Source organism: Elephas maximus, chromosome 11 (genome assembly GCF_024166365.1).
Source record: "Elephas maximus indicus isolate mEleMax1 chromosome 11, mEleMax1 primary haplotype, whole genome shotgun sequence".
NCBI classification, from domain to species: domain Eukaryota; kingdom Metazoa; phylum Chordata; class Mammalia; order Proboscidea; family Elephantidae; genus Elephas; species Elephas maximus.
This window is the reverse complement of record NC_064829.1, coordinates 34,829,424-35,406,139: the sequence shown is the minus strand read 5'-3', so window position 1 is coordinate 35,406,139 and position 576,716 is coordinate 34,829,424. Positions and strand designations below refer to the sequence as shown.

The following is a 576,716-nucleotide window of genomic DNA, read 5'->3' as shown; positions in this document are numbered from 1 at the left end:
TGGACTTTTCTAAATTGTCTTACAGTTGCTTCTGGTTGCTTAGCTACTAGTTACTCAGTCCTCTGCAGTGGCATCTTATGAAAATTCTCTATCCTAAAAAGTTTAAGGTAAACTGTTGTTTTATAAGGCATGGCCCAAAGAAAACTCCACTCAACCCAAGACTCAGGGTAATAAGAATCAATTCAATGTGAGCTTAAAATGTATGCCAGGAAATGTAGGGTTGACTTAGGCATCAAAGAAATTGCCCGCATGATTTTAGGCTGTAAATATGATCTTAGTGCCCTCCCAAAGGCCCTTTCTAAATATGTTCCTCATCCACTAATTTATATGGCAATTCTACCATTCTCTTCAACACACTGATTCATTAAAAATAAAAATCCCTGAGAATAATAGTCAATGTTTTAAACTATTTTCTATCCTGCATACTTTAATGGAAATGAACAATCAGATCAAGTCCTTTGAGGGATGAAGGAGGACTGGAAGCCGCCCACGTGCAAGTAAAGGGCCTGGCGGTGGTAACTCAGTACCAAATAGGGAGTTTGCCAATAAGCCAAAAATAAGCTTGATGAATTCTACTTTTTTTTTTTTTTTTTATCTTGCTGAAAGGGCTTAAATGAGATTTGGAATCATTTTAAAGACAAGTGTGGAAATTATGACCAATGTTGCTTTTGTCTTAAAAGCTATGTCAAAAATTTAGGTAAATTTAGGTAAATTGATACCAAGGCGACAATAGTGCCTGAACTACAACTATGGGCCTGTTGTCCAAATGATTGTTTTTGTGTAGGTATGATTAAATAAGCACAGATTCTAATAAATGTTACAAGTGTTCCTGTTCAATGATGCTTTTACTTATAATTTTAATGACATGAATATAAGACCCCTGGGAACTTTTTGGAGCCCTGCTGGCGTAGTGGGTAAGAGCTTGGCTGCTAACCAAAAGGTCAGCAGTCCAAATCTACCAGCTGCTCCTTGGAAACCCTATGGGGGCAGTTCTACTCTGCTGTATAGGGTCGGTACGAGTCGGAATCAACTTGATGGCAATAGGTTTTTTATTTGTTTCTTTGTCTTCTTGGGCCGGCCTTCGAAATCTGTTCAGCTCCTTTACTTTGTCTTTTCTTCCACTGGCTTTAGCTACTTGATATTCAACAGCAAGTTTCAGAGTCTCTTCTGACATTCATTTTGGTCTTTTCTTTTTTTCCTATCTTTTTAATGATCTTCTTTCTTCATGTATGATGTCACCCCACAACTCATCTGATCTTTGATCATTAGTGTTCAGTGCATCAAATCTATTCTTGAGATGGTCTCTAAATTCAGGTGGGATATGCTCATAGTCATACTTTAGCTCTCATGGACTTGTTCTAACTTTCTTCAGCTTCAACTCGAATTTGCTTATGAGCAATTGATGATCTGTTCTGCATTCGGTTCCTGGCCTTGTTCTAATGATATTGAGTTTCTCCATTATCTCTTTCACAGATGTAGTCGATTTGACTCCTGTGTAGTCCATCCCATGAGTTCATATGCATAGTCACCTTTTATGTTGTTGTAAAAAGGTATTTGCAATGAAGAAGTTGTTGGTCTTACCAAATTCTATCATGCGATCTCCAGCTTCATTTTTACCACCAAGGCCATATTTTCCAACTACCGATCTTTCTTGTTTCCAAGTTTCGCATTTCAATCACCAGTAATTATCAGTGCATCTTGATTGCATGTTTGATCAATTTCAGATTGCAGAAGTTGGTAAAATCTTCAATTTCTTCATCTTTGGCATTAGTGGTGGGTGTGTAAATTTGAATCATTGTGGTATTAACATGCATTCACAACTCACAAAATTAATATTCTCAGGAATATAGTTTGGGAAATACTGGTTTCAATTTCCCTACAGCCTTTTTCACCAGGAAAGTTATCAAATATCTCAACGCTTTCTTCAGCAATTTTGAAGGCTTCCTTTGCTCCTTAACTGAAAGAATAGATATCAACACCTGTTTTCCTGTCTTGCAATGTGATTCCTAATGACTATATTTGGCTAACACAGGGTAGATTTCCTTCTTTCGTCTATCTATTCAGGAATAACATTTCTCAATAAAGAGCTTAAATAAAGCTTAATTTAAGTAAATTTTTTCACACTCTAACATTAAAGCAGATGCCTTTAAAAATGGCTATTGTTTATAAATCTGCTTCTTTTTAAAGGTCCTCAGTCACTTTCCAACAGACATTCTAAGACATAGAAATTCGAATGCCTAACAGTCTCACAAGGACCCTAGCAATGGCGCTGTTGGTGCCTCTCCTATCCACAGCCTCTTATGATAACCTCATTTGTTCAGCAAGGTTTGTCGAAAGTCTCTCATGTGCTGGGAGCGTTTTTATTTACTGACAATATGCCAGTGAGGGAGACAGGCAGTGATCTGACTTCAAGCAGTTTATAGCCCAGTGATGGGCGACAAATAGCAAGGAAACAAATCTTCTTCCCTAAATTTTCCATTTCAGAATCTGTTTCCAGGGAAACCCACTTGCTTCTGATGGTTACATGCTGTCATTTGACCTGTTATTTTGAGATCTTATAATTCCCTTTGCTATCAATGAGCTTGGTTCTGTAGCTGCATCTCTTAACATTAGCCTTTGCTTGTGGAAGACACTGCTACTTAGCTTCTTAGTGGTGTTAGCGCCCCATCTATCAATGCATTTCATACAGCTTTGTTGGACAGGGTATTCTCCCATTGAACACAGTCATCTGGTGGTTTGGTCATACTTAGATTCTTAATTTAGTGTGCTTTTTAGCTTCTTGATCTGCTATAGCAGTTATGGCATTTCTATCAGATTTAGAGTGAGCCATCACATTCTTCAGGATTTCAAGAGCCAAACTAGCAACAGGTTAACTCCATCTTCCAGGGTACTGCCAGATAATTAAATATCATAGCATTGGGGAGTGCCCCCACAATCCTGGTGGTGTAGTGGTTAAGAACTCAGCTGCTAACCATAAGATTGGCAGTTTCAACCCACCAGCTTCTCTTTTGAAACCCTATGGAGCAGTTTTACTCTGTCCTATAGAATCACTATGAGTTGGAATTGGCTTGTCAGCAAGGGTTTATATAACCTTATGTAAGGGCCTTATTGATCCAAAACCCTCATGATCCAGTCCTATACATATCTCCAGATCCCTGCCAGTATAGTTTTACTAGGCCCTGTAGCTCTGTATTGGTAGAGTCCCTTTCCTCCCTTTGTAGCCTCAGCAGTTCATTCTCCTGACCAGTTTATGCTGTGACTTGACTCCAGTTACTATATTTCTAGTGGCCAGAAGGCGAGGTGAGTCCTAAAAGGAGGAAGATGTGTTATTTTGCAAGACAGAGGTCTTTCCATCATCCTCATGCAAGGAGAAGTGCTACCCATCTGGCTTCCACACATCACCATTAGTTGTCCTTATCAAATGGATCCATTGCTCCCAGCAGCTACAATTATATTCCATATTCCCTGTAATTATCACTTCCCCCAACTTCTAAAAAAAACCAGAGAAATCGCCCTGCCAATGCATTTCCTTCCCTGTGATTCTCATCCCAGTTCATCATGACTAAAAGTCCAACAACGCTAAAGCAATTGTACCACTACCTTGTGCCATGAACTACCTGTGTCCTCATTGGTCTTCCTTGCAAGGTGTTGGCCAGATGATCTACTTCCAAAATCCTATTTTAGATACACTCTCCTAAGATCACTCCAGGCACCAACCCTCTTAGATTGATCCCTTATGAGGCTCTGGGATGGAGATTTGCCTGAGGGAAGTTTATTTGGGAGTGCTTTTGGTATCAAAGTCTGCAGAGGAGTGAAGAAAGTAAGACTGAGCAGAGGGTAGAGTTGAACAGTGATGCAGTCACAAGAAAGGCCTCAGCCCTTCTTTCACAAGGAGTTCTGGATAAGGGATGGCCCTCCAGAGTAATCTTGTGTTGGTGTAATATAGCTGGTGAGTTTTTACTCCCAGCTGGGGGAATAAGTGATTAGTCCTGAAGGGTGAATCTAAGCAGTGGAACACAGCATCCGGTACAAGGAGAAATCTTTCACATGTGATTAACAAAGAGAAGATGGTATATTCAGCGGCAATGCAGAGGTGAGTAATGCAGATACAAATTAGTTGGTTGATTTGAGGAAGACGAGATAAAGAAACTCTTTAATTTCCTCTTTCCATGAAATACAAATTGAGATAATTAGTTGGACAAGCAAGGAGGTTTTAAGGAGAGATTAAAATAACATATATACTTTTAGAAAGTGGGAGACTAAATTGATAGGGAAGTAGGATAGGATTTGCTGGCACCCCTGAAACTCACTTAAAATATACTGTCATAAATGTAGGTGAAACCAATGAGCAAGTTTGAGTGATGCTCTTCAGTGACATTCAGTTTCTCCAGAACTGGCATAGGATAGGCCAAGAGCCAAACCCATAGCCACTGAGTTGATTCCAACTCATAGCGACCCTATAGGACAGAGTAGAACTGCCCCATAGGATAGGCAGAAAGATAGGTTTAATGAGGGTGAGGCTTTGCCATGTGAGTACAGCGATAGAAGAGAAGAGCAATGGAGTTGGGGTTATGTGGAAGACGGTAATTTATGAACCACAGAATCTAGACTAATGGAAACTGAAGGCATGAGGGGTATAAATAGGCAAAAAACAAAAGCAAAAAATGATCGGGTCAAATGATTGGAAGATATTAAAGGGCTGAATAATTGTAAGTGTGGTGATACTAGATTTAACAAGCTAGTAATACTGGAAATGCTGAGGGTATAGTGGTTACTCAAAAGGGAGAAACAAGTGCAGCTGTCAGCAATGAAAGTCCACAAAGTACTTCTATTGAATTGGGTTCTGAGAAGGTGTTGAGGAAGTGATCACTGGAAGTGAGAAGCTCAAAGATGTGATAAGCCAGAGTGTGGGACAGGTCATCCACATGATGCTGAAATCACCAAAAGAATGATAGGACTGTGGTGGTGAGAAAAACATAAGAAACACATCAAAATCCTCAATGAATGAGGCAGAGGTACCAGGCAGTTTGTAGATGTTGCAGCAAGGATTGGCACTGGATTGTATAGTTCGTTATCTTACAATTAAAAAAGCTAGAGTTTTTTTTGGGGGGCGGGGAAGAAGGGCTAAATGATCTTCTTGAAGTGGTAATAAAAGCAAGAAGGATACCTACGCCATCTCTAGATTCTCTGTTATGTGGAGTGTAGGAGAGAAAAAAAAAAACTTTGAAAGGGCTGTAGAGGAATTGGTATCCTCAAAAGATGACCGAGTTTCAATAAGATAGTAAGGGAACAAGAGTGTTCCGAGAAGAAGTTAAAGATAATACAAATTTTTAAGAACAGAATATGAGTTCCAAACAGGATAATTTGTATGGTGGTGGAGGGGATGTGGTTCAAAGAAAATAAGTAATCAGGGATAAGTTAGATTAACCAGCTCAGATCAGAGGATGTCCAAAGCCAAATGGAGGTAGATAAAGGCGACCACAAATGTCCTGAGAGGCTTTGACTCCTGGTGAAGACTGGAGTCAAGGATGTGCACAGCAAGAAGAAATTGGTCCTGATTGGTCCTGTTGGACTCCTTAAGGAAAGTAAATATTCAATTTTAATTCCAATCTTCTTCAAACTCTTTTTTTGGCTATTTGTAGTGGCGAAATCATTGGCACGGAGGGGGAACTGGGGCAAACTCAGGATCCCAGGCATCTAATTTTACCTTTCTTAATCCTGCTGTCATCTCACAGTGACCCTATAGGACAGAGTAGAATTGCCCCATATGGTTTCCAAGAAGCACCTGGTGGATTCGGACTCCCGACCTTTTGGTTAGCAGCCGTAGCTCTTAACCACTATAAGCCGGAATTGACTTGACGGCAACGGGTTTTTGGTTTTGGAATCCTGCTGTGAGTAGAGTCATGGTCAGGTGAAGGGCTCATGACCCAGGGACATCAATCTTAACATTCCAACCGCTGGCCACACCGAATATCCAAAAATCCAAATTGTGCCCATCAAAGTTTTGCTCAGAGTTCCTAAGTAGAGCTTTCTACAAGGACTTCTTTCTCTTTGGTGACAGAGACATTAAATTGTAGGCCCATGTCTCCTGCTGGAGGAAGCCCATCTGCTGAAGAGAAAATGAAACAACTTAGAGAAGGAGAAAAGAAAGAGGAAAAGGAGACCTTATTGCAGTCCAGTCTTTGTATCCAATTGCCTCCAAGGCTAACACTGACCAAACCCTTCTTTTGACTGGTTAAATTAGCCAACACATTACACTCTTTTATGACTATGATTCAAATTATATTTCTATCACTAGCAACCAAACATGTCTGACTAGTACTCCTGTTCAAACTAAAAGCATTTTAAGCAATGGAACAGCTCCACATCCTAGCCTTGAAAGTTAAGACAGGAATGACCTTGAAGGGTCATCTAATCCATTTCTTTGTCTTCAGGCAGAGTGACACCTAAACCATCCAAGAATGCATGTGGATTTTTAATAAATACCATCTGTTGGTGACATTTGCCTGTGGGATTTGTATGTGTAAATTACAATTACAAGATACTCAAAAAAAAAAAAACTAACTATACGTTTCCATCTCCTGCTCTGCAAAGTGATGAATCATGTTAAGGAGTAGGTACTTGTTTTCTCTTTTTGAAAAGACCATGCCAATTACTTTAGAAATTGATTTTAAACAAAGTTGAAGCTGACTTAATAAACTATTTCAAAATATCTGCTATTACAACTATCATAATTTTTTTATTTTAAAAATTCATGTCTTGGACAAATATTTGTTCTCTACTATTATCAATGATGTATTGAAGAAGAAGCGTAAGTTCATGGAATACCCATTCTTCCCTGAACAGTAATGACATCATTTCTGATATTATCAAAGATGCTTCCAGTAAACACATTCCACAATCCAGGGCAAAATTGATGTCTCTTCTGAGAGAACCAGGGCACAGTGATCAATGCTCAGCAAATAATAAAGGATTTTCTAAAAGGTAAAGAGAGAAATTTACTTAGGATCCTAAAAGAGTACTACCAATAGTAAATGAGGGTGGGAGATGAAATCTATATCAACCACAACACATCAGGTAACTCAATATTCTGTTGTCGTCAATACCACATGAACATGTAAATATTATTTTTAATCAGAGTCTAACTAATGATTGAATATTAAAACCTGGAAGAGAACCCACCTCAGGCATAACTCTTTGAAGGAGGGTGTTTATGGTAACTATTCACTCTGGTGGCATAGTGGTTAAGAGCTATGGCTGCTAACCAAAAGGTCTACCAGGTGCCCCTTGGAAACCATATGGGGCAGTTCTGCTCTGTCCTATAGGGTTGTTATGAGTTGGAATCAACTTCACGGCAATGGGCTTTTTATTCACTCTGGAATACAAAATACAGTGACCAAGAATATGGGTGGAGTCGACCCATTCAGTTCCTTCTCGTAATGTTGCCTGAGAGAGTTCTTTAACTGGGACTCTATAAAGAACAAAATAATAACAACAATAATAATAATATCCCAATTTTGAATAATACACACTTTACATAAAAATACGTAGCAAACTAAAAATCATGTGCTTGCAATTAAGTGTGTGTGTGAGTGTGTGTGCACACATGCACATTGTGTTCGTCTATCTCCCTGTGGTCTGTGTAATTGTTTTTGTAGAATATCACACTGGGAACAGTGTTCCAGTCTATTTTTTCTAGAAATTACCAAGCCAGAATGGCACTCTGGTACTTCATCTATAATAGATACCACTCACTGGAATGACTCAATATGAATAAAACGTGATATTGAAATCAAATAATAGAATTTGTCTCTTTGTGCAATTTATATCTCCCTGTACAATAAAAAGAATCATATTTTCTTCAAACACTTTTCCTAGCTCAATAAGCAACCGCTTGAAAATGACGCCAAGGTACTTCACAGTCAATAGGTCCAAGAAATAGCATTTTATATTTTACTTTTCAGTTTCATGTTTTATAAAACAGATGTATTTTGTTTAAAAATTAAAGAGTATTTTATGTACCTTGAATTCTTTATTACTTGTACTATATTAAGATACTAACAACTGCATTAGCAGCTTTGAATTTAAAAATTACGCCTTTAACCTGTATTTCCAAAACTGAATTCCACTCAATACTAGTTACAGAAAACATTTAGCACAAAGTTTGTGTGATCAAATATCTTTGCAAAATTCTTCCATTAATATGTTGAAATTACTAACACACACACACATTTATGTAACTTTATTTAATCCAACATTCCCCAAATTTATGTAACCCAAAGCACTCAGATGGAAACACCACAGAAAAATCAGAGAGGATCACCGTAATGAAGACACTGAGGAACGCAATATAAAACACAACATAATGAGGGAAACAACACAGGTAAACACCATTTCGATTGAATTAACTTTATATTAACAAGTCCTAACAGTCATAGAAATGGATTGCATGAAAAAGTACTTAAAAGACCAATTTACATTCAGTATGTGGACTTTCCTTCCTACCTGGATAATTGGAGAAGCTCTTGGCCAACAATGACTAAAGTCCATTGTCAGTCATTTAACTGAATGGGAAAATGCAATGAAGTCAAAGAACACTAGACTGTGCTTTAGATGAGGCATTTGGTGATTCAGGAACTACCCTGTGAACAGGAGCCAGCTTTAACCCTTTGGTGACCCAATTATTTTCTGCTTTGAATTCTTTGTTGATACCATGTGTTTTAATTAATGTAAACATTCTAAATCATTGAGTGTGCCTGAATTGTTTGTAGGTAGTAAGGATTTTTTTTTTTTCTTGCTCCCTCCCACAAGCCTACCCTAAGTGTTTGGTGGTACATATGAAAAACTGTTGCCATTGAGTAGGTTCCAACTCATAGCATCCCTATAGGACAGAGCAGAACTGCCCCATACAGTTTCCAAGGAGAGGCTGGTGAATTCGAACTGCTGACCTTTTGGTTAGCAGCTGCACCCTTAACCACTGTGCCACCAGGGAAGTACCACTAATTATACCACAGAGTCCCCACCATGGTCTATTGGTACATATGTGTAACCAACAAAAAATTTTCAAAATTTCTGTTTTTCCTACCCAAAATTCAGACACCTCAGACAATACCCTAAAAACAGTAATTTGTAGCACATACCCATTTTTTCGGTTTTAAACAGTCATAAAGGCCCCTGGCTTGTGGCAGCATGTTCTAGCAGTGATGGAGCTACTTGCCGATAAACCCCAGAGGTTGAAAAATTTCATGGTCGGTATATGTATCTCCAGGCACAAAAGGGTTTTAATGTACATGGAAATGTGAAACCATGGTTGTCTTGACCTAGAAATATATATAGAGAGAGAAAGAGAGAGCACTTAGTTCTAGATTTTGTTTGTAATCTATTCGCATTAAAAACTCCAGCCTCACACAACCTTTGTGTCGATACCCAACCTTTGCTCTTTTTCTTGTTCCAAACAGATCTTACACACATCTTTTGCCTTTTTTTTTTTTTTTTTTTGCATTTTTCTAAAGCATTTTCCAGCTCTGTCTGGTCTTTCTGAGTATATCACAGATACATGCCATACTTTTATCTTCATCCTTGTGCTCTTCTTACCGGTTTTTAAATACAAACTTAAAAATATCTGATCATCTGAGACAAATCTGTACAGCTGAAAGACCTCATCAAATACCACACCTTTGCCTTCTCATTTGTCCTTTTGTGATTGAGCCCTGCCCCTGTCTGTTTCTAAGTGGACCATTTCATCTGTCCCAACTTCTACAATTTTTAATGCCCATGCATTAACCTTTTTTTTTTTTTGGCTTACCAGCAATCAAAAATGTGAATAAGTGAGAAAATAAGTAGTACTAAGGAAGGAAATTAAGACTAGCCATCTCAAAACACATTACAAAAGAAGAAAAATGCCTAAGAAGAGAACCCAGAAGCTTCTAAGTTATTTTTCAGGCCATACATTACTTCACTGTTTTGACTCTTTTTAAGCTAAACAAGTTTTCGCAACAGAAAGAGCAATACAAAGAGATAAAGCAATAGATCAATAAATAATGATCACAAAAAACTTATTTCATGACATTGTAATGGGTATATAAAGTATATCCTGAACGTGATTGGGTTTGATTATCTAGCTATTTAGTGCTTTGCTAACAGAACAATATTTTAGGCTCAAGTTTTACACACATCAATTAACTTTGCACAGGTTCTTGAGCAGAAACAACGTCCATAATCCAAGCTAGCCATCTCACAAATGTCACCTTTGGTCAGCTGCTTGTCTGAGCAAGAGAATACAGATGGATTCCAGGAGAGAAAAAAATCATCGTAGAAAACAATTTAGTAAGTGAAACAATTCATTGAGTAAATAATGTCATGTTCATACATGTTGGATTTATTCTTTCAAACTAGACACTTCCAATTTGTTTGCACTGCCTCAAACTCACCGGAATTTGTATATGCAAATTCCTTTTCCTTGTAAGTCATTTCCCCTTCTTTATGGCATTAAATCATATGCATTCTTGAAGAAAGATTAAATGCACCCTCTTCCAGGAAAATTTTACCTACTGCCTGCCTTCAGTAGGAGTTAAGCCATATCCTTTTCTGGGAAGCCTTCACCGACACATTCTGTTACCCTATTCGGCTCGGAAATAGGATCTTCTCCTATACTCTCTACTTAATTTTTGCAATTACATTTAACAAGTATTGTCATATTAAATACGTTTAACAAGTATCTACTTGTATGTCTTTCGCAATAGACATATACAATAGACAATACAATAAAAAGAGTGATGCAAGTATTTTTAACCTGGATCCACCATTAATGTAATCTTGCCATTCAAAATGTATAGAGATAAATAGTAATCATAGATATACAGCTCTTACTGTGTGCGAAGTACTGCTCTAAGACATTTACATATATTAACTTGCTTAATCCTTACAATAACCATGTAAAATTAGTAGAAATTTTACAATTGAGGAAACTAAAATTCAGAGAAATTATGTGGGTTGTCCAAGTTCACATAACTAAGCAGTGGCAGAGCTAGGAATCAAACAGACAGTACCAATACCAGAGCCCATGCTCTTTCCATACACTATAGAGTGAATTCATGAAAATCCCTTGCCTGATTGGAGCTCTGGAGGCGTAGTGGGTAAGAGTTCCACTGCTAACCAAAAGGTCACCAGTTCAAATCCACCAGCTGCTCCTTGGAACCCTTTGTGGCAGTTCTATTCTGTCCTACAGGGTTGCTATGAGTCAGAATTGACTCCATGGCAACAGGTTTGTTTTTACCTGGTTGGATACCCTAAATTTTAGATTCTGCTTGCAGCTCAGTTTGTCACACGCAACAGCCTTCTGTATCACCTTATTTAATGAATGGCTAATGCTTTCTATGCTCGTATCTTATCATGCTTATAACTTGGAAATCTGTCACTTCCTCCAACTTCTCCACACCCTCAACTTATATTTTCTAAAATAAGGGTAATTCCAGGTACTGACATAAATACTTCCAATTCTAAATTTCCCGTCTGATTCAAACTGCTCCCAGATAAGCCAAGTTATGATAGACAAAATGAGATGCAATTTTATTCCATTGAAATAGAATTCCATTGGAATACCAAACTTTGAAGAATGTACCCCTCCCCACACTCTCCCTGTATACATTTATCAGATCTCGGATCAATTCATTAGATGCCAACATGTATTTCAACAGGTACCTCATCCAGCTGAGTCATTGGTGATACTTCTGAGAGCATTCTCTCCCCAGGCCATCCACAAACACTCTACTTAAAATGTCCACTCTAATAACATACATGTAAATATTTTAGAACAATAAAGTGGTATATAAGTATAGTCTCTTATTCAAGAAATAATTTTTTGAACCACTGAGTGTTGTTAGGCCTAACCCTAAGCTAAATGCTTGGGAAACAAGGCAAAAGATACACTCCTGCTGTCAAAGAGCTTAGTATTTTATTAGAGAAGATATGTGCACAAATGACTATTAAGAAAAGTATTCTTAGTTACGAAAAGTTTTTTTCTTTTTTTTTTTAAACTCTGGATACTTAGCACAAAGATTATTCGCATTTGTTTTAAGGAATCAGGAAGGAAGTAGCGTTTAACACGGAGATGCAAAGAAGTACAGAGGAATGGTTGATGAAACAGCATGAGCAAAATTTAGGAAGTGAGATGATGCAGAGCATTCATCGGGCTTGGCTGGAACAGAAAATATGTGAAAGGAATCATGGAGGAATCATCTGGAAAGGTAAGGCAGAGCCAAAGGATATAGAGTTCTGACTCTGCACCTCTGCATTTCACTCCACGGTAGCCATGGAAATGAGAAGAGTTCTTTTCATTGCATAGCACAATGGTTAAAGAGGGCATTGAAGTCAGGTGAAATTTTCAGCTTTGCAACCTGATAGTTTGATGACCCTGTGAGAGTCACTCAACTCTTCTAAGTTTTGGTTTCCTCATCAGTGCAATGATGATAAATATAAGTACTACATTTCACGGAGTTATACCTAACGCTGTTGAGTCGATTCCAACGCATATCAACCCTACAGGACAGAGTAGAACTGCCCCATAGAGTTTCCAAGGAGATCCTGGTAGATTTGAACTGCCAACATTTTTGGTTAGCAGCTGTAGCTCTTAACCATTATGGCACTAGGGTTTCCTCACAGGGTTATGGAGGTGATTAAATAAAGTAATGTTTATGAAAGAGGACTCAGCATTGAGGTTTGCAATAGTAGCTACTCAGGAAATATTAAGTGAGGAAATAAATTTGGAAAGACTCATAATTCACTTTGCATGTCTCAGAATAATTGCTGAGTTACCTGTGCCCCTTTGACTGTGAAAAACAGAATCTGATGCCATATTCTAAGTGTACTCAGTTGAGATGGTGTGGAGGCTTACCTTCCTTAGCCGCACACCCACTTCTGTGATAGCATTAGCCCTTCTAGCAAGCACGTCAAGCTGATGGTTTCCATCAAAATTTTATTTAGATAAAATCTGCAGGTCCTTTCACATGCGCTATGGCTGTTATACAAGGCCTCCAGAAACCTTTCCTCGTGCAATTTTTTTTTCCCTTAAATGTGGATTTTGTACCATCTCTGTTAATTTAATCTTATTCATTGCAATCAAGTTTTTCTGGAGAATTCTTTCTGAAAATATTAACATTACCTAACTTATTAGCTTTAAATCATCTGAAAGTTTGATGAGCACCAAACTTAACTGGGCTAGAACAAGGAAGGAATCCTGAATTATATACCTCTACACCCCCTCTGCCTTGGTGGTATAATGGTTAACCACTCATCTGCTAACCAAAAGGATGATGGTTGGAACCCAACAGTGACTCTGACTCTGAGGGAGAAAAGACTTGGCAATTTACTTTCGTAAAGATTATAGCCAAGGAAACCCTTGGAGGCAGTCCTACTCTGTCCTATACTGTAGCTATAAGTTGAACTCCACTCAACAGCACACAACAACAATATATTCCCCCTCCACTTTATTAATACATTAATTGGCACTATTAAACTCAAACCAAACCAACCCCATTGCCATTGCATCAATTCACACTCATAATAACCTTATAGGACAGAGTAGAACTGCCCCATAGTGTTTCCAAGGAGCAGCTGGTGCATTCAAACTGCCAGTCTTCTGGATAGCAGCAGAGCTCTTAACCACTGCACCACCAGGGCTCCAATTGGCACTATGTTGTAGTTGTTAGGTGCCCTCAAGTCGGTTCTGACTCATAGTGACCCTATGAACAACAGAACAAGACACTGCCATCATCACAATTGTTGCTATGTTTGAGTCCATTTTTGCACCCACTTTGTCAATCCATTTCCTTGAGGGCCTTCCTCTTTTTGCTGACCCTCTACTTTACCAAGCATGATGTCCTTCTCCAGGGACTGATCCCACCTGATAACACATCCAAAGTATGTAAGATGTAGTCTCGCCATCCTTGCTTCTAAGGAGCATTATGGTTGTACTTCTTCCAAGACAGATTTGTTCTTTCTCTTTTGGCAGTCCATGGTATATTCAATATACTTCTCCAACACCACAATTCAAAGATGTCAATTCTTCTTGGTCTTCCTTATTTACTGTCCAGCTTTCGAATACATATGAGGCAACTAAAAACACCATGGCTTGGATCAGGCACACCTTAGTCCGCCTCTTTGCTTTTCAACACTTTAAAGAGGTCTTTTGCAGCCGATTTGCCCTACACAATGCATCTTCTGATTTCTTGACTGCTGCTTCCATGGGTGTTGATTCTGGATAAATGAAATCCTTGACAACCTCAATCTTTGTTTATCATGATGCTGCTCATTGGTCCAGTTGTGAGGATTTTTGTTTTCTTTATGTTGAGGTGTAACCCATACTGAAGGCTGTAGTCTTTGATCTTCATTGGTAAGTGCTTCAAGCCCTCTTCACTTTCAGCAAGCAAGATTGTGTCATCTGTATAATAAGGGTTGTGAATGAGTCTTCCTCCAATCCTGATGTCCTGTTCTTCATATAGTCCAGCTTCTCAGATTATTTGCAGAGCACGCAGATTGAATACGTATGGTGTAAGGATATAACCCTGACACACACCTTTCCAGTCTTTAAACCATGAAGTATCCCCTTGTTCTGTTCAAATGACTGCCTCTTGATCCATGCATGGATTCTTCACAAGCACAACCAAGTGTTCCAGTATTCCCATTCTTTGCAATGTTATCTATAATTTGTTACGATCCACACAGTCAAATGCCTTTCATAGTCAATAAAACACAGGTAAACATCTTTCTGGTATTCTCTGCTTTCAGCCAGGATCCATCTGACATCAGCAATGATATCCCTGGTTCCACGTACTCTTCTAAATCTGGTTTGAGTTTCTGGCAGTTCCCTGTTGATATACTGCTGTAGCCGCTTTTGAATGATCTTCAGCAAAATTTTGCTTGCATCTGATATTAATGATGTTGTTCAATAATTCCTACATTCAGTTGGATTACTTTTCTTGAGAATAGGCATAAATAATGGATCTCTTCCAGTCATTTGACCAGGTAGCTGTCTTCCAAATTTCTTGGCATAGACGAGTGACCACTTCCAGTGCTGTATTCTTTTGTTGAAACGTCTCAATTGGTATTCCATCAATTCCTGGAGCCTTGTTTTTCACCATCAGTTCCTGATCTTATGTTACCTTCTGAAATGGTTGGACATCGACCAATTCTTTTGGGTATAGTGACTCTGTGTATTCCTTCTATCTTCTTTTGATGCTTCCTGCATCATTTAATAATTTCCCAGTAGAATCCTTCAGTATTGCAACTAGAGGCTTGATTTTTTCTTCAGTTCTTTCAGCTTGAGAAATGCTCAGCATGTTTCTTCCCTTTTGTTTTTCTATCTTGAGGTCTTTGCATATGTCATGATAATATTTTGTCTTCTTGAGCTGCCCTTCAAAATCTTCTGTTCAGCTCTTTTACTCATTTTTTCCTTTTGTTATAGCTACTCAATGTCTAAGAGCAAGTTTCAGAGTTTCTTCTGACTTCTATTTCAGTCTTTTCTTTCTGTCCTGTCTTTTTAATGACCTCTTGCTTTCTTCATGTATGATGTCCTTGATGTCATTCTACAACTCACCTGGTCTTGGGTCATCAGTGTTCAACATGTCAAATCTATTCTTCAGAAGTTCTCTAAATTCAGGTGGGATATACTCAAGGTCATACTTTTGCTCTCATGGACTTGTTCTAATTTTCTCCAGTTTCAACTTGAACTTGCATATGAGTAATTGATGATCTGATCTGCAGTCAGCTCCTGGCCTTGTTCTTACTGATGATATTGAGTTTTTCCATCGTCTCTTTCCACAGATGTAGTCAATTTGATTCCTGTGTGTTCCATCTGGCAGGGTCCGTGTACATATTGCCGTTTATGTTGGTGAAAAAAGGTATTTGCAGTGAAGAAGTAGTTTATCTTACAAAATTGAATCATGCAATCTCCGGCATCATTTCTATCACCAAGGCCGTATTTTCCAACTGCCCATCTTTCTTTGTTTCCAACTTTCACATTCCAATCACTAGTATTTAACAATACATACTGATCACATTGATTTCAGACTGCAGAACTTGGGAAAAATCTTCAGTTTCTTCATCTTTGGCCTTAGTGGTTGGTGCATAAATTTGAATAATAGTTGTATTAACTGGTTTTTCTTGTAGGCTTATGGATATTATTCCGTCACTGACACTGTTGTATTTCAGGATAGATCTTGACATGTTCTTTTTGACTATGAATGCAACACTATTCCTCTTCAAATTGTGATTCCTGGCATAGTAAACCATATCATTGTCTGATTCAAAATGACCAATATCGGTCCATTTCAGCTCCCAATTGCTAGGATATAGATCTTTATGTGTTCCATTTCATTTTTGACATTGTCCAATTTTCCTAGATTCATATTTCATAAAATCCAGGTTCTGATTTTTAATGAATGTTTGCAGCTGTTTCTTCTCATTTCAAGTCATGCCATATTAGCAAATGAAAGTCCTGTAGGCTTGACTCCATCCACATCATTAAAGTCGGCTCTATTTTGAGGAGGCAGCTCTTCCCCAGTGGTATTTTGAGTGCCTTCGTAGCTCAGGAGCTCAACTTCTGGTACTATATCTGACAATGTTCCTCTGCTAGTCATAAGGTTTTCACTGGCTAATTCTTTTCAGAAGTACACCTCCGGGTCCTTTTTTCTAGTCTGTCTTAGCTTTTTTTGTTTGTCTTAGCCTGGAAGCGCCACTGAAACCTGTCCACCATGGGTGACCCTGCTGGTATTTGAATACAGGTGGTATAGCTTCCAGTGTCACAGCAACACACAAGTCCCCACAGTACAACAAACTGACAAATGTGTGGGGGAATTGGAACTATAATGCCAACTGAGTCACTATTAAAAAAAATAAATAAATGAGTCACTATCGTCTATGATTATTCATCCAGCAAAATTTTCCTTAGTATCCCTGTATACTTCTTGCTCAAAAAGGCTATCTTGAAACAGGATCAAATACTCTGCCTAGGTAGGATGTAAATTACCTGTCTCACTTTCCATAGTAATAAAAAGGTAAACTGGATGTTATTCCCACATTATTCCCATTCCCATGTTCTTTGTAAACATACTGGTTCTTAGTGATCGCTGTTCTCTTTCTGAGCACTCCTAAAATATTCATTAACTATCCCAATCTTTTCCCAAAACCCCCAATGTCCACACAGAGGAAGGTGCACTCATCAAGAAAGATTTGGCCAAATGTCCTCACAGAAGCTTTCAAGGGAAGTCTGTATGGATTCTTGAACTTGCCTATTAGCTGTGTGGATAAGTACCATGGAGATGTATCGGGAGACAGAGCAAGGCTTTCAGCTGCATCTATTTAATATCTTATGAACTGTGTTTACAGGCTGTCCCAGGGTGAAGAGCATCTGATTTAAGGACAATAATGTTATGTAAATTTCTCCCTCACTTTGAAACAACTGAGCCAATTCCTACTTGCAACAAATTCATCACAATCATCTTCATTTGCTGCCCATGCAGCTTTTAAATCAGAGACAAGTCTTCGAGCCTTTTCGTGCACTAAAGTAAGGTTTAATAAGAACCATATGCACCTGTTCCGACTTACCTACAAATTTGACTTAAAGACATAGTTAGGAATGGATCTCATTCATAACCCTGGGACTGCCTCTGTTTACAAAGCTCTTTGTGTCTTCAGGAAATCCTGGTGGCACAGTGGTTAAGTGCTACAGCTGCTAACCAGAAGGCCCGCAATTCAAATCTGCCAGGCGCTGCTTGGAAACTCTATGGGGCAGTTCTACTCTACCCTGCAGGGTCGCCACGAGCCGAAATCGACATGACGGCAATGGGTTTGGGTTTGTGCGTGTGTGTGTCTACAAGGCAGACTGAGTAGCTTCTGAAGTCTTATATGTTACATACTATTTTTAAGAAATATTCTGGTACATTTTGCAAGAGAGAGATATTCTGAGGTCTTTCATTTAATTTTTATATGGAACCATCATGTAAGCAAAGGAAGAATGCAATGCACCAATTAATTTTGTTTCCTGAAATCATTCCATTCAAAGACAACAGCTGGAAGCTCCACTATTTCAAATAGGCATTAGCAATTAACAGTAGAAAACAAACAATTAACACAGAATGCTAAGGTTGTATTCTGTCCAGACATCAGGAGGCTTCTACTATAGAATATGTTATTTCAAAAGGAGTCGAAAGGGTTTCCTTAGACCCTGACCACCAGTTCCATTTGTAGTTCTTTGTCCCAAATCTGTGGTTCTAAACGCTTTCACAGAGCAAACACACTGGTAGCTTGTTCTGTCACCTCTATCACACTTTGTCCAGTAAATTGGGTCAATATACTTCCCATTCTCAGCCTTTTCTTCTGACTCAGCAGGATTCTGGCACCACTCTGGCCCTGCTGGGTTCCAATCCTGGTTTCATAGAAATTAAAAAAAAAAAAAAAAAAATCAATGACAAAAAAAAATTCTATGGATGGTTTAGCTGCCATAGCCCCAGGCAGGAGCTGGCTGGTGTGACTTGGTATTATCCACATGACCAGTCAGACAAGGACTTTTTCACTTCACAGTTTTCCCTGCCAACCAAGTAACTCAATTGTTGCAATCTGCGCTAGTGCTTCAGGGTAAAAATAAATAACAAATGTAGCCCAGCACACATACCGGCTAGTATTATGAATACACGCGAAACGGCAGTATAGGTAGGTTCTGCCTGCCAGGGTCTAAATCAGCTAATCAATTCCTGATTCTTTTTTTAAATGTTTTGTCAGTTAACAGAATGTGACTCATGAAAATTACTTCTTTGAAAAGGAGTTTGCTTTAGGTAATACTGTTCTTTCTAAAAGAAAATTTACTGAATATGGCATCACTGGGTGAGCACACATAGCACAGGCTACTAAAAGTCAAGAGGCAAAAAGGAAGGGTTATCCAGTAAGGGGGGTTTCCTTGCTGTAAAATATAGGAAATCTTTAGAAGGCTTTACAAGCTATCTTTCCATGCCATAGTCTAAGGATAGAATAACTCATCCAAAGAGTCTGACTTCAGAATGAGAAAAATAGAAATAAAAACCTATCTAACTTGGCATGAAAAACATAAAAGGGCTTGAATAATTGAAAGCAAGCAGACTTTACCATATTGCAGCCAAAACTCAAACAGCATGTTGGCTTCTGCTACACAGGAAAGTAATCTAGGACATTATCTCGTGTGTCATTCTTTCTACTTTTCTCTAAGAAAATGATAGCAAGAAAAGATTTGTGTTTTAAAGACGAGTATCAGATATGAGGACCATGACAAATGAGCGGGCATGCCTTTAAAACATCAGAGACGAAGATATTTAAGAGAAAATAAACTTATTCATATTTTCAAATTCTGTCTTTCCTCTGTGCTAAATAACAGGCTTCGTCACTCATTACAGTAGCACAGAATGTTTGAATTGTGAATGGGTAAGAGGAAAGAAGGTTGCCATAGCCAAATTCTATCACTGCTACCTGTATTAAAAGAAAAAAGACCATCACTTTAATAAGGGGAGGAAATACCTGTTTTCACCAGCAACACTAGAATTTCAGAGCTTCGCTTTGTGATTCTAACTTTCCCAAATTAGCTCTCAGCCTCTACCATCATACTGAAGCATAGCTTGACATTGTGTAAAATATAATATATGGAGATTCCCCCATATATGATGTCCAAAAGATAGTTACATTTTTAGAGTAGTTTAAGTCATGCAACGCAGTAGCTTTTCATTTATAAACTGAAATTCTTCTTGTTAGCTTCAAAAAGCAAGAGGAAAAAAATCAAAGCAACCAGTGAAGAAATGAAAAAAAGCTGATGGGTTGTCACTGGGACACAGATTGCTTGGAGTAAAAGGTTAATTTCATCAGCACAAAAATTACAACCAGAGTAGGAATGGCAGCAATCAAACAGAAGTGGGTAGTGGGGGATAAAATACATTGAAAAGCAATGGAAGGTTGGATAGAACTTGGAACAACTAACAGATAAAGACATGTTATTGAATGCAACCAGTGGAAAGAATGCTTGACCAATAAATTCTGATTTGATTGAGAAGGCGAGAAGAAATTTAGGGAGAAAGAAGATGAATATCTACCGATTGTGGAAGAAATTGTTGCTGCCTCTGAGCCTGGCAAGTGCTCTAGGCTTCACAAAAACTATTTGCCACACCTCTTTTGTTTCCCTTAAATGTCAGTATTCCACTCTACCATCACTTTTTATAGGTGCTTCCTATATGAAAGAGTTGTTGCTGTTAGCTGCTGTCAAGTGGCCCCTAACTGGTGGCTACCCCATGCACAATGGGACAAAGCACTGTCTGGTCCTGCACCATCCTCATTTGTTGCAGATTGGATCACTGCGATCCATAGGGTTTTCATTGCCTGATTTTTTGTATGTAGATTGCCAGGCCTTTCTTCCTACTCTTAGTCTAGAAGCCCTGTTCAAACCTGTCCAGCATCATAGCAACATGTGAGTCTCCACTGACAGACAGGTGGTGGCTACACTGAGGCACATTGCTTGGGAATCAAACCTGGGTCTTCTGCATGGAAGACAAGAATTCTACCAGTGAACCACCACTGCTCCCGTACAAAAGAGTAACATGGCTCACTTCAGAAAGCTAAGCAGATGAAACCTGGATATAGAAAAGTCCATTTTGAGTGGTAAAATTAACAGGCTTTTCTTTTTTTATTGAGCACTTGCCTCAGTTACTTTCTGAAATGGAATCATCTCAACAACACTATCCCGAAGAATAAGGTTGCTTCTCCACTTGGGCCTGACATCTGTATGGCAACACAACTCTGATCACTCCTACAGTGGTTAGGCTGACATCTCCCAGCGTAGAACCCATTGCTGTGGAGAGTCAATTCTGACTCACTACAGCCCATGTGTTACAGAATGGAACTGCTTCATAGGGTTTTCAAGTTGCATTGCTGGGTGGGTTCAAACCACAAACCTTCAGGTTAGTAGGAGAGTACAAACTATTTGCACAACCCCAGGACTTTTCGCAGGGTACACCCACTGCTGTCAAGTCGATTCTGACCTACAGTGACTCTATAGGATAGAGTAGAACTGCCACATAGGGTTTCCAAGGCTGTAAGCTTTATGGAAGCAGACTACCACATCTTTCTCCCATGGTGCAGCTGGTAGGTTCAAACCTCCAGCCTTTTGGTTATCAGCCAAGTGCCTAACCATTGTGCCACCAGGGCTCCTTGCCAGGGTATACGGGAGGACATATACAAATCATTGAAGAGATTTTTCAGACTTCACAAGCTCACTATTCAACTGCACTCTAAGAATATGGTTGCTGCATAGGCTGATAAATCTCCCTTGATGTCAATAATTAGCTACCTCACCTCCAACTGCTCATCCTTACTCTAGAACTAGAAGCACTGATTGAGGCCATCTGAGGCTGTTCAAAAAAGGAAAGAAAGTATATCCACTGGGCTTACTTTTATATTTTCAAAAGTTTATAAGATTAATGGATTCTAAGGAGTTATTTTGTTTATTTCTTTTGTAGGGTTTTTTTTTCCCAATATTATGAGTTTTTTTTGCTTTATGTAAATACTGTAAAATAAAGCAAATATAAAAGAAAAAATGTTTAGTATTGATTTAATTTTTTTCTTACTTGATGTATCAGAATAATCACAATTTATATTTTAAAAAATTCAGTATAGCTATTGGTTGTTGTCAATATCATTACCCTCTTTAACACCAAGTAATTTAATTAAAAATGCATAAGAAGATCTGTAAAATGAGGGTATTATACTTCAGAGTAGATCAGATGGTTTCATGAAGTAAGTCCTGGAAAAAATATTTGAGTGACTGGTTTAATGATAGTGCTGGTCTGTTCATGAAATCTGAGGATTTCTGCCAAGTATACAACCTCCTTTGAACTCAAATTTGAATTCAGGTCTTTGAATTCAGATCCTTCTGAATTTAAAGCTATGCTTTCAATTCCATTTCCAAATAGCTTGAGAAATCTGCTGTCACTGAACCATAGGAATAGTATTTGACCAGATGGGTGGATTGACATTTCCTGCTTTTGTACCAATATTTTCACCAAAGAGATTATACTATCTCTAGGGGTGTTTTAGACACAGATTTTATCTTTTGACACTATTTGTTTTCCTCTGACTACTTGGTGTGAGCTATAAACCAGCTAATGATGGATCTGAGTCAAATAATTCGTGTATCAAATGTAACCAGTCTTGTGTTGACCTAACGAAACATTTGAAAAGAAAAGAAGCTGCTAATGATCATTACGGCGCTCATTCAGATCTGCTGAGAAGCAGACACCACAATGGGATTAGCTGTGCAAGAGATTTATCGGAAGAGGGAAGATGACGCAGGTCTGACACCTGTGGAAGGAGAGAGGGAAGGAAGCAGGATTGGGGAAGAGGAGTTTCCACCTGCAGTAGAGTTCCAGGAAAGTCAGCCAGGCTGACGGAGAGTCCTCAAGTCACAGTCACCACAAGGAGGAGTCCTACATCTCAAAGGAATGGGCCAACTCTACAACCCCCACCACGCTCAGTCATTGGCTAGGAGCAGCCAGCAAGGAAGCACGGTCTTGGTACAAACATGGTAGCAACCCAGAGGTGCCACTGCTTTGCCTTCCAATCAATTATGCTTACCTAGCAGATCTGAGAGGTGTATTTTCAATGGTCACTGCAATTAGTATATCTTTGCAACGTTTCATTCTACCTGAAATGGAGAGACTGATTAAATCACTGACTTCAATTCATTCAAAACACAGGTAATATCAATGACCTATAATGAAAGTTAATTTCTTTGATAAGCTTTTACTGAGCACGTACTATTTTTCAGCCACCATGTCAGCTGCATGGATAGAAATGCAATTAAAACTTAGAGCCTCAAGGAACTTGTAAGTACAGTTTTATATGAGAGAAAATATCACATAGTAGATCACCTAGTAGATAAGTGTTACATGCTAAAACCAAATAAAAACTTACTTGATCAGAACATGGAGACTTTTTAAACACTTTTTTGACACATTTATCCAGGAAACCATCAGTAAAGCATTTGAGTGCAAAATAAAAGCAACTTTATTGGTCAGTCACTTTCCAAAAGCAGGCAGTAAAGAAAGGAAAGTGTACTATATGGGGGGGCGGGGGGAATAGGCATCTTCGTTTTAAAACTTAGAGCATTTATGTTAAAGGTATTTAACATTTTGTAAATTTTAATTTTCAGACTTTAAGACTTTAATCAGAAAGTGATAATATTCAGTTCCTTTTTAGTTAAAATTAACAACTCATGATTCATTGGCATGTACAGAGTAAGTTTATTCAGTTTGCAATGTTTTCTTTCCTGATACTTTTGCATATTTCTTCTAGGTCATTTATTCTGATTCTTTTTCAGAAAAAAAAGGCAAGTTTCCAGATTCTGGATCTCTATTGTTTTTCTTAAAATTTATCATCTTTCCATTGTTTTCATCTCTTTTTTTTTTTTCTTCTCTGCATTCTAAGCAGGATCTGAAGACTACTTTTTATATAACTCAATTTTCTGCAGTTTCAATACTATTCTTCCTCTAGAACAGGTGGAAAATGTTTCCACTTTTCAAAAAAAAGTATGATGTGTTTTATTTATTGTATCTAACCACTAAGCACCTTATATTGCTATATATTTCTTGGCCTACATATATATATATATATTTTTTAATTTCTATCATCTTATGTCATTTCTTTTCTATATTGTCATGTATATCTTATTTTATAAAATGTTATTGGGTCCAAAAACTTATACTGACTGAAGCTATAAGGAAACAAGTATTTCCTTGGTCTCTTAGCACTTATTTATGTTTTGTTGTTATTGACAAAGCTCTTCATAAGTTCCACATTATTATTATTATTTTTTTTTTTTACTTTTTCCAGAATGGTTAGCATTCCACATAGGAATCTATTCCCCACACCCCAGATAACTAAATGATCTTGGAACTTCTCATTCTCCAATTGGATGCGATTAGTTTCCTCCGATTGGATCTGAAGTTGGAGAGTTGGCTGGTTGTCTTCTTAGTTCCCTGGAAGACTGAGGGATACGGAGAAAGAATTGTGGTTCTTTCCATGTTTCTGTGAATACGAAATTTCTTACATTACCTGCCAGAGCCAGCGTTCTTGTGCTGACACCAGCTGCCTCAAGAAACACTTCTGTGTTCCTGGGGAAAAAAAACTGTCAAAACCTGTTGTCACTCATCCTAACCTGATAACAATCACCTAAGCCTGGCCTACTGACATATCTACCCTGGATTTCCACCTCGTTTCTTTAAAGGAGTTGCCCCTCCAATTGCCACTTCACCACTCCGGTAAACAACCCCAATGCTCTGGGCAGGTATTCTTTTCCTTTTCTAAGTGGGAGAGCTAGATACACCCCCTTAGTTTATCTGGAACCCAAGCTCATGTTTTTTCTACTATAGGCCACTGTCCCTCAGACTCCTGTCAACATCTTTAGAGTAAGGACCATATCTTCTATTCCATCTCCTTTGTACCCAAACATTGCTCGACAAATAGTTGTGCTGTATTTGCTTGTTTACCTGGCAGCATGACTAATTGATTGATTAGAGGAGGCCTTATTACTGTAAATGGTCTAGTGTCCAGGACCCTACTTCAAATGAAATCCTTACTGCTTATCATGGGGATCTCTAAAGTTTGGAGAAGAGGTGATTATAGCTTGGCATACCAGTAAAAGAAAGAACACGGTATCCATCTCTCAGTGTAAATTCCAACTCTTTATTCCATCAGCATCAGCAAGGAACTGCTATATTTTATTCTGTCTCATTCAGGGACATGGAGAGGTAAGTGACAGGTGAAGAATCCGGTAGGTGCAGATGGAACACAAGGATGAAAAAGAGAAGTATGCACATAGTGTCAGACTGGAGACCATTCCAGAGTTCAGACTTCCTTTTGATGGACTGCATGGCCCATAAAAGCCTAGTCAAATAGAACATTCTCAGTGATGGAAATGTTCTATATCTGCACAGTCAATAAAATAGCCATAGCCAAACATGGCAATTGAGAATTTGAAATATGGCTAGAATGACTTAGAAATTGTATTTTTTTATTTTATTTAAATTTAAATAGCCACAGGCTAGCCAAATCAATGACTGGTTTTTAGTCCACTCCCCTCTCCTAAAATCAAATCCCCTGGTTATCCCCAGAGTTCTGGGAGCTTATTTCAAGAAGGATATATGGTAAACATTGCCTTTCTAATAGATTTTCCTAAATCACTCTAGACCATAAAGGGTTTCATATGATAAGGCGGTTCTCAAGGGTTAGAGAAAATATCAGCCTCTTCCCTCCATTAACTCTGTGTTCTGTCTCACAGCTTGGTCACATTTTATAGTCAAATGTGAGTCAACCAGAGGATTCAGGGAAACTACGAGCTTGGCAAGGGCTTTTGGGAGGAACTGGGCTCTTTGATCCTCACTTATTGTCTTAGGCTGGGTTCTCTAGAAAAATAAAACCAGTAAAGTGTATAAATATATATAGAGAGATTTATATCAAGGAAATGGCTTATGCAGTTGTAGAGGCTGGAACACCCCAAGTACATGGGTCAGCCTGGAGGCTTCTCCTGATTCACATAGCCGTGGGTGCTGATGAATCCAAGATTGGCAGGTCAGACAGCAGGGCTCTGGCTCACAGACTGAGAAGATCAATGAATCCCAAGATCAGCAGGCAAGATGGCAAGTAAGCTGCTAACTCAAGAGCCAGAGGTCAGACAAACAGGAGCCACCTGCAGGATACAGAGCAAGCAAAAGTCCCCAAGCCTTGCCAGAAAGTTCACCTATATTGGATGCAGGCCACACCCCCAAGGAAACTCTCTTTCAACTGATTGGCTACTCACAGCAGATCCCAACATGGAAGTGATCACATTATATCAAATATCATCATGGAGGTGATCATATCATCACACGAGAGCCAAACTACATCATAACTGCCAAACCGCTGAGAATCCTGGCCCAGTCAAGTTGACACATAACCTTAACCATCACACCTATCTTATCATCTCCCTCTAGTACGCCTTCCATCCATGGAAGAGTTTTAAAGAGCCTGCCATGAATGATCTAGATGGTCCTCATTCTCCCTTCCCAGGAACTGTGAAGATCCCTTTTCATAAAAACTTAAATCTCATGCTGTGTTTTCTAAACCTGTGAGCAGACTTCTTATAGCAGAAATTCATCTTCTAAACTCACTGTGTTCATAAAATAGAAAATGTACTAACGTGTTTATAAAATAGTACATTTTCACTGTGCCTTATCATATTCCATTTCTGAGTTACAATAATAACAACAACTTTTGCCTAATGACCTATTTTATGCCCAGCATGTGGTTAAAATTAAAGTAATAATGCTGTTCACTCCACATACAAACTATTTTTCATCTTGGGAAAAACATTGATTTCTCCCAGAGAACGTTGCTGCACAGAAGTTATTACTTCACCATTTCATAGATGAAGAGTGGGAGGAGGAAATGAATAAAGATTAAAAGGAGAATATCTGTGCTGACAGAACCCTAGCTAGAATCAAAGTTAGTGTTAAAGGTCTGTTATTTTTTTTCATCCCACCCTCAGATCTGTCCTCTTCCTATTTAAGGCTGTAAACACCAATCATTCTCAATTAACTGTGAGAATATTTTATGTAGAAATCTAAACTCTTACCAAAAGACTCTTAAAAGTAGAAACATAAGACTGTTATAAACCATATCATGCCCTTAATTCCATCAAATATTCTGTTGACCCACTCCATGGGAAGGACTCAGAAGTAGATATTTGTAGTACAAAGAAATTGCTGCTTCCTCACCCAATCCTGGTTTCAAAAAAAGACAGACACCTGAAAAATATCATGGAAACAAACAGTAACCCACATGATTTATAAATCATCCACACACAAAAAGATGGCTGCTTCTGCCCTCAAATCTCTATCATTCACTAAAAAAAAAAAAAAAGTGTTGCTATCACGTTGATCCTGATTCATGGCGACCCCATGTATTATCAGAGTAGAACTGTTCCATAGGGTTTTGAAAGCTATGATCTTTTAGAAGAAGATCACCAGGACTTTATTCCAAGTTGCCTCTGGGTAGATTTGAACCGCCATCCTTTGGTAAGTAGCCAAGAACTTAACCTTTTGCACCACCCAGGGATTCCTCTCTTCTAATTGTTGTTTTTACCGTGTGCCATCGAGTCGATTCCAACTCATAGTGGCCTTACATGACAGAATAGAACTGCCCCATAGGGTTTCCCAGGCTGAAGTCCTTACGGGTGCAGATCTCCAAGTCTTTTCTCCCATGGAGCAGCTGGTGGGTTACGAACTGCTAGCCTTTCAGTTAGCAGCCCAGTGCTTAACCATTGTGCCGCCAGGGCAAGGGGCAGGGAAAGTCAAGATGGAGAGGGACTTGTAACTATTTAGAGAATGTTTGGGTAACGAGAGAGAGGATATTATTAAACAGAAAAGAAGATCTTGATAATTCTACTCTAGAGGAAAATTTCAGTTATAAATATATGTTGGAGAAGAATACTGAATGAACCATGGACTGCCAAAAGAAAAAACAAACCTGTCTTGGAAGAAGTACAACCAGAATGCTCCTTAGAAGCAAGGATGGCTAGACTATGTCTCACATACTTTGGATATGTTATCAGGAGGGATCAGTTCCTGTAGAAGGACATCATGCTTGGTAACGTACAGGGTCAGTGAAAAAGAGAGAGACCCTCAATGAGATGGATTGACACAGTGGCTGCAACAATGCGCTCAAGCATAACAACAATTGTGAGGATGGCACAGGACTGCGCAGTGTTTCATTCTGTTGTACATAAAAACCAAAAAATCCCATTGCCATCGAGTTGATTCCAACTCGTAGCGACCCTATAGAACAGAGTAGAACTGCCCCATTGAATTTTCAAGGAGCGCCTGGTGGATTTCAACTGCAGACCTTTTAGTTAGCAGCTGTAGCACTTAACCACTACGCCACCAGGGTTTCCCTGTTGTACATAGGGTCACTATAAGTCGAACCGACTCAATGGCACCTAACAACAACAACAACGTGGTTCTACCTACCCTCAAAATATCTCTTTTCTTTCTAAATATACATATCCCAGAAACTCTCTCTCTGTTACAATCCCTAAAATTCTGCCAAATAAAGTTGCATTTAACAATAATTCTGTTTTAAAATTCAGCTCTCTTTGCAGATATTACGGATCTGCCCTTATTCCTTTCCTCTTTAAAGTGTGGCTCTCAGGCCACAACACTGGCTGCACCTGGGAACTTGTTAGAAATGCATAAGTACAGGTCCCAGCTCAGACCCACTGAATCCCAATCTGCATTGCAACAAGATTTCTGGTAACCCGTATGTGTGTTAACATTTGAGAAGCACCATTTTATTCCACTACCGGATTTACTGCTGAGGCAAAGCAGAGCCTGTCTGCAATGGGTACTCCTCAACATTTGTGATAGTAAATACCTTGAGCCTGAATTTGAAAATAGATAGAGAGAATATGGTTTTAGAATTGATTTTCAGAAATCAATCAATTTCTATGAATGCTAGGTTCTACCAAAAAATCACATTATTGCCATTTAAATCCTATTAAATATTCTTGGAAACAAACAAATTCCTCAACTCAGTGGTTGACCCATAGGTACTTTAAGGAAGAGCTTCTTTCAATAGCGAGTAGGACAAGAATCACAGTAGCTGGGGTTTTTAAAATAAATTTTCAGAAACTTATAGAACTGTAAAATAAATGTTTTTTCCAGTCCTATTCACAGTTTGGAACCCTAATTAAACTGTCTGATGGTTGGCCACCTTTAGTGCAGTTGGAAAAGAATGCTAAGTTGAGCACCAATGAAGCCCTTTAAGTTTCTTTGGTTATAAAAGTCCTGAAGTGAATTTTAGTTCTTTACTGCATGACTCTCCACCTCAACCATGGCAAACATTCCTCCCCCCCTAAAAAAGGCAACAAAATTGTGAAAATATATACAATAAAAAGAAAAAAGAATGGATAGAGAAGGCTCATTCATAACCGATATTTTTAGTTTCTGTTTTCAGTTTAAATCATCTATTTTGCTTAGTCATTATCTTCCTAGAAGGTAGGCTCCAAATCCTACAAACCAGAGTTTGATTTCTGGTAACCTGATGCTGTCACCAGCTGTGATAAGCACTAGTAACCAGTTCACCTCAAGTCAAGGACAGTTTCTGTACTTTGAGGAACATTTCCCTCACTTTATTCCTTAAGTATGACAGCAGCCGGTACCCACACCAATCAGTGCAAGAATACATGCAGGATTCTCTAAAGCCAGCATGCAAAAAGGAGGGAGATGAACACAAAGCCATCAGCATAATCAAACAATTTAAAGCACTTTTTTTTTTAATGAATTCAAGATGTATGTGATGAAAAAGCTTATTTTTATGCACTGTAATAAAGCACTACACAATTTTGATGAGCCAATTTTTGCTCGTTTAAATTCTTTCTTCTTTAATTTCCTGAAATTTACTGGTTTCTACAGCTAACTTTGCATACTTTTAATTTATGATGACCTTTGATTTCTTCTCACATATATTTTTTGCACAATTTCATCCATTTTAAGTTTCTTTTTTAAATTTTGATATTTCCTAATCAATTACAATATTTTAGATTAATAGGCTTCTTGTGGACAGAACTTGACCTAACCATTAGTATGGAAATGTCATACTTTGGGCAGAAAAAATGTCAGTACTAGTACTATTCTTTGAAGAATACATACTCCCATACGTATGGAAAAAAAGCAACAGGTATTTTGAATGTAGCTTATATAATTCAAAATCTTCTTTTGTACTGTGTTTTTTTTTTTTAATTACATATATTTAGTTTGACTACTAGATCACAGTAAATGTAGCTAGACATAACTTTTAAAAGAAAAAACTATGATTTGATTTTATGGGCTATATATTATTACGAGTTGGGGGTTTGGCTACCTCTGTAAATCTGTAAACAGATAAATGCAACCATGTGCAGTGTGAGGAGAGCCCTCAATGTCTATAAAGCAGCTTAATGCTATCAAAGTACTCCACTGATAATGAAAGTCAAGGCTCAACGGGCACTAAGAATATTATTCTATATAATGTATTATGCATCAATAGTTCCAGGCGGGCAAATCCTACCAGCCCCTCAGGCCGCCACAACAGCTAAGTGAAAAGAATATTAACCAATTCAAGAAATGGCAAAATTCAAAGAAGAAAGTGAGACCAAAGGGAGTGAAAAGACAGACCCTCTCTCTTTTTCCCTTCTGGACGTCTTTTTCTATCCATCTTGTGTTCCATAAATCCCCTCTGATTCACTCTCCGTTCTCCATTCCTTCATCAGACCTTCCCTCTGCCTCCACTTCTCTCTCCCTTGCTCTTGTTTTTTCTTTATTTATCATCAAATCTCAATTCAAGTTCAAATGTATACTTGTTGCCATTCAGCCCCAGAGAGTTTCTTGTCAAAGCATCTATTTGAAATCAATCTATTTATAATACCGCACTCTAATTCCAGCCTTAATTAATATGTATATCACACGGCCCATGACATTAATTCCATCTGAGCAATATTCTTTATTTTCTGCTTAGAAAAACTACACTGTCACCAACAGCAGACTTTAAAGATAAAGATTTGCTGAAGTCTCTTTGCCCTGTGATAGTGTATAGTTGTCATTTCGGGAAAGATAAATTGGGTCCACTACCAGGAAACGGTGGCTATTGCCAATTCTTTAACACCAAAATTGCATCCGTATCTTTAAAACCTCTTTCTATTGATCTTTCTCGTATCATATTATGTTGGACAGACATATGTTAGTCAGTTTAAGATCCTTTCTTAGCACTGTGCCAGAAATGAAATAGACAATTTCTATTTAGGTCCTTATGTTTTTAGGACATACAGGCTTAGTTTCTTGTGTACCACACTAAAAGTTAACATACTCATAATATCAAAAAGATTTCACAAATTTATACGGATATTTTGAAACTATAATACCAAAGAGGCTGAAGTAGCACGAAGGAAAGAAAAAAAAAATTCTTCAACTTAGTTATTTTCCAAAGCAGCACAGACTACCAGGTTTGCAAAACTTTCCCTGTTGAGTTTAGAGGTACTACATGTTCCCGTGGACTTTTAACCACTAAGGAGGACACAACAGTGAATATCGGCAGTTTGCCACCTAAGTTAAACTATCTCAGTAGTTTTCTGAAAACACGTTAATAATATTCTCCTTATTTTCTAGCCCCTTCCATCAACCCTAGTCCTCTGACCACCTGTTGCTGTTTGTATCCTGCTACCTTGACTTGCAGTCTCTGCTGAGAACGCACCTGCTCATTAAGTTCATGTCACAGCAGGAGTGTGCATATGCCTACTTGTTTTTGTTGTTCCTCTTTGCATAAAGACAAGAGTCTCATTTATTTAAAAAAAAAAAATTCTTGCAAGAGACTATCAGGCAAAAATGTTAGAATCATCAAACTTCCAACAGGATTTTTTTTTTTTTTTTTAATTTTTAAAAATAAATTTGGTGGATGGGGCAGGGAGCTCCTTGCTCCATTGTATCATATTAAAAAAGTAAATAAAAGCTTAATATTTTAGGCAAAGGGACTCCAAGTGAAACATCACCATATGATATAGATATATACATATTTATGTATTTATTATGGATAAAATCATTTGATACCTGTAAATTATTTAAATGTGGTTGGAGAAGCTGTAGAGAAGAAAGGCTTCTTGCTCTTTTACTCCTTGGTGAGAGTCTCAGCTCCCCTCCCTATAGCTCCTGGCTCCTGATAGCAGCTCTTACCTACTCCTTTCTTGCCCCTCATTTGAGTGATCCAAGAAGCTGAATGTTGCAACACAATAAAATGCCTCAAGCGTCTCCTGTCACGCAAGTAATGTCATCAGATCATGGAGAAAAGTCACCAAAAATACAACGAATTAGCTCTCTTTTATTGCTGCCATCAAATGACATTTACAACAACCTTTTTATAATAAATAAAAAAGTATTAGGCCCACTTTTTAGAGACAGAGAGAAAAAGAGAGTGAGCACAATTCAACATGCTCTTGTTCAAGTTTTAACAAATTTTTGCAAAACAGATCTGGAATTACACATTGAACCTAAGTCCTGTTTGAAATAGGTTCCTTTATAGAGTTTTGAACAAATGATTTCCAGGCAAGAGTCAAAACTCCAAAATAAAGCCTAGAATTCAAACCTGTTCAGGTGGATTTTGGAATTTGTAGGCAAGACAAAGATGAAGGCTCCCAATTTGCTTAAAGCATAATATTTTTGGTCTCATTGCTCCTTCTCGGAGAAGGTCCATCAGGAATGCTATAGAATTTGTGTCAATTCCTAAAATAAATATTCTATTTCCATTCAAAAGCTAAAGAATTCAGAAAAGCAGCTTCTCTCAGGCCACAAAGTTCAAAATGAAAAGTTTGGAGCAAAATCCATTGGCTGGAGCAGCGCAGAGCAGATCCGGGCACATCATCTGCAGTTCTTCTGTGCTCCTGTTCCTTCTGGATTTTTTTTTTTTTTTTTTGTCCTGTGTTAACAGGTGCAGAACCTCCTTCTGCCTCGGGACAGGGAAATATGAAATGACTGTTCTTCTTTTCCAGAGCCAGATACATTATAGAATCATAATTTCAGATTCACATTTTTTGTGACAGGCGTATCCTTATTTCAGCCCAAGTGAATGTATGTGGCAGTTTACTGATAAAGAGGTAATACAATATAGGAGAAAAAGAGCAGACTTTTGATTTGGGAGATCAGGGTTTGAGTTCTAACTTCAATGCTACTAAACAAGTATCTACCTACTGCTGACAGGTGGTAGTGGACTTTTACACCCTAAGGAGGACTTATCCGTGAAAATCAGGATTTTTTCCCAGCAAAATTCAACTATCCCAATAGTTTCCTGAAAACACAGTCATTTTCTACGAACTAAAAATAACAACTAACTGACAAGTAACCATCTCTCTGAGCTTCAATTTTCTTCTCTGTAAAATGGAGTAATACTTAGTTTTCAAGGATGTTGGAGGGTCAGGAATAATGTTTACGAAGTGAATGACACTGTCTCTGACACATAGTAGGTGGCCAATGAGAGCTATCATTGTTGCTGTATTATAGGAATAAACAGAATTCACAATATAGCCTGAGCTCAGGTTTATTCAGCAATATCTACCTGGCTTTACTTTGAAGGCCTTCAAAAGTATGTATCATAATTGACAGCTATTTCCTATTCTCCCTCTGTCGTCATCGTCTATTGCTGCTATAAAAGAAATACCACAAGTGGATGGCTTTAACAAAAAGACATTTATTCTCTCCCTGCCTAGTAGGTTACAAATCCAAATTCAGGGCATCAGCTCCAGAGGAAGGCTTTCTCTTTCTGTTGGTTCTGGAGGAAAGTCCTTCTTATCCATGTTTCCTTGGCCTGGGAGCATCTCAGCACAGGAACCTCAGGTCCAAAGGACATGCTCTGCTCCCAGCACTGCTTTCTTGGTGGTATGAGATCTCCCAACTCTCTGCTTGCTTCCCTTTCCTTTTATCTCTTGAGAGATAAATGGCTGTGCAGACCACACCTCAGGCAAACTCCCTTCATATTGGATCAGAGATGTGACTTGGTAAGGGTGTCACAATCCCACCCTAATCCTCTTTAACATAAAATTACAATCATGAAATGGAGGACAACCACAGAATATTGGGAATCATGTCCTAACCAAGTTAAAACACACGTTTTTGGGAGGACATAATTCAATCCATGACACCCTCTAAGCAGTAGCCCTAGTTCACTAAGATTTTAGGTATGAATTGAAACTTGGTAGTCACAATTCTCAAATAAATGGAAACTACCCGCTGTTACATGAGCCAGCAAAGCCACACATGCCCTTTCCCACTTCTTATACATTTTCTATGTACAGTGTTCCTTTGATAAACCTTAACATAGTTTGTATGTCAAATACCAATAAATTATAAATAAATATGCACATTAAAGTCCAAAATATATTTGAAAAGAACTATTTTAAACACAAAATCCAGTTGCCTTGGAATCAACTCTAGTTCGTGGTGACACCATAAGTGTCTTCCAGATGATTTTTCCTCTAGTGTCCTGTTATCTCCCTGAGTATAATCCTCTTTCTATGTGGATACTCAGAGGCTCTCTCTACCCTCTCCTGCCCCAAACTGACTTTTCAGGTGGTGGGGGTGGGGGGCAGGGTACAACGTCCCTCCTGAGGAACGTACCATGAGTCCTCCTTCTCAACTTTATCTAGCTCTACTTATCATGGTTTTCTTAAGCTTTAAGTCCTTTGGAGTCGATTTATTTTACACTCAACAATTTTTTTCTCTGCAATGACTGTAAGAAACCTTTCCACAAAGCAGAGAAATCAGCAGCCTAGCTGCTCTAATTGGGAATAGTAAAGTGATAATAGGCAATATTGGAAGAGGAAACATTGCTTACATTTCAAAATATTATCACAGTGCAGTATTAAAAATAGCTTACATTTATTGGTTGAGTTAGACAGATACATCCTCACACAATTCACAGTCTGTATCAGTCAGGGCCCCAGCAGGCGACAGATGGTGCACTCAAATTAGGATGACTTGAGATGGGTTTAATAAAGGGACTATTTACAAACGTGTGGGCAGGGTGTAGATAAACCAAAAGAGATAACACAGTACCCTGGGGCGAGCAGTGGGGTGGGGAGAGTTTCCATCCCTAGATCTGAAGGAACAAAGAAAGGGAGAAGTTACTTCAACCCAAAAGGAGAGAATCTTGGAGACTTGCCTCCTTGAGAGGTGTTGTGATCTTTAACCAAGAGATGCAGGTAGAGTTAACCCTGTAAGGTGGAAACCTGGGAAACAAATACTACAACCTCACTACCCCCTCTCTTTTACTTCCTCAGGGCTCACGTTGGCTAAATCCAATGGGAAGTTAGAGCGCAAGCAAGACAGACCCATCAATGTAGCCCATATAGGAAAGCTTTGTGAGGCGGAGAGTAAGATGGAGAAGAGTAGAAAGCAGAGCTACAAGGTCAAATGGAAGATATCCAGCACATAGTCTATGAGAAAATTCCTATTTGTTCTTCGAAGTTCAACTCACATAGCACTTCCTTTGGGAAGTCTGACCCATCAACTAGAATTAGCTTTTCCTAGATTTTGCTCCACGGTACAATGCTTTGTACATGCCTGTACAAGGGACATGCAGACATTGTATTGTTTTGTATTACTAACATACGTGTCTTTCCCCTTTGCCAGACTGAGCATCCAGGAGAGAGAGATAGTCTTGCTTTTTTTTTTTTTTCCTGGCACCAATCACAGGGCCTAAGATATAGCATGCTGCCTGAATGAACAGATAAATGAATGAATGACTTTTCTCCTTTGCTTAGGATTCAAACTTCTTAAAAGGACAATTCTTTTCCCTTGGAAACCCTAAGAGGCTGTTCTACTCTCTCCTATAGGGTCGCTACGAGTCGGAATTGACTTGACCGCAATGGGTTTGGTTTTGGTAACTCATGACATTTTTTGTTTTTTAACTGAAAAAAGATATGTTGTTTAACCATGACATTCTGTAGGTGACACCCTAGATTTGTCAAATACAAACTGATTTGCTCCACTGCTGTGAATTTTAGGCATAGCAAGAGAAAAGTCAGAGATGTGGCTGTGACAGGGTGATAAAATGGCATGTTGTATGTATTTGGACGCAGGCATATCTCTGAAGTTCCCTAACTTGTCAACATTGAGCTCATTCCAGTTGAGTAGAGAAGTTAACATGAATTCAGCAGGAAACCCATACACACAATTCCATCTGGAAATAAAGAGCAACTTAATCGATTTTTTTGTCATATAAAATTTTCTGCTTTTGAACAAAGGAGATAACATGGGCACTAGGAAACCCTGGTGGTGTAGCGGTTAAGTGCTACGGTTGCTAACCGTAGTTTGAATCCACCAGGCGCTCCTTGGAAACTCTATAAACCAGCAAAACCAAACCCAGTGCCGTCGAGTCCATTCCGACTCCTAGCGACCCTATAGGCCAGAGTAGAACTGCCCCATAGAGTTTCCAAGGACCACCTGATGGATTTGAACTACTCTATGGGGTAGTTCTATTCTGTCCTACAGGGTTGCTAGGAGTTGGAATGGACTCAACAGTAGTGGCTTTGGAGTTGGCTAGCTACCACTACTGACTGTTTTGAGCAGGGACACAATAAAAAGTCCCAGTTAGAATGGGATAAAAATGTAGAACAAAACTCAAATTCATAGAAAAGACCAGACTTACAGGGCTGATAGAGACTGGAGGAACCTCAAAACTATCACCCTACACTCTTTTAATTGGAACTGTAGCCACTCCCAGAGGTCACCTTTCAGCCAAATAACAGATTGGCCTACAAAATAAACAATAACACCTGGAAGGGATGTGTTCCTTAGAACAATCAACTACAGGAGACCAAACAGACAACATTTGCCTGACAGCAAAGATGAGAAGGCAAGGAGGAGCAGGGAAACTGGACAGATGGAAAGGAGGAAGACAGGGTGGAAATTGTGAGAATGCTAAGACATTGCAGGGGTAGCAACCGATGTCACTAAACAACATGTGTAGGAATTGCTGAATAGGAAACTAATTTGTTGTGAAGTTTCACCTAAAACACAGTAGAATGTTAAAAAAAAAAAAAAGGATATGGGTATTAACTAAGTTACTAAAAAGATGAAGTGATAAAATATATATGAATTCCACTAAGACTACATATTAAATTAGACTAAATAGAGAAAAATAATTTTTTAAAATTAAATGTAGCATAAAAACAACAGATAATGTCATTACACAGAAACAAACTAAGATTTCTGGGCAAAAAGGCATATAATAATTGGGGTTTCTATAAAGAATTTCATTGGCTGACAGAGAACTCTAAGACGTCAACTGAAGACACGTGTATGTCTTTGATTCTGAAATAAAATTTTAACACCAATTAAACAGAGCCCTATAAAGACATCAACCCTACAGACAGTTCCTGCCATTGTGCACCCACACAGATGGGATCCCAAGACACTTTATACATCCACAGACTTTGCCCCGGTACTTAGAGAGAGAGGAAAAAAATGAACTCGAATTGCAACCAAAAGTACTAATGTTATTAAAACCTTATATTGCAATGCTTAGTAAAAAGTCAGCATCGACACGATGGCAATGGGTTTGATCTTTTTGGTTTAAGCTTGTTTAGCATGCTTATATTTAAATAAATTTGATCTGAAAGAAAAAAAAGGAGAAACTGGGATTAATTATCTATCTCATGCAGAAGTGCAAACACAGTTGTGCAGTCTGTGCACTGCGCAAAGGCACTGGGTCAAGGGGGAGAACTGGGGGACTTGCTTGCTAGACTTGGATAAAGGAAGGTTTTTGTTTTTGTTTTTTTCTCATAAAGATGCAATTCATCAACCCAAAAGGGGTTGACCTAAAGTAGGCGACTTTTTCTAATTTGCTTAGAAGTCTCTTATATGCCAGCACTAGCCCCATCTTAAGCTCACCTCAAAGTCAAGATATCCAGATAAGCTCCCTACTCAATGCCTTGGTTTTTGTTAACCATGCCATCATTATTCTATTTGCTTGCTCAAGATGAGGGTATTACTTTTTATTCTGTCATCTCTTTTGACACCTCCACCAATCATCAGTGCAAGTGCTCTTATTCGGATGAAAAGGAATTTAAGTATATAAAAATACGATCTGCACTAACGTGTGCAAGGTACTGTATTAGCTGTTTAGGAAAAGTTTAAAAAATGAATGTAAGACAAAAGCCAGAACTCTCCAAAAGCTAAGCATTTAGTTTGGGAGATACACTATGAAAGCATGGAATAACAAATAACTGAAAAGGACAATAAAGGCAAAGTGTCAAATGATAAGCACATAAATAGTCATCACGCTTGCTGCATGTCCCTGACTCCAGTTTTTGTCCCTTTTATGCCTCTACTAATCTCAAAGAGGGTAAACAAGGGGGATTTGGTACCCCTCAGCTCCATCTGCCTACTCCCCTGTTGCCACTTGATAGAATAATTGATGTTTTCCTCAATCTTGTGCCAAAAGTAAATAAGTGCTTTTTTTTTTTTTTTTTTAGAAAACTTGCTTATTTCTAATAAGGCACAACTTACAATCTAAATAAAAGACACTGTGGGTGATATGCAAATTTATCTTCAAGACCAGCCCCTGTGAACATTTTGCTTACATACTTCCTAAAATAATTTTTCAAAGCTATACAGCCCCTCACACACTTTTAAGTTAACATCTAAAATTTTTCAACATATCTCTAAGTAGTTGCAAACAATGTAATTTCTGGCGTATTGCAAATGTTGGCTTGCTTAAATAAAACTTACCCAGCTCATTTAAATGTCTCCAATGGAAAACTACCATAGTCATTTGATATTCTCCATCAAAAATTACATGAACAAACTGTTCTTTGCATCATTCCTTTTACTCCTTGAACTCCTATCTCCGTTTCATTTCCCTACAGAATTTTATCCAGATGTAATATATTTTTATATTTGAAGTCTTGTATTGATAACCATCTCATTTCTATTTGCTATGTGACTATGAGACTCTAAATACTTTCAGCTAAATTAATTCATTCATAATTAGTATATAATTAATCCAACCAAAATAAATACATTTGATATTTTGTTAAATAAATAGGAAACGTACAAAGCAAAATGCTATCAGAAATACAACTTTCAATGAAATAGATGAATAGTTCTTAACTAGTTCGTGTATCTGTTAATTATCGCTAGAATAAGACATGGTTCTGCACCAATTCTTTTTTTTTATATGTAACAAGAACAAGAAGCCTTATTCAAATACAGTTGGGAATAGAGGTCTTACTTATTTCCTATATTAATGTTACTTGATTATTTAAACCTCCTTCAAGTTTTCTACATAAAGCTCTATCCTATCTAAAATCAAAACTAATAGTCAATCATCAGCCCGATTCAGCTCTTCCCTTCTTGTTAAAAGAAATGCATTGGAAACACTTGTCTTCCAAAGGTTTTCTTTCCAGACCCTTCGGTACAAGCTTTCATTTTCTGAACACTGTCAACAATATTTTGAATCATCTCCTTGTTTGATAGGCAGGAATTTTATCCACCCCCGAGCAAGGCATCAGAATGAGACTGTGGATTGGTAAGAAGAAAGTTTTTCTTCTTTAAAGTGGAAGGAAAGTCATTATTAAAGCGGAGGTAGGAACGGAGATCCAGCGCGACACCTCAACTGCAGATCACTTTCAGGAAAAGTACAAATGAAAGCTGAGGATTTGGAAATAAATCTCCTTCGTACCATGCCCTTGAAAGGTCTCCATGGAATCCCAAGAATACCCAAACCCCATTTTGAAAACGGCTGCCCCGATCTACATCTTGCTAATCAGTTTAGGTGGTCTAAACCCTTCTCATTTATAATGAAGCTCCTGGTATTAATTTTCTAAAGATAACATTTCACCAGGACATTCAAGCACTCAGTTACCCCTAATGCCTTTCTAGTACCCTGCAATCAATCTAAATGTGGCCCACGACCCTTCCAAGTCTGCCCTTCCACCCGACCTCCTTCCCAGGAATGTGAAATAAGCAGCCTCTGTTTTACTCACAGATCTCCTTCCCTTTTCCTGCACATATTTTTCTCACTTCCAGATCACATCTTGCTCATGTGAATTCCTTAGCCTGGAACGCCTCTTCTTCTTTTATCCTGCTATCCAAATGTGGTCATCTTCTGCAACCCCTTTCCTAGGAATTTCCCCTTTCCACTGTAAACCTGACTGATTTCTGAATTCTCATGGACTTGAATACAAAAAAATGGCTCTAAATATCGGAACTACATTTTTCTGGCGGGTGGACGGTACAGGGGAGGAGGATTAATTAAAATCAGTTCTATTTCAAAACAGATGGTCTTTTATTGTTTGTTACTCTTTCATATGTATTAATTTTCCATTTCCAATCACAGAGTAAACTGCTTGACAACAGAGTTCATGTGGTATATTTCTGTCTCTCTCACGCAAATAAGCTAGATACTCAAAACAGGAAGCATAAAAAATGTTGATTAATTCAATTCAAACTCAACCATCAAATGTGAAATAGCTTTTTCTTCTGAATTACTTTAGGTCCAAGAAAAGAAATCTTTTTTTCAAAAGTCCTTTGGACAGCAAATAACCAACTCAATGTCCCAAAGGAAACTGTGGCAAATGAACTACACCTACACCTCACTTATCTTTAGGGGCCATTATTCAGCCTACCACAATAAGTATGTAGGCACAATGATTAAGAGCTCGGCTGCTAACCAAAAGGTCAGCAGTTTGAATCCACCAGCTGCTCCTTGGAAACCCTATGGGGCAGTTCTCCTCTGTCCTACAGGGTCACTATGAGTCGGAATCAGCTCAACAACAATGGGTTTGGTTTTGGTCATGTTACAATGAAAGTGGACCAAACTTTGCCACAAGTACAAACACTTGCAGGCACAAAAACTGCCATAGACTTCACTGCTGTGAGCTTGGTAAAGCCCTGCTGTCCTTAACCGTGACAGAGGGTTTGCTTTGAGGCAAATCCTATGATACTCTGAAGTAGGGTCAGCCAGTCTTCTAGGCAAGTGGGGCAACTGAGTCCTTGGTAAGTCTGGGTAGAGATGGTGTAAAAACGGCATGCGAGCAGTGTCTGACCTCCTTCAACCCCACATGGGGGAAGGAAAACCAAGATCAACAGCACTAGGCCAACTCCCATGAGGTAGATGCCAAATGAGCCTTCTCTCTCCATCATCTTTACTAATTCTGACACCAACTGTCCCTCACACAGCACTCTCTACTTCTCTGCTGAGTTCGATAATTCATTACAATGGCCACACAGAACTCACAGACCATACTCACAATTATGGGGTTTATTAGGGAAGTAAGAGCTACAATTCAGGCTCAGGAACACTCAGAATACAGTTGTTCCATCAGGACAGCCTCTTCCCTACTGTGCTGGCAGGCACGCCTCTCCCTGACCCTAGGCCTCTTCCCAAAGACACTTAGCTTTTTCTCTCCATGGGCCAGGAAGCCCACTGTGCTGTCTCCTATTGCCAGGTCTCTGCTGCCACAGCTTCTCACAACTTCGTGGTTACAGCTTTATCTCTTTTTCTCTCTCTCAGTCTCCTGCTTCCAAGAGCTTCTCAGCACAGGGATCCTAGGTCCAAAGGATGCACTCTCCACCCGTGGCTGTTCTTCCTTGGTGGTGGGAGGATCCTCCTCTCTGCTCTGGAATTGACTCTCTTTTAAGGCAAAACTGACTGATCCCTTTGGTGGACCACAATTACCCTATCTCACAGTCCTGCCAAATCAACTAGGCGGGAGTTACGAGACCATAGCAATAAAACTAAGTAATTCATCACATCACAGATGGACCATTCAGAGTTCTAGACCATGACCCCTGCTGGGCTTGCCAAATGCTTACATTTTTTTCATGCAGAAATGTTAAAAAAAAAAAAAAAAAAATTGCTGTCAACCTGAATCCGACCCATGGTGACCCGTGTCAGAGTAGAATTTTCAGCAGTTGATTTTTCAGGGGACTCCACCAGGTCTTTCATCCAACATGCCTCTGGTTGGACTCAAACCTCCAACCTTTCAGTTAGCAACCAAACACATTAACCACTTACACCACCCAGGGACTCCAGAGCACACAGAAACTTTCTAGCCATGACTTATCTTTATTATTACTCATTTCAGAAATTTTAAAAGTGCACCTACTTCTCACTTATTGACTATCTCATTACCTGACATTTCGCATTTAAGACGATAGTAAAAAAAAAAACTGCTATGCAGCTATTTTGTGCAGTAACCAAACCAAGGTGCAAGGCAGGAGTAAGGCTAGTATGATGGTTAAAGTTATGTGTCACCTTGGCTGGGCCATAATTCTCAGTGATTTGGCAGTTAAGTAATGATGAAATCTGGCAGTTATGTAATGATGTAGTCATTCTTCATTTCATGATCTGATGTGGTCATCCTCCGTTTTATAATGGAAATTTTGCTTAATGACCTGATCTTCGAAACCTCACCATGCTGATAAGAGGGGGGTGTGTTAGGTACTTGCTATAAGTTTTAGTGAATGAGGAACAAAACTTTTCAGCAGCTGTAAATTATCATCTCTTTGCTGGCCCCCAACTGGATAGTGGAATCACCCACATACTAGGTGAGGTAAAACTGTAGAATTCTATCAGAGAGTAACTCTACTAAGTAAATGGATGCACAGGTTGTGAAATGCATTTTCTTCCCCTGCAGAACCGGAGTTTACTTATCACAATAAGACCTTCAGACACTAGTCCTGGTGATGAAAAACATACTTTATTCTTTGCTGCACAGTTTTGCCAAATAGACTACAAAACGGCAAGAGGGAGATTGAATTTAAAACATCTGAAACCCAATTAAAGTCTTAATACCAACATTGTTACCCTTGGATTTGTTTCCTTTGCCATAGTCAACTAATGTCCTCATCTAGGAGAACAGACTGAGAAAAGGCTGTTCGCATTTGAGGTTTCTCTGCATGGCATAGACAAAGTTATGGCACTCGCTTCTAATTAATAATTGATGTTTCTCGTACTCTAGAAGGCTGAAGTCATTTCTCTAATTACAGTTACCATATGTATCACTAATTTGATAATTCACTTGCTCTGTATTATTTTGGTATTTAAGCACTCCAAATATATTTTTTTCTCTCCAATGAAATTATAATGATTATATAAATTATAACTTTTTCCTTACCCAAGGTTAGCACAGTGATAGTCACTATGCTATGCGATGAGTCATATTTCACATGTGATGACATAAGACAATGTGGTGCAGTGAATTACTTAATATGGTCCTTCTAGCCATTCATGGTCTTATGACTCCCACAAAATGATTGGGTGGGATTATGCAAATGAGGTGCTTGTGGCCCACCATGGGGATTGGACAGTTTGCTAACAATGAAAATGAGGTTCATGGAACACTTATGAGAGTAGGACCATGGAAGTAAGGTATATGGAACCCTAATGAGGGGATTGGTCAGTTTTGCCATCCTGCTAGCCTAAAATGAGCCTTCCCAGAGGCAGGTAAAAGGGGACCTCACTACTACCAAGAAGAACAGCCAGGATTGGAAGGTGTCCTTTAGACCCAGAGTTCCTGCACTGAGAACCTCCTAGACCCAGAAGACAGAGAGAGAGTTATAATACCAGAGCCAGTTCTTGATGGCTGGAAGCAATGGCAAGCATGGCAGAGTCCAGTGGCAGAGAAAGGGAAGCAGCAGAACCAGGAGACTGGCACAAGATGGCAATGGGCTTCCCAGCCCACGAAGCAAGGCAGCTACAGCGGACGAGCCAACCCACAGCCAGAGCCGAGTGTCTCCGTGCAAGAGGCTTCCTGGAGGATGAAGTGCATCTGGGAACCTACTAGTGGAGCTAAAGCGCCTTGTAACACTTGCCTGAGCAGGGCATAGACCTGTCCTATGTGGACCAAGGGGAATCTGCCCTCAAGGGGCCAAGAGGGGCCTGTCCTCAGGGGGCCAAGAGGAGCCCTGTGAGGTGGCGAAGAGCTAAGAGAGATGTCCTGCACTGAAGAAGGGAGGCTTTGCCTACAGGTTCCCTGATTCCGATCCTGAGTTTTAACCTGGTACCTCCCTAATAAAGCCCATACCTCTGAGGATGGTCTGTGGTTTCTGTGTGGCTACTGCAATGAATTATTGAACCTAGCAGAGAAGTAGAGAGTGCTGTGGGAGGGACAGCTGGTGTTAGAATTGGTAAAAAAAAAAAAAAAAAAGGTGGGTGGAGGTACATTTAACCTTCACCTCATACGTATCAGCTTTGGGCTGATGCTGATGGTGACTCTTCTTCCTCCTTGTGAAGTTAGAGGAGATCTGACAATGGCTTCATACCATTCTTACAGATAAGCACCAAGTACTCTAACAAGATATTTTTATTATATCAATTCTTAAAAGTTAACTTTGAATTTCTTTAAAAGAAGACTATAAAATTATTTAAACATTTTGAGGCTAGATGTAGATACTTCATATAAAGGATGCAACAGAAGTTATGTCTGTAGAAAAACTTAGACACTAAGTATTACTTTCTTTCTGAAACTGTGTTTTCAACATGTCTTCCTAAAAGAGAAAACTTCTTTCAAAAGTCCTTTAGACATCAAATAACCAATTCAATCTTCCAAAGATGGCAAAAGAACTAGTTAATTACTTACCCATGTTGATTTACCTCAGATTTCATATAATGTGAAAGAAGGAAGCAAAGAACCAAAAGTCACTGAGGTGTCACGAAATGAGCTGTGTATAAATTGTTGAATGGAAAACTAATTTGCTCTGTAAACAATCACCTAAACCACAATAAAGTGTTCAAAAAAAAGTTATTTAGATTCTGGAGCCTGATCTCAGATTTCATCCTTACAAGTGATATTTTTGGCTAAGTGGAAAGTAGAACATTAACCAATATAGATAGGTTGATTGGTTTCCTGAAGTCTAAACAATCAGACCAAAAATTCATAAATGACAAGTGACATCAGGTCAGTGTCATCAGGACAGATCTGAAAAAAAGGAATTTATGACAAGTAAGGTCAATTACTTGATGGCCAGATGAATCAATTTCTGGAGAAGAGGTTTGGACCTGCCAGCAGGAATTATTTGATCAGAAGGTGAGTACAATCTTGTGAGATGATCCAAAGCATTGCACTAGAAGGAAACATTTTCCTGGAAGAGTAAATGCAATGGCATACACGCACAAGAAGTTCTAAGCAAGAATGCAAAGTGATCCTATGCTCCCCATGCCCATCAGCATCAGAACTAATAGGAGCCAAACACAGTAAATCAGCATCTTACAGAATGTGCTAAATAAAGATGCAAAAAGCCTATGTTTCTAAATCCAAACATTCATTATAATCCTCATCTTCCTTGACTTTTCACAAGATTTCACTGTGTTGATTGATACCACCTTCTTGAAACTCCTTTCTCTCTGTTTCTCTGATACCATTTAGTGACCCTATCAATAGTTACTTCTTATTCTTCTTTGGAGGCTGCTGTCTTTCTTCTTCATACATTAATGCTGGGTTTCCCTATTTTCTGTCATTGGCTCTTTTCTCTTGTAACTCCAGATAGTCTCCCCAGATAATTTTACTTATACCTTCAAGTATGAACTGCACATTGATGACTCTCAAATCGGTATCTTCCTTCCCAGGTCCATGTAGACCACTATCAACTATGTATCTTCAATTGGTAGATCCCGGACCTGTAAATCATAACAAGAATAACGCTTAACCTTCCTCTTCCCAATCTTCTCCTTCCTCATCTGAAGGAATACACTCTAACATTCATACTACTATTCAAGTTAGAATTCTAGAAGTCATCATTTACAAAGCTGTAGTAGATACTACGGCCCTGCCCAAATTCCCTGCCCAAATAAAAACAGTGTACCCATACTCATGCTGCTGTAACTGTGGCTGCTACAGATTTCAGCTGCCCCCTTCCTCTAGAAAATTGTCCTTAGTCCCTTAGGGGATCCATTTCATGGTGAAGTTAGCCATTCGGGGTGGCTCAGAGTCAAATATTGACTATTGCAGAGGAAAAAGCCCAACATCCTCCCCCCCTTGCCTCAGCAATACCCTAAAAACCCATTGCCACGGAGCAATGCAACGATGTATATGCACTAGAGTCCTCCCTAGGACAAGGCTCAAATTTACTTGAGACCATATATGTAATGAGCAATTTTTTTTTTTTTTTAAAGAGCTTAGTCTTTGCCCTTGGCTACTGGGAGGTAATATCTAGGCCCTTTGATTATCATAAGGATGGCTCAGGACCAGGCAGTGTTTCATTCTGTTGTGCATAGGGTCGCTATGAGTTGGAACCGACTCGGCAGCACCTAACAACAACAACATTGAGAGTACTTTTGTTTGCCTGTGGGCTTTGGTTACTGGACAGTCCACCAATTTGATTTGCAATGTGGCCTTTGGGTCATATGATATCAGGTTTTCCTCTGAAGGGACTGAAGGATAAACCTCTGGGAGGGGCTGGAGACTAAAGGTCACCCAAATGGGCAAATTGTAATAGAACTCCGATAAAAACACTGGATATCAAAGGCTCAGATGAGCTTCCCTGGTGGGCACTGCTCTATGCATTTTCTTGTAAGAGCCTTATATTTTTATTTTTCGCTGTCCCCTGCATATTATGCAGCAGGTCCTGTGTGCATATGATTTATGGAATTAGTTATAAGTTAACTCATTAGTGAATCTGTATTAAAAGCTTACCAATCATGCAATTTAATTATTCCCAATGAACAGCTTACTTTCTAAAGTTAATGCCTCCCTCCTCTGTGCTCTATTCTCCCTGCTTGTCTCAGGCTAAATTTTCCCTGAAATCAGAGCCCGAGACAAAGACTTGAGTGCAAGTGCTTTATTTGAGGGCCAGTAGAGTGAAACTGGGAATGAGGGAGGGCCTGTATAGAATTGCGTTACCAAGTTCGCTCTACCATGGGTGAAGAGTGTTCATCCCATGGGACCTCCTGAGGATTCTGAGGAACTGTCTCCCTGAGGGAGGAGAGGGGGTAACTAGTATTCATCGGCTCTCACCCCCACTGGCCAAGAGTGTACTGACAGAGTTTACTACCCCTTCTTCTGTTGTACATGCTGCTCTGTCAAACAGGTTCCTTAGGGTATTGTGTGCCAGGTGCATCAGAGCAATCCCAGGACAGGTTTGTGGTATGAACCCAGACAAGGTATTGCTAGATTACACCTGCACAAATCTGGTCAGAGTCTCCCACAGAGCTGTTTGATGCAGCTCTGGCTGAAGTAAGAAGTGGGGCTGAGAAGTGGCGCTGGAGAAGTATCCAATACCCTGCCACTTATATCTCTATTATCTGTTTAGATGTCTGACTCAACCACTTAAAATATGGGCTCTTAAGAAGCAGAATCTCAGTCTTGCTCAACTTGTGCGTTCAAGGCCAGACATAGTTCCTAGTATAAAAACATCAATAAACAGAATGCCAAAGTATGTAAGACACAGTCTCGCCATTCTTGCTTCTAAGTCTCTATGGCAAGACTGCGTCTTGCATACTTTGGACATGTTGTTAGGAGGGATGAGTCCCTGGAGAAGAACATCATGCTTGGCAGAGTACAGGCTCAGCGGAAAAGAGGAAGACCCTCAATGAGGTGGATTGACACAGTGGCTGCAACAATGAGCTCAAGCATAACAATGATTGTAAGGATGGCACAGGACCTGGCAGTGTTTCCTTCTGTTGTGCATAGGGTCGCTATGAGTTGGAACCGACTTGATGGCACCTAACAACAACAAAAACAAACAGAATGCCCAAATGCAATTCACCCTATTTCAGAGTTGTCTGAGGTCCTGAGGCTTAAGCCAAAACAGCAAGAGACAAGAGATGCAACATTCCAACCCACCATGCCAGGCCTCCCTTGCAAACCATGCTTAGGACATTTCATCAAGCCTTTCATATCTGTAACACTCCCCAACATGTCAATGGCCCACCTCCAGCCTCTTTCAGGAGAGAATCATGTCTTTGGAGTAAGTTGTTAGAAAACTATAGGGGTGATGATGGAAGTTCTTTGCCTTCACCTCAAGAGAAAAAAGAGGAGCTTCAAGGGAATCTCAGTAGGAGAATTATAAGTGTCTTCTGGAGTTTGGAGGAACTTGAGCTTTGGAACCTGATATATGCCTGATAACTGTAAAACAGATGGAGCACTGCCACTATTATCTGCCTGACCAAAGAGGAGAGAATTAGAGGACTGCATGAAGAGCAAACTGTACTTGTATAGATGGCAGGCAAGGATGGAAGAGATTTTTTCTCCCCCAACCATTAAGCAGAATCTTGGAGGGGCTATGATACCCCAACATGGAAAACCTGTGTGAGGTAGAATAAGATAGGGCATCATAATCAGCAAACCAGAAGAGAGGTATTAGACACATTTGGGAGACTTTAATTTGGAGCTGCTTATCAAAGACATCTCAGAAAAGAACACAAAGGCAAAAGAAACACCAAGATCCTCAATGCAGGATTCCAGTGCTTCCAAATGCCTGCCCTTCTCCTGATCCCTTTTACCCCAAAACTGAAGCACTGAAAGCAAGCATTGTAGTTTTCCAGATCTTCCAAAAACCCGAGGCAAAAAATAAAATCAAATTAGTTAAGAGTTCAGAATTTTAATTATGATCCTAAACTGAGCACATCGATTACTAGAAGATTGTCAGTCTTGGTTCTGAAGATGATCAGAGACATTGGTTTTTTTTTTTTTTTTTTTGAATCTCAGAGTGGTTACAATATTCACGAGACCTCCCTGAGATTTCAACCATGGGGCCCTAATGTACAAATGGGGTTTGAATGGGTCATGAGGGGAAATGCTTTCTATTGTCACTATATTGAGTCCAACTCATTCAATATAGTTATTAAACTCATTCAATAATTGTTTGATAAATGCACGCATGAATAAATCAATGAAGTCCCAGGTAAAAAGCCTCTTTCTGTTATTGTCAACATGGAAATCAGTAAAGCCAGATTTTATCAGAAATTTCTACAAAATTGGCACCTGAACTCCTGGAATGGTTACAAATCTGCTAGCCAAGAAAATATCACACTTACATAGAATCAAAATTATATGCATGTGCTTCCTTAATTAAGAAAGGATTTATTTCATAGTCTGTGGTGTAGAAAACATAAGCATGTTATGCAATTATTCTGTTTTCTGCAAAGCCTTTTGATGTAAAATGCTCTCATTAAGAACTGGTATAAGGAGAGGTGAAGTGAGCAGAGGAATCTAATCATTTGTTTGTTTGCTGAGAAAATATGTATAGATTGAATAATGCTAGAGAAGTCAGAAAACAAAGTTGGAAGTATTGAGTGGTTGAAATTAAAAGAAAAGAAAGAAGGGAAATAAATCTGGATTAGAAAGTGATGTGAAAAATATGTTGCCGTATTTTATACCATAGTTTTGTTTCTGTTGTGAGTGAATCTTGCCTCTTCCTCCTATCACATCTCTGAGACTGCTTTTCATTTCTTACCCCCCGAAGGGTTCAGTCACCCATTCTCTCAGCTTATCATTTTATTCTCTATGCTAATTAACTAACGTTCATCCAAACATTAGTTGCAACATAAGGGCAAAATTGTGTGAGTATTTCTTGCTTTTCCTCTTCCTTTACCTCCTGCTCCTCTCCATTTATAAAGAGAAAGGATACCTTCTGGTCAATTCTTGGATTATCCTTTGTAATGAAGAATTTAAGTAATAGGCTAATATCTTTCAGGAAGGCTGTCAGAGTTTAGGAGCTGATTATATTTCTCAGGGATCCCTGCTCAGTAGAGAACTTCAAATGAGGCTTCTGGGAATGAGATAGTAGGCAGAATGAGTTGATGGAAGAAAAGATGCTGTGAACAGAAAAGCAGTATGGCTGTGTGGGTGAAAGAGGACAGATTTGGGGCAACTGCCAAGAGACAGCGGCACTGGGCTCAGCTAAGAAGATTTGGTTTTTGGTGGGGATCTAAGAGTGAGGGGTAAGCAGTAAAGCTTTGGAGCATCTGTTTGGGTCAGAGGAAGCTGAAGAAAAAGAGAAATGAGGAAACAGGGTCTGGAGAAATGTTGCTGTGAGTTACAAAGCTATCTCTATTAATATTCTTTAAGAGGTGAAAGGAGTAGCAGACACAGACCATGACTTACATAAAAGCCATTATTCTCCCTCTTTATTCCTGCTACAAAAAATCACTCAGGAATTCTAAAGTGGGTGACTGGGCGGGGCCAAGATGGCGGACTAGGTGGATGCTACCGCGGATCCTCTTGCAACAAAGACTCAGAAAAACAAGTGAATCGATCACACACATAACAATCTACGAACTCTGAACAACAAGCACAGACTTAGAGACGGAAAACGAACAAATACGGGCAGACGGCGACGGTTTGCAGAACTAGGAGCCAGCGTACCAGGCAGGTGACCTTCAGAGCCCGATCTGGGGCAGAGCCCAGGGGGGCAGACGGCACAGACAAGGGGCCCAGCCCTACCCCCCCGAACCCATCCCGGGAGGGAGTCTAGCTGGTTGGCGTGGACGGCGTAGTGGCGCAGCCGGAGGGAGAAGCACCCAGGAGGCAGTGACTGATCTTGGAGCAGGGAGAGCAGGCGTCCCAGCCGGGGAGCCGTCCCGCCGGGAGTTTGGCGGGAAGCGGGCGGGGCCCGAGCGGGGGGGTGACCCCGTGGCGGGGCCCACACGTTCGTGTGGGGGGACACCCACCGAATTCACGCATGTGGAGCGGTGCACCAGAGGGAGAAGTCCCCGGGAGGAAGTGACTGGTCTTGGAGTGGGGAGAGCAGCGTCCCAGCCGGGGAGCCGTCCCGCTGGGATTTTGGTGAAAGTGGGCGGGGCGTGAGCGCGGGGTCCAATTATATTCTCCTGATTAGACCCTGGGGGCGGGCCCACCCGTTCGTGCGGGAGACGCCCACTCAGTTCGCACAAGCGGTGCGGCGCACTGGAGGGAGAAGTCCCCGGGAGGAAGTGACAGGTCTTGGAGCCGGAAGAGTAGCGTCCCACCCGGGGAGCCGTCCCGCCCGGATTTTGGCAGACAGGGGCGGAGCCTGAACGCGGGAATCAGCTCTATATTCTGTGGTGCTACACTCCTAGCTCTCTGATCCCTCCCCCACCCTCCCCAGGTGGCTCCATTAACATCTGAATACCTGGAGCCAGAGGGAGAATTCAGATAGGGATCTGACTGCATTTTTTTTTAGCTGATTACCTGGAAAATCTAGTTTCCCAGTGATGGCTCGGAGACAGCAGTCCATATCAAACCACATAAAGAAACAGACCATGACAGCTTCTCCAACACCCCAAACAAAAGAATCAAAATCTTTCCCAAATGAAGATACAATCCTGGAATTATCAGATACAGAATATAAAAAACTAATTTACAGAATGCTTAAAGATATCACAAATGAAATTAGGATAAATGCAGAAAAAACCAAGGAACACACTGATAAAACTGTTGAAGAACTCAAAAAGATTATTCAAGAACATAGTGGAAAAATTAATAAGTTGCAAGAATCCATAGAGAGACAGCATGTAGAAATCCAAAAGATTAACAATAAAATTACAGAATTAGACAACGCAATAGGAAGTCAGAGGAGCAGACTCGAGCAATTAGAATGTAGACTGGGACTTCTGGAGGACCAGGGAATCAACACCAACATAGCTGAAAAAAATCAGATAAAAGAATTTTAAAAAATGAAGAAACCCTAAGAACCATGTGGGACTCTATCAAGAAGGATAACTTGTGAGTGATTGGAGTCCCAGAACAGGGAGGGGGGACAGAAAACACAGAGAAAATAGTTGAAGAACTCCTGACAGAAAACTTCCCTGACATCATGAAAGACGAAAGGATAGCTATCCAAGATGCTCATCGAACCCCATTTAAGATTGATCCAAAAAGAAAAACACCAAGACATATTATCATCAAACTTGCCAAAACCAAAGACAAACAGAAAATTTTAAAAGCAGCCAGGGAGAAAAGAAAGGTTTCCTTCAAGGGAGAATCAATAAGAATAAGTTCAGACTACTCAGCAGAAACCATGCAGGCAAGAAGGGAATGGGACGACGTATACAGAGCACTGAACGAGAAAAACTGCCAACCAAGGATCATATATCCAGCAAAACTCTCTCTGAAATATGAAGGAGAAATTAAGATATTTACAGATAAACACAAGTTTAGAGAATTTGCAAAAACTAAACCAAGACTGCAAGAAATGCTAAAGGAGATTGTTTGGCCTGATGACCAATAATATCAGGTACCAGCACAATACAAGGTCACAAAACAGAACGTCCTGATATCAACGCAACTCAAATAGGGAAAGCACAAAAACAAACAAATTAAGACTAATTCTAAAAAATAAATAAATAAACAAAATAATACACATAACAGGAAATCATGGAAATCAATAGATAAACGATCACAATAATCAAAAAGAGGGACTAAATATAGGAGGCATTGAACTGCCAGATGGAGAGTGATACAAGGCGATATACAATGATACAAGTTAGGTTTTTACTTAGAAAAATAGGGGTAAATAATAAGGTAACCACAAAAAGGAATATCAATTCCATAACTCAAGAAAAAAACCAAGAAAAACGTAACGACTCAACAAACACAAAGTTAAACATTGTGAAAATGAGGATCTCGCAAGCTACTAAGAAAAACGTCTCAGCACAAAAAAGCATGTGGAAAAATGAAATGGCCAACAACACACATGAAAAGGCATCAAAATGACAGCACTAAAAACTTATTTATCTGTAATTACGCTGAATGTAAATGGACTAAATGCACCAATAAAGAGACAGAGAGTCACGGACTGGATAAAGAAACACGACCCATCTATATGCTGCCTACAAGAGACACACCTTAGACTTAGAGACACAAACAAACTAAAACTCAAAGGATGGAAAAAAATATACCAAGCAAACAATAAGCAAAAAAGAAGAGTAGCAATATTAATTTCTGACAAAATAGACTTTAGACTTAAATCCTGCCACAAAGGATAAAGAAGGACACTATATAATGATAAAAGGGACAATTCATCAGGAAGATATAACCATATTAAATATTTCCGCACCCAATGACAGGGCTGCAAGATACATAAATCAAATTTTAACAGAATGTGAAAACTGACATAGACACCTCCACATTTATAGTAGGAGACTTCAACACATCACTTTTGGAGAAGGACAGGACATCCAGTAAGAAGCTCAATAGAGACACGGAAGACCTACCTACAACAATCAACCAACTTGACCTCATCGACTTATACAGAACTCTCCACCCAACTGCTACAAAATATACTTTTTTTTCTAGTGCACATGGAACATTCTCTAGAATAGACCACATATTAGGGCATAAAACAAATCTTTGCAAAATCCAAAACATCGAAATATTACAAAGCATCTTCTCAGACCACAAGGCAATGAAGCTAGAAATCAATAACAGAAAAACTAGGGAAAAGAAATCAAATACTTGGAAAATGAACAATACCCTCCTGAAAAAAGACTGGGTTATAGAAGACATCAAGGAGGGAATAAGGAAATTCTTAGAAAGCAACGAGAATGAAAATACTTCCTATCAAAACCTCTGGGACACAGCAAAAGCAGTGCTCAGAGGCCAATTTATATCGATAAATGCACACATACAAAAAGAAGAAAGAGCCAAAAGCAGAGAACTGTCCCGACAACTTGAACAAATAGAAAGTGAGGAACAAAAGCACCCATCAGGCACCAGAAGAAAACAAATAATAAAAATTAGAGCTGAACTAAATGAATTAGAGAACAGAAAAACAATTGAAAGAATTAACAAAGCCAAAAGCTGGTTCTTTGAAAAAATTAACAAAATTGATAAACCATTGGCTAGACTGACTAAAGAAATACAGGAAAGGAAACAAACAACCCGAATAAGAAATGAGAAGGACCACATCACAACAGAGCCAAATGAAATTAAAAGAATCATTTCAGATTACTACGAAAAATTATACTCTAACAAATTTGAAAACCTAGAAGAAATGGATAAATTCTTGGAAAAACACTACCTACCTAAACTAACACATTCAGAAGTAGAACAACTAAATAGACCCATAACAAAAAAAGAGATTGAAACGGTAATCAAAAAACTTCCAACAAAAAAAAGTCCTGGCCCAGACGGCTTCACTGCAGACTTCTACCAAACCTTCAGAGAAGACTTAACACCATTACTATTGAAGGTATTTCAAAGCATAGAAAAACATGGAATACTACCCAACTCATTCTATGAAGCTACCATCTCCCTGATACCAAAACCAGGTAAAGACATTACAAAAAAAGAAAATTATAGACCTATATCCCTCATGAACATAGATGCAAAAATCCTCAACAAAATTCTAGCCAATAGAATCCAACAACACATCAAAAAAATAATTCACCCTGATCAAGCGGGATTTATACCAGGTATGCAAGGCTGGTTTAATATCAGAAAAACCATTAATGTAATCCATCACATAAATAAAACAAAAGACAAAAACCACATGATCTTATCAATTGATGCAGAAAAGGCATTTGACAAAGTTCAACACCCATTTATGATAAAAACTCTTACCAAAATAGGAATTGAAGGAAAATTCCTCAACATAATAAAGGGCATCTATGCAAAGCCAACAGCCAATATCACTCTAAATGGAGAGAACCTGAAAGCATTTCCGTTGAGAACGGGAACCAGACAAGGATGCCCTTTATCACCGCTCTTATTCAACATCGTGCTTGAAGTCCTAGCCAGGGCAATTAGGCTAGACAAAGAAATAAAGGGTATCCAGATTGGTAAGGAGGAAGTACAGCTATCACTATTTGCAGATGACATGATCGTATACATGGAAAACCCTAAGGAATCCTCCAGAAAACTACTGAAACTAATAGAAGAGTTTGGAAGAGTCTCAGGTTATAAAATAAACATACAAAAATCACTTGGATTCCTCTACATCAACAAAAAGAACACTGAAGAGGAAATAACCAAATCAATACCATTCACAGTAGCCCCCAAGAAGATAAAATACTTAGGAATAAATCTTACCAAGGATGTAAAAGACCTATACAAAGAAAACTATAAAACTCTGCTACAAGAAATTCAAAAGGATGTACTTAAGTGGAAAACATACCCTCCTCATGTATAGGAAGACTTAACATAGTAAAAATGTCTATTCTACCAAAAGCCATCTATACATATAACGCACTTCCAATCCAAATACCAATGTCATATTTTAAGGGGATAGAGAAACAAATCACTAATTTCATATGGAGGGGAAAGAACCCCCGGATAAGCAAAGCATTACTGAAAAAGAAGAAGAAAGTGGGAGGCCTCACTCTACCTGATTTCAGAACCTATTATACAGCTACAGTAGTCAAAACAGCCTGGTACTGGTACAACAACAGGCACATAGACCAATGGAACAGAATTGAGAACCCAGATATAAATCCATCCACGTATGAGCAGCTGATATTTGACAAAGGACCAGTGTCAGTCAATTGGGGAAATGATAGTCTTTTTAACAAATGGTGCTGGCATAACTGGATATCCATTTGCAAAAAAATGAAACAGGACCCATACCTCACACCATGCACAAAAACTAACTCCAAGGGGATCAAAGACCTAAACATAAAGACTAAAACGATAAAGATCATGGAAGAAAAAATAGAATCAACCCTAGGAGCACTAATACAGGGCATAAACAGAATACAAAACATTACCAAAAATGATGAAGAGAAACCCGATAACTGGGAGCTCTTAAAAATCAAACACCTATGCTCATCTAAAGACTTCACCAAAAGAGTAAAAAGACCACCTACAGACTGGGAAAGAATATTCAGCTATGACATCTCAGACCAGCGCCTGATCTTTAAAATCTACATGATTCTGTCAAAACTCAACCACAAAAAGACAAACAACCCAATCAAGAAGTGGGCAAAGGATATGAACACACATTTCACTAAAGAAGATATTCAGGCAGCCAACAGATACATGAGAAAATGCTCTCGATCATTAGCCATTAGAGAAATGCAAATTAAAACTACGATGAGATTCCATCTCACACCAGCTAGACTGGCATTAATCCAAAAAACACAAAATAATAAATGTTGGAGAGGCTGCGGAGAGATTGGAACTCTCATACACTGCTGGTGGGATTGTAAAATGGTACAACCACTTTGGAAATCCATCTGGCGTTATCTTAAACAGTTAGAAATAGAACTACCATACAACCCAGAAATCCCACTCCTCGGAATATACCCTAGAGATACAAGAGCCTTCACACAAACAGATATATGCACACCCATGTTTATTGCAGCTCTGTTTACAATAGCAAAAAGCTGGAAGCAACCAAGATGTCCGTCAATGGATGAATGGGTAAATAAATTGTGGTATATTCACAGAATGGAATACTACACATTGATAAAGAACAGTGACGAATCTCTGAAACATTTCATAACATGGAGGAATCTGGAAGGCATTATGCTGAGAGAAATTAGTCAGTTGCAAAAGGACAAATATTGTATAAGACCACTATTATAAGATCTTGAGAAATAGAAAAAACGGAGAAGAACACATACTTTTGTGGTTACAAAGGGGGGAGGGAGGGAGGGAGGGAGGAAGAGGGCTTTTATCGATCAATCCGTAGATAAGAACTGCTTTGGGTGAAGGGAAAGACAACACTCAATACAAGGAAGGTCAGCCTAATTGGACTGGACTAAAAGCAAAGAGGTTTCCGGGATAAAATGAAAGCTTCAAAGGTCAGCGGAGCAGGGGCTGGGGTCTGGGGAACTTGGTTTGAGGGGACTTCTAAGTCAATGGGCAAAGTAATTCTATTATGAAAACATTCTGCATCCCACTTTGAATTGTGGTGCCTGGGGTCCTAAATGCCAACAAGCGGCTATCTAAGATACATCAATTGGTCTCAACCCACCTGGAGCAAAGGCAAAGGAAGAACACCAAGGTCACACGACAACTAAGAACCCAAGAGACAGAAAGGGCCACATGAACCAGAGACCTACATTATCCTGAGACCAGAAGAACTAGTTGGTGCCCGGCCACAATCGAAGTCTGCCCTGTCAGGGAGCACAACAGACAACTCCTGAGGGAGCAGGAGACCAATGGGATACAGACCCCAAATTCTCATGAAAAGACCATACCTAATGGTATGACTGCGACTAGAGGAATCCCAGAGACAATGCTCCCCAGAACTTCTGATGGCACAGGACAGGAACCATCCCCGAAGACAAATCATCAGGCATGAAAAGGACTGGTCAGTGGGAGGGAGAGAGATGCTGATGAAGAGTGAGCTAATTAAATCAGGTGGACACTGGAGAGTGTGTTGGCAACTCTTGACTGGAGGGGGGATGGGAAGATAGAGAGAGAGGGAAGATGGCAAAATTGGCACGAAACGAGAGACTGTAAGGGCTGACTCAATAGGGGGAGAGCAAGCGGGAGAAGGGAGTAAGATGTATGTAAACTTACATGTGACAGACTGATTGGAATGGTAAATGTTCACTTGAAGCTTAATAAAAATTAATTAAAAAAAATAATAAAGTGGGTGACTTCAAAAAAAAAATCACTCAGATAGTTGCTGTTAGATGCCATTGAGTCCATTCTTAATCATGGCTGCCCCATGTGTGAGAGTAGAAGTTCTCTATAGGGCATTCAAGGTTGTGTCCTTTTGGAAGCAGACCACCAGGTCTGTCTTCCAAGATGCCGCTTGGTGAGTTCAAACAGCCAACTTTTTGGCTACAAAAAAAAAAAACCTCGTTGCCATCGAGTCGATTCTAACTCATAGTGACCCTATAGGATGGAGTAGAACTGCCCCATAGAGTTTCCAAGGAGCGCCTGGTGGATTCAAACTGCTTTTGGTTAGCAGCCGTAGCATTTGACCACTAGGGCGCCAGGGTTTCCTTTTGGCTAGTGTCAGTAGTTAATAGGTGGAGGGAAACCTTGATCAGAGAGAGCAGCTACACCAGCCCCAAGAGATAAATTATGTTCTGATAGTCAGTCCCTACACCAGCATTGCTCTGGGCCAGCGACTGATGAAAAGAGATCCTATTTTCCAGGTTGGGCTAAGTGGGGTAAAGGGTAATCTGACTGAGAGAGGAGAAAAACCTCCTTCCTGAATACAAATATGAACCTATCAGAGAAAAAGCATTTTCCTCCTTTTCCTTCCTCCATTCTATCTGCCTTGAGCAGAACTGGTGGTTGAGGCTGAAGCAGGCATCTTGGACCTTAAGAATAAAGGCCAAGAAAATGTTAGAGACCTAAATACCGATATTATTGAACCACTGAACCAATGCCTGTAAGCAGTACTTTAGGATTTTCCATAGTATGACAAAATCAACTCCTATTTATCAATTTTAGATCATTACAGTGGGGTTTTCTGTTATCTGTCACCAAATGCATTCTTAGCTAATCAAATAAAGATTTCACTTTCGATTACTAGACAGTATTTTTAGGAATGGAAGGAACACTGCTGCAAGCCAGAGAACTGCCAGCAATCCATCACAATGCATCATAAGTAATTATGAGCACAGGTATAAACCCCCCACCCCAAAAAAAACCCAAACCTGTTGCCGTCGAGTCGATTCCAACTCATAGCGACCCTATAGGACAGAGTAGAACTGCCCCATACGGTTTCCAAGGAGCGTCTGGTGGATTCAAACTGTGAGCCTTTTGGTTAGCACCTGTGCACTTAACCACTATGCTACCAGGGTTTCCGTGCACATGTATACCCCCCAAGTTATGAGACCCTCAAGAGGGAGGATTGGATTCTGCTAATCTTTGTATCGTCAATCTTATCACAAGTTCAAGGCAAGCTATGGCAGCTCATTAAATGTTGGTGAGTGAATGAATACAACTGAGGTAAAACCCCGGACAGAGTAATAAAAGAGAAGCTATCAGTTAAGGTATAAACCGGTTCTTCAAAGCTAACTCAGAAAAGCTTTCATTCAAACAATACCTTTTCTCCTCTCTGTCTCGTCATTTGAACTATACGAATTTTGAAATTAACTTTGAATTTTCTAAGTTCAAAGTTTCTAAGTCTGTCCTCCCTGCACAGCAGCCCCACCCAACCCAGCTCTCATTCAGTTGATAACACAACCCAGAAGAAAAACAAGTCTACCTTATACTTTCTACATTCAGTATTTTATTTTATTTTTTCCTATGTGCTAGGATGTTTGAATCAAAATACTAATTTGCACATTCTGCATAAATTTACATATTGTGTTCAAGCATCCTTAACTCCAAGCTTGTAAAATAAGGCCCAATTAATTAATTAGTGCAACCTACTGCAATTGTATTTAAACCCAATATTCACAGCATGACACACAGTGTATTTTTAAACTAATTAATTTAATCACATTCAGTTCAGGAAAGGCAGACACATAAAGACAATGAGCTAGTGACAGACTTGGAAAAAGATAGAACCAGAGGATGCCGATACAGATTCAAATTTAACATAATATTAGAAGCCTATTCACTCAGCACACAGATTGAATAAGTATGGCAAAAGGATACAACCTTGACACACACCTTCCCTGATTTTAAACCGCACATTATGCCCTTGTTCTGTTCAAATGACTGCCTCTTGGTCTATGTAGTTTCCACATGAGCACAATTAAGTGTTCTGGAATTCCCATTCTTTGCAATGTTACCCATAATTTGTTATGATCCACACAGTCAAATGCCTTTGCACAGTCAGCAAAACACAGGTACACATCTTTCTGTTATTCTCTGCTTTCAGCCAGAATCATCTGACATCAGCAATGATATCCCTCGTTGCATGTCCTCTTCTGAATCCAGCTTGAATTTCTGGCAGTTCCCTGTTGATGTACTGCTGCAGCCACTTTTGAATGATCTTCAACAAAATTTTACTTACTTGTGAGATTAATGATATTGTTCCATAATTTCCACCTTCTGTTGGATCACCTTTCTTTGGAATAGGCATAAATACGGGTCTCTTTCTGTAGGTTGACCAGGTAGCCTTCTTCCAAATTTCTTGGCATAGATGAGTGAGAGCTTACAGCATTGTATTCATTTGTTGAAACATCTCAATTGGTATTCTGTCAATTCCTGGAACCTTGTTTTTCGCCCTTGCCTTCAGTGCAACTTGGACTTCTTCCTTTAATATCATTGGTTCTTGATCATATGCTACCTCCTGAAATGGTTGAACACCAGCTAGTTCTTTTTGGTACAGTGACTGTGTATATTTCTTCCATCTTCTTTTGATGCTTCCTGCATCATTCAATATTTTGTCCATAGAATCCTTCAATATTACAACTTAAGGAGAAATCAAATGACCTATTGCATAAAGAGGTCTGCTGCAAAAGACCTCTTTAAAGTCTCAAAAATGAAAGATGTCACTTTGAGGACTAAGGTGCAACTGACCAAGCCATGGTATTTTCAATCATCTCATATGCATGGGAAAGCTGGGCAATGAATAAGGAAGACCTAAGTAGAACTGAAGCCTTTGAATTACAGTGTTGGCAAAGAATACTGAATATACCATGGACTGCCAGAGGAACAAATATGTCTTAGAGGAAGTACAGCCAGAATTCTTCTTGGAAGCAAGGTTGGTGAGACTTGTTCCAAGTACTTTGGACACATTATCAGGAGGGACCACCCCCAGGAGAAGGACATCATACAATAATAATAAACTCAAAATCAACTTTTAAAGTAGAGGATCAGAGAAAGAGAGGAAAGCCTTCAACAAGATGAACTGACACAGTGACTGCCAAAATAGGCTCAGACATAGCAATTATTGTAAGGATGGTGCAGGGTGGGCCAGTATTTTGTTTGGTTGTACACAGGGTCCCTGTGAGTTGGAGCTGCCTCCAGGGCACCCAACAACAACAATTAGAAGTCTAAAAAAACAGAAATATAGAGTAGAAATGTCGAAGATCCAAATGTTATCAGCAACTGTTCTAGGTGATAATAATAGGCTTAAATCAAACAAAACCCAAATCCACTGCAGTTGAGTCGATTCACCCTATAGGACAGAGTAGAACTGCCCCATAGAGTTTCCAAGGAGCGCTTGGCCGATTTGAACTGCCAACCTCTTGGTTAGCGGCCATAGCACTTAACCACTACGCCACCAGGGTTTCCAATAATAGACTTATTCTGGCTAAAAGAAAGGATGATTTAATCTCAGTACCAAAACAAAACAAAAAAAAAAAAACAAGACCATATGTACAGTTCTATACAAATTATATTTCCAGGTACTGTGTAAGAATTGGGTTCTCTCTTGATTACTACTATAAATGCTACTGCTACTGTAGCCTACAATAATCTCTCATTTCCCTAAAAATATTATCCTTATAGTTACTACCACACAATTTGGTACTTAATTATTCTATAATTATTTCACGTATGTTGTTTTCGCTCTTTAATTTGATTTTAAGATTTAAAAAGCCAGAGTCATATCCTATGCTTTGTATTCCCATAAATCCCTGGCAATGCCTTGCAGAATAGGTGTTCAAAAATGATTTCAACCAGAAAGCATTCACTGATTTCCCAAAAACAAATCAATTAAGAGCCAGTATTATAGCTTCATAAAGGGAAAGAGAGCACTGACATGTGAAGGGACAGCACAACAGGACTAGTCCCCATGAGGAAATCAGAGTACAGAAGCAGACTCATAGCTCTATCAGCCTAATATTGGAACAATCTGGAAAGAAGGGCTCTTTCCAGAGTTCAAGAAAAGAGGAAATTATGGAAAAAAAATTATGAAAGATGAAGAATTATGAAGCAGTATCAGAAGTTATAAAAAATCAACAAGAATTCTATAACTAAAATTAAGGACTCAATAGGTTGATTTAGGGGCCCTGTGGTATAGTGGTTAAGAGCTTGGATGCTAATCAGCAGGTCAGCAGTTTGACGACTCCACCAGCCACTCCTTAGAAACCTCATGGGGCAGTTCTATTCTGCCCTATAGGGTCGCTATGAGTTGGAATCGGCTCAACGGCAACAAGTTTGGTTTGGTTTTTGGATTGATTTAAGAGCAGATCGGACATAACAGAATACAGAATTAATAAACTCAAAATCAAATTTTAAAAAATCCAAATGGAACACAGAAAAAATGATAATGGAAGGAAAAACTACAGAACATTTTGGGCAAAGAAGAAGAAAATATAATACACATGAAATTAGAGTACAAGAAGGAGAGGAGGCAAGGAATGGGGTAGAAGAATTATTATAGACACAATAGCCAAGAGTTTTTAAAACTGATAAGAAGACATCAACCCACAGAACAAGGAAACTTGGCAAACTCCAAATAGGGTAAACAGAAAGAAAACCAGACCTAGTCTCATCTTGGTAAAATTGCTAAAAACCTAAGCTAAAAAGAAAATTCTTTACGGCATACAACCTTGGAAGGACAATAAGAATGACAAACTGATTACTTCTCAGTAGTAAAATGGTCTTCAATAGAAGAAAATGGAATGACATCTTTAAAGTGCCAAAATAACTGTTAACGAAGAACTCTCTATACATAAAAATACTCTCTTAAAAAGATAAATGAGAAACGCTTTCAGATTTTTTTCTAAATGAGAGAATTTTTTCTAAATGAGACCAGTAGGCCTGCATTAAAAAAGAATTCTCCAAAAGAAAGAAAATTTTTCCTTGACCAAAACAAAAAATAGAAATGCAGAAAGGAATGGAACACCCTGGAAAGGGCAAATATGTTTGCAAACATAAGGAAATATTGACTGCATAAAACAATAATAGTAATGGCTTATGGAATTAAAAATATTTTTAGGATTGATACATTTGACAAAATAATGCAAGTGATTAAGCAGGTTAAATAGAGTTAAAAAGTTCAAATGTTTTAGAAATATCTTGGAAGAGATAAAAATAAAAATTCGTACTAGGCTGTAACATGTCAAAGAGGCACATTGAAATCTCCAGGGTTACCAGAAAAAAATAAAAATAAGAAAAATAGAATATCCATGTAGCAAGTTAATAAAAGGGAAATACAGAATAATAAAGAATTCCCTGGGTGTGCAAATGGTTTGCACTCAGCTGCTAATCTAAAGATGTTGCTCAAACCCACCCAATGAAGCCACAGAGAAAAGGCCTGGCGATCTACTTCAGTAACGATTACAGCGAAAAAATCCTGTGGACCAGTTCTACTCTGTACCACAAGGGGTTGCCATGAGTCAGAATCGACTCAACAACAGTGAGCTTGGTTTGGTTTTTCTATAGAATAATAAAAATGCTTAAACATTTTTGATTAATAAAAAAAAGGCCAAGAAAGAAAGAGAACAGGGTCATAAAAGAAATGAGACAAAGAGGAAAATAAGTGGTATACCATATTTTTGTGCAAATAATCTGAACATTACATGTTTTTGCAGACAACCCAACCCGAGCACATTATTTGCGTGAGCATACTATACCCATGTTGTTTTACATGTTGCTGACTTCAATTTCAATTTTTTTCTTTTTTTTAGTATTCAGAGGATTTCATGTTACTAGGATAAAACTGATCTCATGGAATCTTCATTTAAGGTAATGCATTTTTCTAAATCAAGTGCAACCAGCAGTGAACTGAATAGGCTTCTGATAGAAATGGGGTGCCATGTCGAAACCAAAGACTATAAATGCACAAAGAGCTAGAAATTAGTAAGTATGAAATGATCTTAGGCCTAAAACTGGAAGGAGATGTTGTTTATATTTTATTGCTCTCATAAAACTTAAACTGAAATGTAATTTTTGATAATCAAGGTCTTTGAAGTCAACAAATAAAAGTCACCAGAAGAAATTGTGTTTTCATATTAAAATAAAATAGGTTATTTTAATTGATTCATTCATTATCATCATCAGTGGTTTTCATTCTCATGGAAGGACCATTCCTTTTCATGAATTTAGAAATCCTGGTGAAACTCACCTTGAAATCTGGGATTCCTCTTTCATTTGCCAGAAGCTTCGCTTTGATCTGAATTGCAGCAGTAGAGGCAGCTTGATTTTGTTCCCTTCAAGAAATAATACACGCCTTCAAATTGTTCTGCAACTCAGGCCATTTCGCTTTAGGCCCACGACATGCATGTTTTTGCAGATTCATTTTCTCCACCTCTTTTTTCTCCTTTCTCAATTCGGGCATGGGTGACTCTCCAACCTCACACTCTCTTCCTGCTGCTCTGTTGCTTGTTTCTTCTGCCCTCGCAATGACTTTCAGTTTGAAGTCGGCGGTGTAGAACCTTCGTTGAATTTCTGCCATGTGCCTAGAGGGTTCTAAGATTTAGATTTATAAACTAAAAAAATGTGCACATTATAATAGCTAGCTGGCTGGTTCTAGTCAAGAGATGGCAAAATTCCAATGTGAGGTGTACAAGATGCGAAGGGCTTTTAATATGCTCACAAGCATATGACTAAGGTGACTTATGATCATTGATCAAAGACACTGGTGCTAAGATATAGTTGTTGTTAGGTGCCGTCCAGTCGGTTCGGAATCACAGCGACCCTATGCGCAACAGAACCAAACCCTGCCCGGTCCTGAGCCATCCTTAAAATCTTTGTTATGCTTGAGCTCATAGTTGCGCCAATGTGTCAATCCACCTTGTTGAGGGTCTTCCTCTTTTCCGCTGACCCTGTACTCTGCCAAGGATGATGTCCTTCTCCGCGGACTGATCCCTCCTGACAACACGTCCAAAGTATGTAAGACGCAGTCTCGCCATCCTTGTCTCTAAGGAGCATTCTGGCCACACTTCTTCCAAGAAAGATTTGTTCATTCTTTTGGCAGTCCATGGTATATTCAATATTCTTTGCCAACACCACAATTCAAAGGCGTCAACTCTTCTTCCGTCTTCATTATTCATTGTCCAGGTTTCACATGCATATGATGCGATTGAAAATACCATTGCTTGGGTCAGGCACACCTTAGTCTTCAGGGTGACATCTTTGCTCTTCAACACTTTGAAGAGGTCCTTTGCAGCAGATCTGCCCAATGCAATGTGCCTTTTGATTTCTCGACCGCTGCTTCCATGGCTGTTGATTGTGGATCCAAGTAAAATGAAATCCTTGACTACTTCAATCTTTTCTCTTTTTATCATGATGTTGCTCATTGGTCCAGCTGTGAGGATTTTTGTTTTCTTTATGTTGAGGTGTAATCCATACTGAAGGCTGTGGTCTTTGATCTTCATTAGTAAGTGCTTCAAGTCCTCTGCACTTTCAGCAAGCAAGGTTGTGTCATCTGCATAAAGCAGGTTGTTAATGAGTCTTCCTCCAATCCTGATGCCCCGTTCTTCTTCATATAGTCCAGCTTCTCAGATTATTTGTTCAGCATACAGATTAAACAGGTGTGGTGAAGGAATACAACCCTGACACACACCTTTCCTGACTTTAAACCAATCCATATGCCCTTGTTCTGTCTGAACAACTGTCTCTTGATCTATGTAAATGTTTCTCATGAGCACAATTAAGTGTTCCGGAATTCCCATTCTTCGCAGTGTTCTCCATAGTTTGATATGATCCACACAGTCGAATGCCTTTGCATAGTCAATAAAACACAGGTAAACATCCTTCTGGTATTCTCTGCTTTCAGCCAGGATCCATCTGACATCAGCAATGATATCCCTGTTTCCACGTCCTCTTCTGAAACCAGCCTGAATTTCCGGCAGTTCCTTGTCAATATACTGCTGCAGCCATTTTTGAATGATCTTCAGCAAAATTTTGCTTGTGTGTGATATTAATGACATTGTTCTATAATTTCCACATTCAGTTGGATCACCTTTCTTGGAAATAGGCATACATATGGATCTTTTCCAGTCAGTTGATCAGGAAGCTGTCTTCCATATTTCTCGGCATAGACAAGTGAGTACCTCCAGCGTTGCATCTGTTTGTTGAAACATCTCAATTGATATTCCATCAGTTCCTGGAGCCTTGTTTTTCGCCAATGCCTTCAGAGCAGTTTGGACTTCTTCCTTCAGTACCGTCGGTTCCTGATCATATGCCACCTCTTGAAATGGCTGAATATCGACTAATTCTTTTTGGTATAATGGCTCTGTATATTCCTTCCATCTTCTTTTGATGCTTCCTGTGGTCATTTAATATTTTCCCCATAAAATCCTTCACTATTGCAACTCGAGGCTTGAATTTTTTCTTCAGTTCTTTCAGCTTGAGAAACGCCTAGCGTGTTCTTCCCTTTTGGTTTTCCATCTCCACCTGTTTGCACATGTCATTATAATACTTTACTTTGTCTTCTCGAGAGGCCCTTTGAAATCTTCTGTTCAGTTCTTTTACTTCATCAATTCTCCCTTTTGCTTTAGCTGCTCGATGCTCAAGAGCAAGTTTCAGAGTCTCCTCTGACATCCATCTTGGTCTTTTCTTTCTTTCCTGTCTTTTCAGTGACCTCTTGCTTTCTTCATGGATGATGTCCTTGATGTCATTCCACAACTCATCTGGTCTTCAGTCACTAATGTTCAATGCATCAAATCTATTCTTGAGATGGTCTCTAAATTCAGGTGGGATATACTCAAGGTCATATTTTGGCTCTCGTGGACTTGGTCTGATTTTCTTCAGTTTCAGCTTGAACTTGCATGTGAGCAATTGATGGTCCGTCCCACAGTCGGCCCCTGGCCTTGTCCTGACTGATGTTATTGAGCTTTTCCATCGTCTCTTTGCACAGATGTAGTCAATTTGATTTCTGTGTGCTCCATCTGGCGAGGTCCATGTGTATAGTTGCCATTTATGTTGGTGAAAGAAGGTATTTGCAATGAAGAAGTTGTTGGTCTTGCAAAATTCTATCATTCAATCTCTGGCATTGTTTCTATCACCAACGCCATATTTTCCAACTACTGATCCTTCTTCTTTGTTTCCAACTTTCATATTCTAATTGCCAGTAATTATCAATGCATCTTGATTCCATGTTCGATCAATTTCAGACTGTAGCAGCTGATAAAAATCTTCTATTTTTTCATCTTTGGCCCTAGTGGTTGGTGCATAAATTTGAATACTAGCTGTATTACCTGGTCTTCCTTGTAGGTGTATGGATATTATCCTATCACTGACAGCATTGTGCTTCAGCATAGATCTTGAAATGTTCTTTTTGGCGATGAATGCAACACCACTCCTCTTGGAGTTGTCATTCCCAGCATAGTAGACTATATGATTGTCTGATTCAAAACAGCTAATGCCAGTCCATTTCAGCTCACTAATGCCTAGGATATCAATGTTTATGCGTTCCATTTCATTTTTGATGATTTCCAATTTTTCCTAGATTCATACTTTGTACATTTCTTGTTCCAATTATTGATGGATGTTTGCAGCTGTTTCTTCTCTTTTTGAGTCGTGCCACATCAGCAAATGAAGGTCCCGAAAGCTTTACTCCATTCACGTCATTAAAGTCGATTCTACTCTGTGGAGGCAGCTCTTCCACAGTCATCTTTTGAGTGCCTTCCAACCTGAGGGGCTCATCTTCCAGCACTATACCAGACAATGTTCTGTTGCTATTCATAAGGTTTTCGTTAGCTAATGCTTTTCAGAAGTAGACTGCTGGGTCCTTCTTCCTAGTCTGTCTTAGTCTGGAAGCTCAGCTGAAACCTCTCCTCTATGAGTGACCCTGCTGGTATCTGAATACGGGTGGCATAGCTTCCAGCAACACACAAGCCCCCATAGTACGACAAACGGACAGGCACGTGAGGGAAGACATAATTAGACTATGAAATAAGCAGACCCAGTATAGCTTAAGGAGCCCTGGCGGCACACTGGTTAAGAGCTAGGGCTGTTAACCAAAAAGTCCACAAGTTTGAATCCACCAGAGGCTCCTTGGAAACCCTATGGGGTAGTTCTACTCTGTCCTGTAGGTTTGCTATGAGCTGGAATCAGCTTGAAGGCAATGGTTTGGTTTTTGGTTTTAACACAGCTTAATGGTTTTACTTAAGATGATCTGATAAAGTTTCCACATTTGACTGTTGAGCCAAGAGAGATTATGTATCAGTTTTGCTTTGTTTACTCCTGCAACTAAAAGCCAGGGTCAGAAGATGACCATGATAACTTTGTCAATTCAGATTGAATAGAAATTCCTATTGGTAGTAACTTGATGCCATTTATGCCAGCACAGGTTTTGCTTTGTTTATGCTTCCAACAGATAGCACTTGATTTATGGACAGGCTTCAGTAGGTTCAAGGTTTCGACTGATGACTCAAAAGGTGACAGGGATATAATTATCTACTTAAATTAATAGAAACAATCACACAGTTCCAATTGTTTATTTTTCGATTACCCGAGTACTACCAAACTTGGTCTATGACTTCTTGACCATGGTTTATACCTTTATTACATAAATGTGATCAAAAGTAACACCCTTAGAATCCTTTAGGATCATGGCAGGAATTCAACGAAGGTTCTACACCGCCAACTTCAAACTGAAAGTCATTGCGAGGGCAGAAGAAACAAGCAACAGCGCAGCAGGAAGAGAGTGTGAGGTTGGAGAGTCACCCATGCCCGAATGGAGAAAGGAGAAAAAGGAGGTGGAGAAAATGAATCTGCAAAAACATGCATGTCGTGGGGGCCTAAAGCGAAATGGCCTGAGTTGCAGAACAATTTGAAGGCGTGTATTATTTCTTGAAGGGAACAAAATCAAGCTGTCTCTACTGTTGCACTTCAGATCAAAGCGAAGCTTCTGGCAAATGAAAGAGAAATCCCAGATTTTAAGATGAGTTTCAGAAGTGAGTCTGAAATTCACTTCTGAAAATGTCACGAGACATGTATGGTATATGCATGGAACTTTTTTTACATAATTTTGATATTTCCATGCATTATATGAATGTACAGTACTTACATCGGCATGCTGTTGGTGAAAAACTACAGTAATTCTCATTTTAAGTTTTTTTTTTTTTTTTAAGTATTTGCCTAGGTGTTTTCCTTGCTTCTAATGCTGCTTCCATTTTGATCCAATTTCCATATTTGCTGACAGACTAGTCTTAAGGCACAACTGTAGTCATGCTTTGTTGGTTCTCCAAATCCTTATCTCATGCTGACTAAACTCAGGCCAAAGCATGGCCCTCAAGGGCCTTTACAATAATGCTCCAACATATATTTTCAGCCTTATCTTTCAATGCATTCCTTGGAATTCATTCAGGTTCTTCTGCTCTCACGCACTCATATAGTTTATGCATTTTTAAATCCTTTTACATTTCCATATCCCTGTCTTATCGCTTCATATATGCCTCAAAGTTCCAGAACCAGTGTCACCTTCTGATACCTAAAGGTCGCCACTCTAGTCCATTCTCTCACCTTCCTACAAGCTTCTAAAGAACTTAGAATCATGTCAGTCATGTGTACATTTATGGTACCTCATTTGTGGTTTCCTGGGTTCATGTTTTCCCCTTTTACTTCACTGTAAGGTCCTCTTCAGTAAATTGTGAGCACATTTGTTATACAAATGTGTATCTCTCACAGCTTCTGGCACTGATCCTTTTATATACTTATCCTCAGCAAGTGACTATTATAAGAATAAAATACTAGATTATAGAGCCTATACTTAACTTTAAGATTGGCCTAACTAGCTAAAAATGCATTTCAGTATTTTAATGTATTTGAATACAGAGTTTCATCTTGGAAGTCTAGAAAGCCCATTAAAAATGAAAGTATATTTACTTTTGCTAATTATACAGAAATAACTATGACAGATGTTTAGTTTTAAAAAAAACAGATAACAAAATAGTATTATTAGAATGGCCTCATTTACATAAAATTTCTTATGTCATATGTGTGCGTATGTGTCTGAAGAGAACCATTTCAAAAGGTGGAAGATTTTAATGTTTCCTTATCAATGCTGCTGTATTTCATTATTATTCTTTTAAGAACATTACACGTATAATTAGAAATAATTATTATTTTCATTTTAAAATAATTAATTTTCAAAATATATGCCTAGTTGTTAAGAACTGGGCTCCTAACCAAAAAATGTTGGTAGTTCGAATCCACCAGCTGCTCCTCGGAAACGCTTTGGGCCAGTTCTACTCCGTCTTATATGAGTTGGAATCGACTCAACGGCAACAGGTTTTTTTTGGGGGGGGGAGGGTTTGTCTAATTATAACCCTGTGTTGTTAAACATATGGAGAGTGGGTACTCTTTATACTACTTGCGGAAATGAAAATTGTTTAAAAAAAAAAAACACATTTCAGTTTCACAAATAACTGAGTTAACCGTCTAATCTAAAACTGTACCCATTCTGTCATTTATTGCATTAAATGTGTATGAGCTAAATGCTTCATGTTAAAGATCAAGTGTCAGACTGAATAAAATGAACTATATGCTACTTAAGGAAACCCTGGTGGCGTAGTGATTAAGTGCTACGGCTGCTAACCAAAAGCTCGGCAGTTTGAATCCACCAGGTGCTCCTTGGAAACTCTATGGGGCAGTTCTACTCTGTCCTATAGGGTTGCTATGAGTCAGAATCGACTCGACGGCACTGGGTTTTTGGGTATATGCTACTTTACAAGAGACACTTTAAATATAAGAACACAGAAAGGCTAAAGTAAAATGTTATAAAGTAATGTTATATATCTAATCAAAGAAAGCTGGCTTAGCTAAACTAATAACAAAGTAGACTTAAAGGCAAGAAATATTCTTAGAAACAAAAGGAGACATTTCAAAATCCAACAGGAGACAGCTGAATCTTATATATCTAGGCACCCAATAACGTAGCCTAAAATATATAACACAATTATAAACAGAATTAAAAGGAGAAATAGGCAAATCTATAGGAGAGCATAATGGTTTATAGGAGACCCTGGTGGCATAATGGTTAAGAGCTATAGCTGCTAACCAAGAGGTCGACAGTTTGAACCCACCAGGCAGTTCTACTCTGTCCTATAGGGTCACTATGAGTCAGGATCGACTAGACAGCAATGGGTATAGGACACCTTACATAATTCTCTCAGTAGCTGATAGAATAAAAAAATTAAAAAATCAGAAAAATGTAGCTAATCTGAAAAACACACTTAACAAAATTGACCAAATTGACCCATAGAGAATGCTACACTCAGCAACTATAGAATTCATATCCGTGGAAGGGCATTTTGAACCTCTGCCAAAATTGACTACACGCTGATCCACGAGAAAAGCATCAATAAACACCAAAGAAGTGAAATCATCCAGAGTATATTCTCTAGCTGAGTAAAATTGATCTAGAAGTCAATAACAGATAACTAAAAAAACTAATTTCTGCAAATTAAGCAGTACAATTCTAAATTACCCATAAGTCAAACTAGAAATCAAAATAGAAAATATTTTGACCTGAATGGTAACGAAAACTCAAGATATCAAAACTTGTGGAGTGTAGCTAAAGAAGCGTCAAGAGCAAAATTTATGCACTAGAAAAGCAGAATTTTAAAAATCAATCATATAAACTTCCAGGTTAAGGAGCTAAAACAAGAATAGAGAATTAAATCAAAAGAAAGTAAAACTTGCAAAATACCAAACATACAAAAACAAACTAATGAAATAAAAATATGCAACTAAAAAAATCAACATAGCTAAAAGTTGGTTTTTTGAACAGATGAGTAAAATGATGAACTCCTAGCAACACTGATTGAATTAAAAAGAGAGGAAAACACATATTACCAAGCATAGGAATTTTAAAAGAAGACAAAGAATTACAAATCCTAGAGACACTGCAAATTACATTGTGAGTAATTTTATGCCAGTAAAAATGGCAGTTTGGATAAAATGGATACCTTTTTTTTTTTTTAAGTGAATTCATTTTCAAAAGCTTTTCCTTAAAGAAAACCGCAGGCCTAGTGACACAGTTTGTGAATTGTTCCAAATACATAAAGAAGAAATAACAGTGATTTTACATAACTTTTAAAGGGAATAAAAAGACAGGAAGCAATTCCCAACTATTTTAACTAGGGCAGCGTAATGAAAGAGCTGGCGATCCATTCCATGAGGATTACAGCCTAGAAAACCCTATGGGGCAGTTCTACTCTGGCACATGAGGTTGATACGAGTTGAAAATTTACTCAATCCATGAGATTGACAGTGTGTCGAGACTACCCACTATCACCACTTAAAATCATTAATGTAATGAAAGCACTTGCCAGTGAAATAAAAGAAGAAAAAGTAATTAAAGGGAAATGATGAAATAGAACTTTTATTATTTTCAGAAAATATGACTATATATCTAGAAAAAAAAATCCACAATCAGGCTATTAGAATTAATAAGTGATTATTATAAGATCATTGGACATAAGATAAATATGTAAAAATTAATTGTGTTTCTATAGAACAGTGATGAACAAATAGAAAATTGCATTTTCAAAATGGTTACTATTTATAACAGCATTAAAACCATCAAATAGTCGGGAATAAACAAACGAAAAATTTGAAGATTGCTACAGAAAAAACTCAAACATTATTAAGTAAAATTAATGACCTAAATATCGAGAGGGATGGACTATATTTATGGATTGAAATACTCAGTATTTCAGGAAGTCAATACACTCTAACTGCTCTATAGATTCCATACAATCCCAATCAAAATCCCAGCAAATTTTTTTTTTTTTTTTTTAAACCTGGAAATGCAAAGGACCAAGAATGGCTAGGGCACAATTCTGAAAAAGAAAAAAATCTGAAAAACTTACATTACCAAATATAATAGCAATTAAAATTATGTGGTATTAAAACAACAGCACACAAATAGCAAATTAGAAGAGTGGATCAAAAAAAGACCTGTACATATATGAATGATCGATTTATAACAAAGATGGTATGGCAATGTAGTGGGGGAGAGAAAGGTCTTTTATTAAATGAGTCATTTGGATATATATATAAAATAAGTGTCTTGATTCCTATTTAACATCATAAACAAATATCAGCCCCAGATGGATTACAGGCTTAATTTTGAAAAGTAAAATGTTAATGTTTTTAGAAGGAAATAAAGAAAAATAGTTCATGACATTAGAATAAGCAAAGGATTTCTTAAGACATAAAAATTATTTAACAAAAATTTTAAATTGCATCTTATTTTAATTAAGAACTTGTGTTCAACAAATGACACCATTAAAGGGAGAAATTTTTTTTTATACAGTGGGAGAAAATATTTCTAATCCATACATTAAATAGAGGACTCATATCCCAGAATATGTAATAACTTCTACAAAATAATAAGAAAAAGATAACAATACTAACAGAAAAACAAGCAAAAGAGTTACGCAGAAACTTCATTAAAGAGTATATAAGCAGTCAGTAAACATATTACAAGGTACTTCTCAGGGAATGCAAATTAAAACCACGATACCCTCACTAAAAAAAAAATGATATCAAATGTTGGCAAGAGTGCAGAGCAATCTGAACTCTTATACACTTCATGTAGGGGTGTAAGCTTTAGAAAACTGGCCACATACAGTAAATATATGCATATTTTATGAATCAGTAATTTCACTTCCAGAAAATACCCAAGAAAAATGCATGCATTCATTCACGTAAAGACAAATACAAGTAGTTCCATGACTTACAATGGGGTTCTGGTTCGCCAGCTTTGTCCTAAGTTGGTTCTGATGTAAATTGAATACCTCAATTCTTTTTTTAGTGTTCATTACTGTTTTTTATTATCAGTATCTTTATGTCATAACATCGAACATCTGAGAATGATAACATCAGCAAATACATGTTGTAACATTATATGTAGAACATATTACTAAGGACAAGATACACACACACACAAAAAAAATAGATGATCCTAAGTGCAGTTCATCATAACTAGAATACGTCGTAAGTCAGGGACAACCTGTATAAGACTATTCATAACAAGAACAGTTGCAATAGCCCCACATGCTCGTTAGCGACACGAGAGACAGATAACATGTAGACTCTTCACCCTGTGGATGAGTGAAATACAACTGTACACAAAAATATAACTGAATCTGAACAAAAGAAGCAAAAGAAGCCAGACACCAAAGAATATATAGTGCATGACTGCATCTTTATAAAAGTCGAAAACATAAATTAATCTCTGGTGCCACCTTTGATGATCCAGTGACTGGAAGCAGAGAAACTTCTGGAGTCTGGGTAACGTTCTGTTTCTTGGTCCAGGTTCTAGTTACATGGATATGTTCACCTTGTAAAATTCGCTGTATGTTATATATTATAAAAAGTTCAAAAAAGCAATCAGCACATACGTAGGCTATTATCACTTGAAAAATTGCGATCTTTAAATAAAAAAAAACACATGAATAATTGCAATGATTATACTCTTCCAGATACTGATGGGCAAGACACTTATCCAAAACCTATTGCCATGGGGTCGGTTCCAATTCACTGTGACTCTGTAGGACAGAGTAGAACTGCCCCAAAGGGTTTCCAAGGCTGTAAATCTTTATGGAACCAGACTGCCACATCTTTCTCCCATGGACCTGCTGGTGGGTTCAAACCACCGACCTTTTGGTTAGCAGCCAAGCACTTTTAACCACTGCACCACCAGGGCTTCTAAGACACTCATAGAACTTAATATATTTATTACATAATTTAATTCATACAAAAATCACGGAAGTTGAAAAGTCCAATGGACCAAATGAGGCAATTAGAAAATAAAGTTTAAGAAGCTTATGAAAGAACACAGAGTTAATTAGTGACAACAGTTGTAATGTGGTCTATGACCTCTCTATCAAGCTATTCCCCCTCCTAAAAGTTACAAAATTTCAGAGCTAATCCATGTTTCCGTTTTGGTATAATGACATTAATTTAGTGTTGTCATAGAATGGGTTCTCTGGAAGCAGACCCTGAGACAGTTTGTTATGTAAGACTTGTATTAGGAACCAACACCTGCAAAAGAAAGGAGAGGAAGCAGGACTGGACCAAGGAATAAGATCAACTTCCCTGCAGGCTTGGCAAAGCCTTCACCAACCTGTGGGGAGCTCTGGAGTGAGTACTGCCCATTATCATGTCCCTCACTGAGCGAAAATGGCCAATATCTGTACCACTCAGTTCCCAGTGCAGGCTGCCCTGGGAAGGACATGATCTTGGGTGAGAAGGCTATTTGCAGCTGAAGCTGACCTGGAAAGCACTGACAGCTAGAGTCTGTCTGCTGACACCTCTCTCCAGCCTGGGCAGCAAATTCTTCCTTAAAGGAGGGTAGTATATCTCCTTATCTGCCCCAAGATTCTCAATGGCCTGGTTCTCATTCAGTCCTGACAATAAGCCTGTGGGATAGCCATGCATGCACATTGCACAGGGCCTTTGCACAAGCTGTTACTTCTGTCAGGAACCCTCTTCCCTCAGTTACCTTCTCAGTTACCTGCTTGCCTTCTTTGGATCTTTATTCAACTATCACCTTTTCAGTGAGGCCTGATTGACCGGCAGGTGCTAAATTGCAACCAACTCCTACCCCTCACTCTACATCCTCTTTATCTTATTCTACATTTTTCCTTATACATACTGCCCTCTAGCATATTACATGAGGAGCCCTGGTGGTGCAAATGGCTAAGCTCTCAGCTGCTAACTGAAAGGCTGGCTGTTCAAACCCATCCAGCAGCTCTGTAGGAGAAAGACCCAGCAATCCGCTCCAGTAAAGATTACAGCCTAGAAAACGCTATGGGGCAGTTCTACTTTGTCATATAGGGTTGCTGGAGTTGAAAATTGACTCAACAGCGTACTTAATAATTATTTTTTACATATATTGCTTATTATGAAATATCTCCCCACTCCTAGAATTTAAACTCCACAGAACAAGAACCTGTGTCTCTTCACTGACTCATTCAGTATGATTGGCATGCAGTAGGTCTCAGTAAATATTGATCGAACTGAATCGAAGTGAGTAAAAGTTTATCCTCACCTCTAAACAGGCACACAATTGTGAAACGTGATCAAGATTAACATCAAGAGAAAGGGAAATTATAGTTTCCAATGTGAGGAGTAAGGAAGATGTCTGCCTGTTAGAAGGAGGAGGTGAAGTGTTAAAACAATTGTACTGTTAATTAATGTTTTTTTCTTTCTCTTCCCTAAGAGAATCTTCACAGCAAGCGTCAGAGTTAGGGAAGTAGGGAGGACATATAGGACTGACAGAGTAGTAGGTGTAATGTTAAGGATGCAAAAAATCTATTCCTGGATATTTTTTCTAGTTTAACCTTAAACAGCTCAACTGGAGTTAAAAAAAAAAAAAAAAACCCACTGCCATAGAGTCCATTCCAATTTATAGGGACCCATAGTGACAAAGTAGAGTTGCCCTATAGGGTTTCCTAGGCTGTAATCTTTACCAGAAGCAGACTGCCACAAAAGATACAATTATCTATCCTAACAAAAATGATAATAGCTTACATGTGTTTAGTGCTTATTATGTGCCAGCTTTCTTGAACTATCTCATTTAATCATCACATTTCTATGAGCTAGGTACTGTCATTACCAGTTACAATTTAGTTTATATTAGTCTGATATTATAATATAAAATTATTATTTTTACAAGTTAAAAAACTAAAATGTAACAAGGCTAACCAAGTTCATGAAATTGTCAATGGTGAACCAGAGTTTGAATTCAGACAATCTGACTGCAGAGCCCAGTGACCACCATGCTTCACACCCCTCCCCTCCCACTGCCCACACCACCTCCAACTAGACCTCGCCTGAATGAGACGTAAACTTCTCTTGTGATAAACCACTGAGATCTTGGAGTACATCTTTTCCAGCATTTACTGTTGCCCTAATACCGAAACAAAATTGTGAGCATTTTAACACGTTTTTCTGTTGTTGTACGCGTGGTATGTCCACTTTAGGCTGAGCCCTGCCTGGAGCCCCAGGCTGTTCACTCTGTGTGTAACTCTTCCTGCCCACTCCACCCCTCGTTAACCCAGTCCTCAGAGGTGGCAGAAACTCAGACAGAACAAGCACAGGAAGGGGCAGTCTAGATTACACTGAACCCAGGCCAAACTTCACAGGACACCAGGAGTGAGTCTTTGCTCTGCCTCATGCTGAGTTTATGGTTGCTGGAGTTTTCTTCCAAGCAGCAATGATGACAAGTAAAGCTTCATAGGTTTTTGCCTTGTCTGACTTGGCCAGGTCTGCAGTACCCAGAAGCAATCTCAAACTCTAAAGTTCAAGTTTAAAACCTCTTATAAAAGTCAAGGAAACCCTGGTGGTGCAGTGGTTAAGTGCTATGGCTGCTAACCGAAAGGTTGGCAACTTGAATCCACCAGGTGCTCCTTGGAAATGCTATGGGGCAATTCTGCTCTGTCCTGTAGGGTCTCTATGAGTGGGAGTCAACTAGACAGCAATGGGTTTGGTCTTTGGGTTTTTTAATACAAGTCAATGAGGAGCTCTGGTAGTACAGCGAGTAAGAGCTGGGTTGCTAACCAAAAGGTTGGCAGTTTGAATCTATCAGCCACTCCTTAGAAATCCTATGGGGCAGTTCTTCTCTGCCCGATAGGGTGGATCACTCAGAGCGGACTCCACAACAATGGGTTTCTTTGTTTGTTAGTTCTTGGTACAGAAGTCAAATGCTTCCCTTCCTTGACTCAACCCTTGGCAGCACAAAACCCTCCCAAACTCCTCTCCAGCCCTTCTTTAAAAGTGGACCTAACTAGATAGCACGAGGCTAAACTTCTAATTACTGTCTGTTTCATCTGCACGTGTTTTGTCTCGTTAACATACCAGTACAGGTGGGTAGGGGTCCTGTTCTGAGTGAAGTATTTCTGGTGCCCTGCTGCCCACAGCTCAGTGAGATCCCTACTGTGATATAGATGGGCCTCACTCTTGCTGTTAAAAAAAAATAGCGAACTCTTCCACAGCACTACCTCTTTCTCCCCGCAAGTGTCTGTCAGTTTGTCGTACTGTGGGGGCTTACGTGTTGCTGTGATCCTGGAAACTATGCCACCAGTATTCAGATACCAGCAGGGTCACCCATGGAGGACAGGTTTCAGCTGAGCTTCCAGACTAAGACAGACTAGGAAGAAGGACCTAGCAATCTACTTCTGAAAAGCATTAGCCTGTGAAAACCTTATGAATAGCAACGGAACATTGTCTGGTATAGTGCTGGAAGATGAGCCCCCCAGGTTGGAAGGCACTCAAAAGATGACTGGGGAAGAGCTGCCTCCTCAAAGTAATCAACCTTAATGATGTGGCTGGAGTAAAGCTTTCGGGACCTTCATTTGCTGATGTGGTGGGACTCAAAATGAGAAGAAACAGCTGCAAACATCCATCAATAATTGGAACCTGGAATGTAGGAAGTATGAATCTAGGAAAACTGGAAATCATCAAAAATGAAATTGAATGCATAAACATCGATATCGTAGGCATTAGTGAGCTGAAATGGACTGGTATTGGCCATTCTGAATCAGACAATCAAATAGTCTCCTATGCTGGGAATGACAACTCCAAGAGGAATGGTGTTGCATTCATCATGAAAAAGAACATTTCAAGATCGATCCTGAAGTACAATGCTGTCAGTGATAGGATAATATCCATATGACTACAAGGAAGACCAGTTAATACTGTTATTCAAATTTACACACCAACCACTAAGGCCAGAGATGAAGAAAGAGATTTTTATCAGCTGTTGCAGACTGAAATTGATCGAATACGCAATCAGGATGCATTGATAATTCCTGTTGATTGGAATATGAAAGTTGGAAAAAAAGAAGAAGGATCAGTAGTTGGAAAATATGGCCTTGGTGATGGAAACAATGCCGGAGGACGAATGATAGAATTTTGCGAGACCAACGACTTCTTCATTGCAAATACCTTCTTTCACCAACATAAACGGCAACTATTATACACATGGACCTCGCCAGATGGAACACACAGAAATCAAACTGACTACATTTGTGCAAAGAGACGATGGAAAAGCTCAATAACATCAGTCAGGACAAGGCCAGGGGCCAATTGTGGAACAGACCATCAATTAGTCATATGCAAGTTCAAGCTGAAACTGAAGAAAATCAGAGCAAGTCCACGAGAGCCAAAATATGACCTGGAGTATATCCCACCTGAATTTAGAGACCATCTCAAGAATAGATTGGACATATTGAACACTAGTGACCGAAAACCAAACGAGTTGTGGAATGACATCAAGGACATTATCCATGAAGAAAGCAAGAGGTCACTGAAAAGACAGGAAAGAAAGAAAAGACCAAGATGGATGTCAGAGGAAACTCTGAAACTTGCTCTCAAACTTTGAGCAGCTAAAGCAAAAGGAAGAAATGATGAAGTAAAAGAACCGAACAGAAGATTTCAAAGGGCCTCTCGAGGAGACAAAGTAAAGTATTATAATAACATGTGCAAACAGCTGGAGATGGAAAACCAAAAGGGAAGAACATGCTGGGCATTTCTCAAGCTGAAAGAACTGAAGAAAAAATTCAAGCCTTGAGTTGCAATAGTGAAGGATTCTATAGGGAAAATATTAAACGATGCAGGAAGCAACAAAACAAGATGGTAGGAATACACAGAGTCATTACACCAAAAAGAATTAGTCAACGTTCAACCATTTCAAGAGGTGGCATATGATCAGGAACCGATGGTACTGAAGGAAGAAGTCCAAGCTGCTCTCTGAAGGCATTGGGGAAAAACAAGACTCCAGGAATTGATGGAATATCAATTGAGATGTTTCAACAAACAGATGCAGTGCTGGAGGTGCTCACTCGTCTATGCCAAGAAATATGGAAGACAGCTTCCTGACAAACTGACTGGAAAAGATCTATATTTATGCCTATTCCCAAGAAAGGTGATCCAACTGAATGTGGAAATTATAGAACAATATCATTAATATCACACGCAGGCAAAATTCTGCTGAAGATCATTAAAAACGGCTGGAGCAGTATATTGACATGGAACTGCCAGAAATTCAGGCTGGTTTCAGGAGAGGACGTGCAACCAGGGATATCATTGCTGATGTCAGATGGATCCTGGCTGAAAGCAGAGAATACCAGAAGGATGGTTACCTGTGTTTTATTGACTATGCAAAGACATTCGACTGTGGATCATAACAAATTATGGATAACACTGCAAAGAATGGGAATTCCAGAACACTTAATCGTGCTCATGAGGAACATTTACATAGATCAAGAGGCAGTTGTTCGGACAGAACAAGGGCATATGGATTGGTTTAAAGTCAGGAAAGGTGTGTGTCAGGGTTGTATTCTTTCACTATACATATTCAACCTGTATGCTGAGCAAATAATCCAAGAAGCTGGACTATATGAAGAAGATGGGGCATCAGGATTGCAGGAAGACTCATTAACAACCTGTGTTATGCAGATGACACAACCTTGCTTGCTGAAAGGGAAGAGGACTTGAAGCACTTACTAATGAAGATCAAAGACCACAGCCTTCAGTTTGGATTGTACCTCAACATAAAGAAAACAAAAATCCTCACAACTGGACCCATGAGCAACATCATGACAAAAGGAGAAAATATTGAAGTCGTCAAGGATTTCCTCTTACTTGGGTCCACAATCAACACCCATGGAAGCAGCAGTCAAGAAATCAAAAGACACATTGCATTGGGTAAATCTGCTACAAAGGACCTCTTTAAAATGGTGAAGAGCAAAGATGTCATCTTAAAGACTAAGGTGTGCCTGACCCAAGCCATGGTATTTTCTATGGCATCATATGCATGTGAAAGCTGGACAATGAATAAGGAAGACCGAAGAAGAGTTGACGCCTTTGATTGTGGTGTTGGCAAAGAATATTGAATATGCCATGGACTGCCAAAAGAACGAACAAATCTGTCTTGAAAGAAGTGCAACCCGAATGCTCCTTAGAGGCAAGGATGGCAACAAGACTGCATCTTACATACTTTGGACATGTTGTCAGGAGGGATGAGTACCTGGAGAAGGATGTCATGCTTGGCAGAGTACAGAATCAGCAGAAATGAGGAAGACCCTCAACGAGGTGGATTGACACAGTGGCTACAAGGATGGGCTCAAGCATAACAATGGTTGTAAGGATGGCTGAGGACCAGGCTGTGTTTCGTTCTGTTGTGCATAGGGTCACTATGAGTCGGAACCAACTCGACGGCACCTAACAACAACAACAACCTCTTTCTTCTCTGGTTATTGAACCTCTCTTCCAATAAGCGTCTCCCTTTCTTTGGGGTCTGACTGACAAATCCTCATATAACAACATTCCCTAGATACCTTTCTTCTAGTCTTCAGCTGACCTAGATTTCCCATGCTCACTTCCACTCACATCCCATTGGCTGCACTTAGTCTCAGTGCCATAACTGCTGAAAGGCAGGCTGGGATATGTAGTCTTTGGGTATCTGTGGACCCAGCTATACCTCAAGGGTGCTCTTTTTAAAAAGTAGAACCACTGAGTGTGGTTGTGCAAGTTGTACATTGCCACAGAAGAGATAGGTGAGCATCAATTCAGGGAGGCAGCTAACAGTCTCTGCGGTTGTTTTAGAACCACCTATTTATACGACTCGAGGGCACTGGGCTGGGTATTTATACAGAGAAGTCCCCGGGTGATGCAAGCAATTAACAAGCTGGGCTGCTAACCCAAAGTTTGGTGGTTTGAGTCCACCCAGAGGCACCTCAGAAGAAAAGCCTCATCATCTAGCTCCAAAATTCAGCCACTGAAAACCCTATGGAGCATAATTTTACTCTGACACATGTGGAGTCACCATGAGTAAGCATGGACTCCACCGCAACTGGTATGTTTTGTTTTGTTTTTGTTTGTACAGAAATTGAGGACCCTCCTCCTTGGCCCACTGACTGAGGATTTTCTCGAGCAACAGTAGATGGTCTAGTTTTCTTTGCTTGGTTTAGTTTTTCTGAATGCTGTTGAGCTGCCTGATTTATAAATGGGGGGCGGGTGATATCAGCTTGACTGAAGAATTTGGGGTCCAGGGAGGAGAAAAAGAGAAGAGAATAAGGCAACTAGCCTGGGAAAATTGGAGAAAGCAGAAATGGTTAACGGGTTGATTGATTCATTAGAGCTGTACTGTGCAGGCTGATAGTATTACTTTTTTCTCCATCTTCGCCTGCAAATGTAAGTAAAATATCAGTTGTTCTGCCGGGCTTTTTCGTTTGTTTCTTTCTTTCTTAAATATGTGTTTCTGTATAGGGAGAATTTTACAAAATACAAAGCTGGTTTTAAAGCAGTGTGGGACAAAAAAGGGTTTAGTCATACCAATTATGTAGGATAAGTAGGCACACTTAGTTAAGTCAAAGAATTTTCTACCCCAGGCTTTTGAGGGCTTTAACATCTTTTCCTTAAACTAATAATTAGTCAAGGGACAGGCACTACTCTGTTTTATGTCCATTTTTTTTTTATTATTATAACATACTCATTATTCCAACAAGCATATGATGTAGGCCTTATTTCATCCTGTTTTATGGATGACAAACCTAAAGCTTTGAAATTAAGTAAAGAGCCCAATATCTCACAGCCAATAAATGGCAGAGCAAGAATTTTAATGTAAGGCCTGTCTAACTACAACCTCATGCTTGCCGTTACTGCCACTTTAGACAACCTCTATCTATGCAAGTAATCAACGTAATTAACTGGCAGCATTTTGATGGGCTTTATTTCCACTGACATGAATTTATGAAAGGCTGATATATATGCCTATGTATTGCTGATGTATTTCAGCAAAAATTATTGAGTGACTATTGTGTGCCAGACATTGTGCTGGTATCAGGGAAAATACAAATAAGACATTGTCCACAACCTTGAAAGGTTTACAATTTAGCAAGAATAAATTGAATCCTGTCTTGCTATTTGACATAGCAATGGGCTCTTCTTTTTCAAAAACTCTATTTGGAAGTGTAAATAATTATTAAGATAACTGGTCACAAGATACATAATGAAATGTAATATGATAAATGATTAGCTTTACAATTTTTCTCATTCTTAGATAAGTATACAACATGAATATTATGTTTGGTTAGAAATTTTAACCTGAAGAGTAAACTTTATTGGATTATTTCTAAAAGATGATGGTTTTAACAAATATACATACTTAAGGGTATGTATGGAGCCCTGGAGACACAGTCATTAAGAGCTACAGAGAACAACAGCTGCTAATCAAGAGATCAGCAGTTCGAATCTACCAGCTGCTCCTTGGAAACTCTATAGAACCTCTCTCTACTTTCTCCTATGGGGTCACTATGAGTTGGAATCAACTCAACAGTAAAGGGTTTGGTGGGTTGTTTTATTTTATTTATTTTTTTTTTTGGTTAAGGGTATGTACAGACTGCCTTCATCAATAATCTAGAAACTCCTCAATCAGCAGTTACTTCATCTATAAGCTAAAAGATGTTAGTGACAAATTACCTGGAATGCTAACTAGCTCTGACCAGCAGGAGCTCACATGTCACAATGATGAAAATTCAAGATGTCCTGACATCCCAGAGAAAGGATAAAAGAGGAGTACTTAGCAGGATCTATTAGACTGTCTTTTTTGATTAGCTATGTCCAAGTACTTCAGCCAGGCTTAATCATATGCTTCACTTTGACTCTATTTCTCTTGGCTGGCAACACTTCACCTGGACATAGTATTCCCCCTCAAATCACTTTGACACAGTCACTGTTGTAATGTCTTCCAAACATAACACTGCTGATATCTATAGTAGCTATTATCCTGACCAAAACGGAAAACTCTGTAGAGCAGGCAATAATGCCCACAGTTAGGGTCTCCTTTGCAGCTCAAAATATCCCTTCCTGGTTCTCAATTCTGATCCATCTTAAGGATTTCATTTGGTACTGTGTTTAAAGTGAGCCTTGAATATTATATATCTTCCACGTACGAAGCTTTCTTCCATTGTTTAATCCTATATTTCCTACTTTGGAAAGGCAATTATTCTCTGCCAAGCTAGACCGGTGGTTTTCAAATTATATGTAGCAAAATTCATTCTTTTTTCAAACACAGTTGTTCAAAAGCACCCAGCACGCCATTTGTGAAATGACGAACTCTTTTCTCAAGATGTTGAATTCTTTATTGTTTGTTGGAAAATTCATCATTGAAGCCGTGGGGTTCTGTAGAGAAATTTGATAATCGCTCCCCTAGACATTTCTTGTGTAACTTCTAAAAAGCATTACATTATAGTTGTATTGTGACTGTTGCCCAAATGCCATTATTCTCCAATTTGTGGATCTTTTATAACTGTGTAAACTTGGGATAAATGGGGTCAGATGAAACTGGACTCAAACTCTGATGCTGCTTATGTTCATTGTGTGACCTTGAGCAGTTTTCCCAAACTGAATCAGAGCTTTTGTATCAATTAAATGAAAATGATAATTTCTATGATATATGGCTGCTTTTAGGAGTGTTTTAGGTCAGCTTTGGGAGATCTTTGACATTTAGCAAGGCTCTCTGTAGAGACCTTGACTGCTCTGGTGTTGTTGCTGTTGTTGTTGTTAGGTGCCATCGCGTCAGTTCCAACACATAGCGACCCTGCGTACAACAGAAGGAAACACTGCTAGGTCTTGCGCCATCCTCACAATCGTTGCTATGGTTGAGCCCATTGTTGCAGCCACTGTGTCAGTCCATTTCATTGAGGGTCTTCATCTTTTTTGATTGCCTTCCACTTTACCAAGAATGATGTCCTTCTCCAGGGACTGATACATCCTGATAGAATGTCCAAAGTATGTGAGACAAAGTCTCACCATCCTTGTTTCTAAGGAGCATTCTGGCTGTACTTCTTCCAAGACAGATTTGTTCACTCTTTTCTCAGTCCATGGTATATTCAATTTTCCTCACCAACACCATAATTAAAAGGAATCAATTCTTCTTCGGTCTTCCTTATTCATTGTCCAGCTTTCACATGCATATGAGGTGATTGAACACACCATGGCTTGGGTCAGGTGCACCTTCATCTTCAAGGTGACATCTTTGCTATTAAGCACTATAAAGAGGTCTTTAGCAGCAGATTTTTCTAGTGCAATGCGTTGTTTGATTTCTTGACTGCTGCTTCCATGGGTGTTGATTGTGGATCCAAGTAAAATGAAATCCATGACTTCAGTCCTTTCTCTGTTTATCATAATGTTGCTCATTGGTCCAGGTGTGAGGAATTTTGTTTTCTTTATATTGAGGTGCAATCCATACTGGAGGCTGTGGTATTTGATCTTCATCAGTAAGTGCTCCAAGTACTCTTCCCTTTCAGCAAGCAAGGTTGTGTCATCTGCATAATACAGGTTGTTAATAAGTCCTCTGCCAATCCTGATGCCCCATTCTTCTTCATACAGTCCAACTTCTCAGATTATTTGCTCAGCATACAGATTGGATAGATATGGTGAAAAGACACAATCCTGACACATACCTTTCCTGACTTTAAACCACTCAGTATCCCCTTGTTCTGTCCAAACAAATGCCTCTTGCTGTATGTACAGGTTCCCTGTGAGCACAGTTAAGTGCTCTGGAATTCCCATTTTCTGCAATGTTATCTATAATTTGTTATGATCCACACAGTCAAATGCTTTTGCATAGTCAGTAAAATACAGGTAAACATCCTCCTGGTATTCTCTGCTTTCAGCCAGGCTCCGCCTGGCATCAGCAATGATATCCCTGGTTCCACATCATCTTCTGAATCCTGCTTGAATTTCTGGCAGTTCCATGTGGATACACTGCTGCAGCTGCTTTTGAATAATCTTCAGGAAAATTTTACTTGCATGTGATATTAATGACATTGTTTGGTAATGTCAACATTCTATTCCACTACTCCACTCTGTATATCACAATAAACCAAAAACCAGTTGCTAACCAATCGACTCTTACTCATGGCAACCCCATGTGTGTCAGAGAAGAATTGAGCTGCACAGGGTTTTCAATGGCTTATTTTTCAGAATTAGATCAAGTAAGTCTTAACTAGCATTAGAAGAACTTTAGCCTGGTTATATGTAATAGGAGTCCCTGGGTGGTGCAAACAATGTACTTGGCTGCTAACCAAAAGGTTGGAAGTTCCAGTCTGCCCATAGGAAACATGGAATAAAGGCCTGGCAATCTACTTCCAAAATTTTATATCATAATACACATTAGTATAATCATCCAAACTTCAAGAAGTAGTAAAATACAGTTGGACTAGTGTCTTCACTATCTATTGATTCTAAGAAATGGCTGCAAAGGGTAATAGCTTTCTCTGAGGCACATTTTTATTGAAAGTTACAATTTTTGGCACAAATTAACTGTCTCTTTAACTTTCACGGAGCCCTGGTGGTGCAGTGGTTAACAGCTTGGCTGCTAAACAAAAGGCTGACAGTTCGAATCCACCAGACACTCCCTGGAAGTCCTATGAGGCAGTTCTACTCTGTCCTATACTGTCCCTATGAGTCAGAATTGACTCTATGGTAACAGGTTTGGGGTTTGTTTTGTTTTGTTTTAACTTTCACAAAAATTTTATTAAACATTTGCACTGTTGGGCTGTTAAATGAAACAATTTTGAAATCACTTTTTTAATTATATTTAAAGAGTAGAGAGAACAATATGCTGGTGGTTTACATACGTGACATGAAAAAATGTATCATTTTTTCATGTCACGTATGTAAACCACCAGCATATTGTTCTCTCTACTCTTTAAATATAATTAAACATCTATATTATAACATATATTATAACTTTTTTTTTATAACAACACAGACTTTATTTTAGCTGTTTTGTTTGTTTCTCTACATTTTTAACATGATCATTGCACCTTCCTTTTAATCATGATGTGTTATATTCTGTAATGGTTTGGCTATGGCTTTGATCCAGGTATTTATACCATACTTGCCACTTTTAAAGTCAACTACATGCTAGTTTAATAAATTTTTATTAAAAAAGGATACAAATTTTTGTCTAATCTCATTTGAGTTCAGACATTAAAATTCTGAAATAACAACATTTTCTAGGAAAGAAGATAAAATGTGAATTAGAAATAAGCAATGTCTTTTATAAACTGAATTCCCCTTATTTTTTAGCAAAAGCAAAACTCTTCGTTATAATAACATTTGGAAGCAACCAGATGGGGATATTCACAAGGTGCAGAAATTAGAGTTGGAGTACTACATAGGGAATAATATGCATCCTAAACACAATAGGGGTATAAGAGATAGGGCACAGAATTTAAGCTAAAAAAACCTGGGTTTAAATTCTAACAATTTCTTGTGTTAGCCACATGACCTTGCACAAGTTACTCAACAACCGTGAGCACGAGTTTTTCACCTGTAATATGGGAATAATGGTACCGTGCCCCCTATTTGGAGTCCCTCGGTGACACAGAGTTAAGTGCTTAGCTATTAATTGAAAGGCTGGAAGAATGAGTGCAACTTCCTCAGAGACTCCTAGGAAGAAAGGCCTGGTGATCTACTTCCAAAACATCAGCCATGGAGCACAGCTCTACTCTGATACCCATGAGGTCCCAGGAGTCCGAATCAACTCCACAGCAACTGTTTGCTTTTTATTTTGGCTTGTTTTGTTTTATCTCCTATTTGGTAGATAACGCTATTTCTTTTCAAAAGAAATCCATGTTATGAAAGCAGAATTGAAATATGTGATTTTGCAAGAACAAATGAGGCCTAGAATCCAAATGGCCAAGTAGTAGAATCCAGGGGGAAGGAGTAGAGGTTAAAGAGAACACTAACACAGAAACACCAAAGATTTAGATAAGAAATCTATATCCAAGCTCAAAGATTCTGGGCAATCATTGGTCAAAAAGTGGGCAGGAGAGGAGGCAGAGCCAGCTGGCACCCTAGGCAGATGCACCATGCCATCCCTCTGCAGCAAACACCTGAAAAACTAAGTAAAACAGATAGAAACATCAATCCTGGAAACCTAAGCATCAAATGAAAGAATAAAGAACTAGATCAAGCACCACATGGAAGACGAAACTGACAGAAAGAAGAGGACAAAGAGAGATACAGAGTGGAGGTCCTTTGCCAACTAACACAGCACAACGTCACTATCTTGGAACACAGCCAGAAATGACCTCAGACAGGGAATATGGGAAAACAACTTCGTGGAGCTCCCAACAGGAGACAGAGCACCTGGTAACCAGAGAAACACGCTTTCCCGCTGCTCACCCTTCTGGTGGAGTTCCCAACAGCAGACAGAGCACCCGGTAACCAGAAAAACACACATTCTCAACACTCACCTCCTTGTTCCCTGCTTCCCATCAGTTTCTTCTTCCATTCGTGTTTGATCTAGTTCTTTATCCCTGAGTTGAAGCAAGAACCCCACCACCACCACCATCCTGACACTGCTATTTTCATAATATGGTCCCCCACTCCCCATGGCCCTCCCGTGCCCTCCTGCTGAGTGTTTTTTTTTTTTTTCCTCTTTCTTCCTTTTCCTTCTCCCTCCCACCTAGCCACATAAGCCACCACCCCCCGTTCTCACTGGCTCCCACCATGACGTCACGGCTAGAAAGCCATTAACCTGCCACTGCCCCTGGTAGCCCCACTCCAATGAGCCAGCTCCCACCACTCCACCATTTCTTTTTAGCTTTTTTTTTCTCTACTTGATTTTCTTATTCCCTCCCACACAGCCCTGAACATCATCTCTTTTCCCTTCCCATTCGCCCTTGAGTTCCCCTGCCACTATTCACTAGCCCCCACTGTGCCATCAGTGTTTCTTTCTCATTCTTTTCCTTCTGTCTTCCACCTAGCCACATACACCACCTCTTTCCTTCCCTTTGCCCTCCAGGTCTGCCCCACCCACACTCACTAGCTATTATTCATTTTTTTTCTCTTTCTTTTCTTTCCTTTCCCCTCCCCCACTAGCCCTGTATGCCACCTCCCTGCCCATCATGCCAGCCACTGCCACACTGCTGTGGCTAGAGCATTCCTGACACTCAGACCTGCTGCCACACTGGGCCCGCAGCACACGTCCCCTCCCACCTCTTGACCAGTTGCTGAAAGGTGGGAAGCAAGCCCCATACCACTCCCTATCTATCCCCCCTCACCCATCTGTTAAGGGGCTGTAAATGCTCCCACACCACTGCACCAGCATCAGGAGACAGACAGTGCCCACTCATTCCACCCTCAGTCACCTGACCAAACCAGTGTACAACAAAATGGGCTCACCTTGCCTGCTGCTGCCCTGCCCACCTGGACAAGGCGGTAAGACCTACTGTGCCTACAGATAAGCAGGCAGCAAAGTCTGGCCCTCCCACCCTGACATATCAAAGCAAAACCAAAAAAGCAGGGTGAAACAAACTAAAGTACAATCAATAAATAAAGGAAATAATACCTTAATGTCTCAGAGACAGCAGACAATATTAAAACATATAAAAAAGCAGGACAAGATGGCTCCAGCAAGTGACTAAAGAAAGACTCAAATAAACTTCAGGTAGAAGAAAAAGCAGTGGAACTAACTGATATGGAATTCAAAAAACTAATATTTAGAGCTCTCCAGGGGATTAGGAAAGAGATCAAGGAAAACACAGTCAAAACTGATAAAAAATGGCTAAAATCAAGGAAAACATAGAAAAAGCAATAGAAGAATTCAGGAAAATAATATAAAAACAAAACAACAAAATGAATATAAAATTAAAAATCATACAAAACAGCAACTACAAATCCAAAAGATAAACAACAAAACTTCAGAAATGGACAATTCAATAGAAGGTTTTAGTAGCAAATTTGAAACAATGGAAGACAGAATCAGTGAGACTGAAGACTAATCTATAGACACAACTTTGAGGACACATCAGGGAAAAAGAATGAAGAAAAACTAAGAATTATGGGATACACAATCAAGAGTAAAAATCTGCAGGTAATTGGAGTTCCAGAACAAGGGGAGAAAATGGAAAACACAGAGATTGTTGAAGATTTGCTGGTAGAAAAATTCCCAAATATCATGAAAGATAAAAAGCTGGCCATCCAAGAAGCTCAGTAAACCCCATTTAGGATCACCAAAAAAAACCAAACCCACTGCCGTCGAGTCAATTCTGACTCACAGCGACCCTATAGGACAGAGTAGAACTGCCCCATAGAGTTTCCAAGGAGTACCTGGAGGATTTGAACTGCTGACCTTTTGGTTAGCAGCCATGGCACTTAACCACTATGCCACCAGGGTTATCCCATATAGGATAGACCCTCCAAAAAAGTCACGAAGACATATCATAATCACACTTTCCAAAACCAAAGACAAAAAAAAGAATCCTGAGAGCAGCTTGAGAAAAATTAGAAAAGTCACTTACAAAGGGAAAACAATGAGACTAAATTCTGATTACTTGGCAGAAACTATGCAGGCAAGAAGGCAATGGGATGACATATATGAAACCTTGAAAGAAAACTGCCAACCAAGAATAGTATATCCTGCAAAACTTTATCTCAAATACAATAGTGAAATTAGGACATTCCCAGATAAACAGAAACTAAGGGAATTCATAAAAACCAAACCAAACTTACAAGTAATATTAAAGGGAGTCCTTCAATTAGAGAACCAACAACATCCAGAGACTGGGACACAGGACAGCAACAGTCAGATACTAACCGATGTAAAGTACTCTCAATAATAAAACAAAGCTAATGAACTTAAAATAGCAAAACAGAGATGTCAATCTGTAAATGACAACAATATCAAAACAAAAAGGGGAATAAATGGTGTCAGTATAGAACTTTCAAATGGAGAGGAGGGCAAGGTGATAACAAATAATAAAAGATTGTTTCAAACTTAAGAAGATAAGGGTAAATTTCAAAGAAAATTACTTGTCAAAATAAAAAAGAAGAAAAACATAAAGACTCAGTTACACAAAACCTATAATAACACAAGAAAACAAAATCTATAAAAAAGAAAAAATCAGCACAGGAAAATAGGAAGAAAAAAGAAAACGTCAGCACCACACACACAGAAAAAGCACACTATGACAGCCATAAACTCACACCTATTGATAATCACACTGAATATAAATAGCTTAAATGCACCTGTAAACAGACAGGGAATGGCAGAATAGATTTAAAAAACACAATCCATTAGTATTCTGTCTACAAGAGACACATATAAGACATAAAGACGTAAATATATTAAAAATCATATTGTTGTTATTAGGTGCCACTGAGTCACTTCCAACTCATAGGGACCCTATGTACAACAGAAGGAAACACTGCCTAGTCCTGTGCCATCCTTATAATCGTTGTTATGTTTGAGCCCATTGTTGCAGCTACTGTGTCAGTCCGTCTCATTGAGGGTCTTCCTCTTTTTCACTGACCCTCTACTTTACCAAGCATGATGTCCTTCTCTAGGGACTGGTCCCTCCTGATAACATGTCAAAAGCACATGAGATGTAGTTTTGCCATCCTTGCTTCTATGTAGTGTTCTGTTTGTACTTCTTCCAAGACAGATTTACTCATTCTTTTGGCAGTCTACAGTATATTCAATATTCTTCACCAACACCACAATTCAAAGGCATCAATTCTTCTTCAGCCTTCCTTATTCATTGTCCAGCTTTCATATGCATATTAGGTGATTGAAAACACCATGGCTTAGGTCAGATGTACCTTAGTCTTCAAGGTGACATCTTTGCTTTTCAACACTTTAAAGAGGTCTTTTGCAGCACATTTGCCCAATGCAATGCATCTTTCGATTTCTTGACTGCTGCTTCCATGGGTCCTGATTGTAGATACAAGTAAAATGAAACACTTGACAACTTCAGTCTTTTCACCATTTATCATCATGTTGCTCATCGTCCAGTTAAGAGGATTTTTGTTTTCTTTTTGTTGAGGTGTAATCCATACTGAAGGCTGTGGTCTTTGATTTTCATCAGTAAGTGCTTCAAGTCCTCTTCACTTTCAGCAAGCAAGGTTGTGTCATCTGCATAACACAGGTTAATGAGTCTTCTTCCAACCTTAATGCCCCATTCTTCTTCATAAAGTCCAGCTTCTCAGATTATTTGCTTAGCATACAGACTGAATCGGTATGGTGAAAGATCAAAACCCTGATGCACACCTTTCCTGACTTTAAACCATGTACCATCCCCTTGTTCTGTTCAAACAACTGCCTCTTGGTCTATGTACAGGATGGAAAAAATGTATCAAGCAAACAGTAACAACAAAAGAGCAGGAGTGGAAATACTAATCTCAGAAAAAATAGACTTTAAGGCAAAATCAACCATAAAAGACAAGGAAAAACATTATATAATGATTAAAGGGGTGATCCACCAAGAAAACATAACCTTAATAAATATCTACACACCCAAGGACAGGGCTCCAAAATATATAATACAAGCTCTAACAGCACTGAAAAAAGAAAAAGACAGTTACCCAATAATAGTAGGAGAGTTCAGCACACCGCTCTCAGTAAAGGACAGAACATCTAGAAAGAAATTCAACAGAAATACAGAAGACCTAAAGGCCACAATCAACCAACTTGACATCATAGACATATAAAGAACCTTGCATCTAACAGAAGCAAAGTATACATCCTTTTCTAATATACATGGAACATTCTTCAGATAGATCATATTTTAGGCCACAAAGCAGCCTTCAAAACATCAAAATAATACAAACCATTCTCCCTGATCACAATGCCATAAAAATAGAAATCAACAACAGGAAGAGAAAGGAAAACAAAATCAAATATAGTAAAGGCAGTGCTCTAAACCAAAAAACCCATTGCCATCAAGTCAATTCCATTTCATAGCAATCCTACAAACCGAAAAAAAAAACCAAACCCAGTGCTGTTGATTCCGACTCATAGTGACCCTATAGGACAGAGTAGAACTGTTGCATAGAGTTTCCAAAGAGCACCTGGCAGATTCGAACTGCTGACCCTTTGGTTAGCAGCTGTAGAACTTAACCACTACGCCACCAGGATTTCCTATAGGACATAACAAACTACCCCATAAGCTTTCCAAGGAGCAACTGGTAGATTTGAACTGTTGATCTTTTGGTTAGCAGCTGAGCTCTTAATCAGGGCACCACCAAGCCTCCACGCAGCGCTCAGAGGTCAATTTATAGCAATAAATACACATATCAAAAAAATCAAAGCATTAGCTACACAACTCAAACACATAGAGAACAGCAAAAGAAAGCGACAGCCATCAGAAGAAAAGAAATAATAAAGATTAGAGAAGAAATAAATAGAGAACAGGAAACCAACGGAAAAAAATCAGCAAGTCCAAAAGTTGATTCTTTGAAAAGATCAACAAACCATTGGCCAGATTGAGAGAAAAAAAAAAAAAACAGGAAAGGAAACAAATAACCCAAATAAGAAATGAGATGGTGGACATTACCACAGACCCAATCAAAATAAAGAAGGATCATAACAGAATACTATGAAAAATTGTACTCCAACGAATTTGAGAAACTAGTGGAAACTGACAAGTTTCTAGAAACACACTATCTATCTAAACTAACACAAACTGAGATAGAAAATCTGAACAGACCCATAACAAGAGATTGAAGAGGCAGTAAAAAAGTAAAAAAATTCCCAAAAAGAAAAAGTGCTAGTGTACACAGCTTCATTGGAGAATTCTACCAAACACTCAGAGGAGAGCTCACACCACTACTACTCAAAGTATTTCAGAGAATAGAAAAGGAATGAATACTCTCAAATTCACTCTGAACCCAGGATAAACCTGATTCCAAAGCCAGACAAAGACACCACAAAAAAAGAAAATTACAGATCAATATCTCTCACAAGTATAGACGCAAAAATTCTCAACAATATTTTAGCCAATAGAATTCAGCATCATATCAAAAAATATATATATATACACCACAAACAAATGGGATTCCTACCAGGTATGCAAGGATGATTCAATCAGCGTAATCCACCACATAAATAGAGCAAAAGAAAAGAATCACATGTTCACCTCCATTGATGCAGGAAAGGCATTCGATAAAGTCCAGCACTCATTTCTGATAAAAAATCTCAAGGGAAATTCTTCAACATAATAAAGGGCATCTATTTTTTTTTTTTTTAATACAAAACCAACAGCCAACATGATTCTCAATGGACAGAGACAAGAATGGTGTTTATCACTACTCCTAGTTAGCATTGTGCCTGAAGTCCTAGCTAGAGCAATAATGCAAGAAAAAGAAATAAGGGACATCCACATTGGAAAGGAGGAAGTAAAACTATCCCTATTCACAGGTGATATGATCCTATACATAGACAGCTCCAAAGAGTCCACAAGAAAACAATTGAAACTAATAAGAAGATTCAGCAGAGTAGCAGGATACAAGATTAACATACAGAAATAAGCTGGATTCCTATACACCAACAAATAAAACTTTGAAAAGGAAATCAGGAAAACAATGCCACTTATAATAGCCCCTAAAAAGATAAAATACTTAGGAATAAATCTTACCGGGGATGTAAAAGACCTATACAAAAAAACTACAGAACACTATTGCAAGAAACAAAAAGAGGCATACAGAAATGAAAAAACATACCATATTCATGGATAGGAAGACTCAATATTGTGGAAATATCAATTCTACCCAAAGCAATCTACACATATGATGCAATGTTAATCCAAATGCCAACAGCATTCTTTAACAAGATGGAAAAACTAATCACCAACTTTACGAGGAAGGGAAAGAGGCCTCGGATAAGCAAAGCATTACTGCAGAAAAAGAACGAAGTAGGAGGCCTCACACTACCTGATTTTAGAAGCTACTATATAGCCACAATGGTCAAAACAGCCTGGTACCAGTACAACAACAGACACATAGACCAACGGAAAAGAATTGAGAACTCAGATATAAATTGATCCACCTGTGGTCCACTGATGTTTGACAAGGGCCCAAAGTCCATTAAATGGGGAAAAGACTGTCTTTTTAACAATGGTACTGGCAAAACTGAATGTCCACCTGTAAAATAAAAATCAAACAGGACCCATACCTCACACCATACACAAAAACTAACACAAACTGAATCAAAGACCTAAATAGAAAACCTAAAATGATAAAGATCATGAAAGAAGAATTGGGACAATGCTAGCAGCCCTAGAACATGGCATAAATGTGATACAAACCATAACTAACAATGCACAAACCCAGGAGATAAACTAGATAACTAAAAAAAAAAAAAAAACTCCTAAAAATTAAACACTTATGCTCATAAAAATACACCACCAAAAAAGGTAAAAAGAGAACCTACAGGCTGCAAAAAATTTCTGGTTACCACATATCCAACAAGGATCTAATCTCTAAAATCTATAGAATACCTTAACACCTCAACAACAAAATCCAATTTAAAAAATGGGCAAACAATATGAACAGACACTTCAACAAAGAAGACATTCAGGCAGCTAACAGACACATGAGGAAATCCACATGGAGATCATTAGCCATTAGAGAAATGCAAATCTAAACTACAATGAGATATTATCTCACACTGACATTACTGGCATTAATCAAAAAAACAGAAAATAACAAATGTTGGAGAGGTTATGGGAAGACTGGAACTCTTATGCACTGCCGGTGGGAATGTAAAATTGTACAACCACTATGGAAAACAATATGGTGCCTCTTTGAAAAGCTAGAAATAGAAATACTGTATGATCCAGCAATGCCCCTCCTACAAATACATCCTAGAGAAATAAGAGCCCTCACACAAAGAGATGTATGCACACCCATGTTCATTGCAGCATTATTCACAATAGCAAAAAGATGGAAACAGCATAAGTGCCCATGAACAGATGAATGCATAAACAAATTATGGTACATACATACATACAATGGAATACTACGCAATGTTGGAGAACAATAATGAATTTGAGAAACATCTCATAACTTGGTTTAATCTGGAGGATACTATGCTGAATGAAATAAGTCATTCACAAAAGGGCAAATATTTTATGAGACTGCTATTATAAAAACTCAAGAGAAGGTTTACACACAATTAAAAAAAAATCTTTGACAGTTACAAGGGAGGGGTGGGTTGTGGGGAGGGGAAATCACTAACTAGATAGTAGACAATTGTTAACTTCCTTGAAGTGATGGACGACACACAGTATTGTGAAAGCTGGCACAACTTGACTAAAGCAAAGCCATAGAAACGTCCTAGACACATCCATACACCTGGAGGGACTGAGTTCCCAGGGCTCAGGGTTGGGGATCTCAGGGAACATCCAGGTCAGTTGGCATAACAAAGTTCATAAAGAAAATGTTCTATATCCTACTTTGGTGAGCAGTGTCTAGGGTCTTAAAAGCATCCAAGTGGCCATCTAAGATGCATCTATAGGTCCTATTATGTGTGGAGCAAAGGAGATTGAAGAAAACCAACTCAAGGAAAATATTAGTCCAAAGGACTAATGGACCACATGAAACACAGCCTCCACCAGCCTACTAAGCCCAGAAGAACTAGATGATGCCTGGCTACCATCACTGACCACTCTGACAGGGATCACAATAGAGGGTCCCAGACACAATGGGAGAAAAATGTAGAAAAAATTTCAAATTCACCAAAAAAAAAAAAAGAAAAAAAAAACAGACTTACCTCCTAACTTAGAACTGAAGCCACTCCTGAAGGCTACATTTCCGCCAAAGGATTACCCGTTCGTTCCATCTATCAATTCTGACTCATAGCAACTCTACAGGAGAGCGTAGAACTGCTCCACAGCGATTCTAGCAGGTGGGTTTGAAATCTGTCCTATAGGGTTGCTATGAGTTGGAATTGACTCCATGGCAATGGGTTTGATTTATAAAACAAATGGGAATCCTGGTGGTGTAGTGGTTAAGAGCTACAGGTGCTAACCAAAAGGTTGGCTGTTCGAATCCACCAGGTGCCCCTTGGAAATCCTATGGTTCGGTTCTACTCTGTCCTATAGGGTTGCTGTGAGTCAGAATCGACTTCACAGCAACAGGTGTGTTTTTTTGGTTTATAAAACAAACAATAACACATGTGAAGAAAGTATTTCTTATTTTAATCAAGAACCAAATGGGCAAGCCTTTCCCAATAGCAAAGATGAGAAGGCAGGAAGAGATGGGAACACAGGATGAAGGGACACAGGGAGCCCATGCTGGAAAGGGAAAGGGGAGGAGTGCTGACACATTGCCGGGATTGCAACCAGTGTCACAAAACAATTTGTGTATATGTTTTTGAATGAGAAACTACTTTGCACTGTAAACTTTCACTTAAAGCACAAAAATAAATAAATAATTTGGGCAGGAATCTGTTTAACAATTTTGGAGCAACTGCAAGAATAATTGACTTTGAGCCAAAGTCTGTTACACTTTCTGCTTGCAGCTAAACTATTTTGCAAATTAGTTGTATTAGAATTGAAGAAGCTCCGTTAGGGCAGTGGATTCGTCTATTTTATGCACAGGTGTATCTTCAGCATATAGAAAAGTACCTGAAACACAGTGATTATTGAATGAATGAATGCATGAATTAATGAACAAGTTAAAGAGACCAAGTTCTTTCAGAAGCTGCAAACATACCAGTTTGGGTAACTACAATCCAACATTTAGCATAACATTAAATAGGGTGATACTTGATCAGACAGGGAATCTTAACATGCTTTATCAATATACTGATTGACGGATGGCCTCTCATATATCTATGTATCTATCTGCTATCTGCTATAATTTAGAAGTATAATAGTTCGAATATGTCAAGTGAGAGTAAAAAGCAAGCAGGAAGAATGATCCTATTCTTTTTCCTTGCTGCTTCTTTCAGGTCCTAATGCATTGCCTGCATTTGGCTTTTGTTTCCTTCTATTACAAATAAAATGGTTTCCTTGGCTGCAAGCTAACCGCTGATTACTTCCTGCCTCGGAATAGCAATGATAGTATTGACTCCATGCTAGGATAATGTCTTTCCTTGTGTGTGTGTATGCTTTCCTTTAATTTTCTTTATTAAGTTAAAAAAAAAAAAAGAGGCCATAGTTTTAGAATAAAAAAGCAGGAAGACATTAAATACAGAAGACACTGCAGATCTTTCACAGAATAGCAAGCTGAAATAGTGATACTTCTTAGAAATAACATGACAGAAAATTGAGGTTTTGAAAAAGAGTCTAGACCAAAATGGCTTTTTACAATTCTACCTGAACAATAAATCTCACATTTTAAATAACATTTAACATTTTTAAAATTATAAACACTCATTGAATTCTATATGATATTTTGTTAGTTTTGTGCTGTATGTCCATTTTCATAGGCTATTTCTATGTCTTTAAAAAGCCGCAATCTAATAGACGTGGAGTATTTCTAGGGGTTAGGGTAGAGAGCAAAGATATCCCTGGTTTCAGCAATGATATCAGATGGATCCTGCTGGAAGCAGAGAATACTAGGACATTGTTCACTTGTGTTTTATTGTCTATGCAAAGGCATTTGACTATGTGGATCATAACAAATTATGGACAATGGTGACAGAGGCGGGGCCAAGATGGCGGACTAGGTGGACGCTACCGCGGATCCCTCTTGCAACAAAGACTGGGAAAAACAAGTGAATCGATCACATACGTAACAATCTACGAACTCTGAACAAACACAGACTTAGAGACGGAAAACGAACAAATACGGGCAGACAGCGACCGTTTTCAGAACTAGGAGCCAGCGTACCAGGCAGGTGACCTTCAGAGCCCGATCTGGGGCAGAGCCCAGGGGGCAGACGGCACAGACAAGGCGCCCAGCCCTACCCCCCCGAACCCATCCCAGGAGAGAGTCTAGCTGGTTGGCGCGGGCGGTGTAGCGGCACAGCCGGAGGGAGAAGCACCCGGGAGGCAGTGACTGATCTTGGAGTGGGGAGAGCAGCGTCCCAGCCGGGGAGCCGTCTCGCCGGGAGTTTGGCGGGAAGCGGGTGGGGCGCGAGCAGGGGGGTGTCAGCTATATTTCCCTAAAGCGACCCCGGGGCGGGGCCCACACGTTCGTGCAGGGGGACGCCCACCCAGTTCCCGCGTGTGGCGCGGCGCACCGGAGGGAGAAGTCCCCAGGAGGAAGTGACTGGTCTTGGAGCGGGGAGAGCATCGTTCCAGCCGGGGAGCCGTCCCGCTGGGATTTTGGTGAAAGCGGGCGGGGCGTGAGCCCGGGGTCCAATTATATTCCCCTGAATTGACCCAGGGGGCGGGCCCACCGGGTCGTGCGGGTGACGCCCACCCAGTTCACGCGAGCGGTGCGGCGCACCGGAGGGAGAAGTCCCCGGGAGGAAGGGACTGGTCTCAGAGCAGGGAGAGTAGCGTCCCACACGGGGAGCCGTCCCGCCCGGATTTTGGCGGACGGGGGCGGAGCCTGAACGCGGTGATCAGCTCTATATTCTGTGGTGCTACACTCCTAGCTCTCTGATCCCTCCCCCACCCTCCCCAGGCGGCTCCATTAACATCCGAATACCTGGAGCCAGAGGGAGAATTCAGATAGGGATCTGACTGCATTTTTTTTAGCTGATTACCTGGAAAATCTAGTTTCCCAGTGATGGCTCGGAGACAGCAGTCCATATCAAACCACATAAAGAAACAGACCATGACAGCTTCTCCAACCCCCCAAACAAAAGAATCAAAATCTTTCCCAAATGAAGATACAATCCTGGAATTATCAGATACAGAATATAAAAAACTAATTTACAGAATGCTTAAAGATATCACAAATGAAATTAGGATAAATGCAGAAAAAGCCAAGGAACACACTGATAAAACTGTTGAAGAACTCAAAAAGATTATTCAAGAACATAGTGGAAAAATTAATAAGTTGCAAGAATCCATAGAGAGACAGCATGTAGAAATCCAAAAGATTAACAATAAAATTACAGAATTAGACAATGCAATAGAAAGTCAGAGGAGCAGACTCGAGCAATTAGAATGTAGACTGGGACTTCTGGAGGACCAGGGAAACAACACCAACATAGCTGAAAAAAATCAGATAAAAGAATTTTAAAAAATGAAGAAACCCTAAGAACCATGTGGGACTCTATCAAGAAGGATAACTTGTGAGTGATTGGAGTCCCAGAACAGGGAGGGGGGACAGAAAATATAGAGAAAATAGTTGAAGAACTCCTGACAGAAAACTTCCCTGACATCATGAAAGACCAAAGGATATCTATCCAAGATGCTCATCGAACCCCATTTAAGATGGATCCAAAAAGAAAAACACCAAGACATATTATCATCAAACTTGCCAAAACCAAAGACAAACAGAAAATTTTAAAAGCAGTCAGGGAGAAAAGAAAGGTTTCCTTCAAGGGAGAATCAATAAGAATAAGTTCAGACTACTCAGCAGAAACCATGCAGGCAAGAAGGGAATGGGACGACGTATACAGAGCACTGAACGAGAAAAACTGCCAACCAAGGATCATATATCCAGCAAAACTCTCTCTGAAATATGAAGGAGAAATTAAGATATTTACAGATAAACACAAGTTTAGAGAATTTGCAAAAACTAAACCAAGACTGCAAGAAATGCTAAAGGAGATTGTTTGGCCTGATGACCAATAATATCAGGTACCAGCACAACACAAGGTCACAAAACAGAACGTCCTGATATCAACGCAACTCAAATAGGGAAAGCACAAAAACAAACAAATTAAGACTAATTCTAAAAAATAAATAAATAAACAAAATAATACACATAACAGGAAATCATGGAAATCAATAAACGATCACAATAATCAAAAAGAGGGACTAAATAAAGGAGGCATTGAACTGCCAGATGGAGAGTGATACAAGGCGATATAGAAGGATACAAGTTAGGTTTTTACTTAGAAAAATAGGGGTAAATAATAAGGTATGGACAATGGTTCGAAGAATGGGAATTCCAGAACACTTAATTGTGCTCATGAGGACCCTGTACTTGGACCAAGAGACAGTCATTCAAATATAACAAGGGGGTGCTGCCTGGTTTGAAGTTAGGAAAAGTGTGCATCAGGGTTATATCCTTTCACCATACTTACTCAATCTGTATGCTGAGCAAATAATCCAGGAGGCCAGACCACATGAAGAAGAATGGGGCATCAGGACTGGAGGAAGACTCATTACAACCACTGATATGCAGATGACACAACTTTGCTTGCTGAAAGTGAAGAGGACTTGAAGCACTTACTGATGAGGATCAAAGAACACACCCTTTGATTTTAACATAAAGAAAACAAAAATCCTCACAACTGGACCAATAAGCAACATCATGATAAAAGGAGAAAAGATTGAAGTTGTCAAGGATTTCATTTTACTTGGATCCACAATCAACACCCATGGAAGCAACAGTCAAGAAATCAAAAGACACATTCCATCGGGCACAGGACTGGGCAGTTTCTTTCTGTCATACATAGGGTAGCTATGAGTTGGAACTGAGTCAACGGCAGCTAACAACAACAGCATGGAGAAAGGGAAAGAAGACTGTATTTTGAACACTTTAAGACCTCCTGTGGTACTCTAGAGTTATTGGATGGGACAAATAGTTAACATGTGTGGCTGCTAACTGAAAGGTTGGTGGTTCAATATCTCCCAGAGGTAGCTCTAAATATATGTCTGAGGATCTTCTTCCAAAAAATTAGCCATTAGAAACCTTATGAAGCACAATTTTACTCTGACAGGCATGGGGTCGCTCTAAGTTGGAATCAACTCAATGGCAACTGGTGATAATATAAGTTCTATAAAGGAAATGTGTTCATTAGAGCTTTCCCATAAGAAATCCCCAAATATCTAAATGATGCCTATATTTATGCACGCATAGAACTAAAAAGATCTTTGCATGCAAAGGCTGGGCCAGGTGCTTGCACTGTGTGTGGGCACTTGGTAAGAGTCTCTCCAGCTCATGGTTGGGTCAGTTGTTGATGACCATGTGTGTTATTCTATTACTGGGGGTATTACCAAATGTCATGTTAATAATTTTTTGAAAAAAAAAAGTTCTCTGGAAAGTCCAAATCATTCCTGTGATCTACCCATGCCTCAGGCTCTTATTGTTCATCAATTGAGGAGATTGTCACAACTTTCCTCATTTACTTAACAAAAGTCATCTCTCTCAGAAAAAAGAGTTGTGTGTTGGCCCCAGTTATAATTACTTTATCCTCAACTATATTTTGCTGGATTGACAGAATTTTTTTGATTATGAAATGTTATTTGTGTGACAGTCTTTATTTTTTATCAGTTTACATACACAGACACACCTTTATTCTTTCATTTTTCCTTACTACCACTTTTTTCTTTATGTTTTTGCTTCTTTTTATTTGATTTTCTTTAACCTAACCCTAATTTTTTCATAAAAGTACAGCTGATACTTGTTTAAACAAAATCAAATATATTTAATGATTCACATAAGTACAAATCCAGAAACAACACTTGCCAGATTCAGGGATTTAACTGTTTTATCAATGATCAGCTCTTTCCCCATCTGTTCACTCTCCTTTGATTTTGTATCTTACTTTACAGACAAGTTCTATCTGTGTGTAATTTCAAGTTTCTACATACCTTACATACAGTTAAGGAGAGAGCATTTCTTTCCTGATGATTCCTGACTGTGGTTGGAGGTCATTAATTCATTTTAGAATCTTTCGACATCTGGAGAGGCTGAAAATTTCAAAATCACGTTCTTGTTACCCTTTGTTTAACAGTCCTTCCCTGAATTTATCTCTTTCCCCTTGCATTTTACTACACAAAGCCAGAAGAACAGGGAGCATCTTCAAAATTTTGCTTGGAAATCCCCTTAGTTAAATGACCAAGCTCATTATTTATACGTTCTCCCTTTCCACTTAATTGTGGACAAAAATTTCACTCAACTTTCTGCACTAAGTAACATGGACCCCTCTTCCTCTAGTTTGCAGTAACATGCTGCTGCCTGGAGGAACCCTCACCAGAAGCATCCTTAAAGTCAAACCTGTTTAAGGAAATTTAGTCTTTCTTTATCATAATTCTCAAAATCCTTCCAGTCTGTGCCCACCACTTGGTTCAAAGCCACTTCCACATTTTTAGGTGTTGTTATAGCAGTAACATACTTCCAGACATCAAAATCTGAGGTAGTTGTCTATTGCTGTGTAACATTATTGCCACAACTTTAGGAACTTAAAACAACATGCATGTAGATGTCACAGCCTCTATGGGTCAGGAGTCCAGGTACCATTTAGCTGGGTCCTCTGCTGAGTACGGATCTACTGGGGAAAGATCTGCCTCCAAATTTGCGTGTTTGCTGGCAGTATTCCTCAGCCTCTTGAACTGAAGGCTTCAGTCTCCTGTTGGCTGTAGGAGCCCTAGGGGCATCGTAGTTAAGAGCTCAGCTATGGGGCAGTTCCACTCTGTCCTATAGGTTTGCTATGAGTTGGAATTCCCTCGACGGCAACAGGTTTGGTTTGGTGTATATACATGCATGTGTGTGTGTGTACATATACACACATACGTATACATCTATGCATATATATACATATGTGTATTGTATCTACATATATACATAATGTATATTATATCCACATCATAAGCCTCAAAAAATGATGTAATAATTTTAACTTTAAACAATCAAGTGATTTATAAATAAAGAGGAAAAAAGTAAAAAAAGAAACCAATGGTCTTCTGGCCTCCCTGGTTTCTGATGAGAATTCAAATATTAATTGGATTGTCATTCCACTGTATGTAACACCTTATTTTTTCCTTTAATGTTTTCAGTAAAGCAGGCTTCCTACTACCAAGCGAGGAGAAAGAAACAAAAGCAAATAAATTGAATATAATGAAGTAAACAATAAATTCACTGGCAAGTACTTGCAGCTTAATTCTGGAGGACAATCATTTGCTTTATCATGAGTAGAACAATCACTTTCTATACTCTTGTTTCCTAAATACTCTTGTTTCCTAAATGCTGAGAAACAAACCCAGTGATGCTTAAAAACAGTTTTCCTCAAAGGACGTATGTGTATATGTATGTATGTGTTGTGTGTGTATGAAAATATATATGTGAAAAAGATATATATGTGTCATGTTACATTTTTCTGAAAAACATTGCTTTTGAAAACTGCCATAAAAATGCATGGTGGCAGAGGTGCTCAACTTGAGGTGCTCCATCCTTCACAGGAATATCCCAATACAGACTTATTATTTTATCAAGTATACTATAATTTACTTAGGCAATATGGAACAGTGAAAAGTGCCATAGCTGGTTGACTTGTCTAGGCAGTAAAGGCTCCAGTCACCATTTTATGTCTTAGTGCTCTTAAACATGTCATAATGAATTTCTTCCAAAGCCTGTGTATAAGACCAGGATAAACTAAATAAAAATAACTGTCAGAGGCTTCCTCACCTCCTTCCAAAAGTCTGAAGCTGCTAAAATATTGTTTTCTCACAATAATTTTCTGAATCTTTGTTTTTCTGTATCATTTCCTGTATTGTAAGGCTTTCTTTGCCTTGGTCTCAAAGCAAAACCTGTAGGTACAGGGAGGTTGAGAGTGGCCAGGCCAGGGAGCTTCCCCTAGGTGTGTTTTATTAACCATGACCACTTTGAAGGGTATATTAACTTTTGTGTTTGTCTTTCTTTAGTGAACTAATCGCAATACATCCAAAGCCTGCACTTACTTCTAACATTCAAACCAGGGCAGAGATCATAATGAGATGCACGTATTATCGGATTCGAAAGATTTTTTTAGATACCGTTACTTCATTTTTCTATGCAGTCCATCTACCTACTTCTTGATTAAGTCTTACAAATGTGATAGATCTGTTACATTGGTTAAGAGCAGCACATTTGTGAAGTCATACCAATTTTTCAATGTGCCAGCTATTATGGATATAACTTTCAGCATTTCCAATTATGCTTGGGAAGCACCACTGTGATCTGAAATTAACTTTTTAAAAATGTGCAGGGAAATAAAACACTTCCAAAGCAGCAACACTTTCATCTGGGTCATGTTCCTTTCTGCCAAAATTAATGTGTATATAATATAAATTCTTTAGTATAAATACTTTGGTTTAATTTCGTTGGCACATTGATAACCTTTTCACACCAACACTTCTCAGCCTGATTAGAAACTGAAGAGCCGGGGACAAGACTTAACATGTTTAACTCAAGTTCCTAGAAAACTATGTGCAAAAAGTAATAGCTACTCTAAGTCATGGACTGTAGCAAGGTGTAGAAGGGCAAACACCTGAAGAGACAGCCTGTAGGACGAGCCCACATGTCTCCAGTCCCAACAGAGACCAAAAAAACAAAAATTCTAGAATTAAACAAAGGCCAAGTGATTACTTCTGTCACCAGTGAGCTAGGATTCACATCCAGATCTGCCTGGTTCTGACACTGCCTGACAGAGCTAATGGATGTCAAGGAGAAGCATAACTTCCAGTGGTCTTCATTTTTCTAGAAAAAGAAAAGCGTGTTTATTTTGAATGATATTACTATAAATGGCTTACTCTAAACTAGAGGAAAATACACTTAAAGCTTAGTTTCAATGGTAACAAATGCATTCCAAATTAATTTAAATGACAGTAAAGGTTGTTGAACTTTGATAAAGGGGTATATAAAAAAAAAAAAAAAAACCTGTTGCCATGGAGTTGATTCTGACTTACAGTGACCCCATGGGACAGAGAACTGCCCCACAGGGTTTCCAGGGAGCAGCTGGTGCATTCCAACCGCGGACCTTTTGGTTAGCAGCCAAGCTCTTAACCACTGCACCACCAGGGCTCCACTGCACTACCGTAACTCTATAAATAGGTATGTTATTGTTGTTGTTAGGTCCCTTCAAGTCGATTCAGACCCATAACGACACCATATAGCCTTTTCAAACTTCCGAACAATATTTCTAAACTAAATTCCACACTGGGTAATAATTATACCCCAGATCCGTTGGTGGCGCAAATGGTCGCACTTGGCTGCTAACGGCAAGTTTGGCAGTTTGAACCCACACAGCAGTGTCTCAGAAGAAAGGCCTATTAAGATTACAGCCAAGAATACCCCGTGGAGCTCAGTTCTACTCTATAACACATGGGGTCTCCAGGACTCAGAATTGACTTGACTTTTGTTGTTTATGTTTTTAATGTTCATATCATTCATTTTTTCAGGCAGGAACTAAGGCAAGTGACATTATAGTTGAGTATCTCCTATGCTAGAACCACACAGTAAACGTGGAAATAAAATGAAAGAGATCTCATGGTTTTGTTATCTATGAAGAAACAAGAGCTTAAGAACTTTAGAAGGTGATTTGATTAAAATTAGTTGACTCTTTAGTTGACTAAATATTTTTAGGTTGTACCAGTACAGCTGTGCGATTTTTTCTAAAACTGAGACTACTGATATTATAAATCAATTATAAAACTCAGCTAACATAATGAGCTAAAACTTAAATAATTTCTGTTGGACCTAACATTTCTAAACGTTGTTAAACATCCGGATACAATCTGAACCCCAATTTTTGTCTCCAAGGAAACAGAGAGGATTCGTGTATCTGTAAGAATTGTTTCAACTTCTAAGTAATCAATATATATTAAGAACCTGCCATACGCTCTGTGGAAACCCCAGTAGCGTAGTGGTTAAGTGCTACGGCTGTTAACCAAGAGGTCGGCAGTTCGAATTGCCAGTTGCTCCTTAGAAACTCTATTGGGCAGTTCTACCCCATCCTATAGGGTTGCTATGGCTCGGAATAGACTGGACAGCAGTGGGTTTGGTTTTTGGGGATTGTATGCTCTGTATTTTGCTATGTGCTAGCAGGAGAACAAAAAAATTAGCTCCATAGCCTTCTAGAATTATCAGAGTCAACAACACATGAACAATTCAGGAAAATTTAGTACTAAACTGCTTAATTCGTCATTATAAGGATGCAGAGAAGATGAGACATGTTGACTTCAAAAGTCAAAGTCTTTATAGGTAGAATGCAACATTAAAAAAATATATACATATATATTTTTTTTAATGTTGCAACATTAGCATAGCCTTAAATGTGAGTAGGATTGCAGTTAGGTGAAAGGCAGGGATGGATACTTTTCAGACAAAAGGAGCAATAACTAAAATAACATAAGAATCATCAACTCATAAAATGATGGTGAAAGGGCCCCTGTGCTGGCAAGAGAGAGCCAAGTAAAGAAAGAACTGTTTTCTTCCCCTTCTGGCCAGAGCTCCGTCTTACTCTCACAACCCTTTGGTGCTCATGGGTACCTCTAGGGACGAAGTACTTCTCCTGCATCTGAACGTTTATTGGGAAGCTGCTGCACACAGTGTGTGCTGCTGCAAGGCAGGGGCCTTTATGATTGTTTGAAACTGAAGAAACGGGTGTGTGCCACAAATCACTCTTTTTACAGGGTATTGAATGAAGTGTCCGAATTTTTGGTAAGAAAAGTAGAAATTTTGAAAATTTTTGTTTATTACACACTACATACCAATAGACCCCAGTGGGGACTCTGGGGTATAATTAAAACCAAAAAAATCAAACCCATTGCATCCATTCTGGCTCATAGTGACCCTCTAGGACACAGTAGGACTGCCCCGTAGTTACCAAGAAGGGCCTGGTGGATTTGAACTGCTGACCTTTTGGTTAGCAGCCATAGCCCTTAAACACTACACCACCAGGGTTTCCAGGGTATAATTAGTGGTAGTTTATCTGTACCGCTAAACACTTAGGGTAAGCTTGTGGGAGGGGGCAAGAAAAATAAATTCACATAACTTATCAAAAAGTCAGACACGTTCAGTGATTCAGTAGGCTTCCATTAATGAAAATACATGGTATCAACAAAAATCCGAGGCAGAAAATATTTGGTTCACAACAGGGATAGAGAAAGTTTCCATAGTAAGAGAGCAAGGGTTAAAAGAACCCAGTGTAGGATTCATTCAGCCTGCAACTATCCATTAGGTTGTCTACCTCATTCTGATACCTTCTTAATTGCCACTTTTTAAGACGAAGAAAGAACTCTACTAATAATCAGTACAAATCCATATCAAATCAGTAAAACAGTGAAATATATTTAAAAAATAGCAAATGCCCCTTTTGGGGGCAGAAACAGTAAATATTCTATATCTAAGTTCACTAAAAATTAAAAAAAATAAAACAACCCAGCATGCTTTTTCATCTGCTGTTTACCAAATATAACTGAGTTTCGTGAGTGAAGGAATACATAAAATTATTTAGCTCTCTGGGGGATACAAACAGTTAACACACTTGGCTGATACCCAAAAGGTTGGTGGTTCCAGTCTACCCAGAGTCACCTCAGAAGAAAGTCCTGGAAGAAAAATCAGCCTTTGAAAATCCTACGGAGCACACTTCTCCTCTGATCCACATGGCGCGCTCATGAGTTGGAATCAACGAGATAATAACTGGTTTTTATTTAGTTTTTATTCCAAAGAAAGCCATGAGATTGTTTTGTCAGTTTATGACATTTCCCAGGGGGAAGTGCAATTCCAGCATGAGGCCAAGTCCTTCTACAGTGAAGCTTGAGGACAGGGGAAAAATGAAAGGTCAAAAGTTGATGGAATCAGTGAGCATTGTGAGCCGCCATGTTTTGGCTCCCTACTGATGATGCTCCAGACAGGATGTGTAGCCGGACCTGCAGAGCTATAGCCACCATAACGGCCACTCCTTACTTTAGAATGTCTCAAAAAATTGTATCCGAGAATATCATGTACTTAAAAGTGAGTATGGAGCCCTGGTGGGCAAAAGTTACGTGCTCAGCTGCGAACCAAAAGGTTGGCAGTTTGAACCCACCCGCAGCTCCTTGGGAGAAAGACCTAGAAATCTGCTCCCGTAAAGATTATAGCCTAGGAAGCCCTAGGGGGCAGTTCTGCTCTGTCCTATAGGGTCACTACGAGTTGGAATAGACTCAGCAGCACCTAGCAACAATGACAATATAACCAAAAACCGAACAAAACCCATTGCCGTCAATTCTGACTCATAGGGACCCTATATAAGGACGTACACAAATTGAAAAAGATGAATGTGACAATACAAAAGGACTTTATATCCAAGAACCAAGATTCTGGAAAGCCATACGGTAGTGATTGGCAGAGGATAAGCTGCAATTATATTAAATAATAATAATAAGCTTCCACGCTGTGTATAGACAAACTCTTCAAGTTCTGCATAATCAAAGTAGGCTCACTTAAAAAATTCTGTGTTAGAAGTAAGTGGTAATATGTATCGGTAATTCCATCTGTGAATGACTGCACAACAATCTCCGTAAAAAAACATGACCCTAGTTATGAATATGTAGATACTCTACAGGGTTGTTGAGAAATAGAGAAAGTACATAAACCAATATTAGTACATAAATGATAAAGGTAAAAAGCAGTAAAGCTACACTCAAAATATAGAGGAAACTTCAGGAACGGCAGGTGACCAGCACACCTCTTCTTTTCTTTCTGAAAGATACAACCTGTAATTACAGAGGGTGCTCATTCGGGACAGGCTTGATGGAAAGCACGACATTTCCTAAAGCAACACCACCCTCTCCTTCCTCGAGATCACAGGTATTCACAAATAAAATCAAAGATTAACTTTGACTTTAAAGATGGTCACATGGTCATTTAACTTAGAATAGCGCTCAGATTTGGAAGAAAACTTACACTTATGGTAAATAGCTGTGATACAAAACCTCGGTCTTTGACATGCGTTAAGAAGATGATCACAGATGAAAAGCCCTTTTATTCCCTGAACTGGGGAACATAAATACATTCATACATATTTCACAATGTATCTTGAAATAATTTTAGATTATTTAGGAACAGATTAGTTTAACGCTTTCCAAGGATAATGTAAATCATAATTTAAAATGTAGGCAATATGACATTACCGTCTCTACTTAGCGAATAAGCGGAAACAACAGTATGCTATACGTCATTTAAAACCCAGAGATACATTTGGTTATTTTATGTTTGAATTATATAAGATTTGGAACATATAATGCCAGGTCTCTTCAGGGTGCTCATGACAGAAATTCAATACAAACCGGCTTAAACAAAATGAGAATGTATTAGTTCAAATAACTAAAAAGTCCAAGGGTAGATCTCTCTAAGCCTGGCTGGATCCAGGGCTCAACCTGTGTTATCAGGCTTTAGTCTTACTGTACCTCTTAGTTCTATTTAGACTATGTGGTCTCAATTTTCAGGCAGCATCTCTCTTTGTGGTAAGTTACCTGCCTATATAAACCAAACCCAGTGCTGTCAAGTCGATTCTGACTCATAGCGACCCTATAGGACAGAGTAGAACTGTCCCTACAGAGTTTCCAAGGAGTCTCTGGTGGATTCAAACTGCCGACCCTTTGGCTAGCAGCCGTAGCACCTAACCGCTATGCCACCAGGGTTTCCTCTGCCTATATAGCCATGCCTAAATTATGTATGCAGAGTCCTTTGTATGTAGAGCTTGATATACATATAGAAACATGTTAAAGTCTAAAAAAAACAATATTGAGAGAAAAAAGAGATAGTAACACCGATTTTAAATTACCAACATACACAGAGGCAAAAAATACAAGAATACATATATTATATACATACACACGCACACACACACACACACATATATATATATATACTTGTTAGGTGTCCTTAGGTCAGTTTTGACTCATAGAGACCCTACATACAACGGAAAAAAACACCGCCCAGTCCTGCTCCATCCTCACAATTATTGCTATGTTTGACCCCATCCTTGCAGCCACTGTATCAGACCGTCTTGTTGAGGAGGCTCTTCCTTCCTCTTTTGTGGCTGACCCTCTACTTTACCAAGCATGATGTACTTCTCCAGGGACTGATCCCTCCTGATAACATGTCATAGGTATGTGAGATGAAATCTCCACATCCTCCCTTCTAGGGAGCATTCTGGCTCTACTTCTTAAAAACGGATTTGTTCGTTCTTCTGATAGCCCACGATATATTCAACATTCTTTGCCAACACCATAATTCAAAGGCATCAATTCTTCATTGGACTTCCTTATTCATTGTCCAGCTTTCACCTACATATGAGGTGATTGAGAATACCATGATTTCATTCTTTGCTTTTTAACACTTTAAAGTGGTCTTTTGCAGCAGATTTGCCCAGTGCAATATGTTGTTTGCTTTCTTGACTGCTGCTTCCATGGATATTGACTGTGGTAGCAAGTATAATGAAATTCTTGACAAGTTCAACATTTTCTCTGTTTATCATAATGTTGCTTAATGGTCCAGTTTTGAGGGTGTGTGTGTGTGTGTGTGTGTGTGTGTGTGTGTGTGTGTGTTTTATGTTGAAGTGTAATCCATACTGACGGCTGTAGCCTTTGATCTTTATCAGTACCAGTAAGTGCCTCAACTCCTCTTTGCCTTAAGCAAGCAAGGTGGCGTTATCTGCATACCACACATTGTTAATGAGTCTCCCACCAATACTGGTGCCACATTCTTCTTCGTATACTCAGCTTCTGTGATTATTTGCTCAGTTTACAGATTGAATGAGTATGGTGAAAGGATACAGCCCTGACACACAACTTTCCTAATTTTAAACCACCCATTATCCCCTTATTCTCATCAAACGACTGCCTCTTGGTCTATTTACAAGTTTGCTGTGAGCATGATTTGTTGTTAGGTGCCCTCAAGTTTGTTCCAACTCACAGCGACCCTATGCACAACAGAATGAAACACTGCCTGCCCTGTAAAATCCACACAGTCGTTATGCTTGAGCCCATTGTTGCAGTCACTGTGTCAATCTATCTCGTTGAGGGTCTTCCTCTTTTTCAGTGACCCTTTAGTTTACCAAGCATGATGTCCTTCTCTAGGGACTAACCCTCCTGATAACATGTCCAAAGTACCTGAGACAAAGTCTTTCCACCCTTGCTTATAGGGAGCATTCTGGCTGTACTCCTTCCAAGACAGATTTGTTCGTTCTTCTGGCAGTCCATGGTATATTCAACATTCTTCACCTAACACCATAATTCAAAGACATCAATTCTTCTTCAGTCTTCGTTATTCATTGCCCAGCTTTTGAATGCATACGAGGTGGTTTAAAATACCCTGGCTTCAGTCAGGTGCACCTTAGTCTTCAAAGTGACATCTTTGCTTTTCAACACTTTAAAGAGTCTTTTGCGGCAGATTTGCCCAATGCAATATGTTTGATTTCTTGACTGCTGCTTCCATGGGTGTTGATTCTGGATCCACGTAAAATGAAATCCCCGACCACTTCAATCTTTTCTCCATTTATCATGATGTGGCTTATTGGTCAGTCGTGAGGATTTTTGTTTTCTTTATGATGAGGTGCAATCCATACTAAGAGCTGTAGCCTTTGATCTTCCTCAGTAGGTGCTTCAAATCCTCTTCACTTTCAGCAAGCTACATTGTGACAACTGCATATCACAAGTTGTTAATGAGTCCTCCTTCAATCCTTATGCCTCGTTCTTCTTCATATAGTCCAGCTTCTTGATTATTTGCTCAGCATACAGATTAAATAAGTATGGTGTAAGGATAAAACCCTGATGAATACCTTTCCTGATTTTGAACCATGCAGTATCTCCTCGTTCTCTTCGAACAACAATGTCTTGGTCCGTTTACCATTCCTCATGAGCACGATTAAGTGTTCTGAAATTCCCATTCTTAGCAACGTTATCCATAATTTGTTATGATCCATACAGTTGTATGCCTTTGCGTAGTCAATAAACCACAGGTAAACATTTTTCTTGTATTCTTTACTTCCAGCCAAGATCCATCTGACATTGGCAAAGAAATACCTGGTTCCACATCCACTTCTGTAACTGGCTTGAATTTCTGGCAGTTCCCTGTCCATGTACTGCTACAACTGCTTTTGAATGACCTTCAGCAAAGCTTTACTTGTGTGTGATATTAATGATATTCTCAATAATTTCCGCATTCTGTTAAAATGGGCATAAATATGGATCTCTTCCAGTCAGTTGCCCAGGTTGCTGTCTTCCGAATTTCTTGGCATAGATGAGTGCCTCTAGCACTGCATCTGTTTACTGAAACATCTCAATTGATATTCCATCAGTTCCTGGGATCTTTCTTTTTGCCAATGCCTTCAGCGCAGCTTGGACTTCTTCCTTCAGTGCCATCGATTCTTGACCATATGTTACCTCCTGAAATGGTTGAAAGTCCATCAATTCTTTTGGATACAATGGCTGTGGATTCCTTCCATCTTTTTTTGATGCGTCTTGTGTCGTTCAGTATTTTGCCCATAGAATCCTTCCATATTGCTACTCGAGGTTTGAATTTTTCTTCGTTTCTTTCAGCTTGAGAAATGCTGAGGGTGTTATTCCCTTTTGATTTTCTAACTCCAGGACTTTGTGCATTTCATTATAATACTTTACTCTGTCTTCTTGTGCTGCCATTTGAAATCTTCTGTTCAGTTCTTTTACATGGTCATTTCCTCCGTTCACTTTACCTACTCTACATTCAAGAGCAAGTTTCAGAGCCTCTTCTGACATCCACTTTATTTTGTCTTTCTTTCCTATCTTTTTAATGATCTTTTTTCTCTCTTCATGTATAATGTCCTTGATGTCATTCCACAACTCATCTGGTCTTCAGTCATTAGTGTTCAATGAGTCAAATCCATTTTACAGATGGTCTTTAAATTCAGGTGGCATATACTCAAGGTCGTATTTTGGTACTCTTGGATTTGTTTTAATTTTCTTCACCTTCAACTTGAACTTGCATATGAGCAATTGATGGTCTGTTTCACAGTCAGCCCCTGGCCTTGTTCTGACTGATGACATTGACCTTCTCCCTTGTCTCTTTCTACAGATATAGTTGATTTGATTCCTACGTATTCCATCAGGTGAGGTCCATGTGTATAAAAAAAATATAGTCACCGTTTATGCTGTTGAAAAGGTATTTGCAATGAATAAGTCTTTTGTCTTGCAAAATTCTGTCATTCGATCTCTGGCATCGTTTCTATCACCAAGGCCATATTTTCCAACTACCTATCCTTGTTCTTTGTTTCTAACTTTCACATTCCAGTCACTAATAATTATCAATGTATCTTGCTTGCATGTGTTTGATCAATTTCAGACTGCAGAAGTTGGTAAAAATCTTCAATTTCTTTCTCTTTGGCCTTAGTTGTTGGTGCATAAATTTGAATAATAGTCATATTAACTGGTCTTCCTTTTAGGTGTATGGATATTATCCTACCACTGACAGCAATTGTACTTTAGATCTTGAAATGTTCTTTTTGACAATGAATGTGATACCATCCTCTTCAATTTGTCATTCTTGGCATAGTAGACCATATGTTTATCCTATTAAAATGGCCAATACCAGTCAATTTCAGCTCACTAATGCCTAAGATGGAAACACTGGTGGCATAGTGGTTAAGTGCTAAAATATTGATCTTTATCCATTCCATTTAATTTTTGACACCTCTGATTTTCTTAGATTCATACTCCATACATTCCATATTCCTATCATTAATGGCCTGGAAAGCTTGGCTTCACCTACCTCATTAAGGTCAACTCTACTCTGAGGAGGCAGTTCTTCCCTAGTCACATTTGGAGTGCTTTCAAACCTGAGGACTCATCTCTGGCACTGTATCAGACAATGTTCCACTTCCATTAATAGGTTTTTACTGGCCGCTTTTTTCAGAAGTAGACTTCCAGATCCTTCTACCTAGTCTTTCTTAGTCTGGAAGCTCTGCTGAAACCTGTCATATATGTATATAAACCCATTGCCCTCGAGTCAATTCCAACTCATAGCAAACCTATAGGACAGGGTAGAACTGCCCCATAGAGTTTCCAAGGATTAAAACTGCTGACCTTTTGGTTAGCAGCCATAGCTCTTAACCACTATTCTACCAGGTTTTCCTATGTGTGTGTCTGTCTCTCTGTCTATGTATATATCTGTTGTCATGGAGTCAATTGCAACTCATAGAGACCCTAAAGGACAGGGTAGAACTGCCCCATAGGGTTTCTGAGGAGTACCTGGTGGATTCAAACTGCTAACTTTTTGGTTAGCAGCCAAGCGCTTAACCACTGCCCCATCAGGGCTTTGTGTGTGTGTATATATATATATATATATATATATATATATATATAGTAACCTAACTAAGGGCATGATTAATTCATCATTTTCACAGGCCTCTAAAAAAAAAAAAGATGACCTCTAACAAAAATGAATAGTTTGAAATTGAAACTATTGTCATGGTATGAACATGGACACTACAGAATAAAGTTTTTCTCATTCAGCCAATTATGGTTCCTACAGACTGAGGGTTGACTCACAGCTTCCTTACTCTAAAAATAGAGGGAGTCCATGAACATGGTCAGCTTGGTCTCATCTAGACACTCCCTCACATTTCTCACTCAAGAGAGTGAATCTTGAAGCAATGTTCAGGAAGTGACTGTAAAAGCACTTGTTGAGTGGGAATGAGAGGAAATTCTCATTAGCAACCCACTCCTTTTGAAATGTGACCTGACAACCAGTCATTACCTGACATAATAGGAGATCTGACCACATGAAAAAGATGTATGAAACTGGTCTCTGAAAACGAAAGATAATTAGGCCTATTGAGAGAACTTTAAAACAGCTCCAATTTGCTCAAAGTGGTCAAATAAGAATCTTATCCTTATGAAAAAAAAAAAAAAGATGATATGTTGTGAAAAGGAACACAGACCTCTTAAGATTAAATATTATTTTCAAGAAATAAAGATAAATTTTTAAATAAAGTCATATAAATCTGCCAGAATAAAGAGCAAAAATACAAGGTACAGTAGTCTTTTATTGCTGCATCCCAAATTACTACAAGCTTATGGCTTAGAACAACACCCATTCATTTTCTCACACTTCTGTATGTCAGAATTTCAGGCATAGCAGAGCTGGGTCCTCTGCTCAGGGTCTCACAAAACTGGAATAGTCAGCTACATTCTCATTGGGAGCTCAAGGTCCTTCCCAGCTCTTGAAGTTGTTTTGTAGTTGTAGGATTGAGGTCCCAGTTTTCTTGCTGGCTGTTGGCCAGGGGTCACACTCAGCTACTCACATGGCCCTCACAGAACAGGGCAGCTCACTTTTTTGAAGCTGAAATCTCTCTCCAGTTTTCCCGGAAGGAGTCTTACATAATGAAAATGTAATCACAAGAATTACTATTCCATCGTCTTTACCAGATAAGGTAATCTAAGCAAGGAAGTGACTATACCATCATATTCACAGGCTTTATCCACACTCAAAGGGAGGGACTTATATAAAACATGTACACGGTGAGGTAGGAATCTTAGGGGTCATCTTAAAATTTCCCTTAACATACATGGGTAAAGAAGTGTGGTAAGACATACTATGCATCAATAAAGAACAGTGATGAATCTGTGAAACATTTCATGACATAGAGGAATCTGGAAGGCATTATGCTGAGTGAAATTAATCAGTTGCAAAAGGACAAATATTGTACAAGATCACTATTATAAGAACTTGAGAAATAGTTTAAACAGAGAAGAAAATATTCTTTGATGGTTACAAGAGAGGGGAGGGAGCGAGGGAGGGAGGGGAGGGTTCACTAATTAGATAGTAGATAAAAACTACTTTAGGTGAAGGGAAAAACAACACACAATACAGGAGAGGTCAGCACAACTGGATTAAACCAAAAGCAAAGAAGTTTCCTGAATAAACTGAATGCTTTGAAGGCCAGTGTAGCAGGGGCGGGGGTTTGGGGACCATGGTTTCAGGGGACATCTAAGTCAATTGGCACAATAAAATCTATTAAGAAAACATTCTGCATCCCACTTTGGAGAGTGGAATCTGGGGTCTTAAATACTAGCAAGCGGCCATGTAAGAGACATCCATTGGTCTCAACCCACCTGGAGCAAAGGAGAATGAAGAATGCCAAGGACACAAGGTAATTATGAGCCCAAGAAACAGAAAGGTTCACATAAACCAGAGACTACATCAGCCTGAGACCAGAAGAACTAGATGGTCCCTGGCTACAACCGATGACTGCCCTGACAAGTGAACACAACTGAGAACCCCTGATGGAGCAAGAGAGCAGTGGGATGCAGACCTCAAATTCTCCTAAAAAGACCAGACTTAATGGTCTGACTGAGACTAGAAGCACCCCAGTGATCATGACCTCCAGACCTTCTGTTAGTCCAGGACAGGAACCATTCCCAAAGCCAACTCTTCAGACAGGGATTGGACTGGACAATGGGATAGGAAAGGATGCTGGTGAAGAATGAGCTTCTTGGATCAAGTAGACACTTAAGACTATGTTGGCATCTCCTATCTGGAGGGGAGATGAAAGGACAGAGAGGGTCAGAAGCTGGCAGAATGGACACGAAAAGAGAGAGTGGAGGAAAGGAGCAGGCTGTCTTGTTAGGGGGAGAGCAATTAGGAGTGTATAGCAAGGTGTATATAAATTTTTGTGTGAGAGACTGACTTGGTTTGTAAAGTTTCATTTAATGCACAATAAAAATTAAAAAGAAAAAAGAAGTGGTAAGACACATAGAAAACCAGTCTAAGACGTTTAATATTACACTAATAAACCTGAAAACCCACTGCCGTCTAGTCGATTCGGACTCATAGCAACCACATAGGGTTTCCAAGCCAGTAAATCTTTATGGAAGGAGACTGCTACATCTTTCTCCTGAGGAGCCGCTGGTGGGTTTTCTTTTAAATCAAAGTTTATAGTTCCTTAAATATTTTCTCAGATTTCCTTAAATATATTCTCAGAGGCTTGGGATTTTACACTTTTTATGCAGCTTTTACTTTTTAGGTAGCACAACCATTTCATCCCTTCCCCTTTATTTATTTAATTTTATTGTGCTTTAAGTGAAAGTTTACAAATCAAGTCAGTCTCTCATACAAAAATTTATATACGCCTTTTTCCTATATACCGCTGGTTCCTCTCCCCCTAATGAGACAGCACACTCCTTCCCTCCACTCTCTATTTTCATGTCCATTCAGCCAGCTTCTGATACCTTCTGCCCTCTCATCCCCCATCCAGACAGGAGCTGCTCACATAGTCTCATGTGTCTACTTGATCCAAGAAACTCACTCTTCACCAGTACCATTTTCTAAGCCATAGTCCAGTCGCTGGTGATTTTGAACCACCAACCTTTCAGTTAGCAGTCGATCACTTCAGCCACGGTCACAAGAAGAGTGTAAATGGAGGGAAATAAAACTTCAAGGAAATAATAGATAAGGCTTTCTCAGAACTGAAAGACAGAAGTCTTCAGAATGAAAAAACTCACTGAAACCTAGGGTAAAGAAAATAACAGATCTGCAACTAGACATCTCATGTCAAGGAGAAAACGGAGATCTTAAAAGCTTCCAAAGAGGAATAAAAAACAAGCCAACTGACTGGCATCTGAATTCTGTAGTAAGCCAAACCTTCAACTGGGTGTGAAGGCTGAATAAAAATTTCTGGCATACAAAGATTCAAAAAGCATATATTTTAAGTACAAGATTTTAGAGAATTACTTGAGGGTGCCCTACAAAAAATAAGAGAGCAGAGCAACAAAAGAGAGATAACCCAGGTCCATCCAGGAGAAGTTGAGGAAAATTCAAAGATGATCATTGTGCTGCCAGATTCCAGCAGGAGGACGGGGTTGGGACACTTTTTTTTTTTTTTTTAATAATTTTTATTGTGCTTTAAGTGAAAGTTTACAAATCAAGTCAGCCTCTCACATATAAACTTATATACACCTTACTACATACTCCTACTTACTCTCCCCCTAATGAGTCAGCCCGCTCCCTCCTTCCCGTCTCTCCTTTCGTGACCGTGCCAGTTTCTAACCCTCTCTACCCCTACCCTCCCATCTCCCCTCCAGACAGGAGATGCCAACACAGTCTCAAGTGTCCACCTGATACAAGTAGCTCACTCTTCATCAGCATCTCTCTCCAACCCATTGTCCAGTCCAAACCATGTCCGATGAGTCATCTTCTGGAATGGTTCCTGTTCTGGGCCAACAGAAGGTTTGGGGACCATGACCGCCGGGATTCCTCTAGTCACATCCAGACCATTAAGTCTGGTCTTTTTATGAGAATTTGGGGTCTGCAACCCACTGTTCTCCTGTTCCCTCAGGGGTTCTCTGTTGTGCTTCTTATCAGGGCAGTCATCGGTTGTGGCTGGGCACCATCTAGTTCTTTTGGTCTCAGGGTGATATAAGTCTCTAATTCATGGGGACACCTCTTTAAGGGATGTTTTTCTAAGGGGAAAAGAAGCAGGCTTGAGAGAATAGACTATACAATAAAGAATCTAAAATATTGAGCCTAAGGACTAAATTGTGCAAGAAAAACAGAAATGTGAGGGAAAACAACCAAAAATAAACTCCAAACCATCAGTTAATACACAGTTATGAACTCAACAAAAATGTGGCATGCTTTCATGCGATGGGTAGGATACAAGAGAATCAATTTGACAGGACTAGTGAGAATATTTTTCTTCACATTGTCCTGTACTTGTAGAGAAGGAAGTGAAATCTCTGAAAACTATCTGGTTCCACATGCAACAATATTTAATGATCATTATAAGCTAATTATTGATGTTTAAATGCTCTTGTCAACCTATAGAAAAAGCCCTGGTGGCGTGGTTAAGAGCTGGGCTGCTAATCAAAACATTGACAGTTTGAATCCACCAGCCACTCCTTGGAAACCCTATGGGGCATTTCTACACTGTCCTACAGGGTCGCTGTCATGGATTGAATTGTGTCCCCAAAAAATATGCTTCAACTTGGTTAGGCCATGACTCCCAGTATTGTGTGCTTGTCCTCCATTTTGTGATTGTAATTTTATGTGAAAGAGGATTCCAGTGGAATTGTAATACCCTTACTAAGGTCATATCCCTAATCCAATGTAAAGGAAGTTTCCCTGAAGTGTGGCCTGCACCACCTTTTATCTCACAAGAGATAAAAAGAAAGGGAAGCAAGCACAGATTAGGGGACCTCATACCATCAAGAAAGCTGCGCCGGGAGCAGAGCACATCCTTTGGACCCAGGATTCCTGTGAGGAGAATCTCCTAGTCCAGGGGAAGGTTGATGACAAGGACCTTCCTCCAGAGCAGACAGAGAGAAAAAGCCTTCCCCTGGAGCTGATGCCCTGAATTTGGACTTCTAGCCTATTAGACTGTAAGAAAATAAATTTCTCTTTGTTAAAGCCATCCTCTTGTGGTATTTCTGTTATAACAGCACTAGATAACTATGACAGTCAGTGTGAGTTGGAATCCACTCAATGGCAGTGGGTTAAGGGTGGGAGGGAGAAAGGGGCAATCATTGCTCAGGAGGCACTGAGTTTCTTATTAATGGTGGTGAAATAATTTGGATATGAATAGTAGTGATGGTTGCACAACCTGATTAACATGTCACTAAATTTTACATGTAAAAAGTGTTGAATAGGCAAATATTTTGTTATATATATATTTTTTACTACATACACACACTGAAATTATAGTTTCAAAAAATTTGAGCAAGCAGGAACTAGAAAGTGTGTGTATATTATTTAAACTTATTACCTGATAGAACTAAAAATAATTAGATAAATATTAAGGTTTTAGAGTAGAGGAGAAAGTTAGCTTGAGGAAAATATTCATCTTTCATATTACAGAGTACTAGATATTGTCTAAATTCTACTCATTAAACAGGCAAGTATATTATCTAGAATTACAGAGGAAACAAACAAACCAAAGAAACAAAACAATATACAAGAAAAGAGTTTGTCTCTGGGGAATAGCACTCAGGATTTGGAAGAGAAGGAAGATCATGGCATTTTATCACATATTTTTGTGTACCCATAGATACGCATTGTTTTCTTTTGTTTAAACAATTAACATTTAAAAATTATTCCATAATAGCATTGTTGCTGTTCAGTAATTAACATTGTTTGAAGAAAAAATTATTGGTATCTGTTATAAAACTCTGTGAGCAATTTTAATAGATGCAGACAAGAGACTGACCAATTCCACTCCTTACTAAACATTTTTTTATTAGTCATTTAATAGTCTTGCAAAAAAATTAACACATGAAGTTCATAGTCTTTCTGTGGTCATATGATTGAACTGAATTGGCATTTTCCACAGTCTATCCAAATGAGAAAGACTGGGCTTTATTGAAATTATATGATGCATCTTTCAGAAACATACGTAGGCGAGGAAGTAAGCCTGGAAGAGGACAAAGGCAAGAAACTTAGCTTAATTCTAACTTTAGTTTTTTTTTTCCAAACGTAAATTACGCACTGCCATAGAATGTATTAATATCTTGCCATATTTCCAACAGAAGTGTAATAGGGATTTTTTCCTTCAATTTTTTTCTCAAATTCTGATGAGGAATCAGAAAACTCCATCAAGTGCGGCTGGTAGCTGGAGAAGGAATATTAGGGAAGTCCTGGGCATTTTCAATTTCTGAGTAAGCAGAGGACCAAACGCATAGGCCTATTCACATGTGATCTTATTCATTACAAGTTGAAATTAGTTAACATAGCAAGAAAACAAGGAGAATGACACTTCTATTAACAAATCCTCATTTAAAAATACATACGTGTGCACACACTCACACCCAAGCCTGATGGCTTATCTTTTAGATCAGTGAATCTGAAATTTTAAAGTGAACACCAGCCACATAGGAATCTGCAATGGGCTTGAGATTGTGCACTGCTAACACGTACCTAGGTGATGCCTAAGTCTCTGGTCCTTGAACCAAATTTTAGGAAGCAAGAAGAGCTTCCAAACCTCTGTCTTTTATTCAGTAACGAATGGATTAAAATTGTGCATTGTTTTTTCCATCTAACCAGAATAAAATGATTAAGAAAGAGCTGTAGAACTTGAAAGCAGAAGAGCCCATTTTGAATTTATATATCTACATTTATCTGTTGGCATGTCAGAATACTTCCTTATATTGCTTGGAATTGATAAAAATGTATTAATTGTAAACAATCACAATAAAATGACAAAAAATAATTTGTGAAAATAAGTAGAGGGGTCTTTATTCTTGAGACATATTGTTTCTTGCCTGCACAGTTCCTTAGATTATACTGAGGTCCAATAAACTGAAAAGTGAGTGATTTAGAATTCTTTCCATCAGTTCTGAACATCATGGATAATCAGTCATAGCAAAGGGAAACCTGTAAGACTAAATATTATAACAAAGATAAAGGAAAGGGTGGAGATGCTGTCTTTTTATTACAGCCTAGAAAAGAAAGCCTTTCTTTGCTTCCAAAGTAATATAACCTTGAAGGAAATTACAAATCACTGAGGAATGATGAAGAATTGTGAATATTCCCTCATTTAATGAGAATACAACTGAAAAGTCAGGTATGTCTCAAATACTGTTCTATACTAAATAAATTGGTTCCTTCAATTGGAGATATCATATCAATTATGAACTATGTTTTCAGACCTTGGCTTTTTTACCTGAAGAGCTATATGATTTTTTTTACAGCATGCCAAATGTAAGTTATGCATTTCCATAGACTGTATTCATATCCTATATTCATATTAATAAATATTTTTAATAGAATATCATGTTTTACCATATATTTTGTATTCTTTGGGTACTGATTTATTTTTTGGTTCATTTCTTTAAAACTAGATTTTCGTAGATATTTCATTATTTAATGAAACTTAGATTTTTAAAAGTTATTTGATATCCTAAATGTACCAATATCCTGAAGATTTTAAGAATTATAAAAACAGACAGCCAAAGCATACATACCTACCCTTTTTCTTATTTATTATAGTCTCACATTTACAATAAAATAAAGAATACTATCTTAAATGACACAAGTAAAACCATGTTCCTAGTGACCGAGTCTATTTCCAAAATGTAACCCAAACCTAAAAAAAAAAAATAAAAATTTTATTTACCTAAATAAACCTTAAATACAGTTAAACCTTGCAAAGCAAAAGAAATATTGAGCTAGTGAACATGTTTCTATCTTATATAAAGTATTTAAATTAGCAAAAATATTGCTTTTGTCTCCAGAGAAAAAACTATTGAACTGGGGAACTTCTAGGCATTAAGATTATTAAAAAGATTGTCCAATATGTGACTGCTGTGAACCCACAAAAATTCAATTTTTATTTGCCAAGTTAGATCTTCCAGCAAATTGTTGGCACTGTAATGTTGGATACTCATATCACAATAATCCTGCCCAAATAGTCATGTTTGATTACTCCTTGTTCCGCACTGAGAGGGAAAAGTCCAATATATTCTCACTACCACTTTTCAAACTCTACAATAGTCACTGCAAACATCAAGCAAAGAGACAAAATGAGTAGCAGCATGAGGACACCTTTTGTCCTAAATGTTAGACTCTGAAGAAAGTACAGTAAATGAATGTAAAGGAAAAGCCGAAGCATAATATGAATTCTTGAGCAAATATAGAGAAGGAACAAATCAGTAACTCACTTTGCTATTTTATTTTCTATAAAAAGACAAAAATAAATATTTAATTTGAAATTAATACAGAAGTAAAAAAAACACATGTTAATTTTTAAATACATTTTCCATATATGGAGGAGCTCTCAAAATTGATAGTTTATTAACCATTGTAATGAAACCTGGTGGTACAGTGGCTAAGCACTCCACTGCTAACCTAAAGGTCCGCAATTGGAACCTGCCAGCCACTCCATGGGAGAAAGATGTGGTAGTCTGCTTCCTTAAAGATGTGCAGCTTTGGAAACTCTCTGGGGCAGTTCTACTCTGTCCTATAGCATTGCTAGGAGTCAGAATTGACTCTGTCCTATAGCATTGCTAGGAGTCAGAATTGACTCCATGGCAATAGGTTTGGCTTTTTGATTTGGTTTTATTAACCACTGTACAATAATGAGCCTGTATGTACAAGCCATTATAAAAAATCATTTAAGTGGCAAAAAAGGTTAATGCTCTCAGCTGTTAAATGAAATCTTGGCCATTTGAGTCCGCCCAGAGATGCCTCAGAAAAAAAGGTTAGCTACTTCCAAAAAATCAACCACTGAAAACTCCACGAAGCACAGTTCTACTCTGACGCACATAGGGTTGCCATGAGTCAGAGTCAACAGAGTGGGAACCGATATGGTTAGTTTATTAAAAATGCCTCTTAAGTAAAGTTGCCATTTCATTGATGATATGGGTTGGGTGCTGTAGGTAAGAGACACAAAATGATAATGTCTTCTACAAGGTAAAAGTTATATCGCCAACAAAAAAAATCTGAACTGACATGGTGGTGTCTGTTTATGAAGTTGAGCAGGGCTATGTCTTACAAATTTTTATTCTGACGTCCACATAGTCCAAGATGACTCAGCCCTATTTCACATTCCAGTCAACAAAGAGAGGACTGGAAAAGGAAAGAAGACATCCTTTCCTTTTAAAGACAAGACTCAGAAATTGTACACATCACTTCCATGTTCTTCAATTGGCCAGAACTTTAGTCACAAGACTACACTTTCCTGCAAGGGCATGTGAGGAACGTAGCCATTAACTAGGGAGTCACCTTCTGAGTTAATGACAATTCTATTTGTATAGTAGAATGAGAAAATGATATTGGGGGACAACTAACAGCCTCTGCTGCTGTGATTTGGACTTCACAGCATTTTTGTGGGTAGTCTTTTCAATGTCAGATCAAGACACTAATACCTGCTTCTTCTCCTTGATGGTGAGGATTAAATGAAAATATAAAATGTAAACCAGTGTATACATGTAAGGTATTCATTATACTTTACACTGTCATTTTAATGACCAAATGGGAAAAAAATAAAAGGGAGAAGATGAAGCAGAGAAGATTGGGAATTGTTTGTTGTTGCTCTTTTCATAGAAGAAACATTAAGAGCGTTCTTTTTGGATACAGTTTAGAAAGTTCAATTTAGTTAGCTGTGATGTATTAAGCTCTAGGGATGGGTATATAAATTACACTATTGCTGTAATTTGAAATGCAGCTTATTTGCGTAAAAATGTTTCAGATGGCATTCCAATCGTAATGATGCTTTCCCCAGAAATGCTAGGACATCAGCTTTTATGGATCTGCCTCTGCGTGCCAACAATTGTGCTCTGCACTGGAGATGAAGATGAATTTTGGTTAGGTAAAAAGGAATGTATGTGCAGGTTTAAAACAAAGAATTTAAAAACAATGTTATAAGTCAAGTTATACAGATAAGAGTCTAGAGAGGAAAAAAAATTTACTCAGCAAGCGTGCCATTTTGTTATCGTGCAAATGATGCTTTAAAATGCTATGCTTGCTGAGTAGCAGGATTCTCTAAAGTTATAATATTGAGCAGAAACTCATTTCAGGTTTGGGAAATAATAAGTACTACTCAAAATATTTCCCACCCTGCTAAAGTTCCTAAAATCTCAACACAAAACCTAAGCAATAGAAATGTAAAAGCTGTTCAAATAAACCACTTTAATAGAAGGTCATGAGAATGAAAAACAACCTAATAAAAACATTTAATATGAGAAAATTTAAAATGAGCAAACCTTATTTAGAGTAATTTATTGCTTGTTGTTGTTAATTGCCATTGAGTCGGCTCCAACTCAAGGCAACCTTATGTATAACAGAATGAAACAGAACCAGGTTCTGTGCCATCTTCACAATCATTGCTATGTTTGAGCCCTTTGTTGCAGCCACTGTGTCAATCCATCTCACTGAGGGTCTTCCTCTTTTTCGATGATCCTCTATAGACCTTGCCATACATGAAGTCCTTTTCTAGTGACTGGTCTTTCCTACTGATTTGTCCAAAGTAAGCAAGATAAAGCCTTACCATCCTCACGCCTATGGAGCATTCTAGCTGTACTTCTTCTAAGACTGAACTGTTCCTTCTTCTGGCAGTTCACAGTATATTCCGTATTCTTCTCTAAGGCCACAATTCGAATGTGTCAATTCTCCTTTGATCTTCTTTTTTCATTGTCTAGCTTTCACAGGCGTATGAGGAAATTAACTTATTACTTATTACGTTATGTATCTAAAATATAAGTGCAAGAATAGTCCTTATACTTCTATCCTTAATGAATTAATTTCTTTGAAAGCAGTTAATACATATGGGATAAAATAAATTCTTAGTAATACTGATTTCTTTTTTTTTTATTAACTTTTATTAAGCTTCAAGTGAACATTTACAAATCCAATCAGTCTGTCACATGTAAGTTTACATACATCTTACTCCCATCTCCCACTTGCTCTCCCCCTATTGAGTCAGCCCTTTCAGTCTCTCGTTTCATGCCAATTTTGCCATCTTCCCTCTCTCTCTATCTTCCCATCCCCCCTCCAGTCAAGAGTTGCCAACACACTCTCCAGTGTCCACCTGATTTAATTAGCTCACTCTTCATCAGCATCTCTCTCCCTGCCCCGCTGACCAGTCCCTTTCATGTCTGATGAGTTGTCTTCGGGGATGATTCCTGTCCTGTGCCAACAGAAGGTCTGGGGAGCATTGCTGCCGGGATTCCTCTAGTCGCATTCATATCATTAAGTATGGTCTCTTTATGAGAATTTGGGGTCTGCATCCCACTGATCTCCTGCTCCCTCAGGAGTTCTCTGTTGTGCTCCCTGACAGGGCAGTCATCAGTTGTGGCCGGGCACCAACTAGTTCTTCTGGTCTCAGGATAATGTAGGTTTCTGGTTCATGTGGCCCTTTCTGTCTCTTGGGTTCTTAGTTGTCGTGTGACCTTGGCGTTCTTCATTTTCCTTTGCTCCAGGTGGGTTGAGATCAATTGATGTATCTTAGATGGCCGCTTGTTATCATTTAGGACCCCAGACGCCACATTTCAAAGTGAGATGCAGAATGTTTTTATAATAGAATTATTTTGCCAATTGACTTAGAAGTCCCCTCAAACCATGTTCCCCAGACCCCCACCCCTGCTCCGCTGACCTTTGAAGCATTCATTTTATCCCGGAAACCTCTTTGCTTTTAGTCCAGTCCAATTGGGCTGACCTTCCTTGTATTGAGTGTTGTCTTTCCCTTCACCCAAAGCAGTTCTTATCTACTGATTGATCAATAAAAAACCCTCTCCCTCCCTCCCTCCCTCCCTCCCTCCCTCCCTCCCTCCCTCCCTCCCTCCCCCCTTTGTAACCACAAAAGTATGTGTTCTTCTCCGTTTTTTCTATTTCTCAAGATCTTATAATAGTGGTCTTATACAATATTTGTCCTTTTGCCTCTGACTAATTTCGCTCAGCATAATGCCTTCCAGATTCCTCCATGTTATGAAATGTTTCAGAGATTTGTCACTGTTCTTTATCGATGCGTAGTATTCCATTGTGTGAATATACCACAATTTATTTACCCATTCATCCATTGACGGACACCTTGGTTGCTTCCAGCTTTTTGCTATTGTAAACAGAGCTGCAATAAACATGGGTGTGCATATATCTGTTTGTGTGAAGGCTCTTGTATCTCTAGGGTATATTCCGAGGAGTGGGATTTCTGGGTTGTATGGTAGTTCTATTTCTAACTGTTTAAGATAACGCCAGATGGATTTCCAAAGTGGTTGTACCATTTTACATTCCCACCAGCGGTGTATAAGAGTTCCAATCTCTCCGCAGCCTCTCCAACATTTATTATTTTGTGTTTTTTGGATTAATGCCTGCTGGTGTGAGATGGAATCTCATGGTAGTTTTAATTAGCATTTCTCTAATGGCTAATGATCGAGAGCATTTTCTCATGTATCTGTTGGCTGCCTGAATATCTTCTTTAGTGAAATGTGTGTTCATATCCTTTCTCCACTTCTTGATTGGGTTGTTTGTCTTTTTGTGCTTGAGTTTTGACAGAATCATGTAGATTTTAGAGATCAGGCGCTGGTCAGAGATGTCATAGCTGAAAATTCTTTCCCAGTCTGTAAGTGGTCTTTTTACTCTTTTGGTGAAGTCTTTAGATGAGCATAGGTGTTTGATTTTTAGGAGCTCCCAGTTATCGGGTTTCTCTTCATTATTTTTGGTAATGTTTTGTATTCTGTTTATGCCTTGTATAAGGGCTCCTAGGGTTGTCCCTATTTTTTCTTCCATGATCTTTATCGTTTTAGTCTTTATGTTTAGGTCTTTGATCCCCTTGTAGTTAGTTTTTGTGCATGGTGTGAGGTATGGGTCCTGTTTCATTCTTTTGCAAATGGATATCCAGTTATGCCAGCACCATTTGTTAAAAAGACTATCTTTTCCCCAATTAACTGACACTGGGCCTTTGTCAAATATCAGCTGTTCATACGTGGATGGATTTATATCTGGATTCTCAATTCTGTTCCATTGGTCTATGTGCCTGTTGTTGTACCAGTACCAGGCTGTTTTGACTACTGTAGCTGTATAATAGGTTCTAAAATCAGGTAGAGTGAGGCCTCCCACTTTCTTCTTCTTTTTCAGTAATGCTTTGCTCATTCGGGGCTTCTTTCCCTTCCATATGAAATTGGTGATTTGTTTCTCTATCCCCTTAAAATATGACATTGGAATTTGGATCGGAAGTGCGTTATATGTATAGATGGCTTTTGGTAGAGTAGACATTTTTACTATGTTAAGTCTTCCTATCCATGAGCAGGGTATGTTTTTCCCCTTAAGTATGTCCTTTTGAATTTCTTGTAGTAGAGCTTTGTAGTTTTCTTTGTATGGGTCTTTTACATCCTTGGTAAGATTTATTCCTAAGTATTTTATCTTCTTGGGGGCTACTGTGAATGGTATTGATTTGGTTATTTCCTCTTCGGTGTTCTTTTTGTTGATGTAGAGGAATCCAAGTGATTTTTGTGTGTTTATTTTATAACCTGAGACTCTGCCAAACTCTTCTATTAGTTTCAGTAGTTTTCTGGAGGATTCCTTAGGGTTTTTCGTGTATACAATCATGTCATCTGCAAATAGTGATAGCTTTACTTCCTCCTTGCCAATCCAGATACCCTTTATTTCTTTGTCTAGCCTAATTGCCCTGGCTAGGACTTCAAGTACGATGTTGAATACTGATTTCTTTTTGTTTGAATAGTTTTGTCTTTTGAAAACAAAACAAAGCAAAGCAACCCATCAAAATATAAAATCATTTTCAGTGTAAGAAACTTGGGGACTTTTTTTAAAAAGGATTTGTAACTATCTCCCTATATGTTTCCTGGATGGATGTTTAAGGTCAGAGTGATAAAATGGTAATATTGTTAGACACAAATACTCTGGCATTACTGAGTCTGTTATTACATTTCATGTCATTATTAAGTCAAAAAACATCCAAGATGTAATTTTGTTTGGGATACATTGCTAGCTCCACAGTAAAATTACAACTCTGAGGCCAACTAAAAAGTCATCTTGAGGTACTGGTTTATAGTTTGGTGGATGTCTTAGTGTAAAATATTTCCATATTCAGGTTAATTTTGTTTGACAATTGTATGTGCAATCCAAATACATGTAAACATTCCTATTTACATTTAATTCTAACTTTTAAAATGTTTTCTGAAAATTAAATGTTTTTTAACAGAATATATTTTACCATGTATTTTAATTCTTTGGGTACTTATTTGTTTTCTAGCTCATTCTTTCAAAACTAAATTCTCATGGATATTCATTATTTAATGAAATTTAGATTTTTTGAAGTAATTTAATTATAATTCCAATGTGTCCTAAACTTATAAAATTAAATTCCAGAAAAAATTGAGCTCTGCAACTCTTCAGATCATGAATTTTTGTGATACGAATTGAGAGATCTTCTAAAGAAATAGAACCAGTGTGATATTTATATATGTATATGTGTGTATATTATATATGTGTATGTATATATAATATATATACGTATATGTATAGGGAGAGAGAAAAGAAGAAGACAAAGAAGGAAGAGGGAGAAGAGAAAGAGTTGCTTCAAGAGATTGGATCATGTAATTGTGGGGCTGCAAAATCCAAAATCCATAGGTCAGGCAATAGGCTGGAGACTCCTACTGACTCACAGGATTGTGGAGGGCTGACAAGACCGAAATGTGTAGGTGAGGTAGTAGGCTGGAGACTTCTATAGGCTTGCATCCCAAGATCCGTAGATCAGGTGATGGAAAGAATGTAAAGTAAAGAAAGAGAGAGAACGAGATCTGCCAAAATATCTTATTGTTAGTCTGGAAGCAGAACACACCCTAAAGAAACTCCCCTGTTCAACTGATTGATTATATTACATTAGATTACAATAAGAAAAGTGATTAATTGCATTGCATTGCACTAAGACTACATTATGGAACAGCAACTAGTCTAGGGTTTGACCAAGCCGCTGGAAACCATAGCCTAGCCAAACTGACACTTAAAATTAACCAGCACAGTGATCAAAAATGTCTCTCACCCAGCTGATATCTCTTCTTGAAGACCTATTAGTTTTTATTAAAGCATGAGCACAGATATCCTTATCTCCCCTCCTTAATGCCCACACTGCAAGCTAATTATCAGTCATGAAAACTTTAGCATACATTATTAAAGAAGGTTACTTGAAGCCACTTGGAATGTGATAGATGCATATTATGATGATGGGGAAAGTGGGCATTCACGACACACACTAAGTACCTCAGTGGTAAAGTAGACCTATAAAGGGTGTCGTTGGGTGACTCTGAAAATTCTGAAGCAATAATAGTAATATGTGACGCCAAGTGTGGAGACCAAGGACCTCTTAAAACAAAGATGGGGAAAAGCACTTAAAAGAGCGATGAGAGAGTAATAAAGACAAATGTGGCCAATTTCGCAATTTTGCCAAAGACCCGGATCTCAGATACCTTCATGGAATAGAAGCATTTTAGAGAATAAAGTAGTTTAAAAATGTTTTTTAAGCAATTAAGGCATGCAGGATCAGCCCAGTACCTAGCCAGTGCCTGGTAGGTGATAGGTAAGCATTAAATATTGAATGACGGGATTTGGGCTGGTGGAAGCTTAATTCAGCATTCTGCAACGTATGCTCAGTGTGGTGGTCTGACAAAACGTCCTATTAAAAGGGATTTCTGTAGTCAAACAAGTTTGAGGAACTTGCCATCCTATAATCCCCTCTCAGAGACCCAAACTTGTATTAGCATATTAAAGGCTTTGAAAAGTTTTAGAGTTGAGAAATCTTTGCAAAAACCAGCATTTCCAGATTTATTTGACCTTGTAACCATTTTTTAGTAACACCTATGAATATCTTGCTGAAAATATTGAAATGATTATAAGCCTCTTCCATCCATGGCTGTGCAAATGTGCTTCTAGTTGCAAACTACAATAAAGGGAAGATAAGTGATATGCATTGTAACCAGTAATGACAGCCACAAAATTTTGATTTATTAAAATACATATCTTTGTCAGCAATATCCTTTTTAACAATAATTTAGTATGAAAAGGAGTGTCGAGTGGCCATTACTAATAATTCAAATCCTCCCATTTATATTAAAAATAGATACTGTATAAGCAATAATCAAGCCAGCAGTCCCAACAGTGACTGGATCGACTAAAAACTGAATGTGGATTTGACCAATTTAATCATCCGTGCTCCACTGAGCCCTCCTGAAGTGTTGTTAATTGTGGTGGTGATTGTGGTGATGTGGCTTCCTGCCCATCAGAAAATGGATTGACAGGACCAACAGTTGAAATGAGGCACAGAACCAATTATTAAAGTCATTTAAAAATTATTAATGGAAGTCAAATTTTAACAAATAATCTAAAAGAAATAATCTGAATTGTATGCCTAATTTCTTCCAGCTTTCCTTGCAAAACAAGACGAATACATTTAAAAATACATACAGAGAATTAATTGTCTTAGGCTTTGTTCTCTAGAAGACCAAAACCAGTGAAATGTGTGTGTATATAAATGTATATGTATAGAGAGATAGGGATCTCAAGGAAATGGCTCATGTAGTTGTGGAGGGTGGCAAGTCCCAAATCCATGGGGTAGGCATTGGGTTGGAGGTTTCTCTTGTCTTCCATGGTTGCAGGGGTTGACAAACCCCATGTTGGCAGGTCAGATGGAAGGCTGTTGGCTCACACCCCAAGAACCAGAGGTCACTGGGGACCTTGGTTTTGAGGAGCATCTAGGTCAATTGGAATAACAAAGTTTATTAAGAAAATGTTCTGCATCCCACTTTGGTGAGTGGTATCTGGGGTCTTAAAAACTAGCAAGCAGCCATCTAAGATGCATCAGTTTGTCCCAACCCAAGTGGAGCAAGGGAGAATGAAGAACACCAAAGACACAAGGAAAATATTAGCCCAAGAAACAAAAAGGGTCACATAAACCAGAGACTCCATCAGCTTGGGACCAGAACTAGATTGTGCCCGGCTACCACCAATGACTGCCCTGACAGGGAACACAACAGAGTCCTGACAACAGGAGAAAAGTGGGGTGCAGAACTCAAATTCTGGTAAAAAAGACTAGATTTAATGGTCTGACTGAGATTGGAGGAACCCCAGAAGACATGGCTCCGGACTCTCTGTTAACCCAGAACTAAAACCGTTCCCGAAGCCAACTCTTCAGACAAAAATTAGACTGGACTATACCACATAAAATGATACTCATAAAAAGTATGCTTCTTAGTTCAAGTAGATAAAAAAAAAAAAAAAAAAAATGAGACTAAATGGGCAGCTCCTGTCCAGAGGCGAGATGAAAAGGCAAAAAGGGACAGGAGCTGTATAAATTTTTAAAGGAGACACTAACTTGAGCTGTAAATTTTCACCTGAAGCACAATAAAAATAAATAAATACATAGAACCAGATGTTAGAGGACAGAGTCAGATGCGGGATCCAGAGAGAGCATTGTCAGAACATCCATACATATTGAATGCAGGCCACACCCTCCAAGGCAATTGGCTCTCAACAGATTGGCCTTTCACCTGATTGGCTGCTCCTTCAGATCACAAAATGAAGGATGATTATATATATCTGCCAAACTACTGAGATTAATGGCCTAGCCAAGTTGACACATAACCTTAACCATCAGAAGAATGAGTAAGAAGATGCTGGAATCATACAAAAAGACCCCCCCACCTGCACCCCCCAAAACAGGTTGCGCCTGTTGATACTACTTAGGTACAACTAAACATTTCATGAGATTTAAATACTTCATGGGATTAGTTTTCTTGGTTTGATGGTTTAGGGTCATGGCTTCATGGGCCTATCCAGTCAATTGGTCTAAAGTTGATTTTAGAGATTCTATTCCACCTTATAGTTTGTTGAATAGCACCTGGGATTTAAATGCTTGTGACAAGCCACCGAAATACAACAATAGGTCTCTATTTGCCTGGAACAGAAGAAGTAGGAGACCCAGGAATCAGGAAAGACATGAACTGTAGGTTTAATTGCCTCCATAAACTACTACCTCCATTAGAACAGACCAGAAGAGATGGATGGCGCCGAGCTACCATTACTGAATATTTCGATCAAGGACCCAGTACACAGATCCTAATTAAAAGGAGGTAAAGAGTGGAACAGAACTTCAAACTTATATGGAAACCAGACTTACTGGATCCATTGAGACTGGAGGAACCCCCAAATTGAATGCCTGAAAATAGTCTTTAATCCTTAAACTGAAACTGTACCATGAAGCCATTGTTAAACTAAACAACAGTTTAGCCAATTAATAAGGAATGTTGGCCTTGAGCATAATGCTCTTATAAGGAATTATCTCTATGAGTGTACACATACAACAGTTAATCTAAATACAAATGAGAACTTTAAGGGGCAGGGAGCCTAAATTACCGTAGGTAAAGTAACATGGGTAGAGATAGAAGGGTGACGCAATGTGAGGTATATAACCAGTGTTACTGAGCTGCTCATGTAGAAATTGTGAATGGATGTATGTTTAGTTGTGTATATTGCCAACTAAAATTAAAAAAAAAAATGTAAGAGGAGTAGGAGAAGAAGAGAAAGAAGCTGGGATCAATATGTTGAAGCTGTTTCTGTGGCTGAAGCAATTTTTTAGCACTGTCCAAACTCTGGACTCCTCTATTAGCACAAATGTCTGGTTTATACAGAGGCTATTATGGTATCTTCCTAAACATTGGTATTTGAAGGGAATTGGAAGGTTTGTGTAACAACATTCATATTTTCTCAATCTATTGCCCATTACTGTTCTCCCTCCATTTTAACTTTTGTAATTATAGCTTTAGGTCACATAGAAAATGTTTGTTATCTAGTTGCCACATTAACACATTTCTTTGGATGCACTGGAAGTTAGCCCTTAAAATAAGAAGACAATACACTTTGTTATAGTAACGTACTTGAACATCCTGGTGCATAAATAACTTAAGGAGGCACATAGACAATAAGCTGGTAAATGAAAGAAAAGGAGGTCAGAATAAAAGAAACGAGAAGAAGATAAAATTTTCTGTCACCAAGGACTTAGGTATCTCTCTCGTGGACATAAAGAGGCCCTGGAGGTACAGTGGTTAAGCACTCAGTTGATCAGCGGTTTGAACCCACCAGCCTTTCTGCCAGAGAAAGATGTGGCGGTCCATAACGATTACAGCCTTGGAAACCTTATGGGGCTGTTCTACTCTGCCCTGTTGGGTCACTATGAGTCAGAATTCACTCAATGGCAACCGGTATGGTTTGGTTTTCCCATGGGCATGCCCTGGAGCTACCTAGTCTAGTTAAAGTGTACAACTGCATACCTTTGCACCATGGAACGTAGGCAGTTCACTCCATAACCACAACAACCTCTCATGCCTTTGGACTCACTCAACTTTTCTAAATGTATCTCTTCAGGATCCTTTCAAACACTGTTTTGGTTTTCGCTTTGTTTTGTTTTGCTTTTGTTTGTTTCCTTTTTACCAATGTCTTGAACTTCCTTACACATTGCTGTACCTACCTAGAAAGCAACTATTTTTCTTCTCTACCCAACTATTGGCTTTGTAGAGCAGGAATAATGCCTTTCTCACTGACAGTGCTAGGATACAAAGCAAAACCAAACCCGTTGTCATCAAGTCGATTCTGACTCATGGGAACCCCGTGTGTATCAGAGTAGAACTGTGCTCCATAAGGTTTCCAATGACTGATTTTTTGGCAGTAGATCACCAGACCTATCTTCTGAGGTACCTCTGTGCAGGCTCAATCCTCCAACTTTTGGTCAGCAGCCAAAAGTGTTGTTTGCATCACCCAGGGACTCCAGATAACTAATACATATAAATATCTTCTATACAATAGGAAATAATAAATGTTAGCTCCCTTATCCATGCATTTTTTCCCCTAAGATGCAGAGCCATGGAAAAGGCAAGATGATAAAAAAAAAAAAAAAAAGCAGGGAGGAAATTGAAATAATTAGAAATCTCTTACTGCATAACTATAGAGTTTTCATTTAAAGAATGTGTAGAAAAATTTGTCATGTCTCCAATATACTTTATTTGAATTTTCGTTAACAACCTGAATTTATTTCATTTTTAAAAAATAGATTGTGCCTATTTGTATGTTATTTTTCCATATATCTATACGGACTATTCATAAAAGTAAATAATTATGCAATGATAGTGCTTGTGTAATTGACACCATAACACTAAAATTAAAGTAACAGTGAGTTTTAGAACCTGTTAGGCGCAGAATGGAGTAGTTAGTTAAGGGAGTTACACAGGGTATAGCAAAAAGAAAAAAAAAAAAAATCCTTGCTTCTGACCATGAGGAAACTGTTTGCAGCTCAAACTTTTCTTAGAAATCGATCTTCCTGCGAAACATGTATAAGATAACACCTTTCTCATCTGAGTGATCAAGGGCCCAGGGGCAAAACCCAAAGAGTTAGATAGTCATGTCTACAGAAAGAGAAGCTATTTCAAGCTAGTAAGTAATTAGGGCTGGCATTTTACAGAGTATAATTGAGAGATGGTACCTTACCTCCTTAGGAGCCTCCATTGATTAAAACTCAGCATTAAAAATGAGCTTCATGTACCTGCATAAGCAAAGACTAAGAATTATCTGTAAATAGTAAAGATGACACTATATCAAGACAGGAAATCCTGTGACAGACCAGTGTGGAAGATGAGCATCAAGTGGCAAAGGTAAAAAAAAAAAGAGAAGCAGAATTTGCCACAGGAAGGGAAAGTATCAAGAAAAAATGCATTTTAACTGTATCTGTCTACTTGGTTGCTTAATGAGAGGGAATTTAATTGTACATGAATATGATGAAGCATGTACCTAGAGGGTTGCTGGAGATTTGAGAGGTGAGATGAGAGTAGCAAACCTAGGTAGGGTGGTGAAAGACCTTGTAAACCATTTTAGGAGCAGAGGGAAGTCATTACCCTGCTTAACAATACAATAGAATTTTCAAAGTTAAACATGTTTTTGAGGAGCCAATTGGTGTTCATTTTCCATGCTGGTGCTGGGATGACCCTAACCTGTTAAGAGAACTTCAAACCAGAGAACAAATTAGAGAAGAGAAGATTGGTAAAACCGGAAGCAAGAAGGTCTCGAGGTTATTGCAGAAGTCAAGGAAAGAGTTTATTTTGGCCAGAAATAAGTTACCAGTAGTGAAGAAGGAGAAAGATAGACGAAGTACAGGGACACAAGTTAGAATCAACAAAGACTAATGATTCTTTAGATGTGGTTTTAATAAGGAAGGCTGTGGAGTCCAATACAATGCAGAGTTACAGCTTGAGAAACTGAGTGCTTTGCAGTATTATTCACTGAATTAGAGAAGTCAAGTAGGTTTGTGGACAAAGAAAAAAAGTAAAAAATCAATGTCTGACACATTAAATTTTATGTATCTTTATGATAGCCAAGCATAAGTGTCTCAAGACAGTTGGACATATAGGCTCAGAGAAATATGGGAAAGATCTAAATGTGGAAGATTACAAAGCTTTATATAATCGATACATTTATAAGAGCTTATAAAATCTATGTCTTTATTCTTCCATTCCCAGCGCCTTTGTGCTAGGTGCCAGTGCCTGCTACCTGCTCAGGGACCCCCTCCTATCAATTATTCCATTTCCCCAGATCTTCATCCTCCCCTTCTCCACTGACTCCTTCATCATCTTTTACATATGCTAAGGTAAGAGATGAATGGGGCATCAGGATTGGAGGAAGATTCATTAACAACCTGTGTTATGCAGATGACACAACCTTGCTTGCTGAAAGGGAAGAGGACTTGAAGCACTTACTAATGAAGGTCAAAGACCACAGCCTTCAGTATGGATTGCACTTCAACATAAAGAAAACAAAAATCCTCACAACTGGACCAATGAGCAACATCATGATAAATGGAGAAAAGATTGAAGTTGTCAAAGATTTCATTTTACTTGGATCCACAATCAACAGCCGTGGAAGCAGCAGTCAAGAAATCAAAAGACCCATTTCATTGGGTAAATCTGCTGCAAAAGACCTCTTTAAAGTGTTGAAGAGCTAAGATGTCACCTTGAAGAATAAAGTGCACCTGACCCAAACCATGGTATTTTCAATCTCATCATATGCATGTGAAAGCTGGACAATGAATAAGGAAGACCAAAGAGGAATTGACACCTTTGAATTGTTGTGTTGGTGAAGAATATTGAATACGCCATGGACTGCCAAAAGAACGAACAAATCTGTCTTGGAAGAAGTATAACCAGAATGCTCCTTAGAAGCAAGGATGGCGAGACTGCGTCTTACATACTTCAGACATGTTGTCAGAAGGGATCAGTCCCTGGAGAAGGACATCATGCTTGGCAAAGTACAGGGTCAGCGGAAAAGAGGAAAGACCTTCAACGAGGTGGATTGACACAGTGGCTGCAACAATGAGCTCAAGTATAACAACGATTGTAAGGATGGCACAGGACTGGGCGGTGTTTCGTTCTGTTGTGCATAGGGTCACTATGAGTCAGAACAGACTTGACGGCACCTAACAACAACAACAATGAGGTTTCTCTCATGTTTAACAACAGACAAGCAAACTAGCAAAACTCTTATTTCCTAGTCATCGCCCCATAGGTCCCCTTTTTAACAGAATTGCCTATGCTTCTTCTTTTCAGGTCCTTCTAAAGACTGGCTTCCATCCTTCACTCCACACCTCATACCCTCCACCACCATTTTTATGCCAAAATTGTACTATTTGTTAGCTGTGAAATCCAATGATCCTTCTCAGTTCTCATCCTCAGGGGCCTCTGAGTATTGCCTAACACTGTTGACCATTCCCTCCTTCTAGAAGCCCTCTCTAGACATTTCAACCACCAATTCTCCTGGCTACTGCCCCTAGGTCTCTTTTACAGGGTTCGCTCCTGTCCCTTAATGGCTGATAGTCTTCTACTGTTTTCACACTCTACACATACTCCTGTGTGATGTTGTCTATTCCTGATGATAGTTATTTTTGTTTTTATGATTCCCAAACCAATGCATCTGTCACAGAGCTCTCCCCTGAGGAGAGTATACGGTAACAAGGTGAAATGCTATCGTTTCTCATCAGCTAAATATCTTCTAGACTTGTTTTCCCTTATAATGCCTCCAGTCTAGCTTGCATACTGAGTACTCCATGGACACAGCACTGTTGAGGGCACCTATGCTCTTGGCTCACATCTTTCCCTAATCTAGAGTGCTCTTTGTTTTAATTCTAGAATTATGTCTTATCATTCTTTTAAGGAAAAGTTCAAAACTTACTTCTCTAATAAATTTTTCTCTAACCACTCCTTCTCCTAAATTGCTATCACTATACCACCACATAGCACCACTCAGCGTTCCAACAGAATGGGGAAATTATTGAATAATATCATAAATATCACATGCAAACAAAATTTTCCTGAAGGTAGTTAAAAAACAGCTGTAGCTGTGTGTTGACAGGGAACTGCCAGAAATTCAAGCCAAATTTAGAGGAGGATGTGGAACAAGGGATATCATTGCTGATGTTAGATGTGTCTTCACCAAATGCAGAGAATACCAGAAAGATGTTTACCTGAGTTTTATTGACTATACAACAGCATTTGACTGTGTGGATTGTAACAAATTTTGGATAGCATTGTAAAGAATGGGAATTCCAGAACACTTAATTGTGCTCATGAGGAGCCTGTGCATAGATTGAGACAGTCATTTTAACAGAACAAGGTGATACTTCGTGGTTTACAATCAGAAAAGGTGTGCAGCAGGGCTGTATCCTTTTACCCTTTCACCATACTTATTCAGCCTGTGTGCTAAGCAAATAATGTGAAAAGCTGGCCTGTATAAAAAGAACAAAGATTCAGGACTGGAAGAAGATTCATTAACCATTAACAACCTGTGATATTCAGATGACACAATCTTGGTTGCAAAAGTGAAGGGGACTTGAAGCATTTACGTATAGATTAAGTGGTTAATATAAAGGAAACAAAAATCCTAATAAATTGGACCAATGAGCAACATTACGGTAAATGGAGAAGAGACTGAAGTCGTCAAGGATTTCATTTCACTTGGATCCACTATCAACAGCCATGGAAACAGCAGTCAAGAAGTCAAATGACTTATTGCATTGGGCTAATCTGAGACAAAAGACCTCTTTAAAATCTTAAAAGCAAAGATGTCACTTTGATGACTGAGGCATGCCTGACCTAAGCCATGGTATTTTCAATCCCCCATAAGCATTTGAATTATGGTGTTGGCAAAGAATATTGACTATACCTTTGACTACCAGAAGAACAAACAAATCTGTCTTGGAAGAAGTACAGCCATAATGCTTCTCAGAAGCGAGGATGGCAAGATTTTATCTCACATGCTTTGAACACCTTACCAGAAGGAACCAATTCCTGCAAAAGGATATTTCCTAAAGAGAAGAATCTGCAAAAAAGAGGGAGACCCTCAAGAGATGGATTAACACAGTGGCTGCAACAATGGGCTTAAACATAGCAAGGATTTTAAGGATGGCACAGGACTGAACATTTCCTTCTGCTATGAGTCAGAGCTGACTGGACAGCACCTAACAGCAGCAATCACCAGATAGCACAGAAATGGTAAATACGTTCATCTTAAATGTCAGTTCAAGGTGGTGCTTGAATCAATGCCATCTTAATTCACAACTAACACCACCCTGGAGTTCAGTGTGAGGAAGATTCACTCTTCCTTGTGTCCAGACTCAGAAGGAAACTGTCGTGATTGATTAGCCATGTCTACCATGAACACAAGAGAGGAGAAAAGGCAGCCTCAGGTCTTATACTTGCCATAATGTTATAGCTCTTCAGAGATACCTCCTTGAATTGTTTCTCGTGTATATCCCCTCAACCAGATTTTTAATCACAGCAGCTAAAGGACTGGATATTCTTCTTATTCTCATGCAAATTAAAAATGATGTTCAGTACATGTTCGATGATGATGTACAGGTAGAATAAACTTTAAAAATGGAAACAAATGTGGTGCATAGAAAAAGGAAGCTTTCTAATAAAAGAAATGATGTCTTATTATCTGTTCTGTAAAGGTACATTCCAAAATTAAATCACCTTACTCCCTGCAAGCCCAGATGGGATGATAATATTTTTAAAGAACACATTTTTCTTTTGAATCTCATGCAATCCCCTCCTAAATATCTATCCATTTTAAAGTGTATGCTGTGGGTGAGATGAGATGCCTTCTATAAAACTGTGCATACGGCCTCTATTAAATCCAAAGTCAGGCTCCACTCTTAAATGTTGCACTTCATTTTTCATTTTAGTAAAACAATAGCTTGAGGTGTAGCGTGCCTTGAGATTTCTAAGCATATTTTAGAGGTAATGGGATATGAGAAAGTGTTATATTAAACTGATGCTAGAATTTTTTTTTAATGACAGCGAGGGAAAAAAAAGGAAACAAGGAGATTGCTCTCGGGCCTCCCCTTCCCCACAGTCTCTCATGACGCATCCCACTGACCCAGTCTTGGGGGATGCCTTCAAGGTTAGAACAGCATATAAAGCCTATGTTTCGTGGCATAGGTCAAGGACAGCTCTGTAGCAGCAATAGTCACCAACAAGTTGATTCCGACCCATGGCCGCCCCACGTGTGTCAGAGAAGAACTGCGCTCCGTAGGGCTTTCAGTGGCTGTGAGCGTTCAGAAGTAGATTGCCCGGACTTTCTTCCAAGGCACCTGTGGGTGGGTTCGAACCACCAGGCTTTTGATTAGTAGCCAAGCACTCAACCATTTGAGCCATTGAGGGACTCCTAGGAGAGCTCTAGATTTATAGAAACAGTGAACCCATGAATCAGGCATTTAAATATTTAATATTTTAATTTAGATTCCCAGTTTAGTCTCATTGTTGTTTCTAATGCCTTTTTATGGTTTTGTCATATTAGTGGCTGATGAGCTAAAACTGGTTTAGCATTTTCAACTGACAAAATATCCAAAGTTAGCAAACTTAACTTCTAAAGTTATTCCTTTTCCACTGCATGCTGCACTACTTCTCTATACATGAGGAAACATGCTGCAGCCCTGGAAAAAGTAACATGTGACTTTTATAAACACGGCTCTGAAATAGAAATAATACCAAGAACACTGTGTATTGAAAATACTATGTCTGTTCGGTTGAATAATGGCAAAATGCGGGCTTCAGAATTAGACAGGTCACAATTTCAATCACCCTCCATCACTTACTCTATTACCTTGAGGACGTTGTATACTCTCCATATATTTTGGGCAACTTGCTCATCCACAAAATGGGAATAGTAATATCTGTCACCTAGAAATAGCATATAATCAAATGAAATAATGAAAATTATGTAAAATGTCTAGAACACAAAAAGATATTATTAAATGCTAACTCTGATTACTATTTAACTTTCAAATCATCTGAAATAAAATAATAAGCTCAAAATTTGGATTAGGACACATCTTTTATTAATTTTTGCAAAAGTATTCATGGATGCATTTGCTTGACTGAAATGGAAAAGCATAACACCAAATTTTAAATGCAAAAATAATGTTTATAATAGAAGTGATAATATTGAAGTATATGATCTGTCACACTGTCTGGGATGGTATACATTGTTCTGTTCCCTTTTCTTACTATTTTATACTTAGGAAATAAAGAAGTCAATATAAACGTTTCCCTAAAGTAACTTACGACATGCTATTATAAGTAATATGTGTTGTAATACTTTCATAGTGCAACAGATAGTATTTGTAAAGAAATACTTATGAATGGAATGGTGCCATTTATTCTTAAAAGCTGCTCATAAAGAAAATAATAATGCTTAAAATTTTATTCTATTTTCATGAATCTTGACAGATTCCTAAAGCTTCTTTCTTTGCTCTGTTCTCCTTAAAAATTAGTAATTAAGTAGATAGAGCAAGACTGGTAGAGAGTGAATCCATCTTGCAGGTTTTTTCTAAAATGGAAACACTTGCTTCCATGCTCCTCCAACAGGTGTTAATGGTCTCCTTTCTTATGCTGTTACTGACTGGAGATGTTGAAGGTCCCAGGATCCATAGACAGCCTGAGAACTGGTGAGAAATTACTTCGAAGCTAAACTGAGGCATTTGGTCATTTTTGGCACACTGTGACTTTCTTGGAAACCCTGGTGGTGTAGTGGTTAAGTGCTACGGCTGGTAACCAAAGGGTCGGCAGTTCGAATCTGCCAGGTGTTCCTTGGAAACTCTATGGGGCAGTTCTACTCTGTCCTATAGGGTCGCTATGAGTTAGAATCGACTTGACAGCACTGGGGTGGGTGACTTTCTTTGTGCCCGTCACCATTTTAGAACGTGAGGTAGATTTTACAGAGTTGTTTGTGTGTGTGTGTCTGTGCCTGTGATTAAAAATTTTGACAATATACATTAGGTGGTAACCTCTGGAGAGGATGTGAAGTCTTCCACAATAATATGAAGGCTTAAAAGTAAGCAAGTGGAAGACATATAGGATTCTGTCTCATAAATCTCAAAAAATATATATATATATGGTGGCTGAAAATATGTTATAAATAAAAGAAATACAAAGTAGAAATTATAGTTTTAAAAACTTTGATTAAATAATCTACACATAAAAGAAATTATGAAAGCCCCAAATATATATTTGAGAATATTTTGGAACCCTTTAGAACGTAAAAACCATCACCTGATATTATTAGTAATTTAGAGGCAAATAATTTGATTTATTTGTTTTAATGGGTTCCAGAGTAGATATAGGAGTCCCTGGGTAGCTCAAACAGTTAAACACTCAACTACCAGTGGAAAGATTGATGGTTCAAACCCATCCAAAGGCACTTTGGCAGAAGGCCTGGTGATCTGCTTTGGAAAGGTCACTCTGCACACAGGGGTTCACCCTGAGTCCGAATTGACCCAACAGCAAGTAACAGAAACAACAACGGATATAGAAAGAGCAATATCCTGGTTGTTATTGTTTACTTTTTCTTTTATCTGGACCATCTCTCTGAGAAAACCCATTGTATTCCAGTGGTAAAATAATACAGTCAAGAATTTGGTGTTTCGATGAACAATTAATCATCAGGCCCCATAGAATTTGGTCATTTGCTGAACATTAATTCTCAAGGAAATCACAAGCATCATGTTTTGATTGTTAAGTGACAACAGAGATGGTAGCTTCAAAATACTGTCATAGAGATTCATGAGTTTGTCTTGGCAGCACAATGCAGACCACTCAAATGGCAGGTTTTACATAAGACCCAAAATAGTAGTAATACATTAAAAACCTGAAAACTGCTCTTAGAGGTAAACGTCAGGACATTCTGTATAAAAATAACCCTATAATATGCTCCTCGAAGCTGCAAACAATTTAATTTAGGAAGGTAAAATTTTATTTTCTCTGATGTTCCAATGACACGTAATTCTGTGACAAAAAATTAGATCTAGATATGAAATAGAGGACACCTGGAGACAGATGAATCAGAAAGTGAAATTTGAAATGAATCATTGAGCCAATCCATAAAAGCTATGGGTTTGAATGTTTTCCTCATACTTCTTTTGCTAATTGCATTTGTTTCCTACTGCTGGTGCTATTTTCATGACGTTTTTAATACTAAATCTGTGTGTGCGAAGAATGAGGTCTGTTACCTTTCAAGTTTAGAGTTCCCAGAGAACGGTGTCCCATATTCAGTTCAATGGTGAAAACCTGTAAGAATGCTGAGTAGAGCTGATGTCCCTGCCATTTGCTAAACCATTTCTTATGAATCTTAGTGCAAATTGATTAACAATCTCCATCTGATAATTGTTGTTGTTGTTATTGTTAGGTGTCATCTAGTCCATTCCAACTCATAGCAACCCTATGTACAACAGAACGAAACACTGCCCGGCCTTGCACCATCCTCCCAAACGTTGTTATGCTTGAGCCCATTGTTGCAGCCACTATGTCAATCCATCTCACTGGGGGTCCTCCTCTTTCTCACTGACCCTCTACTTTGCCAAGCATGATTGTCCTTCTCCAGGGACGGATCCTTCCTGATAACATGTCTAAAGTATGTGAGACATGGTCTTGCCATCCTTGTTTCTAAAGAGCATTCTGGTTGTACTTCTTCCAAGACAGATTTGTTTGTTCTTTTGGCAGTCCATGGTGTATTCAATATTCTTCGCCAACACCACAATTCAAAGGTGTCAATTCTTTTTCTGTCTTCCTGACTCATCATCCAGCTTTTGCATGCACAAGAGGCAATTGAAAACACCATGGCTTGGCTCAGGAGCATTTTAGTCTTCAAGGTGACATCTTTGCTTTTTAACACTTTAAAGAAGTCTTTTGCAGCAGATTTGCCCAGTGCAATGTGTCTTTTGATTTCTTGACTGCTGCATCCTTGGGTGTCGACTGTGGAACCAAGTTAAATGAAATCCTTGACAACTTCAATCTTTTCTCTGTTTATCATGACATTGTTCATTGATTCAGTTGTGAGGATGTCCTTTTATCTTCCCTTCCTAATCAAAAAACCAAATCCATTGCCATTGAGTAGATTCTGACTCTTGGCAACCCTGTGTGTTACAGAGTAGAACTGCTCCAAAGGGTTTTCTTGGCTATAATCTTAAGGGAAATACACTTGGGTGGTGCAAATAATTTGCATGCCACTACTAACCTAGAGGTTGACAGTTTGAACCCACCCAGAGGTACCTCAGAAGAAAAGTCTGGCAATCTTCCTCTGTAAAGACTACAGACAAGAACACCCTGTGAAGAAGTTCTGCTGTGCAACACACGGGGTTGCCATGAGTCAGAATTGACTTCACGGCAGCTAACAACAACCACAAATAAGATTTGTTATCAGAAACAGATTGCCAGGCCTTTCTTTTGAGGTATTTCTGGGTGGGCTCAAGCCACCAACTTTTAGATTAGTAGTCAAGCACAAACCGTTTGTGCCACCTAGAGGCCTTCTTCCCTCCCTGAGCACTTTTAACGTAGAAAAGTGGTTTGAGGAGCTAGAATGTTTCTGTGGGAAACCCCGGTGGCGGAGTGGTTAAGAGCTACAACTACCAACCAAAAAAGGTTGGCATCTCAGATTCACCAGGCACTCCTTGGAAACCCTATGGGGCAGTTCTACTCTGTCCTACAGTGTCACTATAAATCAGAATCAACTCAACGGCAATGGTTTTTTTTTAATGTTTCTGTAATTAGGGTCCACATATCCATCATCAACTTCAAGTTTCAATCTCATGTTTCTTCCAATTCTGAGGTTACCTCAAGGAAAATAAAAATCTTACAGCACCACTAATAGATATTTGTAAACCCTGTGATTTACTGTGTTATATTTTGCATTATCCCAAAGTATAGTGAAATCCTGGAAACAAAATAATCAAGAAACTGAATTCTGGGGGAACTGAACTTACTGCTTAACTTGAAACTAAACACAAAAATATTTTTCTTTCCATCAGCCTAGTTGATAGTCAATTAATATAGGCAATGCAACCAGTTCCCATTGAAGCAGATAATCCATAGTAATTATACAGAAGATTAAGCTGAGTTTGCACTGATGTCAGGAGATCTGGAAATTTTTAAAAATTAATATAGTAAAACCTGTGAAAGCCAAAACCTGTGTAAAGTGAAATCCTGTGTGTAAATAATCTGCTCTTTTTATAACTCAGAAGTCATTAGATTAAGAACCACCCTACTTGGGTATGGCCTAATTAACATAACAAAGAAAACCCTATTTCCAAACAGGATTACATCCACAGGTATAGAGGCATTAGGATTTCAACGTATATTTTGGGGGAATACAATTTATTCCGTAACAGTGATGTAGTTAGTGTTAAGAATAAACAACAAGAAATGGTGCCTGACTCTGGGCTAGCAATAGCAGAAAGCCATTATTTCCTAGCCCAGAAGATGCAAAGGGAGTGAGTAAGTCCTAGAACCAGAAGAGTTAAGAAACTCCCAAGAGAAGCTGTGACCCTTAGCACAGGGGCACAGTTAAATTGTGGCAGGGAGAGAATTGGGAGGAGGGGAGGAATTCTGCCTGAACACACCCTGTTCCTACCCTTCAGGGCTTCTGATAGGGCTGCCCATTCGTGAAACCCGATCAGAAGCTAGAAAGCAAAGGGGCCTGTTGATGCAGGCCTGCAAGGTCAGTCTCTGGGGCACAGAGTAGGATGCAGGGCAGTAGAAGGTATCTCTATAGGGGCAAACAGCAAACATCCTGCACAGCTAGGATGAAATTCACTTTGAACTCCACATAATAAGGAAAAGATTTGCTTAGCCAATTAACAGTAAAACAAGATGTACACAGGATAATTAAAAACACTTAAAAAGAATTATCCTTTTAAAGTGCCCTTTCCTTAGGAACGCATCATTTAGGAAAAAAAAAAAATCTAATTATAAATCATTCTTTGAAAATAGTTAAAGTAATTCTCTCAGGAGGCTTAGGACGACACATTTATTATATAGTTATTGTTATCATAAACACAGGGAAAAAAACTGCCTTTCTTTGTAAATGCACCACAATCCATAAACCAAATTACTATAGACTCCTATCTCTCTACATTTATCTGAATTAGTCAGGTTTTAACATATGTAAAAAGTATATTAAAATAATCAATGATATTCTTTTTAAAATTGATATAATTTACCAAAAGATCCACAAAAGTTACTGGCTTAGAATAATAGGACAATATGTCAAAATTCTTCAAAATTTCCTATCTGACTTCACTGTGCCCTATCCTCACTAATTTGCTATTTCATCTTCATATAAACCCTTAAATCTAGAAGAAAACTTTATCTTTTTTTTTTTTTTTTCCTCTCTCTCTACACTCCTTCTGGAGCCATGGCCACGGGCGGTGCAGTGGTTAAGAGCTCAGCTGCTAACCAAAAGATCAGTAGTTCAAATCCACCAGCTGCTTCTTGGAAACCCTTTGGGGTAGTTTTACTCTGCCCTACAGGGACGTCTTGAGTAGGAATCCACTGGACAGACTCCTTCTTCTACATTGTACCATATACACTTGTTAATTCCTCTGCCTGGAGTGATATCCCTGGAACTTTTCTCCTCCTTACATCATTTTCCCCTTTTAAGGCTCATTGTTGTCATTTTCCCATTTCTAGCCCACACACATTTCTTTCTCACATGTATTCTTATAATATTCACACAACTTTCTCTTTGTTTACATTGTCTCTTGCACTCTTTTCTACAATCGTTCTTGATTTGTGCATGTTACTAAATCTTCAGGCAGACTAACATTGCCTTAAGGGAAAAGGTCACTTCCTATATTTTTCTTATACCTTCCCACCTCAAGTAACGATAAACACATAAAGATCTCGATTTGAACATTGCATTACGAGGAAGTCGTGCCCTTTTCTTCTTTGATAATGCTGTATGTAAGTTTTGTCTTAATACTCTAATGTTGTTGTTAGGTGCCTTCGAGTCGGTTCCAACTCGTAGCGACCCTATGCACAACAGAACAAAACACTGCCCGGTCCTGAGCCATCCTAACAGTCGTGTTATGCTTGAGCTCATTGTTGCAGCCACTGTGTCAATCCACCTCATTGAGGGTCTTTCTCTTCTCTGCTGACCCTGTACTTTGCCAAGCATGATGTCCTTTTCCAGGGATTGATCCCTCCTGACAACATGTCCAAAGTATGTAAGACGCAGTCTCGCCATCCTTGCTTCTAAGGAGCATTCCGGTTGTACTTCCTCCAAGACAGATTTGTTCATTCTTCTGGCAGCCCATGGTATATTCGATATTCTTTGCCAACACCACAATTCAAAGGCATCAATTCTTCTTTGGTCTTCCTTATTCATTGTCCAGCTTTTACATGCATATGATGCGATCGAAAATACTATGGTTTGGGTCAGGCGCACCTTAGTCTTCAAGGTGACATCTTTGCTTTTCAACACTTTAAAGAGGTCCTTTGCAGCAGATTTACCCAATGCAAGGTGTCTTTTGATTTCTTGACTGCTGCTTCCGTGGCTGTTGATTGTGGATCCAAGTAAAATGAAATCCTTGACTACTTCAATCTTTTCTCTGTTTATCATGATGTTGCTCATTGGTGCAGTTGTGAGGATTTTTGTTTTCTTTATGTTGAGGTGCAATCCATATCGAAGGCTGTGGCCTTTGATCTTCATTAGTAAGTGCTTCAAGTCCTCTTCACTTTCAGCAAGCAAGGTTGTGTCATGTGCATAAAGCAGGTTGTTAATGAGCCTTCCTCCAATCTTGATGCTCCGTTCTTCTTCATAGTCCAGCTTCTCTTATTATTTTCTCAGCATACAGATTGAATAGGTATGGTGAAAGAATACAACCATGAAGCACACCTTTCCTGACTTTAAACCAATCAGTATCCCCTTGTTCCGTCTGAACAATCGCCTCTTGATCTATGTAAAGGTTTCTCATGAGCACGATTAAGTATCCTGGAATTCCCATTCTTCGCAGTGTTATCCATAATTTGTTATGATCCACACAGTCAAATGCCTTTGCATAGTCAATAAAACACAGGTAAACATCCTTCTGGTATTCTCTGCTTTCAGCCAGGATCCATCTGACATCAGCAATGATATCCCTGGTTCCACGTTTTCTTCTGAAACCAGCCTGAATTTCTGGCAGTTCCATGTTGATATACTGCTGCAGCCATTTTTGAACTATCTTCAGCAAAATTTTCCTTGCATGTGATATTAATGATATTGTTCTATAATTTCCACATTCAGTTGGATCACCTTTCTTGAGAATAGGCATAATATGGATCTCTTCCAGTCAGTTGGCCAGGAAGCTGTCTTCCTTATTTCTTGGCATAGACGAGTGAGCACCTCCAGTGATGCATCTGTTTGTTGAAACATCTCAATTCATATTCCATCAATTCCTGAAGCCTTGTTTTTCACCAATGCCTTCAGAACAGCTTGGACATCTTCCTTCAGTACCATCGGTTCCTGATCATATGCTACCTCTTGAAATGGTTGAACATGGACTAATTCTTTTTGGTATAATGACTGTGTATTCCTTCCATCTCTTTTGATGCTTCTTGCATCGTTTAATATTTTCCCCATAGAATCCTTTACTATTGCAACTCGAGGCTTGAATTTTTCTTCAGTTGTTTTAGCTTGAGAAACACTGAGTGTGTTCCTCCCTTTTGGTTTTCCATCTCCAGCTCTTTGCACATGTCATTATAATACTTTACTTTGTCTTCTTGAGCTGCCCTTTGAAATCTTCTGTTTAGTGCTTTTACTTCATCAATTCTTCCTTTTGCGTTAGTTGCTCAACGTTCGAGAGCAAGTTTCAGAGTCTCCTCCGACATCCATCTTGGTCTTTTCTTTCTTTCCTGTCTTTTCAACGACCTCTTGCTTTCTTCATGTATAATGTATACAGGACATTACACATTATAATGTTCTAATAGAAGCTTTAAAAAAAAAAAGTCACCTAAAAAGCAGAACTCAAAAACATTTTAGGTTCATCAAATTAGCAGCTTAAATACAGATCTTCAACAGTAATGTGATAGGATGTTCAAGAATTTTACTATTCTCTTCAAGATGGAACTTTTTTTTTATGCTGATGGATTTTAGTGGATTCCAGGACAAATTATTTGGGGGCACAAATCAAATACTACTTTCTCAGTTTCTTTCTCTCTTCATCCAACTGTTCTTTAAATTACTTAAGGCATGTGGGCTTTAAATATTAAGCAACGATGCAACTTAGTTATAATAGAGCAATTTGAATTTAGGCCCACACACGTTAGGTTTGAAATGTAAGAGTATGATGTCTTTTAACAGTATGTTTTAAAAGATCTCTGGTGTTGTTTTTGCCTTGCCATTGTGCTAAGTCACAGCTGCACCCAGGCAGCCTCATAAATGAAAAGGTTCCACTGGCTAGTACCCTGCCACTGCTGCTCTTCCTGTGGAGACCACTGACAGCTAAGCTGACACTCCTACAAGGTGAAGGAGCCCCTGTGAACCAGATGACCATGTTTTCTCACCCCTTTCTTGCTATTAGGATGCCCCTATAATTTCTTCGCTAGAAATTTTACGGCTTCCTTTAAATCAGGTTTTACACAAATCAACTCATTTAATGTGCATCTTGAGAAAAGTCAGAGCCAATAAAACAAACAAACAAACATTGCTGTCAAGTTGATTCCGACTCATAGTCACCCTATAGGACAGTGTAGAACTGCCCCATAGAGTTTCCAAGGAGCACCTGGTGGATTCAAACTGCTGATCTTTTGGTTAGCAGCCATAGCACTTAACCACTATGCCACCAAGGTCAATACCAATAGATACAAACAATAAAGAGAAGGAAAACATTCCACAACCTTACAAGTGTGGTTTATATGCTACATACATTATATCTCTCTTGAATGTTTAGAATTCATTTTACTTACTAAAGACTCTGAGAAGTTTTTCAGTAAAGAAATCTATTTAACTTAGATAAACCTACTCTTCCGTCACACTAATTTGAAATTGGGATTCTTTTATGATTTTTTTCCTCAGAACATTGATAAACATTTTTTTAATATATTAGTGTTTCATAGTACATGTATAGAAGACATTCCTTAAGACAATTGAAGTTTTGTGTAATTTTTTATCATATTGGAAATATGATGCAGGTCTAATAATATTTATCAAAGCATACCTTTATCCTCCTTCTAATTAAATAAATCAGTAACTTCTCTTTTTTACATCAATATCCCTCATAATTTTTCTTCATCTCATTGAAAGATGGAACATAATAATTTCTCTTTACTTTTGCTCAGGCATACTTTTAAAGGTGAAGTCATGACTCTCATGTTAATAAAAAATGAACATGTGTTAAAGATTTTATTTAAGTCATTAATTAATGAGGGAACCAGTAAGGTGTCCCAACCAGTTCAAAGAAGAATTCAAAGAATACACGTAAAAAGGCAATCAGAAATGCTGAAATGAATTTACAAATAGATTGCATCTCCCACTGGGCACAATTCATTTGCATTTCTGTGGACAAGAATCATTTGTATTACTATTTTTTTCTACAATTTACACAGCTGTGAAATAGCTTGAAGGCAATGAAAGGTGGAGATAACCCAGAAAGTTGGAGGGCAACCAGAAATCATTCTTTGCCCATTTCAAAGTCTTTCACAGTTTTCCCCGATGCTTTCTAATGCAAAGTAATCCCACTTAATTTCCCACCATTTATAAGTGATTTTCCTTACTTTCCTTACCCTTCTCAAGAACTATGTGCTTTCTGCTCCACCTTAAATGACTGAATGCTTACATTTACTGAGTGATTATTATCTACCTAACACTCCGCTAAATGCTCCCATGCGTTATTTCATTTAGATATCACCGCATGATACTACTGTATCGGCAGATGAGGATACTGAAGTAGAGCGATTAAGCAGCTGTTCAAGATCACACAGAAAACAGGTAGCAAAGCTCTGCGTCAAAGTCTTGTCTCTCTCCCAGGTTCATGATCCTAACTAATCTACCAGTTACCACAGTATTTAAAGGAGCATCAGAATGATGTTGAAGGCCAAGTGGAGGCCAACACCCAAAAGGCAGCTGATATCCAATAGCAAGAATTACTTTTCTCTGAAAATTGCTTAAATTAGGTATTTGGCTCAAGAGCTGAATCCATTTTCCTGTTAAGAATTTCATAAAGAATGTATCTCTCTGCACCTAGTCAAGCTGGGAACTATTTAAAAAAAAAAACCCTGACGTCGAGTTGATTCTGGCTCCTAGCAAATCCGTAACTACAGATTCCTGAAAAAAAGCAAGGTATGTCCTAAGCATGCTGATTACAGATTAAATGCAGAAAGGATGTTGGTTACAGGAGACCAAAGCCTGCAGATAATAAAACAAACCATAACTTTAGCATGGGCATTGGTCTTACTGAGAAAAAGTGTCTCAACGTAAATCTAATCCCCTGTGCATTTCTTCACTACCAAAAAAAAGGGAAACCAAACCCATTGCTGCTCAGTCGACTGCAATTCAGAGTGACCGTACAGGACAGAGTAAAACTGCCCCATAGTTTTTCAAAGGAGCAACTGGTGGATTCAAACTGCCAAAGTTTTGGTTAGCAGCACAGCTCTTAACCACTGTACCACCAGGGCTCCTTCTCCACTACAGCGTCTTTGAATTTTATCCTATCCATGAAAAATAAAGTTTTTTGTTTTTGTTTTTTTTTTATGAAAATGTTCATACCATTTGTATGAAATATTACCTACAAAGACCAGGTGACCAGGATGGAGCCAGGTGACAAGTAAGTGAGGGTGAGATGATGAGTGATGAATTGTGGCAGAGGAAAGTGTTGTTTAAAAAAAAGAAAAAATTGTGTCTGAAAGATTATTGTCTACCTTAGCAGACTTCAGTCAAATAAGAAAAAAAAAAAAATTAAAAGAATGATTAGAATAGTTGAATACAGAAAACATTAAAAAGATATGTACTGATAAATAAAATAATTATTTTATTTTTATTGAGAAATAAAATAATTAAGGCCTAAAAGGCATTAAGCTTCACACTTACTTTCTGTAAATCACATGCTGTGCTAGGAACCAGGGCGGTTACTTTCATATAATTTGAAAGCTAGATAACTGTGATCTTATGAAAAATATACTCAACAATTGGAGGTAGATGTTTAAATAATATTTCTAGAGGTGGAATTTTTTGTTATTCTAAAACAAAATGGTTCAAATAATTCATCTTCCATAAATCTACTCTGAGAGCTATTGACACCCTGAATTGTCTCTAGAACTAATCTTATCCAGTCCTCATCCTGTGCCCTGCAATGTTTTATAAATGTTGGGGTTTATTTTCTTAGTTTCAGATTTAGGGAATTTTCCTACTCAAAAAGGGAAGAAAAGAAAAAAAAAAAAAAGGCCACAGAAACACAATACACAATATAGGTTTTCTCACATAAGGTGGTAGATTTTTTTTTTTTGTAATGCATTCATATCAGAATATTTATAGGAAAATCACATAGCCTTATAGCTTTTCTTTTTTATCAAAAAAATGATCTTAAAAATTTAACTCCAATGATAACCTCAAGTACTCATTTAAAGGAATCGAAGTTTAGGGTAATGTGCCTGTTATTATCTGTTACATAATACAGCCCTTATGTTATCCTTTGGCTTGATTAAAACACAGTTTTTCAATTTATGCTGATTCTTAGTAAAAAATCTTTTCAGAGCTTTTCCCAAAACTCAGAAAATCAAATCAGTTTGGCCTCAAAAGTCCTTTGATGCTTTCGTAGCCAGTACAGCCAAATTATTCCTTTCTCCCAAGAAAGATTATCTGTTGCACAAAGCAGTGACGGTTAATATTCAATATATTTAGTGACTTGTGTGGCATATCCAGATGGTGATTAAGCAGTCAATGTTCACTGATAAAGAGATCTGGAGAACGTGGCTTAGATCAGGGAGGCCAAATGGCTTTCCTGCAGCAGAGCTAGAGAAAGGCAGGTGTCTCAAATGGGGTAGGCAGACCAGAGAACGCTTTCTCTGCAAGAAGACCGATCCCAGAGAGAGAAGATGGCAGGGCTGAAGCAAATATGTTCACCTCCTCCTTCCAAATCATAAATCAGATCACTTACTCTGTCCATCCCCTCCAGGAGAGCGAGCAAGAAATGAGAAAAAATGAGTGGACGTTCTGGGAATTTCTGTCCATGTGGACATGGGAGGGGTGAGGAATAAGTATCCCACACAACAGGCAAGGTGGTGGTTGCCTTAAACATGTTTAATGAATATTTTTAATCTCTTTGGGGGGATGGGCAGTACACTGTAGCGATTCCATAGAAAGGCTGTGATCGTCCTGCACAGAGAATTCAGAGTGGATCTGATGGTGTGAGGTCAATGAGAGATGGAGCTATAACAGAACAAAAGGTTTTCTTGGTAAACATGACTAAAAGGGAGCTAAACAGAATAAAAATAAATAGATTTACATTGGGGAAAAAGTGCTTAAGAGGAAAGGAAGGAAGAGGAAAAGGAAACTAATATTTATTGAATCCTTACTATGGGCCATGCATGTTCTAGTTGCTTTGGATACGTTCTCTCTGTTCGTTTATTCGTTCACTCAAAGCAATATTTATTAAACCTGATGATGTGCCTAGAGTGAAAAAATTGTCAAAACCAGTAACCTCAGAAAGCATATTCTAGTAGGGGGAAAGAGATGATAAATAATAAGCATAAAAAATAAATACATAAATAAATAAACAATACAGGATATTAGAGAGTGATAGGTGCAATGGCAAAAATAGAGCAGGTGAAAGTGACTCAATAGTGCTGGCGGTGAAGGGGGGGGATGCATTAGGGTGGTCAGGTTAGGCCTCACGGAGAAGGTGACGTATGACATTGTTCGAGGAAGACTGTAGAATTGACAGGATTGGAATGAAGGGTGCATCAACTAAGCTGGATGTTTACGTAAATGCTTCTGTAAATGCCAATCAAATGCTTCCTTGAGAAGAGCCCAAAGTCTGGATTTTATATAATAGCAAACAAATTTATTAACACCATATTTAATTTGTTATTTTTCCCAACTCTAGTTTATCCCTTATCCTAAAGTATTTTACTGGGTTTTTGACAAGACCATATGTGCTAGATTTTAGTAGACAGGGTTCGGGAAGAGAAATATTCAAATCATTCAAAAAGGAGAAAGCTAAGGGAAAGCATGACTCCAGGGGTCAGTCTTAAGACATGGAATCTGCCAACTCTTGAGGTCCTGGATGCAACAGTGAGGAAATCTTCTCTGTCTCTGTGAATGACATTGCCAGCTAGGCTGCTACTTAAGCAAAACACCTGGGACTTATCTTCTTTTCTCTTTTATTCAGCCCCAATTTCAATCTGTCAGCAAATTTCAACATCTCTTTTTCCAAAATTAATTCTAACCTTGTTCTCTCCTCTCCATCTTCATTGCTACCACTCTGGTTCGTTCAGTCTCCATTTCTTACTTGAACTACTTCAATCATTTCTCTTCATTAGCAGTTAGGCAGTATCTGGACAAAAAGAATGGACTAAAACAAAACTTTTGCAGTGCTTTCGACTGTCTTAGGTTATTTGTTTACATTTGTTTACATTGCCAAGGCAACCAGTCAAAAAATGTAGTCAAATAATTATGCTGTTGGGATTATACAAATACATATAATGGCTTGTCCCATTGAATAGCATGATTGCTTCACCAAATAGCTGCAGTCAATTAGTTGTCATCTGAAATGTGAGTTCCCTGAATTTAGGAACAATGTCATCTTCCCAGCGTCTTTTTATTCTCAATATTGAACTCAGTACAGAGCATATAATGTCACTCACTAAATGTCGTTGAATAAATGAAGTGTCAGATGTAGGTCCCATTGATGATTTATACTGCTACATGTTACAACCAATCAATTATAATCTATGTAAATCAGTCACTAAAAAAAAAAAAAAAACCTACTTCCTTTGCATTTGAGTGGATACTGAGTCATGGCAAACCCATCTGTTACAAAACAGAGCGACTCCATAGAATTTTCTTGGCTGTAATCTTTACAGAGGCGCCTCGGTGGCACAGTGGTTAAGAGCTTGGCTGCTAACCATAAGTTCAGCAGTTCAAATCCACCAGCCACTCCTTGGAAGCCCTATAGAGCAGTTCTATTCTGTGCTCCTGTGGGTTCTTTATGAGTCGGAATTGACTTGATGGCAATGGGTTAATCTTTATGGAAGCAAATCACCAGGCCTTTCTTTCCCAGTTCCTAAGGGTAGGTTTAAACCACCAACCTTTAGATTAGCAGGCCAGTATAAGCCATTTGTACTACTCAGGCACTTAGTTAGTCACTAGTGTAGGTGAAAAAGATAAAAGGGCTGATTTAGTGGTTTCTTAGGCAGCCACAGATATTAAGACTTAAATGGTTAGTAATGTTAGATCATTAGAAACATTAATTCACTCTGCCCAGGAATTGCAAGCTCTGATTTTTAACCCCCCATAATGGAATATTTACATACAGTTTTTCTATTAAATGATGGAAAAGCCTAAAGGAGAGTGGGGATTGACACACTTTTGGTGAGACAGCCCGCTGAAAGTAGATTTTGTCAGGAAATCAAACTTCTAGTTTCCCAAAATAATTGACTATCTCATGGAGATTCAAATGGCTTTTGTAATCCATGGACTATATTTTCTCATATGATATGCTTGCCTGAAAGGTCATGAGGTTTCTTCAGAATATTTTAATCGTGTTTTTTTTTCAAATCTTCACCAAAAAGACAAAAATATTTGCAAAATAGGTATGAACTTGCTAATGCTATATCGTAAGGACGATAGATAAAGTCCACAAAAAGAAAAAAAAAAAAAAAAGCAAATTGAATGAAAAAAGCCAAGATAGAAAATCAAGCCAAGGCTCAAGGCAAAGAGTATGAGGGTCAGGACCTAGATTCCAAGAACAAAGTCATGATGTAGAATGACACCAGAAAAGCCAAGCAACATCAGCACATTGATCTCCTGTTCCAAACCAAAATCCATAACAGATGATATAACAAACCTGAGTGTCCCTCAGGGGCACACTGAGACAGCAAATTGGGAATTGGGATTGTTCTGGAAGATTTGAATATATGCCTGTCCTAGGTATAAAATTTGCAATCTGTCTGTATTAAGAGAGCTTCCAAATTAGAGCTTCTAGAGAGCACAAAACTAAAAAGATTATTCAACTTTTATCAATCATGATATACATCTTGAAGATCATTCCCATCAGTCAGTCAATCATGGAGAGTAATTTTATTTAATTTGTAGCAATGAAGACAATTAAGTGGTAAGGACACTAAACAAAAATTGACCTAATAGAAATGTATGGCTCTTATAACTAAAATTAAATTTGCATAAAATATCTTATTACTACATAAGATGAAATCAAACTGTACTAAATGATAACCACGTGATTCAAAGCAATTAATGCTAGCAGTAGAAATAATACATTTACAGGCCATCGTATGGGCGAGGAAATATGGTCAACATATTATTCCTCAAAGCAATCTTGCACATATGAGGAGGCTAAAGCTCAGAGAGGTTAAATAGTCTCCCAAGGTCATACAGCTTTAAGTGATTACTGGATCAAACTGGGACAATCCAGTGGAAACTAGGATACACAGTCATCCTAAGAAAATGGCACCAAAACCAAACCCCGATTCCAACTTATAGCGGCCCTATAAGACAGAGTAGAACTGCCCCATAGGGTTCCAAAGAGTTCCTAGTAGTTTTGAACTGCTGATCTTTTGATTAACAGCCATAGCTCTTAAACACTGCACCACCAGGACTTCTAAGAAAATGGCCCCAGGAAACATAATTTTTATTCTGGTGGAAATTGTGAGAAACAAAAGTATAGTAGTTTTGAACCCTTGCCCTTTTACAAAAATAAGATTTTTGTAAAGTCAGGGAACTATTAAATTAGTTATATTTTAAATGAATAAAATCATGATCCCTGCAAGTATAACATTCTATTTGGCTTGGAATAATGAACTACATTTGTCATCAAAAGAACACGCAATCTTCCATGACTGGGACCACACCATTCCCAAGAGTCTACAGTACCCACAGCCCATGCCATCATTTCTTCCTTATCCTCTACTCTCCTGTATTAACTTCCACCTTGAGGTGTGAGTGCCTGTTTTCACTAACAAGACAAAAAACCAAACCATACCCATGGCCGTCAAGTTGATTTTGACTCATATTGTCCCCACGTGTTACAGAATAGAACTACTCCACAGGATTTTCTTGGCTATAATCTTTATGGAGGCAGATTTCCAGGCCTTTCTTCCATGGTGGCACTGGGTGGGTTCAAATTGCCAACCTTTAGGGGAGTAGCCCATTGTAAACCGTTTGTGCTGTCCAGGGACATAACAAGATAAAAAGTTTCCAGAAGTAAAGATAGGTCTCTCAACTCCTTACAACCCCAGAATCCAGCACAGTATAGGTGCTTAATTAATTTAAAAAGTAGTTAAAAAAAAAAAAAAAGGAAAGAAACAGAACAGAAAAAAGTAAAGCGGAAGGAAGGAAGGAAAAGGAAGGAATCCTACAGCTTTCATTATCAAAAATTTCCCTTAAGTTTTCAAAATAGTTCTTTAAAAGATATTTTTATGAGCATTTTAAAGGGCAAGAACCAGTAAAGCAACTCAGATTTAAAGTTAATATGTAATAGCAAAATAATTTATTTGTTGCCATAGAGCCTTGTTAAGAAATATAAAGATTTAGTTTAAAATACAAAGAAATGTAAAGATTTAATGTAGAATAATAATGGCATCCAGTCTAATGAAAAAAATGATAATATTTGTAAAAGCTGAAAAAAATTAAAAGTTTTGTTATTTTCAACTTATTTGTGTGACCTTGGCAGCTTTGAATAAATTTTCACTTGAATTAGCAATTATGTTTTAATGATACATGGAACTTTTTATACTTTTAAAAGACTATTTGATAATGACTTGTTATGTACCTATTTCTTAGCTTGATAACATGTAAAACACTTTTCAATAAATGCAGGGGTCAGTCTTTATAATAAGGAGTCACAAAAATAACATTCTTAATATTTCACTAAAACCTAATGTTTAAATTACCGCACATAAGTCTTCTGCTTAAATTATAAACCATAAGAACTTGATAAAGAAACCGTTAAAATCTGTCTTCTTAATTTTTAATGGCTTTATTGATGAAAAATAAGCATACAATAAACTATACATATTTAAAGTGTTCAATTTGATAAGTTTTTACCTTTACACCCATAAAACCATCCCCACAATCAAAATAATGAATATTTCCATCATGCCCAAAAGTTCCCTGCTCCTTGGAATTTCCCATCACTCTCACCCCTTCCCTCCCTCCTCCTCATCTCATCATCACTGATCTGTCACCATAAATTAATTTGCATTTTAATAATTTCATACCAATTGAGTCATACCTTAATACTCTTTTTTGGTGGGGTCTGGCTTCTTTCATTAACATAATCAACTTGAGATATATCCATGTTGTTGTAAGTATCAATAGTTCATTCTTCTAATTCCTGAATAGTATTCCATTTTACGGGTATTCCACAATTTGTTTATTCATTCACCTATTGATGTACATTTGCCTTGCGTCCGACTTGGGGCTACTAAAATTAAAGCTGCTATGACCATACATGTACAAGACTTTGTATGAGCATAGACTTTCATGTTTCTTGGTAAAACACCTAGGAGTGAAGCTGGGCCATATGGTACAGGAGTGTCTAACTTCTTAAGAAACTGCCAAACTGTTACCCAAAATGATTGGACCATTTTATATTCCCACCAATAGCGTATGAAAATTCCAATTGCTGTGACATCCTCACTAACATTTCATATGGTCAGACTTTTCCACTTTAGCGATTCTAACAAGTGTGTAGTAGTCCTTTATTGCACTTCACTAAAAGCTAATGATGTGAACCATCTCTTTATGTGCTTATTTGCCATCAGTTATATCTACTTTAGTGAAATGAAATGTCTACACAAATCTTTTGTCCATTTTTTTAACTGGGTTGTTGTTTTCTTATTATTGATTTTGAAAGTTATGTATTCTGGATACAAATTCTTTAACACATATGTGTTTTGCAAATAGTTTTTCCCAGTCTGTGGCTTGTCTTTTCATTTTCTTAAAAGTAGCTTTCAGGGGACCAATATGGCTGACTAGGCAGAAGCTTCCACTGATCCCTCTTGTAGCAAAGACTCGAAAAAACAAGTGAATCGATTACATACATGACAATCTATAAACCCTGACCATCAAACACAGAACTAAGGAGTTGACCTGAGGGACAGTGTAGCGAGAAACCTCGCGCTGAAGCAGCGACAAGTTCTGGAGCCTGGCATGTGGCACCCCAGCCCTGAGCCCTTGCAGACCCTTGGTGCCAGAGTGGTGGGGCTGATCATGTTCCTGAGACAAGGCAAGCATGGGACGCAGCCCTAACCCCCTGGGGCAATCTCAGCAGGGATCCAGCCAGCGCACGCAGGCTACACACCAACGCAGCTTACAGGGGAACAAGAGACCACACAGAAGAAGCAACTGGCTCCAGAGCCTGGTACGCAGCATTCCACCCCTGAGACCTTGGTGCTGGGCTTTGGACTAAGTGCAGCGGGGCTGATAGTGGCTACCCAAGACAAGGCAAGCACAGGAAGCAGCCCTAAAGCCCAGGGGCAATCACCATGGGGACTCAACCAGCGCACACAGGCTGTAAACCAACCTGAGTGACAGGGAACCGAGAGACCACACACAAGCAGCCACCCAGTCCTGATCCCTTGGTGCTGGGATTTGGAAAGAGTGCTGCCGCTGAGCTGATGGTGGCTTCCTGAGACAAGGCAAGCACGGAAAGCAGCCCTAACCCCCTGGGGCAATCTCTGTGGGAATCCAGCCAGTGCACACAGGCCACACACCCCTCTGGAATCTCAGATAAAACAGTTCTCACCAAACAATATAAATGATTTTGTCTATTTTACCATGCCACGCTACCCTCTGCTATCTATCTGATCCCTCCCCTCCCTGCCCCAACTGGCTTCTTTAACATTGGAATTCCCTGGGCCAGACAGTGAAGTGCTCTGCATTTTTTTTTTCCCCCCCCGCCTAACCCATTCTCCTGGCTTGGGAAAAGCAGCAATTAACAATTAGGGGAAAAAAACTTTCCTGACTTCCCTAAACTGGAGTAACAGTATAGAACCAGCTTCATCCAGGCATAAGAGATCCACAGCCTTTGGCTTTCACCCCTACATGGAACCAGGTGGCTGTTATAATCCAAAGGCAATTCTGTTAGAGATCTGACTGTAATTTTTGTAGCTGAGCAGTGGAAAGGCAAATTTTGGAAGTCTGATACTGCTCTACCTATTAAACAGAGCCCTCACTGATCCACAGCAGGGAACTGAGGGCTGAGGCTCCATCCACACCACCTAGCCGCCTGCTAAAGGGGTCTGAGGATAGTAACACCTACCAGTCTTTACAGGTAAAGCATTGGGTGCCTAAGGTACAGCTGGAGAGCCCGGCCACCAGAGCGCTCTAGAAAACAGAGATGTTCCTTCCTCACTGGCACTTGGGGGAAGGCTGCAAACACCCTGCCCCCTTGGAGTGTGACCCCCTACCGCTACCATAAACCGGTGCATACGACCATCACCACTACTCCTCTAAGACAGTAGGTGAGAGCCTACACCACACACTAGATGACCCACTATCAGGACACCTGAGCTGACTCTATTCAAGAATAGTGAATGGACTCATAGGCTCCTATACCTGGTAACAGCTCAAACCAGCTGGTAACAAGACATAAGTGATTCAAAGGATCCAGCCGTCAAGTTAGCGCACTCTAGTAGCCCATCTGGGTGTATTGAAACAAAACAAAACAAGAAGATAAGACCCAGTGAGCAAATATAAAATAAATCATTACAATAACTTATAGATGGCTCAGAGACAGCAGTCGATATCAAATCACATAAAGAAGCAGACCATGATTACTTCTACAAACCCCCAAATCAGAGAATCAAAACCTTTTCCAGATGAAGATACTTTCCTGGAATTGCCAGATGTAGAATATAAAAAACTAATATACAGAATACTTCAAGACATCAGGGATGACCTCAGAAATGAAATAAGGCAATCTGCAGAAAAAGCCAAGAAAGACACAGATAAAGCAGTTGAAAAAATCAAAAAGATTATTCAAGAACATAGAGAAAAATTTAATAAGCCGCAAGAATCCATAGAGAAACAGCATTCAGAAATGCAAAAGACTGACAATACAATTACAGAATTAGACAACTCAGTAGCAAGTCAGAGGAGCAGAATCGAGGAATTGGAATGCAGAGTGGGGGAGATGGAGGATAAGGCAACTGGCACCAATATATTTGAAGAAAAATCAGAAAAAAGAATTTTTTAAAAAATGAAGAAACCCTAAGAATCACGTGGGACTCTATCAAGAAGAATAACTTCCGTGTGACTGGAGTTCCAGAACAGGGAGGGATAACAGAAAATACAGACAGAAGAGTTGAAGATCTGTTGGCAGAAAACCTCCCTGGCATCGTGAAAGATGAAAGGATATCTATGCAAGATGCTCATCAAACCCCATATAAGATAGATCCCAAAAGAAAATCACCAAGACATATTATCATCAAACTTGCCAAAACCAAAGATAAAGAGAAAATTTTAAAAGCAGCCAGGGATAAACAAAAAGTCACCTACAAAGGAGAATCAGTAAGAATAAGTTCAGACTACTCAGCAGAAGCTGTGCAGGCAAGTAGGCAATGGGATAACATATATAGAGCACTGAAGGAGAAGGACTGCCAGCCAAGAATCATATATCCAGAAAAACTCTCTCTCAAATATGAAGGTAAAATTAAGTCATTTACAGATAAACACAAGCTTAAAGAGTGCAAAAACCAAACCAAAGTTACAAGAATTACTAAAGGAAATTCTTTGGTCAGAAATTTGATAATATCAGATAGCAACACAACACAAGATCACAGAACAGAACATCCTGATATCAACTCAGATAGGGAAATCACAAAATAAATAAAAAAGATTAATTTTTAAAAATGCTCAAAACAGAGAATCATTGATGTCATTATGTAAAAGATTACAATAATCAATAAAGAGAGACTAAATACAGAAGGCATAGATCTTCCATATGGAGAGGAAACCAAGGCAATAAAGGGTGATACAAGTTAGGTTTTTACTTAGAAAAACAGGGGTAAATATTAAGGTAACCACAAAGGTAAACACTTTCACACTTCAAAAAAAAAAGAAAAAAAAAAAACAAGATAAACATAACGATTCAGCAAAAATAAATTCAACTACAATGAAAACGAGGAACACACAATTTACAAAGAAAACTCAGCACAAAAAAGTAAGTGGAAAAATGAAATTGTCAACAACACAAAAAAAGGTATCAAAATGACAGCACTAAACTCATACTTTTCTGTAATTACACTGAATGTAAATGGACTAAATGCACCAATAAAGAAACAGAGAGTTGCAGATTGGATAAAAAAACATAATCCAGCTATATGCTGCCTACAAGAGACACACCCTAGAATTAGAGACACACACAAACTAAAACTCGAAGGATGGAAAAAAATATATCAAGCAAATAACAATCAAAAAAGAGCAGGAGTGGCAGTATTAATTTCTGACAAAATAGACTTTAAAGTTAAATCCACCATAAAGGATAAAGAAGGACACTACATAATGATTAAAGGGACAGTTTACCAGGAAGACATAACCATATTAAATATTTATGCACCCAATGACAGGGCTGCAAGATACATAAAACAAACTCGAACAGCATTGCAAAAGTGAGATAGACACCTCCACAACTACAGTAGGAGACTTCAACACGCCGCTTTCGGTGAAGGACAGGACATCCAGTAAGAAGCTCAATAAAGACGTGGGAAATCTAATAGCCACAATCGACCAACTTGACCTCATAGACTTATCCAGAACACTCTACCCAAAAGCTGCAAAGTATGCTTTCTTTTCTAGTGCACATGGAACATTCTCTAGAATAGGCCACATATTAGGTCATAAAGAAAACCTTTGCAGAATCCAAAACATCGAAATATTACAAAGCATCTTCTCAGACCATAAGGCCATAAAAGTAGAAATCGATAACAGAAAAACCAGCGAAAAGAAATCAAATACTTGGAAACTGGACAATACTCTGCTGAAAAAAAAACTGAATTATAGAAGACATTTTATTTTTTATTTAAGGAGGTAATGAGGAAATTCATAGAATCCAATGAGCATGAAAACACTTCCTATCAGAACCTTTGGGACACAGCAAAAGCAGAGCTCACAGGTCAATTTATATCAATGAATGTACACATACAAAAAGAAGAAAGAGCCAAAATCAAAGAACTGTCCCTACAACTTGAACAGATAGAAAGAGAGCAACAAAAGAAACCATCAGGCACCGGAAAAAAACAAATAATAAAAATTAGAGCAGAATTAAATGAATTAGAGAACAGAAAAACAATTGAAAGAGCTAACAAGAACAAAAGCTGGCTCTTTGAAAAAATTAACAAAATTGATAAACCACTGGCCAGACTGGCAAAAGAAATACAGGAAAGGAAACAAATAACCTGAATAAGAAATGAGATGGGCCGTATCACAACAGACCTAGCTGAAATTAAAAGAATCATATCAGATTACTATGAAAAAGTGTACTCTAACAAATTTGAAAACCCAGAAGAAATGGACAAATTTCTAGAAACACACTACCTACCTAAACTAACACAAACAGAAGTAGAAGAACTAAATAGACCCACAACGAAAAAGAAATTGAAAAGGTAATCAAAAAACTCCCAACAACAACAACAAAAAAGCCCTGGCCCTGAAGGCTTCACTGCAGAGTTCTACCAAACTTTCAGAGAGGAGTTAGCACCACTACTACTAAAGGTATTTCAAAGCATAGAAAAGGATGGAATACTCCCTAATTCATTCTATGAAGCCAGCATATCCCTGATACCAAAACCAGGTAAAAAAAAAAAAAAACAGGTAAAGACACTACAAAAAAAGAAAATTACAGACCTATATCCCTCTTGAACATAGATGCAAAAATCCTCAACAAAATAGTAGCCAATAGAATTCAACAACATATCAAAAAATAATTCACCATGACCAAGTGGATTTATACCAGGTGCTCAAGGATGGTTAAATATTAGAAAAACAACTAACGTCATCCACCATATAAAAAAAAGACAAGAACCGCATGATTTTATCAGTTGAAGCAGAAAAGGCATTTGACAAAGTTCAACACTCATTCGTGATAAAAACTCTCAGCAAAATAGGAATAGAAGGAAAATTCCTCAACATAATAAAGGGCATTTATACAAAGCCAACAGCCAACATCACCCTAAATGGAGAAAGCCTGAAAGCATTCCCATTGGGATTGGGAACCAGACAAGGATGCCCTTTATCACCACTCTTATTCAACATTGTGCTGGAGGTCCTAGCCAGAGTAATTAGGCTAGATGAAGAAATAAAGAGCATCCAGATTGGTAAGAAAGAACTAAAAGTATCCCTATTTGCAGATGCCATGATCTTATACACAGAAAACCCTAAAGAATCCTCAAAAAAACTACTGAAACTAATAGAAGAGTTTAGCAGAGTATCAGATTACAAGATAAACATACAAAAATCAGTTGGATTCCTCTACACCAAAAAAAGAACATTGAAGAGAAAATCACCAAATCAATACCATTCAAAGTAGCCCCCAAGAAGATAAAATACTTAGGAATAAATCTAACCAGAAACGTAAAAAGCCTATACAAATAAAAACTACAAGGTACTACTGCAAGAAACCAAAAGAGACCTACATAAGTGGAAAAACATACCTTGCTCATGGATAGGAAGACTTAACATTGCAAAAATGTCTATTCTACCAAAAGCCATCTATATATACAATGCAATTCCGATCCAAATTCCAATGACATTTTTTAATGAGATGGAGAAACAAAATTACCAACTTCATATGGAAGGGAAAGAAGCCCCGGATAAGTAAAGCATTACTGAAAAAGAACAATGTGGGAGCCCTCACTCTACCTGATTTTAGAACCTATTATACAACCATAGTAGTCAAAACAGCCTGGTACTGGTGCCCATTCTTTAATTGGATTATTTGTCTTTTTGTGGTTGAGTTTTAGCAGAATCATGTAGATTTTAGAGATCAGGCGCTGGTTGGAGATGTCACAGCTGAAAACTTTTTCCCAGTCTGTAGGTAGTCTTTTTACTCTTTTGATGAAATCTTTGGATGAGCATAGCTGTTTGTTTTTTAGGAGCTCCCAGTTATCTGGTTTCTCTTCGTCATTTTTAGTAATGTTTTGTACTCTGTTTATGCCATGTATTAGGGCTCCTAACATTGTCCCTATTTTTTCTTCCATGATCTTTCTTGTTTTAGTCTTTATGTTTAGGTCTTTGATCCATTTTGAGTTAGTTTTTGTGCACGGTGTGGGTCTTGTTTCATTTTTTTGCAGATGGATATCCAGTTATACCAGCACCATTTGTTAAAAAGACTATCTTTTCCCCATTTAACTGACACTGGGCCTTTGTCAAATATCAACTGCTCATATGTGGATGGATTTATATCTGGATTCTCAGTTGTGTTCCATTGGTCTATGCGTCTGTTGTTGGCAAAAGATATGAACAGGCACTTCACTAAAGAAGACATTCGGGAAGCTAAGAGATACATGAGGAAATGCTCACGATCATTAGCCATTAGAGAAATGCAAATTAAAACTACAATGAGATTCCATCTCACTCCAACAAGGCAGGCATTAATCCAAAAAACCCAAAATAATCAATGTTGGAGAGTTTGTGGAGAGAATGGAACACTTATACACTGCTGGTGGGAATGTAAAATGATACAACCACTTTGGAAATCAATTTGGCACTTCCTTAAAAAGCTGGAATTAGAACTACTATATGATCCAGCAACCCCACTCCCTGAAATATATCCTAGAGAAATAACAGCCTTTACACAAACAGATATATGCACACCCATGTTCATGGCAACACTGTTTACAATAGCAAAAAATTGGAAGCAACCAAGGTGCCCATCAATAGATGAATGGATAAATAAACTGTGGTATATTCACACAATGGAATACTATGCATTGATAAAGAATAATGTTGAATCCATGAAACATTTCATAACATGGAGAAATCTAGAAGACATTATGTTGAGCTAAATCAGTCAGTTGCAAAAGGACAAATATTGTATAAGACCACTATTATAAGAACTGGAGAAACAGTTTAAGCAGAGAAGAAAATACTCTTTGATGGTTGTGAGAGGTGGGAGGGAGGGAGGGAGGGAGAGGGGTATTCACTAAAGTTTCATTTTAGGTGAAGTGAAAGACGATACACAATACAGGAGAGGTCAACACAAATGGACTAAACAAAGAAGTTTCCTTAATAAACTGAACACTTCAAAGCCCAGTGTAGCAGGGGCAGGGGTTTGAGTACCATGGTTTCAGGGGACATCTAAGTCAATTGGCATAATAAAATCTATTAAGAAAATATTCTTCATCCCACTTTGGAGAGTGGCGTCTGCGGTCTTAAACGCTAGCAAGCTGCCATCTAAGATTCATTAATTGGTCTCATCCCACCTGGAACAAGGGAGAATGAAGAATACCAAAGACACAAAATAATTATGAGCCTAAAAGACAGAAAGGACCACATAAAACAGAGACTACATCAGCCTGAGACCAGAAGAGCTAGATGATACCTGGCCACACCAAAGGACTGCGCTGACAGGGAACTCAACAGAGAAGTCCTGAGGGAGCAAGAGAGCAGTGGGATACAGACCCCAAATTCTCTTAAAAAGACCAGGCTTAATGGTCAAACTGGGACTGGAGGAACGCTGGAGGCCATGGACCCCAGACCTTCTGTTACCCGGGGGCAGGAACCATTCCTAAAGCTAATTCTTCAGACAGGGATTGGAGAATAGGAGATGGAAAATGAGACTGGTGAAGAACAAGCTTCTTGGATCAAGTCAGCACATGAGACTATGTTGGCATCTCCTGTCTGGAGGGGAGATGAGATGGCAGAGGTGGCCAGAAGCTACCCGAATGGACACAAGGAGAGAGAGTGGAGGGAAGTACTGTGCTATCTCATCAGAGGGAGAGCAATTAGGAATGTACAGCAAGATGTGTGTAAATATTTGTATGAGAGACTGACCTGATTTGTAAATTTTCACTTAAAGCACAATAAAAATTAATTAAAAAAAAAATGGCTCTCAAAGACCAGATGTTCTTGGTTTTAATGAAGTCCATTTTCTCAATTTTTTTTTTTTTGCTTGTGCTTTTTGTATTCTACCTAAGAAATTTCTGTCGAATCCAAGATGACAAATATTATCTCTTATGTTTGCTTGTAAACATTTTATAGTTTTAGTTTTTACATTTACAATCATGATCTATTTTGAGTTAATTTGTATACATGGTTCAAAGAAGTAATCAAAGCTCCTTTTTCTGTAAATATAAATGTAATTGTTTCAGCCCCATTTGTTGGTACTCTTAATGTTTTGTAATATTTTACAATGATTTTATGAATAATTTTTAATATTTTTGAAGGATTTTGGTTAACATCAAAAAATTTTAGTAGTTTTTTATATATAAGGATAGAGAATAACATTTTACTTTGTATTTCTTTTTTTATTATTGCATCTGTATTTCCCTGGAGATGGATTTGAAAATAGTAATGAAGTTAGATTTAGATTTCTTATGTAAATACATTCCAAAACGTTCAAGTAAGTACAGAGTTCACTGTCCTAAGGTTTGGGTTTAACCATTGAAAATGAGTATTAAATCCAAAATGTAGAATCCAGAAAAATTAAGAATCAATTATTGCCTTTTTATAATCTTTGCTTTATAAAATTATTAGCCATCTGTTAATGCTTTCCCCATATCCATTCTCCCCTTCTTCATTTTATTTTTTATTTAAAAAAATATTTTATTGTTGTGAAATACATGCAATAAAACATTTCAACCATTTTTACATGCACGATTCAATGACATTAACTGCATTCACCGTGTCGTGCAATCATCACCACTATATGCCTTTCCAAATTTTTTCATCACCATTAAGAAAAATTATGTACCACTTAAATAATATCCCCCCATTTCCCCTCCCACATGCCCCAGGTAACCACAAATGAATTTTGCATTTGCCATTTCTGGAGAGTTCATGTAAATGAGATCATACCCATATTTGTCCCTTGGTGTCTAAATTATTTCACTCATCATAATGTTTTCAGGGTTCACTCGTGTGATAGCATGTATCAGAACTTCATTTCTCTTTATGTCTGAATAATATTCCAGTGTATACTTACACCACATTTTATTATCTGTCGATAGACACTGGTCGTTTCCACCTTTTTGCTATTGTGAATAATGCCTCAATGAACATTGGTGTACAAGTATCTGTTTGTGTTCGTGCTTTCAATTCTTTCTGGTATATACCTAGGAGCGGAATGCTGGGTCATAAGGTAGTCCTATGTTTAACTTTTTGAGAAACCACCAAACTGTTTTCCATAGCAGCTACCATTTTACAATCCTACCAGCAATGAATGAGGTTTTCTCCCTTTTTCCTTTTAGTAATAGATTCCCTCCTGGACAAAAGCACACAGTCAGAGCTATTTGTCTAGAGTCTACAAGTCCCTTGCTGTGGTGCATAATAATGTAATGGGTTTGGACAAAGAATAGAGTGCAAGCAAATACATACGACTTCTACGTCATATCTCTATCATAAAGATGCTAGTCATCTGCTCTTCCTTTTCCCCTTCCTGTGGACTGGGAGAGAAATGGAAACCACGTGTGGGCATAGGTTTCCAGGTGATGTTGATGTGCAGAGTTTCCTACTTGCCTTTACACTCACCTACTTCTGCACTGTTACCTACAAGGTCATATTTCATCTCAGTTGAGCCTTTTGGATCTCTTTTTTTAGAGCGCATGGTTTATACTGTAATACAAAAGTTGATACTGGTTGTTTGGTATTGCCCTAACTAAAATTTTAAAAATGTGGCAATGGTATAATTGTGGTGTAATTATCAGGATAGAAAGCTGCTAACTCTTGTAAAGCCAAAATAAAAATTTGGCAAAACTGCTGCCGATAATAACTTGGAAGGCAGACCCTTTACCTTCTAAGTCCATGGCTCTAGGGGACATAGCTAGAACATATCAGGGTTGTAGTGCATCATGTCCACTGCTTGTGTCATATAGCAAGGTACTAAAAGACAGAGACGTTAGACAGGAATTAGTCACTACAAATTTTACCAGCAAAGAATGAAGAAACGAATGCTCTGCTATATCTGATAAATATCAGTTTGCAGCCTACAATTTAAATTGACTGAGTTCAGGAATTTGGAGTAGGAAAGGACTAAAGAAGCTAACTACTCCATTCGCCAAACAGCAGAAGATAATGTTACTACACAAAGCCGTTCTCCAGAGACTTCGGTTAAGTGTTCTCAAGTGTGAGCCAGTCTGTGGCAAAAGCAGATTAAGGGTTGCCTTCTTACCAGTGTCTATTGTTTTATATGGCATCAAGGTATGAAGAATTAAATTGAGGAAGGCAGAGATGGTCAAGAACAGCTATCAAAATAGAAAGTAACAAGACAGGAAGAGATCTTTGGCCATGGCTATTCTCAAATGGAATTAACTGGAAACACCTGAATATTCGCAAACAGGTTGTCGTTAAAGACTATACTTTTCTGGGACTACAAAGCTTTCACAGCCTACTTCCTCACTGGGCAGCCTAGGCGGACTGCTTTAAAGGCCAATAATTATCCTCTTAGACTTCTGCAAACCAAGCTTCTCTTCTTTTGCGATGGAATTCCCTCAAAACCTTAGTAAGAAAAATCTCCCAAAAGGAGATTATAATAATACATGAGTCATCAAAGACAAGGAGCAAAAGTAGTGCCTCACAGAGAGTGAATTCAGGTCAAAATAATGAACTATTTGCATGGCTACTGCAAAGTCTTCACAATTTCTATCTACAGGATTTCACTATTGCTATGGACCCCATACTTTGGACATGTTATCAGGAAGGATCAGTCCCTTGAGAAGGACATCATGCTTGGTAAAATAGAGGGCCAGTGAAAAAAACGGAAGACCCTCAAAAAGGTGGATTAACACAGTGGCTGCAACAATGGCCTCAAGCATAGCAATAATTACAAGGATGGCACAGGACCAGGCAGTGTTTCATTCTGTTGTACATAGGGTTGCTATGAGTTGGAACCAACTCAGCAGCACCGAACAACAACAATGGACCAGTGACTGCCATTTTTTTCTCAATCTTCCATTTTCCAAATAAAATTTATTGGGACTATTCTGATCCTACTCTGTCATTCTTTATTGGACGTAGCAAGGGAAGTAGATAAATGACATTATATAGGTCATTAGATGTCACGGAGCCACATTTGAGGTTATTGGAAAGCACAGCACATCACCCAGAGATCCCATACTTTGAGTTGGATGTTACTATTGAATGGAGCTTTGGTCTTTCTTCCTTGGGAAAGGAGTAACTGTGAGAAGAAGGGTACACAAGGCCAATTGAGTAGCCAGAGGGCTGTACGGGGGCACACAGCAATTGCCTCCAAGTACTATCCTCCTTTTCTTCTTTCTAACAATAGAATCATCTCTTATGTTTTCGCTGGGTATGTGGCTTCCCAGCTACAGACCACATTTTCCAAACTAACTTATATCCATTTCCTTTTTTCCTTTAAGTGTCAAATGTATTTATTACCCTTAAATACACATTAAGATACCATTCTTAAAGGACCATCAAAGCAAACTGTTTATGTTGAAGCCATCTACAAGGAATGGTAGAATGAAGAGTTAAAAAACTATCTGGACACCTCAGGCTAAAATTGCTTCAGTAGGTGAAAAAAAGACAGTTGTTCATCTTATTTATCTGGCAATATTCAACAAGTCGCCTAGATAATTCTCCATTTAATTTCTCTGTGATGCAATCACCTTAATAACATAATTGCCCTGGCCTTGATAAATGTGAAAACTGGCCATATTTGAGTACAAAATGGTCACTTAGAGATCTAAAAAAAAAAAAAGTGGCTTTCTCAGTGTATCCAAACATCCATTAAAACAAAAAACAAAACAAACAAAAAAACCCAGTAGCCATTGAGTCAATTCTAACTCATGACAACCCCCTTTGCATCAGAGCAGAGCTGTGTTCCATAGGGTTTTCAGGGCGATGACTTTTTGGAAGCAGATCTCCAGGCCTTTCTTCTGAAGCACTTCTGGGTGAGTTCAAACTCAACATTTCAGTTAGTAATCAAGCTCTTAACCATTTACTCCACCCAGGGACTCCATACTTCCATAAATCTGCCTTAATGTATACATATATACATATGAATATGTTTGTATATATATATGTATGTACCCAAAACCCCGTGCTGTTGAGTCGATTCCGACTCATAGCGACCCTATAGGACAGAGTAGAACTGCCCCATAGAGTTTCCAAGGAGCTCCTGGCAGATTAGAACTGCCGACCCTTTGGTTAGCAGACGTAGCACTTAACCACTACACCACCAGGGTTTCTAACACATATATATGTTGTGATATATGTATGTACACACAACATATATATGTGTTAGAATTATTTTTGTGAAAGCTAGCAAAATATTAACTAGAAGGGATAATTTGATATCAGATAGGAAGGCTGATACTTCAATTAAAGTTGCTAGAACAAAGGAAAAAGGCAATTTCAAATTGGTCTGTGAGAACTAACCCAGTGACTAAGATCATATGCTTTCCTCAGAGTTCTCCTTTTTGGAAAGCACTGAATGAATATAATGTCATGTCTCGATTAAGTATAGAAAACAGGAAACTAACAGTAAATGTTGCCATTAAAACAACCATCAATAAATTTGGACGGGGAACAAAGAAGCTGAGAAGATCGTGCCTACACAGTTAAAATGATGATGCTGTTTGATATATCTAAAGTGAAAAACTGGGCAGCCTGAGACCCCATGCCTATACAATGCTGAAAGAGCCAACCAACTTTAATGAATATATTCAGTCTTAGATGAAATACAGCAATTATTGGGAGGGGAGAAGAACTAGTATTGACTGTACAAAATCACAGTTAAGAATTAAAGAATTATAAGATTGCAGCTAAATAGAAAAAGTAAATTTTTTTCAAAGCCGTGATTTTTACGGTGAAACACATGTATTTTATCTTCCTTTATGTATATTTTAATGCTCTTTAAACCCAGGTAGAATGTCAAAATGTTTTGTGGTTTTTATTTAACTAAGGTGGTTGTTTATGAGCAAAGAAAATAATTCAAGATTACAAAGACAGTGAACTATTTTAAAGAGATCTGTGAGAGGAAAAAAAAACAACTTTATTAAAAACCACATTTCATTTATTTTATTGCAGAAATTCTGGGTAGGATATGAAGGACAACATTTCTAAACCTGATTGGGTATTAAATAATTCAAAAGCCAAGATTTGTGACCAAACAGATCTGTAGACATATGTAAGTACTGCTGAGGTGAAAGTGCCAACCAAAGCAATTAGATTGAAAATTACTGTCTGGAGGTAATCAATGGAAGAGCTGGCTGTGGGCCTTCACGTCGGCATCATCTTTGTTTATTGCTCTAGGTGGGTCTCACAGGAAAACCAACTCCTCTCTCAAAGGTAAAGAAAGGGTGTTTCCCTCAACTTAGGCATTTCAAAATTAAATTGGAATCTATAGGAAGTGATTCCATGCTCAGATCTTAAGCTGATTTTTATTAATGTTGCTGGTCAGTAATGAAGATAAATGGTAGGCACACTCCACTTAAGACAGGAACTACAAATGCGAGGTTGAGACAATTGGGAGTGATTAATTATATTTTATCTGCAAGGTTTCGTAGTGGGGCTGAGGTTACCTTCTCCTCTAATGATGTCCCTTACCCTGATATTAGCAGCATTGACGTAGGAGTTGGATTCTTGACATGCTTCATTGTTCCAAATGGGACTCCAAGACATCATAATGAATGCTGCAAGGTGAGCCATTATTACGTGCAGTCTTTACATTTCACCGTGTATATTATACCAACTCAACGGCAGTGGGTTATTATACCAACTAATAAAATTAAAAATCCCAACGGGACTCATTTTAGCAGTTATTGGTATCCTAAGAAAACCCCTGTTTACTTTTCATGAGCAGAATTTTCTGGCAAACTGAGGAGTTAAATAGAATATTTTGTTTGGTTTCAACCTAAGTAGCTGGAAAAAAAAAATCTTTGCAAAATGCATTAGTCCATTTTACCACATTGCTAAGTACAGTTTACTAAAGCTAATTTAATTTTTTATTTTATGATTGATGACTTTGCAGTGCCTTGGGGTCAGTATGAATTTGTTGTTGAGGTAATAAGCTGTAGTATATTGAACTCTGAATCTGAACTGACCAGATATTGGTTTATATCATTGTGCTTTGCATCTTTCTCCCAAAAGCAAAGTACAGAAGAGAAACCCATTTGTGTTACAGTTCTAGTTACAGCTTTTCTTGTATATATGTGACACACACTGTGGTTCTTGGCACAGGTGTCGTGTGGAAGCATGAAACGTTTTCACTGGTCTTGCCACGTAGTCTTAGATGGACACTTTGACCACCCTGTTCCCGAATGTGGGAGGCCTCTACCAGCCCTGTTCAGTGTATAGGTACCTTGGTGCTTCTACAACCTCTGAAATCCTCATGTTTCCAGTTGGTGAGGGGGAAAAAAAAAAAAAAAAACAGACTTAATTGGATTGTCAGTATTGCTAATGACTTTATGGTCAAATTGGCAAGCTTGACTATTGTGCTCTGAATTCTGATCTTTTAATAAAGAGATAATAATAACAACTTACTGTCAAATAATGTCATGCATATAAAAATCTCATCCTCTCTAATAGTCATGCCCAAATGTCTGCAGACCTATATGTAGTTTCTCATGGTATTTGGGGAACTTTATAGAAATATAGCATCTAAATTTTGTCCTGGAAATTCTCTTTCAGGAATTCAGGGGAGAGGCCTATGACTTTGTTTGTGTTTTTGCTTTAGGATCTTTTTACTTGACTCTGACAAAGAAACCACTGCTCTAAAAACCCTTTTGGGAGCAAATATAGAAGATATGTAATGGAATAGAGCTCCTCAGGTATACTATTTATAAGAGCTAAAGGGCCAGTTCTTTCCATACCGTTGAAACTCTAAGGCTGGAGACTCCCATGGGAAATTAAAGAAGGCTGCATGGTAATGGTGATGGAAGATGGGTGAAGGTTATCCCGATGTTGCCACAACTTTTCTAACCTAAAAACCCAAAGCCCTTAGACTTTCATTTTGCTAAAGTTTCTACAACAGCACAAAATAGTCAAGAGTTGGAGAACTTTTTGAAATATTTCTTTTGAAAGAACAAGGAAATTGCTTCTTTGTTATATCAACAGTGAGGTGTGAGAAAGGGGGGTAGTAGGAATAGAAGATAAAATTCTGTGAAGACATTTGATAGAAACTATATAATTCTTTTCTTAATTTATATGAATAATGCAATATTAGCCCCATTTACAGATGAAAAAACGGATCTTCAAAAGAATTATGTCTCTGTCCAAGGTAATAATAACTTTTTAAATAGTAATAATAATAGTTAAAAATAGTATTTATGGAAAGACTACATATCTCAGGCACTGTGTTTGGTTCTCTACATACATTATAATATAATCTAATTTTCATCAAACCACATAAAGTAGACATTCTTTTTTTACAGAAGCACAAACTGAGGCTCAGAGAGTTCAAGTGACTCCCAATTTCAAAGTAAATGGCAGCTGGGACTTAAATTTAGGTCTGTCTGAGTCCAAAGCCTGTGTTATTTACACTCCACCAAGCTTAGATGGGGAGATCTATGCACCCTGGCTATACAATGAGTCTCCCCTAAGTGTTGGGTAACCATTACTGATCCAATCAGGGTGGATGCTGAAATGAGTTTCACACATCAATAAAAACAGGATATTCAGAATATTTAAGGCACAATTTTAGTCCTTTAAAGATTTACCAAGATGCATACAACATAACCAATACCTTCTAAGAATTTACGGTCTATTAAATACCCAGAAAAGGACTAGAGTGGTCATTTATGATATATACCAAATAGCTTCTAATAATACCAAATTTTTTTGAGCCCTTGTTATGTGCCCAACATTTGTCCTAAGCTTCATAAGCATTAGCTAATTTTCCCATAAGCAACCGTATGAGATAGTTTACCCTCCTCCCCATTTTACAAAAAAGGAAATGGACTTGTCTACAGAGTAAGCTATAAAGATATTCTTCCTTTTGCCATCCAGTCAATTCTAATTCATTTGTGACCCTACAGGAAAGAGTAGAACTCCCCCATAGGGTTTCCAAGGCTGAAATCTTTACAGGCCCAGACTGCCACATCTTTCACTGGTGGAGCGGCTTGGGTTTGAACCACTCACCTTGCAGTTAGCAGCTGAGTACTTAACCACTGTACCACAAGAAAAAAATCAATTTCTCCTAGTAAAAGATATTTGGAAGTCATAAAAAAGAGAAAAGGACTTTGGGGAAGCTTCAAAATGGGCAGTGTTTTAAACTGCAGTAAAAATTGCCCCTATTTTAAAATTTTGTTAAGCCATTAAATTATAGTGGGAATTTACATAATGGAAAAGTTGTGATATCCTTATATACAAGTGGGCATCAGCAAGGAAGCAACAAGACTAGGCCTTTATATAAAAATCATTTAAAATCCTACATATATGTTTTTATAGAGAGCACAGCAAAAATATATATATATATATATGTATTTTTATTTAGATTTTAAAGGAAATTTGGAAAGAATCCTTAAAAACACATTGAGGCCTTGGTTAACATGACCAACAAAGAGGTAGGAGGAAGAGATTATAAATAACTTGACATCATAATTAAATTAATCCTTTTTTCAATTATCCAAGAGCAGACTGAAGAAGCAACAGAAATTCTAAGAACAGGTCTAAGGGGAAAGAATAACAACGGCAAAGATGTAAAATGCCGAAACCCCACTGCAGCTTTAAATAGAGTGTCTTTCTTCCCAGCTCTAGAGTTTAGACGATGGGGTCCAGTGGAGCTGAGCATGAACCAGGATTAAACACTTCGCCTCTTTCTGCTGAATTTCATTGAGGAGGCAAGTGCCACATTTCATCTAATCTAAGAATTTACCAATTGCAACACACTGTTAGTTTAGGCACTGTTAAGAAAGAAAAGGAATCCCTGGGCTAAGCTCTGGGCCACTAACTGAAAGGCTGGTAGTTTGAACCCTCCTAAGGTTGCTTCAGAAGAAAGTCCTGGCAATTGTTTTAGGATCTTTTTATTGGTTCAGACAAAGGAGCCACTATGCTAAAAACCCTTTTGGGAGCAAATACAGAAGCTATGTAATGGACTAGAACTCCTCAGAAACAGTATTCATAAGAACTGAAGGGTCAGCCCTTTCCATACCATCGAAAATTTAAGACTGAACAAAAGGTCACAGCCATGAAAACCCTACAGAGTGCAGTTCAACTCTGCAACACCTCGGGTCTCCATGAGTGGGAACTGACTCGATGGCAACTGGTCAATTTGGTTAAGAAAAAAAAGCTGAACTATGAAAATCAAACAATGAAAAATACTTCCTTATCATCAATAAGACCGTCCTAATTTCCAAGATATTAAAATGTGAATAAACGGGACATTCTACTCAATGAAATATTACATGATCCAATTCCCAACTATGTCTTAATTTTGGTTAGTCTGAAAATCTATTCTGGATTAATGAAAATCAGATTATAAGACAAGGCATAAATTAAGGCTGAAAAAGTTGAATTGATAATGTACTTTCAGAGCATAGTGTAATTAAAATGAAATAGCAAAGAATCCTAGAAAGTAGATGGATTTTGTAATCAAATAGGTTTGGGTTTTAACCTTAGCCTCATGCTATTTATATACCATGAGAAAAATTATTTAATCTTTTATTCTTCAGTTATTTCGTCTATAAAATGGGAGTAACAGAGCTGATGATTTGAACACTAATGACCGAAGACCAGACAAGTTGCAGAGTGACATCAAGGATATCATCCAAGAAGAAAGCAAGAGATCATTAAAGAGACAAGAAAGAAAGAAAAGACCAAAATGGATGTCAGAAGAGGATCTGAAACTTACTCTTGAGCGTCAGTAGCTAAAACAAAAGGAAGAAACGATGAAGTAAAAGAGTCGAACAGAAGATTTCAAAGGGCAGCTCCAGAAGACAAAGTAAAGCATTATAATGACATGTACAAAGAGCTGGAGATAAAAAACCAAAAGGAAGAACATGCTTGGCATTTCTCAAGCTGAAAGAACTGAAGAAAAAAGTCAAGCCTTGAGTTGCAAAAGTGAAGGATTCTCAGAGAAACTATTAAACAATGCAGGAAGGATAAGATGAAAGGAATACACAGAGTCGCTATACCAAAAATAAATGGTCAACGTTCATTTCAGGAGGTAGTATATGATAAGGAACCGACGATACTGAAGGAAGAAGTCCAAGCTGCACTGAAGGCATTGGTGAAAAACAAGGCTCCAGGAATAGGGATATCAACTGAGATGTTTCAACAAATGGATGCAGCGCTGGAAGTGCTCATTCATCTATGCCAAGAAATTTGGAAGACAGCTACCTGGCCAACCTACTGGAAGAGATCCATATTTATGCCTATTCCCAAGAAAGGTGACCCAACCGAATGAAGAAATTATCAAACAATATCTTTAATATCATACCAAAAAAAACTAAACCCAGTGCCTTCGAGTCGATTCCGACTCATAACAAGTAAAATTTTGCTGAAGGTCATTCAAAAGTGGTTGCAGCAGTATATCAACAGGGAACTGCCAGAAATTCAGGCCGGTTTCAGAAGAGGATGTGGAACAAGGGATATCATTGTTGATGTCAGATGGATCCTGGCTGAAAGCAGAGAACACCAGAAGAATGTTTACCTATGTTTTATTGACTACGCAAAGGCATTCGACTGCAGGGATAATAACAAATTAGGGACAACATTGCGAAGAATGGGAATTCCAGAACACTTAGTTGTGCTCATGCGGAACCTGTATGTAGATCAAGAGGGAGTTGTTCAGACAGAACAATGGGATACTGCACGGTTTAAAGTGAGGAAAGGTGTGCATTAGGGTTGTATCCTTTCTCCATACCTATTCAATCTGTATGCCGAGCAAATAATCTGAGAAGCTGGACACTATGAAGAAGAACAAAGCATCAGATCTGGAGCACGATATCATTAACAATCTGTGTTATGCTGATGACACAACCTTGCTTGCTGAAAGTGAAGAGGACTTGAAGATAAAAGACCACAGCCTTCAGTATGGATTATACCTCAGCATAAAACAAAAATCCTCACAACTGAACCAATAAGCAATATCATGATAAATGGAGAAAAGATTGAAGTTGTCACAAATTTCATTTTACTTGGATCCACAATGAACACCCATGAGAGCACCAGTCAAGAAATCAAAAGAAGCACTGCATTGGGCAAACCTTCAGCAAAAGACCTCTTTAAAGTGTTGAAAAACAAAGATGTCACCTTGAAGACTAAGGTGCCCTTGACCCAAGCCTTGGTGTTTTCAGTCAGCTCATATTCATGCAGAAGCTGGACAATGAATAAGAAAGACTGAAAAAGAATCGATGCTTTTGAATTGTGGAGTTGGAGAAGAATACTGAATATACCAAGGACTGCTAAAAGAATGAACAAATCTATCTCGGAGGAAGTACAACCAGAATGCTCCTTAGGAGCAAGGATGGCCACACTACGTCTCACATACTTTGGACACGTTATCAAGAAGGATCAGTCCCTGGAGAAGGATATCATGCTTGGTAAAGTGGAGGGCCAGTGAAGAAGAGGAAGTCCCTCAACAAGATAGACTGACACAGTGGCTGCAATGATGGGCTCAAGCATAGCAATCACTGTGAGGATGGCTTGCAGGATAAGGCAGTGTTCGCTTCTTTTGTACATAGGGTCACTATGAGTCGGAACTGACTCGACTGGCACCTAGAAACAACATCTCCTGAGTCACCAGAGTTCTTGTGAAGGTTTAAATAAGGTCATGTATGTGTAGCCCATACCACAATTCCTGTCACAGAGAATTGTTCACTAAACAGACCCTCATTAGAATAATTGGGAATATGTGGAATACTGAATTGTGCAACCAGATGAGTTGTCAATATTAATATTACAGGCACAAGGTTCTCTCTAATAGCATGAGTATGGTAAGCATTGCCTCTTTCTTCCTCACTGATAACACCATATATTTCTCTAGCGATAACTTACCAAAGTATGGAACCAATGGAAATAAGCATTGAATAAAATAATGAATACATTTAAAGCTGGCAAATTTCTAGATCAACTTGCAAAATACATTGATTACACCACAAATGGAAGCAAAAGTGGGGTGTAAAATACTATAATTGACTTAGTGAGTTCAAGTCTCAGGAATCATACGTATGTGATATTCAAGGGGAAAAGGGAATATCTGTGGCCACAAACTGTAATATATTGTTTTTTCTGAGGACTAACCTGTTGTAAAATGGGTTTTGTTTGTTGGGTTGTTTTGATTTGTGCTTCAAACCTCTTACAGTTATAATGATCTTTAGACTTACATTTTGTTTCTCCCTCTTTTTAAGGATATAATAAATTAAGTTTTCTTATACTGTGGCTGATTACTTTTGCCTATGTTAAACTCATTCTGATCTTTACTGTACTTTGTGGTAGCTCAGAAATGCTCTAGTAAATTTAATTTTTTTTTTCCTTTTTCTATCATAATATGTGCAGTAGCCAATATGAAGAATAAGAAAAGTTTAGAAAAATTAGACCAAAGTAATTCTGGAACATGAAAAAAAAGAATAAACAAGAAAATTTCCTCCTCAAATAAAATGCTTTTATGAAAATAAGGGAGATCATTTGTGAAAGAGCCCAGTCTTAAACTAGCAAGATATGTGGCAAAATTTTAAGAAATGCCTTTTTTTTTTTTAATTATGCCATTGAAGTAAAGTTCAAGTATTATATTTTACATCATTAAATTAATAGCTAAGTACTGGCAAAACTGGATGTCCATCTGCAAAAAAAATGAAACAGGACCCATACCACATACCATATACAAAAACTAACTTAAAATGGATCAAATACCTAAATATAAAGCCAAAAACCATAAATGTCATAGAGAAAAAATAGGATAAACTCTAGAGGCCCGAATACATAGCACTAACAGGATACAAACCACAACCAACGACACACAAGCTCCAGAGGATAAGCTGAATAACTGGGATTTTCTAAAAATTAAACACTTACACTCATCAAAAGACTTCACCAAAAGAGTAAAAAGAGAACCTACAGATTGGGAAAAAAAAATTAGCTATTACAAATCCAACAAAGGTCTAATCTCTAAAATCTACAAGATACCCAACACCTCTACAACAAAAAGACAAATAATCCAACTAAAAATTGGGCAAAGGAAAGGAACAGACACTTCACCAAAGAAGACATTCAAGCTGCCAACAGACACTTAAGGAAATGCTCATGACCTCTAGCCATTAGAGAAATGCAAATCAAAACCACAATAAGAAACCATCTCACCACTGCATGAATCAATAAAACAGGAAATCACAAATGTTGGAGAGGCTGCGGGGAGATCGGAACTCTTATGAACTGCTGGTAGGAATGCAAAATGATACTATTCTGGAAAGTGATATGGCACTTCCTTAGAAAGCTAGAAATAGAAATACCATATGATCCAGTAATCCCACTCCTAGGAATATATCCTAGAGAAATAAGAGTCGTCACATGAACAGATATATGTACACCCATGTTCGCTGCAGCATTGATCACAATAGCAAAAAGATGGAAACAACCTACATCCCCATCAACAGATGAATGGATAAAAAAACTGTGGTACATGCACACAATGGAGTATTATGCAACGCTAAAGAACAATGAATCTGCGCAACATCACATAGCATGGATGCATCTGAAGGACATTATGCTGAGTGAAATAAGTCAATCACAAAAGGACAAATATTGTATGAGACCACTACTGTAAAAACTCAGGAAAAGGTTTACATACAAAAAGAAACAATCTTTGATGGTTATGAGGGAGGGGAGGGAGGGGATGGAAAAACACTTAATAGACGATAGACAAGCGGTAACTTTGGTGAAGGTTAAGACAGTGCACAATACTGGGGAAGCCAGCACAACCTGTACAAGGCAGGGGCGTGGTAACTCCACAGACACATCCAAACTCCCTAAGGAACAAAATTGCTGGGCTGAGGGCTGTGGGGATCATGGTCTCAGGGAACATCTAGCTCGATTGGCATAACGGAGTTTATAAAGAAAATGTTCTACATTCTACTTTGGTGAATATTGTCTGGGGTCTTAAAAGCCTGTGAGCAGTCATCTAGGATACTCCACTGTTCTCACCCCTTTGGGAGCAAGGCAGAACGAAGAAAACTAAAGACACAAGGGAAAGATCAGTCCAAAGGACTAATGGACCACATCTACCATGACCTCCACCAGGCTGAGTCCAGTACAACGAGGTGGTGCCCGACTACCACCACTGACTGCTCTAACAGGGATGAGACTAGAGGGTCCCTGACAGAGCTGGAGAAAAATGTGGAGCAAAATTCTAACCCGAAAATTAAGACCACACTTGCTGACCTGACAGAGACTGGAGAAACCCTGAGAGCATGGCCCCCGGACTCCCTTTCAGCTCAGTAATGGGGCCACTCCCAAGGTTCACCCTAAAAAAAAAAAAAATTAATAGTGAATATGTTTACACTTCTAATATTCTTAGGATAATGTCCACATTGCCATGGTTAGAAATCATAATAGTAATCACATTTATTTAAAGTAAGGTCAATATGAGGTCTAATGGCTGCTTCAGATACCTACTTAAACCAGACAATTAATCTAAACCAAATAAATTACATTACTTGCCTCGATAGATGGTATAGTGTAAGTAAAAGCAGCCATATCCACAGCCAATGTAAGATGTGTATTAAGTTAAAAATAAAGTAACTACAATGGGGCAAAAATTACCTAAAGATTTTATTACTTAGAATTTTTATCATAATTACTAAATATTTGCTATGTGTAAATAAAACCAATATAAAATCTTGATTAAACTCTGAATCTGGGATCTAATGTGACATGGTGATCAAATCAATGCTTCCTGAAAGAGCAAAGAAACAATATAAAATTCCTGAGAAAATTCTTCCAATCCAAGCCTTGCTGGGCCAAATTAGAGTGTATGAGCTGTGTGTCCCCAACTGCACAAGGAAATAAAGATCAGTTACCAAAGGCCCTTCATACAAGAGGTAACCTGAGTCTCTAAGAGAGAATTACTAAGGACTTTGAGGAAACCTAGAATACAGTTACTTTATAAAAAAGTTTTTCCATGATTGGCAATTTATCAGGCAATGCAGATGACTCTCTCTTTCTCCACTGGGTAGAAGCTATGAGGTTTGGCTGGGAGTACAGTGAGGAGTGGACCCCAAACTGGTCTGTATCAATTAAGATGATCTTTTTCCCTTGCAACAGTGATAGCTTTAAGGATGGGTATGGGACCTGAGATGGTACAATTGTTTTCTTCTTTGGATGTGAATGATAAAACCTGGTTGGTGCTAGCAGTCCTTTCATTCACAATGAAAGCCACCTAAGGACAAAGCCAACTCATGGCATAGGGTAGATCCAAAATTGTCAGGGAAAAGCAAGACCATGTCTGATTTCTCCTCTACCTCTGGACATTTTAGTTACATTTCCTAATGAATTACTTCCTTATTTAAACCAGTTACTTGCAACCAAAAGCAACTTAACTGAAGCAGAGAATAGGCTGGCCTGTTCATTCAGAACTTAGCTAACTTCAGTAGTTGTGTTTTCTACTTCCCAAGAGAAGAGATAAGAATTAGTGACCCAGCATATGCTGTGGTCTGACGGTAGTAGACCCCCTGGTTGGTCATTTCACAGGAAAATTTGGACATAGTGAACTATCTAGCTGAGCCCTCCGAGCTGCTATCTTTTAAGCAGACGGTCTGCTTTAGGTTATACCAAAAAGTTGTCACAATGAAGCAAAGTCCCTTCATATCTGAGCAGATCTAGATCTGCTCTTAGATCAGCCATGACTGCCAACTTGGAGTCCAGCCTCCCCAACCTCCTCCGAGCCTCCTAGTCACACTGTCCTCCCCCACCAGTGAAAACCTTGGTGTCAGAGGTGAGCATTCTTGACATAACAGATGATGTGTAGCTTAATCCCATTTAGCCCCACTACTGAGAATGAATAGAACACCTGGGATTTTGTGCATTCAGCCACTCTCCTTGTTTGCTGGATATCTAGACTTTATCCATTTTCCAAAGAGGAGAGGGTGAAGCCAGGAAGAAAACAAGCAAAGTCGCACACCAAGTTTTCTCTTCCTTCAGGATCACTGAGGTGGCTGCTGCATTCATTAGCACTGAAATTCCAAACCCATAGACAAGGGCATTCATCCTTCCAATCCTAGACACCAGGGCAGAGGCAAAAGCCACAGAAATCTTCTAACAGTCTAGAGTCACTGATTCCAACAAAATCACCCAACAATGAAAAATGTGTGGCTTTATTTTCATGGCCAAAAGCGCACGTGCATACATAACAGCCTGTCCTTCAAAGATCCAAAACATCCTTTAACCTTCCATGCTTCTGAATAACATAAAGAGAAAGATATCGCTACGTGCTCCCAATCTATGTGCTACTTCAAGGAAATATAACAGAATTTTTAAAATGCAAGTCTATTGTGGCACCAAAATAAACAGATATGAAAGTCTAAACTGAGGTATCAGATGAAGATGTGCATTTTCAAAATAAATATCTAAACCATGTTATACAACTCAAACTCAACCACAGAGTAGGTATTAAAGGAGAGTTGTTTATGTGCTGCGAGCCCCACTCTTTCCAAGAAAGAGATGAAGTGGGTGTCTGGTGGCTGCTGCTCATCTCAACTTTTGGAAAGGGGACATCAAATAGATGACTGGGAAATCTTGATATACGTCCACTGTACCTGAGGGATACAGAGCACTGCATTTAACTTTTGTCCTCACCATAAAGCCTCTTCCGCAGTGGAAGAGAAAGACATGTTGCTGCTACATTGGAGAAAAAGGTACATATTCCCCTGGGGCAAAAGGTAGATCATACAGAAGAGAGCTGGGTATGGAGTCATATTCCAAAAACAAACCAAACCCATTACCATCAAGTTGATTCCAACTCATAGCAACCCTATAGGACAGAGTAGAACTGCTCCATAGGGTTTCCAAGCAGGGCCTGATGGATTTGAACTGCCAACCTTTTGGTTAGCAGCCATAGCTTTTAACCAGTACACCACCAGGGTATCCAGAATCATATTAGATCCTGACAAAGAAGGGCCACCTAGAGGATAAACAATCATTAGCAGAGAGAGGCTGAACCAGATTCCTGGGAACTACAGAAAGATAAGTGGTGAACCAGGGGAGAGAGCATCAAGTAAGAATTCCCCAGAAACCCTTTAATCCAAGACTACACTGACCAGAAATCAAAGCTAGCAAGCTAGAGCGGGAGGGTCTAGGAAAGAGAGAAAATATTGACCATGTGCCTCTTCACCACCAATTTCTAGCCATAACAGGCCCTAGCTGGGGAGAGGAGAAATTTTGAGTTTGAGAGTACTTTAGTAACTAAGAAGGACTCCAGAACGCTTTTTACCTAAGAATGATCAGAGAAGTCATGGAAATAACCAAATTCCAACTGAGGGGAATGTGAAGGAAGAAGCTCCCTCACTGAAAAAAAAAAAAAAAAGCATAAAAGGAGTCATGGAAGTCAGTGTACAGTTATTTAATAAGTTAAAAAAAAAAAAAAGACATGATTGAAGACTAAAATACCTTCATGTGATAAGATCCTTGGGGTGGAGCCAAGATCTCTGCTGATAACATCTCATCAATATCAAGAGGTCAAGAGGCAAGAGAAGGAAAGGTGTTTGGAACATGTCGTTCGTTGTCTGATGGGTGAGAAAGCTGCCCACTTTGGAAAAGAAATTTCATTCTTATAGCTATCAGTAGAAAGATTTGTGTCTAGGCAGGACACCAGGAGCTGTAAAAGCAAAAGGCAAAATGAGATTAAACAGGCTTCCTAGAAAGAGATACCTTGGGAAGGTTCACTGAATGCATGATCAATCTTCCATGTTTAATTTCACGATTTTGAAATGTGTTATAGTCTAAATGTTTTCTTATATTAATAGAATTGGAGGTAGTTAACAATAAAACCTCACTAATACATAAAGTACTCGACAACAACTGTTTTGTTTTAATATGTAAAGTAATGCATGTTTGTTTACTACTGCAAGAGTCTTGCATTATTATCAACATACATTGTAACTCTGTAGCTTGTTTCCTCCAAGGAGCTCAAAGTAATTATCATGTGTCTCTGCAAAATGCGCAGGAGAGCTCATCATTTATGAAACTAAATAAAGCACACAGATTTGAGATGCTTTTCCCAAATTTACACAATGAAGAGCAAAAATCAACTGCCTGTTTCTTGATTTCTCTCAGTGCTCAAGAGTATTAACATGCCTATTTACCATTTTTTGGTATAATCTTTAAACTGCACAGTTTATATACTAATTCATTAATTCAACAAATATTTATTCGGTACCTACTCAATCCAAGCAATGTGCTAGGTGATGTCATAGAGTTTTAAAGATTATAATAAGGCAAAATAAGGCATACTAGGAATACTAGTCAGAGGTGTGACTATTTTTGTTACTAATCCAAAAATTTTAATTTTCTTTTTCCTGGGAATAGAAAAAGGAAATACGGAGTCATGAAAAAATCTTGACTGAGTCTCTTTCAGATTATATCTAGCCAACAGATCCTTAATCTCACTGATTATAAACAAGAAAAATGAAACTATTATGTTGGATGCCAAGGGCTTATTCTATTTTCATTCAAATTCTTGATTCTGTGTTATGTGGTTTTCTTTTTTTTAAGATATAATTTAACTTTTTGAAAAATTTAGTTGCATTGCATTGACCTTGTCTTTTGTTATTATTTACTATACATTATTCTGGAATTGAGTACCTGGGTGGTGCAAATTGTTAAGCGGTCAGCTACTAGCCAAAAGGTTGGCTGTTCAAACCTACCCAGAGCTGCCTCAGAAGAGAAAGCTGGCAATCTCCTTTGAAAGGTCACAACCTTGAAAAACCCTGTGGAGCAGATCTACTGTGTACACATGGGGTAGTGGTGAGTTGGAATCTACCCAGGGGCTTGTAACAACAACGAAAACATATGTTATTCTGGGATTTTGGGTATCACTGTAAGAGGTAAGTTGTGATTCTTTCTATGCCTTGTTTTTCTAATGACAAAATAACATTAACACAATTCAACCTTAGAACTGATGTGTTGATTCTGGTGGCTCTTGCTTTGTGTTAGTTGAACCATGAACTTTTTGTCAACATTCAGAGTGTAGCATATAAATAAAGATGTAAATACATGCACACCTGTAATTGTTCCTTATTTGCCAAGTTGTAGAGAAAATCAAGTTCATATACTACTCCAGAAAGATACATTTTGCTACCTATGACAAACATCGCTGTCTGTGCTGTCTGTGTAACCCAGCACCATTTGCCGACATGACTTTCCCTATATTTCAATGGCTAGAAGCCTGGCAACTACATTTCACAGAATCCCTAGCCAGCTTGCTTCCGGGTGAGATTTTGCCAGTGAGAGGCACTTGTGCGACATTTTAAAGATGGTAGAGAGAAAGCAGAGTCATGTTATTGCTTCTCTGAAAATGGTGGGCAGAAACATGGTCTTCAGAGGATTCCAGGTTTTGTGGTGATCTCCAAGTGTTTCTAGGTGAATCACTTTCTGTGGTACAGTCACACCCACTTGATACGCAGTTGTAATCATTCTGGCAGTTTCCTGAGGCTTCTGAAATTCCTCATTCCACTAGTGGTGAGCCTTGGAATTAGTGGACACCTTCCTTGACTTTTTTTGTTTTTCCTCATCCCAACAATTACAAACATACTTAATGCCTTCTAGTAAATTTTATCCTGTCTGTAATAACACAAATAGTTGCTCCATTCCAAGCAGGACACTCCGAGAAACCACTGAAGGTGGTTCTAAGAAACAGACTTTGAAAACAATGAGGACCTGGGATAGTTTGTTGGTCTGATTATGTTTGGAGATAAAAATAACCTCATTGCCAAAGAATAATGGGATGTTGGTGGTCCATCACAGTAATTTTTTTTGTTTGTTTGTTTTAAAGCATTTAAATTATCAATTGTAGTTGCCTGAAATGAAGTGCCAACTAAATACAGGGCTTTGGGAACCAAGTGGGTGCTATAATAAAACATTCTTAGGGGAAACGACGACTACAAGGACTACAAAGTAGCCTATCTGTTTATGACTGTACCACTTCATTCTACAAAAAGAAATTGAACAGCTCAGGGTTTTAAATTTTCTGCTGAAGGCATGATCAGAGAACTAAAAAGCTTCCTAAAAATTATCTTATTCTTGTAGCCAAATACAAGACCAATGTATTTGAAAACTAGAACCAAAATTTGATGATGCATATTGCGGAATTACAAAGCACACTGAATTCTCAACCTTGTTTAGTATCTTACATGAAAGGTTGGGCACTTATTGGGAAAGACTTTTGACTGGATCCTGATGGATCTGTACCTTCAAATCCCATTGAACCTTCTTGTCGGTAGAAGGAACCCTTCCTGCCCTGTCTGAAGACACTGTAAGGGTTCCACTTGAGGCCATTACCTTGCTTGGGGTTACTGATTCTCCACAAGATGAACCCCATCACCTCCTATTGATTCCAGACTCATAACTAGAGTCATGTCACAGAAGAATAAGTACAAATTCTGATTTGGGAGTAGTTTATACATTGAAAGAATTGAAAGAATTTGTTCATTTATATTGGCAGAAACCATAGAAATAATGGTAGCAATAGATTCTAAGGGTCATAGATGAGGGAGATAGGAACAAAAGATTGGATTAAGCCACATTTATTAATGTAATTGCACTTGCCAGGTATTCTGGATGCAAGATGTTTGAGGCTTGAGGATACAATTGTGGCTCTCCAGTTTACTTGGTGAGTAAACTGAAGCCTGGACTCTGTGGTTGCCTAGGCTCAATGAAATTGAGAGGCCATAACTTCCAGGTTATAATGTGGAAGAAGGTATTCAAAGGAAGATAAAAATGCTACTGTGGAGTTATCAAGTGTGACCTGCTCCCCATACTCTTACTATGTTATGTGGGAGGGTTCAGAGGCCATCCCTTCACCAAAGTACTAAGATATACATCAGTAAGGGGAGTAACAGCATGCTGGCAAAGTGCCATAGTGGCAATCCACTATAGGTCAAGGATGCTGACAGGAGGTAGCCCCGTTGAAAAGGGCTTTTTAAGTTCAGTAGGGATATAGGATCTTTGACAGAGGCCAAGAGATAGTACTTACTCTCCAGAGCCAAGGTGTTCATGATTCCCAAAGTAAACAGCAGGCTAAAACAGTGAGCAAAATTACTTAAACCACAGAGACTGTTAGTTGTGGCAAATGGATCATAGTTTCTATTGGACTGAAATAGATGTGCTACCTGCTTGATTTCTGTAACTAAAAACATTCTACATCTTGTGTTCATGAGAAAACACTGCACTGGGACTTTTGGTTGTAAAAGGTAGAGTCCTAGATTCTAGAGTGAGACAAAGTAAGCTAAATTATTCTTGTTTTTTGTTTAATGAATTTTCCTTTGGCAGCTCAAAAAGAAAAAGTTTTGGAGAAGTCCTTGGACTTGGAGAAAGAGATGATGGAAGTAAGACCTCTGAAGAGAGAATGATAGAGGAGCTAACCACAGGGCAAGAGGCTGGGCCTTCAGAAGAAAGATATCTCCCACAAAGGGAACCCTGTGGCTTAAAAGGATGACACCTGACACTGACACGCAAGAGCATGTTGTATATTGCTCCTCCTGCAACTTCTATTCATTATCTGCATACAGTAGGGGAAACCCCCAAACAATGCAGAAATCACGAAAGTAAACTTACCTGTTTCTTTTTTTTTCCCACCTATGAGCTACAGCTGCTAACCGAAAGGTCAGCAGTTTGAATCCACCAGGTGCTCCTTGGAAACCCTATGGGGCAGTTCTACTGTGTCCTCTAGGGTCACAATGAGTCGGAATTGACTCAACAGCAACAGGTTTTTGTTTTTTTTTTTAATGCTATATTCTAGGACTAGAACGTGACCTGGCACACAGTGGGTGCTCAGTAAAAATTCTGAATGAATGCATAGATCAGTGGTGCTTTTGGAAGTGACTACCTGATGGTTTGTCCATATTTAAGATGAAATGTGAGGAGTGAAGAATGCTAACTATGCCGATAAGACAGCTATAGGTATTTTAAAAAAAGAAAAGAGAAAGAAGCTGTGGTTTGGAGTTCAGAGTAAGAGGTATGGATAACATCCGGTATTTAGGCATGTATATCCTGTGCCCAGCAGAAAAACCTTAGAAATACTGGAGAGGGCATCAATTATTTAGGGTGGAGAGTCATGTGATTTTCTATGAATTTCAAGGGAAAGGTTGACTTCAAAAGGCCGAAGGACTTGGGAACATTAGGTCCCCAATGGATATAATAGATCCATTTCAGCTAACCCCCTGCCATCAAGTTAATTCCAACTCATAGTGACCCTATAAGACAAAGTAAAACTGCCTCATGGAGTTCCCAAGGAGCTCCTGGTGGGTTTGAACTGCTAACCTTTTGGTTAGCAGACGTAGCTCTTACCACTACACCACCGGCGTTTCCCCATTTCGGCTAAATCTTATAAATATGCACTCAGCTGGGGGAGAGTTATCAAATATCGATATAATTCTTGTCTACATGGAGGAAAATGCAAACAGCAAGTGTTCACAGTCCAATTTTAGGCCAAACCAGTGCAAAATTGAAGAGACAAACTCTACCAGCTGTTTAAGTATAAATGCCATCTGATGGGCTCTTACATTTTATGCTGGACCCTTGAAAGGAGAGGATCCCTCTCCACTGGAGACTGAAAGTTGTTATTTGTCATGGGTGCATGAAGCCCCCGAGCAAGCCATGAATGGGGCACTACGTCTGTTTGTGCAGGGGCCCAGATGGAGAACTGTGAATGTGGGAGCAGTGTTCCCAAGCACACAGATGTTCTGCCTTCTTGTAGCTCTCAGAAGGGCTGTCCACTCAGACTTAGCTCCTATTTCCTCTGTTCTCTGACAAGGCCCAGGGGATGAACAGTGTAACAGAATGGTGGTATTGAGGCAACTGGTTCAAACATCTTCATTTAGGCAGGTTAAAAAGCAAAATGTTGTATGACAAAGCTTTACCACAGGGCATAAACAGCCTTTCTGAATGCTTCTTCCCCAGGAATTCTAAATTGGTATTTAAATTTCAGTACCATGTTTGTACTAAATACTAACAGAACTGTATTTTTACAGTAATAAAACTTAGGTGTACAAATGGCAAACTTCTTTCTCTACAACTGAACTGATTTTAGCTCTCGAGTTCCAATTTCTGCTGATGGTGGTGAGTTTTATGTGGAATTCCACATTCGCTCAGTCAAATTAGTGATTACTTAGTACTCTCAGATGTAAGCTCAGTCTTTTTTGGATGACTCCTCAGTCTATCAGAATGTGTCCCCTTCCCCTCTTTTACTTCTCTCCAGAGGCCATTAAGTTCTGGGTATATGTGTGGGGGTCTAAGAGGGGGCAGGGGGATGATATTTTAACTAGGGGTTGGGGGAGAGGCATTTGGTCTAGAGCCACGCTTTTTACAATGAGGTCCTTGGACCAACAACATCAGCACCACCTGGGAACTCATTAGAAACACAAATTCCTGGGTCCCATTCCAGACTTACTGGATCAGAAACTAGGGGGTAGGAACCCAGGAATCTGTGTGATTAGGATACAAGCTGAAGTTTGAGAAAAACGGTTCCAAATTTGTTAGAATCTACTCCTCTTGGCTTCTGATGAGATATGTAACCATTGCTGGTCTTTGTTTTAGTGGCACTTAGCTCATTGCATCAGTGGCTGAAATGTCCACACCCTCTTTTTCTCTCTGGCCACCTTTGTGGTCATGCCTCCTCTGCCTTAGCTTGACTAGAGTGCCTGGCCAGCTCCTCTCCACTTTCGTGCCTGCTCAGAACCTGGGACACTCTTGTATACTCTTCTCTAGCCATTTCTACCTTATAACTTAGGTTCCATGCTGGGCACAGAGCTGCTCTGAAGGCTTGAAGTCCCCTCCCTATATGTTGGTTATTAGGAAATGCTTGTCTCTTTCCCAGGGTCACCCTAAACTTATGCATAGTTTCTATCATCTTTACTCAACAGGGATTTAATCCCAAAAGAGGAGAGGGTGGTAGACACATAACCTACACTTCTATCATCTTCTTTATCCCATCTCTCCTTGTCCTCTGTAGTCTGGAAGGATTTTGTTTTGTCATGTTTTTGTTTGTCTGTGCTTCCTGCTGAATGAATTAAAAAAAAAAAAAATCCTGGATAGTCACATAGACTTCTTATACAGTTATTATTTATAAAGGACCCTATGCTTTGTACAAAGGAACCCTGGCCGCACAGTGGTTAAGTGTTTGGCTGCTTACTAAAAGGTGAGTGGTTTACACCCACCAACTGCTCCACAAGAAAGAGATGTGGCAGTCTCTTCTATAAAGATTACAGCCTTGAATACCTACAGGGTAGTTCTATTCTGTCCTATAGGATCGCTATGAGTTGGAATCTATTGGACAGCGATGGGGTTTTGTGTTTTCACAAACCATTTATTTTTTTCTTGTCATTGAAAACCTTAACTTGTAACACTATAGGCCATGCACAAGTTTCAGACTCAGTTTATATCTTAAAAACAGTATTGGTATCTTGCGAGTGGCCATTTAACATATGACTGTTGGTCTACATTCATCTGGAGCAAAAGAGAATGAAGGAAACTTGAGACTTAAAGAAGAAATTAGTCCACAGGACAAATAGTCTACACTAACCATTACCTCATCTACCCTGAGACCAGAAGAGCTAGATAGTGCCCAGCTACCACTACCACCTTTCTAATCCAGAACACAATAGATAGACCCTGATAGAATTGGGGGAAATTCTGAAACAGAACTTAAAATTCCTAAACAAACAAAAAACCAGGCCTACTGGGCTAGTTGAGACTGGAGGAATCCCTGAAACTATTGCCCCTGAGATATTCTTCAAACCTTGAACTGAAATTAACCCCTGAGTTCACCTTGTAGCTAAAAAACAAAACCAAACCCATTGCCGTCGAGTCCATTTCGACTCATAGCGACCCTATAGGACAGAGTAGGACCGCCCCATAGAGTTTCCAAGGAGTGCCTGGTGGATTCGAACTGTCGATCCTTTGGTTAGCAGCCATAGCACTTAACCACTACTCCACCATAGGCTCAAAAATAATATCAGCCTTAAATACCATGCTCCTTTAAAAAATCACATATATGTGACCAAACAGTCAAAAATTACTTGAAAACAAAGATGAGAATGTCAGGGAGCAGAGAAACTAGAGTAATGGAAATGGAATATCCACAACAGAAATAATGAGAATGTTTGTCCATATTGAAGAATGTAACCAATGTCACTGAACAGCCTGTGCAGAAATTGTTGAACGGAAACCTAGATCACTGTGTAAACCTTCACTGAAAACATAATAAAATATTATTAAAAACAAACAAACTTAGTATTGACTGCTCTTTGCATCCTTGCCTTAACAATCCTAGTCTTCCTTAGGAGGATCAATGATACCTCTAACGGAATAGAAGAGGATGAAGTATAAGGATGTGTGGGAAAGCAAAGACATTAATTAAAATTTCAAGATATTATCCCACTGCCCCTGAATCAGAAACACTGTAACTGGGTCCTAACTGTACTCCCCTATTCTAATCACTTCACAAGTATGCAAAATTAAACTAATTCTCACAAAATACTCCTTTTCATGTATTGCCCTCCTGTTCCTTTTAAAACTGAATTGGCTAGATAATCCCTCGCTCTAGTATTTACATTTTCATGTACAGGTACAATGCTTGGAAATGAATGAATGAATTCCAAACTATCCCTGACCTGGTCTCGCCTCCTGCATTAAACATTATTTCCAACATATCATTTATTCCCATTATACTCAGACTAATTTACATACGAAACAGGTTCATATTACGGATGTAGAACTTTTGTTCCGGAATTCCTCCTCCCAGGAGCCTTTCCCCAGTAGATCTGCATTTGTGGGCTCAGCCTGACTACAAGACCTAGCATCAGTCCTTAGCTCAGGCAAGGAATACGTAAGCAGCGTCAGAACAAAGCTCTAGACACAGAAACAAGTCACCCTTGTGACCAGTCAGGCCCGGTTATAATACGGCTTCTACTCTATTCCCAAGAATCAGTCCTTGTCACATTCCCAGCCATGATTTGTTTAGCTTTCTTTCTATTGAAATGCCACAAAAACAACAGCATTAAATAGTCAATTAGATTGTTTTTTAATTCATTGGGATTTCGCATATATATTGGTACTATGAATGTCCTTCTACTAAAAAAAAAAAAATTTTTTTTTTTTGGCACTTGCAAAATCAAACTTTCCCTCTACTTTGCTCAGTACTAGCATTATGACATGACCCAGAATGTATTCCGTTTTTCGGGATTTCACAGGGTTTGAACTGAGCCCTTTTTAGTAATTTATTCCCATACCTTGGATTCAATAAAAGAATCATGTCTAAATTCAGAGCAACTAATCATAATTTATACATTTGCATAATTTAATCTTTGGCTAAAGTATTTTTTTGCCTATTAAATGTGATATATAAAGGTTACAATGGCAGTTCCTACCCTACATTTCTAATCCTCCCTATGCCATATTTCACTGCTCTGTGAAATTACGTAAAATAATGGGGGAGCAATAATAGTAGTTTTAAAATTCCTCACAGCAGACATAATCAACAAGTCTACAGCTTCGGGTGCCCTGTTTAATGAAAAAATCATTTCCTAAGGCTGTCGCAGGTACTACAGAATATTTTATTATAACCGTGTGTCCTCTCTCTTCTATATTACCGCCTTTCAAAGCACTTCTGTGATGGGATCGTGGCAACAGCGGTGCTCCGTGATTATGTTGCGGTTCTCTGTGACTCTTTGAAACCCTCTTTTTCTTACTCGCTCTCCCTCCTGGCAGCCTTTCATTTTGGAGAAAGATCCACTTGTTCAAAATTACCCATGCAACCATGCGTTGAATTAGTTATAGAGAAAGGATCTCTGTTAAAATCTGACGACTCCATGATAGCTACATTCTGGTCTCCCGGAGAACTGCATGGAAAATGAAACACATAGGTTATCTAACACTCTTTTAAAAATAAAATTTTCCAAATGCACAGTCAATGGTGTGCACCGAATGTATTTCTATTACGGTCATGCTAATTCTTACAAAGTAGTTTTAAGAACCTTACAAAGTAGTTTTTAAAAATACTTCTTATTTAAACTATTTTATGAAAGTACTTCTGTATCCAAAACAATTAAAACCAACAACTCAGATTCCAGGCCACAAAATAATCATTTGAGTGTACATATTTTTTAAAGTATTTCTATTCAGTGGGCTTTGAAAAGAATCAAGCTTTTTTCTTCATGCAAAATACTACACCTATAGAGAAGCTAATGTGAGTCAATTTTTAACCTACAATGATTTTTTACAGCCAAATAACAGGGCTTTGAAGAACAGAACTACTGTGATTAACATAGTCATCAATGAAGGCAATTTTTCCAGGGCATCCATTCATGGTCTGAAACATTTCTAAATACTCTACACTTTTGGCATTACTATAGCACTGCAGAATAATAATAAAAAAAAAATACCTACCTGTACCATTTTTAATCCTCTAGAAAACTGTTAAAATTATTTTCTCTGAGGCATTACAAGAAAATAACATCATATAACAAATATTGTGACAAGAACTTTTGGGAAAGTTGGTGCTTTTTATTTGCAAAATCAAAAGCACAATTACAACTCTTCTAGATCAACAAAAACCATTTCATTGTTAGACTAAATTGCTGCCTGAACTGAGAATAGCCTCCTGACCCAAAGGTCTTTACATTTATTTGGAATTTCAGATGTAAGAAAGGAATACAAAAGCAAAAGAATTTATTTAAATTTAAAAGTAGCAATCAACACATTCAGTAGATTCACCAGCTCTAGAAAAAAAAAGTCTTCTAATAATGTTAATTGTAAATGATACTTTATATGCAGGTTTATTTAACAAATCATAGACGTTGATATTTTTTCAGTTTCTCTATAATACAGACAAATACATCTCCCTTTTTCTTAAACAGCTGGTGTGATGGTTAAGGTTATGTGTCAACTTGGCTAGGCCACGATTCTCAGTGGTTTGGCACGGATATTATGTAAATATTCCTCCATTTTGTCATCTGAGGCAATCAGCCAATCAGTTGAACGGGGAGTTTCCTGGGAGGTATGGCTTGCATCCAATACCTATGGATGTTCTGGCAAAGCTTGTCCTCTCTCAGTTCTGCATGTGACTCATCTTCTGATCTCCAGATCTTGGGATGTGAGCCAGCAGCCTGCCATCTGACCTGCTGATTTTGGGCTCCTCAGTCCCTGCAACCACGTGAGTCAGGAGATTGACTCCTGTAAGTGAGTCTTTTGACTTTTGTAAGTGAAATACACTTCCAAAAATCTTATTATTGTGTATTAGAACTCTTCAGTTATCACACCTAAAAGATACCAAGGCTTGCTGAGATAAAACCTTCTTCATACTCCACTGGTGAGGAAGAGCTCGGCTGTTTGTAGCCCCACATTGCTCAGGAATGGAGCCGGAATGGATCAGGAAAGAGACACTAAGGAATGAAGAGTGTGGGGTGAAGATAGCAAGAGCTCCTGCTGCTGGCACTTAAGCTCCTGGCACAAACCACCTAGCAGTCCTGGAGAGGGGACCTGGTGAAGGTGGGCTGGGGCACAATCCAGGAAAGCTGGGGAGGGACTGCCAGGGAGGTAGGAGAGGAGTCAGGTTGTAAGAGATTAATCCAGAAAAAGAAAAGAAGGTGGTGCTAATGTGGTAATTACATGAGCTTCTAATTGGAAAATTAGCAAGCAGTTCAAAAATAAATCTTTGCAAACCAACTAAAAGAGCAGTTTTGTCAAGTGAATATAAGAACGTTTTATTTCACCTCAAATGTTTAGCAACTTGTGAAAATCTTTCTTGATGAAAAGTCTAGCATTATTTTGAAATCAGAAAAGAGCATATGGTTTGAGTGTTATACGTTTCTGATAGAGAGAACTGGGTCTGGCTGAAAGGATTGACCCCAAATGTTCCCCTCTCCTACGAATGCATGTATATGGCACACAAAACAAAGGTGGAAATAATTAAGCTGGTGACGGTTTTCCCATCTTCATATTTTTAAAAGGCACATCAAATCTTTTTGATGATACTAGAGTTAAGCATCAATTAGTATTTCCTAGCAAAATTTAAGAGTGACTGATTCCCATTTAATCTATAAAGGACATGCTTATCACAAGATCTTCACTGCAAAGAGATTTTATGAAAAAAGATGGCGTAGGAATATTAATATTATTCCCCAAAGGCCCCCGACAGTTTTGCTATACTTATTTCTACTTTATGAAGTATGCGTCCTCCGGGCAACTTAGCTGTGCAACAGAATTTCCTAAATGCCAGACTGCGGACTAGTGCCCTTTGCGGCAAATTTTTACTAGATGATTTCTGAAAGGAACTTGGGAAGGCATTACCTGGTTCAGAGTTGTAGCTTCCCTGCCAGGGGTCTGAGAAGCCCTGGTGGTCAGGCAATAAGATACAGAGCTCAGTTACCAGGGAGTAGATCCCTGCTTCTACCTGGTACCACACCAACTATTCTGCTCACCGTAGATTTCCAGAGGTATCATTTGATATGAGATCTAAATTGGTTAAGCACTCGACTATTAACTAAAAGACTGGCAGTTCGAACCCACCTGGAGGTGCCTTGAGAGACAGGCCTGGCAGTCTGCTTCCAAAAAGCCACAGCCTTGAAAACCCTATGGAGTGCAGTTCTACTCTGTACACATTGGTTTTGTCATGAGTCGGAATCGACTCCACGACAACTGGTTGGCTCGTTTGACATGCATGTTCTAGTGCTTTAAATTCATCCAACAGTGGTCATAGGCCTACCCTGGGCTGCACTCCTAAGGTGAGGAAAGTCTCAAGATAAATAAGAAACAAGATTTAAGAAACAAGCCCTGCCCTTGAAGGGCTTATGGTAAACAAGGGGTAATCAAACACCGTCAGACAAAGGGCAACAAAGCGCAGATGCAGAGGAACTGTACAGAGCCAGCGCTTGTAACTCCACCTGGGGATTCAATCAAGGGGATGACTCTAGTCTTGAAAGATGAAGGCAAATTGGTCACTTAAGGAAAAGTGGAAAAGGCTTTTTGGCCCAGGGTATAGCGTAAAGGAAGGCCTCCAAGGTTATAATACGTTCATGCATTTGGATTGCTTTTAAAAAGTACGCTTACTACACTGTAAAGTTTGAGGTCTGTAATGGGTAAATGAGACTGGCAGTGTTTCCTTCTATTGTACATAGGGTCGCTATGAGTCAGAACCAACTCGATGGCACCTAACAAGAGCAAAAATATGCAACAGCTTAAAAATTCCAATTTCTTGAGAAGGAAATATGTATAGAGATAGTGATGACAAAATGTGCATAATTAGATTAATTACTGAAGACTGGAAAGGGGAAAGACATGGGTAAAGGAAACAAAATTAATAAACAAGGGCCTCTTTGTTGCTATTTTGATTAATAAACAAATAGTTATGACTACTATATCGTAATAATGGTGAGATAACAACTAGCAGGATTAAACACAGGACGTCTGCCTTCTAAAGTACTGACAAGACAAAAACAAACAAAATGGGCTGTAGAACAGAAGGCCAAATGGTGAAGAAACAAAAAACAGATAACAAAATTATCCAAGTCAGACCAACATAATTAATGAATACAGTTTTAACTCCCCTATAAAAAAGCCAAAATGTATCAGGTTGAATAAAAAATAATTCAGTGATTTATTTAAATCTAAAAATAATTAAAATAAAAAAAGTAGACATAGCAACTTACACAGAGTGGAATTTGGGATTAAAAAGGGTTGTTGTAGAATGATAAAGTCACAAACAGTAAAAGAACTAATACTACTGAATATCTAAAGCTGAATAGCTTAAAATACATATAAAAATTATTAAAAATATAGAGAATGACATTTTAAACACACATTATATATCTATATATATATATGTTAAACAAAACAATAAAACATACAGTTAAACAGCACTAGTATCTGTATTGTCTATATCTATAACATCATCTGTATCTATATGATCTATATCTAAGTCTATATGTGTTGTTGTTGTTAGGTGCCATCAAGCCAGTTCCAACTCATAGCAACCCTGTGTACAACAGAACCAAACACTGCCTGGTCCTGCACCATCCTCATAATTGCTGCTATGTTAAAGCCTACTGTTGCAGCCACTGTGTCAATCCATCTCTTCGAGGTTCTTCCTCTTTTTTGATGACCCTCTACCTTACCAAGCATGATGTCCTTCTCCAGGGCCTGGTCCCTCCCAACAACATGTCCAAAGTATGTGAGACAAAGTCTCGCCATCCTCGCTTCCAAGAAGCACTCTGACTGTATATATCTGTGTCTATATTCAGCTGACAAAAATAACTACAAGGAATTTGAACAAGGTAGAGCTTATATTATATATGAAAATTTATCCTGTACTCATCTGTTGGAAGATAATTCTGCATGGATATCATGCATTTTTGCACATCTTGTGAGTAGAGGCACCAGATGCCTTTGTTCCGGGCTATGTTTTCAAGGATATTTGTGTAGAGAACGACCTTGGAAGATACAGTATCTACCTCCGGAGGAAAGCTCAGACATACTTGCTGTTCAGTATAAAAACCAAACCCATTGCTGTCGAGTCGATTCCAGCTCGTAGCAACCCTATAGGACAGAGTAGAACTGTGCCATAGGGTTTCCAATGAACCCGTTGGTGCATTTGAACTGCCAACGTTTTAGTTAGCAGCCGAGTTCTTACCCACTGTGCCACTAGGGCTCCACTGTTCAGTATAACAAACATATCTCCTTTGGGAACAAAAGGCCCGTTATAGAATATTCGGGTTCTCACACTGTCCTATAGCTATCGGTGTTTGGAGAACTGACACAAAGTAATGATACTCTGGCTACTACTACTAAAGTGAGTAATAAAATCCTTTGTCTCTGACCTAAGAGTTACATGTCTTCTCCCATTGTACACAAAACCATGATAGCTAACATGTTAGCTTTCGAGTAAGTAAAATCTCATACCTTTCATAGCTCTTGACAATATCAGAACTTCCTTCGGGTAATATATTCCAGAAGAAGCATGTATGAATATTGATACCAAAGCAAAAGCAAAGTCAGTAATTCAAACAGAAATCATGCACCATATTAGCTGACGACATTGGAATTAAAGTATAATTTTTTCCTGTTACTGAAAACAAAGTTCAACCACTTGGAAATTAAAACCTTTCTTGGTAACTCTTGGACCAAGGAAGAGATAGAAAGTAGTACACAAAAATGTCAAAAAATTGTGGTACACAGATGTGAGTTCCTAAGTATAAATATTTTTCTGCTTTTTAAAGAATGGAAATTAACTAAAATTTTAGAAAAAGAAAATGAGATCAATTTGAAATAAAAGGGAAATTGGGCAGGTAAAACAGTTAATTGAAAATAAAGAAATATATCCAAATATTTTTTAAAACAACAAAAGCAAATGCCTAATAAAATTATTAGCAAATCCTAAGGATAAGTGATAAACACAATATAATAGTACTCTTAGAAATAAATCAATTACCAAATTCTGCCAAGGATATCAATAAAAGAAAAAAATGTCAACACACCTCTAAATGAGTACCAATTTTTTAAAATTTCAAATAAAATCTTAGAGCTTCCACTACATAAAAAGTCAAGTAAGATTGATTTCAGGAATACAAAAAGAATTGACACTATGTAGTTTATCATTATATTAAATTATCAAGTCAATTAAGAAAAACATTATCATCATAATTTTGGAACAAAGTGTTGAGCTAAATTCAATATCACAATTGTTGAAAACATCAATAAGCATAGAATATGCCATTAACATTTAAAAAATAGGCACTATCATACACACCTAATGTAAAACCCAAGACCCAAAACCCAGTGCCATCGAGTCGATTCCGACTCATAGCGACCCTATAGAGACGCTACAGTTACGTCTGCAAAAAACAATAATGATGTCTAATATCCTTATCAGAAGGTTCTGGCCAATGCTGGAAGGCATGACACAGAACTAAGAAGTAGAAATACAAGAAATAAAGAACAGTGATTCATTTTTTTTTAATGCAAAATGACACCAGATAGCAAATTAATACAATTCTTTAGCTACAAGAGAAAAATACGAAAATAGTAGTATACCTACATGCAGGTAATAGCAAACGTGGAAATGAAACAATACAAAGGAACCTCATTAACTGTGGTAACAAAGACAAAAAATCACAAGAAACTAGTTTAATAAAACCACATTTAACACATAAAGAAAAGTATGACTATTTTGAAAGAAATACAGAACTTTGTTGGAATGTCTAAAATATCTTAAATATTTTAGAGATATAAATTCTTAACTAATTAATTGTTTAATGCTATTAAAAAATCACATATGATTTGGAATATTTTGACAAAATAATACAAAACATTTCTGTAGGAATAATTAGGTGAAAATGACCAAAACAATTTTAAAGAACAATAAAAAGAAGAATTAAGCCTTCTCATAAAGAAATGTATTACAAAGCTATTAATAATTAAAAGTGTGGAACTGATCCAAGTACAGAAAGACCCTGACTGATGGACAGAAAAAGATATTTCCAAATAGAGACTTTAATATGTCATCTTATCACAAATCATGTATCAATGGGTAATCAAAACCAAACAAAACCCGTTGCCAATTCCAGTACATGGTGACCCCGCGTATGTCAGAGTAGTACTTGGGCTCCACAGAGTTCAGGGGCTGATTATTCAGATCACCAGGCCTTCCTTCTGAGTAACTCCTGCAGAAGGGGAGAATTATTCAGTGAGTGTATTGGGACACCAGACTGGCTAGTAGTTAACGTTGGGGCTGGAGATGAAATTTACATCCAATCTTCACTTCACATCTTTTATCACAATAACCTGCAATAGACACGTAGCGTGCACAAAAATTAAACCTTTGCTAATCTAAGCCACTGAAGTTTTAGGGGCTGTTTGTTACCGCAGCATAACTTAGCCTATCTGAACTGATGATCATACTCCAAGATATAATTTGTCCAGTAAAGTTTAATGTTTACTCATAATATAATCATACATTAGAAATATCTGAACGTAGGGGCTTCAGTGTCTTATGGAACTAGGGTGCAAAATCCAACGTTGCCAGTAGGTGTCACCATCTACATTATGCAGTGCAGCTGAAAATCCCTTGACTTATGACTTAAAAAACCCAGTGCCATCGAATTACTGAGATGGAAGTCAAAGACCTAAAAGTGAGTAAAATAAAAGTTCCTTTTGCTAGGAGTTAAGTCCAAATAATAAAAAGGAAAAAAAAAAAAAAGCACCCTATTTTCACATTTCTACAATTTCGAGATTTTGTGCATTGCTTTCTTTCAATAAGGAAATGAAGACAAAAAAATTCAGTGTCAATGGTTCATCATCACACCTAACTTGATAACTGATAATGATTGAAACAACTTTAAATCAGATGAGTAATTTATGCAAAGCATCCTATCATTGTAGTTCTTACAGATATCTGTAATCCCTTAACAATAACTTCTATTACAAATCAAAATCAGTTGCTATCAACTCGATCCCAACTCATTGCGACCCTGTAGGACAGAACAGAATTGCCTGTAGCGTTTCCAAGGCTGTAAGTCTTTAAGGAAGCAGACTGCCACAATTTTCTCCTAGAGTAGCTAGTGGATTGGAACCATAACCAGCCTAGAATTCTTTCTACACTACTGTCCTTCAATGGGCCTTACCAAGGGTTCCTGGTGGCCTTTTTCACCCTCAGCCTTTTATGCATGTCCGTACTTGTGCCAAAAAATTGTCAAGTAGAATGGCGTCACTAGAGAGGTGGTGGGACGTGAACTGCACCCCCTGACACTGTCAGAGGGGGTGACTCTAAAATGACCTGAAGGTCCAAGGGGGCAGTGGTGGCTGCGGGCAGGCCTGTGCTGCAAGAGAAGTGGCTGCCAAGGCAGTGGCGTTACTAGGATTGGTGTCGCCCGTCACCCAGTGCGGTAACTAGCCATTCATCCCCCCGTGTCACCTGCCAATCAGGGAATAGGCTGGCAAGCCAGGGCACCCGCCGCTGCACGGAGAGGAAGGCCTCCGCCTTGGCCAATGGGAGAGGGGAGGAGCTGCAGGGAACCTCAGGAGGGTGCAGCCAAGCTGTGTTGCGGGGGCCGAGGGGGGAGGTTCGCTGGTGGGGGTGGAGGCGGACACCATGAGTTACCACGCTGGGTGACACCAACCCTGGTGATGCCACCATCAAGTAGCCAGTGTGGGTCTGTTATGGCAAATACAAAGCAATAATAACAGGAAGAAAATCTGAATGGTGATGATAATAAAAAGACGTGAAGCTGCGTTATGAAAGTAGACTCTACCCTGTAGGCATATTCAGGATACAAGTATGCCCTTCTATTTCACAAAATTAGACTAGCCCTTGGGGAAAATCTTCCTAAAGGCCACTGCTCTACAACAATTAACATCAACCATATCTCTCCGAAGGCAAAGTAGCTAAGGAGCTTTCCCTTCTCAAATACATGTTTTTCTTTTAACCTAACGTGTTCGTTTGAGGGCCTATTGGTGTCAGTGGTGATAGATGCCACAGAAACATTTGTTTTTTGGACTAATTGGATGATGTCAGCTCCCAGAGCTGTCAGCTTGATAATTTTTACAAGTGGTAAGTTCAAGTGAAATAAAATTTCTAATATTAAAAATAAATTTTACAGAACATGAAAATTAGACCACAAGTAGCCTATAAGACTTGAGAAGTTTGTTCTAAACTATCAGCGCCTCCTAATGGCTGGTTGAAAGAGTGCAGCTACATCACACCGCTTTCAGGATTACACATTTTACACAGGATTAGAAAAAGGAAAAGGTGTGGAGAACTGCATGTCTTTTTGTTCCTTCCTCCCCACCTACTTCCTCCTTGTTGCTTGTTTTTATATTATTGTAAACTGACTTAGAATAAGCATGGATTCTTTTTAAGTTACATCAGTCAGAGAGCTAAGAATTTATGTTAACAATGGGTTTCAAATCAAAGGAGGATAAAGGTAGAGAAATTTTAATGAAGACTGCGGTCAAAAGCAAGTATTTCTAAATGAAAATAGGTGTTGGGAAAATGGCAACATCTATTATGTTCAAAGTTTTGCATATAACTTTAAGAATTTTATTTCTGGAAAAATATTAATTATGATGTTGGTTTTTTAAAATAAATTGCAGTATTTAGGTGGACCATAATTTTTTTTCTCACTCTTAGTGAAAATTTGTTAAACCCAAATTTTTTTTTAAATAATTTTTATTGTGCTTTAAGTGAAAGTTTACAAATCAAGTCAGTCTGTCACATATAAGCTTATATACACCTTACTACATACTCCCACTTACTCTCCCCCTAATGAGTCAGCCAGCTCCCTCCTTCTAGTCTCTCCTTTCATGACCCTTTTGCCAGTTTCTAACCCTCTCTACCCTCCCATCTCCCCTCCAGACAGGAGATGCCAACACAGTCTCAAGTGTCCACCTGATATAATTAGCTCACTCTTCATCAGCACCTCTCTCCTACCTACTGTCCAGTCCCTTTCGTGTCTGATGAGTTGTCTTCGGGAATGGTTCCTGTCCTGGACCAACAGAAGGTTTGGGGACCATGACCGCCGGGATTCTTCTAATCTCAGTCAGACCATTAAGTCTGGTCTTTTTATGAGAATTTGGGGTCTGCATCCCACTGTTCTCCTGCTCCCTCAGGGGTTCTCTGTTGTGCTCCCTGTCAGGGCAGCCATCAGTTGTGGCCGGGCACCATCTAGTTCTTCTGGTCTCAGGATGATGTAAGTCTCTAGTTCATGTGGCCTTTTCTGTCTCTTGGGCTCATAGTTATCGTGTGACCTTGGTGTTCTTCATTCTCCTTTGATCCAGGTGGGTTGAGGCCAATTGATGCATCTTAGATGGTCGCTTGTTAGCATTTAAGACCCCAGACACCACACTTCAAAGTGAAACCCAAATTTTTTAAACATTGACTTTGGAAGACTAAATAACCACAAACATATTATATTGCCTTTAACTTTCATAATAGTCAGATTTTGCATTATGGATTATGGAAGATGCTGTCAGTAATCTAAATTTTAGAATTTATGCGGGATTCGAAGGGATCTCTGAAAGGTTCGCGATGGGCAAGCAATTGAACTGATTTTGTGATTCTTAAAAAATTATATGTATATACATATATGTATGTGTATGTATACACACACACATCTCTCAAGGGAACACCTTTGAGGTTTTAGCTTTTCTAGACTCTGCTGACCAAACTGAAGAGCTTCTTGCTTATTCCAACCCAAGAAGGATGACTTTCTTCAGGCAGGAGCTCCGTGAACTCATCATGCCTTTACTGCTAGCTTTTGCCAGTCACATCACGTTTAAAAATCTCAGGAGTGCTTGCTCCTGCTCACCTTGGCACTCTCTCCCCTCCAGTCTGTTGGTTGCTCCCATATTCCTTTTCCATAAGCCCTGTAATCTGTGCACAGCTGTTCTAAAGTGCACTTTTCCTCCGTATAGCTAAGGATGAAAAAAAAGATTTATGTTCATTAGTTATAGTAGTTTGTTCTTGCTCTCAGATAAGATTTCCAATTTGGACACAATCTTTAAAAATTTTATGCTTTTTTTTTTTTTTTGCTTTTAGTACTTTTAAAAAAATTTTGTTGTTGTTGAGAATATACACAGCAAAAGATACACCAGTTCAACCGTTTATACATGTACATCAATTTACTTTCTGTGAGTTGTGCATACAACCATTCTTACCCGTTTTTCTGAGTTGTTCTTCCCTCACTTACACTCACTGCCCCCTAATCTTTCGAGTTGTTGTCACTTGGTTCTCCTAAAGATAGTTCTTAAAAGAGCATAATGTTTAAGGCAGACATTTTTCACTAGTTAAGACAGACTATTATTTAGTTTAAAGAAGACTTCAGGGGATATTTTTGGTTTAAGGTTTAAAGATTACCTCTACACAATAGTTTCAGGAGTTCATCCAGCCTCCATAGCTCCATCAAGTCTGGAGTCCATGAGAATTTGAAATTCTATTCTGCATTTTCCCCCTTTTGATTAGGATTCTTCCATAAAATCTTTGATCAAAATGTTCACTAATAGTAGCCAGGCACCATCTGGTTCTTCTGGCCTCATGACGAAGGAGGCAGTTATTTAAGGAGACAGTGAGGCACACAGTCCATCTCCTCCCCCCATTCCTGACTCTCCTTCTTCCTCTCATAAGCTTTAAGACCCCAGGCACTACACAATGAACTAGGAGGTAGAACTGATGCTTTTTAAAGCAAGAGTAACGATGTTGTAAGTGATAGCAGGCTTTTTCTGCCCATAACCAGTTGCTCTCAGTTAATCTATCTCATGATGACCCCTTGTGTGTCAGAGTAGAATTGTGATTCATAGGGTTTTCAATGGCTGATTTTTTGGAAGTAGATTGCCAGGCCTTTCTTTCTCCCATACATTAATAAATTTGTTGTTACTAGCAAGTGGTCAACTTATCCAATTTTACTTGCAGGCAAAATTGGATATTTTAACCAGGACAGATATATTTCTTAGGACTGGCTACCTGGAAATATAACTTCTAGTGAAATGGTGACTGATTTCTATGCAGCCGTTAAGTAGATTCCAAAATCTCTTTCAACTCCAGGCTTGAAATCATTACACTGATACAATTTTTACAAATCCCTATAAGGTGAAGTGATGGCACACTACTGAATAACAAGAGGATGAAATTGAAACTCATAAAGTGTGAAATGAGTAATAGAAGGTTTACATTAAGCAGAGAGCAAAAAGCAATTAAATGTTGAATCAGTAATTCTCAACAACAAGGGTGTAAGTGGGAAAGTAGCAATAACCTTCCCCACTAGGAACATGTCACAGTATTTGGGGCAAGGCATAATAAAAGCACCTATTGATTCACATATGTTTCTAGAGTGTACATCCCCAATAAAAGATGTTATTTATGGGGACTTTTAGCACACACATACAGTACAAAAACAATAGCAAAATGTTTGATGATAATTGTACTAAATCCTTTAGTTACTGAGGCATTTCTTTCCCATCATTTCTCGTCCACTAAAAATTCTAAGTTTGGATTTCCAATTTTGAAAACTTATGCAGTAAAACCTGTGAGAGCTGGAACTTGACGGGACTGCCTTTTTTTTTTTTTTCCCCTGGGTCTCACAAGTTTTCACTTTTGACAGGGTACAGTCAGCTCTTTTTTTTTGGCTGGAAAATCTTTGCTTTTTCCTTCTCTGACAGTTCTCTGCCTTACACAGCTTCTGGTTTTCACAGGTTTTACTGTATAAGTTTTCAACTGAAAATATAAGTCTCTCCATATTATATGGACAACACTTCATTCTGGATCAATTTCTATGCATCTGTTAAGTAGATTCCAATATCTCAGCAAGCATGAATACAAGTGAACACACTAGGTGAATATACCTTTGTGGATTGTTTCAACATAACGTTGTAATATCTTGAAAATGGCTTTCATAACTATTATTATGTTAGGTTGAGGACAAAGCACTTAGAATAAAAAAGCTGAAAATGGGTTAAAACAATGATTCGGCATCAGGTAATTTGTGGAGGTGTCACTATCTCTCATACAACATCAAGAATGGGGGGGTCTTTCATGAAATTCAGAATCACTTTGTTGGGTCACACAGTGTCACGTTTTTGGGTCACACTGAGAGTCCTAAGCTAAAAGCCTACCAGGATTCTGCCATGGATACATGCCTCAGTTGAGATTGATATGTACCCTATACTTGGAAAAGAGTAGATGACCAACTCAGACAGGGAAGAAGTGTGAGCAGTCATCTAGCCTTCAGAAAACCACGGAGGGTTCCTTTTTTCCTTTATCAAGCAACAAATCACAGATTAAATGTTGACATAGGTAACAGAAGTCAAGATTCCAGCAGAGTGCAGTATGACTTGAGCCTGTCTCAGCTGCAGAGATTCTTTATATTTTTCCAGGACAGGAACTGTCCCAGGATGTAGATGGGTACGAGACATCTGTTAAGTGAGGGAGTAACAACCTTTGATTGAGGAGAGTGTGGGAGGGCAGCAGTTAGATGAGGTTCTGAGAAGAAGGTTCTTGAGAAAAAGCTTTAGAGATAGGCTCTGAACTCAGCCTGTGGATGGGTAAGGTGGTTTACTGAAAACTGGAAGGATCAAGTGAAATTCTGCATACTGAACACAATATCCCTCCCTCAAGAAGGCCTCTATTGTGAAAGGCAGAAACAAAAGCAAACACTGCCAAAAGAATTACAGGGAGGGACCTGAGATAATGCATGGAGCAGGAGAAAAGTTTTAACCAATCTATAAAAAGATAGGAGAATCTCTCACATCCATATAATAAAAAGAAGGCTTTAAAAAAAAGAAATCACCAGAGAACAATCAAGAACTCTTGGAAATAGAAAATATGGCCAAATATTTAATAGAAATGCTAGAAGATAAAGATAAATAAATCTAGAAAAATTATTTGAAAGAAAGGGAGAGAGAGAGGCACATGAATCATGGCCTCTTTTTAGCCTGAGACCAGAAGAACTAGATGGTGCCCAGCTACCACTACCAACCATTCTGACCAGGAACACAATAGAAGTTCCTGGATAAAATGGGAGAAAAATATAGAACAAAATTCAAAGTCCTAAAAAAGTCCAGACTTACTGGACTGATAGAGACTAGAGGAACCCCCAAGATTATTGCCCCAAGATACCCTTTGAACTTAGAACTGAAGGTACTCTTGGAGGTTACCTTTCAGCCAAATAATAGATTGGCTTATAAAATAAACCATATCACCCATGGTTAAGGTAAGGTGCTCCGTTAAACAATCAACTATATCAGACCAAACGGTCAACATCTACCCAAAAGCAAGGATGAGAAGACAAGGAGGGAAAGGGAAGCTAGATCAATGGAATCAGAACAGACAGAATGGAAATAATGAGAACACTGACATGTTATGAAATTTGCAACCAATGTCATGGAACAATTTGTATAAAAATTGTTAAATGGAAACCTAATTTGCTATGTAAACTTTCACTTAAAGTACAATAAAATATTTAAAACAAACAAATAGAGAGAGAGGAAAAATGAGAGCGATAAGCAAATTATGAATCATTGGGGAACTTCTTTGTAAATTGGCACAACAGAGTTCATAAAGACAATGTTCTACAGCTACTTTCGTGAGCAGCATTTGGAGTCACGAGAGCATGCAAGTGGCCATCTAAGATACAACTGTTGGTCTCTTCCAGTCCAGAGCAAAGGAGAATGAAAAAAAAAAAAGACTCAAGGGAGCAATGAGTCTAAATGACTAATGAACCATGTGAATCGCAGCCTACATGACCCCGACCAGAACTAGATGGTGCCTGGCTATGACTACCTACTACTTGGACTGGGATCACAACAGCAGGTCCTGGACATGGCAGGAGAAAAAATATAGAACAAAAAATCAAACTCACAAAAAAGATCAGACTTACTGGTCTGACAGAGACTGGAGGAACCCCCAAGACCATGGCATTAAGACTCCCTTCTGACCTGGACTGAAGCCATTCCGGAAGACCACCTTCCAGCCAAACAACAGACAAGCCCATAAAATAAACAATAACACCCAAGAGTATTGTTCCCCTTAGAACAATTAAATTATACAAGATTAAAGGGGCAATATTTGCCCCAAAACAAAGATGAGAAGGCAGGAAGGGGTAGAAAATCAGGACGAAAGGAAACAAGGAGTCCAGGGCAGAAGTGGGGACAGTGCTGACACATTGTGGGGAATGAAGGGTATGAAAACAATTTATGTACAAACTATGGAATGGGAATCTAATTTGCTCTGTAAACTTTCGCCTAATGTACAACAGAAAAAAAAGAAAAAAAATTAAGGATCAGTCTGGTTCGTTCTACATCTAAAAAATAGGAGTTCCAGAAGGCGAGGGAAAATTTTTAAGGAAGCCAACAGTTAACAGTTTATACTATCCCATCAACATGCAGGCAGTGCTTATCTTTAACTTGATAAAAAATGCTACAAACTACAAAAGGTAATTTTACATCATTTCCACCCTTAAAAAAAAAAAATTAAGAGGGAAATTCTTGAACTATGAACAGATATTTATTATTTGCCGAGGCAACAATTTTAGAACTGGGAATAGCAACCCACATCTCCAGCAAGCATCTGAGAGTGAAACTCTCGTACTGTTAATGCTGATTTGCCCTTATCATGGGATGTGCACTTTCTGAGGAGAGGACAGTCTGAACTACCCTGGATGGACAGTCACATATCAGTTGCCCTGTTGTGTGACCCGTCCTATCAGTTCCGGATGCATGAAAGGCTGTCCCCATGCTCTTGCCCACATTCCATGTCCTGTTTTTTCTGTGTGACTCACTCCTAAAAATTGAACAAATATTTATTGAGCAATTCCTGAGGTACTGTCCTTGCCCATATCCTGTAGTTTGGCCTGATAGTCCACATTCTGACCATACCGTGAGTCCCTTCTCCCCATTAGAGATCAAACACCTCACAACTCACCTTCCCTTGTGCTGAGTTCCAGTTGTGTCCATTGGTGTCTGTCCCTGTGTCTGCCTCCTCCCTCCACAACACTGAACAGCAGGCTCCTTAAAGTACACCTGCCCCAACTTGTGACATCCCATGTCCTAATGAGAACATACGCTCTTGAGTGAGCCTCCAAGACTTTGAAATCGCACGTGGCTTGGATAACTTAGTTTTCATAATAATGTCATAAAACAAATACATGTTTATTCCCAGCTGACGTAATAACTGTAAAAGTAAGAATATCCCATCTCTTGTAAACTCATTTTTGAAAAACCTCTCTCAAGATGACTCAAAATAATAGACCGCCCAGAAAGATGATGCTTGCTTATAATAATCACTCAGCTTTTTTTTTCTTAATAGTAATTTACTGTGTTTTAGGTGAAAGTTTACACAGCAAATTAGGTTCCCCTTTAACAAATTTGGAAACACTGGTGACTTAGGGGTTAAGAACTACGGCTGCTAACCAAAAGGTCAGCAGTTCGAATCCATCAGGTGCTCTTTGGAAACTCTATGGGGCAGTTCTACTCTGTCCTATAATGTCGCTATGAGTCAGAATCAACTCAATGACAACTTTTTTTTTAATAACAAATTTATACAAATTGTTTTGTGCCATTGGTTACAATTTTTACAATGTGTCAGCATTCTCATTATATCCATTCTGTTTGTTCTTTTTCCACTGATCTAGCTTCCCTTCACCTCCTTGCCTTCTCATCTTCGCTTTTGGGTAAATGTTGACTGTTTGGTCCCATATAGTTAATTGTTTACAGGAGGACATCACTCATGGGTGGTATTGCTTATTTTATAAGCTGCCTTGGATGGAATTGTGTCCCCCAAAAGTATGTGTCAACTTGGGTAGGCCATGATTCCCAGTTGTATGTGGTTGTCCTCCATATTGAGATCTGACTATCCTCCATTTTTGCATGTGTTGTAAATCCTAATATGCCTGTGATTCATGAAATAATGTTAAAATCAAACAAAACCCGTTGCCATGGAGTCAATTCCAATTCTAACTCCTGGTGACTTTACAGGACAGAGCAGAACTGCCCCATAGGTTTCCAAGGAATGGCTGATGGATTCGAAGTACCAACCTTTTGGTTAGCAGCTGTAGCTCTTAACCACTATTCCACAAGGGTTGAAGCAAGGTGAGGTTATGTTAAAGAGAATTAGGATAGGATGCAACACTCTTACTCAGGTCACAGCCCTGATCCAATGTAAGTGGAGTTTCCTTGGGAGTGTTTCTCCTTTTATCTTACAAGAGATGAAAGGAGAAAAAAGCAAGCAGAAAGAGAGGGTCCTCCTACCACCAAAAAAAGAAGTGCAGGGAGCAGAGCAAGTCCTTTGGTCCCGGAGCCTAGGCCCAGAGGAAGATTGATGCGAAGACACACAGAGAGCTCCAAGGAACACCGGGCCCACAAATGTTGAAAGGAGTCAAGTAACTTCCCCTAGAGCTGAGAGAGACAGAAAGACTTCCCCTATAAGTGGTGCCTTGAATTCGGGCTTCTAGTTTCTTGAACTGTGAGAGAATCAACTTCCATTTGTTAAAGCCATCCACTTGTGGTATTTCTGTTATAGCAGCACTAGATAACTAAGACACAAGCCACTCTAATATTTGGCTGAAAGACAACCTGTAGAAATAGCTTCAATTCCAAGTTTAAAGGTTATTTTAGGTCAATACACTTGGGATTCCTGTAGTCTTGATCAGTATAATAGGTCTGACTTCCTCTTGGAATTAGAATTTTATTCAACATGTTTCTCTCATTCTATCCAGGACCTTCTATTGTGTCCCTGGTCAGAACTGTTGGTAGTGGTACCTGGGCACCATCTAGTTCTTCTGGTCTCAGGTTAGAAGAGTCTAAGGTCCATGTCGGCTATTAGTCCCGTGGACGAATTTCTTCTTTCAGCCTTTGATTTCCTTCACTCTCTTTTGCTCCATATGAGTAGAGATCAATAGTTGTATCTTAGATAGTGGCTCGAAAGCTTTTAAGACTCCAGACACTGCTTACCAAACTAGCATGTAGTACATTATCCGTGTGAACTGTGTGCCAATTGACTAAGTTGACCCCAAGACTATGGTTCCAAGCCTTTTAACCCAATAAATCAATCTTTTGAGTTGTTTGGATATGTCTAAGAAGTTGTTTGGATATGTCCAAGAAGTCTCCATAACTATGCCCCCTATGTGGTTTGTTATATACCTGGGTATATATGCAGCACCCACAAACATGTATATACATATGCCTACAGACACACTGGAGCCCTGGTGGCACAGAGGTTAAGATTTTGGCTGCTAACCAGAAGATCAGCAGTTCGAATCTACCAGCTGCTCTTGGAAACCCTATGGGGCAGTTCTCTTCTGTCCTATAGGGTCACTATAAGTGGGAATTAATTCAATAGCAGTGGGTTTTCATTTTCGCAGACACACCTATACGTGCACATGCATTTACATGCATATGCCTTTCTATAAACTTATATGCATCCATGTCTACCTATGTAACCACACACTTTTTTTTTTTTTTGGTTGTTTTTACTTTTGTTGCAAAATTGTATGTGTTATAGCATTTACTGAAATTGTCCCTTTTTCTCAAGTACTTCTTAGTGTCTTTATTTATCTTGGACAAGTCGTGCTGACTTCACCCATATTTGGTCTTGCCTTTCCCATCACCAGAAGTAACAAGTCTACTACCTAGAACGTGATTCCCCTTCCCTTTCCCTCCCATCCCTGGTAACTATTAAAGAACTTAGCTTTCTGTGTGTATATCTAGTCATGACTCTTTATAATAGTGAGACTATACAATATTTGCCTTTTGTGATTGACTTATTTCACTCAGTATAACATCCTTCAGATTCATCTGTGTTATGTTTGTGGGCTCCTCATTATTTTTTATAGTTGCATCATATCACAACAGTACATCTACAGGAAACTGCCAGAAATTCAGGCCAGATTCAGAAGGGGACATGGAACAAGGGATATCATTGCTGACATCAGACAGATCTTGGCTCAAAACAGAGAATATCAAAAAGATATTTACCTGTGTTTTATTGACTGTGCAAAGGCATTCGACTGTGAGGATCATAACAAATTATGGATAACGTTGTAAAGAATGGTGTCTTAGACTGGGCTCTCTAGAGAAGCAAAGCCAGTAAAGCATATAAATATATATAGAGAGAGATTTATATCAGAGAAACGGCTCACGCAATTGTAGAGGCTGGAACATCCAAAGTCTGTGGATTAGGATAGAGGCTTGTCCTGATTCACATAGCAGCAGTGGCTGGAGAACCCAGTACCAGTAGCTTGGAAAGCTGGGCTCTTGCTCACAGGCTGAGAAGATCCATGAATCCCAAGATCAGCAGATAAGCTGATAGGTCAAGTCCCAAGAACAGGAAGTCAGAAGAACAGCAGGCAGCTGCAGGAACCAGAGCGAGCAAAAGCCAGAAAGTCTGCTTATATTCTGATGTGGGCCACATCCCCAAGGAAAGTCCCTTTCAACTGCTTGGCTACTCAGAGACTATCCCATGATGGAATTGATCACATATAAACACTGAGAATTATGGCCCAGCCAAGCTGACATACGATCTTAACCATCACAAATGGGAATTATAGAACACTTAATTGAGCTCATGTAAAACCTGTACATGGACCAAGAGGCAGTCATTGGAACAGAACAAAGGAATACTGTGTGGTTTAAAATCAGGAAAGGTGTGCATGAGTGTTTTATCCTTTCACCGTACTTATTCAATCTGTATGCTGAGCAAATAATCTGAGAAGCTGGATTATATGAAGAAAAATGTGGTGTCAGAATTGGTGGCAGACTCATTAACAACCTGCAGTGTGCAGATGACACAAACTTGCTTGCTGAAAGTGAAGAGGACTTAAAGCACTTACTGATGAAGATCAAAGACTACAGCCTTCAGTATGGATTACACCTCAACATAAAGCAAACAAAAATCCTCACAAGTGGACCAGTAAGCAACTGCATGATAAACAGAGAAAATAGTGAAGTTGTCAAAGATTTCATTTTACTTGGATCCACAATCAACACCCACGGAAGGAGCAGTCAAGAAATCAAAGGACATATTGCATTGGGCCAATCTGCTGCAAAAGACCTCTTCAAAGTGTTAAAAAACAAAGATGTCACTTTGAGGACTAAGGTGTACTGACACAAGCCATAATATTTTTAATTGCCTTATATGGATGCAAAAGCTGGACAGTGAATAACGAAGACTGAAGAAGAATTGGTGCCTTTGAATTATGGTGTTCGTGAAGAGTATTTTCTATATCATGGATATATTCAGGTAAAAGAACAAACCTGTTTTGGAAAGAAGTACAGCCAGAGAGCTTCTTTGAAAGCCAGGAGCTTTGTACGTGTTATCAGGAAGGACCAGTACCCGGAAAAGGACATCACACTTGGTAAAGTAGAGGGTCAGAGAAAAAGAGAGAGACCCTTAAGGAGATTAATTGACACAGTGTCTGCAACAATGGGCTAAAACATAGCAGTGATTGTGAGATGGCTCAGGACCCGGGGATTTTTGGTGATGTTTCCTTCTATTGTACATTGAGATGGAACCAAACCCACACCACTTAACAACAAGTATTCCATTGTATGTATGTACCACAGTTTGTCCATTCATTCATTGATGGACACTTAGGTAGTTTTCATCTTTTTGCTACTGTCAATAATACTGCAATGAACCAGGTACACATATGTTTATTCGTGTCACTGCTCTTATATCTCTAGGACATATACCTAGGAGTGAGATTGCTGGACCATATGGTATTTCTATTCCTAGCTTCTTAAGGAAGCACCATACAATTTTCCATAGTGGTTGTACCATTTTACACTCTCACCAGCAGTGTATAAGACTTCCACTCTCCCCTCACAACTTTGCCAGCATTTGTTGTTCTCTGTTTTGTTTGTTTGATCACTGCCATTTTTGCAGGGTAAGATAGTAGCTCATTGTAGTGTTGATTTGCATCTCTCTAATGGCACTGGTTTTTTTTTAATGGCTAATGGAGCCCTGGTGGTGCAGTGGTTAAGAGCTATGGCTACTAACCAGAAGGTCAGCAGTTCAAATCCACCAGCCACTCTAGAAAACCCTATGGGACAGTTCTACTCTTCCCGATAGGGTCACTATGAGTTAGAATAGACTTGAGGGCAAAGAGTTTGGTTTTGGTAATGGTAATGGTTTGGTTTGGTTTTGGTAATGGCTAACGATCTCCAGCATCTTTTTATGTATTTGTTGGTCGCCTGGATGTCCTCTTTGATGAAATGTCTGCTCATGTCCTTTGCCCACTTTTTGGTTGGATTGTCTCTTTGTTGTTGAGTTGTTGAAGTTTCCTATACATTTTAGAGATTAGACCCTTATCAGATACCTCTTTGGCAAAGATTTTTTTCCCAGTCTGCAGGTTCTTTTTTTACTCTTTTGGTAAAGTCTTTTGATGAGCATAAGTATTTAATTTTTAGGAGATCCCAGTTATCTAATTTATCTCCTGTCATTCATGCACTTTTAGTTTTGTTTGATAGGCTATTTATGCCAAAAATTAGATCTTCTAGTTTTGACTTACGTTATCTTCCAGGAATTTATAGCTTTAGCTTTAATTTTTAGGTTTTTGATCCTTGAATTAATTTTTGTGCATGGCGTGAGGTATGGATCCTGATTCATTTTTATGCATACAGATATCCAGTTTTGCCAGCACCATGTGTTAAAGCAACTGTTTTCTTCCCGCCTTGAATGGACTTTAACCCTTTGTTAAGGATCAGCTGCCTGTAGATAGATGGATTGACTCCTGAGTTCTCAATTCTATTCCATTGGTCTATGTGTCTGTTTTTGAACCAGTACCAGGAGTTTTTAATTACTATGGCTGTGTAATAAGTTTTGACATTGGGAGGTGTGAGGCCTCCTACTTTGTTCTTCTTTGAATCAATATTACTTTAACTATTCAGGGCCTCCTTCCTTTCCATATAAAGTTGAAGATTGGTTTTTCCACTTCAATAAAGAATGTTCTTGAGATTTAGATTGTGTTTGCCTTATATCTATAGATGGTTCTTGGTAGTATCGACATTTTACAATGTTACTTTTTCTAATCCATGAGCATTGGATGTTTTTCCATTTATGTAGATCTATTTCACTTTCTTGCAGTAGTGTTTTATAGTTTTCATTCTATAAATCTTTTATGTCCCTAGTTAGGTTTATTCCTAGTTATTTTATCCTTTTGGCGGCTTTTGTAAATGGTGTTGTTTTCTTGATTTCCTTTCCTGAATCCTCCTTGTTAGTGATAAGGAACCAAACTGATTTTTGTGTGATCTTGAAAGCTGCCACTTTGCTGAATCCCTTTGTTATTTCCAGTAACTTTCTTGTGGAGGCCTTGGGATTTTCTATGTATAGGATTGTGTCATCTGCAGATAAGAATAGTTTTACTTCTTCCTAATTTGGATACCCTTTATTTCCTTTTCATACCTTATTGTTCTAGTTAGGACTTCCAGTACAATATTGAATAAAAGTAGTGATAAGGGACATCCTTGTCTTGTTCCTGTTCTCAAGGGGAATGCTCTCAATCTTTCTCCGTTAAGAATGTTGGCAGTTCCTTTTGCATATATGTCTTTAATTATATTGAAGAATTTCCCTTCTATTCCTATTTTGCTGAGAGTTTTTATCAGGAAGTGATGTTCGATTTTATCAAATTCTTTATCTCCGTCAATTGAAATGGACATGTAATTGTTTTCCTTTATTTATGTGGTAGATTATGTTGATTGATTTTCTCAATGTTGAACCATTTTTGCAACCCTGATATGAATCCCTCTTCATTAGGATTTTTTTTTTTTTTTTGATATGCTGTAGAATTCTGTTAGCTAGAATTTTGTTGAGAATTTTTACACCTATATTCATTAAGGATATTAGTCTGTAATTTTTTTTTACTGGTGTCTTTGATCGGCTTTGGCATCAGGGTAATACTGGCTTCATAGCACGAATTAGGGAATATTCCTTCGTTTTTTACATTCTGGAATAGCTTGAGTAGAATCGATGCCAACTTTTCTCTGAAAGTTTGTTCGAATTCTCCAGTAAAGCTGTCTGGGCCGTGGCTTTTTTCTATTGGGAATAATCTTTACGACCTCTTCAATTTCTTCTTTTTCTATGGCCTGTTCTCACTCAGCTTTTTTGAGCTATGTATTTTTTTTAAAGAATGGAGCACAGTGGCATACATTATAAACCCTGTAGCAATTGTGACTATCATTAATTTTTTATATTCATTGTTTAAACATAAACTTGGACCATATTTCCCCACCTAGTATTGCATTCTAGTGAGAATGACTAAGGTGCCTTTAATTGAATATGATCTTCTCTAATATCAATTGATGAACATGTGTTGCTTTTGTAATGGGAAAGATAAATATGTTCTTTTTAAATTTGTGGATAAGACAGTGGAAAAAAAAAGAGATTTAACAAGGCTGGCTGGTAATGCCATGTCATTAAAATATGACTTAAATTTAGGTATCAAACAATATTCCTTTTACGATAGTTGAATCCATAGCTTTAAATACCATGTATTTATCTAGAACTTCTCTCTGAAGAACTAAATAGGCTCTACTGACGTTATTTCCTTAGTTCTCCCAGCATTCCTGTGCGGAAAGTGGCATTATTTCTTTTCTATAGATGAGAAATCATGTAAAAAAAAATTAAGTGCATGCTTGAGAATATTCAGCCAGCCATAAAGCTGGGAACAGAACACTTGTCTCCTAAGCCTAAGCCAATACTTTATCAACTGCCTTGATTTTCATTGGTGGTAGTGTAAGTTCAGACACTAAATGTGTTTTACTACCCTACAGACACAGTTGTATTTCAGAACTTTCTAGAAGGCAGATCTTTGTTTTTAATTAGGACGCGAGGGCAAAAGTTTGGCACAACTAAACCTTACCAAAATCTTCAGTGTGATTTGTTTTATTTTCTCAAGATGTGTTTATCTTGAGAAATAAGGCCTTTGACTTTTAAGTAATCCAAAGTGCTTGTGTTGCCTCATAAATACCCATGCTTTTGGTGTAAAAGGTAGATTGCTTGGATATCATACAAATCATATGTTCTCAAATACAGCTGTCTTTAGGCAGGACTCATTAAATCAACTATGAAAACTCTGAGAACACATAGGCAGAAAGTGGTTCAAGAAACAACAAAAGTCAGATTAACCGGAGAATGGTCCTAAGCAAAATGAGTTGGAGTCCCGGCCTTGCCATTATCAACTTATCAGATAATTCACAAATGATTAGTTTTCCTATATCTAATCAATAATTGAATGATGAATATATTTCCTTTGTCCAGGTTTGTTTTCGTGCACTTTATAAAGCCCCCAGATTTTCATTGCTTTTGTTACTCTGTAGATTATTTATGCAACCATTACTTTCTACATTAGAGATTCTGTGTTTTCCTGTAAAATTTTAACCTCCTAAATAAAACTTTGATAAAACATTTTGTTTTGTCTTTTAATTGTAGACAGAACTGGAGGAGGTGAGAGGAGGAACATTCACTTCGATTCCTAAGTACCTTGGCTCTAAATCCTCTATGGAAATAAGCATATTTAATACATAAATAAAATGATAAGCCCATGTTGTGTTTTACTGTGGTTGTATCAGTCTTTCCTAAGAAATAATGGTAATAATCACATTTTAGAGATAAGGAAAAAGAGCCTTAGAAAGGTTAAAAAAAAAAAAAAAAAAACTCACCCAAAGTCACAGAGCTGGGTCTACCAGAATTCCAAGCTCATAATCTTTTCATTACACCTTTTACCTTCCAGAAAGGGATTCTCCCCTTTTGTTGGGGTTCCATGTAATGCAGGAGCTACTTGTAAATTACTTCCCTAGGCTGAGAAGCTCATCAGGCAAGTTTATAACTCACCGATTCACTTACTTGACCATACAGACTTCGAGTTACATACTTGGCTATATTTTCCATGAGAAAATATCTCCAAACAAGAGTTAATTAAAGAAAGGTAGGTTTCTCTTCTAGTATTGGAACAGATCACTGCTTCTCTGGTTAAGTACCAGATGAACGGCTGGCTTGCACTTAGCGGCCAGATTGTATCAAAGACATGGATCTTTAAATGTCAGAAACACACTAAATAAGGCCAGATGATCACACTAAGAAAGGCACATGAGAACTGAGACGAGTGGAAAGACAAGCAGAGTTATGTCTCCTATCTCTGCAATATTTCAGAGAACAAAATACCTGAGAACAATGGATACATCTCTAGTTCCATTTAAATACTCTTATTTTTACCTTTCTCCCAACCCATAGAGTTGAATTTTCTAAAGTTAAAAAGGACTCCCCAGAATCATTTTATCTAAAGAACCTAGGTAAGAGTGGGAGGATGAGAGACTGGGTCCCATGCTGGGCCCCCTGCTTGGCAGCTGGTAGCTTTGTCTAACTTTTTAAGCCTCTCTTTCCCTGTCTGTAAAATGAGATGACTGCAGAAAGCATCTTTAAGTTTCATTTAGACATCCCATGATTCTAAGAAAGGTAAGTTCTTGGGTGGTGCTAACGCTTAATTGGCTTGGCTGCAAACCCAAAGGCTGGAGGTTCAAGTCCACTCAGGGATGCCTTGGAAGAAAGGCCTAGTGATCTACTTCCAAAAACACCAGCCGTTGAAAACCCTGTGGAGGAAAATTTTTACTCTGACACACATGGGGCGCCAGGAGTCAGCATTAACTAGGAGGCAACTGGTTACTGGTTATGAGAGGGATATTACTCAAGGAAGGTCAGCTCTAATGTACATCAAAGATAATTGGGAAGAAAAACAACTTTAGATGTACTTCATAAGAGGGAAGGGACAATGCTAGATGCCAGAGATAAACAACTGTGAAGTTTCTGCCTTGAGAGTAATGTGGCCAGGGGTGGACCAGGGTATTGCAGGCTAGACTCTTACTTCGTGGAATTTGTTTTAAAATTGAAGACCCTTTTACACAAATCTCCACACGATGTATTTGTACTTTTAGTATCTCCTGTTTGAGAAAACACAGTATGACAAATAGTTATTATGATTTTATTTTGAAATGAATGTTTCAAATTTAGCATCTATATGAAGCCCTGGTGGCTCAGCGCTTAAGAGCTCAGTGGTTAACTAAAAGGTTGGCAGTTCGAATCCACCAGGCACTCCTCAGAAACCCTATGGGGCAGTTCTACTCTGTCCTATAGGGTTGGTTGCTATGAGTCAGAATCAACTCGATGACAATGGCTTTTTTTTTTTAGCATCTTTATACATACAAAAGATGGCATATATCCAGAAAATATTTATTCAGTCTGGCCACATTTTTTGGTACACATATACATTTACAGATTTCTTCCAGTAAATCGGCAGCTTCACAGGTCAGAAATCAAGGGACTAGGTGGATTTTATGTATGTGAGCCCAGCCTTAGTTTTCATTAATTTTATTGGTATTAAAACCACCTGGCTATCTCTCTGGGTCAATGACAAGCCCCTGGCAGCCCCTGAGCCCTACAGGCTGATGGCAAGCTAGTCTTCAGGTTGGCAATCCTTTGAGCAGCTGCTAAAAATCTGAGAAACGAACAGCCCCACTAAATCTTAAGTATGGTACTATCAGAGTAAACTGTGTTAGATGCCATAGTCAACCATAGATCTCCTCTTCTTAACAGCAAATGGATACACAAAATCTCCAATAACATAATTTTAGACTAGGCTATTCCTTCTCATGATCAAAGAGCAATTAGCAAGATTTGGCTGACCACATCAGGCAAGATTCCAAAACAATTCATAACCTTTGAAGAGTAAGAGGCATGCAAGTTAGATAAAAAAAAAAAAAAAAAGCTGCAAGTGCTAACCTGTGTGATCAAGCACTGTAAGAATCAGAGAATTAGTTGACTGATCAGCTTTCCAATACAGAATTTGAGACCATAATAAGAGTTTAGTTCATAGGGGACATGATGTTTAAAGCTTCAAGCAGATAATACTACCAAGCAATAGAGTTATTTATGCTGGTTTCTTCCAGCTTTAAATTAATCAGAATGGCAATAAACACTGATGGCTACTGCTGAGAGTGGTAAGGATTTAGCTAAGACCAGGTGTCCAGGATCACAGCTTAACTTCTAGGGATGGAGCTGAAATCTACAAATCCCATCTTGGAACCCCACAACAAAAGATAACCCTGTATTGCTACTGAATGTTTCACTATTATGTATGACTCCCTAAAAATGGAATTTATAAATACTGTATTGCAAAGATAACTTTTAGGTAGATTAGCAATATAGCATGACAATAATAAAAATACCTAGCAAAGAGAAAGAACAAGCACTTCTTACTGTATTAGACAAGCCTTTCATCTTTTTTAATTTAATTAACATAACCTTCCTTATACTAGGGGGGAAGAAAATCCAAGAAAAAATGTTTCTTAGAAAAATGACTTACAATGTTGTTTTAATTAAAAGTTAACTTCTCTATGAATATTACATATTTAAAAGCATAGCCAGGAATAATACATTATTAAAAGTTGCATCAGTTATGTCCAAGATATTAATACTTGATTTTTAGAGGTTCATCATCATGTGGTTTTAAATAATCAGTGTTCTGAAACTCAAAGTGAATACTTCACTGATCTAAATTCAAAGAACGTGAATATGTCAGTTAGCCAACGCAGAACAGGAAACACTAAAGGCAAAAATGTTTATTAACTACAAGGAAGTTCAACGACCTCCAAAGTGTTGCAACGTTGAGATAAAAGGATATTTTTATTTACCTGTAAGACCTTAAAAAATAATAATAATAATGGTTCCTAGAAAAAAAAAAAATCTCGCCAAAATCAACTGCCCCTTTCCACTCCACTCCCCCATTAGACAAATGCTTGTGACCCAAATAGTCTCTCACTTTTAATATTCCACCCCGATCCGTTATTTAGTGTGAATTCGGTATCAGTCATCTTATCTTTTAGATAATCCTATTTTTACCGCGTGTATTTCAGGTTCTGGCTTTTGGATTTTTTTTCTTCTTTGTTGGAAGAGGTGCAGGGAGGGAGTTAAAGTTCCTAAAACTGCAAAAAAAAAAAAAAAAAAGTGCACCATACCTCTAAAGGGGTAGAAACATAAACGGATCATTTCTTATACAATAACATGCGCCTGCAAACTCCCAGAGGTGACAAAACAGGAACAGAAAAACTTGGGCTACTCCAGTACATCCGCGAGGGTGGGAGCTGGAGAGGCGCCATGTCCAAAAGAAGCCACGGCCTCTGCGCTCCTCGGCCCGCAGGTGGCTCCGGGCAAGTGCCTCTGACAACAATGGCTAAGGTGGGCTTTGCCTGCGTCCCTAGCTTGCTGTGGCTGCCCCAATACGAAAAATAACCTATCTCCAAAAACAAACAAACAAAAAAATAACAAAACAGAGAAGCGGGCGTTAGGCTGCCAAGGAAGAACCCCCATTCCTAATATCCATCAGATTCCCCACCGCGGTCTAAAGATAGCGAATCAGCCACCGATCAAGTTTCTGCGCAAGTTATTTTATTTCCCGCAGTCCCTCCACCTGCCGGGGCGGTGCTCCGAGTACTCCAGGTTCCCTCCGGCGACCCCCCGCGGGCTGCAGCAAAAACGGGGCGCTCCGGCGGCGCGGGGGCGGGCGGCTGCCTTGGATCCGGCCGGCAACCGCCGCAGCTCGCTGGCCTCCGATTGGCCACCACGCGGGCGGGGGAGACTCGGCGGAGGAGGGAGGCGGGGGCGAGGGCGGCGCGGCGGCGGCGGCGGCGGCGGCGGGAGGGGAAGAGAGCCGGGACCCGGCCGCGCAGCCGGGCAGCGCGTGCGGCGAGCGCGGATAGAGCAGCAGCTGCAGCTCGCCCTGGTCGCGCTCTTGGAGGCCGAGCGGGAGTGCGCGGCGGCGGCGGCGGCGGCGAGGGCGGCGCGCGCAAGAGAGCTGCGCAGGGCGAGGGCCGGCGGGCGGGAGCCGGAGCGCGAACAGCAGGGGCGGCCGCGGCAGCAGCTGCGCGGGACGGAGCCGCGGCGGTAGGGGCCGCGCCAGCCCGTCGGCTCATCCCCGCGCGGTCAAGGCCAGAGAACAGTCTTCAACTCGCCGGGCGACGGGAAAGAGGAGCCGAGAAGCGGCTCTCATCGCCAGGCAGCTGCGGCGCCCGGTTGCGGGACTGCTGCTCTTTGTAAGCGCAGCGCGCACGGCCCGCGGCGCTCTTCCCGGTGTCTTCGTCGCGCCCAGCGGCCCTGGAAAGGGGACCCGGAGGAAGCACAACCACGACCTCGAAACCTCGCGGCGGAGCTCTTAGGGAGCGCCATCCGCTCCACTACCACCTCCGCATATTACACGGGCCAAGGTCCCCGCAGCCAGCATCCCTCGCGGCTTCCGCCGCGCTCCGGGCCAGAGCTGAGTCGCCGGTGCTGCCACCACCCTCACAGATACACACACACTCCCCCACACGCACGCACGCCCGCCTTCTCCCCCGCCCCCTCCCCAGCTCCTTGATCTCTCGGTCTGTTTTATTACTCTTGGTGCGAGTGCCGCGGACTTCGCGGCCCGCTATTTGTCACCAGCTCTCTCTCCATTGGCGGGGAGAGGAGAGCAGCGGCGAAGGGGGTGGGGTGGGAGGGGAAGGGAAGGGGTGGAAACTGCCTGGAGCCGTCTCCGCGCCGCTGTTGGTGCTGCCGCTGCCTCCGCCGCCGCCGCCTCCGGCTTCTCGCTCGGCCCCTCTCCGCCTCCATGTGCCGGATAGTGAGAGCGCCGCGGGCCCTGCTGCCGCTGTTGGCGGCCCTGCTCCAGGTACGCTGCGGCCCCGCGGACCGGGCCACGGGCGGGGTGGGGCGGGAGGCGCCGGGTCCCTTTGTTCCCCGCGCCGCTGCGGGGCCGGCTGCGCACTCGGGAAGGGAGGTGCCGCACCTCGCGGCCCGGAGTTGCGCAGGAACGAGCCTCCGCCGGGGCACAGGGGCAGGACTGGAGGGGCCAGCAGGTCCTCCGCGCTTCTCCTGACGGGGCCCAAGGGGGCCGATCGCGGGGCATCCTCTGTGCCTCCTTGGGGCTGGAGGAGCTCGCGGGGGGTTGCAGAAGGGTGAGGCGGAATATTTCCCAGGTTTTGCAGTTTTCTGTGCTTCTTACTCCCTGCATCACACTTTGCTTTTTTTTTTTTTTTTAATTTCTGCAGAAACGGGTCTCGAGTTTGCAGTTGAAATTCTCACTCTGGTGTCTTAGTTATGGGTCTTGCCTCCACCCCACCCCACCCTAGCAGCGCGCGCCTCCCGGCGCCCAAGGGCTCCACTGTCCTATTGTCTTTATCCCAACCCAGAGTTGCTTCCTTTTCTTGTTCTCTCCTCCAAACAATGTTCTGTGTCAATCCCACCTGGAAAGAAAACCTCGCCCCCTTGTCCGGAGAGGTCCCTGCGTGGGTCCCTGTCTGTCGGCGTCTCGCACCAGCCCCTAGCTCCGCACGCCTTTATCCCCACGGGCGGGGAGAAGTTCCGTTACTCGAGTATTATTCCTCTCCCTTCCCCAGGCTCGCACTGACCCGCTTGCGGCCCAAAGGCGCCTTCGCCGGGCGCTTTCAGCACTTTTCACACCCTTGGGAGAGCCCTCCCAGCCGTTCCATTTTATCATTGCTAGGCTCCCTTCCGCGGAAGGAAGCACCTGCTTCAGGCGGGTCGCGGGCTCCCTCCTGTCTCCGCGCCTCCGGTCTCCAGCCCGGCTGGCCGCCCAACTTTCCCGTGGCGACCGGCCCGAGGATGCCGTGAGGCCCCTCCCGGCCCGCCAGCGGGGCCCCGGGAGGCTGTGCCGCACAACATCAGCCGAGACCCTCGCGCTGGGCGGGTGCCATACCGGGACCTGGAATTTGCCCCCGCCTGTGCGGGTCAGAGGCTGCGGGAGAGGGGCGTGTCCGCCTTCGCCTGGGGCCACGGCCCCTGGGTAAATGCAAACGAGCAGTGGGTGGGAGAGGCCAGCCGGTGGGAGCCCTGAAAAGTGCGGGCACGGTTCAGCAGTGCCCTGGCGCCGGGGGCAGCTCGGGCGAGAACAGATGGTGCGGCTCGCTCCCTCTGTAGTCTTCACGGGTCAGGAGGCGCGCTCCGGCCACTGGGGGAGTGGTGGCTGTGGGCGCCGGCGGCGGGCTGGGCCGGCGCCCGCGGTCTCTCGCGCTTTCTCCCACCGCCCTCTAGAGGGGTGTGGACCGCGGCCGCGCCGAGCCCTGTCCATGGTGCGCGGTGGTGCGGCGCGCCCGGCCCTGCCCTGTCCGCCCTGCTCTGCACTCTCCTTCAGGTCGCGCTGTCTCACTTTCCGGTTCGCTCTCAGCCACTGGCTCCTTGGCCGCCTGGTCCTGACTTTTCTTTCTCTTTTCTTGGGTCTCCTTTTGTTCTTTCCTCGCCTATTGATATTTCTCCTTCCCCTTCCCCCACTCGCCAGACCTTCCTAGGCTCTTTCCTGACTCTGGGATTTCGAAACTATTAAACGAGACACTTTTGGCCTCTGCAGTTTTGGGGAGTGGATGGAATTTCTTCTAACTTGGAGGAGGAGACCTGCCAGTCACTTGCTAACAAAAGTACCTCCTGTTATAAAATCGCCCTTTATTCTTGGAGCGCACACTCCTCATTCTTTCACCTCCTGTCACTTCATTTATTATTCTCTAAAAAAATGGGGTTTATTAAAGAGGTTAAGCTGGGGGGAGAGAAGGAAAAAGTGCTACTTTTTTAAGTGTTTGAAGTTAAGACGAACTTATGAATTCTGTGCATACCAGAGTTTTCTTTTCTTTCTCCTCTCCCCCCCCCCTTTTTTTGTCGCCAAGGAAATACTATAGATCAAAAAATCTTATTTTTAAAAACAATATTTTTGGACGTCATTGAGTGATTTTACTTATTAACAAACCACGTAGTAAATCTTCAGCATGTGAATCTAAGCCATAGGTAGTTATTTTCACTATCTTTTGAATCTGCAAATGAGTTTTAATTAAACACTATGCAAAGGAGTTAGGACAGGAGGAGACATCAGTTGGTCGTTCATACCTGTGGGACAGCCTAATTATGTTATGATTGGAGCAGTCTTATCTCCACCCTTAGTCATCTGCCTTGAAGTCAGTCGTGAATTTCATATGTCATTTCTTATTTTTTCTTTGCATTTTTCATATTGCCGTCTGTAAAAGTCAAATAATGTGCTTATCTTTCAATTACGTGTGCTTTCTTGGTTTCTTCTATGCTGATTTTTGCCGTTTATAAACCTTTGTGAAAAAAGAAATTAAAACTTTGTCATCAAGTTATTTGACAGTCTTCTCATTCTCTAGTTGAAGCCAGGCAGTAACATTGAGTGATTTGGAAGGTCATCAAGAGTGGAAGCAGCGCAGTTTATGCAACATGAGTTTTAGGGTCAAGAGCTCCATGTGGATTGTAGGACGGAGATTAGAAATGCCTTTGTGCTAACAGTCTGCTTTGCTCACCAGAACAGCAGAGATCTATCCGCAAGGTGAAAGTGGCCTCTCTGCAGTCAGTCCTCTGCTGCTAAAACTGTGCTTGTTTCAGACCATGCTAAGCCAGCTAACAGTTTAGGAGAGAGAATGTGTAGGTTATTAGTGTAGATACAGAGCAATCCTGTTTTTCCTGAACAGTTAAAAAGAGTGGTTGAATATTAAGAAAGGGCTTTATATTGTCATTGATTAACTGAAGCGTCCGCATTCTTTGTTTTATTTTGAGAAATTCTTTATTAGTTTCCTATGTTGTTACCTATTAGTCGGAATCAACTCGATGGTAATTTTTTTTTTTTAATGCTGTTACCTAGAGTTATATAAGTCTAGTCAATTTTGCATTTTATGATACTCAGCTTCAAAATTTTCTTTATTCATCCTCGTTTTTAATTTAAGGTGTTAGTAGTGCACTTTGCAAAAAAAAAGATCAGAATTTGAACATTAAACTTTACTGATCAAGGAACGAAATGTTTAAATTACAAAGTTGTGATGAGCTTTCCGTTTAAATTATACAAGTGACTTTGAAATCCTTAAATAGGTTTATTATTAGGAAAAAGAGATCAATTTTACTTTTACTATGCACCCAGTAATTATAGATTAGAAACCTGTTTTGTTTTGCTAAGTCACATATTAGTTGCGTAGCTTCACTGTTCTGATTTAAATACACATGTATTGGGTTATGAGGCATCAAGGACATTAATGTTCATAAAAATTCTAGATTCTTAGTCTTATCACATAGGCCTTGCTTTCACTCTGGATGAAGCCCTTGAAAGAAAAAGTATATAAACACTAGGTGTTTTTCATTTAAGTATAGAATTTAAAGAGAATAAATCAACACATGAAATATACCTAATAAGGAGAAGCTTTACTTTTTTTTTTTGTGGAAAGTCTACGCTACGGCAATCATATGTATAAAAAACATGTACAGATACATTCACGGTGTTTATTTGATTTCCCTAAGTCTTTTTAAGTTCTTGGAGAAGCCTTGAGAACTAACTTAGCTGGTGTGCGCTGTTCATTTTCCTTATTGGTTGTAGTTATGCCTACCTTTATTCTCTTGTAACATATGGTTATTACCAAAAGGTGGTGCATTGCAAGTGCTCGGGATGGTTTGAAAAATATCGATTTTTATATCCTAAAAATTTTTTAAAAATTTTAAAAGAGTACACACACAAATTTAATTACACACATATTTAATCAATTACAAGTTCAGAATTTAAGTACAGTGTGCTTTTTGACTTTCATGCCTTCATCCAAGTCTACATCTGGCCTTCTAAAACTTCAGACTGAGATTTTGGTAGGAAATTCTTTTTAAATTGTTATTTTTTTCATGTAGAGACTAAAGCCTTCCCAGAACAGATTATTTTGGTGACAGTATATTGCACGAAACTGTCCTTAATTTCCTTTTTCATTAAAAATCTTCAATTCTAAAATCTGTTGTTGTGCCTCGTTAGGCTTTAGGGTTATTCATCGGGAAATGTCAAGACTTAAAGCAACATTTAATCTTGCTTTAAAATGCCTTTTTTTTTTTTTAAATCTTAAGTGGCTCAGATCCCCATCCTGTTTTCAAGAGGATATTTTCAAGTTAGAAGAGTGATTTTTAAAGAAAAATCAGAGCTGTCATTTAAGAAGTGTAGTGTTTGTGTATACACTTTACCATTTTGCCCAAGTTAACATTCAGATTTGTTCTTTTGGCTCAAATACAAAAAGTAATCAAGTTGAAGCACTGCAAAGACTTGGCCGTGATCTTGATCAACCATTTCTAAGTGTGATGGATTTGGAATTTGCATTGTGTCATTTGAATAAGTATTTCATATCTGCTGTCAGTACACCTTCTGCCCACCCACTGCTGTTGAATCGATTCCAACTCATGGTAACCCTGTAGGACAGAGTAGAAATGCCCATAAAGTTTCCAAGGCTGGAAATGTTTATAAAGTAGACTGCCACATTTCTCTCCCACAGAGTGGCTGGTGGGTTCAAACTGTCGACCTCTTGGTTAGCAGCTGAGTGCTTTAAGCACTGTGCCACAAGGGCTCCTGTACATCTTTTAGACCTGAAGTATTTTCATGTTGAGTTTAGAGTTATAGTTGGAACATAATCTGTACCAGTGAATCATCATGCTTCACATTTCATTTTTCCCTACTAAAAACTTTTCAACTAATTTTGTCAGTTAATATGAGCAGGTGCTGGTCTTTCTGTTTAACTAAATGTAGGTAAGTTTTAATTAAACAACCATATAGAGATTGTTTTAGTAGGAGTTATGTCTTCTGCAGTTATAAAGTGATGGGTTTAAAGTAGGCAGAAGGCCAATTCAGAAGCTAAACAGGACTTTTTGAAATATTTGGGCCAAAAGAGTATGATTTGTATTATTACAGAGTTTTTTACAGAAAAAAATAGGTTATGTAAATTCTGAGTTTTTATTGGTTTGTTACTCCCTCGCTGGAGTTCTTCGGTTGTAAATATATACACAAATATATATATACACATACGTATATGTGTGTGTATGTTAAAGAGTTAAGGATTACCTACATATATGTCTCCTTCAACATTCGCCATATTTAGACATAAAATGTCAGTAAATAGTTGATTAATCACTTTTTGTGTGTCATTCATAGTGTTTCAGGCACAATGATTATAACAACTTTGTTCTGTGCAAAAGAACTGCCCTTGCAAAATGTCAAGGACAAGAGCTAGTGTCAAGGGCAGGAAGCCTGAGGTTCTAATTTGGTCTAGGTGTAGTCTGTTCTCTTAAACTCTCATGACCTCATTCTCCTCAACAGTAAAATCTCCGGCCTGGTTGGATTGGTACTCTCTAAGGGACTTTTCAGTTCTGTGATTCTTGAGGTTGCTTAAATTTATTTCAGATATGTCTCCTTTCTCTTTATGTTCAGAGGCTTTGGAATAGCTTTAATTTTCAACCTAAGCATGTAAGAATTTTCAGGTGTTCAGGGTAGTAGTATGTGATTTTCAAGGCTTTTTAGAAACGATAGTTTATCATATATGACAAGTCACCTGTATTTCTTACGTGCTTGACTTTTAAACTTAATTTTTCTTCATTGGCTGTGCCTCCTTTTACTAATAAAAGTAAACTTTTTTGTGTGAGGGGCGTTAAACTTGAAGGTAAGTGTAATATTACTGAGAATAAAAATCATTTTATTACTTTACACTCTCATTTTTTTGAGAGAGAGAATATAGCCTTCATGTGGACCATTGAGTTGAGTGATGTGGATCAGCATGGAAAATACAGCCCTAGCATGTCCTGTAGTTACTTTTCTACAGATATGCCTGTATTCATGATGTACACGTTGCGTATACAAGGATATTCACTCATTAGAGCATTGTCTGTCAGTGTTGTTGTTGTTGTTAGGTACTATTGAGTTGGTTCCGACTGATAGCAACCCTGTGCACAACAGAACGAAACCCTGCCCGGCCCTGTGCCATCCTTACAATCGTTGTTATGCTTGAGCCCATTGTTGCAGCCACTGTGTCAGTCCACCTTGTTGAGGGTCTTCCTCTTTTCCACTGACCCTGTACTCTGCCAAGCATGATGTCCTTCTCCAGGGACTGATCCCTCTTGACATGTCCAAAGTATGTAAGACGCAGTCTCGCCATCCTTGCTTCTAAGGAGCATTCTGGTTGTACTTCTTCTAAGACAGATTTGTTCGTTCTTTTGGCAGCCCATGGTATATTCAATATTCTTTGCCAACACCGCAATTCAGAGGCATCAATTCTTCTTCAGTCTTCCTTATTCACTGTCCAACTTTCACATGCATACGATGCAATTGAAAATACCATGGCTTGGGTCAGGCGCACCTTAGTCTTCAAGGTGACATCTTTGCTCTTGAGCACTTCAAAGAGGTCCTTTGCAGCAAATTTACCCAGTGCAATGCGTCTTTTGATTTCTTGACTGCTGCTTCCATGGCTGTTGATTGTGGATCCAAGTAAAATGAAATCCTTGATGTCACTCTTTTCTCCATTTATGTCTGTCAGTAAGAACTAATTAAATTCAGGTGTCATGTGCTGCCAGATTTGAGAATCCCTCGTGTGTGGAACAGAGCCCTGGGGCGCAGTTGTTTAGAGTTTTGACTGCTAACCAAAAAGTCAGCAGTTCAAATCCACCAGCCACTCCTTGGAAACCCTATAAGGCAGTTGTACTCTGTCCTACAGAGTCAGAATCAACTTGATGGCAATGGTTTTTTTTTTTTTTTTTGGTGGGGGGGATAAGTGTGTGGAACAAAACATTAGTTCGACTAGTTATGGTTCAAGAAAATAAAATCTAAACCATCTCATATCTCATGTTACTGGGAGAGTCTTGTACCTAGAAAAGCAAAGAAGTGCAGACAGAAATAATCAAGGAGATTTCAAAGCTTCTAAATGAGGATAAATTAGATAAAAGACCACAGATATAAGACATAAATGGAAAAATAGAAAATCAAGGAGAGTAGAGTTGAGATGAAGATACATAAACTAACACAAAACAACCTAAAGTTAGCAGGCTGAGTTACAAGGAGGTTCAAGGGAAGATCGGCTAGAATAACGGGGAGCTGAATAATGGATGCATTTCCATGTGCTTATGCATCTGTGCCTGAGAGATTGCAGTAGTTTGTTAACCATTATGGTGTTTCATACACTCTCTTGACTGACGGAATATTTAATTTTTCAGCTGTTTTGATATTGAAAGTGTTGTCTGAAAGTGGATGTTACTAGCATGTGAACCTTGAAGTACAGAAGAATATTTAGTATAGGAATCAGGTATTCTGGTCTATTGCCTTGATTAGATAAACAGTTTACTTGCATTTTTCCCAGGAAGCATTGGGAAAATTAACTATGTAATGCTTTTTAAAACAGCTTGAGCTATGTAAAAGAAGGTGCTATTATAAATACAATATGGCATTTATAATAGAGTAAGTTAGAGAGGTGCTTGATCCATGATCTGTTGTTAAGGTTTTCTTTCACAAAATATACCTACCTATAAAAGAAAGAGAAACCAAGAAAGGAAGGAGGGAAGAAGTCTGATTTTCCTACTTAAAAAAAAATAAAGACTAGAGTAATAGTACTTATACTGCATTGTACAGTGTAATTTTAATATTGGTTCTTGGTCACATTTACTTGGCCATCATAATATAAAACTTTTATACCCAGTTTTCTCCCCATTCTGATAATGTTATTTAAGGTTTTCAGTAAATTAAGGAATTATGTTTAAAAAGAAAAGCATATTTGGAAATCTTTATTATTCCAGGACTTACTAGGGTTGCAAATATAAAATGACTCATCATTAAAAAAATTTTTAGTTTAATCAACTTTCTTCTGTTACACTAAATACTGAATGTTTTTGTTACTGTTTTCAGTGAGGATTATAAGAGTTACTCTTTCATTTTTTTTTATGTCCATGGTTTTAAACATTTCACGATTCATTTTATTTCCAGTAATTGTCAGTAGGTCATTCATATAACTCCGAACAGCATATATACCAGAGAACATCCATGAAACTTTAGCTATTTGCTGCCATGTCTCCAAATCTTTTCAAACTGGCAATATTAAACAAAATGTAAAAATTAAATATTTATAATTTCAAAGGAAGGAGACTAATGTTTGGGTGGTCACTGCGTGCCAGGCACTATTCTAGGGACTTCTTGTGTCTAGTTAATTATTTCTGTAACCCTGTTAGGTAGGTGATTTTATCCCTGTTTTAGAGATGATAAAACTGGAACTCAGACATTTTGAGTATTATGAGAGTGCAGAGTAAAACCGTATCTGTTAGAGTAAAATCAAACTTGATGGGCTTTCCTCCAACTACAGGGCTGCTACCCATTTAATATGATACTTGTTTTTCTTGGTAAGTAAAGTTTTCGACTCAAAGTGACTACAAGTGCCAGTAGAAGTGCTCCATAGGGTTTTCTAGGCTGTAATCTTTACTGGAGCAGATTGCCAGGGCTTTCTCCAGCTCAGCCACAGGTGGGTTTGAACTGCCAACGTTTTGGTTAGCAGCTGAGCTCTTAACCGTTTCACCACCAGGGCTCCCTAATATGATACTTTGGAATGAATATCGCATTAGAGAGGAATCTCAATTCCTTTCTATGGAACTGATCCAAATTTTTTTTTTTTTTTTTTGCAGTTTTTACGTTTTGCAACTTTGAGTTACCCTGTGTATTTAATCCTGGCCTTAAATATTTTGCTTAATTTTGGCATCTGAAGCCAAAATTTAGTGCTTGGTTTGCAATTTTATTCATTTTTTTGATATATTCTGTTGGAGAAAGAAGAAAAAATCCTGGGAGAAATGATTCATTATCAATTTTGTGATTCTTAAAATTTTCTTGGTCACCAAATAAAATGCTAATTCAGTGCACAAACATTTTTCGTGTCTGTGTGAATCCTGGAACTTAAAATGCTTCCAAAGAGCCTAGACACTCTCAGGCTAAGCATGTTTTTTGAAACTGTGTTTTTTCGATGTTCTTTAATGTCAGTGTAAATTCAGAAGACTCCATCACTAGGTTTTGAAATGTTTTAATGGCACATTACATTTGAATAGGTTGATTTACTTTTTTCTTCCACAAATGAATTTAGTTGGCTTTTTTTGAAAAATATTTGTCCACATCTCAATAGTGCCTCCTCCTCCAAACAGGTTCCGGTGAATATTTGGTAGAATAACTGAGTGTGGACACTGATTTGTTTGCTGCCGAGAAAACCTGGAAGTGTTTTGTTTGTAACGTGACCTATTATCAGTGGGTGGATACACTTGGCTTGACTGTAATCTTAAACAAAATGTCTGTTAGTCGATTGGGGAGCTATTAAATGAGCTCTGAAACGAATGACTAAAAACCATTCATTTTATCAAGTTTAAAGGGGATTTAATGCACTTAACGTAAATTTTTAATAAACTAGAGACTGTGAGTACTTCGGTTTTTCATTTTTTTCTTTTGTTGTCTTAATTGGTTAACACAAAGGTTTAAAGTCTGAAGTTCATTCTTTATGGCTTGCTAGTCTAGTAAATAAAGAAAAGTGTGTTTTGTGCAGCCAAAATATTAGGCTTTTGCAGCTCCTTTGGTACCTACCCCTAGTAGAGTCCGTCTGATGCCAGCATCTCTAAGTCAGGTTCTAATGCTCTGCTTCCCTATATTATGTTTCAGGGAAATCAAAATTGAAATGGTACCTACACACACACACACACACACACACACACACACACACACACACACACACACACTTCATAGAAGAACCAAATGCATACAGGAAGGTGTAAGTGCTGAAAGTTCATAAATTGAACATTCTGTGTAATCATCACCCAGCTCAAGATATAGCCTCACCAGCACCCCAGCAGCACCCCCTTTCTAAACTTTAGCCATCCCCCAGTGGTGACCACTTACTTGCCTCCTCTCCGCACAGATTAGTTCTGCTTATTTTTGTGCTTTGCATAAACAAATTCACACAGGCTGTTCCCTTTTGTGTCTGGTGTCTTCCACTCAATTTGTCGAATTACCTGTATGTTTGTGTCTCGTGTATTTTTAACAACCACGAATTAGTAAAGACACGTGGATAACACATGGGCACTCTAGAACCACCTGGGAGGTTTAAGAGGTTGAAAATTGGTAGCAAAGGGGCAGATTGATTGTTTCACAGTATCTAAAGGTCACTTGCATGTGTATGGCTTCAAGCCTTGAAATGACTTTTATGTGGACTTTCCCCACTCAGATATCTTTCTTGGTAGTCCCGGTAGTGTTGGCAATATTATTTCAGCCAAAAAGCAGAAGACGTTTGAAATTTAGTAAGTTAAAACCTCTCTTGCCCTTACCTTCTTCAGAAGGACTGGGGAGGCAAAGAACTCCATGTCTTTTTGACCTGAAGTTTTCAAGCAGAAGCTTTGGGGACTAACAGATTCTAATCTTTTCAGGGGTGCTTCTTAATGCCTTCTCTGAGCGTGTTAGCGACCCATTTCTCAGTAAGGGCCTACCAAGATTTATTTTTAATTTAAAAAAGGTTAAACTGAGCGATTATAATGCTAAAAACCTAGTTTTCTGTATGTTCAGTGTACAGTTGACTCTCTTGTTTGTGTAGCTTTTTGAAGCTCTGAGAGGTTGCCATGAGGGATGCAAAGTGCCCATGCTTGTCCCAAGATCTTGACTCAAGAGGTCTTTTCTTCCCATTTATAATCGCAGTGTAGTAGCTGTAGCTTGTAGGTGGAGAATTCCATGTACACCAATGAGGAATAGGAGACAAATCCCTTAGGTAATTGCATACCGAAGACTTGTGTGCTTCAAGGCTCCTCTAATCTATTTATATTCTTACACATGTAGACTTTATTATACAATATTAAAAAAAAAAAATGTACTGTTTGTGTGGCCTTAGTCTATTAACATGTGTTTTACTTGCTTTTGCCCTACACATTGTTTCTCTACCAAAAGAGTAATTGTTTGCATGCAGGATTTGTGTTTTCAGTATTTAATTTAATTTACAGTTCTTCTTTTCTATTTGACAAATAACTAAGAACATTTGGGGAAAGTATCATTTACCTGTTTACCTATTGCTGTCAAATTGATTCCAACTCGTAGCAACCCTGTAAGACAGCGTAGAACTTCCCCATAGGGTTGCCAAGGCTGTAATTTTTACGGACGCCAACTGGCACATCTTTCTCCCACAGAGCGGCTGGTCGGTTCGAACTGCCGACTTCCGGTTGGCGGTGGAGTGCTTAGCCCCTCCTCCACCAGGGCTCCCTAAGAATATCATAACCATTGGTTTAATTTACAAATTGATTTAGAGTAAGTACCTTGTAAATGAAAATGAATTGAATTCATGATTTGGTTTATGGTCTTCCCTTTATTTGAGGCTGTCTTGATGGAACTGTTTTCAAGAGGAGTAGTGATACATTTAAACGTAGATAACCACGGATTATTCAGCAGATCACTGAATATAAACATAAAAACATTTTGGAAAACCGTGAGGTAGCTTTTTTTTTTTTTTTTTTTAGTATTTGCATATGTAGTGAATGTTGTCCTGATTCTGATTCCTTATTTTTTCCTAAGTCCTGGTTTTTTGTAATTAAGAAATGTAGATGTGTGTCTAGAATGCTATTCTTTAGTTGGTGAATGGGGATATAAATTGAGACCTGTCTACCTCCAAAGACAGTTTTGCAGGCTTTATGCTGTATCAGATTTTACTTAATCTCTTTATATTTTCACATTTAGATATTTTACTTAAATTTATTTTTATGTGTGGTGTGAGGTAGGGGACCTTGCTTTATTTTTTTTCTTGGATTTTATATAGATAGCATACATGCACACAATTATGCATGTGTATTTTGAAATAAAATTTCTATTTTTATTAATTGAAATGCTTTTTGTTGATATTTGAATCAATTTATTTTTTCTCTCTTCAGTAAACTGAATTATTTATTAGCCTAGAGAGGCAGTGTACATAGTGGTTAAAAATGGGAACCCTGAAGCCTTTGTGTCTGGCTCTGACACTTGATTATTTTGTGAACTTGGACAGTATATTTGACATTTCTATTCTCTCAGTATGCCCATTTGTAAAATGAGGGTAATAAATAGTATCTATCGTAAGATTATCATAAGATAGTTGTGAAGAGTAAATGTCATTGTTGTCTCCCGTTGAGTCAATTCTGACTCACAGTGACCCTCTAGGACAGAGTAGAAGTGCCCCATAGGGCTTCCTATGTTGCGATCTTTACAGGAGGAGCTTGCCAGGCCTTTTCTTCCTCGGAGCCACTGGCGGATTCAAACTGCTGACCTTTTGGTTAGCAGCTCAGTGCTTAACCATTGCGGCACCAGGGCTCCTGTGAAGAGTAAATAGGTTAACAAATAAATCACTTAGAACAGTGCTTTCACTGAGTAAGCAAGTGGTAAGTGCTGCTAGCCATATGTCAATGGCTTCCATAGGACTTTGATAATAGTAACTTTGTGTAAGTTTTAACATCTGGTGGGCCATTCCGCCATTTCTGTTTATTTGAACATTTAGGGGCTTAGTTTCCTAGTGCTGGTGGGTGGCTTTCAAGAACAGCCATGTGTTTTCTCACAGTCCAGGAGGCTAGCAGTTTGCATTCAGGGCGTGGGGTCTAGGGGAAGGCTCCCTCTGTCTGTATCTGCTCTGGGGGAAGATCCATGTCTCTTCCAGCATTCCTGGGTTCCTTGGCAATCTCCAAATTCACGCTTCTTGTCTCTGTGTCTGCATAGGTCCTTATAATGCAGAGGTGATTGGGTTTAGGGCACACCATACATTGATGTGACCTCATTAACGTAATAGAGAGGCTCTATTTCCAAACAGGTGTGAAACCAAACCTGTTGCCTTCGGTTGATTCCAACTCATAGTGACTCTATAAGGACAGAGTAGACCTGCCCCATAGAGTTTCCAAGGAGCAGCTGCTGGTTTCGAACTGCTGACCTTTTGGTTAGCAGTTGTAGCTCTTAACCACTGCTCCACCAGGGCTCCCATCCCCAGGTATAGGGGTTAGGATTTCAACACATGTTTTGGGGGGCACAGTCCAATCCATAACAGGGATATAATCATTATCATTATTTTACATAGACACAAGCAAGAGGTAACTGAGTTATTAGAGTCAGTGTTGAGCACTTGATGTGTGCAAGGCCTTGTATATTCAGTATTACAGCCACATGACTTGTAGCTGTGTGCACTGCTGCCAGCGTTCCTTAGACCACACTTGCAAGCCACAATTAAAGGTCAGGGATTTGAACATTCCTCCTTAAATCCTAACAGATGATTTCTAGGCTAATACGATTCTTGACTTGTATAACTAGGGAGAAAGATTAATGTACATGGAGTGTCATGCTACCAGCGATTGATTTGAGAATAACAAAGAATCAGATGGGAACCATTCTGGTGTCTTCTAGTTCTGTGCCTTCTCTAATTCTTTAATTGTCCTGGCCTGGACCCTGGTGGGTGTGCTTGTGTGTGTGAAGAGCGAAGGTAGGGTGTGTGTTTTGGGACTAACCTGGCACCAAAGTTAGTCTCTGAATACTTTTACCATGATGTCGGGGACCCAGTAGGGGAGAGGGTTTAGGGTACATGACATTATATTTGCACAGAACCTGAAAAGCCAAAGCGAAGGTAAGATCCATTGCTCTCGTAGATGCTCATGAGATTTACTACAGGAAATATTCCTTTTACCTCAGTATCATTCTATCCTAATAATATTTTGTTGTTTTTGAGTAATTACTGTGTGCGAGGCACTGTTCTAAGCCCTTTACATGTGACCCTGTGGAACAGAGTAGAACTGCCCCTTTAGAGTTTCCAAGTCTGTGAATCTTTCCAGAAGCAGACTGCCACATCTTTCTCCCGTGGATTCAAACCATCGACCTTTCGGTTAGCAGCTGAGCGCTTTAACCACAGTCCCACCAGACCTCCTTTAGCCTAATAATTACCATTTTTGAGTAATTACTATGTGCCAGGCACTTTCTAAGCACTTTACATGTATTAACTCATTTAATGCTCAAAAAATTATACCCAACTTACATATGAGAACACTGAAGCACATAAAAGTTAACCAAAATTTCCACAGTTATTTTGTTACATGATGGAGCTGGTATTCGCATGCAACTTGCCTAGTATCAGAGCCTGTGTTGCGAGGTTTGATACGTATTTGAATGCAGGTAAAAAATTAAGGCGTGACTGGCATTCATTTCTATTTTGTAATGTCTGAAGAGCACTCCTTTTTTAAGCTATTGTGAAATATGGTGCAATGTAGAAGAGTATATAAAGCGTATGTGTACAGTTTAAAGAACAATTAAAGTATTTAAGGTATACCAGTATAACCACCAGGCAGGTAAAGAGATAGAACATTGCCAGTACCTTAGAGGTCCCCAGTTTCCCTCTCCGGTCACGTTCCCCATTCCTTTCTTCCCTCCCAGACATAAACTAGCATTCCCATTTTCCTAATGCTTACTGCTTTTATCGTAGCTTTACCATCCACATATAAATATATGTGTATATGTTTACATAAGTATATATATCATGCGTACATATGTATGTGTACCATGCACGTACTTTTGTGTGTATATAATGTATGTGTGCATATATATGTATATATTTATATTGTATGTTTTTCTGCAGTTTGCTTTTTCAGCTCAGCATCATGTCTGTAAGATTCATTCACATTGAGCTGTGTAGCTGTAATTTGCTCATTTTCACTGCCCTAGAGCTTTCCATGCTATGGATGTGGTACAATTTATTTATTCAATTTATTGTTGATGGACTTGTGTGGTTTCAGATTTTTGTTATTTTGCTACTATGAACAATGCTGCTGTAAACATTGCTGAATATGCCATCCGGGAGATAGTGTAGAGCGGGGCATCCCAAACTTCAGCTTGCATGGGAATCGCTGGACAGCTTGTTAAGACACAGATTCCTCGTTGTTAAAGTATAGATTCCTGGACCCACCCTGAGCTTCTGATTCACTCAGTCTGTGGCGAGGCCTGAGAATGTGCATTTCTCATCAACTCCCATGTGGAGGAATGCTGGTCTGCATCCGCTCTGGGGTATGGACCAAAGAGTACAATTGCTTGGTTACAGGGTATGCATGGCACGTTCAACTTGATTAGCTGATGCAGCGGTTTTCCAAAGTGGCCCACCAGCACCATGTATGTTTTTGTTTCTGTTTTTAGTTTTAGGGTACTTGATAGAGTCAAACTGTGAGATATCCTCATACCAGAATTTTAAACAATCTGGTATACTGATGAAGCCCTGGTGGTGCAGTGGTTAAGAGTTATGGCTGTTAACCAAAAGGTCAGCAGTTTGAACCCACCAGCTGCTCATTGGAAACCCTATGGGGCAGTTCTACTCAGTCGTACAGAGTCGCTGTGAGTCAGAATCGACCCAATGGCAACAGGTTTGGTTTTCTGATTTTGGCATAATCATATCACACTGTTGTTTTAGTTTAGATTTTTCTGGTTACTAAGGAGGTTAAGTATTTTTTTTACATATGCTTTGGCCTTTTCTTCTATGGAAACTAACCTACCAACCAAGGCTCAGTACCTTGTCTGTGGTTTGGCTTTGCCGTCTGCCCATTACCTTCACGTTATACTTTCAGTCGTGGTTTGTATGAAGATGTGTTTCCCAGACTGCCTTCCTTCCTGAAAGATGACTCATGATTAAATCGAATATTTCGTGAATGTTCAAGGTGTCGCAGGCCAAGCACTTTACCTGCATTGTCTCATGTTATCCTTGCAACAGTGCCAAGAGATACCTTGGCATTATCATCATTATCTTTTACAAATGTCAGAATGAGCCCTCCTTCAACCATTCACCTGAAGGCACACTTTTCTTTTTTTTTTTTTAATTTATTTATTGTGCTTTAGGTGAAAGTTTACAAATCAAGTCAGTCTCTCATACAGAAAGCCATACACACCCCACCGTGCACTCCCAGCTGTGAAGGGACACTTTTAGTAGGTGATCCTACCAGGCCTTGAACAGTGTTTTGCCTTCTTGGTAACAGCTCCCAAGTTCTGTTCAAGGCCGCGTAAGAGTAGTTGCAGGAGGAGCAAGAGAAAGCTACTCAAGACTTTGCAGGGTTGCAACCTGGAGGAGGATTTGGACATTAGAACGAGGATGTAAGGGATCCCAGTGGCAGGAAGCATAATTTTGGCCTTAATGAACGGGAGAATCTAAGAGATTGAGCTAGAAGTGGGATAGGCTACTTTGGAAACAGGTGATTTCTATCACTGGCAGCAGGGCCCCATATCAAAAAAACCAAACCTGTTGCCATCAAGCGTATTCTGACTCACAGTAACTTTATAGGACAGAATAGAACTGCCCCATACTGTTTCTAAGGAAGAGCGGCTGGTGGATTCAAACTGCCGACTTTTTAGTTAGCAGCTGAACTCTTAACCACTGCATCACCAGGGCTCCTGCAGGGCCTCTTACTGATGACTTAAATGAGATGCAAGCATCTGATGAGAGTGGTTGATGGTTCTCCCGACCTCATGGCAGCCTGGCTCAGATTCATACTCACCCACTAATCCAGAGGTAAATGTGCTGTCTCTTGCCAGCGCTGGGACTCCCCAAATACTTGAGAAGCCTTGGTTCTCTGCTCTCAGACTGTCAGTGCCCAGCCATCCTAGTGCGATCGTGGCACTGCTGCTGATATATTGTGCTATTTGACCTGATTTCTTTTTGATAATCTTGGCCTTTTACTGTTAAGTAAGATTGAGACTTTGTAGGTGATTTCTGTGTCTTCGAAGGGACCTAATATATACTGCTTCTTACCCCCCTGAGTTCTAGAGAAACATAAAATAAGATAAAAGAATCAGCAGATTAAGAATCAAAATACCACCTTTATTACAGATAAAGACTAGGTTGGGGAATGTGGCTTAAACGTATGGGCTCTTAGAATGAATTCTCTTCTTATCTCTCATCTTTGCCAGTGCTGAATAAAGATGGAGTTCCCCACCTGGAGATCCTGCCCCTTTAAGACCTATAAGCATCATAATATTAGTACTCTGTAGTCTGGCTGGCTCCGAGAGAAAACAGGTGATGAGGGGAATGGACTCGATATGCTCAGTTGTGTCATCCGGACTAACCAGAGAGGTAGACAGAGGTCAGGAGTGTTATTACTAGTGTAGCTACGTCTACAGGGCAGTAGGGAGTAAAGCTTCCGCTCTCATGTTCCCCAGCCTTTGGATTAACCATTGAAATTATGTTCTGAACCTTTGAGTGTGTGCTTCTCCAGAGGTGTGGTGATCCCCTCAGAGGAGGTGGGCAGTCTCTCAGGACAGTACTGCCTCCAGACTCAGGAAGCCTTATAAGATCTACAGCTTTACTTTTAAGTGAATTCCCAAAGTGAATGGGTCATGCAAGATTGATTACAGCAGTAGCTCTCAATTGACAAATTTAGAAAGCAAACCAGTTCCTGCTCTTGAAAGAGTTGTCCCAGGTGAAATTATGTTCCCAGGGTCTGTTTTTCATGTTCTGAAGACCATCATAGAGAGGGCTAGTGATATCTGAGTGAAGTACTGATAGTGGATGGAGAAAATGGTTTCCGTTCTAGCCCTCCCTGGATGCTAGTCGGTCTAAGCCTCTTGTCTAAAACACATGACCTTTGAACTGAGCAGAGAGTTCAAAGGGTAAGTGGGAACTAAAAGATATTTAGTATGCTGGACGGGAAGAAAAGCACCTAAAAAAGACTGGGTTTGCTACATTGCCACATTCTGAGTCTTGCAGGAGGTTGGCAATATCTCAAGTGCCAGCTCTGTGCAAGAAAAACCAGCCTGCGTGGTGGGTCCCCCTACCCCCCACACCCAGGTGATAACACATAGTGCTAAATTTAACCTATCACAGGGAGCCTCTCCCAGTTTCCTTTTGCATCCCAACCATACATTCAAAACCTCCTAGTTTGCATTTCCCTCAGAGCCCAGTGCTGTCACCAGCTTGGGCTCTGCCTGGTGGGTGACTGGGGGACGCCCTGTCTTGGAAGCAGACGTTTTCAGTCAGTTCCACCTTGGGTCTTTCCATGCCACTCGCTCTGGGATAGGAAGGCTGTATCCAGACCTCTTGGTGGAGGCTGACCCTTGAGCCTGTGGTCAAGCTGTGAGAGGCCCTTTGCTCTGGAATTTGAGGCAGCTAATCTGGGGGGCTGTCCTCGTAGGGTGATCACTAATAATTTAAAGTGAGAACCTCATTCAGACTCTTGAACTGTCATTTGAAAGTAGGACTCATTTGTTCGCGAGCCTTTAGGCAGCATGTGTCTCAGTAGCTTCTGCTTCTTCAGCCTGGGCACAGCCTCTTCAGAAGTCTTGCACTGCTTCACATCCTTACTAGGGCCTCCCACCTGTGTCTATCCAGGCCAAGCTGCAGCAGCCTGCACCCACAAGCGCCCACCATTTGGCTGAGGTCACTGTGTGTCCTTATACTTTTCTCAGATCCTTGGCCTACTGTCCTTCCTGAGATCCACTGTCTTTGCTTGAGATCCTACATCTATAGAAACAGCCACTTTGCTATGGAATAAACTGCCATAAGTTGCGGTCATACATCAAGATCAAAATACCCTGTGGTTTAGGAATCAAACTCTCTTGATGTTAAAAGCCACCTGCCTAAGTATAAAAACCAGCTGCATTGCGCAATAAAGACTGCAAACTGCCAAGTTAAAAAACATGCAGGGCCGGAGAAAAGAATCCTTTCTGCCCTTCCAGACGCCCCAGTTCCTTCAGGAGCATCTTGTTCCCCAACATTGGGCTCCTATTTTTATTTCTCAAATAAATGCCGAAGTCTTTGAAGGGGCCCCATAAATAGGACCGCTCTTCTCTGCCTGAGTTCTGAACTAAGTGAAATATAAGCCAAATGAGTCAGTAAATAGGAAAGGAAAATATCACTGGAATTTTGGTAAATTCCAGACTGGAGGACGTGGCTTTTTATCTGTGGGCAAATCCACTTTTTACCCAAATCCCACATTTCCACAGACAAACCCATCCACCTGCAGGCAGGGTTGGGTCACCTGCCCCCCAGGAATGCTGCAGGGGCTCTGCGGACTCAGAGCAGAGAAAATGAGATGGTCACATTTTTTGACTGTGGCATGCTGACTCCCAGGTGAGAGGAGCAGAGGACAGGGTTGGGAACGGTTGCCCAGATTCTTCTTTCAAGTGCAGCCTTCAGGTAAGTTCAGTCCATCGCTCTTCTCTCTAGGGCAGCAGCTCACAAACCGTCTCAGGACCCTTTAACACTCTTAAAAACTGTTGATGACACCGAAGAACATTCGTGTGTGTGGATAATACCTATCGATGATTACCATATTAGAAATTAAACTGAGAAAATGTTAAAATGTTTATTAATTCATTTAAAAATAACCCATTACATGTGTTAACGTATATACACTTTTTTTTCTTTTTTTGGTGAGCATTATCCAATGAATTTTTTTATTGTGCTTTAGGTGAAAGTTAACAGTTCAAGTTAATTTCTCATTCAAAAATTCATACACGTATCGTTTTGTGACATTGGTTGCAATCCCCACAGTGTGACAGCACACTCCCTCCTTACGCCCCAGGTTCCTGTGTGTCCATTTGACCAGTTCCTGTCCCTTCCTGCCTTCTCATCCTGCCTTTGGACAGGAGCTGCCCATTTGATCTCGTGTATCTGATTAGACTAAGAAGCATCTTCCTCACGTGTATTGTTTTTTGTTTTATAGTCCTGTCTAATCTTTGTCTAAAGAGTGGGCTTCGGGAATGTTCTCCGTTCTGGGTTAACAGAGGGTCTGGGGGCATAGTTTTGGGGGTTCCTCTAGTATGTACACATTTTTATGAAAAATAAACTTATTCTCTAAAATAGAAAAAAAAAATTAGTAAGAAGAATAGCATTGCCTGGCTCAATAGAAAACAGCTGATTTTTCATATCTGCTTACGCACTGACTGTTGAGGTATCACACGTCATGTAGCCTCTGAAAAACTCCGCTGTGGGCTTGTGAGAGAATGAGACTGAAAAAGGAAAATATGTTTTATTATGTTATGGAAATAGTAGTGCCTTTACAGATGCCCTGAAAGAGCCTTGGGCGTGGAGAACTGCTGTCCTGGGCTTGGAGTGTTATAGTTAGCACAGTTCCTTCTATAAGGAAAGAACATCAGGGGAGAGGCAGGTAAACATTCTTCCTGTAAAGATTAACACAGTGAAACTAGCAAAATAACCCGACTTAAATCACTTACCCCCCCAAAAAGCCCACAGCCATTGGGTCGATTCCGACTCATAGTGACCTTATAGGACAGAGTAGAGCTGCCCCATAGAGTTTCCAAGGAGCGCCTGGTGGATTTGAACCACTGACCTTCTGGTTAGCAGCCATAGCACTTAACCACTACACCACCAGGGTTTCCAAGTCACTTACAGTGGTTGGCAAATACTAATCTTTAGCCCTTGCATTGAAGCTGCAACTGACCGTATTAGCTCTAAACCAAAAACCAAACCCATTGTGATCGAGTCGATTCCAACTCATAGCGGCCCTGTATAACCTCTCAATTTGTGTGCAGGCCATGCTGATTTACTTTTTTATTGCTTGATCTGTTATAACACCACTGGACGGGTGCTGCTTCTGAGCATATCCAGGAATGGCGTTAAATTCCAACGTATTGACAGTCCCCTCTTTACAGCAGTGCTTGTGTCTGGACGCTGTGTCATAAATGGCTGTTTTCTTACAAGAATAATGTTATAATTTGGGTTATGTTTATCTTATGAAGAACTCAGAATTAGATAAATTATTGCTATGGCCAGCTATTCAAATTAAATCAAAGCTATGGGAACTGTAAATATCTGTAATAATTTTTCAAAAGTGAAACCATGCTCCCAGTTTTATGAAATGGGCCAAAGTGTACATGAGTACATGTGACCCCAGTGCATAGAAAGTGTGCAGAGAGTTTATTGTAGGCTGTAGTTATTCTCTTCATAAATATCATGCACTGAAAATTAATATGCTAGCCGTGATAGGTATTTAGTGATATTTTTCCATGTGTACTCAGAAGAGTTTTGGGGGCTTTTATTTGAGTGACTTAAAAAACAAGATGTTTAAGAAAATTTAACCTGAGTTATGTTTCCTTCCAATTTGTCCATAGTGACCAGAAGCGTTGCAGTCATTTCCATGACGCATCACATATATATAACCAGTTGCTGTCAAGTCGATTCTGACAAATGGTGATTCCATTTGTGTCAGAGTAGAACTGTGTCCATAGAGTTCTCAATGGCTGATTTTTCAGAAGTAGGTCACCAGGCCTTTCTTGCGTTGCGTCTCTGGGTGGACTCAAACCCTGCAACCTTTCAGTTATTAGCAGAGCATGTTAACTGTTTACATCACCTAGGGACTCCATATCATATGTAGCACATATCATATATAAGAATCATATTTTAGGATAAAAATCACAATGGCAGAAGGCAGATTTTTCACTTGGTGTTAACTCATCTTTAATCATCTGTAGTCCTTTGTCAGGTATTACGTGTCAGTGCATGTAAATGGTTTCCATGGCTTTTTTTGGCAGTTGGGCTGTGGCTCAGGGTGGTCTCAAAAGCCATTTGGTGCTCGTTTGAATACTATCCCTAGACAGACTAGCTAAATGACCTAGGACAATATACTTTAAGATGGCTTCCTCACCTGCAAAATGGCATTAATAATAGTACCTACCCATAGGGTAGCAGAAGAAAGATCTGGAAATCTACTTCCACAAGATTACAGCCATTGAAAACCCCATGGAGCACAGTTCTCCTTTGAAATATGTGGGGTGGCCATGAGTGGTAGTGGACTCAACAGTAATGGGTTTACCCATAGGGTTGTTGTGAGGATTTAATGAGATGAAATGCACAGAAAGTACAGTAACATAGTTCTTGGCACATGGTAAACATGAAGTAAATATTAGAAATGGCCATTCATTCCATGTATTTGAATGAATACCCAAGTTGATTATAAGCCTTTGCACCTAAGGTAGATAAGAAAGAGTTAAAGAACCTGTACAAAATGCTGCACTTTTCCTCCAGAATGGTATGGGACAAACCAAAATATCTAAGTCCGTTGTTAAACTTCTGCATGCTTAAAGCTTGTTTCAAGGGATATTAAATCCAGAAGTGTCATCAATGTCATAAACTGACACAGAGAAAACCTTTAGAGAGAGGCACTAGCTCTTGAATAATCTTCTTAACGTAGCCTCCAACATCATGGATGGAATCCTGTGAAATGTAGAGAATCTGGCAAATGTAATTGCTTGGTGATAAATTGGATTAAAAAATAAAAAATTAGTCATGCAGAATTGGTCTTGAACAATTTCATTATTCTATTACCATGTACCCAATTAACTGCTTTAGAAAATGTCTTCATTAATTGTTTATATTCATTTCTATCATTTGGAAGACTTGAATGCATAACAAAAATATTACTATAGTTTCTCTCTTTTTCTATCATCCCATCCACCTCTCCCACCCCACAAAACACATATTATTGAAGGAATTCCATTTGTGTTTCTTTTGTATCTATTTTTGTGACTTTTTTTTTTTTTTTATTGTGACCTTGATTTCTCTACTGTATTCCTACTTGACAAAATTCTTTTAAAGTATCTCTCGGTGTTCACTGAGCAAAGAAGTAAAATCTCCACAACAAAAGCAACAACATAATAATAGCTAAATCTTACCTTATGGTCAATCAAGTATTGTTTTTGGCACTTTATATTCTTCACAACAGTCCCATGTGGCTCATACTATTAAGTATGTCTTCTTCATCATCATCATCATTATTACTATCACAGAAGAAGAAACTAAGGCACAGTGAGGTTATATAACTTGTAAAGGTCACAGGGGTGGTGGGGATGGAGACAGGTTTCAAACCCAAGCAGGTTTGTTCCAGAGTCTTCGGTCTCGGCCACTAAGCACATCATTACCTGCCTTTATTTCCATAAAGAATGAGGAGAATGAAGTAAAAGGACATTTTCAGCTCCGTTGGCCACATTTGATAATCTGCTTTACAATAGTCAGATTGTTATTTGATTTTGACCATAGAATGCCTGATGAACAAAAAGGAAGAAATTAATGCTTTGGGAGAAGACATCTAACTTAATAGTTGGGTAACCAATATATTCTAGGTTTTTGGTTAGGCAGTCTTCAGAGCCAGGAAGATGATTCCAATAGGTTTGGGCCACTTTCAGATGTGAAATTCTTAGCAAATGATCTTGATCAGGAAGAAGTGATTGGAAAGTCTGATGTGGCTCCACATGGAACATTTAAGAGCTTGAATTTAGGAGTGACTCGGAGGATATCGGAAAGCAGAACCAGTGATCAAGGATAACTGGTATATTCTTAAAAAAGAAAAGGATACCCTTAAAAAAGAATAATGATGGTGGGAATTTTAAAAAGTAGTGAATTCAAGGCTTTAAAGTTCACAGTATTGGGACTGTGTAAAGTTTTTAACAAGAACGAAAAGGGATGTCTCTTAGAGTTCAGAACTGGAACAGATAAACTAATACTAACAGGGAAGCAGGACTCCTTAACTCCTATTACACTGCTGTCCTTTTTAGACAAGGAGGTTGATCTTCAGCCTGGGAAGAGTAGAGCAAATACTTGTAAGAGGAAATTGAAACTCAAGATAAGTGAGCTGATTGTGTGAAAGCTCCGAGCGGGACTCAGTGAGTTCAGATGCTCTCTGACCAGCATGAATTTCAGCCTGGTGGGCGGGAGGACTTGCTGACTGTTTATAATCTTTGAGGAATTCTGGAAACGAGGGTATTACCAGAAGATTGGAGAAGGGGATACTGTCCCAATTAAAAACAAAACAAAATCAAGCGGGTGTAGTTTCCAGACAAAAGAATAGGGAGTCCCCTGCTCCCATAGGGAGAAATTCTAGAAGCAGTAATTACCAGAGGACGGCTTGCAGTTTCCATTTTCAGATGCACACAGTAACAAGGAGAAAACATGGAATTGTTGAGAACAGAAAAATAATTGTTTCTTTATTGCTTTTTGTTTTTGTTGTTGTTAGACTGGAAGGCCAGGGCAAAATGGTCAGTATACTGTATCTGGAGTTCGGAAAAGCCTTGGAGGTTAGAGGGAGAAATACAGACTGGATGCCTGGCCACCAAATGCAATACAGACTGCAAAGGAATGACATGAGCACCTGCTAAATACACAGATTTCCCCATCACATCTCCTGAGACTCTGTCTATAGTGAGCCTGGAGCTGGGACCCAGGAATCTGTATTTTAAACAAATGCCTCAGAATGCTTGGTAGCAGAGTAAGTTTGGGAGCACACCGCTGTATGACAGACATACCGTGAGTTGGGTTTGTGTTGTAATAATAGTATCATTGCTACTACTAGTAATAGCTAGCACATCAAATAACCATGTGCCAGGCACCATCCTAATATGCATATCGATTCATTTAATCCTTCTTCTCTATGAATATGTTCTGCCTTTGTTATTACACAGATGGAGGGGGGAACTGTGGCATCTCTGAGGTCTCATAGTCAGTAGTGGAGCCAGGATTCAAACTCTGGCAGCTGGCTGGTTGAAAGTCCATCATCCCAATCACTACAACTACACATTGGACCGCCTCGTCTCAAGAGCCTGGGTTGGCCTGGGCCAATGGGAAGGGTTGATGCCTGAGGCAGACGACACACCCTGTTGTAAGAATCTGAGCAACGTCTTCATGATGACTAGAGCTTTGGGGTGTCTCGTTAGACTTTCTTGAGACCTAAAGCTTGGGGGAGTGGCTAAAACTAGCTGGAATTACTAATTTATAGAGTCGAAATATTGGAGGGTTAAATGTAAAATATTGCCGTTGTTGTTAATGCGTGCTGTCGAGTCAGTTTTAACTCACAGCAACCCTATAGGACATAATAGAGCTGCCCCATAGGGTTTTCTGGGCTGTGATTTTTATGGAAGCAGATCACCAGGCGTTTTCTGCCACAGAGGTGCTGGTGGGTTTGAACCATGGACCTTTCAGTTAGTAGCTGAGCACTTAATGATTGCGCCACCACAATTCCTTAATTATTGCCCCTAGGGGCCCACAATCAAAGGTATGGATAAGGAAGACATGACTTAGCAACAGTTGCCTGGTAAAAAAGATTCTTTTTTAGTCTTGTTTTGGTTGATTCCAAGTTCAGTATAAGTTACCATGGGCTTTGTTCCTGCCATACCTTTTTCCTGGAATGCCCTTTCCCTTTCCCTCTTCCTTCTCTTGGCGGATTTTTAATCATCCTTAAAGACAGAGCCTAAATGTCACTTGAGCTGTGGCGGAACCTTCTTTGACTTCCCCAGGCAGACTTATCATCCCATTCTTTCTGCTTCTTCAGCACTTTGCTCATGCCGTTACAATTTTGCGATTATCTTTCTTAGTTTGTGGAGTCCATGTCCACGGTCACTCAGCTGGAAACATGGGAGAGGCTGTTGTTTCCTCCCTCCCCCTCCTCCCTCTCTTCATTGTGAGTCACTGCCCTCACTAAGCCCTATCAGTTTTAACTGCCTGGATATTGATAAAATCTGCCACCCCTCCTTTGTTCTGCAGCCCCTGCCTGCATTCAGGCCTGTGTCCTAACTTGTTTTCCAGCTGTCATTCCCCTCCCCCCCCATATATTTCCCATGAAGCCACCAGAATATTCTCTATCAAACACAATCTGCTGTGCTGAAAATCTGTCCCTGGTTCCGCCCCAGCTAACAGGATAACCCCAAGCTTTCAGACACTGGGGCCATCTATGATCTAACCCTGTCCAGCACCCCAGCCTCAACTTTTGACTCCCTGCCTTGCTTCTTGGACTCCAGCGACACTGAACTCATTGTAATTCCCCAGGCACTATGCTGCTTCTTGCTGCCTTGTTCTAGCTCAAGCAGTGACCGCCTGGGATGGCTTCCCTGCCACCCCCTGCCGCCTGGCCACTCTTGGGCTCTGCTTGGGAGGCCCAAAACCCCCTCCCTGGGGCTCCCCTTATGTCTGCCCTCTGCATGTCTCTGCCTCTGGGTCGCTACTCTCCATTGTAATTATCTCTTTGTTTTGCTCCCACATGAAGTCCTGAGCTCCTTAAAGGCAGGGCTGTGTCTTCATTGTCTTTTTCCGTTGGCAAATGGACATTCGGAACATGTTGCTTGAGTGAATTGTAATTATTCGTTGTACTTGGAAAGAGTATTCGGTTAGAATCCTGCCTCTGCCTGTAGGATTTGAGGTCCTGGGTATTCACAGAAGTTCTGTGTGGAAACCTATTCGCTCATTTGTAAAATATGGGTACTTTCACCTCCCACAGGGGGGTGTCATGAAAATTAAGAGAGAGAGCAGAGTTTTATAAAACGGGACACACTATTGCAGGCGTCTGCAAACTACAGTCCTCCTGTCTCTTTCTATATAGTCAGTGAGCCAGGAATGGTTTTCATATTTTTAAATGCTTAAAAAAAAAAAAAGAACATTTTTGTGATACTTGGAAGTTATATGAAATTCAAATTTCGGTGTCTGTGAATAAAGTTTTATTGCAATGGTAATAAATACTCATTTGTTTACTGGTAGTCTCTGGCTGCTTTTGCATTGCAACAGCGGAGTTGAATAGTTTCAAGATCATGTGGCCCCAGGAAAATGTGAAATGTGTGCGGGCTGTCCCTTTGCAGAAAAAGTTTGATGACCATTGGAGTATTCAGACATTGGGGAAGTACGTGCTATTTACAATCTCCTCTTCTCACACAGTGACCTTCTTGAGGGGAGGGCTTCTCTTTCTCATTTTTCAACTTCCAGAGCCTAGTTTGGGGCCTGGCCGAGTGTTCAGTTAATGTTGAGGATAAGCTACAGGGGCTGAATTTTGGCTTTCTGGAGGGGATGGGGTTCCCACAAGAGTTGTCTGAAGTGTAAAGGGCTTTTTGAGGAGACAGTGAGCTCTCTGCTGCTGAAGGCCTTAAAGGGTAGTTGGACAGCCCTTTTCCCGTATGCTGATGTTGAACAGGGTTCCTCTGTCTCACCTTGGCACTCCTGATATTTTGGGCTGGATAATTCTTTGGAAGGACTATCCTGTTAACTGTAGGATTTTAGTACCATCCTTGGCCATTTACACACGAGATGCCAGTAGCATTCGCCCAGTCATGACAACCAAAAATGTCTCCAGACATTGCAAAATGTCCCATGAGGGGCAACATGAACCATAGTTGAGAACCACAGTTGTAGAACATTCAAGTGGTAGCTTTGGGTTAGACTAGAGAACTTTCATTGTGCTTTATAAGGCTGCTGCCACTAGAGGGTCAAGAGTGGGTGGACCTGGCTCTCCAGCTCTATTCCCCAGCCATCTCAATGCCAGCCCTAGCCTCGTAGGGTTGCTGTGAGAATTGAATTAGGTACTGATGGTGGAACACTTACTAGCACAGTGCTTGGCATAAAACAAGCCTGCAGCATTTCCAGTGTGGTGATTGTCTTCATTTAAACGCTTCCTGTTTGTGCTTTGAGCATGTTAATTTTATTATTTGCAGACTGAGAGTTGAGAGGGGAACTTAATAAAATTAATGAAGAGAAATATATATTTTAGTAATTTTATAAACCTGGCTCTTAAGAAAACACGTTATAGCTTAACAGGAGCATGTTGTCTTACGGATCCATTTTTCCCTCCATGGGGAAGAAGAATTTAGAAAAGCTTCACCTGTTTAAAATGAATATAAAGATTGCAAAGGTGGCTCTGGAGCTCCACTGGGATTTTCTCTCAGTTGCCAGCATTTGTTAGAGATATGCTTTGCAAACATTGTCTCTGTGATTCTCACAGCCACCCTGGCTGGGTAGGTGCCATTTCATACAGGAGGAAAGTGAGGCACAGAGAAGTTAGAATTGACTTGACAGCAGTGGGTTTGGTTTTTGGGTTTTTAGTGTGGTGAGGACAGAAGTCCCCTTTTCTAATGTAAGTCAGAAACAGAAACTCAGAAGTTAATGTTCACGTATGTCCACATATTGCAGATAGACTTCATGAGGCCTCGAAACCCTGTTCTTTGTGGGCTGGGACCAGGATTGTGTTGTTATTGCTAATTCAGATGCCTTGGAAAAGATAAAAAAAAAAAAAAAAAAAGGGCAGTGAAAAGCTTACCGTTTTCATATAGTCTTTAGCTTTGATTGATCTTTGTGTTCTTACCTATAAAAATGCATGCTGTCTGAACTAGAATGTCTACATTGAAATACAACCCAAGTTACTCAGTGCTCCTCTCCTGTATCATTTGCTTCTGGCCTGCTTGACCTTGCCGAGCTTTGCTCCTACCTTACCTCCATGGGTTGGCGGCCCTTCTGTGGCCTCACCTCTGTTAGCCTTGACTTGCGGTGAACAGGCAGACCCCTAACATACATACTAGTGGGACACAGATTTATAACAGATCCGTCCATTTTATGTATCAAACTGGGGAATTCCCCTTATTTGTTTTGCTTAGCTAAATACAAAAGCTTTCATTATTGAGTTCTTTCTCTGTCCCAGGCACGGTATAAGTGCTTGGTACTTACAGGTGTCTGCTCTTGGAGTGTCTCCTAGTGCCCCAAACTTGATGTGTGTCAGTAGTAGCCCAACTTCTCACTTCTCAGTAGCTTCCTAATATTTTCTCTTTTTATCATGATACAGGTGGAGCATGGAGGAAGTATGGGGAATACTGTAACTTGCACCTATATGCCTACACAGATCTCATATTTTATCTTGTTTGCCTCAGATCCTTTTTGGAGGAACTATTACAAATAGAATTGAAACCAACTTTATGATCTTTCCTGATGCTTTTTCTCTCTTTCCCTCCCTTGAAGTAGCCGCTATCCTAAATTTGGTGTTTATCATTACCCCGGACATTTTTATATTCTTGCTACATATGTATGTATCCATAGCAATATATTATCTTTCATGTTTAAACATTACATAAATGAATCATCAGTCAGGCTCTTATTTATTTTTTTGCAAGATTCATAATGCCGTGTGCTTTATCTTTAACCTGAATTTGGAATGTCGCACAGATCGGTTCCTAAATTTACTGAAAATAACAGTCTTCCCTGTGTTGGTTTATAATTAAATTTCTCATTCAGTCTTACATAGAACTTAAACTGACATTTTCTTGAGGTGTGGTTAATGTGGGTAACTGTAGCTCCAATTCTTCCATTTTAATGCTGTTGAGCTTCCCATTTTGACTGTGTGGTAATTTATTAGTCAGTTCTCCTATCGATGGACATTTAAGTAGCCTTCAGTTCTACTATTATTAGCCATACTGCAGTGAACATTTCTGTATATGTCTACTGGAGTACACGTGGGAGAGTTACCCTAGGAATAGACCTTCACTGTAGCATATATCCACGTTCAACTTTGTTGGATATTGCCAAATTGCACCCCAAGGTGAATGTACTAGTCTCTACTGATACCTGTGTAACGGCGTTGGTTGTTCTCTATATCCTTGACTTGATATAATCCTTTCCTGCACATAGAGGTTCAGAATAAGTAACAGATTTACAACTGTTTGCTAATTTGATGGGAATGTACCATTAGCTGGCTCACTGTTGCTCCTAATAACGTTTTGAGATGAAATACTGGGTAATATTGAATAAGGTCTATGTTTATTTGAAATAAAATAAAGATTTTCTCAGCTCTCAAAAAAACCAGTTTAAATATTGGGTTAGTCTGGACTTTTGCAACGTCAGTATTTGCAAGTCTTCACATGTGTGATCCAGGCAGTCCTTTAATTATTAAGCCGCATTGTGTTGCTTCATCGAAACTACTGTTCTGAGGTTCTTCTGCTTCTAGGGATTGCCTTTTTCCTTCCTCTTAATCTCTGATTCTCCTCACCAGCGTGGACTATTCCTAATGCTGTCACCATGGCTACTGAAATCTCTCGCTCAGATGGCCTCCACCCACTCTTCAGGTCCTCATCAGGGTGGCTGGAGTGTCCTGTAATTAATGTTAATGCTATGTGAATTCTACTAAGCGCCAGTAGCCTTGCGATTGTGTCAGAAGTAGTAGTTCAGCTGACTTGGAGGTCTAAGTGGATAGCACTTGCTTTCATTGTGAGCTCACTGGGTAATTACCTGCACATGATGGTTGAGAAGGAGATAGTAACAAATATGGGTTTGTTTTTTTTTTTTTACTGTTACTTTATAATTTTTAAGTATTAAAAAAATGACATGTAATTTTATTAATCGATATTTATGTTTGTAAGGTATTCGTATCCTTCAAATTAGAGAAATTGATGCTTTTGATTAGTTTTACTTTTTTTATGTATCCTAGATTATATTGTAACTTTATTTTTAATGAACAGGGCATATTGAAACAAACTTCATAGAGAATTCTATGAGAATACGAAAATCTGTATACTTGGATGTGTACATTTTCTGTGTTTATGATGAAACATTAAGTTAGTGATAGAGATTTGTGGAGCCTAAAGAATATTGGGCTGTTTCCTCCATCACTCAGCCCCAACTCAGTGGTTCTCAGTCACAGTGACCATTTTAATTGAAATGTTAAGTCCTTAGAAGAACCTAGAATGTGTATTATTGAGATTTTACTGGGCAAGACAAGTGGGATTTGTTTCTCCTACTCCAGTTATCAAAAAGATTAACCCTTTGCCCTCTACATTCTCAGTGTAACCACTCGGAAACAAAGGGGTTGTTTGTACAAGATAGTTGGAAAATGCGGCTTTATGCCAAGTGGAATGTTTCTCAGTTGAAGGAGGTAGCAGTCATGGCGTACATTCTTTTTTTCTTGTGTCGCAGGCGTCTGCAGAGGCTTCTGGTGAGATCGCATTATGCAAGACTGGATTTCCTGAAGATGTTTACAGCGCCGTGTTACCGAACGATGTGCGTGAAGGACAGCCTCTCCTCAATGGTACTGGCTCAAAAGATGTGTCTCTGTAGACAGTCTTCCATGTGTTTGAAACAAATTAGTCATTAGAAAGGTCTCCAAATCATCTCTGCTGTATAACGAATATGAATTTTTCACAATCACTATAATAAGACTGTAGGGACTTTATTTTAGGATTACAGAGCAGTTCACGAATCTCTTATCTGCATAATTGGAAGGCTTGTGATCTCTGGAAGACTTTGCCTTTCCTTCTTTTTTAATTTGCAGCAAAAACCTTTACACAACTAACTTTTACTATTTTTATGTATACTTATTTTGAAGTGTAATATTTACCAAACATCTAGTTGCAGTTATTTATGGTCTTAAGAATTATTTACTGCAAAAATGCTCTTGGTATTTTGAATTGAGAAAGGGAATGAAAACAATATTAGTTTTGATAAAACATATCAAATATTAATATTAAGCTAAATTATAATGAACAGATTTAACAAGTCTCGAGGAAGGAGCCTGAAGTCCATATATTTGCTGTGATGTTGTTTATATAAATTACTAGCTACCAGGTTAGTTGTAGCACATGTGAATTTCAAATATGGACACATTTCCCTTTTAAATACCCATCAAGTTCGTTATAGTTACGAAAACGTTTGCCAGTAAGTCTAGATAAAATGTGATGTAAAACTTGAGTATCGAAAGCAAAATTGAACACCCTTCCTTTAGCTCTAATTGAAAGCAAATAAAATTGGGGTAGTAGTATTTTCATGGACTTATTATTGCACAAAACATCACTGAAATGTAAAAGCAAGAAGAACTGATTAGTAAGTTGTATTTAAACTTTAATTCCTCACAAATCTTGCAGACCTCTGAGGCAGTTTAAGAGAGCAGCTTTTAGAATATCTGTGCAACCTCAACTAATTAATTTACACAGAGCTCTACCATACAGCCTTAACTGAAGTGGTACCACAGCACTGACAAACATTAGTGGTGATACTTAAGAATAACATAGACAGAGGACTTTGAAATGTAAATGGCCTCTTTGCTAGTGAAGTTCTTTGGTGCAGGTTGTCATTTTATGTTAATTCCTCTCCTAATTGTGATTTGCTCACAACTATTTTTTGGTGGGTTTATGTGCTCTTTATGAAGTTTTTTTTTTTTTTAATTTAAATATCCTTTTGTCCTTGCCTCATTACATGGTATTTTAATGAGTGAGTATTTGAGCTATCAGTCTGTCTCAGCACTGAATTGCTATCCCGTGAAGTGGGGAACGATTGACAGGATGAGGGTTTAATTCAAAATATGTGCCAGTATTGTTTATCCTGATATGAGTCTTGGTTTCTTCTGCAGGTTTGTCATTTTCTGTAAATCTTTAAATTGTTATTTGGCATCCTGGGACCTATATAATCTATAAATATTATTAGAGTAGTACACAAGATATTGATTACGTTCTGCAGAATAGTTAAGACGGAAAATGATACAGTACAAAGTGTTGCATTTTTGCAACATGTTTTTGAGATTCATTTTTAAATGGGTAATTCCTGCTCTTACTTACTTTTTCCAAAAGCTTAAAATGTGTTGGTAACAAACAGAAACATAGTTCGTCACTGGAAATTATTGACTCAAGGTTAATTACGTTGGAATGTTGAATAGATTTTGAAAATTGAAAGCTCATTTTCTTGTTATTAGAGAATGCTGATGATAATAGAGCGTAGCTACTTGCTAGAGCCTTGTTACTATAATCTGGAAACTTGGGATTTTATTAGAGTTTTCAATGTGAAAGACTGAGAATACTGTTGCCTTGGTACTCTAACCATCACTGAGACTTGTGCATGGTAGTTTATGGTGGAATTCCTACAGTTTTGGTCCATTCACCTATTACCACTGTTAGTTTGTAACCTTTTTTTTTTTAACTGCTTTTCACATGGTACACCATTACCTTTTTCTTATCTTTCTTGGAATATGTTAAAGGACACCAGCAATGTAAAACTTAAAACATAAAGGTCAAAATATGGATTATTAGAAGAAAAGTAATTTTTTAAGAAGGAAAAAAAGCTTGCTCAGGCTTTTGTGGAGTATCAACATTCCTTTTTACAGTTAGTTTCTCTTGGAGTATTGTTACTTTGAAGAACTCTAGGTCTTTATGTCTTTTTGGTGTTCTTAGGGGGATGGTAATCCAAAGCTGTGTCCATACACTGAAGCCAAATGCTATGATCATATCCGTGATCATAGGTATGTGTATTTCAGTAAGTCCATCCATCTTGTGTAAACTACAGCTGAAAGGGTCTGTTGCTAGACCAACCAAAGTGGTCACTTTTGCCATGGCTTTTTTTGTGTGTGTGTGTCCTATAGTGTCGAAGGAAAGGAGAAACTGTACATAAAAGGTATGCACCAATTCCCCAAGGCATTGGCTTCATGGCATGCTCTAATATATTAAGGTTGAGTTCAGCATCCAAATTGGAATCATAACTGCTCATTCTTGATGCTTCTTTAATTTCCCATTGAAGGCGTTCAGGGAGAGGAGGAAGAACATTTATGACCAAACAACATGTAACACCAAAAAAAAAAAAAAAAAAAAACCAACCCATTGCCGTAGAGTCCTTTCCGACTCACAGTGACCCTATAGGACAGAGTAGAACTGCTCCATAGGGTTTCCAAGGAGTGGCTGGGGGATTCAAACTGCTAACATTTTAGTTTGCACCCAAACGCTTAACCACTGTACCACCAGGATCCCAACAATATGTATAGTATGGTTTTATAGGCTATGTTCCTTGCATGCTAGATCCCGTACAGAAGGTTAAAATGTTGTTACCTAGGTGCCATGAATGATGATGATTTTTCTCCAAATGATTAAGTGGTAATCTTTATGAAAGTGCTGGAAAAACATTAAGTATTAGTTGGAGACATAAGGGAGTATTAATCACGTTGGAAAAGCTATACTGAAGGAGCGTGAAATGTAAAAGCTGGAATATAGTTTAGAGAGTGTTACCTTCCCATCACCTTTTATTTTTTGTTGTTGTGATTTTATAGGAAGAAAAGAACTCAATGAACCTCTTATATCCCTCCAGTTTCACTTGTTTTGTTTTCATTAGTATGTTTTTTATATAATAATAAAGATGGTGGATGTATTTGGTGATCAGCCTTTACATTTTTTGTTATTTCGTGTGACTATTTCCATTCTTTAAAAATAGTTTAGGACTTAAAAAATGGCTATGTAGCCCTTTGTCCCATTTTGTTAGCAAAACTGAGTTTTACTTAACTGTGCCTCTATTTTTGAACATACAGGTTGCTTCCAGTTTTCCTCTCTTATGTATAATGCTGCTATGGAGATTCTTTTTAGAGAACGTTGAATTTTCTTTGGGGATTTGTGATCAAGAGTAGAATTACTAGGTCAAAGGGAATATAGAGTTTTAGGATTTTTTTTTAATGCTTTGAAGGACTTTTCTTTACAGGACTAAAAGCATGTTACTACTTTTCTACATCCTGAACATTTAATTTATAATGTTTTTCATTTTGTTGTTTCTGCTCTAGTGAAAAACATTCCCTTTTTTTTCAAATCCTGTGGCATTCGATGTTTTTGATTTATGCTAGGATCAATTTTTTTTTCTTTTTTTTTTTCAGTATAATTTTATTTTGTTGTTGTTGAAAGTGTACACAGCAAAACATACACCAATTCAACAATTTCCTCGTGTATCATTTAGTGAGACTTATGACATGCAACTTACATTCAAGTTGTGCTACCATTCTCACCCTCCTTTTCTGAGTTGTTGTCCCCCATTAACATAAATTCTCTGTGCCCTCCCCCACAAGGTTCCTGTCTAATCTTTCAAGTTGCCGTTGCCAGTTTGATCCTATATAGATAGGGATCAGTCTGTATGGGATCAAGAGAGCATAAAGCTCAAGGTCGACATTTTTACTAGTTAAGCTAAACTATTGTTTAGTTTTAAGAAGACTTCAGGGGATATTTTTGGTTTAAGGTTTAAAGATTATCTCAGGGCAGTAGTTTCAAGAATTCATCCAACCTTCATGGTTCCAGGAAGTCTGAAGCCCATGATGATTTGAAATTCTGTCCTGCATTTCACCCTTTTGATCAGGATTCTTCTATGGAATCTTTGATCAAAATATTCAGTGATGGTAGCCGGGTACCATCGGTTCTTCTGGTCTCATGGCTAAGGAGGCAATTTTAATATGCTTGGGCAGTCTTTTTGACCTTTTATTTTTCTATTCTGTTTTAAAAACATTTGTTACCTAAACCTTCCTTTTTACAGGTAAGCAAATTGGAGCTCAGAGAAACTGTGGGCTTTTCCCATGATTAAAGAGCGCTTTAGATTGCATAGTTTATTAGCCACGGATCTGGAGTTAGAACCCAGGTTTCCTCATTTCTAATCTAGTAGTGATGATGGTCATAAATAAAAACGTTGATGACTGCACACAGGGAGAAGTGAGGGCTGATGAGAGGTGACCTAACTGTCACGGGGTCTTGTGGCAAGTTCATGTTAGAGGAGGTCTTCCTTATTCCCCACTTAACCTGATGACTTGTGTGGTACTAGATTTTTTTTTGAAATTAGTGATTGTAAGGCAGCAAAACCTCCCTGTAATAAAAAAAAAAGTCTTTTGCTTAATACCACGTTTGTGTTTTGCACATACCTGTTTACAAGCAGAGAATTTTAGAGCTTTGCAAAATAATATTTAGTCTTTAATATTTAACTTACACTCCACTGAACTAGAAAAAATATTTTGTGGGAGCACATTACTTGAAAATAAAATAACTGCAATCATAAATTTTCATTCTGTCACCGACAGCGTGTCTGACACTATGAAATAACAACCACACTGTGACATTGCAGAGAGGCTCTTGGGCTGTCTTTAGCGTGGATGTCAAGAGTGATATTCCTGTGTGTTTTGCATCAGTGGTCTGCATGCTTAGGCATTTCACCAAGTAAACTCTTCCAAATCTGGTCAACAGAAATAGCAACCTGCAATCACCATGAATATTTTCAGTAATCCATTTATGCTCACCAACTCTGGGCAGTACATGATGATTATTTTCAGCGAGATGGAATTTGATTTAGATTAGTTCACTTACTGATGGAGGCTTGTCTACATTAACATGCTGTGAGGAAGCTGCAGTATGGAATTGTTAAATAAAAGGACTGAAATATTTTCGTTAGTTTAGTAGGACTACACAACTGCACTATTTTTTAATAATAGGAGTACTTTTTGCTCATAAGAACAAATGTAGTATAGACACATTTGTTTGATGTGTACCTCTGAATTGCAGAACAGTGTATCTGTATGCAGTTCTGCGCTATCAGGGGCTGTTATTTATCTCTTAAGCCCTACGGAGCACACTTCTACTCTGACACACCTGGAGTTGCTGTGAGGCAGAGTTGACTGAATGACAATTGTTTTTTTTGATTAATCTGTTATGAAACCATGGCTTTTGGTTTTATTTTTTAACAAATCTTTTTTGTTGTTGTCATTGAGTTTGTGATTGCTTATATATCTTAAAACACATTGTACATAAGGTATACAAGGTTCTTGCACTTCTCTGGTTTCTAGTTGACTGTGGGAAACAGCACTAAGTACAGAGATTCCCCCCCTACCCCCGATATTGATGACATACTCTAAGCAGGAAGAAAAGAAATGCAGGCAGGTAGAGCCCGAGAGATGGAGAACTTTTTTAAGGCTTGTGGCATTTCACTTTATTGTTTAACAAGAATTAGGTGTATAATAAGGTCAGTACCAGGACTAAGAATTTTATCATCCGTATTTTCAAGGTAATAATTTATACTTTATTACATAGAATATTAATGTTCTCTTCGATGCACATAGGGTTCCATTTTCTTAATGTAGTGCTGCAAACTAAGGTAAGCTGGGTCGAGTGCGCCTTTTTTTTTTTTGAGGTCATAGCCTTCAGTAATTTGGAGTGCTGGAGGTCTGCTCCCCTACAACCTCACAACCAGTAGATACATCTAAAGAAAAGAAGTCACAGTTCTGCTCATACCACACATACAAATATATTAACAAACAGGCCCCAATAGTTTAAAACCTGTCCTTTTGCGCTCTAAAAGGCCCTTCCTCTTTGCCCTTTCATGCTTTTCAGTAAGCTTCTAGTGGAGAGATAGATAGAAAATAAACACAATAAATAGGTAAAATATATCATATGTTAGATCGAGATAAGTGAAATGGAGAAAAATAAAGCAGATAAGGGAAATAGGGAGAATGTGTGTTTCTGTGGCTTAAATAGAATGATTGGGGATACATTATTGAGTAGGAGACATTTAAGTTAAGACTGGAACTTGGTGATGACCCAAGAGCTGTCACTATCTGAGGGAGGAACCCTCAACAAAGAGCAAATAGCAAGTGCAAGGGCCCTGAGGTAGGAGTGTGTCTGAAATGTTGAAGGCACCACAAGGAGCCTCATATGATTGGAGTGGAGCGAGGAGGGGGCAGATGAGTGGGACATGAGGTTAGATGAGATGAAGGAGGTAACAGGTCAGTTTGTGTTGGCCTTGTTGACCAGTGTAAAGACTTTGATCATGAGGAAGTGAAAAGCTATTGGAGGGCAATCAGCAGAGGAGAGACATGATCTGAATTACAAAACGGGATCACTCTGGCTGTTGTGCTGAGAATAAACCAATGGGGACAAGAGGAGAAAAGAGAGACCAGTTAGGAGGCTAGTAATAATCCAGGAGAGAGATGATGGTGGCTTGGTCCAAGGTGGTAGCAATAGACAGGTGAGAAGTGGTTGGATTCTGAAAATGTTTTGAAGGAAGAGCTGCTAGGATTTGATGGAATTGAGGATGACTTCATGGTATTTTGTCTGAGCACTGGAAAAGATGGAGTTGTTATTTCTCGAGATGGGGGAAGACTGAGGCAGGACCAGACCCTAAAGGGAAGATCAGGAGGTAGCTTGAATCTGTTGAGATGGTTTGTAAAGATGTCAAGGAAACATTTAGATACGAGTCTGGGGTTCACTGGAGAGGGCTGGGCTACAGAATGCAGAGTACTGTGCATAAATAGTAATTAAAGCCATGACCCAGGATGGAACCATTAAGGAGCTGAATGTGAGGAAGAAAAAAGCCAAAAAAAAAAAAAAAAAGAAAGAAATGGTGTAAATATTGAGCTCTTGAGCACTCTAGAGTTAGGAAGTCAGGCCGAAGTGGAGGAACCTGCAACTGAGACTGAGAGAGTGACCTGTGAGGCAGGAGAGAAATCAGTGGTGTGTGGTGTCTTGGAAGGCAAGAGAGGAAGTGTTTCAAAGGGAATGGAGTGATCGTCTTTGCCAAATGCTTCTGAAGAGTCAAGGCAGATGAGGACTGAGAATCCACCATCAAATTTAGCAATGTTGAGGTAACTGGTTGCCTTTGACAAGAACTGTTCAGGTAGGGTAGCAAAAGCTTGATGGTAGTACATTCAGTAGAGACGTGGTAGAGGCAGGCTGCAGACAGATTTAGTTTTCCATTAAAGAGAAGAAAGATGGGGCAGTAGTTAAACAGGGAAGTAGAGTCAACAGAGTATTTTTTAAATATGGGAGTTGGCCTGTTTGTATGGAGACAGCAAGGAACCCAGTAGGGAGTGAAAAAGTCACGGCACAAAAAGAGGAGACACGTGTTAGAAAAAATTATCGTAGAGTAAGCAAGAGAAATGGGGTCATGTGGGACTTGGGAATCTGTATTTTTGACAGGTTCCGCTGATGTTTTTGTATACCTGCATTTGGAAACCACTCTTACCCGTTTTGTTGAGTCATTCCTAAAATGGTTAAAAATTCATTTCAGCACTCTGATTTTATGTCAGCGGAAGGTTTTCTCTACAGAAATCACAGACAGGATAAAAATGAAACCCTTGTGGTATTCGATGATGTAAAGAGCATTTTCATTGCTGCAGAATCTTGACAGATGGTTATCCAGCTTCTGCGAGAATACTACTGCCACTCCCTCCCTCCGAGTGGTGAGGAGATCACTCTCTCAGAAAAGTTGGCTCTGTTTCTGGAGAGCTCTAACTGTGAAGAAGTGATTTTTTTTTTTAAAAAAGTTTTAACTGAAGCATATGTCCCTAAAATTTGTCCCATCTTTTGGCACCACACAGAACAAGTATACCCTCTTATTCTCTGAGGCCCTTCATTTCATCGTTTATTCATGCGAGTAGTATTTTTGAGCATCCGTCATGTGGCAGGAGTTTTTCCAGGAATCAGGCTGTGGTGGCCAAAATGATAGGCAAAAATCTCTGTGATAGGAACTTGCATTCTAGAGATCCTTCAAATACTTGAACATAATCACTCTGGCTCCTTAAATCTTCTCTGCCCCAGGCTAAACATCAGACTGTCTCCTTGGTGGCGGTTGAGCTTTCTGTTCTACTCTTTCCTTTGAAATAGAGGAAACTGAGGTTCTCTCCACAACTGAACTCAGTACCGTATTTATCCTGACTCCGACTGCAGAGGCACTTTTCAATCTTTGATGTATTTGCCGTCTTTGTCCTAGTGCAGCCCAAGAGGAGTTGGCTTTAAGGGGCAGCTTCATTCCTTTGGCTCCTGTTAAGCTTGTGATTAACTGAAACTCCTGGATGTTTGTCGGATGCACTGCTTATCATCTTCTGCTTGTAAAACTGAATTTTGAATGCAAATGTTAGACATGTAAGTTGATTAAAAAAAAAAAAAAAATGCCCTAGCTTCAGCACTTCTGGAGGCCCCACTGGTAACCGAAACACAGATTAGCCCTACCAATCAATGCTAAAAAAAGAAAAAAGCTAGTACTTACTTAAAACTCTTATTTGAACAAAGGCGTATACAATAAAATCTCCAAGTTTTAGATGGCATATGCTGTCAAGTTGTTGGAGGAAATCTACTCCCCCCCGCACACAAACTCTTTAAATCATTAAATGATCACAAAGTAGTCCAAGAATTTCAGCCTACAGCAATTCCAGGACACATGCTAAGACTGCATTTCTTAAAATTGTGTGGGACAGTTCTATTCTGTCCTATAGGGTTGCTATCAGTCACAATTAACCCAATGGCGATGGATTAATGTTAGACACAGTGGACTGACACAGTGGCTGCATCAGTGGGCTCAACCATAACAACAATTGTGAGGATGGCACAGGATCGGGCAGTGTTCCGTTCTATTGTGCATAGGGTCGCTATGAGTCCGAACCTAACAACAACAGCAAGATCAGACAATGGAGAAAAGGCCTGTTGCCGATACATAAAGATATAAGTAACAGAGGATTTACACCATCCCAGTTACCAGAGTTTCAGATCCCTGCTGAAGTATGTATTTTAACAAAAAGTAAAAATTATCTATTTTCAAGAATGCACAAAAAGCTAGCTGTTCAAAAGCCTCTGCTGCATCTTGTGGACTTTTATGTCAGTAGATTCTTGTCCCCTAAACTGACAGAACATAGGACAAAGATGAATGCCTTGTGGTGTTTGGAGATATGAACACTTCTCTTCTTTTTTTATTTTTGCCTTCAGCAACTTCGCATTTTGAACTTTGTCTCTGAAGGAGTCTAAAGTTTGCTTCATTAATTGTTCATTGTTGAATCATTTATAGATCACTGTGGCTGGAATTTGTTCACTTGTAAGGGAAAATCATGGACACCTTAATCTATTATTTTTCCTTCTTTGGGGAGGATCACATACCTTTTATGAATTCTTTACTGTCATTTTGAAAAAAATGTCTTTGAAGCTTTTTTTTCGAGTGTAATCTTTTTTTATTGTACTTTCGATGAAGGTTTACAGAGCAAACTAGTTTCTCATTAAACAACACACATATTGTTTTGTGACATTGGTTGCCAACCCCATGGTATGTCAATATTGTCCCCTTCTGAACCTTGAGCTCTTCGTTACCCTTTCCTGTCCCCTCCTGCCTGGTGTGCCCATTTAGTCTCCTTTTGTTTTATGGGCCTGTCTAATCTTTGACTGAAGGGTGAACCTCAGGAGTGACTTCATTACTGAATTATAAGGGTGTCCGGGGCCATACTCTTGGGGTTTCTCCAGTCTCTGTCAGACCAGTAAGTCTGGTCTTATGTGTGTGTGAGTTAGAATTTTGTTCTACATTTTTCTCCAGCTCTGTCTGGGGCCCTGTATTATGATCTCTGTCAGAGCAGTCAGTGGTGGCAGTTGGGCACCATCTAGTTATGTTGGACTCAGTGTGGTGGAGGCTGTGGTAGTTGTGGTCCATTAGTCCTTTGAACTAATCTTTCCCTTGTGTCTTTGGTTTTCTTCATTCTCCCTTGCTGAAGACAGGGTGGGACCAGTAGAGTATCTTAGATGGCCGCTCAACAAGTGGAATAACTTTTCATGTTAGTATTCATATTCTGTGTTGTATCAAGAATGAAATTGAGAATGCCAACCCCTTTTGAAGAAACGTGTCTTTACACCCTAATGTGCACACTCTCCTATGGCTCACTCTTGGCGTCTGTCCTTCCTGGTGACAGTGCTGTCATTTTACCTCGGTTTAACACTTACTTTAGTGTGAAGGGAGTATCCCTTTAACATGTGCGGTGTCAGATTTTAATTTTACTTCCCTTGAAATTGACTGTTACATGATTCTGCACTTTTTATATGCTTTTATTTTTTGCACTTCAACTTTTGTTCCTGGTGTGTGTATTAAAAACAGCAGGAAATAGCTTTTCTAAAGTTCTCTTGTTTTGACTTTTGTTTTTTAAACCAATAGCATTGGTTTTCAGATCTTAGGGTGCATCTTAAAATGCAGAATCCTAGGCTCCACCCTAGGTTTTCAGGCTTGGCTCTTAAGGAGATGGATTTTTACATATATACATACAGGCAGTTGTATTGCAGATGGTCTTGTAGCCGCACTTACACACTGGAAATACATACCTTCTTCAGTTACGTTTCTTCTGTGTTTAGATAGTCAAGCCACGTTAGTCCAGGTGAATTTTTGGAGGTGTTATACTTTTGAGAGTGTATATTATCTCTTGTTTCTTGCCTTGATGTAGTAAACTGTTTTCTGTATTTGTACAGATATTACCAGTTTCTAAAAGAGATACTAATGAAACTTTTGTTTATATTTGAATAACTGAAATATGTAGATACTATTATGAAATTTTTTATTTTTAAACATCTGGGTGTTTATTGTACCAGATACTCAAATAAGGAGGCTACTAAGTTCTAATAAAGTATTAATAAATTGAGAGTAAGAATCATCTGCCTAGGAGAGTAGTTAGAGAAAATTACGGCAAGGAGAATGGCCCAAAAGGTCTACTTCCCAGTCAATTTCTAGGGCTTAAAGCTCCTCCCTTGCCTCTTCATTTACTTGCTGATGTTTTGGTTTAATCAAGGGCCCTTCTGTCAGAGGTCAAATTCCTGATACACTGCATTTAGTTTTTCACTGACATGCTCTGGCTTTTCTGATGCCTTTTCACACTGATATTTGACTTTGTTTAGCAGTTTGTTGAATTATATTTATAAACCCTGAAGAAGAGAGGGCAGCTCATTATTACTTTGACTGACTTTTTGGCATGCATTATGAATTTAAGAAAGTGTTTATATAAAAGTTCCCGGAGGCGGAGCCAAGATGGCGGACTAGGCAGACGCTACCTCGGATCCCTCTTACAACAAAGACACGGAAAAACAAGTGAATCGATCACATACATAACAATCTACGAACCCTGAACAACAAACACAGATTTAGAGACGGAGAACGAACTAATACGGGGAAGCAGCGATTGTTTCCAGAGCCTGGAGCCAGCGTACCAGTCAGGTACGGCACAAGCACAGAGACCTGCTCCACCCCCCTGAACTAACCCCGGGAGGGGGACTAGCCGGTTCCACGGGCGGCGTGGGACGCAGCCGTTAGGAGAAGTCCCCGGGAGGCAGTGACTGATCTTGGAGCAGAAAGAGCAGCATCCGAGCCAGGGAACCGTCCCGCAGGGATTTGGACTGCACGCAGGTACGCCATAAACACGGAGAGTTGCTCCACCCCCTGAACTAACCCCGGGAAGGTGGCCAGCCGGGTCGCGCGGGCGGCGTGGGACGCAGCCGGTAGGAGAAGTCCCCGGGAGGCAGCGACTGATATTGGAGCGGGGAGAACAGCGTTCCAGCCGGGACACTCGGTCGCGGCACAAGCACGGGGAGCTACTCCACCCAACTGAACTAACCCCGGGAGGGGGCCCACCTGGTTCACGGGGGCGGCACAGCCACGTGGCTGGAGGGATGAGAAGTCCCCGGGAGGCAGCGACTGATTTTGGAGTCGAGAGTGCACCGTCCCAGTAGGGGAGCCTTGACGCTGGGCGTGGGGCCGGAAGCGGAGGATCTGACCGTGACTCCAGCGGGCCAGACCCCCTGGGGGCAATCTCCACACAGCCAGCACACATAGGCGACGCGCCCGCGGGAATCTCAGATATAATAGTCATTCCAAGCAAGACAAGCAACTCTGGTTATATTCTGAGGTGCTACTCTCCTATCTCTCTGGTCCCTCCCCCACCCTCCCCAGGCGGCTTCATTAACATCTGAATAGCCTGAGCCAGAGGGAGAACTCTGATAGGGATCTGACTGCTGTTTTTTTTTAGCGGATTTTCTGGAAAAACTAGTTTCCCAGTGATGGCTCGGAGACAACAATCCATATCAAACCACTTAAAGAAGCAGACCGTGACAGCTTCTCCAACCCCCCAAACAAAAGAATCAAAATCTTTCCCAAATGAAGATACAATCCTGGAATTATCAGATACAGAATATAAAAAACTAATTTACAGAATGCTTAATGATATCACAAATGAAATTAGGATATCTGCAGAAAAAGCCAAGGAACACACTGATAAAACTGTTGAAGAACTCAAAAAGATTATTCAAGAACATACTGGAAAAATTAATAAGTTGCAAGAATCCATAGAGAGACAACATGTAGAAATCCAAAAGATTAACAATAAAATAACAGAATTAGACAACACACTAGGAAGTCAGAGGAGCAGACTCGAGCAACTAGAATGCAGACTGGGACATCTGGAGGACCAGGGAATCAACACCAACATAGCTGAAAAAAAATCAGATAAAAGAATTAAAAAAAATGAAGAAACCCTAAGAATTATGTGGGACTCTATCAAGAAGGATAACCTGCGGGTGATTGGAGTCCCAGAACAGGGAGGGGGGACAGAAAACACAGAGAAAATAGTTGAAGAACTTCTGACAGAAAACTTCCCTGACATCATGAAAGACGAAAGGATATCTATCCAAGATGCTCATCGAACCCCATTTAAGATTGATACAAAAAGAAAAACACCGAGACATATTATCATCAAACTCACCAAAACCAAAGATAAACAGAAAATTTTAAAAGCAGCCAGGGAGAAAAGAAAGGTTTCCTTCAAGGGAGAATCAGTAAGAATATGTTCTGACTACTCAGCAGAAACCATGCAGGCAAGAAGGGAATGGGACGACATATACAGAACACTGAAGGAGAAAAACTGCCAACCAAGGATCATATATCCAGCAAAACTCTCTCTGAAATATGAAGGTGAAATTAAGATATTTACAGACAAACACAAGTTTAGAGAATTTGCAAAAACCAAACCAAAGCTACAAGAAATACTAAAGGATATTGTTTGGTCAGAGAACCAATAATATCAGATATCAGCACAACACAAGGTCACAAAACAGAACGTCCTGATATCAACTCAAATAGGGAAATCACAAAAACAAACAAATTAAGATTAATTAAAAAAAAATACACATAACAGGGAATCATGGAAGTCAATAGGTAAAAGATCACAATAATCAAAAAGAGGGACTAAATACAGGAGGCATTGAACTGCCATATGGAGAGTGATACAAGGCGATATAGAACAATACAAGTTAGGTTTTTACTTAGAAAAATAGGGGTATATAATGAGGTAACCACAAAAAGGTATAACAACTCTATAACTCAAGACAAAAACCAAGAAAAACGTAACGACTCAACTAACATAAAGTCAAACACTATGAAAGTGAGAATCTCACAATTTACTAAGAAAAACGCCTCAGCACAAAAAAGTATGTGGAAAAATGAAATTGTCAACAACACACATAAAAAGGCATCAAAATGACAGCACTAAAAACTTATTTATCTATAATTACGCTGAATGTAAATGGACTAAATGCACCAATAAAGAGACAGAGAGTCACAGACTGGATAAAGAAACACGATCCATCTATATGCTGCCTACAAGAGACACACCTTAGACTTAGAGACACAAACAAACTAAAACTCAAAGGATGGAAAAAAGTATATCAAGCAAACAATAAGCAAAAAAGAAGAGGAGTAGCAATATTAATTTCTGACAAAATAGACTTTAGACTTAAATCCACCACAAAGGATAAAGAAGGACACTATATAATGATAAAAGGGACAATTGATCAGGAAGACATAACCATATTAAATATTTATGCACCCAATGACAGGGCTGCAAGATACGTAAATCAAATTTTAACAGAATTGAAAAGCAAGATCGATACCTCCACAATTATAGTAGGAGACTTCAACACACCACTTTCGGAGAAGGACAGGACATCCAGTAAGAAGCTCAACAGAGACACGGAAGATCTACTAACAACAATCAACCAACTTGACCTCATTGACTTATACAGAACTCTCCACCCAACTGCTGCAAAATATACTTTTTTTTCTAGTGCACATGGAACATTCTCTAGAATAGACCACATATTAAGTCATAAAACAAACCTTTGCAGAGTCCAAAACATCGAAATATTACAAAGCATCTTCTCAGACCACAAGGCAATAAAACTAGAGATCAATAACAGAAAAACGAGGGAAAAGAAATCAAATACTTGGAAAATGAACAATACCCTCCTGAAAAAAGACTGGGTTATAGAAGACATCAAGGAGGGAATAAGGAAATTCATAGAAAGCAACGAGAATGAAAATACTTCCTATCAAAACCTCTGGGACACAGCAAAAGCAGTGCTCAGAGGTCAATTTATATCAATAAATGCACACATACAAAAAGAAGAAAGAGCCAAAATCAGAGAACTGTCCCTACAACTTGAACAAATAGAAAGTGAGCAACAAAAGAATCCATCAGGCACCAGAAGAAAACAAATAATAAAAATTAGAGCTGAACTAAATGAATTAGAGAACAGAAAAACAATCGAAAGAATTAACAAAGCCAAAAGCTGGTTCTTTGAAAAAATTAACAAAATTGATAAACCATTGGCTAGACTGACTAAAGAAATACAGGAAAGGAAACAAATAACCCGAATAAGAAATGAGAAGGACCACATCACAACAGAACCAAATGAAATTAAAAGAATCATTTCAGATTATTATGAAAAATTGTACTCTAACAAATTTGAAAACCTAGAAGAAATGGATGAATTCCTGGAAAAACACTACCTACCTAAACTAACACATTCAGAAGTAGAACAACTAAATAGACCCATAACAAAAAAAGAGATTGAAACGGTAATCAAAAAACTCCCAACAAAAAAAAGTCCTGGCCCGGACGGCTTCACTGCAGAGTTCTACCAAATTTTCAGAGAAGAGTTAACACCACTACTACTAAAGGTATTCCAAAGCATAGAAAATGACGGAATACTACCCAACTCATTCTATGAAGCCACCATCTCCCTGATACCAAAACCAGGTAAAGACATTACAAAAAAAGAAAATTATAGACCTATATCCCTCATGAACATTGATGCAAAAATCCTCAACAAAATTCTAGCCAATAGAATCCAACGACACATCAAAAAAATAATTCACCCTGATCAAGTGGGATTTATACCAGGTATGCAAGGCTGGTTTAATATCAGAAAAACCATTAATGTAATCCATCACATAAATAAAACAAAAGACAAAAACCACATGATCTTATCAATTGATGCAGAAAAGGCATTTGACAAAGTCCAACACCCATTCATGATAAAAACTCTTACCAAAATAGGAATTGAAGGAAAATTCCTCAACATAATAAAGGGCATCTATGCAAAGCCAACAGCCAATATCACTCTAAATGGAGAGAACCTGAAAGCATTTCCCTTGAGAACGGGAACCAGACAAGGATGCCCTTTATCACCGCTCTTATTCAACATCGTGTTGGAAGTCTTAGCCAGGGCAATCAGGCTAGACAAAGAAATAAAAGGTATCCGGATTGGCAAGGAAGAAGTAAAGTTATCACTATTTGCAGATGACATGATTATATACACAGAAAACCCTAAGGAATCCTCCAGAAAACTACTGAAACTAATAGAAGAGTTTGGCAGAGTCTCAGGTTATAAAATAAACATACAAAAATCACTTGGATTCCTCTACATCAACAAAAAGAACACCGAAGAGGAAATAACCAAATCAATACCATTCACAGTAGCCCCCAAGAAGATAAGATACCTAGGAATAAATCTTACCAAGGATGTAAAAGACCTATACAAAGAAAACTACAAAGCTCTACTACAAGAAATTCAAAAGGACATACTTAAGTGGAAAAACATACCTTGCTCATGGATAGGAAGACTTAACATAGTAAAAATGTCTATTCTACCAAAAGCCATCTATACATTTAACGCACTTCCGATCCAAATTCCAATGTCATATTTTAAGGGGATAGAGAAACAAATCACCAATTTCATATGGAAGGGAAAGAAGCCCCGGATAAGCAAAGCACTACTGAAAAAGAAGAAGAAAGTGGGAGGCCTCACCTTACCTGACTTCAGAACCTATTATACAGCCACAGTAGTCAAAACAGCCTGGTATTGGTACAACAACAGACACATAGACCAATGGAACAGAATTGAGAACCCAGACATAGATCCATCCACGTATGAGCAGCTGATATTTGACAAAGGACCAGTGTCAATTAACTGGGGAAAAGACAGCCTTTTTAACAAATGGTGCTGGCATAACTGGATATCCATTTGCAAAAAAATGAAACAGGACCCATACCTCACACCATGCACAAAAACTAACTCCAAGTGGATCAAAGACCTAAACATAAAGACTAAAACGATAAAGATCATGGAAGAAAAAATTGGGACAACCCTAGGAGCCCTAATACAAGGTATAAACAGAATACAAAACATTACCAAAAATGATGAAGAGAAACCCGATAACTGGGAGCTCCTAAAAATCAAACACCTATGCTCATCTAAAGACTTCACCAAAAGAGTAAAAAGACCACCTACAGATTGGGAAAGAATTTTCAGCTATGACATCTCCGACCAGCGCCTGATCTCTAAAATCAACATGATTCTGTCAAAACTCAACCACAAAAAGACAAACAACCCAATCAAGAAGTGGGCAAAGGATATGAACACACATTTCTCTAAAGAAGATATTCAGGCAGCCAACAGATACATGAGAAAATGCTCTCGATCATTAGCCATTAGAGAAATGCAAATTAAAACTACGATGAGATTCCATCTCACACCAGCAAGGCTGGCATTAATCCAAAAAACACAAAATAATAAATGTTGGAGAGGCTGCGGAGAGATTGGAACTCTCATACACTGCTGGTGGGAATGTAAAATGGTACAACCACTTTGGAAATCTATCTGGCGTTATCTTAAACAGTTAGAAATAGAACTACCATACAACCCAGAAATCCCACTCCTCGGAATATACCCTAGAGATACAAGAGCCTTCATACAAACAGATATATGCACACCCATGTTTATTGCAGCTCTGTTTACAATAGCAAAAAGTTGGAAGCAACCAAGGTGTCCATCAACGGATGAATGGGTAAATAAATTGTGGTATATTCACACAATGGAATACTACGCATCGATAAAGAACAGTGACGAATCTCTGAAACATTTCACAACATGGAGGAACCTGGAAGGCATTATGCTGAGCGAAATGAGTCAGAGGCAAAAGGACAAATATTGTATAAGACCACTATTATAAGATCTTGAGAAATAGTAAACCTGAGAAGAACACATACTTTTGTGGTTACGAGGGGGGGAGGGAGGGAGGGTGGGAGAGGTTTTTTTATTGATCAGTAGATAAGAACTGCTTTAGGTGAAGGGAAAGACAACACTCAATACATGGAAGGTCAGCTCAATTGGACTGGACTAAAAGCAAAGAAGTTTCCGGGATAAAATGAATGCTTCAAAGCTCAGCGGAGCAAGCGCGGGGGTCTGGGGAACATGGTTTGCGGGGACTTCTAAGTCAATTGGCAAAATAATTCTACTATGAAATCATTCTGCATCCCACTTTGAAATGTGGCGTCTGGGGTCTTAAATGCTAACAAGCAGCCATCTAAGATGCAGCAATTGGTCTCAACCCACCTGGAGCAAAGGAAAATGAAGAACACCAAGCCCACATGACAACTAAGAGCCCAAGAGACAGAAAGGGCCACATGAACCAGAGACCTACATCATCCTGAGTCCAGAAGAACTAGTTGGTGCCCGGCCACAATCGATGACTGCCCTGACAGGGAGCTCAGCAGAGGACCCCTGAGGGAGCAGGAGAGCAGTGGGATGCAGACCCCAAATTCTCATAAAAAGACCAAACTTAATGGTCTGACTGAGACTGGAGGAATCCCGGCGGTCATGCTCTCCAGACCTTCTGTTGACACAGGACAGGAACCATCCCTGAAGACAACTCATCAGACATGAAAGGGACTGGTCAGCGGGTGGGAGAGAGACGCTGATGAAGAGTGAGCTAATTATATCAGGTGTACACTTGAGACTGTGTTGGCAACTCTTGTCTGGAGGGGGGTGGGAGGATAGAGAGAGAGGGAAGCCGGCAAAATTGTCAAGAAAGGAGAGACTGAAAGGGCTGACTCAAGACGGGGAGAGCAAGTGGGAGTAGGGAGTGAGATGTATGTAAACTTATATGTGACAGACTGATTGGATTTGTAAACATTCACTTGAAGCTTAATAAAAATTATTATTAAAAAAAAAAAAAAAAAAAAAAAGTTCCCAGGGCCTGGGAATTACTCGTACTTCGGACATTCAGATCAGTACTTGTTTTGTTTTGTGTGAGAAAATCACTATGTATTGCCTTGAAACATGTCAGTTCAGTGAACACTTGTTAGTGGTGGTTGCAGGGTAAGTGGTCATAATTTGTGTGAATCACGTAAATTATAAATTTTTTTGTAGAACTCCTGTGTGGTTTGAAAGGCGAAAAATGAGGGGCCACCGTAATGAAATGATCAGAGCAAAATCTCCACAGAGCTGGATATTTGTTCTCCTAATTCCTTTGTGAAATTAAATCCTGCAGATTTTCTCATTATGCATATATATAATTATTCCTTCAGCTCAGTCACTTAGATCTGCTGCAGCATCTTTTGTTGACTTGTCATCTTTTTTTTTTATAATTTTTATTGTGTTTTAAGTGAAAGTTTACAAATCAAGTCAGTCTCACACAAAAACCCATATATACCTTGCTAAAAAAAAAAAAAACTCCCAATTACCCTCCCCCTAATGAGACAGCCCACTCTGTCCCTCTACTCTCTCTTTTCGTGTCCATTTCGCCAGCTTCTAACCCCCTCCACCCTCTCATCTCCCCTCCAGGCAGGAGATGCCAACATACTCTCAAGTGTCCACCTGATCCAAGAAGTTCACTCCTCACCAGTATCCCTCTCTAACCCATTGTCCAGTCTGAAGAGTTGGCTTCGGGAATGGTTCCTGTCCTGGGCCAGCAGAAGGTCTGGGGGCCATGACCAGCAGGGTCCCTCTAGTCTTAGTCAGACCGTTAAGTCTGGTCTTATGAGAATTTAGGGTCTGCATCCCACTGCTCTTCTGCCCCCTCAGTGGTTCTCTGTTGTGTTCCCTGTCAGGGCAGTCATCAGTTGTAGACAGGCACCATCTAGTTCTTCTGGTCTCAGGATGATGTAGTCTCTAGTTCATGTGGCCCTTTCTGTCTCTTGGGCGCATAATTGCCTTGCGTCCTTGGTGTTCTTCGTTCTGCTTTGATCCAGGTGGGTTGATGCATCTTAGATGGCTGCTTGCTAGCATTTAAGACCCCGGATGCCACTCAACTTGTTATCTTTTCTAACGATGCAGAAGGCAGATTTATTAGAGCACCTCATTGCATTTACATTGTAGGAAAATGGTCCCTTCTGGGGTAATCTCATGCTAACTACTCAAACTGATAAAGCCCCTTGTAGTACTGTCACTCCTGAAGAGTGAGCCAGCAACCATTAATAATGAGCAAATTAGTAGATTACATGAGTCCTTGGCCCCCGTTAATGTCCCATTCGCAGATTTATCTAGTAGTTTTATATTTAAACCTTCTGATTGTTTAACCTATCTCAAATAATTATAATACAGGTGGTTATGTTTTGTTTGTGAGTTTAATTTTTTTAAAGCTCTGATTTAAAAATACTAAGCTGACCAAAAAAAAAAAAAAAGAATCCAAACCCATTCCTGTTGAGTCGATTCCGACTTATAGTGACCCTATAGGACAGAGTAGAACTTCCCTATAGGGTTTCTAAGGAGCGGCTGGTGGATTTGGACTGCTGACCTTTTGGTTAGCAGCCAAACTCTTAACCACTGTGCTGTCAGGGCCCCTAAAAGTCTATAGGAGGATGAAATGTAGAGTAATCTCAAATTTAAATGATCATTAATTAAAAATTTAGAATCAGACACATACGTGAGCACACACACTCATCCTTACAAAAGAATTTTTACTTTTAAAAATATTTTTCATACCATTTCCTCAAATAATTCCAAAAATTCGAGAAAGCAAATGTCATTTAGAAACAGTAAATACCACATAATTTGTTGATGAAATGGTCTACACCAAACAGCTCAAGTAAGATATTCTAAGGTCCTACAGTATCTGAAGATGATAATAATTTTCTTTTAAATTTCTTCTGCCTATTTCATACATAGGATTATGTCATATGTAATGACTTTTCCAAAAATATTAAAATTTATATATTCTGTGCTAGGAATTCTGAAAAAATATTTCTCAAAAAATATTTCTTAGGTAGTGTATCTTCTGTCAATTAAAAAAAATCTTAACACCCTGGATGTCTTTTGTACCCCTCCCTGTCTTGCGAGAGAGGCCACAGGAGTGAAGATGATCATAGTGAGGCCCTTTGCAAGCACGCTGTGCATTTTAAATGTCACCATTTTGCCTCAAATATGGGCAAGTTACAGGAACGCTTTGATAGAATCTTCACACAAGTACATCAGTCACTGCCATAGTGATTTTCTAGTAAGGTTTGACCTAGAAAAAGCCCTTAATTTTTTTTTTTTTTCTGTACTCTCTATCTTACAAGAGATTCTCATAAGAAAACCAAAATATTTTGGAAGGCATATAGAAAAAAAAAAATGTCCATTTAGAGAGAGAAAAAAATATTGTGGATAAAGAGAAGAAATTATTACAAAACAGTTTTGTGGCCTGAAACCATGTGATCCTACTGCTCAGTTAGAAGTTCCTTTTCCTCAAATACTGTTCACCAACTAGCAAGCTAGATTTCTACTTCCATTCTTCTAAATTACTAAAACTACCCCATTAAAAAATATATATATATATATATATATATATACAGATAAATTTGTACACACACACACAGTTCCCGGCAGTAGATGGTAGTCTCCTTGATCTCATTTCCTATCTCTCAGTAACTTTGCCAACTTTCGTTCATATTCACTCATTCATTTAATTGATCAACTACGATTACACAGCTGGGACTGCCAGGCATTGTGCTAGACACTCGGGGGTCACAGATAAGTGAGTGAGACGGAGTCCCTACCTCACAGAGTTGACACCATCTCAAGCCCATATCAGGAAAGAAGCACAGCAAACCAGACCTCAGATCAAAGTAACACCTGTCATGTCTTTAACTTGACACTTACCCTTTCTGGCCATAACCTGGTAAACCAGCTTCTCATCCCCTGGGATTATTAAGCTGGTACACTAATCACTGAGATCTTCAGTAAAACCTACTGTCAGTGAGGATGCCTTTCCCTGCAATTAACTGAAAACTTGCCTCACACCCCTTTACACAACCAGTGGGGTTTACCAGCTAACATCACTGGAAGCCTAACAAAAACCCATTGCTGTCGAGATGATTCCAATTCATAGTGCCCTTATATGGCCCTTATGGGACAGTAAAATTGCCCCCTAGGGTTTCCAAGGAGTGGCTGGTGGATTCGAACTGCCAACCTTCTGGTTAGCAACCTGAGCTCTTAAGCATTGCACCACCAGGGCGCCTTCTCTGGAAGTCCAGTGACAGAGAAAACGTCCTGACTGTATTAATTTAGCAGTTCAGTAATTTCATGAGGGGCCCGGTGTCTTTCCTTCCCTTACCTCTGCCTGGAGGTGGATGTGCGAGAAGAACTCCAGAGATTGTTTTGCATCCTTGTCATCACCCAGGGAAGGAGAGAGCCAAGGAGAGAGAAGGAGAAGCTGGGGAGGAAGGGGAGAAAGACATAGATAGCATGAGAGGGGGCAGTATTTCTCAAAACTTTATTCACTGATACAGAGGGTTCAACTGTGATCAGAGGAATAAGACTGTGATGCCTCTGAAAAAAATTTACTTCTGGAGCCCTGGTGGCACAGTGGTTAAGAGCTCAGGATGCTAACCAAAAGGTTGGCAGTTCGAATCCACCAGCTGCTCCTTGGAAACCCTGTGGGGCAGTTCTGCTGTGTTCTGTAGGGTCGCTGTGAGTCAGAATCGACTCTATGGCAAAAGGTTTTTGGTACAGGCTTTTAATCCTTTTACTATTCTAGACCGTTTTCAAAAGAGGGATTATTCCTCTCACAGTCTAATCCTACTTTGGAAAGTGTTGGCAGTGTTATACCTTAAGGAGGTGACACAGACTTCAGTCACTGGGACAGAGCCCAAAGCTCTCCCACAGGGTTCACTGGAAGAGGCCTGCGCAGCATCAGTGCGTACATCGTGATGCCCCCTGTTTTCTCCAGACTATGCTTTTGCTGTTGTTAGTTGCCCTCGAATACATTCTGACTCATAGTGACCCCATGTGTGTGGAGTAGAACTGCTCCACCCAGGGATCCAGCCTCTACTATTGCCAAGTGGTTCTGCCTTACATGCCCTGCTAGTCTTGGTGTGATTACTTTGCAGGTGTCCTACTGAGTGGGCGTATACTCCTGTCTATTAGAGCAGTAGTTTTCAAATTGTTAGGACTGTGAAACACTATAGAAAATACATTTTATGTCATGACTCTGTATACGTAGCTAGCTGGCCAAGTTGATGATATAGAGATAAAGATCGAGATTTTAAATAAAATAAATGTTTCACAAGACAATACACTTGCCCTTGACTGTGATGTACTACATTCGCCATATTATTCCATTCCATCCAAATTATACTAGTAATCTATTGCTACCTGCCATTCGAAAAGCTTTGCGTTTACCTGCTTTCTACAGTGGCGGGCAAGTACTCAGTTCCGGCGTCTCCGTCTCCCAGAAGTGTTTCTGTTCTCCATCAGAAATGGACGTCTGGTGACCAGCTGTGACTTACTCCTGCCCACATCACTTTGTTACAGCTAGCACAGTCATTTACGAGATGATGATTCTTCCTGAAGTATTTACTGAACACTGTGTACTAGCCATGAAAGTGTTTTATGTGGATTAGTTCCTATATGCCTCGCAGTTATCTGTGAGGTGGGGGACACCGTGATTGTGTATCTGGTTTGTCAGTAAAAACTCAGGCCAAGAGATGTTCATTATTTTGCCAGGGAAGAAGCAGAGCAGGGGCATTATGCTTGAGGTCTCATTGTTGCAAAAATTCTGCTTTTCTAGCCTGTTGTTATTTGTGCCATCGAGTCAATTCTGACTCATAGCGACCCTATAGGACAGAGTGGAAGAGCCCCATAGGGTTTCCAAGGATCGCCTGGTGGATTCAAAACTGCCGACCTTTTGGTTAGTAGCGAAGCTGTTAACCACTACACCACCAGGGCTTTTAACCTACTAACGCTTTTCTTGTGCAGTTCTAGATGCCATAAAAATGAGTGAAAAGAATAGTATATAAGCAGGGAAACTGGAGTACTGGAAACGGAACAACCAGAACACAATTAAAGAGAATATTGACACATCGTGAAAAATGTAATTGTCACTGAACAACTTGTGTAGAAACTGTCAAATGGGAACCTAACTTGCTGTGTAAACTTTCTCCAAAAACACAATAAAATGTTATTAAGAGAAAGATATATAAATTGTGGTCACTGACATAAAGACTAAAATAGAGACATTAGTCAGCTTTTATAAGTTATTCATTTGTATTTTCCAAGTTGTGATGAGGGTTAGAGTCTAGATGATATTCATCTCTTTTGTAAATAGTAAGCTGGATTTTTGTTAAGACACATAAAGCTTTGATAGTTTATCTTTGGTTTATGTTTACCAAATGTATCAAAGCAAATGTCTTTGAAATATTTGACAGTTACCATGATTAAAGCGTATTTGCTCAGGTGGTAGGTAAATTTTAAATGCAAGTGGTTATATGTTTTGTTTGTCAATTTAAAATTTTTACAGCTGTGATTTAAAAAAGATTAAACTGATAGAAATAATTTTCTTTCAGAAAAAATATTTTTTTCAAAATATATTTTTCAAAAATATATTTAACATTAGGGACTTGTCAAGTTTTGAGTCATTTTTTGAAGGCAGTGAAGTTCATATAACATAAAATTAACTATTTTAAGGTGTACGATTCAGTGGCATTCACAGTATTGTACAACCACCACCTTTATTGAATTCCAAAACCTTTTCATCACCATAAAAGAAAACCCTGTACCCATTAAGCAGTCACTCCCTGTTTCCCCCCTCCAGGACTCAATGATGTTTTGAAAAGGCAAGTTATAATTGTCTGTGGAGCGGCTGAACCAGAAGATCACACAAAGGCAATTAATTCTAAGGTCTGTTTTAATATGTTGTTGTTAAGCGCCCCTGAGCCATCTCTGACACATAGCAACCTTATGTATAGCAGAATAAAACATTGCCAGGTCCTGCACCATCCTCATAATCTTTGCTACGTTTGAGCCTATCGTTGTAGACCCTGTGTCAGTCCATCTCGTTGAGGGTCTCCCTCTTGTATCCTGATCCTCTACTTTACCAAGCAGGGTGTCTTTTTCCAAGAATGATACCTTTCTCCAACAATTGGACCATCCTGATGACATATTCCAAGTAAGCCAGAGGAAGTCTAGCCATCCTCCCTTCTAATGAGTAGTCTGGCTGTACTTCTCCAAAACTGATTTGTTTGTTCTTCTGGCAGTCTATTTTGTATTCAGTATCCTTTGCCAATAACACAATTCAAGTGAGCCAATTCTTTTTTGGTCTTCCTTTTTCATTGTCCAGTTTTTGCATACATGTGAGGTGATTAAAAATACCATACTTGGGTCAGGTGCACTTTAGTCATCAAAGTGACATCTTTGCTTTTTAATGTTTTAAAAGAGGTCTTTTGCCTCAAATTGGCCCAGTGCAGTAAGTCCTTTGATTTCTTGATTGCTGCTTCCGCGGGGATTGATTTTTGATCCAAGAAGAATGAAATCCTTGACAACTTCAATTTCTTCACTATTTACATGATGTTGTTTGAATATATAAGGGAAAAAAATATGTAATATATGGTGTCTAATTGTTTTGACTGGATGGGTATACATTTGAAACCTGTGTATGAAGGTCTGATATCATTAGGGACTACGAGACTGATCTGTCCGTGGCTGGTTGCATCAGGAATTAATTTACAGACTGACTTTCAAATGTAAGCAAAACAGCTATTTAGATAGGCTTTTGGTTTGCACCACTGGCGTGTCTCCCAGAACTGAATAAATAGTGAGTGTGTTGAACATGTGGCCAAGTTCATCCTCTTTATTATGTTTTCACGTCCTGCTGTGGGAGGTAGTCTCAATAATGGGGTTAATGCTAAACCCGGCATTCGCTTTAAATTAAATAAAAAGCTAGCTCCTTATTTCATGAGTGCCATTGAAATATACTAAAATTTTGAATGTTGTAGCTTAGCAGTCTCGCTGCATATATGAGAAGTAAATATACATGCATTTGATGATATTTTAGGTACAGATGCATGTTATATTGTACATATAGAATTCTTGATGCATAATCTGTGAATTTACGTAAGGGATAAGATTATCAGACTTAGTTACAATTAAGATAAGTTTTTCAGTACCTAATTACACACCCTGCCTGTTGTGGCCTATTAATTCACTTTAATTTAAAATTTGACTATAGGAAAACTAAATGAAACATTGACAAAGCGATACAGTTTTTAAAGTATATCAAAAGTGTGATGATGAGTTGCCATAAACTCCTTTTAGTTGTTAGTGGCATGTTGTTGTTGTTAGGTGCCATCAAGTTGGTTCCGACTCATAGCGACCCAGTGTACAACAGAAGGAAACACTGCCTGGTCCTGCACCATCCTCACAGTCATTGTTAGGTTTGAGCCCATTGTTGGCAGCCACTGTCTCAATCCATTTTATTGAGGGTCTTCCTCTTTTTCGCTCACCCTCTACTTTACTAAGCATGATGTCCTTCTCCAGGGACTGACTGATGCCTCCTGATAGTATGTCCAAAGTATGTGAGAGGTAATCTTGCCATCCTAGCCTCTAAGCAGCATTCTGGCTATATTTCTTCCAGTATGTTAGTGACATACTGACTGTATTTTTTACTATTTCCTTTAGTCACAAACCCTGGAAAGTGTGGGAGGTGTCCCAGGAAGGCACTGAGCTAGTCATCGATCATTTCTTCATGCCTTTCATTTGTTATCTACACTATTTGTCACTTAGAATTCTTTTAGGATTTTTAGTTAATATGTTATAGTTTAGGTCTGCAAAATATTTGACCACCCTCATCCTTGGCCAGCATCACCCATGCTCTGATGCCTGTGCACATACTGTTTCACGGTATTTTAACCACACAATTCACCAAGCTCACATGCACTTATAAAATGAAAGAGGAAATGCCACACATTTTTGTTCCTTTATTAAAAGAATTTTAATTGCATTTGTACTGGAATTGCCGTGAAAGACTCGTCTACATTGGGTCAGAAGAGCACCTTTACATCCAGTCATAATAAACCCTCTTGTTTTAGATCAGACCGTATTCAAATATAGCTGCAGACTTTTTTTGGCATGGCTCAAATTGCTCTAGTGTTGTAATCGGCCTTGGTGTGTTGACAAAAGAGTATTTGCTTTATAAATGTGGAGTGAGCATTATTTTAATGAGCTTAATAAAATCTTAAATGTATTTTTGAATAGGTGAGTTGATTAGACCATTGCTCGCTATGGAGAAAGTATTTTCCTTAGCCTCAGGCCTTGCAGTGATGGCTGCTTCCCAAATTTCAGATAGGGCAAGAATAACCTGTCACTGTGGGTTCCAGAAGGTGAATTTGCTGTTATTAGGAGGAAGCCTATAAATTCTCAAGCCACTCAGAAGTTGAATCTATCCACTAAATCCATAACTGCTCCGCTGGGAGCTTGGAGACAAGCCCTGTAGATTTTAGTATTATTTCCCCCACGTCGGGTTTTATTTAAATTGGTAGATAGGATGGTTTGACAATTATTTTTTCTCTACAAAAAGAAAATGATTTAATAAGTGACAAAATCCTTATCATTTTTTATAATACAGTTCCTCTATAAGCTTTTGTCCATACCGTTGCTGGAATTCTTTCAACAAAGTATATATAGTGTGTCTTTCTTCCCCTGCTTAAGAACTTAACTCACCTTTTGATCTGACTGTGGAGTTCCTCTGCACCTTTGTGGCTCCATCATCCTTGTGGACATTCTGGGTCCCAGCCTCACGGGACTCTCGGTGGGTCCCCGCTACACCATATGATCATGTCACCATGTCTTTGCATGTGCTGATGCGCTGGTCTGTCCAAAGCCTACTGACCTACTTTGTCCACCTTTCAATTCCGGGAAGTCACTCTCTCCCATCAGACGGCTGTTCCTCGAGGATGGCCTGTGTCTCACTCACATCTGTATCTCCTATGCCAAGCACAGCACACTCCACAAATTTTGAAACAAATGGATGGATATCACTCATCCTCCTTACTTAAGGTATTAGGAAATTGGAGAGAATTATCCAAAATTATAATTTTCCCCCTAAGGTAATTTACTTATAGATCAAAGATTAGAAGGCCCGTGACTGTCTTTTACATTTATATACCAAAACCCATTGCTGTCGAGTTGATTCTGACTCATAGCAGCCCTGCAGGACAGAGTGGAACTGCCCCATAGGGTTTCCAGTAAGTGCCTGGTGGACTCGAACTACTGACCTTTTGGTTAGCAGCCGAACTCTTAAGCACTACGCTGCCAGGGTTTCCATATTTATATAAGCGTAATAAAATTGCTTTGAATTCTAGATGCTGTACTAGGGGCTTTAGGCACATTAGTTAATTATCATAACAACCAGATAAGGTAGATACTACATACATTTTTAAAGGGAGTAAGTAAACAAATTCAGAAAAGCTAGGAGGTTTGCATAAGCTGCCTGGGTAGTAAATGGAAGATTCCATATTCTTTCAATGGCTATGTGCCAGCTTTCAAAGGGTGGAATATACTGTGTACTGCATTTTAAAGGAACAATTTGTTTCTGTTTTTTTAAAGATTTATGATATAAATCTTAATGAGCCATGGTGGTGCAGTGGTTAAAGCGCTCAGCTGCCAACCGACAAAACCTACCTGCTGCTCCGTGGGAGAAATGTGACAAGTCTGCCTCTGTAAAGATTTACAGCCCTTGAAACCCTATGGGGCAGTTCTACTCTGCCCTGTAGGGTTGCTTAGAGTCAGATTGACCCCACAGCAGTGGGCTTTGTTTTTTATGTTATGTTGTAGTCATGTTGTCCCCCCTTTACTATATTTATATGTCATTTCTTATATGTATTTGATGATAGTATATAACTAAGCACACACTCATGAATGTCTAGGGTCCATTTTTCTCAGGATGATTGCAGTCTTCAAAATAAAAATATTTATATAGTTTTTAACCATATGCATCTGGGTATTTCCCATAGAGTTAGACAGTATGGGACCTCGTAACAGTCTCATTTTTATTAAATGTTTACTGATTTTTCTTTAAATGTGGACTGTTGTTCTGTCAGTCTGAGCAGCTCAAAGCACAACTGACCATAAATAAGCTCCACCTCTTTTCCTGTAAAAATACTGTACTTAACGCTGTTTTCATGTTCTTAAATTTCCATACAATTTTTCATTCAAGATGAAGCAAAAGATACAACTATCTTCCATATTTTCTACACCACAAAATATTTCCCGAAGGTAAACTTAGGTATTTGGTATTCAGGAGTTGTGATCCCTACCTCACAGATGATACCTGAGGTTTTTAGCACCTTCAGCCTCCTTGCTGAAAGCTGGATTTTAATAGTCTCTGTCTTACATGTGTGTTAGGACGAGTAAATGACTCCCTATGTTTAAAGTGCTTAGAACAACGCTCAGTATGTAGTAGACACTAAATAAATGTTAACTGTGGTAATTTTTTTTCTCCAACTTCCTTTCAACATGAAACATTTTCAGAAATCAAGCTAATTAGTATTTAATGTCTACACTTAACAAATGAATAAATATGAGTCTACTCACATAAAACACGTTTTTTTTAATTCAATTACTTATTCTTCCCTTTCCCTAATGTATTTCCACTTAACCCTTACTTCTTTTTTGGGGTGGGGGGGGGAAATTAAGAAAAAAAAATAGTTTAAGTTTTACTCCTTTCTGTCTCATGTCTTTCTGAAATCACTGCTAGCAAGTATTAGTTTTTGCATGTGGGTTAGTAAGTGAATGCCAGCTCCTCTGTTCATTCTGGGTAGTTTGTAAGTATTGGTTACATGAGTCGATGGCTGTGTAGTGGTATAACAGATTGCTGATTTCTTGATCTTGAGAGGAAGGAACTCATACCTCATATACTGGCACGTTAAATATTAAAGTAGAATTGTGACTCCCTTGCCTCTGACCCATTTGCCACCCTGCTTAAAAACCCTTAATATCTGTGTCACAGCCCTGGCATGGACCCAATAAAAGGGGACATAAATGTGTTAGAATCTAAATCTCAGGCCATTTACAGTGTAACTCATGTTTGTATGTAATATTGTTTTCAGTATAAATTGCAAAACTAACTGAACAAATAGCTATTTTCCAATCCATATTTCTGAATCAGCATAGTAACTTGCCCAAGATGGTCCACAACTGATTAGTGGCTAAACCAGTATTCATACTGCATTCAGGTTTGAATTCTAGTTCCTAGGCCAGGTTTCCCCCCCTACCCCGTGCTATAGACAGTTGCTTTATTTCTTTAAGTGAGCCACTCTTTAAATCATTCTTAGTCAGTGAGATTGAAAAGAGGTAAGAAATACCAGGGAACTAAAACCAAACGAGACTAAATGGGCACATCAGCCCAGGGGCAAGGATGAGAGGAGGGGACAGGAAAGCTGGTAATGGGGAACCCAAGGTCAGGAAGGGGAGTGTGTTGACGTGTTGTGAGATTGGCAACCAGTGTCACAAAACAATATGTATATTAATAGTTTAATGAGAAACTAATTTGCTCCATAAACCTTCATCTAAGATACATAATAAATAAATACCAGAAAACTTAATGTAGTGATTTAATACTAAATCATTTGTTTCCCACTCTTTTAAACAGCAAAACACTGGTGTAGCAGTGGGAAAGTAATACTAATGAGTAAATATGGTAGTGTATCAGAAAACTGAACTCTTTGAATTTGGAAGAGGAGATAGAAAGGCTTTTGGGAACATTTCACTGGCTGATGTTTAGAAAAACAACTAGCCTTTCCTTCTATTTTGTTTTAAATTGAGAACTTTTTAAAGTGTGTAAAGATGGACACTAATGAAATTCAAAAACACATTCTTGGCCTGTGTTCTGAAAACCAGGATAAAGAGGTGTGGTTTCCCTTTCTCTGAGATCAAAACGCGCTGTAAATGTTGGCAGCCTCATATTATTGTAATAAGATCAGTTCACAGCATATTCAGGCTTATTTTGAATGAAAATTGGCTTTGGCGAAAGAAAATTATGTCCCTCTCAAATGGAAATGAAAATGAGCAGATGTACAGAATGATCCTTAAAATTAATCCTGGATTTACCCCACCCTGCATCCATCGTTTATTTCATACTAATATTGAAAATGATAAGGAGACATAGTATGCAGATATAGTATTTGGGGGTTTGAGGGGAACACCTGTGTTAAAAAGATGAAAATGCCTTTATGCTTAGAAATATGCAAAGAAAATATCCATCTTTTTAGTCATTTAACCTTTAATTACATTTTTTAAACTGAGAAATCTTTGAATTGAATGTGCCTGGTCTTCCTCCCTCGTTCTCTGACTGACTTATTTTAATCCTGTTCTTCGACGTGGTATGAAATGCTGGTCTGTGGCTGCCAGAGAACAAACATGCTTTCTGTTCCTTCCGTCTTCACTGAACTCGGCTCCACATCATGCGTGGTCTTGCAAACAGGGGTTTAGTTTGAGCAGATCGATACATTCAGACCCTTTATTTAGTGAGATCAATACAGTGTAATGAAGTCTGTGCTCCGGTTCCTTTCCAGGGACCGCTGACGGCGAAGAGGAAGGTGTCTGTTTTTCTGTTCTAAAGCACAATCAAAATCATGTTTGAGATTTTTTTCTTATTACCCAGAACAGAGCAACACTTTTGATCTCCCTCCAAACAAGCTCGGCAAAGCTTATTCACTTGTGCACTCAAAGACACATCCGCTATAATATAGAAGAATGAGTGAACAGAAATCATTTGGTTTGGGAAAGAAAAATGGAGTATTAGCAAAATACGACATTAGTTTTAATATCTATGACTTAATCACATAAGATGATTGCTACTAAATGGTTTTGAATAAAATTCTTCCTTTTATGAGAATATGCCTATGAAAAGTATATGAATCATAGCGTCCTGAGAAGTGATCTGTTAATTGTAATTTTTATATAGATTCATTTATATGCAGCATGAATTAAAAGAATTGGGATATGTTATACTTTCCTTCTGCGTTTTTATGCATTGTTTAGAATTTGCTGTTGGTGAGACTTTTAAACAGTTTTCATCTTAACTTTAAAAATATTTATATATTTGGAATAGTATTTTAGAGCATTTGGGGTATCAGTTTTCTGACACTTGCATCAACATAGGCAGACCTGATGGCTGAAAATTGAGCCCTTATCTAAAGTGCTAGAACATATTTTGTCACCTTGTTGGCTACTATTTCTTGATAAATTTTTACAAACTTTTTTTCACTACCTAAAAATACCTTAAGATTGTTTCTGCCGGTAAAGTCTATATTGATAGAGGGTGTCTGAGAGAGCACTGAACAACTACAAAATGGACCCTGCCTGCAAAGGATTGGGAAGAACCAGAGTACCTTACCAAACAGTGACCTGGGGCAGGAAAGACACACCAAACACCTGACTTCTTGGTAATGTCAGTTGAAACCCATTAACTAGGACCAAAGCAACCCCATTAATCATTGTTTAGAGTCCCCTGTACTAAGCACGTTGTTCTCCCCCACACCTTCGCATCAGATTATATGGTATACAAACACCCAGTTCTCACTCTTGCGCGCAGACCTCTCCCTGGGTGACTCTTGAGGCTTCACTGTCTATGTTGAGATTTCTGGCGCTGATCTTTGCATGTAAGTTCCCTATCGAAGCCTTGTCTGATCAACCTGGTTTTCACTGCCACTTTTTTTTTTGGAATCCAGCAGGTGCCTCTTGGAGCCGCTCCTGCTTCTGTTCCATTGGGTTGTGACAGTGTGCTATTCATTAGAAATTACTTGTTTTTAATATACACGCATCACCATCCACTGCCGTTGAGTTGATTTCAATTCATAGTGACCCTATAGGTCAGAGTACAACTGCCCCATAGAGTTTCCAAGGCTGTAATCTTTATGGAAGTAGACTGCTATTGTCTGTCTCCCATGGAGCAGCTGGTGAGTTCAAACTGCCAACCTTTGACTTAGCAGCCGAATGCTTAACTACCGCACCACCAGGGCTCCTTGTTTTTAATTCAAGACAGTTAAATTAATATGAGACCCGCTGGAAAGTTTCAATTTTCTAGTTTCTGTTTTGCTGTGTTATAATAAAAATGTTTATATTCTTAGGCATTAAGCATAAAGTACATGATTGCTAGTGCGCCAAAAGAATTGTGTTTGAAAAAAGTTTTAGAACTTACCTTATAAGGTGTTGATTTAAAGCAATTTATTTCTCAGTGTTTTATAATTAGAAATCTTAATGCTAACTACATTTAAACAATCATTTATAAGATTGAAGACTAGAATTCTAGACTTGGACAGAATTTTGCAGATTACCTACGCCCCCTTCCTACCATGGAGCCCATTAAAACAACCAAACACACACACATTTAGCTAACTTAATTTACTTTGACTTTACTAATGGATGAAAATGGAATCACTGAAATACTCTCAATAGCCAGAAGCAGTGCAGTGATGAGTAAAGGACAAAAAAATTTAGAAAAAAGGCCAAACTTTTGAGCACCTGGTGTATACAAATATTGTAGCGCCAGTGTAAATAGAAGCAATTTTGCTTTCCTGGGGCTTTTTATCAAATAGAGGAGTGAAGCACAGATATAGAAATTCAAAGTATTAGGGGATTCTTAAAGGAATGATTACCTTACTTCTGTCTGGAGTGGAGGTTGGAAAGGTTTCCGGGAGACTTGCCATTTGAGCTAGGCGTTAACACAAAGGTATGACTTAGATAATAATATGCGACCAGCTGCGATTTTCTGCTTAGCATTGGTTAGGTATGGATACCAGGACGAGAAGGAAGCCTAAGCCTGCTTCAGGGTTTTAAGTATAAGCAACTAGAAGAATGCTGGTACCGCTAACTGATGTCAGGAAGCAGCAAGACCAGGTTTGAAGAATGCAAAGGGAAGACTGTCCTTGTTTTCTAGCACCTTTTTAGTTCTAGCTCTGGTTAAAAAAAAAAAAAAAATTTTTTTCTGGTGAATGAAGCATCTGCAGTCTGTAAACTCTCTCAGCTGTATACTTTTGTACACATCACTCTTGACCCTTCTCACCCCCACTCTCCCATTCTGCCCTGCTAATTTCTGCTTGTGTTTTTGTTCCAAAAACCAGGTCAAGTGTCACAGCTTTGTGCACAGCCTCTGAGATAGGTGCTTTCATGCTCCCAGTAAGCCTTTTGTCATTTATCATGCTAATGTGAGTGTGGTTTTATTTTATGGGATATTAGTGACCTTGTTTTTCTGGGTAAGATTAGCCTCTGGCATATAGTCAATGCTGAGAAGATTTCTGTTAAATAATGGAAGAAGATGAAGGAACAGGTTGTTGGAAAGATAACTTAGGGCAGGACATTCAACAGCTGGAGTTTGGGCTTGGAGTTGGAGAAAAATCTTGATAATGTAAAACATTAGAGTTGGCACTTTGAAGCCAGGATATACAGAAGAGAAAACAGTGCCAAGGACAGAATCCTGGGTCCCAAATGTGGAGCTGGAGAGAGGTTAGGGGAGATATCAGTATAACCTAAGCCAAGGACACAGGAAATTTCAAGAAGAAAGGAATGACCCAAGAGTTAAAGTACTGCAGTGAGGCCAAGAAAAATGAGACATAATGAAAAGATTGCCATCAGTGGATGGGCAGCCTTTGGGGCCCTTTGAGAGTAGTTTAAATCGAGTGGTTAAGATGAAAATATATGTTTCTTTAAGAAAACATTCACATGTTTTCACATGTCATTTGTAGTGCTCTGTTGGACAATTTAGTTTATTTAGGTGTTTTCTATTGACCCTTCACCCCCTGGTAACTATAAGGCTAAGGATTTCTTGTGGTCTTTTTTTGTTGATTGAAAGTTGGTCATTTGGTAAAACACATTCTGAGTACTAGATACTTATGTGAAACTACACAGAATAACATTAGCGTCTCACTGAGGTTTCCATGGATTTCTCTATTTGTCCTTGACTTGCAGTGAGCCTATTAGCTATAAGTCGTTGCAGTGCCTATGGGCAGAGCTAGATTCTAGGAGTAAAGCTGATGCCTGTGTCCAAAAGGGCTCTCTCATGAGAAGGACTGAAACCCTTGCCAAACAGTTTAATTTCCTAATCAGGAAATAGTTTTCAAAGGAAATGAAAACAACAACAAAATAACTTCTTTGTAGTATGGGTGATATCCCTGTCTAGGGATGGCCATGGTGTGTTGTGCCTGAGTATTTCTTCAGTAATATTCTTCCATCTTAGGTTTATAATTTAGGACAGGATAGAGGGGTCTATGAAGTACCATCAGTTTTCTATCTGACTTGGCCATAAATCATGTTTTTCTTTTACATCTCTTTTATATTACTGCTTGTCTGTCTTCTTAATTATTGGTTATATATTGTCTTCTAAATAAATACAGACTGTCCAGCCATGTAATATTGGGTAAAATATCATTTCTGGTGGCATACAGGCATATATTTGTGTTATATCTATAACTTTGTGACAGCAAACTTTTAAGAGAAAATTTAGTGTTGTATATACAACTTAGGTACAGGTAGTTGCCAGCTTGCAAAATATTTGAGTTATGACAAACCACCTGGACGACCATCTTGCTTTTTTGTTTTTGCATCTTTAGTAATATATACTACACACAATGTTGCAGTGTGTAATTTGCTGATGTTACTGTGCTCAGATGTCCACTTGAAGATGTTCACGATATTTTTACACAAATAACATGTGCCTTCTATGTTCGTTTGCCAGCCGCACCCACCCCTGTGAGGTGTTTTCGTAAATGCCGCTACGTCAATTTTTCTTTTTTTTTATGTGAAACTTTTTTAACGAAAATACCTCATGGGGGGAGGGCACGATTGGCAAACAGACATTGAAGGTGTGTGTTATTTTCGTAAAATATGGTATATGTAATGTTTCCAATCCCCAAAGACAAATAAAGATCAGATTTATAAAAATAGTGATAATTAAAGACAGTAAAGATGAGAACTAAAAGGAAAAAAAAACGAGGTATTTGACTTAAATTAAAACTGACTTACATTTCATTCCAGAGTTGTTGGAATGAAACCCTGTTGTAAGTTGGGAACTATCTGTATCAAAATCTACATTCTATGTTTTTCTATTATTGGATTTTCTGTAATTTCTTTGCTCATGTCCTCAACTAGCCATATTTTAAAAGATCCAATCCAGATGAATGCATCGGGGAGGGGGGTTAAAAGAAATGTCTTGGAATTGTCAGGATAATATGCCATCTAAAAATGATTGGGACCTATACACACACACACACACACACCATATTTTTATGTATGTGACACACACATATATATGTCTCTGTGTATAGGTCCCATTCCTTGTATGTGTGTGTGTCATATTATTTAACCAAAGTATTTCATTATAATATAAAAATAGGGGTTTTTGTCCATTTGGTTTATGAAATTAGGCAAGGCACAGGTTTGGCTGTTAGAAATAACAATAACAATAACTTAAACAAGAAAGATGTTTATTTCTCTCACATGTTATTTCTTCCACAATTTGGGAATTTCGCATTCTGAGGCAGTTATGATGCCTTTGGTCCATGAAGTCATCCAGGGATCCAGGCTCCTTCTCTCCTTGTTGTTTTGCCTTCTTAGAGGGTTGCCCTCATCTTCTCAGTCCGAGATGGCTAACTCTCAAGTCCACATTCTAAGCAGCAGAAAGGTAGGGGATACCCCCCTTTTTTTTTTGGAAAAGTGCGACCTGAAAGCTGCACATACCACTTGCTCTTATATCCCATTGACCAGAGCTTAGTTATGTGGCACAGCAGCCTGAAGGAAGGCAGGGAAATGTAGCCTTTATTCTGAGTAGCAGTGTGTCCAGCTAAAAATTGTATTACTGTGGAAGAAGGTGAGAATGAAAATTGAATTGCAGTTCCTGCCCCAGGGCACAACAGACTTGGTGTATATGAAAAGCAGAAACGTTATTTTCTCTGTTTGCATTATTATTGACCGTGTATTGACGATTCACTCCATATTGCTCAATATTAAGGCATTATTGGATGCTTTACAAATTATGCATAAGGTACCACCTTCATTTGAAAACCTAAGGAACTTCAATCTCTGAGGACTGTGGTTGTTGGATAGAAGCACTGATTTATTGAGGGAGATCCATTTGGCTACTAGCAGGTTAGGTGTGGTCTTCTGTGTCTGATTGCTTCTTAAATATCGTCCTATTTATTCATTCATTTCAACTCTTTATTAAGCTCTGCTATGTGCAGGTACCGCGTGGGCTATACAGTGAAGCAGACACAGACTCTAGCATGAAGGCTTTTACAGCTGTGCGCACATCCCTGTGAAGATCAGGCTTGGGTGACAGTGGCCATGCCTGGTCAAGATCACCAGGAAAACGGGCAGAAGAACTCTTTCTCTTCATTTCCGTGGAGTCTGTTTTGCACCAGATCTCCTGAACATAACCCACTTGGGACTTGCTTCCTAATTGTGGGGAGGGGTTTTTGAAGGTTAGCTTTCTTTGTGTTCCCTGGTTTTTTTGTTTTTAGTTTTTTCTCATAAGTTATGAAGTTGACCCTACTGGGTCAGTTGGACATGTTAGGGAGACAGAAAAGGAGATAACTTTTTTTGTACCAATTTAATTAGAAATTTCTCAGGATTTGGAAAGTTTTGTTTTTTTTTTTTAACCTAACAAAATCTACCTTTAGATAATAATCGTGTACATTCTCTCCTTTCTAGGAAATTCAGATTTAAAATGTGCCCATTTAGTCACATTTCCTGTAATGTCTGGACTTTTTAGAATAAAGAATCTTCAGAAATAAGAGGCTGGTTTTGGTAAATAATACTGGAATATATCAATAACCAATAAGGTAGACTGGCCAAGCCTTCCTTAGGTGCAGTTTGTTTTTTTTCCTTAAAATCCCAAACACAGCAAACCTGGTACAACCTCCATACTGCTCACAACCTGAAGTGAGTGAACACACACGTGCATGTGCACACGTACACACATGCAAACACACACACAATAAAATTAACAAAAAATTAATCGAAACTTAAATGCATTTTTAAAAAAATAACAAAGAACCTTGCAGCTCACCCAGTTTCAACTTTCTTTGTGTCATTCTCTTTAAGTGAACTCTAGAACTTACTCTTTATAAAGTTTTCCTTTGCAATACGTTGATCATTTTCTTTAATTATCTAATTACATCAGAACGGTGAGGACCAACATTTATGTCACTAAAAACCATATATAATAGAAGATGGAGCACTTAGTTTGGCTATAAATATTCATCAGTACAGCATTTGTTCCTAATCCCTTTTTTCCCTACTGTACTTCTGTTCATTCATTCCTTATTCTTCTTGCAACCCCAGTCTACTCTGTTTTATAGCATAGATGTATGTGGATATTATCATATTGTCTTAGTCATCTAGTGTTGCTATAACAGAAATACCACAAGTGGGTGGCTTCAACAAAGAGAAATTTATCCTCTCATAGTCTAGTAGGTTAAAGGTCTAAATTCAAGGTATCAGCTCCAGGGGATGGCTTTCTCTCTCTGTGGGCTCTGGAGGAAGGTTCCTGTCATCATTAGACTTCTGTGGTTGGGGAGCTTCTCAAGCACAGGGAGTCCGGGTCCAAAGGATGTGCTCTACTCCTGGCACTGCTTTCTTGGTGGTATGAGGCCCCCAGCCTCTGCTATCTTCCCTTTCCTTTTATCTCTTGAGAGATAAAAGGCGGTACAGGCCACACCCCAGGGAAACTCCCTTTACATTGGATCAGGGGGGATGACCTGAGCAAGAGTGTTACATCCCACCCTAATCCTTTTAACCACAGGCAGAGATTATGATTTATAACAGTTAGGAAAATCACAAAATGGGGGACGACCACACATGGTCTAGCCAAGTTAATACACACATTTTTGGGGGGACATAATTCAATCCATGACACACATAGATGACATAAACAATTTTGTTTTATGGTATGTATAAAATCACATTATTTGGAGAAAACAAAACTGAAGAGAAAAGAATAGGAAAACTTATATATTGCACTAAACTTGGTGGGAGGGTTGTTGTTGTGTGCCCTCAAGTTGATTAGACTCTTAGTGACCTTATAAGACGGGGTAGAAATGCCCCATAAGGTTTCCTAGGGTGTGATCTTTACTGAGCAGATGGCCAGGTCTTTTCTCCCACGGAGTGGCTGGCAGCCAAGCACTTAACCATTATGCCACCAGGATTCCTTGGTGGGAAGGTAGATAATATTTAAATAAAGATGGCAATGTCACACCTCTGTTCTCTTCCATTTTTTAATAAATTAAATGAAACGAAACCCTTAGGTTGGGACATATGAAAGCTCTTAAATTTCTTTCCCAGAGTCGTGCATACTATTTAGATGAGAGGCAGCCTGACATAGCAGTAGTATGTTGTTAGGTGCCATTGAGTCATTTCCGACTCATAGCGACCCAGTGCACAACAGAATGGAACACTGCCTGATCCTGTGCCATCCTTACAGTCGTTGTGCTTGAGCTCATTGTTGCAGCCACTGTGTCATTTCACCTTATTGAGGGTCTTCCTCTTTTCCCCTGACCCTCTACTCTGCCAAACATGGTGTCCTTCTCCAGGGACTGATCCCTCCTGACAACATGTCCAAAGTATGTAAGACAGTCTTGCCGTCCTGGCTTCTGAGGAGCAACTAGAATGTTCCTTAGCAATATAGGAGTCAGGGTTTCAGGTGGAGCACATCTTCTACCTCCAGTGTAACCTTACCATGGCATTTAATATCTCCAGGTGCCCTCTTTGTCATCTGTAGAATAGAGGGACTGCACTATGTGATCACTAAGATTCATCTCAGGTTTGTGATTATTATTCTACTGGTCACTTTCATCTTAAGAACTGCACAGCACAAAACAAAATAATAGCACTTTTTTAAAGTTGTGTTATACAAAAACAGGATATGTTCACCCATTTGTGTAATTCATCTTACCTGGTGGCTACATGCCTTTCTTGATAGTTAAATGCTTTGTGAATACATTTTCTTACCTGGTGATGTTAGATTGTAGTCCCTAGTTTACAGCATGGAGCTTTCTTTCCACTGGGTTTCAGGACCACTGCCATAAAATCTCCTTGAACCAGCTCACAAGTAAAGTTGTTGGTGTGAGCTCTGGTGTCGACAGCCCCACCAGCTATGTGTCCTCCGTGGGTAATGGACCAGGTGGCCAGCCTGGAAGGATCTCGCCGACCTGCTGGTTGTGAACATTTGTTCCATTCATGTACTTTTCCTTTAGCCGTATTCCCCTTGTATCACATATCTGGCCATATGGATTTAGTTTTCTTAATTCGAGGTTGATATTTCCAGTTTCAACTGATCTTATTTAGAACAATCTGGTTATTGCAAATAGTTGTATGGATTTCTGTGGTGGAAAATCTCTTTGTGTGTCATCGCTTCCTCCTTTGGAAGTAGCAGTGAATTTCAGTTTAAAAGAAATACTAAATATAAGTATAAAAATGAATAAGATAAATATGCCAGAGCTCAAACCACAAAACTTGGAGAGTTTATTTCAGATACAGTGTCATTTGTGAGGGAGGGAGTACAAAAACCAGATTGTAGGCACATCGTGGAAGAGGAAGCTGCTTAATGAACCTTACCCTACCTACAAATTTGAGTAATCTAGTTTTTAAAAAGATGAAAATACTGATTCTTCCCCCTTCATTCCCAAGGCAGGTATTCAGTACGTTAAAAAAGCTGCTACTCTTCCAGGGTTTGCCAACGTTAACTCTTTCAGGTCACTCAGTTATGTTGTAAGGTATGTCGCAGTTCTCCAAGTCAGGGGTTCATACTTTGAGCCCTTCCACCCTGGATTGTCTATTGCGGAATATTGACACTGTGCTCGAGATCAAAGATAAATAGGGAAATGGCACGAAAATGAGTAACGAATGAAAGAATAGTTGGGAAAAGTATGAAACATATAGTCTTTATTGTTGACTGGTTTTATATAAAATCCTTGAGAATCAATGGCCCTTGATAACATCTGATTTAATTCTCTGGCCTGTTTGGGAGTTCTTTCTAAAACAAGCACACTTGTGGTCATTTGCTCTACGCTTAAAATCTTAACAGTGATAAGGGACTCACTCTGTATTGACCTTGTTGTTTCTTTGAGAAACTTTGCTTTATATTGAGCTAAAATCCATGTAGCAAGACCCAAAATGGTTCATGAAAGGATATTCAAAATAATACATAGGATCTGATGAGAACTTGTGTTAAAGCACTTACTAAAATTTAAAACATTCAGGTTATCATCTTTTATCATCCCCATTATTGTAGACTCTCAGGTTTCAAAGTTACGCAGTCCAAAAGTAATTATTAAACTATCAACTAGTAGTCTACCCGCAACAAATGGTCCTTAAAAAATAAATAAAATATCCAGAAATACACCTGGTGAAACCAGGTTTTAAACCAGGGTTTCTCAACCTCAGCAGTATAGACATTTTGGACTGGATAAATCTTTAATGTAGGGTGGTGGACTGCCATGTGCATTGTAGGATATTTAGCAACATCCTGGCCCCTACCCACTAGATGCCCTAGTTGTAACAACCAGAGTTTCCCCAAACATTGCCAGATGTCACCTGGAGGGCAGAATCGCTGCTGATTGAGAACTACTGCATTAAATAAACAATTTTCACTCTTCAGCATGAAAAATGTAGGAATAAAGGATAAGCCTTCACAAGAAAGAATAATGTAGCAAACTTAGGCTTTATTGAGATTTATTGACTTGACTTTTTGATATATGTCTGACAGATGTAGACCAGACAGTACAAGGTAGCACAGAAGTTCCACTTGTTTTATCACTTCAACGAAATTTAGTCATCGTAAAAATTGTAACTCACAAAGGCATGTTTGTATAAATGGAAGTGTTAATTTTAACATCAGTTTCTCGCTGTAGAATATTTTGGGCAAACTGGAAAGCTGCGCTGGTAAGAAATTGGTTGTGGTGGCTCTCGTGTGGTTCTAGTGAGGGCTGCAGGCATCTCCCTGTTTATCCTCAGGGTGATGCGGCTGGAACCCCATGTCAGGAATTTTTCTAAGAAGGATTCCAGGGACCTGTGGAAGCTTGTCATCAGCCAGTAAGAAATGGCTGTTCTGGTCTGTGTTTGTGAATCTTTGGTGTTTGGCCAGTTTGATTTCGCCTTCCAAGTCCCTGATGGGTGTTGAAGTGGTCAGCCCTAGGACAAAACATGGTGATTCACGCTGGGGACATTCTGGCAGCTTCCAGTTCAGAGGGTTTGAAGACCAGGGCAGTCATTACAACAACCTGACTCATCTCCCTTCCTGCATGGCATTTCTTGTCAGGGAAGCGATCACTGTGGCACCTTGTGGGTAAGAGAATCTTTGTTAGGAATGTCTGCCAGAAAATCTTTCAGCCGTAACTCTCACCTTTGAAGCCAGCACTTGAAATAGCTGTAGTTCTTTCCAAGGAATTCTCTTTGGTTCCCAGGCTTTAAGTAAAGATCGCAGACTCCTGGCACTTCGAAGTTCTAAATTCGGTGAATTGCTAGGATGTTTTTTCCTGTGTGGGTTATGGGGGTGGTGGTGGGGGCTCACTCTATAAAGGTCACCTAGTAGCCCTTGTTGATCTTAGGGAATTGTCATATCCCTTTAGGGTGGGTTGGGCAGGAAGAAGGTGGAGAACCACTGGGGGTCTAAAAAGTCTTCACAAACAGAAACTAAACTGTAATACTATGCATCGTAAGATATTTTTCAAATATCCTTTCCATTCTCAAGGCAGTGTATAATTTGAAAGGAGTGTGATACACTCCTTGTTTTGAAGATGAACAGGTTATGTCAAAGTTTGCAGTGTGTCTAAGGTCATGGCATATTAATAACAGATTCAAAGGCTCAAAATTTAGAGCCCCTATTTTTTTTTAGAACTGAAATCAGAGCCCTGGTGACACAGTGGTTAAGCGTTCAGCTGCTAACCAAACGACTGACAGTTCAAATCCACCGGCGACACCTTGGAAACCCTGTGGAGCAGTTCTACTGTCCCACAGGGTCACTATGAGTCAGAATCAACTCGACAGTAAAGGGTATAACTAAAATCCCTCATGGTGTAGTACCCTAAGTATTTTAATGACATCAAATCCAGATAATGTCAACTTTGTACTGCAGCTTGATGTGTCATTAAAAAAACATCTTTGACATCTCCATGGTCTGCAATTTAAAGGAGAACAACACAATTTAAATGAAACTAATGCTACCTTCATTGTTCATCAACTGCCAGTTGAATTTAGGAGGAGATTCAAATAGGCAATCCAGCTATGAAATGTAGTCATTTTTTCTCTTACTGAATATATGTTACCATACTGATTACATGAAGACCAATGGGAAAACAGTTCCTAATGCGTGCATACAGCCTAGGAATAAATTGCAAGTGTTTTCAGATCCTGTTCTTGCCCTGCCCAGACTCTTAATCATTGGAGGATACTACTGCTAATTACTGTGAAATCTGATTTTTTCCAAATGACCATTCTCATTTTAGACAGTGTTTTTCTTTTTTTCCATTTCCAGATACGGTTATTTTTCCTTAAATTTTTTTTTTAAAGGAAAATGCATACCTTCATTTTGACTTCTTAGGGTTTGTATACATTATCAGTGTTTTACGGAGTGTTGCTTTATACACACTAGGAGTTACTATTCAAAGCTCGAAGGAGTAGATAGGAGCAATATTGTGTATTCCCTCTCGTTTTCTCAGGGCTGATTCTAAGTTATTTATAGGAATAATTATTTTATCTAGTATTCAGAGAAAGATGATTCTGTACAAATGCCAACAGTAAAAGTGTTTCAGGTCTGAAAGCTAGAAGCTTTTTCTAATGTATAATTTTAAGTCACTTATTTCACTTATGCCTAGTCTCTCTCACCTTCCTTATCAGGTGGTGGTGAATATTTGTGCCACAACATTATGGAACTTGTTCATTTACTTTTTTCACCTTTTTTTTTTTTTTTTCCTGATTCTTGGCTTAATCATCCCAGTATTTTTGACACTTCTGTATCTTAAAAAATTAACTATGTGTGCATTTAAATGCACCATTCTGTAAACCTGAGCTGTCCAGTCAGGTAGTCAGTAGCCACATGTGGCTTTTGAGCACTTGTAATATGGCAGGTATAAATATTGAAGGCTCAGTACAAAAAGAAGATGTTGATTACATAATTGAAGTGATAATCTTTTGGATAACTTAGATTAAATAAAATGTTATTAAAATTAATTTCACTTTTTACCTTTGCATGTGGCTGTAACTGTTAAACCAAACCAAACCCACTGCCATCGAGTCAATTCTGACTCTTAGTGACACTATAGGACAGAGTAAAACTGCCTCATAGGGTTTGCAAGGAGTAGCTCCTGGATTTGAACTGCTGACCTTTTAGTTAGCAACCAAGCTCTTAACCACTGTGCCACCAGGGCTCTGGCTATAGCCATCGTTGTTGTTGTTGGATGCCTTTGAGTTGCTTCTGACTCATGGTGACCCTGTGTACAACAGAATGAAACACTGCCTGGTCCTGCACCATCTTCACAGTCATTACTATATTTGAGCCCATCATTGCTGCCAGTGTGTCAGTCCAGCTCCTTGAGGGTCTTCCTCTTTTTTGCTGACCCTCTACAAAACTTGACGTCTTTCTCCAGGGACTGGTCTCTCCTGATAATATCTCCAAAGTACGTGAGAAGTCATCTCGTCATCCTTGCTTCTAAGGATCGTTCTGACTCTACTACTTCCAAGACAGAGTTGTTTGTTCTTCTGGCAGTCCATGGTATATTCAGTATTCTTCACCAATACCATAATTCAAAGGCATCAGTTCTTTTTCAGCCTTCCTTATTCATTGTTCAGCTTTCTTATACATATGAGGTAATTGAAAATATCATGGCTTGGGTTTCTATAGCTATTAGAAACCTTAAAATTACCTACGTGGCTCACGTAAGGTTTCCATTGGGCAACGCTGCTCTGGCCCTGGAGCTACCTTGGCCCCTTAGTTAACACATTCAGTATTTTACTCAAGGCCTAATAAATATCGATTGTGTTGAAAGAATATTTACTATCTTCATATTCTTAGAATACTTCTCAATACTTTTACCTGCATCCAGCATACTTAAATTTTAGCAGAAATATTTATTTATTTGATGGTTTTTGGTCCACAGCTTTGGCCTCCTCGATTTCCTTTCCTGTGTTGTCTCTGTGCCCCTCTGAAGAGAATCTGTGTACCCTCTTTCAGTGGCTCTGTGCCTAGTTTGCTTGCCAGCCTCTGGAGATAAGGGGACTTAGAGTGTGAGCTTTGATCTATCTGCAATGTTTAATTTCCTTTCTTTTCTATGTTTGTAAATCTGCTACTTTGACTGTGGGCAGAAATCCTCGGGAAGTTATTTTTTCCCCCTCCCTTTAAAAATAAGCCTTGAGTTACCAATTAGAAGATATTTATAAGAGAGTACACATTTTACTTCATGTAAGTAAAGGTTACTGGATATTGAAAGATGAACAAATAAACACTAAAATGTCATTTTAAGAAACTGTTTCTTTCAAACCAGCTTGTTTATTTAAGAGTGTTTGAAGTTTTAAGTGAAATTTTACATAAACTTGACAGTCTTTTGGTGAATCCCTCACTTCAGTGCCTCCTTCAAAGGAATTCGTGTCTGGCCTTTTACCGGCCATTCCCTATCATCTCTGTTGAGAGTAGCCTGGAATGTTCTTCTGCTCATTAAGATCCCTGTGTGGAATTCTGCTAACTGTGGAATTCACCAACCCTCTTTAGGACAGTGAAGACAGAAAGTCAGAAGCTTTTATTTTGGTTCAGTGAATTTGTCTCTGACCATGGAGCTGAAATATGAAACAAACCAGCTCTGGAGATACGGAGTCTTGCATTTATAGTGGGAGTGATTAGACGGGTTGTCTGCTGGTGACATGGACATGATTCATGGTCTATCTACTGATGAGTAAACTTTCCAAATACTTTCTGCGGACTGGTAGTGCATTTCTTCAATGCTAAATATATCGTTAACTGTTAACAGCTAATTCTCTCTCAGGCTCATTGTCTGTTACCCTTAATGCTAAGGTCAAATTGTCCTAGTTTTGCAGATACAAGAATACGTATATGTGGCCGTAGGTAGGGAATAAAATACATGAGATGCACAAAAAAGAAATACAAGCTTGTAAAACTTGGTTACCTTAAAAATCCCAAAGTAATCGTTTTAAATGCAGTTAATTTTTATTCTTGTTATTTATTTATACTTGCTCAGTTTGGAACAGAATTGTAGAACTTTAGATGTGGTGAAGAAACTTCAGAGATCATCTGTTCAGGTTCTTCATCTTTCTGTGTTATATATTGGTAACCTAGGTTTAAAGAAGGTGATTTATTCAGACCTCTGCAAGGGTTAGAATAAGATTTGAATCTCAGACATTTTAGCTTAGTGTCTTTCCTGCCAGAGTTTGACTCTTCTAATGTAAAAGGTTTCAGGATTTCAAGACATCTGAGAACTGTGTTTTTAATTAAAAACAAACACCTGCCTCTCTGATCCTCAGATACTTCATTTATAAGATTATAGGTCTTGGTTGGATGATTTCTAAGATTCATTTTGCTCACACAAATTATAGCACAGAAATACTTTTTTTTTTTTTTTAATGTGGACAGTGTTATTCCTCAAATACATATGTTTGCAATCTTTTTAAAAGCCACTTCTATTTCAGGGTTAAGTTAAGTAACAGTTAAACTGCAGATGAAACCAAGGGACAAAAGAAGGAATGTAAGAGTTGGTTGCTGGGGGTGAGACATGTCCCTGGTTGTATGTGGCATATGCTCTGACGTGTCCCCATCCAGGTCAGAGGGCAACCTCCAGGAGGGAGGATGAGGCTGAGGTCAAGCTGCCCAGGCTTTGGGATTTGGTAATAGAAGCCCTGCTCTATTGTTTTCTCCCTTGGCAGCATTGTGTTCCCTGTTTCCAAGGCTTGTAAGCAGGACAGGAGAGACTCTGGAAGGTCAGTCTTCGGAGCTGATAGGAGAGTTGATAAGAATTCTCTTTCCCTTGCAGCCCTGAGCAAGAAGGCTCACGGTCTGTGACTCTGATTGTCAGTGGGCATGTTCTTCCTTCTTCATCTGCTTTAATTTCTTTCCCCTAATATCCTCATTCAGCTTGATTTACCCTAAGTCCTGCTTCTTCTGTGGAATGCATCATGGAGACCGTGTCACTTGGTGAAGAGAAGCCATGATTTGGAGAATAACAGTTAGAGCTCTGCAACCAGCTTTGTCCTGGGCAGCTAGATGACCTTGGCCAAGTCATGCCACCTCTCCCTGGCCTCAGTTTCCACTGCAGGTTATACGGGCCTAGACACTTCTTTCTTCTTTGAAATCTTGTTGCAATAAATAACACATTCACTGTAGCATTTGGTTGTATCATTTGGTTATCACTTTCCTTCTTTTGATGGCAGAAAGACTTCAGTCTACCTTAAAGCTCTCCCATAGCATATTTATTGATTGTCCTCCTGATAGAGAACTCCTACTATGGATTATGTGGGTTGGCCCACTACCTTGCAGAGCTGAGCCATTATTTCAGGCTTGGGGAACAAAGGCAAAGGCTTACCCATTGAGAAAATACCTTCCTGACTGTTAACTGTGAGCATTTAGCTGTGGTCAGCTGGCTACTTCTCCTGGTTCTGTTTTCATTCTTTCCCTTTTCCTAAGTTTGATTCCTATTGACTTCCAGATTGAAGTGACTGCAGAAATCTCTTCCTCCTCCTGGCCTGAACTCAGAACGTCTCACAAAGGGCCCAGGCTTATTCTCAAGAAATCATTCACACAGTGGAAGAATGTGGCTGGTAGAGGGAACAGGTGTAGGGACAAGCTCTTTTATTAGTTTTTGACTGGGACTAAAACAAAGCAGAGTGAACTGCAGGACAATGTTAAACAGTGGAGATAACAGCAGAGGTCCCCGTGTGTAGTTAGTACAGAGTGAGCATGTTCTCATTTTGTGTTTTAACACAGGTAACACCATCTTCTTAATTCAGAAAGGGAATAAACTCATAACTATGTCAGGTTTATTGCTTTTTGCCTCTTATATCAAGAAAGGACACCATATGGCCCTGTATTTGTATGCTCTTGCCACGACAATTCCTTCTGTCAAAAATGATTTTCTCCAGAAGTATGGTATGTAAATTCTTGGCTAATTGTTCAAAAAGGAAGGGAATAGCATTTGTTAGCCAGCATTTTTGAAAATCCTATTTTGTCATATGAAAGAGGAATTAACAACCCCCTGTAAGTGTTGACACTGTTTACGTGCTTTCAGTTATAATACAAAAAAAAAAACAAAAACCATTGCCATCGAGTTGATTCCGACACATAGCGACCCTACAGGACAGAGTAGAACCACCCCCTAGAGTTTCCAAGGAGCGCCTGGCAGATTGGAACTGCCGATCTTTTGGTTAGCAGCTGTAGCACTTAACCACTATGCCACCAGGGTTTCCAACAATTACAATAAGAATACATAATTTTATAAACAGCAAGAAAAGCTTTCTTTTTGATCTTCAGATTATCTAGACATGGAAGATTTTTTTTTAAGTTTTGTATTACTAAGCAGAAGGATTCGAGCAGCAAAAAGTTTTGGCACCAGTTATTTGTGGAATCACCTTGAAGCAATGTCTTGAATGATACTGAGGTTTGCAATCATAGAGCATTCTCCAGTTCTTGTGAATAATAGTGGGTTTCGATCTAGCTTCTCATATTGCTTCATTTCTTGTTATTATACCTAGCAGGATGCTTGGCAAAGAGTTCAGCTTGGTTTTCATTATGATCAACTTACTTTTCTCCTTAAGTCCTTCATGAGTTGTGTAAGGAAAAGGAAAGTGTTACTCTGTACCTTCAGCTGTGTTGAGATATAGGAACCCCCTTACTTAAAATTGGATGGAATTCCATTTTTTATTTATTTGTCAGTTCTTTAAAAAATAATAAAACATTTTCCTGTCATAACAGTTTAAAGTTTTATTTATTTATTTTTTTTAAACAAAAGGCTGCTTAACTTACAGTCATGGGCCAGTCTACCAAAAATATTTATTCTGAAGCACAGGGATCTTGTTTCTATGGAAAATTCTCTTAATTTATATTGGGCATTTCAAGAGTGAATTTTTTCTTTTGCTCCTTATTACCTCCAGTAATAGAAGTTCGTAGATACAATATTCATGTCATTAACAGTCTAATTATTCTCCCATCACATGGCAATCACGGTTCGGATGCTGGTTTAATAAGTAGTGTTGTCAAAAGTATTGCTTATCGTTCAACATGAACAAAACCTGTCAAGGTGCGACTGGGCTATAGTTTCATTATTCTCCCTTTATAGATGGCCAGGTAAATGGAACTCTTCAGTTTAGGAGAGAAGAAAAGGAATTTTTTAAAATTTGTTTAGGCATTACTGCTTCTGGTTAAGGTTAAGAAAATTTGGGAAATACTCTTCTATTTGAGGATCGCTGGTGGCACGGTGGTTAAGCGCTCAGCTGCAAACTGAAAGGTTGACAGCTTGAATCCACCAGCCACTCCACGGGAGAAAGATGTGGCAGTCTGCTTCCTTAAAGATTAAACCTTCCTTAAATGTTTTCTTGGAAACCCTGGTAGCATAGTGGTTAAGAGCTACGTTGCTATTCAAAAGGTCTGCAGTTCAAATTCACCAGGTGCTCTTTGGAAACTGTATGGGGCAGTTCTACTCTGTCCTGTGGGTTCGCTATGAGTTGGAATCAACTCCATAGCAACAGGTTTGGGTGTTTTTTTTTTTTGTTTTTTTTTTAAGGTTTCCTTGAAAACCCTCTGAGGCAGTTCTACTCTACCCTATAGGATTGCTATGAGTCAGAATTGACTCAATGGCAAGAGTTTTTTTTTTTTTTTCTTCCTTTTTTTGGTATTCTGTTCTAAATATGACATTTTTAAGTACCTCTAATATTTTTGCGAAGTTCATATAGAAAATGTCTAGTTAAAACATTCTGGTAAGTCATCTGCCTAATGTAAAATACTAGCATAGAATAAAGTAGAGTTTATAACTGAGGTTTCCTTATATTGAGCGCACGCAAATGAACTTTGAAGACTTAAACTTGATTTTCTGGAATTCCTCATTGGACATGGGCTGTACTTGGCTGGTGAGAGGACACAAGTATGTCTTTGACTAGTTGCTTTGTTAATAACTGAGCACCAGTCTCTCAGGGTGAGTTTGAACTGGCCAGGGCTCAAGGGTATGTGATTACATTCCATCTATTTGCTGTCTCAACAGATGGATCTATTTCTTTGAGTATTTGCAGTTTGTCCTTCATCAATGACTAGATATACCAAGGACTGTAAATTCCATTGACCAAGAAGAGTTAATGAGGCTTTTCAGTAAAATATTATGCTTTCCAGAGTGGTTTTTAAATTTATGGATCAAATAAGCAACTGAGAGTTTTCAGCACTTTTTCAAATCTTTGGAAGTTGCCTCAAAAGCCTGATCCAAGGAAAATGAGGCCATTTATCTTTCCAGGGGTTTCCATGCCCTCTCAACACCTATGTGTTAATGGGATAAGTAAGAGTGGTTTTCACTTCTTGAAACCTGCAGGCTATCAAATGGAGAGGGATAAAATGGAAAGGTTACTGCTTCCTCTGTCTACCAGGTTTTATTATGGAAACTCTTCGCCAGATAATTGGGTTTAATTTGTAACAGAGGGGAAGATTTGTATTGTAAACAAGAAAGTTCTTTGAAGATAAATCTTGTCAGTAGCTGCTGGAGAAGCCTTGAATTTTTTTTTTTTTTTTTAATGGCCTGAAGTGGCAGGGTATTTTTCGTTTTTCTGTTTTCCTCTTTGCTTCCTTTTTGCTAGACTACAAAGTGTTAGTGAGGCTAGAAGGTGATAATTAGTAGTCTTCACCTGATTCTTTTTATTTTTTATTTTTGCAAGGAGGCTAATTAAAATGCAGAAAAACTTTCACTTTTTCTTCCTCCAAAAGGAAACGTCCTTCTCTTGACATCTGCCTTTCCGACCTTCCACAAAACTCCCTGCCACCCTCTTTGTTTAATTGGCTGTTTTTTAATACAATTAAGAAGAACTCTAATGTATGTAGTAACTCTTAAATATTAAGGGAATGTGTCCCACTTGTAGGTGTACCAAGATTGATCAGCGTTATAGCATACATATTGTCCTTCTGCTAAGTCTTTTTTTCAGTTCTTCTTGTATTTTCTACCTTGAGTTTTTGTATTATTTGTTCCAACGTCACTTTAAATGAACTCAGGTAATGGTGATCCTATGGCCTTATATATTACAGTATATCACTGATTCAACAGTTTTTCTATTAATATGCATACCTTCTCTCACCCCATATCTTATCATCAAACTAAGAGTTAACTAATTTTTCAACATTTTATACACAATGTCTTTAGGTATTGGGTATGGGAGTGTGGTAAGTCTCAGATCTTTTTTGTTGTAGGTGTCTTGCTTCAGATATTATTCTTACATGAAGAAAGGAGATACATTGGACCAGTGAATTAATGAGCTTTGGTTTTATGGTCTAATATGTTCCTAGATTTTTTCTGAAATATTACTATTGTAAATGTACTATGGTAGTGTATTCTGTCACCAGTGATAATCAATGCATCCTGATTGCATGCTTGATCAATTTCAGACTACAGAAGTTGGTAAAAATCTTCAAATTCCTCATCTTTGACATTAGTGGTTGGTACATAAATTTGAATAATAGTCGTATTAACTGGTCTTCTTTGTAGACATACGGATATTATCCTATCACTAATAGCGTTGTACTTCAGGATAGATCTTGAAATGTTCTTTTTGACAATGAACATGATACCAGACCAAAAAACCCATTGCTGTGGAGTTGATTCCAACTTATAGCAACCCTACAGGACAAGTAGAATTGCCCCACAGGGTTCCTAAGGAGTGTCTGGTGGATTTGAACTGTCGACCTTTTGGTTAGTAGCCGAATTCTTAGCTTCTGTGCTACGAGAGCTCCAATGTGATGCCATTTCTCTTCAATTTGTCATTCCCAGCGTAGCAGACCATATGAGAGCTGACTCAGAATGGCCAATACCAGTCCATTTCAACTCACTGATGCCTAGGATATGGGTCTTTATGCATTCCGTTTCATTTTTGACACCTTCCATTTTTCCTAGATTCATACTTCATACATTCCATATTCCAATTATTAATGGATGTTTTCAGCTTTTTCTTCTCGTTTTGAGTCATACCACATCAGCAAATGAAAGTCCTGAAAACTAGAGTCCATTCATATCACTAAGGTCGACTCTACTTTGAGGAGGCAGCTCTTAAAAAGCAAAGATGTCACTTGGAGGACCCAAGCCATGATATTTTGAATCGCCTTATATGCGTGTGAAAGCTGAGCAGTGAATAAGGAAGACTGAAGAAGAATTGATGCCTTTATATTGTGGTGATGGTGAAGAATATTGACTATACCATGGACAGCCAGAAGAATGAACAAATCTGTCTTGGAAGAAATACAACCAGAATGCCCCTTGGAAGCAAGGATGGGGAGACTTCATCTCACGTACTTTGACCATGTTATCAGGAGGGACCAGTCCCTGGAGAAGGACATCATGCTTGGTAAAGTAGAGGTCAGTGAAAAAGAGGAAGACCCTTCACGAGATGGATTGCCACAGTGGCTGCAAAAGTGGGCTCAAACATAACAATAATTGTGAGGATGGCTCAGGACTGGGCAAGCATTTCTTTCTGTTGTACATGGCATCTCTGTGAGTTGGAACAGACTTGAAGGCACCTAACAACAACAACAAAAGCATATTCTAGTTTTGCCTGCTTTGAATTCTCAAACTAGTAGGGGTTTTCAGTTTTACCTTTTTCAGGTTTTCTGTCATCTCAAAATATTTGTCACAGAATTAATAACAACACGTAGTTTTTGTTTTTCTAATCAAAGCCAGATTCAGTTGCCTCTCTGTATGTAATTTTGATTTTTATGTTTATATTTTATCCAAAGTAATTTTAACTAAACAATTGTGTAACTAGAGAAACTATACAAAATAATTACCTCAAGTTACTTGTGATTTAAATAATACAATTAGAGATGCCAAATAAAATGATAAGTTACTTTAAGGACTTCCATTTGATATTTTAAATGCTGATGTGATGTTTACCACCAAATAATAAAAGAGTTTTTTAAAAAATTGTTTTTCATTGAGCCAGAAACAAGAGTCTCTCAGCTGGGGCAGATGCTCTGAAACTCAGAGACAAGTAGCTCATCTTATGAGCTTCCTCACTCACTGTTCAGAAGCTTGATATGTGGCATGATTTTTTTTTTTAATCGTATCTAGAAATTTGTAACTGTAGTGGGTAATCTTTTTAGATTGATTTCTCTTTCTTAGATAAAAAAACAAGTTCAAACTGTCCACCTGAGGGCAGGGGGGAAACACTGATAAGTTGATGCCCATAACGTAGATATAACAAACACGTTTCTGTCCCATATTTGTTAATGGTGACTGACTGCTGGCAGGAAATTGAAATTTTCAAGGATCTCACATTTAAAATCTCAATACAGAGACTTGTGAATAAGCTCTGTGAGTGAAGTAATATAAGGGTATTATTAAAGAAAGTGCATTTTATTCATTTCTCATATATTACTATTTCTAGTTATTGCTTTAATGATGAATTCTCAATTAACTAACAGTAGAGTGGTCCCTTTCTGGGCTAAGTAAGTCATGTAGGGGTTAAGCGTAAGCCCATCTTAATTTCAAACTTTATTTTTAACCGTCTTTATAAAATGTGTTAGGACACTTTGGCTGTTACAGTGCCATTAATGAGTGTAATTATATTTTTAATTAAGAATTGTGAAATGACCTGGGTGAATATTTTTCTGAATTTGCTTTTCATTTCAGAGTTCAGTGACCTAGTCCATGCCCCACAAGTTAGAGGAGAGGGAAAAATCACTGATACGAATTTGCTCTGTTGTCGGTTTGAACTTTACCTGTAAGATTGGAGTACAAAAATGTTTTTAAAATTTTAAATGTAAGTCATTGATGAGTTCTGTTTAATTGAGACTTTACTGTATTTCTTTTTTTTGGAAAAGCTTATTTTGCAAACGATGGGAGGAATTTGGACGCATTCCAGAGCACTCTAAAATTCATACTTAATAATTTGCTCCGTTCAGATTTATTCTGATTGGCGTGCAGTTCCTATGTTGTCTTCCGAAATATCTGCAATCACAACATCTCGATAGAATCTGCTCTATTTTTGAATTGTTTTAAGTAGTAACTTTTAAATTTGCATTAATTGAAAGGTACCTTGTCATAACATTTGCTTTGTGTCATGAAAGGTTATCTATATTTGGAAGTAACATTTTGGTAAAAGGAAGATTATGGAATATTTATGAACTTCCTCTCTCACAGATTCACAGGTTATTAGAACAGGATGGAACTTCAGAGCTTGTCAACCGCAACCTTCTCAATTTACAGTTGAAGGAAATGAGGTCCTGAGAGATTAAATGACTTGCCCAAGGACATACAGCTAAATAGTAGTATAAGAGGGACTATCACCCAGGACCGCAGGCTCCATGTCAAGTCTTTTGACCATGGATAATTTTCTTGACTAAACATAATATGGCATTTTTTAGAATTATGGTGTGAAGCTGAAAGGGAGTGAATTTTAATACCATAATTTTCATTTTAATTCTCATCCTTCTAGCATTTGTTATGGTGAATTAGTTTTTGCTTCTATATGTATGTTTCAGTAGTAGAGGAGAGGGAAAAATCCCTGATATGAATTTGCTCTGTTGTCGGTTTGAACTTTTCCTCTAAGATTGGAGTACAAAAATGTCTTTATTTTTTAACCTATTAAAGTGTATTTAATTTACTTGTGAATTAATCACAAGGATGAGCATAGATTAACATCGTCTCATGACCTATTCGTAGGGTGATTGCTCCTTAATAACACCTCCATAAGACTGTTGTTGTTAGATGCCATTGAGTCAGTTTTCAACTCCTACATAGGCAGAATAAGGATACTATGTAAAACAATTAGTTTTAATCTGTGGATTGCTTTGTGGGTTTATTCGAAGAATGATGAAAATTAAATATTGTCTGTTACCATTGATTTACCTACTCCTCACTTATTGACTGTCTTGTTATCCAACATTTCGCATTTATGACAATAGTGAAAAGTCTGCTATCAGACTGTCTTGTGCATTAATGATGTATGTCTGGCAGTAATGAATGCCGAGCTGCAAGGTGAGAGTAACGCTGGCTCTGATGGTTAAGGTTATGTGTCAACTTGGGAGCACCATGATTCTCAGTGGTTTGTCAGTTATGTAATGATGTAATTTTAGGTAATGATATAGTCATCCTCCATTTTCACGTAATGCAAACTTTCACATAATGACCCAGTCTTTGGAGCCTAACCATATCAATAAATGAGGCGTAGGTGTCCTCACGATTATAATCTCAATTTCATGTAACCAGATTTCATGATATAGAACAAATGTGTGTGCATTTTTAATTATATTTGTTTTAGTAATTTCTTTAGAAGCAAAGGCTTTGGGAACCTTTTAATGAATATCTATAGTAAATATTTTCACAGACTTAATGTTTGGTACAGAAGCATCAGAAACTTTTGATAACATTGATTATAGTATTCCTTCATTATAAATCTGTTTTAGTAACCACAATCAATAATATAACAAACAGGAATTAGCACTGCTTGCTTTCTTGAAGAGGCAGACAGGAAAAAGTCACAGCTAGTTGACATCAAGAAGATGAATGCCACTGGCCACAGCTGGTAGAGTTTGCTAGAAAAGCACTGTTCCATCTTTTCCTGGGCCATTGATTTTCACAGTATGCAGGCCATTTTAATATCAGAGACAAATACTTTATTGAAAACTGCATTTAACAACGTGTTGACCTTTTTTGGTATATATCCAAGCCAAGACAGTTGCCTTCAAGTCAGTTCCTACTCATGTCACCCTATGTGTTTCAGTGTAGAACTGTGCACCATACGGTTTTTGATGATTAATGTTTTGGAAATAAATTGCCAGGCTTTTCTTCCAAGGTACCTCTGGATGGACTCAAACCACCAGCCTTTCAATTAGTAGTTGAGTGCTTAAGTGTTTGTGTCACCGAGGGACTTCTTTAGTAAGGAGTGATCTTTATATGCAAATAATATAATTTGATGACGGTAATCAGCTTTGCTGTATGTAGGAAGTATTTTAGCTGACTTCAAATTTGCACTCTAAATTTTTTTATCTTCTGAAAACTACTTTTCAGTTGCAGTGTTAGGGATTTTTTGGTATTTAGCATTGCTCATTATATACTAATAGCCTATTTTTATACTTTGTTTCCTTCTAATTTCCACTTCAGTTTCTCAGATAGGTAATATTGGGCCATTATCTCTCTCCATTTACTTCTTCCACAGATAAGCCAAATAAATAAGGCCTCTAATGACAATATTCTGCTACAATCCACAAGATAAGTTTTAGGCTTTTCTATATTTAATTTACATTAAGTGCCTTACTCTTGACTCAAAAAGGCAAGGGAATAATTTGAATATTCATTTAAAAAATAAATAATTTGTTCTACAATTGCTCTTTCCCAAGGTACCAACTGCTGCCACTCACTGTGGAGTTCTCAGTGTGAGAATGGGCGTCTTGCTCTGCACAGAGTTCTCAGCCTTGACTGCAGGGCTTGGCATATAGAACCCAGAAGCAGTGCTATCGGTCTGTGGAATCTTACTTTTTCTCTGATTTTTTTTTTTTTTAATTTCAATTAATCATCCTTCAGTGATGAGGCAGAATACTCAGACTATACTTGAAATGTTCTTTTCTAAAATCTTTTGGCATTTTGCAGTCAGTCAATTCTAAACATCTGGGGTTTTATTTCTCCCTTTAATAAAATTTGTAAAAAATATATTTTTCTACTAAAATTAAACTCATGATTTCCTAGTTCATGGAAAGCATAATTGCTGTCGTTAAGTATCATCAAGTCGATTCCTACTCATAGTAACCCTATGTACAACAGAAGGAAATACCGCACGGTCCTGCGCCATCCTTACAGTGATTGTTATGCTTGAGCCCATTGCTGCAGCCACTGTGTTAGTCCATCTTGTTGAGGGTCTTCCTCTTTTTCCCCAACCGTCTACTTTACCAAGCATGGTGTCCTTCTCCAGGGTCTGATCCCTCCTGATAATGTGTCCAAAGTATGTGAGACGAAGTCTTGCCATCCTTCTGTACAGTACATTCTGGCTGTACTTCTTCCAAGGCAGATTTGTTCATTCTTTTGGCAGTCCATGTTATATTCAATGTTCTTCGCCAACACCGTAACTCAAAGATATCAATTCTTCTTAGGTCTTCCTTATTCATTGGCCAACTTTCACATGCATATTATGTGATTGAAAACACCGTGGCTTGGGTCAGGCGCACCTTTTAGTCCTGGTAGTGTAGCATGGTGTCTGAACGTGGACAGTATGCTACAAGCATCTCTGCTCAGTAAATATTGGTTGGTTGGCTAGACGGATGGATGGATTAAGTCCTTAAAGTGACATCTTTCCAGTTCACAGAAAGCATAATAGTTTTTCCTAAAGACAGAGAGGAACCACTCGTTTTTGCTCCCCTTCCTCATTGAAAAGTAGAGCACAGGCCCGTTTGTAGTAGAAGTGGTTTCAGCTCCGTAGTAAGGTGTATTGATTCAACTTGTGGGCATGTATTTACAGATGGCTGTGGGAAGTCAAAAAAGAGGGAGACCATCAGTGAGATGGATTGACACAGTGGCTGCAACAGTGGACTCAAACATAGCAAGGATTGTCAGGATGACACGGGACTGGGTAGTGTTGTGTTCTGTTATACATAAGGTTGCTATGAGTCAGAGCTGGCTCAACGGCTCCTAACAATAATGGAAACTGGGAAGCCAGCTGTCCATCAGAAAGTGGGGTCTGGCCACAGGCCTTAACTTCTCGTCCTGTACTTACATTGTTGCTTCTTTCTTGAGGAGTTTGAGAAATGTGGAGAGATGTAGGTGGAGATGAAGGGAGTGGAAAAAAGCTAAAACAGGTCCACAAGTGGCTGAATTTGGCTTTGATAGGACATTCATTATAACCAAAGGAGGGAGTCTTTGTAGGATGAAGTAATTTTTTTTTTTTTTCTTTCGTGTGTTTGGAATGCTTCTTAAGCAATCAAGGAAATTAGAAACCTTTTCATGCTTAGGGCAAATTTTTGTAATCTATTGTTCGGTTCAAGCTATGCAATTTAGTTTCCTGGATTCCAGAAAAGTTTATTCTTATACTTTAATCAATTCTTTTTTTAAAACTGAATTCCCAAGAACTGCTATTTCAGGCAAACAACATTTTACTCAAATTAAATTGCACGTAGGTATTAAATGAGCTTGGTGAGATTAAATTCCCGAATGTGTTATGGTGTATTTGTTTCTGAATCACAGGTGTGGTTACAAGCAAGTCTCCAGGTGGCTTTTGGAGGAATATAAGTCAATAGGGTGCTGTTAACGAAATGCATACAGGCGCAGATGACTTGGAAAGGCAGAAAACTTCACCAATAACTTCATTACAGTAGACGAAAGTTGTATTTAGTCAGGAGGGTCATATAAATAGGTGTGGGGTCATATGACACTGCTGGGGTAGTTGAGATTATATGTGTAGCTTAAAGTTGTGAAACATGGGGAGCTCTGAAATACCTTTGAATAAAAGTTTGGACATTTGAAAGATTAAATGGGAAATGAAATACTAAGGTACTCTAGATACGATGTGACTGGGAAGTTATTTAAACCATTAACATTAATTAATTGTAGTTATTAGCAGTGGCTGTGTTACAGGTAAACTTATTTCGTGTTCCCAAATCATCCTATGTCCTAGGTTGTGTGTTCTCTGGTGCCGTGTCCAGAAAGGTTGTGAGATCAGATACCGAGTGTCACAAGTAATAAAACCAGTGGCCATTGATTTGATTCCCACTCATGGTGACCCCATGTATGTCAGTAGAACTGTGCTTCATAGGGTTTTCCAGTGACTATGACCTTTTTTTTTTTTTTTAATGACCTTTCTGAAATAGATCACCAGGTCTTTCCTCCGAGGCACCTCTGGGTGGATTCGACCTGCCAACCTTTCAGTTAGTAGCTTAGTGTTTGTGTGTGTCACCTAGGGACTCCTTACAAGTAATAGTACACTAATAACTATTAACAGAGTTTACAAATGATTTACTTTTTTAAGGCATATGTTTGAGTGGATTCTAGTTTACCCTTCTTTCCGGTACTAGTCTCACTCGCCTGTATTCAGACCTGCTTGCTCAGTAGAACAGAAAGGGGTAAGGTTTCATCTACTGAGTTGGAAAGTGCTCATATTACAGTGCTGCAGCTTATAGTGAGTTGTCTTTTCAAATTTACAGTAATAGCTGTGGAGATCCTAATAACTATAGTTTTTTTTTTTTTTTATTTCCAACAAAAAAGTTTTTAGGTTTTATCAGAAGTTTCTCAAACCTCTGGAAATAATGTGTATGTGAATGACATTGGATAAGATCTGCCAGGCTAGACTGAAGACCTCAGATAACTTGTGCCATATGCTAGTTTTAGAGAAACTCTGGAGCCTTGTGATTTGCTCATACATGCTATGGTAGTGTAGCATGGTGTCTGAACGTGGACAGTACGCTACAAACATCTGTGCTTAGTAAACATCGGATGGTTGGATGGGTGGGTGGATAGATGGATTAATATACATCTCAGAATTTAAATAATCAAATTTCCATATTATAGATTTGGAAATACTTCTGATTTCATTGGTCAAAAGCCATAATTTCACAGATATTTGTTTGAACTATACCATTATTTGATCTGTTATTTAACATATGGGCCAACCCGAGGTTTATTCCTGCCTTTTTTTTTTTTTTTGAATGGACTCAAAGATAACTCAAGAGGCACCTGAACTTTTTCTTCTCTGAAATTGCACATCTTTCAATTTGTTGTTTACTTCTTACCCCTGTACATACTGTTGTTGTTAATTGTCATTGAGTTATTTCCGTCATGGTGACCCCATGTTTGCAGAGTAAAACTGCCCCTTAGGGTTTTCGAGGCTGTGACCTTTCCGAAGCGTATCTTTTTCAGCCTGTTTTCCTAGCAGCTTCTGGGTGAGTTTGAATGTCTAACTTTTAGGTTAGTAGTTGTTATGGATTGAATTGTCCCTGAAAAATGACTAGGCCATGATTGCCAGTATCGTTGTGGTTGTTCTCCATTTTGTAATCTGATGTAATTACCTATATGTTGTAAATCTTAACCTCTGTGATGTTAATGAGGTAGGATTCGAAACAGTTATGTTAATGAGGCAGGACACAGATCTACAGGATTAGGTTGTATCTTGAGTCAGTCTCTTTGGAGATATAAAAGAGAGAAACCAGCAGAGAGGAGAGGGACCTCATTACCACGAAGCAAGAAGAACCAGGAGTGGTGCATGTCCTTTGGACCTGAGTTTCCTGCGCTGAGAAGCTCCTAGACCAGAAAAAGACTGATGACAAGGACCTTTCCCCAGAGCCGACAGAGAGAGAAAGCCTGCCTCTGGAGCTGGCACCCTGAATTTAGACTTTTAGCCTCCTAAACTGTGAAAGAATAAATTTCTGTTTGTTAAAACCATCCACTTGTGGCATTTCTATTACAGCAGCACTGGATAACTAAGATAGTAATCTAGCACTTAAACAGTTGTGCCACCCAGGGACTCCATCTAAGTGGTATTTCATTGTTATTTCTTCTCTTTACCCTAACTTATCTTGGTTTCATTGGGTTAGCCCTTATTAAACTTCTTTCTAGTGGCTTCTTGCCAATTGCCTTTATTTTTACTGTGTAGACAATACTGTTTAGAATTTTAATTTATATAGATGTGTTCAGTGAAATCCTAACCTTGGAATAGCAGACGAGCAAAATGAATGAAGACCAATTTAGCTAATACTTGGAGATATTCTTACTCCTGGGTTAGTTATATCCATCTAGTTTTCTTCTTTGTGTCTCTGTGTGTATTTTTTTTTTTCTCTTTTTTTCAAAACTTGAGTTCGTCTGTAAATTTTTGCAATTTTCCTTAATGGTGTATTTTTAATATTTACCCAAGTCATTAAATATTCTTCAGTGTCATTTTAATGTCTGTGTAGCAGTGTATCATGAAGACATGCTATGGTTCATTAATAAAAGCCCTATTATAGGATATTTACTGTCCTCCCCAACTTTTTGCTGTATATGCATTTCTTTGATCAGCATCCTTGCAGATAATATTTATCACATCCATGATTATTTCCTTAGGGTACATTTTCTGTAAATGAAATTTACAGATACAGACTTCTGCTCTTTGCAAGATTCTTTTGTGATCTTCCTAATATGTTCTATCCTTTTCTGAATAAAAGGAAATTAACAAAACACTGCCCATTTTTTTCAAGCTTTCAAAACTTAGAGATATGAAAAAAATATAAAAGCTGTTTTCATCTCTTATATCAGTGGCCATTGATAGTAAATTTGTTTTAATGTATATAAGTTAGAGTACAGTGTACTTAGATATGGAGAAGATTTTAGATTAGAAATTATAGATTAGGTATGAACATGCCTGCAGAAATTGTTAATTAAGACTTTTAAGTCCATCCCCCATCGTTGATGATAAATTTGGAGACAGATTTTAATATTTTATTATGAATTCAATAAAAAAAAATTGAAAACCACATAACCTTATTTTCTTCTGAGTATCTTAACCATGGGTTTAAAAAAAAAAGGTTTAGAGGGGTGCTCAAACTGTCCTTCTCCATTTCCAACCCCTTTTTGGTTTCTTTTTTCTAGCTTTGCTTCAGACATCTAAATTAAGGAAACACGAATCACACATCAGTTCTTTGTAGTCACAGATCCAGAAGTGAGGAAGGGAGGTAGGTACCACTCCCTCCCATCCAGCAAGTCAGAGCAGGTACACGGGAACCCTCAGCAATGCAGCAGATCCTGATCCTGATGAATGCCTCAGGAGAAACCTAAGAGTGCATTGGAAATACAGAGGGTGAAGAAAATACTGGTTCCTGCAGTGAGAATTGGGCGGCTGAGAGAGGTGGCATGTGTGCTAGACATTGAAAGATGACTTATGTTCCTGGGAAAAATCATCCGATGTCATAAATTTGCATGCATCAACTACGTTGGCAGATTTTTAATTTTGCATATGATCTTCCCTGAGTAGGGAGCGTGCCTAGCTTGTCACTTTTTTAAGCATTGCTGCTACAGAACGAGCAAATGTTGATTCATGCTAGCTTATTTTTATTTACACAGTCACGTGGTATTTCATATTTTGTACATTTTTACTGAACAATTTTTTTTTTTTTTGGTTTGTTTCTGCAGTGCCTTTGGGATCCTAAAGTATTGATACATAGTATTAGATTGTGTTAACACATATTACTTTAAAATTCTCCCCTTGTTTGATCTTTTTGTATCCCCCCCCACTTTTTTATTGTTGCAGATAATGCGGAATGAACAACTAATGCTTCTATCATTGTGTGTGTGTGTGTGTGTGTGTGTGTGTGTGTGTGTAGGGGGTTTCTTATTTATTTATTTGGGCATATATTCCTAGGAAAGGAATTACTTGGAATCCCTTTATTGCCTTTGTTGTGTATTTTCATATCCTTCCAAAAATGAGCTACTAATTACTAGTATTTCCTATAATAGCTACCTCACCATTGTGTTATGTGTTTTATTTAACAGCAAAAAAAAGAAAAGAAAAAATCCTGCTTTTTCCTACTGGCCATAAAATGGTATTTTAAATTTATGCATCTTTAGTTACTAACAAAGGTCAATCTTTTTCTGATAGTATTTAGTGTTGGAAATTTGCCTTTGGTAAAATCTTTGTCGTTTTTGTCCAGTTCCTTGCCTGATAGAGCCTTTTCTTTGCCACACTTAAGGCCATTCCATATTTTATGCCATTATACCAAGTTAAATATCTTTTTATGTATGTAAAATTGAGTCTGTAATGCTTACCTTTACATACCCAGTGGTATAATGAGAAAAGCACCTCATGCTGTTGGGTTCTCACTTGGCCCCAGTCACTTTAAGGAGTAAAAACTTGTCTCAACACCCTCATAATGGTCTATGAAAGACCCAAAACCCAGTGCTGTCGAGTCAATTCTGACTCATAGCGACCCTATAGAAGCAGGCCTAATACAAAATGCATAATTCCCAAATGTTTATTTTCAGACTTTGGAATGCAGCTGGCTATTCACACTAATAAGCTCTTAGGTCGCATACTGATAAGCTCTTATGTCGCATACCAATTCATTCATCCCTCTTCTGTGTTGTCATCAGACCTTGTGTATATTCTCCATTGTGGAACTTAATCACAGTACGTTGTAATTAACTATGTTTTCTACATGCCTTTCTCCCCTGTTCCCTGGATGCTTCCTAAAGAAAGAGAACCCATAGTCAATTTTTTTTCTGTTTTTAACTTTAATTCCTCATGCCTAAGACACAGCAGTCACTCCTAAGATTGTTCATTCACTCAGCAAGGGTTTATTGGATGTCTGGATGCTGTGCTTAGCTTTATTGGGCATGGAGTATATAAAGATGAAAAAGCCCTGGTCCCTGAAGTCTAGCCAGACTACTTACAGGGAGGGAAAACCTGGGTCCCTAGATAATTGACAGAGTGCGAAATCTGATTTTAGAGCTTTGAATGGGCAGTAACACTAAAAAATGGGGGTGGAGACACCTTATTAAAGCAGCAGTGATCAGAAGTTATTGGAAAAAATGTTATGCCATGTTATAAATTTTTTAAAGGTTGTTTTCCCAAACTTGATACATTTTTAGTGAAATTGGCCTGGACAACTGTGGATCTCCACCCTCATTCATTAAAAACTCTTAGTCATAGATGTGTAGTATTTAGAGCTGGCTGGAACCTCAGAAATCATCTGTTGTAATTCCTTCTTCTTACTGTTGAGGAAACGGAACTCCAAAGCAGTTGTGACTTGCTTAGGCTACCAGACTTTTTTTTTTTTTTTCCGAAAAAGAGATTGTTTCAAAAACTTGGAAGGGTGTGTTTCTTCATAAATTTGATGAAGAACTTTATATACATCTTTACATGTCTGAGCCTAAAAATTTTAATCTGATCTGAGAATAATTTAGATTCACTCAGATGTGGGCCATGGGAGTATGCCAGGTTGACTATAGAGCAGACTGGTTCAGGCTCCATCCCGTCTCCCTCCATCCTATATATATATACCTTCAAGAATGCATCATAGCTCTGAGAACTGCAGTATTTCTTACACTTTTCTGCTCTTCGCTTTTTTAAAAGTGAGATTGAAATTTTCTTTTTGGATTAGATATAGTTCTGTTTGTGACAAAGACATTTGAAAATTATTACTAAGTTTTGTGTTTTAGTTTTTGAGTATAATGAATAATGTGTAAAGGGATGAAATAGAATATGTTAAGGAAATATAGGTTAATTGTGTAACATATGTTAAATATGTAATTATGTTAACAATAATAATATTTTTCACAGTGTTTTATCCTGTGGTAACTTATAGTCAAGTTTTTTAACTGTTTTTTAGATCAACGCAATGTTTTTTGTTTGTTTATTTTTTTTACTTATACTTTTAAAAGATAAAGATATACCTATCTGGTGATGGTGTGGTTAAGAGCTACGGTTGCTAACCAGAAAGTCAGCAGTTCAAATCCACCAGGCACTCCTTGGAAACCCTGTGGGGCAGTTCTACTCTGTCCTGTAGGGTTGCTGTGAGTCGGAATCAACTCAAAGGCAAGAGCTTTTTTTTTTTGGTTTTTTACACCTATCTTAATCACTCCAGACAAAGCTAACATAATGGCCTCCATATGGGCTTATAATGGCGTAAAAGGCCAATAAATACTTCTGTAACTTTGTATTATCTATTCACGAATGCTTAAACTTGGTTAGACTTTCACTACATGACTTTATTATAGTGAGGATGAGTGCTCGCAGGCATTAAGACACCACTTAGCGTCTTCTTCTAACTTGAGCTTTGCATATTTTGCCTCTCTATCGGAGGTTTTAATTCTAGAAAACTTTTCCGGTGGGTAGTTGAACCCTGAAATAACAAATTCTGTTTATATAAACATATTTTTTTCTGTTGAAGGGGGTTTATAGCACCCTTTGGATTCTCAAAGATGTTCTTGAACAAAAAGAAGATGAGAACCATTGCTCCAAACTTTTATGTGGTAATTTCTACCTTGTAGCGTACGAAATGGCAGATAAATCTATTGTCACTATCCTTTAAAAAAAATTCTATTGTGGCAAAGTATATGTAACAGAAAATCTGCCACAGTAATCATTTTTAAGTTTACAATTCAATGACATTAATTGCATTCAGTATGTTGTGTGTATGAGTCCAAATCGACTGGACGGCAGTGGGTTTGGTTTTTTGTGTTTTTTGTGTTTTTTTAGTGTCGTGTAATCATCACCACTATGTATTTCCAAAAGCTTTTCATCAACCCAAACAGAAACTCAGTACCCCTTAAACAGTAATTCCCTGTATTGCCCTTCCCCTAATTCCCTGATAACCACTAATCTACTTTTGTCTCTATGCATTTGTCTGTTCTAGATATTTTGTGTAAGTAGAATGATCATAAAATCGTTGTCCTTTTGTGTCCTACTTACTTCAGTCAGCATAATGTTTTCAGAGATTACCCATGTTGTAGCATATATCAGACCTTAATATCTCTTTATGGCTGAATACTATCATATATATGACATTTTGTTTATCCAGCCATCTGTTTGTGGACGCTTGGGATGTTTCCACCTTTTGGCTATTGTGCATAACGCTGCAATGAACATTGGTGCACAAGTATCTGTTAGAACCTCTGCTTTCGAGTCTCTTGGGTATATACCTAAGAGTGTAATTCCTGGGTCATATGGTAATTCTACGTTTAATTATTTGAGGAATCACCCAGCTGTTTCCCACAGCCGCTGCACCATTTTACATTCCCACCAGCTATGGAGGAGGGTTCCAGTTTCTCCATATGCTCTGCCAACACTTGCTATTTTCTATTTTTATGATAATAGCCATCCTAGTGGGTGTGAAGTGGTATCTCATTGTGGTTTTGATTTGCATTTCCCTAATTTTTTTTTTAATGACTAATGATGTCAAGCATCTTTCTTGTACTTATTAGACACTTGTGTATGTTCTTTGGAAAAATGTCTAATGAAGTTCTTTGTCCATTTTTTTAATTGGGTTGTTTGTCTTTTTGTTGTTAAGTAGTTGGAGTTCTTCATGTATTCTGGATATTAAACTCTTGTCAGATAAATAGATACCAAATATTTTCTCCCATTCTATAGGTTGTCTCTTTACCTTGCAAAAGCTTTTAATTTTTTAAAAGCATCCAATTTAACTATTATTTTCTTTTATTGCCCATGCTTTTGTTGCCATATCTAAGAATCCATTGCAAAAAAATAAGATTTTGACACCATATTTCTGTATTTTCTTCTAAGGTTTTTATGGTTTTAGTTCTCATATTTATGCCGTTGATCCATTTTGAGTTAATTTTCATATATGATATGAGGCATGGGTCCACCATTATTTCTTCTGCATGTGGAGATCCAGTTGTCTCAGCACCATTTATTGAAGAGACTACTTTTCCCCACTGAATGTACTTATTAGCATCTTGTTGAAAATCAGTTGACCATAGATGTATAGGTATTTCTGAACTCTCAATTCTTTTCCATTGGTCTATATGTCTATCCTTGGAAACCCTGGTGGTGTAGTGATTAAGTGCTACAGCTGCTAACCAAAGGGATGGCAGTTCGAGTCCACAAGGCGCTCCTTGGAAACCCTATGGGGCAGTTCTGCTCTGTCCTATAGGGTCGCTATGAGTGGGAATCGACTTGACGGCACTGGGTTTGGTTTTTGGTTTCTATGTCTATCCTTATACTAGTACCATACTGTTTTTATTACATATAGTAATAGTACATTTTGAAATTGGGAAGTATGACTCCTCCTACTTTGTTCTGTTTCAAGATTGTTTTCTAAACAATTCCGTGCACTTTCTTTGTCATTATCCTTTTTAACAAGTCCTTTAGTGTTACGTGCATTTATGATTTGCTCAATAATTTGGAAAGTATTAAAATTCACTGGTTGTCTTGGAAGGAGCACATAATTTAAGTGTAGGGGTGGCCCTGGCTTGAATATTAACTGACTCTTCTTGGTTGTCAAGAAAATAATTTATTCTTAACGGGCCTCGTCTCTCAGTGATAAAATGAGGGGAGATGGATTTGAACATTTTGATGACTCTGTTTCTCCTATAATGCCATCCAGTCTGCGTAACATAGATACAACTAGAAATGTGATTTGATGCCATCCATGAATTGTGTGAGATCGTGGGCAGGTGGTTAAGCACACTACTATAGTACTAGCCAAAAGGTTGGTGGTTTGAACCTACCGAGAGGTGCTTCAGTAGACAGGCCTGGTGATCTGCTTCCAAAAGGTCACAGTCTTGAAAACTCTATGGAGCAGTTCTACCCTGCATACTTGGGGTCACCATAAGTCAGAATCAACTCACTAAGAACATGAATTATGTACTTTTTCTTGCTGGGGTTTCTTCAAAGATTTGGTGTCTTACAAAATAATATTGTATATTAGGGTTTTCATTTGCTCAGTGCTTATGGGCTTTCTACAGGTTTTGTTTCTTTTCATGCTTTTTTTTTTTCTTTAGATCAATATTTTATTCCTATGCCTTGAAATAGGGCTGTTGAAGGAATTCTGATATTTGAATCAAGTGCAGTTTAATTGCATTGTGCTTCTGGGGAGGGGGGTGACCAAAATATATGCATACTACTGCTTCTCTGACATATTTGTCTCATCTTATACATAAGCATTTCAGATTTATACACAAAGGTAATCATTCTCTCAATAAAATACTCTAAGTTTCAACTACTACTAACAGTTACTATTGTTGGTTTGTCATCATGGTCAGTCATTTCTCTAATTTTCCCAGAAGCTTTTATTTTTTATGATAAAAAAGAAAGACTCATTAAATGTTGACCTGAAAAAAAATTAGAAATTGTGGAGCCCCTTAGAAATGAGTGCTTAGTGTTTGGTTAGGGGAGAGCTTATGTCAAGAGTAATTAAAACAGGCCAGTTAATTCAGTCCACAGATACATCTACCATTTTTCTTTGGAGAAACAACGTTTTTTTTTTTTTTTTTTCACGAATGTTTCTCCTACATAAAACCTATGGGGATGTCCTAAAAACCACCAGTATTTTGTTAATTCTCCAATGACAGCGCCTTCAAATAGAGCTGTAGGTTGTCTTCAAAATGGTTACTTCAAAAGATAATTTGAATTTATTCATTAGGATTAATTGCTTCATCTCATCAAAATATTGTTTTATCTTCTTTGATGGTAAGTGAAATGAATGAGATTATTTCTCACCACTTTGCAAGATCGTATTGAAAGAATTGTGAAATATTTGCCAGCAGACTGGAGGACAGACACTACTAAAAAGGTAACCTCAATTAGTTACAGAGTAGGTGAAAGGTATTTAGGTGTTTATTATTTTCTTCCTATTTCTCTAAGTCATTTAAGAAGTGGGGACACAGAAGGAAAGGGGAAGTAGACTTTTATTACCACTCCTCTCCATTTGGTTTGTGATTCCTGATGTCAGTTTCTAGTAGGAAAAAAAAAAACAAAACACATTTTATACTCTTTGCAATCATGTAGGCATTATAGAAACCAGTACTCTTACGTTTACATTTTCCTTTTGGCTTCATATCAGAGTATATCTAGATCCTTTCAGTTTTACAACTTTGTCCTGCAAAATATGGGAAAGTCAGCCTATGCAATTAAATACAAAATCAATGTCAACTGCCCAAAGGACTAACATATACTGGGTGTTAGCTTGTAGAGACAAATGCTTTTCAGATCTCTTGTGTATCTACCACTATTGGATATAGAAATTTAAGGCTTAATTTCTATTATCTCAATGCTCTAGTTGTGGGCAGAGTGAAAAGGATAAAAGGACTTTTTTCCCCCTAAAACCAGAAAGATACATGATGCATTAGACATACTGTACTGGCTTCTGGGTGTTTTTAGGCCATAATAGATAACAATATTCTACAGTACAATAAAAGAGGATTTGTTTTTTTGCCCTGTAGTTATATTTCAGCCTTCATTATATTCTTATCCAATGTAAGATTGGAAAGGGAAAGGATTTATAGTATTGGCAAGAGTTTGCTGGAATGCACTAGAAGATACTTTAGTGAATATATACAGGGTTTACTTTTGAATTTTGTAGCTGAAGGAAAATTGTACTTATTCTCTTAGAGGAAGAAAGTTCTGGGTAGCATCTGAGAAGATTCTAGCAGACAGCACCTAGGTGGGTGCTAGTAGGCCTCAGTGGTCTCAGCTCAAGTATATTGCTAGCCAATGGCTTGACCTTGAGAAGATGACGGCTCAGTCATTTTTGTCCACCAGTTGTTCTTCAGTTGTGAAGTGAAGGAGATGAATGAGATTTTTGGCTTCTAACCTTCAAGGAACCTCAGAATTATTGCCCAATACACAAATCCATATATCAGCCAGTACCCTACATTTGTCTCTGTTCTTCAAATTGATTTAGATGTTATTGAGATTAGTGTAATACACATTTATTTAAAAGCGTACTGAATTCAGAGTAGTTTCTGAATTATATATTAGTCTTAGTGAACAGATGCTAAAATGAATGATTATAATACATGGAGAGTATGTATTTTTGTTTAGTTTTGTATGGCTTTGTTTATGATTTAAAAGTACTTGTATTTAAAAAGGAAAGAAACACTCTTGCAGCTATGGCATTAGGTAATTTGATCTCCAACACCCTTACAGCTATGGCGTTCAGTAATTTTTTGAAGGATGCTAACCACACTTTAGTTTTTCATCATGGGAATCTCAAAGGCTTGGTAAGAGGATATAATCAAAGAGTTTAAAAAGCACAATTCATGATGGGTGTTGAAGAGTCTGTTGTTTGTAAAGTGTGGGTTGAAAGCATGGGAAGCTCCATTAGGGCAGGATGGGCTGTCTTTTTTCCTGCTGAATCCCTGGCCCCTTTAACATATCTGCAGGTAGGGTGTGCCCCTGAATGCGTGTTGTTGAATGTATTTCTTGGAATGATAAGACCTAGTAGGAATACTGCCTTCAGCTAACCTCACTCCCTCTAAAATCTTTCTTTGAGGAAACCAGTTACAGTTACAACCAATTAGGAAATTGATGAATTAGGCATAATCATTTGCTTTAGAAAATATGACTTGAACAAAATTGCAAGTGAAATAGCTTTAAATAATTATGATATTTTTAAAGTAAGACTTTTTATACATGTGGACTCACTGAGTTGGAATTGACACCATGGCAATGGGTTTGATATTTACAAAATGTCAAAAGCATGTACAACTTTTTTTGGAAAAAATACTGGAAAAAACTAGATATCCCTATGTAGAAAGACACAATAACCATTTAGTGTTTTTTTGTTTTGTTTTGTTGTTTACATCTAGGAGATGCGATTATAATGTGAAGATACAGTTGAAAAAGAAATTTATGAAAGTAGTTACCCTTTCTGAGTTGTGATTGAATATTATTGTTTGATTTTCTGTGGTAGTTATTATTTGGAAGGACTTTCATTGTGTTTCTGACTCCTGTGTACGATGCCCTAAGATCTTTTTTCAGAAAGTTTTTGGTTCATGGTGTATTAATCTAGCTTAAAGTTAACGAAGTTTTATGGACATTTAGGCTTTCATGATGTTTCCTTCTAGAATCTTCCTTTTTATGAGATTGTTCTCTGGAGCATGAGTAGCTGTGAATGGCAAGCAAATGGAACATACTCATCTGTTAAACTCCATTCTTTTTTCTTCCTATTCTGTACGTGTTCTGTTATGAGAAACAGCAATTGAGTAAAACTAAGGCACAAGCATATTGCTTTTTGATTTCTTTACGAAGTTCTTTTAGAATGGCTGTTTTGTAGTTTACGCTTAAGTACAGTGATCTGTCTTAATTAAATTAAAAAGTCAGACAGGTTTGATTTCCCGTTGTTTTTGCACTGTAGCCTTTACTTCACACCCAGCTTATAGAGTCTGTGCTTTCGCTCCTGATAGGCACTATCTTGCTTCCACTTATTCTGCACTTACACGATTTGGACCGTGGTTATCTTTTGGTATGCACAGACGGCCCCCGGTTTAGAAACACTTGACCTGCTGCGAAGGTGGCTGCCATGGAACGCTAACCTCCCTCCCACGTACTAGCCCTTCCCCTCCCGCTGTAGCTGTTGGTGCTGGAAGCCCTTATTCCTCCGTGAATAGGCTCAGCAGACCTCTCTAGAATAGCCCCTACCCTCCAGGACATTTTGGAGATCACATTCAGGGTCTACATGCCTTCAAGTACACTGGACAGTGGGGTTCTCTATGCTGTTAATCCAGCTATGCCCTAGATGAGGAAGGGTTCTCTGAGCTGACTTGGAGATGCTTGCATGATTTTTTAATTTAGTTTGAATGGGAAAATCATGTAGTTCAAGTTCAGACTTAGAAAATTAACCTTCAAGCCATTCGTATGTTTGGCTCTTCTACGTACATTTTATTTCTCATAGATTTTAAGTCTTGAGCAAGGGCAGTTGTTTAAAAGTGCTTAGAGTGAGTTTTGATTATATACAAAAAAATGAAGTTAAGTTTTTGAGTGCCAGTATATTTACAAAAAGGAGCCCTGGTGGCGCAGTGATTAAGTGCTTGACTGCTAACTGAAAGGTCAGCGGTTCGAACCTACCAGCCACTCTTCAGAAGAACCATGCAGCAGTCTGCTTCTGTAAAGATTTATGGCCTTGGAGACCCTATGGGGCAGTTCTGCTCTATCCTACTGGGTAGCTATGAGTCAAAATCCACTTGATGGCAACACTGTTTTGTTTTTTAATGTATTTACAAAAAAAAAAAAAAATCCTATCTGCTGTGAAAGTTTTTTTTTTTTTTTTAACGTTTTTTTGTCAATTTAGCGTTATGAGTTTGTTGCTTCTCACCTATTAAGCCTAATAGTCAAGGTACTGTTTACTTTTCTCTCATTTACTGTCTGGTTTAATATTTTTATAAAGCAGTCTAGTTAGTAAAGAGTTATCTCTACAATGTGACAAATTCTATCGAGGAGCTTGCATTCCTAAGTAAATTTTACATGCTACGCTCTCTGAGGGATATAGAACCGAGGAGACACAATGCAAATCTGAGTATCTGTAGCCCAGGTTTGCCTCTCTTCTTGTGTAATGCAGCTATAATTTCCCTGTCCCAAGGCTCCTGTGAGGAAAGTTTGGTCAGCATTGTTTTTTGTTTTGTTTTGTTTTAAGTGGCCTAGTCTGTGAAGATTGGAGCAGAGGAAAATGTGTATTTCAGCAGAACATGATGACAGTTAAATGGTCTTACCACAATTTTTTTTGATATAACGATGTTATATTAAAGGAATTTGTATCTGGGTATTGAGGTAATTGAGGTGTAGAGAGGGAGATTTTTTATTCCCCTAACCCAATGTAATAAAAAGCTTGGGTAAAGACAGTCCCAAGAGTAAAACCCTAATGCATCTAAATGGTGTCATTGGAGAAGGGCACGATGCCAGTTGCCTTCAGACTCCGTGATTTGTTTGTGTTGGCATGTCGGCATGTATAGGGGGCATTTTAAAATACCCTGGCGTGGCAAAGACCGAGAAGATGCTTTTCGTACTTTAACATGGCTGCTGTTTCTGGTAGAACATGTGCTCTGGCTTTCTTTAGGCAAGCTTGTTGTGTTTACATCATTAAATCTTTGTCCCTCATCCCGGCATGGAGGAGAACTGCTCTATGTTTTATCATGCTTCTCTTCACACAGATGCTCAGCCCTTTGTGTGCTTTGCATCAAACTTGCCTTTCATCCTGTCTTTTGTGTCTTTTGCAAGGAAGTTGATCTCATAAAGAATGCTATCAAATTCATCGGCTGGCAAAAGATACCATTTCAAATAAGTAAGAGACAGAAAAAGGATGCAATCGTAAGCTTGACTGTTTCAATGGAGCTACTTAGCAGAAAATATTAAATCTGCTGGCATGCCATTAAATCACTTTGGGCATAACTAGCCAAAGAATTTCACAATGTGGATAACCTCCAGCCCTCTGACTGTATGCAAAGCAGGAGGCCTGAATAAGACCATTGTATTATAAAACCGTACGCTGGAGCAAGACTCAAAAGCCCAATCTCACTGGTTATTTTGGACATTCAAATGCTGTCTAAGAGAAAAGAACTCATTATGACTCAGTTCCGTTAATTAGACGTAAATTACCATCTTTTGTCTGATACAAAAGAAGGTAAAGGGAACTCTGCAAGACCAGAGGATACAGAAATTCTAATGAGATGAGAGCAGAGGCTGGGAAACTAACGGAATACAAGGGGCCATTCAATTTGAGGCAAGCCCCTAGTGTGTCTTGTGTATGAGCAAAAAGCAAAAACATACATTTGTAATTGTCCAGATTCATATACTGTTTAGAGCCATGGTCAGTGTCCCCTCAGAGCTCATAGGATCCTAATTGTGACAGGATGTGAGGCTGACTCAGGACATTTTCTGTTCTTTTCTGTTCCTGATCACACTCTGAAGATTTGTGTTATGTACACAGTCTGTTCTCAGAGGGAGATTAAAGGTCTCAAATGTGAATGAATGATAACTAAATGAACCTTTCACTTAAAAACAATAGAGGCTTAATAAGTAAAGGAAATGAGCAAAGTTTGAGCAGGAGACTTAAGGAATTACATAGAACTACAGGAATTGTTTAACAATAATTGAATAATTACAGAATTCTGCGGTTGGAAAGGACTATAGAATAGTTCGGGAAATGAAATGCTATGTTTTATTAGGCTGAGAAAATAGTAACCTGCATTAATCCCTTCCTTAGGAATGTATAAACACATTAAAAAAAAAAAAAAAAACGCATCAACCTCTCCTTTGCAAACCAGGTTGCCTCAGAGTAAATTTAGCCTCACTTTTTTGCCTGCCAGAAGGTTGAAGTTCTCCCCTGTGTAAGACAGACATTAACGGGGTCCCAGAGGTCCTATATTCTGGTCCTTGAATGTCATTAGTTTCTAAATCAAGCTTATATACAGTAGTGAACATGGTTCCAAATGTATTTTACTCTCCTTTTGAGAAGATGGGTGTGGTAGCATTTATGACCTACGTCCTATGGCATTGACTATCAGTGTTACTGGTACATATGACCCAAGTACCGACTTCACAGGAAATTATATTATTACTAGTAATTAATCAGTTTATTCATTCAGCACATTAAGCACTTAAATCTCAAACACAGTGCTGTGCACTAGGGATTCGAGGTTTATGATCACAGCATCAGATCTTGAAAAAAACTGAAGACTTGCATCAGAAGTTTGACTTCGAAATTCCCCGGGCAGGACAAAGTCAGTCAGTGGCAGGCAGATATTTGAACACAATTTTTTGAAGGTGGAGGACCAGAAGGTACAGATCTAGGACTCACCAGCAGAGAGCAGTTAGTTGGTACCATGTGGTAGTGGATGAAATCATACAAGGTGAGTGAGAAGAGCCAAATCATGGGATTGATGCCCTGGGGATTCACATTTGAGGGGCAGGAGGGAGTTTAGGAGCCTGGGATGGAAAAACCAAGCCTGTTCAGAGAAGCAGACAAAGACAAGTAGAGTGCAGTGCTATGGTTGCTGGGGGACTGTTGTTTCTGAGGAAAATATGGGTGAGTTGTGATTTGTGTAGGGGAGGGGATGCGGATGAGAGAGAGAGGGAGAGAGAGATTCAGTAAAGCTGAGAGGTGGTACATTAAGATAGGGCCTGGGGGGAAAAAAAAAAAGATTATTTTTGAGTAAGTTTTTGGCCTGTGTGAAAAGAAAGTATGAAGAGGGAAGTTGAAAAAAGGAATAACTTATCACTCTAAATGAAGTCAGGGACAAGGATACAATTTGAAGGCTAGACCAAAAAAGGAGAAGGACTTCCAACTGGAGTTGGGGGTGGGTATGTATGTAGATAGGTTTGTAGACAGAAGAGTGAGGAATTGAACTGTGCCTATGGCTGATGGCTTACATCTTCTCAGGAGAGTAGAAGATAAAGTCACCAGTGGGTTGACCAGAGCGTAGTGAAGGTTCAGAATTGTTGTGAGGAAACTGGAGAAAGAGCTATAACAAGCACAAGGAAATGAATTCATAGCTACTGGATGTCCAGTTAGGACTCATTGGAGGAGAGGCCCAGCTGCAAGATTTTTCTCCAGATACTCTCACCTTCCTGCCTCTGGGTGAGAGAAGGTGCTTGGCTAAATTCATCCTTGTTTGGGGTTTTGCTGGGTGAGCGAGGTGGAAGGATAAGGCCAAAGTGGAATGGCCGATTGTTTAGTTGGCTAGTAAGCCAGTGAGGGTGGGCTGGAACTTTTATATTTTAAGAACTGCGTGTGTGTGTGTGTGTGTGTGTGTGTGTGTGTGTGTGTGTTTTATTTCATTTTTACATTGCCACACTGCGTCCCAGTACCCTTCTTCCTTGTGAAACATTGTTGAAACTGGCTTTCTTTCCCATGTGGCGTGGAGCAATCAGGAACAGAGGGAGATTCTCTGGCCCTTTCTCAGATACTTGGCAACAGGAGGAATGCGTAAATGGAGACACAGAAAGCAATTCCTGGCATGTTGGTGATGCTTATTGTTCTTGTTATTTTGAGCTTTTGAGTCTTTTGGTAAAAACAAAATAACAAAAAACTAAACAAGAAAATCTCTAACCAGGTGTGTTAAAACTCAGTAACTCTTTCAAAGTGTGACCCATTGGTATCCTTAGAATTCTGCGTAAGGGGTGGAATTTTGTCTTCAGTATTGCTTGCAACATTGCAGTATTGTTTTCAGGCAACAGAAAAGCCTTAGGCAGCGCCATTTAGTGATATTTGTAAGACTTGGAGCCTGTTCGGTACACAGTGAATTAAATAAACAGATTCATTTATGCTGGCTGCTAGCACTGAATCTTGTATTGTTACTATCTGGTCATTTGAATTTGTCAGACAAAGCTCTTCATGACTGATTTGCTTACAGGCTACCCAGCACAGGATTATGTGTGAACCAAGCTGGACACAGCTCTCCAAACTGCTCTCTGCTGAACTCAGCAAGACAGATGTCAAACTAAATAATGCAAAGTACCCACCCCCATATGAAAATGTGAATGGATGGATTTGCTCACAGACTCACCCTTAGTGTGTTCTCAAAATACCGAATTTAGGACAACGATCGCTGACCCTGACTGGGTGGCACCTAGGCGTACTTCCATTTGCCTAACAAACGTGGTATAATTCATTCTGTGCGAATGTATTTATATTTTCAGTCAACTTTAAAATTTATCACAGTTTTTAGGAATGAGAGGACATATTGAATGGGAAGTTGGTGTATTGAACCTTGGCCTGAAGATTAGGAAAAACTTAGCAACTAGCTAGCTCTGTGACCTTGGGGAAGTCACTTACCTCTAGCGGTCTAGTTTACCTCAACTATAAAATGATCCTTAAGGAATTTTTCAGCTCTTAACGCATAATGATTCTGTAAGTTGTGTTTGGAGTCCTGATGACACATTGGTTAAAGCACTAGACTGCTAACCAAAAGGTCAGTGGTTTGAACTTACCAGCCGCTCCTCGAGAGAAAGATGTGGCAATCTCTCCCATAAAGATTATAGCCTTGGAAACCCTGTGGGTTTGCTATGAGTTGGAGTCAGCTCAAGGACAGTGGGTTTGGTTTTGGTTTAAGTTACTTTTGAGAGATTTAAAAAATAATTTCTTGGTATTTTCTACTCAGGCCAATGTTTTTCCCTGGTACAACAGGCTTATGATCCAGCTGTAGGTCATGCAGGTTTCCATTGGATCAAAGCCCTTCCTGGTCTTCTTCGTCTTCTGTTTGCCACATGACTTTTGTCTGTTCATTAGCACCTCCAGCAGAGGGTGGACAGCAATGGTAAAATATGAAATTCAGGCACGGTGTTGCTGCAGTCTTCGTTCTGATGCTGGAAATGAGTTTCTTGGTCGGGGTGGGGGGGGCAGTGGGGTTTGAGCTTTAGTGACTTCATTACCCCCTGCATGTCTCCAGGAGCTAATTGAGGGAGTGGTACAGCACACAGTTCAACAGCAACACACATGTCCTACCAGGCCTTCTCCCTTAGGAAGTACAGAGGCAGGAAATTTAATATCAGCGTTCTTTTCTGCTCGGTTGGCATAAATTACTTGCTTTTAGGCTGTTCACAAGGTATTTTTAGACGCCGTAAGTTTAGTTCACTGTGAAGAAGAACAACAAACCCTACCGCTGTGGTCAGAGCCCAGAAGGAATGAACTTTGGAGTTGATGCAGTCCTGCTCTCCCACCCGCCTGCGCTGAAATGACCCCCTTAAGAGATGATGTTAACCCTGGCCTGTGGCTACTGACAGTATTTTTCCTGTTCTTTTTCTTTCTGTCCTAAATATTGAAATTTTTACAAAAGTTTGAGTGTGTTCCTTAGACTGAAGAAACTAAAGCTTACGTACAATTAAGAAAACAACCATTTAAGGCACAGCTGTGTGGTCAGAAAACAACACGTGTGATGTTCCATTTTATCATCTACCATAAAATAGGGTTCACGAGAGGATAAGAATTGCTATATGAACCTTTGAACAGTTTGCAGGAACAAATGTAAATCAATTTTTGGATGAGGGTATGACAAAAATACTTAATAGGAACTTGATCTACTTTCATTAACCTGCGTTGATCTTTGTTACAAAGGTTCTAGTGAAGAAAAGTAACTGTACCTGTATCAGGTTATTTTTAAAACTTTTTTTAAACCCCAAGATGGTTGTGATCCTTATAAATTTTTTTTTTTTTCCAAAGTTCCCATTGAGTTGATTCCGATGCACAGTAAACCCATGTATGCAGAGAAGAACTGCTCCATCGGTTTTCAAGGCTGTGACCTTTCTGAAGCAGATATTTAGGCCTTTCTTCAGAGCTGCCTTTGGGTGGGTTCAAACTGATAACCTTTGGGTTAAGAGTTGAGCACTTAGCTGTTTGTGTCACTCAGGGACTCTGATCCTTACAGTGCTAAGTAGACGTTATCTGGATCATTACTTGGTCTTAATAAGCTTGACAGTAGACCACAACAGTGTTTTACTAGGCTATTCACTTACCCTCGGCCTTGATTATGTTATCGGAAGAGATGATATTTAAAAAGAAAATAGTATTCCAGAGCTAGCAATGACGAAAACTCTGAACTCTTGCTTTCTTTGCCTGCTTATGCTATCTTTTGGTCAACTGAAATCCCATGTTCTAAAATGCTGCATTTTTGGCTTATATTTCATTACCTTAATGCTAACTTATGTTTAAGACTTGGCAACCACTAACTAACCATTTAACCATTGTTAAACTTGTGCTGATGCTTGTATCATAGAAAATATTTAATTTTATAAATGCAGTGTAATCATTATTCAGCATAGTCTTTCGAACAATTGTGAAGAAGATGGTATTTTCCCCATGGGAGCATTGTTACAGATGATAGGTGAAATAATACAATTGATATTGCTCTTTACTCATATAATGGAGAAAATGGACTTTTGTAGGATGATCTACCAACATAAAGATTTATAGTATTGCAAAGTGCAAAGCATTATCAGATACAAAATTACAGCTAGCTTGTAAAAGTCTTTTAAAATAGATTTTTTGATTAGCCATAAATTATTTGCTTTTTTTAAAAAAAATGTGACTCCTTTCAGGGCTTCAACAATAGATGAATCAATATTTATTTTGACTAGAACTTTATTAAGTGCTTCTGGGTATAAGATGGGACCCTGACCTAAGGGCATAAAACACAGGGAGGGAGAATTACTAAATTAAGTAAACAATTACAAAGCAGCCAAATGCTAAACTGTTAGAATGAACAGGAGCTCTGGTTGCACAGTGGTTAAATCGCCCAACTGCCAATGGAAAAGTCAGCGATTTGACCCACCAGCCACTCCACAGGACAAAGATGTGGCAGCCTGCTGCTGTAAAGATTACAGCCTTGGAAACCCTGTGGGGTAGTTCTACTCTTTCCTGTAGGGTCGCTGTGAATCAGAATGGACTCAACAGCAGTGAATTACTGGAGTTAAAGGAATCCGGAAAAGGTGAGATTATCCTGACCTAGATGAAGGAATAGGATTTTGGCCTGGATCTTGGATGATGAGAATATGTACAAGTGATTCCTGTAGTGTACAGAAATCAAGCCCAGCTGTGTGTGAATGGGGAAAGCTTGCAACAGCCTTTTCACAGACTGAGGAAGCCAGCCGAAGCTCAGAGTTTGGTAATTTACGCTTGATCATATAGCCGCTTAGTGGACTGCTTGCTTTCAGGAAAAGAAGACAATCAAGGTAGAAGGAATGCTTGAAAAAAGGCACAAGGTGGGCTCAGCTGTGCTTTTTAGTTGTTAACTGCCCTCAAATCAGTTCCCAGCTCATTCCGATCCCATGCAAAATGGAATTCGAACCCATGTGATCCACAGGATTTTCAGTGGCTGCTTTTCTGATGTAGATCGCCAGGCCTTTCTTTCTAGTTTGTCTTAGTCTGGAAGCTCCGTTGAAACCTGTTCAGCGTCAAAACCACCAAGCCTTCGCCAGCAGATGAGTGGTGGCTCCACTTGTGGTACGTTGGCCGGAAATGAAATCTGGGTCTCCCACATGCAAGGGGAGAATTCTACCACTGAACCACCATGGCCCTTGCTTTCTAGTTACCTGTTGCCATCAAGTTGATTCTAACTCATAGTGACAGTGTAGGAAAGAGTAGAACAGCCCCTTAGGGTTTCCAAGGCTGAAATCTTTACGGAACCAGACTGCCACATCTTTCTCCTGCGGAGTGGCTGGTGGGTCAAACTGCCAACCTTTCGATTAGCAGCTGAGTACTTAACCACTGTGCCATCAGGGCTCCCGCTTTCTAGCTAGTAAACTGTTGCCATCGAGTCGATTCCGAGTCATAGTGACCCTATAGGACAGAGTAGAACTGCCCTGTAAGGTTTCTGAGGAGCAGCTGGTGGATTCGAACTGCCAACCTATTGGCTAGCAGCCTGAGCTCTTAACCACTGTGCTACCAGAATTCTGTTCCAGGTAGTAAGTATATATTTATAGAAAATTTGTACATAATGGTAAATTTAAGTAAAAGGTATGGGGCCTCTTTTCAACATCGTTCTTTTTTTTTTTTTTTAATTGTATCACAAGTTATGGAATGTCCTAAAAAAACGAAACCAGTTGACATTGAGTTGACTCCAACTCATGGCCACCCCATGCATGTCAGAGTAGAACTGATTTTTTGAAAGTAGGCTGCCAGGCCTTTCTCATGAAGCATCTCTGGCTGGACTTGAGCCTCCAGCCTTCTGGTTAGCAGCCAAGTGCTTGAGCCATTTGCAATACTCAGGGATTCTCTGGAATACTCTAGGTGCTCAGTAATACTAGCTGATTGAGTGAAGGAGTATTACTTACGGCTCTCCCAGTTGATAGTATAATATGTAATTTAGGTTGTTCATTTTAGTTAAATTTTAGTCTGAGCATTATTTCACAAATAAGCTGTAAGCATTATATGAGTAAATTTAAAGTACTAAATTTATGCTAATTAATTTCAGCATCTTTTGAAAGTCAAGTTTTGGGGTTTTTTATAAAAGTATTTTCCTGTGTTGGTCTTTGAGAGATCTAATTATTAAATCTATGTTATATGTTCTTAGCAATGCCAAAATTTAGAAATTAAGTAATCTTTACAGCATCAATCAACCAATTAGGATTGCAAACTTGTCTTTTAACATAATTTCCGTGGAATCTTTATTTCATTTTGAGTAGAAACAGGAAATTTCGAGTTGCCTTCTTAAGTAGTAAGTGAAAACATAGATTTCTGTATTCTGCTTTTATTTGTGGTTTTCAGAATGTTTCTATGGACTTGTTTTAGATTCAGGTAGTGACCTCGATATTCATTGCTAATTTCTCTCTTTGTCTTTAGAGCCAGTGTCTTTTTGGTTTTTGTTTTGCCCTTGGGGTCTTGTCTTTCCTCTACCTTCTGGTTAATTAATTACCAGGACATTCTCCCTGCTCTTTTGAATATCAGCCCTGCATCCTCCTCCTGAGGAACCTGTCATTAGTCACAGGACGCTCTTTGGGGCTCCTGAATCATGCTCTGGGTAACACTGTTCTAGAGAATTTCACTTCTAGCATTAGGTATAAGAACATAGTTGCCTGGTCTCGTGTTTCTCTTTGCTAAAATTCTATTTTGCTACTTTTTAAATTTATTACTCATTAAAAAAAGGGGGTGCTTTTAAAATCAGTTTTTTTAAATCAGTTAAGTCCCTATGAGCATATGACACCTTTCCTCTGGAAAATACAAACTTTTTTAAAAAGCTACCTTCTGTGTCCACTAAAACAAAAGGCTCCACCAGAGGGCATTGCCAAAACAACACAGATACGTGGTTTCAGGCCAGTGTCCTACTTGACATAGCTCTCCACTTGTCCAGGACGCTGGCTGCTTGCATCTGAATTCATGGCAGGACTCTGATTTGGAACCCTTGTTCCTTTAAATCATTGACCAGAACTTCACTTTTTTTTTTCTTTTAGTAAAATGATTCTACAGGGGAAAAATCATTCAGTGGAATTTTGAAAACCTAAAGCCATGATCTCTTAAAAAGCAGAGTAACGTGCATCAAGGGAAAGTACACAGCTATAGATAACAACTAATTGGAGACGCCCAAATACAGCTGAATATGTATGTTTGATTGTGTGCAGCCAGTACTCAGACCCACAGAGGACTGGAAATCACCTAAGCTTTCTGCTCCCCCTCTTGTAAAGAATTGCTTTCTGGCTATATTGCCGTATTTTAAGAATTAATGGAGAAACTGAAGAAAGGGGAATAGAATGATTAAAGAGTCAAGGTTTTTATAATTCCTAAATTATCACAAATTAGGTTGTACAACCTAGTGTGAAGTAAGCACGCTTACAATGGAGAAATGGGCAGTGTGCGTTGGATGCATAAAAGACTGGGAATTGAACTGCTGGAGGAGGAGTGTAGAAGACTTTACCGAAACCCATTGCCATCAAGTCAATTCCGACTCATAGCGACCCTATACAACAGTGTAGAACTGCCCCATAGGGTTTCCAAGGAGCAGCTGGTGGATTCAGACTACCAATGTTTTAGTTAGCAGTGGACCTTGTAACCACTTTGCCACCAGGGCTCCATAGAAGGCTTTAGATGTGCGGAAATGTTTTCCTTAGGGTCTTGAAAGATAAGTAGGAGATACCCAGCTGGAGAAGGATATTTTAGACAGGAAAAAGTAATGTGCAAATGCCTGGGTGCTTGAAAAACATGGTATTAAAAGGGAGAATTTAATGTAACCGAGCGATGAAATGGAAGAGAGAAGAGGATCAGGAGGTGAGGCAGGCGGACAGGCAAGGGCAGGAAGTATCTACACTGCCCTTGTAAAGAGTTGGTACATTGCCCTGAAGGCAACGGTGGTGTCATTCTACTCCTTCACCCCACCATCTGGTTAGTCACTAACTATGATCACTACCACGTAACTCTGTCTTTAGTTTAGTTCCTCCCCAACACATGGCCTTCTCATTTGCTGAAGTTTGCACATCTCTCTTTTTTGCCAGCCGTGGAGGTTAATGAATTTCCATCTTCACGTATATGTGGATACCACTGCTTCCCTGGTAGGAATTAAATAAGTGTATTGTTTGCCCAAAGCAGGGAGCTCAACTAGCTAATCTAGAAAGTCCTTTCAGCTATGTAGAATCGGTTCAGTTAATCTGGAGAATTCTGGGGCACAGAGTGGGTCCTGGAAAGCACATTCCAAGAATTAACTTTGAGCTCTGTTTTTATGTAAAAGTAATGTATTATGTCCTGTTTGCAAGGAAACTTTGCAAATAGTAGGAATATATGCTTTGGCAAGGTTGTCTCCTGGTACGAAGTTTATATCCACTTTTGGTGTTCTCTGAACAGCGGCTAATTAATTGTTAACTTGATAGCCAAGTACTATCTCCCTTGCAATGGCCAGATGTGGGTTAGTGTCTAGAACTTTGCACCACTTCCACTTTCTAGAAGGAGAATAAATGTTAGTGATAACCATCATTCCTTCCCTTTTAGAACAGGATAAATGTTTTAAGTTTCTTTTTTATGTTGGCTTTCGGAGGACGTTAAAAATTTAAAAAATTTCCAGGTTTTCAGTCAGCATTGATAGAATGCTTTGGTTTAATGTACGCAGTTTTTGGATGGTTCTTGTACTTATTTCCTTTATGAAAAGAACATCTTTTTCAGTCTTGTTTTAATTTTCCATTTGATAACAACTTTCTTTATAAATTTGCCTTTTATTCAGTTCAGTAAATCTCTAATGTAATTCATTTATTCAGTATTAATTCCAAAGATTATGACTTCTACTATTACAAACAGACTCTTACGCTGTTGCTCATTTGTTGGCTGTTACCAGTTTTAGCAGATTTAAAATACCAAATAAGGTGACCGGTTTACCAGGAAAACAATAATTATTCAAAATAGAAAAGGTAAAATCAACATTTATTGCCAGTTTGGTTATTTGATGCAAACTATCGGTAGAACTCAGCTTTCATGTCAAAGTGGAAGATGAATAGATGCTTTTATAGATGAACTGACAATTAGGATAATGGTAATGGCAGACCTTTATTAAAGGCAAATGACTGGCACTATATAGAGCACTTCCTGAGTATTATCTCATTTAATTTTCACAGTCTTTTGCTTTTTCATGTGTCAGAAATTGGAAAAGCTATTTGGGAGTAATTTTGTGAAAAAGACCTCATACACTAACCAACATATTCTCTAAAAACAGTGTTGCTCGAGCTTGAGTAATGAAAAGGTCTCTGGCATTTAGGATTTGAATTATATCGTGTTAGTTATACATGTACAAAATATCAAACTAGCTAACCATTTCTTATAATTATATGTCTTACATAATTGTAAAAGCAAAGTGATTTTAAATGTTCCCCCAAAATTAAAAAGTCATTAAAATTAGAGTTAGAACATTATGCAGTGGCATGGCTGATGTTGTTTTGCTGAAAGTAACGTGTAAAACGTATCTCTGTTAAGCTAGTGTAAAATAAGTCTCTGTTCAGTGTCATATGATGCCTGATTTTCGTACCGCCTTCCTTATTCAGACTATTTCAAAACTTCATACGACATGCTATGGCATCATTTAGGGTTAGCTTGACAAAAGAGTATCATCTACATAGTAAATCCACTTTTATATGATTATTGTGTGCTTCTTTGTATACAAAGAAAAGCACACAGTTGTAGACAGAAGGTGATCATCAAGTATTCCTCTTAATATTAAAAATGGTCATCTGAATAAAAATAAAAAATTAACTTTAAAATTTTTTTTTTTTTTTTAAATCTAGTTCTCCTACGCCTCCATCCTTACCTTGTCATCTTTGTTTTAGGGTAAATACTGACCATTTGGTCTTGTCCACATGATTATTTGAAAGGAGCATAGTACTCACAGTTGATATTATTTATTTTCTGAGCCAGTCTATTATTTCGCTGAAAGGTGACCTCCAGGAGTAGGTTCAGTTCCGTATCTAAAGGGTGTTTCAGGGCGATGGTCTCGGGGATCCTGTAGTCTCTACTGGTCTGGTAAGTCTGACTTGTTTTTAGGAATTTGAGGTTTTACATTTTCCCCCATTCTATCTTGAGCCATCTATTGTGTCCCTGGGTCAGAAAGGTTTTAAGTGGTACCTGGGCACCATCTAGTTCTTATGGTCCCAGGATAGATGAAGCCGTGGTTCATTTGAGCTATTAGTTCTGTTGAATGGCCTCTTCTTTGAGTCTTTGGTTTCCTTCTTTCTCTTGCTCCAGACCAGTACAGACCAATAGTTAAATCTTAGCTACTCTGATGCTTTTAAGGCCCCAGGTGCTACTCACCAAAGTAGGATGTAGAACAATATGAACTATGTTATGCCAATTAATCAAGTTGTCCCCTGAGACTATGGTGCTAAGCCTTCAAACTTAGTAAACCAAACCCATGAGGTGTTTGGTTATATCTAGGAAGTATCCGCAGTTGTGCCCTGTGTGCCGTATTATGTATATGAATGTATATGCAGCATACACAAATGAATATACATGTGCCTACAGATACATCTATATGTACACACCCATGTACTCACATGTGCCTTACTATACACATACATGCATACATCTCTACCTATATAACCGCACAAATATTTTTTGGTTGTTATTACTGTTGTTGCAAAATTATATATGCTGTAGCATTTACGGGAGTGCTGGTGGTAAAGAGTTTTGGCCGTTAACCAAAACTTTGTCAGCAGTTTGAATCCACCAGATGCTCCTTGGAAACCCTATGGGCAATTCTACTCTGTCCCATAGGGTCGCTATGAGTGGGAATTGGCTCGATGGCAACAGGTTTGGTTTTTGGTTTTTATAGCATTTACCAAAATTGTCTCTTATTCTTGTGTAGTACTTAGTGTCATCATTTACCTTGGTCAGGTTATGCAGACTTCACCCATATTGGGTATTGCATTTCCCATAACCAAAACAACACATTTCAACTATCAAGAAAGTGAGTGATTCCCCCTTCTTCTCCACCCCCCATCCCTGGTAATCATCAAAGAATGTTGCTTTCTGCATGTATACCTATTCTTGTCTTTTTATAAAAATGAGACCGTGCAATATTCTTTTATGATTGACTTATTTCACTCAGCATGTCCTCCAGATTCATCCATGTTGTAATATGGTTTGAAAACCCATCATTATTCTTTATAGTTGCATAGTATTCCACTATTCATATTTACAACAATTTGTTTATCCATTCATCTGTTGATGGGCACTCAAGTTGTCTCCAGCTTTTTCCTATTGTGAATAATGCTGCAGTGAACATAAGCATGCATATGTCTGTTAATGCAGCTGCTATTAGATCTCTGGGGTATATACCTAGGAGTGGGATTGCTGGATAATAAGGTATTCCTATTTCTAGCTTTTTGAGGAGGTACCATATCATTTCCCATAGTGGTTGTACCAATTTCTGATCCCGCCAGCAGTGTATAAGAGTTCCAATCTCCCCACAACCTCATTAGCATTTGTTGTTTTCTGTTTTTTTTTGATCAATGCTGTGTTTGCAGGGGTGAGATGATTTGATTTTGATTTGCATCTCTCTAATGGTTTTAATAGCTAATAACAACAACAATAGCTAATGATAAAGAGCATCTTTTTTATGCGTTTATTAGCCACCTGAATGTCCTCTTTGGTGAAGTGCCTGTTTCTGTTCTTTGTCCATTTTTTATTGAATTATTTGTCTTTTTGTTGTTGAGTTGTTGAAGTTTTCTGTGTATTTTGGAGATTAGACCTTTATCAGATATGTTATTCCCAAAGATTTTTTCCCAGTTTGTAGGTTCTCTTTTAACTCTTTTGCTAAAGTCCTTTGATGAGAGTAAGTATGTAATTGTTGTTGTTGGGTGCCATCAAGTCGGCTCTGACTCATAGCGACCCTAAGAAACACTGCCTGGTCCTGTACCATGCTCACAATCATTGTTATGCTTGAGCCCATTGTTGCAGCCACTGAGTCAGTCTACCTCATTGAGTGTCTTCCTCTCTACTGCTGACCTTGTACTTTACCAAGCATGACATCCTTCTCCAGGGACTCATCCCTCCTGACAACATGCCTAAAGTATATAAGACGCAGTCTTACCATCCTTGCTTCTAAGGAGCATTCTGGTTGTACTTCTTCTAAGATGGATTTGTCTGTTCTTTTGGCAGTGCATGGTATATTCAAATATTCTTTGTCAACACCACAGTTCAAAGGCGTCAGTTCTTCTTCGGTCTTCCTTGTTCATTGTCCAGCTTTCAAATGCATATGATGCGATTGAAAATACCATGGCTTGGGTCAGGTGCACCTTAGTCTTCAAGGTGACATCTTTGCTTTTCAACACTTTAAAGAGGTCCTCTGCAGCAGGTTGCCCAATGCATTGGGTCTTTAGATTTCTTGACTGCTGTTTCCATGGGTGTTGTTTGTGAATCCAAGTAAAACGAAATCCTTGACAACTTTAATCTTTTCTCCATTTATCATGATGTTGCTTATTGGTCCAGTTGTGACCAATAATTTTTAGCCAGTCTCAGTTATCTAATTTGTCTTCTGCTGTTCATGCATTGTTGTTTTGTTTGATAGTCTGTTTCTGCAAAAAATTAGGTCTTGTAGTTTTGTCATCATGTTTTCTTCTAGGAACATTATAGCTTTAGCTTCATTATTTAGCTTTTTGATTCATTTTTGAATTAGTTTTCATTAGCTTTTAAAAATTCTCGTAGAGAGTGTATAAAAAAAAGTCTCCTAGAATTCTTTTCGTTACATCTCTGTACCACCCCCAACATGTTAATGAAATGAATGCGGTAGAAATAACAGGTAATGAATGGCTAGGCATTGTGTTAAAATCTTTATGTGTATTACCTCATTTAAGCTAGGTAGAATTGTTATCCTTCCTTTCCAGATAAAGACACTAAACCTTGGACAGATTAAGTAAATACCTCCTAAGGTCACACGGCTAGTAGACAGACTGATTTTGAACTCAGGTACTCTCACTCCAGAGTCCATAGTATTCCCACCAGTAGCTTTATTTCTTCACTATTTCAATAATCATTCATATTGTACCCTTCCTGTGTACCAGATACCAGGCCAGATGCTTTGCATACTTTATATAATCTTCACAGCAACCTCAGCAGAGTAGATACTATCACTTGCCTTTAGTAAGCTAAGAAGGTTTAAGGTCACCCTTTTAGTAACAATCTCCCCTCGCCTTAAAAAATATAAAAATTTAAAGACTTTTTATAAGGGACAGTTTTGAAAGCAGAATTTAAAATAATGTATTTATTTTCTAGAGCTTCAGGAGCTTGATTTATATTTTTCAAAGAAAAACAATCAAGGGATCCTATATTTGTATTGATTTCAAAAAAAACTTTAAAAAATGCCAGTAGTTAATGGGTCCAATAAGCTTTTTAAAGGCCTTCATTGTATGTGAACCTTGACAAAGGATGTGAAGTAAATGCCTTGTGAAATGAAATTCTCTACATTAAAAACATTTTTGGTTAACAAATTTTGTGGCAAGTTTATCGATGCGGTAAATATTTCATTTACTAATAGGGCTATTTTGGAGAAGATTTGTTTACACTAGAGAACTGAGGGAAATGTAAGCCAAATTACAGACATAATGATGCTCATTGATATTCTTACAGTACCCTCTGGCTTATGTGCGTCTATAAAATGATTATTGTTTTAAACATTCTGTGTCACCATTTATATAAATTATGTGAGCTTTTAGACTATTGATGTATATATAACTAAGACATTGTACTCTAAGGATCCTGGTGAGTCTATATGTATAAGTATATATCTATGTGTATATACGTATGCACATATATACAGAAGTAACCCATGAATCCAGCTAGGGTCATGTGCTTTTGGATATTAATGGATTTTTACATTGAATTTTGAAGCCACTTACATGCTCAAATATTACTTTGCATAAAGCAGAAAATATTGTCTTGTGTGTGAACAGTGATTTAAGGTGTTTTTAATTTGATTACATTTGTTTGAAGAATCATATGTTTTGGTAGTAAGGTTTATCATAAAATTCAGAAAGCCTCCCTCTTATTACGTGTACAAGTTTCATGAAGAATTCTTGGTGTATTTTATTTTTAATCTCTATCATTTAACTTTCTAGTCCATTTTATTTTTCCAAGTTATTTACTGATGACATGTTCCTGCCTGCTACCCTGCTAAACCCTGGAGGAATACGGTGGTTAACAAGAGGGACAGAGTCCCTGACCTGATGGAACTTAGAGTCCAGTGGGGCAGAAAACTAACAAGGAAATGATCACAAGTTGTGGTAAGGACACAGAGAAAAAAAAGGAAGCGTGTCACATAGAGTCTTCAGGGTTGAGTAGGCCTTTGTGAGGTCGGTGTGGGGGCACTGAAAGAGAAACAGAGCGCTACAAGAATGCACATGATAGGAGGCGTTGAGTTTATGTTAATCGTGTGAAGTAAGTCAATAATCCGGAAAAGGATAGTGATAATAGTTACACAAAATGAAGAATGTAGTGTCGTTGAATTATACATATAGAAATTATTGACTTGGCGAATGTTTTGTATATATTTTCACCACAATAAAATTAAAAAGAAAAATAAAGAATGCAGATGCTCTGAAGCAAGACAGAGCATAGTACTGTTCAGAGTCTGGCAGGCGTTTGGTGCGGCAGCCACATAAGGCCAGCACTGGGGACAGGTGGATGATTAGCTCAGACAGGCAAAGGGGACTTTAAATCATTAAAAGGAGTTTCAGTGGGTGATGATGAGTCATTGGAGAGTTTCAAGCAGAAGAATGATATGGTCAGATTGTATTTCGAAGGACCACTCTGAAGGTGGTGTGGAGAATAGGTCAGAAACGTGGGGACAGGCTAGGGTCTTACAGTTAGAGTGCAGGTGAAAAGTCCTTTGGACTTGAATTAAGTCTGTGGCAGATGGGGAAGGTGAACAGTGTCTGTGTTAGCTGTTAATGGAGAAGGAAAAGCTACGGTTGGCTCTTGGCTTCTGGCTTGAGTGATAGGGTACTGTTGAGACTGGAAATACAAGAAAGGCAGGTATTTTCAAAGAATACTGAGGATTTTGTTGGGGAGCTCTGGAAACCTGTAACACATGGAATCAGAGCGGTTTGTTTCACAGTTAGATGTGTAGGATGCCTTTTAGCAAGTATAGTATGCATTTGATTAAGTGTAATATGTATTTGTAATTTCACATCTGAACATGTTTCCATTCCCAAGGGATAAGAATCAGGATTAGCACCGAGTTGGTTCCTGCGAGGTGGAGGTCAGACATAACTTCCACTCTCTAACTTTTTCACCGTTTCTGGCACCAGCCGTCCTCTCCATGGCATTCTCCACTTCTCTGCTGGATTCAGTAATTCTTGCAGTAGCCACACTGAACTCACAGACCATACTCACAGTTCTGCGGTTTATTAGGGAAGTAACAGGCTACAACTCAGGATCAGGATCAACTTAGAAGTCACAGGAACAACTTGATATCAGTATCAGAAAGCACATAGGTGCAAAGTTTGGAAGGCTCCCTGGAGTAGAGAGCATCCTTCCTCAGTACAAGACAGCTCTCTCAGCTTCTGTCAGCCAGCCATGCAAACGTGCAGGCACCTCTCAGCCATGCAAGCAGGCTGCCCCTTCTCTTGGCTGGTTCTTCTCAGCCATGCTCACACCCCCTCAAGATGGGCCACCACTCAGCCTCCTCTTGGCCCTCAAGCTTGGCCCTCTCTGGGCCTTAGGATTATAGCTCTTGACACAGCTGGGGCATCTGCTGTTGCCAAAGGCAGGCTAGCTTGGCCCCCACACTGCCACTTGCTCTGCTTGGACGTCCACCTGCATGGGCCTGGACTGTGGCTGGCTCCCCTTTATGGAGTGCCCAGCTCCATTGGCGACTTCCTGCCTGGAGGTACCAGCTGCACTTGGTGGGTTGACTGACCCACTGCCATCTACCAGCCTTGTGGTTCCTGCTGCTCATTCTGCTGCTGCCGTTTTCCTGCCACTCAGTTCTGTTCAGATGGTGCTGTCTCGCACCATCTGGTGCCATCTCACGCGGATTTCAGTGTTAAGGCTCTTGACCCGTATTACAACTCTTTTAGGAGGTTCCCTCCTCTCTCTACATACCTCTAAAAACCTCTGTGGAGTTGGCTGTTTATATAAGCAAACTTCTTGTCAATTTCAAGGAGTGACAGACCAGTCTTCTCAGTGGACTGCAAGTAACTCAGTCCTATGGGTGGATTTTCACTATTTGAATAGGGAAACCCTGGTAGAGTAGTGATTGAGAGCTACAGCTGCTAACCAAAACATCGGCAGTTTGAATCCAGCAGGCACTCCGTGGGAACTGTATGGGGCAGTTCTACTCTATCCTATAGGGTCACTGTGAGTCGGAATCAACTCGACAGCAATGGGTTTAGTTTTTGGTTTTTTGAATAGAAAATCAACCCTGAAAGGTACATAAAAATAGACCAGTCACAGGGCAGACTGTGGCCTAATGAATCATTTTAGGCACAATTGCATACCGAAGGCCAGAAAGGCCATATATAAGAGAAGCCCATTGCACTGCAGTATTCTACTGATATCAGAGTGGGATTAGGTAGAGCTGGGCTGGAAATAGAGACATGAGAGTAACCTGAATGTGAGTCAGTAGATGTGTCGGGAGGGAGGTGATCTCACAAAGGGGACCCTGGGGCACACCCACCTTTAAGAGATTGGTAGAAGAGAGAGATTGATAAGGAAAAGACATAATGGTGGAAGAGGATCAGGAGAGTCTTAACTGAAGAGCTCAGGGGTTGATGAAGGAAGTAGTTCAAGGCAGAGGGAAAGTAATTCGCAGTGTCAAATGTTGCTTTTTTTTTTTTTTAAGATCTCTACAGAATCACTGTCTTTAGCAATTAAGTGGTCATGGGTGATCTTATCAAAAGCAGCACCATGATCACTGTTATGCATCTTATTGCCAGGATCTTAGAAGAGGAATTGTATGATAAGAAAGCCTCATAAACCTAGTCCTTTTTTCTACTGACTTTGGAATTGTTGTCGACATCACTGTTGCCACATGTAGGGCTACTAGTGTGATCCCTAACTGTGAAAAGGAGCCATATTGGAAGCTAGGACAAGGAACGGGGTGGGGGGGGGAGACATTCCTGAAGCTACTGCAAGGAAATGGGCAGTGTACATAGATTCATCTGGAATATTTAAGTGACAGTATTTATCTTAAGTAACTTACAAACAAAATTATTTGGATTGCTGATTAAGAAAATGTAGGCCAACTTGTCAGAATGCCAGTGATTTTTAAATTATTTAGCAATAAAATAGGTTTAATTCTCCCCCTGCATTCTGGCTAATGGAGAGATAAGAGATGGAGCAGGGAAGGGAAGGCCAGTCGCAGGAAGGCGGAGGTCTGGCTTATATATCCTCAGCCTTCTCTTGTGAAGGCAGAATAGTGGGAGTGACAGTTATGGACAAATTGTCCCACCTGTCTGCTGTCTTTACACTCCTTGTACTCACACACGCTTTTCTTTCCCAACTTCCTGCTTTATCCTCCAAGGAGCAGAGGGTGACCTTCCAGCCAACATACACCTGCATTTTTGCTCAGTAGCATTTTCATTTGTCCCTTTAGGAACACTCAGATACATATTTTCCCAATGTCTTCCCCATACTGAAAGGAAAGGAAAAAGAGAAAGGGGGAAAGGGAGCAAAAATTGGCAGGAAAAACTCAAAAGAAAATGAGTTCGACAGATTCGTTCAGTTCTGAATTGTCTTCCAGTTTCCTAAATATGTCAGAAAAGCTAAGGCTCTGCCCCCACAATGAATAAAATCCCTAAGGCCACTGTCTGAGAAGAAGGGAGATACACATCATTTTCTCTCTAAATTATGAGAGGAGGATTCGTGGAGACAGACCTAAGACACAAATCATTATCACCAAATTATTCACGGGAAATCAAATTAATGCTTGGGGCTTTAAAATGGGTGGGCTAATGTGGAGGGGAAAAAATAATTGAAAAACAGGATGTCTTATGAATAATAAATAAGGAGAAAACCTACTTGTAATTTAATCTGAATCCTACCACTAATGGGTTGCTGGTGATTGGTGGCGTGGCCTGCTTTTCACCATTTCCTGACTTGATCACCTATGCTGCCTTCTACCTGTGCTTGTCTCTCCCACAGATGCAGGCCCATTAACTGCGTGTTTACAATTTCTTGTCCTCAATTAGGCTGTGAGTTCTCTGAGAGCTGGGACCAGGCACACTGCAGCTGCAGTGCTGAGCTCACAATAGGTATTCCCGAAGGTTCCTGGATGCATCAGAGAAAGTTGGGCAGCCTTTATTTGAAAGAGATCGTCAGATCTCGTGAGAGGTCAGACGCAGGAATGTTGGTGCATGGGATTTTCTTCTCAGATGCTCTGCTTTGACATTTTGCCCTTCATTCTATTCCTGGATATTTATGTGGGTTGACTCGTAGCTTCATGCTACATGAGACTACGTGGTGCCATGGAATGAGCACCTGACTTGGAGTCAGTGAAAAAAAAAAAAAGCCCAGTGAAAATGCCGCCTCTACTTTAACCTAGAAGCACCTTTGCTGTTGTTGTTAGGTGCCGTTGAGTCGGTTCCGACTCATAGCGACCCTGTGCACAACAGAACGAAACACTGCCTGGTCCTGCGTCATCGTTACAATTGTTGTTATGCTTGAGCTCATTGTTGCAGCCACTGTGTCAGTCCACCTCGTTGAGGGTCTTCCTCTTTTCCACTGACCCTGTACTCTGCCAAGCATGATGTCCTTCTCCAGGGACTGATCCCTCCTGACAACATGCCCAAAGTATGTAAGGCGCAGTCTCGCCATCCTTGCCTCTAAGGAGCGTTCTGGCCGCACTTCTTCCAAGACAGATTTGTTCGTTCTTTTGGCAGTCTGTGGTATATTCAATATTCTTCGCCAACACCACAATTCAAAGGCGTCAGCTCTTCTTCGGTCTTCCTTATTCAATGTCCAGCTTTCACACGCATATGATGTGATTGAAAATACCATGGCTTGGGTCAGGTGCACCTTAGCCTTCAGGGTGACATCTTTGCTCTTCAACACTTTGATGAGGTCCTTTGCAGCAGATTTGCCCAATGCAATCCACCTTTGGATTTCTTGACTGCTGCTTCCATGGCTGTTGATTGTGGATTCAAGTAAAATGAAATCCTTGGCAACTTCAATCTTTTCTCTGTTTATCATGATGTTGCTCATGGGTCCAGTTGTGAGGATTTTTGTTTTCTTTATGTTGAGGTGTAATCTGTACTGAAGGCTGTGTTCTTTGATCTTCATTAGTAAGTGCTTCAAGTCCTCTTCACTTTCAGCACCTTAGCAAGTTTTATTCACCTCTCCAAGCCTTAGCAATTGAATAAGGATAATTATACCTCCCTCGTAGGGCTGTAATATGGCTCAAATGAGACAATAACTATGAAAGCACTTTCTAAATTATAAACGTAGTGGTAGTTGAAAGGGTGTGATGACAGAACAATAGCTGAAAACACTATACTTTCCCTGAAACCTTTACTCTTGGCAAGCAAGGTGCCTTATAGACAGGGTAGTATATATGTTTAGTGTTAAGTTTTCTTGGCCTGCAGCATTCCAGCTCTCTTCAAAGCCATGTCCCCACCTTACCCCAGTTTCCACCCTACCTGTGGTCGTACCTATACGGACTGTTTAGTCGCCATGTTTCTTATTCCCCTGATCAGCCTCTTTCTACTGGGCTCTTGTGGATGTTGGTGCACTCACTGGAAGCCTGAAAGTAGACCTTCATGTTTTTGCATTATTCTCTGTTGGAGGCCACTTGTATCATATTCTGTATAGGGTTCCCAGGGAAATGTTGCCTTGAGGGGAGTTCATGGTTGGGAATGGAGCTAGGCAACCAGTTCCTGAGACCATCCAGATAGTTGGAACACCAACACTGAATACAGCTCAGGCCCATTATGGTGGTGACTCTACCCCCACATAAAATACGGTACATGCCTGTCATGTGTCTCACCTTCTGGTGGTACAGCTAATTTCCTTTGTGTGGTTGATAATACAGATGTCAGATAAGCCTGTGGGAGCCCACGGACTGAGTACTGATAATTTATGGGTAAGAGAGATCTCAAATGCTTTAATTTTCAAGATCTCCAAGAGGAGTGCTGACAGTAATACATCTGAAAGAGCCAAGATACCCTAGAAAGTAGCATTAAAGTCAGCTGATTGTCCCTCTGGACACTTGAAAGTTGGAATGAAAAGGTGGGGTTAGTATTATGTAAAGAGTGCAAAATGAGGACAGATAGTTCCTTTGGGAAGAAAGAAATTCTTATTGAGTGGGGATGATATTGGAGGTTCAGAATAACGTTCTTTTTTTTCCACTTAAAGAATACAGACCTTTTCAGCTTATTAGTGCCTCAAAAAATCTTGAAGCATATCAAATTCTAGACAAACAAGTCAAGCAAAGGTTAGCATTACCACACGATCAGATTTCTGAAATGGAAAATACTGTAATATATAAAATATGACTAAAGCTTTACTTTATGCAGAATTTTAAAAAATGTGCATCTGCCCAAATTAAAATGTGCCAGGATTAAGATAATTTCAAAGTGGTTGGGCTAAACGAATTTTCGCTGTGGTTCTACTTCGTATGGTAAACAAATATCCTCAATCTTTTGTCAGGCTTAGTCTTGAATTATGTACCTTTTTGAGTTAAGGGAGATGTCCAGGAATATGCCCCTTGTGTAATATGTGACAATGTTATGCCTTTCTATTCTCAAAAAACAATGGAAGAGAGAGAGAAAGAGTAAAGATGGTTTATTATATGCTAGGGAGCCGTGGCTTGTCCTTTCCTACTTTAAGGTTTTTATGTTATTAAATAGCTTTGAGATTGAATAAATTCACCAGCACTTTGCCTAACAGATAGTGTGTCACATTAATCAACTAGTTAACGAAATAGCATGGGATCTAGTTTACTATGATGAGTTAGTTCTTGGCTCTGCAGCTTTTCATTAGCTACAGGGCACTTCTTGTCAGCCTCTTAAGACCAAGCTTAGTCTTGAAACCGCTATTACTGATTGCTGGTAGCTAATGTTATTATCTTTGTGTGTGAACATCAGGTGTCATAACCTCACCACAAGGCTTAATGAAGCTGTTTTGCTCGTGCTGTTAGCATTTCTTCCACTGCACAGGTAATTTCAGTTTATTTTTGATTTTGATGATAACTTTTGTACTGGTGAGGAACCTTTATCTCTGTGTTCCTTCTCAGAATGTTCAAAGTAGTCTTGATACGGACATTATGAGTGTGTGTATATATGAGTTTATTAATTTAGCTTACTTTGAGCTTTAGAAATGTGTACCAATTACTTATGTTTGGACTCTCTGGAACATTCTTTATATTTGTAAATAACCAGTATGTATGCTCATAATGTGGAGACCTTATAGCAAGCAGCTCTGATACTTTTATTTCCTCTTTTACGCTTAGCTTTCAAAGTATGAAGTGCCGTTTGGAGTGGTTGGAAACGGGAGTCAGGAACAATTGACACTGAGTGGGAAATAGATTTGGAATTGAACCCAGTGCCCCCACTATGTCTTTGTGCTGGGACGCTTCTCTTTGCCCCTCCACCTCTACTCCCTGTGCCAAGAGACTGGCCTGTAGAGACTGTATTAGTGGACTCCCATGCCCTCTGCTTCTAGATGGGTTTAGCCAATGGAATCCTTGGCAGAGATTGGAGGGAGGGAGAAGAAGGAGGTCAGGGTAGTAAATACTATCTCCCTCTGTGTGCAGTTGATTTAGGCTGGAAGTCTTTGCTCCTCTCAAGATGGTCTTCTCCCCTAGGTTCTCTCATTTGAGGCCCTATAACTCCTCTCTTGTAGCTTCAGGCCTTGGGGTCTGTTACTGCATTGCCTTTTTTTGTTTCACTGCATCCCACCCAGAGTTTGAAAATCTGTTTGTAAAGAGACCATTCTTGAATGATTGTAATTTGAGTGTGCTTTTTTTTTTCTGTTTACTTTTGGACTACTGACTAAATACAGCCTTGATTTTCCCAGTTGTACAATGGAAATACTTAAGCAATACAATAAATTTCACAAGATCTAGCTTCAAAACTCGATTCTTCTATTTACCAGTGGTAATTGAAAGTCCCAGGTGGCCACTTGTTATTTGGATAATGTTGGGCAGTCTGAGGCTAAGTTTTGTCCTATATGAAATGAGTAGCAAACACGATGACGAGATGACCTCTGTGAGTTTCTCCAAGAGTAACGCTCCTTGATTCTATTGCTGAGAGGCAGCAGAGGTTTGTGGTCAGGCATGCAGACGATGGAATTGGACTGCCTGCCTGGTTCTATCACTTCTTAATGTGTAACCCATGCTTTGCTTTACTTATCTCTAAGGCAAGGATAATAATAGTATCTACATCACAAAGTTATTGTGAGGATTAAGTAAGTAACCCTTTTGTGACCCAGTTATTTTTTCCTCTTAATTTTTTGCTGGTACTGTGTATTTTCAGTAATGGAGAGCATGCTGAATCATTGAGTGGTAGCTAATAGGTTTTTGTTTTATGCCTCATTCCACAAATCGTATCCTTGGAGTCCAGAGGTACATATGAGTACCCCTTATGAACACAAATTCTACCCCTAGAATCGAGAGGTATATATGTGTACCAAATAAAAATGTTCAAAATTCATGTTTCTCCTACCAAAAATTCAATGATTCCTCACCATCTTATGTAATACCCTAAAAAAAACGGTAATTTGTGGTCATGCACCTTTTTTTTTTTTCCCATTTCAAACTGTTATATAGGGCCCTGCCTGCCAGCAGCATGTACTGTCAGTGGGACAGTGGCTTCCCAGTAAACCCCTGAGGTATCTGAGGTACAAAAAGTAAGTGGTATCTGTATATACCACTGGTCCTGAAAGGGTTATAAGCTTAAAGAACTTACAACTGTGTCTGACTTATAGTCTTTCCTCAATCGATGTTAACTATCATTATTCTTTTGTCTGTTCAGCTCCAGTCATCACATAGACTCTTAAGCCAGGAAAAAGCAAGGGAGGCTGAGAAATTTGGATATAGAATTGTTGTGATTGGCTTGATCCAGTCATTGTGTAGCAGTGGGGCTGGACCCACAATTTAAAAAAAAGATGTGGGATTCTGTTTGCAAGGAGCAAGAGGAAAAGCATTGGGCAGGCAACTGTAGCTGTGACATCGGCTGCAGGGATTTTAGAATGTTTAGGTTAAAAATGTTGCCCTTGACCAATTGGCAAACATATTCTCTAAATCAGAGGCTGGTAAACATTTCTTGTGAAGGCCCTAATAGTAAGTATTTTAGGCTTTGCAGATCATACAGTGTCCGTCACAGTAGCTCAACTCTGCTGTCCTGGTGTGAAAGCAGTCATAGACAATATGTCAACGAACGAGCATGGCCATGTTCCAATAAAACTTCATTTACAGAAACAGACTGTGGGCCAGATTTGGCCCACAGGCTATAGTTTGCCAACCCCTCCTCTAAATACACAGATCTGCTACACGGTATTAAAACATTTGAACGCCAGTAAATAATTGAGTTTTGCTGTTCCTTTTAAAAAGGAAGACTAGATTTTATAACTATGTATAGTTCATAAATGCTTTGGATTTGTATGATTTTTATTGGAAAAGCTTTGAATTTTATTCAGCTTTATTTTGATAATTACTTCCATTGCATTATGAGCATTACTTTCCAGATTCTTAAAACTTTAAAAAAATTATCTTGGATTTTAACTAGGCAGTCCATCATTTTATAAACGAGAAAATTTAGGCCTATATAAGGTAGAGGATCTTGCTTGCGAATATTAAAACTTGGCTCACAGGGGAAATACTTTTGGTCTGTAATGTAGAACCAAAAAAAAAAAAAAAAAACCAAACCCAGTGCCGTCGAGTCGAATCCGACTCATAGCGACCCTATAGGACAGAGTAGAACTGCCCTATAGAGTTTCCAAGGAGCACCTGGTGGATTTGAACTGCCGACCCTTTGGTTAGCAGCCGTAGCACTAAACCACCATGCCACCAGGGTTTCCGTAATCTAGAACAGGAAGTGAATTATTGCACTTTGGGGGAGATATTGCTTGTAGAGATTGATAGGATTAATATCTTTAGTCAAGACTCTAAAACTGGATAAGAAGTATTATTTCAAAAAATTAGTAAGTAGAAACAACTCAGAAGTCCATTAACTAATGAAATGGATACATAAAATATGGTATATCCATACAATGGAATATTATACAACATAAAAAGAAATGAAGTGCTGATACATGCTACAACATGGGTGAACCTTGAAAACATGCTAAGTGAAAGAAGCCAGCCACAAAGCATACATATTGTATGTTCTGGACATTTGTATGAAAATCTATAGACAGATCAGTAGACAGAAAGTAGACTAATGGTTGCTTGGAGTGAGGAGAATGCGAGAGTTAAGAGTTGATGGCTAAGTGGTAAAGGGCTTCTTTGTGGAGTAATGAAATCGTTCGAAAATTGGTGTGGTAATGGATGCACAACTCTGTGAATGTACTAGAAGCCATCAAATAATAAAAAAAAAAAGGTTATTGTCTAATCATTTCTGACTCATAGCGACCCTATAGGACAGGGTAGAACTTCCCTGTAAAGTTTCCAAGGAGCAGCTAGTGGATTAGAACTGCTGACCTTTTGGTTAGCAGCTGAGCTCTTAACCACTGCACCACCAGGGTTCCAAAAGCCATTGAATAAAAAAAATTTTTTTTTTTTTTAGTAGACTTTAAATGGTTGTGTTGTGTGAATTATATCTCAATAAAAGTTCTTTAAAAATTAGTCATCACTAGAAAATTTATAAAAAAGACAAAACCCAAAACAAAAATATATGTGACTATACCATTCAGGAAGCCTTGGTGGTGTAGTGATTAAGAGCTCAGTTGCTAACCATAAAGGTTGGCAGTTTGAATCCACCAGCCACTCCTTGGAAACACTATGGGATGGTTCTACTCTGTCCTGTAGGGTCACCATGAATTGAAACTTAACCGACGGCGATGGGTTTTGTTTTACACCATTCAGTAGCCACTATAAGTTTGCAAATACTTGGCTTTCAGATTTTGTGAAGATTTTTCTAAATTGACTAATGATTACCATTACTAGGAAGTATAAAGGTATAAGACCACGAAATCTGTTTTTAAACACATTCGTAGTTTGTTTCCCCCTTTGGTTGATGCCATTTTGTTTTTATAGGTATATTTTTACAAGGACGAAGAGCCAAATAGGAAATTAAATTTCTATGACATTTTTATTTTAGTAGTTTAATTCAAATTTTACTTGATATTTACTTTTAGTTATGTATCTTGCGGATTTTGCCATTTCTTTAAGCTTGAAAGAGTATATAGGTAAATGCTGCTAAGAATTGTATCTCCCTAGGAATCCGAAATGCTCACATTTTGGGTTTCAAATTTGAAAATAAACATTTTTGTAATGTACAGATCAAAATTTTTCGATCAGATCCAGTGGTAAAACTTATCCTTTGTACAATTCAGATTCAGCTTCGCCATAATAGAAATCATCATTCAGACGGTCGAGTGGTACCAGCTTTTCGGTGACACTTCAACTAAAAAGAGAATTAGGAAAATGGTTTTAATTACATGCTTGTCTCTTTGACAGGCAGTAAGAAAAAGAGAGTTTGCTTTTGAAAAGTGAAAAGGGGTCTACTTGGAGAAGGGGGTTGTCAATACAGTTCCACGCATCACTATCAAGAATTACTCTGAAAATTATTGATGCATTAAACATAAGAACCTTTGTTTGAACTCTTGCTCTAAAGGCGGCAACCTTGAAATCTAAAAATATTCTGATTAGAAACCCAAGTTTTGTTTGAGTAATGTAAAATCAATGTTTCTTTTTGAAATATCTGCATTTTGAAGTTCAGCTGTAATTAATTTTGCATGTAAAATTGTTTTATGTTTAGTGTCTACTTGGGTTTCTCCTGTGTGCAATTGAAATATGCTGTCCAGTTCAATCCAGTTGAGTTACCATTTTTCAAATAAATGCTTTGAATTTAAGAACAACTTTCTGAAGCTGGTGATTAAGCACTTTTCAAATGTTTGTTATCAGACAGCATTGTGGCATAAACTGACATGAAAATCCTTGACCACACAGCAGCCTATCAGATACTTGTTGAACAAACAGAGTGGGAGAATGCAGCCGGAGCCCCTCACCCTCTGCCTTACCTTAACTGGAAAGCACCAGGATACTTTCTTTGTCAGATTTGGTGTGAGCCTGAGTGAATAATCATCAGAGCCCAGGGAGAGCACATTTTAATTTTGTAATCTTCTACAAAACCCTAGCATTTAAATCTGACATCGCCTGTAAGAAATAAATAGGCAGCAGTTGTCCTGATTTTCTCATTCATTAATCACTTCGTAACCCACCTCTGTCTCCCAGATACTCTGGGTTATAGCCTTTGGCAGAATTTTATATTGGAAAATTGGATGAGATGATGATGATGATAATGGAGGAGGAGAAGAAGAATATAACGAGATAATATTTCTTCTGATGTCAGCACCCTGGGCAAACAAGGAGCCAATTCTAAGGCTAGTGACCATGGATTTCCTTTGAGGTTAACAATGACTGGATTATCAGTGTAGCCAGCATTCTTAGCACTTGAGCCAGAGTCTGAGAATGTAGAATAGTAACCCCTCTTCCATATTAGGAGATAGACAGACTCAGTTGAAATTAGCAGCCCTTTCTAAAGGTTCCTCTATTACAGTTGTTCTGGATGAATTCTTAAAATACAACTGAAGTGCCTTTTTGGTAGACATCTTGTGTAACTAAATTGCTATTTGAGTTACTCCTTAGTCTACTGCCTGTGTCCTGATACACGAGTATCGTGTTGTATAGACTGTCAATTGTGATGACTGATAAAGTCATTTTAAGTCAATATCATTTTCCTTAAATGTTATACTTTTCTTAGACAGCGTTCACGAATTATATATACTTCAGCTCAGCAAAACCTGAATCCACTCCTGGGGAACAGATTTCTGAATACCCCTGGTTAGATCGCCAGGTCCTGTTTTTTTTTTTTTCCTCAAACCACCTCAGCATTGGAGGAAGTGTCAGGTTATGTCCACTGTTTTTGTCTCTGTTTGTATTTTAATCTTCATTTATGTACTTTTTTCTTTTTCTTGTTTTGCCTTCCCCTCCCTTCTGTTTCTTAATTCAGCAGACTCTAGTATGTTCCCATATGCCCTCGTTGGTACCTCATGGGAAAATAAGTAGTTTAGGAAGCCAGTGAAGGAAAAGGGAAAGGGAAAACTGTCCTAATTCCTAGGATTACTTCCTTAAAAGTGTCATATGTAGAGATGGGGTCATTTTGGGAGAGGAGAGAGAAAATCTCCCTCCGCTGCCTCTCTTTGAAGAATTCATAGTTTTAAAAAAAAATTCCTAGATGCTTGTCATCTAGACATGTCTGGAGAAATAAATGAAGGAAAGACTGTATTTTAACTTGGTTTGGTTGTTAGCACCTCTCAGGCAGGCGATAAATATTGTATTACCTTTTCCTTTGCCTAAGTTGATCTTAATGATAGAATAAATCGGGGCTGGCTTTATGTTCTGTACTGTACTGCTAGTGATTTCTCAAGATTGTAGAATATACATGGTTACCAATAATAATATGAAGCTCCTTTAGGAAGAAAATGTAGAAAGGCCTGTCAGTACTTTTTGAAGCATTAAAGAGAGTGCTTTTGTCTCCAGATGCCAGGGCTGTGTTGTTTAACTGGTGTGAAGTTTTGCATATGCAGTTATGTGATCAGATCTGTCCTACCCAAGGAAATTTGTCTCTGCAGATACCCTGCAGGTCATTACTGGGTTCAAGCTTCCCTTTATGGTTTCCTAAAGCTGTAGGCCCCCTGCTGACATTTAGTTTTGCATGTAGATGAGAAAGGAGCCCTGGTGAAAAGTTTTTGTTAGGATGTGTTAATGATGCTTTAGTGTTCTATACAATGGGTGAGAGAGATCAAGCAGTAGTTGTGGGTGTGTGCCACCATAAATAACTTGCCAGAGTTCCCCATTCTTCTTTGCTCTGGAGATGAATGACTGCTCTAATCTTCACAAAGCCATTCCTACAAGAAACCTTCCTTCTCCCCTTCCAAACAATGACAGTCTTCTCTTTTAGTCAATGTAGTTCCTCTTGTTGGCTGATGACCCGCCCCCACCAGCAAGCCTACTGTTTTTTAAAATGTCAAATAGTGACTATGTTATAGTAGTAAAAAGATGGTTGGTAAAATGGTTAAGATTAAAGATAATAACAAAATTAGTATAAACATTGCTGTTGCCCTATAATACTTCTTAGGTGTGATTTCTTTTAAGTAGTTTTTTATGGGACAAGTAGGGTTTCACAGAGCTTGTCGTTGTTGTTAATTGACGTCAAGTGGATTCTGACTCATGGCGACCCTGTATGTTTCAGAGCAGAACTACTCCATAGGGTTTTCAAGACTGACCTTTTGGAAGCACGTCTTCCAAAGCACATCTGGGTGGGTTTGAACTGCCAGCTTTTCCCCCAGTAGTCCACTAGTAGTTGAATGCATAACTATTTGCGGCACCTAGCCACCTGTTTAAAAATATATGCTTTTTTTTTTTATTAAATTGCCATAGCAATCACTTAAGAGGGCATGTACTGCTACTTAAATCTGACAGTATTGCCTTTTTTAAATCATATTATAGCATAATTTTAATAATTTGGGAGTCTTTTAGGCTTTTATGAAAAGTGTGTTTTATGGTTTGCGATGTTTTATTCTATTTTTCTTAATGCTGTGTCATTAAAATCAGAAAGTTTTTAGATGTGCGGCCACCTGGTTTTATGTTAATTTGGTGAATATTTGCATTATAAGCTCACTCCCAGGATGTGGATTCCTTGATTTAAATATCCGGAGACTGTTGTGAAAGTTAACACGCACTCGTCACTTAGCGACATGATTATGCATTTACCCACTGCTGTCGAGTGGATTTCAACTGATAACGACCCTATAGGACAGAGTAGAACTGCCCCATAGAGTGTCCAAGGAGCACCTGGCAGATTTGAACTGCAGATCTTATGGTTAGGTTACAAAAACCAGGTTGTTATGCAAAAATAGGTGTTATGTGAATAATGGAGGATGGCCACATCAAATAAAAATAATGGAGGATGACTACATCATTACATAACTACCAAATTACATGATCATATAACTGCCAAATTACATCTTAACATAACGGCCAAACCACTGAAAACATGGCCTAGCCAAGTTGACACATAACCTCATCCATCATGGCTGGCATTATTCTTGTCTTGAACCTCAGTGTTCATTACTGCCAGATTTACGTCCTTAATGCACAAAATAGTTGGATAGATTTTTTACTGTTGTCACAAATGCACGATGTTGGATAAGGAGACAGGATACAAGTAAGGAGTAGGTGTTGTTTCATAATAAAAAAAATAAGGCTGAGAGTAAGTTTTCGTCTATAGTGCACTATAAAAGTAATGATATAGACACATTAATGAAGGATCTGTTGACTCAAGTTGAATATATTAACAGATTATAAATTGTGGTTAATTCGTTGAATAAGTTACATATTTTCTGTTAGAAAGTCGATAGACCCTTTCATTTAATGGACAAGTGAATGAATATTTGCTAAAGTCTGTCTTACTGTATTATATTCTCATCCTTTGAAATAATTTTAGCTACTTTTTAAGTTTTCAAGAGAAACAGATAAGTTGACTTAAAAATACTAGACAGGTTTACTGAAAAAAATATATATATATATGAAGAGCCATATACACAAGGCTCTGTTTGCAGCTCTGTTTGTAATATCTGAAGACTGGAACCAACCAAATCATTATCACCTGGGGACTAGTTGGATAAATTATGAGACATTCATATAAGGAATCCTGTGCTGCTGGAAATGTGCCCTGGTGGTGCAGTGGTTACTGTAAGCACTCAGATGCTAACTGAAAGCTTGGCAGTTTGAATCCAGCCAGTGGCTCCTCAGGAGAGAGATGTGGCACTTTGCTGCCATAAAGATTACAGCCAAGAAATCCCCGTGGAGCAGTTCTACTCTGTCACGTGGGGTTGCCGTGAATTGGAATCGAGTTGACGGCACCTAACAACAGTGCTGCTAGAAAAGGAACGGGAGTGATCTCTTTATACAGCTGTGGAGAAATCTCTAGGAAAAAGTGTTACACAAAAACAGCAAACTGGAAAAAAGTGTCCTTAAATACTACTGCTATTTTTCTAAGGGGAGTGTTTTGCAGATTTGACTTTGGAAACATACATGTTTGGCATAAATATACAAAAAAAAAAAAAAGATAATTCCTAAAAATGAAACAAATAAACCTTATTGTATATCCAGTTGCTGGTATAGCCAAACAGAGCAAAACCATTTCACATGATATTAAGACACAGATATTTCACTGATTCACCCTGAGATTAAAAAAAAAACTTAAATTTTGTCAAAATCGTATTTGGTGATAGTGTTAGGATTGTTACTAAGAAACGTGTGTGTGTGTGTATGTATGTTGTGGGATAAAGCAAGTGAGTATCTTTGTTAATGTCACTGAGAACCAAGATTTTTGATACGGGAGAAAGAATTTGGATGGGAAGGATCAAAATGAATGAATTAAAAAAAAATACATATCTTTTAGATTTATCCCTTGAAAATGCCTGAAAACAGTGACCATCAGTAGCAATGAGTACCCCAGGAGTCCAGTTTGAGATTCACCTGAAGGAACCTCTTCGAAGGTTCTCTTTGCAGAAGTGGCTGACTCCATGTCCCTGGCAAGAAGTGTACAGAATGACCTGGATTATCATGTTACCCTATTCCTAACAAGAGAACTAGCAGCAATTACTAGTCTTGTCAAAAGATCTCCCAAAACTGGGACAGCTTGGATATTAATGAGGTTCATAACTGCAATGGAAAAAAATACCTTTATGGTCGCTGTTTTAAAAACCGTTTTTAAATAAAGAGAAAGAGCCAAGTGTGTGTTTTGTAAAGACTGTATAGAGCATGAGTGTTAAGTTTCTCCTTATAAAAGCATTCCAGCTAATAAATGAAGAAGGAATTATAGAAACAGATCATCGCCGCTTTGCATCTCATGTTGAAATAATAGACCTAGACAATGACCATTAATGACTAAAAGAATCTGTTACGTGCCTCCTGATACCAACACACACCGTTTATGAACTGGTCTTGTCAGAAAGCTGAGGCTGAACCTGATGGAACTCCTAGACCTGTCAGGTTGTAAGAAATACAGAGGGCAGAGGAGCATGTTACACAGGACATTACAGAACTTGTTGTGTTGTTGTTAGGTGCCGTCAAGTACATTTCAACTCATAGCAACCCCACGTGACAAAGTAGAACTCCCCGTAGGGCTTTCTAGGCTGTAATCTTTACGGGATCAGATCTCCAGGTCTTTCTCCCAAGGAGCTGTTGGGTAGGTTCTAACCCCCAACCTTTCAGTTAGCATCTGAGTGCTTACCCCTTGCGCCATCAGGGCTCCGTTACAGAACCGCTATCAGCAAAATTTAGGTTGTGGGGACACACTGTAGGACACATGATCTGGTTTATTCAACAAAAATATTGAAAAGAAAACAGAGATGGAGAGCCCATAGATTGAATCAGATTGGCATCTGATTCAGACAACTCTTTGTTGTGTGTGTGCGTGTAATACAGTAAAGGAAATACCCACATACGTGCATATATACATATATATCCATATGTGTACATATATATGTATATGTATATATGTAACATTCAGGAAAATTTGAATACTGACTGGATATTTGATAATTTTAATGAATTATAGTTAGCTTTTTAGGTGTGATTGTGGTATTATTATATTTTCAAAAAATAGCCCTTGACATACAATCTGAAGTATTTACAGATACAGCAAAACATTTCGGATGTGGTTCATAATAACCACGGTAGTGGTGGGGAGCAGACAAGGATATAGAAGAAAACAATTGGTCACGAGTTGATAATTATTGAAGTGTGGTTCGTTACACTATTTTTTCGACTTTTGTAATGTTTGGAGTTTCCCATAATAAAAAAATTTGAAAAATTAAGGTCATACTAACTGTCACATTGATTGTGAATAAAAGCAATGACTAATTTTTAGACTTTGGAGATTATTTCAGCATTACATGGAATGTATTTTTTCATGTGATTTGAGGGGGGAGATTAATTTTTGAAACTTTAAAAAAACAAATCAGACTAGTTTCAGTGAACTGTTTCTTGATGTTGAGCAATTAGATATACACAGAGAGCTTTCGACATGGCATATTTTCACTTTTCATGATTTTGACAAGCTCTGCTTTGTTCAGTATACTTTCCAATACAGCCCCAATATAGATATTTTTGAAGCATTTGTAACGCTGAAGTTAAAAAAAAAAAAAGGGGGATTATTTAATAGGTTTAAAACTCTTCCCTACAGTCTTTGGAATTTATCTACTTTTTCAAACAGATATGAACCAAGACTTGTAGATATCCTGTACGTTCCTGCATAAGGAAAATAAAAGCAAACCATTACATATAATGTTAGTTTTTAAATTAACCCTAAGAAAGAAGGTACCTTACAGTTCACTTCTGTATACTCTAATGGCAGAGGACACTGAGAAGTTTGCATTTAGTTTTTCCTCATTTGCTGTGGTTATAGCTTAAAAAAACTAAAATTCAATTACTGATTTCTCATCCTTTGTTTTATTACAAATATACGTATTACTTTACATCTTCCCTTAATTATACCTCCCTTAAAAATTGCTTTCCATGTGTGATAAATTGAAAATTGGAATATGACTCTTTTAGCTATTTTTTATTTCTTCATTTTGCAAAAGTACTGTTATACAAATAATTTTGAGGTGATTACCAGTAATTTTCCTTAAAAAATACGATGGGAAAATAAACAAATTGAATGGCAAAAAAAGGTTAGATTAGGAAAAAACTTATTTTAAACCTCAGGGTATAAAACATGTTCATCAAGTAAATGTCTACTAGGAAATGAGTGTTTTGCATTACATAATGTAAAATGCCTCATTTTAAATAATTTTAACCTGTGAGTACTGCATGTTGCTAAACTTATTTTTTAATTAAAAACAAAAAATTAAAAACCTTATTTCTATGTGATTTTTATTTATCATTGTAGGTTGTTTTTTTTTTTTCTGTTTAATTACGCACCATTTTAACCAAATGGATCAGGAAGCAGAGTGGAGTAAGTAAAAATAGCACCCATTTTGTATTTTGAGTACCTGGATTCTAGTCCCAGGACTGTCATCTTTTTGCCTTTTACTTTCTTAACTTCTTTGGGCTCAAGTTTTGTATATAAGTGTAATGCAATTTAAAACTTTTCGTAAAAGTGTGAACACTACCTAAACATTAACATTACTGTAAAATAATAATAATTAGTAAAAGCCCATTTTGTAGCATGTTGCCCTATGTAACTGCAGCTTAAAAATGAAGCATGCATTTTGAAGCAATAAAATATGAAGTATACAATAACACCTGTTAAACATATTTTCCCCCAAGATACTGAACTTGGTTCTAATCTATCCTTTGTGGATAACTTCTAATGTGCATAAAATACGACACAGGGAGGGACAACCTAAAAGACACCATGAGGAAGCATGCAAACAAATTCAGAACACTGACCCACTTTCTGCAATGAAGGCATTGAGAACAGGGGTGTGTGCAGAGCTCTTGTTCTGGACTAGAGAATTACAAGTCATAAAATTAATGTGTATTAATTATATTGACCTTGTTTGGGTCCCTATTCAAACAAAGCAATTTGAGATGGGAAAATTTGAATATTGATTGCATATTCCATGATGCAAGATCCCTAGATGATACAGGCAAATTGTGATCAGCTGCTACCCTGAAGTTTGGTGTTTTGACCTGTGGAAGACAGGCCTGGCAAACTGCTTCTGTAAAGACTACAGGTTAGAAAACCCTATGCAGGAGTTCTACTCTGTAACACATGAGGTTGCTATGAGTTGGAATTGGCTCAATGGCAATGAATTTTTTGTTGTTTATTCTGTGATGCCATGCAATTATCATTAATTCTTCAAGGGCTATAATGGCATGATGGTTCTCTAAGAAAGTGTCCACATTTTTTTTTAATGAATTTTATTTTTTAGAGTTATTTTCAGGTTACAGAAAACTTGTGCACAAAGAACAGAGAATTCTCTTATACTCCCTATCCCCTCTGCACAGCTTCTCCCGTGATTAATGTCTTGCATGCATATGGATATTGATGCATCACGGATGCATTATTATTACCTAAAGGCCATAGTTTACATTGGGGTTCACTCTTTGTGTTGTACGATCTCACGTTTTGACAAATGCGTAGGGTCATGTGTCTGCTGTTACAGTTATCACCCTTTACTAATTTATACCTGCTTTTTATAAGCCTAAAAAAAAAAAAAATTTTTTTTTTTGTTTTATTATAAGCCTGGTGGCATAGTGGTTAAATGCTGTGGCTGCGAACCAAGAGGTCAGAAGTTCAGATCCGCCAGGTGCTCCTTGGAGACGCTGTGGGGCAGTTCTACTCTGTCCTATAGGGTCGCCATGAGTTGGAATCGATTCGACGGCAGTGGGTTTGTTTTTTTTTGGGTTATCATAAGCCACCGGTACCCCTTGCTCCTGAATTCCTGGTGTTCACATTTTTAGAGATGCTTACTAATGTGATCTGGGATTTGCTTCAGAATGCTTAAGCAACTACACACATGTGACAAAATTCTGGTAGTTGTTGAATTTGGATGATAGGTATAAGGAGATTCATTGTACTGTTTTTTCTGTTTTTGTGCATTTGGCAATTTTCCCCAGTAAAAAATGACACAGCATAATTATCATTATTCCATAGTGATTTCATAAAACAATATATATAACAGTAAACATTTGCCACACTCAGGAGGTTGATTTGTATAGTTTTCCTATAGACCTAATGGATCCCTAACAGTCCTCACTAGGACACATGCTTGGAAACTTACTTTTGAAAGGTTCTCTTATCAAGAGCAGGGCAATTCTACACTTAATAAGAGTCATATTTAAAAGTCAAGCGTTCCTTTGCCATGAGACCAGAAGAAGTAGATGGTATCTGGCTACCATTAATCAACATTTTGATCAAAGATTCCATAGAAGAATTCTGATCCAAAGGGGGAAAATGCAGACCAGGATTTCAAATTTTCGTGGACTCTAGACTTCGTGGAGTCATGGAGAGTGGATGAACTCCTGAAACTAGTGCTCTGAGATAATCTTTAATTCTTAAACCAAAAATATCCCTGAAGTCTTAAAACCAAACAATAGATTAGCTTAACTAGTAAAAAATGTCCTACTTGAGTATTATGCTCTTTTAAGAACTATTTATATGGGATCAAACTGACAACAGCAACTGGAAAGATTAAATAGAAAATTTAGGGGGGCAGTGAGTTTATGTTAATGAGGGAGGAATAACTCAGAAAAGGAGAATGAGAATGGTTGTACAACTGGAATGCAATCAGTGCCACTAAATTGGATACATAGAAACTTGAATTGTGGTATGTTTTTGCTGTGTATATTCTCAGTAACAACAACAAAATGAATTAAATTTATGAAAAAAAAGGCTGTTGCTATTGAGTGGATTCCGACTCACACGGGCCCTATAGGACAGAGTAGAACTGCCCCAAGGTATGGCTACTGGATTTGAACTGCCAACTTTTGGTTAGCAGCTGACCTCTTAACCACTGCACCAGCAGGGCTCCAAAATTTGGAAAGAAGAGGGGAAAAAAAAAAAAAAAGCGGTCCTCATAGGTATAAGAATAAATGCTATCATCTTCCATGTAAATTCCTTCCTTTCGCTTTACATACAGGATGAAAAGATGTTTTTAGTTGCAAACCTAATATTACTGACTGTAGAGATAACATCATCCCATTAATTATGCAGGGTATTTTTTTTTTTAGTGCGTTTGGTATTTTTCCAAAGTCATAGTTACTCCTAATTATAATATCTAGTTTGTTATGGTTGTGTAAGCATTTTAAAGTTTTAAAAGATTATTGTTCAATGTCATGTTAGCTATACTTTTGTTTCCACTGTTGTAAAATAGAGTCTGGCTGTTAGGAAATATGTCTCATAAAAGCTTATGTGAGCAACAGAAATATTAATAATAATTTAATGTAATGCTTGGGATAACTTAATCTCTGCATTTGTGTTTTTAAAAAGCTACCTCAAGAAATGCATTCATGAAAAAATCATAGTTACTTAATTTTAGAAAATAATATGTGTAAGGATTGGAACTGGGAAAAGAAAATTGAGAGAACTAAGTGCTTTCTTTTCAGAAACCCTGGTGACGAAGTGGTTAAGAGTTACGGCTGCTAACCAAAAGGTGGGCAGTTCAAATCTACCAGGCACTCCTTGGAAACCCAGTGGGGCAGTTCTGCTCTGCCCTATAGGGTCACTATGATTCGGAGTCAACTTGGCGGCAGCAGGTTTGGTTTTAGTGGTTTCTTGTCCCGGTATGGGTTAAATATGAATATGCCTGGTGAGGGAAATATATGTTTAAAAAATAAAAACAAAAAAATGCTCTCATTGTTCTTATATGCAGTCCCTATCAAGACTGAATTGTCTTAATGACCCTAGATGAAAGAAATAAAGGTTTGGTTTGTTTTTGTTAAAGAATTCTCTTGAGCTAAAACTTATGGTTGTCTTAGAAATTTTCTAGCCCTTGCTTCTCCTTCGCGAGAAGGGAGCTTTCAAGCATCCCCAGAGGCCTTTCTTTGCCAAGTGGACCATCTGGGGGTGGGGATGGGAGAGCTATTTCGATGCTAGATGAGTCCCTACAGAGCAACAAAAGTGAAAAAGACATTAGATCTCTTCTATGGAGTCTGCTTGTTCCCACTTTAAACATTTTTAAATAGAAAAAAATTTACTGATATGTGGTATTAAAGAAGCCACCTACTTGAAACCTAGACCTCTGAAGCCTATTAGCTCTGTATTCTAAGATCAGTCACCTAACCTCTGTGAGTCTGGATTTCCTCATCAATAAAGGGGAATAATATTTACATTACAGGAATTGTTTTAATCAAATGAGTAGAAAATGCCTGAAACATAGTATTTAATAGGTGGCATAGCTGTATATATGTGTGTTTGTGTAGAATGGTCAGAGAGGTAAAACTAAAAAGGTCCACTTGCACAAAGTGTAGAACCATACTATATTCTATCAACGATACTGAACTCTGTAATATCCTTTCACCGTAGACCAAGTAAAATCTATAGCACTATTTATGATGATATATTGCTTATATCATCATTTTTGTTATCTTGATAAGCTGTTGCCACAATAATGCATGAATGACTCCAAAATTCAGTGGCTTAAAACAACAGTCATTATTCTTGCTTACACATCTGTAGGTTGGGTGGGGTCAGCTGGTCTTTGTTGGACCTAAATTACAGATTGAATCTAGGTCAGGTGCCTATCCCCTTTATCTTCCTTAAATCAGTGAGAAGTTAAAGAACATCTCTTCTCATGGTGATGCTGTCATCCAAGAAGGCGTGCCCCACATCACTCCTGCTAACATCCCAGTGGGCAAAGTGAGACACACATGACCAAGCCCAACATCAGTGGGATGGTATATTCTGCTCATAGCAGGAAGGAGAAAGTAATGAATATTGATTGTATAATAATCTGAACTACTAAAATGATTGTTGTTGCTGGTTGCTGTTGAGTCAGTTCCAACTCATGGTGACCCCAGATGTTACAGAGTAGAACTTCTCCATAGGGTTTTCTTGACTGTAATACTAATGGAAGCAGATAGCCAGGCCTTTTCTTCCTCAGTACTACTGTGGGTGGATTCAAACTGCCAACTTTTAGGCTAGCAGTTTAGCACAAACCATTTTTGGCACCTAGGGACCTTAGTAAAATGATTAGCATTATAATTATGATTTATAACTTCCTGTTGTTATTAGTTACCATCAAGTTGGCTCCAACTAATGGCCATGAAGTTGGTTCCAACTCATGGCGACCTTGTGTACTGCTTTGCAAATTCTGGAGCTCATATCTTCCAGCTTTATATTGGACAGTATTCTGTTGTGATCCATAGGGTTTTCATGGAAGAATTTTCAGAATTCTTCCTAGTCCATCTTAGTCTGGAAACGCCGTTGAAACCTGTCAGGTTAAATTATATTGAAAGCTTGTAAAAGCAGTGACCAGGTCTGCAGGATGTGGCTGAAATGTTTTGTTGTTTGTTTGCTTGCTTTTTGGCATTTAATGGGGTTCGGTCTTGTCAGAGATGTTTGCTGATGAGTTCATCCTTTCTCTCTGCTTCCTTATGGTCAAGATGCCATGCCCGATGAAAAAAAGGCATATAAAAAATTTAAAGTGCATTGGTGCACCTCTGGTATCATTAATAATCAAGTTTATTTGAGGATGTTTTCCACCTGTTTTATCAATCTGCTTTATTGGATCTAAATATCCCTTCAGTAACACCACAGTGTACATTTTTACTGTTCATTGCATCCCTGTGTGAAGAATTTCATCTCTCACAGAAGGTAGAATTTCAAGAGTGTGTTTAGCAATGTAACAGGTGAGTTGGGAATAGCTGTATAGCAGCCATTGACTGTGGTTTTGGTGCGAGCAAGACATGCCCATAGCACGTTTTTGTGCAGTCATCACAGAGGAAGCTTTTGAAATACATTCCCCTTGCTGTTTGGATTTTCCACTCGACACTTTTAAGTGCTTATTTTTTCGAACTTTTCTTTTTACCTCAACATGACCCCAGACAAATCAATGGAAAGCCCTCTGGTTGGAAACATTTCCAGTAGATGATGTGGCACGGGCAGAATCTTTTAAAAAATCACTATGTATCTCTCTGAATGTCCAACAACTAGGCGTATCAGTTCAGATCAAGGAATGAAATAGAGCCTGAATAGACATTGTTGGCATCTGTGGATTTCATGCCGAAGTGCAGTAAGTGGATTCACAAGGTTTGTCCTTGTGTTTGCATGCAGGTGGCATTGCCTTTTTTTTTTTTTTTTTCATACAAAAGTGGGAGGAGAGGGCTGTTTCAGCTGCCATTGAAGAAAATCAAACTCCCAGTGTCTGATGGCAGGCTGCTATTTCATGCACTGCCATTTTTGTTTCAACAGAAATTTAGTTTGTCGTTTTTACTGGGAAGGTTTGCCTTTCTGAAGTAGAGAGATTGCTGCATTTAGCTTAGGGGTTCAGGCATCCTCTTCTTCCATCCAAATTCATGTCATGGTTCTGGTGCTTCAGATTTATTACATAGAAACAACTTCATGTAGACTGAGAAAGCAGCATCATGAATAACTGTTGGTAAGCTTGAAGAAAGGCCAAGGAAACTTTAATGTCGGTCTCTAGGTACCAACTTTGTGTGCTTCGGGGGCATTTGACCCACATTACATATCAAATACAGCTATTCCTTATAACAACCAGAATTGTTATTTATCACCCATGTGAGGTACTTTTTTTTTTTTTGGCAGAGTTGTTTCTGTGTATGCATTTAACATAATAAAATCTGTACCCATAATTTCATGTGAAAAGCAGATAGGTGAAGCAAAAATATAGTAGAAAATTTTACTTCAACTCCACCCCAACCTTTTATTTTTTAGTATGGAACAGTAAATAGAGGTAAAAACTTACCACAGTCCAAAATTGTCCAGGCCTTACTCTTCATATGGAAACAGTCTTGTTTATGTTGTCAGTCGAAAGCCTCTTAAGATCAGAGCCTGAATAATCAGATGAAGAGGTGTTAGCTGCTTTTTACTTTCCTGGTGTCTACTAAACCGAAGTCTATCACAAGTTTAGAGGGCAAGTTGCTTCTTTTATTTTAAAAGATGTAATCATAAATACTGCCATCTTTATCAGCTAGATGTTTGGCAGGCCAGCTTACCTTCTGCTCTTAAAACATCTTGAGATATAAAATGAAGAGTTTTGATATGTTTTCTTGCTCAGCCAAGAATATAGAGAGGCACAGTTCTCTATGATAGATATCTAGCTTTAATCACTGTCTCATTTCTTCATGGCTTATGGAGCTTCTAGGTATTTAAATCTCTTAGTGCTTTTTTTTATGACTTTGTTGCTTTTCATCCAGCTAAGAATCCACTTCTTTTGTTGTTGTTGTTTTAATTGTTTAGATGAAGGTTTACAGAACAAACTAGCTTCTCATTAAACAGTATACATATTGTTTGTGACATTGGTTAACAACCCTACAACATGTTAACCCTCTTCCTTCTTGACTATGGGTTACCTATTACCAGCTTTCCTGTCCCATCCTACCTTCTAGTCTTTGCCCCTGGTCTGATGTGCCCCTTTAGTCTTGTTTTGCCCTGTGGGCCTGTCTAATCTTTGGTAAAAGGTGAAACTCCAGGGTGACTTAATTACTGAGCTAAAAGGGTGTCCGGGGGCCATATTCTCAGGGTTTCTCCAGTCTTTCAGGCCAGTAAGTCTGGTCTTTTTTTTTTTTTTTTTGGAGTTATAATTTTGGCCTACATTTTTCTCCAGCTCTGTCCAGGACCCTCTATTGTGATCCCTGTCAGAGCAGTCAGTGGTGGTAGCCGGGCACCATCTAGTTGTACTGGATTCAGTCTGGTGGAGGCCGTGGTAGTTGTGGTCTATTGGTCCTTTGGATTAATCTTAAGAATCCACTTTGTGAAAGTAATTGTAATTTTGTTTGTGAATGGCTGGGTGCATGGCACATCACAAGACCATAGACAGTTTGGAAGTGTAAAGAAATCCCTCTAGGAATCACATCAAGTACAAGAAGTTGTGTTCCATCACATCCACGGTAACGCATGATTCCTTAAGTTCTTAGTTTTTCTTTTGCAGTCCTCCATAGGTTTCCAAAAGGTAATATTATGTACCTGTATTAAAGCTGTATTTAAAGAAGAAATTTACTTCTATTTAATCAGTCATGGCTCCTGTCACTTTTATCCATTACTCCAATTCAACAAAAGAGAAATCTCAAATGCAAAATTATGGTTTTTTCTTTGAATGAAGTTCATTGGAAGGTACAAAAACTAAATTTAAAGACTGTTTATAATAGATAGAACATCTAAAAGTCTATCAAAACATCCATTCACTTTCTTTAGTTTTTTAATTGACTAGGCTGAATCTCGATGGGGAAATTACAACTTTTTGGGGGGGAGCTGTAACAAGTCTTTCATAGAAAATGGGTTACCGAGGATGCATTTGATAAATTTGTAGAATATTTTCTCAGCACTGAGTCTTAACATTCTAGCTTAATTTCATTCGGTAATGTAAGATTTTCCTCTAAATTATGAATTATGTGTGCATCCCTTCCCATCTGAATGATTTTATGTCAAAAATTATTATTTTTCACATTGTGGACCACATATTCAGGTGTATTTTAATGTGTTATTGTGGCATAGCTATCAATATTTTTTAAAGAAATAATTCTCTATTTTAACCGGCTGATCAAAAGATTGTCTCAGTGCACTTTTTGTATGTATAACATGTCCTGATTCATTTATGTAAAAACGGATATTTCTCCCTCCCAACATGGCACATTGTATGAAGAGCACACATTTCAGTACATGTAATATAAAAGCTCCTTTTCTCAGCACAATTAAACAAGGTATTACCATTGCCGGATCAGGCTAATTCAGACTTGGTGTAATCAGTCAGTATACATTGGAGTACTTGGTTATATTCTGCAAGTTCTCCATGTCCAGCGTAACATCAAATGCAGTGTTCAAAGTACCATTCTCAGAGTCAAACCATCTAGTCCCCTGCTGTTTACATTTTTAACACACACACACACACAGAGATTTCCTTTGCTGGAACAATGTGGGGAGGTGACTCTTCATCTCCATTCAGAGGTTGGCAGAGCCAACAGTTGGTCTGATTGATTGATAGCTCCAGCAAAAGCCTGTATCACTGGAGCCCATAGATGAGGGGCCTTCAAAGCATTTTTATCTTGCAAGTTATTTCTAAAAGTTTCATTACTCATTAAGGAAGTTGGGTGCAAATTTAATAAAGTTGCCGAAATTCCCTAATAATTTAGGAGGTGTCACACATTACTAGACTCAGTAAGCTTATTTTCTGGTTTTGCTCAAGACTGCATACAGTGTTGTAGGCACCGTATTTAAATTACCTATTAGACTATGAAGCACTTATCAACCTCTCAGATTGTCATTTAAAGGGCAGTAGACATCTCAGAAGAAGGATCATTTGATTCAACCCCTTTTGGAATGACTTGCCAGCTTTATCGCTGACTAGACTGCCTTGAATAGGCTGTCTTGGCAATAATGGAATGTTTTCTTAATGAGTAAAAATTACAATTATGAACAGTTATTCTGCATTATTGTGGGTCTTGTGAGACACTGAGTTGAACGTCTATAGACTCCAGAACATACTCTAAGCTTTGCTTTTGTTGTTAAATTTTCTCATTTGTCTTTCCCTGTTGTTTGTCTTCATTCATTCAGCAAGCTGGTATAGAAAAAAAAAAAAACTTGTTGCTGTCGAGTTGATTCCAACTCATAGCGACCATGTAGGACAGAGTAGAACTGCCCCGTACGGTTTCCAGGGAGCGCCTGGTGGATTCGAACTGCTCACCTTTCGGTTAGCAGCTGTAGCTCTTAACTGCTGCATCACCAGGGCTCCAAGCCTATATTAGGGGTCTGTCATGTGCCAGGAGCCCCTAAAGGAATAAGACATACTCTGCCCTTCACTTTGGGGAAACGTGTAAGCAGACACGTGAAATACAAGTTTGAGTGCTTTGATGCAAGAATTTAAGGGGTGTACAGTTGGAGCACAGAAGCAGGGAAGGGTAATTTCTGCTGGGGCTTCATAAAAGAAGCCACCCTCCAAAGATGAAGAGCCATTTGCTAGGGTGCTGAAGTAAGGGCACTCTACTCGGATGGACCAGCATAAACAGGGTTACAGAAGCCTGGAACAGTCTGATGTGATACGATAAGCTATTGAACATGATGATAAAGTTCATTAACAGAGCATGATGAGAGAATTCACTTTAGGCTATGGCTGCGTTGTCGAAGGACACGTATAGCAGTCAAAAGACTAACTCTTTATCCCCTGATCAGTGGAGAACTATTAAAAGAGTTAAACCTGATCAGCTCTGAGTTTTAGAAAGATTTCTTCATCAGATGTTGAGAGGCTAAATCTGGTACGTGTAACAAAGGCAAGATTTATTAGTTAGGAAGTTGTTGCTGGAGGCCCGGTGAGAGGCAAAGAGAACCTGTGTGCCAGGGAGAAGGGGAGAGGATGGAGCCAAGATGTTAAGGGGGTCAAGTCTGCAGGGCTTGGAGACCAGTTGGATGAGGAAAGAAACTAAGATTTTCATTCTTGTGACTGTGTGAGGTGTTTGGTGGGTCATTCTTCCAGGTGAGGAGTGTAGGAGAAGCTAGGTTGGGAAGCATCAGATTTTTGGACAGACTGAATTTGAGGTCTGACCACATGGAAAGTTCAAAAAGGCATTTAGATCTGTGATTCTGAAACTCAAGAAATAATCCTGGGCCAGAAATAGAGTTTTATGTCATAAATGAGATGGAAATGACTCTCTCTCTTTTATTGAAAACATTCTGTATGCCAGGTGCTAGGTGGTTTATGTATTTATTTTCTTTTTTTAAACTTCAGTCTAACCCTGGGAACGAGATATTATTATCTTCACTTTATTATAGAAGTACTAAGACTTAGAAAGTTTCAAAAATGTGTGCAAGCTTCTACATCTAATAATTGTCAAGCCAAGCATTTAAATCCAACCCCATCATTAAAATAATCTTTACTGTCTTGTTTTCTTATCGTTTTTAGTAATGGCTTAAGTGTGAAAGAGGTGACAGGCTGTACACCTTGCATGACAGTAGATAGATAGACCTGGATTTGAATGCCCATAGGAATGTCATGAGGGAGAATATTGTAATTTGGGCAGATTCTATTTTATCTTACTGGTCCCAGGAAATCCTGTAAGTTTTTAGCAGAATGATTAGAAGAAAGGATATGAATTCAAATGCAGTATACAAAACTGACCTGTGGAAGATAGTGTCATGTTATTAATGTTCTTTTGGTTGCATTGAACAGAAACCAATGTAAGCAGAGGAATTGCTTATTGGGAGAATTCCAGGAAATCTTGGGGGAAACTAAGAGGTTAACAACCAAGAATTGAAACAGTTTGTGGAACTTCCTTTTCAGGGTACAGCTGGCAAATTGACCCAGCAATTCCAATAGTTCTCTGTCTATATATCTCTGTTCACAATTCCAGAAGGCTGAGAAAGAGATGAGTGGTGGAGCCCAAGGCCGGCTGTTCACTCCTGAATCAGTCAGCTGTGATCCTTGACTTCTACACATGTTTCTGGCTCCTTCAGAATTCTCATCTAACTTTTGACCTTAGAAAAAACATGTTTCCCGCTTTTACTTCATTTGTCAACTTTGCGTGAAAATGATATTTTTCAAAGATGATGATTGTAAGAATTATGCTGGTGATACATTTATTTCATTAGGAAAAGCCATGAAGTGTGAAGGGAAATGAGGTGTAATTAAAACTCAGTGCCTTCAGCCAGTAAAGAACTTGTTTAAAAGCCCTTAAAAATCACCAGTCTCCATAAGCTTCTTCAAATCGAACCTGTGTTTTTTCAAATATCAACATTTTATTCTCTCAATAGGGAAGGAGCTCTGCCCTTCCTTCTAGACCTGTGTTAGGCCTGGTTTCCTGCTCAGAGCAGTTACGCTGCTTTATTATTATTTTTTCTGGAAAAGGATGAAACCCCTTCGTTGCATAGACTTCAAACAGAATGAAGATGAAAACTGTTCTTTTAAATCCTTAATTTGCTGAGATAACTTGTGTTAGTAATACAAGGTTACTTTAATTTTTCTTAATATGAGGGGATGCATGTGTATGTGTGTACTTTTGTTCACTCCTTTATCCCAGGGCTCAGTAAGAGACATCACCTAAGGCAGGTTAGATTAGTCATGGAATTACCAAAGAACCTCTAACCTAGGAAACTCTTAGGAGAACACAATAAAGCATTATTCCAGTAATTCCAGTGTTATATTATTGGGTACCATGAAAGCAGAAAAGCTTGCCTGTGAATAAACATAAACAAATCCATTGGTCTGGATATATCACACTACCTAAAATTTTAGGTTTTCTTTATTAACCTTGATTAAAAAAATTTTTAGGGATAAAGTTGATTAGTGTCTTAGCCATCTAGTGATGCTATACCAAATACCACAAATGGATGGCTTTAACAAAGAGAAATTTATTCTCTCACAGTCTAGTAGGCTGTAAGTCCAAATTCAGGGCATCAGCTCCAGGGGAAGGCTTTCTCGCTCTGTCAGCTCTGGAGGAAGGTTCGGGTCGTCAGTCTTCCCTTGGTCTGGGAGCTTCTCTGCGCAGGAACCTCAGCTCCCGGTGCTGCTTTCTTGGTGGTATGAGGTCCCCATGTCTCTCTGCTCACTTCTCTCTTTTTTATTTCAAAAGAGATTGGCTTAAGACACTATCTGATTTTGTAGATCTCATCAGTATACCTGCTAATCCATCTTCTTACATCAGAGAGATAGGATTTACAACACATAGGGAAATCACATCAGATGACAAAATGGTGGACAGTCGTATAATACGGAGAATCATGACCTAGCCAAGTTGACAGATATTTTGGGGGGACACAATTCAATCCATGACAATTAGTAAAATAAAAACGTGTATGTTATTAATAAAAAGTGCTTATTAGCAGCTTAGTATTTCAAATATATCAGCTGCAGTTGTCGTAGTTGCTGTTTTTATGGAGACAATTACTCTCCTCATACACAACTATTTCTGAGTTGGAACTGCAGAGGGCATAATAAAAACTAAGGATAATGTTTAGAGGGAGAGTATAAATAACATATTTAAATGAAATCAAACCAGTTTAAAATCCTTAAGATATTTGGAAATATTTCATTGGAATGTTTTTTTTTTTTTTTCATTTATTCTTACTGTTACTGGTAACTTTATGAATTGTTTATGAATTACAGGAGAATAACGAGTAGGACTGCTCGAAGGTGCCCAGTGGGCAGCCCTTATATAACAGAAGCCTCCTGTCAGGTCAGGAATGAGTATTAAAGTGAGGGTGTTGAGGCACGACCATGCTTTCTGCCCAAACCCTTCTTCAGGGCTTCTTAATTCTGTTAAGCAAGATGCATGTATGCGAAGGAAGGGGGGTAGCTTGATCGCTAGCCTAATTCCCTTCCTAACTTCTTTGAGTTTGCTAACAGAGTTGCTTACACTGTGATGGCATTTTTTCCCGTTGTCATGGACACTTATCCATTGAAAACACACCGTGGCCTGCTGACCGTCCATCCTTTCACATTGCCTGGTGAGACTCCAGACTGATTTCAGGCTTTGATTAAAATCGAAAGCACTCAGTAGAAGTTCATTCTTCTCCTTTCATATAAAAACTGATGTGTGAGTCTGGCTAGAAATTAAAAGAATTCTGTTTTGTTTTTGTCAAAAAGTAGCAAGTATTCACATAGTCCCAATACCTTCTGATAAACCTTATTTTAAAGTAAAATGAACAGGCTTTCACTTTTTACTTCAAAAAACCAATTTTGTACACATACCCAATGAAAGTGATTGTTTCAAGAATGTATCAAAAGATAAAAGATTGCATTATTTTGTAGACGAATAATCTAGTGCTTTGCCTAAGGAAAAGATACTTTTATTCCTAAAGATATTAACACACAGCTCATTTTTAATTTTTTTTTTACCCTTGACTTGTGCTCACTGTAGACTCCTCTGCTAGTGAATGAGAGACAGTGTAGTGTTTTAGCAGGCTTTAGATTCGCGTAGCTGTGCTCAAATGCCAGTTCCACCACTGTGTGACCTTGGACCTGGTGCTTTATCTCCCTCCCTGTGGCTCAGTTTTTTCATCTCTAAAATAGCATCTACCTTTTAGAGTTGTTCTTAGGATTAAGTGGCATGGTATACGTAGTGTGTCTGGCATAATCGTGGAATCAGTGGACCACAGATCCTTCAGTGTGAGAATAATGAGTTAGAATCTTTTGTATTTGTTGATCTTTCACATACGTGAGTCTCCGAAAGGCCAGGACTGGAGTTGCCTGTGTTGGTGTCTTGTCTGGGTTGGCCAGTATTCACTGTAGTGGAGATTTACAGAATTCTACATCTAAGTTCAGCTGGACTCTGTTGGTTTAGCTTTTACTTTTTACTGTTTTCTCTGCTTTCTGCATCTAATATTTTTTGTAGCATTTGCTCATTTTGCTACCTATGGCTGAATTTGCTGCTGACACTTCTGCTAACAGAAGGTAAACCTAAGGGTTTTTGTGTTAAATACATTTTTGTGTGTGTGTGTGTGTAGAAACACAGTTTTTATTAGGGGGCTGACCTGAGAATATTAACATTGTCTGTTCATCACAGTCCTGGTGGTGTAGTGGTTAAGAGCTATGGCTGCTAACCAAAAGGTCAGAAGTTTGAATCTACCAGCCACTCCCTGGAAACCCTGTGGGGCAGTTCTGCTCTGTCTTACGGAGTCACTGTGAGTCAGAATCGACTGGATAGCAACAGGTTTGGTTGTTTTTTTTTATTCATCACAGAGTCTGAGCTACTTGGAAGTAAGTTAATTGCTTTGCTGATGTGGTAGACCTCACCCCACTGGTATAGGGTTTTTGGAGTACTGCCATAACAAGAATCATATTTTGTCTTCTGCTTATGTGAAGACAACAGTGCTTTTAGCTATAGGGTAGTGGTACTCTTATTCCCTGGCCCAGACTATAAATTTGATCTAGTTCCCTTTACTGAAGAGCTGTGCCTCTTATCTGTGAAGCAAAGCAAGCGATGAGGACCACAGTTGGCCGTGCATTTGCTTTGACTCTTAACTCCACAGTCCCATACACAGATAACTCAGTCAGTTTACAGTAAGCATCACTGGCTCTCACCAAGCAATTACTGTAGTTATTTTATTTGTCTTCAGAAGCAGCATTTTAAGATATTAACATAATAAGAAATATTTGCAATTTTTATTGACGATCAGTTAGTCAAAAAGAGATTTGCTTGTTTTTGACATTGTCTATTTTTATCAGTTATGATCAGGATTAAACGTGTGTAATCATCAGCATATAGAAGAAATTGACTTATTGTTTAAGGTATAATACCATAAATCTCCTTTTCTCAAACCATAAGTGTTGACTGACCTTAACCTTTGCCTTCTCTGTGTTTGCAGTATCATTGTAAAATACCAAGATCTCTTTCATAAGCCACACAGGACTCTTAAATTGTGTGGGTTTGCATATCCTTACAAATAGTGGAATTGAAAGAAAATTATCCTTTTAAATAGGTGGTGAGAGGAGCCTGACAAGAAAGCACATGATACAGACTGTGAAATCCTAACTTGGCACTAGTAGAGCAGAAAATAGGTAATTATAACAAGCTATAAACTAGATGTGAGCTGGAAACCTATCATTATTTGTAGTTCATTTGGTTCTTAATAATGGCAGTTTGTTCTGTTTGACAGCTGGGGAACCTAGGGCAAGTTGCTTCATCTCCCTGAGCCATGATTGATTCATTTATAAAACAGAAATATGAGTTCTTGCCTACTTCAGGGTGGGGTTGTGAGAATCAAATATGATCATGAACATAAAATCACTGAAATATCAATACCAGCCTCCTAAATCCAAGAGCAGTTTGGGAGAAGTGTTGGAAAAGTGAAGCAAAGCAAAGGGGTCCGGTGTGCCAGCATGCCTGACCTCAAGCATCCGACATCATGTGTCATATCCCCAACCTCCGCATGTCACTGGATCCTCAGATGTCAGAAGTGTGATTTATACAAGAAGCCAGGCAGTATAGGTCATGGGCTTCCCAGAGCATAACTTTCAATGGCTGCGGAAAGGAGTGAAAGGAAGGGCTCATGAGGACGGAAGACCCAAGGCATGGTAAAGCATTCAGCAGGGGACCAGAGGCTAAAGGACAACCCGTAGAGCCCCACTATCCTGTGGATGATACCAGAAGTGAGGTGTGGATTGCTTAATTCTTGTTAATACTTCCAAAGCTTCTTAAGCTCATGAGAAATTGCTAGTCTCATAAAACCAGGAAGAACCAAACCCACTGCCGTCGAATCGATTCTAACTCATAAAAAAAAAAAAAAACTCATAGCCACCCTGTAAAACAGAGTAGAACTGTCCCATGGGGTTTCCAAGGCTGTAGTCTTTATGGAAGCAGACTGCCATATCTTTATTCTGCTGATGGGTTCAAACCACCCACCTTACAGCGAGCACTTTAACCAGTAGTCCAACGCTTTAACCACTGTGCAACCAGGGCTCCTTCCAGTCTGTACAGGAGTTACAAAAGCTGAAGGGTATTTTGCATTCAGTAGGTACTCAGACATTTTAGGATGGCAGTAATTTGCTAGCAGTTGAGCTCTATTGAAATTTAATTTTTCAAGTTTTAGATTTCAGAAGAAAGAAACAAATTACCACAGGCCTATGAGTTAAGAAACTGATAAATTGAGTAAGTAGGGGAGAAAGTCAAGGACTTCGGTCAGTTTTGTGTATCTTTTTGAAGAGATGTCTGCAGTAGAGATGGCTATCAGATGTTTTCTGTCAATAAGAGAGCAAAACAAGATAATCTCAGCAAGAACATTTTAGATTGGACATGACTTTCTCCCTGAGAGATTTCACCCCATTTTGACGACTTCAACTAGGCAAAATGATTTCTGTGTCTGTCTCTATAATTGAAGTAGGAGCTCCTCCTCCTGGGTGAACCCTGTGTGGTATTTATCTGTCAGTCCTCTATACCTGCCCAACGTCATGCTCTCAGAAGATGTACAATTCCTGTATTTTCTAATGCTAAATTAAATCAGCAGCTCCGAAAAACAATCTTTCTTAAAACAATTTCCTCTAAACTTAACCCATTTCCATTCATCTCTGTACCGTTCAGCCAGACTCAGAATGTCGGAATCATTTTTGAAGTCTTGATTTTCATCGTCACTCTGAATCAGAATCGACTCGACGACGGCAACAGGTTTGGGTTTTTGTTTTGTGTTTTTTTTTTTTTTTTGGCTTTTCATCCATAGCCATTCCTCATCCCCACTTCCTAATTAGCTATCAGTTCCTCCAGATCCTTTCTTTACCACCTTTTTGCATAGGTTTCTCCTTTTGGATTCCTGTTGTGGGCCATCACTCTGGCTTAAGTCCCTAGTTCATTTTCAAACACTAGTCTCTTTGGTACTTTTTTTGTCTTGGGGCTTCAGTTCGGACTTCTAGCTTGTGTGCTTAAATTAGGTCACTTGCCCCAAACACTACTACTTTGGTTTTATTTTCTCTTCCTCTGCCCTTAAACCTTCAGCTCCAGTCTCCCCTGTTTAGCCAGGCTCGTAAGTTCTCTACAGTTTACCCATACTAAATTTATAGATGCTCTTCTACGTTATGCCTATGTGAATTCTATACTTTATGGGATGGCTGGCTTTTGTCTTGCTTTGAACATGTCATTTGCCTATCCTTCTTAAGCTCTGTGTTATTCCTGCTATTTACTGGGACTCCCTTTCTTCCTACTCCCACCTCTCAAAACCCTTCAAAGTTCAGCATTGTTCCAAAATATTGTGCTAGACTTTCTCACTGTTTCCCACAGTAGCCTACCACTGTACCAAACAATTGAGCATGTGATATGAACTGGAAAGTTAGTTGTTGGAAGGGGGATGCTTAAGAACAAGACAACATCTCACAAAACCTGCTGCCATCTAGTTGATTCCGACTCATAGCGACACTGGAGGACAGAGTAGAACTGCCCAACAGGGTTTCCAAGGAGCACCTGGTGGATTTGAACTGCCGACCTTTTGGTTAGCAGCCATAGCTCTTAACCACTAGGGTTTCCAACATCTCACAAGCCTTTGTTAAAAGTCACTGTACCTTTATGCAGGAATCTTTTGAAACCTCAAAGTTTCATGGTGTACTAATGCGTATAAAAACCTGAGAGGAAAAGCACTATTTAAAGATCTTGTATCTATCCATTAGCAAAATTGTTTTCAGGCATAGTTTGCACTTGGGGCATCTTTCATTTTACATGGAACGCATTTAATTATGAAATATATTTTAACAGGTATTCTCAGTTACGCTATTTTTCATGTTTACTCTTGGATTCATACCCAATTTGGGGCATAAAGCAAGGACTCCTTGCCAGTCTTAATTATCTTGTAAGTTCTTTGAGTGCTACTGGGTATATAAAGCACATTTATTATTGACTTTTCATCCAAGTCGCTTTGTTTGAAAAAGCTAAGAGAGTTACAGATGTTTTTATTTAACAAATTGCTAAATAACGAGTAATCGATAGAGACTATCTGGAAAAAAACCGAAGTAAAACTTGCCTTGCATCTCAGATAACCAGAAGGGCTGTTTTGCCCCCTAAGAGTTTGCTGTTAGGTTGTATTTTGTTTTGCAAAGCAGACAAAAGAACCAGCAGAGCTCAGGAAGGTTTTATGTTGCTTCAGGGTTAGGGGCAAGAATTTGAAAGGGATCAGTGAATCAGATGTAATACGGGCTCTGTTTGAGCCACCCAATCTGTGTTTTGCTGACCGTCAGTCTTCTAGTTCTAAAAAGCTGCATAGGCATTTCCGTCAACTAGAAAGAACTTTATCCCTGTTTTCATTCTGACATACCTATTGTGACTTGTTCACGAAGCAGAAGGAATTCTGGGAAATGGAAACTAGATGGCATGATTTTGTTAAACATATGTATGTTCACTGGGGAATTAAAGGACTGGGCAGAGTTGTATCATTTTCTTTCAGGTCACAAAATTCCCTCTAATAGCGATTTAGTTAACCTGAAAAACAAAGTTGCATAAAATGAAAAAGAGATGTGTGCAAAGCCTATTTTATATTTTAAACAAGGAATTCAATGATGATATGAGTTTCTGTCATTCAAAAATCCCACTAAAACAAAAAGAAAATTCTGGTAAATGCATTCTATGGGAAGGGGAGATGGTTTAAGAAAATATTGTTTAAAAAAAAACGGTTTTCTCTTGTCTTCTTTAGAGATGTAGGCTTAGAGAGTGGCATGCCTGCAAGGTGCAAGGTTTTCAGTCTACCTGGTGATATTTTTCAGCAAACTGCATTTACCCCTTTATTTATATAGCAATACATTTTTCTGAGCACTGCAGGCAAATGAAAATTTTGTAGATAAAATATTTTATGGCAAATTGTATACTTTTTGTGGTACTTTAATTATGTTATTAAATGTCAACTTCAGTTTTTAAATTTTCAGTCTAATTTCAACTAAGTAGATCTTCACCTTAGTTCATTTAATTTGCTAGAGAAATTTTTAGATAAGACAATGACTTCCTTAATTGTAGACTACTTGTCCTGTTTACTTTTATATTTCCAGCTGTTCGCACAGTACCCACCTTGAAGTAAGACATAAACTTTCAGGATGGAAAGGAGTTAGAAGACAGAATATAAATACAGCTACAAAAATTAACCTGATAAAATGGAAAAAAAAATTAATAATGTCTCTAAATTCTAGTTTAGAGGGCTCCATTTTCACCAGTCTAACTCGGGGAACCTATACTTAGTTGCCTAAATATGTTTAAGATTAACAAAGTGTTACATGCTTTTCTCTATTTAGGGTCTACTTTCTATTTAGTAAGTTTTCCTAAAAATAAAGTCCAACTTGAAAGCACTTGAATTGAGTCATCTGTAAATGAGAGGCTCATGTTAACATAAAGTAACTTTGCAGGTCTTATAAATGAACCTTCTTAATTTTGTAAAAATTTGCTAAACATCAAAGGACTTGAAGAAGCCAAGAAAAACAATATATTCAATAAAGTTACTTGTTTTAAAAACTAAACTGTAATTCATGAAAGAATTATCAGACCTAGTGTGTGTACATAAAATAGGCTGTTAAAAATGACTTAGGACTTGAGAAAAAGAATGCTGCTCGATAGAATCCAAAACTTTCAGTAGAATGTCTGTGTATAACATTCTGAGGAAAAAGTATATAGACTAGCTCCTTTATTGCAAACACTGAGTTTATTCCATTAGAAACGTTTGAGAATAATTTTTTTTAATGTCATTGTTAGAGAAGTACGCTGTCATCACTTAAACCTGAAGGAGAGTCATATTGATTTTCTTGCCGTAGATCTCTCAAGGACCTTTGTGGGTCTTCAGTTTATGTTTCCTGAAGAGCCTTCATCCCATCAAAATTGTAAACTTAGGAAAAACTATGGATTGTATTCTCAGTTGTCTTGAATGCATAATTTTATTTTCCAGAATTACGTCTATTTTGTCTGCCATACTAAACAATTTTAAAGAACTCTTTGAAAGAAGTGTGTTCTAGGGAAGTTTGAGTTTTACATTGTCTCATGGACAGCCATTATTTTTAATAGAGAGAACAGAATTTGAAACGTGAAGTACTGGTAGTGCCCTTTGATCTTCAAGGATTTGTACTTATTGTGACACCTTAGTGCCAAAATAACTGAAACTTATCTCATGCAAAGAAGGTGACTGTCTATTGTAGCAAGAGTTGTATTTCACGTGGAATAGCTTGAATTTCTTTTGCTTTGTTGTGATGACATATAAATTTTAGAGAATAAAAGCACCTAGATTATAAATTATAATTCATTAATGCCTTTGAATTTTTTTAACCTATTGAAAGGAAAAGTGACAATTGAATAATAGCAGTGATTTTTGTCATTGTAGCCATTGCTGCCCTTTCATCTCCAATTACCTGGAATGTGATATTTGGATTTAACGTCATTTTGGGGTTTATAGCTATTTAAAAATCAGAGGAAAATATGTTTAAAACAGTTTTTTTCATGTCGGACTTCTCCTTTGTTTATTGTGCAAGAAAAGCCACTGTATTTTTCTTAGAACTTGCTCAACAATAATAAAAACAAAACAAAAAACCTTTAAGTTATACCCTTTAAGTGAATAGTGACATTGACTCGGGACTTGTTAATATATCTAATTTTAGACTGTCTGTATGTACGTATTTTTAGTGCTCTAAAGGATATTGGCAGTCATTTAGTGAGAGTCCTTCATTTATAGCTGAAGGAAAAGATCCAAAACTGATTAGACAGTTATGCTGGTATCAGAATTATTTGGTACCACAGGCAAAACTGAGTTTACTGGCTTGTGGTCCAGCATTCTTTTAATTTTGTTGCACCAAACAGGAACAAAATGATTTTTTAAAAAATCTGGTTATCAATGCAATTTCTTCTGCAAAGAAAGGTACACTGTTTCAGACCAGTTAAGGGCATGGTTCAATTGAATATAAAATGAAAATGGCTTATTGAAGTTTACTTGTAAAATACATGGGATTAGAATTGGCCTTTATACAGGGTTTTTTTTTTTTGTTTTGTTTTAGTTTCTGTTAGCATTTATTAATAATTCATCTCATTACATAGTGAGGTTACTTCTGTACTGTACTGCAAATTAAAGTGCATATTTATTGCCTCTGTTAGTTGCATTATAATTTATACAAGGCGTGACTATTATGTAATGAATCTCATTTTCCATGTGACTTGTGGAATCAATCCCATTTCCTTATAATCACATCTTGCATGTCATGTTGTGTATTTTTGAAAATCATTTCTGAGTTTAAAAAGTGCCACTAAAAGTCTTCCTCACATTAATAGGGCTAAACTATGGCCTTAAGCAAAAAGGAAATGTGCTAAGCCTTTTTAAAAGAACCACAGCTGCCTTTAGGTTTTAACACTTCGTCCTGTCAGATATGTATGTTAGACACATATGTATACACAGCCCTTAAATTGTGTGAACCAATTCATGTGCATCAATAGTAAGATCTTTCGTTTGTGCCTATGCTGACATTTCTTCCTTCAGCCTAATGGATTTCAGCCTACCTGAACACTGCTTTTCTCAATAAGAGCCTTTAGTCCATAAAAATGCCTTCTCTGCCAAAATAAATGTATCCTTAAAATAACCTGCCAAACAAATTTGCCTCAAAAATAATGCTCCACAAATATTCATCATTCACAAAGGCATTGAGTCAGGAACAGTTGTACTGATACAGGCACCATCTTTTACAGAAGAACTGATGCCTCCGTGAACAGACCATCAGCGCCCTGGTTCATGTTGGAGCCCCTACTCTTCATCTCTCCCCCTACAGCCTATTGGAATCCTGCCCATCTTTCTGTGCTCAGCTCAGAAGCTGCCTGCCATCTCATCTTCACTGATGCCCTTCCTCCCTCCAATCATAATTGTCACGCACTTTGATTCTGTTCATCTATTTAATTTGTTTTACTTTATGGTTAATTATCAAATGTCTTTTCTATCTAAATTTAAGCTCTTAGCGATCAGGCACCCTACCATATCCATCTCTGTGTTTACCTTAAATCATAGGTTAGGAGTCACTTGGTTAATTTTCTTTGAGTACAGGCAGTTTAACAAAGAAATGGAAATTTTCATTGGCCCTGAATTGAGTGAGCCTGCCAGGACGCCTCCAAGAGTTTCAGGTATCAATGCCACCACTTCCAATGTGGCCACCTAACTTACACTCTGTAACCTTTTGTTTTCCTACCTGTAAAGGTGGGAAACAATTGTTAGGAACAGCAAGAAGTCATGAAGGTATTTGGTTTATTGTAGATGATATCCAAATGAGATATTATATCACAGACATCCTAAGCCCTGAACTCCTGACGTAGACACAGCGGAGTGGATAGTGATATTTAACCGCCTACTCTGTTTTGCGTAATACAGCATTAAACATTACAAATTCATGGGTGGATAGATGGATAGATTCACACGTATATACAAAGCAAACAAGTTAATGTAGTATTGATTAGTGTTCTCGGTTCTGAGGAAATGGGCACGGTCACCATCTTTGTTTCCTCATATTACGAGTCATCCTGTACAGCTTTTCACTGAAGCAGGGCTAGAAATGATAGTTGAGATGCCGAGTCCACACTTTTTTTTGCTTATTATTACTAGTCCTCGATTTGGGGGAGACCTTTTTTTTTTTGATACATATATGAATGAAACAAACAAAAAGAAGTCAAACCCATTGTGATTGAGTGAATTCTGACTCATAGCGACCCTATAGGACAGAGTAGAACTACCCCATAGGAGCAGGTGGTGGATTTGAACTACTGATCTTTTGGTCAGCAGCTGAGCACTTAACCACTCTGCCACCAGGGCTCCTGCATGAATGAATACTGGCTCAACACCAAACTTCTGTTGTTCTTTGCCTTCTACATGTGTACAGAGGAGCTTGTTGGAAATCAGTCATTCTTCCTGCAAGTTTTCAAATCCCAGGATTGTTTGAGAGGCAGTATGGTTTCAAGTGAGACCACAGACTCTCGGGGATTGGTGGCATCTCAGCTATAGCTACGTGCTAAGTGCTTTAGACCAGTCACTAGATTGCAAATGTCCAAACACTTTGTTTTCAGCCTCTCCATTTACTTAGTTCTTATTAAAATGCCTACTATGCTATACCTCTACCCTATCCATTTTATGATTCATATCATTCATTTTTAGTCAGACCAGGTAATGAGCAAGGTAAAGGTCTCATGTTCCTTTTATGCATTATCTGGTTGAACTGCAAAAAGGTCAACTCTGATCATCCTTTGAATGCCAGCGTCACATAAAGAAAAGAATAAAGTTGGAAAGATGCAGGAAACCATAACTTTTACCATAAAGTTTATAAAAGATAAAAATGAGCGTAATTATCTTTTACCGGGACAGCTGATTTAATCTCCTGGCTGATTTTCCGGGTTTTGTGGTTTCCTCTCTTCCGTTACTTTCTCCTCTCCCCTCTCATCCATTGTGTAATATTTCAAATATACAGAGCAGGACATGAGGCAGGAACCTATTTGGTTTGTCAGAGGAATCACAAGAAAGCCTGTGTGATTGCGGTAGCCAAGTCACCTTGGAGAAGGAAGGAGGAGGTTGCAGGACTAAGGTCGTAGAGGGTTTTTAATGCTTTGTCAAGGATTATGTTCTACATATTATAGGAAACCTTTGGGAGCCTTTGAGCATGATTTAATTTTTTAAACGGGGCAAAGGTGTCTTGAAAATTGGAACTGGGAGCCCAGTTAGAGGCTATATCCATGACCCAGCCCAGATAATGGCTGACGATAAGATGGTGCCAGTGAAGGTGATAAGAATTGGCCATAACCAAAACCAAACAAACCCGTTGTCATTGAGTTGATTCCGACTCATAGCGACCCTATAGAACAGAGTAGAACTGCCCCATAGGGTTTCTAAGGAGCAGCCGGTAGATTGGAACTGCCTACCTTTTGGTTAACCACTGCGCCACCAGGGCTCCAGAATTGGCCATATTGGTGATATATTTTGAAGATAGAGCTGACTGAACCTACAAATAGATTACATTTGAAATAAGAGAGGAGTCAAGGACAGCCCCTAGACTTGTAGTCCAAGCATTTGGGTGAGGAGTAAAATCATTTACTTTGGAGGAATTTGTTGTGGGTAGGGAAGCTGGCTTTGACACTGTTCATTCAGTTTGAGTTGCCTATTAGATATCCAAAGGGAGATGTCAAGTGGACAGTTGGTTGTCGGAGTCTAGATTCAGGGGAATGGTCAGGATTTGGACATACATACTCAAGATTCATCATTGCACAGGTGGTTTTTAAAACCTTGGGGCTACTTGAAATCACCTAAGGTAAGAGTGTAGAAAACTGGAGGTCTTAGACTGAACCCTGAGGCACTCAGCAAAGATGGAGAAGGAGTAGGAGGTAGGATAGGTGGAATCAGAATAGTACTCCATGAAATTAATTTCATGTAGAGCATATTAGGCTCACCTTGCTGATTTTGTTGACTGTCCTTAGCACTAGCTTTTTTTTAACATGTGTCGATTTGGGGGTTTAGGGCTCATAGTGGAGGTCTTGTTTTCATTTCACTTAAATTCTGCCCTTGCACAAAGCCAGCCTCACCCGCAGTCCTGTTCCATTCCATGGCTTGAAGTGGTCATACCAGCAGCTACACGTTCCTTCCTGTCACCTTTACTCCTTTACCCTGCAGAAGCTGGGCTCCAGTTGCTACTGCTTCTTCCTGTCCAGAAGTCAGTTTATATTAGGTTCATTTCTGGTCCACAAAGGCAGTTATCTTGTTGAGCCTGCCTCGGTTTGGTCTTGTTTTGTTTTTAAACTCTTTATTATTATCACTGTCGTTGGAGCAAAGTGATACATCAAAACCATGAACCTGCTACGCTCTATGCCATGCTGTCTAGACGTCTCCTTCAAATCTCACATTTCTACCCCCTCCTTTTTTTTTTTAAGACAAAAACTCACATTTAATAGGTCTTTCATCATTTCTGTCCCAGTTATTCAAGTCTGTTGTTTTACTTCATCTGTATGCCTCTAGAAATCAAAGATCTACTGTCAGCTTGTTGTTTTTTTTTTTTTTTAAATATATAGAGTTTTTAAGATACTGTCATAAAATAGTGTTGCTGGGGTGTTTGGGCAAAAGGATATAATTTAGATTAGTCTGCTTATTGCATCTACTTATCAGGACAGGACAAGGATATTGTTTTAGCCTAACTCAATTTATTGTAGCTAATACATACAGATGAGGAAATGCAACGTTGGAAGCTAATGATACATGCTCAGGATACTTGCCTTGACATCATCTTGGCTAACGTAATGAAAAACCCTTTAAAACACGGGAGTGCATTTCCATGGGGGTAAATAAAATGTGCAAAATCTTTCTTTGTGGAAAATTTAAAGATACCTTGACCCTCCATAATTATACTTAACAGTTGGACCAAGAGTGCTATAGTGGCATTCAGGGAGGGATGGGTGATGGAGTTAACATTGTTAGACATGGCACCCATGCACCTAAGATGTTTCCCAGGTAAATGACCATATGGAACGTACATGAGATGGCCATAATGTGCGTGACAATTAATCGTATTCAGTGTGCTGTAATTAATGAGAATGGTGAAACAGAGCTGTAATCATTTCTCCAAGAGGAAATATCAACCCACTAACGACGATAAGGCTTATTATTGCCAGTTGAAGCAGCAGTTTTTTGCCCAGCCATTCAAATTCCTGAGTTGGTATGTTCACAGAGGTAGATGTTCATTTGGGGCTGTTATAAAGGGAGGGAACACTTCTGAAGAGAATTGTTTCCTGTTTTTTTCTTAAACAATGATAGCATTTTTAAAGGACTGCAGTTCTGGGTGCTATAATAAAAAATCAGTTAACATTAAATATAATTTCTAAATATGATTAACTTGCATTTAAAGAGTATTACCAGTTTAGGTATTTATATGTGTACGTAAAATCAAGTAATCTTGAAACAGCTCTTTATTACTGTTAAGTTAATGCATTAAAAATGTAGCCCTTTTTTTTTTTTAATTTTATGTCCTAGATCACTTACTCTTGTTTTCGTTGAGACTGTAGCTTTTAGACCAGCGTGAGTTGAACTAGGACTAAGAAATACTATCTATTTAGGTTGTTGGAAGAATGCCTTCACGCTACGAGAGCAGCTTTCCGGGATTTATACAATAATTCTTCACAAAGTTGGGAAGTAATGAATTGAGGGAGTCATAAAAAGATGGACTGGGAGGCTGTGCCCCCCCCCCCACCCCACCCCGTGCTATATAGTGATGTTTTCCAAATAATAATACTTTAACTGAGTTTACATTAAAATTTGTTCATTGCTTTTACTGCTTAAATTTCGTTGAGAACTTAGGGATTTTATAAATTGCTTTGAACTCCTCCGCTGCCTTTGTAAAAGAAATAGTAACATTCATGAAATTTTTATGGATTCCTGTATATATTAAATATTCAGTACACATCATGTTGCTGATTAGGAAAATTTAGGCAACCTTTAGAAATTGTGAGTATAATATGGTAGGTTTTGATATTGCTTTTGTTAAGTTTTTATAGTTTGCTGTTTTTGCAAAGTCCAAATTTGCTATTTATTTAAGTATCACCGTGCAGTTATAAAGTTCTTCCCGCTGGCTAGTGAGCTAGTATATCTTTCTGGAGAATTGGCAGTAAAAATTGATGCATTTTTTAAAACTATGATTCAGCTATTATTATGGCAAATTTTCAAGTGCTGTTTTATATATATTGTGTTTGTTCCGTATATGAACTTGCTCTTTTTCTCTGAATAGCAAATAAAGGAATAATTACTTTTTATATATTTTAAGTGTTTCGTAACCGTTTACTATCAGAGTGGTTTTCAGTTTAATATTTGAGTGAACTTTAATTTCAGTTAATCCGATACTGTGTCAAACTATTCAGGGCTAATATGTTTAGTGAACATTTATGTTCTATGTACCTCTTTTTTTAATTCAAGTTTTGTAAAAGTTCTAAGTTCCTTTTAGTCCTTGGTATGCCCACATCTTAGCAAGTTGTGCACACTGAGGAGACATTTCGCTGTTCCTATTCTCTGGCTTCTTTTGAGGCCACGTTGTGGAAATTGATTTAGACACAGGCTTAGTTTACTTTAGGGTTTTAGTAGTGTTTTTGAAAATGCTGGTGATGTAGTGGTTAAGAGCTATGGCTGCTGACCAAAAGGTGGGCAGTTGGAATCCACCAGGTGCTCCTTGGAAACCCTAGGGGCAGTTCTACTCTGTCCTGTAGGATCACTATGAGTAGGAATATACTCAGTGGCAATGAGTTTGGGTTGTTTTGTTCCCCCCGCCCCGTGGTGTTTTTGTTCCCAGTAAAGATCATAACAACAAAAACTTTTTTGTTTTTTAAAATGAACAAAAACCTGTCATAAAAAATTAGAAATTATAGTTTCTTCTTTGTTGACGTAAGTAGCCTGAAAAATGAAGCTAACCTAAATTACATGAAATTTCAGTGACTGATAACCATGCAGTTGGGGAAAGGAGCTTCTTCAGAACCTGTGCTCTGCCAGAGTAATTGAATTAGAGGTAGTGATATTTGAGTGTAACTTGTTAATGGGTACGTTCTGCAAAAAGGGGGATAATTCTGCCTCAACACTGATAATGTTATATATTTTTAGCTGGATCCTGTCAAAGAAGGAGTTTTCATTGAATTGCATGGCATCAAGATGCCTGGAGGAAGAATATCAATGAAGTGAAGAGCAGCTTAAAATTTTTTGAGTTATGAGAATGCATACAAGGCAGAATGCAGTAATCTTACTGCTTTTCCGATGGTTTAATATATAAAATTGTTAGGCATAGCATGATTGGACCATCAGAAATTTAAATTTCGTATTTTTGATGTCAGAATCATTCTTGTACGTCATTTCTGCTGCTGCACACTTCTTTCAATTTTGTATCAAAGGAGACTGTCATAGCCTTTTTTCCCTTTCTTTTGTTTGTATACAGATGTTAGCTAAACATTACACGGCTTTCCCTGGGAAGGAAATCAAATAACAGCTTCTCTAATAGATTTCGTAACTTTTTAGGGAGCATTATATTCAAACTTCTTTTTGATGGGGAAATGGCAAGACTTTCAGGATAAAAATGCACTTTTGTAAACTGAAACTGCAGTAGTTTGATTCTCATGTATTTCATTTTTATAGACATTTCATGGCTAATTTTACTGTACTGAGGGGATTTTAGGTCACACAAGTTGAAGTCTTATCAGACATAACAGGTTAGGATATGCTGAAGTAACAGTTACTACCAGTCTTCTGTGCACAAGAAAAATGTATTTCTCATTCATGCAAAGTCTCCACGGTGGGTGTGTGTGACTCTCAGGGCAGCTGTCTTCCATAGGGTGACTCACCCATCCAGGGAATTTCAGTTTTGTATTATCTCCATCTTTAATTGTCACTGCAAGGGAAGAAGGCATCAACTTTTAAATTCTTTTGCTGGGAAATGTGATACGTGTTGCTTCAATCCCCATAGATTTTATTGGCCGAAACAAGCCACATGGCCATGCCTAATGTCAAGGGAGATGAAAAGTGAATTTTTCTGAATGTTTAGAAAGTGGGGGAAACTGGACAATATTGATGAGCATTCCTAAGGTCCAATAAAGACTTAATGTTTCAGCCTTATGACAGAATAGATCAGTAGTTCCCAACTAGAAAGACACAAACAGGCTACAGGTGTGCTACAGGTATGCTCCAGATAGAGAACAAAGATTAGAATTTCTTATAATGATAAAACTGTGAAGACATTTTCATAATAAAACAGTTAAATAATTAAAATTCACAACATTTAAAATTATAGTAGAATACTCTTTTTACAGCCTCCTCTGAAAACTTCCAGAAATTGCAAGTTTTTGTTACTGAGTAGGATTTGATGTCTAAGGCTGTTTCAGGAGCTGTCTCCCTGATACCATCTCCCCAGATCTCTCTGACCAAGAACTCGTTCATGAAGTTAGCACCTTTCCTGACTTTACCCCTGAATCCCCCCGTTACCTGATCATTATTCTAATATCAATGCGTTTCTGCTGAATGAAGCTTTTTATGCAAATACTGATTAATTTTATTGTTCTCTCAATTTTATTTGCTCTTTTTTTTACTGTTTAATTCTAAGATAAAAGGTATGTGTACATTTACTCATTTTGTGTTTCTCTGGTATCGGAGAGTACTGTTATTTAATATTCCTCACTTATAAAACTAAAAAAAAAAAAAAAAAAAACTCGATGCCACTGAGTCGATTCCATCTCATAGCCACCCTATAGGACAGAGTAGAACTGCCCCATAGAATTTCCAAAGCGGTGATCTTTATGGAAGGAGAGTGCCACGTCTTTCTCACACAGAGCGGTTGGTGGGTTTGAACTGGTGACCTTTCGGTTAGCTGTCAAACAAATGCTTAACCACTGACTCAGCAACCTTATAGGACAGAGTAAAACTGCTCCATAGAGTTTCCAAGGAGCGGCTGGTGGACTTGAACTGCTGAGTTTTTGGTTAGCAGCCCTGCTGTTAACCACTATACTACCAGGGCTTCTCTGTGCCACTAGAGTTAGGATTTACAGCACATTTTGGGGAGACACAATTCAGTCTATAACAACTGGAAACCAGTGAAGCAGAAGACATGGAAAAAGAGCTACTTTTGAATAATATTGTAAGGACAGATGTTGATGACATGTCATATATCATAGTGACAACATTGATCAAGATTATTAACTCAAAAAATTATCAGTGCATATTGATGGCTTTAAGCATTAATAAATATGCTAGTTAACACTAATTAGAATCCTTGAAGAAAAATACTCGGAAGCACATTATTTATTCTGAAAACAACAAAACAAACTTCTGTGGATTATATATTCAAGAAGGCAAATGAATACACTCACTTCTCACTTACTGACATGGTTTGGTTCCAAAGACCAGGTTGTTAATGCAAAAATTGGCTGATGCAAAAATGGAAAGTGGCCACATCAGGTTAAAAAAATGGAGGATGACTACATCATTACATAAGTGCCAAACTATTGAGAATCATGGCTCAGCCAAGTTGACACATAACCTTAACCATCACAGTCAGTATTACTCTCGCCTTGCACCTTGGCACTCATTACTGTCAGACATATGTCATTAATGTGCAAAATAGTCAGATAGTAGATTTTTTACTATTGTCATAAATGTGAAGTGTCAGATAACAGGATAGTCAATAAGTGAGGAGTAGGTGTACTTAAAAACAAATTAAGACGTGAAGCAAATGTTATATGAGACTGATGCTCTGGCCCTAATGGCATGAAAGTATAAAGGCTTTATATCAGAAAGTTTATTCTATGTGAGTTTTACTCCCATAGAAACTCTCATGTATAAAAGTTTGTGCACAAATCTTAATTCCTCATATAGTGAAATTATGAAAATATGAATATAAACAGATACAGCTTTATGCAAAGATATGGGGTTTGAATGCCACTATTTGATGATAGACATCAAAGTACAAGGCTGTCCAAAAAACACTTTTTCCCAAGCATTTATTAGCTAATAGAAAAATGGATTTTTGTGCGTGTCTGAATGTTGCTCACTGTACCTTTGTTGAAGGAGAGTTATTCACTTCAAAAAATAGCTTACCTAACTGACATTTTGGAGCACCTGGGTGAACTTAATTGAAAACTGCAGAGGCCGTGTTAAAAATATTACACATAGTTAGAGTTTATGAATTTGAAGCAAAAATCCAACTTTGGAAAGGATAAAAATGATTCACTTGTGCTGTTTTGTTGGTGTTGTATTTTAAATCTGAAAGAAAAATTGTTAAGCCTGTTACAGCAATACCTGAATATGCTTGAAGTAAAGTTTTATCATTATTATGAAATAATATGAAAAAATGGGAAAAGTGTTTACATTTCCACAAGGAATTTCAACATTACATTTGTAAGTGTAAGAAAAGGAAGAAGCATGAAATTTAATAAAGTATTCCTCCATATATAGGAGCCCTGGTTAAAGCACTTGGCTGCTAACTGAAAGGTTGGCAGTTCGAAACCATCAGCCACTCCTGGGAGAAAGATGTGGCAAGCCTGCTTCCGTAAAGATTTACAGCCCTATGGGGCAAATCTGTTCTGACCTGCAGGGTCGCTTTGAGTTGGAAACAACTCGAGGGCAGGGGGTCCCTCATTTTAGATACAGTTTAAATAAATAGAATTATCTGAATTCTGGCTCGTGACAAGAAAGAACTTTCTGTCAGTTGGAAGGAAAGCGATAATGCTATGCTGCCATTTGCTACCATCAACTTTTGTGAACTAGGTTTTCATTGACAGTAATTATCAAGAATGTGGTAGCTCAGTCATGATACTTGTTTTAAAAAAACTTATTTCATGAATACATGCTCAAATTTCTTAAGGATTTTTAAAAGATTTTACTTGGAAGTTTTCAGGCCTCCCCTAAAACTTGGTGTATCATTATTCTTATCATCATTACATGCTATAATCGTGATGACTTTTTCACCCAGTTCCATATGAATATCCCCAAATCCTCTCTAGTTTATTCCATGTATATTGTGTGAAAAGGGTTGGTGGGCCCTGGAACAGATACTAAGATACTAACTTGTTCTAGGCAAAAATTGTGCCTCATATTGAAACTCTGAAAGGGTCTGAGGTGGACAAAAGAATATGTAAGCAGCTTTTTCAGATTTCTGAGCAAGGTTGCCACTTGCTAACCATTCTCCACTGGAATCTGTATGTGGAAGCCCTGTGAAATACTTACTGTTGGGACAGTGGCTCCCTCCCTTCCTCCATCCCGCCCTCCTCCCATTTCTTCATTAGTAGATACCTAGTTCATTAATAAATACTGCTCTGTGCCTGTGGAAGGGAATTTCTGTTAACACTGTGAAGCTCTTTCTGTTTTCCCAGCATGCCTTCACAAATAACAATTAATGTTAAAAAAAAAAAGAAAACTGTAAAAAAAGCAAAGGCATATTTAGGCATTAAAATCTTTTACAGTGTTCTTTTATAATTGTTTCTAAATTTGGTACAATGTTTTATTTGAGAAAAAATTATAAACCATATGTGAGTATTTGCACATTTCCATTCATAGGGCTTATGTAGTGCTGTTAACTCCTAATACAGCTAATATGTAAGATCCGTGAGTTCTTGTTAATGTTTCATTAGGTTTTTATGGTTAACATTAATATGAGGTATTGCTTTAAGATTACAAAAGTACTTTAAAGTAATTATCTTCCCTGATGTTTAATTTTGTATAAATCATGTTAACAGAACTTTATATAGTTAGAACACAATAACTACCTGTTATGTATATCAAGTATGTAATAGCTCATTAAGCAATGGATTTCTTGTGTAATATTATGTTTTTAGCAACAAACATTCAATCGTGTATAGTGTTATTTTAAACTTCAATAATGCAATATGTAAAGCTTGTTTTTTCAGTCGTAAAAACATTTCTTCAATTTTATGAAATTCTGAAGTTTCTACTTTGGGTTATTTGAGTACTTAAGGAAAATTAATACTTTGATGTAAGGAAGATTATTCTGTCAGAAAAAAAAATTCAAGTCACATTCCTTTGACTTTTTTTGAGTAATAGAATTTCAACTTTATAATACGTCTCTCATGAAATATTATGATTTTTCTTAAACGCCAACTCAGTGTCTCCACACATAGGGTGCTTGTGTAAAATTGTTGATTCAGTTATATTATCCAGCTCCCACTAATACCTGCTTGAGACACTTCACTGGAACTTATATTTGAGAGAGACTAATATATTAAGTATATTGAACATTTCCCATTTTTTTTTGTTTTGTTTTTGTTTAAATATCTAATAATACAGCAGATTAGATCATCACCTGTAAGGATTTGTTTTTTTTTTTTAATTAAGGTAAATTTGGCATCACTTAAAAGTCCATATATTAAAAATGTAATGAAACTGTTCCATGTTTTCAACACTACAAGTTGCAAATCTTGTTCGTTAGGCTAATAAAAATTCCTTACGTACTATCCATGTGGAAAATGTGGTTTTAATAACAGAAATGGATTGGTGTCACGTGAAACATATACCCAGAAAAACCATACTTCCTCTTAAAACGGTCAGACGTTCGTGATGTTTAACTTTTTTTTTTTTCAGTTACATTTTAAATCTAATTTTAGTTACTTACCTTGTCCCTTTGTGTTAGCTTGAGTTCTCTAGGGGAACGAAACCAGTGAGCCATGTGTATATACATACACACACACCACACACGTATATATGTATGTATGTATATATACGTATATGTGTATGCATGTATATATACATATATATATTTTTTTTATATGTACATGTCATATAGAGAGAGAGAATGGAAGAGAGAGATTTATTTCAAGGAATTGGCTCACGTAGTTATGGGGCTGGCAGGTCCAAAATCTGCAGCTCAGGTGACAGGCAGGAGACCTCTGCAGGCTTATGTCCCAAGATCCATAGGACAGGCAACAAGAAGAGTGCAGGGTCAAAAGAGAAAGAGAGCAAACTCAGCCAGAATATCTGTTTATATTCTGGAGGCAGACCCTCAAAAAAACCCTCAAGGAAACTCCCCTTTCAGTTGACTGGTTGATCACATCAGATCACATCCTGGAAAATCATTACATTACGGAATTTACATTTACATTACGTTACATTACACTCAGTCCAGTATCTGGCCAAACCACTGAGAATCATAGTTTCGCCACGTTGACACATAAAATTACCATCACACCCTTGGACGTCTCTTTCTGTCTTTCAAATGGTTTCTGACCACTGTCATGTTTATGTTTAACTGGTTATTTTGTACATGTATTTTTGTCATAGCTCTCTTGAAAGCCTTTTTTGAAAGGGTATAAATCATAAATAAATATAATTTATAAATTATGAATAGACATTAATAGTGTGCAGGGGACATTGGTGATTCAGTGATTCTCACCTTCCATCTGGGAGAACCAGGTTCAATTCTAGGCCAGTGTGCCTCCTATGCAGCCAACATCCATCTGTCAGTAAAGGCTTGTGTGTTGCTATGATGTTGAATAGATTTCAGCAGAGCTTCCCGATTAAGAGAGACTAGGAAGAAAGACTTGGCATCTACTTCTGAAAATCATCCAGTAAAAACCCTATGGATTACAATGGTCCAGTCTGAACCAGTCATGGTGATGGCACAGGACAGGCAGCGTTTTCTTCTGTCGTTCATGGGGTCGCCATGAGTTGACAACATTTATATGGTGACAGTGGTACTATAACATAGTATTTTTTCAGTTTGCTTCCATTGACTACTAACTTTCTATGGAAAAAAAAAAACTCCTCCTGAATAAGTTTCAGTGTGTGTTTCTAAGGCAGAGGTGAATCTTGCCAAATTTGAGAAAATATTCTTAGTTGCAGCTAAGTTACGAGTGAACAGAACAATAGGCAGTGGTTAATAAATGGAATTCACATTTTACCCATTGAAATTATGAAGCTTTTTGATTTGTGTGATTTTAAAATTATAGGCATATTTAACATTGATGAAGTAGGTGACTGTGCCAGGAGCTATGTACCGTACATGTATTATTCGCACCGGAGAAGTCAGCTCCAATATTCCACCAAGGAGGGCATTTTCACTTGGCAAATGACTTAACTAGTTAAGGTGTTAATTCAACTGGTTGAGCATCAAAAAGAATTGTGTAATATGAAACATTTCTTTAAACTTTAAAAAGGCTGCAGATTTTGTTTATTTTAATATTAGAGCAAATGAGAATTAGCATTTATTTTAAGTATGCAGAAAAATTTAATAACAGATATATTAAACCAATTCATATTGTTTATAGCTTAAGAGCAAGGGTAGTAGAAAAACTAATTGACGTAAAATAACTGATGTTTATGCAGTATTCTCCAAAGCGTTTTCTCTAGTGTCAGACTCCCTGAGGCCTATCACTTCTCGTTCATAGGACTTGCAGTGACCCTTTGTAGGAAAAAGGCAATTTTTTTTCCTCTTTGCAAATGCATTTTTTTCAAAGACCCCCTTCCTTCCTTCCTTGCATGGCTCTGACACCTGTACTTATAGGGGGAGCTGAGTACCACAGTCACAGAGAGTATGAATTCATCTCTTTTTCCTGCCACAAGGGGCCCTGGTGACACAGTGGTTATGGGTTTGAGTGCTAACCAAAGGGTTGGCAGTTTGAATCTACTAGCTGCTCCTTGGAAACCCTGCAGGACAGTTCTACTGTGTCCTATAGGGTTGCTATGAATCAAAATCGACTCGATGGCAAAGGGTTTTTGCCTGCCACAAGCCCTCACCCCATTTTAAGGGGATCTAGCTACTCCCCCCTTGTTGCTCATCTAGGGTGTACTCCAATTCAAAAATTACTTTTTAATATGCTAGGTATCTGGGTGGCACAAAATGGTTTGTGCTTATCTAACCTAAAGGTCAGTGGTTCAGACCCACTCAGTGGGGCTGCAGAAGAAAGGCCTGGTGACCTGCTTCCATAAAGATTGTAACCAAGAAAATCCTGTGGGGCAGGCTACTCTGTAACACAAGGGTTCACCATGAGTCTGAATTGACTCCACAGCAACTAGTTGGCTTTTTGTTTGTTTTTCATTATGCTGGTCACTGTGGTACTCTCATAGACATTGTCAGGCTTCTTTGTCATTTCTTTCATTGTTTATTAAAGTTTTGGGTTTTAATAACTTGAGAGCCGTGAGTTTAAGTTCTTTTGCTCTTTGTAGGTGAGAGAATGACTAGCTAGAAGTCAAAGAGCCAGGGGTATAGATGTTGAATATGCTGATTATTAAGAAGTCAAATAGGGCTCTCTGAGTCTTCTTTTCTCTAACGTAAAATAGGAATAAGTTCAGGAGGCTATTGTTAGGTTAGAGTATATAATGTAATCTGAGTTATTCAATGTCTGTTATTCAGTAAATATTAATTCCTTTTCTCCCCATACCTATAATCTAATAACCAAAACCCATTTCTGTCAAGCCGATTCCGACTCATTGCAACCCTGTAGGGTAGAGTAGAACTGCCCCATAGGGTTTCCAAGGAGTGCCTGTTGGATTCAGACTGCCAGCCTTCTGGTTAGCAGCTGTAGCTCTTTAACCACTATGCCACCAGGGTTTCCTGACCTAATGTAAGGTCAAATGATGGGAAGTCTTCCATTGATTGTTTTTTTAATAATACTTTATTGTCTTTTTGGTGAAAGTTTACACAATAAGTTAGGTTCCCATTTGACTATTTCCACACAAATTGTTCAGTTACATTTATCACAGTGTGCCAACATTCTCTTTAATTGTGTTCTGTTTGTTCCATTTCCAGTACTCTAGCTTCCCTACCCCTTATCTTCTCATCTTTACTTTTGAGTAATTGTTTACTTCTTGGTCCCATACAGATGATTTTTAAGTAGAGCACTGATCTTACGGGTAATATCATTTATTTTATGCACTCTGCTACTTTGCTAAAAAGTGATCTCAGGGGATAGACTCGGTTATAGACTTAAAGACTGTCACAGGGTGATAGTCTCAGGGAGTCCTCTGTTCTCTATTGTTCCAGTTTGTCTGCCTTTTTTTTTTTTTTTTTTAATTTGAGTTCTCCACATTTTTCTCCTAGCCTACCTGGGACCATCTATTGTGACCCTGGTCAGAACGGTTAGTGGTGGTAGCTGGACACCATCTAGTTCTTCTGGTCCCAAGGTAGATGACGTCATGGCTCTTACAGACTTGTTTCTTCTCTGAGCTTTTGATTACCTTCTTAACTGCTTTGCTCCCGGTAAGCAGAGACCAGTAGTTGGGTCTTAGATGGCTGCTCACAAGCTTTCAAGACCCGAAGGTTACTCATCTCACTAGGATGCAAAACATGATTTTTTTGAACTATGTTATGATCCCACAGGTGCGCCTCGGAAACCCTATGGGGCAGTTCTGGTCTGTTCCATAGGGTCACTATGAGTCAGAATTGACTCGACGGCAACGGGTTCGGTTTTTGGTTTCTTGGTATGTTATGCCAGTTGACCTATTTGTCCCATGGAGGTTTCCTGTTTTTTTGTTTGTTTGTTTGTTACTGAATGTTGCTGGACAAATTTTCTTTCCAGCTTGTTTTCTAGTTTGTTGAAAAATTGTAGGATATTAATCTGTCCAGTCAGCCCACAAATATTTAATGAACATTTACTGGTTAGTTACCATTGAGTTGGTTCTGACTCATGGCAGTCCCATGTACAGCAGAACAAAATGTTGTCCAGTCCTGCTGCATTTTCATGTGCGTTTGTATCCTCAAGTTCATTGATGCGGCACTGTGTATTTTGAGTGCCTTCCAACCTGGGGGCTCATTGCCCAGCACCATACCAGGTACTATCGTGATCCATAGGGTTTTCACTTACTGTCCCTATCACTGCTTAGAGAGAAAGGCTTGGTGATCTACTTCTGAAAATCAACCAGTGAAAACCCTATGGATCACAGTGGTCCAGTCTACAACTGATTATGGGGAGGGTGCAGGACTGGGTGGCATTTCCTTCTATTGTCTATTGGGTCACCATGAGTCAGGCCAACTCCATGGCAGCTAACAGGCAGGTAACAGCAACATCACTTCTAGGTGTCATAGGAAACAAAAGAACCAGGACTGCCAGGAAACAAAGATGAGTTTACAGCCTGCTTAGGGACAAAAACCCTAATCACGTGGAACAATTAATGCTAATATGCATGAAGTAAACAGGAAATGCAAGAACAAATACAAATAAAAATAGAAAATTTAGAGATGTCCCATAAGAGAGCATAGGCTAGCATCTTGCAAAGTGCGCAGAGTGGACCTTTGGGAGTCTGAACTATGGCTTGGCTCATGAGCTGTGGCATGGAGATTAGGAGGGCATCCACAGAAAGGAAAGAGCGTGCAGTGTGGGCAGCAGCGTGGTGGGAGGAAGATGGAGAAACCTGCCAGGCTGGACGGTATATCTTAGAAAATGAATGGAAGTGAAACCAAGACACCAAGTGGACTAAGAATTAAGACTTCATCCTAAGCTACGTTAAAAAGTTTACGTATAATATTACAGGATAGTAAAGGAGGGAGGAGAAAATCACGACAGGTTTCATCTGGCAGTGGTACCTGATGACCTGAAATAGGGGAGAGACAACTATAGTAACCCAGGTGGGAACCAGTGAAGGTTACTGCTAGAATGGTAAAAGTTAAAAGTCTATACTTTTCTGATCCAGATTATATATTTTCAAGTGTCATGAATTCATTTTTGTGATATAAAAAGATATTTTTATACAAAAAGATGATTAAAACTTCTTACTCTGATGTCTCAGCAGGATTCCAGAAAAAGTTTCACTTTTTATTTTGTTGTCTCTTTTTTTTTATTTAGTAAGGATAAGAGGTAGATGGCATTGTTCTGTAGAAAAGACGTTGATGTTTCACTTCTAAATTGCATGGCACGTAGATGGGGTAACTAAGATACAACATTCTTTGGGATGCTGCTACTCCAAAGACAAATATTTTGGTTTAACATAACCCAGTCTGAGAACATAATCTAGTTTGAGGAACAAATTTTATTTTTATTTTGAAATGTTAGAAATATGAAAGATGATATATGAGATCATGTGGAAAATAATATATTCAGTAGTTAAAATATTTTTTCTATCAAGGATTTTATGGTTACTAAGGGAAATAAAAGGAGCCCTGGTGATGCAATGATTAAGCACTCGGCTGCTCACTGAAAGGCTGGCAGTTCAAACCCACCCAGTGGCTCCATGGGAGAAAAGACCTGTCAATCTGTTTCCATAAAGATTACAACCTTGCAAACACTATGGAACAATTCTACTGTGTCCTTTAGGGTCGCTGTGAGTCGGAATCAATTGGACGGCAACAGGTTTGGTTTTGGAAGCGAAATGAGCATACATATTACTTGGCTGTGATCTTGTACACATCTCAGTGATTTTGTAGTAATGAAAGCAAAAGAACTGTCATCAGTCCATGTGTGGGATGTAGAGGTTCTTAAAAACTTAGATCCTTGAGAAATGTAAAAGGTGTGTATGATTGTATTTTGCAGTATGCACCAAATAATTGCAGTCCAAAATATATCCTGTGTATTGTGGTCAGAACATGACGTCAGAACTTTACAGGAACAAGAAATTACTTCTTGTATTTGGTTCCTTTACATGCTGTGTCCATAGAATTTTTCATCAAAAAGACAAAAATAAGGATTTCAAAGTAAATAATCTTTCTTAGAGAGTATTTTATTTTGGCTAGAATATGTCTAGCTCTATATTCTTAAGTGTGTAGTTTAACATTATTTTGTTATTTGGTGAGACATAAGCTGTGATTGACATCACTTTTAAGACAACATTAATATTTTTGAAATTTAAATCATTGCATTTAAGATACAGATAATTCAGATACTGATATCTTTTTGATTCTTTTATAAGAGTGAAGGTTATTTTTAATTGAAAATTTATTTTGAGATACACATTTGAAAATATATAAAATTGATACTGCTTGATAGACTAAAAGCAGTATGAGGATTAGATATTGCCAATCATTAATGATGTCTCCTACTTCTAGAGCATAGTGGGTGTTTAACATTAATAACTATTTGTCTTAGGCACCTAGTGCTGTTGTAACAGAAATACCACAAGTGGATGGCTTTAACAAAGAGAAATTTATTTTCTCACAGTCTACTAGGCTAGAAGTCCAAATCAGGGTGTCAGCTCCAGGGTAAGCTTTCTCTGTTGGCTCTGGAGGAAGGTCTTTCTCGTCAATCTTCCCCTGATTGAAGAGCTCCTTAGGTGCAGGGATCCTAGGACCAAAGGACTCTCTCTGCTCCTGGCACTGCTTTCTTGGTGGTATGAGGTCCCCAACTCTCTGCTTGCTTCCCGCTTCCCTTTCCTTTTTATCCTTTGAGAGAGAAAAGGTGGTGCAGGCCACACCCCAGGGAAATTCCCTTTACATTGGATCAGGGATGTGTCCTGGTAAGGGTGTTACAACCCCACCCTAATCCTCTTTAACATAAAATTACTATCACAAAATGGAGGACAACCACAGAATACTGGGAATCATGGCCTAACCAAGTTAATGCACAAATTTTGGGGGGAACATAATTCAATCAATGACAGTATTATCCATTTCTACCTGTAAGCATTTATTCGAGAATTATATATTGAGACTATGTGCCAAAAATGTGAAGATAACTAAGAATATTTGCCCTTAAATACATCTCCCAGGTTCAGGCATGTCGTGAAAGGGTGGTATTACATGAAGCCCAAGGTCAAGGACGTTTTTCCTACCTTTGCTAATTTTGGAGAGGAGACCTAAAGGATAAGTAGGAATTTGTCAGGGAGTGGAAGCAGTATCGGTGGAAGGTGATGTTGTTTGGTGCCTTCGAGTTGGTTCCGCCTCTTAACAACCCCATGTACAACAGAGCAAAACACTGTCCAGTCCTGTACCATCCTCACAATTGCTACTATGTCTGAACTGGTTGTTGCAGCCACGATGTCAGTCCATCTCATTGAGAGTCTTCCTCTTTTTCGCTGACCTTCTACTCATACAGTGTAACTCAAACTCATATAATGAAAGGTATGAGAGTGAACTCAACTATGCCAAGTGCCCAGTATCTAGGGAAATGCAAAAGGAAAAGGAAGGCTTTGGAACAGGAGATACTGGAGAATACCTCAAGCTACACTCTAGTATTCTGTAATATGAAAATTCCCTTAATGATATAAAATAAAAACTTCACTATTTGATGTTACTAAGTTTTATTCTTTCAGCTGTTGTTAGTTGCCATTGAGTTGGCTCTGACTCACGGTGACTTTATGTATAACTGAAGGAAATAGTGCCTGGTTGTGCGCCATCTTAATGCTCATTGGTATGTTTGAGTCCATTGTTGTGGTAATTGTGTCAGTCCATCTCACTGGGAATTTCTCCCATTTTCTCTGGACCTCTACGTAACCAAACATGAAGTCCTTTTCTAGATATTGGTTTTTCCGTTGACATGTCCAAAGTGAGCTGAAGTCTCATCATTTTTGCTTCTAAGGCACATTCTGATCATATTCCTTCTAAGACTGATTTTTTGGGGTTTTTTGGCTCAATAGAGCTGATCAACATTATAATAAATAGAGAGAAATTCAGTCCTTTAACCTCAGTGTGTTGTATGAGTAGATGTTAGTTGTTTTTATAGTATAATTCGATTCACGTGCTTTTTTTCTTTTACAGTGAAGTTTAGCAACTGTAATGGAAAAAGAAAAGTACAGTATGAAAGCAGTGAACCAGCAGATTTCCAGGTGGATGAAGACGGCATGGTGTATGCAGTGAGAAGCTTTCCACTCTCTTCTGAGCAGGCCAAGTTCCTGATATATGCCCAAGACAGAGAAACTCAGGAAAAGTGGCAAGTGGCAGTAAAATTGAGCCTCAAGCCAACGTTGATTGAGGAGTCAGTGAAGGTATAGTATCCAAAATGACTCTGGCGCTGATATTATACAATCTGAACTAAGTGTATTGTCTGTTTTACACCACATTCATGGATGGCCGACAATTGCATGTTTATCAACCTCAGTCACTTTAATTGTATTTTGTTATGTTTTTGATCTTAGAAGATACTTAGCCTGACTGGGTTTTAAGCAACCAGAAATTGTATTTGAAATGTTTGTTTGTACTTCGAGATTTATAACTTAATTTAAATTGGTAGTTTCTTTGTTTTAAATTCCTTCAAAGCTTTACAAGCTGTTAAATATAAACACAAAATAAACAGTACGTTGCAAGATGTCATCAGTCAAATTTATTGGATGGAAAGTACAGATTTACAGTCGTAACAGGAAAGCTTTTCTGGCAAAGAGTATTGGCTTTTGTCTTGTCCCTTAATAATCAAATTGGGGCGTATGAATTATTTATACTACCACCGTGACTTTTAGGAATGACATACTCCCTCTGGTGGAAGCCGCTGTGTGTCAAGATAAAATTAATAATGTATGTTTCCAACGGAGTACAAAAAACAGCTCTGTAAAATTCACCAAATGTTTACTGAGCACTTACTTTGTATATGCCACTGTGTTAGGAACTTTAAACAAAATACGGTTACTGCTTCACTAGACTTATGACATTATTTTCTTAATATTCTAGTTCTTTTTTTTTTTTTTTTGAGTTATTTCAAAACAAATAAGATAGGGCATAGCCCTGTGTTCTGAAATTCATGATTTTATGAACTCTGCCTATTCCATTTTGTATATTAATTGTAGAGACAGAAATACATATATTCTTTTTTGATGTTTAATGTCTATGTGATGTGCACCTATCAAATATGAATAAATATTTCAGAGGAAAATGGATTATTTTTTTCTTGTACCAGTGTTAGGGTTTCATGAGGTAACTTTTCATTTGTTAATATATGAACTGTTAAGGGGAATCATGTCATTTGAACAATTGAAAGTAAGAAACTAGTTAACTAATGGAGTGGAAAGAAGTTTTTGTTGCTGCTGTTGATTTGCTGTGTTCCAGCAAACTGGCTTGGGTATTTGCACTGAAGCAGCAAGGCTAACAGCTAAAATGTCTACAGATACAGGAAGAAACAGAAGAAAGTGTTGACATGCAGCAGAGATTAATACCCAGTGTGCAAAGTGGGTCATCTACAGCATCCATCATGGCTGACATAGGTTTAGAATAATTACAGCATTAATTCTGTGGGATTTAATAGGGTCATAAATATTTGAGACATTCCTTACCAGTATGTATTAAACTTCCCTTGAAATTCAAATTATATTTTAACACATCGAGATCCAAATTTAATGTACAGTAGCACATTACCTGAACTGTGGCTTAAACTATTGAGAAATATATAAAAGGGTACTATTACATTTTGCTCAATATTAACTACCATCAAAAATTGTTTATAGAAACTGCAAATAGTTTACATAGCTGAGCCACAGAATAAATTGTTTGGCATTCAATTTTTCAATGAACAGCATAACCCCAAAATTTTATGGCATATTCTTCTGTTTCAATGGGGGGATAAGGTAAAGGGCTCCAGACTTGCTTTCTTGTTCATGAGGAACCCTGATTGCTCCATGTTCCGCCATCCATTAATGTTGATGTACTTTCAGAAAACGTTTCTCCTAGTACTCATCAATGTCCTGTTGTATTTTAACGCAAAGGGATCTCAAGAAATTGAAGAAATACTTTTCCCAAGACAATTCACTAAGCACAACGGCTACCTACAAAGACAGAAGAGAGACTGGGTCATCCCTCCAATCAACTTGCCAGAAAACTCCAGAGGCCCTTTTCCTCAAGAGCTTGTCAGGGTAGGGTGTACCATTTGAATTGTCTTCACAGCATGTGGCAAGTGTATGTTAGAAATGTTTTTATCTATTTTCGTACAAAGGAAAGTTTATGATATATCCAAAAACCAAAACCAAACCCACTGCCATTGAGTCGATTCCGACTCATAGCGACCCTATAGGACAGAGTAGAACTGCCCTGTAGAGTTTCCAAGGAGTGCCTGGTAGATTTGAACTGCCGACCTTTTGGTTAGCAGCCGTAGCACTTAACCACTACACCACCAGGTTTCCTTATGACATATATATACTACATATATATATATGTAGTATACATGTATATATATACTACAAAAGATTACTTTTATATAGGTGGAATTTCTCCAGTGTTATAAACAGCTTTCTTCTCTTTGGTTCATTCTCTGTTGTATTATTTACGTGTAGAGCTGTCCCTAAGTCCTGTACACTTTATGGATGATAAAGCTTGTTCACTGTGTGAATACACATCCCTGACTCCAACATACGCATCTGCCTCTGTACCAAAGCCACACTCACCATGCACACTCCCAAGCTTCCTGGTCTGAGAGTTGGACTCTCCATGATGACCTCTGCTCTCTACCAATATAGCTTTTGGGCCAAAAAATATATGTATAATAAAGGGCTGACCATTGCTAAAAATGGCAGCACCAAATGCTTTTGAGAGTTTTTGAAAAAAAAAAAAAAAAACCTGGGCTGCTATTAATAGTCTCTAAAAAAAAAAAAAAAAAATTTTTTTTTTTTTTTTAGGGCAGCGCAAAAACATAGGCTTTCAAACCTGAGAGGTAGAGCGCTTCAGTTACTGTACTTCAAGTGCATACCATCAGATGTAGAGGAAAAAAATTACAGATAGTGTAACGTTTTTAGTACAATTAACAACACATTATTTACTACAAAAGAAAAAGAAGACAAAGTCATTGTATTTCTGTTTATTAACATGTCAATGTTTCTGTGTATGATTAATTTAGTATTCCATCACATACTTAAAGGAAAGCTCTGATTTTTTAAAATAAATCACTTATTTGTATTTATTTTCTGTTCCAACGCATATTATAATTGAATTTAGTGGTGAATACAGCCCTCCCAAATACAGGTGTTTTCTACTTTTCTGCATTAATGGAGAATGAGGAAAACAATTTTGTCTCAACTTAAAAAAAATAAACTGAATTCTGTGAATGGATTACGTGCATTTATCTAATGCGTAAAGATCTCCTATTATCACTTCCAAACAGTATTGCTCAGTCTGTGCTTTCTCTGGGCCTTCCTTCTTTCTTCCTTTTTTTTCTATAGCCTGGTGTGCCTCCTAAAACTGCTCATTTGTACACTTAATTTTTCTGGAAGTAGTTGTATTTGGAGAAGAAGGCAGTGAGTCTATAATGAGTATAATTTTTGAAAGCATAAAAATATATTTTAAGATCATTTCTTGTATGTTTTGTTATTAATAAATAATTTTGGTAGTGTTGCCTTGAAATGATACGGAAAGCTTTCAGTGAATAATGTTAGTACAAAGCAAACAGAGAAATCTGACTTCCAGGCACAATCATAATGTGAGAGGATATTTCCCATTGTGCATAAAACCCGAAACCAAACCTGTTGCTGTCAAGTCAGTTCCAACTCACAGCAACCCTATAGCTATTTCCTATCATAATTTTTGTGGAAAGGTAACCACTTTCATTTTAATTAAATTGGACACCTGTTACTGTGTTTTAATAGTTTAACCTAGAAACTCCGCGGATCCAGTTTGATGCCTTTTAAAAACTGGCGTTCCTTAATTTTGACTTTTTGCGCTGCTTCTAGTGAGTGTTCTTTTAGTTGTTGGACTTTTTGGACTGCTCCTAATGAGTGTGCTTTTAGTTGTTAACGTTGTCCTAGTCTTTCTGATGATAAGTGACATCTCTTTTTGAAACCTATCACCAAGAAACAAAGACGAGGAACAGGTGCTGGTGAGCGTTTCAGTAGTACGCCTGTGTTCTGGGAAGAGATGGTCTAAGTTTGTAACAGAGAAAAGGCACGAGCTGTGATATGCCCTGCCTCTGATAATGAGCTCATTTAGTGTCTCGTTGGTCTAATGCGATTGTCTCCTTGATCCTCAGATCAGGTCCGATAGAGACAAAAACCTTTCCCTGCGGTACAGTGTAACTGGGCCGGGAGCAGACCAGCCCCCGACAGGGATCTTCATTATCAACCCCATCTCAGGTCAGCTGTCTGTGACCAAGCCTCTGGATCGGGAGCTCATAGCCCGGTTTCACGTAAGACTTCAGCCAGCTGATAATTATATGTACATTCTTCTGAAAGTGTGCGGAATTGAACATTTGCTTCTTAATCAGTCTTACAGCCTTGATACTAAGAGTTTTAACATCAGAAATATGTGTATAGCTTTTTCTGTTTATTTTAATAGTTACATTGTTTTTATGCATTTGATGAATGGTCGTGGTAAAAACAATGCCAAAAAAGCTCAAAGCATAAAGTAAAATTGCATAAAATCTCATTACTCTTTACAAGTTGATATATACTTGCCTTCAGATATGTGTCTCCGAAACTTAAGATAACAGATTTATACAAATGGAGGCAAAACTGGTGCAGAATATATAGAGATCACAACATTTTTAATGGCTGCATAGTGTTCCGTTCAAGGTATCTGCTGTAGTATTAATAGTTTCTTATTAACAGACATTTATGTTTGCAATGTTTATCTGATCTTGCTGGCATCCTGACATTAAATAGAGTCCTAGAAAAAAGATAAGCACATTCTGATTGTCTTACTCATTGTCGGTGCTCCCTCCAAAAAGAGACAGCATTTTTGTGATATTCCTGCCAAAAAATGAGATTTCTCCTTTCCCCATGAACCCTGCCAACACTTGGTTTCATCAGTGTTTTCCAATCTGACCAATCTTTTCTTAGATACAGTTCCTATTTTTTTCTTATCTTCATTTTAATTCTCTGTTCTTTATTTTTCTTTTACTTATTAATGATTTATAACAACTTTTTGCACATTATTAATATGTTCATATTTAATATTATGTGTATATATTTGAAACGGATTTTTCCAATTTTAAAATAAGGCTGCAATGACTATTTCAAACATCAAGAACTATTTAATAGTAAAATATATATTCAGGAAAACATTTAAATTTTTTGTCTAGCCGTGCTCGCAAATTTTTCTGAAATAAGATTTCAACTGCTTTTTTTTAGTTTAATAAGAAACCTACATTGATCTTGATTACTTTTACAATTTCTACATGAACTCCAACTTTTAATGAGAGTATCTTTTTCTTTTAGAAAAAAATATATGCACATTGTAAAAACTTTTTGTGTAATACAGAAGGGTATTATTATTAAGAAAGAAAATGATTTATAATCCTGGTGCATAATAATAATCTTTTTCCTTTTTTACATTTTGGTAACTTTATGATCAAATGTTTTTCTCTCCACAGGTGTATAAATATATTCTTTTGAGATCAGAATCAGTCTGTTGTTACCAGTTTTTGTTTTTTTTTTTCACTTACCAACTCATCAGATTTGGCATGCTTTCATGTCAGTAAATAATTATTTATATTACCATTTTGTACTTCTCCAAATTATTCTGTGGAGTGAATGTAATATTACTTTATTTGACTAATTCCCTTTTCATAGTTATTTGGGTAATTTACAGCTTTTTATTTTCCTTTACCACTATAAGTAATGCTGCAGTGAACATCCTTTGTACATTTTCCCGTTATATCCGTGGAATAAATTCTTAAAACTTGAATTATTTTGATAAATACGGTGACATTATTCTCTAGAATGGTTGTATTGTTACATTTCTGACCTGTGTATATGAGTTGTATTTTCCCTGCACCATTACCAATCCCATGCATTATTTACTTACTGCCAGTATTATTTGTAAAAAAAAAAAAAAAAATGTCTTGCTGTTTTAAGTACCATAATTTGGATAGCCAATCAAAATGAATTCCCTGTGTCTGTCTTAGATGCTTTATTTTCTTTTGAACTGGTTATCCCTTTCTGTTACTAAGAACCTTTTATCTGTTGTTAGGTGCTGTGGAATTGATTTCAACTCATAGCAACCCCATGTGACAGAGTAGAACTGCCCCATAGGGTCTTCTAGGCTGTAATCCTTATGGGAGCAGATCACCAGGTCTCTTTCCCACTGAGCTGGGAGTAGGTTTGGACAGTCACCCATTAGGCTAGCAGCTGAGCACCTAACCATTGCACCACCAATGTGTTAATGCTTAATTTGTTATATATTTTCCCCTTTTGTTGTTTGTTTTTAAATTTTGTTTAGCAATTTTTACCATACTATAGCTTACAGATTTTGCACTGGAAAAATTATTTTTATTTGTTTTATCATGCACCTGACTTTCCTGGGATATTTAATAAGACCTTCCCTACTCTAAGATGCCAATCTTCCCAATTTTAACTGTTGTGTTAATTTTTTCTCATTCAAATATTTAATCTCTGTGGAATTTATCCCTGTAAAAGGAGGGAGGAAGGTAGACCCACTTTACTGTTCCTATATGGCTAGGTAGTTGTCACAACACCATGTGCAGAATTATTTTCTCATTGATTTATTATCTACATTTAGTCATTAAAAACTTTTTGTCACACATGTGTTTGTTTCTAGACTCTTGTTTTGCCCATTAATGTATTTGTTGGATTTTTGCACTTGTACAACACTTGAAAAATTAACTGAAGCTTTTGAAAATTACTGAAATATGTTTAGATATTTGGGTAAGGTGAGACTCCTCCAGCAGATAAGTAAGCATATGAGACATTTAAAAATATTTTAATACTGAATATGATTCAATACTCCCTCCTCCCAAAGGCCTGTATTGCTTTATTAGCCCAATATTTTAAAATCCTTGAAGGAACAGCTAATCCTAATTGCTTTCTATGTTGTTCTAAACCATAAAGAAAGAAGAAAAATTTCCTAATCTTTCACAAAGGCAACAGAGCACTAATAGGGAAACTTGATAAGTATACCACCCACACAATAGTCCAGTCTCTAATTAGACTAGCCTGTAAACCCAATTTATGAATATAAATAACATCAATACCAAAAACAAAAAACTAAATACCTCCTCTCATATAAGCTCTCACTGTCTGAATCCTGTGGTTAAAACTCAGGAATTAAATATATTCAGATAATTCCTGTAGTAAACCCCTTGGTCTCCAAACACTTGCTACTTGCACAAGAAAAGAATGATACTTAGAACAAAAGAGAATTAATTCTAGAATTTCAAGGATGGTTTAATATTAAAAAATGTATTAATGTAATGTTAGTATATTAAGGGAAAAAATTATATGAAAGAAAAAAAAGATCTCCATAGTTGATGAAAAGGCAATAATAAAATTTACCTTGTTTCATGTATTAAGTAACCACTAAATAAAAGAGGGATATATTGGTGCTTCTTTAACTTAATAAAGCATGTCCGTCAGAAAGCAATAGATAGTATGTGACTTAACTGGAAAACCATAGAAGCATCCCCACTCAGAATGACCAGTTCAATGGAACACTACACAGCCATCAAAAAAAAAAAAAAGAAATGTATCTCTGTGGGCTAGACAAAAAGATTTTGAAGATATTCTGCCAAGAGTAGCTGAATGCTTTTGTTTGTTTTTTTTAAAAAAAGGCAAAATTTCTGGAAGGCTACCCATAAAACTGAGAACTAGGGCTGGGGAGGGGAAGAACTATCTTATGTACTCACATGCTTTTAATATTTATGAATGACTTTTATAACTGGCAGGAGAGGGGAACGATCTAGTGTCAACATTCCTTATGCCCATTTAATTCTTTCTGACTTTGTTCTGTTGATTTCTGTGATTGTTCTATGTCAGTACCACATTTTTAATTACTCTTACTTTATCCTATATACTGGTTTTGCAAAAGGACTTTGGAGCTGAGTAGCAGTGGCTTTGAATCTGGGTGCTGTCTATTACCAGACAGCTCTGTGACCTTCGAAAATTACTTAGCCTTTCTGAAGCTTGGTTTTCTCATGTTAAATTGCAGGGTTTTCATTCCTCAATCTGTGCTATATATGTATTAAATGATACGAAATCCATAAAGCTTTGCGCACAATGCCTAGCATATAGTAAGTGATGGCTTTTTGCCGCTGCATCTGCTCTAATTACATGGCATTGGGCTAACTTAAATTTTGGTGGGAAAAGCAGCTTTGTTTTCAGCTTCCCTGTCCATTCTTGCTGTTTTAGTAGCATGGTGATTATATATTTTATCTTCTCTCAGGCAGATTCATGTCTCTTAAATAGTTTGTGTTTCTAATGATTTTTTGCAGTTGAGGGCACATGCAGTGGATATTAACGGAAATCAAGTGGAGAACCCCATTGACATTGTCATTAATGTTATTGATATGAATGATAATAGACCAGAGTTCTTACACCAGGTTTGGAATGGGACAGTTCCTGAGGGATCAAAGCCTGGTAAGTTTGAAGATAGTAATTCAGAGGTAACTTCAGGAAATGCAGAGTAATCCAGCACCATTACATAAGCAAGAAAAGGGGAAATCATGTAATTTTTCCCTTTCATAACAGTTGTAGGGAAAAAGAAAGGTAATTTAGGAAAGAAGTGATTGAAGAGAGAAAACAGAAAAATATCACTCACAGCTCACAAAATTTTTCCCAGCTTTGAAAAAAATAAGTAAAGTTGTGCACCGCATAACGTCCGTCCAGGCAATGTCCAACTGCGTATATGTCCGTGATCCCGTAAGGTTATAAATAGAGTTTAGAAATCCCAATTGAAGAACAGGATGTAATGGACATAACTGGGCGTAGCCGGTTGTAGCGAAGGCAACAGCTTCCTGCATGCAGCACACGTATTTCATGTCTCTTGTACACAAAGCAATTGCCCTGACAGGCGTATAATGGTTCAGTACGTATATACATTTGTCTTGATAGTCACAGTAAACGCCTGTGTTACTGGCTTATGTATGTACTGTACTTTCTATCGTTATTTTAATGTGAGCTTTCCCTACTTAAAAAGTTTACCGTATAACAGTACATGCTTTGAGTCAATAGGCAGCAGCATCCAATCTCATGTTAGCACAATGTCCAAATCACATAATGTCCCATTTCACAGATTATATCATGGACGTTAAAGTGATTCATGGCTACACTGTGTTATTTGATTCTATATGATAGAATCTATAGGACATTTTCATTCTGCTATGGTTGATGCAGCTAATACAGGTAGAGAGCAAACACCAAAAGATCAGAGGCTTTCCTGTTCATCATACTGTTCATAGCAGCAACTGAAGCACACTTGGAAAGACTTACAGATACTTGGTGATCCAGGAACCGGGTGGTAAGGCAAAAACAAAAAGGGAAGGGGCTTGGCAACAGCTGTGATTGCTGTCTTCTGGCTATACTAGATATTTACTCTATGGAGGGCCCCTGCTGACCTCATCTTTTAAGTAGTGTAATTGAAAGTGACCTGGTTCAGAACAGCAGTTGTCAAAACCCTTTTACTGTTGTAAAGTGATATTTGACCGAGATTTTAGATGCCTTGTACTGAAAACACTATAGACTTCAGTCCCAGCAGGACGGCAAGGCCGGGAAGGCCTGTTTAGTCTGAGGAACTAGTGGACAAGAAAATCAGTACATATAGAGAGTGTGTAAGTTCATGTTTGACCAGCCTACCTGAGATGATTTGGTGTGGTGGGAAATTTAATTCACTGTACACCTTCTCCTCACTATCTCCTTATCCAACATTTTGCATTGACAATAATAGTAAAAAATCTACTACCTATTTTGTGCATTAATGACGTAAATCTGGCAGTAATGAATGCTGAGGTGCTGGCTTTGATGGTTAAGGTTATATGTCAACTTGGCTGTGATTTTCAGTGGTTTGGCAGTTATGTAATGATGTGATTGGGGAGTTATGAAATGATGTAATTATCCTCCATTTTGTGATCTGATATGATCATCCTCCATTTTCATGTAACACCGATTTTTGCATAATGGCCTGGTCTTTGGAACCTAGCCATGTCACTAAGTGAGGAGGGAGTGTATTATTTTTTTGTATTGAAAAAAGCCCCCACATTTAAAATTGTTCTTCAGGTTACCTTTGTCATCTATACCATCTATGTCAATAATATATATAGTTCTCTTATGTATAAAACCACTTTACTGATCTCTGCCTTAAGTTGCTATTTTCCACTGGTCCAAGTGTGCTTCTGCACCCCCTCAGCAAAGAGGAGGGCTGGAGTGGGAGGACAGGGCTGTGCAGGAAGCTCACCATCTGTGGCTCCTTCTGAGTCACTTTTACAGGGTAGATTTCTCCAGTATTTTAAAATACTGTAAAATCAAAGCATGTTAAACATAACCTTACTGAGACACAAATATTAAACGAATATTCCAAAGATACGTAAACTTTGGGCTTTTCTGACAGGGAATTTTTTTTCTTTTTTTATAAAATCAATTTATTTTCTTTTTACCTCTGTTGTGTCAAAAGTTTTAAACAGTACTACTTCACAAAAATTGTCAAAAATAAATAAAGATCCATTTATTATCCATTTGACTATATTGTTCAGTGTAACAACAACAAAAACCAAACCTGTTGCTGTCAAGTAGACCCTATAGGATGAAGTAGAACTGCCCCATAGAGTTTCCAGGGAATGCTTGGTGGATTTGAACTGCCAGCCTTTTGGTTAGCAGCCATAGCACTTAACCATTATGCTACCGTAAGTGATGGACCTTTTTCAGTATAAGGCTCCTATAAGTGATGGACCATTCAATGATCACTAGAAGCAGAGACATCTCACGAGAATATTTCCTGTGATTGTTCTGTTAACTTTGAAAACTTCCTTCTAGGGAAGATTTGAGGATGTGATGAATCTTGAGTTAAACTCCATTGTACTCAGTAATTAAGCTCAAGATTTTGAATCATACTTTTTTTCTGTAACTATTCATTCAACAAATATTTATAGGGCATGTGCTGTGTGGAAGGCACTGTTCCAACATTATGGAGTCAGTGGGGGCAAGCTAGCTCCTGCCCTGTTGGAGCTTAAATTCTAGTGGAGGATATCAATAAAAAGCAAGAAGACAAGAAAATGCACAGTATAAGTTTAGTTGTTGATAATTGCTTTGAAAAAATCAGGGTGCGGAGATACTGCTTGCCTTGGATTTCTTAGAGGGACAAGCTCTCTGAAAAGAAATTTGAGTCTTGTGGCCAAGGCATGGTTCATTCTGGGGCAAAAGCGTATCTTGTAGACCAAACCAATCCAGTTGCTGTAGAGTTGATTCCAACTCATGGCAACCCCTTATGCGTCATAGTAGAACCACGCTCTGTAGGGTTTTCGGCGGCTTGTGATCTTTCAGAAATTGATCTCTAGGCCTTCCCTCCAAGGAGCCTCTGGGTGGACTTGAACCACCAACCTTTCAGTTAGTTAGTAGCCAGGCCCTTAAGTGTGTGCACCACCCAGGGACTTTTGTACCATCTAGAGGGAACAGCAAAGGTAAAGGCCCTAAAGTGGAACCAGACTTAGAGTGCTCGAGAGCAAGGTAGGCTAGAGATAGAAACCTCTATAATTTAGTTCTTAAAAGAAAAAGAGCCCATAGAACAAACCATCCTAAATAGTAACTACTTTTGTCTCTCCTTCTAAATTATAGTTTTTCCTGGCAAGTTTGAACTTATTTGGTGCTAATGCTTTGTAGATTTCCTTGCCAAAATATCTTACAAATTGAAGTTCCTAAGTTGGTTGCAATGTTCTTTTAATCTCCCAGCAAATAATGAACCACAATGCCAAATCCCTATTCAGTGTACCAAAACGGTAATGCCTGTCGTGGTTTCTTATGCCCTGATAAATGGAGTGTGCCTCGTTATGCACACAGCTTACTTTCAGACAGTGACCTAGGCATCGGGGAGGATCATGCTGAACATGCCATTTTAGACGTTACTGCATAACGGAAGAAAATACGGCAGAGAGAACTAGTCAGTGGCCATGAAGTATGTTTGTAACCACATCTGTGTCACTTATTATTTGCATTTTATATAAATCAAGCTCTGAAGTGATCAATTTTAAAATCACGTGGTGAATTCGCCTCCTCTGTTATGGGAAAATTGAGTCTTTATAAGTATATATGTATTTTATAATTTTCCTCTCACCATGTTTTATATTTTTTAAGTGAGTACTGTTCTTAAGCAGTGCTTTTAATCAAGTCTAAGTGATTAAATGTTTGTTATGAAAAAGTAAAAATAAGATTCATCCAAAAGGAAATACACCTTTTTTGGGAGACCCTAAAATGAAGGGTAACCATTCGTTTACCGTGTGCACTGTCTCTAGGAACATATGTGATGACTGTAACCGCCATTGATGCCGATGATCCAAACGCACTCAATGGAATGCTGAGATACAGAATCCTGTCCCAGGCGCCAAGCACCCCTTCGCCCAACATGTTTACAATCAACAATGAAACTGGTGATATTATCACAGTGGCAGCTGGACTCGATAGAGAAGTAAGCCAACCAAAAACTGTATTTCAGTTTGTTTTTAATCTTTAAGGTACGCAGTATCACGTGCACTTTATCTGCAGGTAACAATATATGCATACTATTATTCAAGTGTTAATTTTTATTTAAAAATCTGTTGCTTTTTTTTCTTAGAGAACTTCAAGTTGATTAAACTATAGATGCATACTGAATAAATCATTGCTTTTTTTTTAGTATGTTATATTTAATGTGATTATTGACTAAGTTAAGCCAATTTTATGGTATCTGATTTTCAAAATTCTTAATGTTTTCTTGAGTTTCCTTTAATTCAAGGGTTTTTTGTGTGTGTATGAGGAATTAAAAAACATGCCCAAGTAATGTGTGCATAAACTTAGGGTAATTTTATACTATTTGTATTTTCAAGAGGTTCCAAGTAACATGTCTGTGATTAGTTTGTTGTAGCCCTTGTGAATAGCCTGATTTAATTTATGAAGGAGATTATCTTCTTTAGAACTTGGCCCTGAACACTAAGATTAATCTATTTAACAAGTTTGAACGTTTGTAACTGCATTAATGCTACCAACAAGCCGTTAAAGTTATAAATGCAGACAAACATACTGGAGTAATATTTCATTGAAAGACATAAAATGTTTGAAGTTGCTAAAATATTATATAGTATCACAGTCTGAGACGGAATGAGCATTCCAGTTATTCCAGATGGATTGTCTCGCTGTGACAGGGCTCCATCCACCCTCGCTGTCCTACACTCCTCCTTGTTTTGTTCATGTGATTCCTTGTGCCAGGAAAGCCTTGCACCTTTTTCTTGATCCCCAGTCTTCCAGTTCTTCATGTTCTGATTCAAACTCTGCTTATACATTCTTTCCTAAAAACTCCAGCCCTAATAAATCTTATACATTCTTTCTCTATTCTGTTTTTGCCATTTTCTTACAGGGCTATTATTTTGGCCATCAGTAATCATTGTTTTTGTATGAATTATCAGGGTGTCAACTCATAGACACCCCTGCTTTGTAGATTTCTGACTGAGCCAGCCGTTACTGTAATGAGACCTCAGATTATGTATGTCAAAAGGAAACATTATACCTGCCATAATAAATGTTATTAACAAGGATTTAGGAATTGGTTTTTACAGTGTTTTATTTGCCTTCACTTGAATTGAATCGAAGAAAACAGCACTATTGCAATTAATTATATATACAAGATAGTGCTAGAAGCACTGCAATAAAGTAACATGAGCCAGTCACCATGATTTTATTCACAACTGAGCTGACAGTCTTACTTAGGCACTAGCTGGATGCCTTTTACCTTGTAGCTATTAACTTCCAGGTGTCAACGTTTCTTTTTCTAGGAATATTTTGGGTCAGAGATGGTGGAAATGCATTTAGTTTTTGTGGTAGTACATTTAGTTCAGTGATATTTGTAACACATAAACGTTTCTTCATCTCTTTCTTGAATGAAATACTATACTTAAATGTTGGTAAATTCAGCATGAATGCCATATTTTTTGTGAGAATACGGTGTATTTTTCATTATTCTCTCTTGAGTGCCAGGGTGGCCACATACCAAATACGGTTGTTGTTGTTGTTAGGTGCCATAGAGTCAGTTCCGATTCATAGAAATCCTATGTAGAAAAGAACGAAACACTGCCCGGTCCTGCGCCATCCTCACAGCATTGCAGCGTTTGAGCCCATTGTTGCAGCCACTGTGTCAGTCCATCTCATTGAAGGTCATCCTCTTTTTCGCTGATCTTCTCCTTTATCAAGCATAGTGTCCTTCTCCAGGGACTGGTCCCTCCTGATAACCTGTCCAAAATGCATGAGACGAAGTCTTGCCATCATCACTTCCAAGGAACACTCTGGCTGTACTTCTTCCCAGACAGATTTGTTCATTCTTCTGGCAATCCATGGTATATTCAGTATTTTTCACCAACACCATAATTCAAAGGAATCAATTCTTCTTTGGTCTTCCTTATTTATTGTCCAACTTTCGCATGCATATAAGGTGATTGAAAATACCATGGCTTGAGATGGACACACCTTAGCTCTCAAGGTAACATCTTGGCTTTTTAAAACTGTCAAGAGGTCTTTTGCAGCAAATTTGGGGAATGCAATATGTCGTTTGATTTCTTGACTGCTGGTTCCATGGGTGTCAGTTGTGGAACCAAGTAAAATAAAATTGTTGACAACTTCAGAATTTTCTCCGTGTATCATGATGTTGCTTATTGGTCCAGTTGTGAGGATTTCTGTTTTCTTTAAGTTGAAGTGTAATCCATAGTAAAGGCTATAATCTTTCATCTTCATCAGTAAGTGCTTCAAGTCCTCTTTGCTTTCAGCAAACAAGGTTTTATCATCTGCATACTGCAGGTGGTTAATGAGTCCTCCTCCAAACCTGATGCTGCTTTCTTATTCATATAGTCCAGCTTCTCTGATTATTTGCTCAACATAAAGAATGAATAAGTATGGTGAAAGGATACAACCCTGACACACACCTTTCCTGATTTTAAATCATGCAGTATCCCCTTGTTCTTTTCAAACAACAGCCTCTTGGTCTATGTACAGGTTCTGTGTAAGCATAATTAAGTGTTCTGGAATTCCCATTCTTTGCAATGATAGCCATAATTTGTTATGATCGACACAGTCGAATTCCTTTGTATAGTCAATAAAACAGAGGTGTCTGTCAGTTTGTTGTACTGTGGGGGCTTGTGTGTTGCTGTGATGCTGGAAGCTATGCCACCAGTATTCAGATACCAGCAGGGTCACCCACGGAGGACAGGTTTCAGCTGAGCTTTCAGACTAAGACAGACTAGGAAGAAGGACCCGGCAGTCTACTTCTGAAAAGCATTAGCTAGTGAAAACCTTATGAATAGCAGCAGAACATGGTCTGATGTAGTGCTGGAAGATGAGCCCCCCAGGTTGGAAGGCACTCAAAAGATGAGTGGGAAAGAGCTGCTTCCTCAAAGTACAGTCAACCTTAATGACGTGGATGGAGTAAAGCTTTCGGGACTTTCATTCGCTGATGTGGCACGAGTCAAAATGAGAAGAAACAGCTGCAAACATCCATTAATAATTGGAACCTGGAATGTACGAAGTATGAATCTAGGAAAATTGGAAATCATCAAAAATGAAATGGAATGCATAAACATCGATATCCTAGGCATTAGTGAGCTGAAATGGACTCTTATTGGCCATTTTGAATCAGACAGTCCTATAGTCTACTATACTGGGAACAACAACTCGAAGAGGAATGGTATTGCATTCATCGTCAAAAAGAACGTTCCAAGATCTCTCCTGAAGTACAGCGCTGTCAGTGATAGGATAATATCCATATGCCTACAAGGAAGGCCAGTTAAAATGACTATTATTCAAATTTACACACCAACCACTAGGGCCAAAGATGAAGAAATAGAAGATTTTTATCAGCTGCTGTAGTCTGAAATTGATCAAACATGCAATCAAGATGCATTGATAATTACTGGCAATTGGAATGCAAAAGTTGGAAACAAAGAAGAAGGATCAGTAGTTGGAAAATATGGCCTTGGTGATAGAAACAATGTTGGAGATCGAATGATAGAATTTTGCAAGACCAACGACTTCTTCATTGCAAATACCTTTTTTCACCAATTTCAGTCTGCCGATGTCGGTAAAAATCTTCAGTTTCTTAATCTTTGGCCTCAGTGGTTGGTGTGTTAATTTGAATGATAGTTATTTACAGGCCTTCCTTGTAGGCATATGGATATTATCCTCTCCCTGGCAGTGTTATATTTCGGAAGATATCTTGAAATGTTCTTTTTGATGACTGCAACACCATTCCTCTTTAATTTGTCATTCCTGACATAGTAGATCTTATGATTGTTTGATTCAAAATGGCCAATACCAGTCCATTTCGGCTCACTGTTGTTGTTAGGTGTTATCAAGTCAGTTTCGACTCATAGCAACCTCACAGGATAGAGTAGAACCTCCCCACAGGGTTTCCAAGCTGCAGCTGGTGGATTTGGACTGCTGACCTTTCGGTTAGCAGCCAGGCTCTTAACCACTGTACTACCAGGGCTCCTTCAGCTCACTAGTGCCTTAGGATATCGATCTTCAAGCATTCCATTTTATTCTTTGACAACTTCCAATTTTCCTTTATCCATACTTTGTTACATACCACGTTCCGATTATTAACGGGTGTTTGCAGTTGTTTCTTCTCATTTTGAGTTGTGCCAGAGTTAGCTCACAATCCTAATAATTGTCTTTCCATTCACACTCCATCATGTGATGCAGAAATGGGGCTTCGTCTTGTTTCCTTTCAGTAATATTTCTATCACATTCACCTGACCAATTTATAGAAAGAAAGAGGCTTAGTGAATTAAAGATAGTTTTACCAAAGCAGACCAAGCATGTTTAAAAATCAAAGAGACTGCCTTTAGTTTAGGGAATGAGAGCCTGAAGTGAGACTGTAGTCATGGTTAAGTGTAACTTGCATTGGATGGATGCAACTAATGTGGAAATGAATTTAAAACTGTAGACTCAGGGGTTAGATATCGTATGAGAAATAGCTTCCTGACTGTGAATTTATTAAACACAACGATGAGTTAGTACGAAAAATTATGGAAAACCTTCATTTTCTGAAAGTCATTTTTAACATAGCAAAAATTGTATCTATCTCAGATGGTTTATGGTAATTCTGTTTGAGGCCGGGGGAGAAATTTCTTTGACTTTGTCAGGCCTCACCCAGGCTTCAGATTCTTTTATTTCTAATAGAGTCCACAGTTTTCTTTTCTGTCAAAAGTAATTTCAGTTGTCATTCTCCCAGGATATATGGCACCTTTAAGTGATTGAAGTCGTAATCATTGAAATGCTTGCTGAGACTCAGGTTATTTTTCTTTAATCTGCTAGTTTAAAAAATATCCATCTTCAGGTTCTTCAGGCCTGAAGCAGTACCCACCACATTTCGCAGTCTTCTTCTTCTTTTTTTTTTTTTTAATTCTCCATCTGACTTCCTGTTACATTACTCAGTGGTGTCTCTTCCTGGCGTCTTTTTCCCAGCCCTTTCTCAAGCCCATCTCCTTCTCTTCTAAGTCACTGCCAGTGACTCAGCCCTTGCTTCGTTAGCTCTGAGTTCTGACTTTTCCCTTTACATGTCATGGGACCTTCAGGGTATCTACCTGAAATCTCAGCTCCTGCGTCTGTAAAATGGGGGTAATAATATTACCTACCGATTAAAAAAAAAAATGGTAATTCCGTAGGAAGATGCATAAAACCTTCAGCACAATGCCCAATAAATACCAGCTGCCGTTTTCCCCGTTGCTGTCATAAAGGCAGCAGCAGCATCTACTGAGTAAGAGTTTTCATGTTTCCATCTTTTCACAGGTTTTCTTATGGCAAAAGAAAAATTATATTTCCTGTTTTTCAAGCCTTTTACTTGTGCCCTCAACTCCTTATTCTGTCCTAAAGAAATGTCCTGTTTTCTGTTACACTCCAGCCTTCCCTTCTCTACAGGTTCCTACATTATAATCTTCAGACATGCTGAGTCTTCCCTATGAAAAATGCCTTCCCACAAACCACAGGATGAAGTCAGAGCCCTTTAACATGGCATTGCAGCCCCTCCAGGACTTTGGCCCCAAAGCCTGCTTCAGCCTAACCTCCCAGAATTCCTTTCCTTGCACTCACAAGCAAAATATTCCCCAACAGCTCATGCGTTTCCTTGTACAGATCTGACATTTTATATTCTTTTCCTGCTATTTCCTCTGCCTGGGTATTCCTTTCCCATTTCGGTGTAACAGGCTAAGTCTCATCCTTCAAGAAGACTAACCCTCGCCCCTCTGTGATCCAGTCCTGAGCCCTTCCTCTGAGCACTCACAGGAACTTGTGATTACCTCTATATTTACAAAGACTCTACTACGTAGAAATTACTTCTGGATTCTTACTCCCAGTATTCAGTGAGACAGATGTGTCTTCATCCTTCTTACTCTGAACAGGGACCTAAAGTTATTAGCCTTTCTGCTCCACATCAACACTAGACTTCTCAAAGGACAGTTTGCACTTCGTCCTCAATTCCTTGAAATCTGCCTTTCTGCCTGCTTCCCCCAGTCCAGATGTACTCGTACTGCACATATGATCCGACTTTCTTGGAGTGCTCTAATACAGTGGACTGATCAGTGGTACAGCCTCTGAGTTCAAATCTTGCCTCTACCACTTACGGCTGGGTGCCCATGGGCAAGCTTTCTTACCTTTCTAAGCCTTGGTTTCCTTATCTGTAAAATAGGGATAAAAACATTCACCTGCCTTAGGGGATTATTGTGAAGATTAAATGAGATAACATATAGCGCTTAACATTGTGCCTGACACATAATTCATTCTCAAGAAATATTTATTGTTTTATAGTATCAAGGTCCTTAGTACAGTCGTTGGCATACAATAAGCATTCAAGAAGGTTTTAAGTGACAAACGGATGAGACATTTCTTGGATGAGGGAATTGGAGCTGAGCAGTTAAGAATTTGAACAAGGTCACAAACCTTTAATTTCCTTTTTAGGTATGGGGACATTATTACTTGATTATCTATCCCTCAGCCCACTGTACCTGAAATCTAATCTATCATCATCTTCCTGAATCTGTGATTACTAATGAATGTCCTATTTCATGTGACCAGTGCCACATACATTCCAGTATCCCAAATCATACTCTACTTGCCTTTACCATGTACTGCCATCCATCCACCTCCAAACTGTTTAATCATCAAGTTCCTTTTCGTTTGCCCCCAAAATGCCTCTTGCATTTATCCCCAACCCTTTTGGGGACTAGGTCAGACTCCTGGTAAAGGTTTTTTTTATCACTTCTTCCTAGCCTTACTGCAGATATATCTTACATCTGTTTATGTGCTTCATTAATATCTGTCTCTGTCACTTAGTGAAAGCAAGGCCATCTATTGTTGTGTTCATTATTTTATCCAAGTAAATGTTGCATTGCCTGGTAGACTTATATTACCTGGTAGACATTCAGTAAATATTTGCCAGATGAACAAATGGATGTTCTCACCTTTTCGTTTACATATACCACTGTAGTTCAGTGTTTTAAAAGTGTGGTTCAGACATAAAATGATTTTAATTCGTACATCCAAGGAACCTCTAGGGACAAAAAGGAAATCACAAGCCTTTTAGATGCTACCCCATCAGGTAGGCACTACCAGAGTCCAATAATTTTATTATGTTTGTTTTTAGTTACTATTTATGGCAACTGATGCTAGTTTCCCATTTATAGTACTTTTATAATAAATTAATTTACTTTTTTTTTTAAAGGGAGTTAATATCAAGATAAACAGTGACTCATAACACAGAAATATGAAGATATGGACGAACTGGGAATATGTAGATGAATCACTGCAATTTGGGAAACAGTGATCTAGTTTATGTTCTCAGTATATGTTTTAATAAAATAAGTGATAACTAGCTTTATAAATAAGCGGCTTTTCCCCTACCTGAAATGCTGTTTATGGGATAACTTAAGGCCGAAGGTTTCCGTTCTTCAATCCAACCACAAATTCAAAAACATGTGCTTGCTTGCTCTGTGTCAGGCATTTTGCTATGTACCAGCAACATAAACATGAACAAGTGGAGGGCCCTGGGGAGGTGTGGTATGTTTCTGTATAGAGAGGGGTCAAGGAAAGACATACAGACTGATAACAACCATAGGAACTAAAAACAGTGATAGAGGTGTGCCTGGTACCACAGTCATGAGGAGGCAAATAGCACCACCTTAAGGACTCTCAGAAGGCATCTCTGAGGTGACTTTTTAGTTGTGTGTCTACCAGCTTCAGAATGGAGGGAACAATATTCTAGGCAAAGGTTTCTCAACACCAGCCCTATTGATGTTTTGAACCTGATAATTCTTTGATGTGGGGCACTGCCCTGTGTATCATAGGATGTTTACCAGCATCCCTGACTTCTACTAACTAGATGCCAGTAGCTCCCTGCCCGGTTGTGACAGCCAGCTCTCCCTGGAGGAGAAAAAAAAGAAAAAAGAAACCAAATCCGTTGCCTTTGAGTCAATTCTGACTCATAGCAACCCAGTAGGACAGAGTAGAACTGCCGTATAAGGTTTCCAAGAAGTGCCTGGTGGATTTGAACTGCAGACCCTTTGCCCTTTGGTTAAGAGCCGAGAAAGGGGGTTGCTAAACCTTTTGGTTGAAAACCACTGCTCTAGGAAGAAGGCAATCCCAGATACGATGGCCTAGGGTCATGAGAAATACAGAAGGCTCAAGGTGTGGGCTAAGTGGATGAAAGGTGATAGCTTTGGTAAGATGGGTGAGTCCCAGAGAATGAAGGACTGAGAGTAGGCCATGAGTTGAGATTTTATTCCATTTAGAACAGGAAGTGAGGGAAGGTTTTTAACCAGGATACCACTTGATCAGATTTGGGAATATGAGGGTGGGAAATCAAATTCTTACGGAATCCAAATGTCAGTCTTTCAGAACCAGATGCCCAATGACTCAATTAGCCAAGAAGCTCTAAATGCTTCTGTTGTGTAAAATGTAGTCTATTGCTGTGTTCCTTACTAAATGTAAAAACATTTTATCAATCAAACTTTTGAAAATGGAGATACTATTATTTGTCAAATGAGTATTTTTTTTAATTGAAGTGATACTATATTTTAGAAGTAATAATGTTCTTTTATAATTTAAATATTTCAAGATTAACTTGAAGCAATAGAAAATCACAAGTATTATCTATGGATCCCAGTGTTTCAGCTAAATGGCAAATTGTATTTATTATGCTTATATAGGAGACCTGGTGGTGCAGTGGTTAAGAGATTGGCTGCTAACCAAAAGGTCAGCAGTTCGAATCCACCAGCTGCTCCTTGGAAACCCTATGGGGGCAGTTCTACTCTGTCCTATAGGGTTGCTATGAGTCGAAATCAACTCGACGGCAGTGGGTTTACGTTTATATAATTTTAAAGATCTTTGTAGAACAAATAATTCAAATGATTTTAGCTATCTAGGAAAGTAACTGTTATCACCATAGAATATCTTGAGTTTTGTTATCTTCTTTAAAAAAAAAAACTCAAAGCTTCTTTTTTTTTCCTTTTTTGAGAATGTTCACCTTTTTCTGCAAATTACAGCTAACAAAAATGCCATTTCAAAGTCATAGCAAATTTTTATATTCATGGTTTTCAGCTGGGAGGCTGAACTGAATGCCCTATGCAGTTCTCTCACTACCCATGAGAGCATTAAGCCGAAATGACACTCTTCATCAGCAGAGGAAGCTATTGAAAAATGTTTTATCGTAACATTTAAGAAACATTTAAAAGGCTCAACCAGCAATATTTTCTTTTTTTCCTTTGTTCAAAAAAGGATATTTTCTCTTTTAGGAAAACCAAAAACCTAAACTTAATAACTGCTAGAGATTGGCATTTGGGTGGACGGAGACTTAAAATCTTAATGTGTGAGCTTCGGATTTCCCTCCTACTCCTTTCTTTTTCCTGGCCCTCCCCACTAACAGCTAAATCAAAAGCTGCAATTTGTGTCTCTTCTGTCCAAGCTCCAGAAATCCCTTAAGAATGGCCATTCATGTGTTAGCTATATTTAGAATTGCGGAAAACTACACTTTGCACTGACAGTTTATTTTTGTTTGAAGAAGTGAGTTTTGTTCAGAATGTTTTAACGTTTATGAAGGTTATCTATTCTTTTTTTTTTTTCATCTGTTCCAATTTCCACGGAGATTTCAAATGATCGTAGATATGCCATTTTGTTAGATTATCCTAGTAGAAAACTTTATTGGCTGGTGCAACAGACTTCTCAGACAACCTTAAGAGTTTCTCTTGGAGACTTGACAGCTTAATGTATTCCCTTTAAAATATTCAGCCTGGGATTTGAAAGCAGTGGGTGCCTGTTTGATAATGATTGTCTATGTGAAAGTGTATCTATATCTGACATAGGTCTGGGTACAATTAAAAAAAAAAATTTTATTAGTTATGCACAAATAGCAGTGCATTAAGTATACCATTATTAAACACCTACTGTGTTCCAGGACTAAGGATATAGAGATACACCCTCTAATTAGGTTTTGACTTTAAGGATAAACTCAGTTGCTGTCTAGTCAGTTTTAACTCATAGTGATCCCACGTGTGTCGGAGTAGAACTGTGCTCCACAGGGTTTTCAATGACTGATTTTTCAAAAGTAGATTTCCAGGTCTTTCTTAGGTGCCTTTGGGTGTGCTCCAACCTCCAACCTTTCAGTTAGCAGGGAAGTACCTTAACTGTTTGCACACCTGGGGACTCTCATTTAAGGATATATTACTCTTATTTTTTATACTGTTACTAAAGCATGTATTACTCTCATTGTGAATGGTATGTACTAAGGTGAATTAAGGGAAATATTTTATCAGCCCTGTTGTAACAGAAAGTACCTTTTAGAGTACATTACAAGAAAGCATGTATGCTTTCTTCTCCCTCTCTTGAAAGTCTCCATTGTCCTCAGTGTCCTAAAATGGGTAGAAATTAATAGTTGTAGAAGTAAACACACGCTATTTAACTCTAATGCTTGACCACAATGTTGTAAAGTTCAGAAGAAAGTGAGAGGTTGAAACCAGACATAGGCTTCTGCTTCGCTGTGAATTTCACACATTTGCGGCAGAGGTAGATATACACAGTTAAAAGTCTAGTGAGACAAGGACCAGACCTGTGCTTCCTAAGTTAAAGTAAACTCCACTTGGGAAATTTCAAATAATGTTAATCAGAGTGAATGATACTGTGTTCTCCCTGTGTAGAAAAGAGCCATTTACGGAACAACTGTTCTGTCTTCTTGAAGAATGAGTTTCATTTAAGTGTTGTTATCTTTATGTCTTTTTAGAAAGTGCAACAGTATACATTAATAATTCAAGCTACAGACATGGAAGGAAATCCCACGTACGGCCTTTCCAACACAGCCACAGCTGTCATCACCGTCACCGATGTTAATGACAATCCTCCAGAGTTTACAGCCATGACGGTAAGCACAGCCAGCCTCTCAAACACCTTCAGGTCTGTGGTCCATTCCTGAGAAGGTTTTCATAAATGAGAAATGTGGTAAATAGAGGTGGAACTTGTTTACGCTAATCGTAGAATGGCTACTGACTCAGGCATTTTCAATCGCCAGGGCTTTAAATAAAGCACACGAGTAATTTGTTTTCTGGTCATCTCCAAGTTCACAATTGAAGTTGCTATAATATGCTGCCTGGAAATAATGCCCTAAAAGGCTTGTGCTGTTTTAACAAAGTACTTATAAATATTTTCACGTACATGAATTATGTGACTGACTCATGCTACTGCCCTAGCACATAAGTATCTGTATCTTGAGTAAAATCACTGCAGACAAAATTACCCTGACCCCACATTCATCACCCACATACAAATGGCCGCTAATTTTAACGTTAATGAAGCTGTAACATAATTTAGTAGAAAAACAGGCTACTGAAAAATTAGAGTGTTTTTAAAGTCAGATATAAACGCTGTGATTACTGGCGTCACTGGTCTCCCCGTTTAGTGGAGATAATAAAGATTTAATGGTGCGGTAAAGTTGGGGTGCTGTCTGTCCTTCAGTGATCCACGTCGCTTCTCTGACTGAGGTTTGTCTCTCTGTAGTTCTATGGCGAAGTCCCTGAGAACAGGGTAGATGTCATAGTAGCTAATCTAACGGTGACGGATAAGGATCAGCCCCACACGCAGGCCTGGAATGCAATGTACAGAATCAGCGGTGGAGATCCTACCGGGCGGTTTGCCATTCAGACCGACCCAAACAGCAATGACGGCTTAGTCACCGTGGTCAAAGTAAGTGCCCACTCCGACTACTAATCTTCCCAATAGCCGCTCAGCAGTGACCTTTGTATGCCTCTTCGGTTCCCTTTATTTTGCTGTTGGGTCTTACGACTTTTTTTTTCTTTCTTTCAAATATATTTTAATCTGGAATTAATATATATTTTGGGAAGGGTCATATTTCTTATGTTTAAATTTATGTTGATTCTGGAATTAACATAGATATTCTCACATTATGCCTGGAATATGGCTGTATTTAAATCGGCTCAGACAGTTGGACTAACCTGAAGCTGGGACTGGCCTCTACAATGTAGTTGATGTATTAGTGACATGTTACATTCTGATAGTGATGGCCAGTTGATAACTATTAAGAATGATGCCTCACACCTACTTGCCTCAGATCTACAGATTACTATGAGAGCGTGACAGGTAATGACCAAAACAGAATATCTCACAGAAGTAAAATGGAATGAGAAGGGAAGGAGGAGGCCTCTGCTTTTAAAAGGTTTTGAATTTATGGTGGTGTTTTTAAGTGTGACATCAATACTTTAAGGAATTGGTTCTTCTGATCTTTAATTGCCAAAAAAACTGAGTGCTGGAGGCAAGGGGTATGTTCTTCAAGTATAATACATAACGTAACTCTAACTTCAAAGCTCTTTAAAATGAATTCCCTCCCTTTTACGTCTCCAGTAAAGAGATTTGCTTTCTGGTCCCCTACGCCAATGCTCTTGATTTGTAAGTGAACCTAAATATGGCCTTACTTAGAAAGGTGCACTGAGATGCCAGTTACCAAAAATTTTATATGTACCTGAGAAGAATGGTAATTTTTTCCCCATGTGGGTGGCAGTTGGAAACTATCTGAATCAACCCACTGAGTAGGGAGGTATACAGCAATAAACAAGAGCACCTAGCCCCAGGGCCTGACGAAAAAAAAAAACCAAACCAAACCTGTTTCCATAGAGTGGATTCCGGCTCACAGTGACTGTATAGGGCGTGGTAGAACTGCTCCATTAGGGCTTCTAAAGAGTGCCTGGTGGATTCAAACTGCCAGCCTTTTGGGTAGTGGCTGAACTCTTATCCACTACACCACCAGGGCTGTGTACAAATCCCAGCGTGGTAGAGGTATGACCGTGGCAAGTTATTTAACCTCCCTAAGCCTCAGTCAGAATCGACTCGATGGTAGTGGGTTTGGTTTTTGATTTTTTTGTAAGCCTCAGTTTGGCAACCCTGGTGGCGTAGTGGTTCAGTGCTACAGCTGCTAACCAAAAGGCTGGCAGTTCAAGTTGACCAGGCACTCCTTGGAAACTCTATAGGGCAGCTCTGCTCTGTCCTGTAGGGTCTCTATGAGTCGGAATTGACTAGATGGCAACGGGTTTGGTTTTTTGTTTTTTTGGAAGCCTCAGTTTCCTCAGGCAGAAGGTGAAGATGATGACACTACCTAAGCCCATAGTGGTGTTGTGAGGAATAAATGAATTTAATGGACCTTAAAGGATTTTTTTTTTTTTAGAACCATGCATAACACTTAATGTAAAGAAATGTTTTCTCAGAGACATTTCATGTGGCTAATGAAATCACTGGGAACATGTGTTCGAAGATTGAAGGATGTGGTCTGGGTTACGAAACTGGTGTAGTGCTAGTAATGTGGCTTTCTCCTTAGCTTCCATTCTTGACCATTTTTAGACAGCCAGTGAGCAACGAGCTCTCCAGGCTCTGCCGTCCTGTTATCACTGCGCAGTAGTGCTTATCTGCATCTGCACTAGAAGGTAATCAAGGGAAATTAAGAGTGAAAGTCCAGCCTGGTCGCTTGACTCCTGGTAACGTTTCTATTAACTGTAGGTTCCAGTTGAACTTCGGAAGCTAACACTTGCAAGAGTTATTGGTGCTTTGCATTTTTCTAGAGTGTTGTTTTTGGATTTGAGGTTTTTACAGGCTGGTTAAATACCAAAAATTATTCTGGAAGACTGCCGAATATTTAGTTTACTAAGTAAGGACAAACACACACACACATACACAAAACCCTTCTACCAACAAATACTATTACTTTTAAAAGGGCATATATATGTATGTACATGTGTGCATTTAAAAATGTGTACTTCAAATTGTGAATATTTTTAAACTGAAGAAATTTAGCTTTAGGTAGGAAAAAAGGCTTACCACGTTTTCCATTGTTTTTTTTTTTTCCGTTTCGCCAAAGGCTGGTAAAGACTTTCCTGGACTGGCAGGAGTCTTTGTACCAGTGTTTAAGGGCACAGAACTGGGCCCTCATTTTCTCACTTTACCTCAGATTATGTAGGAATTTGAGTCAACAGTGAAGTTCTTAGGGGTAATCAAGTGTGCCGATGCACCTGAATAAATGGATTAGTATAATAATAACTTGGGATTCTTATGTGAACATAAATCTCCAAATACCAAAGGTTTATAAATAGGTTAAATAGGGAGAAATCTTTTCATCGTTGATCATGCTAGTGCATGGTTTCCAGAAATTTAAGAGGAACCTTATGGTACAGTGAAAGAAAAATTAAAATATTTTGGAAATGTAGCGAGTGGATAGAAGACTATACTGGAGATCGCAAGTAATTGTATTACCTACAAAAAATGTTTTCCTTTTTTTCCCCCCAGCCTATCGACTTTGAAACAAATAGGATGTTTGTCCTTACTGTCGCTGCAGAAAATCAAGTGCCATTAGCTAAGGGTATTCAGCACCCACCTCAGTCAACTGCAACTGTGTCTGTTACCGTTATTGATGTGAATGAAAACCCTTATTTTGTACCCAATCCCAAGATCATTCGCCAAGAAGAAGGCCTTCATGCTGGTACCATGTTAACTACGTTCACTGCTCAGGACCCAGACCGATATATGCAGCAAAATATTAGGTATGAAATGCCATTTCTGGTGGTTTTGTAATTTACATCATGTACTGTGCTCTGCATTACATTTATTTAACTTAACATGTGCATAAGAAGTTTTCCTTGGAACCAAAACTACTTAAAAAAAAATAATTTTTAATTATTTCATGAATTTTCCCCTCAGTAAATCAGTGGCTGTATTAGATAGGAAATATAATGGGTCAGCTTTTGTATGATTTTGAAGAAAAAATTGCCACTTTTTTTCCACCCCTCCCCGCCTTTTTTAAAAATAATAACGACTTATCCTGAGCTTTTATACCAAATGGCGCCCTGGTGGCGTAGTGGTTTAGAGCTTGGCTGCTCACCAGAAGGTTGGCACTTCAAATGCACCAGCTGTCCCTTGGAAACCCTATGGGGCAATTCTACTCTGTCCTGTAGGGTTGCTGTGAGTCTGAATCGACTCGACGGCCGTGGGTTTGGTTTTGTTTTTATACCAAACAGCCCAAAAAGGTTCTACAGTGAGTAAATAGGGGACTCTCAGAAGATAACATTTATCCTTTCTCCACACAAGAAGAAGAAAGGAAGACTCATGCCAAAAACTAAGATCTAAGAAAAAAAAAAAAAATTTTTTTTTTTTTTTTTTCCGTATACAACATTTATTGGATATATGAGACTTACCTGTAAAGATTTCCAACCTCAGCAAACTCCAATTTATACTTTTGGATAAGTAAGTGGATGCAGGAAGAGCATACCCCACACACCTGCTCTCCCTAGCTGGTGATGATCATGTAAAAAATTAACTCATGTTTCATTTAACTTCTTCCAGGACTGCTGGTAACAGAGAACTATTTATCTTGCCTTTTCCATTTTCTATACATTGAATTGAAGCCAGATAAATACCTAATTATTAGGTGTATTTGAAATCCTACAATATTTTACGTCTCAAAACACAGTATATTGTTTTCAGTCTGCATGTTGGTTGGAGTCTGGGTAGTGCAAACTGTTAAGCGCTCTACTACTAACCGAAAGATTGGCCGCTGGAACCCACCCAGAGGAGCTTCAGAAGATAGGCCTAGCAGTCAGCTTCTGAAAGGTCACATCTTGAAAACCGTGTGGAGCAATTCTACTCTGCACACATGGGTCACCATAAGTCGGGAATAGACTTGCTAGCAACTAACGACAACAGCAAATGTATTGGTTATTCCATCTTTATATTAGTTATCCTAACTTGAAAAACTCACCCCCACTTTAGGAAAAAAAAAAAAAGTTTAAGATAATAAATTTCTGGCACAGACTTAGACAGTGGGACTTCCCTAAAAAAGAGTATGGTTCTGAGGCTTAGAGCAGGGTAGGAGATCCTAGTAGGAACGGGATTACTGGCGTCTCCCCAGTGTGGCCACCCCCCTGCCACAATGAAGTGGTGAAACGTTTTGTGTTATAATTTCTTTTAAGTCCTATATGTTTAGAAAAAACCAAACCTGGTGCCATCCAGTTGATTCTGACTCAGAGTGACCCTACAGGGCAGAGTAGAACTGCCCCTAGGGTTTCCAAGGAACAGCTGGTAGATTCGAACTGCTAACCTTTTGGTTAGCAGCCTAAGCTCTTAACCACTGCACCGCCAGGGTCTCCCTAAATTAGCACTGGCTAATTTAGGAGATATTTTATCTCTACCACTGGTAATCATTAAATGAAGCAAGAGCCTGAAACGAGATATGTGAAATCCTCCCGAAGCCCCAATAGGAAGACTGTGCTCCTCAGACTCCTACAGCATGTTTCTTGCCTGCCTGACTGAACACAACCCTTGTGTGCCTCCCAAAACCATTGCCACAGAAATACTATTTCATGTTAAAGCTGAGTTGCCAGCCGTAATCTGCAAAAATGTAAGTTAATGAGCTGGTTATATGTGGAATTAAACCTATAAAATATGCTTTTAAAAAAAAAATCAAAATAACTAAACTTGCTGTGTTTTGATTTCATAGATACACAAAATTATCTGATCCTGCCAATTGGCTAAAAATTGATCCTGTGAACGGGCAAATAACTACAATTGCTGTTTTGGACAGAGAATCCCCAAATGTGAAAAACAATATCTATAACGCGACTTTCCTCGCTTCTGACAATGGTACGTAATTAAGTAGTCACCATATCATCCTGCAACTCGTTAGAGAGAGAAGAGCCTCATCACTCATGCATCATCAGGAAATGAGGTTTTCTACGAAACTCAATTGTCTGGAAAACTGACCTTTATTACTCTAAGGCCTAATTTTCGTTTTCCGTTTCCAATGGGCTTTGTATTGTGTACTTCCCCGTCTTCTGTAATGAATGTTCTCAGTGTCCATATGCCTTCCGGGGTGACCTACCTACCTAGTATCAAGATCACAACCTTAGTAGTTTTAGTGCTCTGCCACACCTTCACACCCATTCCAGCCGTGTTAGTCCATCCTTCTTGGTCCCAGACCCGGTTTTTTGAGTTGTTCTTTTTACAACTCTTCCAGTCTATTTGCTGCATCAGTGTGTCTGTCTCTAGCAATCTTTCTTTTTTAATTTTCTGCCTCTAGTCTACCATGGGGTTTTTGTTGTTGTTAGGTGCCGTCCAGTCAGCTCCGACTCATAGTGACCGTGTGCACAACAGAACGAAACACTGCCCGGTCCTGAGCCATCCTTACAATCGTTGTTATGCTTGAGCCCATTGTTGTAGGCACTGTGTCAGTCCACCTCGTTGAGGGTGTTCCTCTTTTCCACTGACCCTGTACTCTGCCAAGCATGATTGTCCTTCTCCAGGGACTGATCCCTCCTGACAACATGTCCAAAGTATGTAAGACGCAGTTCACCATCCTTGTGTCTAAGGAGCATTCTGGCCGCACTTCTTCCAAGACAGATTTGTTCGTTCTTTTGGCAGTCCATGGTATATTCAATATTCTTCACCAACACCACAATTCAAAGACTTCAATTCTTCTTCCTTATTCATTGTCCAGCTTTCACATGCATATGATGCGATTGAAAATACCATGGCTTGGGTCAGGCACACCTTAGTCTTCAAGGTGACATCTCTGCTCTTCAACATTTTAAAGAGGTCCCTTGCAGCAGATTTACCCAATTGATTTCTTGACTGCTGCCTCCATGGTTGTTGATTGTGGATCCAAGTAAAATGAAATCCTTGACAACTTCAACCTTTTCTCTGTTTATCATGATGTTGCTCATTGGTTCAGTTGTAAGGATTTTTGTTTTCTTTGTGTTGAGGTGCAATCCATGCTGAAGGCTGTGGTCTTTGATCTTTATTAGTTAAGTGCTTCAAGTCATCTTCACTTTCAGCAAGCAAAGTTGTGTCATCTGTGTAACGCGGGTTGTTAATGAGTTTTCCTCCAATCCTGACTCCCCATTCTCCTTCATATAGTCCAGCTTCTCTGATTATTTGCTCAGCATACAGACTGAATAGGTATGGTGAAAGAATACAACCCTGATGCACACCTTTCCTGACTTTAAACCAATCAGTATCCCCTTGTTCTGTCCATACGACTGCCTCTTGATCTATGTAAAGGTTCCTCCTGAGCACAATTAAGTGTTCTGGAATTCCAGTTCTTCGCAATGTTATCCATAATTTGTTATGATCCATACAGTCAAATGCCTTTGCATAGTCAATAAAACACAGGTAAACATCCTTCTGGTATTCTCTGCTTTCAGCCAGGATCCATGTGACATCAGCAATGATATCCCTGGTTCCATGTCCTCTTCTGAAACCAGCCTGAATTTCTGGCAGTTCCCTGTCAGTATACTGCTACAGCCATTTTTGAATGATCTTCAGCAAAATTTTGCTTGCATGTGATGTTAATGATATTGTTCTATGATTTCCACATTCGGTTGGATCACCTTTGTTGGGAATAGGCATAAATATGGATCTCTTCAGTCAGTTGGCCAGGAAGCTGTCTTCCATATTTCTTGGCTTAGACGAGTGAGCACCTCAAGCGCTGCATCTGTTTGTTGAAACATCTCAATTGATATTCCATCAATTCCTGGAGCCTTGTTTTTCGCCAATGCCTTCAGAGCAGCTTGGACTTCTTCCTTCTGTACCATGGGTTCCTGATCATACGCCACCTCTTGAAATGGTTGAATATCGACTAATTCTTTTTGGTATAATGACTCTGTGTATTCCTTCCATCTTCTTTTGATGCTTCCTGCATCATTTAATATTTTCCCCATGGAACCCGTCGCTATTGCAACTCGAGGCTTGAATTTTTTTTTTCAGTTCTTTCAGCTTGAGAAACGCTGAGCGTGTTCTTTCCTTTTGGTTTTCCATCTCCAGCTCTTTGCACATTCCTACCATAGGGTAGGAAACTCTTAATTTTGCACATAAATTGGGATAAGTAAATATGTGAGCTTTAGTGCATTGGTTTTGGAACATCTAATTTAGCACCATTTTGGTGTGTTTTTTTTTTCTTCTTCTTCCTCTTTTTGTGTCTCTACTGGGTTCTAAATTGTTGAGATCAATAATAAGCAAGAACTATGGCTGCTAACCACAAGGTCAGCAGTTCAAATCCACCAGGTTCTCCTCGGAAACTCTATGGGGCAGTTCTACTCTGTCCTATAGGGTCACTATGAGTTGGAGTCGACTTGATGGCAGCTGGTTCAGTTTTTTGGTTAAGATAAAAATGAAAGAGCCCTGATGGTGAAAGAGTTAAAGCATGCTCGGCTGTTAACCAAAAGGTCAAAGGCTGGAACCCACCAGCCACTCTGCAGGAGAAAAGACCTGGTGATCTGCTCCCTTAGAGATTATAGCCTTGGAAACTCCATGGGGTTGTTCTCTGTCCTAGCAGGTGGCTATGAGTCAGAATCAACTCAGCAGCACCTAACTACAACAAGAAGATAAAAATGACTTACTTAAACTTGCAGGTGGACTTTTTTGGCTTTGTAAGCTCTTGGCATGACCTATATTTAAGAGTACAGGCTCTAGAGTTCTCTCTGACCACCTGGGTCCAGATTCCAGCTTTAGCACTTTCTAACTGCAGGATTGGTGACACATTTTTAAATGTTAGCTTCCTCTTTTTGCGAAATAAGGGTAATGGTAGCAGTACCTAATTCATAGGGTTTGGGGAAGACAAAGGTGCTTAAAGAGTGCCTGGCACAAACTACCAAAAAAACCAAACCCAGTGCCATCAAGCTGATTCCGACTCATAGCCACCCTATAGGACAGAGTAGAACTGCCACATAGAGTTTCCAGGGAGCGCCTGGTGGATTCGAACTGCCGACCCTTTGGATAGCAGCTGTAGCATTTAACCACTACGCCACCACGGTTTCTGGCACAAACTAAGCACTCATATATTTCATGAGTCACTTGAGGTCTGAGACAACATTTTATAGTGAACTGAGAAGGGATTTGGAGTTACTCAGACCACTCCTTAGTAACAGCTCCACCACTTACGAGAGAATATATGGCCATGAGCATTTGAAAGAGACTCAGGTTCCTCATCTGTTTAAACCTGCCCGGTAGGATTGCAATGACATAATGCATATAAAGCAACCTAATGCTTTTTCAAGCAGGTAGCTGGTTGGTCTATAAATATCATTACTGCTTGGTGTTCCTTCCCAAGGTGAGGGCTCTGGTTCTGTAGTACATATTTGAAGAGAATTACAATATTTCATAGCTGTGTTTGAAATTAAAAAAAAAAAATTATATTCTTTAATGCACACATCTTGGTTCTCCAGCAAAATAGTAGGTCAGCAGGATCAGAAGCCCTGTGGTCTGCTTCTCTCACGTTCCCTGTAGTGCCTGGCGGAGCAAGGTGCACATAGGGTCCCGAGTGATGGACAGCGGGGGCGGGCAAGGTGCAGGACCACGTCCAGAGGGGTGCGCACGTGTTGTCTCTGGGCTCAGCTCCTGCAGAGCAGCAGTGGAGCTCAGGGTCACCCCAGGAAGAAAACCAGAAGTGGCCTTCTTCCTAAAACAGTCTCTCTGGATGCTGAGGCAACTAGGTTTTTCCAAGATGACACACTGATAAGGGAAAGAAGGCTGAAAGCTTTGAGAATTTCGCAGCAGTTGAAGCTTGTTTAGCATTGGTTTGTAATCGTTCTCCCTTTTAAGGAATTCCTCCTATGAGTGGAACCGGCACACTGCAGATCTATTTACTTGATATTAATGACAATGCCCCTCAAGTGTTACCTCAAGAGGCAGAGACTTGTGAAACTCCAGACCCCAATTCAATTAACATCACGGCCCTGGATTATGACATTGATCCAAATGCTGGACCATTTGCTTTTGATCTTCCTTTGTCTCCGGTGACTATTAAGAGAAATTGGACCATCACTCGGCTTAATGGTAAGAACAGGTTAATTATTTGAATATATGTGCAGTTGAGAGGTTTTGAAACCTGGTATGAAAAGTTAATTTTATGGGCTTTATAACCTTCTCATTAAATGTATTTTAAAATGTACTTAACGTTTAGATAAGATATTAAAAAGCCTTAAAGTTGACAAAGACCTTTACAATACAGCATAGTTATAATCTAATTTACGTATACTAAAGGAGCCCCGGAAGGAAATCCTGGTGGCGTAGTGGTTAAGTGCTATGGCAGCTAACCAAAAGGTTGGCAGTTTGAATCCACCCGGCAATCCTTGGAATCTCTATGGGGCAGTTCTGCTCTGTCCTATAGCGTCGCAATGAGTCGGGATCAACTCAATGGCGATGGGTTTTAAAGGAGTCCCTGAGTAGTGCACACAGTTAAACTGCTTTGCTGCTAACTGAAAGACTGGAGGTTTGAGTCCATCCAGAGGCACCTTGGAAGAAAGGCCTGGCGACCTACTTCTGAAAAATCAGCCATTGAAACCCCTGGGGAGTACAGTTCTCTGATACCCATGGGGTTGCCACGAGTCGAAATTGACTTGACAGCATTTGGTTACTGGTTTGGTGATTAGGTAGTAAATACACTCCAGAAAATACTGTGTGTTTTTCATCATGTTGTCTGTTAACACCACACCATATTTTTCCTTTTTCATATAGGTGATTTTGCACAGCTTAATTTAAAGATAAAATTTCTTGAAGCTGGTATATATGAAGTCCCAATCATAATCACAGATTCGGGTAATCCTCCCAAGTCAAATATCTCCATCCTCCGTGTGAAGGTTTGCCAATGTGACTCCAACGGGGACTGCACAGATGTGGATAGGATCGTGGGTGCGGGGCTGGGCACCGGCGCCATCATCGCCATCCTTCTCTGTATCATCATCCTGCTCAGTAAGTGCTTCAACTGTCTCTTCTACAGAAAGGACGTTTGCTTCCTGGAGGTTTAGCCATGTATCTGTTGCTGTTGCAGGAGGGAGCGGAAAAGGAGAACTCAACACTTAAGGGATACCGAGGTTCTTTGAAGGGTGCCAGAAAAAATTGGGAACAGATAGGGGTGATGGTTGAACAATATGCTGAGCACAATTAATGTCACTGAACTGTACGTGTGAAGATTACTGAAATGCCCAATGTTTTGTTACATAATCGATATCCACCACAATTATATTAGAAAAGTGATAGGTTGAGGATAAAAAAAAGTAAGCTACCAAACTCCTTTGACCTCTGAGCATTTTCTTACCAATATGTATGGGACAATGAAAACACATGTGAGCACTGTTTCAAGCACTTACATTTTTACAGCAAACCTACCTAGCCTACCACTTCCACCCCCGTTACACATTTTTCCGATTGCTTGGAGAACTCTAGCAAACTCTTTTCACAGTCAAGTGTTAAGTTTCATAGTTAAGTGTTAAGCCCCAACTTTGAGCACTTTTCTAATGGTTTGAATATGAATTTATGGCACGGGGTGGATGATTTAAAAAAAATGAGTGTATTGCTTTCCTTCCCTTTCCTTCAAATAAAGCACGGTCAGCAGCCTGCTTTGGTCATGCAGGCATCAAGTATTTGTTTCTGAAGGGCTGTGTAATAGAGTGAGAGATTGTACTTGCCATAGAGTACATTTGATAATAGAAATGATTACATAGCTTGATAAATTATCTGTCTTTAGAGTAAGCGTGGATTAAGGAATTGCATCTTTTTGAGATATTTTGCAATCTTTGGTTCAGTGGAATGCAAGACATTAACCACAGGAAAGTACTTTAGGAACTACTTCTAAGCATGCAGGTTAAAAGAATAGATTGTCTCGGCCCTGTGTTTCATTGTGGAATAGCAGCAGGATTTAGTTTATTGTGCAGTCGTGCTATGCACCAATCACTTTCTTGAAAATGTTGGCCGTTTCTTTTATGTTTTCTCCATTTACAAGTGTTCTGGTAATTTAGAATTCTGTCTCTTTATTCTAAGCAATTACTATAGAAGCCTGAGCATTTTTTACTTCCTGTGTGGAGACTACTTTGGCTATAATTTGAAACCTGCATGCTGTACTAATAATCCACTTGCTAGATTCTGCCTTGGAACAATGGCAAATGAGATCATGTATCTGGCTTTAAAAAGAGGATATTTACTTTTATGGCCAATAATAAAAATGTGCTCAAATAGGAGTCATTAAATCTTTTGCTTCAGGATGTAAACTTATATCCCCAGATTTTAGACAGAATGTGTTCCTAGATGTGCATTTAGGGATATGTTTCCATTTCAGCTGAAATGTGGCATCCATGCCAAGCTTATGAAGAAAGATGTAGGTATGATGGATTACGGCATGAAGAAGTGATGATGGCGCTTGGAAGGAAAATGAATTGGTCCTGATTTTAACATCAACTCTTTGGAATGTTTATGGTACTAGACCTGGCACAAAAGCGTAAAGCACAAACGCCTAATGTTATTCCAGTGTTCAAACTAATCCTCTTGTCTTCTTACCTGAAACATGCACTTTGCTATGAACAAGAAGCAGCATAGTGCAGTGAAAAAACAATGGAGCCCAAAAACTCAGGATCCAATTCCTGATCCAGTTCCAATCTACCACCCTAGTCATTGTGGCAAGCACTTATCCATCTAGAAACATGATGTTCTACATGAGTTTGGGGACATAATGACTACTGATGAATAAAACAGAAATTAAATAATAAGTGACAGTTTAACTTACTGGTGTTTTATGTTTTTAGAATTATCAAGTACACCCTCTAGCAAGCCAATGGGAAAAAATAGAAAATTATCATACCCATTTGTAGATGATGAACCTGAGGACAAAGAACTTAGCCCATTGGAGGTGCAAGACACCAGGGAGTAGAGCTTAGTCTTCTCTAAACCCAGGATGTCTTCCCCAGCTTTGTCCTATATCTCTTAATGTGAGGCTGGAAATAGATAACGGAATGAAAACTGCATTACAAGCTATAGACCCACATAAGTATAAATTGTTAGTGAAACACTGTGACTAGATAGATCAGATTTTAAAAATTATAATACTATGTTTTGCTCTGTTTTTTACTATTTTCTTACCTAGTCCTGGTTTTGATGTTTGTGGTATGGATGAAACGCCGTGATAAAGAACGCCAGGCCAAACAACTTTTGATTGACCCAGAAGATGATGTGAGAGATAATATTTTAAAATATGATGAAGAAGGTGGAGGAGAAGAAGACCAGGTGAGAAATATTTTAAATCTTTAAAAGGAATTTTTATGATCAAGTAGTTTAAATGATGGGAAAAGTGTTAATAAACCCAGTAAGAAAATGGTATCAAGTTTCTTTCTCTTATCATCACATCATCAGACATTTGGTGAATTTTTTCCAATGTGCGCTGCACAGTCCTTGAAGTTGTTTTCCAGAGTGCCAAATGTCATTGCACACATTTTTCGAGAAAATCATCTACATTGTTTCAAAGACCCTAGCATTTAAACCAAATTCCAACTATATTTACATTAAAATGATAGATTTTTCTTTACAGTTTTTCTTCATTGGGTGTGAAAAATATAACTAGAAGTAGATGTTTGGATCTAGATATTTATATGGATGGTAGAAAAATCGCTAGACTACATTCCACAAATATTTAACAGGACAGTTCAGTATTCCAGACACTATTTTCGTCACCGGGGATACGGAGGGGGCACATCTTCCCCCAAGGATCTTATATTCTTGAGAAACATTTGAAGTTAGAGACAAAGTCTGGTTCGTCTTTGTATCCAGCATGTCCGTCATGATGCCTGGCTCATATAGTTGCTCAATAAATGTTGAAGTTCTGGTTATAAAATAATGTGAAATTCTGTATTGCTGTGTACATACGGAATGGCATTTTTGAGGATGAGAATGACCAGTAGATGGAAAACAAAATTCTTTATCTAATCAGAAGCTGTATTTCAGATATCATAAAAATAAGCTAATATTTATAAGGTCTGTACTACATACTAAGCATTCTGCTAAGGACTTTGAATGTTGCTATCTCCTTAATCTTCAACATTTGAAATATTAGTACTGTGAATAATCCCCACTTTGTGATAGAAAACAGACACTAGAAGACGATGGAGTCTATAGAATCATACAACTTAGGGAAGTGATAGTTGCAAGATTTAAATCCAGGTCCACCTGACATCACAGCCTAAACTTCAAACTACTCTGATATACTTCCTTGTGAAATAACCTGGACTATTTGAATGTAATCCTTGAGAAATCACTATGATGGGTATTTCTTGGATACATTTAATAGTTATGTTATTTCCACTTAATGCAAATTTCGTGTTTAGTAGTCTGAAAAAGAACCCAGAATTCTTGGGCCTTGGATCATTGTCAGTAAATTTAAACACTGTGTCTTTTTTACATCTATATGTGGACACTAATGATAGGCCTGTTAACATGAATATAACCACATTTTCATGAAGATATTTTCTCTTTTTCTTCTTTAATCCTTTGAGGAAGTAATATATCACTGTTCGTTTTACAAAGTCCATTCATATCCATTATTGTGTTTAATCTTTGTGACAGCCCATTAGAGTTTTCCATGTGCAGAAAGTTCTGTGATTTGCTCACAGAGTATAACTGGCACAGCCGAGACTCAAGCCCACATCTTCTGATTCCAGGTTCAGTGCTGGTTGACAATACCTCAGCTTTCTCATTTAGAAGAGATGTGAGTTTAAAGTAGGTTGAAAACATGACTTTAGTGGGTAGAACTGTTTGAATAATAACTTATTAAAGTGGTTCTGTCAATATACCCCGGTGTTTCATGCTTACAGATGTCCTTGAATATTCAGTTTTATGTTTGGCTTAATCCTTGATTCATCTATCCTTTCACTTTCCTAGGCTGTGTTCAAGACCAACAGACATATATTGATCGTATTCTCTTATAAATCTCCTACTTTCAGTATTTCACTTTTCGTGTCATTGTGCATCATTTTCTAGGCTTTAACCTAAACCCAACTCAATGAAACCTCAGTAAAAAAATGAGTAACAGGAATGCTGCATGCTGTATAAAATTGGAGGATGAGAGCTATCTTAGGGACTGGAACGGGGGGTTTGATCTGGATCTTTCTCCCTCCTCCCCACCAGTGTTTTTAGGAAGCTGTTTAACAAGGTTGTATTTGTCATAGTTGTTTTAAGGAAAGACTAATTCCTTTTATTATCCATGATAGGTTGGTGCTTGAGAACAAATGGTAAAACATCTATTGTAAGATTTATTAAATTGATCATCAAGTCTTCCATCTCTTCTTTTCCTGACCTCTGAAATTTTCTTTGCCCCAAGGTACACTCTTGGGCATAAATGTGTTGCTCCCTCCCCGCTTCCCAGTAACCCAAGGATTTTTCTGGAACTTTCTTTGGCTAATTTTTTTTTTTTAGTTTAGTACTGGTCTTCCTGTGGTGAAGGGAGCCTTGGTAGCACAGTGGTGAAGCACACCACTACAATCAAAAGGTTGGCAATTCAAACCCACCAGCGGCTCCATGGGAGAAGGATGAGCCAGTCTGCTTTTGTAAAGATTTCAGCCTTGGAAACCCTATGGGACAGTTCTGCTCTGTCCTGTAGGGTCACTATGAGTTGGAATTGACTTGAAGACAATGGATTTTGTTTTATGTTTTAGGGGTTTTTTTCCCCCCTATGGTGTCTTCCTGTAGCTTCTTGGCACTTTGATAGCATTTTAATCTAGATCAGGAACCTTTGCCCACTTCTAATCATCTGTTGTAATTTTCATGTGCAGTTCCCATTATAGAAAATTATGACAAAATTGCATATGAATTTTTTTTTTATAATAACTTTTATTAAGCTTCAAGTGAACGTTTACAAATCCAATCAGTCTGTCACATATAAGTTTACATACATCTCACTCCCTACTCCCACTTACTCTCCCCGTCTTGAGTCAGCCCTTTCAGTCTCTCCTTTCTTGACAATTTTGCCAGCTTCCCTCTCTCTATCCTCCCATCCCCACTCCAGACAAGAGTTGCCAACACAATCTCAAGTGTCCACCTGATATAATTAGCTCACTCTTCATCAGCGTCTCTCTCCCACCCGCTGACCAGTCCCTTTCAATTCTGATGAGTTGTCTTCGGGGATGGTTCCTGTCCTGTGTCAACTGAAGGTCTGGGGACCATGGCCGCTGGGATTCCTCCAGTCTCAGTCAGACCATTAAGTTTGGTCTTCTTATGAGAATTTGGGGTCTGCATCCCACTGATCTCCTGCTCCCTCAGGGGTCCTCTGCTGAGCTCCCTGTCAGGGCAGTCATCGATTGTGGCCGGGCACCAACTAGTTCTTCTGGTCTCAGGATGATGTAGGTCTCTGGTTCATGTGGCCCTGTCTCTTGGGCTCTTAGTTGTCGTGTGGGCTTGGTGTTCTTCATGTTCCTTTGCTCCAGGTGGGTTGAGACCAATTGCTGCATCTTAGATGGCTGCTTGTTAGCATTTAAGACCCCAGACGCCACATTTGAAAGTGGGATGCAGAATGATTTCATAATAGAATTATTTTGCCAATTGACTTAGAAGTCCCCTCAAACCATGTTCCCCAGACCCCCGCGCTTGCTCCGCTGAGCTTTGAAGCATTCATTTTATCCCGGAAACTTCTTTGCTTTTGGTCCAGTCCAATTGAGCTGACCTTCCATGTATTGAGTGTTGTCTTTCCCTTCACCTAAAGCAGTTCTTATCTACTGATTAATCAATAAAAAAACCCTCTCCCACCCTCCCTCCCTCCCCTCCTCGTAACCACAAAAGTATGTGTTCTTCTCAGGTTTACTATTTCTCAAGATCTTATAATAGTGGTCTTATACAATATTTGTCCTTTTGCCTCTGACTAATTTCGCTCAGCATAATGCCTTCCAGGTTCCTCCATGTTATGAAATGTTTCAGAGATTCGTCACTGTTCTTTATCGATGTGTAGTATTCCATTGTGTGAATATACCACAATTTATTTACCCATTCATCCGTTGATGGACACCTTGGTTGCTTCCAACTTTTTGCTATTGTAAACAGAGCTGCAATAAACATGGGTGTGCATATATCTGTTTGTATGAAGGCTCTTGTATCTCTAGGGTATATTCCTAGGAGTGGGATTTCTGGGTTGTATGGTAGTTCTATTTCTAACTGTTTAAGATAACGCCAGATAGATTTCCAAAGTGGTTGTACCATTTTACATTCCCACCAGCAGTGTATGAGAGTTCCAATCTCTCCGCAGCCTCTCCAACATTTATTATTTTGTGTTTTTTGGATTAATGCCAGCCTTGCTGGTGTGAGATGGAATCTCATCGTAGTTTTAATTTGCATTTCTCTAATGGCTAATGATCGAGAGCATTTTCTCATGTATCTGTTGGCTGCCTGAATATCTTCTTTAGAGAAATGTGTGTTCATATCCTTTGCCCACTTCTTGATTGGGTTGTCTTTTTGTGGTTGAGTTTTGACAGAATCATGTAGATTTTAGAGATCAGGCGCTGGTCGGAGATGTCATAGCTGAAAATTCTTTCCCAATCTGTAGGTGGTCTTTTTACTCTTTTGGTGAAGTCTTTAGATGAGCATAGGTGTTTGATTTTTAGGAGCTCCCAGTTATCGGGTTTCTCTTCATCATTTTTAGTAATGTTTTGTATTCTGTTTATACCTTGTATTAGGGCTCCTAGGGTTGTCCCAATTTTTTCTTCCATGATCTTTATCGTTTTAGTCTTCATGTTTAGGTCTTTGATCCACTTGGAGTTAGTTTTTGTGCATGGTGTGAGGTATGGGTCCTGTTTCATTTTTTTGCAAATGGATATCCAGTTATGCCAGCACCATTTGTTAAAAAGACTATCTTTTCCCCAGTTAATTGACACTCGTCCTTTGTCAAATATCAGCTGCTCATACGTGGATGGATCTATGTCTGGGTTCTCAATTCTGTTCCATTGGTCTATGTGTCTGTTGTTGTCCCAATACCAGGCTGTTTTGAATACTGTGGCTGTATAATAGGTTCTGAAGTCAGGTAAGGTGAGGCCTCCCACTTTCTTCTTCTTTTTCAGTAGTGCTTTGCTTATCCGGGGCTTCTTTCCCTTCCATATGAAATTGGTGATTTGTTTCTCTATCCCCTTAAAATATGACATTGGAATTTGGATCGGAAGTGCGTTAAATGTATAGATGGCTTTTGGTAGAATAGACATTTTTACTATGTTAAGTCTTCCTATCCATGAGCAAGGTATGTTTTTCCACTTAAGTATGTCCTTTTGAATTTCTTGTAGTAGAGCTTTGTAGTTTTCTTTGTATAGGTCTTTTACATCCTTGGTAAGATTTATTCCTAAGTATCTTATCTTCTTGGGGGCTACTGTGAATGGTATTGATTTGGTTATTTCCTCTTCGGTGTTCTTTTTGTTGATGTAGAGGAATCCAAGTGATTTTTGTATGTTTATTTTATAACCTGAGACTCTGCCAAACTCTTCTATTAGTTTCAGTAGTTTTCTGGAGGATTCCTTAGGGTTTTCTGTGTATATAATCATGTCATCTGCAAATAGTGATAACTTTACTTCTTCCTTGCCAATCCGGATACCTTTTATTTCTTTGTCTAGCCTGATTGCCCTGGCTAAGACTTCCAACACGATGTTGAATAAGAGCGGTGATAAAGGGCATCCTTGTCTGGTTCCCGTTCTCAAGGGAAATGCTTTCAGGTTCTCTCCATTTAGAGTGATATTGGCTGTTGGCTTTGCATAGATGCCCTTTATTATGTTGAGGAATTTTCCTTCAATTCCTATTTTGGTAAGAGTTTTTATCATGAATGGGTGTTGGACTTTGTCAAATGCCTTTTCTGCATCAATTGATAAGATCATGTGGTTTTTGTCTTTTGTTTTATTTATGTGATGGATTACATTAATGGTTTATCTGATATTAAACCAGCCTTGCATACCTGGTATAAATCCCACTTGATCAGGGTGAATTATTTTTTTGATGTGTCGTTGGATTCTATTGGCTAGAATTTTGTTGAGGATTTTTGCATCAATGTTCATGAGGGATATAGGTCTATAATTTTCTTTTTTTGTAATGTCTTTACCTGGTTTTGGTATCAGGGAGATGGTGGCTTCATAGAATGAGTTGGGTAGTATTCCGTCATTTTCTATGCTTTGGAATACCTTTAGTAGTAGTGGTGTTAACTCTTCTCTGAAAATTTGGTAGAACTCTGCAGTGAAGCCGTCCGGGCCAGGACTTTTTTTTGTTGGGAGTTTTTTGATTACCGTTTCAATCTCTTTTTTTGTTATGGGTCTATTTAGTTGTTCTACTTCTGAATGTGTTAGTTTAGGTAGGTAGTGTTTTTCCAGGAATTCATCCATTTCTTCTAGGTTTTCAAATTTGTTAGAGTACAATTTTTCATAATAATCTGAAATGATTCTTTTAATTTCATTTGGTTCTGTTGTGATGTGGTCCTTCTCATTTCTTATTTGGGTTATTTGTTTCCTTTCCTGTATTTCTTTAGTCAGTCTAGCCAATGGTTTATCAATTTTGTTAATTTTTTCAAAGAACCAGCTTTTGGCTTTGTTAATTCTTTCGATTGTTTTTCTGTTCTCTAATTCATTTAGTTCAGCTCTAATTTTTATTATTTGTTTTCTTCTGGTGCCTGATGGATTCTTTTGTTGCTCACTTTCTATTTGTTCAAGTTGTAGGGACAGTTCTCTGATTTTGGCTCTTTCTTCTTTTTGTATGTGTGCATTTATCGATATAAATTGGCCTCTGAGCACTGCTTTTGCTGTGTCCCAGAGGTTTTGATAGGAAGTATTTTCATTCTCGTTGCTTTCTATGAATTTCCTTATTCCCTCCTTGATGTCTTCTATAACCCAGTCTTTTTTCAGGAGGGTATTGTTCATTTTCCAAGTATTTGATTTCTTTTCCCTCGTTTTTCTGTTATTGATCTCTAGTTTTATTGCCTTGTGGTCTGAGAAGATGCTTTGTAATATTTCGATGTTTTGGACTCTGCAAAGGTTTGTTTTATGACCTAATATGTGGTCTATTCTAGAGAATGTTCCATGTGCGCTAGAAAAAAAAGTATAGTTTGTAGCAGTTGGGTGGAGAGTTCTGTATAAGTCAATGAGGTCAAGTTGGTTGATTGTTGTAATTAGATCTTCCGTGTCTCTGTTGAGCTTCTTACTGGATGTCCTGTCCTTCTCCGAAAGTGGTGTGTTGAAGTCTCCTACTATAATTGTGGAGGTATCTATCTCGCTTTTCAGTTCTGTTAAAATTTGATTTATGTATCTTGCAGCCCTGTCATTGGGTGCGTAAATATTTAATATGGTTATGTCTTCCTGATCAATTGTCCCTTTTATCATTATATAGTGTCCTTCTTTATCCTTTGTGGTGGATTTAAGTCTAAAGTCTATTTTGTCAGAAATTAATATTGCTACTCCTCTTCTTTTTTGCTTATTGTTTGCTTGATATACTTTTTTCCATCCTTTGAGTTTTAGTTTGTTTGTGTCTCTAAGTCTAAGGTGTGTCTCTTGTAGGCAGCATATAGATGGATCGTGTTTCTTTATCCAGTCTGTGACTCTCTGTCTCTTTATTGGTGCATTTAGTCCATTTACATTCAGGGTAATTATAGATAAATAAGTTTTTAGTGCTGTCATTTTGATGCCTTTTTATGTGTGTTGTTGACAATTTCATTTTTCCACATACTTTTTTGTGCTGAGGCGTTTTTCTTAGTAAATTGTGAGATCCTCATTTTCGTAGTGTTTGACTTTATGTTAGTTGAGTCGTTACGTTTTTCTTGGTTTTTGTCTTGAGTTATAGAGTTGTTATGCCTTTTTGTGGTTACCTCATTATATACCCCTATTTTTCTAAGTAAAAACCTAACTTGTATTGTTCTATATCGCCTTGTATCACTCTCCATATGGCAGTTCAATGCCTCCTGTATTTAGTCCCTCTTTTTGATTATTGTGATCTTTTACCTATTGACTTCCATGATTCCCTGTTATGTGTATTTTTTTTTTTTAATTAATCTTAATTTGTTTGTTTTTGTGATTTCCCTATTTGAGTTGATATCAGGACGTTCTGTTTTGTGACCTTGTGTTGTGCTGATATCTGATATTATTGGTTCTCTGACCAAACAATATCCTTTAGTATTTCTTGTAGCTTTGGTTTGGTTTTTGCAAATTCTCTAAACTTGTGTTTGTCTGTAAATATCTTAATTTCGCCTTCATATTTGAGAGAGAGTTTTGCTGGATATATGATCCTTGGTTGGCAGTTTTTCTCCTTCAGTGTTCTGTATATGTCGTCCCATTCCCTTCTTGCCTGCATGGTTTCTGCTGAGTAGTCAGAACATATTCTTATTGATTCTCCCTTGAAGGAAACCTTTCTTTTCTCCCTGGCTGCTTTTAAAATTTTCTGTTTATCTTTGGTTTTGGTGAGTTTGATGATAATATGTCTTGGTGTTTTTCTTTTTGGATCCATCTTAAATGGGGTTCGATGAGCATCTTGGATAGATATCCTTTCGTCTTTCATGATGTCAGGGAAGTTTTCTGTCAGGAGTTCTTCAACTATTTTCTCTGTGTTTTCTGTCCCCCCTCCCTGTTCTGGGACTCCAATCACCCGCAGGTTATCCTTCTTGATAGAATCCCACATAATTCTTAGGGTTTCTTCATTTTTTTAAATTCTTTTATCTGATTTTTTTTCAGCTATGTTGGTGTTGATTCCCTGGTCCTCCAGATGTCCCAGTCTGCATTCTAATTGCTCGAGTCTGCTCCTCTGACTTCCTAGTGTGTTGTCTAATTCTGTTATTTTATTGTTAATCTTTTGGATTTCTACATGTTGTCTCTCTATGGATTCTTGCAACTTATTAATTTTTCCACTATGTTCTTGAATAATCTTTTTGAGTTCTTCAACAGTTTTATCAGTGTGTTCCTTGGCTTTTTCTGCAGATATCCTAATTTCATTTGTGATATCATTAAGCATTCTGTAAATTAGTTTTTTATATTCTGTATCTGATAATTCCAAAATTGTATCTTCATTTGGGAAAGATTTTGATTCTTTTGTTTGGGGGGTTGGAGAAGCTGTCACGGTCTGCTTCTTTAAGTGGTTTGATATGGATTGTTGTCTCCGAGCCATCACTGGGAAACTAGTTTTTCCAGAAAATCCTCTAAAAAAAAATGCAGTCAGATCCCTATCAGAGTTCTCCCTCTGGCTCAGGCTATTCAGATGTTAATGAAGCCGCCTGGGGAGGGTGGGGGAGGGAACAGAGAGATAGGAGAGTAGCACCTCAGAATATAGCCAGAGTTGCTTGTCTTGCTTGGAATGACTGTTATATCCGAGATTCCCGCGGGCGCGTCGCCTATGTGTGCTGGCTGTGTGGAGATTGCCCCCAGGGGGTCTGGCCCGCTGGAGTCACGGTCAGATCCTCCGCTTCCAGCCCCACACCCAGCGTCAAGGCTCCCCTACTGGGACGGTGCACTCTCAACTCCAAAATCAGTCGCTGCCTCCCGGGGACTTCTCGTCCCTCCAGCCGCGTGGCCGTGCCGCCTCCGTGAACCAGGTGGGCCCCCTCCCGGGGTTAGTTCAGATGGGTGGAGTAGCTCCCTGTGCTTGTGCCGCGACCGAGTGTCCCGGCTGGAACGCTGTTCTCCCCGCTCCAATACCAGTCGCTGCCTCCCGGGGACTTCTCCTACCGGCTGCGTCCCACGCCGCCCGCGCGACCTGGCTGGTCCCCTTCCCGGGGTTAGTTCAGGGGGTGGAGCAACTCTCCGTGTTTATGGCGTACCTGCGTGCAGTTGAAATCCCTGCGGGACGGTTACCCGGCTCGGATGCTGCTCTTTCTGCTCCAAGATCAGTCACTGCCTCCCGGGGACTTCTCCTACCGGCTGCGTCCCACGCCGCCCGTGGAACCGGCTGGTCCCCCTCCCGGGGTTAGTTCAGGGGGGTGGAGCAGGTCTCTGTGCTTGTGCCGTACCTGACTGGTACGCTGGCTCCAGGCTCTGGAAACTATCGCTGCTTCCCCGTATTAGTTCGTTCTCCGTCTCTAAATCTGTGTTTGTTGTTCAGGGTCGTAGATTATTATGTATGCGATCGATTCACTTGTTTTCCCGTGTCTTTGTTGTAAGAGGGATCCGAGGTAACGTCTGCCTAGTCCGCCATCTTGGCTCCGCCCCCCTGAATTTTTTATTCATTCTAATTTTACCTCATAATAACTGGATAAAATGTGCAGTGTAAGAATGCTACATAAAGGGTTGTATCACCTCTGCCTCTGAAGACATTATGAATCCATTCACTTTTCTCCATCACCAAGGCCACTACCTTAATTTAGGTCAATATCATTACCAATCTGCAATAGCCTCTGTCTTTGTCATCTAGTGCTGCTATAACAGAAGTACCACAAATAGATGGCTTTAACAAAGAGAAATTTATTTTCTCGCAGTCTAGTAGGCTACAAGTCCAAATTCAGGGCACCAGCTCCAGGGGAAGGTTTTCTGTCTGTCAGCTCAGAGGAAAGTCCTTGTCATCAGTCTTCCCTTGTTCTGAGAGCCTCTCTGTGGAGGAACGCTGGGTCCAAAGGACGTGCTCTGCTCCTGGTGCTCTTTCTTGGTGGTATGAGGTCCCTGTGTCTGTCTGCTCACTTTTCTCTTTTAGATCTCAAAAGAGATTGGCTTAAGACACTAATCTTTTAGACCTCATCAATATAACTGCCATTAATACATCTTATTACATCATAGTGATAACATTTACAACACATAGGGAAATCACATCAGATAATAAAATGGTGGACAATCATACAAGGAAATCATGATCTAGCCAAGTTGGTGGATGTTTTTGGGAGACAGTGTTCAGTCCATGACAGCCTCCTAATGGGTGTCCTGTCTCTGGTTTAACACCCCCATCTGCTCTTTGAATTTTTCAGATTTCAAACTTCTTCCTTAAGGCATAATAGCACTCGACCCCGCACCCACCGTTGGGGTACCACCATGGTACGCTAGGTAAAGTCTGTGGAAAAGAGTCAGTGGGTGGGTGCAGACTCCCTCAGGGTGACCATTCATCAGTTCTATCCACACGTGGCCACTAATGGGTCCTTCAAAGTTTGGATGATTTTTCCTTATGCTTTTAATGGCTGTCTGTGGAGCAGTTCTACTCTGTCCTGTAGGGTCGGTATGAGTCGGAATCGACTCAACGGCACTGGGTTTTTTTTTTTTTAATGGCAGATTCTTTTCTTCCTCTTATTTTTCCTCCTGGGATAAGAACAGCTGTAGGTTTCTTTTTTCTTAGAAATTTTCTATACTTTTGTTCAGCTGGGTTTCATTATATTTTCAGGTGTCTTATGGTTTCAAAAAACTCGGATTTTGCAACTTACCTGACCTGACTTGTTCTTGGTGTTAGAGTGTGAACAATGATCTCATGACTTCTCTGTACCCCAGCCAGAAGCAGAAGACTTCCTATAGGTTTTAGAGTGTAACTACCATTCACATAAACAAAGAATATTTCCAGCACCCTACAGTCGTTCCTTAGACAGTATCCCATCCACCAAAAGTAACTAGTCTTTTATATTTCCATCACCATAGATTGGTATTACTTGTTTTTAAATTTTATGTAAATAGTATCATACCATAGGTACTTTTGTGTCTAGCTTCCTTTATCCAACATTGTATCTGTGAGGTCCATTCATGGGGTGGATAGATGTAGTTCATTTTTGTCATAGCTGAATAATATTCCATTGTAAGAATTAAACACATTTATCTGTCCTGCTACACTTGGACAAGGGAGTTTATCCAGTTGGGTTATTATTAATAACTACTATGAACGTTCTTGTGCGTGTTTTGTGGTATGTGCTTGGGAGTTGAATTTCTAGGTCATAGAGTGTGCATATGTGAAGCTTTAGTATGATCATGCCAGGTTTCCATAGTGATAGTACCCATTTATTACACCTCTCCTCCCGCCAATTGCCCCACATTCTTACTAGCACTTCTTGCGGTGGTGGTGATGGTTGTTTTCTTCAGTCTTTTAAATTTTACCTGCTCTGATGGTTTATATTTCACTTTGGTTTAGCTAAGATGTTCCTGTTGACTTATTTACCATTTTGATACATTCTTTCCTGAAATTTCTGTTCTATTTATCTGTTTTCCTATTGGGTCATCTGTCCTTTTTATTGATTTGTAGGAAGTTCTTATATATTATGGTATGAAGCCCTCGTCAGATAAATATATGTCAAATACCTTCTCCAGATCTGTAACTTCTCTCTTTATTCTCTTAATGTATCTTATGATGAATAAAAGTTTTTAATTTTAATGAAGTTCAATTTTATTACTTTTTCCCGTTATTGTTAGTGTTTTTGTATCTTATTTAAGAAAACGTTGACTACTTTAAGGTAATAAATCCCCCATCTCCCCAAAGTATCTTCGTATTATGTTCTAGAGGCTTTATTGTTTTACTTACCACAATTGGTCCAAATCCATCTGCAGTTGATTTCTCATTTGGTACAAGGTAAGGATCAGTGTTCTTTTGTTGTTGTTGTTGTTGTTGTTGTTCCTGTATAGGTATTCAGCCCTGTTTACTAAGAAGATAACCCTTTTCCGTTGTATTGTAGTGCTCCACTTGTCATACAGCAGGTGATTGTACATGTGTGGGTCTGTGAGTCTGTTTCCCGACTCTCTATTACATATTATTTATGCTATTTGTTTATTCTTGGGCCAGTACTATACTGTTGTAATTACTGTGACATTCTACTGTGTCTTGATACCTGAAAGGGTAAATTCTCCTATTGTATTCTTCAAGAATTTTGTCACAGTTTTTGGTGAATTTTATCTTTTATTGTATTTTTTTCTTAAGAAAAAGAAACCATTTATTTAATGGTCTTATTTTCTAAGTGAATTTAATTGAAGTGCTTCTCTGGTTTGTTAAAAGATGCTAATTGCTTTAAATGTTAAAATATTGGTGAGAAGTTCGGTTTTGTGAAATTCTCTTTTCCATAATGCACACATGGCTTCCTGTTAGAAGTCCTGTCACTTAGTGTGCGTTAAATCGTTCTAGCAGTGGGATATGATTCATACTTTATTAGCTTTTTGCTAATATTCTCTCTTTACAACAATAGGTCTTGGAAATGGGATTGGTGCCATGTTACATTCTAGACGAGTTTTAGTCAATTTTTATCATGTATAACTTTTATTACAAAGCATGTGTATTATATCAAGATGTGGGTAGGGTTTTTACAACAATAAAAAAAAAGATATGGGTAGGGATTGTGCTACAGCAAGTGGACATGGCTTGTGATCGTCAATCGCCTGGATGGTCTTGAAGAGCCGTAAGTCTTCAAAGGACTGGGTGGGTCTCCGAGGTCAGTTGAGGTATTTGGTAGATGCCAGATAATGAGCGTGGTTACAGGTAAAGGCCAACCAGTTCTGCAGCAGCAGTGGTGAGGTCCATAGTGCCTGTCCCAAAGCTAGCTTGGCCAAGATCATATTCCCCCTGCCAGGAATTCTTACCAGGAGCTAACTGATTAGAAAGAACAAAGCAAAGCTGTCCTTTGCAAGGGTAGTGCTTATCTTTCTTGCTATTGATTAACAACTCTCTCTGTTTAGTTTTTGTGCCAAGATAGAGATTGCTGATTTCTTTAACAAAATAAGTGAGAAAGGCCTTAAAAGAAAAAAGAAGGAAAACAAAAACAAACAAACCAAAAAAACCTCTATGTCTTTTTTTTCCTTGTCTTTATATATGGTCAGACTTTTATTAGTGCTTGTGGATATTCTACTCTGGTTTTGGTTATCGGAAAAGGAGGCTGGGCTCGTAGTTGAAACATACCCGTGAGGGGTTTCAGTCAGGAGCGTTATCTCCTCACAGTGCTGTTGGCTGTTGTACAAATGCATTCAGTTATTATGTCCACTCTTCAGAGGGTGAGATGCCTTCTTTATCTGCTTCACTGCCATAACAGCAGGGCTTTTGGTGGTTATCAAGTCATGTTTAATTACCTTCATTAGTAAATGTCCTTCAGCGCCTTTTTGGCCAGTAGGGCTGGCTGCAGATACTGTATCACCTTTAATGTTCTTTCATCTACCTTCTTCCATATCAGCATTGCTAATAAAATCAGAGAGAACGTACAATACAGCTGATAGCTCATTTTACCCTGGAACTATCCTCTTACAGCCCTAGGATAGGAAACAGAAGCTGTTAGCTTCCTGCTCTCTAAAGCTTAAACTTAATAATGATTGTTCTTATATTAAACAAACATTTATCCAATATGAAGTATGCTCCTAGTACTCACTGGTGCTCACTTTAGCAACCTTTATCTAAATCACTCCATATTATGTGGCTTCTTCCTATGTAATACCAAAATCTATCGTTTGGTGTTCCCTATGTGTTAGGCCTCCAACTCATGAGTACTCCTTTCACATCGGAACAAATGCTGCTGTGTCCTGTGCCATCCCCATGATCCACTGTAGATCTGACCTTGGGATCTGTAGGGTTTTCACTGGCTGACTTTCAGAAGTACATCACTAGGCCTTTCTTTCTAGCCCATTTCATCTGAAAGCTCCTCTGACACCTGTTCAGCATCATAGCAACGTGAAAACCTCCAATGACAGATAGGTGGTGGATGGTGGGTACGCATGAGGTGCATTAGACAGGAGTCAACCAGTATCTCTTCCACCTAAGGCAAGAATTCTAACCACAAGTAGAATTCTGCCACTGAACCACGTCGAGGGCAGCTAACAACAACAATGTATTAGGCACTGTACTAAGTGCTTTATGTGCATTGCTTCGTTGGACCCTCAGAACAGTACAACAAAGTCAGCATACACTGTTAGAAAGTAGGGAAAAAAGTGGGGATTAAACCAAGGTCAGCCTGAGTCCCAAAAAGACCTCTTTACCTTTATCCCATACTATTCTTGGCAAAGGTCCTGTTCACCCAGAATTAAAACAGTTCATTTAGGGCGTCATTTGAATTCATCAGAAGAAGGCTATAACCCATCCTTGAAGTACGCTCTAGGACATCCAGCAGTTTTCTCTGCTCCTAAAATTTGACTTTGAAAATTTGCCATTCACAAAATCAGCTGCGGCAGTATATCAACAGGGAACTGCTAGAAATTCAAGCGGGATTCCGAAGAGGACGTGGAAACGGGGGTATCGTTGTTGATGTCACATGGATCCTGGTTGAAAGCAGAGGATACCAGAAGGATGTTTACCTGTGTTTTATTGACTATGCAAAGGCATTCCACTGTGTGAATCATAACAAATTATGGATATGTTTCCAAAGAATGGGAACCCCAGAGCACTTAATTGTGCTCATAAGGAACCTGTACATAGATCAAGAAGCGGTTGTTCCAGAGGCAGCTGTTCGAACAGAGCAAGGGGATGCTGCGTGGTTTAAAGTCAGGAAAGGTATGCATCAGGGTTGTATCCTTTCACCATACCTATTCAATCTGTATGCTGAGAAAATAATTGAACAAGCTGGACTGTATGAAGAAGAACGGGGGGCATCAGGATTGGAGGAAGACTCATTAACAACTTGCTTTATGCAAATGATACAATCTTGCTTGTTGAAATTGAAGAGGACTTGAAGCACTTACTGATGAAGATCAGAGACCACAGCATTTAGTGTGGATTACACCTCAACATAAAACAGAAATCCTCATAACTCATAAAAATCCTCATAATAAACAACATCATGATAAACGGGCAAAAGATTGAAGTTGTCAAGGATTTCATTTTACTTGGATCCACAATCAATACCCATGGAAGCAGCAGTCAAGAAATCTGAAGATGGACTGCATTGGGCAAATCTGCAAAAGACCTCTTTAAAGTATTAAAAAGCAAAGATGTCACCTTCAAGACTGAGGTGCACCTGACCCAAGCCATGGTGTTTTCAGTCGCCTCATATGCAGGCAAAAGCTGAATGATGAATAAGTAAGGAAGACCGAAGAAGAATTGACACCTTTGAATTGTGATGTCAGCAAAGAATATTGAGTATACCATGGACTGCCAGAAGAATGAACAAATCTGTCTTGGAAGAAGTACAACCAAAATGCTCCTTAGAAGCAAGGATGGCAACACTACATCTCACCTAATTTGGATATGTTATCAGGAGGGATCAGTCCCTGGAGGAAGATATTGTGTTAGGTAAAGTAGAGGGTCAGCAAAAAGAGGAAGCCCCTCAACAAGATGGATTGACACACTGGCTGCAACAATGGGCTCAAGCATAGCAACGATTGTGAGGATGTTGCAGGACCGGGCAGTGTTTTGTTCTGTTGTACATAGGGTTGCTATGAGTCAGAACCAATTCAACAGCACCTAACAACAACAAAGCTTTGGACTGTTGTAGAAACTCTTGATCTATAAATAAGCACTGCTGTTCATCTTGAGGAAGCCCTGGTGGCGTACTGGTTAAGTGCTACACCTGCTAACCAAAAGATCAGCAGTTCAAATCTACCAGGTGCTCCTTAGAAACTCTATGTGACAGTTCTATTCTGTCCTATAGTGTCTCTGTGAGTTGGAATTGACTTGACAGCAATGGGTGGTGGTGTGGTGGTGGTTTGTCTTGAGGATTCCACAAATGACAGTCAATAGACACTGGAATGCTTTGGGTCATGGGTGGTTCAAAGGAGCAATACCAGCTTTAAAGGAGTAGAGCTCATTGTCTCCACAGGTAGAGTTAACTGAAAGATTAAAGCTGGTTAGAGATTAAGTCATGGTGGAAATCTGAGTGGCCACATCAAGTGCGCACATCAGTTTTCTCTTGATCACTCTTGGATTTTTGGCCCTCACTATCTACAGTATTGCAGATCTACCTTTCCATGCTCACTACTATTGAACATGGCTTCACAGTTGGTCAGATTTTCTTCTCTCAGTCTCTTCAGACAAGCCCCAGCACCTTTTGGGCTCACCAAGCCCTGTAGGTTTTACATTCCAGGATTGAGTGGAGTATAACTGAATTCCCAAATTTGGTTTCATAATCTTAGAGATTTGCTGAAGGCCAGATTCTGTTACATCAGAGATAGTTCTGAAATCTCAAAGGAAGCACTTCATATCATCCCTGATGGTTTGGGGGATATGTCTGAAAGCTTCATTCTGTGTGACTTCAAAACGCAGTTCATATGCTGGGGGCCAGTGGGCGAGATAGGGCCGCTGGTATATTTTATTGAAGTTGCAGCACTTAAAAATTGAGATAATTTACATTAAATTTGGATTGCTCGCTCTTAGAGGAGAAAGGAAAAAAAAAAAAAAAAAAGGAAGACCTAAAGACGTTGAGCCTGCATTCTGACAGGATATCCTTTGTTGGAAACTGAGTAGAGGTGGCTCAAGTAAGGCCAGCACGTTCCAGTAATTTTTTTCTTTATTTTGAAACCAGGCCAACTTTATTGATTGATGCTATCAGCATGTTCCCTAGACTTATTTTTATATACCCTGGTTAATAATAATAATAAGCAGTAATAATTATTAGTAGGCCTTGGATTAACAAAATCAGATTTCTTTGAGGAGGAGGTACTGTAGCGTTCTGAAACCATGGAATAGTTTTCGGTCGTACTGGTTTAAGAAAAAATTAAGTGGGTTAGGCACAAACACAAATATAGGCTAGCTGCTGTAAGACTAGCCACCATAACATACTCTAAAATTTCAGTGACCTAAACCTAGTTGAATTTCGTTTTTTGTGTACTTAACAGTAACAGGGTTTTAGGTAATGGCTGTTTGGAATGGAGGTCTGCTCTACTCCACACAGTTGTTCAGGATCCTGGAGTGCCAGTGGCTCTCCTGTCATCCACGTGTGGCTTCCAAGGTCACTCTAGCCTACATACATGCTATCACTAGAAGGAGGAAGGGCTTGGACGATGATTTATGGGAGATTTTATGCACCATGCCTAGAATTGGCACACGCCTCTTCCATTCCCAATTCATTTGGAAATATAGATTAGCAGTATGCCTAGAAAGGAGAGTAAATGGGTTCAGTGATCAACCAGAAGACTCTACCCAACATGGGTTAGGAACCCCAGTGTTAGAGAGTCTTTTCCGAGGTTCCTTGAGAACAGTTTTTAACCTGGCCACAGTAGGTTCCTGTATCACGGGCATCTTTCTGACCCATCTAGATGTGCCAGAAGGAAGTGGGTCTCCAGACATGGAAGAGACAGAGTAGGTGCAGCAGGTCATTAAAACGGGACACTGTATGGACATGAGAAACAGCATATATGGCTCACCAAAACCAGGGACGGAAGCTTTCCTTTTTCTGGAGAAAGGGTCCAGTACTTTCTGGGATACTAAAGTCTTCGTGGTCAGGGCCCATGATGAAAGAAGTTACAATAGGACTTTCTTTTAGTGGCCCAGGTTTCCAGAACCCAAAAGATTCAGATGTAATTAGTCTGAGTGACAACTGGCATTTAAAAAAAAAAAAAAAAAAATCATTTTTTATGTGACGGGTGGAAATTTGTCTCAGTGTTTGGGAAGACAAGACCCCAGAATATCCGTGACACAGAAAGCACACTCAGCGGTGTTCATGCTGGAGCTGGGGTGAGAACCCCCAGTTCCTGGGATGAACCCGGGATTGGAGAGTTGATGACTTAGTTTCTCCTGCTCTTGCCCTTCCACTCTGCATTTTAAACTTCATGGGATTATACCATCTGTACCTTCATGCCCATACTGTGCTGCTTCTCCGTCCCTTGGCTTAGCCCACAGCCCCCGCCTCCCTGATTCTACTTAGCCAACAAGATTTGTTTCAAGACTTCTTGTCCTGGGGTCCGAGGCTGAATCAATTGTCCCTCCTGTGTATTCCCACAGCATCTTGGGTCTACCTCTATTTGAGTTTCCTGTCCAGCTCTGGTCCTAGCTTTCAGCTCTGTAAGGGCAGGGACTTGGCATATTCATTTTTTTATTCCAATATCTAGGACAGTTGGCACCCAACAGACCTTCCAGAATGTTTGCTGAACTGCTTTGGGCCCTCTTTCTGAATCCCAACCTTAGTTTCTAACTTTGCCTACAGGTATTGGAGCCTAATTATTGGACCCCAAATAATTTCACTTTCACTTTTTGAGACTTCCAGTGCCTTCAAGAAATGATGGTAGCATTTCTAAATGTTGTGTACTTGTTCTGTGTCAGGCACAGTGCTACGTTCTCAGCTTGCATGTGTCATATAACCCTTCCCAAGATCCTGTGCAGTAGACACTGCTATTAGCCCAGTTTCTCAAACCCAAATTGGTGTGATTCTAGAGTACAAGCTCTTGTGCATGGTTCTGGAGGTCAGATGATGTTTTATTTATTGTTGCTGGTCAGTAACAGGCAGGTGTTATTGATTACAATCAGCAAGGCTGGGCACTCACCCACAGATTATTAGACAACTGTTTGTCATCTGGCTATAGAACAGGCAAAGCATAAGACCCAATTAATTGGTCAAGCATGGCTTGCAAAATTGAGCACATTTTGACCCTGACAAAGTTAGAATCTGGAGAAGCAATCTAAGCAGCCAAGATATTTTTTAAAAAGTCTTAAGTATGCAATCTGGATAACAGGAACTAAACTCCAGGCAGGATGCCTAGACAGAGAGGGAAGGCACGACCAAGCCAGATACTGTCCTAAATCATGGGATCTCTTTAGCCAGGAACACTCTCTGTATTTCTTGCTAATCTTAGGAACCAACTTCAGTGTGAATAACCAAGCCCAACCATCTGACTCAAGGGGAGAAAGAAGCTGGATGATAACCGTGGTATATTTGAGTCTGAAATAATTGTTTTACAAAATTGTCCTGTTTTATAAGCAAATGAACAGATGGCTGAATCTGGACAAAACTATGGAGGCCACTTTCAACATTTTTGCTTTTGGCTAAGGCACTCTGTTAATGGTGTTCCCAAGTTATTCATGTGTTTACACTCACCTGCAAATTATAGTGTATGTTAGTTATTGGAAGAGTGACACTGGTTTTGTTGAAGTTTCACCAGGAGTTGGTTTAGCACATTTTCATTCTCTTTTTACATGTTGTTCTCAAAATATTTATGGCCAGATGATACACATCGGTAGACATATAGCCAACACGGATTCCGAACTGGTCAGCACCCACGCCCTACTGGTGCTAAAATATTTTGAATGAGCACATAATTTGCATGTGACTATTCTTGTTATTCCTCTTACTTCATGCAAATGAACACAATTTATCTTATGTAACTCATTTAATATCCATTCTTCCTGACTATAAAGTTTAACACATTTAATTATAGAGGAATGGAATATTATCAATATCCCAAAAATAACAGTGAATGCCAACTATGTGTTAGCACTATAAAGGGGGAAGAAAAAAGTTAAGACAGTAAATGCCATAGGCCAAAGTTTGACCATTTGGCCAACCCCACCCATTGACTGTATAAATAAAGTTTTATTGGGACACGTCCCTGCCTATTGTCTGTGTAACATCTGTAGCAGCTTTTGTACTGCAGCCTCAGAGTTGAGACATCATTACAGAGACTCTGTATCCCACAAAGTCTAAAATATTTACTGTCTGGCCTTTACAGAAAAAGTTTGTCAACTACTGCTGTAAACATAATTCATTAATAAAATTCTTGTTAGTTTTTTTTTGCTAATCAGTAGACTGAATAACCTTAAGGTTAGCACAGGAAATGTGTATAATCTGCCCAAAGTCACACGGCTAAAATATGATGGAGCCAAGCATTGAATCAAGGCTCTGTAGTTTCAGAACCCATCTTTTTTAATCACAGTATTATGCTCTTTACTGTATTTAGTTTATCTGTAATAAATGTACCCTAAAACAAAGAATATATGTCTTTAGGAAATTCCGGAACCATGTGGCACGTACTAGGAAAAGATTTTGATGTTCTGTCATCATTGTCCCAACCGTGGTCGTGTTTTTATTGCCTATTTATAGATTTCCTCCAAGGTAGAATCATAGGTCATGTTAAAATAGAATGACTTTGATCTTTGTCAGAGCAGTGACATTTTTATTTTTTGTAAAGAGAAGTTGGAGCGTAGAGTAAGAATGTGGACCTGAAGATGCATCTAGATAGCTGCATTTTTTGTCTCCCAGGACAGACAATGCCTGAGAGAGTTAAGATTTGTGTTAATGTTTGTAGGGCTCTAACTTGCACTGCAAAAAAGATAGGAAATTATAACTATTAAGAGAAAAAGTTCGTATTTTAGGAGAAAAATCATCTTTTTGAAGCCCTGTTACTCTGCTAGATCCTAATGGCTCAGTGCCTGGCATCCCCACTTCTTCCGCCAACACCTCCTTCACAGCTACTCACTCCTTCACTTCCCATATATTTGGTAATAATTTGGGTGTTATGTTCAATTTTCAGGATTTTTAAACATGGCCTTTTTAAAAGACATTCGACTCAAAGCACTGTGAGGTTAGTAACAGTCTCTGACCCAGAAGACTCAGGAAGGTTTTTTGTTGAATCAAATTTAACTGAAGAGTATTTGCTGCATTTGTCCGAAAGAATATGCCATACATGGTACAATGGGAAATAAGTTGTGATAAAGCTTCAGCATTCCCAGTCTCTGAAACAAAACCATTATTTTTACCAAAGAATGAACCTTCAGGTCATGCATAATTCTGAAACAGGTAGTAGCATTTTATCAGAAGCTGTGACAGGGTAGCATTGCCACTAAACCACAGAAGCAGAAACAATGAATGTGTTCCCTCTTAGGAGAAATTTGGCTATTACCTCATGAGAAGTGGAAAGCTAGCTATTCGGTGAAATTAAAATGTACAGTATGTGACAGTAGAGAACAGAGGCTGTTTATCTGTATATTTTAAGTTCCCAAATTATTTTATCTCTAGTAGGGCTATGATTCAAATTAGAAAAGCTTTTAGCACATCTTTTGTTTTGGGGGGCTTCAGTAATCCAAAGAATCTACTTAGCTTTCCACATCACTCCACCTGTGTAGATAGTTACCCTCATAACTGTATTTCCTGAGGAAGAAAATCAGATCGTAATGTGATTTACATAAAGTTTGCAAGGGTATTTAACTTACTTGTCAGCAGTTGTATGGTAATGTGTTGACACCTTATCACTATTTTATTCAGTTATTTTAATGCCAGGAGCTATAGAGGGTAAGATAATGATGTTGTTCTATTCCACCCCCTTTTCCTTTTTGTGCTTGTCTGAAGAGTTTCTTGCCTATGCCCGTCAGCTTTTATCCAGATACTTTTTTTTTTCCTTCAGAATTTTGTCCATTTGCTTTCATGCTTGTGTTCTTATTTCTCTCAGTTGCTCCCTTTTAAAACATTAAAAATGTTTACCTTATCTAGCAAGTGACTTTAAAATTCCCACATATATAAGGTAAACATTTTTAATGTTTTAAAAGGGAGCAATTGAGAGAAATAAGAACACAAACATGAAAGTAAATGGACAAAATTCTGAAGGAAAAAACAAAAGTAAAAGGGAAAATGTCCCCCTTAACAAGCCTAAGACATAGCAAAACTCACCAGTATCTTCTATCACGGGTTCTAACCAGTGGAGGCTGGTAAAGGACCATGAACTTTGAGTACCCCAGTGTGACTCACCCTTGCTGGCCTTCATTGAAGACTCCTTCTTGGCCAAAAATTTAAAACACTCTGCACATGGACCCATTCCATCCTATCCAGAGTGCTGGATCTCGGCACTTGATTAGCATAACCACCTTGAACTCCCCCTCCTAGCACCCTTGACATTTTCCCCCTCAGCAAACTATTTTGTGAATTTCTTCACTGGCATGGGGCAAAAAGACTCAGCCTTTTGTTTCTGGTAAAATCTCCCTTTATTCCTTTGCCACTGCTTATCTAAGTCAGAGCTAGAGTAATTAATAGAATGGGAAAATAGTACCCACTTAGAAGGATTTTTGCTAGAATTTTATGAGATACCACAGGGGAAAGTACCTAATGTAGTTCTGACAGATAATGGAAAGCAGGTAAACGTTGATTTCCTTCTTTCATGCCCTCAGAGCTAAAACCACATCTGGCACCCAGTAAACAAACAAACAAAAAAAAGATAACTGCCGTTAAATTGATTCTGACCCTATAGGACAGAACAGCATAACCTGACCCTACTAATGCCAGTAAATTCCATTAATCCTTAAACTAGCCTCAACTAGATTTGGCCTACCCTGCATGGACAGAAGGGCCCGCTGTGACTGCTAATTGACCTCAACAGAGGATGCAGTAACAGGAGGAACGAATCAGAAGGAAAACCATCACCTGACTGTATTCCGAAGCAAAGGTCCGACAAGAACCACATTACCTCCTGTTTCCTGGCTACCTTCTGGAATTTTCCCTCTCCAGTATGCCTGCGTGGCCACAATCTTGCTACCCACATCACATATAAACCCTGCTTACGTAGCTTGGGGAGCCAGATCTGAGGAGCTTCCTCCTGTCTCCTTGCTCTGTGCATTGGAGTAAAGTTACTTTCTCTTTCTCAAAGACCCGTGTCCAGATGATTGGCCAGTCTGAGCACGCCAGACGAAGACCCACCTTCCCAGGTTCGGTAACAGTAGAACTGCCCCATAGGGTTTCTAAGAAGCGGCTGGTGGATTCAAACTGCTAGCTTTTTGGTTAGCAGCCGAGCTCTTAACCACTACACCACCAGATGTGCCCCTTAAATACCTGGGGAACTATAAATGAATGTTTTCGTGGCTCCCTGAAAGGGATAGACTGCATAATTCTGTAGATTCTACCTGCAGTGTAGCTTTCTACTATTTTTACCTGGGATTCCAGAACTTCAGTTTCTACTGATGCAGCATTTTGTTTTATTTTATTTTATCTTATTTTGTTTTATTTCAGTGTAACCAAATGCCCTAAGGTAGTTCCTGCTATCATTTTCTGAACCGATTTATAAATCATTGCCAGTCAGTGAAATTCAACAAGAAAAGCTAGAACCAGAGCTTTAGCTGCTGACTTACCTTCAGACCCACTCTCCCAGAATTGTATCACCCTGAAGACATTTTAAATTATAGACACAAAATTTTTTAAGTTAATATTCTAAAAAGCCTAATTCCACACCTACTTCTAGTGGTCATTGCTAAGTAACACATATCCAGACATTAGTTAAAACAAAATTTTTTTTCAGCCTTCCTTTGAAAGTTAAATTACTTTAGGAAATTTACACTGTAAAGGTTGACAAACATAAGAGAATTTTCAGATCTACTTTTTATGAAAAGAATTTTAGAAACCAAATAAAGATTCCCTGCTGGATTGTTCCTTTATGATCTACAGAAATAAAGCCATGAACCCACTGACTTTGAGAATGTTTTTAGTCTCTGTAATTCTCTTTCTAATTCTCATTCTACATATTGTAATTTGTGTGTTTAAGTAGAGCATTATGGGATTTTAAATATGTATAATTCAGGAGGTTCACATAGGCTGAGCACTTATCAAAAGGCCTAAAATTGGACCCTCAGATTAGGACCCCTGTCATATAACACAGATGGAGGTCAACAGGAAAGCCAGTCCCTGGAACCCAAGGACATGTTCACTCTGCCCCCCAGCCACCAGATTCAGATTTTTATAGCCCACGCTTAGAATAGACAAGGGGAAACCAACACAGAGACACTCTAAGCAGTGTTTTGTGACCCAGATTCTAGCTTTCTGTAAGTCAGGAGATGTCTGCCTCTTTTTAGATACCAGCATAACTGATGACTATGACACATTATCAGTCTGAGGGACTTAACATTGCAGTGGTTCTCAGTGATGAGCCTGGGGGCCTTCCCCTAGACCTGTCTCCCAGTTGTCAATTACTGCTATCGAGTATAATGTGATCAACTCACCTCTCCTTGAATTGGTGACTCTTTTGAACACCTGGCATGCATATCATAAAAAAGTGGAGAATATATTCAATACTTTGTTTAATTAGCACATTCTATGGGCCTGACTCATTGATGGTGGAGAAGACTGAACAAGACTAAAGACGTTTTAAGACTGTTGCTCTTACGAGAATAGAAAACGGATATCAAAAGAAAGAAAAAAGCCATAAATTAATATGCTGTTATAGAACTGTGTTGCCTCTACATTGACAGCTGAAGCAGGTTAGGTGCAGGTGCTGTCCTTGTCCATGGGGGGCAGCTGCCATCAGCTGCAGCAAATAGTTACGTCGGAACGTAGGCTCCTTTTTGCCATATCTTCTGAAGTGCAGGTGAAATGTCCAAACATGTAGATGTCGGCAACTGGCACTTATGCAAAATTGTTAAAACACTGTTGGCCAAGCAAAATGCACTTGTGTTTGCAACCTGTGGGTACAGTTTGAGCTGTATAAGAAATCAGGGCAGAGAGGTTCTTTCCAGGTAAGGAATAGCCTGAGCAAAGCCCACATGCCTCTTCTATCTCTGGTTTTACTACAGGCATTCCTTTAATATTCTTACATTGTCATCCTGAACTGTCATATAAATATATCAAGGACCATCAAGGACTATGGCACCAAGTAAGACTCAGAGAGATCCAATTACCTATTTTCATGCAATTCAGACTTCTAATAAAGAATTTTCACCCTCAGAGTAGAAGGATTTATTAACTGTCAAAAGTGTACTTACCACCTATCTGTCCCTTTCTATGGAAGAGCTTCAGTCATTGTTACAACACATACTTATTCATGGTTAGTACCCTATGTTATGCTTGGTAGTTATGCGATTAAACCTGCACTGGAAAAACATGCTTCTTAGTGTGGGAGCATTCAAAATCCTTTAAATAAATCCCTCTTTTTACTTTGTGTAGCATTTTAACATTTCAAAGGCGTTCACATCATTTTATTCCTCTAAGATAGTCTATAAATAACCTCAATTATAAATTCTGTAAAGTTTAAAACAGCACATTCGTGCAAGATCAAGATATTTGCACTCAGGTTTTGTTGGGGTGAGGTGAAATACTCTCTTCTGGAGGAGACACAACAACATTCCAGTGCCTTTGCTCATGCCTTAGCTTCTTCCATGATGGTCCTGTCTCACTAGCTAGTCCATGCCTGGAAACCCTGGTGGCATAGTGGTTAAGTGCTACGACTGTTAACCACAAAGGTTGGCAGTTCGAATCTACCAGGCAGTCCTTGGAAACCCTGTGGGGCAGTTCTACTCTGTCCTATAAGGTTGCTGTGAGTCAGAATTGACTCAATGGTAATGAGTGCCTTGTTCAAGGTGCAAAATATCAAGCCAGTTTTCCCTCCCTGAACATTTTATGCCTTGGGATATAACAACCTTACATACACCTACTGTTTCTGCTCCTCCCCCTCCTTTCATATCACATCATTTGCCCCTGAGGTGAGGAGCTTGTCTATCACAGTACCTCCGTACCCTCATCTGTGAGGTTAGCTGGCTCTCTTGGTAAGGAACTATATTGAGTGAGTGTTGCCAGAATCAGAGTATATCAAGGAGCAGAGAGTTAAGTCTTAAAGGTTCTGAAATTAGACACACCCGATTTGATTACCATCTTAATTAGACACTGTCTCTGTGACCTTGGGCTAGTTATTCAAGCTTTCCGAGTCTGTTTCTTCATCTAAAATGATGATTGTCTTAGTTTCTTAGGGTTGCAACAACAAATTACCGTAAACGTGGTGTTTAAAACAACAGGAACTTACTTTATCACAGTTCTGGAGGCCAAAAGTCTGAAATCAAGAGTTTGTTGGGATCAGTTCCTTCTGAAGACTCCATGGGAGAATTCGTCCCGTGCCTCTCTCTAAGCTTTTGATGATTGCTGGCAACTCTTGGCATTCCTTGGCTTGTAGACCATCACTGCAGTCTCTGCCTTCATTTTCACATCACTTTCTCCCTCCTGTTCTCTGCATCTGTGAGCACCCTGCCCTTCCTCATATTAGGACCCTAATCAGGCTCTAGGAAAAAACCCACCTTAAATTCTGGACCATCTCATCTCAAGATCTTTCATTACATATGCAAAGACCCTATTTCCAAATACAGTCCTCTCACAGGCATCAGTGGTTAGAACTTGAACATGTCTTTTTGAGGTATACAATTCAGCCCACTACCATAGTGATAAAAGTCTTCACAGATTTGTCAGAAAGTATTGGTGAGAAAACAAGAGCCAAGTATGTTGTCTGGCACATAGTAAGTATTCCATGAATGTCAGTGGCCTTTTCTCCCCTCTGTCTTACATTTTTTTCATTGTTCCTCACATTCCATCTGTCTCGTTCACTGCTCTCTGAATTCTACCTTGTAACTCAGACTCAAGGAGCCCTGATGGCACAATGTTTAAATGCTTGACTGCTAACCGGAAGGTTGGCAGTTCGAACCCACCAGCTGCTCTGTGGAAGAATAGACCTGGCCATCTGCTCGTGTAAAGATCACAGCCTAGGAAACTTGACGGGGCAATTCTACTCTGTGATATAGGGTCACTATAAATCAGAATTAACTCAAAGGCACCCAAAGACAACTCAGACTTGACACACTTTCATAGGTAACTGTGAAAAGAGCCAGCCTTCAGAGTCTAGTAGATGTGAAGTCAGAGACATTTCTGTCTCTTAGTAGTTCTGGGACATTTGAGACTCAGTTCTCTCATCTCCTAAATGGGGATAATAAAACTTAAAATCACACAGTGCTGTTCAGATGACTGAATGAGTGAACACAGGGAAAGCACCTGGAACATTGCCAGAATGTGGTAAATGTTCCTGTGTTCAATAAGTCAAAACTACTAACAGTACTGGTACTGGAAAGGGCTTTAGGCTGTTTTGGACAGATAGATGAAGCCTGAACTGAGAAGAGTACCACAAAATTTGTACTTTCTATAAATGTCAGTGTTAAACTGCAGAATATTGGTTAAGCTGAGGATATGGTATTTTATATCACTAGAATTTAGAGGTTTGAAAACTACAAAGTATTTGCTCAGCCCTAAAATTGTGATGCAGTCCTACATTATAGTCGGTTTCTTTATACATTCCTGTCCAGCTGGCTGATGCGAAAGCTGAAAATAGTTCTGAGGGCCCGACCTGTGCACACAGTGTCCACTGTCTTCATCACAAGCTCTGTTCTGCACGTCTGAAAGCGGACAGGCTATTTTTCCAAGGTATTCCCACGCAGCTGCCTTGGAGGAGAATCCAGAGTCTTCCAGGTCTAGCACCACTATATCAAGGGTGGACAAATGTTTTCTTTAAAGGGCCAGAGAGTAAATATTTCGTATTTTGTAGGCTACATCCAGTTTCTGTGGCGTATCCTCCTTTGTTTTGTTTTTTATAACCTTTTAAAGACGTTGAAGTCATCCTTAGAGAAAAATAGGCCATAGGTCAGACTGAGCCTGCAGACCATGGTTTGCTGAGTTCTGCTCTAGACCAAGGAGGAAGGACTGAAAGGTGGCTTTGAAACCCACTGTCCTAATAAACTAATCCCTTTCTTTAGGGAAAGGGAAAAAGAACCTCATTTTTTTTCTTCCTCATATTAAAGACATTATGTTAGTATCTTTACTTTGGTGTAACTAGATTTTCTAGTCAATTTTCAGCCATTTATAATGGTACTTCCTCTCGCTGCATTCCGCATTGGAAAATGATGAGGAACATTGTAAAGCAGATGGAGCACAGACTGCAGAAATGAAAAGCACAGAAGAAAGAACTGTGTGAAAGAAATATTTAATCATAACATGAAAAAATCATAGTGGCAACTTTTCCATTATGGTAAATCTCACTCATCTCTATGCATTTTGGGTATGTGTTTAAAAACAAAAGTTGTAATTTTCCTTCTTTATTCCCATCTCCATTTTCCTCACAATTCCAGTGGATGTGATATGAGTTTTTGATTTTGGTTTTCATAGGACTATGACTTAAGCCAGCTCCAGCAGCCTGATACTGTGGAGCCTGATGCCATCAAACCTGTTGGAATCCGACGACTGGATGAGAGACCCATCCACGCAGAGCCCCAGTACCCAGTCAGATCTGCAGCCCCTCACCCTGGGGACATCGGGGACTTCATTAATGAGGTAAAAAGAGAGACTCCCTTTACAAGGGTTTTTTCTTTTTTCTGTAATGCTAACTGTTAGATCTGTGTAGGCCACAAACTCTTTGGAATATAGCTAAGTAGTTGCTTAAAATGCACGTGTGTTTCTTAAGTTTATCTCTGTGTGAAAGTAAATATGGCTTTAGTAAAAGAGAACAAACTTAATTGCTCTGATGAACCAAAAAGGGATCGATCAATTAATAGTCTGCATTTGTAAAATTACATTCATCGATTCTTATCTATTAGTCACACCATCCCCAAGAAGGGTTTTTTCTTAGCTTACAAGAAATAAACTAAGAAAATTATAGTGTATTCTAATTTCATTTACTGTCACTGATAAAAGTAACAATAAAAAACAAAAAAAACCCAAACCCATTGCTGTCAAGTCGATTCCTACTCATAGCAACCCTATAGGACAGAGTGGAACTGCCCCATGGGGTTTCCAAAGAGCTCTTGGTGGATTAGAACTGCTGACCTTTTGGTCAGCAGCTGTAGTGCTTAACCACTATACCACCAGGTTTCCAGAGTAACAATAGTTCACTTTAATTTTCTTCACATGTTATTCTTTGAATCCCACAAATGGTGAGAATGCAGTGCCTACCAAATAACTGGAGAGTTCCATCAAGTGAGATTAGTTGGCAGAGCAGCTAAATTAAATACTATGTGATTTAAATACTTGTCTAGTTGAAGAGTTTTAAGAGCTTTCTTAAGAGGAAGCTAATTTTCTGTTGAATGTAACAGATGTGATTTTCAGTGTGAAAATTATTATGGCATTCTTTTATTCATTACTGACCAAGAGTTCTGCTACACTTAATACCCACATTTTGAAGGAAAATGATTTATGCTGCTTCTTTAGATCATGTCTATCATTTTACTGTAATTTAACTTTTGAATTTTTTGTTGTATGTGTAACAGCATGATACGTATTGTTATTGATTTTGAGTATATGCCAGGACTTCAGTTCTCTGGCCATATCCTCCTTCTCAAGTATCTCCAAGATTAGAATTGTTTCTGCTGCACTTCAGAGTGGAATATATGTCGTATATGGCCTTTGGAAACCCTGGTGGCATAGTGGTTAAGAGCTACGCCTGCTAACCAAAAGGTCGGCAGTTCGAATCCACCAGGCGCCCCTTGGAAACCCTGTGGCGCAGTTCTGCTCTGTCCGATAGGGTCACTATGAGTCAGAATCAACTCGACTACAACAAATTTTGGTTTTATGTGGCCTTTAGTCATGCATTGATAAGACTCTTAGTTCCTGGGCTTCCTTGAAATAGTGGTATAATATGTATACATAATCAACCTGCCTTAGCTTTTTAGATGCACTTAGAGCTTGTAGAAAAAGTTTTAAAACAAAGTTGGAATAATTATCTCTGGGAAACCCTGGTGGTGTAGTGGTTAAGAGCTACAGCTGCTAACCAAAAGATCGGCAGGTCAAAGCCACCAGGCGCTCCTCTGAAACTCTGTGGGGCAGTTTACTTTGTTCTATAGGGTCACTATGAGTCAAAATCGACTCGACGGCAGTGGGTTTGGTTTTTTGGTTTTCTAACAACTATACATTACTGTATTCCTAAAATAATATGCTGCTTTCTGAATGTATGTATTCACTTCTGTTAAATAGTTAATAGGTTATATTCTAGTAAAAGGAGATGGAAGGGAAAAACAACAAAATGCCTGTTACTCTTTTATCAACAAAAATATGTCCTGATTTTGCAGCTATTAGCCTGGTTAAGGGAATTTGCTGAAATTTATACATATGGCTAGGCCTTTTAGAACATGTAAGAGTGCCTGGTGATTATACTTCTAATTTAGCCTTTGCCATTATGAGAAATTATTTTGTTATTCTTATATGGCTGTTGGTTTCAAGATACAGTGAATCTTTTGAATGTTAGTGTAGGAGTTGGTCTTTTTTAAAACCAGGAATTCTGGTGTCAGTGAAATTCAACCAATACTCATGACTGTGTCTGCCTGTCCCTAAAGTGTTGGTGTTACATGGGTTTCCATCCCTGGCCCTCTCCTCTTCTCAGTGATAATGTTCATACTCCTAAGCATCATTGATAAGACCTTTCCTAATCTAATTTCTCCCTTTTCCCTTACCACATCCCATTCCTGTGCTGCAGCCCCACTGAACTGTTTGTATTTCCTCAAAACCATCACACTTTTGAACATATAGTAACTTCTGCAAGGCTCTTGCTCTCTTGGCTACCTGGAAAGCTCCCACTTAGCCTTCAGGATTCCCTTCTCTGTGAAGCCTCCTATGATGCCTCTGGAAAGCATTACCAAGACAGTTCCTTCAGGTGCTTCTCAACATGTCCTGCATTCCTCTGTCACAGCCTCACCAGCCAGGTTGTACAGCTGTCAACGTTCCTCTCTCCCACTTGAGCATATGAGTTCTCTCCAGGATGGGGATGATTTCTTATTCCTTTGTATTCCGAGCTAAGTATGTAGCCTAGCTCCTTGTTGTTTTCAGGAATCATAAGTACCATGGCAGGTGTATAGGGCATGAATGAAGCTTTGGGCACCACCCACTTTGCAGTGACTGGGATTGAGGAGCCCAAGTCTGGAGCCTTTCACTCTGTTGTGCTAATTGCATTCAGAAGATTCATATGTGGGTTGTTCTGAGTTTGTGTTTTCGTTCGTTATTCTTTATGCATTTGTGTTTATGACTGTGTATGTTCAATGATTTTATTTGTTTTTTTCCAAATTAACTGCATTTTCTTCTGTGGATAGAGAAGAGTATCAGATCAATAAGATTCAGTTGCCCAACGCTTCAAATGTTACAGTAGAAAGAGTTACAGTAGGAATTTCCATGTAGAATTCCTTTTTCCTAAAACAATACCCAGGTACGCTGGATAAAGAGCGGCATAACGAAATAACGAACACCTGTAATTACTTACACGAAAAACTTCGTCCCAGACAACTGACTTGCAAATTAACTTCTAGAATACGATCGATTCATAATTTGAGGACTGTCTGCATACGTTAAAAATGGCTCATTTGCTAACCATCTCAAGTTTGGTTTAGGATCGTTCATTCAGCAAATAACTATTGAATGTCTACCGTGTGTAAGATAACTGTGCCAGCAGTATATAGACAAGGAAATGAATTAGGCATAAATTCTCTTTATGTGTATTTCCTACTCTGTTGCTCATACAATCTGTAAAATTCAAATGGTCCAGCATCTAAAGTTTCTTTGCCAGACATAAATGGCCCTTGTGGTCTAGTCCTTACTTCTTGTTCCAGTTCCACCTTGGGCCCCTCCCCAGCAACAGAAAACTCCTCTTATATTTTACAGGCTTAGCTTGTAAGTCTGTGCTGGTGCCTGTTTACATGTTGATCTTTTCGCCTGGAAGGCCCTTTCCCCTTTTTCTAGATGTGGTTTCCTTTGGAAGGCCTTGGCCTACCCACAAAGAGGGAGGCATACAGAGTATGCCATCTAGTCGGAATCCCGTCGTGCCTACAACTCAACTCCCTTCATAATACCTACTCCCTTCGAAATACCTACCTATCCCACAGTTCCCTTCTGCCTCTCCTGAGCCTTTCCATAGTCCAAGGGAAGAGGCACATGTCCCTGGAGCTGCAGTGTGGGGCACATCGGTTTGGTGAGTAAGCGAATGGGTGAAAGGCTCAGACTTGGGAGTTGTTCACTAAAAGGTGAACACTGAATTCATGAAATTGAATGTGAGATACAGAAATGTGGAGTAGGAGAAAGAGGACCAAGAATCTATACCCAGGGAGAGATGGGTCTACAATTGGAGATAGGAAGAAAGTCTAAGGGGCCTAAAGGGTCACAGAACACAGCTAAACAGAGGGTTTCAAGGAGATGATGGTCAGTTCTTTGAAAGTTATGGTCAGTCCTGTAGGAAAGTTCAAGGGGATGAAAACTGTCAAAAAGCCTCAGCCATTCATAGCTTTCAAAAGCACCGTCTAAGATACCCAGTAACATTTGTTCAGTATCTTTCTGTAACTGGATGAGCAAGAATAAATACACACAATGTCTTAAAACAGTTGAAACCACCTAGAAAAAATTCAAGCACGTTTTATAAGTGCATTTAAAATGCACACAGATTTATTTTCTCCAAGTCTTATTTGATTTTGCGAGTACCAAATGTTCCAAAGGAAGAATAATATAGTGGTGATTGTAATTGGAGGGCTTTTTATAGATGTAAGGTATAGGTAAGCTCATGAGAACATTTTCTAGTTTGTTTATTTAAATAATGAATGAATGTTACCTTGAATCTTAAAAATGATAACTTATTTCCAGTCTAGTAGGTAGAGTAAAAGAAGGCACACATTTTTTCAATTTTAACTGCAGAATTTTATTCTATTTTCAGGTTTTTAAACATGACTCTCAAAGGGTGAAAAGTTGTAACAAATTTTTAATCTCAGCCCGACAGTAGATATTAGCATACCTACAATAACTTTACTAATCCTATATATTTATTTATCTCAGAAGTATAAAAACTAAGTGCATATTTCTTTTAAAAGACCAACTTTTGATTCATGTCATTTAAAAATTTATAGAAGAACTTGAGAAAGAGTTTAAACAGAGAAGAAAATATTCTTTGATGGTTATGAGTGGGGGAGGGAGAGAGAGAGGTATTCACTAATTAGATAGTAGATAAGAACTATCTTAGGTTAAGGGAAAGACAACACACAATACAGGAGAGGGAGAGGTCAGCACAACTGGACTAAACCAAAAGCAAAGAAGTTTCCTGAATAAACTGAATGCTTCAAAGGCCAGCATAGCAGGGGCAGGGGTTTGGGGGCCGTGGTTTCAGGGGACATCTAAGTCAGTTGGCATAATAAAATCTATTAAGAAAACATTCTGCCTCCCACTTTGGAGAGTGGCATCTGGGGTTTTAAACGCTAGCAAGAGGCCGTCTAAGATGCATCAATTGGTCTCAACCCACCTGGAACAAAGGAGAATGAAGAACACCAAGGTCACAAGGTAATTATGAGCCCAAGAGACAGAAAGGGCCACGTAAACCAGAGACTACATCAGCCTGAGACCCGAAGAACTAGATGTTGCCAGGCTACAGCCGATGACTGCCCTGTCAGGGAACACAACAGAGAACCCCTGAGGGAGCAGGAGAGCAGTGGGATGCAGGCCCCATATTCTCATAATAAGACCAGACTTAATGGTCTGACTGAGACTAGAAGGACCCTGGTGGTCGTGGCCCCCAGACCTTCTGTTAGCCCAGGACAGGAACCATTCCCAAAGCCAACTCTTCAGACAGGGATTGGACTGGACAATGGGATAGAAAAAGATGCTGGTGAAGAATGAGCTTCTTGGATCAAGTAGACACTTGAGACTATATTGGCATGTCCTATCTGGAGGGGAGATGAGAGGCCAGAGGGGGTCGGGAGCTGGCGGAATGGGCATGAAAAGAGAGAGTGGAGGGAAGGAGCAGACTGTCTCATTAAGGGGAGAGCAATTAAGAGTATATAGCAAGGCGTACATAAATTTTTGTATGAGAGACTGCCTTGATTTGTAAACTTTCACTGAAAGCACAATAAAAATTCAAAAAAAAAAACATAGAAGTTTCTTTTAGAGCAACTTGTTTGAACAGAAGTTTACAACTTTGCTTTTTTGTCCCATTCATTAAATTTAACTGTATTCTTTAAAATATCCACTCATGGAAACCCTGGTGGCGTAGTGGTTAAGTGCTACGGCTGCTAACCAAGAGGTCGGCAGTTCAAATCCTCCAGGTGCTCCTTGGAAACTCTATGGGGCATTTATACTCTATCCTGTAGGGTCGTTATGAGTTGGAATCGACTCGATGGTGGTGGGTTTTTGGGTTTTATCCACTCTTACAGGAGTTGGGCATGTATTTGAGTTAAAATCCAGCAGCCTCACGGAACAGTCCTGTGACCTTGGACAAGTTATTTAGCCTCTTGGATTTCCAGTTTTCTTATTTGCAAAAAGGGGGATAATAATAGAACCTCCTTTTAAGGTTGCCATAGGGATTAATTAAGGTAGTCCATGTAGAGTAATTACTAAGTGTGTGGCACATAGTAAAACTCCTTAATTTTTGTTGTTGTTGTTGTTAGGTGCCGTCAAGTCGATTCTGACTCATATCGACCCTATAGGACAGAGTAGAAGTGCCCCCGTAGGGTTTCCAAGTAGTGGCTGGTGGATTTGAACTGCAGACCTTTTGGTTAGCAGCTGAGCTCTTAACCACTATGCCACCAAGTCTCCTAATTATTATTACTGTCATAATAATTATTACAAGCAAGTTATCCTTCCGGAGTAAAAAGCTGTGCACTGTCCTCTAATTGTAAATAAAACCATTAAAATCCTCTCCTTCCAAAAAAAATTTCTTTAAATAAAATAAAATTTCCAAAAAGGGAAGTGGTAATGTTGGCTTGATCAGCCACAGAACACTACCACAGTGAAAAAACATGGATTACTTTTATTTCCACATGTGCGTTAGACATAGAACTTAGTTTCTTCTAAAAGTAAATATAAATATGAAGAGGATGCTGAAGGGAAAAAATGAAGTCCAGGGCAGCACTACAGACTTATCTTCTAGAATGGACAAAGTGTCCATCATAGATCAAGTATGTGATACCTACCATATACCAGCTTTGTGTTGGACATCAGGATATTAAATGAACACAAAACAACTTCTGCAGAAAGGGATGTCACAACCTAGTGCATGGTGATAAAAGTATAAACCAAGTCCTTCTGGATCACACAAGACAGGAGTTACTTGCAGTCATAGTTGGGAAAAATCCATGCATTAGAAATGACTGTTGGGCTTTAAAGGACGGGTGGATAGACAGATGGATGGACGGATGGATGGATGTTCATCAGGTAGAAAAAAACAAAGGGAATTACATTTCAACTAAAAGGAAAAGAATAAAAAAATACTGTAGAGTCACACAAGAATTTTGGGCTGTTGGGATGTCGTGTTGTTGCCGTCAAGTCAGTTCCAACTAATGGCGACCCCACGTGTGCAGAGTAGAGCTGCTCCATAGGGTTTTCAAGGCTGTGACCTTTCAGAAGCAGATTGCCAGGCCTGTCTTCTGAGGCATCTCTGGGTGGATTCAAATTGGCAGCCTTTTGGCTGGTGGTTCAGCACTTTAACTGTTTGCACCACCCCGCCATCTGTATATTTGGGCAATGGTGAGTAATTCAGTTGTGGTTGCTGGGGCCAAGAACAGCTGAGATGGAAAAGGTGGGTCAGGCTGGGTTTACCAAATGTTCTTCTAAAGAGCTGTGACTTTATCCTGTAGGTTACCCAAATATCAGGCATTTGAGTAATACTTCCTAGTTTTTTTTTCCATATCTGCACACATCTTCTATAATTATTGCTTACATTTCTAATCAATTTTTAACTTAAGGAAATTGTTTTCAAGTATTCGTACATCAATTAAAAATCATCTTGCATATCCCCAGGGGAACTCCTCCCTTATTTGAGAAACCCTGTTATACGTGGTGGAGAGCAATCAGAAAATTTACTTGGGAGAGAAACCAAGAGCGGTTTTCAGGAAAGAAGCAAGAATATACTGGGGACAAGACAACCTGATAAAGAGGCTTTTGCTGTGGTCCAGGCAGGATATAATGAGGTCTGGAACTAAAGCGGTGGCACCAAGGCTACAGAAGACAGTGAATTTAAGGAAATCAATAGGACCTCTTTGCTCTTATATCATTTATCTGTTCCCTCACTGAAGAATGTGAGATTTTATAGTCCCATAAAAGCATGTAAAGCACAAGATCAGAAGTCTATAAATATCAGCTCAGCACGAATTCAGCCAGAACCACAGATCTTTCACTCCGCAGAAACTCAAATTATAGAAAGTAGTTCAAATTTATCCAGAGTTCAAGATCTGCCTCTCCAGGAGAAATGAACCCAGAGCATATTTTTCTAGATTTAGTCAACACAGAAGATGGGAAGAAAGAAACACCCAAAGTTAATTTGTAAATTTGGCAACAGTATGTTACCCATCACGTGAAATGATGTCTGTCTTAGTTATCCTAGTGCTGCTTAACAGAAATACTACAAGTGGATGACTTTAACAAAGAGAAATTTATTCTCTGACAGTCTGGGGAGCTAGCTCCAGGGGGAGGCTTTCTCTCTCTGCTTTCTCTCTCTGTCAGCTCTGGGGGAAGGTCTTTGTCATCAGTCTTCCCCTGGTCTAGGAGCTTCTCTATGCAGGAACCCCGGGTCTAAAGGATATGCTCTGCACTAGGCACTGCTTTCTGGGAGGTATGAAGTATCTACTGGATTCTCTCTTTTATATCTCAGAGGAGATTGACTTAAAACACAACCTACTCTTGTAGATTGCATCCTGCCTCATTAACATAATTGCCTCTAATTCTGCATTATTAACATCATAGAGGTAGAATTTACAACTCATAGGAAAATCACGTCAGATGACAGAATGGTGGACAATCACACAATCCTGGGAATCATGACCTAGCCAAGTTGACAGATATTTTTGGAGGACACAATTCAATTCCTAACAGTGTCCAAACACTCTGTGGTTATACGTATGGTCACTGTCAGTTTCCCTTGATGATGACCTTTCTAAAATTACTGAAATGTTACCAAGAATTTATATAATAGCTTTTCCGGAAGAGTCGTATTTTATTGTCAGATAAAAATCAGTCCTATCCAAGTGGAAGAGGTTTAAAGTACTTAACCTTCTGCCTAGAAAGATGGCTTGCCACAGAATTCTTGAAAAGTTCAGTGGTTTTTGCCTTTTTGTGATTATTACAGCCTAAGACAATGTGGGAAACCCTGGTGGCGTCGTGCTTAAGTGCTACAGCTGCTAACCAAAGGGTCAGCAGTTCGAATCCACCAGGCGCTCCTTGAAAACTCAGTGGGCAATTCTGTAGTGTCCTATAGGGTCGCTATGAGTCAGATAGGACTCTGTCCTATAGGGTTGCTATGAGTTGGAATCGACTCCACGACACTGGGTTTGGTTTTTGGTTTTAAGACAATGTGGGGTGCTCTAGTGTGCCACAGTCATCTCTAATGGATTCTGTGGCCTTCACTTCTTTGTTAAAGGAGTGAAGAAAACAGACTTAAAAACCACCAGGCTGATAAGAAAGCCAAGGCAGGTGCTATTTAAAAAAAAAAAAAAGGAATGGAAAGGAATATTTTTGAGAACCTCAAAAGCGGGTATAGGAATAGATTATCACCAGCGTTCTATTTATTTTAAGCAGTTAAATAGGTGGTGTAGAAAGGTGGTGAAAAGTCAGGGGGTCTTGAACCCAACAGTGAAGACCAGACAGTTTCTTAGCATCTGTTCACAGGAAACAGCAGCGTGGGCATTGAGTACAGATGCAATTGAGGCCTGTTGGGGCAAACGTTAGTCTTGACTTTTCCATATTTCCAGTGTGGTTCTGACGCCATAAGGATGGAGCAGAGCTCTGCATGTATTTTCATTTTAAAATTGCATTGTGAAAAAGCAGATGACTGAACATAGTGACCTTGGCCATGGTCTCTCCTGTCTGTATTATAAAGCAACACTTAAGGTCATAATGAAAATTTAATACTTGTTTCCAGAGGCCCATTCTCCTTATTGTCAGGAATTTCCTCAATTTTTCTTGATTTTCCCTTCATATCTTTCTTTGGGGTCCAGTTCTTGTTCTGGCCCAAGCTAGACAGTGCTGAGCTAGAGGAATTGCCTTTTGCTTCAATTTGCAGTTGCTAGATGTTGTAGGGAACAGGTGTACATGCTAATACTGTGAACATATACTCTAGGAGGGCAGGCATTGATCTAGCTTATTCATACGTGGGTCTCTAGCAGAAAGTAGAATACGTAACAATGATTGATAAAAACATGCCTGAATTGAATAAAAAATGCAAACAAAATGAATAAAGTCATATTCTTTGCCTTTGCTTACTAAAGCTACAGTAACTAACAACTGTGAAGTATTGGCGGCCTGCAATAACAAAAGTCCATTTCTCGTTCAAGTTGTATGTCGACTCTATGTCGTCAGTGACTCTGTTCCTAATCCGCGTGTGTTCTTGATTTCAGGATCCAGGTTAAAATAGAAACCCCATGTGGGCCAGGCCCTTCTCCTGGCACAGGAGAGAAGAAGGAGACAACTGCGGGGGGAGACACATTAGAGAGAGTTTTAAAGACTACTCTTAATGTCTACCTACATTTCCCTGGGCAAGCCAGTCACATAGCCATGCCTGACAGTGGGTTGGCGAAGTAAACCCTGACACCAGCATTTACTTACGGTCACACAGCTGCAGGTGTGGGATCTGTGAGTGGCCTACGCAGAAAGGGAAGAGAATCACGGAAACCAACAGCACAGCCTTCCACAAAAGGGAACTGTGAATTTTGAGAAGTTGGAGTGTGTGATTCTCAGTCTTAGCAGCATGGCATTATAGCTTTTTCTAAAAATATGATAAAGAAAATCCTATCAAAAATTATTTATGTCATATATATTGAAGTAGTTTGCTAGAGACTTGCTTTATTTTCTTCTGCACATGCTTTTCTGTATTATAAATAGCATAACCTAACCTAGGGAAAGGTGATGCTTAATTAAATGGTTAGAGTTGTTGCTAAGAGATATTTGGAGATTGGAAAAATGGTTGTGTGTACTTCTGTCTCTCATTTTTGATCAAAGTCAAGCAGTTGCCATTTTGTTTTTTAAAATATTATAACCAAAAAAAAAAAAACTTTGCCACCGAGTTGATTTTGAATTCACAGCGGCCCTATAGGACAGAGGAGAACTGCCCCATAGGGTTTCCAAGGAACAGCTGGTGGATTTAAACTACCAACCTTTTGGTGAGCAGCCATAGCTCTTAACCACAGCACCACAAGCAGCTGCCTTTTTTTTTTTTTTTTTTTAATATTATGTCTTCCCATTTTTTGTTTTGTTTTCTTCCAAATTCCAAAGCAGGAAAATGTCCTTGAAACTTAAAAGTTGAAAAGAAAAATAATAATAGTGTTCACTGAGTTCCAATATATGCCAGCGAGCCCTGGTGGCACAGTGGTTAAATGTTCCCCTGCTAATCAAGGGGTTGGCAGTTTGAATCCACCAGCCACTCCTTAGAAACCCAGTGGGATGGTTTTGCCGCATAGGGTCGCTATGAGTTGGAATCAACTCAGTGGCAACGAGTTTGTTCTTTTTTTTCTTTTGATTAACATGTGCCAGGTATTATGATGAACGCTTGACACCTTTTACCTCATTTGGTCTCTGTAGTAATCATTATTACGATCACAGGTGAAGATCAGGAAACCAAAACTGATAATGCTTAGCGAAGGTCACTCAGCTGACACAGTGTCCAGCTGAGATGTGAACCCAGAATCTTATCTCTTAGCCACCGTACCATGCTGACTTACCTTAATTTTTGTCCCCTTTTCCCTCTTCTTCCTCCGTAAACTTAAAAGAATAAATAAATCAATATATGCTAATTAAAAAAAACACATATGTGTACTCATAAAATACATGTAAAAATTGATCTCTGAAGCAGCACAGGCCTTGACATGTCCTAGATAAGTGAGGCCACAATAAACCCGCCAGTGTTCAGAAAGCAACATTGTGGGAAGAGAGAATGATTGCCTGGCTTACCTTGGAGTTGTTGTTAGGTGCTGTCGAGTCAATTTCTACTTATAGCAACCCTGTGTGACAGAGTAGAACTGCTCCACAGGGCCATTTACTAGGCTGTAATCTTTATGGGAACAGATGGCAAGATCTTTCTCACGCAGAACTGCTGGGTGGGTTCGAACCACTACCCGTTCATTTAGCAGCCGAACACTTAAGTGTTGCACCACCAGGGCTCCTCTACCTTGGAGTACTAGAATGAAACTGGAAACATTTTTAAAGGAAATGGCAAAAGAATGTGATATTAAATCCTTAAAATTTTTGTAGAACATCATTATGAATTAACCTGCAGATACTTGAATTTGACTCTAAAAAGCATCTTTTTGCAAGAGTTAAGAATATAGATAACTCCTTTGTTATTATTTTTTTTTTAATTTTTTAAGAAACCAGATATACAGGCTCTTTTAGATTGATAAGATTGCCCCCCAATATTTATATATACAGACATTGCATTATGACTTTTCTGTGGTCTATGAAAGACAGACGTTACCCTATTGTTAAAAAAAAAAAAACTTGTTCACATTTCTTCAATTAACTTATATTGTAATCACATCTGTCCTGTGTTCATTTTTACGTTGATATACTTTCAATTTCAGGTCAAATACGGTGCCAATTCCTGTTCAAACTCCTAGTTCTTAATGCTAGTCTGAATTAATCTCCCCCCCTCCACCAGCATCCTAATGATTTTTGCCTAGACTTCATAGTTTTGCTATTTGTTTATCATTTGCTTCACACTGTATTAAAGCGTGTCGTGCAGGATTATGAAGAAAGTACCTTCATTTTTATGTCCTTCCGTTTGAGTATAATTTCTGTTCAGCGTGTTAACTGTCGGCATTCCCTGACCCTAACCCTGACCCTGAACATGATTTCACAGCCGTCTGTACTATTCCCTGTAACCAATTCCACCTATAATTACTCATTGAAAACTGGTCTTGCCCAATGGACACAGATGCCTTTATCAGACTTCTTCTCGATAGTAGCAGTGCTATAAATGTTGAACTAATGAATGAATTGATTTTTATAATAATTGCCATGATATAATTTAGCTTATATTTAAAAGAGAAAGGATCTTTAAAAAAAAAAAAAAAACTAGCAGTCACATTCTGCAGATTATGTTATTTAAGGTCATCCTCCCTTCTCGTAGTTGGCCGCCGACTTCTACCACCTGTCAAACATATTCTCCAGTTAACCCCCTCTCACCGTATGCCCTGGCCTCACTGAACTAGACTTCTTAGGATTATCTCTTTGCAGAAGAAAAACATATGTTTTTGTCTAACTTTCAAACATAGTGATAAGTCTCATTTTATGTTGTGAGAAAGAATGAAAAGGTGTTTGTAGCCCTCTTTTAATTTTCTTTTTTTTTTTTTTTCTTTCCAAATTTTAGGGCCTTAAAGCTGCTGACAATGACCCCACAGCTCCGCCCTATGACTCCCTCTTAGTCTTTGATTACGAAGGCAGTGGTTCCACCGCCGGGTCCTTGAGCTCCCTAAATTCCTCAAGTAGTGGTGGCGAGCAGGACTATGATTACCTGAACGACTGGGGGCCCCGGTTCAAGAAACTGGCTGACATGTACGGCGGAGGTGATGACTGAACTTCAGGGTGAACTCGGGTTTTGGACAAGTACAAACATTTCAACTGATATTCCCAAAAAGCATACAGAAGCTAGGCTTTAACTTTGTAGTCTACTAGCACAGTGCTTGCTGGAGGCTTGGCATAGGCTGCAAACCAATTTGGGCTCAGAGGGAATATCAGTGATCCAACACTGTTTGGAAAAACACTGAGCTCAGTTACACTTGAATTTTACAGTACAGAAGCACTGGGATTTTATGTGCCTTTTTGTACCTTTTTCAGATTGGAATTAGTTTTATGTTTAAGGCTTTAATGGTACTGATTTCTGAAACAATAAGTAAAAGACAAAATATTTTGTGGCGGGAGCAGTAAATTAAACCACAATATGCTTCAACATGCTTTTGTTACATTGCGTTTGCTTTTATTAAAATTCAGAATGAAACAAACCAACAAACAAAAACTCATGGAACGGTTTTATTATCTTGGGGGATGAGACCATGAGATTGGAAAATGTACATTACTTCTAGTTTTAGACTATAGATTTTTTTTTTCCCCACTAAAATCTTAAAACTTACCACAGCTGGTTGCAAATAAAGGGAGTTTTCATATCACCAATTTGTAGCAAAATTGAATTTTTTCATAAACTAGAATGTTAGACACATTTTGGTCTTAATCCATGTACACTTTTTTATTTACTGTATTTTTTCCACTTCACTGTAAAAATGTATGTGTACATAATGTTTTATTGGCATAGCCGTCTATGGAGAAGTACAGAAACTTCAGAACATGTGTGTGTATTATTTGGACTATGGATTTCAGGTTTTTTGCATGTTTATATCTTCCGTTATCGATAAAGTATTTGCAAAACAAAGTGACATTTGGTTCAATTGTTGAGCTGTAGTTAGAATACTCAATTTTTAATTTTTAAAAATTTTTTTTTAATTTTTTATTTTCTTTTTTGTTTGGGGAGGGAGAAAAGTTCTTAGCACAAATGTTTTACATAATTTGTACCAAAAAAAAAACAAAACAAAACAAAAAAAAAGGAAAGAAAAGAAAGGGGTGGCCTGACACTGGTGGCACTACTAAGTGTGTGTTTTTTAAAAAAGTAAAATGAAAAAAAAAAAAAAGCTTTTAAACTGGAGAGTCTCCTGACAACAGCTTTGCCTCTGTATTGTGTACCAGAATATAAATGATACACTTCTGACCCCAGCGTTCTGAATAAAATGCTAATTTTGGATCTGGTGACTGGTTTGAACTTTTTCTTTTCTACTTAAGCTGTCCTGAATGTTGCAAAAATTGCATTGAAAATAACAGTACAGAAGTGTGCATTTGTTCTTGCACCATTCCACAGTGCAAGCCTTAGTGTGACAACTGGGTACAGTGAGCAGCAGAGAGAATCAGTTTGGATCTCCTGATTGTCAGAGAAGATAAACATCAAGTGATGCGGGAATAGACCACAGTGGTAGTGATAGAAAGTCACGTACTGTAACTTCAGTGAACTCTCATGTAATTCTTGAAATAACTTTTTCATTTCTTTCGGGTCAAGCTAGTGGCTCTACTGACTCTGTCTAGTGGGCCTTTTCCCCTTAGATCACCAGCACAGGAAAACCTCAGTAAAATGGGCATAGGACTGGGCCCAGGAAGCAGCAGTCAACACACCTTGAATTCTCACACAATTCACTGAAGCCATTGTTTCATCTACTTAGTGAAGCATTACATTTGACTGACTTTTATTTATTCATTTGACCAATTGCTTTAGCTTGGCATAGTCATAAAAACGAAAAAAAAAAACACAAAAAACCTGTTGCTGCCGAGTCAATTTCAACTCACAGCGACTCTGTAGGATAGAGTAGAACTGTCCCATAGGGTTTCCACAGGGCAGCTGTTGGGTTTGAACTGCCAGGCTTTTGGTGAGCAGCCATAGCTCTTTAACCATTCACCACCAGGGCTCAGGTGTAGTCACAAAGGACCAAAAAAGGAAATGATCTTACTAGATTTTGTAAAATTCTTCATGTATCTTACTATGATTCATAAGTGAATTTGAAGAGACTTGGAGGAATTCTCACTGTATTTTTTCTGTTTGCTTCATAATCATCATTGCACCATATATTCCTATACTGCACACTTTGAAAACCACATACACAGTATATTGGCTCTAATTAACTCCATGCGTTTTGATTAACATAAAGGTGATTTTGTATTAGACAGTGAAATTTACTTTTCTATTGATTCACCCTGTAGGCAGTACTTTCTTGTTACTTCTCTAATCATTGAATGCCAAAGCTTGCCTCGGGGAATTTCCATAATTACCGAATTCACAAATTGGAATAGTCTTTTCTAAAATTGATTCTTAGACTGTGCCTCCATGTTGTTGTACACCCAAATGAAAGCTGAGCTTTTTGAATTCAAACATCACAACATTTAACGTTTACATCATTTCAATAAACACTCTTTTCTAATTATTTTCTTATGGCTGATGTACAGTCACAGGCTATAGTTTATGTGTAAGCTGTAAGCATTCGTGATAAGCATTTTATATATATATAATCAGTAAATAATGTTAATATTTTTCACAACCTTTTTTTTTTTTTTTTTGCATAAGTAATTCATGACCATATTTCCTTTAAGGAATTTCTGTTAGCAGCTTGTTGTGTAATTTTCAGTTCTTTTTCCCAAAAGCATTTACAGACTTACTTTCATAAAGCTTTTATTTTGTTTCATTTTGATGAAAATGGGGTCGTATATTATGTATTAGTCTGTAACTTGCCTTTTCCACTAAGAGTATGTCTTGGAAATATTTTCATATTAGTATATATGTACATCTACCTCATTCTTTTTAACTGCCACATAGCATTCCATAATATGGACTTAGAGTTCACTTAACCATTTCCTAATTAATTGGTTCTTTTCCTTTTTTTTTTTTTTACTATTAAAAACAATGCTACAATAAACATCCTTGTACATGTCTTTTTGCCTGGAAGTCTTTCTCTAAATTAGATGCCTAGAGATGGAATGGCCGGATTAAAGAATGTGGAGAGAAGTTAATTAAATATGGGCGAAATTATAAATGTTTTAACATGGCTTCAAAGTGTCTTTTAGCTAAAAGAAGAGATTTTCTAAAAGCCAGGAACTTATTTGGTAGAAGGATTTTATGCAGTTCAAAATAGTAACCAAAAAATGTAAGACAATTAAGCCAAGACCTTATTCTTTTTTTCTTTGGAAGTTAGCCTTTGAGTCAGGCCACAGTACTAGTTTCAAGTACTTTGTAAAATGAGTGTAACCATGCGATGTAATAAACTGATGTTGAAAACTCTATTTATGAATGTGGTTTTTGGACCCCAGCCAGAAACATGTTTTCCTAGGCTGTTCTGGTAATTTGGATCTCTACTGCAATATTGGTGGTGAACAAACATGCTTACAGATAGCCAGAATCCATATATATGGGTTGTTCTCCATGATAAAAGCATATGCATTTTACATTTTTAAAGAATTAATAGATATATTTGAGGATACTTAGGCTTCCTATCCAATACTATCTCTCACTTTTTCAGATTTTCTTTTATATACTTTAATAGCATTTTATTACCCAGATAAGACCTTTCCAAATTGCCCTAAATTACTCTCCCAACAACACTATACAAAAATCTATTTGCCCTCATGCTTAACAGTCCTGGCCATTACCCATGTCTGAAGGTTTTATCAATATGACAGGCCACAAAATATACTTCATGTTAACTATGACATTCCTGATTACAAATGAGATTGATTGGTGATTTTGTTTTCTTATGTTTATTAGCCATTTGCATTTTTTTGAATTGTCTTTTTTCATGTCCCTGTTCAGACATTTGCCTTATTACAATTAATTAGTTGAAGTTTTTCATGTGCATTTTATTCCTGGTGTTTTCCTCGTCTTGTAACTTGGTCCACAGTGTTTTGTCTTTCAGAAATGTTTATGTGGTTTGCTCTGTCATTATTTGCAACTGTAGATTTTTGAGATGATCTTCCTGCCTCCTAATTGTAAAACTATTATCCAATTTTTTTCCTGTTTTCTATTCTTTTGTAGTTAGCGCATTAAACCACCAGGAAATTATTTTGTATGAGGTAGAAACATAATTTTTTTTTTAATTTCTAGATACATGATCTATTTTCAAACGCTGTTTCTTAAAAAGGCCAACCTTGACCCAGTGGTTTTGAAATGTGACGTTTACCATAAGCACAATTCTCCCACAAGCATGGTTTGTTACTGGATCTTCTAATCTGTTCCATTGATTTTTTTTTTCTTTTATTCTTACACAATACTAGATTGTTATGCTATACTATTGGTTCTGATAAGCTCCTCACAGTGTTCTTTGCAGTAAGAAAAAATTTTATGTTATTTTTCCACATTTTCTCTTGTAGATAATTTTAGAAACAGTTTGTCAAATTCCCTAACAAATTTTATTGACTTGTGAAAAACTAATAGATTTATTTGAGGATATTTAGCTTTCCCATCCAACGCTATCTTGCTGACTTTTCCAGATCTTAATATATACTTGCGTAGCATCGTTATGCACCCCACTTTATTAGACTGTCATTTTATAATTTTCCTTGCTATCACGAGTGGGCTCTACTTTTCACGGCATTTTTTGATGTACTGGGAGTTTATTGAATTGTGTTTAACTTGCTTTTAACTGACTTATTTTTGTCTTGTGTTAGTTTTAACAGCTCAGTAGCAGTTGACTTAAGTTTCTGCAAAGGACAGTTGTTTTTTTTTTTTTTCTCTCTTTGCAAGATTAATGTTTCTCCGTAAAGTTAGTAGTAGTAGTAGTGATGCTCCATTGTAAGCATTGCTTTACTGCAGCCGACTATAGCTGGAAGGCTTTGTATAGTTCACCACTGTATGTAACATGTGTCATAGGCTTCAAAACCTACTGTATAGTTTTTCCTCTTTGTGGGGGGGGGAGGGGGGAAGAAGGGGCGGAGAGACGTATTATTTTCTAATTCAAAGAAAAAACTGGAAGATCAATTTAAAAGGAAAACTGGAAGACCTGAGAGATTCACAGTATCCTGAACTGTCACTTTTTCGATTCGTATGAAATAATACAAATAAAATAGTTGCATTATTACCATCATTGGGGGGAAATCAGCAAAGTCATTTCTCCATCTTTTTCTTGATGCCGCCGTTTCAGTCTTCCTATGGATGGTACTTTTTGGTTGACCATTAGTGCCTCTGTAAATTGTTGGTGAAAGAGCTCATATCGCCATTTTTCTGTTGGCTAGCCAGCCTCACTAAGAGCTTAGTGAGGGAAAAGTACAACGCTACAGCAAGTAAATATGCTTAAAAAAAAGATTATTTGTAGATTTAAAATAAGTCGGAGTCCCTGAATTTATCTTAAAACGAATGACTATGCTGACTATTGTTGCTAGGTGCCATTAAGTCGATTTTGACGCGTGGCGACCCACGTGCGCAGAGTAGAACTGTGCTCCGTAGGGTTTTCAAAGCTGTTAACTTTTAGAAGCAGATCACCAGGTCTTCTTCTGAGGCACGTCTGGGTGGGTTTGAACCACCAACTGAAAGTTTGAGAATATTTTTTATAATTTTTTAAGCAAAAAAGCCCACATGAGAACTACGAGACCAATTATTTTAAGTATCTACTTTAAGATGTGAGAAGGGCAAGGAGCAGGTCTCTTGACCAGAAATTGTTTTTATGAATCAGGAAAATGATGGTGAAGTATCGTTGGGGTATTCTGTTACTCTAAACCAATATATTTATTCACTGGATTCGTCTAAGATATTTTATGCAAATAATGCATGTCCTCTGCATTTGTTTGCTGGCCAAGGTATTTTTGTAAGTACGCTATGCTAGGTTTTTTTTTTTAACAGCGACATGTGGAAGAGGACTGGCCTGGCAGCCCTTATGAGGGTGCCTTTGCCTTGTTGGCGGGGGGAGGGTGTGGCTGGCAAACAAACTCAGCCAGCAGGCACGCGTTATTTGCGTAAAATATGGCACCAAGTTTTTAAAGGTTTGAACATTTTGACCTTAAGAATAATTCTTAAAGTATTTATGTGTTCATGTTTGCATGAAGAACTTAATTACTACTCTATGGATTTCAGGTAGCTTCTATAGTTATCTTCTTAATCTTTCTCTTCAACTAACATAGTTTTAGATAAGAAATGTTAATTTTAACGATGTTGACCTGTATCTGGCAAGTTAATACATATACATTTATCAATGACAGTTTATTTTTTCAGTTCCTACTTTGTGGGAAAGATATTTTGTTTTTAGTTGCTGTTGAGTCAGCTCCAACTCGCGGTGACTCCATGAACACCAGAAGGAAACGCCGTCTGCTCCTGCGCTGCTCCCCCAGTCCCTGGCACGCTGAGTCCATTGTTGCCGCCACTGTGTATTTTGAGTGCCTGGCAGCCTAGGGGGCTTATCTTCCAGCACTGTATTGGAAATATTCTGTTGCAATCCTTAAAGAATTTTCATTGGATCAATTTCAGAAGTAGATGGCCAGGCCTTTCTTCCTAGTGTGTCTTAGTCTGGAAGCCCCACTACATCTGCCTACCATGGATGACCCTGCTGGTATTTGAAATTCTGGTGGTATAGCTTCCAGCATCATAGAAACATACAAAGCACCACAGTGTGACGGACGGGTGGTGGAAAGATATTTTCCACTGTACAGTTTTAGACTTTGCTGCTTATTTATGTATCACCACTTGTCCGTCATTTTGTTGTACTGTGGTGGCTCCTGTGTTGCTGTAATGCTGGAAGCTATGCTATTAGTATTTCAAATACCATCAGGGTCACCCATGGTGCACAGGTCTCCGTACAGCTTCCAGACTAAGACAGACTAGAAATAGTCTGTTTATAATAGGTTTTTTGATTGTATGTGTTAAACACATTTATTGTATTAACCTTCAATATCAGAGGAGAAATATGAATATATTGGATGGGAACATTGTAAAATTCAGTTTATCTTCATATTAAATGGCTTCTATATTTTAGAGCTGCTTTAAGTTGTATTTTAATAAGGTTCTTCTTGATTCATTAAATATTTTCCTGTTTTAATACCATCTTTCTCTTTGGATATCAATAAAGGCATCAGTAACCACAGACTGAAGGGAACTTCTTCCCTTGCCCATGGGCTTTTTTTATTAGAGATATTTAGCTTCATACCACTGCAGGAGAATCTCTGTGACCTTCAGTGCAGTTCACCAATATCAATGCCCTGTCTTCCCAGGCCCCATAGGAACGTTATAAATTGAAGTTGACCTATTTTGTGATTGGAAAAAATATGGCCTCATGGACTCACTGACTGAAAATTCTTGCAAGTTTCGCTTAAATCCATACACAGATATGCCTTCAGCAGTGTGGCTGGATCTCAACAACACAGTTCTTTCTATGTGCACAGACACTGCCCTAAGCATTTGACATTTTAACTCACTTAGTCTTTACAATGGAGTCCCTGGATGGTGCAAATGGTTAACACACCTGGCTGCTATCCGAAAGTTTGGCGGTTCAAGTCCACCAAGAGGTGTACCAGAAGAAAGTCCTGGCAATCTGCTTCTGAGAAAAGCAGCCATTGAAAACCTATGGCACACGGTTCTACTCTGACACATGGGGGTCACTATGTTTTGGAACAGACCTAACAGCACCTAATTTGAGTCCTTACAGTAATTACCTATTTCATCACTTCTGATAGACTCACTATTTCTTCCCCACACTTGAACAACTCTAAGATCAGAAAGCACCATACAATGAATTGATGCTGTCTCAGCCCGGTGACACGGTGATGTAGTACGTGAAGACTTCACGTTGACACCTTTGCGTGAGAGTAATAAAGGTGGTCACATCAGAGCAATCTGAGTGTATGGAATACGTCTTAAGGTATATGGGGTCTGTTTTATTTTCCTTGCTTTTTTCTAGATGGAGAAGCCATAACAGGAGAAGTTAAATGGCTCGTCCACTAACAGTAAGTGACAAAAGCCCAGATTTAAGCTCAACTCCAGACAGCCTGTCTCGACCATACAGCCTCAGCAGGCACTGAGTGCAAAAATGCAGAGTGGAGTGAACAAAGGGGAAAAAAATAACTCAGTTGTACAATATTCCTTATGTTGAACCATATAAAATTGCCATTTCTAGATGTCAAGACAGTCGAATATCTATAAATTCATATGCCTGAATTAAGTTTTTTCTCACTGCTGACACCCAGACTGGCGTGTTCCAAACATTGATATTCACCAGTGTCTCCCCAGCCCCAGGCAGACAGGGCAGTGCCGGTGGACATGGGGCCTAGGGAGCCATTCCAGGGATCCTTCATTGCAGCCACTGTTGACAATCTCGTTCATATACAGGACAATGCCCGCCTGCCATCTCGGGCCCAAACGTTTCATTTTCTGGTTGTAAGTAAAACAGTTTTGGAAATCAAAGTAACATTTCCAAGGCTCTTGGGTAACATTTAGTCTGCCAGCAGAAGCTCATTTTCTTCTCTGCTAGGAAAGAGGATCTTTTATTCTGGTTTTTTTTTTTTTTTTAGTCCAATCCAGCTCGTTGTTTTTGCAGTGTACTAACTTTGGAAACAGGGCAATATCATAAAGTGCCTTAAGGAGAAACAAATCTTTACCAGACCGGCAGCCGGCACCATTTTCCCCAGGGTTGGAATCCCACCTCGGCCCTTTAATAGCTGCATGACCTTGGGCCATTTGTTTTGTCTCTCTGTGTCCTTTGCAAAATAGGAGTGTTTATAAGGCTGTTGTGAGGACAATGCCTGGAACACAGAGAGCATACTAAGCGCTCCACAAAGTTAACTATTGCTATTATTGGTAGTAACACCTGATCTTAAATATTTACATACATGTGATTTTCACTTTATATCCTTTTCTAATCTACAAAAGAACAAGTTTTCACTCTAAACAAACATTTTATTGTCAGTTTCAGTTTTGTCTCTTATTTTTTTCAAACATTATTGACAGGAGCTCAATCAGAACTTTTATAAGAACTTCACAATTCCCTTTTTACACATTCTTTTACACCTTACAATTCTCTTTTGCCCTTTCAACATGTAAAACTACCTTGGTAAGATATTTGATTTTATCTCTTAAAATAGAAGAAAATTCCAGTCTTAGTTTCTTCATTCTACGTTTTAAACTCTTTTACCATTAAAGACAACAGTATTAAATGTTTTCTGCAATATATATGGCCTTAATAGTGAAGTTTATTGAAGTAAAATAATGCGTGTTTCCAGGTTCCAATGACCAGAATGCTAAGACACCTGCCAACATTCGTTCCTTAAACACAAACTCAGGAAGAATATCTAAGTACACCCAGGAAACGTGGAACCACAGAAATTCTAAAAACTGCTTAAATTGCCTGGGAGTAATAGATCCTAAAGAGATCAAACTTTATTACTTTGGAGATTCTCCTTGTGGACTTGGGAATGAAAAATGCAGACTTAATAACTCAGCTATGTTGGCAGAAGCATCCATTTAAGGCCGGCTCACCTAATTCTATATCCACTTTCTAATATTTCCCTTCTTAATAATACCATTCCTCTTGAACCCTTTGACTGCATGCATAGGAATCTTTCAAAAATTAGGTCATCCTGCAACATTAGACTTTAATAACTGGATGTACAGGGCAGAGGAGCAAATGTATCAGACTGCTTTTTTGTAAATCGTGATCACATCCTCTGTAAGAACTTAATGCCAGTAGCACCCACTTTATTAAATCCCTCAGCACAAATGATAGAGCTGATGCAAAGATGTTTTATAAACTGTAAAGGACTTTATGAATATTAGATTTAAAATGTTAATAACTTGGAAAATTGAATTGCATATGTGTTATCAAAAAGGTGCTACCCAGGTTGAAGCCTCAAACATGTATTTTATGTATTGAAAGCTAATGCTTAGTGATCCCAGAAAGTACTGATGTCATAACCCAGAGAGACAACACAGAGATGGAGCCATTAGTATGCCCATTTGTTCAAGGATATTTGCTTGTCGATTTTATTTTTCTCAAATAATTTATTGTAACTATGACTTCTTAATGACGGGACAGAACAATTAAATGGCGTAACAGACTGATTCCTTGTCCATGAATGGCAGCATCTTTTACTGTTTCTGTATGTTAACTCGATTCTTCTATTGTCAAACCATAGTTCTAAAATGATGACTTGTCTAAGAAAGATGCAGTATGTGAATAAATCATGGTGATCCAGAGGAATGGAAGCATGATAACCTGAGCCAAGGTTATCATGAGACTGGAGCCTCATTAGTCTCAGGGTAGAAAAAGCATGGATCCTCAGCGGGGCATTAAATAAAACTTCCCCCAGATCAAACACAAGAGCTCCACAGAGGGGGTTCTTTTAGCAGAGAGAGACAGCCACCGGGAGAGAGAGGAACTTGATGAAGAGTGGAGTTTATTGGCCAGTGTTTCCCAAACTTAAGCTGCACATTACAATCCCTGAGGATCTCTAAAAATGACTGATGCCTGGCTCCAACCCCAATATACCAAAGGCCTGAGCAACTGAGCCTATAACACAAGAGAAACAGTCTGGGTTTGCCTAAAAGCATTGCTGTGGTCCCATCTAACTTTGATAATTGGGAGCCATATACCAAAAAAACCAAGCCTTCGATTCTCATAGTGACCCTCTAGGACAGAGTAGATCTGCCCTGCCCCATAGGGTGTTCAGGGGGCAGCTGGTGGATTTGAAGTGCCGACCTTTTGGTTAGCAGCCGAGAGGAATATTAATTAAGAACATGTCCCAGGTTGGGTTCCAAAGGAAGCAGACACTGAGATGGAGATTAGTAAGGAGAAAGTTTATGGGGAATGCTTTTAGGATCATTTTTTATAGAAGGTAAGGAAAAAAAGTAGGATTAGGCAGAGGGAGGAGGTGGGCTGCTAAGTAGCCTCAACAAAGGACTCAGCTGGCACCTCAGGCAGCTTTAAAACTATGATGTTCCTGCAGGATTTTTTTCAAATTGACATGAGGGAGGCCATGCCTATACAACCTCAGTCACTGGATGCGTGCTGCCCCTGGAAAGTTTTTGACCTTGAGTGAGTGGACTTCCATCCTGCAAAGCCATCCTGGAATAGGGCTGAAGGCTGAAAGCTGAAGGCTGTCAGCCAGCAGAGCTCACAGCAGCTGGGGAAATAGGTTCTTCAGTCCTCCAGGAGGACCTGGGAGGTGCATTACAACACCGACTACAGGGAATGCTTATTAATGTTTTTTTTTAACTTTAGTAAGTTAACCATTTTATGATGTGGTATAGTAAAAGCAGAAGCCCTAGTAGTGCAGTGGTTAAGAGCTCGGCTGCTAACCAAAAGGTTGGCAGTTCAAAACTACCAGCTGCCCCTTGGAAACCTTATGGGGCAGCTCTACTCTGTCCTATGGGGCCATTATAAGTCGGAATCAACTCAATGGCAACAGGTTTATTTTACTTTATTTTTTAATAGTAAAAACAAAATCAAAATAACTGGAATAGGAATTCCTCTCTTAGGAAGGAATCTATGTTTAGGAAGATAACTTTAAAAGCATCTTGGGATAGAGACCGAGACTGAAAGAGATAGTTTAGTAAGCAGCAGTGAAAACAAAGAGTGAAGGGTGCCAGAGGAGACACATGGTTAGGTAGCATGGGAAAAAGTTTAACATTAGACATTCAACCCCTCCATTTTCACCAGAAAGTCATGTGCAAGGTTTTGGGGATTTTGTTTTGTTTTCTTGTTGTTTTGTATGTTTCTAGTATTTTGCAGAAATCAGATAAAGCTTCAGCAGAAATTTTGGTGCAGTCGGGAGTGATAGTTTAGAATAGAAATAATATAGCTTTTAAGAACACTGAGACCCCAGCAGACCACTAAAATTGCAGTTATTTTTATTACTCCTGATGTCTGCCCAGAGTGATGAGCTAATACATGGAAGACAATGTGCTTGCTCTGGTGGCTACTGGAAGGGGATACTAGCGAAATTCATTAGGGCCTACCTAACACATAGCCAGGAGCCCTTGTGGCGCAGTGGTTAAGAGCTTGGCTGCCAACCAAAAGGTCAGCAGTTCGAATCCACCAGCTGTTCCTTGGAAGCCTACAGGGCAGTGCTACTCTGTCCTACAGGGTCTCCATGAGTCAGAACAAGTTTGGTTTGGTTTTTGGTACACATTGCCAAAACGGGAGGTGAGGAAGCCCAAGAAATAGAGGGCAGAGAAATGCAGGATGAATTTCCAAATACTCAGGAAGAAAGAAGTGTCATCTGATCCACAAGGCCCACAAACATTCTCTTGAATAAGTGGTGAGAAGTTCCTTGAGTAAACCACTGAGGATATATTACTGTAATTTAATGCAGCTCCTTCTATCTAGATTGTAAACATTATTCTGTCACCTGAACATATGAAATTCTTGTTAAAAATATTTTTGCTTCCCTCCAAAATCCTAAATTAGCAGATAAAATTTGCATGCATATGCATCTTAGTAGATTAATTGGTGTGCTTGCCTCAAATTCTATTAGCTTATACATACAGAAGTTTGGATATGGTATTACACTTTGGTGCTCAGTGCTATGTAGGGAACTTTTTTTTTTAATAGATTTGATTATTTTGAACAGCTTTAGGATTACAGAAAAAAAATGTGCAGAAAGTATAAAGCCTTCCCAAAATTCCCTACCCCCTACACAGTTTCTTCTACTATTAACATCTTGCATTCCTGTGTTATGCACATTTGTTACAATTGATGAAACAATATTGGTGTATTATTATTAATTAACATCCGTAGTTTACATTAGAGTTGAAGCTTATTTATTTAACAATCCTAAAGGTTTGGATCCTCAACAGAAAATAAATAGCTAGAAAGTTGTTGTTAGCTGTCATTAAGTCAGCCCCCAACTCACGACAGCCCCATGCACAATGGTAAGAAACGCTGCTCATTCCTGTGCCATCTTCATGATTGGTTTGAAAGGCAAGAACTCTACTGCTGGGCCACCACTGGTCCCTAGCCAGAAAGTCATAATTTTTTACAGTAAAAATTGCTGTTAATTGCCTCCTAGCCGATTCCAGTTCATGGTGACCCATGCCTGCAGAGAAGAACTACTCCATAGAGTTTTCAAGGCTGTGACCTTTTGGAAGCAGAAGACCAAGCCTTTCTTCAGAGGCACCGCTGGATGGGTTCAAACCTCCGACCTTTTAGCTAGTAATTGAGTGCTTAACCATTTTTGCCACGCAAGGACCTGTAAACCAAAGAAACTAAACCAGGTGTCGCTGAATCAGAATCACGATGACCGCATGTGCAGCAGAGTAGAGCTGTGCTCCATAGGGTGTTCAGTGGCTGATATATCGTAGATTGCCAAGTCTTTCTTCCGAGAATCCTCTAGGTATATTCAAACCACCAACTTTTTGGTTAGCAGTTGAGTGTTAGCCATTTGCACCTCCCAGGGGCTCAGAATCCAGTTACTTCCCATTTAATAGATATAAGTAGGACTTTTTTTTTCTTTTGGTGGTGAAAATATACACAACAAAACATACCCTAATTCACCAATTTCTACATGTATAATTTAGTAACATTGATCACATTCTTCAAGTTTTGCAACCATTCTTACTATCCTTTTCTAAATTTTTCTATCAACATTAACATAAACTCAACACTTCTTAAGCAAAAAAAAAAAAAAAAGACTTTTAAAAACAAGTAGAAAACTTACTTTAAACTCAGAACTTTGGGGAAAAAAAAAGTTTTTGATTGTAAAAAGATTGTCCAAAGGTCAAGCTATCCTCTTCTTCTCCTACAACATTTTATCCCCTTAAGAATGTTGATGTCAGAGCTAAGGATTATGTTTTAAAATTCATTAGGACACACAAATACGTAAGATCAGACATGGTCTACAAGTACTGACTGTATAGTCAAATGACATGTCCAATTTTTGAATGCCATGTGTGGTTTAAAACGTATGCCTACATTTTTAAAGAAAAAGATATTTACTGGTATTTTCAAAATTAAATGCAAGCTACAACTCTTCACTTACAGCTGATGATTTTCTAACTTTCAGGTTAAATTTTTCCTGGACCAAAAAAGAAAATATATACTTTCTTTTTTGGTGGCATAGTGGTTAGAAGCTACGGCTTGTAACCAAAATGTCGGCAGTTTGAATCCACCAGTTGCTCCTTGGGAACTCTGTGGGGCAGTTCTACTCTGTCCTATAGTGTCACTATGTGTTAGCATGGGCTTGACGGCAATGGGTTTGGTTTTGGGCTGGTGGCGCAGAGGCTAAATCGATCGACTGTTAACCAGAAGGTTAGCGGTTTGAAACCATCTGCTGCTTTGAGGGAGAAAGATGTGACAGTCTGCTTCTGTAGAGATTTGTAGCCTTGGAAACCCTATGAGTTAGCTATGAGTCGGAATCTACTCAAAGGCAGTGGGTTTGGGTTTTGGTTTGGGGCCATTAGTTCAATTTATGTCAAGAAAGCTTAGTATGTAGTTCCTGTACCTTTGACTCACTTCTGTCATTGTACTGTGCAGATCATATGTCTTTTGGATAAATAGTGAATAGAAGTCTGAGAGCAAACTAGATCAGGTGGCTGAGTGTGTAAATTACTTTTATTATCCAAAGACACGTGTCCATGATTAAACCAAAAACAAAACAAAACCAGTTGCCAGTGGGGTCAATTCCGACTCATGGCGACCCTATAGGACAGAATAGATCTGCCCTATAGGGCTTCCAAGGAGAGGCTGCTGCCATTTTGGTTAGCAGCTGAGCTCTTAACCACTGCGCCACATAAAGATATCTTAAAAATAACAAAGAATTGAATCAACCTAATGTTGCAATAGTGATAATAACCATTGGCTTAGCACACATTCTATGCTTATCAATGTGTTTTCCTTAAACTCTTTTATTGAATCCTGACTTTAATCTCTTTTGCAACTGAGCCAACTCAGGTTCAAAAACTTGCTGGAACTCACATGGTGAATTACAGAGTTTTGAGACAAACTCAGGACTATCTCCTTCCCAAAACCAGCACATATTCATTTGAATCATTTTCATTATCATAGAATATTTACAAAAACTGATTTTATCTCCGAAATGGCAATTTTTCAGACTTCACTTGTAAGTTGTTCACATACTGTTGAGATGTCAACCTTTTAATATATTTGAAAGCTGACCTTATAATTTCCATGCTGTTAATGTCCTCAGCAAAGACAAATAAAATGTGGGATTTCTGGACATTAGCTATCCTAACAAAAATTTTACTCTGTATTTTGAATTTGAATGAATACAACTATTCAGCTAGCACTTTGTCTTTGTACCAGCATATTAAACTGGCATTAATAAATGTTTCTTTTTGAGCCAGAATATCTTAAAAGATTAAGGGTTACTTTCATTACTTTGGGTAAAGTTAATATGCCAGTCTTCTCAAAGTTTTTACCAGGCCAGGAAGAAATAGCTGAGGTAGTTCAAAAATGGAGACATGGTATGGGGAAGAAAAATGTATAATTTATGGAAGGATGAGTGAGAAACAGATTGCTCTGCTTATTAGAAAGAGATTATAGGTAATCAGATTCATGAAGTCAGAGATGTTATATAGTTTAGTAGAAAGGGAAGAGTTTTGGATCCAGGAGCACTGGGTTGGTATCCCAGCATTACCAGTTACTAACAACATGACCCCATGTGAACCACGCATCTCTGTTAACATATGCATCTTTATCTGTTCCATGGGCATAATAACAATGCTTGCTGCTTAATTTAAAAGCCTATTATGAGAGGCAAAAAAAGAAAGTGTATATGAAAGACCTTTGTAGAATTTAAATGTATATAAATATTTATTTTGATCTTCTATCACAGCAGTTGTTCATTATGTAGAAGCCTATATGAACTGAGTCTATAACTTCAGCTCAGTTTTCCATCGTCAAGGAGGAATGAAATTAAAAATATAAATCTAAAAATATCTGAACTGCCCTAGATGATCTATTTTCTGCCAATGGTATAGTTGTGTTTAAGGCATAACTTGTTTTATCGTAGTCTGCTTCATTGCACTTTGAAGATATTGCGTGTTTTACAAATTGAAGGTTTATAGCAACCTTGCATCAGGCAAGTCTATCAGCACCATTTTTCTAACAAAGTGAGCATTTGCTCACTTTGTGTCTCTGTGTCACATTTTGGTAATTCTTGCAATATTTCGAATTTTTCATTAGTATTTTATCTGTTATAGTGATTTGTGACCAGTGATCTTTGATGTTACTATTGTAATTATTTTGGGGTGCCATGAACCATGCACACATAAGGCAGTGAACTTAATGCATAAATGTTGTGTGTGTTCTGACTGCTCCACCGACTGGCCATTTCCCCATCTTTCTCCCCTGTCTTCGGGCTTCCCTGTCCTCCAAGACACAGCAATATTGAGTCCAGTTAATAACCGTCCAGTGTCTTCTAATTGTTCAAGTGAAAGGAAGAGTCTCACATCTCTCACCTTAAATCAAAGGCTAGAAATGATTAAGCTTAGTGAGAAAGGCATGTTGAGAGCTGAGACAGGCCAAAAGCTAGGTCTCTTGTGCTAAATAGTTAGCTACGTTGTGAATGCAAAGGAAAAGTTCTTGAAGAAAAATTAAAAGTGTTACTCCAGTGAACACACAAATGACAAGAAAGCAAAAAGCCTTGTTGCTGATATGGAGAAAGTTTAGTGGTCTGGACAGAAGATCGAACCAGCCACAACATTCCCTTAAGCCAAATCCTAATCCGGAGCAAGGCCCCAAGTCTCTCCAATTCTGTGAAAGCTGAGAGATGTAAGGAAGCTTTAGACGAAAAGTTTGAAGCTAGCAGAGGTTGATTCATAAGGTTTAAGGAAAGAAGCCGTCTCCATAAGATAACACAAAAGTGCACAGTGAAGCAGCAAGGGCTGAAGTAGAAGTTGCAGCAAGTTATCCGGAAGCTCTAGCTGAGATAACAGATGAAGGGGCCACACTAAACAACAGGTTTTCACTGTAGATGAAACAGCCTTATATTGGAAGAAGACGCCATCTAGAACTTTCATAGCTAGACAGGAAAAGTCAATGCCTGGCTTCAAAGCTTCCAAGGACAGGCTGACTCTGTTTTTAGATGCTAGTGAAGCTGGTGACTTTAAGTTGAAGCCAATCTCATTTACCATTCTAAAAATTCTAGGGCCCTTAAAAATCATACTGAGTCTACTCACCTGTGCTCTATAAATGGAACAAAAAAGCCTGGATGACAGCACATCTGTTTACAACATGGTTTACTGAATATTTAAGCCCACTGTTGAGACCTACTGCTCAGAAAAAAAAAAAAAAAAGATTCTTTTCAAAATATTTCTGCTCATTGACAATGCATCTGGTCACCCAAGAGCTCTGATGGAAATGTACAAGGAGATTAGTGTTGTTTTCATGCCTGCTAACACAACATCCATTCTGTAGCCCATGGATCAAGGAGTAATTCTGACTTACAAGCCTTACTAGTTAAGAAATATATTTCATAAGGCTATAGCTGCCATAGATAGTGATTCCTCTGATGGATCTGGGCAGAGTAAATTGAAAACCTTCCAGAAATGATTTACCATTCTAGATGCCTTTAAGAACATTCATGATTCATAGGAGGAGGTCAAAATATCAACATTAACAGGAATTTGGAAGAAGTTGATTCCAACCCTTATGAATGACATTGAGGGGTTCAGGATTTCAGTGGAGGAAGTAAATGAAAATGTGGTGGAAATAGCAAGACAACTAGAATTAGAAGTGGAGTTTGAAGATGCGACTGAATTACTGAAATCTCAAGATAAAAATTTAATGGATGATGAGTTTTTTCTTACGGATGAGAAAATAAAGTGGTTTCTTGAGATGGAATCTATTCCTGGTGAAAGTGCTGTGAACATTGTTGAAATGACTTGGCTGATAAAGCAATGGCAGGGTGTAAGAGGATTGACTCCTATTTTGAAAGAAGTTCTACTGTGGGCAAAATGTTATAAAACAGCATTACATTCTACAGAGAAACCTTTTGTGAAAGGAAGAGTCAATTAATGCAAGAAACTTCATTGTTATCTTATTTTAAGAAATTGCCACAGCAACCACCACCTTGCTCAGTCAAGCAGCATTAACATTGAAGCAAGAGCTCTCCACCAGCAAAAAGGTTATGACTTGCTGAAGGCTCAGATGATAGCATTTTTGGGAAATAAAGTATTTTTTAATTATTGTGTCTGTTTTTTCATACACAATACTATTGCATATAGGAGACTACAGTATAGTATAAGCACTTATATGCACTGGGAAACCAAAAAATTCCTGTGACTCGCTTTATTGTGGTGATCTGGAACCGCAACTGCAATATCTCCAAGGTATGCCTGTACAGTGCAGCAGAATAATATAGTGATTCACATAAATCAAGAAGTTCTGATTTTAGTGAAGTTTTCATAAAAGAATTTGTTGTTCAATATTTCAAATTTGATTTAAGTTTAATACTTCGAATTTATAAATTGTTTAAATTTTTTAACCCTTAAGAGCAAAATCTTGTGGTGCAAGAAGTTACAAAACGTAAAGAAAATGCATTTCACCTTGTTTTTTAACCCAGGAAGTTTGCTATTAGTCATTGAACAACAGACATTGATTGAGCCTCTGTATTGTGCCAAACACCATACCAACCAATAGCCTACAAATGTAGGTAAGACCAATGGTCTGTCCTCAAGGACCTTCTGGTCTACTAGAAAGAAAGTCACATGACCAGCTACCACATGAGATGCTAAACACCATAGCAGAGATATGCCCAATTCCACAGGAGTACTGAGTATTAAAGGGAGTATCTGACTCTGGCCTACTTCCTTATGCTTAATATGAGTGCAAAAGGGTAAGTTTTCCAAACTCAAACAGGAGGAAAAGAACATTTTAAGAGGGAACAGTATGATCAAAATCACCAAGGTGTCATCTCAAGGCTCATTTGGGGAATAGTTAAATCATTTGAGAGGACTGGAGACTTAGGGTGGAATGGGAAGAAATGAAGCTCAAAGTGGGGATAGGTTCAGATAATGCTTGTTGGCTTTGAATAGATTGCTAAAGAAGTTAGATTTTTATGCCTTGGATTATGGGAATCTGTGGAAGGATTTACAATGAAGGAAACATGTCATCAGATTGGTTTTCTTGAGTAGTCACACTGATAGCTCTGTAGAGTCTGTAGGGCTCAAATAAAACGTTCAGTGGTCCCAGGCACTGAAAATATTACTGTGACTCCATTGCATCTAAAAAATAAAAACTACATTAAATTATAAAAATAATCACAAAGAAATCTGACCATGTTCTAATTTTTCTCACATTATTTCAGTGCCCTTTTGAAATGTTAACTAAAATCATTTCAAATGTTTCCTCCTCTTGCCATATGCTAATATCTAGTGCAGTACAGAGAGAATTAATATCAATGTGTTAAGCCTACAGTAAAGAGACGAGTTAGGAGTCTATTGCAGTCGCCCAAACAAGAGATGATGAAGGCATGGACATTTGACTTTGGCTGTGGGGCTTGAAAAACAGGATAGATTAGACAGATTTAGGAGGTGCTCCAATATGTTTTGGATCAATGTCTACATGGATATAGTGGAATAAAACGGGCCAAGGGAGCATTTCAATAGTGGGGGTTAGTGATGGTTGGTGGAGAGAGAGAATGACTAGTTAACATTGGGTTTGTTCATTAGATTTTCAGATTGGTGATTGAGAGGGTGATGGATGCTGTTAGTCAGCCCAGGGAATAGAGTAGAGGTAAAGTATATTTCAAAGTATCTCACTGTCAAAATGCTGCTGTTGCAAACTGACCAAACGGAGATATACAATAGCTGGTTGGTCTCGCCCTCTTGCTGTCTAATGAAGAAAAAAGAATAAAGAGAAAGCCAAGAAAGAAGAATGCTACAATCCATACAACTGATTTCAGAACAATAAGGTTGTAATGCCTGGGACAACACTGTAATTCACCGACGTGGACAATATCAGAGTTTGAGGACACAAATCCAATAGAGCACTGGGAGTTCCATAGGCTTAGCACAAGAGTCACAGACAAGAACTTGTTTCCAGGGCAGATATGACTCTGTTCCAGACACTTGCCCCCAAAAAGTGGTTCCCATAAAGTCAGTGACCAAAAAAGACAGCTGTATGATTACTTACTTGTATTCTCATGTTAATAGGCTAGTTGAGCATTTAGTTAGTGTGATGATGTTTTATGTAATTAACGTATACTGAAAATTGTTGTATGGCTCTTTAAGGCAGATGTTGGTTTAGAAAATAGCTGATCTTTAGGAGAGTGAAGGGATAGCAGACTAAAATTGGAACAGGTCCCTGAAAGAAAATCCAACAGTATCAAAGAGACAATAAACCACTCTAATTCCGGTAGAAAAAGAAATCTATTCCTCCTAGTTACAGTAATGGAACCTTCACTGGCTTGAAAGGAAATCTGTACATCAAAGCATAAATGGCACTCAGATTGCTCTCAGAATCATGTCAGAAGGCGATGGGGAGTTAACTGACACAGCCTACTGGCTTTCTTGATGGACTTGGATGCAGACAGCAGCATAAACCAGACCTAAAATGGAAGTAGAACAGAACCAGGAAATGAAACCGACCTAGGAATATGCGTGTGTGCTTCTACCTTGATATATAAGTGATGTAAGTGAAAAGAAATGGTATTAATAGAGGAATCACAATATTACTTGGTATATTGTGCCCTATTATGTATTTCTTTATTTATTAGAATGAAAACCATGTAGGCAAATCAGTCATCATCTCAGCCTTTAACAACTGTATGAAGAATGCTTTAACTGTGTTTGTTAGCTGATGATGGACTGTCTTTCTTTAATTTACATTACCTCAGGGGGACTATTTCACATGGACCCAAAACAGGCCAAGCTCTTCAGTCGGAGTTACCTAAGTATTGGCACTTGCTAATACCCTGAGAAGCCCTGGTGGCGCAGTGGTTAAGAGCTTGGCTGCTAACCAAAAGGCTGGCAGTTCAAATCTACCATCTGGTCCTTTGAAACCCTATGAGGCAGTTCTACTCTGTCCAATAGGTTGCTATGAGTCAGAATTGACTCTACAGCAATGTTTTTTTTTTTTTTTCCAATACACTGTGGCATCAAAATCAAGTTCTGGTAAAACGCTTACCTGAGTTTGGAAAGCCTTAGTTAAGAAAAAAAGAGAGCCTCAAATTCTCAAGAAAATACATACCGAGTTATCATATCATGTTAAATTCCAAATGCTTCTTGCTTGCTTTGCCTGAAACATCCATTCACTTGTTAGTCAATTTCAAAACATAGTGAGTTTGGGCATAGTTACAATTACAAGATGTTTAACCTCTCAAAGTAAAAGCTGCTATGCTGGGCCCTGAGACGTATTTTTTCTTCTAGGGCACTCTCTCTTTATCTGTGTCTCTTTCCCTGCACACATCTCTTTCTTCCTTTTCTAACTGAGAAATTGGAATTAAGCAAATTCAGACTGCTGGTTATTGAAACAAAATCAGAATATTCACGAAATGCCATAGAGCTTCAGGAACGATACACATTATGATTTATCTAGAGCATGTGATGACTAAATAATTATAATCCAAAAAAAAAATACCTGCATGTTATCCTAGATTGGTAGTTTAAAGTAAAAAGAATCTACTTCCATAAAGGCCAGGGTGTATGGATTTGCTGGATTCGCTCTTGAAGCAAGATATTCTTTAGGCTAAATAAATAAATTTCCCTCTTTGATATTACGAGTAAGGAGGACAGTAAAAAGAACACGTAATTTCAGTTCGAATTTTTTGTTTTTGTTTTCCCTGTTATTACCAGTTTCTCTTATGTCTATGGATATGTGTTAATAAGAATTGCCAAGATAGGGGATGCAGGCTTTTCATTTTCTCTCTACAAAAGTGCAGGCCTTCACAGAACTCACACCTATGGCCTTGGTTTCATCGTTACCATGATCTCAGCAATGCATCTATCATGGCTGACTTTTGACCTAATGAGGGTGAGCCACATTACATCAGAGAATAGTGCTAGGGCCAACAGTTAATATTTTACAGTGACAACTACACGTGAACCTATGTGTTTGCATTTTCAGCAATGCCGCTGTCAAGTGGTATTTATTTCCTAACCAAAAATTAAAAAAAGAAGAAGAAACAATTATATTATGAGGTTTGCTACCAAATATGATTTCAAATGGACAGATATTGTTAAAAGCTCTGGGCAATAAATAGGAGATCGCAACAGGCATGGTTACAAATCAAATCCAATTGATTGATCATTGATAAATACTAAAGATCAATGAATAAAACTTACAACATAATATTCCACTTATTTATCTCTTTGGCAAGTTGAAATTTCATATAAGTAATTTGAAAGTCAGCATTGGAGGAAGACTCCTTAACAACCTTTGATATGCAGATGACACAACCTTGCTTGCTAAAAGCAAAGAGGACTTGAAGCACTTACTGATGATGATCAAAGACCACAGTCTTCAGTATACATTACACCTCAACATAAAAACCAAAAAAACCAAACACCCTGCTGTCGAGTCAGACTCATAGCAACCCTATAGGACAGAGTAGAACTGCCCCATAGAGAGAGTTTCCAAGGAGTGCCTGGCGGATTTGAACTGCTGACCTCTTGGTTAGCAGCCGTAGCACTTAACCACTACGCCACCAGGGCTTCCTCAGCATAAAGAAAACAAAAATCTTCATAACTGAACCAATAAGTACATCATGATAAATGGAGAAAATACTGAAGTCAATAATTTCATTTTGCGTAGATCCGCAATCAATGCCCATGGAAGTAGTAGTCAAGAAAGCAAATTGCATTGGACAAATCTGCTGCAAAAGACCTCTTTACAGTGTTGAAAAGCAAAGATGTCACTCTGAGGACTAAGATGCATCTGACCCAACCCATGTGCTATATGCATAAAGAAAGCTAAACAACAAATAAGGAAGCCTGAAGAAAAATTGATGCCCTTAAATTATGGTTTTGGCAAAGAATATTGAATATATCATGGACTGCCCTGGTGGCACAGTGGTTAAAAGCTCGGCTGCTAACCAAAATGTGGGCAATTTGAATCCACCAGCCTCTCCTTGGAAACCCTATGAGGCAGTTCTACTCTGTCCTATAGGGTCGCTACAAGTTGGAAGCAACTTGATGGCAACAGGGTTTGGTTTGTGGCCAGAAGAATGAACAAATCTATCTTGGAAGAATTATAGCCAGAATGCGCCTTAGAAGGAGGATGGCGAGAGTTCATCTCACATACTTTGGACATGTTTCAAGAAGGAACCAGTCCCTGGAGAAGGACATCATGCTTGTAAAGTAGAGGGTCAGTGAAAGAGAGGAAGACCTTCGATGGAGTGGATTGACACAGTAGCTGCAATGAAGGGCTCCAGTGTAACGATTGTGAGGATGATGCAGGACTGGGCAGTGTTTTGTTCTGTTGTACATAGGGTTGCTATGAGTCAGAACTGACTCAACAGCCCCTAACAACAACAAAAATTTGAGAATAAAAATCAAGAAGTCTTCTGTCATCTTCAAAGCTCCCCCTCCTCCCACCATGTTCATGTTTTAGAGCAGCAGCAGCTATGTTTGTACAACACACTCAGTACTCTGGCCTAAGTGGACTGAACTAATCCCAGTTCTCTGAAAACATGTCATTGCAAACAAGACCTCAGCTCAAGCTCCATTTTACACATTTCTCATGCAAGCAATGGAAATGCACCTGTTATCCATTGCTGTTGAGTTGATTCCAACTCATAGTGACCCTACAGGACAGAGTAAAACTGCCCCATAGGGTTTGCAAGGAGTGCCTGGTAGTTTAGAACTGCTGACCTTTTGGTTAACAGGCATAACACTTAACCACTATGCCACCAGGGTTTCCTAATGCAAGCATGAATGTTATTAAATAGCCACTTTCTATCATGGGGATTGAAAAAAAAAGGGAGCTGATCTGCAGCAAGGGACTAACCCAGAAGCTGCAAGAGAGAAATCGAAGTGAGAGGCGACGTCAGGATTCCTCGAGGCAGGCAGTCCAGTACCTCCTTCTCATTCTCTAATGTCATTGCTGTCTACGTGTTCCAAATGAGGCCCCTGAACCTTGAACTAAATTTGACTCTGCTTAAAATAATTCAAGTTATTTTATTTTACTTTAAATCAAAATAATCCTAAGAAATTTAATTAGGAACCAGAGAAATCAAGGATGGTACCTAATCCCCAAAGGAGTGTCCCCGGGTGGTCAAAAATTGTTAACGTGGTTGGCTGCTACCCAAAAGATTGTCCGTTACAGCCTAGCAGAGGCACCTCAGAAAAAAGGCCTGGCAATCTACTTCTAAAAATCCAGCCATTGAAAACCCTATGGAGAGCACAGTTCTGCTCTGACACTCATGGAAGCACCATGAGTTCAAATCGACTGCGCGGCAATTGGTTTTTAATCCCCAGAGAGCCTGGTCTAAAAATTCCTTACCAAAGAAAAAGTAAATTACATTTAAATGTTTTACTTATGTACATTTTATTGATCAACTGTCAGAAAGAGATGGTAGAAAAACCTCTAGCCAACTTGTTCTCTCTTCTACATTAAGCACAATAAGTGTATCTTTTAAAGAGAGTGAAGCTGTATACTATGTAAATGGCTCACTCAAACAAAGGCAGGCCGTTCTGCACGTGGGCAGGTGGTATTAACAGCTTAGAATAAGCAAATTAAAATAAAATACAAATTTGAATCTGGCTCATTTGGCCAGGGAAAGAGGAGGTAGTGCCTAGCTTGACACGGAAGCACCGTATGAAAATAAGCACAGGCAGTGAGAAAAAGAGACTAGCAGAGGGCCTATTGCCAGATATTATGACTTTTAATCTGTTTACCCATCACATCCCAGGTATCGCTAAAGATCTTTACTTTTTAGGGCTGAGTTTTCAGGCTACAGCAAGAATATGAGTATGTATAAAGGGGGTTAAATGATTCAACTAAGATTTATTTTGTTAGCTAGAGAGCCAGAGGCCATTTTGAATCTGCATTTTTATCACCATTTCTTTATTTATGATTACCTAGATTCTAAATTATCCAATTTTTCCAAAACGTTTTTTGGGGGTCAAATTTTGAATCAAAATTCACATTTGGAATAATTAAAATTTTTTTTTCTGGAACAACTTTACACTCTTGCCTCTGTGAGATTGGGGTTAAGCTTTAAATTCCTGTTTTTATAATACTTTTCCAAAGGCTACTGACCACGCAATGAATATTTTGGTTTCTAAATTGAAGATCATAGTCGATTACTGTTATTTTTCAAAATACAAAGTGACCCAAGGAGGCAAGGTAAGCAAATTGGTTCATACATCTAGCAGGAAGGGATCCAACCTCACCTATCAGACAATTCAATTTTTCCTAATTTATGCTGAATAATTGAGGCCTTCTTGTATCTAACGTTTTCATACATTTATTAAATGTATGATTTTTCAATCTTGGCATAATTCCATTACTTCATGGGGGAACATAGTTTAGAAATCATTACGATCAGAAATCTTGACCTTCTGACCTGGCTTTTGAGAATGATAGGAGAGTTACAAAGATGTTATCCATTCTACGGAGCTTTGCTCCAGGAAATTACATTTCAGCTGCTCACTCACTGTTATTTTCATAAACAAAGAGAAATGGTTATGGCTGGTATAATTATGGGATGCTCTTCAGAGACTGATGTTAGTACATGTGAATAAGGCACGGCATAAATCAGAACTTTTGAAACAAGCAAATTTTACATGTTGCCTCAAGAGCACTTGCGGGCATAGAGCCCTCTCAATGTGAATGGCTAACTCCCTTTATTCTTAATAGTATTTCCTCATAGAGGCATCTCAGAGAAGGAAACTATGTCCCTTTTATTGGTTACCACTTCATGTTTCTGAGTAAGTGCAAGCTCTTTGCTGACTGAACTGAAAATACTTAAATTTAACTAAAATACTGATATAAATGTATACCAAATCTCATATCAACATGAAAGGCCACTTGAGACTATTACTAGTTTTTTTTTTTTTTTTTAATCCTAGAACAGAGATGATTCCCAGTGTTGAAATATTAATTAGTTACCACTATTTAACTGCGTTTCGTGTACAGCATAGTACACCTTTCCCGTATTCTGGTAAAGGGCATTCTTATGAAGCTACAAAAAAATTTATTGTGTCTTTTTTAAAGTAAAAACTGCAAATTTTAAGCACCTGGTAACCTGATAAACCAAAAAAAAAAAAAAAAAAAAGGACCTATCATCCCATTCAAAAAGTCTTAGGACCTAAAGATCTAGAATAAATGAGATGGGTAGTATCAAATCAATCCCTGCTGGATTGATTTGATACTCACATCAATACACCATCACACATAATTGACAATGGAGGACAGCCAGCTGAAAACAGGCTAAGGATTATATTTATAGCGACTCGAATTGCCTATTGGCTTCATATAATTGAAAAAGATTATTTCTTCAATTCGAAATTAGTATTATGACAGGCAAGTATGACAGTTAAAAGGACAAAATGGAAGCTCACTGCAGTGATAGAGTTAAGGGAATATTTGTCAAGACTGGAGATTATTTTTGAGCATCAAGAAAAATTAGATGTTGGTTAACTTGTCACTATTAAAACAATCTTATGTAAAATGTATGCAAGGTCAAACACAAGACTTTGGAAGGAGCAAAGAGCGGGTATAACAAAGGTATTAGAAATAAGTACAGGGAAAGGGATTACACTCTTGTCAGCACAGAGTAGTTGTTGGTTACAAAAAGAAAAATGGTAAAATACCATCAGCTTACCTCTACCTAATTAAGTCTCAATTTCCTCACCCATGAAATAGGGATATTGATAATCATACAAGTTTTGTAGCACTGTTCTGAGAATGAGAAGAGTTAATATATGTGAGATACTTTGAACAGTATTTTGAATACAGTGAGAATGTAATAAATGTTAGCTCTTGGTATTATTATTATTATACTACTTCTTCATGAGAAAGAGAGACTTTGGAAAGTGGTCATTCAGTTGATTACTGTTTGAGTCCCTTACTGTTACATCAGAAAGAGATAGCCTGTTATATAACTCTTACCAAAGTAGATATGAGTCAGCATTTGAAATTATCAAATATCTTCCTTTCCGTTTTTTTTTTTTTTTTTTGGAAGAAAGTCTTCCTTTCCCTTTACTAGCAGGTCAGGCAGAGGCCAAAATCTAATCAAATCCACAATTAAGTATTTGTCTTTAAAAGTGTTTCTGCAAGTGGTGGGTCACAGTGTGTCATTTCACTCATACCTGTCATTAAGCCTCCTAAAGAGGTCTATTGAAAAACAAAGAATTGTAACTTCGTAAGATGAATGAAAAGGACTTTCTGGGAACAATAATATTCTTTGTATTCACACCTGAAAATGATGTAAACATTTGTTCCTTTTGAAATCTGGTTTCAACAAATATTTTTGAGCAAAATAACGAGCTAGGCACTAATGGTATGAAGATATCTAAGACATCATCCCAGACAAGGAGTTTACAGCATATTTGTGAATACAGGCACATGTAAATATTATCTATCTACCTATCTTTCTGTATAGTAATATGTGTGTGTGTGCATCATTACTCACTGATTATTAGGGGAAAAATATTATTTTTAGAATGGAGACAACTGGCAGACCCCCTTATAACCAAGTGATCCAAGCTAACATCAACAATATAGGGACAAACTAAAACCATGTATCTCCTGAAATGATGCACTGCTGAGAAAGACAAAGCAACATTTCTGTATTATGCCTGCCCCCCAAAAAAGAGAGAGAGAGAGCAAAATCTGAATCTAATTATGAGGCAGCATCAGAGTAACACAAATATGGAGACCAATTCTACAAAATAATGTTCCTATATCGCTATGAGTTGGAATCGACTTGACGGCATTGGGTATAGTCTCCAAAATTATCAAGATCAAGAAGGACAAAGAAGCCGGAGGAACAATTCCAGATTAAAGAAGACTAAAGAGACATGATAATGAAATGCAACGTGTGATCCTCAGTTGGATCCTGTACTGGGTAAAAATAGCTACAAAAAGAATTATTGGTACAATCGATGAAATGTAAATAGGTATTATTGACTAGATGTTACAGATTGAATTGCATTCCCAAAAAATATGAGTTGCAAATCTTAACCCCTATTTATATCTATGGATGTCATGCCATTTGGGAATATAGTTTTTTTTATGTTAATGAGACCAAATCAATGTAGGATGTGTTTTAAGTCAATCATTTTTTAGACATAAAAAGAGCACATTAGTCACAGAAGCATGGAAGCATAGACAAGGGAAGATAGATGCAATGCCACGTGAAGATCTCCAAGGAACCAAGCTAGTAACAGAAGATAAGAAGAGATGAGGACTTTCCTCCAGAACTGACAGAGAGAGAAAGCTTTCTTCCAGAGTCAGTGCCCTGAATTTGAACTTCTAGCCTCCCAAACTGTAAGAAAATAAATTTCTGTTCATTAAAGTCACTCACTTGTGATATTTCTGTTATAGCAGCACTAAGGAACTAAGACAGATGTTAATATTGTATTGCTGTTAAATTTCTACATTCTGATAATTGTACTGTGATTACAGTAAGTGAAGGGGCTTATTAATAGAAAATTCGCACTGAAGTATTTAGGGATAAAAGGGAATGATGTCTCCAACATACTCTCAAATGGTTCTGAAAAAAATGTTTCATATATATTAACATATGTATATATAGATAAGGAGAGGAATGGACAGAAAGACAAAGCAAATGAGGTAAAATTTAAACTATTTTAATATGGGTAAATACGCTGTTGCTTGTACAAATCTTGCAATGTTTTTGCATGTTCGAGATTATTTCAAGTTAAAAAGCTATCAAAAAATTAAATGAATAGGAATTTTTAATCTATCATCGAGTGCAGCCTCCCATACCATTGAGGAAGACTATAACAATCCAAGTGTTACAGGCTGAAGATCAGCTGGAAAAATTTCAAAGACAAAGGATATGATTATGGGACAAAGCAGTGCTTTCCATTGTTGGGCAGGTATAATTATTAGACAGTTTCTCCTTTTTCTTATTTATACATTTATTTAATAAGCATTAAGTTACCTCTGGGACTACAAAGGAACAACACAGGTCGCTTCCTAAGGAAGGGAGTCAATTGAGTAAGTCAGAAGAGAAAACTGGCAAAGACAAATGCTAATAGAGGGTATTGCAGTAGCAAATAGTAGATGCACTAGAGCACTCGTGGGGTCAGCAAAGGTTATTCCAAGGAGGAAGCACCAAAGCCAAGGCCTGAAGGACAAAACAGCTGGCAAGAGGAAATACATCTATGAGACGGATAGGGAAGGAGCATGACGGGACAGGGAGATTTCAGGCAAATGGAACAGAGTGTGCATAGATTAAAAAAAAAAAAAATGATGGCACATTTGGGAAACTGGAAACAGTTCAGCATGAGACTTTGCCCAGAGTCTGTCAGCAAGCCTGGTCTTAGGGGCACCAGTCACAAGGATTTTGGAATATGTCAGGGTAGAAATCATACTTGTTGTCTCTTGGCAGAGGGAATAAAGGAAGTTCATGGTTTGGAGAGATACTATACAGTAGTTTCACCAGGACTTAACTGAGGCTAAGTCTGTTCTGTCAGCTGGTCATCCTTAAAAACACAGTTCAAAATTTGTCTTTGTGAGGCCTTCTTTCCTTACCTTTTCTCATAGCACATTGTAGCTACCTCCACAGAGTTTATCACATTATATTGTAATCATTTGTTTCCTTACCAAACAAAGAGTGCCAAAGACTGGGACTAACAGGTCATTAATCTATGAAATCAGCTCATAGTAGGGAGCCTGGCACACAGTAGGCATTCGATAATCAAAACAAACCTGCTCTTTTTTCCATGTACGGCGTATAAGTGGTGGATACAGCAAAAAACAAAGGACACGTCCAGTTTCAAATTTTCTGTCTCATCGTTTCTCTGAGTAAACCACCCAAATATACCCAGAAACTCCGAACAGAATCTTTCACAATGCCTTTTGCAATTTGAGTGAACACAACAATTCTTTGTCCAACCATGGGTACCAATTTTTTCATTCAGAGAATGTTTCCCAAAGTATGTGCTGCTTTGCCTTAAACACATTAGTGCCTAAGAGGCAGAAATTAATTGTGAGAATGTTCTGCTCAATTGAAAGCATGCTGTGGTTGCTCAATACTTATTGACAATATCAACAAAACTTGTTTCTTTGCTTTGACATTTGAACCAGCTATATAAGGTTGGGCAAGTATTTTGATTCCCATACATCTACATGCCAACGTTGAAAAATAAGGGACCTATTTTTCCCTCAGAATTGTTTCATGCCTGTATCAAAATACCAAGTTACCATGGTGATAGCTACTCTTGTAAATAGGGCAGTTCTACCCCCCCCATAGAAGCAAATGTAACACAAAAGGGAGGCAAAATAAGCTCTGAAATAAGGAACAAAAGAGCCTGGAGAAAATCTCCTCAGTGAAAGAGGTAAAGGCTGTTCCAGATAAAAGTCTTGGAAGGTGACCGGCATTCCTTTCCCCCCTCCTCACATGCCTAAGTGCAAGCAGAAAGGCTTAGGATCTTGAATATGCGTAGAGAGGGCTTTGTCAAGTGGTAGCAAGGGCAGCTAAGGTGTTTGCTAAGCACATGAAAAATAAAGTATTAAAATAACAACTAACATCCATCAAGGGCCTATTCTGGGCCACCCATCCTGCTATCTGCCTTATGTGCACAAACTCATTCATCACACTTTGTGAGGTAGATCACAATGCTATTAAGTAGTCAGGCTGGGGTTCAAACTTGTACCCTGAACCTCATCCTGACATTACCTGAGAACTAATGAGGAAGGAATTTGAAAAGAAACTGGCTTTGCCTTTACTGTTAGACTCAAAGAGTCAAGAGGAGAGGAAGTAGAAAATCAGAAAGTTAGAGTAGGACTGATTAGAAAGATGGCCTTGAGATGTCCTGAGCTCTGTGGGGCCCCAGGGACAGACAGCAAGGCTGGAGAGGGGACGATGAGGCAGGAGCGGGGAAGGAAATAGCCAGTCATGGAGAAAAATTGTAGTCAGAATAGGAGAAGAAAAGTTTCTGTGAGCTGATTCTCCACGGAGATGGAGGTCAATGTGCGTACCAGCAGCCAATTTGGGTGCGACTATCTTGCTGTTTCCTGCACAGTCTCAGCTGTATGCCTTCCTTTAGCAAACTTGTTTACGATTTCATTTAGTCAAATTTCACCAAACTGGTAGATTTTGGGGGATAGGTGACCTGTTTGAGACAGTCTTGATTTCTGGCTGCCTCTAGGCTGTCTGCTCAGTGAAGAAAGAAAAGGTAAGCTTCAAAGTTTTGCGTTCTACTTGTTCCAAAAACCAAAAACCAATTGTTGTGGAGTAGATTCTGATTCATGGTGACCCTATGTGTGTCAGAATAAAACTTCGCTCCACAGGGCTTTGAATGGCTAATTTTTCAGAAGTGATCTCCAGGTCTTACTTCTGAGACACTCTGGATGGACTCACCTCCACCCTTTCAGTTAGTAGCTGAGAGTGCTAACAATTTGCATCACCCAGAGACACCTCCCAACTTTTTACTGGGCTAGAAAAAGAGGCGGAAGCTCAGGGAAATGCTCCACACTGATAATTGTGGGGAAGTTGGTGGGACTTTCCAAAGGCTCCGCACCCTACTGTGGCTGAAATGACTCCTAGGCAGAAGCCCTAACCCAGCAGAAATGGAATGGTATCAGAGAGCATACAACCCTCCTCTAATTTTCAGGACAGCAAAACCCTAACCAGCCCCTAATATCCTATTGCAAAGAATTATAAAGTGGTGTTCGTTTAAATGTCAATGCCATAACAAATACAAACAAATGAATATCGTCACTCAGAATAGGTTCTTTGGAAGTTTATATGCTCATTATAATGAAGGTGCCATTTGTGTGGAATCCATTCAAAATGTTCTGTGGCGTAATCTCAGTAATTTGTAATCATGCCTCATTTTTTAGCCCAAGAAGCTATTAACGAGATTCATCACCCATTTAATTCACTATGCCAAACTCCACATAACTTTCTTTTCCAAAATTGAATCCGTTGTCAAATGACTAAATTTATCTCCACTGAGTATTTTCCTGTATGTGTTGCAAGCTCTGAAAGCAATTCCAAAAGAGGAACTCAAAAAGTATTTTGATTAAGGGTCAGCATCAATGATAAATGTGACCCCGAAAGGTGACCTCTTTGATGTACTCACACAGACCAGTAAACTTTGGGAGACTTGAAAGAAGTCAACCACTTTCTTTATCTGGAATAACAACTTGGAATTACAGCCAACAGCTTAGAATAATGACCTAAAACAACAAAGACGATATTAAGCAAATTTGTGGCTAATTGTAGTTTTCTTATGGAGATTTTTTTTTCCTATAGGTTTTCTTTAATGCAAGCTTATTTTTTTTATATACTTTAGATGAATGTTTTCAGAATAAACTAGCTTCTCATTAAACAGTTTATATTTTTTTTATACATATCGTTTTATGGCATTAGTTGACAACCCCATGACATATCAACACTCACTTTCTTGACCTTGGGTTCCCTAGTACCAGCTTTCCTGTCCCCTCTTAGCTTCTAGTCCTTGTGCCTGGGCTGGTGTGCCTCTTTAGTCTTGTTTTGTTTTATGGGCCTGTCTAATCTTTGGATGAAGGGTGAACCTCTGGAGTGACTGACTTCATTACTGAGCTGAAAAGGTGTCCGGGGGCCATACTCTCAGGGTTTCTCCAGACTCTGTCAGGCCAACCTTTTTTTGTGAATTAGAATTTTGTTCTACATTTTTCTCCAGCTCTGTCTGGGATCCTCTACTGTGATCCCTGTCAGAGCAGTCAGTGGTGGCAGCTGCGCACCCCCTAGTTATACTGGACTCAGTCTGGTGGAGGCAGTGGTAGTTGTGGTCCACTAGTCCTTTGGACTAATCTTTCCCTTGTGACTGTAGTTTTCTTCATTCTCCCTTAGTCCAAAAGGGGTAAAACCAGTGGAGTATCTTAGATGGCTGCTTACAGGCTTTTTAAGATGCTACTCACCAAAGTAGAATGCAGAACATTTTCTTTATAAACCATGTTGTGCCAGTTGAGCTAGATGTTCCCCGAGGCCACGGTCTCCACAGCCTTTAGTCCAGCACAAGTTGCACTGGCTTCACCAATATTGGGTACTGTCTTGCCCTTCACCATTTAATGCAAACTTTTAACTGCAGACTTTTTTTTTTTTTAATGCAGATTTTTACTTTGGAAAATTATATCCTTAAAGAAAAGAAAATCTTACTAAGAAAACCCAGACTTGTGTTCAAACACAGTTGAATTAAACACATATTCTCCTTCTGAGAAACTACAATAATTGGGATGAAGTCGACCAAAGAGTGATTTGAATCAGTAATGAAAGTGTAATCAATGAACTTCGATCAATGACATCACCGGTAGTCACTTTCTAGGACATTTAAATCCCACATGCCACTGTGCTGCTCCTGGATATTTGGTGGTCCATTTTATGCACTTAGCTCTGGGAAAATTACCTAAAATTGTGAGCATCTTATACAAACAAAATTGTCAGCTCCTTGAGGGTAGAGCCTTACCTATGATAGTGTTAAACATCTGGGATAAAGTACGACATTTTAAATGTAGTTAGTCAAAATAAGCAACATGGGAAGTCCATAATGAATGCAAGTAGGAAACGTGAAGGGAAATGTGTTATTCTCTATGATTTTTCCCCTACTTAAAAAATGAATAAATAAATAACATTTTTGGCTTTTCCATAGTTCCTTGGTTTTTGATACAAAGTTTGACTGATAATAAGACTTACCCCTGGCAAATTTAACTGGATCAATATTTGCATGATTTAATTTTGTCTTAATTGGGTCTCTTGAGAATCACTGCAGGGGAATTTTTCTAGTATGTGCCAATAACTCTCTTCCTTTTGCTCTTCTTAGAATTGTATCCAAAGGCAAATATTACAACTGCTCCCCTTTCTCCATTGATACCACACTCAGAACTAAACTGCATTATTGCCAAGATTTTACTGTTCTCAAACGCAAGCCAACTTACATTAGGGAAGTACAGATGGAGAGGAAGCAAACCTAAGACTTTAAATTGTAACATCCAAAGGCCTTTTTAGGACTATTCTGATTTAATGTAATGGAAATTCAAATTGTCACAAATGAGCCTATTTCTAATGCAAACCCCTTTATACTTCTACTAGTATCTCACATACTGGTATTCATTAAATATGTTCCATTGATTCAAAAGAATTACCAAATGTAATGAAAAGTATAACATAATCAGCTTAGAATGAACATTCATGTAGCCACCACCCATTCTAAAAAAAAAATATTAAAATTACATTTGAAGTCTCCCAGGTGCCCCTTGCCAATCCATTCCCTATGCTCTGACCTTCAGATGTCACCATTATCCTATATTTTATACTTATCATTCATTTATGATTTTTAATAATGTTACTGAAAATGTTTGTGACCCTAAATACATTTTGAAATGATTTTAGATTTAACAGAAATGTTAAAAAATAATTTTTCACCAAATTTCCCCTAATGTTACCATCCTACATAATTCATTTATCAAAATCAGGAGATTTACATTAGGAAAATACTATTAACTAAACTACAGATCTTTTCAAATCTCACCATTTTTCTCCCACTAATCCACTAATTCTCTTTTTTCTGTTCTGGCTTCCATTCCAGCACCTTATATTGCACTTAGCTTCATGTTTCTGTAGTCTCCTTCGTTCTGTGATAGTTCCTTAGATTTTTTTGATGACTTTTCTTGGACCCATCAGAGAATTGAAAGGTTCAGGGAAATCTCCTACCCCAAAATCTGGAGATAGAGCCTTGCCCAGTGAGACACGGTCAAAGTCTTCTTCAAGAAAATAAATTCAGAATGCTGAAGCCAGGGGAGGGAGTAAGGGGCAGAGGGTAGGGGGAAGCTATACCATTGGAGAAACACTTGTGAAGATCATAGTTCTAAGACACAGGTCCACTCAAAGACTGAGATTAATCATAGAGTAGAGAACACATCCCCTTTTCCACATCTTACCACCACACCAACATAGTTTCAGTGTAAAAGTAGGTGACATCTGAAAGAGCTGAAAGACATAGACTCTCTCAGAGGAGGAGTACTAAGAGAAGCCTAAAGTCAGGGAGGGGAGACAGAAACAAAGACACTACAAGAATGTGAAGCCTCTGGCACCTACAACAAGAGCAAACATTAAATACAGCTCATATCATAGTCAGATTACCATAAATCCTCACACTAAAAGCCTATTTGTTTACCTCTGTTCCTATTACCTGATACAATATGTCCTGATTTCAACAGAAAATTACAAGGTATATCAAAAGGAAACAGACAACAGATAGTAACAGAAAAAACAAAGCAAACAACAATAACAAAAATCAGTCTGAAGAGAAGAAGCAATCATCAGAATCAGACTGAAATATGGTATAGATTTTGGGATTAACAGACAAGGTGTTTAAAATAACTATAGCATGTCAAAGGATGTAATGGAAATAAAACAGACAACATGCAATAATGAAAGGTAATGTAAGCAGAAATGTGAATACTCTAAGATAAAGAATCAAAAAGAAATGCTAAAAATCAAAAGCCATATTAACAGAAATAAAGACTGCCTTTTAAGTGTTTGTCTGTAGACTTGACACTCTCAAGGAAAGCAACAGTGAGTTTGAAGAGGGATCAATAGGAATTTCCCAAACTGAAATGCAAAAAAAAAAAAAAAAAAGAACAAAACAAAACAAAGGAAAACAGAGCAGGATATTTAAGAACCATGGAACAATTGCAAAAGCTGTACCACACCCTAATTGAAGTATCAGAAAGAGAATGAAGCAGGAGAAATATCTGAAGTAATAATGGCTGAGAAATTTCCAAAATTAATGACTGACACAAAATCACACATCCAGGAAGCTCAAAGAACATCAAACAGGGTAAAATACCAAAATAAAACACACCTATCATATGGCAGAAATCAAGGAGAAAATCCTGTGGTGAAGGTTGCACAATCCTGTTAATTTACTAGACATCACTGAATTCTCTCATTAAAATGGATGTATTTTATGATAAGTAAATTATAGTTCAACAAAGTTGTTTTTTAAAAAAAAAAAAACAGAGACTCAGAGAAGGGGTAAGAGCAAGTGTTGGTATCCAGGCTGTAAAACAACATTTATCTACATCAGGGAGTCATTTCATATTTTTCCTCAACAATCAAGACTCTCGGGAGGCACATTACAAAAACAAGGCCAGCCCTGGTGATAGGTGGATTACTGAGCAGAAATCCTTGGTGTTGTTATTCTCTTTATACTTGGTCACCTCTTTGACCTCAACGAGGCCCTGTGAAATAAATCAGTGTTTTATCTTTTGCTGTTTGACAGCTCAGCTTTAAATCTGAGTGCATCACAACCCCGTGTTTTCCTTCATTTTAAACTTGCTCAATCTACCTTAGTAATGTATATTTTTCGGTCCCCACTTTTCTAAGAAAATCATGTCAAGGTGCGTGGAATAGTGGTAGATGGTTTCCTTAAATGTCCAGAAGGTCTGAACTCAAAGGAGGTTCAAAACTCCCCGAGACAAGGGATTACCAGGAAAATAGGCCTTCAGTGGAACTTACCTTTCTGTTCAAAATGCACATTCATTTTCCATTTCTAATCAGTGCTTTCTCCTCTCTTCAAGAGGGGAAAGAAAAAAAGTAGCTTCCAGAGAGAAATTGCTTCACTAACATTTTCTCTCTGATGCCATGCTTATCTGCTTCCCTCTGAGGGTATCTCATTGGGTTTATCTCTCTGATGCCTTTAACAGTTTCTGATCCGATTGTTGTTATTTGTATAGCCCGAAGCCTTTTCATCTCCAAGGATGGGGATCTATTGTAAGGGTTTATTGCTAAAAAAGAACATGATTTTGTGCTCCTATGGTAATCAGCACACAAACGCACCCTGCTTCTTCGCTCTTTAACCTTTGTTGCCATTGGGGAAGTTTTCACACTGTCTTATGCTCTCTAATCCAGGAATTAGCGAGAACAATTTCATTAGGAAGAAAAAATAAGCCTGGAGAGAAGATAGAATACAAGCTTAGGGACCATGAAATCCATTCCACGTTTGGTCCCCACTATGTTTTACCCTGATTGGGCTACTTATTTCAGGAAGTTTGGTAAGACAGTAAAACCCCCCTGGAGTATTTGGTGTTTGACCTGATAAGATCCACATCCATGCAACAAAGCATGTTATACAGGAGAGATTATCTGAAATGATTTCATTAACATTGATTCACCTTATCCAGACAAATTGGGCAAAAGGACTAAAAGAAACTTCTATGCAATTGGCTTGGTAAATTCTCCAAATGGCTGATCCATAACACCAGTTGCCATGGTTCTAACGGCCTGCTCAGAATAGGCTCCACGTCACTGCTATTATCATGGAGGAATGTGAAAGGAAGACTTTTTTTTTCTTCCTATTTTAACAAGTTTGAAAAAGGAAATAGTATGGACAGTGTTAGATTCAATTAAGAACAAAAGGAGCAACTGTAAACTTCCTCAAGGGATCTATGTGTAAATAAATTAATTGTGCCCCCAAGTTATCAGCAACTTGATGTCATTCAATTTTGTCTTCCTCTTTTTAGAGCCATCCTTTTTCCTGCATCTCTTACCAAAGGTACAGTCCTTAAAACCTAAGATTAAAGACTCTAGAAATGTCCCTTCACCTACAAACGTGAAGGCAAAATATCAGAATTTCTCCAGAAAGGATACTCCTATTGCATTCGGTAAGGCAAACTGTTTCGTGTAATCCTTAGATTTGCTTTCATGAGTTTTTGGAGTCAGACAATTTTGGTGAAACATACTTAAAAATTTTAGTATAGGTAAATGCTCACCACAGAGTAGATGCCAAACAAAGCAAACAAAACAATATATTTCACTGTTATAATTTAAATCAGAATTGTATAGAGGAATTTTATTCTGCCCATGATTCGTAATAATAATTTCCAAATACATAATCTTTGTGGAAGTGAGTTTCCCAATCTTTGAATTGGGTATAATAATTCCTAAGTTTCTTGGTTGTTGTGAATATTAAATCATAGAATGTATTTAAATGCTAAGCATGGTTCCTAACATATACATTAGAGTGTTCACTTCTATTTCCTGTTCCATAGTTTATTATACTGTAACCTGGGACCATTTTCGAAACCTACTTCATAATTCTGAGGAAACAAAGGCATAATGAATAATGGAAGGTTATTGATAAAACCTATCAATAGGTTGCTTGCATACTTTGAATTCTAGTAAAATTTGAGCCTGGGAAGAGCTCAAGGGTTCTGCCACACTGAGGTGAGTGATTAAAGAAGGAAACATTTGGCCAAGTTATTTCACTGGCCTGTTGGTCAGAAAGTCACAGCAAATGGTGACTTTAGTATTTCTTGTTCCCCCATGGGATTTAACATATTGACAAGCTGTGACTATTCAACTTGACCACATTTACAATCCTGGTTTAGTTTGTTCACCAAATGTTTCAAAGATATGAGTCCTTTAAACTTAAAAATACATGAATCTTTCAAAAAGGTAGTTGGACCTACCAAGGGGTGGCTGTGTTTGCAAACATCATCAAGGAGGGCTCATGCAAATTTTCCAGGCAGTAAAATGGGTAAATGATATTAGAACAAGAGGGTAGAGGACTAACGGTGCAAGTTTTTAGCACAGTAACAGAATAGTTCTGATGGGTAGGTATTTTCGTTCCTGTGAGTATAGGTTGTCCAGTCTCCAATGGTATCTGGAAATCAGCCCACAGATATTTTTAACGTATCTATCTGACTTTTTCATCACGTTGCATTCTCATTTATCAAACACTGAAGTGTGTCCATGGACTTTTTTTTTTTTTTCCAATTGCCATCAAGTCAATTTCACTCATAGTGACCCCATGTGTGTCATATTAGAACTGTGCTCCATAGGGCTTTCAATGGCTGATTTTTTAGAAGGAGGTTGCCAGTCCTTTCTTCCAAGGCACCTCTGGATGGACTCAAACCTCTAACCTTTCAGTTAGCAGTCAAGCACCCCGAGTGGCACAAATGGGTTAAAGTGACCAGCTGCTAAACCAAAGGTTGGAAGTTTTAGTTTACCTGGAGAAATCCTGGGAGAAAGACCTGATGATCTACTTCCGAAAAAAATCAGCTGCTGAAAACCCTAGGGACCACAGTTCTACTCCAACACACATAGGGTGGCCCTGAGTTGGAATCGACTATACAACCACTGGTGTGGACTGTTAGAACAATGTATAATATTCCCTCAGTATTTATTGTTGTGTGTGTGTGTTTTTTTTTTTTTTTTGCATGTGGTAGGAACTGTGTATGGTACTAGTTTCTCACCCTGGGTTGTAATTTCCTCACTATATTTCAGATCATTAACTCAGGTGCTTTTGATGTTCCAGAGAATATTTTAGGTACTCCTTGAAATCCACGAAAAGCAATTGTTAGAAACTTTTGTTCTTTAATTGATCAGTGATGTTCCAGGAAATCAAATATTCTTCAGTATTCATGGAAAGATGTTGCACGTATGTGCCATAAACAAGGAAAATAAATCTGAGTTACAGACCTTAATCCACCCAGTTAGTGCTTTTTTGGAACATAATTAGTGGGGTTATATTTAGGATTATTTTCCTCTTTTGTTCCTTTTTAATGGTAGATTCTAGTTTTTGTTTTTAGCATAAAGTTGCTAATGAAACTATCCCTTACAAAGCCTGGCTATCCTCTTTTCTCCAGCAAATGATTTTGAATCACCCACTTTCTCACTGTTAAGGTCATCAGTCTATTCTGTGATGACCAAACCTTAAAAGTATTATTTTAGTTAGAGTAAATGATCTCTTGTCATAGAGAGAAGTCAAAATCCTTATAAACCCACTTCACAGCAGCAATAATTAGGAAAAGTTTGCTTGCTAAATTAGTACTGAACTCCCTTCACATGCAGTGGTCAACAGTCCAGACATCTGCAGGAGTCTTGCAAAAGCCAAGGAGAAAATTAATTACATGTTTTCCAAAACGAACTGCTGAAGAATATTTGTTTCATGAAACCAATGAATAAACGTTCTATTAAAGGACGTGTAAATAGGGATAAGAGATTTAGAAAATGGCCACTTGGTTGGCTAATCTTTTCTTTCTTTACTTTAGCTTTCATTAAAGTGTGAGATTCTCTTTGTATCGCCAGTGCCAGATAGAGCCTGGCACATAGCTGAGGCTTCATAAGAGACTGTGGAGTGAATGAGGGACAACGTACCTTCAATCTTAAAAGAATATAATGCTGTGTTTTCTTGTGATTTGGTCACTGTTTATCTTTAGCCGTAAAATGGATATGTCGATGTATATGTGAATATGTATATGGTGCAGCCCATTTAGCTAAAAAATACCTATAGGCTCCCAATGCTAAAGGAGCCCTGGCGGCGTGACAGTTAAGTACTTGGCTGCTAACTGAAAGGTTGGTAGTTTGAACCCAGCCATCCTCTCCATGGGAGAAAGACCTGGTGATCTGCTTCCATAAGGATTACAGCCTAGGAAGCTCTATGGGACAGTTCTACTCTGTCATAGTGTCGCTGTGAGTAGAAATCTAACAATAACAACAACCTATGCTAAATGTGGGAGATACAGAAATGAATAAGGCAGAACGTTCAGCCTTCCAGGAGTATTCTTCTCATGGTCAGGAAGATGGCAAAAGAAAGTTAATTCCATGGCTTAAAAAAAAAAGATTGATCAAACTTTTAGAGTAGAATTGCTAGATAAAACACAATACATGCAGTTAAATTTGAATTTTAAATAAACAACAAGTAATTTTTTAGCGTAAGTACATCTCATACAACATTTAGGGCATATTTTGTTTTTACTCTAAAGGCGGAATTCATTGTCTATCTGAAATTCAGATTTAACTGGGAAACCTGTATTTGTGTGTGCGTGTGTGTTAAATACAGCAACCTTACTTTTTAGGGCACTTTTTACGTAACAGAACAGTTGAAATTGATAAAATGGAAACCCTGGTGGCATAGTGGATAAGTGCTACAGCTGTTAACTAAACGGTATAGAAAAAGGCGCTCCCTGGAAGCTCTACGTGGCAGTTCTACTCTGTCCTAGAGGGTCGCTATGAGTCAGAATCCACTTGACTGCAATGAGTTTGGTTTTGGGTTTTTCTGCCCCTTGCCACTGTGGAAATGGTACGAGTTGCAAAATGCTTAAATACTTTAGTGATGGAGATAAGTAGAAACACAGAAGAGCATCGGGAAAGAGAGCAAGGCCTCTGGATAATAATAATTAACAACAACAACAATAACAAAATTCTCTGTTCAAAATGTTGACTGCAGAAAAAAAAAAAAGGAAGCATTTGTTCACATCTTAGGTGACAGGAGTGTGGTATCCATGTTTTAGAATCTAGGCTTTGAAGTCAGACAAGCCAACTCCACAACCTGCTAGTTCTGTGATCCTGGACAAGGAACTCATGCTCCTCGTGACTCAGTTTCTTCATGTGACAAACAGGAACAAGTAAAGTGCTGCCTCATAGGGCTGTTTGGAGGAATCAATGGAATTATACTAGCAAAGCAATGAGCAGCATTTGGCATGTAGTAAGTGCTCTCTGTGTATGAGATTTACTATTTATAAACTATCCCTGGTTAGCTGGGACAAATGACCACTTCTTACTGCTATGACTTTGTACTAAGAGAGAGAAACGCAGCCCTAGACATCTAGGAGCTAGCCTGACACACCGAGGCTTTCCTTCCTCTCTTGAGTATAAATGATTTTACAGGACATCAAACAAGGCCAGTCTGTGACCACGACGGTCCAAGACAAAACAAGACCACTCCATAACCATGACTGAATATATACAGAATCAGGAATATTGAGCAAATATTAAAGATGACCTAACATCACGTTAAACCCTGGTGGGGTAGTGGTTAAGTGCTATGGCTGCTAACCACAGGGTCAGAAGCTCAAATCCGCCAGGTGCTCCTTGAGAACTCTATGGGGCAGTTCTACTCTGTCCTATCGGGTTGCTATGAGTTGGAATCAACTCGACGGTATTGGGTTTGGTTTTTTGTGGTTTAAAATCACCTTATCTTGGTTAATATGACTGACCGTTGCTTCTTTATGAATTACAGCATGAGCTGTGGCCTAGTATTTTTAAGGAACCCTGGTGGTGCAACTGTTAATCACTTGGCTACTAACCAAAATGTTGACAGTTTTTGAACCCACCCAGAGGATCCTCAGGAGAAAGACCTGGTGGATTACAGGCTAAAAAACTCTATGGGGCAGTTCCACTCTGTCACATGGGGTCACTATGAGTCACAACTGACTTGAGAGCACTTAACAACAACAGTTTTTTGTTTTTTTTTTTTCCTTCTAGATTTATTAAGATGCCCAATCATGGTATTATGCCCTATTCAGAAGAGAGGCCCAAGTCCTTGAGCCCACCCCCCCAAATCACATAACACAAACCCCAATCCTTTCTAACACCATCTTGCTGAGATGCCCTTGGGCCCCCCATGGTGTGTGTTCTTTCTTGTTGCAAGGAGCAAAAAAGCTAACTTGTTCAACTTCAGGTCTTTGGCTGGAGGACGTTGACAGTACCTTTCATGTTCACCTTCACCTTCTTTCTCCTTCCTCTCTTTTACCTTCATGGTTCCACTTTCTCTTCGTGCTTTTTCCACTACTCATCACTAAACTGGGTCCTAAATATATAGGTATAATAAAAATATCAGTGAGAGAGTCACCATCACGAATTCATGAAGGTAAGTAAATAAGATCAAATGTCAGATTCTGGTAATACGGCAACTGTATCTGTATTTCAGACAGACATTTTGGACCTAGTCTTTTCCAGGTGCTTCTCTATTTAGTAAACATTCTCTCAAAGACATTAGAATATTTTCATAGTTACTTACATTTTTTCTGTATTTCCAAAAGAAAAGAATCCAATGACAAAAGAATCCAAAGAGCAAAAAGTTTGATAATAACGATAATTATTGTGCTAGCTTTTCCTGTATGTAGTTTCAGAGACTAGTAGTGATTGACGTATGATGCTTTCACCTTCAACCTTCAAAATCATCCTGACCGATGAGGATACGGATTCTCCTAGGAACAGCAACCCGTGGCTGCTGGGACACAAGCAATCCCAGCCACTCGGGGTCCCACGTCCCTCTGATTTTCTCTTCTATTGTTGAGAGCAAAAACATTTCACTTTCTTGTTGTTTTTGCCTAGTGAGCAACCCCATATTATTTCAGCTTCAAGTCTGGCATCATTAAAATGCATCCCAACAATCCTTGTAATTTGTGACATTGGAAGGTGCTGAGCATCAAAAATATCAGTTTTTTTTTTTTTTTTTTTAATTACCTACATCAAGGGGTAGGAAAAGCTGGGGGACTGGAATGAGGGGTTGACTCAGGAATATGAGCATTTATACGTGTTGAAAACTCACCAGGTGTTTCTAATTTGATTCAATTCCTAACACCTTTCCCCCACAGAACAATTCCCTAGATGTTAAAAAAAAAAACCATTGCTGTCCAGCCAATTCCCACTCATAGCGACCCTATAGTGACCCAATAGGACAGAATAGAACTGCCCCATAGAGTTTCCAAGGAGTGCCTGCTGGATTCCAACTACTGACCTTTTGGTTAGCAGCCACAGCACTTAACCGGTACAGCACCAGGGTTTCCTTAGATGTAATACTGCCTTCAAATCAAAAGGAAATGGAGTATCTTAAAGAAATCAAATTTATAACCAACCTCTGGTCTTCTAGCCTGAACCCTTAATAAATTTAAAGCTGAATCATACACCCACCTGAACTTATCTAATTGCTTTTTCGACAGTCCACAGTTGTATGGGACATGGTGTATTAAGGCTAAGCCCCAAATGGAGTAGCAGATCCCTCTGGAAAACTAAAGAAGCAGCAGTAGTGACGCCCAGTTAAGGTTACAGAGGTCATGAGAGCTAGACTCTATTTTTCATTCCATAATAACTTTCTCAGAAAAACACCTTTGGGTCTATAATTTACCTGGCATAATTTTCACTCTAAGGTGGATTTGAGAGAAGAAGCCTTCAGAGAAATTCATTATGCTTTAAGTTTTGCTGCTGAGATCAACCGTGTTGCCCTTTACTTCAGAATACACCACTGAATGTGTATGGCTTGATTTCAAAGCCAGCGTGGTTTATTTTGAACTCCAAGGTTTTGTGGACATTCTAGTATGAACAAGGATGAATGGTGACTAAAATTGTAACGATATATTTCTTGGCTGCTGAATATCTAATGATATAGATATGACCTAACAAATCTTTCCATCCACACCGAAAAACTGATGAATAGTGAATATTTCTTCCTTAATTTAATCATGGTGTCTTCAATACAGAGACCACAAGCAATTTATTGAAAAGCACAGTATAATTATTGTAAAATCCAGTAGTTCAGCTTGGAGTTTTCCCAAAGAGGAATTTAAAATATATTTTCATCATCAAATCACAACTTGGGCTTTACTAATGGACATCTTGGGAGCTACTCAGAGGCAAGAGGAAAATCTTTGTGCCTAAGTACCTGTTATACAATCAACCACTCAATAAAACCATATATAAAAAACAAAACAAGCTGGATCCTTGATTTTCTTCTATCAGCTTCTGTTTAAAAAGGAGAAGCCTGGAGAGCCTTTGTAATTCCTTGTTGTTGTTGTCGGTTGCTGTCAAGTCTGTTCTGATTCTTGGTGACCCCATGTATGATAGAGTAGGACTGTTTCATAGGATTTTCTTAGCTGTAATCTTTACTGAAGCAGAATACCAGGTCTTTTCTTCAGCAGAACCTCTGGGGGGGTTTGAGCCATCAACCTTTAGTTAGTAGTAGAGGGCAAACCAATTGTGCCACGTAGGGACATTTTCGATTCCGACTTACAGTGACCCTATAGGACAGAGTAGGGCTGCCCCATAGGGTTTCCGAGGAGCAGCTGGTGGATTTGAACTGCAGACCTTTTGGTTGGCAGCTGAGCACTTTAATCCCTGCACCACCAGGGCTCCTTGTAATTCCTAGGTTCCAGTAAAAAGAATTAGAAAATTACACAAGTAAGTAGCATGGCTAGAATTCCAAGGGAAATATTCTGGAATGCTCCCAATCAGCAAAACTTCAAATATTTCATGGCAATTAAATGGTACATCAAGACTGCTTTTCAAAAAGCCTATCAAAAGAGCTGGCTAGTTAGATTTCTTATGTTTGATTAAAAAAAAAAAAGTAGAAAAGAAGAACTAATACTTCAATGTTTCTGTCCATTGTTCACTTCTAGAGGTTTATACATTTTGTGGTGATTGGGGTGCTGGGAAGTGGGGGCAGCCAGGAGAAGAAAATATGAACAACTTCTTTAAGGCAGGGGTAATTTGCTGTAACGGAGAACAAATGTAAAGTGTTTCTTTGCTTTCCTATCTCCCAGTTTGCCTTGTCACTACCCCTACCCCTCAATAACTACAGACTTCGCCCCACAGCTCCCTTCTTTGCCCCCACTTTCCCTTTGTTTTAACTGTTCAATATCAGAGAAGACTCCGGTTCTGTAGTAACCTAGATAAAAGAGTACATTAGATTACATATTGGATTAAAAACAAATCAGATAAAAATCAGTCAGTTCTCACTAATGGTGACCCCATGTGTGTCAGAGTAGAACTACCCTCCACAGGGTTATCGAGGGCTATGACCTTTCAGAAGTAGATTGCCCAGACTTTCTTCTGAGGCACCTCTGGCTGAATTTGAACTGCCAAGCTTTCAGTTAGTAGCTGAGTGTTAACTGTTTGCATCACTCAGGGGCTGCATGTTAGATTATATTAGATTTTGCTAGATTATAAGGCCCCTTGGGTAGTGCAAACGGTTTGTGCTTGCCTGTTAATATAAAGGTTGGTGGTTCAAACCAACCCAGTGGCACCACAGAAGAAAGGCCTGGCCATCTGCTTCCATAAAGATTACAGCCAAGAAAACCCTGTGGGGCAGTTTCACTCTGCAACACATAGGGTCACCATGAGTTAGAGTGGATTCAACTGCACTGGGTATTTTATACTAGATTTACTTGGGCTCATTGTGTTTGAATATTTTGGTTTATACCCTCACTTTAGGAAACCTTAAAAATTAAATATACTTAATTCTAGTATAAGTCATATCTGTATTCGTCAGTTACAAAGGATGAGGTGAGGTGTCTGGAATCGAGCCACTTTGGGGTGAGATGTCACCATGGAATTACTGAGCTTATTCTTGTTATCTGAAATCCTTTAAAGCTTAGCTTACAGTAAGGGACGGGGAGGCATTGTCAGCCTGCTATTACTGCCAGCTGATAAAGTTAAATGGAAACTGATATCCTCAAGGACAGCCTGGAACAGGAACAAGAGAACTACCACGCACAATGGCAGGAGTGCTGGCCTTGAAAGAAGGATCTACTGGTGATGCTTATTCATGCCTGGAATTGTCTTCACAAGAACAGGTTCTAGAAAATCAAAACCCTGATTGAGTACAATTCTGAGAGAAAGGCTTGGCTATATGAAGAAGAACAGGGCATCAGGATTGGAGAAAGACTCATTAACAACCTGCATTATACAGATGACACAACCTTGCTTGCTGAAAGTGAAGAGGACTTGAAGCACTTACTAATGAAGATCAAAGATCATAGTATTCAGTATGGATTATACCTCAACATAAAGAAAACAAAAATCCTCACAACTGGACCAATGAGCAACATCATGATAAACAGAGAAAAGATTGAAGTTGTCAAGGATTTCATTTTACTTGGATCCACAATCAACAGCCGTGGAAGCAGCAGTCGAGAAATGAAAAGACGCATTGCATTGGGTAAATCTGCCGCAAAGGACCTCTTCAAAGTGTTGAAGAGCAAAGACGTCACCCTGAAGACTGAGGTGCGCCTGACCCAAGCCATGGTATTTTCAATCGCATCATATGCATGTGAAAGCTGGACAATGAATAAGAAAGACTGAAAAAGAGTTGACGCCTTTGAATTGTGGTGTTGGTGAAGAATATTGAATATACCATGGACTGCCAAAAGAACAAACAAATCTGTCTTGGAAGAAGTGCGGCCAGAATGCTCCTTAGAGGCAAGGATGGCAAGACTGCATCTTACATACTTTGGACATGTTGTCAGGAGGGATCAGTCCCTGGAGAAGGCCATCATCCTTGGCAGAGTACAGGGTCAGCAGAAAAGAGGACGACCCTCAATGAGGTGGATTGGCACAGTGGCTGCAACAATGAGCTCAAGCATAACAACGATTGCAAGGATGGCACAGGGCCGGGCAGTGTTTTGTTCTGTTGTGCATAGGGTCGCTATGAGTTGGAACTGACTCGACGGCACCTAACAACAACAACAAGAAGATGTGTGCGTGTGTGTGTTTTTTTAACAGATAGTATATCTTTATTGTATCATTTGGCCCTTTAAATACTTGGCTACTTCAACTTTTACTGATTTTCTCATTGGTGTTGTTTTTAGGTGCTGTTGAGTTGGTTCTGACTCGTAGATCTTAAGAATTCTGAAAGACTTGATCATGGCATCCAATATTGTCCCCGAATCTTTGGAAGCACACAGATATGATATCAAGAAAAATAATTAGAGTGCCATCCATTGATACTACTGGTTAAGATGTTGTTTGATCTGTGGCTAGTCTACTTCTAATTACATTGATAAGTTTGAGACCAGCGTGTGGCAAGCGCTGTGGAAGGCGATGTTGAAAAGGAGGAAAGAGAAAAAGAACATTGACCTTATCCTCCAGGGATGTGATAAAGAGAAGAAAGAATAAAATAATAGAAAGAATAAAATACTCGGGAGCACATAAGAGATGCAATGATCCTCACTAGCAAGGTCTAATAGAGAATAAATCACTAACTCAGTTGAGTTTCATAAACCTTTATGGATGCCCATTATATGCCAGGCTCTTTGCCAGGTGCTTGGACTACGAGTGTCAGTAAACCTGCTCCTCCCTTCAGGCTCCCATATCCTGGGAAAAGGACAAACACACAAACAAATAGGCATAAATGGAGGCATGGAACAGCATGGCACATCTTTAAAAACTCTACGCAGGTTAATATTCCTGGATAGTAAATTGAAAAGAGAGGAAGTGGTTGAAAATGTATGTATGGCCAGATTAGAAAAGGCTTTGTTATCATGAAAAAGGCTTGGGTCTTTAGCATTAAAATATTATGATTTATACTTAAGACAAGCCATTTCTGGCATTACAGTAACTCCAAAATTATTTCTTCATACTCTGGTTTTAAGACTAATATATAAAATATGTTTCAACTCAGTTTCTCTTGCTATATTCTAAATTCCTTCAAGGTAATCAATATATCTTCATTGCAATAATTGGTCCATAGTAGGTGTTCAATAATCATTGCTGGAATTTAATAGTTTATCTGCACAAATTATTTTGGAGGCAAAAATTTTAATGCTGGACAAATTCTAAACAGTTATTTTCAAAGTAACCAGGCATTTGCCAAATTTAAACAGGTTTTCCCCTCTAAACCCTGATCTTCAGGAGACCTGGTGGCACAGTGGTTAGGTGCTCTGTTGCTAACTGAATGGTTGGTGGTTTGAACCCACCAGTCATTTCTCGAAAGAAAGATATGGCAGTCTGCTTCTGTAAAGACTGACAGCCTTGGAAACCCTGAGGGGCAATTCTACTCTGTCCTACAGGGTCACTATAAGTTGGAATCGACTCCACGGCAGCAAGTGGGAAAACTGTTCTTTGATGCAGGTAAAATCTTAATTACAGGGTCACTATAAGTTGGAATCGACTCCACGGCAGCAAGTGGGAAAACTGTTCTTTGATGCAGGTAAAATCTTAATTATAATAGCTTCCTAGAATTCTAGAACTAGCGTTGAATAAAAATGAGAATAAATAAATAATAAACACCTAAATGTTACTCTTATTAAACAGTTCCATTTTTAATGGAAAATTTGTTAGCATATTTATATATCACACAGGGGAAAATCCACCCTAAACTCTTTTATCTACTGCAGGCTTTTTAAATAAAGTCGAGTGATACAACTCCCTTTCTTATGATTGAAAAATTCTTACTTATGATTAGTTGTCTTAGTCATCTAGTGCTGCTATAAAAGAAATACCACAAGTGGATGGCTTTAACAAAGAGAAACTTATTCTCTCACAGCCTAGGAGGCTAGAAGTCCGAATTTAGGGTGCCCACTCCAGGGGAAGGCTTTCTTTCTCTGTTGGCTCTGGTGGAAGGTCCTTGTCATCAATCTTCTCTTGGTCTAGGAGCTTCTCTGCCCAGGAACCTCAGGTCCAAAAGACACCTTCTGCTCCCAGTGCTGCTTTCTTGGTGGTATGAGGTCCCCATGTCTCTTTGCTCTCTTCTCTCTTTTATATCTCAAAAGAGATTGATGTAAGGCACCGTCTAATCTTGTACGTTGAATCCTGTCTCATTAACATAACTGCTGCTAATCCCACCTCATCAACGTCATAAAGACAGGATTTACAACACACAGGAAAATCGCATCAGATGACAAAAATGGCGGACATTCACAATATATTGGGAATCATGGCCTAGTCAAGTCAACAGACATTTTTTGGGGGCCACAATTCAATCCATGACACTAGTCATGATTCTGGCAGTTAAAATTCAGGGTTGGCTAACATTCCATTTTTAAGTTGTGACTGCTAGGTTATCTGGGAGGCTCACTCCTTGGCCCATGCACTGGTGTAGCTGTTGGTGTGCTCCTTAGGTTCCCAAGAAAAATACACAGAAAATGCACTGACACAGGTGTATACCCTTTAAACTTGCCTGAGTTTCGGGTCTGTATACCTGACTGGTACCCTATCTTGTTGAGTTGAGTTATTTCATGGGTACTGTACAAAGATCTATTCTGTTAAGAGCAGACATGAGAAGTCTAGCCAATGCTTTCACTTTTCTGGACTCTCTGGTCCAGAAAAGACCCAAAGGCAGAGAGAGAGGACTTTTACCACACTAACCACATGGGAGAGAAGGAGCAGAGAGCCATATGAAGACAGAAAATTTTAAAGGGATTGTCCCAGTCCTGTGCTATTTATAATTTATTTCCCCTCTAAAAACTACGCTCCTTAACACGGTAGCCTAATTGTGTGTTGTTGGCATGTACTCTTCTTTTAGAGTGAGAGAAAACCTTGATTTGTCCTTAGAGATAGAAGAACGGGGTCAGCACAAACCTTCTTAGAACTGGTTTCAGAGCCGGAAGGGGCTTTTGAGATCATCCAGACCAGTGGTTCCCAACCTTGTCTTTGCCTCAAAGCACCTCAAGAAAGTGACATACTTCATTAGTACTATCATCAAGTGAGATAGTACAAAGAGCCTTGCAGGGAGAGGCCTCATAGGAACTTAGCAGAGAAATAGCGGACTTGCATAAATCTCCAAAGATCATCTTGCCACCAACGCCATACGGGAAATTCTGATACACTGCCTGGCACAGGACTGGCCGAGGGTAGGGGGCCACAGGTGAATTGTTGTTTTAAACCACTCTCTCCATTTAGAAATGAGAAACTGAGGCTCAGAAAGGTTAAGAGATTTGCTCTCATCCCACAGCTAGTTTGTGACAGAACCAGATCTAGAAACTGTAAATCTTACCTCCCTAAATGATTTTATTACAGCCTGCTGCCTTCTAATTAAATCTCGGTTTTGTATAGCATTTATCTGTGCCTAGTTAAAACGAGAAAGAGAAAGAGAAGAAAAGGAAGGGAAGGCAAGGCAAGATGGAAGGAAGGGAGGAAGGAAGGGAGAAAAGAAGGAAGAAAATGACAACAACAAAATGCAAGAGAATAAATCCAGAGAGCATTAACCACTGTGACTTGGTAACAGAATTAAAAATGAAGCAATTGTTTTGAGTGCCGTCATCAACATATACATGCACATATACAAATACATAGAGATTGGGCTCTGAAAACAAGTAATGGAGGAGGTCAGCTCATAGATCACCAACTCAGAATAAAATTTCTTAGGCAGATCTTAATCTCACACTGATTTTACAGGCAAGAGAAATAGCTTGTATTAAAGCAGGTTCTTATTTGTGTCAATGTGTTTGTCCCTGGTCCTTTCTTCTCCAAAGTGGGGACAACCGGATAGAGCACCAGCAAGACCTTTCACTGGTCAAGTCCTGCACCTTCAGGAGAATTGTTGGAATTCTAAGTCAGAGCATCCTTCTTTTTCCTTAAGATTCTTACTCCTGTAAAAACAGGCACAGTCCTGGGAAAACACGCAAGAAAGGTTCTGGTTGGTGCTGGATGATGAGAGCAGGATGGTGCTGCCTGTGGGAATAGACTTACCTTAGAAGGTGGAAAGACTCTGGAATTTCATGAGGCTTGAGTGCTAAACACGATCGTGTTTCTGCCTGAGTTTACCCTGCTCAGAAGAAAGTGCCTGCCTCTCACTTCCAACTAAGTTAGAAGAAAGTGACTTCTTTTTAAAGAATCATAGAATAACTGAAAAATAATTAAGGTACAAATGCTGAAAACATTGCTTTTTGAGGATGCAAGTAAGATATGCCTTCTAGATTAAATGCATTGCTGAGTTTTAGTTTATTTTAGGCCCAATCATAATTCAAGGTATACCCAAATTAATCATTATTATAATGTTTATTAAGTATTAACTATTCTTGTCACTGTGTAAGTTGTTTACTTGCATTATTTCTATTGAAAGGGAATTTTATTAGAAACTAAAATTTTTATAACTCTCGAAAGGTTTATATTATCCGTGTAGTTTTCTTTGGTCATGGCTATTGTCATCAAAACTATTTTAAAAATAATATTGTATATATTGTTATGTATGTATCAATAGAGTCAACATTTTAAAACCAAAATAATTCTGTTATTTCATAAAAACTTTTCTCTTACTTAATATGTGGAAAACTTCTTAGGGACCAATAAATTATCTTGATGGTGAATCTTGGACCAAATAATTTTAAAATTTATTTATTTGTTTTATGGGTAACTTACTGCGCTGTCAGAAACTGTGGGCATAACCTAAGAAATGGGCTGCAAACTTAAGGACTCAGCCTGAAGCCTGAGAACTCTATGGACAGTACATTTGTAGGTATCATTTCTCTTTCCAAAGTGAAAAAGGACCTATTTCTTGGACTAATCATTTTTAATGAAAATAACACAGAGCTTGGTTTAAAAAATATTTGGGTTCACTGCTTTGGGCTAGGTAAAAAAGCAGAGGGAGTTAAGTTCAAATACAATTAACTCTTTCTTATCCTGAATGTGATTAATTATGATCACAGCTAATGGATATCCAGCGCTACAGGGTGCCAAGTGCTTCCCATGAGCTGTCTCATTTAATCCTTACAACAACCCTATGATAAATGTAGAAAACGAGATGTAAAATGGTTAATAAGGGCAAGATTGTATTTTATTCTCACTTCTGAACCTGGGTGGCATAAGTGGTTTATGATTGCTTACTAACCTAAAGGTTGGTGGTTCAAACCCACCCAGTGGCACTGCAGAACAAAGACCTGGTGGTCTGATCCATAAAAATTACAGCCAAGAAAATCCAATGGTGCAGTTCTACTCTGTGACACATGGGGTCACCATGGGTTGAAATTGACTCAACAGTGACATTTTTATTTATATAAGTATATATGCATACATATATTTATATAAATATATATGTATATATGTACTATAACCTAGTTTTGTGTTTGCTGCAGTTACTCCAATGGTTCCTCCACCTTTGATAATTTTGTTATACTTTTCATTTGACAGATTCAGACTACGATAGATGAACTACGATAGTAGCACTAATGTGAATTAAGTCTTTATTGGACTTGCAGCATTATTCTAAATGCTTATTATCCCTATTCGAAAAACAGAGACAGGAAAAGTAATAATGTGGCTAAGGAAAAAGACTAAGAAGGAAGCTGACGAAAGGAATTTGCTAGAATAAACATTTAGGGTTACCTGTGGAATAGATGTATCCCACAATTCCTGTGACTATAGTTGATTGGGGATGATATATAATAAGACTGAACAGTTATGATCTAGATATGTAAAGTCTACTTTGGTCTACACTCTTACGATTAGGCAAGAGAAAACATGTAAACACTAAAATCTATGGCATTTCTTATTTCTGTTGACAATTATGGGCTGCCAAATAACTGTTCTAGGCCAGTAGATCAAATAGGAAAATTGTAATAAAATAAAAATTAGTGTATTACCAGTAAAAAACAAAACCATGAACACTGAATAAGTAAGAACAAATGCCAAGAAATTAACAAAAGAGAGATGCTTAAATCAGAAGGCATGCAATGAAAACTATTTTTGTTTTCATTTGTTTCAAGAAAGGTCATTGCTTTTACAGATTAAATTGAACTCTGAGGAAATACCCTTCGCTTTCTCTGCCCTGTGAGAATTCGATATTACAATGGATGACCGCCAGCATTCATGACAACTGGATTTTCAAGGGGACTTTCCAGATTTACTTTAAAACTTTGTTTCATGTGTCTTTATTTCTTCTGCAGGAAGTGAGATAATTAACTTTTATCTGCCTTTTACTGGTGCAGTCTTTAAAAGAACAGAGAGTATTTCACCTGTGACATTTTCCATTTAGCCATCATCACCTCAGAGTAGTGAATCCTAAGGTGTTTCACAAAACTCTAGTTCCGCAGCCTATTAGTAGGAATTGTATCTACTTACTTACAACTGACATTTGAGAAACATGTATTTTATAACTAATAACCTGAACCATACCAATAAAAGTTCAATTTTTCCTTTAAGTGTCCAAAATTGACAAAATCAAAGTTTTAGCAACTTTACAAAGTTATTTTTAGATCTATACTAACGTTAAAGTTAAGAATCTGAGAGAAAAATTGATTAGCTACAAAGTTTCAAGGTTCTTAACTGACATTTAATTTGCAGACAGCAGATAATAAGGATAAATATGATGATGATGATGATGGATGATATAGTTAGCATTTGTTCAGTTCTTACTAGGTTACAGGCCATAAACTAACAACTTCTGGGAGGCTTTATGTGTCAATATTCATTGCGCATTGTGAAACTCTAAGAGTAGAATGTAATATGAACGCTTACCTCAAATAATTTCACTTATAGAGATACCTCTTTGTCAAGCCAAGGTCCAAGGTTGTCAAGAAAGCCACAACTCATGGAGGCGTTGGTTGGAATAACATTTGACATGGAGAAGAGACAGAGCAAGGTGAGCTTCACCAGTGGCTGTTGGTCCTTCATGGCCAGTGAGTCTCAGTCTGCAGTCAACTCGGGGCTGGTGTTCTGACGCATTCCCCTGCCCCCCCCCCCTTTTTTTCAATTGTGCTTTAGGTGAAAGTTTACAGGTCAAGTTAATTTCTCATATAAAAATTTATACACATATTGTTATGTGACCCTAGTTGCAATCCCTATAACATGACAGCACACTCCCCCTTTCCACCCCAGGTTTCCTGTGTCCATCCAACCAGCTCCTATCCCTTTCTGCCTTCTCATTTGGCCTCTGGACAAGAGCTGCCCATTTAGTCTTGTGTATCTACTTTATCTACTTTTTATCTACTTAGGGTCGCTATGAGTCGAAATCGACTCGACGGCAGTGGGTTATCTACTTAAACTAAGAAGAACACGCTTCACGAGTATTATTTTATGTTTTATATTCCAGTCTAATCTTTCTCTGAAGAGTTGGCTTCGGGAATGATTTCAGTTCGGGGTTAACAGAGAGCCCGGGGACCATGTCTTCGAGGGTTCCTCTAGTGTCAGTCAAACCATTAAGTCTGCTCTTTTTATGTGAATTTGAGTTCTGCACCACACTTTTCCTCTGCTCCGTCAGGGACTCTGTTGTGTTCCCTTTCAGGGAGGTCATTGGTGGTAGCCAGGCACCACCTAGTTCTTCTGGTTTCAGGCTGATGGAGTCTCTGGTTTATGTGGGACTTTTGTCTCTTGGGCTAATGTCTTCCCTGTGTCTTTGTTACTCTTCATTCTCTTTGCTCCAGGTGGGTTGGGACCAATTTATGCATCTTAGATGGCCGCTCACAAGCTTTTAAGACCCCAGACGCCACTCACCAAAGTGGGATGCAGTACATTTTCTTAAAAAACTTTGTTATGCCAATTGACCTAGATGTCCCCTGAAACCATGGTCCCCAGCCCCCAGCCCCTGCTACTCTGTCCCTTGAAGTGTTTGGTTGTGTTCAGGAATCTTCTTAGCTTTTGGTTTAGTCCAGTTGTGCTAACTTCTCTGTGTTGTGTGTTGTCCTTCCCTTCACCTAAGATGATTTTTATCTACTATCTAGTTTTAGTAAATCCCCTTCTCCCTTCCTCCCCACCCTCATAACCATCGAAGACTGTTTTCTCCTGTGTTTAAACCTTTTCTTGAGTTCTTATAACAGTGGTCTCATACAGTATGGCCTTTTGCAACTGACTAATTTCACTCAGCATAACACCTTCCAGATTCCTCCATGTTGTGAGATGTTTCACGGATTCATCATTGTTCTTTATAATTGCGTAGTATTCCAGTGTGTGTATATACCATAATTTGTTTATCTATTCATCCGTTGGTGGGCACCTAGGTTGTTTCCATCTTTTTGCTATTGTGAACAGTACTACAAATGAACATGGTTGTGCACATGTCTATTCCTGTGATGGCTCTTATTTCTGTAGGTATATTCTGAGGAGTGGGATTGCTTGATCATATGGTACTTCTATTTCTAGCTTTTTAAAGAAGCACCAAATCAATTTCCAAAGTTGTTGTACCATTTTACATTCCCACCAGCAGTGTGTAAGTGTTCCAGTCTCTCCACAACCTCTCCAAAAAAAAAAAAAATTATTATTTTGTGTTTTTTTGGATTAGTGCTAGCTTTGTTGGGGTGAGATGGTATCTCATTGTAGTTTTGATTTGCATTTCTCTAATGGCTAATGATCATGAGCATTTCCTCATGTGTATGTTATCTTCTTGGTGAAATGCCTGTTCATATCCTTTTCCCATTTTTTAATTGGGTTATTTGTCTTTTTGTTGTTGATGTTTTGCAGTATTTTGTAGATTTTATAGATTAAACCCTGATTGGATATGCCATAGCCAAAATTTTTTTCCCAGTCTGTAGGTTGTATTTTTACTCTTTTGGTGAAGTTTTTGGTGACCATTAAGTGTTTGATTTTGAGGAGCTCCCAGTTATCTAGTTTCTCTTCTGGTGTTTGTGTATTGTTAGTTATGGTTTGTATTCTGTTTACGCCATGTATTAGGACTCCTAGCATTGTCCCTATTTTTTCTTCCATGATCTTCATTGTTTTAGGTTTCATATTTAGGTCTTTGATCCATTTTGAATTAGTTTTTGTACATGGTGTAAGGTATGGGTCTTGTTTCATTTTTTTGCAGGTGGATATCCAGTTATGCCAGCACCATTTGTTAAGGAGACTGTCTTTTCCCCAATTAACTGACTTTGGGCATTTGTCAAATAGCTGCACATAGGTGGATGAATTTACGTCTGGATTCTCATTTCTGCTCCGTTGATCCGTGTATCTGTTGTTGTACCAGTACTAGGCTGTTTTGACTACTATGGTGGTATAATAGCTTCTGAAATCAGGTAGAGTGAGGCCTCCCACTTCGTTCTTCTTCTTCAGCAATGCTTTACTTATCCAGGGTCTCTTCCCTTTCCACATGAAGTTGGCGACTTGTTTCTCCAACTCATTAAAAAATGCCATTGGAATTTGGGTTGGGGTTGCATTGTATCTGTAGATCACTTTGGATAGAACTGACATTTTTATAACGTTGAGTCTTCCTATCCATGAGCAAGGTATATTTTTCAACTTATGTAAGTCTCTTTTGGTTTCTTGCAGTAGTGTCTTGTAGCTTTCTTTGTATAGGTCTTTTACATCTCTGGTTAGATTTATCCTTAAGTATTTTATCTTCTTGGGAGCTATTGTAAATGGTATTGATTTGGTGATTTCCTCTTTGAAGTTGTCTTTGTTGGTGTAGAGGAACCCAGGTGATTTTTGTATGTTTATCTTGTATCCTGATAATTTGGTGAACTCCTCTATCAGTTCTAGTAGCTTTCTTGTGGATTCTTTGGGGTTTTCTGTGATAAGATGTGTCATCTGAAAATAGGGATGCTTTTATTTCTTCCTTACCAATTCAAATGCACTTAATTTCTTTTTCTTGCCTTATTGCCCTGGCTAGGACCTCCAGTACAATGTTGAATAAGAATGGTGATAAAGGACATCCTTGCCTGCTTCCCTTTCTCAAAGGGAGTGTTTTCACACTCTCTCCATTTAGGATGATGTTGACCGTCGGCTTTATATAAATGCCTTTTTGTTATGTTGAGGAATTTCCCTTCTAATCCTATTTTACAGAGAGTTTTTTTTTTTTTTTTAATCATGAATGGGTGTTGGACTTTGTCCAATGCCTTTTCTGCATCAATTGATAAGATTATGTGGTTCTTATGTTTTGTTTAATTTATGTGATGGATTACATTGATTGTTTTTCTAATGTTGATCCATCCCTGCATACCTGGCATGAATTCCAGTTGGTCATGGTAAATTATTATTTTGATATGTTGTTGAATTCTTTTGGCCAGAATTTTGTTGAAGATTTTTGATTCTATGCTCATGAGGGACATTGGTCTGTAATTTTTTTTTTTTTTTTTGTGGTGTCTTTGCCTGGTTTTGGTATCAGGGTTATGCTGGCTTCATAGAATGAGTTTAGGAGTATTCCATCCTTTTCTATGTTCTGAAATACCTTTAGTAGTAGTGGAGTTAACTTTTCTCTGAAAGTTTTGGAGAATTCTCCAGTGAAGCTGATGTATCCTTATTGTGCTACAGGTGAAGGACATCATTCCCTCCCCACCAGGAACAGATATAGCAGTGGAGATGGCCAGGTGCCATGTGAAGCACATTCATAAGCAGAAGAGGGAAGGGATTTTCCTGATAAGGAAGAAGAAGAAACTGGGACAGAGGGGAAGCTCCATTCCCAACCTTGATTATCATGAAATGGTCCAAGCCCAAGGCTTTTATTAGGTGTTACAGGTGAGGATCACAAGGCCATGTGATAGACTCTTCTCCCAGCAGTCTTTCATGAGCATCTAGTAGAACTTGTATTTATGGAAGGATAATTTGGGAATGCTGTCTTAACTTGTACAATTGCCCTTATACTTTACATCTGTTCATAAGCTGACAAACGGTTTATTCATTATTATTGAATTAAATTTTTTTGGGGGGGGCTGATGAATAAGACCCTATGTTAGCCTGTTTTAACCTCTCCAACATTTAAAAATACTCATAAATAACAAGCATATTCATTAGCTATGTTTGCATAAAAGAGTGCACCAAATTTCAATGGCTTAAAACAGCAACAAACATTTATTTAGCTCATGATTCAGTGGGTTTGCAATTCATACTGGGCTCGACTGGGTGATTTTTCTGGTCTTTGCTGAGCTTACTTATGAGGTTGCAGTCAAACGCAACTTGTTTAGAACCTGGGCTCTATCACATGTCTAGATCCTCACCTAGGACAATGAAGACCTCCCTCACGTGACCTCTCATCCTCCAGCAGGGTAGCCTGGGCTTGTTTGCAAGGTAGTTGCAGGATTTCAAAAGGGAGAGCAGAGGCACAGAGGCCTTCTGAGGCTTAGGTTTAGAACTGGCATACTGGCATATCCTGTTGGCCAAAGCAGGTCACTAGTACAACCCTGCTGACCCAAGAACAATAATAAATGAATATTGTTTTAAGCTCAGTTTAGGAATGGCTTGTTACAGAGCAGTAAGATTGAGCTTCAACTCAAAACCTAGGAGAAAACGTCATAAGCTTCAAAGACCCTTGGAGCTTAACTCATGTCAAGCTTGGCAGTTAATACACACTTTGCTGCTAGAAATACTAATACATTCTTCACATGCATTTTCATTTAACCCTCATAACAACCTTATTATTTTTACTTATGAAAGAACTGAGCTTTGGAATTTTGGGGTGATTTGTACACAGCCATAGTAACTTGAAAATATTTTTTCCAAACCCTACTTCTGGTACTAAGTTCTATGTCAATCAGGGTTCAGTCAGAGAAGCAGAACCACACTATTATATAATATATACTCTATATAATAATATATGGAAAGGGACTTATATATTTTGACCCAAAAAGTCTACTTCTAAAGAGTTAGCTTAATAAGTTAAGAGACCTAGCAATGTGTAAGAGGAAAAAAACAAAAAACCTGAAAAGCTTCTAAATATTACAATGGAAGAATGGTTTAAAACCTCACGACATAACCATTATGACTAAATATTATACAGCTATTAAAACCATGTTTCATAAGAATATTTAATTCAATAGATAAAGTTTTTACAGCCATGACCCTGACTTGGAATCTATCCTTAAACCCCATCCTAGATCTGACACCTAGCCCCAAACTGAATATGTAATATGATCACAATTTTTGGGGAGGAATTAAAAAATATATATGTACATACACAACCTCTGGGAGGAAATGCAATAGCCTTCTACCAGTGGTTTCAGTGTTGTTGTAGCACTCATGGTAAATTTTATTTATTTGTTATATTTTCCTTGAGATGGAATCGACTCAACAGCAATGGGTTTTTTTGGTTTTATACTTTTCTTAATTCTTTAAATATAAAACTGAGCACATGTTTTTAACAGTAAAAACCAACACAACCTGCATAGTATTAAAAATAATTCATATAAAAATAATTAGTTCTTTGTCCAATTTTCCTAGTCAACTGTAGATGCTCTCCTACCTCCCTGAGGAGTATCTGCTTACACCACACTACTACTTTGTATTGATGTACCGATTGTCCTAAGTGAAATTTAAATTCCCCTTAGTGGGAAGGACAGGCACCTTGTGAAACCAAAGCTGCCAGTATCTACATCTAGTTTTTAATTAAGTACAATAATTCTTAGCCAGGACCAGCTGTTAGCATGTTTCTTCAGTTCTGTGCCTGGATAAATAGCTCAAGGAGTGTTACAGAAAAACATAGTCCTGTAAGCCTCTTCCCATTTTTTTTTAATAAGCTTTGAAAAAAAAAAAATTTCCTTTGAATTTCTACTTTCTTGAAAAGCTGTGAGTGGCTGCTTCTTGAGATTAAACAAAACACTCACACACATCCACACACTTTTTTCTTCCACAACACTTTTTCAATATCAGAAGATTAAAACACTTTACAAACATTAACTAAACCTGGTGAAGAATGTTCAGTTATTACCTCACTTTACAGCTGAAGAAATCTCTCTCAGTAGAGCTGTTCTTTCTCAGACTTTTAAAATCCTTGATCTGTTTGTTTCCTGCCCAATTTGTTGGCTTGGACTCCTGCTCCTACCTGATTCTAATCTGAAGTCATCAATCTCTTTCTTGGTATTTCAAGGAATCTTGCGCACACTGGTTAAAAATCACTTGTCTGTTAACCAAAACGTGAGTGGTTTGAACTGGTCCACAGGAGAAACCTGTGGCAGGCTGCTACTGTAAAGATTTACAGCCTTGGAAACTCTATGGGGCAGTTCTACTCTGTCCTATAGGGTTACTATGAATCAGAATTGACTCGATGGCAGTGGGATTTTTTTTTTTTTTTTGAGCTTGGTGAAGCTATGTAATGACTCGAATGTGGGGATGTTCAACTAAGATATTCTGAGAAGTGGACCTGGAACATAGTTGAGAGGTTCCTATCCTCCACAATATGCAACAGTCCTTAATGAGGGACCTTCGGGTAGGCTGAGGGAAGGGGCAAAGAAAAGCGAGAGTAAAATTTTGCCTTAACTTTGACAAAATAAGTATTTCAATTTTTTAAATAGGCATTTATTGAGAAGTTTCTATAGATATTTAAAAACTCTTCCCATCATGGAAACAAAGGTTATCAGGTTATTTGTAACATCTGAATACAAACTTATATTTCAAACATGAATTTCTTTTTCTCTATATTGTATATAGACAATGGAATTCATCTTTGAAATTTTAGACTGTGAAACTACAAAATTTGAGTGGTCTCGTCATTCCTATAGGGCTGTTGTAGAACTATGTGAGATAGGGAACTCCTTGAGGCAGAAATTCCACTTATTTCATCCATGTATCCTAGCCCTGTAGTGTCCGGGACAAACTCAGTGTGAAAAGAATGCTGGGAAGGTAAGAAACAAAATGGTTATTTCTAGTTTTCTAGACCACTTTTATCACATAGCTGGAATGGAATGAATTCAGATGTTTTTATCTTACTCCCATCCATATTTAGTTTGCTAACCTGTAGAGACATTTCTGTTATTCAGCAAAGTCTTTTTGAAGGTCTACTAGTATCAAAGTTCCCTAGGTGACAAATGGTTTGCTCTCGACTACTAACCTATAGGTTGGCAACTTTAATCCACCCAGTGGAACCATGGAGGAAAGCCCTGACAATCTGCTTCCTAAAGATTACAGCCTATGAAAACCCTATGGAGCAGTTCTACTCTGTAATACATAGGGTTTCCATGAGTCAGAATTGACTTGATGCCAAGAGGTTTGGTTTTGGCTTTACCAGTATTAAACATTGTGCTGACCAGCAATGCCAATACCTACCACTTAAAGTATCATCAAGGTAATCCCTAAAATCTTTCTTAGATAAATAACAAGAACATTATTTTTACTTTTAGGGGGAAAAAAAAAAAAAAGACAAAACAGAATGGTAAAATAACAGAGAGAAAATGTATAATTTTCTTGACTTTCATTCATTTGTTTATTGAGTGTCTATAAACAGAACTCTGATGGGTGTTGGGGATACAATGATGAGAAAATCTGATGTGGCCTCTGCCCTACTGGAGTTTAGAAGCTACGAAGAAGAAGACATTAATCAAAAAATCACACAAATATATAAATTCAAATTGATGATAATAAGTATGAGGGAAAAGATAGTGAGTACTGTGGTGAATTTGAAATTTGACATATATTCTGAAGAGTCAGAAAAGGCTTCTTTGAGCTGAGATCTGAAAGGTGAAGACTAATTCATTGAGGGGCAGTGGGAGAATGAACATTCAGGTAAAGTGCAAATGGCAGGTGCAACAGTGATGATATTGGAATAAGGAGGAGGAATGTCATGATCGATGAGGAAAACGAAAGGTCAGCATTAGTGAAGCACTGAGAACAGTGGAAGAAAACGTGGTATGAGATGAGGCTGGAGAAGGCAGAGGTGAGATCAGGTAAGAAATGGGTTACCCTACTAGTAGGAGGCCACTGAAGTGTTCTAAGAGGTGAGGGGTGATGAGAGCTGAGGGTAGAGGTTGTGATGATGGTGATATGATCTGAATTGTGTTTTGAAAACATCACTCTGGCACCAACATGAAAACAGATTGAGAAGGGCAGCAGTTTATGTGAGGTGATCAGTTAGGAGTCTGTTTAATACTCAAGGTGAGACATGACGGTAGTTGGAATCAGGGCTTTGAACTGGTTTGTTCCGGTTTGAACCTCTGCTAAGAATTTGCATTTCCACCCCCAGATATACTGAATCAGAATCTATGTTTTAACAAGATTCTCAGATGATTCTTATGTATAATAAATTTTGAGACCCACCTTTCTACTAGTGGTTCTCAGAACTGGTCCCTAACCAGCAGCATTAGCATTGCCTGAGAACTCATTAGAATGCAAATTCTCAGCAGGAGTTCAAACCGAAATGAACCTCTTTGAAGCCCTGGTTGGAACAGGGTGATGATGAGGAAAAAGTAGATGCATAAGAGAGCCACTAGGGATTTAAAAATTGGGTCTTGAAAATAAAAATTTAGAAATTTATGTAAGCAGTGAAATTCTGGGAGAAAGAGTGTCATGTTCAAGTAACCCACTGTAGCAGCTTGCTTACACAATGAAGTAATTCTTGTCATCCTTTGGAGAGATTGATCATTAGGAAAAAAACTCCACTACCTATAAAATGTGATAAATTCAATAAGACAATGGAGCCAGATGGGCTTTCAGCTTAATTTTGACAAAGTTATGCCTGACATGCATAGTTTTTTTTCTTAGAGTTTTTAATGATACTTTGAAATCTGGGAAGTTGCCAGAGTCAATAAGAAAGGGCATAGTGAAGCTTCCCAAGAAGCTAAGCCAAATTGAGTTTTAAATTGTGCATATTGCCTGAGTTATTTTATTTCACTTTAACTACCATGGATAACATTCTACAATGGAATTATTACTGAAGCAATGGTACTAGGAGAGAGACAGTTTTCTTTAAAGAGAGCATTTCTCATCACATACGCTGTTTTGGTTAATAGTTGGTCATTACAATTCTACGTTATCGCATTTAGGTGACAATCAGGAGGATGGTGACCCATCTGAGTTGTTGAATGTTGGAATGTCACTTTGTGGGAGAAGGATATTAGTATCATGAATTCTAAAACACTAAATAACAATAAAAGTAATGAAAAAAAATTTACTTGTAATCACATTTCTCTAACACCCAAAGTACTTTAATTTATTCGTTTTTTCAATAATTTTCACTGATACAATCATAATAAAGATAACTTGTTACCTAACATTATTTAACAAACATATTTCCATGTTGCTATATTGTGTTAATGAATTATTTTAACAGCAATATATTCTACAAAGTTGACAATGTGCAGTGAATTTATCTATTCTTGTTGCACATATTAAAAAAAAAAAGTTGCCATCTATTCAACTCAGACTCATGGTGAGCCTATGTGAGTCACAGGAGAACTGTGCTCTGTGATGTTTTCAATGGCTGTGATGTTTTGGATGTAGATTGCAAGGTCTTTCTTCTGAGACTCCTCAGGATAGACTGGAACCTTCAACCTTTCAGTTAGCAGTTAAGTGTGTTAAGTATTTGCACTACCCAGGGGCTCCTTATTGCGAGTATAGTGTTTTATTTTTCCAATTTAATCTTAATATAATTAATTGTTTTACTGAATACTTATTGGTGTTACCCTTTCTTTTGTATGTTTTTCTTTTAATGCAAAATAATAGAAAATTATGAAAGATTTTGAAATGTATTTTCTATTCTCAGAAATAGTTATGTTAACTTAAACTGCTACTAGCAATGCATGAGTGCGTGACAGAATTGGGTATGATTATTTTCAAGTTTTGATAGCTTAATAGGTAGATAGTTGTCATGGATTGAATTGTGCCCCCCAAAAATGTCTGTCAACTTGGCTAGGTCATGATTCCCAGTATTGCATGATTGTCTACTGTTTTGTCATCTGATGTGATTTCCCTGTGTGTTGTAAAGCCTAATCTCTGCCTGTGGTTGTTGAGGCAAGATTAGATTACGTTAAAGATGATTAGGGGGGAACGTAACACATTTGTTCAAGTCACATTCCTGATCCAATGTAAAGGGAGTTTCCCTGGGGTGTGACCTGCATCACCTTTTATTTTAAAGTGAGCAGAGAATGGGAGACCTTATACCACCAAGAAAGCAGTGCAGGGTGCAGAGCATGTCCTTTGGACCCGGGGTTTCTGCAAAGAGAATCTCCTAGTCCAGGGGAAGATTGATGACAAGGACTTTCCTCCGGAGCTGAGAGAGAAAGCCTTTCCCTGGAGCTGACACCATAAGTTTGGACTTCTAGCCTACTAGACTGTGAGAGACTAAACTTCTGTTTGTGAAAGCCATCCATTTGTGCTATTTCTGTTACAGCAGCACTAGATGACCAAGACAATAGTGGTACAATATTTAATTTTCATATCTTTGATAAAGTAAGGTCATTATTTTTCAAAAGGTTGCCCACAATCTCTATCTCCTCTTGTGGAATGAACACATTAATGTCCTTTTTCAATTTATCTACTGGAGATGATGTTTTTAATATGTATGAACTCAGTTTGTGGGATGCATACTGGGAAAAAAAAACACCTCTTTTTTCTTTTGGAGTTCCTGGGTGGTGCCAACCGTTGAGCATTTGGCTACTAACTGAAAGGTTGGCAGTTAAAATCTACCCAGAGTGGTGCCTCAGAAGAAAGGCCTGGTGATCTTCTTCCAAAAGGCCATAGCCATGAAAACCCTCTGGGGCACAGTCCTACTGTGACACACATGGGGTCACCATGAGTAGGAATCAACATGATGGCAACTGGTTAGTTTTTTTTTTTTTCCTTCAATATTTTCCCTTTCAAACTTCTCCCATAACCTTTCCAGTTATGAGGTAACCAGTAGAACTTTCTCTACCCATTCTAGATAGCTCTGCTCCTTTTCAGCAATGCTATACTCTTCGAATTATCCCTGCTCGCTGACTTGTCTCAATGTCAGAAATAATTTGAAGAATAGACAAATGTTATCAATACAAAACGAGTAAGGAATGATTTTGCACAAATTTGGAAGAAAAGGAGCATGAGGTCCATGTGGAATACAAACTAGGCCTGTTAAACACCTGGTGTTTTGCTCTCAGGAAAGGTAGGTAGCTCTCTGGGAACTGAGACCAACCCCCAAGCAGAGGAGGCAAAAGCCATCTGCTCTCTGCAGGTGCATCTGGAAGACTTCTACTGCCAAGATTATGTTAAGAGCATCATGAAATATAATTATGACTCTAGGAAAGAAAAGTTGTGGCCATTCACCAGGTATATTAAAAATAATACTATAAAGCCTGGAGATTTTTCTTAATAGAGAAAAATCATAAATAAAATGATCATTTGGAGAGTAATACTGAATTTCTGTTTGAGTGTCATAGGGATTGGCATTGTTCATATTCCTTTAAGAACACCAAATTGCTAATCTTTGTAAAGAAAGTACATATATACATTATTTTATTGCTGTGATTTTGATAAATCCCATCAAAAATGAGCAAGTTAGCCTATGCCTGTTTTCATTGTAATTGTATGTGAATTTAAAAGTTTCCGTAAAATTTAGAGATACTTACAGCATTAGAAATCATTTGCTGATTAGTGGAACATCACAAAGTGTATTTGTATTTTTGAGTTTTCTTCCTCCCAGAATAGACTCCTCCATTGGGCATTCTAACAAAAAGATCATAGGCTTCAGGAATCATACATACATACATCATGAATGTGGTAAAAAGCCACTTCTTTGGCTATCAATGTAGTTGTATTCAAGGGTCAGGAGAATAATACAAATGATTTGGCCTACAAATTTGTATGATCAGGGCTTACGTTTATAATGCTTATCTCATCTTAATAAACCATCTCTCTTATGCTACTTTGAGTATAGTAAACATAGTTCATTCACTCTTGGAAATCACATCAAATCAAACCACTGCCGTTCAGTCAATTCTGACTTATAGTGAACCTACAGGACAAAGTAGAACTACCCCTTACAGTTTCCAAGGCTGTAATTCTTTACGAAGGCAGACTGCCACATCTTTCTCCCAAGGAGTGGCTGGTGGATTCAAACCAATGACCTCTCGGTTAACAGCTGAGCACTTTAACCACTGTGTCACCAGGACTTCTCCAATAAGTCCCATCAAAATCCAAACAAAACAGAGTTGTAGTTGTTAGGTGCCGTTGAGCAGGTTCCAACTTATAGCGACCCTACGCACAACAGAGCGAAACACTGCCCAGTCCTGCGCCATCTTTAAAATCGTTGTTATGCTTGAGCTCATTGTTGCAGCCACTGTGTCAATCCACCTCACTGAGGGTCTTCTTCTTTTCTGCTGACCCTGTACTTTGCCAAGCATGATGTCCTTCTCCAGGGACTGATCCCTCCTGACAACATGTCCAAAGTATGTAAGATGCAGTCTCGCCATCCTTGCCTCTAAGGAGCATTCTGGTTGCACTTCTTCCAAGACAGATTTGTTTGTTCTTTTGGCAGTCCATGGTATAGTCAATATTCTTTACCAACACCACAATTCAAAGGCATCAATTCTTCTTTGATCTTCCTTATTCATTGTCCAGCTTTCACATGCATATGATGCGATTGAAAATACCATGGCTTGGGCCACACACACCTTAGTCTGCACACTTTAACCATTGTGTCAGCAGGACTCCTCCAATAAATCTGATTAAAATCCAAACAAAACACAGTAGAAAAATAAACTAGAGAATTTTTAATGCCTCTGCTCGATTTTCAGGGACCCACACCCCAATTTATGAAAGATCTAAGGAGCCAAGGAAGTGCAACTGTTAAGTGCTTGGCTGCTAATGAAAAGGTTGTCAGTATGAACCCAACCATCGGCTCTGACAGAGAAAGACCTGGCCATCTGTTCCTGTAAGGATTATAGTCAGGAAAATCCTATGGAGCAGCTCTATTCCATTGCATGGGGTCACTATGATTTGAAATCGACTTGATGGCACCTAACAACAAAAACAGCAATCTGGGTGCCGTGACGTTGAGCCACTGTTTAATACCCACATAGCGATCTCAGAAAGTTGCAGTGAAATTTAATAGAAATGTATCTTTTTAAGATATTATCTTAGAATTACAAAATTAGGTGGTGAAGACAGGGGATCTTAAACCAAGAAGAAGTCTTAGGAAAAGTAGAACTACAACCTACTGTCTTCTGTGTGAATAATACACATGGAATCTCTATCTTGGGGACTAGTTTTTAATCATTTATTACAATATGTTTCTAGGAATTTACTAATAATTTTGGTATCTGAAGGTCGTAGGATTCTGAAGTGCAATATATAAGCACTAGGGTGGCAGGAATTCCTATGAATAATTTCCAAAACATTTGAACATAGTTGAAAACTGTTCATTTAACTCAATTTGCTTGAGGAAGAGTTTAATAGATGGTCTCTGACCCAGGTGCTGTGCTAAAAAAAAAAAAGCTAGTCCCTGGAAATTGAATAAAAAAGAGAGAGAGAGGAAAAGAGAGAGAGAGAAATTATATCCTGTCACAAAGCTCCTTCTAATCACTATCCCTTTCCTCTGCTTTAAGGCAACCATTATGCTGACTTCTGTTTACTTATTTATCTTAAAGCAAGAAGATTATTTAAATAATCAAATACTTGACTTGAAGGGAAAACTACATCGGATTCATTTTTTCTAGAGTAATTTATCCCTACTTAAGAATTCGTTACACTACATGTACAAAAAAGTTTATTATTCATTTTGCTGAAAATCTTTGTATAAGTATGTTATACTTTAATAAAAAATGTAAATTAGAGAATTCTGGGTTTCCTACAAAATAGCAGAGTAGGATAAAAAGATCATTAAGGTCTTTTTAAGTATGAAATTCAATGCTTCTATTATGTATTTATTAAATTATGAAATAATACCATTGGCTCATAAACAAAGGTGACGATCAGGGTTATTCTTTATGATCATCTTTTTAGTTTTCCTCTTGAAAAATACCCGGAAGATCTCCTTTTTGAAGTTTTAGGTGAACTAATTAAGAAACAGACTTCCCTGCATTTAGAAACAATTTCATAAATGACCGTGTTATATATTGATGTATATTTCTTTTCTTTCAATTTTTAAGTCACCGGCCTTCAGCATTCAGGGGCCTGCTCTGATTTGTAGGTATGCGAAGTGTAGAACCACATTCTTCTTTTAAAGAAAGTCCTACCTGCAGGATTCTCATAACTATAGCTCCTATTTCAGAAGGACAACGTAATGCAATCATCTCATTTCCTCTACTTTAGCATTCTTCACTCTTCCAGGATTTACTTACCAATCTGCTCAGTTCCGCTCCAAAACGGGAGCATCCCCTAATCCTTCATAACTGCAAATTGTTCCTTTCTCAGACACTTTAAATGTATGACTTGGTAATAGCATCTTCAGACCAGAAGTCTTCTAGGACAATTTGAGGGGTTTTCTCTGGGAAGGAACAGTGCCCATACATCAGATATGTGCAGAGGAGGGCACTAGGGTCTTGTGATTGCAGAGAAACCAACCAGATAGTTCCTATTAAGAAGGCATATAGGACCCATGGCTGTAAAATGAAATGTCTGGCTGCCCCATTTCTCATCCAAAAATAAAATGAATATCCAATTCTTGTAGGGTCATTGTAACTTTTCTGTCTGATTGAGTAAGAGCTATTTCCGAGAGTTAAGAAAAAGTGAAAATTCAGATCCCTTAAAGATTGTATACATCTTTTTCCTCCTTAGCTCTCCTTTGCAGTAGACTCTGGACAGAGTGAATATATGCTGATTTGAGATTTTAGTTCAGCTTATGTAAAGAAGCCCTATTTTTCTCTTTGAGAGACAAGTATACTATTAAATTCCACTTAAGATGGATACTTTTAATAATACCAAAATGTCTTTTAAAAATAAGATGCCTCACCATATCTGGGATAGGTACATTTTTGTTTGATGGGAGATGAACCAAATGTCAGTTCTAAGTAAATTCTAACACTTCTCCCAACTAATATACCTCTGCCCAGTGCAGAAAGAAAAACCACCCTGCCCGTACACCACACCAACTGCCGAGAACACTTAGTGGTTATACGTATATATTAGATATATATTACTTTACTCACTCTTAGTGTAATGCATGAATGTTACACAAGCTTCTATGCATGTAAACCCTGAGTTAAGCAATGAGTAGTAGAACAGTATAAAACTTAAAGTCAACACTACAGGGTGTTGCACTACATACTGTATGCTTTGCAAGTCTGCGTTGGAGTTTGTTGAATTTAAGAAGAAATCCACACACAACAAAAACATCTAGAAAAACAATTCAAGGCTAGTGGAAAATAAAAATAAAATTAAGTCTCTGGTCTTTTACCGCAGCAGTGGTGGGTTCTGACCTTGAACATGGGGCAACGGAGAAAGGCTCAGGCTGAAACCACATGGAACAAAGGCTGCTGCATCACCCAGAAAAAGCAGCGTCAACGCAGACTGGAGCATGAGTTTGCCAGCTGTTGTTCACTGGTTTACTTCACCCAATCTATCTTTAAAGAGAAAAGCAAAGGGCAGAGGCATTATCTGGATCGTTGCACGATTATAAGTAATTAATCAAGAGTTTGGTCAAACTACCACTCCTTATTTTTGACTTCAAGAGACAACTTTGAGTTGGTTTTTCAGAATTATTAAGATAAAACCTATCTAATTTTGGAACTGAGTAGGAACTTAGAGATTTTTGCCAATCTACCTTCTTTTTTTTTTTTTTTTTTAATAGTTAAAGAAACTATTATGGAAGTAGAGGGACTGGCCTAATGTGACACTGTGGCTATTCAGAGAGCTGCTATTAGAATTTATAAAGAGAGATTTAGATCAGGCTCTTTCCTGGGGGGTGCAAACGGTTAACATGTTCAACTACTAACCAAAAGGCTAGCAGCTTGAATCCACCCAGCAGCACCACAAAAGAGAGGCCTGGCCATCTACTTCTATAAAATCACCGATAACCCATCACCGTCAAGTAAATTCCAACTCATATAGAATAGAGTAGAATGGCCCCCCAGGGTTTCTAAGGCTGTAACCTTTGTAAAAGCAGACTGCCACATCTTTCTTCTGTGGAGTGGCTGGAGAGTTCAAACAGTCAACCTTTTGGGGAGCAACCAAGTACCTAACCATTGCACAACTAGGGCTCCTTTCTGTAAGGTCACAGCCATTGAAAACCCTATGGAGTATACTTCTACTCTGATACATATGAGGTCACCGTGAGTCGAAATCTATTAGAAGAAAATAGTTTTTTAAAAAATCTTTCTGCATCATGCTGCCTCCTTAACCACCCCCTCAGTTTGCCACTCAGGCACTTAGGTTAGTCCTTAGCAAAAGACAGTAGCAGAAATTGCATACTCTGATGCAGTTAATTTCTGAGAATTATTTGAGGGGTAAATTTTGTCATGGTTTGTATCTTTTTCTCTCCTATTTCAAAAATAAACCATTATTGACCTCACATATATGAATGACAAGAAAAGGCAAATGTACAGAGACCAAAATTTATTAGTGGTTACCAGGGGCCAGAGGGAAGAGGAAAAGGGGTTAATGGTGATGGAAAAATTACATTGATTAAGGGTAGGGATACACTGCCAATTATTGTAATTTCTGTCAATAAAAGTTGTACACCTGTAGAAAGTTGAATTTGCAAAAGTTGTGTGATAGATGTATTTACAACAACAACAACAGCAACAAAAGAGTAGCTGCTGAGGCTGCTTATGTACAGCCAAACACCTCATGGGAACGTGGTTCCTTGGTTTGGAGGTTTAGGGTCATGGCTTCATGGTTCATTTCCATTAATTGGCCTAATAATGTGTTTAATGCTTCTGTTCTACCTCCTGGTTCACTGCATAGTGCCTGGGGCCTTAAAAGCTCGCAAGCAGCCAAAGGCACAACAATTGGTCTCTATACACCTGGAGTAACAGAGGAAGAAAGAGAGTTAGGAACAGGAGGAAGTTATGGAATGTGTGGCTAATTGCCTCCATGAACAACTGCCTCCTTTGCCATGAGACCAGAAGAACTGAATGGTGCCCAGCGACCACTACTGAACATTTTGATCAAAAGTTTCATGGAAGAATCCTGATCAAAAGGGTGAAAAAGCAGAACAGAATTCAAATTCTCATGGACCCTAGACTTTCGGGAGCCATGGAGGCTGGATAAACCCTGGAAACTATTGTTCTGAGATAATCTTTAAATCTTAAACCGAAAATATCCCCTGAAGTCATCTTAAAACCAAACGTAGTTTAGCTTAACTAGTAAAAAAAAGGCCTGTTTTGAGCAATATGCTCTTTTAAGAACTATCTATATGGGATCAAATTGACAATGGCAACTCCAAAGATTAGATAAGTACCTTAGGGGCAATGAGTTTATGTTAATGAGGGAGGAACAACTCAGAAAAGGAGGGTGAGAATGGTTACACAATTTGAAGAATGTAATCAATGTCACTGAATCGGACACGAAGAAACTGTTGAATTGGTGTATGTTTTTGCTATGTATATTTTCAACAACAACAAGAAAACAAATAAAATTAAAAAAAATAGTAAAACCCCCTCCCAAAAAAATGGACCATTATTTATTATTTACATATTCTAGGGCTTTGTAGAGATACTCTTTTCTCTGGCTGATTAATAAAGGATTGTATTCAGCATAGGAAACCCTGGTGGCGTAGTGGTTAAGTGCTACGGCTGCTAACCAAAGGGTTGGCAGTTTGAATCTGCCGGGTGCCCCTTGGAAACTCCGTGGGGCAGTTCTACACTGTCCTATAGGGCCACTATGAGTCGGAATCAACTCGATGGCACTGGGTTTGGTGGTTTGGTATTATCATGCATTGAGATGTATAGCAAAAATTACATTTGAATTCAGGAAAATTATAATCATTTGCACTTGTTATCTGTTTGGAAGGAACTGAATGCACTCTACTCCCATGGAGATAAGAACAGCCAATCCGCTTGCCTATGGGACACAAACCAGAAGAATTCGAACCTCAGGAAAGAGCAGTAATTGAAAGAACAGCGACAAGCCGGCAGAAATGAAAACTTGCTGCTGTCTCTGACCCACCCAGGGGCCAGGCCAAAGACATTTCATGTCCAGGCATTTTGGGGGTTATAAAAAACCCAGAGGCTGTTCGTTTGAAAGCTGTTGATGAAAATCAGATTCACCAGAAGTGATTAAACTGATGAGCCCAAATGTCCTTTCAGCTGAAACCTTACTAACATAGATTAACCTTCTCTCCTAGTAAAAATAGCTAAAAAAAAAGAAAAAAGGTTCACTGAAGAAAAGAGTAACGCATCACTGGTATCCGGTAACTTCTCAATGAGCCTTGTAATCTTTATAATTACTCCATTAGAAATTACCTTGTTGGGGGAAGATAACTTTTATCATGGAACCAACGTGTCTCTGGGCCTACGTATTTTCTTCATAATAAAAAGCGATCACCGATCTGATAAACATTTGCCATCCACAGAAGATAAGCTGAGTGGCTGGTGAAGACTGAATGGCAGGGACTGGTGCATTTGTAAAGACAGCAGGGAGTCATTAGAGGGAAGGGGTGAGCATGCTTCACTGAGCAAAGGACGTTTTCCAGCCAATCCTGGGTCCTATCAAATATCACTGCGTGAAAGAACATGCATGTTGGTGCCCGCTGGCCATCCTGGCAAAGAGCAGGCCATTCCCTCCAGGATTTATTTATGGTTAAATCAATTGTACCTTAGAGGGATAGTTGTTCAGATAGTTTTGCTCCTGCAGGAGGGCTCATGCAACAGTAAGCCATGCTGAAATCAGAAACAACGTGGCTTAAGGTCTTCCAAATCCAAACGAAAAAGCAGATTCATTGCCCCTGAGTCGATTCTGACTCCTAGCGACCCTCTTAAGACGGAGTAGAACTGCCCCATAGGGTTCGCAAGGCTGTAAATCTTTATGGGAGCAGACTACCATATCTTTCTCCCACCGAGCAGATGATGGGTTCGAACTGCCAACCTCAGTGTTTTAACCACCGCACCACCAGAGTTTCTTCATCCAAATCCAGGTAGTGGTTAACACAATTCTCTGTGCTCTCATTTCCCAATGCTGTGCAATTTACATCATTTGGGATTTCTTGTCTTTTGGGATCCACGCAGGATCTAGGACAGGGAGTCATCTGAGCAGTACAAATTCTTCTAGCTCCCGGTGACAAAGGACACCTGTTCCTGGTATTTTATTACGTGCGTTTGGGGGGGTTAATAAAATCACACCTCTTGTTTCCTTTGTTGATGTTTTAAGAATTTCATTGACTCAAGGGAGGTCACTTGGGAGAGGGAAATCATGTATTCCAGAAAGGTGCTTGTAAGCAAAACTCACATTTTTTTTGTGCTTGGTCTATAGTCTTTCATTTTTTTTTTTCAGACAGAACTTTTAAAAATGTCATGTTTATCCATTTTATTAACAGTCTTATACAATACACAGAAGTTTTTGTTGTGATATATTCCAACTTATCAGCATTGTTTATGGCTAATTATTTGTCCTATCTAAAGATTGCAACTAATCCAAGAAGTTATTTTTCTCTGTGTTCCTCCAGAAGCATCACTGGTTTACCTTCACAATTTTTTTTTTTTAGCTGTACTTTAGATGAATGTTTACAGAACGAACTAGCTTCTTATTTAACAGCTAGTACACATATTGTTTTACGACATTGGTTAACAACCCCACAATATGTCAACACTCTCCCTTCTCGACCTTGGGTTCCCTATTGCTAGCTTTCCTGACCCCTGCTGCCTGCTAGTCCTTGCCGCTGGGCTGGTGTACCCCTTTAGTCTCATTTTGTTTTACCTGCCTAATGTTTGGCTGAAGGGTGAACCTCAGGAGTGATTACATTACTGAGCTAAAAGGGTGTCCAGGGGCCATACTCTTGGGGTTTCTCCAGTCTTTGTCAGGCCAGTAAGTTTGGTCTTTTTTTGTGAGTTAGAATTTTGCTCGACATTTTTCTCCAGCTCTGTCCAGGAACTTCTGTTGTGATCCCTGTCAGAGCACTCAGTGGTGGTAGCCTGGCACCATCTAGTTATACTGGACTCAGTTTGGTGGAGGCCATGGTAGTTGTGGCCCATTAGTCTTTTGGACTAATCTTTCCTTTGTGTCTTTAGTTTTCTTCATTCTCCCTTGCTCCTGAAGGGGCGAGACCAGTGGAATATCTTAAATGGCCGCTCACAGGCTTTTAAGACTCCAGACTTTACTTACCAAAGTAGAATATAGAATGTCTTCTCCATAAAATATATTATGTCAGTTGAGCTAGATGTTCCCCAAGGCCATTGCCCCCGCAGCCCTCAGCCAGCAGTTTGGTCCCTCAGGGAATGTGGATGTATCTGTGGAGTTTCCATGACCTTGCCTTGTACGGTTTGTGCTGGATTCCCCATTGTGTACTGTCTTACCCTTCACCAAAGTTACCACTTATCTATTATCTATTTAGTGTTTTTCCATTTCCTACTCTTCTCCTCCCTTGTAACCATCAAAGATTATTACTTTTTGTGTGTAAACTCTTCATGAGTCTTTACAGTAGTGGTCTCATACAATATTTGTCCTTTTGTGAATGACTTATTTCACTCAACATAATGCCCTCCAGATTCTTCCATGTTGTGAGATGCTTCTCAGATTCATCATTATTTTTTTTATCGTTGCCTAGTACTCCATTGTGTGTATGTACCACAGTTTGTTTATCCATTCATCTGTTAATGGGCACCTAGGTTGTTTCCATCTTTTTGCTGTTGAGAACAATGCTGCAGTGAGCATGGGTGTGCATGTCTATTCATTTGACAGCTCTTATTTCTGTAGGGTATATTCCTAGAAGTGGGATTGCTGGATCATATGGTATGTCTATTTCTAGCTTTATGAGGAAACACCGTATCATTTTCCAAAACGGTTGCACCATTTTGCATTCCCACCAGTGGTGCTTGAGAGTTCCAATCTCCCTGGAGCCTCTCCAACATTTGCTATTTCCTGTTTTTTTTTTTTTTTATTTGTGCCAGTAATGCCGGAGTGAGATGGTCTCTTTTTGGTTTTGATTTGCATTTTTCTAATGGCTAGGGATTGAGAGCATTTCCTCATGTCTTCTTTGGCGAAGAGTCTGTTCATTTCCTTTGTCCATTTTTAAATTGGATTATTTGTCTTTTTGTTGTAGAGGTGTTGAAATTTCCTGTAGGTTTTAGACGTTAAGCCTTTGTTGGGTGTGTAATAGCCAAAACTTCTTTCCCAGTCTGTAGGATTTTCTTTTTTTTGCTTTTCTGGTCAAGTCTTTTGATAAGCATAAGCGTTTAATTTTTAAAAGATGCCAATTATTTAGCTTATCTTCTGGAGTTTGTGTGTTGTTGGTTGTGGTTTGTATCCTGTTAATGCTGTGTATTAGGGACTCTAGCATTGATCTTATTTTTTCTTCTATGATCTTTCTACAAAACTCACATTTTTACCTCAGCGAGTTTAACTCACTCTTAGAGGGAGAAAAAGAAAATAAGAGCAAAAGAGTTGCTGCTGCCCCTTGATTTTTTTGTGACTAGCAAAATGGCAGCAAGCAGGGGGAACAGATGAATCTTGGGAAGGCAAGGGGCAACTCAGCTTCAAACAGAGCTGCGGGCAGCCGGGAAGCCACAGAAGCTGCTGAGCCAGCCCGGTAGGCTGCAATCAGGAAGGACATGGCTTCCCAAGAGTGAAAGTTTGGGCTGACCTGGAGTTCTTCAGAATGGTGCCAGGCTCTGAAAATAGCAGCTGCAGCTGCAGATCAAAGGAGTTGTACATGTGTCCTGCACAAAAGGCACCACTGGTTAGAGGTTGGAATGCCTTGCCATCATGTCATCATCTTGTGTCAAGGAGTATAAACCAAGTACAGGAAAGATGCAAGCCTTTTGCTTTCTTTGTGGAAGTGAAAGGGGATGATGGCTACTTCTAGTGCCTTTTTGAGAAGTACAAGAAATTGCCTAGTCCATAAGTTTAAAATAAAATTAAAAAAAGGCATTACCTGACTAGCTGTACCCTGGGGGAGTTTTCCTGAGCCCCAGCAGTCAGCCATGTTAGTCGGACACACACATGTGCCTACCTTCTTGCTTGCTCATGCACAGCCAGGATGCTATCTGTCTAAAGCTACCAGCAGCAGAAAGATGCATGGGGACGGGCTGAGGAAGTAGGGAAATCTTACTCCTAGGTAAAGCTGTCGTAATATCAGTTTTCGAGACTCCCCGGATGGGAGGAATTAGGGAGGAATTTCAAGCTGTGGCACAAGAAGTGACTCAGAACACCCCCAAAAACGGTTGGAATTCAGCCTCCATATCTGTTCATGATGAGAATGGGAGGGCTCCCCTAGATTTCACACCCTTGTGCAATGTACAACCACAGCATCCTTACATAGTGCACCTAAAAACGGTCTTCATTCTACTAGTAGCCAGGATTTCGGGTAGACTTTTTCATGAAAGAAATGACTTAAGGTGAATTAAAAATGCGGAGAACAGATGAAAATTTCTTTCTATCATGCTGCTGCCATGATGTCATTGTCACTCGTTTTTGCCACTACCGTCTTACTTGTCTCTGTGCTGATTCCTGTGCTCTCTTGTACTCTAAGAGGCAACTTTCTCTCTTCCCCTCTAGATAGTAATACCCTTGCACCCATTTGTTGCTTTTTAATCTCCATAGGCTCAGTACCTGTAATGATGCTAGTAGAATACAAACCAAAAACCATACTTGTTGGTGTTGAGCCAATTCTGACTGATAGCAACCCGATAGGACAGAGTAAAGCTGCCCTATAGAGTTTTCAGTGAGCAGCTGGTGGATTGGAACTGCTGACTTTTGGTTAGCCGCCAAAGTCTTAACCACTGTGCCACCAGGGCCCCCTAGTGGAATAGATCTATTGAATAAAAGAATCCTATGAATCCATGGCAGGGAGAAAATCAGGTTAAACAAATCATTTTGAACAAATGTGGTGTGCTCTTTCGGATGTCCTCAATTCTAGGGCCAGGTCAATAACGTATCACCATATTGCCTAAGGGCCACTGAGTTTCTCTTAAGGGCGATGGAAGAATTTGGAAACAGGTAGTGGTGCTGGTCATACAACATGATGGATGTAACTAATATCACTGTAAATGTATATTTTGTTATATATTTTACCACAATAAAAAAAAGAAAGAAAATCTCCTACCCTCTATGTCATAATCAGTAAAACACTGGATGTTTGGCCAAAGCCTGTCAAGACAACGTTGAGGAGTCAGGAAATGCAGGGTTGTCACTAAGAGGAAATACCCTCTTGTTAAGTAACCACTTTAGAGGGTTTTTAAGTGGTTTCCAGTAATAGAAGGCAACATTCACAGTTAAACCCAAGTCTCCAAATTGACGGGTTGTCTCTGGGTATTTGTTTGCCTAGAAGCAGTTTTCACTGTGCTAGTTTGTATTTCTAATTGTTTAATGGAGAATATATTGTTTAGGTCCAAATTAAAAAAAAAAAAAAATACCCATGTTGTGTTGTTGGGCTTAGTAAATACGTAATCAGGATTTAAATCAGTATTTTAGGCTTGATGACAGCTCTTGGTAGACAGGCATGATTAGAAGGTATCAAGAATTTAGAATGCGTCCCCATTCTAAATTCCTCAAATAAATGTTTATTTGTCTCTGGTTTGCTCTGCTGACCCGGCCAATGCCCAAACCTACAACTTCATATACTCAATAAACAGTTCTTGTTTATGGTACCTGCTGTGGGAAAAATATCAAACCAAGCCCTATGTACCATGTTGTTCTTAATTGAGAGGCATTGTTTCTATCACTGTACTTTATGCATTCCTAAGGGTACTTTTGACTGTATTTGAGTCTGGTTTCTGTGCTTACTTTAAAAGATAAACCCGTCATAAAATGCTGCTTCACTGTAAGAGAGTTTTATCTTATAACTGTCTTAAGATCCCTTAATGGAGATGTCTAGGACAGTATTTCACATCTGGATCTGGCTCTCAAAAGGGTGTTTGGAAATAAAAGTATGGTTAGAGACCTGTCATATTTTGTTTTCTTGTTATTCTTTTTTTTTTTAAGGCACCCTGATGGCACAGTGGTTAAGAACTTGGCTGCTAACCAAAAAGTTGGTGGTTCAAACCCACCCAGTGGCTCCACAGGAAAAAGACTTGGTGATCTACTCCCGTAAAGATTACAGCTAAAAAAACCCTATGGGGCAGATAAGCTCTCTCACATGGGGTCGCTATGAGGCAGAATCAACTCAATGGCACCTAGTAACAACATTCTTTTTTTTTTTTTTTTTGAACAAATATTTGTTCAGGGCTTATAATATGGACTAAGCATAAAAACAGTCTTGAGCTTTGCCTTCACAGGGATTATAATATAACAGGGTAGACAGACATCACACAAATGATTTCAACTGTGAGGAGTGTCCCAATAGGGTAAGAATAGGATTCCATAGGCAAGTTACAAGGAAACCTAATTTAGTGCTGTGAAGGGAGAGTGTAACAGGAGACTTGACATATTTTGGGATAGTAAGACTTTAACTAAGACCTAAATGAGCTTCCTGGGTGAGAAGGACATTGTTCTCTGCTTGGCAATGCTCAGGTGGTGGATGGAGTCAGGAGGGAAGGTCAGACTGTGCATGCTGGTATAGGCCAGTCATGGTGATCAAGGCTTCCTCTGCCAGGGCATCATTTTCCTCAAACCAGGGATAAGATTGCTAGAATGTTCTGACTGATAATATAGAAAAGGGCCAACAAAAAAGAGGAAGAGGAAGCTTTTGCCTCCACCTATCCTTCTTGCAATGATCATTGGTAGCACAGTAGTTAAGCGCTCGGCGGCCGACTGAAAGGTTGGTGGTTTGAACTCACCAGTTGCTCTGTGGAAGAAAGATGTGGCAGTCTGCTTTGTAAAGATTACAGCCTTGGAAACTCTGGGGCAGTTCTACTCTGTCCTATAAGGTCTTTATGGGTCCAAGGACAATGGGGTTTTGTTTTTGGTTTATCCTTGCTTGGAACACTGGTGCGAGGTCTTGCAAGTGGAGCTGCTCCAGCCGTGCACAGACCGGGGGGCAAACTCCGTGGCCTGATATCACTGGCCTACTGTATCATTTATCTCCAGACTTCTTGCCAGCTCCACTAATTATGTATATTTATTGATTAAACCACTGTTGTTTGGTCCTTCTTTTTTTACTTATGCCTGAAAGCATTTATATACTAGGTAGAAAAGAGGTGGGAAAATTAAAATAGAAGAGAGTGATCCAGACATCAAGACCCAAAGATGAAAGAACGTGTGGTCTAACAAAATAAGTATCCAATATAATGTAAGGTACCTGGATAACAAAAGAAGTAAATCCAACATAATGTAGGGCACCTGGATAGTTTTTGGCACGTGGTAAATATTTAAAATCCTGTTTGCTACAAAATACCTGTTGCTAAATGAGCATCCCTGCCTCTGTTTTTCTCATCCTCCTTCTCCTTTCCTTGCCCTTCTTCATTCTCTCTCCCTATTCCCACTCCTTTCCCTTACTTCCCTTCCTCATTTTTCTTTGTCTCCTCCCATTTTCCCTCTTGTTCCTCCTCATATCCTCTACCTCTTCCCTCTTCCCCCCTCCTTCCATACCTGAGCTCAGAAGAAAGGTAAATTCCAAGATAAAACCTGAATGAGCTAAAGGCCAGAATGACAGGTAAAGCTACAGATTCCCTGAGCACATTTGCCTGTATGAAGACCTTAAAGCTATTGGTGTTGCCCGCAGGTGGTGTTGAGGAGACAAGGTTTAGGGCCTTTGGAAGATAACAACAACAACAAAAATACAAAAACCAAACCCATTACCAGTGAATCTATTCTGACCTATAGTGATCCTATTGAACAGAGTAGAACTGCCCCAAAGGGTTTCTAAGGAGTGGGTGGTAGGTTGGAACTGCTGACCTTTTACTTAGCAGGTGAATGCTTAACCACTGTGCTGCCAGAGCTCCAAGGGAGTTAGAAATGCAGCATCTTCCCAAGGCTAGGAACCTTAGAGACCACATTATACATTAGGGGCAAAAAAACAAAAAAAGGGCAGGTTAGATTAAATTTGCCTCTTGGCAAAAGGAGATGGCAGAGACACCTCTCTGTCTCAGAGAATTTACAATTAGGTGTGAGTACTTCCCACAACTTTGGGGATTTAATAACCCTTTCTGTGTGTTATGGGATTTCTCAAGACTGTGACCTCAACCTCATGTGCACCTTCATTGATATACCCAGTGTACTTGGCAGAACCCAAATTCACACTGGAGGAACAAGCTCTCCACCCAGCTTCCTCCAACTCCCACAGACTCAGATCAGACAAATATAAATTCCCAAACCAAATTCACCAAATACACGGGAGATAAGTCATTGTGATCCAAAAGGACTTTAGATACTAGAATAGTTGCATAGAGAATACAGAATTTTTAAAAATGTATAAAAGATTAAAAATAAAGTGAAAAACAGGGCAAAGGAAAAAGAAACTATAAATATAATCAGAAGAGTCTGAGAAACAATGTAAGTTTTATAAATTAGAAAATATAATTATTGAAATGATAACTTTAATAAATGAGTTAAGCAGCAGATTAGGAACAGTTTAGAAGAGAGGATTTATGAATTAGAGCAGAGCTTCTTAAACTTCCATGTATATAACAACCGTCTAAGGAGCTTGTTAAAATGCATATCCTAATTTAGTTGGTCTGGGGCGGGGTCCAAAATTTTGCATTTTTAATAAGCTTTCATGTGCCTGTACTTGGAAGAGCAAGGGACTAGAAAATAGATTTCAAAATATCACCCAAGGAGGCAAAGAAATAGAACATATCTCTGAGTAAGAGAGAATCAGAATGGAAAGAATGGGAGTGAAGCAGTAGTTGAAAATACAATGGCAGAGGATATTGCAGATCTAATGAAAGACATGAACCCACAGATTCAGAAAACCACACCCAAGAAACTTCTAGAAGGAAGGAAGGATTAAAAAAAAAAAAAGCAAACAGACAAATTCTTACCTTGCAAAGTAGCAAAGAAAAAGATCTTAAAATCAGCCAAAGAGCGGAAAAAAGTTTATCCTAAAGGGCACAACACACTTAAAATGGCCTTAGACTTTTCAACAGTACCAATGGGTAGGGAATAATATTTTCGGAGTGCTGAGAGAAAACACAACTATCAACCTAGATTTGTGTATCCATCTGATATGGGTTGAATTGTGCCCCCCCCAATAAATGTTGAAATTCTTACCCCTGTACCTATAAATGTGACCCTGTTTGGAAATAAGGGTTTTTCTTTTGTTATAGGATTGAGGTCACTGGAATAGGGTGAGTCCTAAACCTGATCTCTTCTGGGTGATGTCTTATAAGAAGGGAAAACAGACATGGAGAGAGACATACAGGCACGAGAAAGAGATCATGGAAGAAACCAACTACAAGTCAAGGCATGCCAAGGAACTCTTGGGGCTATCAACAAAGAGGACCTCCCCCTCCACCCCCAAGAGCCAATGCCCAGATTTGGACTTTAGCTTGCAAAACTGTGAGACAATTGTTCTTTATAGTCCTGCGTGTGTGACATTTTTGTTACAACAGCACTATGTAACTAAGATACCTTCTGAACCGTTCTTCATAATTAAGGGTGAATTCAATAATTTTTTCAGATAGGCGAAAACCGAGTTTCTGAACAACGATCTTACTCAAGGGACTTCTAGTGATTCTCAAAGTGTGGTCACCAGCCGCATCTACAACACCCAGGAATGTTAGAAATAAAAGTTCTCTGGCCTCATCCCAAGCCTAAGGATCAAAAATTCTGGGATGGGCCTCATCAGGCTGTGTTAAGTTCACCGCGTGATTCTGATGCCACTCCAGTGTGTGAACCACTCAACTAGAGGGCATAGTTCAGCAAGAAGAAAATGATTTCTGAGGGAAGGTTTGAGACATAAAATGGAATTTTGATCAAATCATTTAGTAAACCTCATTTTTTTGTTGTTTTTTTTCAGGTTAACTTCAACCAACATTGGCTGATAAAACAATAATAATATCAATTTTGAGGATAAGAATAACAGAATTAAAATATCGAATAATACAAAAAAGTAGGCTAGAAATAAGGTTATCATAGTTAAAACATTGTTGTGACTGACATATTATGACTAAAAAATAATTATTCAGTGATGTGATCCAAATGTTAGCAGTATTAATATGATGCCTGTAACATTTTATAAGGAGCTCTGGTGGTGTAGTTAGTGCTTTAAGAGCTTGGCTGCTAACCAAGGGGTCTGCAGTTCTAATCCACCAGCCACTCATTGGTAAAAAAATACATTATAAATTATACTTTTTTAATGCTTTCAAATATATTATTTCATTTGATCTTTACAGCAACCCTGTTAAATGGATAGCTCAAGTAAACTCTCCATTTTTACATATGAAAAAACCGAGGGATGTTTTAACTTGACCAAAATCATGTAACAAGGGTGTGGTGGAGACAGAATCCTAGTCTTTTCACTCTGGGTCCTCATTCTGATTTTCCCTATTATTCTACTACCTTTTATCATTAATAATTAAATATATATATATATATATATATATACACACACAAGCATGCCCTTTGGTAGAAAAACATATTTTTTGAAAAAAAAACTGGAAAAACAATTTTTATATCTTCTTTTATATAATACAAACAGAAAAAAGCTAATAAAAAAATCTTTTACTACTTTAAATGTAAAAATCTATATTCCCACTGTACGTATACTTAAATGATTTATAGGCCTTTCCAGAGAAAGAGCTTCACAAGGAGAGGATAGAATGGCAGTACTTTTGTTTCCTATTGTGAAGTCTAAAAAGACTTGGAAAAACTTCCTGATGATAATATTCTTTTAAAGATAAGATTGGCTCCCACCAGCAAATAGAGTGGAGAATATAAATGACAGATTTAATCAAGTGCATCTGCTTTGAAGTATCAGACTATTTCTTGAAGTATATTTTATGGGTTCTGCAGGATTGCTGGGGGCTATTATGCTGTGATATAGGCACTAGTCCTTTTGCCTGTAAACCATTGCAGAGAATAAACAGGTGATTCTCCTTTTCGTAGCAATTAGAGATAATATCTCTCTGTGTTTTAGGTTGGCTGTTACTAGAGTCTTATACAGTGCTATGGAATTTTCTAGAAACTTTTTCTATAATTAGATTTACATTTTACAGTTAAAGATCTTTTGATGTTAAAATTTGTGAAGGGTCAAACCCTGGTGAGCTGTTTGTGGAATTTTTTCCTATAATAATTGGAGGAATTTTCCAGCTGAAGCAAACACTGGGACGAATTTCTTGGCCTTCCGTAACACCTCTTATGTAAAGGTCTTCATGTGCGTTGCAGACCCGAGCTCGTTAGCTTCCTTTCAGCTGCGGGAGGCAGGCAAATGGTATCAGATGTGGAAACTGAGATACAAAGAGATCAACATGCCGTGAATGCTGGTCCATCTTGGATGCAAATCAGGCTCCCAACATCTTCCCTTGGAACCTAGATTTTTATTTTCACGCAACTTTATAATTACATATTTTAGATTGCTCAGTGTAGTTTGAAGTGCCTCAAACATGGAAACATTCGTTACATCTTTTGCGAGATGATTCTGATCTTGTGGAGGGCTTTTTCTGTCTAACTGGTTATACATATTTTAATTAAATAAATCTCATCCCATCGCAGAGCATTATTTTTCCCTCTGTGGGGAGGGACTTGGTTTTCGTTTGAGCCTCGCTCCTTTAGTTCATAGTTTTCTGAGCAATATATTTATTTTTTCAATAAATATTGTGCAAATACCTACTCTGTGCTAATTCCTATGGTACGCCCGGATATGCAAAGATGATTAGGACATAATCTTTTCTGCATTGGAAAAAGAAGCATGAGATTAAATCTGTAAATTTATTAGGAATTAAGGAATCTGGAGGTAAGTAATTTTGGCTTGAAGGGGACTATGGAAAGACTTTTTCCAATAAAGAGAGGAACGGGCAGGGTGAACTTCTTTGTGCCTTTTCTAAGGAGCTCCTGAGCGGTGCAAATGGTTAGCATGTTCGACTGCTAACCAGAAGGTGCAGTAGGGGAAATGCCTGGTCATCTACTTTTGAAAAACCAGCCATTGAAAACCCTGTGGAACACAGTTCTCCTCTGACACACATCGGGTCGTCATGGGTTGAAGTCGACTGGACAGAAACTGGTAAAAGGCAAGGGGAGGTGACCTTATTGCTCTGAACCTTCTAAATGCTAAAATAGCAGTCAAATGGTCTCAAGGCTGTAGCAGCGTGGATGGAGACAGGAGCCCAAGATCCCAAACAACTTAAGATCTCAGGGAGAGTCTCTCATAGATAGGTAAAGAAGGAGGGAGAAAGAGGAAGAGCAACCTGTGAAAGGGGCAGATGAACAGCCTTGTGACCCCATCCTGGATGCTGGCACACTGTCTATGAGAAGGGTGGACAGCAGGTTTTGTGGAGCCAAAGATTCGTTTATTCATAATATTTATTGTGGACCAACTCTGTCTTATGAAGCTTACTTGTCCCTGAAGGGGAGTGGAGAAAATAAACAATGAAGAGGCAAGACAAATTCAAATAATGATAATTGCTAAGAAGAAAATACAACAAGATGGGGTGTTAGGAAGTTGGAGAAGTGTATTTTAAATTAGATAGGTAGTGTCATTTTAGCTAAGAGCTAAATGATGAGTAATCCAGACAAAGAGAGCAGTTCCCAGAGAGGCTGTAAAATGGGAACCATAAAATATATTGCTATTGAACTGATTCCAACTCACAACACCAGCACCCCTATAGGACAGAGAACTGCCCCATAAGTTTTCCAGGACTGTAAATACAGAAGCAGACTGCCACAACTTTCTCACGCAGAGCGGCTGGTAGGTTTGAACTGCTGAACTTTCGGTTAGCAGCCAAGCACTTAACCACTGTGCCACTAGGGCCTCTTGAAATGGAAACAAACTTGGTGTATTCAAGGAAAACATAGAAGTCTTACTGTGTCTGGGGCAGAGTAGGGGGTGGGGAGTAGTATGAGGTAGCAGGGCTCAGACAATACAAGGTCTAGTAGGTCAGAACCCAAAACCCACTGCCCTCGTGTCGATTCTGACTCATAGCGACCCTGTAGGACAGAGTAGAACTGCACCATAGAGTTTCCAAGGAGTGCCTGGTGGATTCGAACTGCTGACCTCTTGGTTAGTAGCCATAGTACTTAGCCACTACTCCACCAGGGTTTCCAGTAGGTCAAAGTAAACCAAAAAAAAAAAAAAAAAGGTGTCGCCATTGAGTCGATTCTGACTGATAGCGATATTATAGGCCAGAGTAGAAATGCCCCATCAGGTTTCAAAGGAGCAGCAAGTGGATTTGAACTGTCGACCTTTTGGTTAGCAGCTGTAGCTCTTAACCACTGTGCTGCCAGGGCAAAGAGCTTGGATATTATTCTAGTGTGAGATAACTAAGAGGAAGCTCTGATTTGCTACTACAGGACTTGGCAAGCGGACCACCAAGGGGAGGTATGTGTTACCATAAGAGCTTATTCAGAGAAGGAATAACAGCCCTGAGGAACTGAGATCTGATGGATAAATAGAGGTTAGGTAAGTGAAAGGAGTAGGCAAACGCAAAAGTTTACAAGGCAGAGGGAAGAGCATAATGGAAGGTTCTGTGGTGAGACTAAGCATGCTGTGATTTAGAAACTGAAAGCAAAGTGTGGCTGGAGTAGGTGAAGATGAAGCTAGAGAGGCACACAAGAAGCAGAGAATTCTTGGCCTTGACGGTCGTTATAATAACGGTGGTCTTTCTCCTAACAGCAACAGAGAGTCATCAAAATGTTTTTTAAGCTGGAAATTACAAGATCGTATTTGTTTTTCAACATGTCACTTTAACAGCATGGAGAATAGATAGGAAAGAGATAGGAACTGATACAGTGAGTCTAGTTAGAAGACAGCTGCTGTAGTTCAAAGGTGAACCATCACAGGTAGAAATAAAGGACACTTTCAAGAGATATTTGGAAGAAAAAAAAACCTATAGGACTTGGCTACACTTTGGCTACTTTTGGATATGAAGATGATGGATAGAAGTGTCAAAAAACCCAGACTGAACCCATTGCCATCAGGTCAGTTCCGACTCATAAGAATGCTCTTTTGGTGGATGGTGAGGACTAATGTGCCAGTGAAGCCACCAGGTTAGTTGGGGAGAGTTGTGAGTCCAAATTAACATTTTGGAGTCATGGTTTTTAAGACATCCAAGCAGAGACAGGAGGTGGGCAGTTGTTATTGTTGTTAGGTGCCATCGAGTGGGTTCAGACTCTTAGCCCCACTACATACCACAGAACAAAACGCTGCCCGGTCCTGTGCTGTCCTTACAATCGTTGTTATGCTTGAGCCCATTGTTGCAGCCACTGTGTGAATCCGTCTTGTCAAAGGTCTTCCTCTTTTCTGCTGGCCCTGCACTTTACCAAGCTGGGCAGCTGTGGGCAGCTGGATATGAGGATCTGGAGCTCAGAGGAGTGATGTGACTTTTCAGTATAAATTAAACTTATTTACATGTCATAGAAGTACGTGTGGGTGATACTACCTGAGAAAGAATCAGGAAAGAAAGAAGACAGACTTTGAAGTCCTGCCATATTTAATGACTAGGTAGAGAAGAGGCGTTCAGAGATGCTTGAGAGAGCCAGAGGATGTTGAATCATGGAAACTTAAAGAAGAGCGAATTTCAGGAAAAAGGAGCATTCAAAATTGTGGGAACACCAAGAAGTCAGGTAAGATGAAAATAGAAAGTGACCCCATGACTTAGTAACATGAAGGTCTTCGCTGACCCTAGCAAAAGCTATTTCAGTGGAGTAATGGGGGTGGTGTGGAGATAGGATCCATCATAACTTCTCTAAATTTATGGTCATTTGAAGGGTTGAACTATTTTAGGCTTCGGTATAGAGAATTTATCAGGCGCCCTGGTGGCACAACTGTTAAGCACTCAGCTGCTAAAAAAAGTTGGTGGTTCAAACTCACCTAGCAGCTCTACAGGAAGAAGACCTGCTGGTCTGCTCCCATAAAGATTACAGCCTAGAAAACCCTTTAGGGCAGTTCTACTATGTCACACGGGGTTGCTATGTCAGAATTGACTGGCCAGCGCCTAACAACAACAACAACAACATGGAGCTCTAACATTAGCTCTAACACGGAACCTATGAATGATAACTTTAAGGAAATTATGTTATTGAATGCAGAGATTTCAAGGTTCTTCCTTCTTCCTTTGCCCCCATTCCCTCCAGATGTAAAGCCACAGTTTTCTCATAATTCCAGTGACTAATGCCAAAATTCTACTGGCAAGAATACCATTCTCTAGAAATCAAATGCCCATGGGAGGGATAACTTCAGTTATATTTTTAGATTCATTCTCCTTTAAAATTTTCTGGTTTTATGATTTAAACATTGGTCGAGGAAATGTAGGAGGACAGACTTGATTGCAAGGATTGGAAGGGAAAAGAAAAGTGATGACAATATGGAAGAGGATGACAGGCACTAGGAGCAGAAAGTTGGGGTGCTGTGGGTGCCTCTGGCTCCATCTGCAATAAAAAAAAAAAAATTTTTTTTTTTTTTTTTTTATTGCACCTGCAGTAGGATCTACTAAACTGAGGAGAGTTCAAATGCTAACCTCCTAGAGTACAAGATCTCTGAATAATGCGACTGTATTGGAGTATCTCAGGAAGGTTGGGATGTCCTCAGTACATGCTGGAGACCTACTTAGAGTCTCATTAAGTTCTCACCGGGGCTTCATGAAAAAAGTTTTTTTTTTTTTTTTTTTACAGAGGGGTAAATTGGGACTGTTAAAAAATTATACACTTTCTACCCATTATAAGTCTTGGTACTGTATTTTTTAAATTCAAGATTGTTATACTAACTCCTAAGTTCTACCCACCGGTGAAAAATTTGCTAGAGTGACTTTGCTATGGGCACAATATGGGCTCACTTCCTGCAGGACAGGGCAAATGAAGTAGAAGCTTCTTGATTTGTCCAGGAGGGTAAATTAGGAATAGGCTTGCATGGCTCCTGGCAAAGGGCTCAACAAATCTCAGGATAGTCAGCGTGTCCAGCTAATTCCTTTCCATGAACGAGAAAAAAAATGTGTAATTGCATATTTGGGGTGTGCAGGTCCCTCAAGGATCTGCACCCCACCCTCCATCTCTGGTTCAATTTTTATGGTGAAGTCTCTGTGCTAAATTGCCAGCAGCAGACGAGACAGAGTGGAAGCAGAATTAAACAGTCAATGCCATAGTTCTTTGACTTTCAGAGTTTTACCTCAAAATGAATCAATGTCATTGTTCCCTCTTCTTGGGGAAGGAGAGAATGAGCTGTTTTTTCCACACCCACTTGCCCTTCTTAAGTTTTTTTTTTTTTTTTCATCCTAGCTTTTCTTTGAGCATGGAGATAGAATACGGTATTGTAGATAAAACATCTAGACAGAGAACCAAGGATGGTGAATTTCTTTCTTGGCTCCTTCCCTGACATGGGGATAGGAGGAGAGGAGATAATTTATCTTACTCTTACTAATTAGGGTATTGAGGTAAGAAGAGATTAGTGATTGATTTAGAGTGACAAAATTGTCAATGACTTGTTACGGACTCAGGTCATTTCCCCTTGTTTTGAGCCTCAGTTTCTTCAGATGCTCATTAGGGAAAGAAAAAAAAAAAAGGTACATCACCCCAGAGGTGTAGTGGAGAATTAGTTTTAGCAATAGCAGTGGGAGAGGTAATTAATGTTTCCATTAACATTGCTACCGTTATTCTGCCAGACTTCTTTTACAATTTTCCTTTAAGAGAGAAACAGCAGCTCTTAATGGAAAGATAAATTTTTGGAGGCAGACAGCTCTGGGTTGACATTTCATCTCTATACCTTATACCTTACTCCTGGGGTGAAATAAACTTTTTTTTTTTTCCTGTACTTTATTCTTTTTTTTCCTTTCTTGTGCTTTAAGTGGAAGTTTTCAACTCAAGTCAGTCACTCATACAAAAATTTATACACACCTCGCTATGTTCTCCCCCTAATGAGATAGCACACGCCTCCTCTCCACCCTATATTCCCCGTGTCCATTCAACCAGCTCCTGTCCCCCTCTACCTTCTCATCTCACCTCTAGACAGGAGTTGCCCACATAGTCTCATGTGTCTACTTGAGCCAAGAAGCTTGCTCCTCGCCAGTATCATCTTCTGTCTTATAGTCCAGTCCAATCCCTGTCTGAAGAGTTGGCTTAGGGAATGGTTCCAGTCTTGGGCTAACAGAAGGTCTGGGTATCATGACCTCTGGGGTCCTTCTAGTCTCAGTCAGACCATTAAGTCTGGTCTTTTTTATAAGAATTTGGTTCTGCATCACACTGTTCTCTTGCTCCATCAGGGATTCTCTGTTAAGTTCTCTGTCAGGGTCATCATCGGTTGTAGCCACGCACCATCTAGTTCTTCTGGTCTCAGGCAGATGTAGTCTCTGATTTATGTAGTCCATTCTGTCCCTTGGGCTCATAATTACCTTGTGTCTTTGGAGTTCTTCATTCTTCTTTGCTCCAGGTGGGTTGAGACCAATTGATGCATCTTAGATGGCCACTTGCTAGCTTTTAAGACCCCAGACGCCACTCACCTAAGTGGGATGCAGAATGTTTTCTTAATACATTTTGTTATGCCAATTGACCTAGATGTCCCCTGAAACCATGGTCCCCAGACCCTGCTACTCTGGCCTTTGAAGTGTTCAGTTGTGTTCAGGAAACTGCTTTTGATTTAGTCCAGTTGTGCTGACCTGTCCTGTATTGCGTGTTGTCTTTTTCTTCACCTAAAATAGTTCTTGTCTGCTATCTAATTAGTGAATACCCCTTTCCCTCCCCACCCTCATAACCATCAAAGAATATTTTCTTCTGTGTTTAAACTGTCTCTTGAGTTCTCATGATAGTGGTCTCATATAATATTTGTCCTTTTGCAACTGACTAATTTCATTCAGCATAATGCTTTCCAGATTCCTCCATGTTATGAGGTGTTTCATGGATTCATCACTGTTCTTTATCAATGCATAGTATTCCATTGTGTGAATATACCATAATTTGCTTATCCATTCATCCGTTGATGGGCACCTAGGTTGCTATTGTAAACAGTGCTGCAATAAACATGGGTGTGCATATATCTGTTCGTGTGAAGGCTCTTATTTCTCTAGGATATATTCCAAGGAGTGGGATTGCTGGACCATATGGTAGTTCTATTTCTAGCTTTTTAAGGAAGTGCCAAATCGATTTCCAAAGTGGTTGTACCATTTTACATTCCCACCAATAGTGTGTAAGTGTTCCAGGCTCTCCACAACCTCTTCAACATTTATTATTTTGTGTTTTTTGGACTAATGCCAGCCTTATTGGAATGAGGCAGTATCTCATTGTAGTTTTGATTTGCATTTCTCTAATGGCTAATGATTGTGAGCATTTCCTCACGTATCTGTTAGCTGCCGGAATGTCTTCTTTAGTGAAGTGCCTGTTCATATCTTTTGACTATTTTTTAATTGGGTTATTTGTCTTTTTATTGTTAAGTTTTTGCAGTATCATGTACATTTTAGAGATAGATCAGAGGCTGATCGGAATTGTCATAGCCAAAACTTTTTCCCAGTCTGTATGTAATCTTTTTACTCTTTTGGCAAAATCTTCAGATGAGCATAGGTGTTTGATTTTGAGGAGCTCCCAGTTATCTAGTTTCTCCCCTGGTGTTTATATATTGTTAGTAATGCTTCATATACTGTTTATGCCATGTAGGGCTCCTAGCATTGTCCCTAATTTTTCTTCCATGATCTTTATCATTTTAGATTTTATATTTAGGTTTTTGATCCGTTTTGAGTTAGTTTTTGTGCATGGTGTGAGGTAAGGTTCCTGTTTCATTTTTTTGAGGACGGATATCTAGTTATGCCAGCACCATTTGTTAAAGAGACTGTTTTTTCCCCTTTTAACTGACTTTGGGCCTTTTTTTTTTTAATAATATTTTTATTGTATTTTCAGTTAAGGTTTATGCAACAGTCTAGGTTCCCATGCAACAGCTTCTATATAAGTTGTTCAGTGACATTGGTTATGTTCTTCATAATGCATGGACATTCTCATTATTTCCATTTTGGTTGTTGCATTTGGAATGAACTTTTTGTAGCCTTTTTTTTATATGGAGATAATAAGAGCTACTTCCATAAGTTTGCTATAAAGATGTGAAAAATAATAAGCACTTTTCTGACAATAACCATATGTGGTGGTTGAATTTAAATGAGATTATGCGACTATGGAAACCCTGGTGTCATAGTGGTTAGGCGCTGCCGCTGCTAACCAAAGGATCGGCAGTTGAATCCGCCAGGAGCTCCTTGGAAACTCTATTGGGCAGTTCTACTCTGTCCTATAGGGTTGCTTTGAGCCGGAATCGACTCTACAGCACTGGGTTTGTTTTGGTTTTATGCGACTATACCATCTCTGGATTTTGAAATCAGGTTTGCATTTACTTTAAGCAAAGAAGCTCCTTAACACAGTGTGTGGCTTATGAAGACTTCTGACCCATGCAAGTTTTTGTACTGCTCTAGAAAATGTTTCAGGGCTGAGCTGCAGGTCGTTACAATACCCCCAGGAGAAGGCTAAACCAGTAACCCTCAAGTCAGTTCCAACTCAGGGTGACTCTGTGTGTTTCAGAGTAGAACTAAGCTCCACAGAGTTTTCAATGGCTGGTTTATTGGAAGTAGATCACCAGGCCTTTCCTCTGAGGTACCTCTGAATGGCCTCAAACCTCTAACCTTTCAGTTAGCAGCTGAGCATATTAACAGTTTGCAACACTCACGGACTCCTATCTCTCACAATTCTCCTAAGTACAGGCATAGAAAGCAAATGGAAAGCTGTGTACAAACTCGGAAAGCTGTGTACAAACTCGGAAAGCTGTGTACAGAGCTGTTTCCTTGTCTATGAAATTGAGGGAGAAAGTTTTTCCATCCCTGGGATAATTTGGAAAGATTCAAGCTGTGTGTTAGAGTCAGGCTCACAACAATTGCCATTTAACCTGTCTGCCAGCCATGGAGCAGCTTCATGGCCTACTCTGCCTTTTCAAACCATGCTGTGACCAGCAGAGTGGAACAGCCCCGAGAGGAGTAATGTTTAACTGTCACTTGCTGCTTTAAAGAGTTCGAAAAGGTGGTATTCCTCGCACCACTCATATTTAGTTACTTGGTATTCACACCACTTTCTTGAGGATGCTTGCGGTTTTTCTTCCGCTCTAGCCTTTGAAACTGCTTAATCAGCTCATTCCCAGGGTTATGGCAACTAGCACTGATTTGAAACTAGAGGTCTCCAGGCTTTCGAGTGCCTGATGGGGGCACTGCACCCTACTGCCAATCATCAACCCAGCAGCTACTTTTGGGCTTTCTAAAGTTCATGATTTAGACATGTGGGAGGGTGATGCATTGGAAAAAATTATTTTAGAGACAATTATCAGTCATACTGGTTGGTTGAGACACCCCAAAACCAGGCCAACTAGCTTTTCCAATTTTCAGCTAATTTTTTCATCCTAGGAGCCCTGGTGGCAAATGGCTAAGACCTCAGTTGCTAACAAAAAGGTCTGCAGTTCGAATCTACCAGCTGCTCCTTGGAAACCATATGACGTGGTTCTACTCTGTCCTAAAGGGTCACTGTGAGTTGGAATTGACTCTAAGGCAATTTTTTTTTTCTTCCTTTTGGATATCATCCTGTAGACAAATAATAAGCACTGGGGAGACTTTATCTCGGGTTTCTGGCCCTCCTATAATTTTAAGCTGAGTTATACAAGCACTAAGAGAATCTTATCCTCTTGGTCCACTTTGCCCTCCAGAGCATGGACGTGGAAAGAGGAAAAGCACCAGATATGGAGTTGATCATGTCTTTGGTGAAAAAGACACATCCAAGTGTTATGTGACAATGGAATTCAGGGCCTCTGCAGTTGTATCAGGGAGCCCTGGTTGCTCAGTGGTTAAGCTGTAGGCTGCTAATCAAAAGATTGGTTGGGTTTTGGTTTTTGGTGCATATGATCAGTTTGGCTACAGTCTCATTTAAAAAAGCAAGTGCAGACCAAGCCAGCACCTGGATGACAGATGCAGCATTTCCTGGTGAGATGGAGTTAACAGTGCCAGGAATCCAAGGAGTATGTCTCCATTTCCACTGGTAGCAAATCAGTGCAGTAGGAGACAAGAGATGGCCTTTTAATGGGATCTGTCTCTTTACCCAGGTTTCTTTCTAAATGGTGTATATAAATGACTTCCATTCTTACCCATATTTTGAAACAATTGGCTTATTCTTCTCCCAGATAAAATTCCCCTATTTTTTTCATCGTTTATCATTGAAAGAAGTTCCTTCTCCACATTCTATTCTTGGGTGTGGTTATGAGGATATGTGGTGACTGTTTTCTCCCAGGAGTTGGGAGAGATTCAAGTGAGTTAATGAATCTTCCCTAATATAGGTAGTAAAATTCTTTTCGATTATTGGGTTTAGAAATACCTATAAAGATACAAATGTTGCTATAATGGGCCATCTTGCTTTTAAGGTTTTTTCTACTGGTGTTGGATCCGTAAAGTTCGTGCTGGGATGATGGAAGTTCTCATTCACTCCTTCCAATTGGAGTGTGTATTCTGATTTGAATTAGGGTAGCTTCTGTGATTTTAATTTTATTTTTTTGTGGTTAAAAATAGTTAACTATACCCATCTACACCTTTACTTCTGAAGATCTCTTATCTGAATGGGGTTTCAACATGTCACTGAATATTTAATGTCATGTCTTGTTAGCCATGTCTCATATAACCAGTTTCTAATTTCAGCCTTTGCTTAGTTAAAACATTTTGTCGAACTTCCCTATCACATTTTTTTTTTTACTCACACACATCATTTCACCTTCACTCCTAAAAAATCTGTTTGTGGCAATTCCAATATTGGCAGTGTAAGCAAAAAAAAAACTTCAAAAAAGGCTGAATTTGAATGTACTCGTTGTAAAAATGAAAGGTTGATTCAGCACCCCAGAGAAAGGGTGCAGTATAGCCAGACGTGTGCGTGCCAGTTAGCAAAGAATTATTACATGGAGGTTAAATAACATGTCATTTATCAAAATAAAAAGAATCATTTAAATATTTATTTAAATAGATAGTCCTCCAATACTTTTAAGTCTTAGTACATGCATAATTAATTAAAGGAGAGAAAGATTCTGAAGTAGGAAACCATAAAGTGTGAAGAAATACTGCCAATTGAGCTTCAATAAAAATGAAGAGAAAATAACTCTTGAAATGATATTTTAAAAAATGATTTAATTTTTAGACAACTTTTTGGAACACATTTACTATATAAAGTACTGTGTATATTCCTGTGGCTATGTGCAGTCCTTAAGAGCTACAGCTGCTAACCAAAAGGTTGGCAGTTTGAATCCACCAGCCAACCCTTGGAAACCCTGTGGAGCAGTTCTACTCTGTGTGGATAGGGTAATTGTGGTCCATCAAAAGGATTAGTCAGCTTTGTCATCCTGCTGGGCTTAAAAAGAGAGCTAACACCAGAGCAGAGAGAGGGGCCCACCACGACCAAGGAAGAACAGCCAGAAGCAGAGATTGTATCCTTTGGATATGGGATCCCTGCACAGAGAAGTTCCTAGACCCAGGAGACAGAGAGCAAGGTGTAACCCTGAAGATAGCAAGAAGTGGTGGCAGAGAAGCAGTGGCAGGAAAGACCATGCAGTGGGCTTTCCAGCCCAGGGAGTGAGAAAGCTAAGTGCCTTTGAGCGAGGCAGAGGATCAGAGAAAGTTGTGCCTATGATCACGGCTGGGAGGAGGCTGGCCTGATGCAAAAGCTGTATCCTGTGCATTCCTGAACCTGAATCATAACCTGTTACTTCCCTAATAAATCCCATAATCAGGAGTATGGTCTGTGAGTTCTGTGTGGCCATTGCAATGAATTATGGAACCCAGCAGAGAAGTAGAGAGTGTTGTGGGAGGGACAGCTGGTGTCAGAACTGGAAAAGATGATGGAGAGAGAAGGCGTGTCTGAACTCCACCTCATGAGAATCAGCCTTGGGCAGTTGATTTTATTTCTTTTTCCTCATGAAGTTAGAGGAAGTCAGACACCACAATCA

At 38.8% G+C, this 576,716-nt stretch overlaps 1 protein-coding gene across 1 annotated transcript; it reads left to right on the top strand.

The window, feature by feature from the left end:
• Nucleotides 1-223,206: 223,206 nt before the first annotated feature.
• Nucleotides 223,207-482,752, top strand: CDH2 (cadherin 2). Its single transcript, XM_049900351.1, has 16 exons — nucleotides 223,207-223,356; nucleotides 254,171-254,282; nucleotides 403,040-403,266; nucleotides 404,971-405,117; nucleotides 407,220-407,375; nucleotides 411,417-411,561; nucleotides 415,422-415,594; nucleotides 426,413-426,550; nucleotides 427,183-427,368; nucleotides 429,973-430,226; nucleotides 432,179-432,321; nucleotides 436,276-436,509; nucleotides 437,191-437,424; nucleotides 439,589-439,728; nucleotides 468,161-468,325; nucleotides 481,302-482,752. Exons 1-16 carry the CDS (start codon nucleotides 223,297-223,299, stop codon nucleotides 481,506-481,508), a joined length of 2,721 nt encoding a protein of 906 aa, XP_049756308.1. The 5' UTR covers nucleotides 223,207-223,296; the 3' UTR covers nucleotides 481,509-482,752.
• The last annotated feature ends 93,964 nt before the right edge of the window (nucleotides 482,753-576,716 follow it).

Coding starts and splice junctions, on each gene's coding strand:
- CDH2 (XM_049900351.1), top strand. CDS start 223,297: ATGTGCCGGATAGTGAGAGCGCCGCGGGCCCTGCTGCCGCTGTTGGCG. Junction 411,562..415,421: donor TCCTGAGGGATCAAAGCCTG/GTAAGTTTGAAG, acceptor CACTGTCTCTAG/GAACATATGTGATGACTGTA. Junction 432,322..436,275: donor TTTCCTCGCTTCTGACAATG/GTACGTAATTAA, acceptor CTCCCTTTTAAG/GAATTCCTCCTATGAGTGGA.